Here is a 576,716-nt window from a genome sequence, read left to right on the forward strand (position 1 = left end):
GGGTTGGTCCCTTCGTGCGTTCCTTTCCCATCCTACAGCGCAAGTCTTTCGTTCGTTCCGCTTATTACTCGATGGGTTTACGCTATCGGGTACATCCGTTGTCGGCAAATCTCGTCCTGATTTATTCATCATCTCTTTTGAAGAATGTAAATCTTTGTTCGCTCTTTATTATGCCTACCTATACCAGAACTTACTTTATGGTAGCGAGCAGAAGTGAAGCATGGAGCATAATTACCGGCTCTGAGCATTTTCATACAGATTTTTTAATATTATTATTTCTACGCTCGCCGCATCAAGTAGATCACGTTAAAGTGCGACGTGGGTTCCAATCCTCCCAACCTCCCCGCCCTCCCCCTTTGCCCACCCACATGGAGATGAGTAGCGAAATCCCTTTGATGTTGCTGGCTGAAGCGGCGCGCGAAAAGTGACTGACTGAGAGAGCAATTATAAGTGGATTTTATTCCGCGGCAGGGTTTTCCCTCGTCCCCCGATCCCGATAAGGGCCAATGTCGAGCTGCTGTCGCGTTCCGGTTCGAGGTTAATCATTCAAATTCGTAATTCCTCGCGTTGCGAAAAGGGCACGAAGGTGGGGGAGTCTGTGGAGTTTCACCTGCTTTGCTACCGTTGCACTAAACATTACTGTGGAAGTTCTAGGTGAAAATATGGGGGGGCATGAGAGTACCCTTTCCTCTCCACCTTTTTTTTATCACCCCCTGGTAAAGACTGGTGACGGAAAAAAAGGTTAAAGGATTAAGGCTCTGACGCGCGCTGCCCGATGATGGGTGATGTCTTATGACTTGCCCGCGCGTATGTTATGTATGACGCGGGCGAAAAGGGATTTTATGCTTCCGTCGAGGATAATTGGAAAAATTGGATGCATCACACCAAAACCGAGCCGTTCCGGGGCTCCGGGGTAGCGGTTTCGAGTGAAATATTAATGAGAAAATTCAATTCTTTCCCCCTGCGATTGCAGTCATTGAAATCCCGCGTTGCCTATGAACGAAACGGGTTAATTGGAATAGCACGATGAGAATTGAACGTTTAAAGAAAATGCCAATAAATAGATGTAAAAACGTGCACAGAACGATTTATTGCCAAGCGTTCCATCAAAAATACAAGCACTCCTGCACCAGGTCGGCCATTAACGTGAGCCAAGCTCGTTCGGTTCGGTCGGGCATGAGCATTTTACCATCGCATTCGTTTCGCATGAAGCATTTACCGCATTCCGACGGTTTCCCCGTTCGACCGATTCTGTTTTCCCGTGCCGGTGAGGACCCGGGCAGCGGGTCAGTCTTATCAACACTTAAATGTTTGTGCGTAATGCTACATTATGCAAATGACCACCCTATAGCCCTTCGTCTCGGTGTTTATCGTTCGCTGTCGGTTGTGCAGATCGTCCGCGGGCTTCGACACTCTCCTCCCGAACCGGGGGGCCACCCGGTGCGAGGGCAGCGTGGAATATGTGGTTGTTACACCGACCACCGATCGTTTCGCTGACGCCGAGATTTTCGTATCTTGTCGATGTTATTTAAGGGTTTTTATTTTATGCTCTCCCTCTGTTACGGGTGCGGGGAGCGGAGCGGTTCTTCGCTCGTCATTTAGTTTCATCAAAATGCGAACACAAGCATGCAAAATCGACGACGGGTCGGGGTCGGAGGGAAACAATTTCTTATGGTTGCGGTTTTAGAGCTTTAACCGTTTCGTTTCGTTCAGGCGCGACCAATAATGCTGCACACCATTATCATTTCGTTCGTATGAAAACGTTCCGTTCGGAGGATTGCAAGTTTCGTTTTGTAGCAATATGAACGAATGCATCTGCTTACGGATGCTAATGCTGATAGATTTCATTTGCAAATTGTTGTGAATTTGTATTATGTTCGATGCGAGAAGAGCATTGGTTTGCCATTAAAGTTGAGCGCACGCAGGAATGTTAATCATCTCACATATACAAATTCCATTTAGTTGTTAGGGTCATGACAAGCCAAGAAAATGACTTTCAGCTTGTCCACCAGAAATGCAATTTTCTAGAAATGAATTTCCAATTGATTGATTGCTTTTCTTTTCAGCCAAGTGCTTCAATTATTATCTACAAAAGTGAGTTATTAAATGTTCCATGTTTGTTTATTAATAGTTTAAGTTGAAAACAGGACCGGATTTTATATTTAAATTCAAAATGGCAATTTAGAACAAAACTAAGTTCACGAACTTTTCGATTCGCCTTTTATTTATGGCTGATCGATGCCGGTGGTCCACGATTAAATTATTCGCCGGGTGGAGAAATTCCGTAGCATATCTCACACCTTTCAACCACGACGGGCCGCACACAAAACCTGAAACCACAAACCGAAGATGGACCGCCGGAACGTGGCGATCGATCCCTCCCCGACAGGAATGCGCCAACGATCGTTGCGTTTGCGGCTATAATCCTTCAACTTTACGCCAGATTGCATCCTTCTCGGGGTGCATTCTTGCACCCCCGCTCGTGGCCGGAGGTGGAGTTTACTCTTTTTTTTCGGTTATGCATTGATTGTTTATGAGAAATAAATTATCCACGCCGCGGCCCATTCGGGTGTTTTATTATCATCTCCCGTTTCGTTCGCTTCGATCCGGTCAGGCAGCCATTTTGCAAAAGGTGGCCATGTGGTTTCTCGTTTCTCCAACCGATTGTGTGTGAGTGTGTGGATTTTTTCCGGCAGCTGGCGGGCAATAGCCAGGACATGTGGGCAAATGTGATCACCGGTTCGGGGAGGAGGTTATTTTCGAAAAATATTACCACATCTTCATCGGGATGCTTCCCTCCCGAAACGGCATGGACAATGGTAGAAAGAAGGCGTGTGATTTAATTCGGAAGGATCGGACCGGCACCGAGGCCACCTTTGCTTTGGCCGGCTTGAAACGATCGCACTTCCAGAGGAACCGTAATGGCCACCAAACGAGTGATGCCACCGGGAGGCGGTGGTCCGAAAAGGACCGAGCATTCATTCGGCGAGGACAAAGGAAAGGGACCCAAGAAAGGGGGAAAAAAGCAAGAAAACAAGGAGGAAGATTTGGTGAAAATATGTTGAAACAGCAAATTAAAGATGCTACACAAATTATAGCGCACGATACGATTCGGCCCAAAAGCCGGGCCCTTCACCGTTGGTCCTTTTCTTGAGCCAAACTGACGAGAAGAACGGGCATGGCCAGAGAAGAAGGGACCCGGCGGTAGCTCCTCGGGCTCGATAGCATCGCAAGCCGCAAATTGGTGCCGGTGGTGGTGGTGGCGAGGCCAAAGAAATTGATTCCTGGAAAAATCTGCCCGAAAAGGTGGTCGGTGCCGTTTGCCTTTTCTGGTCCGAGATTTTCGAGCCCACACAGTTATTTAAGGATAATTATTTTTACTTTGTAATGGCCCGGCCGTGATGAGGCAGAAGTTCGCGGTTTGGTTAATGTAGTCAAGCAGCGCTTATCTAGGATCAGGATTGCGAAATTCCCTTACATTTTTTACAAGTACCGGTTGTAATTCTTCCTTCTCGGGCCGGTTGTGGCAACAGCGTGCGGCCATTTTAACATATCAGAAAGGATGACCTCTGATTGCCGCGTAAGGGAAAACATGTACACCAGTCAGAAGGGATGCTGATGGTTTGTTTTTCCAAAAAGGGGTTGACTCGTTTGAAAATAATCCACATCCTTGATACTGGAATATGTGCATGTGTGTGTGTGTGTGTGTGTTTTTTTTATTGATTTAAACCCCCGACCCCGCACCGACACGTGATTTCCGGTGTCATTTGTCACCGAGCGGTTCAGTATTTAACTTTTGCGACAGTCTGGTTCGGGTTCGGCTTGTTTGCCTGCCCTTGTTTGTTGCTAGCGCCTTCTCGCTCGCCCGAACGCGCGCTGCAGTTAATCACAATGTTAAACACTAATTTTCATGTCATCGGGCAAAATCCGGACACACGGCGGACATGCTCGTGCTGCTGCACGGTCGCTGAAGCGAAACGTCCCACGATTATCCCGCATTGGACTGGACACGCACTTTGACGCACGGGGAAGATCGAGGGGTTGTTGCGAGGGTGCTGTGATGTTATTGCAGTGTTAATCGTCCCTGGGAGAGGATAAAATAACGGGGTGTAGCGCTCACGACCTCCACCTCCCTCCCCGGTGCACGTGTGTGGCCAGCCCTAATTAACCCATCGAGTGTGCGTCGCGCTGATGCGGATGCATAATTCACCCTATTTTTTCGTTTTGTTTTTGCGCTCGATTTTTGTTTGGTTTACTGCTGGTCTTTTTTGCAGCTCAAACACACACGTATCAATAATATACAGGAGAGGGTTATGGTTTTTGTTGCACTTTGGTTACTGTCGTTTGATAAATTGGTTTGCTCAGCTGAGACCTCGATGATGATTCGAGCAGTTGCATCTGTTTTGGCAAACAGCGAGAAGAGTTTTCTCTGCTATTTTCTGTTAGCATAATTATCGCTTTTTGAGTTTAACAAGTATTTTCATAAACAATAGCAATATCGTAGAGCAAACAATCAAGAAGCGCTTTATGTTAGAAAAATCCTGAAGGATTAAAACCAATTGGTTTGTTGTACTTTTCCCACTTGATAAGAACCTCATTTGTGAGTTGAATTGAAAAAACAAAATCTCAAGCACATTTTTAGTACAGCTTCGTTTCAAAAGAACATGAAATGATACTTGATACTTGAGTTTGTATTTTAGAAATCAAGAGATTACCACGTGTCAAGTACTCTAAGCAAATAAACGCACCACAAAAGATTCATTTCAAAGTTTTCCTTTCAAAACCATATTCACTTTTGTGGACGAATATTATTTTCCCACCCATCGCATCAAAGACGCACTTAGATAGACATTCCCATACGAAAGACCGGGCATCACCATCGGATCCCTTTCGTCGGCCCCTTTTCGGGAAGCCTCTCCCACTTCCTGCAAGCGTTAGCAATGTGTTTCCCCTTCGCGAACTTTCGGGCTTGTTCCCGATCCCGAGGACACACAACGGCGCAACCCATCCGGAACGCATGGTGGAAAAAAAACATGCCAACAAGGACCCTTTAACCGCGTACATATCAAGCGGGGAATTATCATTGGAAACCCCGCTGGAAAACTTTGCGCAGCGGCCACGAGTGCGCAAACCGCTGTCGGGAAGCGATGATTGTTTTTTTTTATTGTGTCACCACCGTCTCGCGTGCGCACATGTATGTGTCTGTGTGTGGTGTGTGCATTGTGTTCTAGTTGAAGTACAATACCCGGGGGCCCCGGTGGACCGGGGGAAAGATCCCGGGGCGCAAGGCCATGGCGGAGGCCGGGAACGCCATGTCAAAATCAGTGCCGAAAGACACAGAAAAATCGGTCGTGTACGGGGCGAGATTTACGCGCTCATTCAGTTGTCGTCCTGCGATTCTGCGGCGAGGAAGCCGCTCCTTCTGACGGGTTCCACGTGTGCGTGTTGGTGTGCAGTTGTGCGGCCTGGTTCGTTTGCTGGTGGCTGACTACATTTCGTCAGTGTGCCGACCGCTTTGGCAAGTCCAAGTCATCCAGCGGTTTGGCTGCGGTGAATTTTCCACCACTGGCTGTCAAGGCTGTCTTCGGGGTAGGGAAAAGAAACACTGTTGTTCAGAGAAGACAACTTAACGCCTTCCAAAAGCGAGGCGGACTTAGTCATCAACGGTTGGCTGAAAATCTCATCAACAACTCATCGCCTCCGAAAGACGGAATAAAACGGTGGACAGCGGGGCAGCATCTTACCAAACAAAAAAACCCAAAACCCGCTAAATCCAATTCCAAATTCCTTTGCTATCCCCACATCCCTAGCATCCCCTCCCCCCACGCTCCATGGCCCCTCCGACGATCGGGCGAATGAACACCGTCATCTCGCGTCGTCCCACCGTGAGCTCCACGTGAGCTCGGGGCGTTCGTGCGCTCGTGTGTGTTGGTGTCTATTGCTACACGGTGACCCGTTTTTTGTTTTCGGGGGGAGGGCACTCAGCGAACGCGCGTGAAAGCGGCACCAAGCGCGCGCGCGCGCACGCTCCATCGCTCGAGCTCGAAGCTCCGGAAAGCTCCATCCGGGCCGGCGGGATCGCGCGAGCTAGAGAACTAGAGTTTCATTTCGCGCGCGCGGACTGACACGCAGGAGTCTTGACGGCTGCTCGGAAGGAAAACTCGGGCGAATCGGCGAACGGCGGAGGTTTCTGGGATCGAGTTTTTCTTCTTGCGTGTGTCGTGTTTTTGCAAGAAAGAGGAAAAGGAAGATTACAGCGGAAGTGTGTGGCACGTGGTGGACAGGGAGTGAATTACTTAGTGGAAGTTATTACCAAAACGGAGTGAAACAATATTTAAAAGATATTTTCAACGAAAGTAATAACCATCAGATCCATCAAGAAAAGGGTCCCAAAATTCTGCATCGTTTGTGACAATTTTAAAAACTGATAAAAACCACTCGTCTGTTTTAAAATTAATGACCTTCATTTGTTATAAACTCTGGCACCAGTGTGTGAACGAATGAATAAAATTACGTCCCAGCCGGATCGAAGGAATTTGTTACCGAAATTCCTCATCGAATCCCAAGGCAAAGCCGGCTCGGGAAGGAAATAGCACATTTGTCTGCTGGCCAGCAACGCATCTAATCGATAGAAAAACCCCGTAAAGACGTCGAGGGGTCCGATATTCCGGCAAGCTGGAGGAAAAAACGAACCCGAAACGGCAAAGGGAACCGTGATCGAACCCCGAAACTGTCAGCGAGTGCGAGCAAGAGCGAGGACGCGTGAGTTCCAGCCCGTGAAGATCGGTCCTACGCTGCGCAGCATCGTCCGCAACACCACATCAGCCTCGCCGACCGGGGGGTGTCAAAGACGGGCCGAGATTTCGACCAATCGGAGGAACCCCGGGGATCAGCGGTGGTCAGAGCGCGTTCAGCCAACACGTTTTGGCCATCTTTGGCCATCGGAGAAGACATCTGGGCAGCGCGCTTGGGAAGGCTCGCACCAGAAGCGATGCGGAGGGTCGCAAATCGACACATCTCGAGCCGCTACCGAAAGGGCCCGTTACGACACCGTGTGAAGATCGAGCGAAGCTGAATCGAATTACCGACCGAAGTGTGAATGTACGAACACGCATCCCGTGCGCCTGTGAGCGATACTGTCGTCGGACGCATTTTCAGTTGACACTTCAGCTTCCGGCTCGGCACACAGCGCTCTCTGCGCCGCGGAGCAGTGCATTCCTTGGGGTCCAAAGGAATTTCCCCAAAAAACAAACAATTCAATTGCTGGTGAGTGCTAGTGTTGTGCAAAGTGATCCCCATTTGAGCCACTCTCCGGTCAGTGGAGAGGTGAGGAATTTGAGTGCCATCGTTCGGGAGGGGCGTGGACAGGTGGGGCAGGATACGCACGCACAACAAACGGTTGAGTGTCCTTTCGCGAGATGCAACTGAACAGTGACTGGTCGATCGGAACTGGCACGCAATGGATTGAGCAAGTGATCGCGTTGAAATCGCTGAACTGCATACGAACCGTGCATCGGGTGTATCCTTTCGTGAACCGTACGGCACCGAAGGACACTGTCTCTTCCAGTGGCCGGCCGAAGCAATGAGGAAAAGTTGGAGGTGGGAAGCGGGAGCAGGAGTTGGGACGTTTTTGTGTTTGGGGCTGCTTTTGGCTGCTCTGCGAAGGTAAGGATAGTGCTGAAGAGAACAAGATGAAGGAATTAACAAAAAATGTGGTTTTAGATGAAAAACGTGCGATATGACAAATTTTATTTAAGGTGTTTTATGTCGTTTGTAATTATGGAAAATACTATAACAAAGTTTTATGATTTAAAAATGTCTGGTGCTAGTTGTCAACCATAGTAAAAAACGTAAAGTTAATGACAAATTTAAAATAAAAAACATGTGTGTTAATGTAAACAGAAACATTCACATGGGAAAGCAGAGTTTCGAGAAAAAGAAGAAGAAGAAGAAGAAAGAAAACAACGATTTGCTAGAGATCCTGTTAACTAGTTTTTACACTAGACCTATTAAATTAGTAAAAACTTTTAAACTATGCCTTTCAACGAGGAAAGTCACGCTCATGTTTTATTTTTGTTTCCTTTTGTTAAAGAATTTGTTCATTTTTACGCTAAGATTCCGTCATCAAATTATGCGATTATTTTCGTGTGATACCAATTGTTTAGCTTTATTTATTTGGAATGGAGTTATCGGGCAACGACTTTTTAGTACTAGGATTAAAACATTACAACGTGTCAAATTCGTTATGAAAGGGTCAATTTAAATTTCCAAAATGAAGCACATTGTTTAACACACGAATTAGAGTATAGTTGCAAACAATGCACGCCAATCAAATCAACCGTATGATGTAATGATTTTGAAGCTGGTTTTGATCCAAACATTAGGGAGAAAAATGAAAACTGCAAATTTGACGTATCTAACTGATTAAAATGACCTATGCTGCAATGCAACTACGCGGCTCCTTGTACAGCTTGAACCGCTGACCCGATTTGGTTGCGGACGTGACTTAACTTTGCTTTCCCATGTTGGGCATGCCCAAAACCGCCGGATTTCGACTCGCTGCTGCTGGAGACGGAAAGTAAAACTAATTCTAAGTTCAATGCACGCCCTCGGAGGAGCTACAGAAGATAAACGCGCCAAAAAATACCTGGCGCTAAGCGCTGGAGGCATGCTGCACGTTTGCCCGTCTTTCCTGGGGCACATTAATCAAGATTTATCAGCTTGCTGGACGGTTGCCAAAAACGGAGCGCTAAGCAATGGTGGCGCGAGCACAAAAACAAAATCCTTGGCTGCATGCTGCGTGCCAGCAAGGAGGTTTCCCTCCGGAGCCACAACCACCACGCAAATCGGCCGTAAATCAACTTTATGCAGACTATAAAACATTTGCCATCAAGCGTGGTGCAATCGTATGAAATCGGGGCTCGCAAAGGGGTAGTAGAGCGCATGGCATGAGCAAACATGAGCAAACTAGCAATAAGAGTAATCTAAAGTGCAGTGTTGATGCATCGGCGGAAGCTGCTTCTGATAGATGCGTCTCGAGATGTCGACAAGCGTGATGTCTTCGTCGCCGGGGAGAAGTTGGCTCGTTTCGTTTAACCTTCATGTAACGCAAAATATGATCCGATAAACGCAATGGCTGAGATGAATACAAATATGCACATTACGCTGCACTCGTGCTCGGATATTTCAAGATCCACAACGGAAGAAGCTAAGGGAATGAAAAGGAACAAACAAACACACAAAATAGCACTAGCAGCATCTACTTTGACGGAAGTGAAAGATGTATGGCATGTCAGTTGTCTACCGGATGAGAAATTTGCGCCAACAAACTTTGCTTCTTGCGAAACGAGAAACGAATGAGCTGCACGTTGGCCCAGTTCGGTTCCCATAAGATGGACCCGGCGCGATAACCCGGCGCTGGCAAACAACGCAGTGTGCAAACAGAGGAAGCTTGATAGGGTGCGATAAGGGATGGGAAACTGATGCACCCTGCAACACCCAGCTACAAACACGCACTGCACGTCCTCTAGCGCACAGCGCGTCCTGCAGCAGATCCCATCCTTTGGCAAGCTCGAAACGATGCGTTTAGGCGATTAGAAGGACGTTTTCCACGATCCATTCACAATCCTCAACCGGATGCGAACCGAATGCAACCGCCACGGTCACTTTTCCGGACCCACCGAGCTGTGTGGCCCTTTGCGGAACGGAATCGCGCTGCCGAATTGCATCGTATTGTGACAGCATCCTCCGTTGGCTTCGATAGTGATCTCGCTCCGGTGGAACGAGAGGGTCGGATGGGCTGGAAGCGGCGGGGCCCTGGGTTCTCTGGACAATCCCGACACAGCCGGCGAGTATCAAGATCGGGAGATCGAGATAAACGACAACGACAAACTGACGATGATGACGATGGCAATGAACCGTTTTTGGCAGTGATCCGAAGGGATTAATGACATCAATCGAGGGCGATCTACAATCTTCAAACCCTCGGATATTCGATACTGGCCGTACCAAATTTGTTTTTTTTTTCCACTCAGCGTGTCTTTATGCTTGACTCTGTGCGTGTGTATGTATGTTTGAGCTGCTCATGTCTTTACGTGCCACTTAATCGTCGCCGAGACGTACGGGTGTCCTAAGCTCTAGAAACCAGTTCGGAAGTGGATCATTTCGAGCGATTGAACGCTTGACTTCGACTTGGGTCGTGTCGACGGCACACAGTCTTTATCTGGTCATTCATAATTTTGGGAGCCAGCTCATTCCAATCCTCTGGCGTTTCTACTCCTGCTGCGTCTGCTCCACGTTTCGGTAGACTAATGGCGCTTTTGAAGAACATGATTTAATTACGCCAAAAACAAAGCTTCCAATGAAGTTTGCGCCGTTTTAACAGCCTTTTCTTTTCGTCTTTAAACATTCACATTTTACACTTGTGGAGGAAAAGCCCTGACTATATCCTTTCGAAATTCCCAACAAAAAAAATCCTCAGTCTTGCGCCTGGGAACTCTGCACGAGAATTATTTGAGAAATCTGTTCCAAGCTTGTTCCCATGCGTTACAAATTTTGTTCTCCCAAAATGTTTGCTCTTCCTCTCCTCGTGCAAAGGCGCAGAACGGAATGCATGTTGCACACACCCAACAATCGCTGCGTAGAATGTTCGGTTGATGGCCCGCTTTTTTGCGCGGGAAAACTGAAGCCACTAACCATCAGTTGACCGACGAAAACCCGAGAACATTTCTACGTGGGTAATTTATTTAAAAAACAAAAACAGTTAAAGAAAGTTGGTCTCATGAGGAGGAGGAAAAGCTCCCTGCTCGAAGGGAATACGCGTACTTTGTTGATCTTGATTCTCTAAACTGCCAGCCGAATAGTTGGAATTTTTCTTGACCACGAAGGATGACCCTTTTCCCGCGATTCTACCGAACCGCCCGCTCTACCCGCTTGACCCCAAAGTCGTCGTAATTCCGCAAGTGGCCGCAAATTAGTATAAAGTTTCATCGCTACCACCTTCGCCTTCCTATCGACCATCGGCGATGCAACTGGGAACCTGGCTACCCGATGCCCAAGGGCCACGCACTGGATGCCACAGTTTTATTTTACCCTTCGCGCTCGGTCCGGCCGTACATTCCTTAATGGAGTGATTATTTTCCACTGGTTTAACGCATTTAATCGCTCGGGAGACAAGAAATAAATGGTAAGCGAGGGAAAAGAAAAGCAAATAAATAAAATAGCGGCCATCTCGGCCCTCGGAAGTCATTGGCTTTGGCTGAGTTGGGGAGTACAAAACAGTCCTCGGCAGTCGTCCTCGCTGTCGAGGCAAAACGAGTGCAAGGAATGCGCTGTGCGTTTGAGTGGCGAGATGACTAATTGGACCTCGGGTTCCAAGTCGAGCTTTCCACGAGTGGAGTGAGTTTGGAATTTGGAATCTTACCCATCCCATCGCCGAAGCCATCGTGATCTCCACCAAGATGCGGAGGGCTTGGACTCACTCGTCCTAGTATTTATACACTCCTGCGACCGAACGGCAACCATTTTTCTCAACGGGATCTCTTGCTGGAGGACTCCACTGGTAGAGTTTTTGAAATAACTCTATTTTTCCACCTCCCGGTTCCATTCGCCATTGGATTGGATGCTTTTCTACAATCTAGTCCCAACCGGATCAGATCGTCCTGCGATCGACCGTGTGGAACTTTGTTCTAAATACGCCAAGAATTGGGAAAGCCTCCAAAGGCGTTCCGAGGTCTAGGGGTAGCCTTCCACAACCTTCGTTGCTCCGAGCGGGCCGGAATGTGGAGTATTTGGTTTTATTGGCGTCCCCTTCGACTTAGCTTGCCTTCTCCAGCAAGGGGCAGAAGATGCCCCCCTGAAGCCGCTGCTCAAGATCTGCAAGAGCGAACGGAACGGAGCCGGTGGGGGATGGAAATATCTTGAAAAGTTCTCACGACCGACCACAGCCGCATTCGTTAGTACGGGATCGGTCAACAAAGCGTCGACGAAGCTGATTGTGGTTCGCTTCCTTCGAACGTCATTTGGTGGGATGGAGAAATACCATTAAGGGGATTGTCCATCGGGATTCAGTAGGTGCTCATATTTACCTACTACCCGGGTCCACCCCAACAGTTGCAGTTTTGTGACGCGTCTCGCGGCATCTTCCTGGGAAAGGAAAACAAAAACTCTCGCGACCGCCAGAACTGTCAACTGGCAAGGTCGGAATCTAGCGGCGGAGTCATGTCAGCGAGAGCAATTATGATGAATGTCACCGATCGCAGGAACGGAGTCCTTTCCGTTTCCCAGGATCAACTGGACGTCGTCCTTTGCTCAGGTCGGTGTAAACCCGGTGGGAATGGAATCATGTCTGGCCATGAAAGCATTTCTTTGAAATTGGCCACTCCGCACGTCGTCCGATTTGGTTCGCCATTAATAACCGATATGAATGTTTGTCTTCATAGTTTGCTCTTTTTTATGTCTGGCTTGCAAACCTCCTTGGTCCAGAGAGAACATGAGGATGCATGAGAAGAGTTAAATATTCAACCTGGGACAAGTATTCATCGCCAACGAATTGGCAGCAGATTCCGATGGTTTGCAAATATTCCAATGCGAAATAGTTTTCTCCCGTGCTTCGCTACCACAAGTTTGGCAGGAACCGCAGCCGAAACAGAAGGCAGCCAATAGCTCGGAGAGTCACTGTTCCGCACACGATTGACTCATAACTCACCCGGTGACACCAATTAGGCCCGGATTAATGCACTCGCTGCACACCCGGCTCGCATCGGTGGTTGCTAATTGAAGAAATTAATTCCCACCCCGAAACCCGGTGCAGCATCCTTTTTTTTTGTTTTGCTCCGATTGTTGACCCAGGGGAGCTGGGTCGGAAACGAAAAAAAAAGAACCGATTTCACCTCATCGAAAACATGCACTCGGGGTGGGTCACTTATTAATGACCCTCGGCAGGCAAATGTGCAATCCCGTCCACAAACTGATGCGTAGTGTTTCGCTGTTAATAAAATAAACCAAGAAGGAGCACACAAAAAAGCTGCAACCTCTTTGGGAGAAGTGGATCATTGGCTCAGGTGGCCGTCAGCCGACTTCTGACACGGACATGGCCCGGGTTTCGGGGCAAACCACGAGACAGAATAAACGGGAAGGAAAAGTGGTGATGCCACTCCTTGGACTTCGGGCAGCTCAAGCGCACGGGATGCATAATTTATCTGCCACGTATTAATTGGCTCCCATTAAGTTAACGATCCCAAATTAGCAGCCATTTCGCGGCCCGAGATTTTCACCACAAACGGAGACGCATCTCGAGGAGTGTGCCCGGGCGCGAGCGTGTGTTTACGTGTGTGTGTGTGTGTGTGTGTTGCGTGAAACGTGTGTAAATATGAGCCTTAATCGGTCTTGGACACTAAACAGAGCGTGCGTGCTTTTCGCCTCTTCCACAGGGTCCACAGCCTGCCGGATGTCCGGGCGACGTGTCGTACGGTCCCTGGCCTGACCCGGGACCAGCTGGAGCTGTGCTATCGGGCGAGTGACGTCACGGCGGCGGCCATCGAGGGGCTGGAGCTGGGCGTCCGCGAGTGTCAGTATCAGTTCCAGTGGCACCGGTGGAACTGTTCCTCGCTCAGCACCCGCAGCCGCAATCCGCACACATCGAGCATGCTGAAACGAGGTGAGTCTACCATAGGAAAGGGTCTCATCTTCCCAACCGTGGGTTGTCCTAGGGCCCGGGGAACGCACACGACGTCACCCGAACATGGGACGACAAACCGAGAGCGTGTCGGATGCGCTTATGGGTCATAATTTTGTCTAATGCTACCATTTTTGGGTTCTTCCGCTGCATTTTCCTCCACTCTAGAATTTTGTGTCATGCTGGACAAAGAAAAAAAGGAACGTCAAAACTGTCCTCTTCCGCTTGCTTCACTCCTTGCGGCAAGCGGGATTCGGAGTTTGAACATAAAAATTGGAAAATTTATGGTAAATTAAATGTTCTGCCCATGATGAGGTGTCGCTTTTGTAAGCGCTAAGAAACGCTACGCTTTTCCTCGCGGGAGGTAGGCTTTAGGTGAGGGCCGGCCGGCGATGACATTCCAGAGCTAGGTAGCTAATTAACATAGCCTGTATCGCGCTTGTCGACGATGACAAAGATGGACATGTATCGAAACAACCCCGAATTCGTTCAGCTTGTCCGGACCTTTCTGCCGGCCTGGGCGGCTTCCACCCGGAGGTGTTTCTGGGTGTTCGAAGGCGGATATTCTCGTGTAGGATGACACCGACGACGCAACTTCATTCGGTAGAGGGAATGGAACGACATATCTTTTTCCCATCCTTCCTTCCTTTGACAAGATAATTGAGTTTTTAGCTGTCTCTATTAGACTCCGCTGGACGCATGCAGGAGGCGAAAATGAGCCGCTCCTTAGGTTGTTACCGTGACGTTAAACGTTGTGCAGAATGTTTCAAATTCCCTTCGACTCACACACACACACATATATATACTGTCACTTTTCGCCACGAACCGGATCGCTGGTGGAACACTTTCCCTCCCGGAGAACGCTTTCGTCACAAAGGGCGCACTCGTCAGCCTTTTGGGCTGATTGACTGGTGCTCTTTAAGCTGGCGGAAACTTCCCCATTCAATTGTCAACCGTCCATCCGTGGTCCGTCAACGTCTGGGCATGCTGGCGTGCTACGAGGCTTCTTAGGATCTCGATCTCCGCGAAAGGATCTCGGTCGGTGCATCTCATTCGCCCTCGTCGGTGGTGAGGGCGCGGGCAATCAATCCTTCAAGCTGGCGGACAAAGCCTGCTCGGTTGACAACTCGAACCAACTCCAGCGAAACACACAGCCACACACACACACACCATGCGTTGGAGTGGTACTCCGTGGAACCGAGCAGTTCCGAGGAGACGGAGTCCAAGAAAGAACGCTGGATGGATGGATGGATGGGCGAAATGAAACATCAAAATCGAAATATAAATTGATGTAAATTTCATTCCACCCCTCGACCCCGAGGTCCCCCACCCTTCCCCCGCACATGTATGTAAATGACACGTCAACGTTGCGAAGGTTTGCGGAACTCCTTCCGCCGTGCGCGCGCGCGCTTGAAGGCAAATTTCGACACGCGAAGAACATAATTTGTCATGACATATACATATGTCAAAGTGTAGCCACCGGATCCGTTTCGGATACGAAATCATCGAGTCGTCAATCTCGGCCGGGTCGAAGCGAACCGGGTTGCGGCCGCCACTGCAATTGGTTGTTTATGTTGTCACGCTTGTTTGCGTCGACTTCCCTCCACCGGAACCGAGCCCCGGCCAGAGAAGTAAAGGCGACCGGTGGGCGAGTGGAGTGTGGTGACATTTCAACCGGCCTCGGTCTCGGTTGCGGCGATGCGGTGTATGCCAATTTATGCAGTTTGTCTCCTTTGCATTGACCGATCGATCGTTCGATCGATCCATCGATCAACTCGCGGTCGTCACCGCGTCATCCGTCAAAGCGATCGTTTTAACAGGCGTGTTGTAACAAACCACCCCATTGCCTTTAATCGGTCGGTTGAAATGAATCAGCATGACAGGCGTCACTGGACGGAACCGAGGGAACTAAATGTAGCAACCGCTTCCGCATGCCCTTCGGAAGATGTGTTCACCGAATTAATCGTACAAAACCCTTTCGTTTTCCATCGAAAAGTAAAAATAAAAGTGCCACCCACAAAACAATACCCGTGCGCCTCGTCGAGCGATTGTGGTCGTGTGCGGTTAGTGGCGCAAGTGGCGCATCTTGTTGCGGAAGGTACACTTATGCACTGATGCAGACGGTGCTGCATACATTTGAATGTACTTACCCGAATTCGATGCATATCGCCGCGGTTTGGGTGCAGGGCGAAGGAGGGTTTGAAGTTTCGCAGCGGCACAGTGGGGCCACTTCCTTTGATGTTGACGACGCGGACGACGATGACGGTGTGGTGCAAGGCGACGGAGGGGGGTGATGATACAATATTGACTTCCCACATCCCACACAGACAATTCCACTCGGGTTTCGATGTGATGTCAAACATTCTCCAGTGGCTAATACAGCCATCTGTCAGCGTCAGCAGAATGCTCGGGAAAAAGGGAAATTGTGCTGTTCACGTGCAGAAAGGGAGCACCGGAAGATAACAAGAAAGTTGGTTTCTGTTTTGTTGGAAGTAAACGATAGAGATCTGTTTTATTCAACCAGTGTTAGGGAATGTTTGACGCTGGTTATTAAAAGTTCTTGCTTTTATTGAAATTAGATTAAGTAACGGCATGGATGGGGGGAGTATAGGGCAGGCATAAATAATTCATTTCTTGAATTCTACATCTTATACGAGTGAAATCAATAAATGCTTTTCCTTTTCTATGTCGAATAATTATCCTGTACAAACAGCATTTGCTTTACCTTTTGCCTTGTTTGCCGATTAAGTCACTAGGTTATTTATATTATTTGCCCTGTTTTAGAAACTATTCTTTCACACGAAACTGACTCAAAAACAAAATCGTGCTATAACAGTCAACGTTCAACCGGAGTCGAATCTAGTATTCTCTCGCATTCGGATGGGGTTTTAGGAATATGGAGTCGGTGTGGATTTGCAAATCCATTACGAAGTTCTCCATCACTAGTTCAGAGTTCAGAAAGAATAAACTACACTACACTAATAAAGTCAGTACACAGCTAAAACTGAAACAAAAGTAATTTGTTTTGTAAAATGTTCACATTTTATGTCATAAAACTCTAAAAACCACAAAAATAAAGCGAAAGCAAAATACGATACAAAACATGACGAAACGATTATGCTATGTAGGTACTCACTTTTTTCAGCGTTTTAAAGGTGCTGCTTCACAATGTTGAACATATCTCGGGAACCCAAACTCGTATCGTGTCCAAATTACAACAAAATAAGTGCATAGAATAATAGCTCAGTTTTACTTTTCTAAAATAATTATTCCTCACAAAGCAAATGGCTTTCGTTTCTGTTTTAGCCTGCTGTGTACTGATTTTATTGGTGTAGTGTATATCTAAGCCTACTATAGCCTATTGTAGTATTTACAACAAAGAAACGAAGGATAAACTGAACTAAGCGTTTCACTTCGAATAACAAAATTCTTGAATTGGTGATGAAGATAAAATAAATGACTTAAGATTTCCTCATGGAAAAATTTCTATGAATACAAAATATTAGCTGAAATAAATCACTTATAGGCCAGGTCTTTTTGCATCATCGGTAACACTGATCGAGGTCAATTTTGCCTCCCGCTGTTTGTTTTAACATGCGGTAATTGAATGTTTCACGAATGTGCAACTGCGACCGACAGCCCGGCGGCCTCACTGGAAACGGGGATTTTCGCAAGGCCGGTAAATGCACTGATAGCCAGCCCGAATTTCCTCCCGACAGCATATGGCTATGTTGTGCACAAACATTAGAAAAATTCCTTTCCCTGCAATCGCAACCATATCGATTTAATTGAATCGCTTCCGGTGGTCCTTCTCCCTCTCTGTCCCTCTCGCTGCACTGCGCAACTCAACATTCCCCACCCACCCCGCTTCGGATGCCGGAGGATTAGAGGGCTTAATGCGCTCTAAGCGGAATCATTAAATTCAATAATAATTTTCTTGATTGACTTCAACTCCCCGCGCGCCGTCGCCGGATGAACGAATGAACGAATGATCCGCCGATCGTTGATTTCTTTTCTGTTGCTTGCGATTAGATTGCTGCTCATTGATTCCCGTTTTGCGGTGGTTTTCCTCCTTGCTCCGTGGTGGGCTTTCCGCTCCGTTACGACCACCGTTAGACCGTAGGTGCCGATAATCCACCTTTCCACCCACCGGCAGCTAATGATGGGCCGAACGTGGTGCGGACACCCGGTCCGGTGGGGTTTGCCAATATCACGCCAATTTCAGCCACGACCCTCCTCGGCGCAAGATATGATCGATTATTTTTACATTTTCACCAGCGGGCAATCGAGTCGAAGGGGTCTCGGTTGTCCCCAACGGAATGGGGGTTGATCGGGTGCGAGACGAAGGGAAGCAAATAAATAAGCGAAGGGCTGGCGATGCTGGATGGAAACTCAATCATGGACAACTATCTCGAGTGCGGGCCGCTTGCTTTTGACATTATGATGCCGTTCACACATGGCAGCGGTTCCGTGGGGACCAACGCTTTGCCGCCATGTTGCCGGTGGGCAGTTGCCGTTTGAAAACACATCGATAATGACTGCCTAGCGTTGACCGCGTCGTAGTTTGAGCCTCCAGGACGCGTCGGAACGATGTTTGCACAAGCACTGGCGGTGCCAATTTGCGCTTGCTTGTAATACGAGTGAGGCAAATATTAGGAAGGGAATTGGAACAAATCTGATCGATACGATTGAAAGCTGTCCAAAGCGTTGTCTACGTGATCAATGTTGGGGTTTCTTGTTTTATTGAGTTTTGATGTTTTTAGGAATCATTTTTGCAAGCTCCAAATTTATTTTGTACTATTTTTTGAAAACATGTTTATTTCGTACACAAGCACTCTCAAACAATTGGTTGGATGTTCTTACTGAATTCACTTTATGTAAAACTATTTGAAGAATGTTCAGGCGACTCCGAAGCACATTGGTATGGAAATATCATCCCATGGTACATCTTATCATTGGAAGCATTTTCATTGCTCATTGTCAACACTCGTGCGATGGTAAATTGCGATGCTGCTGTCAATAACGCTCCGGTTTTGCCGTTCGCCAATCTCCGACTTTTCTTTGTTCACCTTGAGAAGCCACGTCGCCGTCGACGTGGAAAAACGACCCTTGCTGGATGATTGTAAAAGCAACATAGAAAAAGAAAAAATAAAATAAAAGTAAGGACATCGTAAGAACACTGCACACTTGACACTGGGGCCAGGGGCCAGGGGCGGGCGGGAATGTGGACGTGGAACAAAAGTTATCCGGTCGATTGTGATGCTCCCGATGCGGCCGAAGTGACTTTCCGCTAACAAAGCGAATAAATTCACCCAACTACACGATCAGATCAAATCAAATCAGATATTTCTCCGCACCGGCATGTCGAGATGGGGGCCCTTTCCGGAGGGCATTTGGGGGATGCTGCAGAAACCGTCCACTCGCTCCGGTTTGCGGATTGACTCGAACGTCCAGCATCCTGTGGTTGTCGGATCATCCGACCGATCGACGGTTCGGCTTTATGGCCGCTGGCGTGCGCTTATTTATGCACGCTGATTCCGTATTCAAAACTGTACACAAAATGACATTTATTTACAATCAGGCAGCGTAATGCGGAAAGGTCGGAAGTGACGGCTCCACGGTGCTGCTTCTTTACGATCTCTAACTCGGGAGCAACTTTATCATACAATATGGACCCGGGTAAGGCGATGCGGTAGGCCCACGACACATTGCCGCCTGTCATCAAAAAAACCCCAACTGCGAGCCGCGATGGTGTTATTAATTTGATTGACCAACGGTGTAAATCCTAGACACTCCGGCTGCAAACTAGACTCGATCAATCGTGCACTTCCATCGCCGGCTGCAGATTGCATGAAATCTCTTTGCCGAACGAGCGGAGGCAGCGATTCGGGCACGAAGATCCGTTCTGATCCGGTCGAGCTGGAATCGACGTAACGATCTCGAACCTTCGCTCGGCCGCATCCCGGCAGTGTGCGCGTGCAAATTCCCTCCTATCAACTTCAACTCCGCTGGCAGGTTGTAATAAATAATTCAAAAATCACCATCCACCGAACGGCAGCAGCCTCAGAACCGTGCATCGCCCCGGTCGCGCAACAGTTTTCAATTTAATTTCCATACAAATGAAATAAAATTTATTGGCTGATTGTTTTCGGATTTTTCCACCCCTCCCTTTTATTCTCCCGCTCCTTCGTCCGCTTGCAAGCTTTTCCCGACCAGTCAGCGCGACATCTTGTCCGTCTGTCCACCGCAGGGCGCGGGCTGCCAATTCTTTCCGACGACACCGGAGACGATTCTTCCGATTTATGCTCCGGGGAGGGAGCAACGTTGCTTCCTGCTGCCTCTCACGGGAGAAGTTTGGATCCAAAGAAGTCGCTCGGTCGCATTTAAACGTCCATCCAGTTTGGCACTTGTACGACCGACCAGGGAAGACGGGGAGAGGGGAGTACCGTGGTTTTGGAGCCGTTCTGAAGATCGTCGGATCGTCGATCAGGATCACGAACGGCAACTGCAGCTGAAATGAATGAATGGAATGGAATGGATGTGATGCAACGCGACGCGAAGGAGCGAGTCTGCGAAAGGCGTGCGAAAAGTTTTGCTAACGAGCGTTTTACATTTGTATAAGTCATAACAGATCAAATCGGGTTGGTTAGGAAAAGGACAATGAAAAGAGAAAACTGCGTATAGGTAAACAGAACGTTTAGAATTCCAGATGGAGTAAAATAGTAGCAAAAAGGGACATAAAATAATCACATTATCGGTTCAATTTTGAACAGTTTCGAAATTATCGTACTAAGCTGGGCATTCTGTTTTTTATTCTTTCTCTTATTTGTTTTTCAAATTCTTATTTTAAAACCTTCGTCATGTGCCATGAAATTAAAACTATTATACGATTCAATTATTGTTTTTCGCAAATATATCCAGGCAGTATGAACAAGTCTTTCTTCATGTTTTTTTTTCATTTTTTCAAAGGAACAACTCATTATTTTCAAACTTTAAATTTTTATTTTCAATTTTCGACATCTTGTATAATTTTTTGGTAAAAAAAAATCGATTGCATTCTGATAGGACCTTTGCTGGTAAAAGTGATTTCCAATTTGTAACAAGATTAGATAGAAACATGTGTTTAAAGAGCAAGAAAGACATAGCACCTTTTACTATTTCGTAAAGCGATATCCAATGCTTTATCTTTTCAATTCATTTACGATAAAATTTCTCGCTAATGGTAATTTTAGGCATTTTGAAAGGTAATAAATCGAGGTAATAAGAACTGTATGTATCAGGAAATTGATAAATTTTCAACTAGATAATCCTAGGCACGTTGGGAGCTAAGTGAAGGTGGTACCTTACAGAGGTAGATGCGGATTATTTTCGATGTAATTCAGATCATATAAATAAAAAAATGAAATGAAGTTGATGAATTGGACTGGAAAATAATAAGTGCGCTCTAAATAGACTTGTAAGCTCTAATAATAGAGTATAGCGGATAATGTCTAATAAAAATAGTATTATAGGGGTTTCTCGATTTAATTTACTCAAAGTTTTCATGGCTCTATTAATGGTTCTCTAATCGTTTGTTTGATGATACAAAAGTAATCTACGCTTAGGAATTCTGATTTCTTTATTTTCTTTCTCTTTCTTCTCGTCACAGGCTACCGAGAGAGTGCATTCGCGTATGCCGTGGCCGCGGCCGGCGTGACGCACAGTGTGGCCCGGGCGTGCGCCCAGGGTCGGCTGATATCGTGCGGGTGCGATCCGTCCGTCAACCGGAAGGGCATGTCGAAGTCGCTGCGCGAGAGCCTGGAGAAGGAGAAGCTGCGCTTCCTGGACGCCATTGCCGAGAGCAACAGCGTGTTCGAGGAGGGCGACAGCTTGCGCAAGCTGCGGGCGAAGCAGGCTAGCCGCTGGAAGTGGGGCGGCTGCTCGCACAACATGGCGTTCGGGGTGGAGTTTTCCGAGCTGTTTCTGGACTCGCGCGAAAAGGGCACCGACATCCAGTCGCAGATCAATCTGCACAACAATCGCGCCGGCCGGCGGGTAAGTGGTGGGGTTGTGGAAAATTTGGGTGAAAAACTCCAATCTTGTGCCTTCTCCTTGCAGGCCGTGTCGAACAACATGCAGGTACGGTGCAAGTGCCACGGCATGTCGGGCAGCTGCCAGCTGAAGACGTGCTGGAAGTCGGCGCCGGACTTCCGCGTGGTCGGGCGTGTCCTCAAGCAGCAGTACCGCCGGGCGATCCTGGTCGACCAGTCCAACCTGGGCAACGGGCCGCCGATGATCGTCTACCGTAAGCCAAAGAAGCGAAAGCACGCGCGGCAAAACCGTCGTCCACCGAGGCGTCCGCGGGGCGACAAGCCGGAGGGCGGGACGCAGACCGGAGGCCGACCGCTCGCCGCGTCACCCGGTGGCACCAACCGGAAGCTGGAGAACGCGCTCTTCTACTACCAAAGATCACCGAACTTTTGCGAGCGCGACCAGATTTCCGACATTCCCGGTAAGTGTGTCACACTCCCTCCCTTTCCTTTTCCTTCACTGACGCATTTTCCTCACCGCTTCAGGCACGGTCGGACGGCGCTGCAACCGGACGAGCAGCGGAAGCGAAGGGTGCGCCTCGATGTGCTGCGGCCGGGGCTACAATCTCATCCGCGAGAAGCGCATCGACCGGTGCAACTGCAAGTTTCACTGGTGCTGCTTTGTGGAATGCGACGATTGTGAAATCGAAGAGTGGATTAGCGTGTGCAACTGAACACCGACAAAGAACCGCCAGACGGCCGCGCTTCCAGATGCCGCTCACGTTCCGCCAGACGCACATCGGGGGCACACTAATTAAAAACGGCCTCCGTGGCTTTTCCTTTCCACCGGACCAGGCCCCATTCTGGCCTCGTTTAGCTAAACCCATCGGTAACGGTGGCACATTAGTGGAAAGTGAAACAAACGACAAGCAGTATTATATGTTCGATTGGGTGTACGCACACCGATTGGCCAATCCATCGCAGGACGTGCTGTTTTCCCTCTGTACAGTATATGTGTATGATTTACTAGCAAGACATAGGCCTACAACTGTCATCTGAAGGGGGACTGAGAAGTGGACAAAAAAGAGCAACTTCATCCCAATGCCAATCACCTCTGTAAGATTTCGTGTTTTTTTATCCACTCTCGTTTTCCAACTAGCGAATGATTTCATTCTAGATCCTAAGGGCAGTGTTATTTATTTGATTGTGTTTTACGTTAAGTCTGGTCGATTCGCGCACACCTGGTGGTCCGGTGACGGGCACAAACGTACTTAAATATGTTGCGTTATACTTTACTTTTTAATCGTCCGTATGTCAATGGTAAAGAAATTTTCAGTGAAGGGAAGCTAATAAGATGCAAAACGAGCAACGCCAATCGAAAGAATTGATTCGTGATAGTGAAATAATGTGAGTCAATAAAACTGAATAGCTTTGGCTGCGTTTTTATGGTGATTAAAATGTGTTTCAATTGGTATTTTAATACATTTTACTTGTCAACGTTGCTTTAGTATAGTCGAAAGAATCTTTAGAAATAAGTGTCAAGTAGTATGGTTTTCTTCTGTTTTATTTTCAAATATGGCATGTTTTAGCTCCTAAAAAAAAGACAATTGTACTTTTGGAATTATGTTTTGTTTAGTAAATGTTCGTTTCATTTTACTATTTTAGTTTATTGTGTAAGAAAGAAGACATTTAACATCGTGATTAGAAGAGTTTAAATTTTCCAATTTAAAATATGAAAGAAACAGTACAAAGATTTCGTAACGGAACAATACATCGTAATACTTTGTTCAAAAGAATAGAAACAATAAACTATGCAATCGATGTATTCTTTATAGAAAAAATAAAAATCATGTAAGAACTTTTTTTAAAGGATACTCTGCTTTCAGTACAATTCGGTACCAAGTCGAGCATTTCATACGATGCGAAACCTTTTTTTGCAATAATGCTTGACAGATCGATGCTTTGGCGGATCATCTGTATCGAATGGTTCATTCATAGAGAGCGATTTCTTTCCTTTATAGAATAATGATCCCATTCATCGAAACGGAAAGACAGATCATCGCAGCAAAACTGTATCAATTTGTGAAATGTGCCACAAAGCGATACACTCTAGGATGTGTTTTTCTTTTCTGCTCCGTTCAGTTCTCGTTTCTTGTTGTATTGTAGGCCAGGATAATTACCTCATGACCGTGAGCCTTCTCTCGGTGCTGAGTAGGCAGCTTTATGTCCCATTGATAAATCTCGCTTAACACTGCGTCATTCGCCCCGCCGTGCCGCTCTTCGGGTCTACAATTACCCCCGCCCGACGCGAGGGAAAGCGAAGGAACTGCAAGCTCATTCCGTCAGGATCAGGTCGGGGCAGGTTCGCATTTTGGCCCATCTTCACGACTTGCGCCTTTTAATCGTCATTGTTTCCTGTCGGATGGATGATAGCTTCTTTGTTTATCTCCAGCACACCTTGACGGGACCGATGTGTTTGATCTACCCGCCGTCCCTGGGCCGACCGGGGGAGAGTAAAGGCACACTCCTGGGCGCACCCTCACGGAACGACACCACGTAAGGACACACTGGGTGAAAGCACTTCCGCAGGCCGCGCTGGGATCGATCTCTCGGCGCGTTGTCTGTGAGCGGCTAATCTGATCATCGAATTATGCGGCTGAGTGCTTCTCGGACCGTCGGCCGGGAAAATTTGGACCGAGTTCGGAGCGGCTGCTATTCAGGTCCGTTTGTGCCTTCCCGGCTCGTCAAAAGTTAACCGATCGCCGAAACGCGATAAGGGGAAAACATCATTAAGCTCAAGTAAGCTGCCCGGGTCGGAAAACGCAGACCGGATTAGACATACGCACAAAACAACTGCACAAGAAAAGGACAAACAAGCTTACAGGGCCGACCGTTGGGTAGTGGAAAAGTACACAAATAGCATGGGCTAATTTGATGGTGTCTCTAGCGACACGTTTAAAACTAATGACAGACGCTACAAATGATATCGGTACAAAATCGGGGGATTAGAGAAAGAATTGATTACAGACAGAATCGGTATTAAAAAGCAAAGGATTGAACGTAGAAATTCGATTCTCATTTGCAAGCATCGCCTTTCACGTGATCTCACACGCAATCTCACGTGTTGGTGCATTAACACCGGCAAATCATGGACATTCCCAGCGAAGAGCCAGACACACCCGGTGCGAATCCTTCCACATAGCAATGGATGGAAAATGCTTCCTAGTTTGCACGTTCTTCCCACCGGCGCGAATGATTCAACATCGGTTTAGTGTTTATTTTTCCCCCTCATTGCTTACAATTTCCGCGAGCAAAATCGAACTTGGACGGCGTGCAATAACATAACACTGCAACCGTAACGGTTTCGATTCGGTGGCGAAGTTCGTATCGAGCGACCGGACTTGGGAGAGCAAGGAAAGAACGTAACAATTGAATTAGCATAGAACCTTGGGGACACTTTTGGGGCTTCGGTTGGGAAAACTATGCTTTCCCGGTGAGTTGTGGTCGCCAGCAACGGTCAGTTGATGTCCAGGATTCGCGGAAGGCAGTCGAGCCTGCTGGAGTGGCCTCACGGGCACCTACGGTGAAAGTGTTGTTCTAGTTGTCCGACCATCATCAAAGAGTTACATCCCATAGAGAGAGAGAGAGAGGGAGCAAGTGCAAAATTTACCACACGAAAAGAGTGTTTGGAATTTGTGCTTATTCGGGGTGGAAATTGATAGTGAAAGTATTTCGTCGGTGTTAACGTAAGCTGTTTGTATGTTTCCTTTTTAAATCAGAATTGTTCGGATTTCTGCCATTCTCGTGTCAGTTTCTTGAAAATCAAATAAATGTTCGGAAAATTTTCCAGTACAGCACAAATGTTGCTTAAGTGAATTAAGTGAAGCCTGGCGCCGGAAATGCAATGAAATGCTCGCTCGAAGAGGCAAAATTAAATAACCTAACAGGATTAGCACACTTGGTCCCGCTGTGTGCGGCCACAGGAAACGACATCGTAAAAGTGAAAAGAAAGTGCTTCCCGGTTTGGTTACATAATGTTGTGGCAGGAGTAGTGATGCGTCATTGCAAGTGATCTTCTCTACAGTGACTAGTTTTAACTGAATTATGGTTATCACTTTAATATTGCGAATAAAACGGTATAAGTGGAGTATTGATAACATTTGAATAACATTTCAAGAATGTTGTTATGTGGATTTAAATACCATAAAAAACATGTAACATTGTTTAAGGAATGATTTCTCTATTATCAAAACTGTCAAGAACTCATCAAGTACTTTCAAACATGCAGCTGTACTACAAACCCCGTTCTTTCCTATAAAACTGAATCAGTTTGATGACCCAATCAATCGCTCTATAGACGCGCTTAAGTGAATCATTGTTGGGAGATGTATTTCATCTCCGGCAGGGTATCGGTGTGCTTCTATGTGAACCTTGATACATTCCTGCATTGGCTGTTCCTTGTGGATCGAAGTGCATTCCAACGATGATTGTCGACGACAGCCTGTCATGGAACGGGTCACGAAACCGCAAATCAAAATGAAGGATAGAAAGGAATGAGACTTAAGTGAAACAGGAGTAAATTGTTCCTGAGTTCCGATAGACTCATTGAAAGAATTCCACTAATTTGATGAGTAATGTGACGAACCTTCTCAAACAGCACTATAGTACAGCACCTATATCAAGTGGTTGTTGCACCTATTTCATATAATTTTCAGACAGAAAACCAAAGCCAGAATCAAACGATTTGTTTAAAAAAAAATAATCAATATTAATTAGTAACAAAGTAATGTTTAAAAAAACACTGAACTATAATTTTACATAAGTAATTAATGATAAAAGAGTGAAAGGAAAGAAATTATTGAAAAGGAAACAAACAAGGATAACAGGGCTGGTTTTGAAATGGTTGGAAAATCTCTTTTCAATGTTAGTTAGATCAGATTATTTTAGATATTTAGAATAATTTTTTATGACTTCGACAGTAACAATCTCTGCAGCTCTGTAGCGGTTCTTTATACTCTCTAGTGTTTGCATGTACAAGTAAGCGGTGTAAAGTGTCTCAAGTGTGCCAGTGACCATCGCGATGGCGAACTTTAAGATCGAAACGCTGCCCGATCCGGGTAACCGGTATAAGCTGGGCGAGTTGATCGGAAGTGGCGTGTGTGCGAAGGTATACCGGGCCACCGATACCCAGGCGGGCAACAAGAACGTGGCTATCAAGGTGCAGAAGTTTGAGGGCGAGACGAAAACGGCCATCCAGGAGGAGTTTCGCATTTTGCGCGACCACTCGAAGCACGCGAATCTGATCGACTTCTATGGCGTCTATCGGAAAAAATGTGCGGCCGGGGAGAGTGACGAGATTTGGTTCGTGCTGGAGGTAAGCTGATATGATGGGAATGTAGAAGAGCACATTTCTTAGTCCACGTGGAATCCCTTTAGTACTGCGAGCTGGGTCCGGCTGTTGATGTGGTGAGGAAAATGTTTGTCAGCAACCGGCGCGCTAGTGAGATGCAGCTGGCGTATATCCTGCGGGAGACTTCCAGGGCGCTGATGTACCTACATGAGCACCACATCGTCCATCGAGATGTCCGGGGCAGTAATATTCTGCTGACGAAGGAAGGCGAGGTAAAACTGTGTGACTACGGTCTGGCTCGCGATACGAAGTCAACGCTGGGTAAACGTGGGACATGCATTGGGTCACCGTGCTGGATGGCACCGGAAGTGGTCACAAGTTCCAAGAGTGGTAAGTTGCAGCGTTTAAAAAAATCCGAGAGCCATCTCTTAAAGATCCGATATCGCCAATCTTCACAGACAAGGACGTCTACGATAATCGTTCGGATGTATGGGCGTTGGGAATTACGGCGGTCGAACTTGGCGACGGAAAAGCTCCATTCGCGGACATGCACGCCACTCGGGCCATGTTTCAAATCGTTCGCAATCCTCCACCAACGCTCTACCGACAATCGAACTGGTCCCAGGAGTACAACGACTTTATTGCCGAATGTCTGGAGAAAAATCCCGATCACCGTCCCTTCATAATGGAGATCATCGAGCATCCGTTTCTGACGCAAGTGCCTGATAACGATTACCACGTAGGTGGCAATGGATGGTTCGCCGGTTGCAAAACTTCACTTCAGTTAGTTTTTTAAATTATTTTAGCTAAGTCAAGAGCTGAAGATGCTTGCCGAGTCGGTGCAAAATGTCCAACTGCCCAGGAAGGAAGAGGTGGCCCTCGTTCGAGGTATGCTAAAGTCGGAGGAAAATCGTACGGAGAAGCTGCACGTCGAGGACTTGGCAGCATTGGAGCATCTTACGGAGGAGGCCATCCTGGAGGAGATTACGCAACGTTATAAGAATAAGAATAACTACACGTTCGTGGGTGACGTGTTAATTTCGCTGAATCCCAACGAAACCATTCCGGAGTACGTCCGAGGAGTGAGTATTCGATAGAATTCTGTTTGGAACGAATGAAATAATGTTTCCTATCTCCCGTACAGTTCCACTCGAAGTACATGTTCAAATCACGGTCGGACAATGCACCACACATTTTTGCCATCGCTGACAGCGCGTACCAGGACATGCTGCACCACGAGGAACCGCAGCATATCATCCTGGCTGGCGAGAGCTATTCCGGCAAAACGACGAACCAGAAGCTGCTGATGAAGCACCTTGGTGTGCTGGGGGAGGGTAACCCGGGAGTGTACGAGCGAATCGTGAACGGTTATAAGGCTCTGAGCGCTCTGACGAACGCGGGCACTCCACTGAATCCTAATTCCACCCGTAGCATCTTTCAAACGCAGCTTACGTACGGTCCGAGTGGAAAACTTTCCGGCGCCATCTTTTGGGTATACCTGTTAGAAAAGCTGCGTATTTCGTCGACCAACATGTAAGCATTTATTGTTTTAGGCAATTTTAGACGGTTTCAATGTTACTCGAACGGATTCGCGTTTTGTTTGTAACGGCTATTGATAAATTAAAAACACATCTTGTTGTAAGCATCTTGTATCGTGGAAGATCTCTATTCTATAAATCTTGAACGCATGTTCATCTTTCACTAAATACCTTGAATTGCAGACAATTAGTTTTTAGATACCTTGAATGAGCAGCCAGCTTTGTTATAGTTATCTTAACACTAGAGTGCTCAAACAAACATATTGTCATTGTTTTAAATAATTTCAGCTATTCCATCAACATAACTCTGAGCCAAATTAAATGCTATTGTTGGAAACGTTTCGGCCCAACGAAGCTGGCCGAACATAAACGTTGCCGCAACGGCGATGTTTTTGGAAAATATAAAAAGGATCGAAGGATGCGCCTTCGATCTCTTTTTCAATACGGAAGACGGACAAGCCAGACGAGCGCAACGAAACACAAAACGAAGATTACGTGTAAAATAAAGTTGTTAAAGATAAGGCAAAGAAAGATGGTTGTCTTTCCTTTGATTCCGTCAACTAGAGCGCTGTTAAAGACCATCTGTCTTTAACAGCTATCGTATTAAAAGAAGCGGTATTGATTTTGGTTTGCATGAAAAATGTGAAATTGGGAAAAAGCTATCGGAATCCATTAAAAATTATTAATTTGATTAAGACAGATGATAGTTGAAATATTATTTAATTTTGTAGCACTGCATACAAGAATAACAATCTGCCAACATTCTTCTTTCCCTAGGAATCAATCAAATTTCCACATCTTCTACTACTTTTACGATACGATGGACGCCGAGGAGCGGCTGAAGGATTTCTCCCTTGAGGCGGGTCGCAACTATCGGTACTTGCGTATTTCGGAAGCGATGAGTTCGGACAAGCTGCGCTACTGCCGGGACGACATACCCGGCAATGTGCAAGCGTTCAAGGAGTTTGAACAGCAACTGCTTGCTCTCGAGCTGTCCCAGGACATCCTCGACACCATCTACCGTACGTTGGCCGCGATTCTGATCCTTGGCGAGGTGCGCTTCAAGGAAACGGATGGCACGACGGAGCTGGAAGATTTCGAGGTGATCGGTAAGATGGCGTCCCTGCTGCAGCTCGACGAGAAAAAGTTCCAGTGGGCACTCCTGAACTATTGCGTGATCGTGCGAGGATCAGCCGAGCGTCGGCGACATTCTGCGGACGAGGCACGGGATGCGCGGGATGTACTGGCCGCAACCATCTACACCCGTTTGGTGGACTGGATTACGAATACGATCAACCAGAAATTGGCCTTTGGAAGAGCAATCTAGTAAGTACTAATGTTGGCTTATTCTACTAGGTTATAAGTATGGCTAGCAAACTATGTTTCTTATATCTTTACAGTGGAGATAAACATTCGGTCACTATAACGGACCACTTTGGATTCGAGTGCTTCCACCGAAATCATATTGATCAGCTGGTGGTGAATTCGTTGAACGAGCAGATGCAGTACTTGTACAACCAGCGAATGTTCGTGTTTGAGATGATTGAAATGGTAAGAAGTTTGTTTGACTAAAGCGAGACCACAACCGATCAGTATCAACTGTCTTACAGGAAGAAGAGCAAGTTCCGGTAACTTCCCTTCACTACTACGACAACAAGCTGGCCGTGGACCACATCCTAACGAAGCCGAAGGGAGTGTTTAGCTTCATCGATGACGCAAGCCGTGGACGACACGGGCCAAACTACATCATTGACTCGGTGCACACGAGCAAGAGTCCATTTATCAAGCGGGCGAGTGGTCACGAGTTCACCGTGGCGCACTACACCGGACGCATCACGTACGACGCACGCGGAATGGCGGACAAGAATCGGGACTTCATCCCGCCGGAGATGGTCGAGACGCTCCGTGCTTCCGGCGAGCCGATCATCAAGATCATGTTCTCCAACCAGCTGTCACGAACGGGCAATCTGACGATGGCGGCCGAAGAAGCGCTCGGTGTACCGTCGGACAAACCGAACAAGAAGAAACGCTGGGGTGCCGCCCTGGTTGCGGAGAAGAACAAGGCCAAGAAGATGAACACACTGTCCAAGGGTATGTACTCGCAGGTGCACAAGATGCGCACGATCGCGGGCGTGTTCCGATCGACCAGTCTCGAGCTATTCAAGACACTCTCGATCGGTCCGAACAGTGGAGGAACGCACTTCGTCAGGTGCATCCGTTCGGATCTCGAGTACAAGGCACGTGGTTTCGCACCGGAAATGGTACGCCAGCAGTTACGTGCGATGGCCGTCCTCGATACGGCTCGGGCACGCCAGAAAGGCTACTCGCACCGGATCCCATTCCAGGAGTTCCTCCGACGGTACCAGTTCCTGGCGTTCGATTTTGACGAGAACGTTGAGATGACGCGGGACAACTGTCGCTTGCTGCTGATTCGCCTCAAGCTGGAGGGTTGGGTCATTGGGAAGACCAAGGTATTCCTGAAGTACTACAACGTGGAGTACCTGCAGCGGCTGTACGAGACACAGGTGAAGAAGATCGTCAAAATTCAGGCCATGATGCGTGCCTTCCTAGCGAAGCGTTCCGTTGCCACCAAAATTAAACAGATTCATCGGGAATCGGGTGAGTAACATAATTTGTTTTTCCAATGCAACAAAAGTAAATTTGTCTTTCATTTCCCCACAGTACGGAAACGAGAGAACACCGCGAGACAGGAAAGCCAGGACGAAGCGGCCACTAAAATTCAAACCGCCTTTCGGGGTCATATGGCGAGGAAGAAGTATCGCCCACTGATCAACGAAAGGACGGGGAAGCTGGATGCCGAAACGGCTGAGTTTATGAAGCCTTTCGTGTACCGGTGGAGGAAGAAATCGATGTTTCAGATACTCTTGCAGTACCGTGCCGCACGCTACCAGGATCTGGTGAACCTAAGCCAGCAGGTAATATACGGACTGATATATTGAATTTAAGAGACTATCGAATCATACACGCTGTTTTCTTAGGTCCATATCTACAACCAACGGTTGGTTGCAGGGTTCTCAACGAACAGCAACTGTATCATGCTGGAAAAGATCGACCCGAACGAACGCAGTGCGGCTCTGTTGGGCTCTCAGAAACCGCCCGTTTGGAAGTTGCGTTTCCGCTTCGACGACATCCCGTTCTTCGACACGACGTACATGTGCGATCCGTCATCGGCGTCCTACATCTACACCGGGAATGACTCCGACACCGAGGACTGGGATGCACCGCTGCGACGACGTAACAATCTTTCGTCCGAAATCACTCAATCCAACCGGAAGGGTGGGCGAGCGGACGCCCAAGGCGAGATGGAATATAACTTCGCCAATGAACCGTTCCACCGAGACCCGAGCCTTCCGATCAAGAGGTAGACTGCTAAACATATCCTTCATGGTGTTCCTCCGGTTAACTCTTAAGTGCTTCTTTTCCAGACTTTCTCCCCACCGGATGGTTGAACCGTACAGTGTCAATAGACCTCGGTCGCCAATGCACTCGCCGGTAAAGTTGTCCCCCGTCTACTCGCCGATGCCATACGCACGCCAAAGTGTCGACGACATCCGCAACAAGTTTGGTGGGTCCAGCTTCGATGAGCCGGGAAGTGGAGCGAGTAAGACGGCCGTTTACAAGAAGCGTCAGGCACCGCGAGTGCCACCGGTCGAGCCGGAACCACCGGTGGTCGCGGAATTTGGAAAACCTCTCAAAAAGCGGCCCGCCCCGCAACCACAGGCGCGACCGATCACGCCGACCAAAATCAATCCGATCAAGGAGATGGAGCTGATTGGCAAGAAGAACTTCGATGAGGTGAGTAGGAACGTTCAAAGGTTTTCGTTCAACAGGATTGGTAAAATTCAGTGTGAAGATCTTAAAACTCAAAAAACTTTCGGTTTCTTCCAGAATGACAACTCGGACGACGAACCTCCGTTCAACTTCCAGGGAATGCTGAGGAAGACCAACTACAACCGTGCTTCCATGAAGCGTACCACCGAGGGGTTGTCGATGGCCGGGTCGAACATCGATTTCGATGATGCCAGCAATAACAACAACAACAACAACAGTATCAGCTACTATCCTACTGCCAACGCTGAGGCAAGCCGGAAGGGAACGACATCCACCGCCAACAACGTCGTGTACGAGAGCAAGCGAATCGAGCGTCCAAAGTCCTGCCAGGGACCGGAAAACGGTACCACCAGCAGCAACGGCGGCTCGCCCAACCCTCGGAAGTTATCCCTGTCGCAGGATACGATCATGCTGAACGACTCGCAGAAGCCGGGACCATCGCGGAGCCGCTCGACCACGCCGCAGGACGAAAATAGGAACATTCTGGCGACGACCGGGTTCATCAGCGAGGAAATCGTTCCGGGCATCATCATTGAGGGCTATGTCGAAGAGTTCTAGAATGGATCGCGAGAGGGAAAAGTGGGTTGGCTCTGTTGGTTCCGTTGCGCATATGTTTATTGCACGAAGGTTTATATTTATTCACTTCGCTATCGTTAGATTTGCTGTGTTTTGCTTTGTTGCCAATAAAACTAATCACTAATATGAGAAAGGAAAACTCCCGTGATCTTGTTAGATTTACTCTCGTGCTTTCTTTTATTGCAATACATTTGCTTGCTCGTTTGACCAACGGAGCATGTTTTGTTTTTCCTACTAGTTTGTGTGTGTGTGTTTATATATTTTGTGTGCTTGTTTTGACTTGTTGTGCGCTTAAGACTAATAACGATTTTACATAATAAGAAACATTACGTTCGACCTCTTCAAGGGAGAGCTGCCTTTGTCGATTATAATAGGTGTTGGCTTGTTTTTGCGTTAACCATCAAGGAGTAGTAAAAGTGTTCAACCGTGGAGTTTGTGTCCGTCTTTTTTCCCCTCCTTTTCCCCCGGGGCCCGCATTCCAACAGGGGGCTTGTGTGCAGTGTGTGCAGTATGGTGCAGTATTTATGTTCGGTTAGGTGCGGCGTGTATGTGCTGTCGGTGCAATGGTTGTGACCGCCACGTGCTCCACACCATGCAGTAGAAGCATAGCTGCTCTAGTAATTTTCCTCCGGAAAGAAAACATCCGGAGGCGAACGACGAAGGGCGTTTCCCCCTCCCCCATCTTACTGCGTGCTGAAGGTCAGCGGGAAGTCGTTGCGCTGCTCCTTCATGCCGGACTTCTGCAGGAAGATCTCCCGGTTAGCCTCCTGGATGGCTTCCCAGAGCTTCGCCTCGGACATGATCTGCCGCAGCAGATCCTCGACGGCCGGCTCGGTGTTCAGATCGAGCAGACTGCTGATCGACTCCTCGTTCGGCTCGTAGTCGCTGGTCACGCGCTCCTTCTTGCTGTTCGCCTCCATGTTCTGCATGTGCCGCTGAAGGATGGCCGCTGCGGCCGCTGCAGCCGCCGCCGTCGGTGGGCTCGAGGCGGACGAGCGCTTCTTGCCGCAGCCGGTGAACGCGTTGCAGAACGGTCTCTTCTGTGGTTCGGTGTTGTACTGTTTGTAAGCACGGGGTTGCTGATGGGGAGATTAACAACGTTCCAATGTGGTTCTACACCAAGGAGGATCATTTCGTTACGTTCTTACCCGATCTACGACGCCACATTCCAGCATTTGCAGGACACAGAAAGTCACCATCACCGCTAGCATCATTTTGGCGCAACTTTTATGGCACATCATCATTGTGGAATTGGAACTATTCTGAAACCGAAACAAAAGTCCCATTTCCATTAGAACGCAATATTTGTTTTTTGCTAGATTTAGAAACACACAAAGAAAACAACTTCCGTAATTTATTTCTTGTGATCAAAACTTCCAGCTTTAATTATCTATCGACAGACTCCACATAATCTCTAACCTTGACCGAGTGTTAAAAGGCTTCCTACTGCTTGCAAGGATGCACCGCGAATGGGCGATGTTTTATAAGCGATCGCTCTTTTTCATCCCGGTCCAATTTTCCCGGCCGGCACCCATACACCACCAAACTCTATTCCAAAGCAAAAGGCGGCCTGGTGTTGCCTCAGATACATGGCTTCCTCGTGTATGCCACTGCAAGCCCGCGGCTCCCAAGGATGCCGTCTGCCTTCGACAGAGATATGGGAGGAGGGGGGACCGGAGATTCCATGCTGTTATGGTAAAGTGCGAAAAACTGTGCACTCGCATCCCGCAGAGTGTTTTCAATTGCATTAACGTGTATGGAAAATGTGTGTTGGCCCGTTGGGAAACCGCTTGCAGAACGTGAGTTGCGAACCACCGGGAAGCTGCTCGTGGTTATTTGGGTTATCAAACACCTTGCCCTTTGAAGTCCTTGTTAACTTGTGTTAGTTTAGGTTTGATTAGGAAAAAAAAACCGTACGGTTTTTGCTGATGTGAATCTTGAATAATCAAATAAGTGATGAATGCAGGTAACGATGGAACAGACTTCCGTCATAATTATTAAACTTGTTTTGTTCGATGCTTGCTGATAAATAGTTTATTTAATGTTTATTTAGCTAAAATTAAAGTTAAAAAATATATTAACCGCTTGTTCTTTATCACAATTCTCTTTTTTAATATTTCCAATCAAACAATTATTACACTGTAATTCAAAAATGGTCGAAAAACAAAGTAACCCATTCCAATAAAATGGAAACTTAAGTAGACCTCATTGTCTTTCTTATTTTCAGAAGAAAAAGATAAACTACAACAAAAACATAGTGTTTACAAATAACCTGCAAGAAAAACCTCATCACATGAATTGTATGACACGTGGAACGTTCAAGGAAACGAATGCACTTTCCACAGCCGGATGCATTTCCGTAAGAAACGTTTGTTCTACTGTGCAACAGTTGTCTCGAGCAGACAAAACAATCGCGCTCATGTGTCCTTTGAGTCTGCGAGTCCAACCACCAACCATCTCCATCTTCCGACCGCAGGCAAACATCCGTTAGAGCCATGCTCCCAAGGCACGTTTCCGCTCCGTGCTAGCTACTTACATTCAAAATTCACTACGACTTGCGTCTCGGGTGCGGAGTTTCACTTTCTTCACCGGAACAATGAATAAACACAAATCACAACCGACAAACGGAGCTTCACGAATAGCGGGAGGTCACCAAATCACGGTGAATCAAAGACGATCCCGTTCGTTGTCTTCACACGCGGTAAGCACTTCCGTTTCCTGCACGTTGCACGCCTGGGATTTATCGATATCAACCTCCGTTCGATTGCACGCCTTGGGACACTTCTTTCGCTTCTGTTCGTGTGCTCAAGGGTGGGCTTTTCTTGGCTGACTGAAAAACCATCCCGCAATCCATGTGCTTTTATATACCGAGCAGCCCCGGTTCGGCGGACAGCTCCCGAAGGACCGCCCGCGGTGCGTTTTGCTTGTAAATAATGCCCCGCGACCGACCCGCCGGTGCCATATCGTTATGTAAACGCACATGATTTTTGCATAAAACCCTCGTTCAGCGCACCGTGCTGGTGAGAAAATGGGAGAAAGATGGGTTTTCTCCGACGGCCGATTAGTCGGAGTTAAGCTGGATTAAAACGTGCATCGAGGAGGAGTCCTTAGGAGTGCCGATTCCGGTGGTGATCGAGGGTCCCCGGCGTTTAACGCCTTCGCGGAAACGAAGGTTCTTTTTTTATGGTTCCTCAAACTGACCGCTGGTGGTGGCAGGCACCCTTCAAGGACTCCCGTTGACGAGCGATAATGACCGGACCGCAAAAATCGTTTTAAAAATGAAGCGTTTCGCCCGAACCCACCAGGGTCGGCTGTGGTTTTCACGATTCAATAAAAGAGAGAAGAAAAAAATGCGAGGCGCCGGAAAAGCGAGAAAATCTACGCCCGCAATTTACCTACACTAAGTTCCCTCGTTCCTATTTGCGACGAAGTAACATTTCTTGTACCGAAACAGCAAGCAGCGGACGGATCCATCAGCAGCATCCCGGGTACCGTCGATCGTCCTCGCCATCGTCGCCTTCGTCGTTCCGTGTGCTCCGGCATGCTTTTGACGCGTGATATTTAGAAAAAGGAGGACGAGCGCCTGAGTGGGTAGCATTCACCTACTGAACTTTTATGCACCACCACTACGCATCCCTCCTTGGTCCTTTCTACTTCTGGCTCCTCCCGTTGGTGCAGCGCAGTTGGGGGTGGAGCTGGGCCGATCCCCAGCATGGCCTGTTGCAGCCGGTGGTGCTGCGCGTTATGCAACTGCACCCACAAAACATACACAATCCACCAGCTTTCCCGCGCATGCACTATGCACCGCATAATGAAATGCAACGGGATCGGTTGATTACCGGAACTGGCAGTAGGGCTGCAGTCGGTCAGTGTGAGCTTGGACGATTTCGAAGGTGCGAGGTGATATAATTTCGCCCCGAGAAACCCTACCCCACGAACCGTCTGCCTCTAGTGAGCAAAGGTCACACCAGAAGCTCCGGAACGTTCCCCAATCTTTAGCAAATTGTTGCGATAAGGGTTTTTGTTTACCTTCCATTTATTGCACGGTCTAGAAGCTTCTTCTTTCAAGCCAGCTGGTCGTCGAATTGGACTGATTAACGATTGATTCCCTTTTTTTTGGATAGAAGACGTAACTTCTTGCAATTTGTTTTTCTTCGTAATGCTAACTTGGTTGCCCAGCTGTATTTTCATTTTTGTAAGAATCGCCGTGATTCTCGTAGAACATAAACGAATGGCAATTTGATCGGCCCAAAGGCCTTGAGATCGTGAATATTTAGACTAGACTATCGAAAATCTGTCAAAGTGAAAGAAAAAAGAACGGTAAACCATAGTTAGAATAAAACACAAATGGAAGGTATGTTTTATTGCAATTTGCTTAAAGCTTAAAGTTTTAAAAATAAAAAAATAAATGAAATTTTGAAACTTAGTCGTAATCGTATTTAAATTGTGATATACTTAATTCAATCGTTGATTTAATCAGTAAAATGTTATAGGTCCTAAGTTATAATTCAAACTGATTAACGTTCTTTTCTACTTTGGCAAAGCTTGCTTTTTGATCTTTCAGGATGGTTTACATTATAGCAAAAATTTCAACAGTATTGTTACAATGTTTTAATATTTTAGTATGTATTGCAGAGTTACAATCATTTATTTTACTCTTCCCATTTATGTGATCCTATACAGCTTTACGATCAATTTAAACATAATTAGCGATTTCGATTAAAATAAAAAGAATGTTCAATTTAAATAACCATTTTCAAAACCAACCAATTACTTCACCGATAAGCTGAGACACACATCAGAACTTTTTCTTCTTTTGCAATCCAATCCCGACGTAGTCGAGCATGAATAAATTAGCGAAATAAACCTGTACTGACCTGTTTGACCTTCTTGTTCCATCTTCTTACTTTCTTCTCGGCTAATCTGTAAATGTCTGGCGTCTTTTACGTCCAGGGAAGGGCAATATAAATGTTGCTCATCCCGTTGCAACACAGTCCAGTTCAATACCCACCACAGAACGATCCGGTTCTACCACCTGAGAACATGCTGCTCAAGATCGCGTTGTGTTTGGTCGGTTTGATTTTAGCCCCAGCAGTGTTCGGTGCTGAAAGTTGTGAAAAACAAAATGCAGTGATTATTTCCAAGCTGAGCAGTGATGTGGCTTTTCTCGAGCAAGGGTAACGTAACGTTTGGAAATAAAATCTTAGTAATCTGCCAATGATTTAAAAATACTGGTTTCTCCTGTCCTGGATTGAAGATTTTTGGAGCTGTCTGCGAGCACAAAAGAAATGCTGTGGAGCACGATGCGCATGGAGATGCGACTGAATCAACTCAAGACAGAGCTGGAATTGCTGAAAAAATCCTCAACTTCAAGTACTGGTTCGACATCAGAAACGAGCTCAGTTGCCTCTTCTTCTTCTTCTTCTTCGGCGGGAGTGACAACGTCTAACAGTGGCTCCCCAAGCAGTTGCAGTTTGGAAAAACTGCTTCATGATCAGTTCAAGAATGTGCCCATAGAGATTAAAATTAATCAACCGAACAAGCACACTAGTATTAACTCAACTGAGGCAACTAATGAGGATCCTGAGGCGCTACTTTCGGACGGTAAGAAGCCCTGGTGTTAGTGTTCTACTGCTTTACTATATAAAATGCTTACGTCCCTTCCACAGGCGAGCTATCGACGTGTTCACAGGCCAATAAAACGGGCATCTATCGGGTCAAGATCAACGCTAACACTACAGAACGAGTGCTCTGCGATGCAGAGTTTGAAAAAGGTGGTTGGGTTGTAATACAGCATCGATTCAATGGCTCGGTAGACTTCTACCGTAAATGGACAGAGTATGAAAATGGCTTCGGAATGCTTTCGGGAGAGTTTTGGTTGGGAAACGAAAAGATCACAAAGGTAATAACTGGAGCGATATGAATTATGGAGTTTTCTATTATAATATGTTCTTTTTTGTTTATATTCTTAGCTCACCGCAGAGAAGCCTCGTGAGATCGCATTTGTGATGGAAGATTTTGACAATGTCCAAGCAATAGCAAAGTACAACGCGTTCCAGATGGGCAATAAGCTTGAAAAGTACAGTCTCAAAAGCTTAGGATCCATTAGCGGAAATGTCGGTGACTCACTGTCCCGCAACGTGGGCTCCAAGTTCAGCACCCACGATATGGACAACGACAAATCGTCCTCCCATTGCGCCCAGCTGTATCGTGGTGGATGGTGGTACGACGATTGCCATCTGGCGAACCTGAACGGAAAATACTTGAAAGGATCAACCTCGGAGTATGCGACATCGATGTGCTGGAGCTCGTTCAAGGGATTTCATTATTCGCTTAAAACATCTCGCATCATGGTGCGCTTCTGAAGTAATATGATATCAAATTTATGAAGAGCTTCTTAAGCATTGACTCATTTGCTGCAGGAACATGATGTTTGAAATACAATTTTATTTATAATCACTTGTTTTTTTTACATTCTACGTTTTATTTGACCAAAAAGTCTCTGAAGACAATATAAACAGTACGTTACTCTTAATTGAAAATTTTTAATTTCATTCCAATTTGTAAAACAATGTCCTACTCTTTAATATTAATTTTTTTATTTCTAATTTTATCTCAGCACGTGAAAACGACTGTTTTTAAATTTGTATATGAAGGTACTGCATGTCATGCCAGTGAACTCTGTAACCTTATTGTATAAACTAGGGTGGTTGTCGATTTGACAGCAACCCTTGTATTTTGTAGTGATGGAAAAATCCATTCTGCGATCCGGATTTGCAAATCCGAATCCTTGGAATTCTGTGCGTAATTCCTTGGACCATTGCAATGATCCAACCGGGGTAGTGATGCATCGAAGTATTACAATGATTATCATTTTTGGCAGAAATGTAAAATTTTATTTCATTGCATTGAAAGATTGCATCTGGCTTCTGGCAGCTTTATCCCTGCGTGCAAAATCGTCATGCTATCTCGTTTCGTTGTTAACAATTGGCAATCAGACAGAAAGAGAAAGCACAAGGATTTTGCACACTGGGACATGTCCAATCCATTATATGCAGCATTCGATTTGAGTAAACTGAAATCCATCACATTGTCTCTAGATCGATACGTGAGTAATTCGACTTACCTCATGTGTTGTTTGAATCACATCAAATGTAAATAATTTCAGGCTAATAATCGAATCAAATAGAGTCCAAAATAAATCAAATCTGGTTTGAATCCCTAATTGAATCAAATTTGATTCGAATCTTTCGAATCCGCCAAACGTCAAATCTTTGGATCTTCTGAATCCTGACTCTGCCAACACTATGCCAATCCCAACGGGGTTGTCGAAAAACAGTCGCGATTGTGGAGGGATTGGTTCGATTTCTTCTGCAAAAGGTTGGTTTCGGTGCGTGTTTCTTGTGGTAAAAACGATAACACCCCAGATGCGTTTGCTGCTGGCAGCGAAATCACGCAGTGATCCGGGTGCAAAGGGGGCAGTGTTTTGGCAGCTTGGTTTTACGCACTACAGTGTTGTGTTTATCGTCATCAGCGCAGGAACAAAAGTTTTGTGGCAAACGGAAGCGAAGAACGGACGGTGCTACGCGGTGCGTGACGATGCATGTAGAGTGTACGGTGGTCAGTTCTTGGTCATACCCGTGACCGTTTATTTTCGGGTCGGCCCGAAAATATGCAAATAATTTAATTATAACCCGGTTGTTTACGTGCACTGCCCGCATTCGATGGTGGTGCCTCGGGCATTCCTTCGCACAAGGGAGGCCGAATAGCAGCACATCGCGTGCGGGTGAGGCGATTCCTACAAGTCTGTTGTGTGTTCTAAGAAGAAGTCCTACGTACGTGTGACTTTGTTAGTGCACTTTGCACATCACACATGCTGCATGTTTGCCGTGAAACAATTCGTCATCGCAGTAATCCTCAGCCAACCGATGATCACATCACGGATGATCACGGCCTTGTACTAAGTGCACGTGTGTGTGCTGTGCGTGTGACCGAGCGTGTGTTGATGAACAAACACAACAAACCAGTGGGAGTTGAGGGTTGAAAGAAAAAGGATGTGGGGCGGCTGCGCGAATGCGAGGGGATCGTCCCTGACAGGCGCCTTGTTCTGCGGGTGTCGCTGACGTCGTCATTATCGTGTTGTTTTTTTCGCCATCTTCCATCGCCCTCGGTATTGCCAGGCAAGCACCCCGATGATCTCATACTTTTCGGAAATGTAATTTCGCCTCGCGGAACGGGTCACCAAACTGAACCAACGCCGACCAATGACCGAGTCATGTGTTGGCGGTGTTACCTAGTGTTTGTTTTTTTTTAACATACCTTTACTCTTCTTTCCGGAATGAAAGTTGTTGTGATGCTTTCCTGCCTCTTTTCTTTTCTTTCCATCGTTTTTCTCATTGCTGTCATATCCAAATGTAAAATTGTGCCCGCAGTAGGCGCAATCAATCCGCCCGAAAAGGCCAGCACATCTTCCAGCATTAGCCGTTATCAGGCGACCAGTTTATTGATTTGTTATCATCGACTGACAGCGCAACTTTCCCCACCCGTCTTTGCCCTCATCGCATCCTGTCCGCGAAGGTTTGTTTATCTTTGGCCAATGCTCGGCCCCAGTGGAGTGTAGGGGGGCTTACACGACGTGTTATCAATCGCGGATTTTTTTCGTTGCTTTGTGTGTGAAAACCAACCTACGTTTCCTACCGAGTGCCGGCTGCCACGAATGGAACAGAACGGAACAACGGGTCCGTGTGGAGATAACAAAATCGAACCACCAAAGTGTAGTGTCCGCGTGTCCGGCTCACGGTGATTCACGGGCACGGTTATCGTGCAGCATGAAGGAATCGTGTATATTTTTTCGCTGCACCCCATACGTGCTATCGGCCGGGAGGGCATTATCGCAAACGTCTGTTCGGGTGTGGTTTTTTCGAATGTAATTTACACGGCTGTTAATGTTCGGAAGTGGTTTACTGAAAAAAAAAACCGGGAAACAAAAATCAAGCCTGTATTGAAACTTCCAATATTCCTTCCCTCATGCCAAACATGGAAAACTAGTGCCCGTAGCAAATATTTCACCAACCAGTGTTTCCTCCCATTTCCCCAGCGGTGTAAAATTGTGCAGTAGTACCCAGGTGAAATCAAACGGTTAAGAGCATCGAGTAGCCCGGCTAAAGCGTGAGCGTAACCGGCAATTGGTTAGAAAGTGTTCGTTTAAATGCATCTAGTTCAGGCGGAAGCGCGGAGAACCCAATGAGCAGAAACATGAAGAGACAGCTGGAAAAGTTCAAAGAGGAGATCAAATCGAATCTTTCGCGGTAAGTACGGCGCCACCGGGAAAAGGTCCATCGATAGCAATGCCATTTTGGTAATTTTTTTAGGAGTTGATGGTTCGTAAATTATATCCCAAACATTTCCTTTCCCTTCCAAATGGTTTACAAGCATTCGATTTTTTATTGTCAAACTTGGTAGAATAATCGCACTTCATTTTCTACCGACAAGTTTCGCATACAAAACATCTTAACCCTTCAAGGCTCAGCGCTGCATTGTTCGTTGGAGTACTTGAAATCTTGGTCCTGTTATGCCATTTTTGACAGAGTACCTATTTAAAGTTAGTAAAATGAAGATGACAGTTTCCACGTTCCATAAAATTATACGGTATGAAATTTTAAATTCATCAACCGATCAAAGGCCAATGGAATATTTATAGTAAACATGGTACAACATGACGGAGTAACAACGTCAGCAGCTGTTATTTTTCGGTTCAACAAATAAAAAGCCTAAAAAGCTTAGAAAATATCACACAACGTTAATGTGTTTTTTCTTCATTACTAAAGTGTTTGGCAGCTAAGTGTTTGAAGAAATTTGAAAATAAAAAATAAATGATAAAGTCCATAAAATTTTTAGCTGTGCGATACTAAACGCTTAATAAAAATAATACACATATGGTGATATAAGAAATGATAAAAACACTTGGTGGTGTAAAAATTGAAAACGTTGTTCAATCTTGTTCACCAGCAAAATGTATTTTTTTTTAATTTTTGAAAGAGTCATTACCTTTAACACATCTATTACGATTGGAATAACAAGCTTGTTTAATGCAACGTTCTCTGTGAGCTTCATATTTTCGTATACTTGGAGCTTCATATTTCTGTTTGTTCTAAAATGTAACCTAAAATGATTGTTTGATAACCTTTTGGCATCACTCGTACCTTTGAGGGTTCGTTGTACTTCCGGAAAAGCCAAAAAGTATTACATCAGATACGGGAGCTCGGAGAAGAGGGTGTAAAATCTTTTGGCTTTATAGCATTTTACCTCACTTGAATCACAATTTAGCGATACACATCCGCACAGTCAGCTAAACATTTCTCTTCTTTCCGTCCAATCCACCTCTCTTCCTCCCAACGTTTGTCGCTGTTCGCGCTTTGCCTACCGTCTCGATGCAAATGAGGGCGTTTATCCACTTGCTCAAGCAGTTGCCCCAATCAATTCGGTTGTCGGTTGATCACCGCGAAACATGTCGTACAAAATGTGGCCGGCAAGAGAAAGGGGTGAGAGGCAACGAAGTGGTTTGGGCAGTGTGTTTGAATCACTTCTACTACCACCATCAACATCACCACCGTGTCGTCAGCGAGTATTGAACTTTTCACGGCCAAACGCAGCCGGACGCGGTCGTGCGGAAATTTTCCGATGCCAAGAAGGTGAAGGTAACACGGGCATCACGCTCGGCAGGTCCTTCCGTGTTACCCGCCCGCGGCTATGTGTGACCGGTTGTGACCATATGTTTCCTTTGGCAAAATACGTACATGCACACACGGAACAACGCGGACTCATCGCTAATAATTCTCATCATTCAAAATCATAAAACCCTCACCGGGTTGCCTCTTGTCCGACGGTCGGGTGGGGGTGAGGAATGTGGAATAAGAGTGGCCGCACGGGAACATCTTGGTTCTTCGTCGGACAACTCCCTCATCCTCCGTCGCCCTCCCCCACCGGCGTTCCGGAGGGCTGCATTTACTGGCGTATTTGTTTTGATTACCTCACACACACACACACACACCCTCTCTATGGCTCTTCACCAAGCACCCATGAAAACGGAGCTGGGTCTTGACTGATGGTTGATTACGGTTATGTGATAATATGCGCAGGTTTACCGTCCGCGCCATCCCACCTCCCCCTCCTTCACAACCGGTTGGATTTGGGAATAGGAAAACCCACCCAACGGAACCGGTCCACAAGTGGCCTCCGAGGCAATGGATCGGGCCGTCAAGAGCCGATAAAAGATGTTAGCAAAGCAAACAAAATGAGGTTTAGTACCGCCGAGGATCACTGTAAACTATTCGCTGTTTGTATTTTTATCAAGAAATTATCAAGAGTTGTTGATAACAGCCCTTTGGTTTACCCGTTTTCAATGTCACTTTTGCTGAAGCGGAAATGGGTTTCGCCCATTGCGTTCAGTACGGTTAAAGAGAGTCTTTCGCAAAAGAAATTTTAGATTTCAAGTTGATTCCAACTCGATGGCGAAGAACGGCTTCCTCCATCCACCAAAAACAGGAGCCAGCCAGTGCTAAAAGCTGTAGCTTGGTGGGCGAAAAGAAATACGAAGAAGATCACCCTTAGCGGGCGAAAAGCGGACCGGTGACCGCATGTCCATAGGCGCATGCAAAGCAGGAGCTCGCTGGAACCGAGAAAACCGGACGGTGACATGACGTGCCGCCGCACGATGCCTAACCCCGAGACGGCGAGAAACTTCGAGGTGATTGAATAATCTTCAAGGCCTTAATCCGACCGTTTGTCGGGGGATTGATAAGACACACGGGTCCTCCGGCACGTCGGACGGTTCGGACACTCCGGGGGACAATGTGATGGGTATTTGGGGGTGTAATTTTGTCAGAAATCACCCCAATATAGCCCTTTAATTCATCCCAGATTTTTTTTTTAAATAAAACCCTTGGATGACACTTTTCCCTTTCGAACGTTTATCTTCCTCGCAAGACCTTCCGATGGGATGCGGGGGGAGATCGATTGTGCCGTTGGTCACCGCCATCGATGGTAGATGGAATCTTATCTCAACGCCCAACCGGAGGTACTTATGTTCCCCCATGTGTAAATGTGCGCACCAAAGTATATTCGTATGGTGACAGAAAACGCCTGATAAGCGTAAATGACATCAATGACGTGTACGATGGAAGGCAGTTTTGGTCGCCGTCCGCGCGATATGATGGGATATTTTTGGCGCCCTGTTCAAGCTGCTGGGATATTTCGCCTCCCGGCAGATGGTTGAACATAAATTGAATCGATTCATTTATTGTTGCCCTATCGGCCAGCGATTAAGATATGACGGAGGGAGTGTTGATGTACATTTCGATCAAATCGGTAAAATGGGTTGAAAAAGCCGCAAATGTGCGAAGTGAAGGATTTTTAATGGGACCCTTTTGGTCACAGATTAATTTGGCTACAATTTTTTCGTTCAGACGCAATTTAGATTGTTACTATTTAAATTTTGCTGAAGTAATTCTAAATGATCCATTGGAAAAAGAGATCTCAACTAGTGTTGTGCTTTATGAATCCTTAGGCGATATTCATTCATGTGAATATTTCATCTAAAATTCATTCAGATTGATTCATCAATCGTTTCGGGTTCGATTTTTAGAACCTTTCATTGGCGTGGATCAAGCGGCCAAAAAAAAAGTGGGGCCTTTTCAGTTCAGTGTTCTGTTCTTTTATATTTTATGAACCTTTGGGATTCGTGCATCTCTCGTGGAAAGTGTCCACAGAAACAAAAACGAATTATAAGTTGATTTTCTAATAATTTTGTTAACATCTGTGTTGTTGTGTTCTACCATAAATTTATCATCGCTGGGAGTATCAACAGCTACCTTCTGAATTTTCCATCGAACAATCACTTTTTGGCATTAAACGTTGTCTGCAAAGCACATTTTGCTTCTCTATCATAAATGTTTACCTCAAATTCATCAAATGACTTACAATTTAGTAATCATCTTTAGTTATGTATTTACTCTAAGAAATCAGTTTTCGTAAACTATGCTATTTTATGAGCCGTAATGAGTACATTTGCAAACATTATAAAGCTCAATTGGGAAAGTGATTTTCTTTCAGTTTTCATAAATTTGGGGGAATGAAGGCATAAACCGTACGTCCGCACCTCTTGACTTCAATAAACCCGACCATTTACAATACGATGAGCAATTTCAAGCTCCAGCTGGGAAATGTTAAACAAACCGTGCGGTCGGTAGTAAAGTTGGCTCATACAAGCCGTGTAATTTCCCTCCGAAGAAAGAAAAAAACACCATCACATCTAAATCAGTTTAATATTGTATGACGAAAAGGGATCAACCTCCGCGGGCTAACTTTCTCAATTTACTGTTCAATTATTATGGGCCAACGGCGGCGATTCGATCACCTCACCGACGTTCAAGGTGACCACCGGCAAGGTTTCGGTTAAGCGGTGGGAAATTGGCGTTTCCTTTCGCTCCGGGCGCTCGGCTTCGAAACTGGCCGATTTTTTCGGGATGCTCCAGTTAGTTTCTCCCTTACCCGGTTTAGGTAGAAGGTGCCCGACCGAGGTGGTTTTCAAGGTTCCGATCCGTTCTGTCCCCGTTTTGCGTGTTGCCTACGGAAGAACCCGATTTTTCGCCGTCCACCCCGAGGCGGGTGTTCGTGCCGGGTATCGATTTGGCTCGGGAGTTTGGGAACAGTTTGGGGCAACTCGCCCGAACGAGGTGGGAATTCCGGCAAAACGGAAGAAAACCCACTGCAACATCCGGTAGGAGAGCGAACGAAGCAGAAGAAAAAAGAAGGCAACTTTTTGGGAAGAGCACCAACGGCGGTTCAGAACGGCTTTGTTCGGGATCCATCGAGACCGACCGTCTGGTTTGGCCGTGGGCCGGAAATGCGCTAGTGCCGTTAATTGCCGGGACTTAAGTGGAAGGTAGACTCGGTGCTCGCAAAATTCCTCCGCAACCCTCCGGCTTTGGTTTTGATCGACCGGGACCAACTGTGAAGCTGTCGGTAATAATTCAACGCGTTATTATTAGAACCACATACGAACTGGACGCGAGTGGCATGATGAGATGATCATGAGGAGGAAAGATTCATCCCGTTCCGTGTGCCGTCTGCCCGCGATTCGTTTTTCTTCCGTTTTGGGCGTGTGGTGGAGAGCAGTCGGCAAGTAATAGTAAAACAAAGAAAGAAGACACAAACACAACAGAGTTGCAGTTTGCACGCGCCGAAGTTACAGAGTTGGCAGTTGCCACACCTCGCAGGGACAAGAATGTCTGGAGTCTGTTGAAAGAATCTCGCTCTCGCACGTCGTCTACATTCCATTCCGCTTCGCCGGCAACGATGTTGCTTCGGGAAAGTCTTTGGATTGGAAGGCCGATTAGTTCACCGAAGTAACAAATTCTTTCACATTCTGGTCGAGTGTTGAACATTTAAACTGTTCAGTTCACAACTTTTTGTCTTTAAAGAGTCGCATAATGACGAATGAAAAGTCCTGGAAAGCAGCCGCAATGAATGTGTTTTCAATTGAAATGAGATGTAAAACATATATCTGAAACAAACAACAGAAACTCGATTGAAACTCATAATGGAACAAAACCAAATTTGGAAGAAATTATCGCAATGAATTTCCATGAACGGAACAGAGTGATAAACAAAATCAAACTGATTCGTGGAATCATAGAAAACCACTTACTTGTAATGATATTTGTGCAAAGAATAACCAATCATATCGAACGTTAAAAATAATAGGTTTTAATTAGAACAGAAGATCGTTTCTGCAAATAATAAAAGTTGATAGTTTTTTTTAAGGTTAAATGAGTTATATAGAAATATTCGAGCGAAATACAAAGTAAAGTCGTTTGTGTTCAGTTTCTTTTTTTTTACAGAAAAATAAAATGTCTGCCCTATTCCGCATCATATGCTTAAGCTATCCGACACCAGCAGATGGTTTATTTGAGTGAGTTAAGTTAGCTTTTTGATGGTTGATCAGTATTATTCAAATCATCTCTTTCTAGTTTCTAATTAGATAATCAAACACATTTTATCTACATTGCTTGCATTCAAAGCTGTTAATGGCTGTTTCAATTAATTCTTCTATGTTTTGCTGCACGCTTTTATGTAACCAAACGAACTGACACTCTAATTTTTGCATGATCACACGATCATCAACAGTGCGCGGGGATTACTTCACGCTCCGTGCCATTTTGCCTTTTCTGGCTAGTATTTCCCTCCTCTCAACCCCTTGCCGCGCCCGTCCCAGAAGTTGCCGGAGAAAACGCTACCGGAACCGTCCCGTCACGGATTGCCCGGGCCTTCCGAGTGACGCGATTTACGGGTGAACTTTTGCCTGTCGCATACAAAAGGCCGGGTTCGCGGACCGCACCATGAATAAGTAACGCGGATTTTTCCCTTCCTTTGCTGTCATTCGCCATTTTGTCTCTGTGCGCTCGGGAAAGAAAGGTCCCATCTCTCCCGTTTGGACGCGATTTTGCTGAATCGACCGTGGGTTGAGCGCGCGAGACCTTTACCGGTTTTCGGAGTACTGGGCCTTCCCGCTTCGCTTCCTCTCGATCCCGTGGCCTTTCTTCGGTGTCGCGGCGTACGCTGGAAGATCCCATCACGGCGTTGTGCCCACCCACCGGCGGCCGGTGGTGGGACGTTCCCGGGCGAATGGTTTCACCTAGTAGTGGGATTCGCGCAACCAGAATCAAGGATTAGTCACGAACCGGAAATGCTGGGGGGGGGGGGGAGCAAGACAAAAAAAAACAAAACAAAACAAAGCAAACCGAAGGGAGCCATGTTGGATGATGTGCGACCGACTGTATTATTTACTCGCTCGGTGTGTCGTTTTGTGCCAAAGCAGTCGCCAAATCTGTCAGCTCCACCAGACGCGCGGGATTGACTTTCGCTTTCGCGTTTTGTTGTGTGTTGCGTCGTATTTTCCCTGGCTCCCCCGAACGATGATGGCGGCCGGTCGGTGAATCAGTCCGCTTGTGGCGCTGCAGGCTCCGATGGACTGATTTTCTTTCTTTTTACCCCTCTTTGGGGGCCTTTTTACGGTGAGAACGGGGGGCTGAACATCCGCCGTTCGTAGCTGGAATTGGATTAGTTTAGGCGAGTTATTAAAGGCTTATGTTTTTCCATTTGGCATTTTACAGTTTCGACCAAATCTCTTTGCAGGTTTTTACTGTTGCCTTCGCCTCATCGAGGGGTTTTTGTTGAGCGCACACGACGCGGAAGCATTGGTAATTAGAGCTGGCAATTTATGGGCAAATTAATAAATCGATCTTGAATGGATTTTTATGGACAGTGAATGTGATTTGGCTCCGTTCCCCCCCCTTGGGAGTGATAAATGCAACTTTGTTGCCTTTAAACTTATTGATTTTCCATTTCGAGTGTTTCATTTGGAGCACGGGCCGATTGCCAGCGGCCAAAAATGGGCTCCGCGCACTCACCATTAATCATCCATCCACGATTTGCGGATCTCCCCATTTTAATTACCAAGCGCGCGCGTTCTGGTCTTTGTTTCGGGTCGCATCCAAGATTAATGGGCTATTTTTGGAGCGGGTTTTGCGAAAATGCTACCGACTCCGATTGCTGCCATGTGCGACGGCGCGAATATTTAGAACTTCCAGTTGTGGCACGGTTCCAGATTTAGGGAGACCGCTTCCCGCAGCGTGACTTCCGGTGGTCGGAACGGGAGACACGCAGGTGCGTTTCCATCCTGTGCGGTGAACGGGAAAATTGGCCATCGATCCCCCGGGTCGGGTCGGTTTGGGTCAGTACGGTGTCCGGGGAGGGATGAAGCGGAAAAGTTTGGCAAATATATGCCTTACCACTTGCGCCAGAACCGACCGACCCTTTTTTTCTGGGTCAGTGCAATAAAACGAGTGTTGAGTCCGTGTGTGTGGTGTGTGTTGGTCATACTTGCTAGACATCCCCTCCCCCCGAACCTTTTCGTCCCAGTGCGGCTCGGGTTCAGTGTGTCAACGTTTTCATGTGATCCCTTTTCCGGACGATGTCTATATGGTCGGGGTAGCGAAGGGATAATATTTGCTCAATTAACGAAATTGGCATTTGTGTGTCGCCGGGGATCGATGCTGTTGCGAATGGGATGCGATTGGGATTCGTGGCCAAGGGAAGGTTTCACTTCAACTTTGGATTGGAATTTTCCACCACGTTCGACCGTTGCGCTTTCTTATCGACACGTGCATTAAATAATCGAGTTTGATGTTGTTGTTTTGAAAACAAAATTCCCCATATCTAATTACATTTGGCGGGTGAAACTAAAAAAAAAAAGAACAAAAAACACACTGAAAGCACTTAATTATTATTGTTATTGCTATTAAACAAGTATGAACCCTAATTAAAATATCTTCAACCACTTTTAGAAGGAGAAACTCACCCCGATCACATTATCGCTCCGACGACCGCACAGCTTCGATCGATTGCTTGCTTACGCCATCCATGTTTTTGGGCCGATTACCTCCTCCGTGGTTTGGGCGAAGTGGAAGGAAAACTTTTACTTCTTATCGTCATCCCCGTGGGGCTAATGATTCAACCCACCCCCGCCCCGTGTAGCCGATGATGATGATGATGATAGTAATTGCGCACCCAAACGAAAGGAAACCACAGATCATTGATCCTCTTCGATATGCAAGAGTGGCGGTAATGAGATAAAGAAACAAATAGGAAATTGATAGGAAAAACCGGAGGAAACGAAAAACCGCCCCAAGCACACATACAAACATAGAGGGTTTCGACGGCACCCCGGTCTCTGGATTATTTTGGTGGCCGGCTCGGAAGCGCAGTTGAATTTTTCCGGCTGGGATGGCTGCACATGATTTTGTTACATATTTTCCTCTCCTGATGCGATGCTCAGCTCGATCTACGAAGGTGCTCGATCTTTTTTTCCGCCTCATCAGCACACAGCTGTTTGCGAACGTGTTGAGTTGAGGATGAGCCGACCGAACCGTTTTCATTTCGTTTCGTTCCGTTTCGTTATTATTTGTGTTGCTCAACACGATAAAGAGCTGAGACGGCACGGAGTTTGCCGGAGATCGCGAGCCGAGGGTGTCGATTCGACATTCGTGATGATGATGATGATGATGATGATGATGATGATGATGACTGTTGCCTTCCCCTTGCCGATTCGGGAGGCAAGAAAGATTATGCTTCTTTGCTCGCATCGCCCGGTTGTGCGCGAGTGCTTTTGATTTATACTTCCTCATGGTTGCCCGGTTCGCAAACGGATTCCATCCCTCCTACCCGGGTTTTTCCCCGCTCTGCCCATTGGATCGATAGTCGAGCATACTCCGCTTGATCCAGTTGTGCAGTTTTGTTTGCTCGCGGAACGCCTGGGCGAGCTGGGCTCAATTTGTGTAGAGTCTTTTCATCCATTTGCCTCGCATCTTCGTGTCGATTGTTTTCTTATGACTTCGATTCGTGCCTATTTCGCTTCCTTCCCCAACGTCTTGCTCTCAGTTTCAATCCGAAACTTTTCTTCGGGAGCATCGAAACCGAGTGTTTAATTTTTGTTAATAGCAATGTATTTCCTTGCGGCTCCCATCGTGTCCCACCTTTGTTGCGCCATTGCGAAAGGTGCCATTTTGCATCCATATAGTTCACTCCAGCGATGATCCGACGGAAAGTGTGTTTATTTCTGAGTGTATGTGTGTCTTTTTGTTTCCTTCCTCTCCTCAAGGGGTGAGGTTTTTCTTTCCAATTCACACCCCATTGTGGTGTCCATGGGCTCGTTTTTCTCTCGTCTCTATTTATTGTTTTCGCGCTTCGTGTGAAATCTATGCTTGCTAAATATTTGCCTCTTTGCTTTTAATACAGCCACCGGATTATCTCACCCCCTTGGCCGCCCTCCGGTCTCTTTGTGCACGGTGGATTTGTTTGGTGGGTGGCTTTGAAGGGTGAGATTGGAACAGAATAGCTGAAAGCTTATGCTTATGTCGGCAAGAATAAGTACTAATGAGCTATTTCAAAACCAATAGCAGGGCGTTGTTGGCTAGAGTCTGGTTTGTTTGGGGTGTGGCGCGGTTTTTTTTTTCCACAAAAGCATGCATTTTATTATGTACAGTTTTTTTTCTCTTCATGCTGAAATGTGTTAGCTCATGATTTGTGGAGCGAACTGTAAACAGTTCAGGGTCACTGCAATATATTATGAAACAATTTAGACTGAAAAACGGTGTTCCAAACGATCAACTCGGACATAAGGTCGGGGTTAAATTATATTTAAATTGTTCCCAGGAGCACGAGCCAAACCAATTAAAAAGCGTAATCCTACGAAAGTCCCGGACCGAATTGGAAAACGAATGCATTTTTGCATATTGAAAACAATTTATCTTCCCCAATGCAATATGTCATCACCACCACCTTTCGACTGTTGAGTCATGGTTCTCGGTAAAGGCCCTTTTTGTATGAATTACTTCTGTTTGTCTACCTCTGCTTGCTGAGAGGGAACAGAGGCAGATATTTTTCACATAATTCAGCTTTTCCCCCTTTTTTTTGGTTTCTCCAATGTTCATTCAGAGCTTCTGTGTCTGTGGCTGATGCAATCGAACGAATTAAATTGTTGCAGTTCCACTGGAAGCTAGCTCACAGAACGGAACGCAAATGCTTCTCCTCTGTTTTCCGTCACATGGTTGCGAAAAGCGTGGGGGAAGCTAAACTGCAGGGTTGCATTTCCTCACTACCGGAACGTTCGTGAGCTAGCAATGGCCGTTCGCTTGGGAGTGGAAATGATCGTTTTTCACAAGCACCACAACCACGCACATACACGTGTAGGGCAAGATGAAGCAATAATAAGTAATTTCCCAAATTATTCATAATCAAGGAAAGCATCCCTATCTTTGAAGTTTTTAATGTTGAAAATTTTATTGTTAACAATTTTAAATTTTTTTTAGCATATGCCAATGCTGCCCTTAATAATCTTGACACAGTTTAAACATGATTAATTTTTGTGATACTGTTACAAACACTTTCAACGGCGTGGAAATGGAAAAGAATTTTTAGGAAATGTTTGGCAAGAAGCAAAACCAAAAATTTACTCTTTTTTCCCGGTGCTTGTAACATAATAAAGTTTTTCCCGCTTTTTCACCCTATTTGTCAGTTTTTTTAACTCTAATCGTTCCCTTTTCATCCGACAGGTGCTGTTAGAGCGATTTCGGACTTATGGGTCCGAATTGTCTCTGACAAATACTTTATTGTAAATTCTGAGGGTTCAAATTAATTTTTTAATATAAAGTTTTGTTTTATCGGTTCAAAAGTTGTTTCTGATGATGAATTCAATAAACTGGGTATTTTTAAGGCAAACTAATTATGTTTTTATTGATCCCACATTCAATGTTTGTTATTTGACAAATGAGCAATTAAATTGTTGGTTGTGAAAAGCTAGAATATGTGCTGATATTTTTCAAATGACAAAATGTCACAAAGTTCATATTAGGTCAATAAAAAAAAACGTAGACGAGTCTTATGTTTTTGGAAATGGTAAAGTTTATGTTGCATCTATTAAAAACCTCATTAGGCCGTATTTGTTGTCTTATAATTTTTCAAATTATATTCAAGTGAATTTGCCCCACCGCTGCCTAGAGCCCTCCATTCTCCTATTTTTGTGCTTGTACGCGAAAAGGTGCATGATGGGCCATTTCTTTCCTCGGATCGGAGGAACGCCCGACACAAGACGGAAAAGCTCGGCAACGTTAATGACGTTCTCACGTCAGCTGGTGAAGCATGAAGGGGAGCAGAGACAATATCGTCTTTAAGACGCGACACCGCGATTCACTCTCGAGCGGAGGTCGGAGATGATTGTTGCATCGCAACATCCTCAAGGGTTTCGTCCGCAAGACAAGCCGTCTGGCGGGGGATTTTAATTGTTGTTTTACCCGCACACCGGTTTGCTGCAATTATTGTGTGGTCCGACGAGAGACGATCGTGTCTCGCTCGCTGCTGAAAGTTGACAATCACCAAGCGACGGAGTAGATACACCGGAGGAGTTGACTTGGCTGCTCGCTTGTTAGTCTAGGATAATTTATCGACTAGTACGTGACGCCGCTGCTTTGTCGGGCGATCTTCCTCCCGGTCGGCCCATTCCAAAGAAGTTCGAAGGGCAGACACGATGACACGATGAATGGGGGATCTATTTGCAGTGTATGATTACTAAGAAGTCAACAAACTGAACCAACTGAACCGCCTTGATATTTGCAAACATTGAGTGCCCCAAGTCACTTAGGCGAGTCACTCTGGTGGACACATAACGGTTTGGCAGCTTGCTGCTCGACTCTTGAGGCACCATGATATGGGTATTTTATTGCCACGCCTCTTTACCCCTACCCGGCGAGCGTGACTGATTGAATTGGTTCGAAGGCCATTGGCCAAATTTATCACGCATAAAAATGATAATAAAATATACAGCACGATCGGCCATGAATGTGTTTTGCCTCCCTTCCATCTCGGCGTCCAGCTGTTGGCGGGTCGTTGTATAAACAACCCAAGGTGTGTTTACGGTCGGTTAAATCATTGGCTTTTTTTAGAACATAGTATCACGACCGGCGGAAACGGTGGCAAAGGCACGCGAACCATGATGAAGTAGTTGGCTTTTTTCCCCTCCCCAACTGCTTGGGAAGATCATCTCACGTTGTTGTATCTTGTCCGTAACATAAATGCGGATGGCAGGCTAATGACATGCAACGGATGACCACATTTACATGCGATTACATCGGAGCGGGAAGGGAAGTTGGGCTTGTGTAAGAGAGTTAACCTTCATGTGTCGTGCTTTTTTTTTCTCCCTCCCCCCACCTTCTCCGTAGGTCCAGCAAGGCGGAGAAAAATGCTGACGGACTGCAGGAGATCGAGCGCGAAGTCGACCGGTACAAAGACGTCCTGCAGAATCTGAACAAGCGGATAGCGACGAACGTGTCCGCCGGCCAGCCACAGGATGCGGTGGTGCGCGAGAAGCGCTGCAAGAAGGTGCCCGAGTTCCAGCTCGGCCAGCTGATGGAGGAATCGGTCAAGGATCTGCCCGATGGGCTGCTGAGGAATGTGCTGGACACATGCGGTAAGGCAAAATGCGATCGATGGGATGCGTTCCACAGAAGACTTGTTCTTATCCATCTTCTTCTATTGCAGCACGCGTCGAGAAGCTGATAGCGACGGAGATAGTCAACAACGAGATGAACGTGGAGAACTCCGTCAACCAGAAGCTCAACAAACTGATCGAGACGCACTTGAGCCTGATCCAGAAGCAGAAGCGCGTCGTCACCAAGTGCCAGCAGGAGTACGAAGCGTCGCGGCAGAAGTATGATGTAAGTGCGAGCCTCACAACACAACACCCTGACTCATTCGCTGGCCGGCTCGGCGTTCGTTGTTGCGCACGCGAAATTGTGTGCGTCTCATCAAGTGGGTGGGGGAGGGAAAGCCATGTTGAATGCGGCTGGTGGAGGATGGGTAGAAGAAAGGGGAAACAATGTTATCTTCTTTCTCGTTTCCTATCCGAATACACTCGGAAGAGCGGCTGACACAGCTACACGTTGAATGCATTGGGCCCTCAGGGAAGAGTATAGTGGGGTCAAAATGCGCAAATGAAAATTAAACATTTTTAGTTGTCCCCTAGCTTATGTCAAACAACGCACAGAGAAAGAAATTTTGCTAACGGTTGGCCAAGCTTTGTTTGTTTTGAATGTGGGTGGTGAAAGGTTTGTTTTGAAAGGTGTTAATGATGTTTGTGCATAGAAAAAGTAGTTGGAAAAGTTGGAATGCATATCCACTTATTTTATGTATATTTTTCGTTTATATACATCCTTACGACATAGCTGTTATAGCTTCGAATCCCTGAGAAGAATTCCAATTCCAGTTGGGGATTTGAGTAACGGTGACTTTTTGACTAGCAGTTTATTATGACATTGGCGTTGGAATAATATTCATTTTAAGTACTATGCTCTAACAATGTTTCTTTTCTCATTTGCTTTGTAAGCAAGTATTCATCATAGCATCTTCTTCTTCTTCTTCTTCTTCTTCTTGGCGTAACGACCTCTTGGTCATGCCTGCCCGTTAAGGGCCTACGAGACTTGTTTCCCTGTCGAATCCACGCCGTCGAGGTGGTGAGCCCCGGCGCTCATGGGCCGATTTTCTAACCGGCGCTACCGCTCGGCTGTCGCGGACCCCCGTCATCATAGCATCAAATATTTTAAATAGTAGTTGAAACAATAGTTTAATAACTATTACTTTGACAAACAACATACGTAAAAGTAGCTGCAGGTGAAATCATCGATTCCAATCTCAAACTCAACTTCCCTCAAACAGTCCTCAAGTTACTCACGTTTACCCCGCCTTACTCTTCGTGGCTTAGCGCCGTAATCTTAACTCGCATTTATGTGGTTTTTTGCAACGTATGGTGATGTTTTGTTTGCAACGCAAACTAGCCTTCGTAGCGTTGGTGGCGCTTGGTAGTGTTATGATTCAACCATTCCCCACTGATGATGCATCAATTCATGAGCTGAGTGGTTTATCGTCCAGACAGGCATCGATCGGACGGTTGATCGCTTTTAACTCCCACGGCGAATCCCATAGGAATGGCGTCTTACTACTTACTGAACACTTTACTTACTTCGGTACGTTTTGTTTCGTTTGCTTTTAGTCGGCCCAGCGGAACAGCGATCAGGCGGGCAATCAGGCAAAGATCATCCAGCTGAAGGACGACCAGGAAGAGCTGCACACGAAGCTGGAGAAGGAACGGGATCTGTACGAGTCGTGCATGTACGATCTGCTGGCGGAGGAGGAAAACATTGCGCTGGTCGTCAAAGAGTACGTCAAGCACCAGGAGCTGTACTTTACCTCCGTCCTACGGGAGGTGCAGCACACGATGAGCAGTATGGATGGGTTGTTCCGTAAGTGTTCACACTTGGTTGTTCCCGTTCCCCTTTGGCGCGCCCGAAGCTTATCGATATTGATGGCGTTTCTCACTGCCCGCAATAGGTCGGAATAATAAGCAACTGTTCAACACATCCCTGCGGGATCATCTGAAGACGACGAATCGTAAGATCGCTTACGTGATCGAGCTGTGTGTGTGCACCCTGCTGGAGAAGGGTCTGTACGAGGAAGGGCTGTTGCGGGTTGGCTGTGGTAAGTTTCAGCTTTTTTGCTAACGTGTCCCGCGAAATGCTGCCACGCGCTGGCGTGTTTATGTTTGTAACGAACCCCGGGGTGACGAAAACGATGAACGACTCTCCCGTGCCGGTTTGTAAATTCATAACAAATGTAAATTCATTGCGATAAGGTTTGCTTACGGTCGACCAGGTTGGGCGGGCGTGACAAACGTTGAATACGGTTTATGTCGATCTATTTACTGTTGTTTCGAAAATCGAATAGTTTTTTTAAGAACCATTTCCCTATATGTTCATGGGGATTTTGTTCTTCTGTTACCGAATGTGTTGAATGGACCACATCGTGCATCCATGTTTGAATCATTATTTTGATGGATGCGGCGTTTTTGCTGACCGATTTTGTCTAATACAGATTTTTATAACAAAAATAATTTTTTTTACATAGATTGAGCAATAAACGAATATAATCAAAGAAACAAGAAATGATTCGATACGAATTTAATTGTTTTTTATATGAACTTTACTAGTTCGCTTCGGGCAACATTAGTTGAAGCTGTTGATTTCTGATTTTGAAGAAAATTTTATCAACGAAATTACATAAACATTTAAAAACGTATCGTTTGTAGAAATTTCTCGAAACAATTTTAAATGTGCGCACGTTACCGGATATGGGCATTATGAATCAGGTTCAAAAAACAAGACCTACAATCAAAAAAAGTTAAAAAAAAGTGTCAACACAAAAACAATATCAAAACGAAATAAAAAAACAACACAAGCAAAAGTAATGGTGAATTTTCTTTACATTGGTTTTTCGGATATCATGTTACACGATCACGGAAAAAAAGCTATTTAATATAAAGCATTCGTTATGTTCTAACTGAATCATTTAATAATTCTTTTCCCTTTCTCTCCTTTAACTTTGCTTTTAGCATCATCCAAACTGCGGCGTATGATATCCGCGATCAACGCAAACTACGTGTCCCCGCCGCTGGCCGACAAGTATTGCGATCCGCACGTGGTGGCCGGTGTGCTGAAAAACTACCTCCGCAGCCTGCCCGATCCGCTGCTGACGTACGAGTACTACCCAAAGTTCGTGCATGCGGCGCAAAAGGCGAACGAAACGCAACGCAAAGCGGCCATCCTGGACGTGATCAACCAGCTGCCGAAGGAGAACTACGACAACCTGCGCTACCTGACCAAGTTCCTGTCGTACCTGGCGGAGAAGAACCAGGAGAACAAGATGTCCACGCAGAACATCGCGATCGTGATGTCGCCCAATCTGCTCTGGTCGCCGAAGGAGGACGAAAACTACCTGGACAAGGTGAACACGACGGCGACGGTGAACACGATCGTCGAGGCACTGGTGGCCGATTGGTCGTTCTTCTTCGACGGTGAGGTGCAGTTCTATGTGAGCATGACGCGCGATGCGCTCTTTCCGGACAACGGCGGGTTTCCGTTCGACAAGGATCAACCGCCGGTGCGCAGTGTGTTGCATTGCCCGGCGGTGACGGCGGCGGCGGTGGGCAGTGGTGGTGATATGATGTCCCGATCGATGTTTGTCACCCCGGTCACGGGCGGTGGAGGAGGGTCGTCGACGTCGGCGGCGTCCACGATGGTTGGAGGTGGTAGTCAGGATGAGTTGCGCCTTGGCCGTGGTGAGGGTGGTGGAGGAGGAGGCGTTGGTGGTGGTGGAGGGGCAGCGGCCGGTATATCACATTCCCGCAGCAGCAGCCACGATACTAGTCTAATTCTAATCAATAGCAGTAGTAACAACAATAGCAGTAGTGGCAGCACCGATCAGCTGAAGAATCGCAGCCGATCGAACAGCTCGCTCTCGGATCATTCCAGTCCGCCGCAGGAGAACAGCCCCAAGCTGCCGGCCAGACGAAGGCACAACAAGCAGGTGGCCCCGACGCCCCCGAGCAATAACCACAACCATCATCACCAGCAGCCGGGCAAAGGGGCATCGAGGGAAGTGAACAACAAGCTGCAGGCGTCACACTACTTTCGGCAGTTGAGCAGCAGCACGGGGCCGGCCGGTGCCGGGAACCACCACCATCAGCATCAGCATCACACCACGGACGACGAGGGGTTCGCGTCGCTTCAGCATCACGCGTACAAACAGGCCCAGGCCGAGTACGAGCGGCAACCGATGCTTCGTGCCGAATCCCACGACAATCTGCTGAAGCTTAAGACGACCGAAAAGATCCCGCCCCCACGGCCCGCTGCCGTTAGTGCCGACAGTCAGGCGCTGGGCAAGATAAAGGCCAGTGTCATGAACAGCACCCAGCAACAGCAGCCGCACCAAAACAAGCAACCAAATGCGCCCAATTGTGATATCAACAACATTAGCAGTAGTAAGGAGAACAAGGAGAACAACAACCGGGCGGCCGCAGCCGGTGGAGGTCCATTTCCTCCACCGCCGAAACCGGTAGCACTCCCGCGGACAACCGTACCGATGGGGAAAGGTACCAACGGTGGCGGCACCGGCGGTGGTGGTCATTTCGATCATGAACCGTCTTCACCGGGGGGTGGCCTTGGTGAAGCGATGGGCAGTGTGACAATCCGGGAGAAACCCGTCATTCCCGAGCGGCCCGCCACGCTAATGCGTCCGATGAGTTTCAAAGGGTCCATTCCGGAAATTTCTCGCGCCCATGAGGCGGTCGTCGGTGGTGGCGGTGGTGGAAGCAACAACACGCTCGGTTCGGCAAGTTCCCTAAAAAAAGCGCAAAGTTTCCGTGGGGAATCGAACCGCGTGGCGTCGGGGGAGAAACTTTCCTCCACCAGCAACGCCGCGGAAGCCATCGTTGGGACGCTGGAACGGACACAGATCTACAACATCGACAAGCAGCAGGTCGCCTTTATCGATGTCGTTGAACGGTCGGATGAAGATGGCACGAAAACGACGAAGCACTCGACGGGTACGCGCAAGGACCGCCCAGAACCGTTGCCCACCGTTGTGAGCCATCTGTTGGATCCGAATTCTTCTTCGACCGCCTCCTCTTCCTCCGCAGCACCGCACGGTACGCCGCCGCTCGCGATGATGGAATCGACCGGTTCGCTCGGTAGCGACATTCAATCCCCAGTCAACCCGATGCCACCGCCTTCCGTTGGGGTCGGTAACAACAACACCACAACCACCACTAGTCTACAGCACGTACCACAGTCGCCGCGTGGCATCGATCAGAAGATCAAGCGACCGCAGGTTCCGGCACCGCCTCCACCGGTTGGGCGACCAAAATCTTCCGACTCGACCGACTTATAACAGTTCGGGGAGGTACTGATCTAGTAGAATGTTGCGGCTGAGCCTCTTGTCACTCACCCCCATTGATTCCTCCCTAAGTGGTGGTGTCGCTACGGCTTCGTTGTCGTTGCTAAATGTTTCAATGTTATTCGCTAGCGTATCGTGAAAGAAGGAAAACAGTGCACTTTTCTTTTCGAACTTGTTACACACGGAGCGGTTAACGAATCGAAGTAGCCCATTTAAAACGCTTCTGTATTTTGCATTATTCCATTATGTGCTTGACTTTTTGTCAGATCTTTTTGTTTCTCCTGAATAACAATTTCCCGTTTGACATCCGCTTTCCAATTCGATGCCCCCATTTATTCCCCAGCTTTTCTCCGAACACCCATTCGTTATTATTAAGTTCTCACCGGCGAGCGCTGTCTGGGGAAAGATAAACTTCACTGACCATATACGAATGAATTGATGATGAGTTTGACCTTCGAATCGCCTATTTCCACTGTTTCGGACCTTAATTCTTTTGCCCTAGAATCATTGAGATTGTGTTTTAATGGAGAGAGGGAGAGAAAGAGGAAAAGTTGAAAACAGGTGGATAAATCACATCACAAGAGGAATTAATAAAAGGAAGATCGTCACGCACACACACACACACACACATATACAGAGACACATTGTGGAGCCCCTTTCGGAAATGATTCGTTCCCTTACCCATTTCCTAACCCTGCCCCATCCTTAGGAATGGGTATTCGGTTTTGTTGAATATTTTTTAATTAATTTTACTTCTCGTCCTTCACATCTCCAACACTGTCGCTTTACGTCCCGGTGTTTTTTTCGAGTTCCGACTGAAATGTGTGTGGAACTATTTTCCAAAAGCTAACTGGCTTTCGGTTTGCGGCGTTTTGATCGCGCTGCACAAGAAATAAAGCAAACAAAAATAAACGAAAAAACCAGAAATCGCTGGCCAACGGGGAGAGGGAAAACATTCGCAAAATGCTTATTCACAAATTGAAATAAAATAGTGAAAAAAAAACCACACGATAAATGAAAAATGTAACTATTAACTTTGGGGTTTCCCCTTTCCGCGTGGTCGCCGGCATCCTCGTAAACCCATGGGGCGCATCGTCCCCGAGGGACATTACGTTGGCCTTCGGTTTCGTTCGCTTCACGGAAATGGGTTGCAATTGGCTACGTGCTTCTACTGTCCTTCTGGTCTTATTTTGATTAATGGCCCGTCTCACACACAAAAACACACATACACACAAACACACAGCCACACGTGCGCGCACGAACGAGGGTCGAAATAATTCTTTGAAAGGAAATTGAATCGAACGACGGAACGACGAATGAAATCGTAAACGTGGCATCTTTCGGTTAAAAGAACTGAAGTTCGCGATGGCGGTGCCTCCATTTGGGTCGTAAAAAGCGCGCGCCATTAAATGGAGGCTGCGGGGCAACCGTCTACCTCAATATGGCTCTGATCGCTTGTGGCCATGTGATCCTTTTTTCACTTTGGAGGTGCAGAAAAATACAAGAGAGTATCTGGTGTGGAAGTGGGAAAAGGATTTTCGGAACACTGATTGGGAGTTTCGCAAGGAATGACCGTGTCAGTCGTGGAGGAAAAACTCACTTTCCAACACACCAGTCAGTAATTGTTTAATTTACTTTTCCGCCCTCGGGAAAACGAAACGTAGTACAAGAACTATCTGGCGGAAAACAAAAAAGGGACGTAAATGCAGTGTCATTTAAACGATTGTATAAAATACTCCGCGTAACCTTCGACGGGTTTTGTTCTCGACTCGAACTAACGGAATGCCAACGGGGGAAGCCTTTGGGAAATGTGCTTAAATCACACCAATTTACGTGTCAAGCCAACATTACACGGTACTGCAGATGGAAAGTTAATGAAAAATGATGCTGTTTCTTCCCGGGTCAGGTCAGAAAATGGATTATGGCCAGTAATGCAGCGCCCTTGTTGATGCTGAGCAGGTGATTTATGGCATTTGAAAATTTTGTTTTAATCTTTCCTGTTTCCAATTGACAAAAATATTCAATTTATTTCTCAAAGCTTTTAACGCAAACTATATTTCACTAGTTCCTTCTATCGATTAAAAGCATATACAATAGGCCTTAAAAAGTTAAATGAATACTAAAGAACGTCACCAGTCTTCGGAGAAAACGAAAGTACAGTAATGTGAGATGAAAATGAAGCTCTATCGAAAGTTGCTGCTTCCACGTATGGAGTAAATGGTCAGGTTACGAATGATAGACAATTTTTGCATACCAATTTTCATACATTAAAAAATCCTTAACAACATTTCAATCACAAAACATATCACACGCTTTTGCTAGGATCAAATATTCACTCTAGTAGTTTCATAAAATGTTCCCTTAACGTGGCCTTGCGATACTCCTTAGAGTACCAACAGGGACATAGTTAAACTAGCTATGGTAAACTTTTTTTTCCAATCTGTCCCGTTGAAGTGTTCAAAATTTACTTCCATTTTGCAATTTGCGTTATTTCCGAGACATAAAGAGGCCTCACTATAAAGCAGTTATAAAGAAAGGTATCACGGAAAACGGGAAAAATCACGAGCAAAACAAAATATTTAGTTTAGTATTGTCTCAATTTTTGATTCAAAACTAGTCCGGTGGTTGACGGAAAATCACTTTGAAGGGTCTATCATGTGGAACCCTGAATAAATTTTAATCAACCGAAATATCTCTTTCAAGCCATTCAAAAAAGGTAAACGTTTTTTTACTGTAACTGTCAAAAACATTCCCACGCCGCGTTACATGGTTTGCTGTGACCTCTCTTTTTCCGATCTTGGATGGTGCTCAAAGGAATAGATAAACTTTTCTTTTAAAGAAATTAGTGAAAATTAATAAAAAAAACATCCAAAACTAAAAAACAAATGAATGATTCATAAAACCCAATGCTGGGTTATCTTTCATAGGATTTAAACGAACGCAATTGAACAAAAAGTCTACAAGGTACGTACAATAGATCCGTACCGGGGGCTTCTTGTTAGTGTCGTAGTGGTTAATTGCCTCCGAAGCCAAAGGACTAGTTCAAACATTGCATGGCTTAAAGCAAATCGGGTAAAATGTTTCATACAGAATTTGCAATTACAATGTTGCAGAGCAAGGCAGCACTTGTAAAGCTTGAGCAAAAGTAAGCGTTCCTTTTGAGATGGAATTACGAAGTGCTAAGGGATGGTAGGGCTACGCAGAAGGTTACTCGAAAGCACTCGCAAAGGCTGATTACGGCTGCAGCCGGCCGGAACGCGTAATCCATCCGGGAGATCGCAAACGTCACGTCGGCAAGAAGAAGATCACCCCAGCATGGGTGACGGGCCGGGGGGGTCTGGTACATAATTTACATCACAAATCAACATCATACCCGCCTGTTTGCAAAATGCTCGCCCATCCCAGCCAGCCCAAGCGCGAGGTGCATGTCCAGCGGCAGTTACAAATAGAAGCGAAAAATGAGAACCACCAAAAAGGGAGCAAAAAAAACCAGGGCGGGAAAATTGGAAAAGGTTCGTGGAAACGCTGCACCGCCGCTTGCGGTTCCTTTCATTTTCTCTCTCCCGTCCCGGGTTCGGCCAATTACTATCGGGCCATCGGGTGTGGAGCTAATTTGGAACTCATAGCGAATATGCACAAGGCCGGGCGCTGGAAGATGTGGGGGGAGGGTGGACTGTTTTTCCCAAAAAATATGGAGCTAGATGGACGGATGGAGGCGTTCTTTTTTTTTTGTTTGTTTAAATGTAGCACGTGGATGCGGCGGTGGTGACCCACTGGCGGCGTTCGGGTGTCACATCCGGAGTCGACCGATGACGGGGTGACGCACCGCGCCATTGCCCGAACACCCGTACGGGAGTAATTAGCATTTAAACAAAATCATCATCAATATTCATTAAAATTTGTTACTCTCGCAGCTAGCTCATAAAACGCGCGAACCGCAAGAACATCATCATGTCTGTCCGAGTCGCGAGTGGACCGTGGTGTACCCGGGCCGGGAGGAGCTTGTAAAGGGTGAGGTGAAATGAACCAAAAATTGGTTATCACGCGCGCGTGTGTATGTGCGTTTTTTTATCTTTATTTGCTGCATTATGCACGTGTCGCGTGTTCATGGGGTTCGAAATCTGTCTTTTTTTTCAAATTTGTTCTTTTAGCTCCGCGCAAAACGACGGGGGAAAATGGTGACCACAACCACCTGACGTTGACGTGGACGTAATAAGCTGCAGGCGGTGAAAACCGACTCGCCCCGTTTTTCCCTGCCCTCCCGGGCTCATTTCCATCGTCCGGCACCGACAAGCACCGCGCGTCATTATGCTTTCAGGTTGCGTACCGGGTTGGCCAAAGTCGCGTGCTGTGTGTTTGTGTATGTGTACGATGATAATAAAATATTCTTTTCGTGTTTGTGGACCCTTTTTGGGGAAGTGGGTGGCGGAGTGGTCACCGCACGTCCGAGAGAAAACCGCAACGGAGCTTGGGAGGGTTGCTTTGATTCTCCCGACCGGAACCTAACTGAAAACCGAGGCTGCTGCGTTTGATGATCGGTTCGGACGTGATTATGTTGCGAAGGGGGGCGATGTTGGTGATGATGACGATGATGATGTGTGGAAGTTCCACCAATTGTTCGTGTGCTTTTGTTTGTTCGTCACTCCGCAGCGATTCATGTTTACGTGTAAATGCTAATTATGATGAAATGTCCGGTGCTGTCTCTTTTGTTTCGGTACGCTCCTGTCCCACTCCCCCCGTTCGGCCGAAAGCTCTCGATGGTTCATATTTTTCACCGAACTGGCATAATTTAATTGTCACGTACTTTCCCGACGTAAAGGGCTGGGTTTTTTTTTAAATTTTCTACTAATAACTCTTCCATTCGGAAGGTTCGCACACTCCCGTGCACAGTATTGAGGCTTTTACACATGCACACCTTGCCCAACAGCAACCCGGTAGAGCGTCGCCATTGGCAACCCCTCGGTACATCGTTGCATGCTACACTATTGGGGTTTTGTAGTCACATTGCAACGATATTACAGTTTCCAGCTAACCAATTGGTTTTCTTTTCCACAGAAAACGTCCTCGGGCAAAAAAAAAACATAAACGTTCTCCCTTCCCATTGTACATACAATGATGCAATCAGTATTTTTCATGCACGCATTTCTGTCAGCTTTTGTACACATTTCGCATTTAAATGTGTGGTTTTCCCAAACAATTTCCAAAGCATTCCGCATGAAATGGTGGGGGAAGGTTTGCGATTCGGGACGGAAATGTTTCTGCATTTCTGTTTTATAAAATAAATTAAAAAATTAACTACAATCTTTTCCTTCCCATTAAGCCTGTTTTAAAATCTATCTGTTAGCTAGCCTCAAACGTTTTCCATGTGATTGTTAAACCATTTCGTGCATATCTTATTACCTGATGGATCACCATTTCACTATCTTAAAGAAACCCTATCCCTTGCCGCTTCAGCCTTTTTCTCGCAAACATTGTATAAAGACTTACGTAACGCATGATTAAACATTGCTATTCCTTTTCAACATATGCCGTATAAGTGCCCGCTAGAGAAATGCAAAGCGAATTACATGCAAGGGAAAAATAATATAACAAAAAACTAAAACGAGAAAAAAAAACAAACGATCAAACGCTTATTGAGCATCAGTCATTGAAATAATAAAGAATAAATGTGACAGGGTGTTTGAGGATGTAGGAAAATACTAGTAGATATAAGGGTAAAGCTGTTTGATGAACGACGAGGAACTGAACATGTGTTAACAACAGAAGGAAAGACAGTGAACAAGTCAAAATTTGATTAAAAAAAAACAAACAGACAAAAAGCAAAACAAACCATACAAAAAACAACACTACTACAAGGGAGAAAAACTCTTTGGCTCTAGGTTGATAGATGTGAATTTAATTCAATTATTTCGTTTTCCCCTGTGTTTTTTTTTCTCTCCTTTCGTTTGTTCGTTTGCTGCAAACGAACCAATTGTGAGTGATTATGTATCTGCAGTTAGTTAATTTAATGAGTATGATTATGAGAATCGTATTATTACAATCAATTATGCATTAATAATTAAACGCGAAATCAATAACGCAGCCCCGTAAACGTTAAGCGATCAGAAATGGACGAACATAAAGTGAAAAACAATGTGAAAACCTTAATGTTGAGGGTAATTCGATTTGCAAAATAGAAAAAAAGGTAACATGAACACAAGCCGAAAACAAATCGGTTTACATGTGGCTGCCATTGATTTACCAGGCGTGGTGTGTTGGTTTCGCAAAAACTGCAAACACCGTACGAGCGCCAGAGGGGAAGGAAAGATATGAGCACGGATTTGTAAATGCTTGATAATGATAATAATAATTACATATGTAAGAGTACTGGCAAAAACCAGCCAATCATCGCAGGAACATACCGATGGGCGAGTGGAAAGCGAAAACCCATTATTTCCATATGACAGTTGTAACAAATCAATAACTACATTGAAATAAAACAAAAAAAATGTTGATTTTTATTACAGTGAAAATGTGTGTTGCTCTTTCATTTTGTTTTTATTTATTTGTTTTCCAGAGAGCTTCGTGGGTAAATGGGGAATTTTAAGGGGGGGGGAGAAAACCCTTTTAACCGCCTGCAAATGTTACGATAAAGCGCACCACATCAATGAGTACTAAATTATTGGTTGGATTGGTGGTTTTAAATCGTATGGTACTATTAACCACGCAGTGTAGTGAGCGGATTGGTTTACGTGCAAATGTATCGTTAATTAATTTTCTATTTCCAACATACTGCAGTGCTTGTAAGTGGATTTTCCCATTGCGATTAGTGTAAAAGTCCTCGATTTATAAATGCGTGTATGCGTGATTTTAATTGCAGCAGCTAGGAGCTAAATTTCAACCGCATTTAATCGAACGCACTGTGCTTTTAAAGGGTGAGTACTATTCTGAAGATGAACCATACATACCATGAAAAAAGACTACAACTTGATCCTTCAACCATATTATAATTAACATGGTTGAGATGTAAGAACAAAGGGATGAGGAGGGACGAAACATTTCGAAATTATTTGTTGCAAAACCAAAAAAAAAGAAAAGAATACACGTACACAGGTGTAGTTTCCCACAACAGGACCCATTGTTATGATAGGCAAGTCTGTTGCTCCTTGTTTCCCTATGATTAATTTTACTTGCCTTGTCGACGACACAAAGAATATTTTGCGGTCATGGTTCGTAAAAGAATCACTTGTGTTTGTAATGTTAAACGAGTTGTTGCCAAAATTAAATTCGACGAATCTGGATTCTTTGTGCGTTAGAGGCATCAAGTTGTTTTATAATACCAACGGCATGTCTTTCTAACCGTTACCAATTTGAAGAATTTTACTCTTATTTTCCAAAAGCAACAGGAGAATATTTGTGCCACAAAAAAAATCAACCGAAATTGAAAGCAGTCCTCTTACGGGCGTTGTGCGAAAGATGAGAAATTGCGTTCGTTCCTAGCTTTAGCTAAAGCTGTACGAAAAAGAAATATGTTTTCCCTAACGAAAAGATGAAACTAACTAATGAACCCGAATATAAGGGCCGTTTGTTCAAGGAAATAGCACACCAAGGTCAAGCTTTGTAAAAAAACTGTGGACGAAAAATTGGAATAAATTTACATACATTGTCGGCTTTCAGCTGCTATCTATATCTATGAAAAATTCTTGTGTCACGGTCTTAGTGGTTAAACTCCTCCCAAACGACTGAACCATTTGAAATCAAACTTTGCACACATGTTCCTTAGGTGTTAGATTAGTGTTTTAACTATATCTGACGTCTGGAAACTACATACTTACGATTATTTTGGATTTTCTATCGTCACAAATTGGTTTGTTTGTTTACATTCAGCAATGACACGTGACTTATAATCTCAGTTTGCAAGTATAAACGGCCACAGCGGCATGCCTTTTCACAGAGCGTTGTGAAAAATAATCTAAGTAGTTTGTCGGTAATAATAACAAATTTAGTTAAATTTTGGTATCTATGACATATGAGTGAAGGCAAAAAAAAAAAAAAAATAAAATGTTAAAAGTAAAAATACAAAACTTAGGCTACATTTGATATCAATCATTTCATTTAAATTTGATCATTTGACATCATTGAGCTAGTTTCCAACTGCCACGGAGCTGTATGTTATCCGACACTTTTTGAACACTTCAATTTTTACAGAGCATGCACCTACAGAATGAACAATGAAAATGTGCAGTTGAAAAACCAAATATTTTCTACAGTTGTACGTCGTTCAAAAAATGTTTAACCGAGCCTGTTAGTTAAGTATAAAAAAATATGAAAAATGAAATATCAAGTCTTCTGCAGACTTCAAAAGTTACAGGTACAGTTTGTTTTGCAGGCTTATAGACAAATCAAGAAATCATTTCAACAACCCCTGAATAATTCATCAATTTTTCCGATTTCACGTAAAGTCGTTAGTGAATATTGCAAAAGATTTTGATCGAGCACGAACTTTAATTGTTGGAGTTACCACCTACTAGGCGCCTCCATCAAGGCAGATACCGGAAGGGGCCACAACGCTAGTGGTAAAAACGTGGTTGAGTCAATATACAACATACAACAACCTGAACATTATATTACATTATTTAATAATATGACATCATACTCTAAGAAGAAGTGTGTAATATTTAAGACCCTAACTTTTTCCCTAAAAATTTGCCCCCCCCTAAAAATTTGCCTGTCTTCTGGAACTGGGTGACTTCGGATACTCGGAGACCTGTTCCCGCAGAGAGCAAACGGCAAATGGGTCATCCATCAGCGTTCAGTCGCAAACAATGAGCTATCGCCTGGCGCGTATCTCCTCTTGCCATTAGAATGTCCCATTGCGGAGGAGCGCTCATTTGACTTAGGACTGGCCGGATGCTCGGATGCAGATAGCTGCACCGTACAAGTAAGGATATTCCACCCGTTCACGGAGGCGGGGTTGTTTCCAGGGGGGTCTGTCTAACTACGGTACGCCAAAGGAAGGCCAACGACATGCGAAAGAACGAACGAACGGACGGGGAAAGGATGGCGCGCATGGCATAAAATAGCATCATCCTGGCTCACAACCGAAATCGGAACTAATGTGTTGTACGGTGTGTTTATGAAATCTAGCATTATTTATCGTCGGGCAGTTCTGGGACGATCCAGGGAAAGAAAAAGAGTTCCCGCAAAAAAAACACACACACACACACACACAGAAGAATAGCTAAAGGGCACAACACACCGAAGAGTTTGTAGGAGTCAAATGTATGTTTAACCCCTTTTTTGCGTTAGGTTTTTTTTGTTCCGCTTTACCTCACATTACTTCCTCCGAGCTCCTCGAAACAATGCGAATCTTCGAGTGAGATCGCGTCCGGCTCCCAGACGTTCGTGCCGGTCTGGTGCATCGGGTGTTTGCACTTTGTTTTTCCTTCCCGCCCGGGGGGGGAGAAGCAGATGCACAGATTTCATTTTCGTTGGCAAATTCCACATTATTATGATGATGATGTGGCGGGGCAGCCGTTTGCTTTCGTGTGATGTGCGATGCAAATTTATGCTTATCATAAACTAATTAATCTCCATACGTTTGGCCCATTTTCTCATCCGGCCCAAAAAACGTGCAGCCGAAGAATCAGAGTTTTTGGTAGAAGGAATTGAATAAATGAACCACACTTGGTATGGTGAGAAGCCCGACTGTGTGTTTTAAAGCTATCAGTAATCTACCTTAAGGCAGATATCCCGGTTTGTTTTTAAATCACTCTTCTGTTTGGAAATATTTTTCTTTTTTGCTAAAACTATTATAAATTGAAGTTATAAGCTATGAACCGTGGTTGTACTTTTTAAAACGATTGAGTAAAAGCATATCAAATCGTAGCATGGCAAATTGTAACTTTTAGATGCATTGGATTGTATCATTAGAGTTTCACCTAAACCAGCATTGTAGTTTCTACGGCTTCGGATGATGCGTTCCCGTGCTTTGAATTTATTTTTACTAGCAATGGTTTTGGTAATTTAAACGAAGTCATGGCAAAGCTACCCTGTTTAGCATGCCATTTGAGTAATCTAGCAAATTGTTTTTGTTGCTATAGGTGTTTAAAAGCCACTCAAACATATCGGCTACATACAGCTACAGCTACTGTCAGAGTGGTTAAATATTTACATTCATTTATTTGTTGGAAAGTACCTCTTTCCATAACTTTCACACCCACAAGTGAAACGAATAAAAATTCCAAAAAAAATGAAACAAGGCAAATATTCACAAGCTTGTGTTACATGTTCAAAAAAAAAAAAATAAATAAATAAATAAATAAAATAAAATTTCTTATGTCAAGCTCAGCATAAAGATATAAGCAATAATTTATCTCTAACAAACGCTCAAAACATTCCAACATAACGTCTAACAGCATCGTTGAAACAAAGTTTTTTTTTATTTAATTTTGATACAGTTGAGTTGAGTTCGAAATTAAACTCGTGCAGAAATTCGAAACTCATAAGAGAATGGACCATAATAAAATTTTCCACTATCCTTGAAGCTATACATTTAGTCATTAAATTTCCACACCAATTCATGTGTTTTCTAGTGATTTTAGTGACGTTTTCATCCAGGTTGGGTTGTGAAGCATTTCTAGGAAGGAAAGTTCACTGGTGATTTTCGTAATGTACTAGAAATCGTACCATACCATCAATGCACTCATCCCTTGCTGGGTTGCTTCCATGTCATGGAAAATGGTTTCCATGCTTCCGGCGACAATATTGACACCGTCTCCCATTGACTGTCGCTGTGTCGAACGAGCAGGAGTCGAAGAAACCCCGTCGACCTGTGACCGAGTGGTTTCCGCGTTCGTTCCACCTCGTATCGACTCAACCACGTCGTAGGGCTGAAAGTGTTCCGGGTCTTCTGCTTCCGGGTTGTTGCTTGCCATGCATGCCCGTGCTGTCAACGTGTTGTGCAGTGTCGGTTCAAAGAGGAACTGCTTCCGCGTTCCTTTTTTCTTCTTCCACGTTGCCCTGCTCCCGGCCATATTCGACTGAATAATATTCACACTGTGCGCTTTTCTATCGTGCGCTCGAGTAGCTTTAACTTTACCAACCGACGCCACGGTTCTTGTTCCCTTCGTCAACGAGTGGTAGAGACACTTTGTGAACGCAGGAGGGAAAATAAATGGCCAGCATAACTCAAACGATGCCAAGTGATAATCGTAAAAACAAACTTGTATTTCTCACACGTTCGCTCGCGCCCGGAAACGCATCCGACAACGATGCATTTCGTTGGAGCCCGGAGAACCGGGCTCGGAGTGCGAATGCAAAAGCCGGGGTTCCTGTAACTTGCATCACGAAACGGTGAACGAATCTTTCGTCCTTCTCTTTCGGCTCCATTTTCCTTGTTGTGTGACCATTTGGGGAGAAGCTGCTGTGGGTCGGGAAAATTCAAAGAAACTGGAACAGACTACGGTGTATAATTTTGTCATTTGGCCTGGTTTTTGTCATCCTGTCGCGAGTAGTTTTGATCACGATGCGGAAGTTAAAGCGGAACCAAAACGGATGGGACGTGTGTATATTTCTTTTCCTTTTTTGCATTTCTACCAGAGACGGGGCTGGCTGGAAAAAGAAAGCAATTTCAACTAAAATTATATTATTTAAAACATAACATGAAAGTATAGTAAAGTACTTTTAGGCTGTCCCCAAGGACAGAGGAGGCGTGGTAGGCCTAAATTGAGATGGAAGGATGGCGTAGACGAAGCCGCCAATAAAGCCGGGATACGGAATTGGACCAGCGTGGCGAGCGACCGTGAGCGGTTTCGGATGGAGCTTCGTCAGGCCAAGACCGCTCAGCGGTTGTAGCGCCACATAAGTAAGTAAGTACATGAAAGTATACATTGCGATCGTAATCGGTTAATGACAGTTGATTATTAAAAATCTAACCCACCATTGAGTATACGTTTCTCAATATATTATTCCGATATAATTTATGAATGCTATATTATAATAATATATATTTACACCAAACATACTCGTTTTTTGAATAAAAAGTTCTTCCTTACCTTTTGATTTTCTAATTGCTTTTTATAAAGTTTTTCAAATTAAAATGCCGTTGAAATGGTTCGGATAAATGTATGAAACTAAAACGAAAGACAAATAAAAATCACTCACGTTTTCTTCCAGTTTATGACAGTTACTTCCCATTGTAGCATTTTATTTCAGTTTCCTCTTTTTTTTTTTCTTCACTTTCTGTATCTCTCTCTCCTCGTGTTTTCTTGTATAATTTTTCCATAATTGAACGTTTTCGATTTTATTTTCTTTTACGTGTAGGTGTGCTTAGTGTGTGAGTGTGAGTACGTGTATATGTGTTTCGTTACCTTTCTGAATGCCTCTGTCCTCCCACTTTTGCTCGCCTCCGCCACATCATTCTGCTCTTCTTCTCTCTTTCGTTCTCTTTATGTTGGCTGCTGTTTGCGTTGAAGTCTTTTAATTCATCTTGTTGTTGTTGTCTTAGTTTTGTTGTCTTGTTTTTCTTTACTTCACTGGTTTTCTCATTCTACATTTTGTTTAATTTCGGAATTTTCACTTATTTGCGGGTTGTTGTGGTTTTAGCTGCTTTTAGTAACATTTAGATGATTTTCCAGATGGGATTTGTTGTCGCCATGAGTGTAGCGATACATTTCGGTGTCTCTCTTTCTCTGTGGTACAAATTCGAGCTTTGATTTGACTTTCCCCAACGATAGCAGAGAGCCGCAGAGTGTCGCGAGGAACATGTACGGAGGGAGCACTGGGACTTTGAGAGGGGACTTCATAGAAACTGGAATAATTACACCACCCGCCTGACGCTTCCGCTCAAAGGAACGAGAAACGCCCGAGACCCACTACTCACTGATAGGAATAATATAATATCGTCAAATTCAACGGATTCCTGCCCTTCGCTCGATTTTCCCTACTTTATTTCTTTCCTCCTGCATCTCGCCCTTAAAGTTGAAAATGTATGATGAAGTGTACGGTATGAGTATAATGTCTGAGCACTGGGAGGGGAGGAAATGTATGTACTGTTTGGGTGTGTGAGATAGTTTTCCTCCTTTTTTATTCTCCTTCTGTCCTGCTATCTCTTTCTTCCAATTTTCTTTTGGTATGTTTAAGTGTTTACTTGCAATGGGAAAAATTTCCATCTCCACTCGCCTTATCATTCGTGTGTGTTTCTGTTTTTTTGTTTTCTTTAATATCATTTTCACTATATTTACAACTAGGATTTTGGTATCGCTATTAATAATATTTACTGCACTCGCGTTTTTTCTCCTTCCTTCTGCCTCTTCTTCTACAGTTCTTTTCAGATTTTTTTTTTCATTTTCTTATATTTTTGATAAACTGTTCATGTCCTTTTTTTGCCTTATTCCACGGACAGCGATACCTTCTGCGGTACTAGAACCACACGCTTTAATCATTAACTTACGCACCACCCCGCCCGAGTGACGATGCACATTTCCACCATAAAAGGATAAACAGGTATAAACATGTCCTTTCAATTCTCCACTCGTTCGTTGCGCTGCCCTTTTCCTCCTCCTAACTCCGTGGTTTTAATACGCCTGTTACGTCTTTCGTCACTTCGTTTATTTACGCGAGGAAGAGAAGGATTTTATCATTTTCAATCAGGAAATTTACTCCAATGCATCTCCACCTAACGTTCTCTCCCAGCTCAAAAACACACGCACATTTCCGGCAGTCGGGCTTATTTTGAGTAAGGGTTTTCCGTTTCATTTTTCTATGAGCGAACGTATGAAAAGATGTGTTATGATTAGTTTCTCCTCTTTCATTTAGTTTATTTTTGTTCTCTTTTTTCTTCCCTTCCTGTGTGTGGTTGCGTTTCGTTTTAAAAAGTCAATAATATATATATATATATATTTTCATGTATGTATATACTGTGTTTTACTCAATTAACTAACGGTCTCCCAACGAGACGGGATAAAGGATTTTTCTTTCTTGTTTCATGTTTTATTTTACCTATTTCGTGTTTTGCTTTACGTTTCACTTCGTCGTGTGTTTCCTTTGCTCTGTCTTTTCGTCGTTATTGTTGAAAACCATATAGTGGTTTTCTTTTCTATTTATTGAAACTTTAGTTCATTTCGGGCCATTGTGAGGTTGGTTTTACTGAGAAAGGGGGACTGTTGCTGTCTGAACGGCAACTTCCTTACCCCTGTTGTCGTGATGATATACGGATTCCTGTGTTGAATGCTGTCAGAATGTGCGTATGCTGATGGAATGCGTTAATTGCAACCATTTCGATATCCTGCGCTACAACAGTCGTCGCTTTTCTCGGGTGTTAGTGTTTTCATCTTCTCGAACTTGTTTAAATATATCCTTACACGTACATGAATGTATGAATGCTATCATGGAGCGCTGAGCATGGGTTAGGTTTGTTCGTGCAGTGCTATTTTACGTATCCCACCGTTTCCGTCGGGAGCCGGTTTGCGGATTCTTTAACAATTAAGGGAATGTGCAATGTGTCCCCGTGGTGGAGGAGTGGAACAAACAAAGGAGAAGTTCCAATCAAATCGACGAGGATGTAAAAAGGTATCGAATCAAAGTAAATGTTTGCCCATTTCAATGTCGCAATATCCCCTCGAAAGGAGTTTTCCGATGAGAACCAAATGAGCACAGTTTTCAACTTGCATCGTTATGATTTTGCTAATGTACGCGCGTCTTCTTCAACCATCGATTTTGCTAATTATGCCGATTTGTTTTCAGTGCTGCTTTTATGAGATTTTATACTTTTCCTCATTTGCGTGCCATTGTTTCAAAACATTTTTCTTTCTCTTCCCCTGCATTTCATTATCCTGGTTGTGTGGTTGGGTGTTTTTTTCTTCTAAGATCCTACGGACGTAGGAGGGTGCTTTTCCCCCGCTTCAATGTTCGTTTAAAATGTTATTTTTATTTTTTGCAACCCCCTTAACTAAATATGGCAGAAATGGACACTCACTTCCGGTAAGCTGCGAGTGCGTTTTTGTCCCCTTTTTGGGGGGCAAGGGTCGTCATCGTCATACCGCCGACATCGAACGTATGGCCACATTCTACTAGTGTTGTGTATTTTTTCTAAATGTGTTTATAATACCGTTCCCCACACCCCATCGCGCGGGTTCGCTCAAGAGAGACTTCGACTACTACGCGGGTTAAAAACAACTTAGTAAAAGTTTCGAGGAATAAATTAGCCTGCACGTTGCATAAACGTTACACACGCTACGATAGAGATACTGGTTTTGCTTGTTAACCCAGACTTAACGCCATCTGGTTGTTCCACTCGGGGGCCGAATTTTTGGGGAGGGTTCATTTAACTTATATCTTAACTTTCAGCTGCAGTTCCTGCCGGTTCCCAGCGAGTGCACTACATGTTGCCTCCCTGGTTGAACCAAACTGTGTTGCTAATACAGAATTTTACCCCATCCCACTACACCCACAGTGTCTAATGTCGTGTATGTATGTGTGAGTTTGACTATTCGTGTGTATGTGTTTTTTATGTATATTTGTGTTATGGCATAAAAAACGCTCTCATTAAGAGATACCCACCCCCCTCCATTTACACAATACTCATAGTTTACGCTTGGTTTAGTCGCTTTTCTCATCTAAATTATCGTTACAATACGCTTACCTCATGTGTTATATTTTTAGTCTCCCTTTTCTACGTTTTTTTCTTCTCTCTCTTACTGTTTTGTTGTCTGCTCTTTTCGTATGCAGTTTTTATTTTTATTTCTGTTACTGTTGTGTTGTCGTTGGCGAGAAATGAATATTTCTAATACTAACTTATGACAAAAAACTTAGACCCCTGGTTGGCTCGAAACCAAACCCAATAGATATATGTTACAGTCTTTGGATCATCTCATTGTAATATCAGTTTTGTTTTGCTTTGTTTTGCGCTGTCACTTTACTTAAAAAAGAGAGTTACTTCACTTATCAGTTAAATTAATTGCTTGCTTATTACGTGTAGATTTCTTAAATGAATTCTTGCTCTGTCTCCTCTGCCTGTTTTTTTTTCTGGTTAGCGAAGCTGGCGTCTTTCCCCTCCCACGATAATTGGACTCCGTGATAAAACTAGTCTGTGCCTACGCAGGCACGCCATTTGTATGCGTTCGTGTTTTTATTCCCCGCAAAGAACCACGGTCAAGGATGATGCTGGAGTTGCAAATGTTTGTGCTCGATTGATGACACTTCAATTTTTCTTCTTTCTTCACGCTAGCCAAAGTTTCCCTTAAACGACATCAAGTACGCAATAACCGACGGGTCTTTTGGTTGGAGGATTTGTTTCCTGCCAACTTTTCCTCGCTATGCGTTTGGTGCATGAAAATGTGCTGGTGGTGTTGTTAACGAAAACGAGAAAGATGCATCGTTTTTTCCCTTCCCTAACGTTTTATGCTTGTTTTTCTTGGGGCCTTTCGCGATCCTAACGTGATCGCCGCCCCCGGGATTGTGTGTGTGTTTGCCGATGGTTTGGATGATCCTCTATCAATACGCTTAGTTGGTTGTATATTTGATTTACTTATACTAGTTTTCACACTAAAAGAGCCATGAACTAGTTGACGCAGTTGTTACGTACGGTATGAATGTTTTTCTACACTAACCTGTGAGGGTGTGTGTGTGTTTGTTTTTAGTTTTTTTTTTTCACCCGGTACATTTATGCTCCAATTCTTACAATTCTTTTCGCATCCATCTACCCAGAAATGCCTTATTTTCGGCAACTGGAGAATTTTTTTTATAGATAACCACAAGATGACACATTCGAGGGTGTGTAAAGTTGGGAAATATTCCTTTCCTTTTCTTTTACCCGCAGGAAACAGCAGTCTGTTCAAATAACCCGTCCCGGTTGATGAACAATTGATGGTGACGGTTTGCGCCCTTCCTCTGCCTCGACGATGCCGGCCCGAATAAAACTTTTCTACCAACTACCAATACCAACGGGGATACTTTTGCCCTCTGCGTCAGCTAATAGAGTTCTCCGGAGCGTTAGCGTGGTTTTTCACACACACACAAAACAAGTGGCATGGCAAGCGGTCAGCAAATTGAAACGCAAACATCAAGCACCACGAGCAGGTTGAACCGAAAGTTTCAACTACCCACACTCTGCTCGTGGGTAAGGTGTTGGGATCCACTTTGAGCATTGTTTCGTTGCACTCCGTTTAGTCGGTCCGTTTTTTTCGTTTTCGGAAAGACCCTTAAATGTCCTAACAAAAAGAGCGAGCATCAAATGTGTTTTATAAAAACAACCGACTTACATCGTTTCCCTCCCTTCGTGCCATAATGCGTGCGAACGCAGCGGACGTGAAGGAAAACAAACATTCTACACAAACGAAAAACAAAAAACAAACCGACAACGCAAAACAAAATGAAACAAAACAGATGAGAATAACTTTAGCATCCATTCGCGCGTGCTAAAGAATCTTAAAACTATGGAGTAAATTATAATTATCATCTAAAACCAAAGATTAAACAAAACACTTCTACAGAAAATTTACAATGAAAAAAACATTTACAAAGCTTGTTGACTGTTGCGTAAAGCTTTCTTGGGGGTCTTTTGGAACCATATTTTCGACACAGTTGATTGATGCTGTGTACGCATCCTTATGGAGGTTTTCCGGGTGTTTACCAGTTCGTGATAACAAACATCGTTGTGGAGGAAAATGAAAAGGAAAAAAAAGGAAAGAGCATCGAACGGATAAATTAAAACGCTTCAAAATTCAGTTCAAATGCGCAATACTACGCATTTTGGGCGGTTCCGTCTCATGAATTTAAATCATGATCTACTCAAAACAGTTGATTGAGTCGCCCATTGTGGGTCCGGAATGCTCAAACAAAAGGAAACAATAAACAAAACCATCGAGAAACGAGAGAGAGTTGACCGATTTATAAAAGTCGATCAAAAATCGATAACAACGCTCCGAATTTTTGAGCAGTTTTCCCATCATTTCCGTTTGCTGTTGTTCGTTGCGCCGGTTGGAGGGTTTGAGGGAGTATTGTTTAAACTGGAGTGCATGAGATATGCGATCTGTTTTTTAAAGAGATTTTAAGCGTACAGTTGATTAGTTTATATGTTTTTGTTGAAAAATTAGAGTGCGTTTACTAGTATTCTATGCTTTCCAGCAGGATTCCTCTTTCTGCCAGTGTAGTTGCTTTACGTGTATGTGTGAATGCTTGGAGGTCTTTAAATTCGTTTATAGTGTATCCTATTGTAGTGTATATGTACAGTCTAAAGTAATCCGTTTGGTGACGCGAGTGAAAGACTCTACTCCAAGCGAGTTTCCCTGCTGTGGTGTATTGTAAGTGTATAATTATTTAATAAAAAAATGCAGTTTAATAAAAAACCGTTATCAACAGATAGGAGGTAAAGAGACGGTGTCGAAGGAGGGTGTGTGTGTGTGTGTGTGTATAAACAAAAACAAGATTGGGCTACAGAAATAAAAACAAACAACTTCTTCAACAGCGCACCGAAAAACCGATAACAGAAAAGAAACCGGAAACCGGCAATTGCTTCACTCAACTCTAACTGAGACAAAAAATCAAATTTTGTCCATCATTCATCTGACGGCCGAGCCCGATTGCCGGGCGTGGTTGGCCGTTCCCGTTGTTGTGTGCTCGACTGGATGGCGTGCTGAACGCCAAGAAACAAAAAAGAAAAAAAACCGTACAACATAAAGCCGCCGTCGAGTAAAGCGCGACGGATTGCGGAAAATATTTTTTCCTTTATTTTACCAGAAATACATTTCCCGAGGCGACACGACCGCCGAGAGAGCGAGAGAGAGATAGAGAGAGGTTGGAGAAAAATAATGCGTATTTTTCTCCAAAAAATTCTTCAATTTATCACACGCCTGTCATCCCTCGGTCCGTACGCCCTGGAGGAAGGTAAAGGCTCCAGCCAGCGTGCGGCAAGAGAAGAAGCCGATGAAGTCATTTAGACGGGCGGAATGATTCACTTCGACCCAGGACAAAGAAGCCTGGCGGCATCCAGAAAGATAGAAATATTACGTCCGAGGAATAGAATGGAGCCACCAAATTTGTCCGAAATTGCTGAATTGCACAAAAGTAGAAAAGTACATGAAAATGGAAAGCAACCAACACAATGATCTCCACCGGGCAGGTTTACAACGTGAATCGAAATTATGAATCCCACCGCCTTCGCTACCCGAAGGACGAAGAGGGTGAGGGCCGACGGAAAAGTACGGCGCACGTGTGATCATTTCAATTTTTCACGCTTCACCACTAGTGCTTTCCGAGCCTGAGGACACGAGGAAAAACAAGCGAGTGACGAAGCGCCTTGGCAGAATCTTCGCCAACCCGTCATTACTTGTCCACAGCTTGGCGTGAAAATTGCCGTAGAAAGCGGAAAAAATAGGAAGGAATTTTGCTGGCAAGAGAGAGAAAAAAAAACGATGGACAGAAAAAGAATCCAAATCTTTTCCAATATTGCTGGTGTGTCGTTTGTTGTCAGAGCCCTCGGTTTTCGGGGGCAATATCTCTCGCCCATAATGAATAAAGGTTTTTTTCTGTTTTCACAATCCGGTCAACAACGGTCCAAGGCCAACAACAGTTTCGGCCCCGTCACGAATGCTCTTTCCTTGACTTTTTGAATGTGTGACACAATACTGTGGCCACGGCAACGGATTTCCTCCTCCCACGTTCGTAACCGTAATCTCAACAAATATTATAATTAAACTTTGGTTTCAAAAAAAAAAGTACCCGCTTGAGTGCTTTCGTTTTTCGTATTGCGTTCACAAACTCTCTTTGAATATTCCCTTTCCGAAAACATTCCGTTCTACCACGTACTTACAAGGAAACCTATCCCTCGCGAAGGCGACTAATTTGAAGGAAACACACATTCGGGAATGCGCTGTATCGTTGGTTTGATTTGTGTGTTTTCATACTGGCTAACTGTGGTGTGTAATACGAAACGTAGAAATTATTTTTACACGATAAAAAAATCCACTAAAAACCGGAGACGATGAGGCTTCACAAAATATAGACCAAGAGTGGAGGGAAACAAATAAACCAACAACAACGTCGAGAACTCTAGGTTAAAAAATCTAGGCATCAGTACGGGGGCCTTAAAATAAGATCTACCGGCGACCATGCGCCTCCATCGGCACAACGCACATACACCTACCTACCGATTCCGGTGTCGGAATCTGCTTTATTTCTGTACCTAACTGACCTTGAACTGCGCCAAATGGGCTCGCTGTGTATCCAGTGTGTTGTTTGTCTTAGGCCTAGCACGGTTGGCTTATGAAATAAGTTCGCCCGGGTCCAGAGGAGCTGATCGCAGCCGGTAGATTAATGGCAGTTCCAAGAGCGAGACTGTCCCTCCGGGGAGTTTGGGGGGCGGGGCGAAGACGGATGGTTCAGGATGAGGGGTGACCGCGGCATATCGTTGGCGTGTTGCTGGCAGCTGGCCCGATGGCGTTGGAGGTGTTTTTTTTTTCGAAGCAAATTTTTCATAAAACACATCCGTCCACCAAACCCAAAAAAGTCCCGAAAGCTACTCCGGTTTGGGGGCTCCCGGGAATGCCGCCTCGGTCGTTGTTTTGCGCCGTCCAACATGTTCTAGGGACGCACCTGTAATCTTTCATTCGCTCAGCGTCCACCCCCTACCCCCGGAGGCCACCCTCTTTCCTGTCGTTCTCTCGTCGTTATCGTCTACGTCGTCGTCGTCGTCGGTCGTTTCTTGATTTTCTTATCTGCACTCTGTTCGTTCCCGTTCGGTTGCGCGATTCATTGTCTCTTTTTACTTATGCTGTCACTTACTTGTCCACTTTAATTCATTCTCCTCCGCGTTTGCTATCCGTCCGCTGCTTCCCACCCCGGGTGGAGCAAGAGAGACGAGTTGTGGCGGCAGTGTGTCGGTGCCGAGCTAGGATTTAATTTAAATCATCAAGCTCAGTCGGATGATGATCGCCGTACATGTTGGCCAATTTGTCGAACCGTGGGCCCCAGGCGTCCAAGTAGTCGAACTCCTGCACCTCGTCGTCCGTGCCTGCTGGGCGAGTGGGAGGGAAAAAACGGGGGGAAAAACAAAACACGAAGAGAGAAGCATTAAATACATTGAAATATCACTCATAAGCAGCTTACGGCGGGAAGCTTATTCTTTTTCTGTTTTGCCTCCCTCTCGGGGAGCGTGGGGATGCTCTCTCCGCAAGGGTAACAACAGCACGACGGGTTGGTTGGTTGGTGTATCGGAGGCAAAGGTAAGGAGTAAATTGGATCGCCGGTCGCTGGCGACGAAGATAAAAATGCGTAACCGCTTTGTTGAGTGCTTTCAGTCCACTTCATTTCGTTGATAAGAGCCGAACGCTTACGAACTGGACTGGACAAACATTGACAAACGCGCGCATTGGAAGCGCCTTTTTCCTGCCCGAACGGAATTGTTTCCTTTTCCAGCTAAACGTGATGGACCTTAATGGTTTCGGTGCTCCGTTTGGCATGCTTTGCTTGTTAGAGTAACTTTGCGCGAACATCAAAGATTTCAGCCGAGGCGACTTTGGACTTTTATCATGGGAATTTAGCTATGAAAAAATAATATTTGAGAAACAGTAGAAATCGCTTGACATGGCTTCCCACGCGCTTGATTACCGGCGAGCATCAAAATGGCTTGCGTTCAAACAGTAAAGTGGAGCTTGAAAGACAAAGGAAGATATGGTTCAAGTAGTTCTCCTTAAAAATTCCTTGATCCATGGACACATTTAGCTTATTGCTGGGAAATATTTTCTCTTATAACATTGCATCAATATTTTCTATGAAAAAATCAAAACCAAATAAAATACGACCAATAGGACGATGTGAAAATGAAACATTGTCCTCATTTTCTCCCAACAAAGATAAAGCGGAATTATCACCTGAAGCCTGATGCTGAAACAACATCCGACCAATGCCGCTGCCACCAGCAACATGCGGTATTATCGTGGCATTTTAATTGGAACATTTTCGGGTAAGCCAAGCAGCGGGTCAAGCAAACAGCGGGCCCCTCGGGCAGGGATGATAAAGTGATAATTCAATATTGTTTTCTCTTCGCCGCTGTTAATTTATACATTTTTCGGCATCATTTTAATGTCGCCATTATTGGTGTGGCGGTAATGTGGCTTTTGATTTTTCGGTGCAACATTTCGGTCGCGATACTGATCAGCGGTGTCCTGGTGGAGTGGGGGGAGGGGGGGGGGGGGAGGGTATTGCGGATCATCTTTCCTCCCCAAACACTCCTGACCTGCACCTTAGAGGTGGTAATAAAACCGTTATGAAGCCCTTTTTAATACTCTACATGACGCAAGCTGGTCAAAGGTATCGTCACAGATTGATTTTATTAAAGCTGTTATGTGAGTATGGGAGATTCTTTTAATTTAATACACCGGCATTTCAACGGGAAGAACAAACAAAAATAGGTGGAACGTTGAAAATCCACCTTCATAAAACGATTTAAAAAATGGAAAAATTATTATCCCATATTGAAACGGGTGGTCTTTTCGGCGAAAGATAAGAGAGTGGAACAAATTTCCGCTCCGAGCATAAGAAAACCGGGAATTAAAGCCGACGGCAGCCGCTTACCTGACTGTAGCGAACTCAGCGATCCGGCCGTGCTGCCGCCTCCCTCGTACGCGTAGTTGCGCAGGTCGTCGAACGGTGGCGCATTCGGGTCACTGTCGGCCCGCTTCTTGTGCTCGTCGATGAACATGCCGACGTTGGGCTCGTGGCCCGGTCCCATCGTCATTACCGGATCTGTGCAGAGGGTAAAAGTGTGTTAGTGTGTGTGTGTGGCAAACCGGCCTACGAGCGAGGCGTTTAATCCGAACACCGGACGTGGGAGACTTTTACTTACACATCAGCGGCGGCATCTTGCACTGGGTCAGCTCGGGCATCGGGCCGATCGGAATCTGCAGCGGCGTGATGTCGTACGCGGTCATGTCATCCTCGCCGCCGCCCTCATCGTCGTAGTTGATGATGTTCTCCCGGACGTCGTCATCCGGGCCCGGATACTTGATGTGCGACTCCCGCCTCCGGTTGTACACCACGAACACTAGCACCAGGACTGGCGGGTTGAAGGAAAGAGGCGGATAAAAAAAAACAAACGAGAAACAGCGAGTGAGTAACAGTGGGTTTCAATTTCGGTGCATTAAAAATGGACGACACCATAAGCACACACTTGTGGTGGTCCATTCTGGGCCGAGAGGGCGGTCTACCGCCCTGCTAAGTCTCGTCGCCGGACAATGGCTCGGTCTGGGTCTTCCTTCTAGCTTAATAAGCGACCGTTGCAACGGAACGTCTTCATTCTTCCAGCTGCTCTTTGTACGATCGTTTCCATTTTTTTCCGTTTCGACATTTCTTTCCCACGTCACTCTCCGAGTGCACTCTTCTTCTGTAGGAGTGTGTGTGTGGTAAGGGTTCGCTCTTACGCTTTTTTCTTTAATCTCTTCCTCACTTTACCACATTGCACTATTTTTGCCATCGGTGCAAAAACCTGTAACACTCTCCAACCCTTTGCTGGTGGCGCCTCCATAATGCTTCGGAAAAGTGCGGGACGAACAAAAGGAAACGGAATCCAGGGCACAAGCTACAAGAAAGCAGGACACACCGATGGTGTGGTTTCAGCAGGATTCGAACGAAATGGACCGAAATGACCATTGCAAACTCGTGGGACTCATGGTGGTGGTTTGTTTTTTTGTTTCCATCCCAACACGCTGCGTTGTCGTTCTCGCGTTCCGTTTCGCTTTCCTTCCCTACGTTTGCTTTCCCTCGATGCCGGGTCCTTTTATTGCTGGGGAATCCCAGATTTTGACCCAAGCATAAAAGCCACCACCACATGATGGGGTTGCACATTCTGGTTTTATTTTATTTTTTTTTCACTGTCCCACCCGGGCTTGTGGAGAAGAAATATCGAATCGGAAAAGCAGAAGGACCGACTACAAGCCATTGAGCGTCGGAGACTACACAACCCGGGGTCTAACCCCGGGACGCGGCACACAAATGAACATGGACGGAGCACATTTTCACACACTTCTTCTATTTATTTTTTAACTCTTTACGCTTCTCTCTATCAAATGCACGATGTCTTTTTGGTTCCATCGTTCGGTTTGCTGCAGTTCCCATCTTTTTTTTCTTCTCACGAATGGAGGACATGCCGGTGTCTGTGAGTGTGCGAGTTTCGGCACATCGCAAAGAAAAACATTTTCACAATGGCTTTCTTTCCGAGATATCCTTCCACTCCGAGCACACAAACCTCCCCCTCTCGCGTTTGGCTGACGGGGGAAAGTTACTTCGGGATTTATCGAAAAGTAACACTTTGCGCCAATCCGTAAAAAGGGTTTTGGCTGGATTTAGCGGTTAAAAGGGTGGGTTGGATGACTGAAATAGCTTTCGCCCGGAGATTTACGCACCCGCGGCCGGGGACGTATCGTCGTTTTTATTTATTTATTTTGGACTATGCAAAAGAAACAGCACGAACGAACGAACGAACGGTAATGGTTGCAGCATTCGGTTACTTTTCGATGCACTACGCTCGAAGCCGAAACCGATGGAACCGCAAACGTTGTGCGAAGAGAGCAATAGAAAGGGCTATGTGATCGGTGCAGTTTGAAAGTGGAAAATGAGAAACAACTAGTAGAAAATGGCACACTAAACTAGTTTTTTTTTTTTTAAATACACGAACTGTAACGAGTGCTAGAAAGGGGAATTTATAAGGGTGGTAGCATTAACAGGGAGGAAACAGTATTAGTCTAGAGTGCTTATACAAACCCGTTATAGTGGTGCCTGAATCGAGGTCGCACGAACCTCGTGTGTACAAGAACGGACAAACGGAACTGACGCAGGGCGAACAAAGGAAGGAAAAAGAAAGCGTACCCAACCCAAGGATACCAAACCCTAGCGGTGGGAAAAACGAGAGGGGGCGCAAATGACGATAGATTGAAAAGTCCTGTAAGTGAGTCCCTGGGAACCGTGACAAACTGTGGCGCGGAAGAGGTGGAAGGATGCGCTTTAGTTGGTCCGTTGTTGTGGGTGTCGGTTGCCACCATCCGTTGGAACGTCGGCGTTGCTAGTGGGCTTTAGCCTCCATCAAGCGTAAGAAGCCAATGTGGCAACGGGGTTTGCGATAGTGTGTTAATGTAACAGAAGCATATTCATGTGTGTAAGGCATGGGCAAAAAAAAGTTCAGATCTGATCCTCTTCCTGTTTTTCCTGTTTTTCCTGTTTTTTACGATGCAAAGGTCAAAGCTGATGCTGCTTGGAGCGAGAATTGTTCTATCACGTCACAACTGCATCGCACGTGTCCCACGAAAGAGTGCGGGCGTTGTTACCATCAGATTCACCAGATTCACGCCTTTTTGCACCGTAGTCGATTTGTGGAATGGTTGCTGGACAGGCTCCCCCCCCCCCCCCCCCCCCCTTCTAACCTTCTACAATCTCCTCGTTTCTCTACCATTTTGTGCCAGGTTCACAACAATAAAGATGAATATTTAAAAGCCTCGCCGGGACGTGCAGAACCGAACGGACACGCGAAGGATACCGCCCGGGGAATTGAAAAGCTTTCAACGAGACATTCTCTCAACCACGCACGTGTGTCCGGTGTGCCCCGGGGTGGTGGTTACTGGGCCAGTGTTCGGGATGGGAGGGGGACGCACCACGGAGTGGTTTACCGGATGATATTTTTATTCTAAATTGAAAACGATATTGTCACAACAATCGGCACGAATTTTAGGTACCATAGTTTCCAACCTCGTTCCACACTCGAGTTTCCTCCCCTCAGTGTAGAAAAGGATGCAAGAATCGCGGCAGCCTACTCGTCCGGACACACACATCGAAAAGCACGCAAACCAGGCCAAGTCCCATGGAAACTAGGATTTCAATGGTTTCATTCAAATATATCGCCCATGGGTGACAACTTTCCATTTTCGGTATTTATTTCATTTGAGCGGATTTAAATTCCATCGATGATGGAACGGTGGATGCGATGGGCTTTTTGTATGTTTCTTTCGTAGTTTTTAGAAACCATGCACATGAAAAAAGTTTAATTTGGAAAGTTTGTTCACTAACGTTTACAGTGTTAGCTGTTTCAATGTTTTGCATCGACAAATGCTATACAATTGTCATGGTAGAGTTACTTTTATCATTGAAATAAACTACTATGGTTACTTTGTTTATATATTTGGTAATCCCTGAGTTCTCTTAACATTGTTTAATGAAACATATGTCCTTAAAAACTGGATGTTTCAACATTGGTCTGTGCACTTATGTATTTTATACATTGAAGATTCCATAGACCAAACAATTATCTCGTGAAGTTGAGTATCTACTTCTTCTTTTCAATTGCTTTCTCGTTGTTCAAATGAATTGCATCTTACATTTGTATTGTTGATATTATCTGTTAACATTTGCAGTTTCCAACGGAACTGGTCAGCACATTGCTCTTTTATCAAGTGAGCAGATCTAAAAAGTAAGAAAAAAAGGGTAGGTAATATTAAATCATTTTGTATGAATTAATGAATACCCCGATGTAATACTGATACAGAAATGATGTGCATGCAAGGAAATAGTATGTGCAGCTAGAGCAATTGCACACTATTTCGGGTTATTTCATACCGAAAAAGGTAGATATATTCCGGTGAAATTTGTTGAATTATGCAATGTTTCATTTAAGATGCTGACAACTCATTCTGAAATCATTATGTTATAACTTGATTCGGTTATCGGAGCAGCTCGAAAACAATTGAATGTGTTTCAGTTTCCATAAGGTTGGTGAATCGGAATATTGTTCCAGAATAATGGAATTTAAATCAAAATGTAACGAAGTTGAATATGAACCTCTCTCACGTATTCCCTAAGGCATGCAGAAAGTCTCTTGTAGTTAGTTCTTTTTTATCACCCGTTTCTTTACGCCTCAGAGTTCTTGAAAGCCCTTGTTCGCGGTTGTCGGAGTATCTCCGATGAGTGTATATGTTTGTTAGGACTATAAGGGCGTGTAAGGTACCAAGGATCATGTGTGAAATTGAGTTTGTGTGTGTGAGAGTGTGTGTTAGGAACCGATCGAGATGATCTGATGATCGGATCTGCGTTTGCGGTGGTACTTACGTATGAGCGTGCTGACGCAGATGACCAGCGCTATGATGAAGTCCCGGGACGGTGTGAGGACACCGGAGGCGAGCAGCTCGAACTCGCAGTGCGCCCCGGTGAACCCGAGCAGGCACAGACACTCGTATTTTCGCGGCGGATTGTGATCCCGGCAGCGGCCACCGTTCTGGCACGGATGCCACAGGCACTCGTCCGCGTTCACGCACCGCACGCCGGACGGTTTGTAACCATCGGGGCATCTGCTCGGGCGGCCGTCACGGGGCAGGGGTGGTATGTTCATGTTTGTGTAGGTGCGGTGTTGGGAAAGGGGTACGTGTGCATGATGACAGGGTGGTTGAGCACCCGAGGCGAGGGGGTGGAAAGAGTCACGCGAAGATTTGGTGACGATCGTAAATGTGTTCGTCCCCAACATTCGGTGGAAAATAAAGTTTTGCAACACGGTGCCATAAACACGAACATCGAGTAACGAAAACGGTGTGTTTCGAGCGAGACATAAACAATTCGGAGGACGAAAAGAATGAAAGAAAGAAAGAAAGAATGGAAAAAAGAAAGAAAAAGAAATAAAACATTAGCACAGCTACCGGGAGTCTACTTACCGGACCCATGAGTACGTGGATGGCAGAGAGTTTTGGTGACCATTTTACTTATTTACCAGTCATTTGGAGTCGTCGTCCTTGCGGTCGGTGAATTGTTGGGGAGTTAAGGATTGGGGGGGGGGGGGGGAAGGGTTTTGCTTACAGGAAAACTGGAATTCATCTCACACTGGTTGCCTCGAGGAAGCGTACTAAAATTCTTCAACACCATTTCTTAATGGTTGGTTTTGGGATTGGGAATGTTATGTGAAGTTTTAAAGGATGGTGTTAAAATGGGGATTAAGCGAAGCTTGCGCATTTAAACATCAACTAACAACTAACTAACAACCAACATGCAGATGGCACACATACGTTCTAGCCAAGGTTAACAACGAGAGGTGTTAATGGTTAAAGCAATGCTCACTCAAGATGATTAGTAGACACACTAGGATCGCGGCCAGCGCGCCCATGCTGAGCTTGAGCGTCTGGCCCTCCTGGATGAGCTCGCAGTTTTCGCCCCAGAATCCGTCCGGGCAGTCGCAGCGGTAGCGCAGCCGGGGCTCCTGGTTCACGCACACGCCCCCGTTCAGGCACGGCAGATCGAGACACTCGTTCCGATCCATGCAGCCCTTGCCGTCCGGCGACATGACGCGCCCTTCGCCGCACCTGTGTGGCAATCACATCGGATATGTGTTCGAGTTTAAAACCTGCCTTGTCCGACAAGCACGCGAATGGGGTACGGGAATATGGGGGTGGGAAAATGGGCCGCTCAAACTGGGACGCGCTGATATGAGAGAAGCAACATTATACTCCATCCCCGGCAAGTTTCGGGTGGAAAATACTTTGGCGATCGGGTCGATTGATTGCCTGATTGATTGGATGTATGATTGATTTACGTTACGGTTCATTTACTGCGAGTGGCTTTTGTTCGGCCACGGGTCAATTTCCGGTAACATACACCCACGCGGACGGGCACACAAAAGGATGGTGGCGAGTGGCCCTTCGGGCACCGTTTTTTAATGCCGCACGCATGACGCATGAAAAACGGATCAAACGGAGCGAACGGTTTTTTTTTGTTATGATATCGCTCTAATCGCGCGCGAGAACTTACTCCTCCCACATAGGTGGTGTCCGAGCGTCGATATGTCCGAGTTTTCCGATCGACGCACAACCGGTTCTTGGTAGTCATATTTCGGGTCCGAAAGCCCTCCCAATGACTAGAGAGGAGGTTGAGAACGAATGGAATGGAAAATGGGGGGTTTTATGTGGCTCGGACCTAGCCCTAGGTGGAGGATTATTTGGAATTGAATTACGGCGGTTGGACGAGTGTTTTGTTGTAGTGTGTTCCGTTGACTACCGTTGTAGCTGCTGTTGAGAAATGTGTTCGTTCGTACAAGGAAACTTCTCCATTGTGAGATGTAAAACTGGAACACCGGTAGGCATATGGGAATGGTACTGATGATGGCGTTTCAGTGTGGTGATGGGTAATGGTCCTGTGACCAGCATGACGATGATGATGACGAATGGGATTATGTGAATGGTAATGGTGATGACGATACCATTGTGAAATGAAATTTACTTAAAAGACAAACAAAATGAAACTCATCGAAAGCATAACAGCAAGAACTAAAACATGTTGAAAGGCAATTAGTTATCTACAAACACTCGACGAAGCAACATTCAAACACATTTTCAAGGGCAAAGTATTTCTACATCGCAGAATAACATTGCTTAATACGTAATATTTAAGCATTTTAATATCTCTTATCTTCGATTCACCATTTAAAAAATAGTACAATTTGTCAATAGATAAGCTAACATGCGATCAGCGTTTCCCAAAACTGCCGAACAGATGAATTACAATTAAGTACAACCGTCGGTAGATGAAGCAAGAATAGAAACTATCTGAATAGAGCAATACATGTTATAACAATTTCAATAACATAAAGCCAAAACTAGTCAAAACCATCCCTAGCCAAACCCAAAGCTGCTAGAAGTTGGTTGAAGAATTTTAGGTTGTAATTTAATTCCAAATGATAGTAAAACCGGGCAGTAAAAGTACTTCTCGCAAACCAGTGGGCGGCCATTTGAAACGGGTTTCGATCAAGCGTACCTTTCCTCCGCCGTAGATTTTCCCGAACTAGTTTGCAAATAAATCAAATCATGCACATGCGAAACAGTGGATCCCGCTCTCGTTCCATTTTGCCTAACCGCAACCCACCCGCTGTTCCCCGGACGATGAGCGCATTGTTTGACGCTTGATGAATTCCTTTTGCCACTATGGAGGATTTCGCATTCTGCCGATGTAAAAATACCTTTTCTCAACTGGTATCAAAATTCGCGTGCGTAATTGTTTACGTCGACCAAGCGCAAAACCGGAAACTTTCCACCGCCTTTCGAGCGGAAGCAATTTGTACAGTGAATCGCATACAATTGCATCAAGGGATAGAGAAGCTGTGAAGCTTATGAGGGTGAACTGAGGCGTGCATTTATTTAAATTTGACCGGTATGCATTCATCATCGTGTACATAAAATTTCCTGTGAAATTTATGTCCGATGAGAACATCCAATCGGAACCGAACTAGAGTGCATGTAGACAGTTTTGTAACATACGTCAACGATATGTTTCAAGACGATCAACATTCAAAATTCTGGAGAAAGTATTCCACGAAGTTTTCGGGTGATTAAATAAAAATCTCTCTTGACTTGCATACCAAGTTTAAGCTTCAAATTAAAGAGTTCCTTAATCAATTAGGCTCTTCTATCGTTCGGTGAGTTTTATATTTTAGCAGAAATGCCATTCTTAACCCTTGCGACTTGTTGGAATGAGCTAACAAAATTAGGTTGTTAGCAGAACAAAAGCAAATCTTCAACCATCGACTTTCCGCTAGCTTCCTAAAGAGCTTCCTAATGATGGAGGACGGTTCCCGGCGATCCGATGTCAAAGCCCACTTTACAACTTAACACAGGTAAGATGACAAACAATCGGCGGGCCCTGTTCCGGCCGGTGACTGCAAATAATCGACAGCTCAATCAACCTACGCTCCTGCCTGGTGATGGCCACCGGTTTGCTGGCGTGATTTAGATTTAAACGTGAACCGGGCAACAATCCGGCCCACTTCCTGTGCGCGCAATGAACGCCACATTTGGAGAACGCGCGCCCGGGATTTGGCTTTGTGTGATTCGCTCAATAATTCATTAAACGCCCACCCCGAAGGACTTCTCCAGTTCTCGCCAACAAGACCGATGGCCGGGACGGAAATCTCGTTAAAAGTGGAGAGGGGGGAGCTTTAAGTTACAAATCTCCAAACCCGTGTTGCGAGCGAGCGCCGAGAATAGAACTCGGGTCTCGGGTTGGCCGGCGGGTTGGGAGCCGGTGGAAAAGGAAAACGGAAATGACCTAAAGACTGATGACATTTCCGTTTGCATTAGCCGCACAAAGCCCCGGCACACGTTCGAGATCCCGGGCGCGGCGATATCGACGGTGCCGAAACCGGTGCACCGTTCGGCATTTCGCTCTTTCCGTTTCGTTCCGTCCGAGGAACTGGACCCCCGGGGAAAGGAAGCCGTTCGTGTACCGTGGCGGTCAACAGGCCATTTCCGGCCAACTGCTATTCAAAGCGGACGGAATCGGAATGTATACTAGCAGCAGCAGCAGCAGCAGCAGCAAGGGCACAGCGGACCGAAACCTTGCCCGGGGCTCCATGGACGGAATGAATTATGTATTAAATATGTGTTTGTTTTTATTACCACCTTCCACCGTAAGCTCCTTCGGTGGGAAGCGGCCAAGTTCGAGCTTTGAAAGGCTAACGGCCATGGCAAATAGCAGTATTTACGATGCCCGAACAGGCATTGTGTGTTTCGTTATTTATCTTGTGTTCTTTTTCTGCTCTTTACCGTTTTTTTCCCCGACGAACAAAACAACGTTCGGTCCGGTCCAATTAGTATTCCATCCCGCTCCTATCAAACATGGCGCCCGGCCCGGGGAACGGGATAGTGGAACAATCGGAGTCCGTTTTCGATTTCGGGCTTTTTTTTGCCAAACCAAAGAGTGAACGCTGAATGATGATTCTATTTCGGGCCACCTTCGAGCTACTTTCGATACAAGGGTTCGGATTAACGGATTTCCATGGACGGTTTCGTGCCTTGCAATTGTGGAAGCAATCGGGTTTCATGAGCCTTTTTTGTTCAAAAATTTCTTTTTCGTCCTGCAAAATGGGATGTTAAGGACGCACGGCCAGAACCTTGTTTAATTATTCAGGAGCAAAAAAGGGGCACAATGCTAAATTTCGGAGCATGACGTCACACACGGTTGAAGGAGCATTGCGAAAAAAAACCAATCACTGACATTCAAATATTTCGCAATTAATGCCGAAAGCTCATGTTATACGAAAATGGTTGTATGAACAACCCCAAGGATTCTTTAACACACTTCCGCAAGCAATAACCGTGGTTTATGGAAGGGTAGTTTTAATATTTCCTCGTCAATCCCCGGTGTTTGTGGAGTGATCACTCAAAAACTATGAAATGACGATATCCAAAATCAACAAAACAGGGTAAAAACAAACCCACCGGATCCCGATATTGCAAAAGCAATACCGACAATATTCATACGACGGCGAAGGCCTGCGCCAAAAACAAAATCCAATATCTCACGGTGATGCTAAATAAAAACGCGAAAAAAAATAACGCGGGCGGAAACGAGATACGTCCAAGAGTTGGATCTCGCGTTTCCCGAAATTTCCCAAGGATAACGACGCCCCCCCCTACCGAAGGACACCCGAGTGGAAATCAAATCCCACTTCGCAAGCCAAACTGCATCCCCGTTCGAGGTTGCATTTATGCCTTCGCTCTTCTTGTATGACGACGGTTCTCTGAGTCGGGTTAGTCTGTATCCGGTTAGTATGTAGACGAGAATTCATTGCGGCCTTACCCCCCTTTTTATAGCTCGGTTTTGACAAAATGTAACGTGCTCCCGGCGGGTGTTCCGTTCATAAAGCATGTGCCACCGCCCGCTTCACTTCGGGCCCGGAGTCGTAAACATCTGTCAAGGGGATTTTTTTCCAGCTTGAAACTGATTGGTTTTTTTTCACGACTCTCTGTATGTGGCTAGGTTGGGGCTGCGAAACACGGTCCGACCTCGTCCCTCGGCCCATCGGTCGCGAGAGCACGCGAAGGAGAATCGTGATTATCATACGTCGGCTGTTGGTTGTAAAGCTTCGCTTGCAATTACGGGTGTACGCTTCCACGATGTTCCACGCTGCGAACTCGGCGTTGTTTGCAAGCCGGAGGACAACAACGGCGCGCTCCGTCAGTGCCACCGGAGACCATCATTATGATTTAACATGGTACGCCGCCATCGGCCACCGAAGGCGGGACGATGATGACAGAAACCGGAACCGACCCCCCGGAGTAGAGTTGGGCGGATCTTTACAAAAGTCGCCACGGACAAAAAGTTATGCCGAAGGGGGGGGGACCGAGAGTTCCATGCAAGCGGAGAGTCCCAGACAAGTAAAAGTAAACCACTGTTGGGAGGCGCCTGGTGCAAGAGGTGAGTGACGAGCACGAAGGAAAGGGGAATGTAAAAAATACGACCAACGCGACTGTCAACAGCTTCTCGAAGACACGCTGATGGTGACAGAGTTTTCCTGGTGCCGGCGAGAATATGCTTTCATTCAAAAAGAAAAAAAAACGAAAGGATGAATACCGCGTCCCGGGAGGGCGCACGGGGAAAACAACTCCCAGCGCATTTTCCACGGGTCCGCACTTGGGTCTACCATTGGCAATGGGCCACAGAGGGTCGTGCAGAGTGTGCGGTAGCAAATTACGGCTAAAGCAAGTCAATAGTCTCACCCACCCAAACCGACAGAAGAAGCGTGAGAAAATGATAAAAATCTGTCCTTTCCATCACCGGCAGCGACTGTCATTTCACACATCGATGGGACACGTACCTCCACCCCGAGCCGAGAGCAGCGAGTGGAAGGGTGCATTGAAGGCAACAACCGGGCGGCCATGAACCGGAGCGGAAATGTCACTCCCCTTGGGTCTTGCAACGGCTTTCGGGAGTAAGTCGAGATGGAGAGCGTATTTGCTTACCTCTTCAAAGGACTGGAAGAAAAGCCATCGAAACGGGAAAAGAATGCTGATTCGAAGATAATCAAGGCGTCTCCACCCACCCACACACACACACACATAACACCAGAGTGCATGAACAAAAAAGAAAGAAAACGTGCTCGTTGATATATTTGCGCCAGACGAGCACAATTATTATGTGCCAAAGAAAGAGTTTGACTGTAACGGACAAAAACGCCGTCGCTGTCATGAGGGGTCATGAAATGCCATCTCCAAAGAGAAGATAATACGATATCATGTTTGGAAGACAAATGCCAAGTTTATTAATGCGGTTAGCAGCTCTTCGCTAATGTTATTTCGCTTGGATGAAAGATGTCCTCGTTATTTGGCGATAAAATAAATATTTGCAATAATTAACCAGCACCGGGTTTTCCTTCCTTTCTTGGTGATTTGTGTTGCCCAACTTCGCGAACCCGAGTACCCGGAGTTACGTGCCGAAAGGAACTGGGCGGAGAAAAGTGAGATAATTATTTAATCCAATAGCGAGAAGGAACTGATTCAAAACAGTGTGCCCTTCGCATCGTAAAACAACACAACACTCAAGGCACCGGGGCGCTCGATAAACATTACTCAACTGTTGCCGCACGCCTGACCTGGACCGCCACGACGACTGTCTTTGGCTCTGTGTCTCGCGGCACTCTTAATCCTTCGCGTGAGTAAATAAATAAATCATTAGCCTGCCGACCGAACGCAAACTCCGGGCAGGACGAGCACGTTTCGCCTCGGGAAACATTTGCTTCCTGCATTGTTAATGATCGTTTTGTTTTTGCCCGTTTTCCCACTCGCTCGTAATTTCGCTTTGCCCGTAAAGCGCGCGTGGTCGTTCCGTCACGACCGACCGACCGACCGGTGCAAGGCGTCGCTTTTCGTACGAACATCGTGTTGGTGCTGTTGGGCGGTGGCCCATTCATTACAGTTTGCTGGTTTACGCTCCTTCCTTCCCTCTCCGTATCCTTTGGGGCTGACCGAAAATAAAGCACTACTTTTACACGTCACAAAGGCAGCCAGGGGGGAGACTACTGTCCGGGGTTTTTGGGAGGATGAAGATGTCTTCTACCCCGATGGAAGGTGAGATTAGCCCCGGTTCCGGGAAAGCTTAACCACAACCGGTCACATGCTACCCGTGTGGTAGCAAGGTTTGTTCCCGCTCCTCCGGTAACTTTCTCAAAACCTAACCACACTCGTTCGCGCGTTCACTCGCTCACACTGACACAGCTCATGGGGGACTGAATCCACGGCATGCAGAAGAAAATGATGATAAACAAACCGAATCGAAAACTAGTACACAAAAACCCAAACGAGGATGATTAGGAATGATGGTGAGATGAAGTTATGATAGAGTTACGTTTGCGTATGAGTGTATGTACGTCAGGTGGGGGTGGGTTTCAAGGGAGGGTAAAAAGGATATGAGGAAGTGGAGTTGTAAATATGATGATTTATAACGTTACGGAGCGATCGGGCTTCCCCCCGCGCGAAGGCACAGCGTGAACCGAAAACGGAATCATCCGTCTTTCCGGTGGAAAACTCGTCCGTGGAGGATTAATCATGGGTCACCGAAACACCGACGCGAGCGCGTTCGGAGGCACCTGCGTGCGTGTACTTACGTGCACTCGTACTCGTTCCACAGATCGACACACTCGAACGGATCCGGACAGATTACGTTGGCGCACGGTTTGTTCGACGGACAGTTGCGCTCCAGGTTGCGTGCCATCGTGGCCTGGCCCCATTGCGTGCCGTTCATGGCCGGCGGTAGTGGTAGATGTTTGCCTTCCAATCTGCGGTGCGAAACAAAGTCGTTAGAACGGAAACAAAATCAGGTTCAGGCTCCAAAACCTACCTAATGTCATCTAGACAGCTTTTCTGGTAATCCGCGTATACCTCGAATGTCCGAACGCCCGTGTACTCCGCCTTGCCGCCGGCATACACACCTTCCTGCTTGTCCACCAGCAGCCACTGGTGGCCGTCGAAGGTGAACGTTTCGTTGTACCGACGACCTTCGCCCCCGTCCAGCTCGAGCGTCGCCGCCGAACCGTGTCGGTTCACGCGCACCACGTGCCACTGACCGTCGTCCACGGCGATGGCGTTCAGCCAGATGTCCTTCTCCTCCGTGCGCAGCGAGTTCAGATTGTACCGGAAGCGCAGCCGGGCGTCCTTAATCTCCAGGATGCCGTACTCGCGGTTGTGCTGGTCGCTCACGCGGAACAGCTCGCCGTGCTGTTCGCGCGTCCGGAAGCGCAGCTGAATCTGCGTGCTGAACCGGTCCGGCTCGAAGCTGAGCGCGTACTTGACGTAGCTCTGCTGCTTGAAGGTGGTCGGAATGGTGGGAATGTTGCACGCCGGCCCGGTCCAGCCCGGCCGACACTGGCAGCGGGCCTCGGTGAAGCTGCCGACGCAGTTGCCGTGCTCCCAGCAGCGCGACGTCTGCTCGCTCTGGCTGCACACCTCTTCGGTCTGCGGGCAGCCGGCGACGCTGTTGCGCGATAGCCCCGGATGGGCCAGGTCGTACAGCTTGCTGTTGTGCACCAGGTTCTTGATGCACCCGTCGAAGCCCTTGCCCATCGGCATGTAGTTCCAGCGGTAGTGCGTCGGATCGAACTGCTCGCGGTAGAAGCCACCGATCTGGAGCGGCGCGTTCACGTTCAAGTACTCGTTGAAGGGCGGTATGGTGCCGCGAGCCTGACACGAAGCGTCGTCGAACTCCGGCGGCGAACCGTCCTCCATCTCGGACACCTCGGCCGACTTGCAGTAGTCCACCACCATGCGCACGTTCTCCGTGTCCCAGAAGATGTCGAGCCGATGCCATTCACCATCGTCGAGGCTTTTCTTCGTCTTTACGCGCAGCTCAAGCGTGCCGGAGCCGAAATCGATCAGCAATCGCGGGAAACCGCGCTCCAGCTCAACGGAAATGAAGTCCGACACGAGCAGCTCGTCGCGCTCCGGTGGCACGATCGGTCCGTTGTACAGCAGCAACCCATCCGATTTGCGCGTGATAAACTCGAAGCTCAGATGCGAATCGTCGCACATGTCCAGCGGAGGGTACCAGGCCCACCCGTTACCCTTGAAGCTGCGCGTCGTCTGCTGGCAGCGCGGCCCGGTGTAGCCGGTCGGGCAGGAGCAGCTCAATCCGTAGCGCGTTTCCATGCATCGGCCTCCGTTGTGGCACGGGGAAGATCGACACGATTCGGCCTTGCTGAAGTTGCGCGCACCGCACGTACACTCCGCGATCACATCCACCCGCACGCCCACCAGCGACGTCTTGTTCGCGTTCACCATGTACGGCAGCGAGCTGATGTCGAGCGTGTTCGTGCACGAACCCTCGCACATCTGGTTCTCGTACAGACACTCGTCGATGCCCACCATGGTGATGTTGATGCCGACGTCCTTCTCGATCTCCTCGCGGTGCATCAGCACGATGCCGTTCAGCCTGACCGGCTTGTAGTACGGCGACCCATGCGCGGAAAAGCGCACATCCGTTAGCGGAGGGTGCTTACGGCGCAGCTGCACACTGAACACGTCCACGTTCTCCCGATCGATGTTGAGCAGGTCGGCCAGCTTGTCCTTGAACCGGTCCGATTTGCTGCGCGAAAGGCTCTGCGTGCGGTAGTTCCACACACGTATGAAGTCCTCATCCGTAATGCCCGCTATCCGAATGGAGCCACTGTTGGTGACGGCCTCGTGCGGTATCTCCCGCACCGTTACGGTTACGTTGGCCGGCACGTCCGCCTGCGTGTGCTTTCGATCGTACACCTTGAAGCGCAGATGGTAGCGACCGTCGCGCGTTCCCTGGCGCATCGTTATCATGCCGGTGTCTTCGTCTAGCTTGAAGCGTGGATGTTCCTGAGCCTCCCAGTGGAACTTCTTGTCCGGTAGATCCCAGTCATCGAGGTCGTACACGTACACCCTGCCGATCTGCGTGTCGGGCGCTTGCCCGAGGTAGTTGTACACGAAGATATCCTTCGAGCCCGGTTGCATCTTATTGTCGTTGACGTCGCCTATGACCACCGTGAGCGTGCTGGTGCCCGTCATGGCCGGATTGCCGTGGTCTTTGATGACGATCGGAATGAGGTACTCCTTCTGCTGTTCGCGGTCGAACGAGCGGAGCGACGACACGATCGCCATGCCGTCTCCGTTGGCACCCTTCTGGTCCTGTTCCACCTTGAACGACGCCCGGATGATGTCGTCCGCGCCCGGGTCCAGGCGGAACTGGAATGGCGGGCCGTTGCTCTTCGAGCGATCGTCGTCGTCGGTGGCGAGGATCTCCACCACCTTGCGCGGCGGCACATGCTCCGGCAGCACCGGCCGATAGTCCTTGAGGAACTTCGGCGGGTTGTCGTTGATGTCCTGCACAATCACCGTGAGCGTGGCGGTGGCCGTCTTCGGCGGGATGCCATCGTCGATCGCAAGTATCTTCACCTGATGGCGCGGTGTGACCTCCCGGTCGAGATTGCGCTGGATCGTGACCGTGCCCTCCTGGTTGATCGAGAACTGGCGTTGCCGGTCGGACGACCGGTCGATGGCGTACGACACCTTACTCTTGCCACCCTGATCCGGATCGGTCGCCTTGAACGTTTCCAGCGTCTTCCCGACGTCCGCGTTCTCGTACACCGACACCTCGATGTTGGGGCGCTCGAACTGTGGCTTGTTGTCGTTAATGTCCCGCAGCTTCACCACCACCCACGAGTACGCGACGTGGTACTTGTCGTTGTCGTTGTCCTCGCCCTTGTCGTTCACCTGGATGCGGAACCGGAAGCCGTTGCTCTGCAGCGGGTCCTCGTAGTCGAGCGGCTGGACGATCTTCAAGCTGCCGGTGCCGTCGTTGTTGCGCACCATGGTGAACTTGTCCGCCCCGTACCCGCTGTTGTCGATCACCTTGTACTGGAACTTGTTCGTCTCGTCCTCGTCGTGCACCGTCACCGTGAGGATGGGCATCTCCGGCAGGTTGGTGCCGTCCGTTTCGTCCACCTCGGTGAACCACTCGTCCTTGGTGAACTGCGGCGGCATGTCGTTTATATCCTTGACGCGTATAGAGGCCGTCCCGGTCCCTTTCAACCCCCCGCCGTCCATCGCGACGACCTGTATCGAGTAGTCCGGTGTGCGCTCGCGGTCGAGGCAGCAGACGGCCGTCTTGATGACGCCGGTGTCCGCTTCGATTTCGAATATCGGCGAGCCCGTCTCCTCCTCTATCACGTTCTTCTCGATGGAGTATATCAGCTTGGCGTTCGTTCCTGTTAATTCGTGCCGAAGTGGGCGCAAAATCGTTACATTAAAACCAAAGCTCCAGCCCCAGGGGATTTCCACCGAACAAGCGATTTGAGGTCCTCCCCCCACTTACCTTCGTTCGGGTCGTCGTAGTCGACGGCCGTCATGGTCATTACAACCATGCCGGCGGTACCGTTCTCGGTCACGTTGCCAAAGTAGACACCCTGCGGGAAGATCGGTGCATTGTCGTTGATGTCCTTCAGGTTGACCTGCACGTCCGCGTACCCGACCAAACCCTCGCCGCCCTCGTCCTGAGCAAACACCGTGAAGCGCCACTGGGGCCGCCCGTTCGGTTGATCCCGGTCCAGTGGCTGTTGGAATGGAAAAAGGAAAAAGAAAATGGTGTTCGACCAAACCAGATACATTAAACGTGCCACTACAAGGTGATAAATCCCCATTCGACCCCATTGACCTTTTTACGACCGCAGGTTCATCCAGCACGGTGTAGCACGGGATCGAATGAACTGCGTCGGAAGGAGCGAATTGGAAAAGCAGAAATCATTGCAAACAACACCTCCATCCGGCGGAGGGTTTAATCCGTGCGGACAGTTCCCTGTCATACCGGTTCGATGCGAACGGAACGACATCATCATTACCGCGAACTGTGGCAGAAATCGATCGCTGTTCGATTTCCCGTTCAATTAACTCAACAAATTGAAAATGGTACTTTGTGTTTCATTTCCGTGGCACCGGGAAAATGGCGTGGGGATGAATTCGTCAAAGAACGCCGGACAAAACGAACGATTAGATCCGTTTTCCGGGGGATGAAGCCGGAGGATATCCGGGATATTGCTCTTACTGTGGAAACCGTCCCCGGAGGGATCGTAATGGAAAATGAAACTAATTGTGCTCGTGCTGGTTTGAAGTGGAAACTAGCTCCAGTGAAGGGTCGTGCAGGCAACTACAGTGACGATTTTTCAAACAGGTTACTGACGTGACAACGACCCTCCGGCACACAGACGTTACAAATGGTCCGGCAGCAAAAGCCGAATGTTTCGTTCGTGTCATAGCGACCGACCCACGTGTCCCGTGTTTTGGCAAGTGGAGTGAAATTTCTCGAGCGCAAAACTCGTGTCTTCTGCGAAGAGAAATCGCTCTGAGGGGTTTACCTCGAAAAACAGATGGCGCTGGGAGAGAGAAGTTGAATACGGTAGCTTTTCCTTCCAACGATAGCGGACCCCATGCGAAAGCGTACAAGATGGAAATGGAAGAACAAATAATCCGTGATTTATATGTTCTGCTGTCTCGGCCAACTCTGCACGGAACGAGGTTTTATCGTTAGCGCACACAAAACGCTTTTCTGCTGATTGAATAACTTCACAGAGTCCTTTCCAGTTCAATCGAGAATAAAGATTATCTGCAGTAGGCAAAACATAACGATAAACTGCAAGGAGAAATGATGAATAAAGTCAATCGCAACTTAAAGCTTTCAAGTAGGTACATACGTTATGATATACAAGTATTATTTTGGGAACTAAACATAGTAAAATGTTTTTGAGCAGTTCTAAAATTGAATTTATTATTGAGAGTTTGGTAATGGTTCCATCGAAGAATTTGCAACCCTATTTAGTTTCACCACGTTAACACTTTCATGAACTTATTGTATGCATTGTTTCACAATTTCATTTTGTTCTGCTTTTGGGAAATACACTAACGGCTAAAAATTTGCATGGCAATCCCATAAAATGGGATACTTGCCGGTGATTGGTCGAAATATGCCAGGTCCTACTGGCGCTGCGGTTAGTGAGCTCCGCAAACTGGTGCATCGCTTGCACCAACGATGCAGTATGCATGAAGCTAACTTTATTATTTCACCTGTCCCGGGAACGCCCGGGCGTTGAAACATTTCTTACAATGTTTAATAAATTATTCAATAGCCTTAACGAGAATACCATCCCGATGTGAACCCGGCCGGGTGTGTGTACGTCTGTCCATTATAACTGAGGCAGCCCTCGACACCTTAACGTTGGGCGGTAGCAGCAGTTGGTTAGACATCATTCCGTAGACGAACTCGTGTCCACCGATTGCGCTTTTCCAATGGTAAATAATTAATTAAATACAGCTGGACGAAGTTAGCTTAAATGGTTCCGATGAAGTCCCGGCAGGGAACGGGTCCATACCATGCACAGTTACAAACCGTTTCACGTGCAACGCCATTGTACGGAGATGCGTGCAGTTTCGGAAAGAAAGGAAATCACCGTCTGCGAGATGGTGGCCATTTTGGAGACTGATTAAAATGAAACTTCTGGCCTAGGGACGTCCGAGAAGATTGAAAACTGTTGAAAGCGTGCGGTTAATTTGTGGCTGCGGGCCTTCTTGCGGCAGCTTGCGGTTTCCTGCGGGATTGTACATTCACTCCCGTATAGTTTGTTTCCTCATGGCAGGAAGAAGGAGGTTTAGGAGAACATTCCGAGGTATGCAAATGAGAAGATCTAAGAGAGTTCTCAAGAAACCCCAACGCAACGGAGGACACCTTAGCTACCCTTAACCTTTTACCATCAGAATGCAGGGCCATGCTATCAATCAGAGTATATTCGATTGAACAACGCACGCATCGGGGTTGCTATGGCAGATCGTCGGAAGAGCGCAGCAACGACATTCGTGGATTAATTCTAATTGATATTGAAATGATCTGCCATCGTTTCCTGCCACCCGACATCGGCTCGCATGCGTGATAATATTGCCGAAGGAGGACTCGTTTGCAATTCGGCATGTCCTTGTGTATTTCAATTGTTTCGTGCGAAAGATCTAGCCTTCCGCAAATGCTGGAGGCGGCCGAACCTCGAAGACATTGAGAAGGGGAAAGTGAGTGAAATAACGCCCATCAGGAACATTTACATGAATATTTCAGCGCGAGAGGAGCCGGGTTCAACCCTAAAGCCATAAGGTTTTATGACTTTCCAACCGCTGTCGCCCTCCTTCAGCCGTGTGTTTTCTGGCTTATGACATTTCGTTTTTCGTACGGCTTGCCGTGATCTCTTTCGAGACGGGCTTTTCTTTCGCCGGTTTTTTGTTTCGGGGTTATTCTTTTTTGCGACAACCTGCGTGATTTTGTTCTTCGCTCCAGCGCAACATTCAACGAGCCATCAAACTGTCGTTAGAAACACAGATACAGGCACCGACAGCCTCTCTCTCCACTTGGCTGACAACGGAAAGGGCAGCCTTGGACGTAAATCGTTTTAGGGTACCAGCTCGGCAAGCATAAACCGTTCGGAACATGGGCGCAAGGCGCAGGCACAGAGCATGTTAAGCGTTGCTACAAAGTGAAAATAAATACGGCACATTCAATGGCCAAAAAATTGAAGCACGAAAGCAGACACGAGAATCAAATTAAATGTCCTACCAAACGTAGAGAGCGAGCAGGCGAGAAGGAGGGGAAAATCCTGAGATATCCCGAGAAACCCCGAAGTTCTTTTGTTTCCCACTTGAAGGATCGAAAATTGTTGGCGCATTTTCTCTCCGTCCCCCGTTCCGGACTCATAGCAGATCGGTGGTCGGTGTGATGGTGGGATGGGAAATGATAAATTTTACGATATCAACAACAAAACCATAAATAAACGTTCATTCGGATTGATCGGTTCGCTGCGTGTTGACGAGTGCCAAGGAAATCCTATAAAATCTTGTTCAAATATATTTACTGCATCAGGGCGTCGGGCCCGGTTCGGGGGAAATCAAACAATTTCCGGATACGATAGCAACACAAGCGCACCAGACAAATAAGGCACCCCAAAATTCCTGAATTATAGCGAGCGATTGAGCTTCGGCAGAATTTGTGAGTCGATAAATTTTGCAATAATGCACCCGGGCTCTGCTTTTGATTGGCCTCGATTGAATGAACGCATAATTGGCTGCAAAGTGAAAGTACGTCGAAAGTTTCGGGGAGGTAGGAAAGTCGGTTTCATTGGAACTGGTTTTAATTTAACGTTTCATTATAATTAATTCCATCCACTTTACTTCAATACTATTCGACCATAATTAACCAACGGGGAACTTGATGAAGATTCTTGTAAGGGAAATCAAACCTGAAGCCATTTTAAAAACATTTCCCGTGGCTTTCTCCTTCAGTTCAGCTTGTTGAATAATTTTTACCAAGAAAATTACGGTCCGCTCGAGGTATACACCATATTTTGTCCTACGTTGAAAGCTACCATCATTGCAGCGGAATCTTCAAACGACGCAGGAAGCAAACTATCATTAGTTGGATGTTTAATGCCGTAAAGCATCGCACCGACCGGGGGGAAGGGGTGGGCTAGGAAAAAGCTGGCAAACAATTTCATAATGTTCCTGTAATTTTTGATAGCTCAAGCTCAGCGGCTAGAAGGCAACTTCTGCCAACAAAGCAAAAAGGGGAGAAGAGGGGGCAAAAACATGATGGCGCTTTTCCGCGTCAGTGTGTTCTCAAGCCTTGCCACGGCGCGGCGAATGGAATGGGGGTTGCGCAAGATGTCTGGTGCTGCTGCGGGTCATGAAAAATGCATCAATGGAAATGTGCTGCCCGCCTGCCAGCGCGACGCGGTTCGAGTTCCGCAGCCGGGAACTGGAAGGTGGAGGCAAAGATAAGAGGCGACCGAATTTGGCTGGTTATCATAATTACGGAGCGCTTTAAGGGAAACACAGCGGGAGTCTTTGGCCGATTATGGCCCTCCAGGCGCCCGCTTTTCGTTTTCTGCGAGCGAACGTTCCCTTTTTAAGTAGGAATAAGTTGGGGATAGAGGGAACTTGCAGAGTGGAAAAAGAGTCCAAGAGGTTGAGTCTAAACTTTCCCGTCGTGGCGTTTTGATAAGTTTCTGATAAGTTTCACTCCCCGGGTGGGGTGCCCTCCTAGAGAAACAGGTAGGCGAAAGAACAAAAAACCGGGATGATACTGGCACGGAACCTCTCACCATGGGCGCCAGGAGCTACTTTGTGAGGCGGGAGTTTTTATTGCCTCTTGAGTGTCACTTCCGGGCCGGCTGGAGCGACGGCTATACAAGGATCACTCTCTTTTCACGGTGAGGTGATTCCTTCACGTTTTGGTCGGGGAGGGACCGAAATCTCAGCCAAATGTTCTGGGGCCTACCCTGGAAGATCGGAAAAACCCTAATCGTCAAGCGACACAAAAACCCCTGCAGAGTGTTATTGAGTGGAGCGCGCAAAAAGTGGTCAAGTGGCTGCTGCTGCTTCTGCTCACGAATGATTGCCAAAAAAAAAACAAATTTCCCTCAGCTTTTTTGTCCCCTCGGTTGGCACAACTTTTTCCATTCTCTTCGAGCCTTTTTGCTTTTCCAGCGGGCACACAGAACGAACAATGGGAGGGAAAGCAGGCCTTAAATATTATTTATTGAACCTTTTGCCTGGCGCTTCCCCTTCGCAGCCTATCTTCAGCCCGTTCACCCTCTCTCTGATGGCATGTGAAGTTTTCCCTTCAATCTACGACTGGCTTTGCTATCTTTAACTCACTCTTTCGATTCTCCCGAATCGGTGTACAATTTCTTGCCAACTTGACCGGAGGGAAGTCAGTGGATTGGACACAGAATGGAAGGAAAGTTTTCCTGGAAACCAAAAAAAAAACAAAAAAATACCCAGAAGGCACCACAACTCGAACATCTTTTCTCATTTGTTACTTCCCACTGGGCACAGCTAGGAGTCGCTAAAGATACGGGCCCCATTCTTCTCCCGCGCGACGCGGGGTCTCGTGAAGATGCGAGCGAAGTTAACGTGAAGTTATTTCCACTCCCGGACAGTTGCGATGGCGGATGAATAAATATCATTTTCCCACTGCACATGCCGTCTACAATGGATAAGGGGGTTTGATGGTGTGGGGTAGCATGTTTGGTGACTTTACCCGAGCTTAGTTAGCCCCAATCGCTGGGGCGATGGATTTGATCGGTTTCGAAGAAATCAGAAGTAAGAAGTTGCGAGTCAAAGAAAGTATGTGAAGATATTTCACGCATCGTAACGGAGCGAATCTTTTCTATAGTGGGTTTCCAAGGAAAAGCTCTTTTATTCGCTACCCTCGAAGCACGTCATCTCCCAAACAGCCGGCGGGTGGGATTGAATGCCGGCTAGAAACTTTTACTTGCCACTATTGGCCACGATGGATCGGTTGTGGAGTGCGGAGTCGCTTTCGAACCCAAGATCGAATCTTTCCTTGTCTTTTTTTTTGGCCCCGGGTTCGATTCGCTCTGTCAAAGCGTTAAATTTGGTAACTTTTAAGTGGCTGCTGCAGCAGCCGTCGGAAACACTCGAACGTGGGGTTTGGGCGATAGGTGTACGCATTCAAGTGCCAGCCGGAAAGCACCGTGACGATGGCACATGTAAGTGCGGAATCGTCGTTTGTGCCCCTCGTCAGCGGTCGTCCGTAAAAGTTCCAAGGCTTTTGCAAATGTATTTTTAATGGTTGGCTTTTATTTATTGACTGAGGGACTCTGTCCAGATGGCGACCGCTTGGGCGAAAAGTTTTGCAGGTGATATCGGCTGCAAGTCCAATGGAGTTACGGTTTTCCCACCACGGTTTCGTCACCACGCCAAGACTTCTGACACAAGCTGTCAATTTCCTCCTAACCGTGCGCATTATTTTAGAGCCGGGAAATGGGACGACGTTTTCCCGGCGGCATCAATCATTGGTGCGATGGTTTTCCCAGCGAAGGAACATTATTTCCACTTCCCTTCGTAAGAAATGAAAAATCATAGCGGGAGCAATTATCGTTAGATTTTGTTTTTTTCGTTGAAAACTAAAGCCAACCGGAAAAGAACAATCTCCAAGTCAAATAAAATTCCGAAGCCCTGTGTCAGCCCGATGGGAGTAGGGAGTGGGGATGGTTTAATTTGTTCCGACCACTTCCGCCGTCTCACGCGGCGCTTTCAAATTGCATCCAATTATATCGCAATCGAAGTTTCGCATCGGTAAGTTGTGAGTTTCATTGGAATTTATGACTCGCTCTCTCGCTCGCTTTTCCTGTCGGTTACCAAAGAGCGCTGAAAATTAAAAAGAAGAAAGCATCCCCAACTTCCTGCTGCGTGGGCTTCAAAAGCAGGAAGCCTGCGTGATCCGGTTTCCTAAACCGAACGTGATGAAGTCATTAATTTGCCGGAAGAACAGCAAGAAGATTAGTCCCGGCGTTTGCAGTGTATTATAAACGAATGTCGACAGGCCGCCACACCCTTCCCCCCCACGCGGACGATGCCGTACCATCTTCACGCCAGAGCTTTCCGAGTTCTTTGTGGGCAGTGGGAAGGGCCGGTGGGGTGCGGGTCTGATATCGATGTCGATGTGACGACACGGAAAGATAAATGGTGCTAAGTTTTTTGATTTATGACAGCTTACGAAACCGACGCCAGGAATACTTATGCTTCAGCAGGAAGTGGAAATGAGGACGATGGATGAGGGTGGCGTTCCGATGGACTGCACCGGACACGTCCGGAGAGAGAGAGAGAGCTGAGGGACGCGGAATGTCCCATAATATGCTTGTCGTCGCTTGATTAAGCGCCCATCCGTAGCGCGCTGGGCATCGAAACCGGGAAGGATTGGTTCGGGGTTGGACAAAACTTCGGGTCTTGTGGTTCCCTCCCGGAGATTCCGTGCCGGTTGAGAGCTCCGGACGAAAACCGAGCAGACGCCAACATTCGTCCCTTTTTCTCAACCAAACGACACCAGTTTGAACTGAAGTCAAACGGTTGCGATGGACTAAATCTATTCAATTTACCGAATTGACCCTAGACCGAGACTTATCGATTGGATTGAATCTTGCTGATTCCACTAAAGATCCTCAACTGAAAGCGCTGCAAAAGTTACGTCCAGTATTGGGTGGTTATCCAGAATACAGGAACCGACTGGAGGAATACGTTCTGCCCACAATGTGCTGCCTATTTATGGTCCTTCCCAGCGTCCAAGGGTTCACGAGTGACACGCAGTCAGGACATGGACTGAGACAAAATTATAGTTAATTAAGACCATCAGTGCCCCCGCCAACTTACCTTGAGTACGAAGATCTCGCCGGTGGTCCGGTTAATGTCGAACTTGCTGTTGGCCGGATTGTCCGGATCGATGCCCTGGCCGGTGAGGAAGTAGACGATGTTCTGCGGCCGATCCTTGTCACCGTCCGTCGCCGTGACCTGGGTATGTTGTTCGGGTATGTTGCCGTGCGTGTTGCGGGAAGAGAAACGGAAAAAGAATAAGTCAGCAGTCCGGGGGTTGTCTGATTCGTATCGAGCTAAGAAGGTTGGAGCTAACAGAAAACAATACAGCACAGTAAGGAATGTTCATGCAAATTAAATAAGGGGAAATCACATAAAAGTTAATCATAACAACGAGGGCGGTAAGGATTAGTTTACGGGGGACAGGATACCGAAAGGAGGAGGAGGATGGTTAGTATGCAAGCAGATTTTCCATTTCCACCCTTTTGCCATCCGTAGATGGATGCCGAGGAATCCAATACCAGCACCGGGATTAAGATAATTTTAGATTTGTCCTCCAACAGTCTTCGATTATTCATATTTAAAGCTATACACAGATAAACATGTCGCAATGCTCCACCTCGAGCCGGCGAGTTTTGCAGCGTGCGGGAGAGGGGAGATCGTCATCGCCCGCTCTGGCGATGCAACCGCACATAAATCGAGATCTAAGCTGATTAGATTTCACTCATCAAAGGCTGGCTGATGTGGTTTGCGGAAGGCGAGCGTTCGTTGGAAGATGGGTTTCGGAAGGTGCACAACAAACAGCGAACGATCGAACGCGCGGCAACAAGAGCGGTGGAGAAGAATGTGCACCACACGGAAAAGCCAGACCCCAGAAGGAAACGGGACCCCGTATCGACCCCCGGTGGGGTGCATTGCACATTTGTACTGCATTTTCCGTCCCGTTGAACCTCAATGGAGATGATGATGTACGCATAGGGCCTTCTTTTGCCGATGTGTAGTGGTGTGCTACGGTGTTATCCCACTTCGTTTTGGGAACCATTTTGCCCGGAACACGCTGCCTTCGTGTCGTTGAGGAGAACTTTTCCGAGTTTCCCGCGCAAGGCTCCCCCCCCCGTAGACGAACCCCCTTTTTGACATCTCCGCATCCCGAAAAGCCTAATGTGAGGATGGATTAGAATTTAATTAGCACCGGGATCAAAGGGATCCCCAAGCGATAGCACCGATTTTGTCGCCCAGTGCGCGAGATATGATACAGCTTGCGAGGCTGCGAGGAGGCTTGAGAGCATCCTAGGCGCGGGGGCGAAAGCATTGGGAAAAGAAGATTAATGGATCCACCGAGAACGCTAATGAGTGACAGTTTAACCGTGATGAAGCGAACTCCCACGTACGGATGTGCATGGGTGCACTTGTGCAAACGCACATCAGCGCAGGGAAGTCATCGACTGCGTGTGTGTGTCTCCATATCACAGAGCGATCTGGAATGAATCCGGCATGGCTCCATAATTGGTAACTTTCCCGTCGCTCGTCGGAGTCAATTTTACGGCTGAAAGCACGTCGTAATTAAAAGTAAGGAGTTCAGTACAGTGAGTGCCGCGGGATGTTTGATGTACTTTGCTTGCGTGTTGTTGCCGCGCTGTACTGGCGTCGCTTGAAGTCAGGACGTTCAGTAGGAATTTGATTGAAGCATTTATTCACTCGTGCGCCGGCACACTACAGAATCCCAATCGATATCGAATTGCCGGCGACGAGACGCGTTCACAAACTCTGCCTTTGCTTGGAGAAACTAACACTTTGAAGCTACTCTGCCGTATTTGACGAGACGGAAGCGCACAAAAGGGCGTCAAGTGAAAGAAATATTTCATCTCAAAGGAGTACGGCGACTTGATCGATTCGTAGCACTTGATAGACGACCCAATCTCGACCACGGTGCGCCAGTGAAACATTTTCCAATCGGGAACGTCTTGAACGACGCTGCGCTGTGCCATTCAGGGCAAGTTTTATTTTTCACTCAACACTAAGACGTCTAAGCCTGTTCCTCGATCAAAGCTGCGGCCTCATTCGACGGGTCAATAGTTCACTTGAGATAACATCTGCCTAACGGTTTCCATAGTGGCGAGGCAGGCTGTGATTTCATCTGCCAAAGCGGATCTTGAAGGATTGGGGTCTATGTTGGCGGACGTGTCCCTAGGGGAGTTGAACGATGTCTAGCATGACGGGAAAACGGACACATTTTGCGTACATTTCCTACTTGTTTGGTTCGCGATGTTGTCCGGAAATGCAACCGCGGGTTATAAATCGTACGTTGCATACCGTGTAAGGCCGGCTTGTGGACACCATTTTGCATTCGTGTCGGTTGCGTAAGACCGAGTGTGTTTGGTAGATTATCAGCCAATCGGAGTGGGCATATCGGGTTACGTTCTTGACCAAAGCTCCCGGAAAGGGATTCTTACCACCGTAGCCAAGGTGACGATGTCAGTCTCTGTCAACAAATCTGCCAGACAGAAGCCGAGCCCCTTGCATACGACACCACACAGGTCAACTAGGACAAACTGGTTTCGGCGAAGCGAACGGTACGACAGCAGCATCTCACCTAGCGGCTGTTTGGGCTATTGATTGGCATTAGATCCCGCCTGGATGGTTTGTGGCTGGAGCCCGTTTTGCATTCGACCAAAACCAAGGCCGAGCCCTGGAGACGTGTTTTGATTAAGTGTAAACTTTGGTGCGACAATTTCGCTACCGAAAAGCGTGATCGAACCGATAAGCAATGTTACACAAGGCGTGACCGGTTGAGCATGACGAACGAATGGAAGTTTCCCATCGATCGGAAAGCAGGAAGAAATTAATTAACAACTAGAAAGATTGTGGCCCTCGGTGCGCGAGGCAAAAATTAATCAGGCTCATGAATATTCAACGAACGATGTGTACAATCGATGGAAATGGTTTTTTTTTTTCTCCAAAAGCTGGGGATTATAAGCGTTTGCGTCAATTTTATTAAATTGGTTTTTACCGCCGCAATAATTTATCCTCCGGTTAAGATGATGAATTTTGATGCCAAACCAAAACAAACTGATCTGTCCAAACAAAATCAACTGATAAAACAATGCTTAACATTTAACTAAACCGATTTCACACTCACATACAGTGGATCCAACAGGTGTCCTACTCTTTAGAAAATATGTTTCCAATCAACAAATCAGGGGAAATTGTACTTTTTTGTTATGCTGCTTTCGATTTACAAATGTTTATTCAAATACACACACACACGCATTAGAAAACTGTTTTGCAAACGTATTGAAATGGCCGAACCCTGTTGGGTGTGATTAAACAGAGCAATCTGCCATATCGGGGCTGCAGGTGGTGTGTCATTGACTAATTACTGATTTGTTTCAATTTGTGCATGGCAATCGAGCGCTCGAACGGCTTCCACATCGTTGTAGGCTTTATTTCATCACACTCCAATCAACGTGTTTGGCGCTAGAATTGACTACAAATTCGATTTATTAAAATAAAAAGCACCTATAGTGGAACACGGTCAATACAAATTGTATTTCATATACAATTCTGTACTTTGGATTGCAATAACATAGACAACGGTGCGAACGGCAGGGCCAAATGCGAGTGCTTGAGGAAGCGTTATTATAGCACGATTGGTAAAAGCCCCCAAATGAATGTATCCGTGATAGATAATTTATTATGCCGTTTTCCATTTTTCCCTCCTGCGTGGGAATTTATGTGTCAGAAATGTCCGCCGGGAATGATTATTGTTTGGATAATAACGAACAGATGTAATTTAGTACTTCCGTCCGGGGCATATCGTTTACCGTTGGACGGCGGAACCCCACCGGAAGCGTAAATCGCGTCGAGTATTGGGGAGCGCGCTGAGAAAGGCATCGAAATACGCTCCATCATTTCACTCACGCGGACTTTGGTGCGTAACAAAAGTCAGCCCTCCCCCACGACCCGAAGGCAGGGCGCGCGGAAAAATGAGTGAGTGTTGAATTTATTTTAATTTCGCACACCTTCGTCGCGAAAACTGTCACCGCCGGGCACATAAATATGACACATGGAGCGCACTCATGGGAAGGGCGCGTAGCGAGTTGATTAAAATTTACAATTCATCACAGATAGCCGGTTCCGGTAACGATGGTGATGTACTTTTGTTTTCGACTCATTGCCTGCCTAGAATTCGATGCACATCAAACGGCAACTGCTGGGAAGCCTAAGGCAAATAAATATAAATATGCCTTTTATTGCCCTTTTAACATTAACGTGTTGGACTTGATTTTCATTAATTTCATTTGATCAAAACTGTTCAAATAAGGTTCATCGCTGCATATAAAACGGTAAACATTCATGTGTTTAATTATTAAAACTACGATTTAACAGTACTAACAAACTGATTTGTTTTCAATGGACAACCTGTACGATAAATTTTAAAACAAATTCAGTGGTATATTGCATAACAACAGTGAAAACAAAAACCTTGGTGTTCACTCATTGTAAACGAACAAACTTTTCTCCACCGGTTTGTTTTTAAATATATGTTTTTCTGCTTGTTGAAAGGTTTCGGCTGTACCGTCCAAAACTTAACCATCACTACCATCGTTCGGATGCATGAAAGAACGAGACTTTGGTATGCCTTTAGTTCAACTTTGCGTTAAGCTTACCAGTAAAATAAACGCGCAAAGAAAAGCCCTGATAAAGGTGAGCTCAGGATGAGAGCGTTTTGCCCGCCCGATTGAGTGGAGTGGAAAAAGTAATTTTCATATTTCATATCTGCGATAACTTAGCCAGACAGATAACTTCGACCTGGCCCACCGAACCACCCAGAGTAGCGGTGTTACTCAAGAAGCGCCGGTGTCGAGTTCGGGAAATTGTGAACGATAATCAACGTCTTACAGCGCTGCTCCGCACCGTTCTACTTTTTCAATTTCGCCACGAACAAAAACCACCGAACCGATGGTGAATGGAGGGTGGACTGGATGGTGGAAATGTATAATTTGGGAAATTCTTCACTTGTCTCGGGCTCTCTTGGACGATAGGGACTGCCTCGTCCCACTTTCTCCAGCTTCGCAAAGGCAAAACGATGCACCATCGGCCGTGCGGCTACAAACCACGTCACACGAAATCTGTCGAATGGAAGTGGCCGTACGACGGCATCGAAACTTTGTAATTTGCCATCCATCCGACACTTGCCACTATCGTCTTCAGCATCGGCTTCATCAACAGTATCATCATCATCATCATCATCGGTACATCGCCACAGCCAGAGAAACCTGATGTTTAGTTTTCTTATCACCGGATGCACCGCCGAAACTCTGCCATGAAAGCACCCACCTCTTAGAAAGCTTCCCGTAATTGGGTTTCTTCACAATGGGTAATTTGTTACAAGAACCGGCCCCGGGAAAACGGCACACTCAATGCGAGGCACGAGCGCGTGAGTCAGCGCAGACCGGCATCTGTGATGGGAAAACAATATTTCTTTTTTTCTCGCCCAGTTTGTATGAAAAACGTTGACAAGAAAAAGCACTAGACGTTGTTCTGGTTCAGTGGCGCTGTACGTCCATGCCGCTACCCACCTGCACCACACTGTTGCACCCAATGTGTAATGATGTGCAATGAACATGGAAGCACCGAACGCAAAAAGCCAATAACCTCCGCGTGTAGAGGTAGGAAAAACACAAACTGTTTGCCTCTGCACGCTAAGGCGGAGTGCCAAAAGTGCATCGGGAAATTGAACGTGAAATTTGCAGCTAGCCCAACAAAATGGTTGCGGTTTATTGCCTCGCCGGAAACAACTTTTCTTCGCCGAAACCGGTTAAAATATGCTCCGACACGTACCCCGATTTATGCGCACGATATTTATGCGAAATGATTTATTGCTAGTAATTCGGGGATGGTGCAAGGCAGAAACAACGCCACTTTACTCACGTTCGCTCGAAAGCTAAGTGGGAAAGCGTTTTTCGTTTCTTGACCCATTTTTTATTGCATTTCAAAGATGCATCTTTGGGAAACTTTCCTTTCTTTGAAAGTGTAAGCGAACCATTGCTAGCCATCGAACGAAGCACTTCCGAAAGATGTCATAATTGAGCTTATGATTGTACAGTTTTTTACGTTGCATTTGAGAGATGTTGCAGCTTCTTGCGTGATACACCGTCGGGAAAACCCGGTTTTGGACCGTCATTTGGTCGCACAGTAATTGCAATTTATCATCATCCCAAGATTGTGCCAACGAAAGGTTAACCATCCATCTTGTCAGCTTGAAGGAAGACCTTTTTGGAAGGATGGAGTGAGCAAAAATTGGGTACGGGGCAACATCCCGGTGGGTCAAGTAAAATATTCTAACATGATTTCTTTCGCGCTCCACCTTTTCACATGCATCTCCGCACCGTTCAACCGTGTTGTATTTCAAACGGGTACATAAATAATTCAACAAACAAATGATCTGTTGTCAAAGTCCTGGGGGTTGGCGATGGTTTACAGCTGGAAAAGGTATGCACATCGCGGGACGTGGTAGGACGGCTTTCCCACACACCGTCGCTGGGAAATTATTCTCTCGCCAGAGCGGAGCACAATTATGTTCAATGAGTTTTCATTCGAACTGGACCCATAGCCAGAAAGCGGGCGCTGCATATTCATGACACATTCCGGAGTACTTGTCGTTTACCAGGAAATTATGTAAATCTGACCGTTATATTTTTTCACCGCTCAACGTGGCAGTGCAGCCTTTTTGTTTGCCCCTCGAATGCCACGAAGGTGATGTTACTTTAAGGTCGCCGATTCCGACGAAAGGCTTCATTTTTCAGCGCTTCAGTTTCCAACAGCTGTGAAAACAAGAAATCTCATCGCTTCTCGTCTCGATGAACTGTTCGATGTAGTTTCGCACTAAGCATAACTTTTCCTAAGGATCGTGGCTTTCTTCCGATGCGGTTTGGCGTCAGGAGCGAAGTCCTGTCGGGAAGCGATGGGAACGACTTGAGCGCAATGTTCATAAATTTTATTCGCGATGAACCAAACTGACAGTAGCTGCATTCAAGTCAAGGGCCCATTCCTGGAATGGGAGCAAGTGGTACGGAAGAGAAAAGCGAAATGGTGTTCGTGGATTGTTGGCAAATGGCGAACATTTTCGCGATCCTTAAATGTTTCCATTTAAGCTGGAAAAAGCGAGCCGCGAACGGGATGAAATAAAATATAAAAAAATAATTTTTGAAAAAAAAACTTAGAAAGACCAAAGGCAAAAACAAAAAAATATTGAATAGAGAAAAAAAGAATCATAGTTGCGATGAAAAAAAAAACCTTTCTCGAAACTCCGTTCCCTAGAACAAATTGTTCTAACGAGATTTTAATTGAATTTGGAAACTTGGAATGTTCCGTTCTACATTTTGGCGTGGTCAGGGGGAGTGAGCGAAGTGATGCTTGCTGGAAAAGTAGCATTTCCGTTTCATCTTCGCCGCGAGAGACGGACTCGGGAGCATCGCATTTTGCAACCTCTCTTTCCTCCTTCCCGGGGGGGCATTGTCACCCTCAATACTTGCTTCCCACTTCGCCCCCGAAACGTCCTGGAAAAATGCCTCAAAAGATATCAAAAAGATCTGCCAACGACAGGAAAGGCCAGTTTTCAGCGGAGCGGTTGAACGAAACGGTGAGGGAAGTGGACAAGCGGCCATCGGAATTCGTTGTATCGCATTCGTCATTTCTAGCGGAGAAAATAGGAACGGGTTTTCGGTTGCACCAAACGCAAACGGCAGCGAACGGACAGGTAAATTACTTAATTTTCTTTCATTAACATGCTCGGGTGGGTGGTTGATTAATTTTAACACCCGACAGAGATGCGCCATTTTCACCGGTACTGCACGGAAGCACGCAAAGCGTTTTCCCCCTAACGTCAAGGAAAAAAAGAACGGAACTTGCGAAAGAAATTACTTGTTCATTTCGTACCGGGTAGAGTTTTAAAATTATTAGCTACTAAACGTCGCCAACTACGGGGCCGATTTTATCGGGCAAAGCATACGGGAGCTCGGATTATTCCATGCCATTTCGTGCGTGAGAAATTTGAAACGGTGCCGAGCGGCACCGAAACGATTATCGTCAACAACGCCCAAAATGGCCATTACGCATAACACACTTTAATATCCATTAGAGGCGCAGCAGTCGTAGCCGATGGGGACCGCATCGTGCAAATCTGTTCCAGTTTCACCATCCGTCCTGTCGTGCGTGAGGAGGGGAGATTTTTAAATGCCTCTCCAGTAACTGCCGCATAAAAGAGCAATCGTTTAGCTGGCACGCTTTGAATGTAGGTTGTTATGCTTTAATAGTTTCACTGCATCGCCAACGAATGGCAATGAGTAAAAACTTAAACGAAGCGGCGCAATGTACTTGGAAATAGATCGCTTGTTCGTATATGTCTCGCCATCCACAACTTATGCTAACGATCGAAGCACACATGGGAAGGATCAGTTCAGCTGCGATCGTTTGGTTAAGCTCGATTTAAGGTCCTACGATGTAAGCTCCCCCCTCAACTTTCGTATTCGGCATTACAATTAATGGTCTCATAATTGGTCGAACACGAACTCGCCATAAAAGGCAGCGAGTCAAGCAACTCTTGTTCCAATTTCCATCCGGAAATGTCGAAAAGCAGGCACACGCGATGGTACGCGCCGGGATAATTGAACGAATCGATTTGATTTGCTGAGCATTTTATTTTTATTTCCTTCGTTTTTTCCCAAACATGGGGTTTTTCTCAATTTTTCCCCCACTTTCGTTCGATGCTGCTTTTGTATTTGTTATCCGCAAAGCACGTCACAGCCCCAACGGAGGAAGATTGTTCGCATCAGACATTCCCCTGCGCTCCGCCGGGTATTTGTGTGCTTCATTCGGCTGATTGCGCTTCATTTGCGTGATTGCCGATGGACGCAATTTGATAATGAAACGGTTGGGAGAAGGGAAAACACGCAAGATGCTTGCGTGGGTGAAAGAATGGCGAAGGCAGAGAAAAGAAAGCGAACGGCGGTTTGTAATTGAGCAAACCAAGCAAAAGGCCTCCAAAGCGCTCCAAACAGATGACCACGAGGGGGGAAGGAATGGTAGAAAGGGGGTGGTGGATGGTGCAAAGAAAATCTTGACCAACGACGCGCCATGGGAACGAATTGGAATTCGGTTTATTCGATAAGTGAACGGTTCTGTCTTTTTTCCTCCTTGCTTGCTTCCCCCCATTGACAGGACGCTACGCCATTTTATCCATGTCCATGGATTCCATTAAGTTTCCATTCGTGGCGGAGAGGGTGGCAAAGGAATAAAGCACGGACTCAATCGGATTCGGGATCGAGATCGAAAGGTTTTTTTTTATTTCGTCTGCGACGTTTGTCCTCGCTACCAGCGAGAATTTCCCCACCAGGCGGTGGAAAGCGATAGAAAAGAACACTGGATTCGAGAGCCTACACCAATGTCACCGCAAGTTGTTTGCCCTTGGCATAAATATCGAATTAATGTCCGTCCGGATGAAGCATGTTTCCTTTCTTCTCGCTTCCCAGCTTCAAAATGCGCCTTCCTGCGGGTTTACGTTGTCAAGGTGCCGTCGGATGTATTTCGAGTGGATTGATTTGTACCACAACGACAAAAAAAAGAGTGAGGAAAAGCACGAACGAACGCCGCGGGAGGTGACCGCAAAATCGGAACCTCAAACAAGGCAGAGCAATCCGGATCGTACGCGTCGGTGGTCGGTTGGCATTTTATATTTCCCGCTAGGAAAAACTTACCAACTCAAACCGACCGGCCGGGTATGACGCTGTAACTACGTCAAACACGTCCATTGCGACGCTGACGACGGGCTTGGGATTCGATTTTGAATGGAGGATAATTGAATTCGCTCAGTCAGCTCCGGTTGATGTACGGTTGATATTCCGATAGATTTTCCACACCGGTGTAGAAAAGCGTAAAGATGATGGGAAGCATTTCTAGCCGGCCTCGGCATTCGGTGCGAATCTTGCCATGCCATTTAAATGTCAACCCCTTTTTATGGCACTCGGGTTTGGCGTTGAAAGATGCAATTTCCTCGTCAGCCATCTTCCTCTCTGCGGCACCTTTTGATCGATCGATTGGGAAGGTGGTGCGAGTGATCGACGAAATATTGAACCAAGAGCAGCCTTACACGATTGATTGGAAAACCCCAAACGAAGCTGTGTTTGCATTTTTGCAGTCATATATTTCACCCCGATGCAGACGCGCATTGGCGGTGGTTTTGTTGACACATGAAGTTAAAAATGAAACGAGAAAAAGACAGCGCACGGTGGATCGAAAAATAATATTCACCCGAGCTAAACGACAGGCCGTCATCAATGCACCGGGGGGGACAGGCGTTCGAGCACCATCTGCACTAAGCAAATTTGCAAAAAGTTGAAACAGGACACAACTACATAAAACATGCTTTTGCTTCGAGTTGAGTAATCAATCATTGATTGCTCTTAACAAGTGAAAGAAAAAACCAAAAACATACCGGTCGAATTGAAAAGTACTGGGTTAGATGGGTATTTATTTATTTATAAACGAAACATAAATGGGAACATCGCATTTTAGTCCCTTTTAACTTAGGGTTAGAAGCAGAAATATTGTGACATACACGAAAAACAAGGCCAAGAGAAAGAGGTTTCTGAAACACAAAAACCACTTCAACAAATCAATCGAATGGTAGGCAAAAAAGGTTGAACATTTCAAATTGGGTTATTTACTCGGTACTACACATGTTGTTAGATGTTTCATGTACTCAGATCCACAGAATAGGAATTGAAAAATCCTAGAATTGTGTAATTCTGATTCAGATTCATCAAAGATTCATCATTCCCAAAGAGTTATCAATTTTAATAGTACAGAAAACTGATCTCCAAAAAATGGATAGAGAGACCCCCTTTTAGGTCGCATGATCCACGCCAATGAAAGGAGATTCATTAAGGATTCGTAATATTTATTTACGTTTCAAGACAACAGATTTTTTTTTTAACTTGTTTACATTATTTTACAATCAACAAACAATGGTTTTATTAAAGATACCTAAAAATTAAGGTTCATGTACTGCATATGAAACGCTTAGAAAAACTGTGGAAAGAGAATGCTTCTAGCAGCCACAAAATTTTTGATAAAATTTTACTCCTGAAAAGTAGACAGTATGTGTTATTTCTTAGTTCCCAACACCGAACAATGAACTGGCAACAAACAACGATAAGGATTAGTAGCGCAAAATTACAGAACCGTAAGCAGTTGTGCCTAAAAACCACCACCAACGTGACCGACCACGCCCAGTCGGTGCAAGCAAGCGCAAGGATTTGTGCGAGAGAAGAACCAATTTCAGGGGTTTGGTTAGGTGTTAGCGGACGATAAGGGGACGCGGTCGTCACGAAAGTCGATTTACGCCAACTGTCAAGTCGATAAACATGGTTTCGCTGGAGCCCGCCGGCGTCTCTTCGTCACTCCGACCGGTTTGCAGACGGAGTTGGGCGGCGTGATTATGCAGAAGTTATGGGCTAGCGAAATTTGTGAACTGTGTCGGGGGGAAGGGTGGTAGCCCGTGTGCATCGCGCGCGCGGGGCGGGAAACCAAGTTCCAGCGCAAGTGATGGATGGATTAATGGTGCGAACACATTGCACGGCGGGTTGCTGCAGATGCCTGATGGGAACTCATGGGTTGGGAGAAGTAAGCGAGTTGTGAGCTGCGAAGAGAAGCTACATTGAACCCAAATCGGCCGGGTTCGATTGGAAGCCCCCGGGACCACCAACACCACACACATACACCACCAACACCACACCCAAAAGGGGAACATAATGCCAAAGCCACCGAACCCTCCTTGCGCCAGCTACCCCAAACCGGTGAGGACATTGCGGCACACGGCCCGGAGAACAACCTGCATAATCGGAAACGGCACGGCCAGCTCCTCGTCCATCGTGCGCTCGTAGACCTGCTGCGGGAAGCTCGGCGGCATATCGTTCACGTCCTTAACATTGATCACGATGATCGTCTCGTTTTCGTTCAGGCTGTCGGACGCAACGAGCGTCAGGTGGTACTGCGCCGAGGGAGACCGAGGGCGGAGACAACGAAGAAGAAACGTGTTGCGCGGGACGACAAGGAACAGGAGGAGAAATAAAGAGAAAGAGAGGGAAAGAGAGAGGGAGAGAGAGAATGCGGATACAGTTACAATTAGTTAACGGTGTGTTGAACGTCCGGCGGGCGTCCTCTGCATTTTGTGTGATCCGATTAGGGACCAACGTTCCGGTCCGGGTGCAGGACACGCTGTGCGGAACCGACCAGCAAACGCGACCGGTTTTGGTTTGGAACGCCGGCGACGCAATGGAAAGTTTTCGAAGGAAAAATATAGCACCGAATAAAAAGTAAACGTCCGCACGGAGATGAACGAGCTTCCGAGAACGAAGCGAAGGCCATCGAATGAACACGCCTATCACTTACCGGAGGGTCTTGGATGCGCATACATTATTCAACAAGTTGTAAGCCCCTTTTTCTTTTCCCGCAGCTCGGGCGATGGGTTCCCCGACATTCAAGCGACCACCAGCGTCGAAGTCGAACCATTAATACTCGGTCGATGGCCGCGAGCCGCGGGCGAAACCTTTCGGTGAAATATTTATGATTACTTTCTGCTTGATTTGCGGTCGCGAGAGCAAGGATTCCACAACGTCCGCAGATTCGTTGCGGGTTGTGGTAGAAATCAAACCGATGAACCGACAAACTCACGAACGGACTGTAGGTATGTAGGTTCATAAATTCTCCCTCCATTCGAAACCGCATGTTCGGTATCGACGTATTCCTTCGCTTCACTTTTCTTCATCCCCTCTGAAGCTCAAGTCCAACCATTAGCGAGAGATTGGCCAAACCGCATTCCTCTTTCGAGGTAGGAAAATGCGCATCATAGCGAAAACCCTCAAACGACTGACGTTCGTGGAAGCCCACGCCGTCAATGAGTTATGGCAAATAAATAAATTATCAATTTTATAGCCCATTTAGACGCGACGCGCACGGTTCACACGGCGTGGGAAATGGAAAGAAAACACCGCCCACCGTATGGTTCCACCGTGCGCTGAAACACGCGTGCCGAAAAGGGCGTTGTTTGGGGGCCCATGGAAATTAGGTGATAAAATTTAATCAGTTGTAAATCGGATTTCGAGCATTACTCAACGAGCACGTGAGTGGGTTTCCCCCCACCCCCAAAAGAGGAAAAAGTGGTTCAGAGCTAATCGCTTTTCGCCGCGCTCAAGATATGCGAGGCGAGAAGCTCGCGGGGTCATGTAGGATGTCACGAAAATGTTGTTTCCATTAGTTCGATCACACGTTCCCGTGTACGAGCCAGCGAGTAAAGCCTGATGGCGGATTGTGATTTACATATTTCGATACGCCCGGGTTCGGGGGGTTCGCACCTGGAAAAACTCATTTATTTACACCTCATTAGGGTGCGCGTTTTTCTAACCCCTACGGACCGCACAGCCTGTACGTGGGAAACGGGCCTTCCGGGTTAATGATGGTTATGAACATTAAGTCGCACTAATCAATGACGGGCGCTGGGCGCATTATGGTGCTTTCGGTTTCCAATCAAAAATAGCTTTGGGCGCCATCTCGGCGACGGTAGGGGTGGGCTTTTTGGGGAAGGATAATCTGCCGAAATCGGTGGAAATCTGTTCGCTAACGAAACGCTGTGGAAGTGAACGGTTCCTGGACGAGGTCAAAGAAACATTATTCCAACGGGGTCAGGGATGTTTTCGTGGAAAAGTCAATAGAACAACTGGGATATAGGAGTGAGTTTGGGCAATGTTGGGAAAAGGGTAGCAAGACGAAGGATACAAACATATTCTACGGAATAGAAAAATAAGGAAACGAACAATGGAACGGATATTTTAAATGCAAAAATATTTTAAAAGGGATGCACGAGACAAGAAAACAAAAATGAAGTAAGAACAGGGAAAGCATGTTCGACCTGCAGGACACGCTTCGGTAGATTACGATCGTCCTCCTCGGTGATCTGCGTGCGGTACGTTGGCCGCTCGAAAACGGGCGGATTATCGTTGACGTCCTTCACGTGGATAACGACCGTGGTGTAGTTTTCCTTCAGGTTATCCGATGCTGCGAGACGAAGTTCATACTGGTGGACGTGTGCGTGGCGTGCGTGTGGGAAGAGATTGTGTTAGCGAGCTGGCAGATTATGTTTTTGTCTCTCCCACTCTCTTTCTCTGAGTACTACAGACACAATAAGCTATGCTTTCCATCAATGGTGATGTATAATCTAGCACTAGGTGGTTCTAGAAATCCCCAACGGGGGTGAAAGCGGTCCAGTAGATGCTTTCAAGATGACTCAAAAAAGCCATCGACCACCACTGTGACGAACGCAGCAGAGCGCGTATGTTCCTTTCCTTCGAAATTGGGCCGTGATTATTGCGCAGTAAAGCCTATCGAGGACACATACCGGGAAAACAATGGGAAAAGTAATATCGGTGGGATTCCCAGCGAAGTTAAAGAAAGGAAAACAACGAAAATATAAACCTCCTCTGGGGGCCATTCAACTCATAAAATACGTGTCCCTCCTTCGTGTTTACGTTATATCACTGACATATTTGTCTTATTGATGTGCTTCAAATAGATTGCGTTGACACTAACTCGACGCTTAATGGTGACCGCCTTTGGACTGCGGAGTGCGTTTGTATTTCCATTGCTTTTTCATTATTGAGTCAACAAGAGAAAAGCCAGGACTTTTTAATGGCTTTTTGAAAATTTTAATGTTGCATAAATTTTCTCTCTCGTCAACGTTCCGATTAATCACTGGTTTTCCCTCCACCGAACGGAGTTGATCCAGCGCGAAACGAAACGATCGAAAAATTATGTCCGTTATTGAGAGCGGATTATACATTTATTCCAGGGGCATAACTCTTCCCTCCTTTCTTCGTTTATTTTGCCCACCACCCGGCGTGCTCGCACACGCTGGTGGGTGTCGATGTGGGGCATGTGTGTATTTGTTTTATCGCCAAGCCGCCTTTTATAGCGCATGGTTTTCGCGTTCGGTTCCGAACGTGCCGGAAGGCACGTAAAAATCATAAATCTATCCGTTGGATTTCTGCTGACTTGTGTGTTTTCATTCGCCGTATATGCGACGATGTTTTCTCTTTTCCTCTATATCTCTGAAGTATTTTTTTGTTTAAGTCACAGCCTTCGGGAGAAATGCGGAGAAGATAAAGCTGCACCAAATAACGCCATGATGTACTTGGCAGGAGCATCCGCGTGATCGCATCACCGATAGGGGGTTTTGCAAAAACGAAATGGTACCAATTTAAACGCGAACGTGTTTGCAAGAAAGCAGGCGTTGGTTGGGGAAAAAACCCCCAGAAAAAAAAACTATGCTAACCATAACAAACAATAAACCATACAAACGCACCCTCGAAGAATACACCCTTTTTTTGTGGGCCAACGAACGAGTGACACCCCGTAAACAGTAGCAATAAAATGTCGAATAAAAATAATATTATGTCGAGCAGTTATTTCACCTCGCTTTAACCACTTTGGGTTTTGCGTCACTACGGCGAAGTTTTTTATTGCTTCCAGCACCGATGATGGCTGGTTGATAGCACGATGGAGGCGCCCGGTCGCTCATAACAGGTGCGCACGCCTCGGGTTGACAGTTCTCTGCCGCCTTATCACTGCCAGCGGCTGCAAAGGAATCGGGGTAGCGTTTCCCGTGTGGTACTTACTCGTTTCCTCGTCTCGTAGTCCAGGGCGCCGGCAACGTAGATAGCGCCCGTCATGTTCTTGACGGCGAAGGCGCCGCCTATGTTACCGCTCGTGATCTCATATCGTATACGCGACGCTGCGGAAGAAGGAAAAAATGGAACATAATGTAATCCAGACATCGTACTACACCATATCGTTTCAGGTACTCCATGGGAGAGAAGCTTGTGTGCATGAGAAGCGTTTTCCAGCTTTCCAACCGAGAGGGGAACCACAAACCACCGTATATCGCTCAATCTGTGTTCATTTACAAGGTTAAGGAGGTGATTTTTCACCACGTCGCTTCCAAATCTTCGTGTACCCTTCATCGTCGCATTCGCCTGTCAGTCTGTCACGAGCGTGTTTGGTGTATGCTGTTTTCAATAGCATCTAGGCTTTAAATCAACCCTGTCTGTAAAAAAAAAACAGCAAGTCACCGGCGGATGGAAGCAAAATATATTAAACGTTAGAAAGGAAGAGAAAATTGGGACCGCTTCCGACGGAACCGACGGGAAATGAAGTATTATTTCGAGGCAAACAATGATCGAGTGTCGAGCAAAGAGGATAGCAGTGAAACGGCATTCTTATCCGCAAAGCTTATGACAATCCGGTAGAGCTTTTAGCTCCGCCAACACGAAGCAGATTTCGCAGCTAGTGGGGGAGCTGGGGACTTGCTGACGTGCTACACACGACACGGTATGCATGTGTTAAAGGACAAGAACAACACTTTACCCTCGTTGACATTTCGAAGAACATAGCATCAAAGGAATCTAAATTTCGTTACCATTTTGTTCGGTAGCGGAACTCTTTTGGTTGGCTGTGTGTATTACAATACACGAGGTTAAGGAAGTTTTCTACATCCACACATGGCAACATATACGTGTGCATGCACTTTAGGTTGGTAACATTTCCGTACCCACAAAAAGTTTTTCGTTTAACCGTTTGGTGAGTAAAAACAATTTTTTAAATTAAACTGTCAAAAACGGCGAGCGACTGAAATGTGCAGCTGTTATAAGTCACTTTTATGTAGGCAAGTGAAGGGCGAGGAAGACGGGGCAGAAAAGGGTTATAGCAATAAATAACACGTCATGAGAAGATCAAGAACTGGTTAAAAGGTTTTTTAGATGAAATGATACGGAAAGAAAAAAAGACAAAACGTGAGTAATAGTTAAAAAGGATCAGGCTTCTGTTCCTCCCTCAGAAGAAATATCTCACCTGTCATTATTGTTTTGATTCAAAGGTGTGGTAATATTGAATACTCTTGCCATGAAACTAAAATACTTTTAAAAGAATAATAGAGCAACGATTTGGCGATAACTCCTAACAAATGGAATAGGTGAAGATAAATAAAATAATATTTCTATTTCCCTTAACAATATGTCCGGCAGCGAACACTCTGCACGCGCAGTTCACACAAAAATGCTGCCATGTGGTAAAGCATAAACACTGCCACAGGCGTTTAAAACTAGAACACACGGTCACATTGACTATGAGCAAAAACTGAAAACTAGAGATAACAGAGCAAAACACAGCGTGGAAAAATGCTCGAGTATATTTAAAAAACCGATCCCACCGGAAACGAGAATTACTGCTCGGGTGATGCAAAAAAAAAAAACAAAGCAAGCGGTAACAATTTTTGAAGATAATTTAAACCAAATAGAAAATACTGTGGCCGGTTTAGTTTTGTCTGGGTTTCTCGTGAGGCCACTTTCTGAACCCCAACAGCAACACTAGGCCACGGACAGACGGGTGGGGTCAGCAGGCAAAACAAAACAAAGAGAAAAAAGAGCTCGCTGTCTAACTATCAAAGCACAAGGGAAGATAAAAAAAGCGAAGGGTTTAATTTGCAGAAAGAGAATACGAGAGTCAGAATAACATTCAAAAGCCCACACCGCTGTCAGGTTATTTTTCCTCCCCCTTGCCAGCATCCATCAACGACTCGGGTCCGATTTTCAAAAAGAATATTTTCGGACACACTTGTGTTAAATGTTGTACGCTGCTACAAGCCCTACCACCGTCATGGTGGAAATTGGTTTTATTCGACGGTTTTGGTTCCGGATGTGAAACAACTAACACAAGTTTACGTTAGCACAGCTGAACTATCACAACCAAACCGTGTGGGACGCTCTGCTGAGCGCAGCGATGCTTCTGTATCGGCGAGCAGCAGGTCATTTTAATAGTTGGCTGAGTTGTTTCTTCTGAGTTGACCATAAACTAGCCACCGGTTGGCACAACCGAGGACATTCTAACGAAACAATGTACGTACAGAAACAAGGGAGCGCTGCAACTTCGACCATAACACGACGATGATACCACCGATGGCCGGATTCATTGGACATCCAGCACTGCTCCAGCCTCGGGCTCCAGCTCAAGGCATCCCTTACCGAAACGGGTCCGAAACCTCGCCCTGGATGCCTCTCGCGGGAGGAAGTGTTGTCCGATAAATTATTGTTGACAGTTATGTTTCGCCAGCGTCCGCGCGCACGTTTGCTTGTCGCCGCGTCGTCACAGCACAGCAAGGCGCGACAAACAATAGACTAGCAAACGGTCGTCTGTCAAGTGGCGTGTGATGCATGTCGTTTAGATGCACCAAAGGCCGTTACGAAGGGAGTCTCGTTTTTGCTGACCGCCGATGAGCGGAAAGGAAGCCCAACGATGTGCTTTTCCTTTTGTTTTTAAAAAAGATTGGATCGTACGGAACAACACTAAACCGCACACCGAGAGGAATATTAAAACAAACAAATACACACAGAGGAAGGTTTTGCAATCGTTGGTTGAAGAAGAGTCGATTGAAAACAACGGAAATAAATTTCAATTATCATCCGTTGCGAAAGCCAATTTGTGACAGCAGCTTGAAACGAAGTGGGTCAAAAATAAGGGAACGGAATGGAACAAGATGAAGACAACAATTTGTTGTTCGTCCGATTACATTACAAACATAAGACTATGCTTAAAAATTATATAACAAATAGTAAGATTAAAAAAGTAGTGTAAAATGACAAAATATCAGTTCGTTACATATATCAAAAATATAAATGTTAGAGTAACAAATCGTTACAGAAAATAAGATCTGGTGTCTTCTGGAGGAACTTGTTTATCAACTGTCCTGTCCAGACGATGTAATAATTTTCTGCTCCATTTACCACCACCGAAAATAATATCGCAGTGGTTTGAAAATGTTAACCACAAAACAAAATCATTTCTTGATCGGAAACCCGCGGAAAGAAATACCCCTAAAGCAACGTGGGAAAATGGCCGAAACCATGCTGCCAGGCACTCGACGTATTTATCACCCGTCGACCAGCACCGCACAGTGCTCGTAGTCTCGAGCTTCTCGGAAGATATCCCAATTTGTACGACCGAAATTAAACTCGTTCATCATTCAACCGGGACGGGATCTCGACCGGAACATGGCCTTTTGGTCCATCTGCGTTGGCTTTTCGGGCACGCAGCACGATACAGAAAGTTTTCTTCTCGGTGTCTCGCAATCGCTGCCATCAATATCAGGCAAAAGGCAAAGGAGGAAGCAAAGCAAAAGAGGAAAAAAGAGAGCAAGAAATAACCTCCGGAGTCATCGTGTCCCAGGACCCGTGGAGGGGACGCGCCAAATTTACTGCGCCGCTCGAGCGCGCTCACACCAGAACGCGGAATGTGTGTCCTCGTGGCCGTGTCAGAGTGAAGTCGAAACTGTCCCGACTCCTTCTTCCTCCACAACACGGCGACGACGCTTTCCGCTCAGTGCAGTTTCGGAATGTGTGCTCCGTCGGTTCTATTTCATTTCGAGCGATTTATTTTCTCCGGTCCCGAAGGCCGACGGGAAGTGTAAAGTTTGCGAACCGCTCGGTTCATTCCACTGGCGGAGGGCCTGAGACGGTGGCGGCCCGGCGATATGAGCGAAAACCCGGAAACCTCGAAAGGTCCATCATGTTGCTGTGCCGCCCACTTTCGAGTAAGGACAATCCGAGGAAAAACATATACAAACGTCAAACAAAAAAACAGAACGGCAAGAAACCATACAAACTACGACGTTGTTATCCGGGAACTTTTGGCCGCAAAATAAATAAAATAGCTTCCGGTCCCCATCTGATGGGTGGGGTGCGAGCTTGGACCCGGGAAGGGTTGTGAAGGGACAAAAAGGAGCAAAAATTAGTCAATCGTCGGTAAGCCAACGTCGAAAGTTGTAAACAAGCTCGTTCCAGTTAATTTAATAAGGCAATTAAAGTAACAAATTGAACCGGGTTGAGGCATTTTAACGGTTTGGTTGTTCGTTTCCGTCGGTCGTAAAGAGATCACCTCCTAGTGGACGTTAGGGGGTGATAAAAATGTACTTCAAATTAAGAAAAAAATGCTGTTAGCGCGTGCGAGGTTCATGTTTTGACTTTATACTTACATACATTATTAGTTATCATTCTAAAAAAACGCGATAAGTGTTTTAATATGATGAAAATATTTTAAATGACTAACATTAATACAAAAATAGCAATTAATTTGACCACATCATAAATTCAACAAGTTACAAGCGACCTCTTGCAAAGAGCGATTTCCTTTTTCGAAAACAAACTAAGCCTAAGCCTAACTAACTACGGTAGACATCGTTTGCTATTGCTTAATCAACGAGAAACCAGAAGAAACCAAAGTGAAATCGCCAGCACAAAGCAATGGGATGGTAACGCATCGTAACAAACGAACCTCAGACGCCCACCGCTTTTGCTTTCCGACCCGTAATACCGCCGGAACCCATCGGCACCGCAAACCGTGCCCGAGTGAAAATGACCTGTCGAGCATAAACAGTTTTTCGGCCGGCCCGAGCGCAAAGCGGATGAGCCGGAAAAACCCACCCGTTTTTCGACCGCTAGGAGGGAGGGGGGGCTGCTGGGAGGGCCCACTACAGAGTGGTGCTTGCCGTAAAATTCATAAATTATGAACCGAAAGTAGCGTTTTTCTCGCAAACCAGTACCGCCCGACGTTGAGCTTGTGGATGCGAAAAACACTTCCTGTCTAGTGGAACACACGACGCGAGGGGAGGCACGCAGCGAAAGCGGAAAGGACAAACGCACGAGGCAATCGTTGGCAGAACGATGATAATCTACGTCGCTCGCGTGGCCATACTTGGTCGGTCGACCGTGAGATGAACATCCGCCTCCGAGAGGTCAACAACTGGGACGAAAAGCTTCTCAATTTTATCGACTTTGTATCTCTACCCACGCCTGACTGAAGCTGATCGTGGCCAAAAATGATGGCGCGTTAGTTGAATGACGAAAAACATGGCTTGGCAGGAAAAACAAAAGTATGGGAAATATTTTTAGAACCCTCTTTTTTCTCTCCAAAGTCACTTGGTATTTGTTTGTTTGTTGTGGTTAAAAGGAACAAGCGTGAGAGCTTTGGTGGTGAAATCTTCCGCACGCCCGTTTTAGATTTCGTGGGAAACCCGGAATCGTTTGATTGCTTCCGACTAGAAGACCATACAACGATGGTGGAGGGCGTTTAAAACCTAGAACGATATATTTTTCCCGAAAACATTTAGTACAATGTTTCATTTGGAGGTCTTCAAGATGGAAAAGCAACCGAATGAAATTCAGACTCGTTTTTGTGTTTTTCAAATTGTGTTTGCAGGTACTAGAGCTGGAAAAAATAACTATTCTTCTCACCGCACCCTAAAAACGTAAACAGAACACGGAAAGGTTCAGGTACAAACACACACAAAAAAGGCGAGGAGGAAAAGCGGTTCTGGAGAGCTTACCACCACCAGCCATTTTGTACAAACGGGTCGCTTATTGCGCACGGTGATGTTTTAATAAATTTAGAACCTATGGCGTTATTAAAATTCATAAGCGACTACCGGATTCGTTCGCTCGATTTCAAGGGACGGTAAGCGTATTTCATCACCCTAACGTCCGGGTGTTTCCCGCTCATGTGTTCGACACGTCGTACGGAGCGTGGGGAATGTGTTTGAAGTAGGGTCGTTTATGTTTTATTCCCGGCAAGAAAGGAAAAACCCTTGACGACACTGACGAGCCATCGCCGCAGCAGAGCGGAGAAAGAAGGAGTTTTTCCGGTGATTTTCCTTGTGCCATGCACTTTTTGTGCGCACCTAAAATCCGTTTTGTTTGAAGCTCATAACGGGCAAGAAAGTTTCGCCAAAGCCATTGTAGGAGAATATGATATTAAACACGTTTGTTTTCAACAGCTTCCGTCGTGGTTCTACGGCATATGTCGAACGCTTGACGAGTCGGGAGGTTCTTTTGAGGCAAAATGACATCTTCTCATGGTTCTGCAGCCATTTTTTGATTCTGCAATACCAGTACCAACGTTCCGATTTATCGTACAAACTGAAAACTAAAACCAACGATGGTTTGCAGTAATGATGCACCGGTTTTTAGATTCACTTTTCGTTAGTATTTTACCCCTGAAATCTTTGTCTAACATAAGGGCTAACAAAACCTAGGAAAACAGAATAGAAACGCTTCGTAAGTCTTGGAGAAATAAAGTTTCACTAAAATTTAATCGTCGGGACGAATTCCTCAGGCTTGAACAATCAAACTCTACCAGAGCACTTTCGGCAAATGGAAGTAAAATTTCCTTGCGGTATCAATCGAAACACAGTTGGAAGCAATAAAAATGGGGATGTTTTCTCCAAAACTTTGCGAGTGGCGTGCAGATGCTCGCCGAGTTTCGTTTCCATGTCATGCTATCCAATCCGGTCCAGAGACAGTGATGGAAACCAAAACCCTGAGCCGGTGCACCACAAGGGGAGTAGTATTTCTCGTCTTCAACTCCGGTCGGTGTGGCGTTGCGTAGCAGATATTCCAAAACTGTACTTTGGTATTATTTTTTTACTTCGGGCCACAAAAAAAGACGTAGCCATGGTTTGCTTTATGTCTTTGTCGTATCGAATCGTCCTCGGTCTATTTCATGCGCTTTGGCAGGTGGACACACGGCCAAGAGTGGTGGATGGGAGGAGGATAGAGGCAAAAAATGGTATCGAAAACGAACCACCCGGTTTTGGGGATACCCGGCATGGTCCAGTCGATGCAGCCAACCCAACCGACCAGACCGACCAGACCTCGACCTGGCCTGGCCTTTAATCCAACACCGGGGCACGTCCAAAAACCCAACCAACCATAGCTGACTCCTGCAGCAGCAAGCGCACCGACCGCAGCCAGGCAAGCGAAACCGGAAGTGACTTACGATTGTACAGAACACACACATTGTTGTTCCCGAGCACCGAAATACAGTCCGAGCGGAGCGGTTCTAGTCTCGCCGGTCCTCCCGTTCCAGCCGGAGATGTCGGAAGTTATTAAATATATTGCGAAACTTTTCCCGCCACTAATGGCGCCCCCGGAACGGACTGCGTCCCTGCAAGGGACGAGGGTTGTATTTACGGACTCCGGAGAAGGTGACACTATCAATTTTGCCGAATCAATACAGCGATGCAGACGGCGCACGCAATCGGTACGGACTGTTTCCATCCGGGCTCGTTGAAGGTCGTCTTCTTACAGCAGTGAAACAATGTTTCTACCGGAAATGGACGGCAATGCGTGTACCAATTGTGGTCCTAGGGATGGTCGAATGGCTTTCATCATCGTGTGCATATAGCAGCCCCTAGCCCTTGTTGGAACATGGATTAAAATACTTTCCATGTCGAGTCGTGCTGCGATGGAAGTTACGAAGGCAGACGAATTTCTCGTCCTTACAGTGAACGGAGTGAAGTAGCCAATCTCGCCCGAACAGTTTTATTGCCTTTGCTGCTAAGCGTTTCCATTAATCTGGGATATTATCGCTCTTTGCTTCGTGTGCCGATGCTCTATCTGGACCATCTACTCCTAAAGCATTCGAAAGGAGGCTGCTAAACGACCTTTCTGGAAGGACGAAAAAAAAAACACTATCATTTGCTGGAACTCGAATTCGTTGCTATGATATGGGATCGGTTTTGAGGGTGGAGCATCCTTACAAAACCGCCTAAGGCAGCCGAACGTTCTGACCAGCTTCGGTCGGAAGCGTACACGAGGTTGTGCGGTTGCAAAACTATCTTTTATTTTCTCCCGCACCACCACATACTTCTTTCCGTTAACTTTCGACTTCGCCTTGCCCGACAGTCCTAACGCTGACGGTGTCCATGCATGTGTACGGTCACACGTTACGCTTGCTTTTACCGACCAGAATGAAAACTTCGTACGGTTTGAAAGCTGTCGGAGCACGAGAGTGAAATGCATCCACCATAAGGAAAATGTAAGTCATGCTAGGTGAGTGTGGCCTACAAGAAAAAAAAACAGTTGCTAATTCATAAAGGAAATTGATTTTCATTCCAGCGCACGGATCGGTGATAACACTTGACCACGAGCATCATCAGCAACAACATCAGAAGCATCCAGTTGGAAGATAGCGTAAAACTTGCAAATCGCTTTATGTTATTAAATTGATGATAGCATCGAGAACTTCTATTTAAGAGAACCAGGACTCTAGTATCTAACGCACCTAGCACGAACATTCCAGATGAATCAGCTAAGCAAGGGTCGGTTTGATGATTCCCCAAGACTCACTGGAATGATTTACACATGTGGCTCTCTGTGTGACGCACGCTTAGCCTAGAGCTGGTACTTACATTCATCGTGATCCTTGGCGGTGACGGTGAGCACCGTGTGCTGGATGTCCTCGTTTTCGTCGACCTCCGCCTCGTACAGCGCCTTGTCGAAGTACGGTGGGTTGTCATTCTTGTCGGCAATACCAATACGGATGAACTTGGTGACTGTAGGGCGAAAAGAGAAAGAATCGGAAAAGGTGTTATTTTAAGTACTCCAAACTTGATCATTTTTATGCAGCGGGAACATGATCAGAAGATAAACAACAACTGAAGTTATGCAGAATGGGGTCGTTAAGTAAACAGAAAATAAGGAATGTCTTGTTTAAACTGAGGGGGATCAAAAGATAATCACAGAGTAAAAGGAAAACAGTGCGTGTTCCATTATGATAATTCATTTACATTGTGCAAACAGTAAAACTGAACGACCGGATGGCGATGCAGTTGCACCACAGTCCAATCAGCCATCGGTGCGGATAATAGATATTGCTTCCCCCGAATGTCACCGGAATGTGGCAGATTAAATTAAACAAACACTGGCCAATATCGGGTGACATCCTCCCAAAGCGGGCGTATGATGGATGACGGGTCGTGCTCGGAACGTAGCTGGATAGGATCGAAATATTGCATTTTTTTTTTCTTCAACACTTTCCCTTCCGAATACCCCGTCTGTTATCAGATCGCAGTCCGAAACGTCAGTCCATAATTCACTCCCATTTGTTGCTAGTTTTTCCTCTGCCGGCACTGCCCGTGACTTCCGGCAGGCCGATGTAAATAAAGCCACCGGACCAGCCAGGGGTTTCCCAACGACCCGATCTCATCTTTGTTCGCTTACCGCTTAGGGTTCGAGGTGCGGGAATACAATTTGTTTCAATGTCGCACCATTTCGACCCGCTTCGGTCCTGCTCCTTTGGTCGGATTGATCGTTAGCCACAGGAGTGGCAGCTTATTTAAACGATCTGTCATGCCCAATGTCCCCGAATTGCGGAGGACCGCCGCACGTGGACGAAATGAGATTTTTAGACAACCGACCCCGGCCGTCCTGGAGCTCGGGAAGTGAGCTCTAACAAGAGCGAGACGGCGAGTGTTGTAGATTGTGCGCCAGATTGGCGAGAGGCTCGCGTTAGTATACGGTGCCGGTGCTTGGTTTGCGATGTAGAAAAGTGCATTTAAATTTCGTCCAACCAACCCTCGCCCGACAAGCGGAGGCAAGGAGTCGGCCTTCGGTGCACAAGCTGTTCCAAAAACCACTCTCGCCGTACAGTGCGGGAGAGTGCTGTAAAGCTGCAGGCACTTCTTTCCGGGCCGTTACCGCAAGAGTTCAAGGTAAAAAGCTCAAAAAGAACCATGCCACCCGCATGTGGCGATGTACAATAAAATGTTTTATTTTGTTACCCTTCAGCATCGGTGTGTGCTGCACCGTAGGTGAGGAGCTAGGCAGTTTGGTAGAGTGCTGAGTAGAGTGACAATATTATTCTCATTACCATAATGACACCCCGCCCTGGGGGGTTCGAGCAAAGATTGCAACAGGGCACGCGGGCTATTTTCGGCAGCCATTACAGTGTACCCTTGCCACTCGCCGGGCTCCGACCGTTAACGGAACAGTTGTTCTCGTGCCCGCTGCCATACTTCACGGAGCTCTATTTGAAGTTCGGTGCGGTGGGCACATACTTTCCCACCGGAATTAATCCCCCGGATCGTGTGTATGTGAGTGTCCCGCATATGAATTCGGCCACCAGCGACGGCGTCGGAGCGTTAAATTACATTTCTCCACAATTAGACGATGCAGTTCTGGTGGGACAACCGAACGGACGGCCGAGGCGAGTCGTGTTGAATCGTTAAAAAGTAAACCTACTGCCATTTTTACTCTCGGCACGTGCGGGTGGAACACTGCGAAGCAAAAGCTTTTTACGAAGGTTGAAATAAAATTACCTAAATTTAATTACTCTCCACAATGGGAAGTTGCTTTTCACTACCTTGAAGGAAAATTTGCTACAAATACACTTTATCACTCTCATGACCAGCTGTTTTAAACTCCTCGATAGTGAAAGAAGCGACCACGATTTGAGTAAGTGGGAAAATCGAGATTGGCATCCTCTTCCGTAGCTCGCTATTGAACATTCATGGATGCAATTTTAAGGTACTTTTCCAATCGAACAAAGCGGAGGAAAAAATCCCCTAAGTCCCTCTATTTGTTCAGGCCTGATTAACCCATTCACCGTTTCCATGTGATATCGATCCCGGGCGAGAATGGCGTACCGTGTGATATCACACGGCACATACACTGAATCGATGCTGAATTTGATCTAACTAGCAAACGAGCGTGTTCCATTGAAGGCCGAATTCGAACGGATTGAAACGGTGTCAAAAGCGGGTAAAACGGAAACCGGGGAATCCCTGCAATCACTCACGCACGCATCACGCATACGTACGCTCCGCCGTAATACCCACTCCTCCCGCCATCAAAACTATGCCATCACTCAACGCCATTGTTGGAGCGACTCGCAATCCGAATGCTGCTGCTGCTGCTGAAGGGTTATCGGTGCTGACGTTGATATTCAAAGGACGAAACCGGAGCAGAGAAACCAGCCTTTGGCAAGCATTTTTTTTTTCGGCCCACGTTTTCCTGGTGTGATTGAAGTTCGACGAAATTTCTTGCCCAACGAGTGGCTTGATAAGGAACCCGTAAAGGTTCCATTTCTTTTTTTCCGACGTTTGTACCTTCGAGCAGCAAAGAGAGGTTTTTGTTGATTCCATGCAGCTTTCTGCCTCCACCTGGCAAATGGTTTTTATTGAGAAGTTTGAAATCGAAATTGGAACGAAACGTACGTTTGGGAGTTTGGGCGAGCCGGTACGGGGGAGGAGAACGCGATGGCGAAGGACACTCCGTTCGAATTTTGGCGCGGGAAAAGGGTGTGATAGAGCGTGATCGTCCTACGAGCCAAAGGCGTACGTGTGTGTGTGTGACAGGTATAGTGCCCTACTGATCTAAAGCAGACAGCACAGATTTCCGTGCACACATGTGTGCGTAGTGTGCAGCAACCAAAAAATCTCTGCGTGAAGTCCTTGCTGTGGGGAAGGCTCTCAGGGGGATCGGAATGCCCAGGGGGGGGGACGCGGGCTTTCGAACGGACACAACAAATACCCATCATCGGCAGACGAGAATCAGTTTCCAATGTGGCGCCAACAAACAACACTGTCCGACCCGCCCCTTTCACCGGGGAAATCATGAAAAATCTTCCTCCTCCATCTTCTTCGCTGCGAAATTTATTGGAGTGTGTTGGAAAACATAATCAAAGCAGTAAACATCTGTAACACCTGCGTGTGAAGACTTTACGCTCTCTCTCTCTCCCATCCCGTTCCCATGCCGTATAGCAGATACACATTTTTCCAATGGACAAAGTGGTTCATTCCGTTTTGCCAAGACAGTTTGCCTGCGGGCGAAACTCTCTTACGTGGTTACCGTATTTGCACTAAATTCGTTCGATGAGCGTGCGCTTCTCGATATCTTTCCATGCATACAAATGAGGGTTCGGTTTGTACGTTGCGGTACGGCGGGGCAGATTGATCGCAGCTCATCAAATCTGTGCACCATTTTGGCTCTGCTTTGCGTCGATGGGCGCCAAGTTTTCCTATATATAACCCGAAACCCACGACATGCTGCAAAGATGATGGTATAAATATCGGATGGAACTTTAAAATGTATGTTCTACGAAAAGAAACTCGTAAAATTGACTATAAATTGGCTTCCGGGTAACGTGGCCTGCAAACTGTTTCGGCGGATTTTCATCAATCGACCATATTCATTTTTCATTTTATTGTTTACTCGCTAGATCCACAATTGTCTCGCATTTTTCTACTGTGTTAAATTCTTGTGTAAAAACTCTTTTGGTGTGCAACTCTCGGATGCAACAATGAGAAAGGAACTGTGTTAGCGCAAGAAAAAGTGTCCTCGCAACAACACCGAAGCTCACGTTTGAACCTCCTCTTTTTTGTTTCGCCTCGTCAACCACTCAAGTGCGGCTTTCGACCAACAGGAAACCTTTCATCGGAAGTCCAACCTCGTTCCGTGGTGCACCAACCACTAAATTGTGCTAACTGTGTACAGTTTCCGCCGGCCGTACCCGGCGCGCTTGCACACATTATTACCCGGGACGGTGATGGCGGACGGGCCCTGGTCAGTGAGAGTCCGAGGACATAAAAACGAAGCAGAAAATGTGGAGACGTGATGCACGGGTTTGTGTACACATAAAACACACAAACGCCGTAACTTATTCTACCATTTACTCACTCGTGTTGGACCTCTGGAGTCCGAACGAAAAGGCGGCATTGATAGGAGTTATCGAGCCTGGAGAACAAAGTTCTAAACCGAGCCTGATGTTTGCGCACACACACACACACTGGGTACGTCTATGGACTGGAATTCCATCTCTCCCGCGCGCCCGCTCCCAGCTCCTCCCTGCCTTTCACAGCGTCGATAATAAAGGTTACCGGAAAATCGTCCACCGCCCGGAAGCGGAACCTCCCGAGCCGAAACCGTGTCGTGCATGGGAACGAAACCGTTCGGAAATGGAGCCGCTCACCCATGGCCGGTTTGCCGCCTGCATGGCCGCTCAGTGGATCAGTGATTGTGAGTGATTGTTAGCAAATAGCCGGAGTCGCCCCGTTTGTTTTGAGGTGGCACCTTTTCCGGAACAGGGGCGGTTGACGGCGGCCCCGGAAAACCCCGGGAACTGCACCGATCCATTTACTACCGACATGTACTACAACGGGGGGACGTTGGTAGTTCGCCACCAACGATACCGACAAAAACGAGATGAAGGGCTTCTTCCGGTGAGGTTTCCACCCCGTACATTCCACCCGCACCTCTCGACACGGTGTTTACCGTAACTGGTGACCGCACGAAATTTTCCCTCACGTACCGGATGTGAACGATGGGCAGTGTTTTGTACTGCAAACGGCGAGGAAAAAGCGACCCTTCCGGGAACCTTGGATGGTATCTGAGAGGGGAGGGGGGGGGGGGGATGTTTCCAACGCTCAAGAGCACACGAAAACACCCGGGCAACACCCACAGCAGTCGTACAAAGTTTTCCCTTGATCGTTCCCTCTTCTGGAGCAACAGGAAAATGGATATCTTGTTCGGCCTCAAATAAGTTAACTGGAGTAGAAACCACCAAAAACTCACTCAGAAACGATTAAATTCCTTCTAAAGTGTAATGAAAAATCGAATTGTATTACAAGAAGTCCACATATAGCCCGATGGCGGTGTATTTAAATGGTAGAAACGTATGAAATTGAAATAATAATCTTATCGCTGCATTAATGAAAGAAAATCATGTAAATTATGCGAGCAAGCTTTTAATGTAACGTGACGTTCAAAGAAACTCCTTATCCGTTCTGTGAATTGACAAATTGTGCCGAAACAGAGGAAAAGCGCCCATGGCATAAACAAACTTTTACAACAAACACGTGCACACACCATTCAGCTGTAGCAGAAGAAATAAAAAAGCTGCAAAATACTGTACAACCCGCATAAAAGTGTCCCGTTGCGCATTAGCAGAGCATGGCCGGAATGTAAAGTGCGAAAGAGTTTAAAGTACTTGTTAAACATATCAGCCTCTCCATACCTCGCCATTAGCCTGACTTGACTGAATTTACTAACATGAGGAGTATGAGGCGTTGTTGACCTTTCCGTGAAGGCGAGTGGATTGCTTAATATGCCCGTGTTTTTCCCTCCACAAGGTGGAGAGCAGCCGCAATTTCATGTTTCCCAGAAAAACAATCATCCCCAGGAACAAATCTAATTCAACGAACTCCCATGTCAACGTTCTTGGAATGTTTTGGAGTAAGTGTTGATGGGATGATAAGAAGATGAAAAAAAATGTATTCGAAGATAACACCTTCTCCCAACGGCAACTCGCCAAACAAGTACACTCGCACACTCGCATCCACCCATTAATTTTCTTTCCGTTTTCTCCTGGGTACCGATTCCTTCAACTCCAGGGAAAAAGTCAGAAAAGTTGTGCGATACGCTTGAAGGAAACAACATTACGCACGTACGCACGCGTTCAACTCATACATCGCCTCGTGCAGGCGCTTTTCGCAAGGAAAAACGTAAAAAAGGCAGCATAAATATTTACAATGTGCCGCCTTCCGTTGTGTCGCACTCCAACCCCCACCGTCAGGATCCATCACCGAATGGAAATTTCATCCCGAGCCTTGTGGAAGCCACCGGTTTCACCTCCGAGAACAACCTCCATCTTCTATTATAACAGCGAGCGCAGCCTGTGGCACATAATCCACGCATGGCTCGTGAGACTTTTAACTGTGTGTGGAACGCATAAAACTTTAAGCAATCTGCACCGCGCGCCACCCCCGGGGAGGCTTGTGAAAGGGTGCCCGGGCTCGGGGTGATGCTGCGTTCCTGTCACGCTTGCGTGCATGAGGAAGCGTCGTCCGGTTTGATGATATGCAAATGATTCGACCCGCTGTGGTGTCGTTTGAATTCCGAGCATAAAACGCACTGCGAGACCGTAACGACCCCTTTTCGGCTTTGTGGGACCTTCGGTGGAGGTGGCGGGATGACCGATTCCGAGATCGCCCCACTCCGATGTGTTGAATGTTTTCTTTCTCTCCGAACACCATCGCCTGGGAGGATTCCGGGGGGAGGTGTAGAATAAATAAAAATAAATGATCACGTGTAGCGACTGGTGAGGGAAAGCCACTCTGGACGGTGGGAAACAGGATTGGCAAGTGGCCGGAAAGGAGGATTGCATTGTACTTATTCTCATTTATTTCGCTCCGTTCTGCAGAAGCTTCGCTTTCCTTCATACTTTCTGGCCGAAAGAGCTGGAGCAGCTCGAGAAGCCACATCCGGAAGGTTAACCGGTGCTGTTGTTCGTTGGAATGCTATAAAATTTATAGCTAGCCTTCCTTCCTTTCCTCCCATAGAGAAACGGGACGAAAAAACTATACTGCATGTTTATGCTACTGCTGCTACTTCTGCTACTGTTAGGGGTGTTGTGCAGGAACCACCCGCCGAAATTACTGTGATAAAGTAGCTCGGGGTCTCGTGCAGACGTGCGCCGAGCGAAGAGCGAAGACGTTCCCTCACCCAGCACCGGCGAAAATGCCATTGAAAAGTAGTCGCGATGACTCTCCGACGCTGAAAGATGCTGCGCCAACCGAGCACCGGGCTGGAAAAGTGAGCACAGATTGTGTTTTATGCCATCGTTGCAATCGCAAATATTTACATAAAGCTCAGATCCGCACACGATAAGAACAAACGCGACGACGGAGCGACAACGGCCATCTATGTCACCGGAATTGGTGGTTAAATAAAACATTTATGGTAAATTATACAAGAGGGCGTGTGTGCACGGAGGGCCGATCTACACGCTGGTGGCTTGCTATGGGCCTCGTGCGATGTAACGCACTATTTTCTTGCTTGTTACAAGCTGGTTTATTGTTGTAAAGATGACTCGGTGCAGATAACGTGCAATTAGGTGCCCATAACTATCATTTTTACCAGTAAAGATTTTGTTACTCTTCTCGTTTGGCTCTTTAAGGTTACATGGCGTGATATTAAACAGTTTTAAAGCGATATCCTGGAATATCCCGAGCCCGAGCAAACAGAAAAAGGAAAGAAACAAAAACAGATTTCAAACTTGTTTTAGGACGTGTGTCACCAATTGTGACTAGTGTTGAGAGCAGTGACGTTCATTGCCATTCAACTGCATACATTCATTCTGTTTAAAACTCTACATTCAAATTTCGTTTATTCATTTGATACGATTTCGTTGGTAAAATCATATGACGCTATCCACCAATTAACTTTCATTAAATCCTGTCATACGATTGGTTTGGGTTCGTTTTTTCTTTGTGCGTTTGCTTCGCTACTGCAAATATATTCTGTTTAAAATTCAAAAATATGTGTGTGGTAATTATGAATCAAATTTTTAAAACATACTTTTATGTGTTACGCTTGTTTGCCGATTCGAAATCAAATTTGATTATCTAAAAATGTGATTTGGATTGTGTACGAAAAAGAACAATGACATTTACAAGACATTCATTTGAACGTGGATTCGACGACGGTAACGACAGCAAATGAATGTGTACGATGATAGTCGATGAAGACGATTCACGTGAATGTCGTTAATAAACAATGATTTGAACAAGTAGGCTACAGCGAATGTCACAAAAAATATCAAAATGCTTTAGAACATTGGTTGTGATACAAAATATATTGTTCATTGTAAAATCGGGAGCATGATTACATTTTTCCTTTATTATGTTGTTTTAATCCAGCAAAATTGGGATTTGGCATAGTTTTTCAAAGCTACATGTATTTTCCGAAAAACGCAATAGAAACCAAAGCATCCGAAAACACTTGCAAAAGTTTGCAACCTCATTCGAAGGGAAATAGATTTACTGACGTTAACAACAAATAGCCTATCATACTTAGTTCCGCCCCGTTTTCATTCGCGAGCCAAAGAAATGGCTGGCCATACTCATTTTCTTCTAAATTACCTTCAATAAATATCGCCCCCGTATCGGTTCGCCGGTTGAGAATGTGGCTCGAATGGGGAAAGCGAAAAAAAAAGGTAAACTGCAGTTCTCTACGGCACACCGGAAACACTACTACTGCACCGTTTCACCGGAAGACAATAAAAAAAAAACAACTTTCGCAACGGGCCACACCCGGCCAAAGGGCACACAACAACACGCCCGGCACTCGAGCGGATGGTTGCAGAATCAATAACATCAAACAGCCACAAAATGCTGCCACCAAAGTGCTGTTCGTGGCACTCCCAAGGCTCGATGATGCAGCCGGGCGGGGACGGGGCGGGGGTAGGTTCGTGGTGAAACATAATCCGATGCCATAAATTGCACCACAAACAGACACACGCTTGCTTCCTGCACGCTGCTGCAGTGTGCTACAAACGCGTTCCAAAACCGACTGTTGGTCACACACACACACGAGAGGGTGGGGCGCGGAAAATGCGCGACAATTCGGTGGATGAAAAATGGGTATTCCTCGATACGCTCTGGCGCTGGAAAATGGGACTCCCCGCGCTTGGTGCGGTTTGGCATTGAGCGCTGCGAGGACTGGAGTTTTGGCACTCGAAAATGTGTGTAGGCACACACAAGAACTTCAGTGTAAAAAAGATAAATACACAATCGCAGCGTGTGGGCCCCACCACCTTAAACTCGATTGCGCCTTCCCGAAAGCTTCCTTTCATGCCACTTCCTGGAAAACCAACGTACAAGAAGATGGCACAAGAGCAGCAGTTTCCCATGCCAACGGTCGCGCGCAGAAAATGCGTTCAATCTTTAAGCGTAGCGCAGTTTATATAAACCAACCACTCAATTCACTTTGCGTCGGCAGGATAGGCCTGTCGCGATACCGTTGGGAAATAGAAAACATCGTCTTGAGAGTGGGCGCTCCCGGGGTTCGGCGAATGTCACATTCAATACCGATGCTATCGATAATTTATAGTCTATCATGGGGCGATTTAGTAAGAAAATTCGATACCATTTCCTCCCCAATGAAAACAGGTTCCTTTCGAAGTATTGTACCCGCGAGCGGTGCGAACATTTTTTTAATTTTTTTTATGCCTTTATTCCTAAATCCCCAACCGCACGAGAAAGTCACTTCTCCCGCGTCGTGAAGAGGATCTGTTTTATTTATTCACCCGGTTCAGCCCGGGGTTTGGCCCACCGTTGCTCAGAAGGATAATTTATTGCCGCCAGCCCGGGATAGGTTTGCGGGCGGCGAAGAGATTATCGCTACAACCTGTGACACACGGTACATGAGGCAGGGGGACGTAGCAGAAACTTGTCAGAAACGTAACATTAACTTTCGATGATGGCCTGTTGTTTTTCAGCCGGAACCCACATGCAGCAGTGATAGTGGCAAGGAGTGGGGGAGTGGACGGGGGGTAGTCAGAGTAAAAATAAATCCTGTCCTAGCGGTACAAATCCCTTCGGCGCGAGGGTGAGTTCGGTGGGAAAGTTTTGGCGAAATGGTTACCCCGAAAATTGGAAGCGAAAACTTTTTCCCCCCAACCAATGGATGAAATATTCATCGGCGTTGGGTCCGGCAGATAAAAGTGTCTGTTTCGCTAGGTTATGCAATATCTCTTCCTGGTTCCATCATATTTCCCCCCTTGGCGGGAAAGGTGTACCCGAAATCGAGGGACCAATAGTGGATTTCCATTAGTGTCATCCCTCAAACAAAGTGTTAACTTTATGTAACACTCTAGAATAAATTGAACCACCTGAGCCGGCGGCTGTTGGTTTTTCCTGCTGAAGAGCACACGGTAGGAAGTGGGAAACGTTACACTGCTCAGGAATGCAATCGTCGGGACGCATAACCAAAAAAAAAAAGGAAAGGTGGAAAACCACTAGATCCGGTGACGGCATTATGCCGCATGGAGCGAAAACCAGCGCCATCGACACAAGTGGTCGGAGAAACTATTGCAATGGCCGGCCGGAAGTTTTGGGCTGCAAATTTATGACAAACCATTAAACCGATCGACTCCTCACTTAGCGTTTTACCCGTGGGGGGGGGGGGGGGGGGGGGGAGGTGTCCCATTTCCATGCTAGGCCCTCCTGGAGCCTGGCCAGCGGTCTTAGAATGCGCCCGAGATCTAGTAATAGCAGTATGGAAGGATCCCACCGTGGACCGGGTGAGTGCGGGTAAACACCTTTTTCTAGCCATCCAGCGTACCTTCTCCTCGTGCTATCGGGCCATCGAAATCGCATTTGGCAAAGTTGTGTCGGACTTGCTAATGGAAATGTAAATTGGTTGCGAATTGAAACCCGATGGAGGTAGCATATTAATTTGCAGCAATTTATCGCTATCGGCCAGCGAGTTTGGAGCCAGGTTCGCTGGCAGCTATGCACGTTCCAGCGGAGTTTACGGTCGCCAGCCAAGTGGTAGTACTGTTGAAAAGGGATGGAACACACACACTTTGAAGAGTGTTTTCTCGTTGGAACGTTCGAAAACGCCTCGGAGAGTTTATTTTTATGATGAGGAATAGACTGTGGACTCGTGAGAATGATGCCACGATGTTGCAGAACTGTTTTCGCAGTAAAGCAAAAGACGCACTCTATTATGGCTCGATGAACCAGCATACCTTATTAGTACGCAAACTCCACAAACGGTGATTTTTTAATGAGCGAAACATCTGGTCAATCCTACAGCTACAAACCATCACAGAACATCGCATGTCCAATCGCCCGAAGGAAGGGAGAGAGAGAGCTGGCGAAGTGGAAACGCCTGGAATAACAACGGATTACTCTCGCCGGCTTTCGAGGCAGGGAAATCCACCACCCGATTTACGTTGTTTTTGTTTGCCAAGCTGCCCTCGGTTTTGCCGAAAGCGAGGGCTTGCAACTGTGCCAGCGACGATCCGTTCATTGTAAAGACTCACTGTTTGCTCTGGAAAAGTTGACTCTGTTAAATGAAGCTTCGGTGGCACTGCAGTCGATCTTAGCAAAATATTGTTCCGGAGAACTCGACCTCGGAAGTACGGTACATCATAAATGCACGATGAGTGGTGGTTCCGTTTCGCCTCCGAGGTGGAGGTTAATTCGAACAAAGTTTCTAGGAACAGTGGCAGTTTCATCAACGAACTTTGCAACCACCATTGCAGTTGGAGCCGGAACTTGTGCCCGTGGACGGGATCACTGTTGAGAGCTTAATGTCCAAGCTCCCCCCAGCGCTCGTCAGTTGAACAATCGCCATTTTGACAAATTGGCATTCCGAAGGCGAACGTGAGCGAACCTGTTGTCGAGCGACGAAAACCCGCGAAGAACTCAAGAATGCGATCAATATGGACTTGGAATTCTCTATTGTGTTCATTATGCTGTTTTTCGCCCCCGTCGGATGTTGCAGCTACTGTGAATCAACGCATACCCTTACCTGCTCCCTTTTTTGCTTCGGTTCGCGAAAGAACGCCAATCAAAACTGGCACTTCAATTGAAATGGAAGAGCAAATTGAATCGTGCAATCAGTAGAATGTCGCGAATAATAGGCGTAACTGAACGATACAACCAGGGGGTGGTGCCGACCCGAAAGCGACCCCGGCGGAAAACTTTGCCGGACGACGGAGAAAGGCGCCTTTGCTGCAATCGACATTCCAGGGGGTCCGATTGCTCCAGCGAACCGTTTGGGGTTCGGTTCCGGCCGAAAGGGCGACGCTCTCATTGCGAATGCATGGCTTGCTCGTTCATTCGATGGTGCCATTTTCCCGGGGACTTTCTTTTTTAGCTAGGTAGGTTGGATGGCGAGGGTGTTGGGGTGACTTTGTGATACAACTGCTGGGTTGTTGTTAGGATAGTCCTTTTTTTTTCCTAGCAATTTCAGGGCACACCTTACCAACCGAAGCCATCGACAGGGTTAAGTTTTTCGCTACAACGTTAAAACGCTTCGCCAGAAGTCCAGGAAATCGTTGGTCGGGGGATTTTCGCTATTTTAATGAAATTTCACATTCGTGCGAACGTGATAAATCACGAGCCGAAACGTGACTTATTAGCATGCTCAAGTACCCGAACCGAAAGGCGTTCGGGCTCGATTATCGAAACCATAGCGTCAACTCTTTTAAAACGTCATCCTTGTTGCCCGATCCGTCCTAATGATGACAGGCGAGGCAAACGAATCCAGCGCGAGAAGAAAAACTCGGAGCGATAACTCAGCCTCGTTGAGGAGCGGGCGGAAAATGGTCAAACTCGTGGCAGCATCAGATTTCGACATTTTCAAAACTGGACAAAGTGTCAAAAGGCTTGTTTCGCTGCCCGGGAGGTTGGCACGTCAGTTGATTCTTTGCACTTCACTTCCGTTCGATTGGCCGTGACATGAAATATTGCACGTTGTTGGTGCAAGAAGGGAGGGTAAAGCCCGACAACGTAGCCGGATGTCACAACTACGAGTCCTTAGGCGACGGCAGTGTTTGCGTTAAGGTTTCCAAATGAGTGACAGGCCGGTGCAACCGGTGGCCAAAACTTCGTACCGAGATTGACGTGAGATTCCTCACAAGAGGCCTTTATTTTTTCAATTTGGATTGAATCCATCGCAAAAAGTGCTCCATACCATGTGAGAGTAAGATTCTCAATTTTACGTTGGTAAAGCATGTGTGGAATGCGTTACAATTTGTTTCATGTCCATGTTGTATTCAACAAGAGTACGGTGGATTTGAATCAAATCACTGGTATTAGGGATTTTTTGACCGGAATGCTTAAATAAGGGTCATCAGTTGAACTGACCGAAAAGTTCTAACCTAACTGTGGCATGCAGGATGATTCGAGCCTAAACCTTCCTAGAAGCCGTATTTCGATCCCTCAACAACACACAAGTGCTTCGGAGCAGACAGAACATCCATCTTCCTGGCGATTTGTGGTCGTAAAATTTAAACAACAACTTCTCTTCTGGCACGTTTAACCTTCGCTTGCTGATCTTATTAAGCTTGATAACTATGCGAGCTGGTGAGAGAAGATCATTTCACGATAAATGCCAAGTTTGTTTCTCATTTTCCAACCCCTTTCTACTCCCGTTTACAATCCATCCACTGAATTCCCAGTTGCTAATGAGTTAACCAAATTTTCACAGGCGTGACAGTAGTTCTCGTGCGTCATCTCCTAATTTACTGCACACCCATCTCCATGGGGCACTCGTTTACGGCAGAGAGTAGGAAGGAAGTGAAGCGGTTTTTGAGGTTTGGCTCAAAGCGACCAACTGAGAGCGTATAGGAATCACTTTGGTTATCACCCCCGTCCTCTCAAACTCCAAGCTGCCGCCAAAGGAAATTGAGTGTGAAAAGTTTTACAATTTGCTCCACCAGCGAGCAAGTGTTGCACACCATCGCAGACACTTGCACACACACACATACATTTGGAAGAACCCGTAGGCATCGCAGTTCAGCCAGAAGTTCTGGAAACTTCATATCAATCTTCACTCTTGGCATCCGGTGTGGCTCCGCTTTCGAACACGTTGGTCCTGTCACCACTGAAGGAAATCTATCTGATAAAACTACTTCCGCTGCCGGCACGCCGCAACCGGATGTGCACGAGCAGTGAGCGAGTGCCGGGCGAGCCCAATATGGCCCAATAAGTGATAGTGTCGGTGGCGAAAGAAAGTTATGCTCCATCGTCACTTGTGGATTGCGAAGTGGTCAAACGTGACCAAATATGCGACGGGCGCGAGCAGAAGGACGGAAACGGTGTGACGGAAAAAAAAATGCAAATCGCAAAATTTCAACGACGGAGTACATTGTTGAGTATAGTCGAAAAAACAGAAGGTATTTGTGGTACTTTTTAAGTTTTTTGAAATTGTTCAACTGTTCACTAGAGAACGGATCGGTTCTCTCCGTTTTAAATAAAAATAAGTAATCCAACATAGATCAGTAACTTTTTAGTAGAGGAAAGAAACTACCATGATTTTTAGCAAAAATTTAATCTAAATAACTAAAAGCGAAGATAAAAGTGCCAAAACTTTTACAAAACATATTTTTATGTCATTCGGCCTGAATTGACGGAATTTTTTTTTGTATTTTTGTTTCTTGTAGAAAGCGGTTTACATCGTTTAAATTGGCAAAGAAACTTGGAAAATCACTTTGTGCAACAACTGTTTATATCATTTATTCTCTTCCAAAGATAGACCTCACTAAATGGTTAAAAAAATTGATAGACCCAACCATAGTTAAAAGATAAATAAAACTTTCGAGAGTATACCACACAAAAGCTGGGGAAAAAAATCTATCAGTCGAAAGACAATGCCTCGCACTCCAGTCTCGGCCGGGGACGAAAACCCACCCAAAAGTTGTGTTGTTAAAAGTTTTCTCCGTGCTCGATCAGCCATTGAAAAGGTGGGTTTTTTTCTTTTATTTTCCCCTTTTCCCACGGAGTGCGTGTAAGGGAAAGTTTAGGGGATTTTCATTGGAACATAACATCATCATTCCTGTTTCCTCTCCCAGTGAGAGGGGAGCGGGGCGGGAGATTGGCACTCACCCGAACACACAACAAAGCGCACCTCAACAACAAAGCGATGAAACAGTATCCGCCCGCCAGAATGAACAACGTGGCCCAAATTACACGTAATCGTACTAATTCAATCGAAAACAATCGCCACCAGAATTCGGCACAAAAATAAACCAAAGAGTTGAAGGTACGCAGTGAAAGTGCACAGCTTGTAGAAACTTTTCGGTGCGGGAGTACTTGCTTCCCGTGTTGAACTCGACGACAACGACCAACAAAACCATCTTTGCGCGCGCTGGAACAGATAAGCTGGTAGAATAATTTTCTCTTGCTCCGTTTCTTCGATAACATTGTGGTACCAGCACGCCTTTCAGCTGCCTTTGTACGGGGAAGTGCCATCGCTCGGGGCTGGTTCTAATCGTAAAAGGAAAATTCGCCCAAGCACAGTTCGCTTCATTGGAATTTTGAATGACTTTTATCGAAAGGAACGAGGCGAGCAGAATAGGAGTTCGGATGTGCGGCTCCAGAGGTCCTCGATTTCAAAGGATAATAAGGTACAGATTTTCAACGCTACGAACCATACTGCGAGTAGGAAACAAAGGGAGACGCGAAACCGACTGAAGCGAGTACTTGGATGATGTTTGCAAAAAGGACGCTCCAATAGATGGTAGGGATTTGAAGAAAAATGAAACCGGACCTCGGAGGCTCAACGAGCTGAAACTGGACCTAGCCATTAGATTAAAACGAAACAAAAAACTCAGAAATGGGTTAAAGAATACCTTCTCTTCATTTTGTGGATGGACCACGGAAAGATACCACAAAAGAACCCTTTCAACGTGCACCGTTCCGCAGATGAGGGCTAGGCAGTCTCGTAAATAAAGATGCTTTTAAAACAGATATTACCTTCGGTTCAGTATGGTTCGGGCGATGAAGGTATGCAAAACAACACCCGTGGGGTTTCGACGCAGTAGACTGCAGCCAGTTTTTGCTGCCGATCGAACGCAGTGAGAGATTTGCATAATCCTACCTAATTAAAGGTATTTGAGGTGGTTTCGATGATCCGTCGAACGGCCCCTAATGCGCAATAGCGAGTGCGTGAGTGAAGTGGTTTGCCAGAGCCCGACGGATTAGCCTGTGCATGTAAGGCTTATTGCGAATTCCGGAAACCACCACAACCCAACCAAGGGCACGCATTTGGTTTCGCAATGATACTAGTGTATTGAATTTAATTGAGTCCAAAAACCCTTTCCGGCTGCATCATCTCAGAACAGGGCCTAGCGGATAGATGGGAATAAAACTTTACAGCAAATCTCTTCACAAAGTAAGGGACACGCTGGGGAAACTATTCTTTTATTTAACCACAAACATATCTCGGGGCGGTGGAGATGGAGCCGCCTGGTTGTTTGTAACGATGGAGACGCCTAGTCGTTGGTAGCGATGGAGACGCCTGGTCGCTCGCTTCTTAACGCTTCGGTTGGCAACGATGAAAGGCAACGAGAGACCACCGGATAATCAAAACTCTCCAATCAGGGCGTCCAAAACTCACTGGTCCACACAAATCAAAAGTCTTGGCGGGTTAAAAGCGCCAAGACGAAGTTTGACGCCGTCCCCGACTCGGCATTCAAAAACGCTCGAGCACTGCGAAACGTTACGAGAAAACTACTTTCCTCCAGCACAATGCACCTCCAGGTGAAGCTGGAAAGGTTTTGCGACACAGCAAGCACACAACAATACACCGTGTTTTCCATTTGCAATGCAAATGTTATGATAATTGTCTTGTCGTTGATGGCGACAAGAGAGCGCGAGTCTCATAGGATTTGGTGCGGTTTGTAAGAGTTAGCTTAGCGGTTGTGAAAAGCACCTCCGTAGCAGACTATCGTGAAGGGAGCCCTGATATGCGACGAAAAGTATGGTCGAAAGATAAACCCGTACGGCTTCGACAAAGTAACAAGCGATGAGGATTAACTTTAAACGATATGACATGCCCGGCGCAAATGTACGCTAAGAACGGCGAAGAAGGTGAAACAATTTTACCTAGATAGGTGCTATTCGTGAGAACCCAGAATATCTTGAGTGGATCTACCATCACTTCCAACAGATGCACGTGATGCCGCTGTAATGGGGCACTGAAGTGGAATAGTAGCGCTATTACTATCACTAGTCACCAGCCGGTACGGTAATCCACTTGCGGCACCGGCAGCAGCCCCTCCGCTGACGTCAGCAACCCTCGGCTCCGTATACCGGGCAGGTTGCACAAGCCGTTCGATGTTGCCGACGCAGGGACACTTAGGCGACGATCGCACACACTCGCTGCTGCTGCTGCTTCTGCTTCCGCTCTTTGGTGGAAGGAAACGCTTTCCCAGACGGCGGAACGGGCGACAACGGAAGGTGACGATAGGACCGCGCTGAGGAAAATGACCGGAAGCAGGCACGCGGAAACACTTTTCATCGCAGCGGATGTGCGTGTGTTAGGGCGAGTGGGGCTGTAACGAAGCGAGGGGCCTGCTAGCGGCGAGGTGCCTTATAGGCACAACTTTTAGCACACATTCAGACAGCAAGCAGTAAGCACTTATGGGCAGAAGGCAGCCACGTAGATAACACTTGATAATGGCCGCTTATGAGCCGTGTAATTTCGGTTGCACCCCAAAACAAGAGGGAACCCTCCCCGGTGAGGGGTTTTGTTTTTCACACTTTCCCACCGAAATGCCGTTAATTATTTCCCTCGATAAGGGTTGGTAAACCACATCAAGCGACCACGGTAGGCACAACCAGTATGATGTAAACTCTACGCTATCAGTCGCCCCACAGAGTGTATCATATGACCACGAGAAATACGATATCCTTTCGTACTCGTACGGTATTCGTAGACCGCACAAGCTACCGAACACGCGCGCGTTTCCCAAACAACTGCCTAGCGTCAGTTCCCGGGCAGCGAAAGCCGACACCAACGTTCGCCCGAGACCCGGCACTCATCGGGCACGAATGATAAACGCGCGCATTTATCCGTCGGTGCACTCAGCTCCACTGGGCTCCCTCGTTACCGCGACCTACATCGGGGCGCACTGGGTCAATGGGCCAGTTCTGCACGAACAACTACTACCGGTCCACCGGCGCACCGAAGGGTTAACTGAGAACCAAAACAAAGTGGCACTCGGGCCTCTCGGATGCGTGCCCGCCACGATTGCGCACAAAGTTCACGGCCAGGGTCGCTCATTCACTCGGGTTTTTCCGGGGATACGAAGTCCTCAACACGAGCTGTCTTGGCGGTGGTAATTAAATTGTCAGCTAGGCTCTTCGCCTCTATCTGTTCGTCCACATGGTGGCGAGCGGTGAATTAGCCGCACAACAACATGAATACAATAAATTAAAGCGGATCGTGCGGAGTGTCCTTTTTACCAGAGTTCTGTTGCTTCTTTTCCACGCTGCATTCACTTTCGTTCGTAGGCCTCGCTGGGACTGCAAGCCGGCGCAAGATTGGCCTCATACAGGTCGACATAATACACAGGGTAAGCAAGAGCATCCGCACGAGGAAAGTTTTGCGTTTCAACAGGCCGCCATGCGATGGGAGATGAATTTGTAGCACGCCGAAAAAGGGGTTTAATCAGTGGCAGCAAACTTTCCACACAGCCATCGCAACCCAAACACGCGACGACAGTGGCACCCTACGGTTTTTTGGACGGGGGTTGCGCTTTTTCACCGATCGGCCTCACTCTCGCCGCCTCGGTATGTACGTACTCCAAGCTCTTTGACCCTGCTCAAAGGGTCTGCGAGCCACAAAAATGTTCCGCTATGCCGACGCCGGCTCCGCTGCCTCGGTTTTGAGGATTCTTGTTTTTAATTAAAACTTTTTCAATTCTTTGCCCAACTCGACACAGGCACGCTGCTTTCGATATTTTCAAAAGGGCCCCCTGCTGAATTAGCTGCAGGGTTGAGGGTTGTGGATATGTTGTAACCATGCAGGGGGGGGCTGTGTGTGTTTTGTTCCGTCGGCATTGCTACTCGCCGAGGAAAATATCTTTGTAGTTTTTCGGTTTTGCCGGTTTGCTTTACTTTGTGCTTTCATATGGAGAAGCCATGTGAACAATTAAAAAATGTCTCTTTAACAAAAATAGACTGACAGAGAGTTACGTTAACAATTGCAATGATAAATTAATAGATCGTTATACCAATGTTTTATCATGGCGTAATCAATCCAAATGTAATGCAAATATGACCAAGAGTTTACAAAACCCATTGCTTCAAAAACAAGTGAAATATTTTAAGAATGAAGAATTTTTATAGTTCAGAGGAGGTTAAAACTAAATAAAAATCGTGTGTGTACTGGAAAACTTCTGCTATTTAAAGTAACAGGTAGTGCGCACCGCTTCGTCAACCGTACTTCAATAGTTCGGATTAAACATTTGTACAATCGTTTGTACATTTGTTTTCCCGTCAGTGTGGCTCTTTAGAGCGTCTGCTAATAAACTTGGCTTCTCACAAGTTTCCCCATCCACAATTTGCCTTTCGAATACAATCAGAGCGATGAAGAAATCGTTAGCTTCTTGAACAATTTGTTCATCGTGCCCATCCTATCCTTTCCCGCGAGCTGAGCTGCAGTGGACGGTCTCTACACAGGAAAACCCTTTTATCCTTTCACGTGCAGCAGCTTCTGTGGGAACGAAAGCTAAACAAAAATAAAACTTCCCCTATTCGGTCGACAGGATACGTCAATTGATCGGATTGTGTGGTAAAGATAATCGCTGTCGGTGAAGGAAGACGGTCAGGCGAAGTTAGACCATGCAGTAAGGTGGAAAAGTCGTAAAGGTTACCGCACGGTGAAAACCAATCGAACGACAGCAGCAGAGCCAACAAATTCAATCCAATTTCTCTCATTGTGTCGGAAAACTAAATCGAAATCCTTTTCGTTGAAGCGCAAGGCTGCAGCTCTACTGTAAATCTGTTCATTTACTCAGGTAAACCCAGCATCTTGGCGCACCGCTCGGGCGATGAACTGTTTGAAAGATTATCCTTACGAGCAGGCAAACCGACCGTCGCCTAATGCACATTATAAGACACTAACATGATGTCGTGGTCGGGTTATGAAACTCAGAGGTTTTAAAAAAATATTGATTTATTGCAACCGACCCATCAACAAAAACAGCAAGCGCATAGCAAAACCCAAAATATGATCGACAACATTGGATAATGTTTCTCGAGACGAATGAAACTACTACTAGTACATAACTTAACTCATATACTTATCATCACTTTGCTTTCAATAATCTGAAGTAGCATAGTCAAGAAAAAAAAACTAATCTCATTTAGGGAAATCAACAACAAATCTTAACTGTAATCTCCCACTTAAGCAAATAATCACAAGCCCGATATCGACGCTTTTCGCTCCTCAACAGTGTATGTTGAGCGGACCTTGAACTGTATTTTCTTAAGGAAAACAACTTGAACGAGCGTTTGATTTTAATTTGCTTTATGATAATTAACTCTCGCTAGGTAAATTATGCTTAACTCTTCTTCACCCGTTTTTCACGGAACATCTCCCGTCTTTATTTCGAAAACAAACTTTGCCTTTGGCTCTATCCCATACTCTACCAGCGCTCTCACCGAGCAACAGTTTATCAGTTCTCACCTTTCTCTGTAAATAACCGAGAAAAGAATAGAAAAACACAAACTTTCTGTGGTATGAGCAGTTTCCATCGTTGTTTTCTGTTATACCATCGCTTAGCTAACAACTTAAAGTTCAAACTGGTAGCAAAAGGACAATTACTGTTTTAAAAATTACTTCAAAAAATGAATGTTTCTCAATTCTCAAATATTGTTGTCTTTCAAGAACATCTAATGCGTATGTGGGGTCAAAAAAGCAGAAAATAAACACAATTGTGTGCAAGATGTTGCCTTATAGGAAACTAGAACTGGTATCATATAGTTTAGGAAACATTTTAACAGAGGGAGCTTCACCAAGGACACCAAAAGGATGGTCAGGATTCTTCCATACACTAGTTATTATAGTAAAAATATCCTTTGAATATGAAATACTTTCTTTACCATAATCACCGACAAAGCGGTGTGAATATTTCGTCGAAGGTTTTAAACTCCTATAAAAAGAATTTTAGTACACTTTCCATTCGAAAAGGATCCGGCATTGTGCTATAAAAGGAATTATAGCAAGCTTATCGTTCAAAATGGATCAAGCTTTTGAATGTCAAGGCAAAAAAGCTTCTTCCAACATTCTACGTATTGCCACAGCAGCAATGCTTCAAGGAGAGCGAAGAACTTTTGAATTTCACTCTAGCATAATATTCATTGCTGAATAACCAAGCTTCCTGGATCCTAGCTCAACAGAAGCTTTGCAGCGCTAGCCCATGGAGATATGTGTCTATGTTACTTGGTATATTTCAATAAAATGATTTAAAAAAAATCTTTTTCAAGACATTTTCACATAAATTCAAATAAGTAACATTTTAGTGGACTAGCGAAAAATTGATGATGATACATGACATTAACAGCATTTTTTTAATTAATATGGAATTTCTGTCAATTTAGCAAATCGGTAGCGTGCCAGTCATTACAGAGTTGTCCTGCGTTACCAAAATTGAGTGAATGACAATTTATCCACTGCGCTTTAATATTATGGAATAATAAAGAAATAACATTACATACGATAATTGGTCGTTTCCCTTTAAATGGCTCATTCCCTTTGATCTGATTACCTGTGGAAAGAATAAAAAGAAACAGATAACACATAAGCATTTCGTTCGTTATTTGCCGCCGGGTTCATCTGTTCATTAAAACTTAATTGCCTTGCATAAAAGTCATCAAAAAATGTTAAGTGGAAATTCATTTTAAAAACTCGTTGGTCTATATTGTACAATGTTACGTAATATTGTAATTAAAACATACCAAGAAATCTTCTTCTTGGCGTAACGACCTCTTGGTCATGCCTGTCCGTTAAGGACTTACGAGACTTGTTTCCCTGTTGTACGTGGATAGTCAGTCCTCTCGTACAGGGGAGGGTCCGGTCTCGGTTGGGATTCGAACCCACGCCGTCGAGGAGGTGAGCCCCGGCGCTCATGGGCCGATTTTCTAACCGGCGCTACCGCTCGGCTGTCGCGGACCCCCAAGAAATCTACCTCCGAATTATTTGATACAAGAGAACGATTAAAACAGATATCAATTTAAAATATTTTCTTTCACGCACGCGAGGAATTCAATACAACTTAACCGCAGCGCCACAAATACTGCCCGCTACTCACAGTATTACAGGTTTAATTACTACCTCGGTTTGTGTAGCCTTGTTTTCTCGCATCGTATGACCTTAACCACGATTCATAAGTTCTCATCGGCAAACGAGCCCCCGGAAAACATTCTACCGGAAACCCGAAGCTAGCCAGGGCATTGCAGGGCAACCATGCCATGACTCTATTAAGCCAGTGTAATTAAATAATACTCGGCTAACCCTTATCTTTCCATTTTATCACTGCGTAGTTTCTCTCGGTTTGCACCTTTCGTCCTAGGTGCTTGCGGCCAACAGGTACCAATTTAAGAATTGATCGGTTTAATGCCACCACCAATGGAATGCGTATCGATGTAAAAATATGCTGCTATATATATAGCAAAATATAATATCTGCGTAAAAGTCGGGTGTTGTCAAACCATTTGTTTTCTCCATCAATAGATTTATGTGTACATAACATGCTTCAGCACATATATTATCATATGTATTGACCCTATGTTCCTCATAGTTGGCAAAAGGATAGAGAGCAGTTCACAAATACTCAAACCACACAAGCTTTCGGTTAAAAATCATCATACTCAGCCACTCAGCTTTAATTTCATCCAACATCAGGATGCAATGACAATAGCGCGTTCTCGTTATCCTCTTTCCTCTTGAATCTCTCTAGCAGGAGCTTGTTATCGTTTAATTAAAGGCTCGATTCACTTCCCGGTACATTAATAGTTACCGAGCGCGATAAAGTTGCAGAAAATATCGATGCACGGTGCGATACACTTTTCCGCCGATGAGTGGCTTTTGCCACATTTTCCATACCATACCTTGTATGAGCAGCTTCATACCTCGTCTAGTGTTTGCAATACTTGTAGCCCCGTGAGATGCGGCATTTGTTCCAGTAGAGGACACCGAAACCAACTTTCACATACCCGCTCCCGATAGATGATGTTGGTCCAACGATTTCGGATCGGCTTTGTCAAGCTATCAGCGGCAGGAGATACTAACGCGCTCACCACCCACTAGCATCTGACAGCTACCGATCGAGCTATCTACCGCCTTTGGAGGTTTCAGCTTATAAACGGAGCTAGTCTTTGAAAATCACAGTCCTCACTCCTCTATAAGCCATCACCACCGCTCATCTTATGCCGAAGATATCGTACAGATTGATGGTAATGTTTTTGCGCCCGACCCAAGTGCATGGCTCCCTTCGACGGAAGAACGAGGGTTACCAGCAAGCAGCGTAGGGCGACTGGCGGATGTCTATTGGTCTGTCCCGGCGAAAGATTCTCAAGATAGCAGTAAATAATTTTGCCTGCAAACGTCAACATGATTGGCATGCATATATGTACATAAACACTCCGCGGGGATTGGAGGGCGAAAGGGAAACGGTCCACGGATGCGTTGTCGTCAAACCTTGTAGTGATGGAGGTACATACACAATGTTTATCGACCGTTGACCACCGATGACGACATCGGGTGGCAGGAATCGATACACTGGCCCTTTCGTCTGCCCAGACTCTGATTAGGCTAAGACGTTGTGTCGTGACTCTCGGATGCAAGGAAATATTGTGTTCGCAAACCGCTATGAATGAGCAGCCTTACACACCCGACACAGTTGGCCGAAGCCACACAGCAGCCACAACCTATGATTTATCAACATAAGTTGCACGTGGTTTATGGTGTGGTTACCACTGTCTTACATCGCACTGGCTTCGAACCGCCGGTTCGTGGGGTGCTTCAGTGTCTCATGCATAAGGCGGAAATCAATCTGCATCAGATTGAATATCCAATGTCAATATCCCAAGCAACGTACATGGGGGTCTCCGTGCAGTATCGTCGCCTGGAAGTCTGTCAGCGATTTTGCTTACTATCTTTACGCTCTTCGTAGAACAACACCAAACCGGGTTTCGTTTGCGTTCATCATCGTCACATACGACAGCAGGTTATGATCCCGAGGTGATTAGCTTCTCGTGTACTTGTGTGAACTTGCACGTTGAGGAAATCATTCAGAGCGTAAAGGATGCTTTAGGCACTGCTACATGTTAAGCAGAGAAGTGCGTCAGCATAATTTGATATGCATATAATCTTTTTCGAAAAACATACCTCTAGTAATGCTGTTTATTTTAATCAAGAAATCTATCAGCAAAAACAAGTCAACATAAGGCGACTATTACTCATACATTGGAAACCAAATGTGAAGCAATGCTTTAGAAATTTTGATTTGAATAGAATATTAAATAGAACAACTGAATTGGGGTCAATACGTTTTCCCAAACTCCCCAAGGAAGATGAAAATGATTGTGAAAGTTTCTTCATCCAAACCATCACTCTCTCCCAAACGTATCCCGACTCCCTTGCCGTCAACTGAAAAGTATGAACGAAACAAGGATCACACCGAGCTGATCACGATAATTTCCCACCCACCCGCGGTGTTTGGGATTTTCGATGGCTACCAAAACCTGCCAAACGAAAGACTCAGTTCAGCGCCACAAGGTCCACTCATCCGAAGTGGATCTTCCACCGAAACGGACGGCCGACACTAACAGGTGGTAGTTGGAAATCTTCTCAACACCTGTTCAATTCCAATTTTCGAACCACCGGTGGGGGAGGTGGCACGGGGTGCCCGGCAGGTGAAGAGAGATTTGCATATGTTTGACCCAACTCAGGCGGCTATTATCAGCCGGCTCACAAGCAACTGCTCGGGTGTTTCTTTCTCGACTTTCTCGACAAGTTCTGCGGACTGCTGCTTCGGGGCAAAAGCATCTCACCGGAATCTGGGAGCTTCATTCGACTCCTGGCCAGAGTGGCTGAAATTGTCTTCAGTGCTTCAGTTGTAATTGATGGCGCCGGAGGAGGTTCCCGTTCGCTTGCTCTTGAGGATTTATAGATTGAACTTTCGGTTTGCCTGTGTGTCTGCGTTTTTGTGTGCACGTGCGAGCGTCATCTCTATTAGTTTGTGGTACCGAAACTAAAAACGAAGGAGAAGCGAACCAATGCATTACTCGTTCGCACTCCATGCCGGATTCCGGTGTGAATCGATGTGCCACCTCACGATGTGCGCACTCCGCACTTCGAAAGACACTGTCAGCAACTGTCCGTGTCAGTTATGGTGCTCGGACATAATATGGGAGTGCAATGAAATGGATTGTGAAACGAAATGGAGAAACAAAAAATATGCTACGTCCAGCTACCCGGCCCGGCAGCGACTCGCTCCAACGGGACGATTTCGAAACCGTGCAATGGATCGGCGAAGTGGTGAACTAAAACAAAAACTCGGTCACCGTGCAATCCCAAGAGTCTATTCATTTGAGCTGCATCCTACTTTTAACCATTCCTTTGCCGTGAGAAGAAGAAAAGGAATTTTTTAATGCAAATTTAATGTCACCACCGTATAAATTGCTTCCAATGCCATTAGCTTCAAGTTGTCATCGATACCAATTGTCAGAACCGCCCTCCCGGAACGAGTAAAATCGTACCAAGCGGATGTACTTTTCCGATGCAATTGAGAACCATTTTTAATTTCAAACACCGCTCCTACGCAATCTTGAACATAAATTCACCCAATCGGTTTTATTCTGAACTCGGATGACCAACACATAGGCTGGGGTAGCCTTTTTCGTGGAAAGCAGAAGAGTAGAATTCTATAAATTTTACATGATATTATGCTAATTGAACCGTCCTATGCATAACAGTCAATGAGCTTCGTGGTTTTGTACATAATAATGCATGCACTCTTCAAATATAAAGTTTATACTATGGAGCAAATAGAATATTATACAAAATGTTTAATTGATTAAAACTAAAACAACACCAACGACGTATTATTAACAAATGGTTGATCCATACAAATAAAGTATGTTTATCTACCGCAGCAGCTTAATTAAAGGCTACTTGAACAAAAAAATTAAACAACCCCACAGGAATTGATCAATCACAAACACAATTAACCATCTCAAACCAACCAGCCTGTAGTTGATGATGACCCCCCCTCCGATGTAAATACAATTCAATTATTCCTATTAACTGCTGATCAGTCATTGTGGAGTTTTTATTGCTTGCAATTAAAATCTCATCACTTACGGTGTGAAGGAGCAGAAAAATGTACCCTCAACCCTGCTGAATTGCGTATTGTTTGTAAATTTCCACGCAAATTACCACAAACCTATCAGCATCATGCGTTTTTTTTTTAATGCCAAACGGTGCAAACAGAGAAGGAGTTTTTTTTTGCCATTAAACGTCGAGTGATTGCCAATTCCAACGAAACTTTATAAGCTAACGAGTACCATTTGTTAGCACGTCGTTCAAAAAGCAAATGGCCGTAAGTTTCGTGGAAAAAAGAGGCACAAATGGAAGGCCAGTTTGGGTAATGTGCTGACATGTTTCAATTAAAATGTTTGCCATTTCCAAATTCCCGACATCGAAGCAGTGGCTCAAATTTCTTTTCGACAGGAAGCTCCCTTGAGATACTTAAGGTAGTAACAGAAAGTGGAAAACAGATAAGAGGGACGGGAAGAACTCATCGATAGCGGCATGAGCAGGCTGTCGTTTCGAGCCATAGTAACTGGCTGACATTAATCAAATCGACCGAAGCGGTTCAAAGCACGCCACATTTCTGAACCTGTCGGCAAAACAGGGCGTCCGATAAACAGGATAGAGCTACAGAGTTTGTCACATTCAGTTTTCGTACTTTTTCCGCTTCTACCCACGCTGCCAATTCGCTGAGGTCTACATACAAAGAGAGCAATCTTACGGCGTATCGTAAATCAAATTTATGGTTTAAAATTAGCATCGGTATTGATGGCACGATGAGTTCAATCGTCGGAATTGCAGTTTGTCCTTTCCGAACAACCAACTTTTTAGGATGATATTTTATGTTAGGTATTGATATTTGTAGATCGCCATTTTTAATTCGACGCTTAAGAAACCCGTGTAGATATTAGACTGACTAAAACAACGAATCTAATTACTATTAGCGAGAAGAGATGTTACTGATGTCTATCATAAAATTAAACCGAAACCTATCAACTGCGTTCAAAAGGAATGGCAAATGCAAACACTAAAACAGTCAAAGTGCATAACACGTGATACGCACAATCAGTACCGAAAAGTACCGAGCAAATGTGGTTTTTGTGGAACAGCTTTCCGTGCTACCTCTGTTGTCATAAAACTGGAGGCATCATCAACACGGACACTTTCCGTGCGGCATAGGAAACTCTAACGAACAGCAAGTCAAACACCACTGAAAGCTAGAAGTCACATTAAAATTTATAGACAGCAAATGTGGTTTGTTCCCCATCAAACAGATTATTCAATATGTACTTTAATTCTTGCGCTTTCATTCAATTTAACGCACTATTCGTGCACCGTTTACTTTTTCACTAAACTGAAAAAAGATTTGAATAAAAAGAACACCCAACCAAAAATGTGCAGCTAAATCCACTTTTCCGTGGCTTTCAGCTCGAAAGCGTTTAGTATGGGTTCAGGTGGACGATTGAAGTTTAAAGAAAAAGATTAAAAACAACAATAAGGCAAAAACAAAACGAAACAAAAATTCAAACCAACTCGGGTTGTGGGTAAAACTAGCAAGTGGACGAACATTTTTCCCAAATTTTCAAACAAAAAGAACGAGAAAAAAAAGATTGACGAAACACAATTTTTTATTTGTTTGTCAGTCAGGATGCCTTCTAACAGCAAACGTACGTACGTTGGGTCGCACGGGCAGGGTAGATGGTTAAGGAAAACACCTAATAGCAACACTGCCACTGCTCAACTGGCGGAAACATGGCATTTTCCGGATTTCGATTTGCATGTTCAATATCGCGAACACGGTCACTTGCATGTTTTTGATTTCGATTAAACGCGGCAACTGTGCCACCATCATCGTGGGCGCTAGACCGCACGGCTCGCAAACGGTATTCTATATTTCGAGAAAGTGTGTTTAATTTCCCTTTTTTATCGCTACCCCTTTTTCCCGCCTATCTCTACCATACGGCGTTGCCAAACCTTTCTATTTCCTTTTTTTGTATCCGGCTATGATAAGCGGTTTTATAGAGTAAGCGTTGAAGGCATCCCCGTAACTGCCACGTTAGCCGGACTAACTTCGGGGACCAGTAGACGAAACGGAACGAAACGAAACGAAAAAAAACTGGACCTTTCAAACTCAAGCCAAAATTGTCCAAATCAAAACAAAAACCAAAAGCAGGTCACAGTTGCATAAAAAAAAGTGGCAAAACCAATGCCAGACCCGCCCGACAGTCAGCAGACAGTTTATTTGGAATGCTGCATTTTCGCTTTTCGAGCGGAATGCGAATATTTGTTTCGCTGCTTTCTGTTTGTGAAAGCTTTTTATTTGTTATTTTCAGATCTTCTTTTTCTAAACAGAGTTTTTTTATCGTTACGATATGGCTTCCAAATCGTTGTGGAATCGTTTTCAGAGCTTGCTGATTTTATCCCGCAAGTTACAATTTCGCTTCTATTCACAGTTATTTCGCTAGTGGTGGGTAAAGCGTGGGAGAATTAAATGAATCAGTGTTTGATTGATGTTACCATATCTAAAATTGTAGAGGGTGAAGAGACGATCGCAACACCTATGTTGCGCCTCCTCTTTAGAAGCCATGCCCAAAAACATCCCGGCAGAAGCATTCACCCCAAGCCGCAAAGCCAACGGTCGTAGAGCACCGATGAAATGGCCCACCGTTTGGCAGCATTTGGTAGTGGATTTGCCAAGCACCAAGCATCACCACGTGCAGCATCATGCACCGGACACCCTTCCGGCCCGGAGTGCATCGCGTATTGACGAAATCTGCATCCGGAGCTCGACATCGATGCAAGCTGCCCGGTGCGGGCCTGAAGTTAACCGACAATCGAGACCAGCGCTATGTGCGCAACTGTTTGTATATTTATACAAAGAGATTGAAATTCTCAGATTTGCCACGTGAAATCTGTGTTTTTGGAGGACGTTTATGCGTATGCTGTCGAGTTCCGGGGAAAAAAAAACCTTCCCATCACATGCAATCGGTCGGAAAACACGGACATGCCCCGGACAGTTTCCGTTCCGGTCTGTTTGTTCACACATTTCACACTTCCACGAAGCTTTCTGTTAGTTTAGTAAACGAAAAACCCGCGCCGAAAATGAGGACTAGTTTCAGTTACGTGGTAAACGTGTCAGGATTTTACTATCTCAAAACCCGGCACCCGATGATTTCCATGACGGATGATTTCCTCGGTGAACATTTTTTTGTTGCAGTTTGCGACAGAAATGATCGAAATGTGTGACCATTCCAGAGCAGACAATCGCAATGAAACAGCCGCAAAAGAAAATAAAACAAAGATAATCATCACCCACGGCCAAAGTGACGCCGCTGGAAAATTAGAATCAGCGTGATGTGCCAGTTTTCCGTTGTATTCTGTGCCGAATTTGTAGGGAAAGTTGATTTTTTACTCAACCACTTTTTGTCCCACCTCTAATGGGCAGAAAAACGGAAAATTTATCCTATCCTAAAGCTTGTGCGGGCAAAAGGAAAACTGCGATTTGTTTGTGTCGAGCCTTTTTTGTACCGTACCGTCAACCCGGGCCACCGATTGGAAAATGGCGTTTGACATTTTATGACGTTGATTAGCTAAAATTAGTTTCACCAGCCGGATGCTGACCTTCCTTCCGGTGTGAATAATGCGACGTCGATGCGGAAAAAGTGACACATCATGGAGTTTGATTTTTCCCGGAATTGGACTGGGTGTGAAAAAGCGAATGAAGACGCCTTGTTAGCTGTCTCATTAAATTTGGTTAGCAGCTAAGGATTTTCTAGCGGAAACGCTTAGACTCGTCGTTAATGAATAGAGAAGTGTTGCTAAGCACATTACATAAAAAAGTACTTAGAAGAGTAGTGTAGTTTACCTTCAATATCTACCAAACAATATACTTAAATAGAATACTTGATTTCAACGCAAAGTAGAATACAATTCTAATCTAATTAGTATAATAGTCTCACGTCGTTTTTAGCGCGCGTTTTTATTAAGGAACCTTTTCCCAAGCAGCGAGAATGACGAATGAGAAATAGGACGAATAGCGCAGCACACACAGCACCGTTACGCAACAAACGCTGGTCAGGTGTATTTCTGGATAAAGACCTACCCCACCATTGATCACGTGCCCGAAATTCCATTAAACCTAACAATGCCGTCTCGTTTACCGAAGCCCTCGAGTTCGGAACTTTGAAGTCGAAGGGAATTTTTGTAACTATTTACCGAAGTCGACAGCAAGCCAACAAATCGTTGGCCCTAGGGGTCGACGTTCCACAAGACGTAAACGAGCCGCTACGTTTTCTGCTCCTCGATGTTTCTTCCCTTCGTCACAGCGACAATTGCGTACTATGGGATCCTCTTATCGATTTTATGATTTAAGGATATACTACCGGTACAATGAGTGAACATTTCAAAAAGCCACTCGAAAAGAGAGCCAAACTCCGGTGAATTTAGTTCCGTTTAATTGTTCTGATTATTGGTAGCATTTTAGGAAAATAGAAACGTTAATACAACCGCCCTCAAATTGTATATGACGTCAATAGATAAGTAATTAGGCCTATCAATAACCATAATATGGTCAATTACATCCCACATAATTGCATTTATCAGGTAAGCTAAGAGCTCGTACCTCATCCCTCAGAACGAAACCACGCTAAACAGTTTAATGATTGTGTAAATATTTTCGTGCCAAGGGTATTACGACCCCACGGCAGCATATTCAATGTTTATAATGCAATATAGGAAATATAAATTTCGCCTATAACCGCTACCATCCAATGGAAATGATGTCAAATAACGCGACAGCGTAGGTGACGGTGCGGTTTTCATCTTCTAATTTATTTCGTTTCATCGCCCACTTAACCACCCACATACAAACACACACACAGCGGTAGAGAGAGGATAAATGAAAACAAAATCCACCTATTGGTAACCGCCTACGTTCATCGCCGCGAAGGGACATGCCACATATCCTGTATCACTTATCGGAAATGCTTGTACACATGGAAGCACACCCGACGCGCACAAGGATTCGAATGCAGACCCACCGCCCATCGCGGGACCCCACAAGTAGTCCTCCATCGCGCTAGACGACATCTCTTCCGGTCGTGAACAAGTTTAGGCATTCTTTCATTTATCTGCGCTTTCCGTTACGATGGCATTACTTGCAGATCGCATTATCATTATCATCGTCGGTATCATCATCGTCATCGGTAGCATTCGATGAAGTGGGTGGGACGAGGACGCGTCTCGGATGTCGCGTTATACTTTCACTTTTCTTCCATCATTTTCATTTACTTCCGTATCCAAGTTCTCGCTGGTGAACCTCTTTTCAGGTTTCTTAAATAGGCCGAATGTAACACGCCTGTGGTGAGCCATTCAGTACCGTATGAACCATCGCGCCCCCATAAGACGGGGTTGACTTTTGGGCCTCGGGAAGAATGGCGTCGGCACATATACTAAAAAATAAAAAAAATAAACATCCTCGTTAGGCGGATCGCTTCAGCTGAAGCACACACAAAAATACACCCTGGCAGAGCAGCCATCAAAACATTTGCCGTACGCTTCCTGCTTCCGGTAGCAAACACGTGGGACACACATCGCGCCTGGGCACGATGGTAACAAATTGATTACGAGCGAACGCGACAAACAAGGGAAAAAAGGCAGCCAGAACGCCGCGCACCTCGTCAGACCGCTTGTAATAAGCTTGCCTTTCCTCGGAACGCTTTCCCAGGGCGAAATCGCTTTATTTATGAAGATGCCATCAGTCAGCCGGTAGAGGGATGGGTGAGATAACGGAGGGGCGGTAACGATGAGCTATATGACAACACCCGCAACAACCGTGACCGACATACGATCGATTTGCTGCTTCTAACTTCATACATTTTTTAACAAGACAAGACACAATAAATTGATGTAAATATTTGGAGCAAAATGGTTTGTGGGCTTAAGGTTGTTTTCAACAAGAAAGAAAAGGGACACGAGTGTCTCTTCCTGCTGAGAAAAAGCGACCGATGTTCGATAAAAATGGTTTCCTTCCCGTCGATGGACGCCGTTCCGTAAGTGAATCTTAAGTAATCTGATTTCGGTAATCCGCTTTTGTCGATCTCTTTGTCGCGAAAAATCTGTTTACGTCCCACAACATGCGGGGGGGGGGGGGGGGGGGGAGGGGGGGGCGGAGGGGGAGCGCAGGAATACGCTGGGACGCTTTCACCGGAACCAATGCGGAGGTGGACATGGTTGTCTTTGCATTTTTCAACAGGGACCGGTGAGTAGGTTCCTTTTTTCCCCAAGCCGGCACACAACTCATCCATTCAAGCCGGTTCCGTCCGGCCGGTTCGATCTATGAGTGCGGCACGACTTTCACAGTAGGGCAGGCACTATTTATTCTCGTCCATCTGGCCCCTACCTATGAAGGAGCACGTGCATCGTTGTGCAATCGAACGAAATCCTCGGATATTGTTCCGGTGGGAAAAGCGAAGTGGGAAAGACACACGAATGAGCTGGAGATGAAACGAACAAAAAAAAAACCGGATCGCCCTGCCCAAGGCATCCTTCAATTCGGAACCGCATCAAAACAGGAACCTCTATTAGAAAAGTCCACATGCTACGTAGAGTGGGTGAACATGGCGAACACAAAAAATGAAAGGGATAAAATACGGGACGAAAACATCCCACTCGAAAAAAAAAAAACAGCGATGGCGGTGGACAAAAGATATTCTTTCGGCTCAATGGACCTCCCGACATGCATCGGGAGCGCAAATGCATCATCATCTGCTGACCTCTTTTTCCCCGCCGGCCGGTTCCCGAGCACGGTCACGAATCCGAATTTGCTTTCGAGTGAAGAATTGAATGAAAATGTCCTCCTGACATGAATGCAGCTGCAGTTGCACTTTTCTCTATCAGAGACCCGGCAGCTCCGCGCTATCGGTGTGTTTCTCGGTGCTTTCGCCAGTGGTTATGCACTTTCTAAAAACACACACACACACACATACACACACACACCTAGAAGAAGATAACCAAGAAAGCGAGAAAATGAGCGAACCTGAAATGAGTGCAACTCACACCATGCTTTCCCTCCAATAACCGAACGAGCGGCCGAACTGGTTCATTTGATAATAGTGAACCTTGGCTTTCGGAGGAACCTGGAAGTGCTGATTTTTTCCTCGTTTTTGTTACTTCCTGTCCGTGTGCTTTATTGCGGCGGGTTGAAAAAAAAGCTGTCCATGTACACTCCACAGAATGAAACTGAGTTCCAGCCCAAACCCAATTGCTTGCACGAATTGAAATGAATGTACGTGGAAAGTGCAACTTTTCCAATTTCAAGTGTTTCGAAAAGCTGCCTTGTCCGACCCCCCCCCCCCTTCCTCCGTTACGTGTGAGGTTCTCGTGGGTTCGGCAAAAGAAAAGATTGGGAAGCTATCTTGCCAGCAAAATAAGGAGGGAAAACAAAATCTTCCCGTGGCGGACCACATCCAACGATACTAACCGCAAAACCACTTCCCGGTAAGGCATGAGCAAAGATTTATCCTCGCATAATGACGACGGCCACACTGCATGAGTGTGTGTGTGTGGGTGCGTGTTTGTAAAAGCATGGCTAAAACCGTCAAAGCATCGTATTTTTTGCTGCCCCTTCCTCGAATACCCTCTTTTCCAAACATGTGCCTGGCGTGTTCCGACACACGGAATCAACAACGGCCACCCCCTCGCACCACGCACGGAGGCGGAAGTTATTTGTGCTTCTGTTTAGATGTGGCCGCCGACGGTGTCGCAGCAACGTGCGCACGGCGATGCTTCCCCGACCGATAATCCGGCGCGATAGAACCGAATGTTTCGCTTTCCCTTCGACGACCGAACGTCAGTCAATCAAGCGAGATAATCCGCATGCTCTGCCGTTGTTGATTGGTGTGCCATGGTGCTGGAGAAGCCACCACCATCATGATCGGGGAAAAGCTGCAGCAACAAGGAACCGGCAGCGTCAGGCAACGCACCTCGAACAGATCGAACAAAAAAAATCTACAGGAAGCGCAGTGTTCGGAACGATACATTCGGTAAAGTTGCGGCAAAAACACGGTTCCACCAAAGCGACAGCGGTCCGAAGCACCGAAGAGGGCGCCATCCCCGGGAAAGGGTCGAACACGGAACGAACAGCAAAAGGAAAACTACAGACGGTGAAGTGGGCCTGCAAAGTGCATCAATTGGAAGCACGCGTGAAGCGATGAAAAGCCATCAATTGACCAAAGACCCGGGTGCGTACCGGGCGTTTCAAAGGCACTGGGGATGGTAGAAACCCCAAAAAAAAAAAACGCAATCCACATGAGGAGAACGAGTGGGAGAGAGGGCGGGATGAACGGAAGACGACTAGAAATGGATTCGGTGTCGTACGCAGATAATAACATGCAGTGGAACTGCGTTCGTTGCGGCATCGGATACAGTTCAAAGTGAACAACACTAATGATTGTCCGTGTGCCGAATGTGCGATGTGTGACTCGTTCTTTGATGAACATGTTAGAGAAGCGGACCGTTCGAAAGGTGAACCTTGGATCAAATGGTTCAATTTTTTTTATTGAACCCAGCTTCCATTATACCTTCAGACTGGCTTGGAAGAACAATATATTTTTGTACAAAAGGTTTAACAATTCTCTACAAGAAGTTTTTTATCAGTCACTCAAAAGCTAAACCACAATAAAGTTAACCTGTCGTTGTAAATAATATTAAATGGGTTGTGATTAGAGTTGTGTAAGTCATGTATGAATCTGAATGATTCTATGCGTTTTAATGATTCATGAATCTTTTGAAGAGAGATTCATGAATCCAGTGAAGGAAAGTGAAGAGCAAAAAATGGGTCTCCTGTTATGTTTTTGGTCGCATGATGCACATTAGATTCGTGACAGATCCATGAAAGATTCATGAAGATTTTCTAGGGTTTCAAAACATTCATAAACGTTTGAAGATTCGAATCCCAAAAGATTCATCAATCTATCTGAATGATTTGTTTTTGCGATTCATGAATCAAAGATACAAAGGGAGGAAAAGTGAAGAGCCAAAAATGGGTCATGGGACTTGGGTTTTTTGGTCGCATGATCCTCATGAGATTTGTAACAGATCCATGAAAGATTCATTAAGATTCATTAGTGTTTCAAAAGATTCATAAACGTTTGAAGATTCGAATCCCAAAAGATTCATGAATACATCTGAATGATAGGGTGAAAGATTCATATGAATGAATCTAGCCAAAAGAGTCATAAAGCACAACACTAGCTGGTTCTGCCATAGGCTATTTAAGCCTAATGAGTGTGAGGATCTATAACCAAATTTAAATGTTCGTTCTTTGCAATCAAACACGAAACAAACAAACCCAACGATACAAGCCTCATGGAAATGCGACTCTATGATGTTGAAATAAATGGACCTTATACTATCTTGACCGGCGGAAGATTAAACTTTCGTTCATCATTACCGAGCTGATTTTCGATCGCTGCTCGCTCTGCTCGGGGGACGGATGTGCTTGCGGCCCAAGGAGAGAGAGAGAAAGAGAGGTGTGAGTATTGCCGCGGGGCAATTTGGAGACGCGAAGTGAATATGCGCCACAACGACACAGCACTCAAGCGACAAAACGGTGCACTTACGGTGCTGTTCGCAAATTTCCTAGCGAACGTTCCAACCTCCGAATATGATGGCGATGATCGATCATGATATGCGTCTCATAAATCATAGTTTATCTAAAGCACACCCGTGCCACCTCCGTCTTCCGGTCGGCCTTATCGACCACGCAGCAATTGGGGCGATTCTTCCGACCGGCATCCGGTACGACCAGGGAGCAACACATTTAGCACGGTTTTCCCACAACAACACACCGGAAGCGGGCACGGTCCCGGCCGAAACCGCGGACTAACAGCGACCACAACAGCCACATGCAACCCCGGGGGTGGCTGGATGTGTGATTGACATATTTTGCAAAAATAAATATACTCGCTGGTGTGTATGTGTGTTTGGCTAGGGCGGCGATTTAACGGCTGCCTCCCGGCGACTGGCCGGCTTTTCGACGGCCAAACATTAAGTGGAAAAATTGACATCTCCTTGAAGCGATCGAGGCACACGGGCGGAAACACCGCCGAACAGCTGCCACCAGGGCCAATGGCTTGCAGTCGTTTTCTTCTCTCCCACATCGCGTATCATCAATCACGTTTATTATTGCTCATATCCTTTTAGTCTCCACCGTGTGACGTTTAAAGGCTCAGCGACTTACGATAACAGAAATTCAACGCCGGAAATGAGCCCATGTTGGAATATTCCCTTTCCGCGCCTCGATGCATCGGTGAGAGCCAGCGTGTCATAACGAGAACCATCATCGAAAAACCACCAGGCGCCTCCATCCGCCTCGAGGATGGTAATTTTTTTGTTGAACGATGAACAACATTACACCACATGGTGTGGCTCAATGAAGTCGAAAAATGGTATTTCAGCAAAATGACCAAAAGCGCAAAACCAAAACCAAAAAAAAAAAAACGATCTCTTAAATGCTCAACATTCGCGTGAACATCGCTCCGGTACCGCAGTTCCAGCGGTTGTTCGCACTTTTAATCGGCGCAGCAAAATATTTACACACCAATCGGTAATTGGCGGGCGTTCATTCACGCACCTCACCACACGCCATTGGCCCATGGGGCGGGGGAGAGGGAACGATACTTCACGGGAACCGTGCAAAAATGAGCTCGTTCGGGCGCGACCGTTATGAATGCTTCTTTTGCTGCCGGCCAAAAGAGCAGGCTCACAAGTGTTATGTCAGCACATTACTTATTCACGGTCGTGCAAGCAGCGAATCGCGAATAATAATGGTGCGTTGGTCCGGGGCGTGTGTGGGGGTAGTAGTGCTGGCACGACCTGCCAACGGTCCGATTGTACGCTTATTGATAGTGTCGTAAATTATTAAGCGGCGCCACCGACAAGGTAACTGGACTGTGGGTGGAAAATTCAACAGGTCCATTCCGGAAAGGCGGTGGTTAAAGTGCTGCAGCTTGGAAATGCCGTTTTTCTTTTCCATAAACAGTGTTGTAGTAGTAATTTGTAGGCATCGACACATTGTGTGCTACGTAACAAAATACTTAACCCAAAAGTCGTCGACATTTGAAGCAAAAGTGCAATTCGTACCATTAATCGAATATTAAAGTTATAACTCACGAACATTCCTCCGTACATACTGCAAGGTCATCTCTTACCTGTAAGCAAAATAGGAGAAAAATCATTAGTACATGCCCCTTAAAACCACCTCGTTTTGTAATGAAGATGAAGAACCCGATACAGTTAATTGATAATTTATTGGCCCATAATTTCCAATTTCTTCCCTTGCTCGATACTGGTTATTTTATTACACAAAGTGACAAAGCAAACCTCGGGTGCAATATGTACTGAGAAAATTGATATACGATAGCCAAACGAAACCACATATCTTAAAGGTTTGCAGGATGACCACATGTGTTCCATCTCTACCAGTTGGTAGAGAAGATAGCTTTTCTGCGCCATTCTACGAACAGGCACCCCTCCCTTAAGCATCTCGATATGAAAGACAACGCACACAAACAGCGCCAGTAAAATGATGAAAAATATTTATTTAAAGTACGACATTTAATCTGAAGCTCGTTTGAAGCCCGCCCCGTACGGAGGAAGAACTTTTAAAACTATTTCACGGATCGTTTCACCTTACCGTTTGCCAACCGTGCGGAAGCAAAAACTTATCCCTCGGGCAAATGAAATCGTATTCAAATCGGAATCTCAAATAAACCATTTTTCCTCTCCGTCCGCTGTGTCTGTTTTATTTTTCTATCTTTTTTCCCTCACAAGAAGTACTTCACATAGCTTGTAAGGGAGAGGCGGCCAGAAGTGAGTAAAAAAAAAGTCATCCCAAACCAATACAATCATGAAAGTAAACCGAAAACTTGAAAAGCTTACCCTCAGAAGTGGTTTTCGATTGAACCCGCCCGGGGAGAAAAAGAGTAAATCCTAGGCTCACATAACGGGTCCCCTGCATTTTACCCCATTCACCAACCAGCCTCTGGCTGGGAAATTGATGAAACCATTCTTGCCCCCCCCCCCCCCCCCCCCCCTTTTTTGACGAGTCAAGTGATATCCTGCGAGCGCCCTCGATCGTAAATAAATCACGACCAGTGTTGTGCGCTCTCCGCCACGGTTTGGAGCGGGCGAGCGTTCGACACTACATGCGATTGAGTTTGAAATAAAATTCTGAGAACGGAAATCCCTTTTCACCGGAACCGGGCGGAGGCGCACAAGGGCGCGCAGGCATATGCACGCTCTCGTAGGCTTTATGTGCCGCCCTGCCGCTGCCCTTATCAACGTCCGCGATGCGGATTGAATTTATCGCACACCGGAGGCGGAATCGATGATGATCCTGATGAAATTTTACGACCGCACTCGATCGGTAACGCGGCGCGTGCGTGAGGTAAATCCTTGAGGAGGAAAAGCTGATTAGATTAGCATCGCTAACACGCAAGTTCGATTTGCACGCGTATCGTGGCCTCCTGATGCCCCGCATCCGCTCGCCGTCGACATGAATGAAAGCGTGTAGTGGACAATAAAAAAAGGAAGCAGTGAAAAAAGTCTCAAGTCATGTCCAGAGGAAGACGGGATTCTCGCTCAATCTTCAGGGACCGCCATTGGACCGATGTAAATCAATGTTAAGGAACTGCAGTGAGTTGCAGAATGCGTAATTTTCGTATCCTTGAATATCTAGGGAATCGACCTACGTGATAGGGGTTTTACTTTTTTTTTTGTGGTCGCTAAAGGGATCATCATTTCGCGCGTAGTTTATGGTAAGTGAATCAGTTCGATTACGGATGCAAAACGACCTTTCTCGCTGATTCAATTATTTATTACGTTGTTAGGAATACAAAGAGGCACAAAGAAACACTAAAATACATGCAAGAAGAAACGATCAGTCGAAAAGATATATAAAATTATGTTAAAAAATAGTTCATTACTGCCTTAAAGTTCTTTCTACGTTGCCACGCTTAGTTCTCTCTTTTTCTTCCAACCGATTACCGATTAATGCCATAAGGCAACATTTTTACTGTTTTTTTGACATTTTTGTACATAAAAAAAAACAAATTTATCTACGAAGTAATATGGGAGCTGAACTGAGGACATAGGTGTGTTATTTTTAACAACTTTAAGCATTCAATGAATGAGAAAATTGAATTTATCAACGTTTGCTACACTTTAATTTACTCCCTTATACTGCAAAATCATCATGTTCCCCTATATTATATCCTCTGGATGTCGCATCGGAACATTCCAGCTCCCTTCGAGAGGGAATATTATTGCTCGATCAGGGCTTATCCCCACGGGCAGCAATCGAAAACGCAATCGAAAAACAATTTTCTTTACATAAATGAATTGCAGCTTTCGGTATGCGTGCTCACCGGGATCGAAATGGTGGGAATAGTAATTTAAATTCAATTGCTGCGGTGGAGCACCGTTCGTGGGAAGCACCTCTTGCATGCAGGTAGAACGGCGTGGATCGCTTCCGTGCAACCGAGCAACCACCGAGAGCGTGATAACGGTGAACGAATACCGATGGAAAGCGCAGGGAGGACGTCCTGAGACCCTCGACCCCCCAGTGATGACCGACCCCGACCGAAATTGCACTAAGCTGCACATTAGTGTGCCCAATACACCCGCGCTGGAGGACCCTTCAGCGCACACCGGATGTACCGGATCGTTATGGCGTTGGCCACAATTTCCGCCCAACCGGTCGACCGACGAGACCGTAGATTGACTTTCGACCAGGACGAGCCCGTTTCCTGCGCTGACGACATGACATTGCTGCAGTAGCATCCTAGCCAAACAGGCTTCCCCGGCTTCACATTCGGGCGTGTCGCAGGCTGCAGAAGACGTTTGTAATTAATTTAACCCCGAAGAGTCGCCGGAAGTTTACCGGATGCTCCGACCCGGGCTTACCGAAGGAACGAACGATGGCGCTTGCTAGATGGCGCAGTTTAATATTAACCGAATCTTGAAGCGATATTGATCCGCCTTCAAGAGCATGCCCGCCCTGCCCCAGCAAAGCCCCCGGACGGCGGGCATTAGATATGTGCATTCTCAATCATCACATCGGATACTCCGATTGGACGCAGGATATCCGCAGAACAGGTGCGACTTGCTGGACCCGAAAGGATGGCGGCGGCGGCTCCTTGACCTAGCCACGGGTTTGATGCTAATGAAAATGAAAAACGAAACGAGCAGTTTTAGAGTAATACCAATGTCGATGCCGGTGCGCTCGCGTTTCCTTGCTCCTCGCCAAGTGTGTGTTTCAAAATATGTTGCCGATTTGTTTCGCTAGCAACGAATCGATAATAATTCAACGCAAATGCAGAGCGCGGCAAACAGACTTCAGTTTTTGGGAAACACGACGCCACACCAACTGACAGTCGGGAATATCGAACAACGATACCGACCGATTCTGGCCGCAATAAATCACGTTATTCCGATGCCCCGTTACGCTTTCGTCTAGTCGAGTCCGCTTGCCCGGCACTGGTTCGGGCTAAGATTCGACTTTAATCGAACGAACCGTCGTTGGGTCTTGTTGGACAAAATAATAAATAAATATTAATGGGAAGCGGGGGTTCGATCGGCAGCGTTTCCGCCGTCAGGCTGCCAAAGTTGACTCCGGGCTCGAGGAGAGCGAGTACATTGATTTGTGTCAACAGGATTTCGTTGGTCGGCCGATAACAGTCGCTTCCGATGTTTTATGCCCACGGACGGAAATCAACTCGAGCGAATTTGTAAATGGATGTACACGGCCACACCACTCCCTCTCGCGGGATGGCTAAAACGTGAATAAATTACCTTCCGGTGTAGGTTAGTTTTAATGCTTATCATTTTTATTGCCTATCCACCGTTTCAGCGTGGGCTCGTGGCGGTAAATTACGTGTGCACAGTAAATAATGCCAACCATTGCCATATGCATTCAAAACGACAAAACTAGCAGAAACGCTAATCGATCGCGCAGATGTGGTATCTTATTTTTATTTTCATTACCTTAAAACCTTCCAAAAATACATTACCTCTGCCTGTTCGTGCCAACGAGCACTTCGAGTTCGACCATAAACTAGCGCGAGTAATGTGAATTAAAAACAAACCTTTGGGAAAGTAAAAAAACAAAAACGACCAGCCAGCATTCGGAATTGTGGTAGGAAAAATGGCAAAGAAATTAACGTGCAATGGATGGCAGGTAATTGCGTCGAAAGAGTCCTTGTGCTCTGCCGGCGCAACGTGTTCACCAGCAGGTGCACTTTCTTTCGCCACCGAAATGGTACGAAGTTCGTTAAAATCCGTTTGTACGTAACTGATGGTTTGAAGCAACAACACCGAGAACAACATGTACAGAAAGGCACCGGCCAAACTTCAACAGTAACATCGAGGATCGGTGCGTCTGCTGCCTGTTGTGGTTCTGCGGGGACGATGATGTCGGTTCTGGTTTCACTCACCCCCCACAAACTCCGCGCTAATGCCCTGGACTCGATTCAAATATTGCTGGTGAGCAATTAAAATGATTGCTCCGAATGGCAGCTGATTCCATAGTAGCCCGCTAAAACTCCGTTTCACAGCTCGCAAAAGCTTACAGGGATAGGGGGAGCATACAGCGCCGCAAGTGTTTCCACGTCACGCACTACCCACCAGCGCAAAAGAAATAAAAACCTAACCCCATATTTTGAGTTTTCACTGCGGAAGTGCCTCAATCGAAAAGCTTTTAGCTGAATCGTTTCGCCACCATTTCGCCGACTGGCCAGATAGATTGCGCCCCGATTAAAGGAGTTTGTTTTTATGTGGATTGACCTGTACGTCTGGTACACCTTTACTGACTTCAGGTGCAAGTGAGCTGGTTATCTTTATAGAATCATTGAGGAGACAATGTTGTTGTACAGACGTTTTACAAATATTCATATTTTTAGTTCAATTACAAATTAAAGGGGTTTTTATCTTTCCTTTAAAAATAATAAGTTGACATGGTTGACATGGTTAAAATCAAATAACATGTCACAACAACAATCATATATGTTTGCTTTCCTAAACTACGAAGAAAACAAAACTCGTTTATTGGTTGATACCAAAGGCATTCCGTCCACGTTCACGGAAAGATAAAATACACTCTAACGCCTTAACTCCGTTAATCATATTTTAAGTCACGGTACTCAACATTTTATTTTGACTATACTGGGGTTGTTTCACAGCACGGCTAATAGTATCTCAGTGATTAATGAAATCGCTCGGAAAATCTCCCCGTCGGCCGAAAAATGGAGTCCACTTAAGCACACAATTAAGTCGTTTGAAACCCCGCTTTTTTGTGTATTTGTGTATTTAAGTTCACTTACAAACGGTAATGTAAACCCTCGGTACGCGTAATTGACATTGGCTTACATTGACAGATTTTTGTACAATGTTTGCAAGAGAGTGTATCGGTATGGAACTTATCCAATGCACTGCACACTTTTTCCTCTGTAAATATGAACCATAATCACTGTTTCGAAACCGTCCAGTATCGGTTCCTTTAGCGAACTTTGCTCATGACCTCAAAATACCCACATGCACACATACATACACACCCTTCAAACAGCCACCCGCATGGGAGTGCATGTGTGAGTCAGAAATTCATTTATTTATGGTGATGAAAATAAAAAGTAATTGCCAAACAGGACAGCTGCTGAATAAAACATTAATTAATTTTATCATCGTTTCCTGGATCCGTGAAACCGAACCGAGGGGATGGGCGGGCGAAAAATGAGCGGACCGGAGACATCGAGTGTGGCACAACACACCGTACAACCGAATCGAAATGTCGGTTGCATTGGAGCAGGATGGCGGGGGAAAATATTTCCGGAAAAGCGGTCAAATTAAAGCTACTGAAGATAAAGCATCGGCGAGGCGAAAACGCAACAGAGTGCGCACAAGGAGGGAGAAGAAAAAAAGGAAAAGAAGAAAACACCACTGCGGGCTAGCTAGTGGTGGGTTTTTGCGCAAAATTAAAATTCACTTCCAGTGAGCTAATTTCTGTGCCGCCGCGCACGAATTCTGGCTATTCGCGATCCGCCGGTCCATTGGAGATGTTTAATTTTTGATTGTTGCGTCCAAGGAAAACCGCCGACAGGCGGGCGATTTCCGTAAACCGGACCGAGGGGGACGTTTTAAGGCTAGCGTGAAAACTCCTTCGCTCCATTTGGGACGGGGAAAGGGACGGAATAAAAAACACATTTCAGTGCTCGCGTTTAATTCGTCACGTTCCGCTGACATTAAACTTATGTTGCACACTTTACCGTTGGTCCAAGGGGGATTTTTTTTCGTTTTATTTTCGTTGCGTTTTCCACTCTCACCCAATTATCGCTACAGCTACCGACGTGCGCTGGTCATTTTCGTGTGCCAATTTTTAATACCTTGTGGTGCGGACCCAACCCACGGTAAATTACACACCGCAACAACTCCCACGGAATGCTCGCCCGTTGGTCACAGAAAATGTGAATCAAACTGAGTATTGGGTAGGAGGCAGGGGAGGGAAAGGCTCTTTAATTTGGTTTTCATGAAAGTATAATTGAAATTTTATTTATTTACCATTAACTGCCCGTGCAACCGAGCTTTTAACCGGTCTCGTGTCTGGGCGCGGGTTCGACGACAACTCCCGAAAGCGGTGAGCGAGGGGTGTGGGCTGGTGGAAATGAATGCGCGGAAAAGCGGTATATCCTACGCGAAATTCGGTCCCCACCCGCCACCCGACTCCCGGCCAAAAAGCACACAAGTACTCGCGTAATCGACGACTTATGGCGCACCGTGTTGGGCGAAGTATTTTTATTCCGCCTTTTGCACCGTCATAATTTCGGGATTAATGAAACAAAAACACTGCAATTATCAGCCTGAGTTGCTGGCGAAAGCCACTTTGCTCGATTCCGGCCAGGATGAAGTTGAACGAGCACTCGTTTGGCCCCATTTTCGGGCGCGTTGGAAGTTGAAGGCCGGACAGGATGCATATAAGTGCGTTAAAACAACGATTCCCAACTGTCACACACACATTTTCCGGCCGATGCGAGTGAAACGTTGGACCGCGGTGGGAACGGTACGGGGAAAGAAAAACAGGAAACAGATGCAAACACTTGCAGGATATAGACTGGACAGCCGATCAATTCCTAACGAATAGCCGCCGATTTCGGGATATGTGCTCGTGCGAACGCGAAGCGTGGGAAAACTGGAAAATTGCAATCAAGCGGGAGTGAAATTGAAAAGAAACCCTTCGCTGGTGCCTGTCATTCTCGATGCGTGGGGAAAAGTGGGTCTTCTGTCGAGCACTGGACTGGGGGGAAAAGCGCGAGTGTTCCTGGTTCAGGTTCCACCAAAAGTGAGAAGTGCATCGCAATAAGGACACTTTAGGAAACTTTTTTAATTGTTCCTGCATCTTTCTGCTTTCGCTTCTGTCACTATCAATAATTGTTCAATCTCATGTCAATCGGTCAAGCAAATGATTTGGTCGGTTTGTCAGTCGTGCCCTTTTCGCTCCCCCCCATTCGCTTTGTTTCGATTACGAATGTAGGAACCCATCCAGTCTCGTACAATTCTATTTTTTACTCCTTTACCTTTCTTTCCTTAGGGATAAAAATAAAGTTCGACCAAAAACCAAGCAAGTTCGTTTCGGGGGGAAACATGTGGAGTAGGTAAAAAAAAAGAAGGTCATAAATCACTAATGTTTATTCACCCCGATTGACAAATGCGCGGGAAGCGACATACAAACACAAGCTGACGGGGTGTACAAAAATCGTGCCATAAATATTCCTTCAAACCCACTGGCCTATTTAAGGGGCGCAACTAGAGCTTATTGCATAGAAATCTACTCCCGGAATTTGGTTTTTTGTTGACCTGACCGATCGGCATCGCAACGAACGTGGAGAACGCAGGCTAGGTTGAAAGGTCACCGAAAGAAAAACCCATTACTCCGTCAAGTTAGTCTCCCTCCCTGGATTCCGGGAAACTGCTTGCCAAGGATAAATAGAACCCGTCGGCGGGACACCAACTAAGGGTATGAATTTAATTCCTTCACTATTTATTCACCCTCGACTGAGAATAGGTAACTTTCTCCTACACGCGGCGACGCCACGGGACTCTGCTGGGATGCCTTGGACATCAATCAAACTTGAAGGTGCCGCCATAAATTAATGATACGCAGAACGTGTTCAGCCTGTTTTCCCGTTCGGTCGTTACTTGACAGACCGTAATAGGGAACCCCCGGTCAAGGCCATGCCGGGTTCGGGGGGAAGGGGGTGTGGGGTCTATTACTCGAAAGTCACTCCACTCTATTAATATTGTTCGCATCAAGTGGACGGGCTCCCGCTGCGCGTATGATTAGCCCAGCAGGGACCGGTTATGTTCATTAGCAACGGAACCGCAGCACGAGGATCCGGACACGAGGATAGGACAACGACACTTGGCCCAGACACAATAGGCTTTAATTAGATCAAGCGGTCGGAGCCATTCTGATGAAGGGTGGAAGGAAATCGGATAACTTACCAACCGGCCTAGACGGACGGTCTCCGGTTCTTGGGGAAATGAATATCTTCCAAAGGATCCTGCGGATAGCGAAACACTAAACATTCGCGGTGGATGGTTGCCGCAACATAAGCCATCCTGCTCGCATGCCGTTTTCTATCGTGCGGCGTACTAAACAACTCTAACCGAAGAAACTCAAAAGTTGTTGAAAACATTTCAGTAGAAACAAGAAAAAACTAAACTTGTAGTTTTCTAATCCACATACCAACCAAATATACGTACGTGCCTACGTCTATGTCTACAGTCGTATCTTACCCTCGTCGAACCAAAAGATGGTCGCAACACGCTCCCCGAGCGACCGTTTTACATGTGTCGAGAAGTGATTTTCCGGGGAACAACTTTGCATCATTGCTGGACAAAACGAGCGCTTTCCAGCGCGTTCCGGAGGTGGACTTGTTTGTCCGGAAAGGATATGTTATTTATTTCCTTTGAGAGCACCGGGCACGTTGAGTACGTGCTGAGCGAAAGGATGACGAGTGCCGAAAAGTGGTCCTCGGGGACAGTTTCGGGAAAGGATATTTTTCAACTATCTCCCCGAACTTTGCCACATCCAAAAGGAAGAGAATAAACTGGGAATGATTTAGTTTGTTCGAGGAAAAACACGGCAACAATATTGACGTGAACCGTAAAGTCGGGCAACGTTGGATTCAAAGGGAGCTCCAGTGCGGATTTGTAGATTCATTACAAACTATTCAACCGCTGTCGTTAGCACAAAAAAAAAAACGGAAAACAACCGCAGAAGCACAAACACACGGGTGGCACAAAAGCTCATCAGTATTCCGGTGGGTGAATAATTTTCGACGACCGTTGAGCTGCCACTTATTTTCAATTTAATAATTTCCAATGGTTTAGAAAATACCTGTGCTGCACGGTAAAACGACCACCATCAAACCCTTGACCACCACCGTCATTCCTTGGCGAGATCAAATGTGAAATTAGTATCCAAATTAGCATGCAACATATTGCATAGTAATCGGATCGGTTTGCGGCCGAATACTCGTGAACACAAACACACGCACAAGGGTAGTGGCTTTACCAGTCGACCGGCGTGGGGAGGTAGCAGAGGGGCGGTGCATAAGCAATCCGTTTAGTTGGTGTTTCGATGCAAATTGCTCCAATTAAAATGTGCAATTATTCATTCATCAAACAGTGGAAAATTATTGAACAGAACCTCTACCACTCCCGCCTGGCCCTGGTTGGTTTTTAATGAGCTACAAAACAATCGTATGTGCAGGGATAGGAAAACCAATTGGTAGAAAAAAGTCAACCCACAATGGTCTAAAAAAACACATACCCTAGAAACTGTATGAAACGTAAAGTGGTACAATCACTCTTACTAACAAATGTGTTCACCGAAAAGCCAGCTTGTCCGGTGGCAAACCCAAACGCTAGAATAATCTGAAAATTGGTGTCATAAAAAATAGAGCACCCGCAGAACGAGAGGGAGAGAGAGAGAGAGAGGAAGAGAGAGCATGTAGTAATTTATTTTCCACCATATTTTCAGGACGCTTTTATGCACGACTCGTTTCGCGTCAACAAATGAGGGCTGCCTCAACCCTGGGGCCTGACGAGGGGGCATTAATTAGTGTGCTTTAACTATAAGGAAGTCAACGCGTGTGACTGAAGCTTCCATCGAAACGAGGCGAATTCAAAGCATATCAACAAACCGATTGCTTAGGGTAAAAATATTAACCTTGAAGTCAACGATATTTTTTTAATTAAAACTGGAATTAAAGGAATGGACTCGTGTTCCAACGATAAACATCTAAACTTCTCAGGCATGCAATCAATCCGGTTCGACGCCTAACACGATGTGACTGGTTTGTTTACAAAGAATACTTGGCAAATCTTATCGGTTGAACCCGAAAACATTGGTCGGCGGCGGACATGCGCCAACTTTCGTATATAGGGGAAACTCTAGGTGTTCCAGTCGGGAAAAGCTTTATTTCCGAATCCATACCCAACACTACCGATTGGAAATGGAAAGCAAGTTTTCTCCACTTCCAACCCAGCACACCACGGGGAGGGTGGTTGACTGGAAACTCTAGACTGGAAGTCGTTTCGGATTTAGTGCGCATATTCACCACATCAACACACCCGAACTTAGAAAAGCATCGGTATGAAGACTCTGTCAGTGACAGTTTTCTCCACTTCCAACCCAGCTCGGGGAGGGTGGTTGTAGCTTTCACCACTGTTAAAAAAATTACTTCGGCCCGCGCCAGCATGAGTTCGGGAAATGGAGAAGAATCTGTGGAGTGGAAGTCTAGACTTCGGATGTAGTGCGCATATTCACCACGTCAACACACCCGAACGGGAAAAAGCGCCGAGATAAAGACTCAATGTCAGTGGCGGCATTCAACCATTTTCACCATTTGTTTTCGAACACTGGGGCGAGTTTTCCGTTCGCGTCACTTCCACTGGAAGTGACACACGACAGCAGCACATCAACATCCTAGCAGCTCAGCAGGGAAAAACCCAAGGCACACAACGTGGGGGGTTTTGATTGACTCCCGACCGCCACCCGGTCCCCGGAAAAACCACTGCCCCAACTTTCGCTGATGGGTTGCCCTGCCTCGGTCGTTGTCTGTGACGTCGCTGTTTTCGGCATAGGCCGGGCGCAAGCTGAACACAGCCAAAGAAGCAAGGGCGCCCACCATTACGCTGTTTACGAGCATTGGAGCATTGAGAAAAGTTTTCAATTTCACGAAATGTTATGTGGTGGAAAATTGATTAAATTTAACGTCACTTGACATGGCCAGCTGGAAGCGGACGGGCCAGCCGGGGATGGCCGGTCGAAAGTTGGTTCGAACTTCGGTGAGAAGTGCCACCAACTTCGTACACACATACGACGGAAGGTTTTGATTCGTTTTTGTTTTAAATTAAATGCAGTTCGGTAACCCTTTGCCGAGCGGCATAAAATCCTCAACAAATCATTCTTCAACGCTTTTCCAATTCCTACACCGCTGCTTAAAGCCAAGGGGCCTCTGTCGGCTAAGCTCCGTTTATAGGTCGTTGGGCAATTTTGAAATGGATTCGAAAACCGATGCTTTCAATATTTGACACCGACAAAGGGGTTGTAAACCCGGTGGGGGTGTAAACACCGTCGTCGATTACTTTGTTGCCGCGCGCCGAACAGATAATCTCGCTTTATGTCCAACCCGGAACAATCTGGCACCAACAAGCTCGACACAGCTGGGGGTTTTGGGAAGCGGATCGGTTGTACTCAATCCAACACGGAACATCCATCCCTCCCCCAGGCGGCCTTTATGAGCTGAGCGACGGTCGAGCGGTTCATTTTATCACACAATCAAACCTCTGTTTATGATGCATGGAACAGCTTGCTTGGGCACGCCACGCCACACTTTGGTGGGACAAACTAAGCGAGAATGAAAACAGATCCAAATTGATATGCGATGCATTTAAACTTCATTTATACGGGGGGGAAGGAAGGATGGGACGACTCATGAAACGCTTGCGTACTTGCAAATAAAAGTATCATGTCCCGGTGTACCGGTTATCATTATGTGCACTTACTTGAGTTCCTTTGAACAACCTTCCACACACACACTCGAGTCGATAGTGCAATGCATGATGTTACACACCTCTAATGGTGGCGGTTCATTTTATCAAAGCGGTCCCATCGACCGTGGTTTCTTTTGATTTCTCGTGCAAGCTCTTTTCAAATCGACTTTACAAATCCTTCCCGGTAAGTTAAATCGAAAAGCATCGCTCGGGGGACGGTAACTGTTCGCGCAGGATGTACGTCGGGATTCCGATAAGCAGCAGCAGCAGTAGTAGCACAACTGTCAAGGATACGCTTCCACCTAGCGCGCTGTAAGAAGTGAGTTGAACCAGTGTATGGCTTCAACATCCGTCTGAGATGAAGAAGGCGGGTAGGGGGCGGGATGGTGCACTAATTAAGATGGACGTTAAGATACGGCTGAGATTTTAATTTCAGCGGACAATTTTCAGCTTGTTCCGACGGGGCGCCCACCAGTGGGTGGGACGGTAGCCGGGGGAGTGGAGGACGGGGAAGGAATGCGAATACGAAAATGGTGGTCTCGTCCTCGTGTCCTCGTCAGCTGTCGTTCCAGCAGTAGATCTGCTCGCTTCACCGTTCGGGTGGGATTGACGCTACAATTTTGGCTTTGGTGCCGAAGAACTTGCGGGTTGGACTTTGGGAATGTGAACGTCGGTTTCGATGCTATCATCCGTTATCGCAAACTTCGAACACGAACACCGAAGCTGGAGATTCAACTTTTGCGGTCCTACATTTTCCGTGCGCTTCACCGCACAATCGCTGTGCGGAATGGAAGTAGGACGAGAGGATAATTTCCCGGGCCATCATCCGAACCGGTTGAAGTTTCCACCATCGGATGAACCACAATTTCTGGCCCTATAATTGCTAAAGCACGGAAGCTGTAGTGTCGGTTTGGTTTTTTTTCCCCCGCTCTTCTCATCGGACCGAAAAGGCTCCAATAGACGAATACGTTGCCAAATGCTGGGATTAATAATTAATATTGGTGAGCCGCTTCCCAAAAACCATGCGATCCGCTCGTAACGCACTTGGGTCGTCCGTCCCTCGGGGAGGAAAATGGGTGAGAGTTTCAATCTTCAACGCAATGCTGTGTCCCTCCCCCTCCGCCTCTCTCCCACCCGATGGTCAATATCCTTGATTTCGGGGCACTGATTTTCGGAGTGGGTCCCGTTCGTTCGTGCCGTTTGATTGGTGAAATGTTTGTGATGAAATTAAATTATCGTCCCCAAACACAAACCCCCCGACCGTGGAGCTTCGGAACCAAAGTTCGCCACAGGTAAGGCGATACACTCCCCCCCCCCCCGGAAAACTCGTCATCGCGTGACTCACTTCCCGGTCGCCGACGGGACGGCCTCGGTGCAATTACTCGCAATCATGCGAGCAAACATACCGCAACCGATTCCAAAATAAAGACCAATAGCATCCGAGGCGGAGGAGGAGGGAGGCTCGGGATGCGACGCGCGGTGGGAAAAGTCAAACCATCGCTCGCCAAACAACGAGCTTCACACGGTGGCAGGGAAAATAGGATGCTTGAAATCGTCGATGAATGGATCAGGACCGGATTTCGGGTGAAAGAGGATTTTTCTTTGAAAAAAAAAAACAGGAGAGTATTCAGCATTGGCGCATCCTTTGTGTTTGTGTGAGCCTCAGTTGGCATAAGGCTTTGTTTTCCATCTGTACGATTCTTGTTGCGAAGACGTACATGAAAGCACGGCAGAGATAGCGCACACTTAAAACCATACTGTAGAATTTCCATCGGGTTGGTTCCAAATCAAAAACTCAACTTGCTCTCCCGTTCCACCATCGGTATAATGGAAAACTATCCATTAGCGATTCGGTGTATTCGCTTCCCGTCGATCTGCCTGTCAACTCCGATCACGTTTTACGAGCGACTGGATTAAAACCCGAAAACCCACAATGAGATTTGCACGTCCAGATAGCGGCGGTTCAGCCACCGTAAAACCAGCTGTGACACACAGTCACTCCCAATCGGAGCACGATCCCGTTTTGATCCCGGGTATCGAACTACAAAAAAAAAAAAGGATGGTAAATAACATCGCATCCGGTGGCGATGCACCAGACCACCAACAGCGTGGCGATTGTGTGGGAATGTGTGGGCCAGTCGCGTAACCGAGGGTAAATTTATTACTGCAAAACCTCAAATCCTAATTGATAAAGCTTTCTCATTAGCGGCCGGGCATGATCGCATGTTTGTGGAGCGGCGTTTCGGAAAATTGCAAAACTATTACCGAAAGTCGATGGCCCGTGCCCGCATACTTGTATGTATTTTGGAATCATCCACTAATTTCGGAGGAACGAAACACAAAAAAAACAACACGCTCAGAAACAAGCACAACACACGGATCACCCTTTAAACATGCTGCGGAAAATGCATTCGCGGGTGTGCATTCAATTATTTTTCCACGCGTGGGGTTGATGCAAAAACGGTGCGCTAATCCCACGCCTTGACCACGCCGCCGAGGGGGGGGGGGGGGGGAGGTTTTATTTCACCCCAGCCACCCAGGTTCGGGATGCACGCGGCGCGTATCATGTCATCCTCGGGGCCGGTGCTATGGTCGCTGCCGAAACGATCCCACGGGCAGGAGGAAAATTCATCACACGGCTCTCGCAGCTGGAACGTGCCGCTGAGTAAATACATGAGGTCGAGTTTCTGAGCCCCTGAGCCTTTGGGAGGCACGCCAGGGTTTATTCGCCAGCACGTACGTACCCCGTACGCGAACAGATGGCTCCCAACATGTATGTCTTGTGTGGAGATTGTCTGGTACCTACAGGCGCTTGCATCACATCTATATTTAGCGCTGGACTAATGTCCGGGAAATGCATAAGCGCGCACGCCCGTCATAGTGTTTGAATTTTCATATCGTCCTGAACAAACGCATCCATGATGCTGCTTGCACAAATGTACATTCTCGTCGCTGAAGTTGAGTTGATGAGAAATAATGAAGTACTGTTGCGAGCGAGTGAAGGCAACCATTTCTATACACTGATGGCCGGGTAAATCATACAATCATGTTGCCTCTCGACCAGCCAACGACGAAGACGGCGTCGTCAGTGTCAAGCGGCGTCGTTGCCGAAATGTGTTACTCCCGTAGAAAGCACTGCGTTGCAAAGAGTTCTAAAAAGAAAATCACTTTTAAACAACGATGCATGAATGGAAGCACCGATGAATGGACATGAAAACCTTCCTCCGAGCTATCTTTTATCAACACAAACTGTTGTTCGTCCGATTTGTTACAGTTTAAAACGGTAAGCACCCCTTTTTCCGTATCTGGTTCTCGTTGCATTCCTTGGGCATCTTGCACAAACACGAAGTTTAAAACAGTTTAAGCGCAGTGGTAGCTTTTTTCCATTCATTCGCTTTCCTTTTTCAATCAAAGGGCAAACACGCTCCATGGCCTTGCCCTTCGCACTGGATATGCTGGGGGCGAATATACCGGCATGTATTCCTTGCGTTTAGTCGAGGGACATAGTCGACGATAACGATAATAGTAACAACGGTAATAACAGTAGTAATAATAATCAGCCACAAACGCGTACGTCGTGTTTTGGCGAACGATCACTGCACCACCCACTATGCTCTGGAGGAGGAGAAAAAAAATCCGGGATTTGCGGACGTTTGGCGAATACCGTACCTTAACGCCAAATGCCACCGGCGAAGCTGAAAGCCACGAACGGGAAACCTAAAACCGTCCTGAAGGATGGTCAAGCGTAAGTTTGGGGCTAGCTTCAACACCGCCATGACGCCATGTGGCAGCATACAGAGCACGGGTCGAACGCATTAACCGAAAGGGCACAGAACGGTATGCACATTTGGTTGGCATCGTTTTGGGGTTTTCATTACCAATCGATATCGCACGGGAAGTTACGGGCATTTAGCGAACGGGCGGGTTATTTTTTATGCTGCGTTGTGGAGCGCACGTTCCGTTGGTGAAGTTTTTCAAACAACCAGGTGCTTTTTTCTACCCGTATGCACTTTTCCATGTGGTTTCTATTTTTTTTCTCGGCCCTCTATTGGACGATTGCGACGACCAGATGAAGCTTACAGCAACCTTTTTTGGCGGTTGTTGCTATTTTGGCGGTTTTATGGCAAGAATAAAAAGGATTTCATGTTTGCAAAGGGTGAAATGGAACAATAGAACGAAGCAGGAAAAATGTCTTTCTGGGGAGCAAATTTTTCAAGCGAATGAATTGATCGTTTGAGCAAATTTGACTTTAACGCTTGTGGGGTTTTTTGTGACTGGCAAGGTGGCGATAAAATCGATAGAAATGGTGGCCGACAGATAAGAACTGAGTAAATCCATGCATTCATGGGAATTTGTCACGGCACATTGATTACATTTGGAGTGAAATTCAATTTAAATAAAATTCTAAAAACGGATTTATTTATACAAACTTCTAATGTAATCTTTAGCCCACACACACACGCACATATGTTTGAGAACAGGTCATGGTTGCCAAGTGTTGGCACTCCAATTTCCGCTTAATCCGGTGCGCGCGAACCGACACGTACACCGCTCGATCAGGGCCCGGAATGTAAGCGGCCAATTTTAATCATCCCCCCGGTGCTAATGAAGAAACTTTTCAAGAGTACGACATCGCCACGATGCTACATCACGACGATGTGTTTTTGCTCTGCCGAGTGTTGGATGGTTCTCGGGCAGGCCATAAAACAACAAACTTCGGCCTCCGGCCGAGCCGAAACCGAGCATCCTTTTTCCACTCTCCGAAGGGGACGGAAGCCACGTAACGAAACAGGCCTCGAGCAATCAGACTTAATGAGTCTGCTCGACGAGTATGCGTGTGTGTTTGTGTGACTTCGGATGTCCTGTTCGATTTCCCAACGAGCCCATCTGCCCATTTGGTGGACGCGACTCCATCGCCGTTGTGGACGTGTGTGAGACATCCACAACACGGTTATGTTATTGCCATCGGAGACATGCCACGCACGACAGCTCGTGACCGGCGCTGGGCCAGCGTGCTGCGGCATATCCTTGGGACCTTCTGGTGGCCATTGGCAATAAAGTGAAGCAAATAAATCAATTCTCGACCAGCGCTTCACAACACGCCGAAATGGAGCCAGGGTCGTGCGGATGATTATTAGTTTTCGGTTTCGCTCGCCGGACGGTGCCCTTTCCTGGAGCAGTAAAGATAAGAATGCTGTGGCCGAAACTCCAAACAACACACACACAGAGACACACCCAAGCACTCGTTCCATCCCCCGTGGGATCACTCTCGATAATCACCTGCGGGACAGCGTTCCTATCCTTCGACTCGTCAAAGCCGAAGTTAGTTGACGAGCCAAATGAAGGAATATTTGTGGCTAAATGCCAGAATTACGGAATGACTTCCATTTTCTCAAGACGGCGTCCTACGTGGGGTTGGGCGCAACCATTCCAGCATAACGATCCAACGATCATGGATAATGGGCTTACCTGTAATGAAATACCGAAGAGAGCGGAGAAAGTGCGGTGAGTGGGACAGGTAAACATAATGCTCCGCTTTTCAGCGCAGGGATAACGAGTTTAGAAGTATGATTTATGGGACGGATAAGAGTAGTAGTCGTTACTCCGTGACCCTGCCCGAACACCCTGTGCCCGATCGGTGGCTACCAACTAGCCTTCCCATTCGCCTGCAGAAGCGTGGCTTCCCGCACGAAGAAGGCGCGCTTGTTCCTCATTATTATATTTGCTTTTGCTCGCCAATAACCCGGCGGCAAATAAGCTCTCGCACCGGGGGAGGAGCGAGGCAAAACAAACACGTAAGCCAGCGGGACGGGGCAGCCGGCGGCCAATCCACTTCACTAAGCGCTGGCCGTGAGATTTGAAGAGGGTTAAACGTAACTTTACCTTCCGGCTCTCTGCATTCTAGAAGCCGAGTGGGTTTTCAAGAAAGAGAAAAAAAACCTTTCAAAAAGAAAGCAAGTCCTTGAAGTTGTTCGTAGGGAAAATTCTTCGATAATCTGGATCGGCCTTTTTTTGCGGCTCTTTCAACCTGCTAGCGCCATCACTAATTGCCCGGAAAAACCGGAGCTCCCGCTTTTTAGTATTTGTAGGAGATCTTTGTTTTGAGCACTGAGAGGACTTTTCATTCACGAACATTTTGCATCTTAAATAATTCATTTAATTTAATTTTATCAGAAACCTTTAAAACCATTAAAAAAAGCTACTTAGGTTAGAAAGAATCTAATAATTTGGACCTTTTTAATGTTGTATAACATCAGGGAAGTTTAAATTGAAAAGAAAATATCCTTTGAAACCCATTTTTATCAATTGACACATCTTTGCTTTTTTCCTCCCAGCTTTTTGTATGCATTGGGTAAACGTTTTCGGAAAAGGAAAATGAAACAAAAATAAACAAACGGCGAACGGAGGCGACCCAAGAAAATAAAAAGACAAATATAAATAAACAACCAACGGGACCAACTATGGCTGCTGGAGTGGATAATGAAGCGGTAAAAACGAGGTCAGCTCGCGAGCAAGCAAAATGTCGTGCCAGATTTCCACCGGGAAAAATCTTCGAACGAGATCGACCGGCCGAGAGGAAGAGAAGCTTAACTCAATAAAGGTTCCACTGCGCGTGGTAAACCGATGGATGATTGTGAAAACATACTATTGGTGAAAAAAATAATACGAAATATGACCACAAGTAGCAGAAAAGTGTACAAGAAGAGGCCACTTTCTTCGTTTTCTGCTTCTGCAATGCTCATAACGGAAGGGAAGGAAAAAAAAGCGGTGAACCAATAATAAGGAGTCCATTCGAATGCAGCAAACGAACGAATGGTTTGGTTTAACGATGATTTTTATGTCTATTGAAATAAATTTATTAACCAGTTTTACTTCGTTTTACGATGGAGTGGAAAAAGAGCAAAAGTGTGTGTAGAATCGAGAATCTTTCATTCAAAATTGAATAATTGGTTGAACAGAAGTCGCTCTCAATAAATTTCCGAAGAAATATTTCCTATTCACCGGTGAATGAATGATTTTTCTTAATGATATTTCAAAATGGTCAAAGAAAGCGTACGGCTGAAGAAGCCTTTCATCGAACTCAACCGACGCAGTTTTATTGCAACCGATCAACAACCGACGATACTTAATTCTAATCCAACAATGAGCTGCAAACCTCTTTAGCAATAATATGCCAGCATACTCGTAACGGCATCCGGGGTTCATGCTTGCCAGGCCCATAACTCATCGAACAGCGAAGTGATGTTGCAATTAAAATGGCCGAAACAATTCATGCTAATCGCTGCGAAATGATCTGCACGGCTGTTGCGAAATGATCGGTTCCATTACCGTGCAAGCCGATTCGAATCGTTTCGGTTCCGGACTTCCATTTCCCGCCCAAACACTGGTGTATACGAAAGGTGCCAGCGCAACCGGTGAGGATGGCGAGCAGTGAGCTCGAATAAATTTTCCCACGTTTCCGCAGTAAAGCTGCTTATCTTTGCAGCCGGCGAGACGGCGATTTATCTGTGCCATAAACGTGCATCACTACCTCGCCATACCTTCAGTGCCCAAAACATTCATCTTCTGGTGCAACGCATCCTCTATCCTCGGTTGATTCTAATCAGATCATGTCACTTTTCAGCGGCGGCTCATCCTTCGTCCGGGCGGTACCGGGAGCGGAAGAAGGCAAATGAGATTTTCCAGCATTAGCGAGACGCACACACGCACACACTCCCGCACCCGGGCGGAAATGGGTCGGACACAAAATATAACCAACTCCCAGCCAATAAATGCAAACAGCTTCTGCTCATCGTCACCGGTTGGAAATCATTTTCTGGTCGTTAAAATGCTTCTTTTCTAATCGAATTCGTCTGAATCGGGTTACAAAGGAAAGGGAACCTGTGGCGGCGAAAACACTTTACAAAAAAAGCCCCGGGTTGCTCGGGGGCTGTAACAAGGAAACATTCCACGAAACGATCGACGGCCACGTCCACAAAGTAATGGTAACGACAACGACGCGAATCAGCGCTTCCGTTCCGGGCGGGGCCGTATGATTCGTTAACTTCCGAAAGGAAGCGCTTCATAAAAACCGAATCATTCTCTCGGCGGCCACTGGGGAAGATTGCTATAGGGGTGGGAAATAAATCGTTCCAGGGCAAAAACGGCTCCACGATGCAAAACTTCAAACCGCTCCACGGGACAAAACAATAAAACGGAACCGAACGGTGCGCGGGAGATAAAGCAATGTAATTTCTTTCGCATTCCCATGCCATCACGCCACCACGTCAAGCCGGCATCCATTAAAACAATATCACTTTACGCCGAGATGGCGGGTGTGGGAGGAGAGTGAAACCGCGTCGACATTTCTCCGGCCGCTGGAAGTCATAGGCTTTACGGTGGTTTGAGTGTTGGTTGCGACCATAAAAACGCAAAGTGAAGCCTTCCGGATGCAGAGGCGATTTAATTCAATCATAAAAACACCCAAACTGAGGTAACGATGAATTGAAATAAAAATTCCAAGGAAAAAAGCGGCACATCTCGCAGTCACGTGGACGGAAGATAGAATCTCCGGAGAGGAGGGAAGGATAAAAGTAATCCGGTGCGGTTTGAAGAAAGAACGCGGAACGCATTGTCTGAATTGTAATGAAGTAAATGGAAATGAAGCACCGGGCGCCTCCATTAGGAAAGGCGAATGATTGTTGAGCTTTTGTCCGTTTGTTTGTTCGTTTCGCTTCCACCGTTGATAATGTCATACGATGCAACGTACGAGGAAGCGAAAACGAGCGTGACGATGACGCTGATGGTGGCGTTAATGTCATGTTAATAACACTGCAATGGCAAAGGGGACACACCCACACGGACATGCCAGTGGAGGTACAACAAATTTGAAGCGACTCCCTCTGGTTCGGTTGGATAATATTTCCCGTGGGGGACTCATCGCTACTGTGTTTTTTCTTTTCTCCATTTTAACACAATCAGTGGATTCAACCAGGAAAGCATTTACCTCTGGCTGGCCATTCTGCCCCCGTCCTGTATAACAAAGCAACAATGTGAAAGTGCTCGGATTGGGACCTTGGTTACTGGCACTGGCCGATGTGACCGGGCACTTTGCATTTAAAAAAGCGTACACTGTGTGTGAGCGACAAGGCAAACATAATAATATACGTTCGACAAAAAGTTGTGCTACCGATCGCTTTTTTTAACTTTAATAATAGCGGGAGGAATATGCAAAATTGGATGCATATGTTTACGCATCGATCATTGTCAATCATCGGCTGAAACGGTCCTTTTAAACGAGGTTAAACAAATTGACGTATCAACGTCGAATAATGGCACCGATAGGAAACATATTGCGATGAAAACATATAATAAGCCGATTGGCGAAAACTTCAAAGCATGAGTAAAACAAAGCGTGCGTGATGATGTATTGGACGAAGGCTCAATGATAAAGGCAGAGCATTACAAGGCCTTTTATTTAGTAAAAATATGTTTACTCAATGGAAAAACAACTGACATCGAGGGAAAATTGTCGTGCAATTTAGAGCAAATACAAAACATTTGCATTAAACGATGTGCTTTCAATCAAGTTCTCCCAAAAGTACCTTCTGTCCGGTAACAAGCAATGAAAAGAGTGAAAAAGTGAATACAGAAAAATAAAAATAATAAAAAAATACAACCTCACTCTGTAGTGTCAAACATTGCCGGCAGCGGTTTTGGTTGGGACCGAAGATTTGTCGGTGATTTTGTTCTTTTACTCCTCCTGTTGAACCCGGCTCCCTTTTTCCGTCGTCCGTCATCGAACTGCGCCCAGGTGGTGGCATGTTGTTGGTGTGCGGGTGTTTGTGAGATAATTCGATTCGGCCCTCCTAACTGTCACTTGTTTTTCAGCGTGCCAGGGGTCAAGCTTTTAGCGTCAAATTATGTCCGGCACGGGAATTCCATTCACCCCACCCCGCCCCTCTTTGCAAGGGCTTTGTCCATCCTTTATTTCCCGCCGGTCCTCTTATAGAGACCGAATGAAATGTGAAGAGTCTGGTAAGAGGTAAAATTAAATTCCTTTTCAAACTTGCGACCCACCAACCACCACCCGGGTGGGGTTGGTGGGCAGGAATATTGCGTGGAATTTGTACGCCCATTTTCCCACCTGAAGGACTTGTTTGAATTCGGTTGAGTGATGACCGTACGGGGGGTCACTCTCCACACCTCGAGCGTCTCGCAACCTTGATTCCCAGAACGATCCCAAGAATCCATCCCTCGTAAACAGTGTTATCTTTTTTCCTCTCCTTTCATTACCTTGGAATGCCCGTGTGCGTACGTACGTGTTAGAGCCCGGACCGTCGTTCGTGTCCATTTATTTTATTATCTCTAATCCAAAAAGCTTGTCCGATCGTACAAAAGGAAAACTAACTTGGATGGCATGTTACTTCGCAGTCGAATATGCAGACGCTTGCCAGGGGAAATTGGGGAAACAAATCCAGCGAGCAGTACTACGAGGGTAAATGAATGTATGTGTCATGTTGTACGATAAAGTGGGGTTTCTCCTCAACCCCCATCAGGCACCCGGTGCCCATGTTATATCCATATCGATAGTAAATGCAATAGGATAAAGGTTTATCCGTCGAAGACACAAATGTCTTCCGCCCGACTCCGAGCCGACACACTGTGAAGTACCCGAAGGTGTTTGATTTACATGTTGGAGGAAAATTTCCCAGAACACACTGGCAAAAGGAAGCAAAGTGCCACCGACGGGGAACCACTTTTCTTGCGGTGCAGTTGGTGCGACAAGTTTGGTCCGCCCGAGCAAAAGGAAGAACGAAACGATACCCTTCCGGGATTTGAACGCGTTTGCTTCGAACAAAATCGTCTTCCCTTTCCGAACGGTTTTCGGAAGGCACCATTTGGGCAGCGCAAGTTTCGCCCGGGTGACAAGATGGTCTTTTGTCGCCCTTTTCATTTCCCAACAGGACACACCGGCGCACATTGTTGCGTTCGGTGCAGCCTCGGTGTGGAAATAGGCAACAACGCCGTCGGGGCGAAACGAAAAACTCGCCAGCCGCAAGCAAAATCCTTTTTCCCCCCGTGATCGCAACGTCGACAACTTTTCTTTTCGATTTGGGATTGTATCATTTCCCACCGCTAGTTCTAGGGCTAAAGCCATCGCTCTAATCCAAAGCGCCACGGAAAGATGAAGTGTTCGGGAAAGTCCCCGTGTGTGTGTGTGTGTGTTTTCAAAATCCAAGATTTGCCACTCGAAGCGTGAGTTGGTCCAGGGAGCTACGAAAACTTCTTGACACCACGTGCGACCCGAAGTAAGTGGAAATGATTTTCCCATGGAGCTTGGCAAAAAAAAAGATCCTACGATGAGGAAAAAAATGTGTTGTCATCGTCGCATGGCATGGACGTCCCCAGACGACGTGGCTGAAGTAATCCAAAAGACACTGGGTAGGTGGGTAAGACAACAACAGGAAAAAAGGATGAATAGAGTAAGGGCAAGTGGCATATGGCCGCACTCGGGAAACACCCAACGGGACGTGAGGAACGGCGGCGCGAAAGGCACGGCGCAATATCACGACGCAAATTGAATTTGAATTCAGTCGTTTCGAACAAAATGTCGCTCACATTGCTCCCGCTGCTATTGGGTTTGAATGTTCGCTCCACGACAAACCGTTGCGTTGCGAGAAGTGTCCCAAGTGGAAGCGTTTTTCGTCGGCATGCTAGGAGTGTTTTGGCAATGGCCAGCTTTTTTTTGAGCTACTATTCAGCTTCCTTCGCGTTACTTACTTGGCAGGAACGAACGGGTTTCAAGAGGACGAGTAAAGCGCTACTGTAAGAAAGGGCTCGTACGAAAACTCGTGCCTTTACCTCGGACGATGCATTTCTGAGCCGGAAATGGTGGAAACCTGCCTTTTAGCGCCATATGTGGCTCGAGTGCAGAGGACGTTGTTTTACACAATCGTCATAAAATGCATTCTCGTTAGCAGAAACTCGAATACAGCGTGTAAGCGAAACGCTCGAGAGGAATGAATGGTTCACTAGCAGAAACTTACTATGATTGCAACGATCGACGTGAAGCACCGAGGAAAATCTCATGTGCCTGTCTTTAACACTCAAGTACCATCCAAGATAGACAGCAATCAAAAACACGTACACAGTAAAACTAGGTCGGGTAAAAATGTTGCTTCAGTGAGATGAATTGACCAGCAGAGAAACACAATGTCTAGAACTATTTCATTATGTTAACTGATAATGTGATGCTACATAAAACCATTGCGTTCTGCCAATTAGACTTTCATGTTTATGCAAAAGATTAACATGAAAATTAAAACACACTATTCCAAGCGTACATAGGCATTATTCTGTCCCTTTCATTCGACTTTAACTGCTGGACGTCAAAGAGTCACATTGTAACAATATGCCGAGCGGAATGTGGATCTTAAACCGAACTCTAAGACTCGCTTCGAACGGTCGAGAAAACCGTTCGCAATAACAATTTCGCCCAAATGACAAAAACAAAATTCAATTCAATTTGTTCCCTGCGTGCCCCGCCCGGGTCCTGGATCCACGCCTCATCTGACGAGCTCGATTTTCTGCCCGTCGCTCCGAGGGGCAATCACGTCACTGCCATCGTTTCGGATTCGGTCCGGCCCGATGAAACCGGATTTTGATGTATCCATCAAATTCATTATCCATTAGTGAACGGGCTTCGGAGGGAGGGAGGGGGGGGGGGGAGAGAAAGGGGACCGAAAGTTCATCGGCCATCATGCTGACTCGGCGCCCGGCGAGTCGCTGTCATGTTCCGGAAGACGTAGGAAACGCAAGAATTCAATTACGCAGTACCAGCACGCGTTCTACGTGGCACTGGTTTTGGCGGAAGGAAGTACTTAAATTTAACGCACATTTCACCGCAAACCAACTGTCAAACTGATGGGAAGGGGATGGGCTCGATATGGAACGTCGGACGGTAACGTAATTTTTATTTCAGCAGCAAGGAGTAGACAAGTTTTTCAATAGAAAGGTGGTTAATCAATTTTAAATTTACAAGAAAACAACAAAATAAAGTGGATCCTCTCAAAACCCAAAGTTGGACGCTGTACAGTGCAAGATTTTTTTTTTCTATAAGCCTCGACAACATAATCCCACTCATGTCAATGATAAATAGAAACTCTCAGGTAAGGTGTTTTTCCACGTAAAATGTGACCTTGAGCGGGAGGCGTTCGTGCGGTGAAACAGTAACACAAATAATAATTAAGATAATGAACTTCGTGCCGTTGCAGCCGTAAACTGCATTTGCATCCAACTGCGGCAATGAATCAGGCCGGCGAAAGGTTTTTGCACCCGGTGCCCGGATGGCACTTTCTTCCGGATGGGGATGGCCAGCCAGTCGCCGGAGCCGACCATTAGCAGCTTGTTGATTGAACCGGCGCAATGCTGCTACAGTAAATATGCCATGCAAATGCGCCACCGTCCGTCGACCAAACCGAGAGTCAAGCAGTTCCGCGGTGCAATCTGCTTGCATTCCACCGTCATGCTGTGGCCGCTGGACATTCTTCCACCACACTTTTCAGTCTATTTTTCAACCGGTAGTTTCGAGTTGCGGTACAAAAAAATACACAAACACACATACCAAACAGGAAGCAGGTAATGATTGCGGTAAAGTAGTAGCGAAACACTTCCACGTTCGCCCGAACAGTGCAGCTTCGTAGTGGATCCGTGCCGGAAAAGGCCATCACCACTGAGTTCCGCTCATCGAACGGGCCCACGCCCGCCCGGAACTGCATTAAAAAAAAGCCCCCTCTACGCCCCCTCCTCTCGTGCACGAAAGCACAACACGACAGATATTTGTTTTTAATATAAATGTAAATTTATTTTGCTGCTTCACTTCCGGTAAGCTTCCGGGAGCGCCTAGGATCGACACTGGGCACCGGTTCCGTGGGCGTCGTTGTTTGTGTTGCTGTGCTGATGTATTCGAGCTGTGGCTTTCTCGGAAAGGTGCCGTTCCTTCCTGCACTTTTCGCTTCGGCACGAGGAAATAACGTGCCACGTGGCCCCTTCGGGGGGTGGTGTTCCGTGACGGGCAAAATATGAACATCACACCTAGAGCGAAAGGCGGAAAGAAATGTAGTGCCTTCCGGCTCAGCAAGACACTGCCTTGCTGGCAAGAAAGCAAGCAAGCAACCCGATGCACAAAGGTGAGACATGCCACGTGACTTTGAGCAACTGCACCAACGTTTGCTTCCTCTCTGATGGACTCGCGAGGGAAGAAAACACACACAAAACTACTTCACCATCATCATCACCCACTGCGAGTGAGCAGCGTCGTGTTCGTTTCCTTTCCGAACCGAAAAACCCAATCAACTGACAACGACGCCAGCCAAGTGCAACTCAAGCGCTCTGTACGGGAAAGGTAACCGGGCGAAAGCCCGGTGGCAAAAGATTGTCCCCGTCAAAGCGAGGAAACTGTACGAAACGATTTGTTCTGGCAGGCGGTTGAAAGGAAAACCCACCGTCACTGGACTGAAGGAAAAAGAAAAAACCTCCGAAGTTTCGGGAAAAAGTTCACACCACACAAACCACCGCCACCGCCATCACTAGAGCACATAATTAACTGTCAACCGGTAACGTTATTTACTTCCGTGAGGGACATGTTCAGTGCATCTCTTCCATCCGAAAATATAAGGCATTTGTTCTAGTGAGCTCGCACAATTTAACGTGTCTTGGGAGCTGTTTTCCTACCCAAAGGGTGCCTCTGAGTGGACTTTACATCGTTCGTAGTAATGGAGAAACCAACCCGATAGCACAAAAGTGCCATTACAACCGTGTTTCCTTTACTTCAGCTGTCAGCCAAGGTATGATGTAAAAGGTTGACCAATTTTGCGGTAAGCGTACACATTTCGACGACAAATGGCGCCCCAACTCCATTTCGGTCCACAATCAATCATGATCATTGCAGCAACGATATTAACTCACTCAAGGCACGTAGGTTTGTAAAACATTTCTCCTGGAAACACATTTTCCACAAACAGACAGGAAAATGAAATAATATGTTTTACAATTGTTTATGCGGTTTCAAAAATAAGTTGCACATTGCTTCAAACTAAACTCTGACGAATTAATGAGATTTTTCCAAACGGCAACCAGCAGTTTCTTTTTTCCGGGAAATTTACCCAACCATTACATTTCTCAGTTCAACGGCGTATCAACCGACGGCATATCAACGCGGCGAGTGTAACTAAATTAATTAACTAATAAATTCCGGGCGTAAATGAAATATTTACAGAGCCACTATCGTGCATCCAGATGCACACCAGCCGTCCTAATGCAAACTTCATCTAGGCTGCCTCGAGCGGCTGCACGCATCAACGCACGAGCACGTCATAAACCCATTGAAAGGCTCCGTTTTTGCCCGTACCTGGGCACACACATAGAGCATAAATGAGTAAAATTCATCACCCTGACATTCGCGCGGCAGACAATAAGCATCGTTGCGCTCTCCGCTCGAGAGGGAAATTGATTTATTTAGTCAAAAATTGAAATCTTTCCACGGCCATGCGACGCCTACCACATACACACATACACAAGAACACGCACCGCTACACATGAAATAGAACTTCGGGGCGAATAAAAACCGAAACCTCAAAATCCTAATCATAATAATTTATGCACCCGGAGCACGGGGTGACACAACAGAGCGACAGAGGGAAACAAAGAGCGGTGGTGGGGCAAGGAGGAGGCTGAGATAGATGTTGCCACATTTCACTGCATGTTGCATACGATCGTATGACCGGGAACGACCCGAGCGCCGCAGGACGATCGACGAATCCAATTTGATTCGGTTGAAGTACGAAGTGGGAGGGTGGTTTTGGAAAACTTTCTACCACCGACCGCACAAAACCCTCACAACCTAGGTGGAACAAAGGGTGGAGGGGAGGCATGGTGCTGGTGTTGGTTCCCATTTTCTCTAGGCCGCTGGGCCAGATTTGCGTTGGGACCGGCAAGGGCATTTGTATGCATACGGATGAAAAGTTTTATTATTTCACATGAAGTTAGAATAAATATAAAATGTGACCCCGCATGTCCCAAGCAAGGGCAGGCGACAACGCGCGGTTGGAAAGGGGAGCAAAGGGGTGTGTGTGTGTGTCGGATAAAAAAATACCCTAAAAGAAACAGCCCTGCCCATTTTGACCTGTGTTGTCTGCTCGAGCTCGAGCGATTCATGCGACGCAGGAGAAGAGATCCTTGCCCCAAGATATAACTCGATGCGCTCGAGGAATGCGCAGGAAGGGCGAAAGGGCATAGTTTTTACTCGCAAACACAGTTTGATGCTGCTCCACCGAAAAGAATAACGGATATGCCGAACGCAACAACGTGCCACCGGTCACTGGATGGCAACCTTTCGTCCGGGAAAGCCACAGAGAACACGCCACGTCATGGCGTTCCAGCAGGCATTACGGAGATTGCGGTAGGTTTCGGCTGGAAGCAAAGAGTGAGAAATAAAGCATAACTGCATTTTTAACTTTTATGCTACCCGGGACCCTCGACGACCCTCAGCTACACACACAAACACACACCACCATATGCACAGCTCGGAAGCTAGTTATGAACGTAGGATGTGTGTTCACCCAGGATAACCCTTTATTCTTTAAACTGCTTTCCTCTTTCCAATGAAATCGAGGTCGACGGGAGTCGAGAGTCGGGTGGTTGGAGCAAACATAAAACGAAAATTTAATAGGGCCTACACACAAGCTGATGAATCGGACAGACATGCACGCATTTTAAATCCCCAACTTCAAGGCGGGCACTATCGGGAAGCAAGCACTGTGTCGGTGTTTTCCTCCTTGCCGGTGAGGACGCCTTAGTCCTTCCACTCAGCACTCGGGCTCGTTCATGTGCGAAGTGCGTTATCGTATCGCCCGAACAAACGGCAGACGCTGAAGACATTCGCCCGAGGAGCGTTATGTGATCCTCCCGGATCCGAGATCAACCGAGGCGAATAGGAAAAGGCATGCTATAAAACGTGGCATCTTCTTCTCGGAGCACACGACTGTTTCTTCTCCGCCCGTAGGCAAAACGGGGGTTGTCAATGATGTGTAGATCCAATGTTAGTGCAACTTTTCTTCCCACCATCCACCACTACTGCTTCCCTCCTTGGACTTATTTCTGCAATCACAGGCTTTGCTCATAAATTCGCCCGAATTAACAGTCCAAGACCTTTGCCATTTATGAATAAAACAAACATGCTCGGCTTCCGCACCGAGATCCTATGACCCTCACATTCGCACGACACCGTCACTTCCCCCTCCCCTCACCACACAGTTTCTCCATCGAACGATAGTAATAAACATGTCAAACATTATCATTCCCCATGCAAACTACTCCCACAAACGCACACTCACCCATATGTTTCGCTCCTTCCCAGAAGGAGAGAGAGAGAGAGAGAGTTTATCCTGGGGCTTTTGGGTGACGGTTTTGTGCATACAAGCCCTGCTTCCCTCCCGCCTGTGCAGCGCCTCCCCAAAGGATACGAAGCTAACTTCGGTTATTTGCACGTTCGAACAAACGCATACAAGACTTTAGAGTCGGAGCTCTGAGAATAAGTGCATCTTGTGCCGGGGGAAGCTTAGCTTAGAGACCGACTTTAAGAAGCGGTACGCACGCCCCCACAGTCGCAACGAATTCGGTTCGGAGCAAACACACACCGACACAGTCGTAAACTCCACCGAGTGGAGCGACATAAAAGTTCCAAATTAAATTAAAGGCTGTGGGCACCTGCCCGGAACCCTTTTTGACCCCAGCCGGCGGACCGGTTTTCCGACGACACAGAGTAGACCTACACACCGAGAGCTCTCGAACGGAGGCTGGGAAACTAGGGCAAGGATTCCTTCCTATGCGGAGGTGGAAGCTTAAGGGTGTGTTTATTTTAAAAGTTATTGGCTACTCATAACACTCCCAGGGGCTGCTGGGATAAGGGCAGCCCGGCGTCGGACATACGAACTCCGCTGCCGGTGGTTTCACAGAATCCATTTCCGTTGTGCGGCGGCATGCGTTGGAGGGTAGGTTGTAATTTCGTTTGCCTTCTCTAGGCCACACCCTGGCCATCGGATTATAGAACCTCGCCCACCCCGTTGCGACCCCGAACATCTGTACAAACTCCCCCGGAAGGCCTGTCGTCCCTGTGTCGTCGTCAGTGGACTCGTGTTGGGAAAATTCGAACGCCTTTGTCGAATGAAAACCGGATTTGGGCGTACGTAACTGAAACGAAAAGTGTACACCTGGGCACACGAAATGTGCAGAAACGGGGGGGACACGGGTTAGGAATTGAAAATTAAACAAAAAAAAAAGGTCCAGGAAAACTCCCAACCCGTCCAGCCGCAGCAACATCGTCACGTCGGGTAGTCGTGCGTAGTGCCGATGAAGATAGGGTTTTTATGATTGACCGGACAACTGTCAATTTACCTTTCCATTATGGCAAGAGGTACCGCCTTCTAACTACCTCTGTTCGCCCGGGACGCCCGGGAAACCCATCGGAAAACCGTCATGCGAACCGCAAAACCTCGATTTAGGTCGATAGAAGTAAAGCGTTCGGTGGTTTCGGCTCGGTATGTCACTGAGCGGCACAAAACACATTTCAATTGCGGTCGAGACGACCATCGGGGTAAGGATGATGATAGTTTTTCTCGCACCTCGTACTATGAGGGTGGAATTGGAGCCTTGCGGTTGGCCGGGGATTATGGAACCAGCCTTGTTCTGCTTTGAACTTTTGCTTCGGTCAAAGATTTTGCCCTGGAAATGTTTCACCTAAGCTGATTAGGAACAACATTTTGCAACGATATCAACAGGAATGGACGGACCAGAGTCTGAAGCAACATGGCCAAGCGTTGACAATGTTTCAAATGATCACCCTCAAACAACGAAAGTTCCTTTTATGCTCAACTATTTCTTATCAATTATCAATCGCCAAACCAGGAAATATAAGTCTACTTCATGTTGCCCAGTTGAAATTGAACCTTTAAGTGTGCTACAATCGTTTTGAGGATATTTTTCATCTTAGAACACACCCTCTTTCCCAACTGCCCGACGGACGGACAACAAAGTTTCGCGTGGAAAATTAATAAAACTTCACCAATAAAATGGCTAATTACACCGAAAGATACTTAAGTAACCCTTCACAATTTTTGTTTTGCACAGACTTGCAAAAGAAAAACTCCCGTTAATTTCCGCACCGTTGTGTTCCGGGAACGACAATTTCACGCCCGGGAAAGCTAACCGAGGTTGAAGTACTTCCCCATTTAGGGAAAGATTTCGTTCCCCTTTTTGTTTCACCTGCCTCTCTGCTGCTCGACCGCGGTGGGACACGTGAAGCGGACCGCTTTTCTCGGAAAAACAAAATGTAGCCAATTTTGGCACGGATCCAACGAAGGGACGAAAGCGAACGCACGGTGTCTTTCCCGAACAATCAACGCGGGAAGGATGAGAAAAAAAAGGGGCCACCGACCATTTGTCCTCATTTTGTACCATTTTAACTTTTATTTCACTGACTGTTGCGCGCATCCTTTGGGAGTCACCCGTTGGACGTCCCCGTTCGCTCGCGCCCTTTCCCCGTCGCCCCGTTCCGACGAACACAATAGCAAAGTTATTAATTTACAAGTAATGAATATTAAAAAGGGATTGCTAATTGCTTTTTCCTATTTCCGCATCGCTCATTTTGCATCGCATTGTGTCCCGACGGCGCGCGTGAGGGTTGTGTTGTTTTCGGTTGAGTTTTATTTTTTCCCATTTTGCCACTTCTACGGTGGAGGAATTCCGCACTAGTTAATCCTTTTGTGGCGAACGGGAGCGTTTCTACGTGGAAGAACACTTGCGTAGGACATCTTTTAACCGTCACGTGCGCGAGCAGGAATTTGTGTTCATCTGCTCGAAACGTGTCTATGGTGGAAGTGAATGGCTGTTCGGAATCTCCCGGGGGTCCCATTTCCCGCCCATAACCATTAAACGCCTCCCGGCGGAGGGTTATAACCCGAACGGAATAACGCAATCAAAAGAATGGATCAAATAATATTTTATCGTTCCTTACAATGCAAAACGCTGGGAATGCGTTAGACCCGATCCTAAACCCCGGGTCAAAGGACGGGCACCCGTGCCACGCCCATTCCCTGGAACCTGGTGTACGGGCGGAATGGAAATAAAAATACATCAAGACTCACCTGAATTGGGCTGCTGATTGCTGTTCGGTCGGGCCGATGGTGCACCGTCACGTGCTTCGACTTCCAGCGCGTACGCGCCCTGCTTCTCACGATCGAACACGACTTTGGTGAATATTTCGCCGCTCTGCAGGTTGATTTCGAAGAAATCTTTACCCTCGTTCCGGGGCGAATCGACGATGTAGTAGTAGACCTGCAATTAAAGCGGGGCGAAATCGATGGAAATACACGAAACAATTAGCATTAATCGCTGCATTTGGAAGACGTCCCCCGGTGCAAGTGCGCTCATCTGCCCCCGGAGGAGCACGCGTAATTACGACGCAGTGCGAGGCCAAAATGCCAGGAAGTGCACCATTTTCGTTCGCTTCCATTCGACGGATCCAATTTAGATTCCCCTCCAAGAGTTGCTGCTCCCAACGTTGGGAGCCGTTCGGCGAAGAAAAAGAAAACACGATCGCACACTGTGCGATAGGGAAATTACTCCAAAAATGTTTCCAGACCCACAGCCTACGGCTTGGGGGAGCACCATATCGCAGCAACTGTTGGCTCCATTCCAATTAGAAAACATCGAACCTTTTTTAATTGAATCCCGCAGTCGTCGACCCTTGGACCGACCTATCGACCCCCAGAAGATCATCTCCATTGGCCCCTTAGGGGCCCGGGCAGTCTCGTTCACAACAAGAAACTCGCGTCGTTCGCTCACAATGGCTGCCTTTCTTACCATCTTCGGTTGGGTTTTCCGACTGATAGCCCGAGGGGAGCAATTACAAATTTTAAATCGACCATTTTCGCATCACGGCCATCATGCGAGACGGCCCTTCAATCATTGCATTCACCGAAGAAGAATTTAATCATCCCACGCGCGGGTGATAACGCGAAGGTAAGTTCATTAGCACCGCGTTGATTGGGAGTCGTTCATCTGTTCGTTCATTTTGCGCCATCATACTTTTTTTTTGTAACAAAAAAACTTGGGTAGCATACAATTAGTAATCGATTTAATTCAAACGCGCAAAATGAAAGGTTGTTTGGTGGTTACGGCTAGATTGCAGATACAAACAGGTGCGATTCCTTCAAGATATGTTCATCAAAATTTAAAAGATCTTGAACTATACAACCTATAAATACATATCTGCTGAATATGGGGAAGCCTTCAAACGTTTTCAATTGTAAAGCTAACAATGACACTGGAGAGCACCATTGAGTAGGAATCGACATTCTTTGCATAACATAAACAACCTAACAATACCACGCGCTGCATTAACATACCATCGATTGTGATCCCGTAATGCCACAAACCGTGATTAGGTCGGAAGCTTTGGCAAACAAACAAACACACACACACGCACAATCCAAAACAAAGTCCATACATCCGGCCGGATGAGCCTTTCCGCTACGGCACGGTGCATGGGGGGTGGGCTCCGCTTTTCACGATAATGGTTCGGGAAATCTTAAACGAATATTGGATCGATCCAATCTCGGACCGGAGGAGCTGGTGCAAACTCCTGACTGCCTGACTGTCCTAATTCCACCACGGCAAACGGATAGCTTGCGGAACCGGGTAGAGAGGGGTTCGAGACGTGAAAAAGCAAACCTTCATCGACGAAGAGATGGAGACTCTGGGGCTGGGATCGGGCAAATCCCCCCCTTTTTTTTTGTTGCAGACGAGCACGACCCCGGAAAGTACCCCAGGGAAAATGAATATTTCATAATTCTTTCGGGGCGGGTGGGTTGGCAAAGTCAGTGACCGGAGGGGGAAAATGGGAAAACAAGTAAAGTGCTCCCGTAAAAAAAAGGAGTGCTTCGAAGTACCTAGCAAGGGTGTAACGTAGGTAGACATGTGGAGCGGTGCGGATAAAGGGTCAGTCCGACAAATCTGGAGCTGGATCCGACAAACTGTCAACTTGCGTTGTACACAGTTCATAAACACGCTTGTCCATCGGATGAACAGTTTCGCAATGGTGCGCGGGTGGAGGTAGAAGTAAAATCACGGAGGAGACTGAATCGAGCGTGCCTTATGGAATGCCTTCCACCGACAGCCGGCCCTTGTTCTCGTAATCCTCCACCCACAAATGTTATGCATTCAAAGAGCGCACCAAAGAACCGACGAGCATTCGATGGTGATTTTCTCGGAAACAGAACCCGATGAAACAACATCTTTCGCTTTGGAACGTGGAAGGGAACCGCCATTCAGTCGTCCGCCTGCGAGTACTCCGATTCGGAATCTAAGATTAAATAATCAAATGGGAAGTTATTTGCGATGAAAATCGTTACCCAGCCCGCACTTCCATAGCTTTTCTCCTTCCCGGTCGTACATTGATTCTGTCTCGGGGAGCGGCAACCCGAACGCCAACCCGTTTAGTGCGGAACTTGATTCCACAGTGGCGTAAAATCGGCCAGAGACTGGATACAAACCCGCAACATTTTCATTCACCATGTTTCGTTCCGTCTCTCAACAACGGGAATGAAACGAAAAAAACGAAACGTCTCCCAATAGTGTGGTGTGCCCTATTCAGATTCTCGGTCCGCTTCTGCACAACCCGCTTGATTTGAGATAGTTGGGGCATAAATTTAACAACAAATACTCGGAACGGATTTTGTTATCCGCAATTCTCCGCATTGAGCACCGTTTCATTTTTATGCACAATTGTTTTCGAGGGCGCCCTTGAAAAATACATTGCAGCGAGCATCGCTTGCAGAGGGACGTGATCGAATTATTTTCACCCCGGCCCGAAAAGCGACCGTCAAGGGTTTCTCGCCCATTCGGGTTCCGAGAATTCTGGTTAGTTGCCGCGCTTTCCTCTCCCGCCAACGACTCGTACTCACCTGATTGTTGGGGAAGGTGCCGTCCTTATCGATTGCGTTCACCTGTGTCACCTTGGTGCCGATCGGTTCGCCCTCGAGGACGGTTTCCTGTTCACGTTCGGTAAACAGTGGTATTTCGTCGTTTACATCCTCTAATTGTATGTAAACAGTCGCCTCCGATGCAAGCTGCTGGGCACCGTTGTTCTGTGGATGGTTTCAACGATCATTTCATCGGCGGGAGCGAAAGGTGGTTGGGTGACGCAGGAACGGCAGGGCGGCCGGGCGGGCGTGGTGTTGGTATTCCCGCGACGATGTTGAATGTTGAATGATGATGTTTTATGTTTTTGCATCCATCCCGGGGTGTGCATGGGGGGGAAGAAAAGACAACAGGCAAAGAAAAAAAGAAGAAGAGAAATGTCAGTCAGTCAGCCGGAAAGCGACATGCAAATGGTGGATGTACGGAAAATGAGCATTAATTTGATGATGTTCGACATAAATTTTAAATTTTATGGAGTCTCCTTCAAGCGCGCGCTGTTTGCTTTGTTGCACGGAACGTCCCCCGTTTCGGAATGAGCGTGGGAGAGGGGAGAGTTTACTCGGTCGGCGACCAAAATACACAGACCACAAGCAGCCACACGGAGACCCAGAGACGAGCGTAGCACCGGTAAGACCCGAAGGTATGTAAATTTTTGGCGCAACCCCGTGTTTGTGATGCGAATAATAAGGCAACGCTTATGATCATTTTCATACGGCGCCAGTGCGACTCATTCGTGATTGCGTGGAAGCGAAAGACAATTCTGAGTGATTCCTGGAAAATGATGGCAATTCTATTCGCTCTTTTCATGCTGTTGTTGGTCGTCCGTATGGCCGACGATTTTCGACGTGAAATTCTGAAGCAGTTAAACCGCTATTACGCTAGCAATATTATTTTATGAGCTCACCAACGTGCATGTGTGCATAGCAAAACAGTTTCTTGCATGATTTGGAAGATGCTCCTTTACTTTCTTTTATTTTATCTCGACGGTATGATCATGTTTTTAACCGCCATTTCCTTGTTTTGTTTTTAAATTATTTATTCTGTATTTATTTTTTTAAAAACCAAACGCATGTACTTCACAACCATTATGAAACTATGCTAGGTACACCATGAATATGTTGACAAATCTCTGGCAGTTGTTATTCACTTGTTTTCTTTTTCTACTTTTTAATTTTTCCTGGTTTTTGCCGTAACTTAGAAGAACATTTCCATGAGGCGAAACCCTTGACAACCACGCGAAAAGCTTGCGCACATAACGAACAATTTGAGCAGTTTATTTGCATTAACGTTTGAAGTTAAAATGGCTGTGAAATAAGGATAATTGAAAATTGTAAAACTCTATACGCTTCTTATTGAAAAATACACGCAACGTAATAGTTAAAAATAATTTACATACATCGAATCAAAATGGAGGCGCCCGGTTGTTTTTAAAACTCGATCAAGACAATTCGTTGTCTCTGATTCAACTGCTACATTGATCACTAAATATATGGTTCGTTCTCTTTCAATCAGCTTCTGTTGATAAAAACAGATACACAGCAGCAAATTGCCTTAATCATGCAAAGAAACAAACCGATTCCCGGTGGAAAAATTTAAAACTGAATAACGGTAGAGAATATAATTATATTATCCTTGTTAATTGATGCATCTCTCTCCTTTAGTGGGACACATTCTATTTTCTCTATGTTGATTGCTAACCTTACTTTTAACATAGAAGATGTGTCCACTAGTATCGTGAATGTTGCTATAACAAATGCAAGAGGTGTGATGTGCTTAGACTCATATTAATACAAACTGGTACAGTTTAACAATCAACTTTCATTTTATACAATTCAAATATTTATCTCGACACCCAACGTGTAATCATAGCGTCCTACAAACAACCGGATATTTTCGTGTGCCGTAGGTAAATAATGGAAGGTTGAAGATCTTGAAGCTGCTCAAATTGGTTCCGGCCACGGGCAAGCCACCGCACCAGACCGCACGTCTAGACGGCAGATCGTAAGAAATTCAACGCAGCCCACATCGTTCCCAAGACGCTCGGGGCGTGTTTATACTCCCATGCTGCATTACGCTCCTTCTCGCCTTCATACACGCTCCAGTGCATAATCACAGATGACCGAGTTCTGACGAAGGCGTAATCTATCATCGAACTACTCGACCGTCTCTCCCTGCGCTCATTGTCCCCTCCAGCGTCCTAGAAAAGCCCTTCCCAACGCAACGACACCGCCGGCCAGCGATGATGGGGCTCTTGAATTGTCTAGCTTTGTGCAAGAAGAAACTTATCATTGCATTCTCCGTGCAAGGACATCATAAGCATCACCATCATCATCATCATCATCACCATGCTCATCATGCAGACAAATGGTAGCAGCAGCGAGTGTCCCGGGAGGGCCAAGCTGCTTTGTTCGCCGGGTGGAGCCACTCGCACAGGTCAAATTTATCGCATAATTTTGTCCTTTATTATAATAAAATATCATTTTGCTAACAAAAATGGCCCAATCATTTTTAATGCCATTATCTGCGCCCGGCTAGCGGTGCTTATTGCTCCCTCCCCCCCTGGCGCGGCACCTTCCGCGTTCGCCCACGGGGAGATTATCTGTCTGGCTTATGATTGAGATTCTTTGAGTGAAACATAAGCCCCATTGTGCGAAAGGCAGCAAAAAGGTGGAGATTACTTAAGGGGAAAAATGCTACACTGCAAGGCAAGTGTGCTATGGTACTTGTTAAAGCGTATTTGAATGAAGGAATGTCTTCTTTAATTTGACAACTTTTTCCCGAAACGATGATAAACCTAGGAAAAATAAATAAAATGTAAATTGTAACTTTCAGATCCCAACCGAAGAACGACTTACAATGCAGCGAATTACGATAATCCACAAGAAAAGGCGCATCTTGATGCAAAATGTAACAGGGACTTGCATTTGCTCTATTATGCAGTGTAATTATTCGTTACACAATTTCCCATCCCTTGTCTACATGCTTCGCAAAAAACGCAGAATGCTTCGACAGGTCCCGAGACCAGGCTCATTAGGATTATTCAGCAAACTGTAACACGTTCCCCAATTAGACTATCGAGCAGCTGACGCAATCCTTCTTATCCTTCCTCCTGCCGACGAGGACGTGCTGTAAGTAACGACTCTCCGGTACGGTGGAAGCTCCATAAAAACGCTGGTTCCTTCCAACGATCCTCCCTCCCCCTCCCTCATTCCGCCCCATCGTATAATGATGGAGCGTAAATTTTATTTTAAATTTCCTCCTATTGTTCGGGCCACTTGGAGCACACGGTACGAGATTTCAGCATTTTAGTCACCCCAATGGGGCTACAAAATTAACACTCTCTCATACTGTGAAGACAGCTTCAAAAGGATTCATATCTACCCTGTCCTCCTGGGAGCCGTGCGCAACACCGGCGCACGGTGCTCGATACCAGCCATTTCCGGAAAGTTTCCATAGCGTTATCACCGCCAACGTCACTATCATCGCCAACGAAAGTGAACCGAAGAGAGCATCACCCACACACACACAGTCTCTCTCTCTCACTTCCTGTTCTGATATTCCTTTTTTTTCTCTCTCACCCAATCTCTCTCTCTCTCTCTCTCTCTCTATACCAGTACTTCAGCACTCTTTCGAGCTATAGTTTTCCATTTTCCCAGCACCAGCTACGGAGATAAATAGATTATAGCTTCCGGAATATCTATGTCGCCCGATTTCGTATTAATTTATGAAAATGTAATTTATATGCAAATTTCCGACTCGCAGTCGTGACAAACGTGCATTCAATGGATTATTATTAGATTGCATTAGTGAAAGGTGCCTCTGATACGACTGCTGCGTGGCCGAGGCCAGCTTTCTCCGGCGCACCGGCGGAAGTGTGCAACCGAAACACCCGGTTGCATCCCATCCGGTCGTAGTAGGGACGGACGGAGGGGGGAATCACCATCCATCAAGACGTGTGCGTGCCAGGGATGTCTGGGATTTTGAATTCGCTTTCGCCTCTGTATCGGATGAGACTGCAGTTCTCCATTTTTGCTCGGACCAACCCAGGATCCCACGGCAAAACAGGAGTGTCGCAGTTGAGCCCCGGTGGTAATCCACTCGTCAGGTGGAACACTCCGCCTCCGGTGGACTCACCGCCGCTGTCATCATCACCGTACCCACTAATCCCGGCGGAGAGCTAGACCAACCCGTGAACCGATCAGTGATTCGCCCTCGTGGAACGCGATTATTTGCAACACAACAAATCATCGACCGTGGCTCAATGCACCGCTTTAAAGGTATCGGGTAACTCGGGGATTGGCGAAAGAGCAGATCAGAGGCACACCGAATCGTCAGGGTTTCACCTAAACCCCCAACCGGTATTGATACGATGGTTCTCCCAGGGTTTGGGCTAACGAAATCCCGTACTTTCGAAAGGAAGCCCTTTCTCGTGGACCTTTATCCACTGTCGCTACAGTTTGCGCTTTTCGCACGTTAACGGCGAGGGTTCTCCCACAAATAGAGCAATATGTTGACCACCTCGGCATCGGTGCAACAAATAACCGGCAGCTGCTACCGTGTTCTGTTCAAAGCTTACAATGAAAAATTCCACCAGGAATGCAAACTCAGGTGCCTCGGGAAAAGTCATCACCTTCGACCCGTCGGTAGGTTCCGTTGGTTGCCTGAGCTGGTGGAAAAAAAATGCTACTGGTGCCAATATCGTCCGTACGGCGTCGCCGACAAAGTCAAAGGCGGGAGGATGGTAAGATTGCGCACGCAAACCTATCATCCCGTTCGCTTCGCCCGTGGGACCAACAAAGCCACTTTGCCCGAGCACTGATGGAAGGATAAAGTACTTCTCATCATCATAATCGCCACCACCTTCTGGCGCCGGGGATCATCGTCGGTGAGTCGTCTCGTTGGTGCACCAAGAAGGAGCGATGTTGTTCCCGGTTGGGGTTTTTGTGTTTTTTTTTTTTTTCAAGAAACCACCCCTTCTCCTTGCGGAACAACACTGTCATGCGATGGGTTTAGCCAGATCCTTTACTTTCATCGGGCTTTGGTACGGAAAAAGCAGAAGAACCGGTGGGTTGTGTTGCAGTTACAGGAACTGTACGGAGCTGTGTGAGGTAACGTAACCACAGGTGGCCATAATTTGCTGCTTCATTCATCAAAGCATGCATGCAGCAGCAGCAGCAGCCACCCTATCTCATCAACGTCCGGCACTCCTGCAGTGGCTAATGAATCATCATCATTCGCATTCACTCGGGAACGGTGGCGCTTTACCCCTTTGCTGCACTCGCTTCAGCTTGCCTCGAAGCATTCGCCCGCACCCTTAGAGGGTGATGCACCCTTCGGAGCGATGGATGATTCCAATCGTCTATCAAACCAACACATATGGTGAGTATTCATAAATAACTCTTCCAGGAAGAAGCCATCGAAATCGAAACGGCTACCTACGTTCGCTTCAAACTGGTGAAGGATGAAATGAGCTTTTAGGAACGAACCTAACCAGTTGCAACAAAGTTACAAGTTGGCTGTTACAGAGATAATCGGCTATATCCTTGTTTTAGTTGAACGTATTAGTTGTTGAATTTAAAAAAAGCATATACAAAAACTAAAAGAGGAACACAAAGGAATGTAAACAGCAGCGGTGGAAGAAAATTGAATATGGCATTTGACACATTTTATTGAAATAGTAAAAAATGCATCGACATAATTTTCAATTGAAAAACACCACTGACGTAATCGATGGAATATTTGAATCTATTTTTATTTGTGTTTGTAAATATGTCTTGCAAATCCCATTCCCCGCACGTCACGTTACTGTACGACCGTTCAACCCGTCTGATAAATGGACACACTGGGACATGTTAGTGTGTGTATGTGTGTGTGTGTGTGTGTGTGTGTGTGTGTGTGTGTGTGTGTGTGTGTGTGTGTGTGTGTGCTCAGATGGTGGATAAAAATTCATCTTCATCATCCCTTCCTTTCAACCGCGGTGGCGCCACTCGCTGGGGGAAAAATTGGAAAAATAGTTTTTCCTTAACTTCTTACCAGTACCTTTGGTCCGGAATATTTTTGCTGACTCCCGCTGCCCTTCGCCCTTGCCCTCGTGGAACCTCGCCCCTTCCCCGATGGTGGTTCGTTCACTTAGGCGGAGAAAAACGATGTCCTACAACGGATGCTCGTTTGCGGTATTGTTTCAAGCAAGCGCGAACAGACGCTACCCATTGTGTTGTCACTGTGTGAGCGATGTTTCCTTTTTCATTTTTGTTGGCCCTGTTTCAGCCCACATGGCACTTTCATATGTTGAGCATGAGAGAAATATCGTTTTTACTTTTGGTGCTGTTCTAAAAACCCCCCCGACCAGGGAGCTCAATCGCAGTTCGTTTACGATCGTCTGTAGCTATGGAGTTTTTTTTTATTTTTTTTTTATTTTGAGTCATGCAGCAACATTTCACTTTAGCATCATTTCGACGCCCCCCTAGACACAGTTCCGCGCCCTCCCAAATGGCACTTTTATTCGGTTTCATGTTTATCATGTGGGAAACACTTGTGCCGACGAAATATCTCGTCGCACAGAAGCGCGCGGTTCTCCACTTTCCACGACAACATCGCATGGTGGAGTGCGGGCCGACGCCAAGGAAGGAGGAAAGGCACCATTGAAAAGTTTTCACAAACCCGAAAACGAATATGGTACACCCTGAGAGCTGGCGCGTGTACTTTGCGCTGCTAATGGAGCAACTTTTCCCGGGAAACCACAAATCAATTCCGTAAAATTACTCCCAGGCGACATCCCCAACCCCCCACGCCACTCGTTCTGTTAAATAACCGAAACATTGTTGAAAAATAAGAAACACATTCTCGCGCTGTTTCACAAACGGTACCATCGGAAGCAACAAAAAAAAACCCCCCCCCCCCGGGTTCAAGACGAAAGAGGGTACGAATGTAAGGGGCTGCTGCTACAAAAGCATCTCTCGCAAAAATCGAAAGTATTTGTTCACTCCGCCCCCACCCCACTGAAGGGAGAGAGGGGTGGGATAGGAAGAAAGCCACGCATTGCTACACCATTTGCGGCTAATCAAAACTAAATCACAACACACAGCGTGTGGTGGCAAATTAATGGAACGCTTTATTTAATTTATTTTCCAGCGCTTTCGCTTTCCCGCCGGAAGGGATCTGAGGGTCCACTTTTTCCGAAGCACCACCCCATCTCGGTCGCTTTTCACGCACGAACGCACGCAAATAATAAACAGCGTGCGCGCTCCGGCGAGAATCAACGAGCTTCGTGTTATCTCGTTCGTTCGGGGGAAAACCCTGATTCCATGCGAAAAGTCCCAACAGTAGGGGAAAACCGGAAGCGACGCGAGGTGAAGAAATATTTGTCTAATCGCAAACAGATTTGATGCCACATTAATCTTTGTGCCCTTTGGCCGTGGCCTACGGGAAGATTTCTCCGCTTCCGGAGGAAGCTTCGTAACTTCACTCTCCATTCCGGACCGATGGGGGAGCAACATTTGAGGACTGTTCGGCATGGCCTTTCCAGATGGGAGCAACTTTTTTCCAACACCCCTCCACGAGGCATACGCCCCTTGCTGCGAACTCCCTCAATTTCAGCGCAGCCGATATGATTTTATTTTCGCTTGATTGGCTTTTTTTTTACCCCTCCGAACCATTAGTGAACTTTCGCTTGTCCCGTGGGAGGGAGCCGGAATTTTATTTGATTAATTTTTCCCGTTTTTCCGCCCCTGAATGCGGCACACTTTTCAGCACTGTCATGCTTGGCGCCGTACTTTGGGTCTTGAGAAATGTGTTTTATTTTTGTTTTGTGCCAACTTTCAACGACGCGCAACTGCGAAGAACGTGTGAAGGTGGTAGGCAGGGATGATACATAAATCTGCTTCACGCTTGTGAAATCATTAAAATAAATTATGCTCAATAGTGAAACATACATATTTATAGCGCCAAAGTTTCGTAATTAATAATCAATTTATTTCACAAGCGTGCAACGCCACGAAGCAACAGTGTGTCGCTTTGGAGCCGTCCACGCATGGAGTGGCGGTCTATTGTATGGCAGGAGGTTTTGTTTGCTTCGTTGTGTCACTCGACGAAAGGAGGAAGGCATGCAAAATTTGCTAGCGGAACGAAGAAAGAAGCGAACTTTGGAAGAGCTTTCTTATTTATGTTTATCTTTCTAATATTTCAGAAACAGTTCCATCTTTTTTAGCACCTAGTTTGATCGAGAAGGTTTGTGTTTTTGAATGGAAAAAGGATGTTTTATTTTTCCATAAACAATAGTAAAAAGAAAATGTTCACCATTCACTAACCACAGATGAAAACAAAAACCGTTGAAGATACACATAAATACTTTTCCGATTGTTATCACATGAACCAACAGTGAAGGAAGGAAGAACAAAAACACTCACCAGCAAACTTTTCTTTTGGTATTAAAACAAACTAATTATCGCATACCACAAAATAAAAGAGGGGCTACGAAAAGTCGGATACAGACGATAGCTGCTAGTGAAAGAATAACATTTCTTTTGTGCCTCGAACAGCGCCTTCCCGTTATAATAACCTTGAAAATAGCGAATAAACCGGCAGCTGTCGTACCGGAAAGCAAAATAATGATTTGAAGAAGGAAATAGGAAAAAAAATTTTAGCAATCCCCCTGGAAAATCAAGCGTCTGTCTGCAGCTGGAATTCAGGCGAGCGCTTTTCCCTCCCAATAATAGCTCGTTGGCTGAGTGGGCCCAACATATCTGCAGCCCTAATTAAAAGTTTCTGCACAAATCCATAACGCGGCGCGCTACAGATGGAACCGATTCCGTGAAAAAGATCGTATAACTTTTTTTCTTCATCTTTCCGCCACTACTCGTCCTTGTGTCCCCCCGTCCATACCGGTTTCACCCGTGGGCCAAGATTTAGCGATCGGTGGAACGGAACAGTTTGAAGCGCTCGTCCTGGCTCGCGAATTAAACACGTCTTTATTGGAGAAGCTGTTTTCCCTCCACCATTTAGTATTTTTTTCTTCCTTCGAACCACTTGCAATAACTTTTCCGATGCAAGCCATGGATCGCCATGGAAGCAGGAAAGGGAGGGAGCAAGGAAATCTTGACACTATTTCCGCCGCGCGTCAAGTGTGTTTTGGGTGGTTTTGGAGACGCAGGAAGCTGCTCCAACGATCGCACAAACGAGAGCCAAAAAGGAATCTTCTTTTTTTTTGTCAAGTGATCGTTTTTCCATTCGCACTTTCCCTTAAGTTCAGAGTAGATTGCACGTGAGGGTGCACCCGATGTCGGGGAACTATCGGGAACACTTGCCGGTGCAAGCGCCAAGTGAAGTTTCCTTAAGTTGCTAGTTGATTTTACGAATGCCGACCGCTCAAGTGCAACCCTCTTGTGAAACCGGAGAACCAACGAATCCTTTTCGGACGGCTTTCACGGTCAACGCAAACTGCAGGGAGTGGAAAAAGTTTAAAAAAAATACTATCGTTTCCATTGAACAAAGAAATCCGTGATTCTACCCAAAAATATTTTCGAAAGATTGTTAAAAAGTGGAAAAAAGAAAAAACCCTTCCCAATTTTGCGCTCGGAAAAACTCGCAAGAGTAACAGATTTTTTGAAAATGTTCATCGGTAGAATATAGCCAGTTTACTCGGACGATCATAGCACAAACGAAGAATAAAACATGCAGAGAGTCCTCTAGAGCCCTCTGGGTTTAAAAAAACATAAGGCCCCTGAAGGTGCGAGTGTACGAAAGAAAAGCCTGCTAGAAAATATTGACACGCTATCCACTACATACTATACTTTCTTTCGAGTGCGCTATCGGACGATGCTGATTTTCCACCGATAGATTCTCAGATCTAAACAGTATCAAACATACTCACACACACAAAGATGATTATCCACGATCCAATCTGCCATTTCCGCCAGATAAGTTCAGGCGACTCCTCGATACTACAAGGGTTTTCCGGAGAAAAAAAAAATGACCCAGCATTCAAAGACGGTCGATCAACACCATAACGAAAAATTTGAACTAGGCACGTCACCAATCAAGGATGCTCTCCATTTGGCTTTTCCATCCCTTTTGTAGTATCACAAAACTATCTAGATTGTATTAAAAAAAACGAAGAAAAGTTTTGCAGCGATACACAAATAGATTCTTCGCACAAGTTTTCTCTAAAAAAATGTTATTCTGCTTCGCTTAGTCGGATGGATGTCGTCCGATTACGTTAAACCGGACTGTTGACACTTCCTTTAACGCAACGGTGAATTTTTTGCTATCGCGATTTCGAGCAAGAAACCGAAAAAACTATTTATCAATTCGCAGATGACATCGGCCCCGATCGTTGAGAACGTAAACGGTGCGAAGGTGCAGGCGGATTCTAGTTGCAGGCAGCTGAAGTTGAAAGCGTGCGATGAAAGCCAATAAATGAAAAAAGAAATGGCCCTAACACAAGCCAGCTGAATGCTGGAAAAGCGAGCGAGGAAAAATTCTATTACATAAAAATAACGCACAATACCGGCGCAGCTGAATCTCGCATCTTTCAAGTTTTGCGCCATAAGAAAGCATTTTCCTCAGCATTACTGTGAACAAGCTTTCTGATCTCCCGAGGCCGGCTCTCCACGCCTGCCTAAACGCTTCTCGTTCTTCGCCGTCAACCTGGGCGGCAAAAGTTAATTTATTCAAATTCAAAGTTTTGACTTGCCGTTTTTCATCTTCCTGCCGGCAGCATTGGCCAGCAAGCAGTCGCATCGGCGTGAAACTTTTGCCCGCCCATGGCTTCCTACGCCACAGCACTCTCTCTCTTTCTCTCTCGTCCGTAAAGTTGGGCGCGCCGGAACGGATGGCGTGATAACGAGCGTTATCCCTGAACGCACTTCTCATGCTGCTGCCGCTGCCGGTTTTTTTTTTGCGGCTCTGACGCGAGAAATTGGCTGCCATTTTCATTCATAACGCACGGTTTGTTGGAAACTTTTCGGAAACCGGTTCCGTTGAGCCAACGCTCGAGAACGAAAATACTTATCGCGATGGTGATGACGATGATAATGTTAGTGCAATCAATCCCGATGCTGCACGAGTTCGATGTTGAATCGAACCGTCGTCGGATTGGAGTTGTCACCGGTGGGCGGCAACAAAAACGTCTGTGAGTGTAACAAAACGCAACTTATTACTTGTTAACGCATTCTTTCAGTCTCAAGTTCAATTTCATATTGTTGTTACATGAGTAAAAAAAATCTAAATTCATCGATTGCAAAAACCTTCCAATAGGAACAAGATTAAATCAGCATCTTGTTTAATAAACAGTTTAAATAAAAGTGTTATACAAACTTTTTGCAAATCTTAACAATCAAATTCCGACTTGCCAAGCGAGTGATCGAGCTCACATAAACATATCGGATACAAAAGTTATTATAATGACCAGTTGCTAATGGCACCTTGCCAAGGAAACGGTAAACCAGTTACAGTTCCGTGTACACTCTACTACGATTTTCATGAGGTCGTTATCCATACTTCAGCTCATCTTCTACATGATTGCGCAATATCGCTATCGGTCAGCATTCAAAAATAAACCGTCAATTTAGTCGAACATCATATGTAAAGAGGAATGTATGAAATGGGTTCCAATTGCTACTCACCTCAACGCGCACGGTCAGGTTGTACTCTTTGATGGTTTCGAAGTCCAGCGGATGGTTCACTTTGATGTCGGCCCACGTGTCGCCATTGTCGGGCCGTTGCTGAAGGTAGAACGTGTGCAGTTTGTTCGTTTGCGCCGTCGATCCGGGCATCAGCCGATAGAAGACCGTAGGATTTCCTTCGATGCCCGAGCTGCGTTCGTTTGGTTTCAGTTCAACAAATACCGATCCCGAGCCAGTGTCGGGATGTTTTGTTTGTGAGGGAATTAAAACAAAAAGAAACATATGTTAGCAACCATATCGACCGGGCGAGTATGCCTGTCAGTTTGTCTACTTAAAAACTAAATTCTACAATGTTAGGTTATCTCAAAGCTACGAAACAAAAAGCTGATTAAACTGTAGATAATAACACAAACCGTTGGTTACCATGTCGCGCCGGTAAATACCACCAAAGGTGGTTCATGGAAACCGCAAGCAAACAACAAAACATTTCATTCTTGGACCCAGCGCCCCGAAGTCCTCTTTTTAGCGAATCTATTGTCAGATCATGCTCCAATTACGAGCAGTAAGGAAAAATAAAATGCCGTAATGTTTCTAACGACCACGTAAAAATGTTTTTAGTTCTCTGTAGCATATTTTTGCGACAACCAGTGCTGCATAATATCCATTGATGATGTTGACAAAGTAAAACCGAAAAGAAGCCACAACATCTTTTGCTTCGTTTATCCAGAATTCCGCTCCACTGTCTATTATCTTTTCCCACATTCAGCCGGAGCCCCTAGGGCTGGGTCGAAGAATGAAACCCCCGTTGATGCAAGCAACCTTAATGATTTTGTCAAAAAAGAGATCGTCGAATTAAACAGAAAAAAAACACAAATTCACAAAAACAAGACATTTCTAAGCAAAATTGAAAAAGCTTCAGCCAAGGTAATCCGCTGTGTCGCCATTAATTTTTTTTTCTCCATGAATTCAGCCCCTTTTCTCATGGTTCGCCTGGCCAGAGGGTTCTCTTGATTTCGCATAGATTCGAATGACCGGCTTAGCGTTGGCCAGCAGATTTTCGTGGTATTTCGAAACATATCTGCCAGAACACGGAGCTCATGGCTTCAAACACGTGGCGGGGACAGATCGGAATCAAAATAATTGAATCAAAGCTATCTCAAATTGCAAATGCCTTTGTGGCGCAAAACAGATTCAAAATACAAAAACAGTTGGGAGAATAATGAAAAATTTTAATTATATTTTTCGATTTGCTATAATCCACGTTCTATACGTTTATATTTGAAATTAAAACCGAAGATATTTATAACAAAGAACGATTGAAACATGTATCACTAAGAAACTTGATATATCTGGGAAATAAACAATGTTTTATGCGTATACTGGGCTCAATCAATCAATCAATTCACACGAGGTTCTTTCATGAAAATTAATGCAAATAAAACCAAAAATGTGATGATAAACCGTGTACATGCATGCAATCAAACGCGCACCATAATTTCTATTCCCAAACAGTGACAGCCGTTGTTGGAAATCCCTATATGAGAAGCATTTTCGTCTCGTAAATGTGGTGGTTCTATGACGTAAACCCCCTCCTCTTACAGACTCTTTAAGCTATGCTGACCATAAACTAAGAAAAACACATACCATCAGTAACCCTTATTTTCATAGCGATCCTAACCAACGATTCCAACCCATTTCTTGTACAAAAATATATAAAATTCCAAAAAAAGCCTTCGGCCCGCGTAAGGACAAAGCAACAGACAGCGTATTTCGTAAGAACACCGCATGTGATGTGTAAAATGTTAAAGAGACAGCGACAGCGATGAAAAAACAAACTCACAGTACGCACGGTAAAAATGTTTCCTCCGACGCTCATAAATAATAACCTACGGTTGGAAATGAAAAAAAAGATTTTGAAACGGCAAAGGCCTAAGGAAGGTTGAACAGACAGACAGAATGTAGGAAAAAGAACTTTTCCAAATCTTACCATTCCGGCTCGCCCGCCTACATATGTTGCCATAGATAAAGACAATCTCGAGCTTAGAGACCCCGAGATTTACTTACAAACTTTCCATTATGTTTCCTCGCGCTATGGTCTTTTTCTCCTTTCTCTGACCCTCTTCCCTTTCCCTGCTTTTACACTAATGTAAGCTGAGAAAATATTCTCTTCGTTGGTAGATGGGGTTGTCTTCCGTTTTGAACTAAAGGGTGTTTCTTCAAAAGCATCGTTTTATTTTTTGCTTACAGCTCCCTACGCTGTTCCGTTTCTTCAGATCATTGCCGGGGCTGGGAAATGGAAGAAAAACCAAAACCCACCGCCCGCTGGTGCCGACTCGCCTATCTTCCGTTGCCAAAAGAGGTACGGCACCCATCTAGCCATCCGGATGATCCTTCCATTTTCAAAAGCTTACAAAATTATACGAAGATTTTAACAAGAGAAATAAACTTTCACTGTTAGGTGCACCAAACTTTGGGGTGATTTTGTAAATTTCTACCAGCTTTCTACTTTGCTTGTCTATTAGGGTGTTGGATTTTTTGTCGCTTGCCCCTCGCAAGAAACGTAACATTCTTTTCCGAACCCTTATAAGAAAGACCGAACGAGAAAGTGAACTAAACGAGAAAAGAATATCGTATGAATTATTCAAAAGAAGCACAAGGTGAACATAATTAGATATATTGGACAAAAAATGTGCAATTTATTACCATTTCCCTGTTGAAGTGACAGAAAAATCAGTGACACTCAAAAAGATGTACCAAGCATCTTAAAGAAACGTATTGAAAACATTCACTTCACTCAAAGGCTTGACATAACGCAATGTCGCGTCAATCCGTTCTATCGCAGCAAAGGTCGTCGTTTAACGATCTTCGGGGTTTGGGTTTAGCTTTCAACCAGAACAAAACAAAAGCCCCTCCAAGAAGCAAGTGTTGTCCGCTGATGTGAAAATCATGAACCACTTCTTCTGTTGTTGTGAGCTTCCATGGCGGTGGAGTGCAATCTTGTAGCCTTTCTTTCTCGTCGGCGCATCAGTGTCATTGTCATGGACAAGCATCTGCGGAGGTAATTGAATTTTTAAACTTTTCCTTCCCTCGATGGCCAACGGTGGACGCCGCCGTCCCGTGGGTCACTCTGGAAGTCATGGCAACGCAAAAAAACATTCGACTAGGCGCGCGCGCGCACACACACACCAAAGTGCCGGAAAAAATATACATTAATCAAAAGTTATCCTGACCGTACAACAGAGGGTTTCGTGTCTTCCACATCAGCTCACGGTGCCATGAACATTCGGGAAAGTCAACGGAGATTAAAATGAAGGGGGGAGGGAAAGGGGCACACAAAGTTCGGGTGCGCGAAAAACAACCACCTAGAACACGTGCTTTAAGCCGTTCCTAGAAAGGAATCGCAGAAACCATGTGGAAACACAGCAAGCCCAACAGAACTAACATCCGAACAGAACAAGGACAAACAACAATAGGAAAAAGTTTGTCTCCCGAAGTGACCTTTGGCACTTTCCCACGCACTCGCCGCCGCGAACGGATCGAACCCGAATGCTGGTGAATGATTATTAATTGCTTTTTTCCCAACTTTCCACGGCGCGAACCTTCCGGTGGGCGAACGAATGGGAAAGGAGAGGATGAGCCATAAAAATTTCCAACTTTTGGCAGGCTCAAATTTCCCGCAGGAAAACACGGCTTTCAAAGGGTCCGCGAGAGCGCGAACCATTATGTTCTCGTGCCGGGAAGCAGGCGAAAAACACGTACCCTAAACGGGAGTGACCAAACTTCGGCCAACGACGGATACACCTTTGATCCTGCAGGAAATGTTAACAGAATACCCGTACCTTTCGGGACGACCAGGAGGAGAGACGAACTGCGCCCAGCATGGACGCCAGAGGTCGTAAAACATTATCCCCCATGGGCAGACGACGCGGCAACTCCGGCTCGGTACGTTCAACAAAGCGCCACAAACTTGTGTAATAAATATCCGATTTATATTTATCTCTGTCGATGGTTCCGAATGGTCGGTTTCTTTTACTTCCACTAAGGGAAGCAAAAAAGGAGGTGGTGGAGCTGGTGCAGTTTCGCTGATCGGGAGAGAGAAAAAATCCGATCCATTGCCGTGTACCTAATTTGTGATATTTAGTTTCTGCTTCTTCCGCCCTCGGCCGATCCGATCTCGGGCGACCATCGATCTTGGTGTCAGTGTCCCTTCAGCTTACGGAGGGGGGAGGGGATTTTGCCTCAAGAGCCAAATTGAGACGAAGAAAAATGATCCCAGCCAGAACCCTCGTTTGTCCGCCCGTCGAGAACGTAATGTTTAATGCGATTCGATTTCCTTTCGCGCAATTGGATTCTCCAGTGCCCTATCCTAAGCCGTGCTTTCGCTGTTTTGTTTCGATGCTCCGAACCTTCCACCGTGCCCCACAGTTATGGGCGTGAGGTCCTTAAGAGAGCAAACCTGAAACGGACGAACTTCTGTAAATATTTTACTGCCAGCAATAAAACAAAACAGAACAGAAATAAAAACTCCATAATCCGAAAGCTCCACCAATAATTCGGCGAACCGTTCCCCCGCGGGATGAACCGACCCCTCGGACATGAATCCGGACGAACTTTCCTGCCCGATGTAGCTCAATACCTTTTTGTTATGTCATTGGTTTGAGTTTTTTTTTTTGTTTTTTTGGGTTGGGTAGCAAACAGCGGGAAGAAAGCATCGTACTGACCACGATAAAAGTTGGAAAGTTAACCTTCAACCTTACGATATAAAATATCCCGGTTGGGTTCACTTTAGCGCGCACTCTCGATGTTAGACAAAAATGGCTGAAACCGGGCGAGGCGTGTACCGGGGGGAAGAGATTGTTCACTTGTTGCTATCCCAAGCGTTTGGCTTCAACGGGAATCTTTAAGGTATCCCTGATCTGGTGGCTATAAACAGAAACCCATCTTCCATACGCTGGTTTTATATCCTCGATTCCCTTACGCGCTGAAATGGCGTGCGGTTTATTTCCCCCAAACGGGAATAACACAAAACATCGGGAAACTGTCGGGCGCAGGCAGCATTGCACCACCCTGCGGAGCGATAAGGTTTGTGTCGAAAACATGAAGCATAACTTCCAATTACTCACATTCATATTTGCCCGCCGTTGGGGTGTCCATTTCCGTTTCCGCAATGTGTGTGTGTGTGAGTTTTTTTTTTGTTGCTTTCCCTTATCATTGGCGTACCTCAATTTCTATCAAGGGCACACACTTCATGAATTATCGTTTACATTCCCCGCTGCCGGTTGTGAAACACCTTCCGCTTCCGCGGCGCCCTGTTAAAACGCAATAAGGTAAGCGATTCAACCGCCTCATCCAGTCGTTCCATTCCACTTCGTCCCTTCCTTTGCCTCTCAGTTCGACCGAAATTGTGCGATACGTTGCCACATACAGCCGAAGCCCGTAGTAACGAGATAACAAGGAGCGTAAGAAATAAAAAAAAAAACAAGAGGAACACAACGAGACACGCACAGAGATACGTCCATCGCAGCCGTTTTATGAACATGTTTACGACAGCGTAAACGGAATTGCTCCAAACATCGGCAATAGGCCCAATCAGCCCCGCACGGTTTCCTGGAGTAGCGTTTCGATGCTACTTAATCCGCCGTTTCGGCGATGCGAGGGATTCTGCGGAACTGCACGCTGGGACGCTGTATGTATACCCTCTTCCGCGATCAAAACATTCCACCCCCCTCACCGCCCGCGTGGCCTATGTTGTTTTACTCGTTCCGACCGACTTAAAGGTCCAAAACACGTAGCAGAATCCCCGGTTTGCGTGATATGTTGTAGGGTATATGATTTTTATTTATGCCATAACCCCCTTAGAAACTCCCAATGAGGCATGCTTTAATGAACGCTTGCTTTCTCTTGAAGATTTTACTATTTTTTCTGACTCTCTCTCTCACTTTCCATCCCACTGAGATGCATTCGTTTGCGGAGGAGGATTTTATTTTTCCGATTCTGCGGACTCAATCAATGCCTCAAGCCTCCCTGGAGAGCAGAATGAGTCCTTTCAATCCGGCCTGGGCTGATCATCATTATCTGCGCTCGATTATGATTGCACGAAGCTGGGTGGGGGAAACTTAATCAGTTTAGCATTAACGAATGACAACCCGGTGGGAGGATGCTTCAACCTGATTTTGAATTTGAACGAAGGAAAAGTCTGCAGCACCCCCAAAGTACGTGGAAATGCACATAAATTCAACAAATAACGTTGGCTCTTATCTTGTTCATCCTTTACAAACTAATTGGAAGTACACACTCTTGGAGAGTGATTTAATCACTGGGATTGAGTAGAAAATTTCCCAATACGGTCAATGTAAAAGCACTTCAAATACAATTTTCATCTCTCATTCAAGAGCTCAGAATTGTATATCGAATGTGGAAGAATTTTCTTTAAATCCTCAATATATGAACGCAATCTAGTAGGAGCCGTGTACATAGCGAAACGCCCGATGGAACGGAAAAGAAAAACCCCTCAATTATGCTGCTTAAGCATTCGTTTCCTTTTTCGCTTTTCAAACATCTCTCGCCTATTCATCCCGTCGTCATATGGATTTATGCAAAAGAGTGTTTGTACATCAACATACGGCGAACATCCGCTTATCCAGTTCTGTTAATTAATTTTTATGTTTCCCATGAAACCCTCTCAACCTTGTGATTTTATGAGTAGTTTGGGGAGGTTTTTTTCCCCGTAACACATAATCGCTCTCCATGTCCGTGCAGAAGGATAAACATATTTCCAACCACATCCGCCGCCACTTATCACTAAGCGACGTCAACGGAAGCGGAAGCTGCCCGGGAATGTTCGTGGATACGTCTGCTGACTTCTACACTCTCTTATCGGTGCGCAGTGCTTCTAGTAGTTCGGTGAAAAAACGATATTCTCGAGGATATCGAGTGGACACTCCCGCTATTCGTGTCTCTGTTGCTCTGATTATTCCCCATTCGTGTGAGAAAAAAATATATGTAGGGCTAAAAAAGATCTATGAAGATGATTCTGTTGCTTCCTTTGGTTTGCGTGGTACTCGCGTCGGTAGTATCCGTCCCACCGGAAGCTGGCATCGCTCTAGAAGGGTGGCCCGCTGAGGGGACAACACGATCCCTTTTTACCACCCTCCATTGCATCCACCGCAGCGCACACCGCCAGCAAAAGGGTCCCATAACGTGGAACATCACGTCCCATCGGTTGCGGTCTCCGTTACTGTGGTTACCGTGGTCTTTGTTCCCACACCGTAGGCGCCGGTACGTATGTGTATGCGTACGCTTGTGTGCCCATTTTTCCGAGTAACAGATAGCGGGGGCTCAGATGGACCATCGTTCGGACAAAACCCCTAGACCCGGGCGAACACGGAGTAGCCGGGCGAAAGAGAAGAAGGGGGGTCCAAAACAGCTGCGGATGAGATTTACGGATGAACAGCTTCGGGGCGGAAAACAACGCGCATGTAAAAACTGACGTCTCATGTAGGCTCTGCGCGCCCCCATTCGTTATCCCTTTTATCCGGTAACTCTTTTCGGTCTTCTTGCGCTTCACACTTATATGTTCCACCGTCGCTGCTTCTCTTACTGGGAGTTTTCCACCGGCTCGTTAATCCAAGGCTTGCACGGACGTTATACTCGGCGGCTCTAAGCGCTTATTGAAATTGTTAGCCTGAATGTGGACGGAAAAGAGAGAAAAAAAACATACAAACACACACACATACACGAACAAATCGTGATACTACCGGATGCTTCAACCGGAATGCTCGCTGTTTTCCAAATGGGGCACGGTAACAGAGAGAATGGAAAACGCTAGAATTACATTCAAACAGTCGCGCATTACACGACTGGTAATGCGTTCCGTATCTTAAACAACATAATTAGTGTTTCCATCTAATCCCTCACTAATCCGGTGACGCTGGCATTTCGTCCACCGCGTATACCGATACCGGGACGGTCTCGAAGACTAACCGGACACCGACGGAACAATGAAAATGTTACCTTTGCTCGGTTACGACCTACATTGTCTAGTTGTGTATTGAACGAAAAAGTCTAATATTTTCGACATATTTTACAAAGAAATAACATTAATATATTATTTAATCTTACTCCGACATGGCACGCATGGCCCAACATGCTTTGAAAACCCCATTTTTGGAAGTGTTGATTATTAAAATATCACGTCCAAAAGGGTTCAAAAATGGGTGGTCAAATGTAGAGTAGTCCTCGTTGACAGGAAGGAAAGATGATACCAGTGAAGTGGTAGTGGAAGGCACTTTTTTGCACTCAAACTACAACCACTGGCTTAACGGTACTGTCATCGTGACGGTTTTCCTCTTTCTAACCTTACTTAAACGGGATGTACTAGGATAGGGAAGAGAAAAAAACAAATCTCTGCGTATTACAAACTCCAGCTTAATGCTTGATGAAAAAAAACACAATCCCCGCCTCCAAAAAGAATGAAATAAACCTCACCCTTACCCATGGTGATGCCGGCTTTCCCGAATGTTTTCAGCAGATAATGCCAGACAGCGGATCAGACTCTTTTAACATGCTCCAACCGTCGCCTTCGATAAGTACGTGTTACGCGGCTGCTTGTGTGCGTATGTATGTGTCCTGGCGCACTATCAGCCGACGGGGGCCGACTGATCCCAGAGGTCAACACAGTACGCAATTTGTGGTACCGAACCCCAACGGTGGACACGCGTAACATCGTCGCGGGAAAGCGAGGCGTGGAAATGTTATTCCTGTGCATGAAAAATTCAAAAGCTTTCCCTCCCTCGGGCGAAAGCACTCACTTTAAGGAGGTGGTGTTGTTGTTTTTTTTTATTTTTGCTCGATTCCGCTGTATCATAAATGTGTGTTCACTTGTTTTGAGGGTGGCCTTTTTTTGCGGATTTGTTTCATCACAAATGATCTCCGTTTTTGCCCTTGGCCCTTGGTGTTGTCCGTCTACCCCGCAAAACGGGGAACCGATCGTGAAGCGTTGTAGTAAAAATCAACCGTATGAGATATGCATGGAAGCATTCTAAAGTTAGAACCAACGGGAGCCATTTTCTAGTATAAGGACATGTGTAGCATCCTTTTTGTGACCATTATTTTTTCCATGAACTCGCAACAAAAATCCGGAATTTTGCTGTGAAAAAAAAGCGGAAGCGTGAATGTTATCAACATTTTGTAAAACCTATTTCCCTGACTCTTTTTTACATACACACGCATACACACAAACACCCTCACCCACTTGGCATGCAACCCACGCGCGTTGGTCCGGTAAAAACTAAAAACCCCACACCAAAACACCAAACACGATGCTCACGTTGGTGGTCCCGAGATCCCGGGAAAGCCCTCTAAGCTGTTGGTTTTCTGTTATCTTCCACCTTTTCCTTACACGGTCTCAAACACAACCGGAAGGACAGAAACATAATTAATTTCCTTATTACCAGCTGCGCTCGTCATTTCGTTCGCCCCGTTCTTCTACCCCTGGGAAGCCGTTCGGCCGGGAGAATGGTGGAAGACGACGGAGGTCAACGCGACGGTCAGCAAAATATTTAGCCGTACAGGACGACGACCGTTCCGCGTGACCGTGGTGCGCGAAAGGGGGATCCAAAAATCGTTTCAACCGGTTGGAAGAAAGTGTGCACGAAAACACGGGACACGACACGAAAACCAAAAAACCCTAGGCTACCTCGACCGTCGACCGTCAACCCAAGCACTGGTTAACCGACCATAACTAACTCATCCGAATGGTTCCACCGCCACCGCCGGGCGGAACATTATGCTTCCGGCAACTTTACGCTCAGGACGGCAAGAGTAAAAAGCCAACCACCACCATCTGCGGGAGGTGTTTTCACCCGTTAGCCAACGCTTTTCCGGTACGCCAGTGAAACCCTCGCCACCGTACATGCCTGTTGCGCACAGCAGGACGCGAGCGAGTGGCTTTTTTTCTTCCATTCAATTTTCGCCTCATTTGTATGCCTTCCCCGAGGGCCAGCAGGCATCACATATCAACATGAGGCAACATGAACCGAGAGCACACTAAACACGGGGCAGCAGAAACGTGTATGCCACACTTGACGCGCTTACCCCGGAAGGAACGGGACGCAGTAAATTACGGGGTGGTAAATAATTCATAGCACACCGGGTGACGAGGGAAGAAAACAAAAAGGCAAAAAATCAGCTAAACCACGGGCCCCTTCCGGATATTTACCGGCGGTCAACGCTGTGGGCTCGCTAGCGATATGCTAAACACCCGCCGCACACAACCAGGTCGAAACCAAAAACCGGACCCGTTTAATGAAAAAGGATATCAATTAACTGAAGACGAACCCTCCGGTGTGGATGCGAACGGGGGCGGAGGGACAATATTCAACGTGGCGCTAGTGAAACGATGCTAGAACACGATGCTGTCAGCGAGAACACTTCATTTAGGTTTGGTTGCTAAAGCAACTCCAACGAGGAATACCGGGTGCTGGTCTACGCGAACCACGCTCTTCGCACGGTAATGATGCTAATGGAAAGTTAATTAAGTTCCGGCGCTCGGCCGGAGAGAGCCCCCGCACCCAGTGGCGTTCCGTTGCACCCGGTTAATGTGCATCCGATGGACTGCGACGAAACGAACGAGTCTTCGTATCGTCGAACTGTTGCAACACGGTGGTTTACAGATGCACTTATCTGCTGGACCTTCGACCGAATCTGGATGGTAAATTGTGTAATTACCGAAAACTTACAGCTAACCGGAATGGTAAGTCTATCGTGAGAGTACAGATGAACTCCTCGAAGAAAGATATTTAGCCTAATTGCAAGGATAAGCAACAAAACCCCTTTGTTGTTCCAACGGATAAAGAGGTGGAAGAGATCGATGCGAGTTACGGGAGGTTGAACATGGTTCGATTGCATGCTTTGAATGCTTCTCTGGTAGCGAGCATTGGAATGGTAGCTGTTTATTGGAAATCCCGTACGAGTAGTCACGAAAAATCCTTGTTTTCCACCATACATTACCATAAAAAAAGGTTGGTTAAATGCCAAGCGCGCTCGCGCCCTGCCTTCATCTGTCCAATCTTCCTTTGGAATGTGAAATGGAGGCTCGTTACCGGCATTACACAAGCGGATTGCATGCATTGCTTGATGAAATTCCATTGTCAATTCCACGATCCCCCGGTGTTGCAGCGTGCATTATCCAAACAGACAAACAGGGGAGATGCACAAGAGTCGTAATCAACCGCCCCCGATTACCTGTAATTGTGTTTTAAACAAGCTCGCTACCACCCCCCGCTGTCAATATATTTGTTATTTGAAGTTGTGTAATATGAGATGTTTAAGCGAGTTCGTGTACCAAACAGCTTGAAAGTGAAGAGGCATAGCGGTACTTTAAAACCTCTTTAACGTATAATTATCGATACTAATACTTAATTCCCCTTTCCAACGGTTTGATTGTGCGGTTGTTATCTATCATCACATTTTCAATAAATGAAATAAAAAATTTATCCAGTAACGCATTTACCCGCCGACATCAGCAATTTCGAAATCTCAAATATTAACCGGACATGTAAACTAATAAAACTGATGAAAAACAAAAGGTAAAGCATTATCGAAAAAGGAAGAAATATTGGTACAAGTACATAAAGCTGGTAAGAAAGTAAATGCATTTGTTGCAAAAACAGACCTGGCCTTTATCGAGACAACCTTTCCACCGACTGGCATATTTTCTTTGACGTATATCGGCCCGTAAACCGTATTGTCCCAGACCGGCGGGTTATTGGCCCGATCGACGACATCGATCTGCACCTCGACCGTCCGCGACAGCGGCGGGTATCCTTTATCTTGGGCCATCGCTTCGAGTTTGTACGTTTCGCGCTGATGGGGGCGCACGTATAATATGTTGGTTTGTTTTGAAGCAGACCGGGTACAACAGTTAATGTTGGCATGACAAAAGTGTGAATTTTAAGGGGGAGCGCGGAAAAAGGAGTTTTGTGTCGGTTTTTAAACATTCAAAAAATGGAAAGCCGGTGCAAAAAGGAAACGGGAAAACAGCAATACGATTAGGAAGAAGGAAGAATCAAAATGCAAAAATCAAATATTCAAAATGTTAAAAAAAATCCCGAAACAAAAATTGATTCGGTCGATCAAAAAGGGCAAAGTAATTCCATTCCCGGTGATGGTTTCGCAAAACATCATGTTACGAGTGTCCGATTAGTTTTATTTTTGGTTGTAAAACATGTGCGCAAAGGAAACATAAAAGTGATATATTGCGAAAATTCAAAGTGAAATTGTAACAGGAAAAAAAGGATACCAAGTTCCCCAAAACGAAATCAAATCAAAACCAATCGGCGCAAATTGAATACCAAGAGACGATGGTAGATAAATTGGTAAATGGAACAAAAATTAATTGTGCAAAAGTAACACAGCAACAGCGAGAGAGAAAAATCCGTCCATGTTTAAACACATTATTTGGTTTTTGTTTTTCGTGTGTAAAGTTGTTGCAATCGCGTCAAAATTGCCCGTGTGTTACCGAAGAAATTTCGCCGCCAGCCGTCGGACGCAAAAATCGGGTTGCGCAGGATTACGCGAAAGTTGTAATAGGATGCGGTAGGAAGAAGAGAGAAAAAGAGAGAAAAAAGAGAAAGAGCAAAAAACAAATTCGGTGATCAAAAATTAGTTCACTCCGCTGTGGGCTCCTCCTCTCGAGGGCCCAGTTTCCGTTCGATGTATTGCTGTTGTTTCACAATTTTTTAAATGTGATTCTCAGTAGTGGTAGGATGTTGTAACTGAAGGAAGGGGGAGTTGGTATTGTCTGGAGTTCTTGTACATCCGGAATGTGTACATTTTTTTACAAAAAAAACAAAGCTCGTTTAAAAATTTAATTTGTTAAATTGACTCGTTGTAGCACGTATTGATAGCAACTATTTTTAGTCGTTATATACGAGAACGACATTTTGCATAGACGTGATACGTGCGTTTCATCGATTTGAAACGCACGTATCACGTCTATGCAAAATGTCGTTCTCGTATATAACGACTAAAAATAGTTGCTATCAATACGTGCTCGAAATTATTTTACACGTTTTATTGAAAAAAAAAAATACAATAGCAATTGTTCGAAAAGGTGAGAATGAGAGAACTTCTCCAAAAATCGGCATGTAGTAAATTTGTCGGAAAAAACAAACAAACAAAAAAGCGAATAACTGGTTTAAAAAAGATCAACATAAAATGTTCGCACCAAAATGGTGTTATGTATCCGAAGAATCAATGATTGAAAAATGACTCAAAACATAGAGCAGGTGGTGGCGGTCTCGATTTGATGCCATCGACATGATTGCGGCAAGATGCCAACCGGTGGTTTCGTAGTTTCGATTGCTAATACCTTAAACCTCAGTAAAACTTACTATCGCGTATGTATCCCATTTACGATAGGCGAAGAATAGGTTACCTTTCCCAGCTGTAAATTGTTATATGTTGTATTTTGCGATTCATGGGTTATATAGTTCAATATTTCAGTGAAAATATGATATAAATAGTTATGTTAGACTAAAGGTTATATATCTTAGAAGAAAGTGCACATCGGGGGCCTTTTTCGTGGAAAACGTTTCCATCAAAAATGCTGGTTGAAAACGTGTTTCACGAGTTCACCCTAAAGTGCTTAAGGTAGGATTGACAAACTTAAAGCTAGCTTCAAATATTTCAAACCATTGCTGATTGGAGGCGAACCGAAAACCCCCCTATTTTTCAGGAAGGGGTTATTTTCTCCTCCAGTCAGCATTGGCAGGACATGCGCACAAAGTCACGATCGTACGGATTTTTCCGTAGGAGAAAATTCGGATGTAGTTACTCAGGCGTTAGTGGAGTTATGTTTTATGGTGCGGTGCAGCTTACGTGGCTAACATTTCTGGTGCGATTGTGTTACATATTTTCCTGACAGCACGGGAACCATTTCATACCAACCTTGCTTTGACCGATGTGACTACCGTACCGACAGTGACATTTTCCCTAATGTGAATGGGGCCATAGATATTGCGATCCCAGATCGGTGGCTTATTATTCCGATCGACCACATCGAGCTCAACGTCCACGTCGGCGGTGGACGGCGGGTCGCCTCGATCCGAGGCGTACACCTTCAGCCGATACCGTTCACGCTGCCAGAGGGGGAAGGTTTTTCATTCAGAGCGGATACGAATGATCAGTGCGATCCAAATACACAACCGTAGTTGTTCGGTCGACAAATGGAATGTTTAACATTGGTTTGTTTTGTTGATTGATTTTTCGCGGTGGATCATTTCATTTTACAGCACAGCATCAGTCAGTTTTTTGTACAGTGTTAATTTGTGGTTTGTTCGTGCGTGTTTTGGGTAGCATACCAAGCGTAACGGTTCAGTAACGCACGACACGTGGTCGATTTAAATGATTCCGATTCCGGTTCCGGTTCCGATTCGTCCATCAAAACGAAACGTTACGCAACGTGCAAACAAACCCAAACCGTTTAAAACGTCGACAGCAGCAGACAATCACAGAAACCAAAGCGAACGAAATATGAAAATAAACAGAAAGAAATAAAAGAAAAGAAAATATAAATAAATTGAAATTAGTTCACATCTATGTCAAACGAGGCTAGAGAGCTACAAATAAGAAAACCGTTGGTAAATTAGCACAACTTATTTAAAACACAAACAAAATGGGTAGGGTTATTGACAGCAGTACTAGATAAAGCATAACGCTAAATATTGCCACAGGATGGATTATGTGACGGATCAATGTAGGAATAATGACATTGTCCTCGCAGGTCAAACGATAACGAAAAGGATATTATGGAACAATTTAGCAGGATGCGATGTGTCTTGGCTGAACAGTTACACGGCGAACTAGTGAGCGTTATGGTCCTGGTGACGTTACTCAACAGGATGTAGTGAATCGGAGTGAAACATAAATCCAAAACCAACCAAAAACATTTAAAGGAAGGCAAAATAGTGTGCTAACGTTTGCATAGCAGTTTGCAATCATGACTAAAAACCATTGCTTGTCAAACACTGATTACGACTAGATTATGACCCAGAGGGATGTTTCAAAACGCCGGTGGTGTTGGGAACGATGATGGGAAATTTTGAAGTTATTCATCATGAAAGCATGATTCTTTCCATTTGGCTATAACAGAATGACAACACAATTGTGAGTAGGTGCGCTTTGTGTGTGCCTTTGGAATTCTGTCTATCCATCCAACGGCATCGTCGTCGTGTTATGACTGTTTCTTAGTTACCAACGGTGGGAGGGTCAAATGATGCAAAATTACACCCTTCAACAACGAGGAGACCACTGATTGAAAGCGCAAAGTATTAGACACAAACATAGCGATACAACACTCTCGGTGCGGGATACAGATTTATCTGATGCGAAAGTGCTACTTACGGAGTAGCAGCCCTGTTGTGGCAGTCCCGTCAATTGCAACCAAATGTGCACGATTGCCAGTACACCGTTATCGGGTTTATTCGAATACAATTGTTCACGAGAATTGTTCGGTAATCCAAAAATGAACGGAAAATAGAGACAAAAAATAACAAACACTCAATTATAACTCATCGAACCAAATGGCAGTGTAACAGTGCAGTTAAAACTGAAGAGGAACATGAACGAACTGAAAAAGGTTTGACTGATATATAGAGTAAAAAGATCTCTTATTTTCGTAAATTATAACGCACTCCTTGTTTGTTGCTACGCTTTAAACAATAAAATAAACAGAAAAGATCGAATAAACATACGTAAAGCGACAAAGCAGAACTATGGAGAAACATACGTCCAGTTGCTCCATTTTTCTTGAACACTGGCGAGTGTAGTTTTCTTTTTTCTTTATTTGCAGATTCTTAAGCATTGTAGAAGTCAACTTAAACCAAAACAATACTTGCATGCGTGGAGCGCAAGAGTTTGAGGACAAATCAAAAGTAAGGCATTCCAAAGTAAAAAACACAATAGGTTTCGGGAACATGTAGGAAAAATTTAAATGAAAGCTTAATCTAACAAAACCCACGGCTTGTTTCGATTTCGTTGAATCGATTCACTAAAAGAAAAACAAAAGACTAACAAAAACGTATTACTACTTGACTGCTATCTTTCTAATTTGCCAACAACTAAAAGCCAAAACCAAAACGGAAGAGAAGAAAAATCTGATTTACTCATACAAAAAACTGAGGCTGAGTAGACAATATCCGAAAAAGTAGCGTCACGCGCGTGTAATCAAAAATGATTTTCTCTTGTAAAAACGATCCACCCATTGATCATCGGTTTCTCTATCGTCGTCTACCTCCCATTTCAACACGTCGTGAAAATGTCACTTTTCGTTGGTTTCTTTTATGGTTATTGTTTAAATGCATGTTATATTTGTAGCCTTAATTCTTTTGTAACATTCAAGCAAAGTTGGGAAATAAAATCAAAATTTCAAAAAAATGTCCCAAAGAAGTGACTTCTATTTAATGTTGGGTTTTTGTTCTGCAAAATTGGTCCTTCTCGGTGGAGACCTAAAATTACTGAATTATTAACAGATCCGACTTCCGACACTGATCCCCGGTGCCATCCATGTGCTGTGGCGTTTTCGTACTATTTAGTCTTTTCTTCGCAGGATGTGTGTATAAACTTTTTAAAAACTTTTTTTTTCTTCTAAAAATACGATCGCACACAATCCAAAATATCAAAAATGCATTTATTTTGGATTGAGTTGCGATACAAAAAGAGGTAAAATTGGCACCTCCATTAGAAGATCCGAAAAGAGTAATTTGTAGGTGGTGTTAAACTACAAATCATGTTTATCGAAAGCTTCGTTTTCGGGAGAATAAGGCAGTCGAATAGAAAAAGGTGGTTTGAAGCCACCTGTTGAAGTAACAGAAAACTAGAAGAAGGATTGTGCGACGGATAAACAGATAAAGTACTGCGAATTACGGTGCCGTAGAGTTTTTACTCGCTCAGTGCAGCGAGCCTTCCATACACACTAAGTGGTGCAATTGTAGGTATTTAGATATGTTTATTTAGTGCATTAAGAATAACCAATATGGTAAGAAGAGTAGTTCATTATATCAAAACACAAGCTAAAGAATACTCGATGCTATGGAAATGAAATTCATAACGGTGCAGCACAGGAAAGACGGTGTTTCCTGGAATTATAAGTAAGATGTGCAGTCGGTACGACGATAGGTACGAATACAGCTTATACACGCTTGCCATACGAACATAAGAAGATGTACTAAAACTCATAATATCAACAGATGCTGCGTAGAAAGAGAGATCGAGCCATCCTCGTCCATTGCTCACTCTTGTCGCGCCCAACTTTCTTCCACTATTTTATGCGCTGCAAGAAGAAGATGTCTAAATCTCGAATATGGCAAAGGAAAATATAACTGGTGCTGTAAGAAGGAAAAGCCACTAAATCTGGTCAACAGCCATCGATGCATCGAGACCGCGTACCACAATGATGCACAAGATTAACACGCAACGGTCGTTTCGAATTCAGAAACGAAATGGCTGCGTACTATTGGCATACATAGCACGCAGCCGTTAAGCATTGCGCTTGTTCCATAAATATACGCCAGAGGGCGCTAGCGACGTCGAAATCGAAACGACCGTTATTTTGATTATTTTTCAAATATTTCATGATTATAATATACCAATCATTGAACATCAAATCCAATAAACAAAGAGCTCAAAATGATAAATAAATCATAACGTCACGTAAGAATACGGTGCAGTTTTATGATAACCAAGTCATTCAAACCAAATCCATACCATAACGGAAACATAAGAACGAACGAACGTGTCCTTTTTAGACAAAATTGAGAGAAATGATAACGATTTTCCATTGCAAACACATCTTGTTTTCTCTCATTCTCACTCGGATATCTGTTGGATTTCGTTTCCTGCTAACTTACTATCCGTGATCGGCGTAAATCACTTAGTTATATCACTTCCAAATAGCTGTGGGTTTATGTTTGTGTAAGGCAGTTAACGCCTTTGCACTGCGGCAGCCATATATGCCATAGGCGAGTAAAGAACCGATTTTTTTCGGATAGAGGCATCCTATGATCGCCTTCCGGATAACAAGACTCGAGAGAGCGTTAAGACGCAGCAGTCACAACGAGTTGTCAGGACAAGGGTTGACCACAGAGGAGTGTTTGTTGGAGCGAACGGGATGAGGTCCATGGGAAGGGGAACACATTCGAATCGATTGTGTAGTGGTTAGCGGTTTAGAATCGAATCCAAGAGTACTTACGTCCAGCGGTTTTTTGAGCACGATCCAACCGGATTCTGGCTGAATCTCGAAATATTCCAAATCGTTCGGGCTGTGAGGAGCACTGAGCGTATAGACTATGGCACCGTTGTTGTCTGCGTCCTCGTCGGATGCCGATACACGAAGGATGTTCGTACCGATGCTCGCATCTTGCTTGACATTTTCGACGTATTTCTGTACGGAACAAAGAGCAGCGTTTAGAGCAATGATTTCACATCCAACGCAATACTCGACTTACCTGTCGATCGAACAAGGGTGGATTGTCGTTTACATCCGTAATTTCCACCGTGAAGGAGCAAACACCTTCTAGACTGGGTTCGCCCTGATCGGTCGCTTTAACCGTGACCGAGACAAACTTTCCATCGTCACCCTCGCGATCGAACACCTTGTTGGTGGACACTTCGCCCGTTTCCTCATCGACGGTGAACTTGGTGCCTTTCTGGTTCGGTTGCTGAACAATGGAGTATTTCACCTAGGGTTTTGCGGAGGGAAAAGGCATTGTTTACATCATATAATCCATGTAGAAGGGCGCGCGTGAACCTTCTTCATACCTGTCCATTAACACCCTTATCCTCGTCGGTTGCCTGCACCTTTATGACGGGGCTACCGTTCGGGGCGCCCTCTTCCACCTTCGGATAGTAGGTGCCACAGTCCTTGAACACCGGCTTGTTGTCGTTCACATCGGTGATGAACACAACGACGACAGCTGTAGATGTGTGGATCGTTGCGTCCCCGTTGACGCAGCACGACCCATCATCCATAGCTGTCACATTCAATTCATACTTGTCCCGATCGAGCGAGATGGCCTTACTGTGCAGCCGGATTACACCGGTGATTTCTTCGATCACGAACTGACCACTGCTGGTGCCACCACCGACAAACCCGAACCGCACGTTGTCACCATCCTTGTCCGAGGCCACCACGGTCGTCACGAGCGTGTTCGGACCGGCATTTTCGTCCACGTTCGGCGTATACACCTGCTGACTGAACTTGGGCTCCTCGTCGTTCTTGTTCTTCGTGTACACGCGCACCGTGGCCGTGCCGGTTTTCGCGGGCTCACCCTTATCCTTCGCGGTCACCACGAACTCGTAGTACGCGTTGTTGTTGTCCGCATCGAGCTGCTTGTTGTTCACGATGATGCCGTTCGAATCCACCGCAAAGTGGTCGTCCGACACCAGGTATTCTATTTCGGCGTTCGCGCCAGAATCCGCATCCATTGCCTTCACCTTCAGGATGCTCGTGCCCAGCGGAATGTCTTCGTCGACGTTATGGGCCTGATAGTCGGGCAGTTCAAACTTTGGTGCATTATCGTTTACGTCCGTGACGCGAATGGTGAGCTGTAAAACGGGAGAAGAGCAAAACCATCACGTAAGCTCGCACAAACGCAGCCCATTTGCCCAAACACTTACCTCTACGGAAGTCGAGAAACCACCGGAATCTTCCGTGGCGGTAACGACCAGCGAGTAAACGTGTGGCTGACGCAAATCCTCAAAGTCTAGCTCCTTCGCCAGCTTCACAATGCCCGACGTCGGTCCAATGTTGAACGTACCCGCACCCTGTCCTTGCGCCTTCAGCGTGTACCGGATCTCCCGGTCGGCGAACGACTTGGCCTTCACGGAAATGATGCTGCAAAAATAGGAACGACAGAAAGGCGTGAGCGTAACGGGCGTATTTCAGAATTTTCATCTGCACATTCCATCACGACGCCACCCACTTACTCGGAGTCCTTTTTCTGGTTCTCGGGAATTTCCGCCTCGTAGCTCGGCATGTAGAACTGGGGCGCGCGCTTGCCACCGACAATCGACAGCCGCTCCTCCGGGGTGCTCTGGAAGCGCCGGTCGTCCACCTTGCCGTTCTGATCCTCCGCCTTCACGTACAGCACGTACTCCATGTCCAGCTGGAACAGATCGGTACCGCGCGTCCGCACCACGCCGGACCGCTCGTCCACCTCGAACCGCCCGCCCGTCCGGTCACGTACGATGAAGTAGTGAATGTTGTGATCGGTATCCGGATCGCGTGCCTGCAGCGTGAACACGGGCGTGTTCGGGGGTGCATTCAGCTGTACCACGGCCTGCATCGGAAGCGGTCGGTTGATGAAGTACGGTGGCTCGTCGTTCACATCCTTCACGTGGATGATGACACGCTGATTGTCGGTGTCTGGTGGGGGAGAGGAGGACGGCGGAGAAAGTAATTAATACAACTTCCCGGGAAGGCAAAGAATGTTGGACTACACATCTTGCCTGAGGGCATACTTACATTTAAGTCCGGCTACAACATGCGAAGTTGCGAGAATGGAAGTTGCGGAACGATCAGATGTGCAATGTGGATGAGAAGGAGAAAATGAGTTCTATCAGTATATATCGATCTTGAGCACACTAGCAGAAGGTTTTTTTTTCCTCTAGCACACATCCTGACGATTGAAATTGATGAGCACAATGGAAGAAAGGTGTCTGGAAGCTCATTTGTCGGAATGATATCGTCCTTATATGGATCCGTAGCGGCTAACGGGGAAACATGTGACGTTCGTTCGACCATAAATCGCGACTCGCAGCATTAGCGACCACCCTGCAGGCTGCCACGGGCACGGAAACTGTGTGCCGAGGCAGGAGTCAGCCGATTCGATCCTATAACAAGCTCGTTAGAGCGAAAAAATATATAAAAGAAATCGTTTGACTAAGAGCAACGAGTTGCCAAAGGATCTCGTCGTTCGTTTGTCCGTCGGTAGAGGTTACTTTACTTCATCGTACTTTAACGTGATGCTTAACTGTGGCGTTCTTTGGGATGTGGTTGAATTTTCACCAGAACCGTGCTGCGGTTACATGCAATTTACGAGCTTCTCGTGTGCTTGCTATGAATACTGCCGCGACCTAGATGGGTGTGTTTTATGGTTCACTTTTATGTGAGAGCGGCCCGCTTGGAATGTGTGCGCTCTTCCATCATCTCTTCTTATATCGCATTAAACATTGATAAAGAATTTCCTTAAGCAGGCTTCACGGAAATAATGAGGCCATTTTCATAACCCATCCATAAAGCACAGTGTGCTGCACTCGATCGACGGAGGGCAAAGGGGAAGAAAATTTCCCGTACAGCGTTAGAGCGTTGCGCGCTTGAGCGACCAAAAGTAAATCAAAGAAATTTGCATCCGACCCGTTCTGGATTTCTTTCCCTTTATCCTCAATCCTGCGTGTCTGATCTGCCGCTGAAGGCGCAAGTGGCGGAAGTAGAAAGCAATCACTGAAACTTATGCAAGAGCTCTCCAGAAGTCGGAAAATTCCTAGCATCTTGGAAAAGAAACACCTGCCACTGGCACCGGGGCGCGGTCGAACTCCCTTCTTCGGCGACGGAAATGCATTCACCGACCCGTGGGTCTCCACCATGTTTTGTCGGGTCATCGAGTTCCTGCCAGTTCCCAAGGCAGCAGCGCCAAGGCGTTCGAGACTCACTCGAGGGCGACAAGTCAAAGTTGGTCGAAAGTATGCTCGAGAGAAGGGATTTATTTTCAGATAATTATCATCTAAATTGGGAAAAGGTGAAGATGATTGTCCGTTCTCCGGACCCCGTGTGCAACCGGGAATGTCGGTGAATCCAATCCGAACTTTCACAGGCACGCGGTGAGAAACGCACGGTGAGAAACGCTCGGCAATGGCGGAGAGGGAAAACAAAAAGAAATGTACCGGTACAAAAGGTGCCAACGCGTGGGTTAAATAAAACTCTCCGCCGTCCCGCCCTAGACGCCACCGTAAATTAATTCAATCAAGTTCCGCCGGTATCCGTATCTATTTTTTCGGTGTTTTTGTTTTCGTTGTTCCACACCTGAGCGGTCACATCGTTGACTCCGCGGGGAACGGGGCAAACCAAAGTAAGCCGTCGTTATTGTTTATGTTTCGTGTGGCTTCATGGTGTTTTTCGGAGGCCCTCTTCTCCACAAACCACACACCCGCTCTGCTCCCAACCTAGTTATTTTCAATACACCTTGTGTATGCGGGACGGCAGCCCATCTGGGACACGATCGTTTCACGGATAAGTGCCGTCCAGAGGGCCCGATCCCATGATGCACGACTATCTTTGGTGATAGATCTAATTTTGTACCGATGTTACCACCTTTTTCTACCACCTTTCTCTACTCAGTCCTCTGCGAACCATCGCCGGAAAAGTCGCTTACTACTTGACCATTGACTTTTCACGCCAATTTCCCACCATCACCACCCGGGTGTGTGTTAGAGTGGACCACCGGTGCCACGGTGGACACATTGCGACCATTTTCACAGACAGTTTTGTACCGCCGTTGCCGTCTACCTTTCCCGCCCTGGTGACATGCACAAGCTAGCGGCGTTCAAGTAGCTTTATTTTTATCGTGCTGAGAAGCGATAATTTAATTTCCACCGATAAAATCTCTTCCATTCCCACGGTCCCCACGGCTTGACCATCCACATTGCGGTCAGCGAGAGTTTCCCGGGCGTATTGCCTGACTGGAGCAAACGTTTTAGCCGGTCAACACGGTTTGGCGGAACACGGAACAGGTGTTGAGTGGCGAAGATTTACTGCCTTGCTCTATTTGGCAAGTTATCTTCCGGCTTTTGACACGGTTTCTCAATGGGCCGTGTCGAGAAATTCGGCAGCGTAATGACGTCGAGCCCGATGACAGTTAGTGCAATTATTTCGTAATGGAGGTACGATGTTTTTCCCCCGAACATTCGAACCTAGCGAACCAAAGATCCACAAGCAAATGTTGGAAATATTATTTTGCGGTTTAAAATTAATCTTGAAAGCAATGCTTTCCAAACACGACAAACATTTTAAGCATTGATTGTCACACCAAGAACAACACTCCAAACCTTATCGGAGGCTTAGCCGGGAGATCAGCATCAGCATCACGAGACGCCATTTCATGTCCGTCGCCAGGTCTCCGATCATGAGTAACTCAAACAGGAACACAATCCCAAATCAATATATATTATTCATGCTAAACAAACTAACCACTCGCCCCAGATGCCATGCAGAGAAGGGAATGCCGATGCGAATTCAGAAACGGCATCGCCTTGCTGCTAACAACATCACAACATCGAGTTATATATTCATGAGCTAGATGAGACTTCATTTTAGATTACTTTGTGCACATCCTGCGGGCGGTCCGAACTGTTTGCCCGAGGTGTGAGACAGCCCCGGAACGGGATAGGACCTAACCTCTCATCGTGACGAAAGGGCTAACGGAGAACTCGTCCATTCCAGCCGTCCGCTGGAGACACATTCACGCAGAATGTGAGGGACAAAGGAACGGACCGGTCCAAGAGGAGATACGGGATGTGGAATCCCTGCAAGCGCTCGCCGGCCATCCGGTATTCCCACAGTGAACGTTTCAAGGAACCAGGTCAAAGCAGGGGGTGAGTGGAAAAGGGACCGATTATCATTCGCAACGTGTTATGAGCTTCTATACCGGACACACATTTCTTCCACGTATGATCGGATGCATCGCATAAAACGGGATGAGACATGGCTATTTCCTCGCCGGTCGGTGATCCAGCCGTATCTTACCTGTAACGAAAGAAAACAGAAATGCTTTTATCAGAATCGTATCGACAAGATGGTACAATTAAATTGCAGCGTGAACAATGTTAGTTCTTGTCCGAATAAAACAATAGATGATGATGAGGAAAATAGTGTCTATAAATGATAAGATTGTTCCCTTATCTATCTTTGACACATTTTTTGTAGTTTTATTAAAATTACAAAGTAGGTCAGCAAAAGATCAGGACAAATGCGAATAAATTAGATATGCGGCGTAGGACTTCGAGTGTTGAAAAACAACACATTGCTAGAAAAAGGATCAAAAATCCGTACACAACGGACTCGAAATTGAAAATAGGTTCCTGGAAGGCTAAGCATTATGGAGAGGATTCAAGTTCTGGGTAACTTAATTTGACCCCTTTTCACTGAAAGGCAAGCATAACAAGTTGGGCAAATTGTTTTCCACTTTCCCGGAACAGTATTTTTATCCCCCCGACGCAGTTGCATCTTGTTTTTCCATCTGCCCACCACTCTGGTATGGTCGGGTGTTCCAAAATGAATCCTTCAGCAACGCAAAAATAACCAACTTTCATAATGCGGAGCAAACACAAGCTAGCAACAAAATAAATAAAATAATGACGAGCACATGTTTATCCGACGTTGCAACGCACGCGCCTCGTCCCTATAATCCTCTCCGAAACGCACATAACATAGGCTTGATGGAAAGCATAGCGTTTCGACACATTTGGCCAGCCCAGAATAATGTGTTTGCAATTCGTTCTCCACCAGCATCGACAGCGGCATTCGGGCATAGCAGTGCAAGTGCGACGGATCGACCTAACCCTAACAACCGCACGGAAAACAGCCTTAACATAATTAAATATTAGTGCTTTAGCGCTGATGGATTGACCGGGGACAACCCCCCCAGCGGCGGTCGAATGCGGGTTTTCGGGTCACCACAAAATCTACTCATCAAACATCCGACAGTAAAGCGTCACATAGATCCGGTTGTTGTCTAGTTTTCGCTAGCACTGAAACAACAGGGGTTTGGTTGGTGGATTTCCTAAACGATGAGCCATCGAAACCGTTAAATGGGACCTATTTTCGTGCGTGCTCAAGCTCATCAGCCCAACGAGATACGGTGAGTAAGACAATCGGGGAGGACGTTCCGCTTCCCAAACTCCAACGGCTACGCCTAAGAACATCCATAAATCTCCCACTTCCCGTCAGGGGAGCAATGTTATACTTAATGAAATTGCAATTCTCCTCCAGTGCCTGGACGTGAATGGCGATATCCCGGTTGATATTAATTTCATTTACTTTTTCACACGTGCGTGCACAACGAGAACTTCTTCTTAATGGCTGCTTGAGTGAAACATGTTTCCCTTCGTAAGACAAACCGGATTAAAGTGGAATATAATACCATATGCCCGCTCTTACCGGCGCATCCCGAAGCATAAATCTTCATCCAGCACGAGATCTAATTCGAAACAATTCCGTAAAAAGGGATTAAAAACCTCGCCGGCGAAGTTTTCTTTCCCTTTCCAAACGAATGTATTCGATGGAGCCGTAAGTTGTGCGGAAATGGAGCAAAATTCAATTCCCTCCAGACGAGCCGGGACGAGTGCGGTCCGGGCCCTTCTTTATCCGGGCATTGAAACTGCATTGACTCCACACACCCTCCCGAGGGGGCGCGCACCCTCGTTGGAAGACGGATTCGTCCCCCAGCCAACTGCACCGATCCATCGAGCAGTTTGAAAACAATCGGCAATGAAGATAAGGAACTACCGCCGTCGGACACGTTCGGGTAGGCGGAAAAACGTTTGTCACTCGAACGAATGAAAAAAAAAAGAACTCCTTTTTGCTCGCAACATAATACGTCGGGTAGGAAAATGAAGGAAAACTTTCCTTCCTTTGTGCTGAGTCTTTGTTTTATTTTTTTTTTTCAATTCATTCTAGAGCGATAGTTCTACAGACACACCGCAGCTTGCCCGTGCAGGTCCAGGAAATGGAAAACGCTTCCTCCCAACCACCAGTATCAGTTAGTTTAGCGTGCAGAAAAAAGATGGCTTTCCCGGACGGGGGAACCAGTTGGACGGGAATGTGTTCCAGACCACGGCCGGTGCCGGAAAGTGTCTGGAATCGATTTTCCCAGACCCCTCCACTGGTTCGAATGACGGGGCCCACACGAACGTCTCGCACCTTTTCCCCACCGCCGAGATGGTAGAAAGAACGTAAAGCTGGCGCTCCAGTCGGTTCTGGTCCCGGTGGAATAAGTTTTCCCGAGTCCCCGGGTCCCGTAGGATTATCGACGTCCACCTCGATGCCTTCCGTCGCGAATGGCGCCGAAATCCCGTGGGGAGGAATCGAAAGGCTGCCGGAGTGGTGCGCACCGTCCAGACAGTCCAGCCCGGGGATTGGGAAAGGAAAATAATTAATTTCCAACCCTCGGTAAGAATTCGCAGGAAAACCCTCTTCGACCCATCCATCCAGCTACACGGCCGGCATATTTAATCCGGCCTGCCACTGACGTGCGCGAGGAGTTTTCGATTGATGGAAGTTATTCGGAAGGAATTACTAATTGAAAATATTTCGGAACCGTCCGGCCAAATTACTGCAATTCCAGCGTGGCGCTGTCAGAATTTTCACATGCAGCATGTGTTATAAAACCCTATTGGAGGCTTCGAAGGATAATTTGTTTTGTTTTGCTGAACCATATACTTGTTGAAAATTTCGGGAAAATTATCTCAAATAATTAAAATAGTACCAGTATGAAAAATTTCGTATAGTTGTTCGTTTTCCTTCAAGAGGAATAAGATAAGTAATGGCGAGGGAAGAACACAAAGAACAAGACACAAAATAACCAAACTACGAAAATTGTTCGAAGTTATTTTATCCGAATTGAAACAATGCCAAAAGTTACTCTTGCAATCTGCAACTTCTTCGAGCAACGCCAGTGAAATGAACGTGAAGAAACAACACAACTTAGCTGGAGTACTCTACTTGGCTCTAGGAATTAGTTGAGAAATAACCTACAAGGGAACGGTTAGCACTCGCTTTTAGTCCCTCCAACCCCGCTAGAATACATTTTTCCAACGGTTTTAGTGTCCATTTGCCATTGCTCAACCTTCCAGAAGCTATCTCGCTCGGTCTTTCTTTCTATTAGAGCCACGATGCCATTTGAAACCGGAAACCAACGGAAAGGATTGTGCTGACAACAAAACGGATCGTTTAGTATCATGTCCGGTGTCCCTGGGACCACGGCACCCAACAGAAGCGGCAGTATCCGTACCACATCGTCACTTGTTTCAAATAGCAACTGAATGAAGAAATTTGCGCTCGTCGACGGCGATAGTTTTTCGTTCGACCCATTTTTCCGAGCTGGCGGCGGCGTGGTTGGGCGTCTAAGGTTTCGGACTTTTCTTGCTGGGCACTAAATTCATCTGTTTCATTCACACGACGCACAGAAAAATGCTGACCGTTGTTCGCACCCCGGTGCGGGGAATCTAATACCCCATTGTTGGAGTGTTTGAACCGTTAGCGTCGTCAGCGGGAAAGATGATACATCAAGACGTCTTCCCCAGCTCTACGCAGCTGCGTGTAGTGTTGTGTTGCTTCCTTTCACTTGCGTCGGTTCTTGTTGGAGTTGCATGAACATATCAAGCTGGGGTGTGCTATTTCAAGAGCTTTATTTTAAAGCCAAATTGTGGAAAAGGTTGACAGGAAAAGAAAACTCGGACTCGCGTGTTCAACTCCATGATCAAACATTGCCTTTGAGGTTCGCAAACTAAACCCCTCTCGCACACATACGATACTATTAATAATACCCAAACGGTGCACTTGCGCCGCAAAATATATTATTTAAATTATGGCGCTATACTTTTATTTTATTAGATTTTATGATTTATTTCCGGAACGTGAGGTCGGTGATTTAGGTGAACCCCGGCGTGAAGTATACGGGCACCCATCTGAGAAGGGTTGCTCTCGAATCAGCTGACACACGCCGCAGAGGGAACGAGAGATACCGACAGGAAAGTCAAGGGGAACCGTTTATCCTGCTGAAAGACAGAGAAACGGCGACTCCTCAATGGCTATTGCACTCTCAAACCGGACAGTATCCCTATGCCAAAGCTAGGGAGGGATAAACGCGGAAACGCGTGGGACACGTGGTTGAAAATGCAAATTGGATCTAATTTCATTTTCGGAAACGCTCATTTGTATCCAAACGCCTAAAGCGTGCGCCGGTACCGGGTTCAAGATAAGTGAGATTCACGTAATGCCGGGATGAGTGGGTGGGAAGGGCCCAACGTGGGAACAATTATGAGTGAGGTGGGGGTGTTTGAAGTAGACGATTTTAATTTTTGCAAACCAGCTAGGACTAAGTGAATTAAGCGTAAATAAATTCCGACGGTCCTTTTCGGTCCGGAAACCCACCGGGTTGTTCCTGGAAATTCTGCTGTGCACGCGGAAAAATGTTATTAAAAATTGAAAAGCTTTATTATTAACGTCGGCTTCATTCAGAAGTATTTCCGGGTTGGTTTATTATCGCTATTTTATTCAGCGAACGGTAGAGCGACTTCTTCTCAAACGCACAGCCGCTCGAATAAGTCAGAAACATGTTTTTCGATTGCAAAATTAAATTGAACGCAGATTCTGTTGCTTTTTATTTTCCTTTTAAGATGTCCTTACCACGAAAAACGGCCCTCTCTCTCTATCCGAACAACAAGAACCTTTTTTTTTTTTAATCACGTTTTCAAAATATTCCATTAAAAGGAAGCGTCCACAACACAGCGACAAGGCCCGAACAAAACATGTTATATGTCATACGCAAAACTTTTCCTTTTCACAAAAGTCCTGCGACGTTCCCAACTTTTTTTCCGGCACAAGTGGTGCCATGACTGTTGACTCTTGAAAGGTAAAATACTCTCTTTCTCTCTCTCTTTCTCTCTCACTCCAATGCATCGAGTTTTCATTGTGAGGATTTTCCGTTTTTTCCTTTTTTATTTACATTTTAAACGTCCGCCAATCTCCACAGCTTCAGCACCAAGATTTTTCCATGGGCAGCTTAGTGCGCCACAAAAGTTGAACTGCTGAACTATCCTGTGTCAGGTTTCTGGAAATGTTTTGCCAATATTAGTAAATCCGTTCTTTGCTCAACCCAACCCAACGTTGGATTGAAACGTTCCTTCCTCCGTTGCATGGTGGAATCCCTCAAACCACTCATCTAAGGACGTCGTGAATCAGCGCACCAACAACAACGCGGTCTATAGATTCTCGAAGTTGCCCGCACAAGCTTTCTTGCTGCGTGTGGGAACAAATTTGGCATGAAAATGCATGTAAATTTGCAACATAAACAAAAACGCGCCACCTGACTCCTGCCGTGCGTCTCGTTAGTGTTCCTCAAGCCAAAGTCAAACATTGGACCGTCTTCGCATTGGACCTGCTGCAGACTTCCGTCCAGTCGTTCGACGGCGACCTTGCCGTTCGGTGGTCGCCTTCATGCACAGCGACTCCAAAGTCCAATAAGCTAATCGATTCACCGGTCTGCATACACACCACGTATGCATGCACGTATGGTTTATGCAGTACCAGGTTGTAAACATAAAACCGCAGAACCTGCTCGTCCGTCGGTCTTTGGCGTTCGGAGGGGTTTTAGCTGTTTGATTTCTCGCTCACCCACAGTCCAGTCGCTCTTTCATGGTGCCTATTTCACCGCAGCAAGCTCAGTACACAATTCTTTGGTAGGTAAATATTGATCCTGTCGATCGTACTTGCACATGACAGGCAAATCTTTACCAGATGAAACCCGGTTACCGAACGACTGTAATAAATCCCGTCCGGTAGGGGAAGTGTAGTAACTGGAATGCTCAGAAGTCAAGGATCAAATATTGGCGCTTGAAATTTTACCGCGATTTATGTTCATTGTTAAAAAGAAAATTTTATTCTTTAATACATAAAAATAAATATTCCATTGGATGTCTGAAAGTCGTGTATTAACATTTGATAGAATTGTTCAACCTTAAGAGATAAATGTGATTGAAAAAGTACCTGACCAATCAAAATGACTATTCCGGTAGTTTTAGTGTTAAAGATTTTGCTGTTTAAAAACTTGTTGGTTGGATATTGACAGTTGTAATAAATGGTCCTATCAATAGAAAAATGCTTGGAGCATAAATTATTACCAACATAAATAATGGGAAAAAATGGAAAACCTACAGTTACGAGCAAACAAAAAAGATAAGTAAATATTTGGAAAGCAACAAAAGAACCGAAAAACTTCCGAACAAAACGATTACTTTGAGTTTCTATGCTATTCCTGTTCCTTTCCTAAAAAAGTTTAGGATCCCGATCCTGCTGCACCCGAGCAGCGTTACGTCACACATCTGCAATGCGCAATAAATGGAAAGAAATTCGACAGGAGAAACAAACACAAACAATACGCGGTTTGTTTAGTTTCCGTCTCTCCTGGGCTTCCCTTTTTCGCTGTTTGTTTATTTGTTTTGTACCTCCTCCCGTACGACCCCGTTGCGTTGCCCTTCCGGTGCTTCGGAAGGGACCCAAGCCAGCACTCGAGAACGAGAGCAGCCCCCGGGACATTCTTCGGGAGATTCAGGAACGAGATAAATATTTGAAGTGCATGCAGCTTCTTTCAGCCGATTTCATTCAGCTTCACCGAGACCGGCCGAGAGACGGAATTGGCTTGGTTCGAGAAAGAACCGCACAAGCCGAAAAGGAGGAGAAAAAGCGATCCGAACGAATCGTGCGGACAGAACGGAAGATGAAGATAAGCGCGGACCAACGCGGGTACGGCAGCATCACATCTTCGCAGCGAAACCTAACCACTGGCTCTCGAGGTCCTGTCCTGTGTGTGTGCTAATCCCGCTCGTACGTTCGCGCGCGCCCCTTCAGGCAACGGCAGAGGCGGTTCAATTCCCGAGAGTAAATTATTAAGTGCGGCCGACCTAAGGACATCGGTCCTGCGTCCTGACACCGGCAAAGGACAATTCGTGTGAAAATGTGCTCAGGAAAGGCATACACACACACACACAGATACCAGCCCAACCGCCAAACATCACAAAAACCGAGTAAAACCGCCATATCAAAAGATTGCCGGCCGGCAACGGCGATGAAAGCGGTGGCGGTCAACTCTTTCCCGGCTTTTTGTTTGTCCTCGCTCGAGATAGCATCGTTGTGAAAACGCAACGAGTGGAGCAGCGATGTACAAAAAAGGAGAAAAAACAAGTAAAGAAAAGGATACACAAGCGCGCGACACAAATGCCGGAAATATCTCGTCGCTAAAATTGAATCCTTGCGGTCGTCGTCGTACGGTGGTGACTTTCGCGAAAGGTTCGTTATTCCGCATGCCATCTAGGGAAGGAAGGAAGGAAGGAAGGAAGGAAGGAAGGAAGGTGGTTATCGCCGGGGGACAGCCAATAGGACATCATTCCGCGCACCACGGCTCATTCACCGCGAAAATGGCGATAAACCAACGAACTTTTCCCACTCATCCGATCGACCGACCCGAGCGTTTGACTTTCACGAAGCGGAAGCGAAAAAAAGGACACCAAATCCCGGCCGGCGGGCATCGTCACCAAGGATGTACTAGGATCTAAGCTTGCCATCAATTTCCTCCCCTAGAGGGAAGCTGAACGATCGTTCTACACAACCAACGTTCTGCCGGGTTCACGGGGAAAAGGAAAAAAACCCTTCCAGCCATAAGCCACACCGAAGTAATTTTCGATTATTGATTTTGGACCGAAACCGCCGCTACACAAACCATGAAGTTCTAAATGTACCTTCGTTCTCCTTCCTGGTTGCTTAGCCCCCGGGCGTTCGATTTATGAAAGCTAAAAGTTGGGGTGAAATGTTTGGTTGGAAAAATGTTTTCCGTGTCAAAATCAGAAGGATCGTTTTGGGTAGAAATTTATTTAGAATTTCTACGCAAGAATCGATCGAACCAAACAATCATTTTATTCCTAGTTATGTTAAAGACAAAGGATATATCCGGCTAGCGATACGCAGACAGATAAAATTTCAAACGCAAATAGAATATTTTTAAAGCGAAAACAATGTTTGAATAGGGAAACAGATTTGAACAGAAAAATGTGCAAAAATGAACTTTCGAATAAAATGTAAAAAGTTCCCGTATTTAGACAACAAATTATTCCATGACGCTCCACTGTTTGGTGCGTCAATATCAATTAGGCAGCCAACCGTAGGCAACCTCGGAAACAATAAAGCAATTGAAATTGAACGTGCAGCAGCTAAATGCACATGCTGCACCCTCCATTTCCCAGCCACGATGCGAAAACACAATTTTCACCCCCAGGCGGCCCTTGTTCCTCGCGCATGCGAAGGGTTTTCGAGTTTGCGCTCCGTTTCGAAAGGCAGAACCCGTTCCCGGGGGGAGCGCATTGAGGAGCATAGAGGCACCCGAACCGTAACCGCAACCTCAACGAACACGAACACACATGTACGAGCCAACGCCAGCAGGGCTTTCCGGTTGAGCACACGCTGCTTCCGTCCCGGCACTGGGTTAGTCGGTTTCGATTTTCTGCAACGTTGTCGTCCCGCCCGGAGGTGAAACAAGATGGGGTGCAAATGGGGAGGAAACGATCTGTCAATGTCTACGCTCTCCGCTTCTGCCTCACACGCTGCTTTCGCAACGATCGATGGATTCCGCGCAGTTTCTTCGCGCCGTGTGTTGATCATCGAGCGGCAATAGCAATTAAAAATGGTTCGCCCCGCTTCCAGGAAAACCACACAAACAACAAACCATCTGAGACGCGATCTTTAAAGACGACTATGGTCCCACACACCTTCGGATGTCAGCGCGTTCTTCCAGCCATTCAGTTCCATTCAAGAATTCACTCGAACGGAAATGTGTGTAACGTAAAACCGCTTCAAAAACCAAACGAGATGTTGTTGGAGCCGTTTTGCGAGGTAGCTAAAAATAAAAACGTTCGGCGGACGCAATTTTCCACGCAACATTCTTTCCACCCCTAATGTGTTTCGACGGTTTGCCCGCAGTGTATCTGCGGTGTTTACCGAACGGAATGAGCGGTAAACACCCTCGGTTGCAAAGGTGCGACTCGTTGGGTTTGTCCAAATCAATTAAAGGACCCAGCAAAATTAGCTCCCTCTCCAGAAGAAAATATTGGCGGTGGAAAGTTGGGATTTTATTTACCAACGGATTCGGGTTTGCGTGTGTGTGTGTGTGCGCGCAAAGAATATAAACAAACGTTACTTTCCACAGCTCGAACCCGTACTTTATAATGGTGGACAAACAAGTTTGGCAAGCTTGGTTTCCTCGCAACTCATAACTTTTCCTCGTTTGTTCGAGGATCTCGCCAATAAATTTCAACGACACAAAGGTAGACTAATATGGAAATAATTTTTCACCACCACCATCAACGGGAAACCAGGGAGAGTTAAGACGGGGGAAGCCATCCATCCGCGGCCAACCTTGACCAAAAATCCCCACCAGACCCCTTCTCTGAGGCGAACTAGAGAGAAGCGTCGAACGCGAACACACCCGAAATCGATCGAAATGGTTGATTGCATTTTCAGCTTCCTGTGCATCATTTCTTTTCGAAACCTTTCTTTTCTTATTAAGCTTCATTAGGGTGCAGTAGGGTGAGAGCTTCTCGTTTGCTTCCCTTAAACGGTGGGGCGGCGATTATTTATTTTGTTAATAATTTCCTGTTACCGTTTGTTAAAACCTCACCACAAACGAGGGTCTCGAGATACCTTACTTTTTCTTTCGAATATCGATTCAAATACGGCTGTTTATGGCGACATTAAATAAAATTTGTTATGATATAACGCAAATTGAAAAACCATTGTGCGACGTTGGCTTTGCTCGCATAACGTTTTAGGTTCTCTTAAAATCAATTTGGATTGAGGAAAAAAAAGAGACCACAAATAAACAATAAAATCGTACGCACCGTGATTTGTAACCCCATTCACTGGGCCTTCGTACTTCGATCTAAACATCACCACCATAAATCATTCCACGCTGACAGTTGGCAAAGGAAAATCGAACAAAACATAAAATCAATTGACTGTCCCCGGCTCGAAAATTGAAAACGATTCGAACAAACCGGGCGCGCAAGGTTCGTTTTCTCGATTGTTTTCCGATTCCGTTTCATATTTCGCCGATAAACATCCTCGCGATAGCGGTGACCATAAACTGGCGAGAACGCTTGAAGTAATGCTTTCCCGCCGAGCGAGGGTTGGACGACTTTTCCGCGCTCCTTTTGGCTTTGGCGGCAAATCTCTGCTGAGCCATGGTGATAGGAAATATAGGAAAAAGACGGTGGAAAAATGATGGTAGACACAAGAAGTGGGAGATGGGTCTGGCGGTGGAGCAGGTCGTCAAAATTGTAAATTAAGCCCACGACGACGCACTCGATGGAGAAACGATGAACATATTCATTCTTGTTGCCGTAAGGCGGAGCCCAAACACACACATATACTAAAAAGAGGCCCCTTCTGAAGAAGCAAAACAGAAGCCTGGCCTTAAATAGAAGTGCAAACGCTTTGCTTTGAAGTACAATCGCCTGGCGCGACGTAGCACATCAAAACGCAAAAATCATAACAATGCCACTTCCTCCTTCCAATATCCCGGGAACACTCTTATGCTGGTACGCTTTTTTGCTCTCAAGAGCTCCGGCTGGCTTCCGTAAACATTGATCCGCAAGCCGGGACTCAGAGGATGTCAAAAGAAACTGAAAACCGATTCATGGCAGCATCCGAATAGGTAGAAAAGAAGTAACCTGAAACACACCAAGGACAAAAGGAAGAAAAACCCCTTCACTTGCTTCCGCTGGCCGTGCTTGATGAGCTCGTGAGGATAAGGTGCAAGCAGGATGCCCGGAGCACGCAGACAATGCGGCGAGAGCGTGCCCTTCCTTTTACTACCGAACCGGGAATTATGCTTACGGAAAAATGGTGCATAAAGTCCTTTGTTTCACGCGTGCCATCATTTCCGGCCACCGGTTGGAAGCGCCGTTAGCCGGAGGATCCTCTTTTCCTTCAATTTGCTTCACAGTTTACCAACACGCACCTCCACTCCCCGTTTCCTTTTCCTGGCAACACACCTCCACCTGCGAGGTGATCCAGGAGTGGGCTTATGAAGACGTAGGAAAACACATTTAAAATTCCCTACAAACACACACACTCACTCAAACACGCATGTGTAACACAGGTAAGCCATTGCGTAAGCGTGCGCAGTTACAACACCGGGACCCCATTATTCGTTTCCAGGGAGAAGAGCAAGAGCAAGAGCAAAAAGGAAAACGATGGACACAAATGGAAGGTTGTCTTCCATTCAGTGCCGTGTGCCGGTAGCATAATGATCCCTTCTGGCTTTCGCCAGAACATATTCCACCCAAGAATAGCTGCAGCGCGCGCGGTGAGTAAGCAAAAAGTTTTTTGCAAGACGAAGCACGTCTCCCGGTGCCCCACCTCGCCATGTGTTTCTTCACGTCATGTGCGCCGGGCATGTGCGCGATGTCAAACATGATTGGACGGATGGCAGGATGCTTCAAAAGCAAGTGGGCAGGCTCGAGACCTTCCTCCGCGCAAGGGGAGCTGGAAGCCGAAGGACGAAGAAACAAAGTCTGAACAAGACGGATGTGTGGGGGAATAAAAAAAAGGAGAAGATGCATACATACACATACGTACAGATTCTCCCTCCCGACCTCGTCGGTTGGCTGCTTTAGAAGGAACAAGAGCGCAATGAAAACATCAGCTCGATTAAGTTGCCATTCTGTGCCTGCAACGGCATTTGTTTCGGCCTCGACTCGGCAGCATCATTATGCTCCGCGCGGGAGGGTCCCCAACGTTTCGGGAAAAGAGTACGCCCGACCGAGAGCGCCTAGCCAGAGGAAAATATGCTTCGTTAAATGAAAAACCCTTCGAGCCAGTCGAAGCATAGATGATGCAGATGAGAAGCCGCCAGCTGGCTGAGATGGTGGATGGGATGGGTTGTTTTTTACTTCCCAAAAAGCCGTTGTAGGAAGGAAGGATGGGATCACATAATGTACGGTGACGCCACATGTGCATAATGCGTTTTCTCCACAGCATCATCGTACCACCCGCCAAACGGATCGAATGAAGGCAGACCAAACATAAGGATACAGTTTCATCGCTGGGGAGGCGGAAATGTGTTTGAAATTGGAGAGGAAAACATAGAAAGCTATCAAACAAGGGAGTTATCCAAACCCCTTTTTTGTCACTCTGTGTGGCATATTTTTATTAAACAAATTTGAAGCTACAATACGATATACGCAATCGAATGAAGAACGTAGTTTGACACAAATTTATGATTGTAAAATAGTTTGCATTGAAAAAAGTCAACACTTCAATAACTTTGTGAACTATAACCGGCTTAAAAATATAACTTTCATATTTTTATGACATGCAGTATAAAGGCATCCATCACAGGCTAAAAATAACACTAATATTAAACAAAAATAGATACGGCGAGCAACATTCCTTTGCATTAAACGACGTATAAAGTTTTTATTACTCCTGAGGCAGCGTTTTGAAACACCCCATCGGGTGTTTCCAGAGATTCTATGAAATTTAAGTGCCCGATTAACTCATAAAGTAGGCAGTACGTACCAAAAACAAGAGTTCACGCCTGACTTTGCTACACATCATGCAAGCCACACACACACACAGAACTTTAATTCTTCGGTTTGATTACGGCAAAATCTGTGTCTCCTTTACGAGTGTTGCTCCAAATGTCACGCGGTAGGAAAAAAAAGACGGTCACTTTACATCAAACAACACCTCTAAAAACCAGTCGCCCATTCGAAAACGAACGAAATTCCCTCCGAAAAGAGGTGTGGTGATTCCTGGCGCACGCAACGAGCGTTTAATTCGTCACTTTATGACGGCATTATACGACAAGCTACCCTTTTCCGTTCCCTTTCGTTTGGGTTCCCATGCATGGCATGCAGATACAGGAATGCTGCCGGCTACTCTCCATTCGTCGTCCATCGTTTGGTTTTGATTTATGGTTGACCTTTGAAGTTCCACAACCGCGTAAAGCGCGATATGCTGTCTGCCCTTTTGGCTGTAGTTTACTAGAGAATTGATCGGTCTCCTTTTTAAACGGTTCCACATATCGCATTCCCGATTACATCCTCCTTTTTACCTACTTCGTTTAGTTAGCTTTGGGGTGCTTTTAAAAAGCCGAATAAAATAAAGACCAAAATCTTAAGCAACGTACTCAGAGCATCTCTGCAGCTCTTGGATACCTTTACCAACGAGGATAACTTTAACCGGTGGACGACTCTTTGGTTCTGCTTTAGATGTTTGATGCTTCTTTTATGCTCACATAAGGCATACACCCCTCTAGGGATCGTTAATTCAGCACCACAGAGACGAAAAATAAACATAACTGTTATGACAATTCGTTTGCGGCACATAAAAACCACTTTATAAACAATTAAATTAATCAACACGACCAACCCATTCCGGTGCCGCCGATATCTACACAATTCATGTCCTGCCATGTCGTTCGGGTATGAAAACGAAGGAAATTCTTTAGCAGCACATAAAAGCAAGTAAACAACCTAAACCACATCATGCTGTCTTTTTTCCGAAACAAAAAAACACAGAAGTGGTTGAAAGCGAAGCATTATACAATTTTACGATGGGCCACGCACAAATGTACAATTAAGGCATCACCACATAGCACATAGCGATCCCCCGCTGAGCTGGGTACGACAACACAACAACGGATGCATCGCGGAATGCAAACGAATGCACTTCGCTGCCAATGTGCTGCAAAAACAGCAACAAAGCTGTATCTCCCTGTTAGCATCGAAACGTTTCCAGCAAGAGTAAATGATTTTGCAACGAAATTAATCAGAGAAACGCCGATAGAACGCGGCCGAGCGTGCATTTTGTCCATTCTTCCCAGGGAAAGGGGGCGTTTCGAGGCCCCGGAGGGTAACTCTCGCTTTTGCGATGCGATAGCAAATTTCCGGCGCATCAGTAATTAAAGCCGACGCACACAAACCATTTCCTCGAGCCGCGTGTGCGGATGAAATATGGATCATTGCTAAATGCATTTCCGAATGCTAGCGAAAGCCTCGCTATTTTTTATCTTTTTTTCATCTGACAATCCATCAACGAAAATTCAAAAAGGGAGAGGGAGGGGGACACGTTGGTTATGTGTTCCTTTTTTTATTTTTTGGGCGTCCCCACAGCCGTGACAATAATAATGGAGCCGCGGTGAGCAGAAGGATAAATGCACATTATTGATGCGCGCTACCTTTGTGGAATCCGGGGTTTGCCGAAACCCGAACGGTGCACCGGCGGTGGCAGCCGATTCATAAAACATGATCGCAATCAAACCTGCTGATTCAATTAACGGGCGGATGTCGATATTCATCGGTATCGCGACGGTGAGCCGGAGAGCGCTGATCGATGCTGGAGGCGGGTGGAAAACGCATCGGAATTCGGAATTTGGGCCTTTCGTTAGCCGGGTAAACAGTTGGCAAAAGTTTACATTATTTCATTTTCTGTTTTCCTTTCACTTCAACAAACCAAATCTACGATCTTCTCATCTCCGACGATTGCGATGCAAACAAAGCGCATCAAACAGCGTTCACCTCTACTCGCGCAAGAAAACCCACAACGAACGATTGAAAGGATCCCAGTTTTCTTCAGTTCAAAAGTAAACAAATTTGTTAATCCAACAGAAGGGACAGAACGGAGGTAAACTTTTTAAGGTATAACGTATAGCGTTGAGTTTGAAGGTATATTGATGGTTTTTGGAATGAAAAGCAAGAATTTATCTGTCTAAGCTGCCCGAAAACATCTGTTTGTTGTTCTTTGGTGCCAGAATTATCCAACTTGAGGTACATTTTAACCTTTCATTTTGATTTATTTAATTGATCCTACTAGAAACCGAGTTTTTGAGCGGTCGATTCAAAGATATCAAACATAAAACATCAAGTCAAAAATAGCAAATGTATGGTCCGTTTTTAACACCGCATTTTTACTTCACGATTTTTGCACGCTACTGTCATTAAAATATACCGATATGTAAATGGCTGGAACTCCTACATAAATATAATTCATTGGTAAAATAATTAAATGTAACTTTCTTGAACGATGTAGAATAAGTGGAAAACACTTTAAACTAAAATAAAATCATAATATCTCCGGAACTAAAGCAGCTTATGAAGAATGAATTCGTTATCAATGATGTCAGGCAACAAATTATGAGCGTGGGAACTTAGATTGCAAGCAGGGGATGCAAGAATATATTCAGAAAATCAGAAAATTTCTCAAAGATTTTTAGTGATTGAAACAAAATAATTGTTGCAAGTAAAACAAGTTTTAAAAAATCTGAGATGGTATAATGCAAGACAGTGTTAAACACGCGGAAATACGTTAATCGCGTACGGTGAATTCAACACAAACGAGAATCGAGAAGACTTAAAATTTGTAAATATTTCAATTAAGCATTTTGTCCATCATGCGTCATTTTATTAATTTCATCAGTTAATCAAATCGTTTCTAATGAATTTCACCGTCATTGCCATTTATCAGATCAAAAACATCATCTTTCGTTTCGAAACTGAAAAGCAAACAATTTACCCCAACTTCCGAATTCCCAAGCCGGCACCCATCCAAATGGCAAGTGTTTCGTTTTCCACGCCACGTTTTCATCTCGTGTTCTTCTTTTTTTTCCTTCAACCTTAGTGTTAGTATTACCAGGAGCACACTGTTGGAGGCAACGGTCGGATGTACTCCGGAGCAGGCAACCCCCATGTTTGGCGCTCGACGTCAGCTCGAAGGAAGAGCATGAGTCAGCCAGTATTCTCACACACCCGCGCCAGCTGGCGGCAGCGTGGTGTGTGGTTTCGGAAACCAATTTGGCCCCGCGGATGCTACTCGAGCGATAGATACAGGGTCCGAGGGAGTTGGGAGGCAAGCGGTCGGGCCAAAGTTCACTGACTCGCGCGTGCACGGTGTTTGAAAAATCCCAAAAAAAGACGGGTCGGCGAGCGTCTTCTTTTCGGATGGCGATGAGGATGATGAAGGAAGCGCATGGGAAACGAACGAAACGCAGAGAAGACCATGGTGCATGGGAGCCTCGACTCAATCAAACAGTTTACCGCACTTGCCAGTGGCGGGAAAAAAAGGAAACGATTACTTTCAGGTTAGGTTGTTCTGGGTTCTGGAAGAAAGTTTGTGTGTTTTAATTCCACCTCCGATTTAATTCTGAATCAATTTCTAACGTGTGAGCAAGAGGTTGAAAGAACGTATGCCAAAAGGTCAGCAAAGGAAAACATGAAGCCAATCCAGCAAAGATCGCGAAAGCTTCTAATTTTTCTCCATCTTCTAGACACACCCATCCTTGCAGACTCGCACAAACGTATGCGCATGAACGACATGGACATAGATCTACGCTAATGTGCAGCCCGGAACGACGACTACGAAACATAAAACCAGACATTGATTCGGCCACACATTTCAACAGTATCATAAATCTGTCAACACGCCGCGATTTTCCGACCCATCTCCCCTGCTTTCCTACTGCCTTGTTTTTCGGATCCGAGGTTCGGAAAAAGCGTCCACCAAAGTGGCTCGAGGCAGCATAAAAAGCTAACATACCCAAACCCCCGCCCCATTGGTGAACCACTCGCTAGCTAGCTGGTCGTTTCGACAGGCCGGGAAAAGTGCTGGGAAAGTGCTTTCGTTTGTGGGTTTTTGTTGTTGTTGTTGTCACTATACCTCGCATGTGTTGAAACAAAAGCCCTAAAACGGCCGGGGGATGCGGGAACCGCGACGAAAATCATGCATGCCACTGGCACTTTCGTCACACGATGACACTCTTTCGCGAAATGGCTTCCACAGGACAATAAATTTCGTCCCACCCCGGCACTCTCTTCCACCCTCGCCGTTTGTTTGGACTCCAGAGAGGCGCGTGCCATTTCGCTGGTTTCTATGCTGAAATGGGGGTTTTTCCACCATCGGAGCATCAGCTGCACGCGGAGCGGAGCCTTAGCTTTATGCGTTGTTCGGTGTTACTTTGTGCTGGCTATATGTATAAAAACCCGTCCCAAAATCAAGTTCTAACCAAGCCGACAACCCTCGGTGGTACCCCAACCCCTTCGTTTTTGGCCGGGCTTTTATGCACTTAAAGCCGTTTCAGACCATTTGTTCACACTGGTAGTTTTCGGTAGCAAACACATCCAACTGTTGACACGTGTGTGATATTTTACAAAAATAAAACCATTAGCATGAGCACTTTCCATCCATTAGAAGCCTATGAATTTTGAGATTTGCACGCTTGTGTCAGCGTTTTCCAAATAAATGCAACTTTCGCAAAATAAATCAGCCTGACTACTCTATTGCCTTCTTGTTTAAAGGTAGTTTAATATCTACCAGTATTTAGCTTACATTTGTAGAAAATCATAGTTCCAAATCATTGCGAGTTGAGCATCCCAACCCGGGGTTTGGCTTTCTCGGTTAACTTCGTAGGCTTTCCCGTGGATTTTCGTTTGGTACCCAGCTGTCGCTGCGAGTGATGGAAATTACAAATTATGATTGGCGCAATGCCGCCAAAACCGGCTTTTTACTCCTCGGGGACACGCTTAGCATGCCGAAGGGTTCACGAAATGATGGCCTACAGACGGGTAGAACATAACTGGTCTAGTTTTCCCTTTGACCTCGTACACCACCACCACTTAGAGGCACTTGCAGGGTTGACATGGTTGACCATTAACTGCCACGGAGGAAAGTCATGAAGTACGATTAACGAAGAAGTGCTGGGTGCTGCTACATGCCAGGGGAAATGGATGTAACGCTGGAAAAGAAAGGGGAAACCCAAAAGGCCTCATACATCCCAATCGACCGCTTGATGGAGGCGGCGGCGGTCGGTTGCCAATTAATGACAGCTGGAAAAGCCACAAAAATGGCCACAAAAACGACTGTTAAGCGAACTGAAGAGGGAAAGGCATCCTACACCTTAGCCACTTGCGGGAGGCTTTTATGCCACGGTGGTTAAAAAGGGAAGAAAAAGGTTTGCTTCAAACGGTAGCATAATAAATTTTCATTACACTCAATTTAAATATATGTACGCTGGCAGCGTTGGGACACTCGGCGCATACGACCAATAAATACCAGCAGTTGTGGTCTGCACGCGTGCATGGTAATATTGACGAAATGTCGTCACATAATGGCGATATTTTCATACTTCAAGTATGCTGCCGTTACCCTTTTACGGCGTACGCGCATAAATACGACATTATGAAGCTCGGCCAATGGATGGGTTTTCCCGTGCACTGGGAGCCGCATGTTACGCAACATTAGCAGCTCGTCTCTCAACGAATTAGCGTAGATTGGTAGCTTTCCCAACAGCATCCGTCCGGTTCTTCAAGGAGAAGAGTTGTTCCGAGACGCCGATTAAGGTAAAATTTATGTGTGCCCTTTGTCAGTAGTTTCGTATTTTACAACACATCCTTTCTCTCTATCTTCCTCCCTCTCTGTTTTTCAACTGACAGACGGGTGAGAAAAATCCTCAGCCCCATGGACAGTTTGTTTACATTTCATTCTTGCCCGGGGCTTCCGGCAGTGAGCCGGCGTCTCTCAACAGCTTCGCCTAACAACTAAAACCCAACATATGGTAATCGTGTTTGGTTGCCATTCAAAGTAGCTACTGCCTCCCTAACATACACCCCGACCCCGAGCCAACCGATCGGTCGATCGGTATCGCGAGCTTCACATTCGGAACGACCACTTGATAGGCAATTAGTCGCCGGAAAAATGGACTCATGAATAATCCAACAACGGCGTCGAGGGAGAAGAGCTGTCACTTCTGATCACCGCACAAACCGTATGTGAGAGCGTCGTGTTTGACTTTTCTCAGCCGCCCCACAATCGACAGTAAAACTTCAATTGAAACTAGCGAAACTCGATGCCGGTATCGGTTTACATTCTTCGGAACCGGTCGCAATGGAGCCGCTTGCTTTAATTGGACAAGAAATAGGAATGTTGTAGCGAAAAATGCCTTCTTCTTGTACCGAGCGAACGCGGACAGATTCTTATCTGTCAGAGAAGATACTTTAATTGATCGATTTGACTGTAAACTAGACTGTGGTCATATGTCAACAAGTGTTTACAAACTTGATGTGGCCAGCTTCGTCTCCCAAAGGATATAATGCAGAGAAGAATTTCATGTTTAGGCTGCTCCCAAGATACGGACCATTTACATTTACAGTATTGATTGAATGTTAGATTATAGCTTCTTTACAATTGAGTTTTAAGGAGTAAAGTTATTGAAATGATTATTTCAGGATCTTTGATTTACTGTAAATATTTTCGATCCCGTACACGAGACATGAAAACAGCTTAGATATGATATTCGACAATAATTTTTTGATGCGAAATTAAAAAATCTATATTTATAAAATTGTTATGCCACAATGTTAGTGTTTAAAATCCTCTTAAACGGCTGAACCATTTTTAATCGAGCTTTGGAAGCATGTCTCTTAGATATGAGGACAGTTTTTTAACTATATCTCATGTCTGGAAACTACATACTTTTTTGATAAATTACGATTTTATATCGTCATATATTGGTTTAGTTGTTTACATTTGTGACTGACATATGAAGTGTAATCTCAACTCGCAATATCTTTTCTTTTCAATAACAAGAAAAATTATTTGTCAATAAAAATTACAATTTATATCAAGTTTTGGTATTTCTGAGATATAAGTGAATGTAAACGTTCAAGCAAAAACATGCAAACGTCGAAGATTTAAATTTTAAAATAAAAAACGTATGCTAGATTTCATACATTTTCATCGATCCAGTTTCCAACTCCTACGAAGCTGTAAGATATCCGAAAGAGTTTTTGAACTCTTTGCGTTTTACACAGCATGGTACTAAAAGAATGCTAAATCAAAATGTTTAGGTAAATCCCAATTATTTTCAACAGTTGTATGCAGCTCAAAAAATGTTTAATCCGAGCCGGTTTGTATTCAATATTTTTTTAAAGTTTTCTTACTCAATATAGATTAAAAAGCTAAGAGAACTTTTAAATGGATGGCATCCTTAATACGTTAAGACCAAGAGTTTGAAATTCCGATCAAATAATGCACTGCGTAAAACAGAACATAGAGCAATACGAAAGCAAAACGCGCTCCCTCCGATAATGCTAAAAATGTACGCTGGCATTCTTGGCCTTTGACGCCGTTTAAGAGCCACATATTCTAAAACTTCCAGCTACCAAACGTTATCGCCCCGCAGGCACTCGATGGAAAAAAGAGTGCCACTTCGTTCATAATTTCATGTCGATTCGTACAACCACTTGAAGCAACGCTCTTGAAAAAGTCGCTCTGTTTGTGTACAAAATCAACGAACGCCGATCGGATCATCCCTCGGAGTGTCCGGCAATCTTGGCGATAGCCCCCGGGGGCACATTTTATTCGTGGCTTAAAGTATGCAAATGGCGCGCGATTGTGGCGCGCTCGTCGTCGGTATGCGATAACAGACAAATGGAATTGCTTATCGGCGCCGTTAATCGGAGGGACGCGGGAAACCAGTTTTAGGCAGAAGACAAATACTTTGCTATCGACAGTCGAACGAGATTTAGCACCAATTGGCGAGATTTTGAAGTGGTTGAAACTTACCGTTGTGCCCCTGGTTGGTGATGATCACCCAGAAGTCGATCGTCTTCTCCGGGCCGAGCTCCTCGTAGTCCCACTTCTTCTTGACGCGCACCGCCCCGTTCGTCTCGACCGTCACCCAGGGGTTCTCGTCGCGGATCTTGAACGTCTCGCGGTCCGTCTCCTTCTCCAGCTGGAACACGTTCCGGCCCTCTGTGTCGCCGTCGGCCTCGGTGAACTCGATCCGCTTGGTCGGCCGGACAGCACGCGTCACCCGCCGCTTGTCACGCCGGTGCGAGTGCTGGTACTCGTGGCCCATGTGCTGCACGATCACCGGCAGCGGGTCGGGGGCGACGAACTCGATCAGCACCCGCGCCGGCCGCTCGCTCTTGAGGCTCGGCGTGCGCAGATCGTGCGCCTCCACGTCGACGAACAGCTCCGAGAGGTCCGGCTCGCCGGCGAGAAGTAGCTCGCCCGTCTGGGGCACGATCACGACCGTGTTGCTGGGGTTGGTCAGCCGGTACGCCACCTTATCGCCGTCGGCGTCCTTCGCCTCCACCTTGCCGACGCTGGTGAAGCGCTCCCAGGTGACCGTCTCGTTGCCGGCCGGCGTGGTCGCCTTCACGCCGGTCACCGTGAAGCGGTAGTCGGGCTTGCCGAACACCGGCCGGTTGTCGTTGACGTCGGTGACGCGCACCGGCAGCCGCACCTGCGCCTTGTTGATCTTCTTCGCGTCGCTTGCCTCCACCACGACCGTCCACTCGTCCTGCTGCTCGCGGTCGAGCGGCTTGGCCGACACCAGCCACACGCCGTGCTTGCGCGGCTCCTCGATGCGCACGGTCGGGCCGACCTCGCCGGTGCTGCTGCTCTCGAGCGCGAACTCCTCCCCGCCGGCCACGATCGAGTAGATCACCGTCTTGGCGCCGCGGGCCGAGTTCGCCTGGAGCAGGGGCAGGTCGCGGACGCGCGTCCCCGCGTCCCGGTTCTCGCTCAGCTCGCCCACCGCGTCGGCCAGCATGGTCGGGAAGTGCAGCATGTCCTTGCGGTTCATCACGTACAGCTGCAGCTGGTGCGTGGCGGTCGAGTTGGGCGTCTCCTCCAGCACGACCAGCTTCACCGGCCGGTTCACCAGCGGCGACAGGTCGGCCGTCGTCATCACCAGGCCGTCCTCCAGCACGGTGAAGTACTTCGAGTAGTCCGTCTCCAGCAGCCGGTAGTTGAGCGGCTTCGACGAGTAGGACGAGATCGAGGCGAACGGCGAGTTCGGGCCGGTGAAGTTGGCGCTGAACTTCTGGATGCTGTAGCCGGGATATGTGTCGTGCGGCAGGACTAAACTAATAAAGCTGTTCGTGGGATCGAATTTGAACTCCTCGTGGCCGCCGCCACCGACGCCACCGCCGTTCTGATGATGATGGTGGTGCTTGCCCTCCACCAGCGCCACATTAACACTAAACACTAACACTAGATATATGGCTAACGCGGACACACCGAGCACATTCTGTAGCTTCTTTGCCTTTGGCGAGCGCCGGGCGTTGTCACCCGCGTCACCCACACTGCTGCCGCCGAGTCTGGCGCCACACTTGGCCATCCTGGCCATGCCCGCGGGCCGCACGCTGCTGGCGGCTCCGAGGCTCCACATCACACGGAAACGCAACCCCACTCCGGCCCACTTGTTATGACACTTGCACAGTACACTCACTTCACTCTCTTCCTCCTTTCCACGCACGCACGCAAAATCTCCTCTAAAACACACCTAGCACGAAAACCCTGCGTTAGAAAGAAGGAAACCCTCGTTAGATTACCCTCACCGTGTGACAACATAACCCCATTGAAACCACTGACCACCAACACCGCACTATCTTCGCCTAAAAAACACCTTCCCTATGCACCACCAAAGTATTCTCCTACAAGTTGACGACGCACCGGAGAAGCCTTGATTTGCATCGATGGCAACGTTTAAACATTATGCCACCGGACGACGGCCGGCACACGTTCGTAATCGAGTCCACTCTGTCCAGACCCTCGGGATACGATCTATAAAGGTGAGAAAGGGAGAAGAAAAAAGGAGATCACATTAATACCGTATTAGATGGTTTCGAGCAGGGGTCGGCACATGATTCCCTAAAAGGGTCAGATGATTAAAGAGAAACCGAACGCGCCGGCCCGGGTACCTTAAACGATGATTTAATATTGTCAAAGTAAAACTAAACCCTTTCGAGTAGAGTATCAACTTTCTTAATAGTAAAGTTACATAAAAAGTTATATAAGCTGGAATATTTGAAAAATTAATGTTGAATTCTTTTTTTAATTTTTTTTTTAATTTTGATAAACACATACATTTTGGTTTATTGCACTGTTCATTGCTTTTTAAATTGAACTTGATATTAATCCTATGCACAAATTACTCTAGAATATCTTAGTTTTACTGGCGTACCACTCTCTGAGTATCTAAAATAACCCAGCTTCGATCAGTTATCAATATTGCGAGCCTTTAGTTCGTAGTGAATATGAAAATTCTATTCCTTGAATGTAGCAATTTTGGATGTAAAGTAAACGAGTTATTGCCGTCAGATTTAGGACGAGATTAACGACGTTAGGAAATTTTAGAACGAAAAATAGTACAAATACGATAGAAAAGGTCTAAGAGAAAACCACCTGGTGTTGAATAACACTCGTTCACCAATTTTGATCTACGTTTTGGGAAAAAACCAACCTAACATCGTGATCAAATCCAATAAGAATTGAGATGGGTTTTTCTTATGAAGCACTAACATTTTATTACGGGCCGGATAAAATCAGTTGCCGACCCCTGGTTTAGAGTAAATGAATCGAAGTGTATCTTAAGCAGCAAAACGAAGCCCCCGAACAGAAGTTGGATGTGGAAGAACACACCAATCCCCCCGAGTTCCATAATTCACCGATCGAATTACAATATTCCGCGTCTTTTCCTTGTCCGTCTTGACGTTACCTCATCGAATCCACATGTAAGGCGTTGAGCTCGAAGAAACACATGCGATCGATCGATGGTTTGGTATCGATTGAGCGGCGGCACACCGTTTCCCTTCAACGCACACACTCGCGATCGATCGGGAATTTTAATTATAACCCATTACCGTATGATCGATCTCCGCACAGCGTTGCTCGGTCCGGCGAGCAAACACGATATAAATTGATGCTGCTCACCACTTAAGCCCGGCACGGAAGAGTCGATGGAAACTGCACAAATTGAAAAATGCCTTTTCCGACCGGCCGGAAGACGCGATCCGGTGGGCTGTAGAATGCACACTGAGCGAAAACGAAAAGCCGCTTCCCAAAACGGCCGAGCGCGTTCTGGCTCGGTGGATCATAAATGCAAACGTATGGTTCGCAGGCGAACGAACCGAGCGATAGGGAGACGCGCAAAGAACGCGTCGTTAGCGCCCATACCACACATGGCTACCAGATGGAATGTGCATAGGCGCGTTTCGGCGGTTCGAAGGACGGCCAAGTTCGGAAACCGGAGATGCCGGGACCATTCGCATTACAGTTCGCAGGAAATGAGATGCGAGACTAGCGTTCGGGTTCGGAGAAAAGGCAACCTTTTCTAAATTTATGACACGACCTGACGCTTGCATGTTGGTCCTCCCAGCGATCGGACATGGTGATTCAATTACAGCCCTAAAAATATGCAAAACAACATTCAGCTGTTTTTGACTAAAAATATTCCAACATAAAGGCATACCCGGTCGGATTTTAAATATCTACAATGCAGGAAAATACAAATTCGTTACATGTTTTCTTAAATATCGCCAAGGTTACATATGGTTAGAGTAGTTCATTTTGTTTTTGTTTCCATTTCTTAAAATACTCACAGACTCAGTAGAGAAAACAGAAGACGCAAAATCGGGAAGAGAAACAATCTTGAAACTCGGTGATAAATCGCTCACTTTTTCCAGTTGTCAAAATGACCGCGCATAATCAACAAACATGTAGAATTATTTTAGTAATGTTTCGTTTAGTAACGTTGCTTTTCCATTCGTTTGAACCAGTTTCAACAAACATCTTACACCCAAACAGATAGGTTGATTCGAAAATGAGAAGCTTCATTTGACCTATGACCCCGTACCATAAGTTTCTCTTTTCTGCCAAGCGATGCTGGATGGAAACAAGTGAAAGATACTTCTAGCACTCTCGACATCGGTCTCGATATTGGAAAGATGCGACCCACACACTTGGGGATATTTTTATATCCATTTCAAGAGCCTTACTTTCGGCCGGTGGGTGGGTTAAGATACGGATCAGCCAAATGTTCCATACCGCGTCCCGAGAATCGCGCCATCAAATGGCCACAGATGTCACGAGCTTATCGATTGACAGGGATCTGACCGGTAGGGTAGGGAAACCGGGAAACGAAGCCTGGCAACGGCCGCCGCGAGGGTGTCGCCGGACGGAAGATTAAAAGTAATAAGAGTGGATAATAAAAGTCATCGTTAACTTTCAATATTCATTTGAACATGTGTAGGCAAACGATGGGCGGTGGGCAAAAGGGAAGAACAGAAACGGGAAAGACGAGCGATCGTTCGGCGAAGGTCAGTTAAAAGAATCAAACAAGAATCATCCAACACAAGTGGCCCGAGAGCATCCATAAGGGACGCGGAAGACTTCAATTGGACGATGTTGCGCGCTGTCTGTCGTCTGCTTTCCGATCCGGTTGGGGGGGGGATGATGATCCGGTCCGGTCGGTTGTCAAGGGACCGAGCGTTGTTCTCTCAAGTGGAGGGAATGTTAGAGGTCGCTCCGAGCGAAAGGTTAAGCACACCATGACGAAGATGAACCCATTGGGTACTCTTTAGCGCTTCAGTTTCAAACCGATCAGGGTCGCGTTGAGGCGTTGTTGGAACATTCTCCTACGCCAGTACGACACACCGAGCTGTAGCGGCACAGATCACAGGCATTCACAGGGTGGAGAGTAGGTAGACAGAGGGTCTCCGACAGTAAGGCCCCGTCGATGGTCGAGCAGGCTGGCGTTTCATCGAGGTAAGTCCATTTTAATCATCCTTCAGCCGAGTCGGTTTTTGTTTTGCTTTTGCTCTGGGCAATGATACGTTCAATTTTCAAATTGAAGCTTCAATTCCAAACGGGCGTACGCCTTTCGCTTCTGAGTGGTTGATGTTTGCAGAAATAGAGACGATTGATAGAAACAAGCACACTGGGAATACCAGACCCCCGGGGGTTGAAAGTTGTAACGATGATGGACGAGAGCTAGACAGCAAGTCAATGGTTAACCTAACCTCTAGCAACTGAAGTAAGAATGGACCCTGAAATGCAAATTGTTTACGCAAATTGATAAACATCACCCTCCCAACGATCTTTCTCCTCATCAATCTGCTTTTGAATACATTTATCCGAACCCTTACATATGTCACGTTGTCTTGAAAAGCCATATAAATCCAGAAGAAAAAAATCCCAATGGATGATTTAGTTTTTCACTTCTAACTAACCGAATCGCATCGACAATAAACATCGATCGAACTTCGGCCGGGTTAATGATTTACGAACGATGATCTACAAATCAAAAAATCGACAAACAGACCGTCCATTTCGGTGGGACTCTTACGTTTTCTTCAGAAGAGTCCGACGAAGCCGTGACGAAGCGTTTCGTTACGGAACCCGGTAACAACCGCAATACAGGAAGGTTCAACTCAAAACCAAAAAAAAAGTTAGGCACCGGGGTATGACGAAACCATAATGGAAGGATCCTCCATATGCTCTACTTTTAGGTCCGAACGGTCAAGGTCTCTTATGGTCCAGGTATGTTTACCTGTCAAACGCACAAGATGTGTGCGGTCGGAGAAAGAAAGGGATCAAATGCGTATGGTTTGTTGTGACAAATTGAAAACAAGCACGGTATAAATAATGGTTTAGAAATACAGAGTCACTGTTGAACATTTCCGATTGTAAAATGGCATCGACAACAGACAAAACATTCTATGACTCATCTCAACTGCCATGGGAAACCAGTGTCAGTAGGGGAAACAAATACTCGTCCGGGATATCCTACACCGTTTCCCATGGAAAGGCGCTGTAGGCGGGTTCGACATTTGATCACGCTTCAAGGTTGGAAGACCGGCTCGGGATGGATACATGCCCTGTTAGCACAAAACCGCCCGGTGTGCATATTATGTGCGGAAGATGTTTATCAAATCGCTCCGATGAGCCATACCTTGAGTTGGCCGCAACCTCGCAAAGACAACCGGGTTCCCGTTGATGAATGGTTTATGATAGAAATCAACAAACGCCGGACAGACACCCGCTGGGCGCCATGGTATCTTTTCGCGGCCCGTGCGAACATTTCTTTTTACCTTCGCAGCCGATGGTGAATTTTCACGCCCAATTAGCCCAATGTGGTGGTCACCAACGAGCGCGCGCGCGCACAGCAGGCCGATCCGGGAACTGTCAGACAAACATCGGGCACGGAATAACTAATAAAGTGCGGGTTCTTTTCCAGTCGGCACTGAAGATCTAGCAGTAACACAAGCCTTCTCCTGATGCGCAAAGATGAAGTCACGCATCGCTCTCTCGATGCCGACTCGGCACGACTTTTCCTAATTGGAGTTGGCCGTGAATGGTGGGCACATCATCATTCATGCATCGTCAGTACTCGAGCGGCGCGCGGGAAGGCGGCATCTCATAAATCACAAGCATAATTGAGCCACACGATTCTGGCACACAAACACACACTCGCGAAGCGGGATAGCACTTCTAATTGATTGACAACAATTAATTCACAAGACAGGCGGAAAATTGCCCTTCAGCAGGGTACGCCCTGGTGTTTGCATTTGTATGCAACAACGTACACTGCCTCCCGACATCCATACTGTTCGGTCCCGGGTTGAGAGGTTAGAAATTCCAGTTTCCGTCGTCGATTGTGTTTTTTTTTTTTTATTTTAACTTTCCACAGTCATGTCTTCCGTCAACAGGGGTTCTTACAACTTCTCAAGAAAGTTGCCGAAGAAAGAAAAAAATCCATCATAGGAAAAAAAGGGGTGAAACAGAAAATGAATTATTTAAACCGACGAGAGATCTTATCGATCATCATTTACACCTTTGCTCGGCGGTGTGCGGCTTCGTTCAAGTCATTCTCACCCTTGTTCTGCTTCGACACTCCAATAGCTCGGGCATTTGCATTGTGACATTCACCCCAGAAAACGATCATCTTTAGATCGACTGTATTTCGGCGGTTCTTGACTTGCTTACGTCAACCAGATCCCTATCGGTGCGGGTTTTAAACTCCATCAAAAGAAACCCATCGTTCTATACTTTGTATCCTGAGCGGGACACAATTGCAGCTCCGTGGAAAGAAAGCTTACGACGATTACAATGGGATGATTTCCAACGACCGAAAATGACCGCCATCTGTCCGCGACATTTAGGAAGATTTCAAAGATTCACTCCTCCAAAGGAATTGCGTTGGAAGCGGGGATGGGATTGTTTCATTTATTTGCGTCTCAATGCGGTTCGACCCCAAAAAAAGCTGAAGTAAATGACATTTTAACGAGCATGAGGACCGTTGGCTTTCCAACACCATCACCCCCAAACACACACACACACACACACCGGGAGTGACACCGCGGATTCCCGAGCCAGCTAATTGGAATGTCAGCGATCATGGGAATGCGCTCTTTTTTTGTCATTCCGACCCTTGGTGCGACAACTCCAGGTAACGATGGAGCTTCGTATTTTTGTCCGCTTGTCCGATGGGTCTCGTTTTGGGTGGAGGCCGGCGATCGTTAGAGATTTGTTGCGGTTTTTTGCTGCCCCTCTGTGCCACCGGTCGGATGATAGATTATGGTTAAGAATTATTTGATGACTGCACGGACCGCCGGGTCCGGATTGTGTCACGCAAAGAAACAAGTGGAAAATTATCGCTGCTGATTGCTCGGGAGCATGCGGCGGGAAGCACCAAAACAAAACATCAACAACAAACAAACCGTTAATCCGCAAGTTCACTATTTAAAGTGGTGGAAAAAATATGTACTTCGCACAACAAGGTCGTACTACCTAGAGGCAGATTAGGTTTTCGATCCACAACTACCGAAACTCGCCTGTCAATTTGTCAATTCATGCTCGCCGCCCATCATCCACAGTACACCCGGGCAAAGGGGGCAACATGCTTCTACGGAGGGGGGAGGGGGAAATAAATTCCAGTCTGTTACCTTAGTCAACCGTACATCAACCTCATCTCCCGTGACACCAAACGACCAAACCGTACGTCATGCCAATATGATTTTGGCCCTTTTTTGGTGGAAGCAAAAACACCAACCGACGCCCGATGTAGTCCTCCACACACACACACACACACACACACACAGGCACAACATTGCCCGACGGTGGTGTTAAACTCAATTTAGTCCCTTTGCATTTCCCGGGGTTCGGGTGCTTGAATTCCTGTCATACAGTACCAACCCCTCCAGGGTGGAAAAAAGTCCTTCGGCGCTACGACGGGATTTCCCAGCGCACGGGGCATTCGCACAGACACACACACACACACATCCCCTGGTGGCGAATCCTGACGAAGCAAGTATCACGATCGAACGAACCAAAAGTGAGCAAAAAAAAAAAAAGAACGACTACATACAGCTGCGGGACGGTTACAAAGTTTCCCGTGTCTCGTATATGATTTTTCTTTTTACAGTCTGGGCAACATGAGAGAGAGAGAGGGAGATAAAGAGGGAAAAACCGGGGAAAGCAAAATTTGTGACTGGCGGTGGATTTATCGGAAAATTCCGATTTGATTGCAACCTATTCAGCTACTTTCCCCCGGAGGGAGTTGAAGATCACACGCACACGTGCACAAACGCACATGCACGCTTTTCTCCTATTCCGGTAGACGCCGATGTCAACAGACCGGATCCCGCCGGGAGCGGAACACACTGCAGCATTACGGCCACAATGGAAAACTATCTTGCATCGATATATATTCACACCGGTGGCGATGTTCTGACTCATAAGCGCACACACACACATACACATACACAGCTTTCTGAACCCAACTTGATTAATGGTCCACCCGTTGTCAATGACAGCACGTTTCGAGGAGGGAGGTCGGTGCACTGGCACAGGACGAAAATGGGTGTGTTCCACGTCCCGCGTACATGTGTGTGCGTGTGTGTTCGCATGAAGGTATTGAACTTGCATCGAGATTCAAATGGCGCGATAATGCGCTTATGCTCACCGCTGCACCAATGCTATGCTGCTGAGAGGAAGAATGGAGATTTTCACGGCGCGATAACAATTTCCTTTCATAAAGGACTTTCCCTACCCTCCGCAGGGCTTTGCAAGTGTTTCAGTCGTGCTTGTGGCACCCCAAAGAGGCGTGCAAAACCTTCTGCTACGCTATGGCGCTCTGGAACTCCAAATAATAGGTCCAAATACGAATTATGATGGAACTAAATTAAAACCACTCCGAAGCATCCGTTAAAAGGATCCCGGGAGAGAAGAAGACACGAGAGTTAGAGCATACTATGGCCCCAATGCTGATAAAATCCACCCCAATCGACGCGAGGGTATCGAGGGGGTGCGATAGGGAACGAATCCTTTGCCAGCCAGCCAGGCTGAATGCAATGAATTGCAGTCCTCCTCCTTTCCTTCCCCTTCCTCATACCGGCCACGCCATTTTCCCCGAGAGATTGTACGGACAGACAACCTACCGCAACATAACTGCAATGTTCGAATTGCATGCCGGCATACTTTGCGGGAGAAAAAGGAGGTCCGCTCTTCGCTCACATGCACACACACATATACGTCCCGCGTATGGCACACATGTTCCGTTAACAGTGGAAAACCTTCGGTTCCGCTCGCAAAAGGGACGTTGTTCTCGTCATTTCGTTCGGTTAATTTAGGTGCCTCGCTAGGACACTGGAGGGATGCATCCATCGGGTTCAACAAGGACGGCGAAGGTGGTGGAAACAGTGGTGTGGGTAATGGTAGCGCCTATTCCAACTATGCCGGAAATACCTTCCATGCAACTATGTACGGCACACGGACGTGCCTCAATGGCTATAGCCGCGGGGCCAACCAAGCACTGCCACGTAATAGAAACAACGGCGTGAAACTGTGCAAAGCCTAATCATTACACGAGCTGCATCAAGGGCCTTTCCTAAGGGAGGGGCGGATTGTTAATGTAGCATGGGGTATAATTTTGCTCAGCAAACTGCGGCACAAAAATGTTAACAAGAAGATGGATATCCTTTTCATTGAACCATAAGAAGGAAGACACTAACACAAAAGTGAAACACTCTAGACTTAAAATCTTTTCATTTTAATCATTCAAATTCGTTTGGTTTGAAAAATCACATCCAGTAGCGAGAAAAAGTCTTTAATTCATTAAGTCTTAAGATAATTCAGACTCTGGCATCTTTTATCAAATAACAAAATAAATAAGTTAAGCAATACGGCAAGTAAGACCATTCTTTCTGAAGTTATTTTTTCGAATACCATATATCAATATCAATTTAATATGATATAAATGATTGTCTATATTGTGTGCACGAAAAGGGAGTGAAATCTCCCATGGAAGAATTTCCAACGAAAAAAATATATTACAAATTAATCGTTGAGAATTGATTGAAAGTGATTTATTTTCCGATAGCATCGGTCTAAGTAAACTAAAGGAACTAAAACTAACTCGAACATACAATAAAAATGTCTACTTTTTCCGGCAAAACTGATTGAGTTTTTAATTGCAAAAATGAAATAAACAAACAGGAAACTCCTTATTTAGAACACCTTAGACTTAATTAACTTGATTGTATGTCGTCTTGTGTGAGTCATGAAGAAATCGTTGCTTGGTGTAAACATTTTCCCAATACATCCACATTCAAACTTATATCTTGTAAACAGCTCTGAACAAAAACTCGAGGCGAGTCATTCGATATTTTATAATGCCCTGTTAGAAAAGGTTCCAACCAAACACTATACAGTACCATCACCATTCCAGCGGGAAGTCAACAGAAGGGTCAAACAATGGAATATTAAATAAATTCAATCAACACATTTCGGTTAAAACGATTGCCCCGAGCGAAGATTCGTGGACGTGCGCACGTGCGCGGGACGGAGTATGAAACTGACACTTGACTTTGTCCCCGCACGAAATAAGCCACAACAATCATCGCACGGAATGGAAAGTGTCAGATACATCTTAATATTTCTCCGACGCAAACAAACGCTACTTAGGGACGCGCGGCGGATGTGGGAGGGAACCGCTTCCCGATCAACATAAGCAGTAGACGACACCATGGCGGGGACAGTTTTTGGAAGAAAATTGAATTATCCGCTGGGTTTCTCTTACCGTCTTAGCTAGCCGTCATGGCGACGTTGACGGTTCGATTGTTTGCGGTTAGGAGAGAAGAGGAGAAACCAAATCCATCGCATACCAAAGCGATCGAAGCGGGAGTGTTATAATTTAATTCACGGCACACATCCACACCCGACCGCAACGAACGGACGGACGCTAATCAATCAGACGGGACGGTCAAAGTCTCCTTTCGCTGCATAGGAACCCTCGGGGTTGTGTTGATGGTTTACCATTTCTATTCACTTTGTTACAATTTTTTTGATTTCATTTCCACTGTGTTTGGGAAACACGACACTCCAATTCAGGCGATTGTTTACAGCACTCTCTGTGCCGCTGCGTAGGGCTTCGAATTTCCACTTTTCACTAGCACGGGGGGAAATCGGAAATCGCGAGCCGCGTCCCTCGAGGGGTGCGAGGGGATTTTGGGTGCAGTAAACACACCCGACGCCGCCGTATGACCGTAACCTTGAGTAGCGTGTGACGGAGGAAGAGAGAGAGAGGGAACGTGGTCGGCCGTAATCGAAAACGGAACTTCCGTTGCGTTGCGTTACCCCGTGGCCGTTCCACCTTCACGGAATGATAGCGTGAGATGCGTGAACGCCTTGGAGAACGTTCGGGAGAGGTCTCGAAAGGGAATCCCCGAGAAAGCAGGCATCCGCAGGAGGGTTAGGAAAATGCGTTCCCCTTCACGACTGTCACCCTGTCGTGCCTTTGCACGAGTCAATGAACTCTCTCTCGACCACCGCTTCTCCGCCGCGTACTTCACAGCACATCGTAAAGGACGAAAAAGTCCTCGTTGTCCTTTGCTTCGTTAGGTTTCTTCCCTCTAGGCCTCGAGCACCCCCTCTGTCATGGTACGAGGATCAAATTAATGTGTCGACAGGCAGCATAGCGCAGACGGATTTTCCCCGGACAAGGGGATGTGTTTTGGCTGAACACGTTGCTTCGCCTTCATCCCCGTGATATGCACCCCAGAGGGCATATATGTACACCGAAGTCGAGCTAGACGCACTAGATTCTCCAAGCTCTCTGAGGGTTGACGTCCCCGAAAAAAAAAACCCTTCGAAAGTCGCCGGAGAGATGAACCTTTTCCACCTTCCATTTACAGCCACCGGTAATGGTATGCCAGCTCGGGGTTGTATTTTTTTCCCTTCTGGTCTACCAGAGCACGCGACAATTGTAGCCCTTACGCAAGGGGAAAACGCCAACCCACCACAAGCTCTACGACTCCCAAATGGTGACTCAGTAAAGACCCAGACGGCAAAGGTTGCATTCTGTGTAACGAGACATGGTACCAAAAACCTCGAGCAGATGTGGCTCTTCTGGAGCTGAAAGTGTTTCATAATTTTCCCTGCAATGCTTCCCGGACCGGAGCCTTTGAAGTTTGGGTTTCCTTTTTTCTATCCACATTTCGCAACACTTCATGCGTCCCGTGGCGTCATGGACTTTCGAGATTTTTAGGCGCACCGTTAAGCGAACCGTTTATGAATCCCGTCATCCGTGAAATTTCCGCGAAATTTTGCTCGCTAATCGGGGTCTGGAATAATCGTGTTTAACTATGGCGACTACTAATCGTGTACTTGATGCCATGAGTGTGACGCATTAGCGGATTACCCTCCCGCAGTGAAGTGTTCCGTCTATTCGAGCGTAAGGCTTTGTCTGTGTAAGCATTTTCCTCCTAAAAGCGTGACAGAAAACTCAAACATTTGTTGGATTTACAATCGAAAATACCGGTACGTTGCGCAACGGATCCTCATGGGCAGAACAATGTAAAATTGATTATCGAAAACACAAGCGATCTCCCGAATCCACACGTTCCCTCCGAATAGCTGTATAGACGCGCTCCCTCCTCCCGAGCAACATTACGCATAATCAACTCCTGATGGTGGCCTAATTTTTCACCCCCTTCCCCCCCACATGCTGCCCATGTTCCGCTAGTCAAACAGAAGCAGCACCCAGCAGGCTGCTGGCAGCATGCGGCTTGATTGCGGTGTTGTCTGGCCGATAATTAACTCGCGATTGTGTTTTCCTAACGCTGCCGATAACTGCAAGCAAGCGTTAAACGATGATGAGCCTTTGATTAATCGATCGATCCGTGGTAGGCGCGCGTAGTGTAAAGCACCAAAGATCCAATCCATCCAGCTCCGTTCTCAACCCCCCGCCGCCGTGGGGCTATAAATGTCCAAACAAAACACCCAATCTCTCTGTTTTACAGCGTACCATAAAATCGGACGCGATTATCCAGCGGTAACCGTGTGCGCGCTCCGATGGATGCCTGTCCAAAAGGGCGTGATTGGTTCGGTTAAACTCGCCATCCCGGGAGAGGCATTTACATGGCCGAGTTGATGAACTGACTGAGTTCTAATATCTTTTACAATCATCACTCCACGTCACCACGTTCTCTCTCAAGACTTCCGTCAAACCGACGACTACGGAAGAGATAAAATTGATGGTGTGCTAGAAGTGAACAAAACCAAGAGAAAAAAAAGGTTACTCCAGTGAAACGAATACCTTCGGTCGTTCGGTGGAAAACCTCAACATAAACCACAGCCTCCGACGATCTGCCCTCCTTAGGTTTCTTGTCTCCCTCACCTGGTTTCGAACACCTTTTTATCACCTAATACGAAGGGCGACGTAATGAACGAGCTTCGAAGAATCTATAGCTGCAACGCCTTATGCCTTCCACAAGAATGAGGTAGGAAAACTGTATCCATGTCTTACGAACGGTGTCTTATTTTGACATGTGTTGGGTCAACACGGCCCGCTCCGTGACAGACAGTTGTCAGCTTCTCGGGTCTGTGCGGCTACTGATTAATGGGTGACGAAGGGAACGGTTTGTCGATCGCGTTTGTGGATCCGAGAAAAAGGAAATTTTTTAGATTTCGTTGCTTTTCCACGAAAATACGATGAAGAAAAAGGGTAACAAAAATGATCTTTGCGTTGAACATCTGGGGGCACACAATGAAAACGTAATTTAAAGTATGACCATAACTAAATTGAACCAAAGAAAGCGCGCTACTGTGGCGCCTCTAGTGGCATCAGCCGGAAACTAATATTTTTAGTAGTATTAGTAAACAATAACAATGAAGTTGTGAAAGTTTCAGATCTGTACTATTTTTTTTCGCTAAATGCCGTATAATGGAAATTGATCGACCAAAAATAGCTCCGCACAAATAACTGGAAAACCAAGGCAATTGAGCAAATTGAATAAGCCGGGAACCCATAAAAAAAAAAAACAATAAAAATGACAAGTATTTTTCTTTTGTACAATTATGCATAACGATTGTTATAAAAATAGGTTTTTAGTATTCTAGTGTTCACTGTTCTTATAAATTCACGTATTTTGTGTTTTGGTTCCTGCATTAGCGCTCGTATCGTGGAAAGGGACACCGTTTTCGCAACGTCCGTTCACTTCTTCTTGCCAAGTACATCTCTAACTGTTCCAACACTTCGTCTAAAATGAAGTTTTGTGATTGCCCAGAGTTTTTCGATGGGGTGAAACTCTGGGAAATTTGGTTTTGGTACCAAGTGGATCTTATTGGTCCAGTACCACTCCAAGCCAACCTTGGAATAATGGCAGGTCGAAAAATCAGCAAAATACTTCATGTGAATTTATAGGAACAGGGAACATGTAAATAGTAAAAACCTATTTTTAAAACTAACCTTATGTATAACTGTGCAAAAGAAAAATACTTTTAATTTTTCTTTGCTTTTATTATGGATTCCAGGCCTTGTCAATCTGTCCACCGGCGCTCCAGTGATTTGTGCGGGCTCATTTTTGGTCGTTCAATTTCCATTATTCGGCATTTCGCGAAAAAAAATAGTACAGGTCTGAAACTTTCACAACTTCATTGTTATTGTTTACTAATACTACTAAAAATATTAGTTTCCGGCTGACGCCACTAGAGGCGCCACAGTAGCGCGCTTTCTTTGGTTCAATTTAGTTATGGTCATACTTTAATCCTCTAAAAGATTTAGTTGTCTGTGATTCAAAAATTATTTGTATTTGGTTGGCTTTCCAATGCTTAATCTAATAGTTGATGCAAATGATGGGTTCACCAACAAGGTTTTTGCAATCCATCCCTTTATTAACGATCATTTCAAAGGTAATCATAAGATACGTTTCAACAAATCAAAAATTCCCGTTAAAAAATGAGATATTATCATATCGAACCTAACACTTTCCCGATGTGAGCAATATTTTCGAAAGAATGAAATCCCTTCGTTTCTCCAGAACGATTGAATAATTCACACTGCCGATAATTACAACTCTCGGGTGATGTTATGACCAGCTAAACTTCCTTTTATCCAACCCGCAACAAGCTCCAGATAGATAATTGATTCCACTAAAATGAACGAACCCCTTTTCCACAGGTATTAAACCGAGGTGCTGATTAGCACCTTCGGTGGCGAAAGGCCACCACCCAAACTGGGAAATAAAAAAAAACTCACAACCGCCTTCCGATAATAATATTTCAACGCTTTGGTACAACCTATCATTAGCATTTCTTTTTGCCACAACATTGAGCCAGCCAATTACAGCGGTGCCCTGGCCCTGGCGAGCTGGATTCTGAAGCGAAATTCTGGCACACGCGAACGGATGCCTCCGGTATCAGCACAACGCGCTCTCTCTTGGCACAAAGGAAACCATTTTTCAGAAGAATTCAATTATAAACCATAAAACCGCTTCCAGATCATCAAAGAGCAAGTATTTCTTCATCGTTCCGTTTGGGGGGAAACCCCATAAGAAAACAGCAAAGCACGACGACGGAAAAGAAACAAAATTCAATCAGAATCGTAAGATTGGCTGGCTTCTATTTTCCTTTGCATCAATCTAACGCCGGGTAAGGTTGTTTTGGCTCGCCATGTTATTCCTTTTGCTCATAGTGCTCTTTCATTTTTAAAAAAAAGAACAATCGAAATTGCAGAAACGCACACGATAATGCTATTGGGAGTTCCATATCCCTGTGTGTCGGTCCTAATGCTGGTTCGCTGCTTTACTGAGAAATGTTTTCCTTCGCCCCTGATGTTGCGCGCTGAAAAGGGAAGCAATCACTCGAATGATTGGCTCACGATGGCGAAAGCAATGTGAACTGTCGTTTGAAAAGTATCGTCGAAAGTAACTTCACCAGGTCGTAAGACCCGTACGACCCCCTCCGGAGTCCAGGGGCCAGGTGAGCCCTAGATGGAAGCGCAATCGAATATGCTTGAACTGTCGGAGATTAGAAATACGGACGGAAACTTGACTCATCCGATAAGTGGGCTACGATATCGGTGAAAATATCGCAAACGGCCACTCGAACAGCGGAAGGTTCTCGGAAAAGAGACCATCCCCTACCGGAGATTAGAGCAATACGGACACAACTTGAAAACGAGTCGTTTGATGAAGTGGCTTCTCACTTGGTGGCGTAACGAACAAACCTTTTCGAACGCAAGACCAATGTCGAACTGAAACCCAACTATTCCTTCATTCGAAAATCTGTCATTAAAAATCTTTGCTGGAAAATACTCACATTACCTGGAGACCCCGAGAATCGTATGAAGTGGTGTGCTGCTTCGTTTCGCAGCACATTCCACCGTACGCACTTCATCTGAAACATCACGATTCGAAACGCCGCCGCAGCAATAGTTCACCGGCCGCCGCAGAACGGATCGGAAAACTCCAACCACGCCGGGTAAGCGGCTTCTCGCACAATTAAATCCCAACCCCAACTGGAAGGTTCTTTTAATTCCTTCCACCGTCAAAGCGTTTCTAATCGAGAACGGGCAGAAATAAACAGACCAAACGAGTACCATAACGGGAGGCAGTGCTTGAAACGGCAGGGGAAGCAAACATCAAGTCGCTTCGAGAAGAGCATGGATGATGTGGATCAGGCTCATCTTCCCCAAAACATTCTGGTTTTCGAGCCACGGATCATCGGACCGGCCGGCAAAACCGAGGGTGACGGAGCATTATTTTGTTTTCTTCTTCCTTTCGGACACAATGCGAAACCGATCTGCCCAGGGCAGACACTGGTGGTGAGTAAAAATAAATGAACTAAATCCCAAAACGCACCAACAACTACACACCATTTCGAGCGAGTTCGACAGGCCCGATTGGGAACTGTCTTTCTCCGGCCAGACCGGACCTCTTTTCGACGGGCGCTCGTTGGGTGGACCGTTTTATTTTATGTTTTCAAAGGCACGGAACGGGCCGGACGTCGCCAAACGGCGCGGAGGGATTATGCGTCACGGTCCAGCGCCCTTCGTCGAGCACATTCGCAGCATGGAACATGAATTCAACGCGCACCGACAACAATCGAACGATCCACGCGCGCGTTGTTGTCCACAAACGGAAAAAGTGGAAAGAAAGTGAAACGACGATAGCCGCTTGGTCCCACCGCAGCGTCCCAAAAGGTGAAGGAAAAAGCAAACAAATAATGGAATCGAGATGAGAAGCGACCGTAAGCCGGATTAACAGCGTTTAACAGTGTGCGGAACTTGGCCAAAAAGAAGGCCATCATGTTCGTGAGTTTCGAATTTTTCTCTCCCTGTTCTAGTTCACGCACGATCGCTCGCCTATTTCGTGCCGATGTTACAGCTGTCACACTTTTACTGCACGTTGTGCCCCGCACTATCCGCATATGAAACGAGGGTATTCTCCGTGCCAAGGCTAATCTTTGAGCCAAGGGTTCGATCGTTTCGACGGCAAAATCATCATTTTTATTGCCAATCGAAAGGCGGATTCTTTTTTCGCCCGCTTTCCTAGCGTGTTTTCGATGGAAGAGGGTTTGCGGGAAAGGGACGCAAAGATGTCAATCATCTCCCCCCCATCACGGGAGGAGGCGGCCGGGCTGGGCTCTCGGAAAGGCGCGTGAACGGTTTTTCCAAGACACCGGCACGATTAAGCAATTTTTGTACCGAACCGTGAAAGTAATAACATAGCGGCGTCCGGAATGAGGTTCGTATTCTATGGAGCCTCCCTGCTGCTGGAACCCTACCTTCTGCACTGGGAGGAGGGGGTGGTGACCGAGCAGCCCGGCGAACCGAGGCGTGGGAAAACGTGACCGAGAAAAACGTCCAGCCGAGACCGATGCTGCTGGTTGGGGCACGCACAGTCCACCCACTGTGTTGGGTACATTTCCACGAGCGGAGAAAATAAGATGAGTTCCTTCTTCCCAGGCGTACCCCCTCGAGCACTCCCCGTGGTTTGATGCATTCCGCGGAGCCCGAGAACACTATCGATCTTCGATTTCTGGTCTCGATTGAGTTGCGATCAGAAAACTGCGCCCAATGATGGTGAGGTGACGGTGATGATCTAGCTACAAAGTCATACGGCACACGTTCGAAGTCGTCGCCTCGAAAGACCGTACCTTCGTTCGACGAGAGCCTCCTCCGTGGGGGTCGTGAAACATTTTACTACCTTTCCCTTCTTTCACACCACCATTAATCTCAATTTGAACAAAGCGCAATTCGCCATATAAAATGGTAAAGGGCCAGGCTTCGGGAGTTCCAGCGCGTTCGCACATAAAACTATCCAGCCTCGTCCGAACTAGCAGTGATCGATGGTGGAGTAACCTTACCCACTGCAAGCAACTCGTACCATCCAGATACTTGCCACAAAAAAAGCGGGATGTAAATCGCTCCGTCTTGGCGGGAAACAGAAAATATAACATCCAACCCGAACGGTCCAAGAGGCGCAAGCGAAAAGAAAAAGCTACACAAAGGAAACTTTAGCGCCAGCCAAGCCCAACACACGGCGCGGGGCTCGTAAATACCTCCAGAAAACGGGCGGGCGGGAGTGCGCGCGGCAAGATTCACGAGCTCACGAACCGCGAAGACCCAGCCACAAGATGTGCAAGGTGAAGCTAGACAACTAATTTACAAGCGAGCGGACGACCTCGCGAGAACGCGCCACGACCCTCCATCAGAACGAAGGAAAATAGGCGTGGGGAAAAAGAATCACCGCTTGGGAAAGTCATCGCGCGATCAGGCGGGAGAGTGTGCCGTGGGAATGTGTGTCCCGGTGTCGCTTCTGGATTCGGGCTGGATGCTGTTAAGTTTTTACGACACCACACTACCGTTTGCCAAGTGTGTTCTTTTCCCGGGCTCGGCTTTGTTTCTGGCGAAGCTTTCCTATTATTGGACGAAAGCATGACTTCGCTTTCGTGTCCGGAGCAGTTTTCCGTCCTCTTCTCTGCTTCCGACCAACATCCAAGTACCTCCCTCCCTGTGGGGGGTAGGGCCAATCATAAAATCGTAATAGGAGTTTTCCAATATAATGTCACCTCATTAGTCGCTTCCTTTAGTTGTGAGAACAGAATACGGAAGCGCGGCTTGGAAAAAGGTGCGTTTGTTGGAAGTTGTCTTTTTAGAAGTCATAGTTTTACATAACAACAATCAGATGTTATCATAAGAACCAGGAAGGCTGGAAAAGAATGATAAGTTAACTTTTCAATCACCTATGAATAATTTCAAATGCTGTATGACGCAACAAAGCTCTAATTCTGATAAAAATTTTGTTAACTTTGATTGTTTATATAAAGCCTCTAATGCGCTGAATGGCAAACAAAAACAAAGAAATGGTCGTCCGAGTAGAGGTGATACGAACGGAAGACTTGAAAGTTAATCATCCTTTCGTGAGTCAACTAATCAAGTTGATTGGCATAATTTGGTTCTTCCGTTCGGCGAGTAATGAACTGGGGACTGGACGGTGTGTTCCGTTAGCGCTTTAACGGAATACGTAGCGACCCGATCAGAAATGCAATCCCATATTCCCATTGAGCAAAGGTTGGCGAGGTAAAACATCCTCAAAGCGCAATGGATCCAGTGTACGTCATTTGTACATAACATATTTTAAATACTTTACATGATGGATTTTTTTATTCCTTATGAAACTTGTATTAGGAATGTTGGTTGGGCATTTAAATTAAGTGACGCGTGCACGATGGGTCAATCCATATAGCCAGGATAGCCGAGCCAGAATGAAATCAAGGGCGCGTGATATCACGGAAATCGTGCTGAGTCAAACCACCTTGCCACGCTCGACTTGAAAGACCCTCGACTCTCTTCTGTCCTCCTGCTTCTGGATCGATCAACCGAGACACGTCCTCCGTTTGGAAGTGAAACATTTTCTTCCTTTGAACACCCATCCATTAGGAGTGGCAACCTGATGCATCTACCGCGAAACAAAACACAACCACCATGGGCCGTGTTAAATTAGTGGCCCGTCTCTGTGGTTCCCGCGTCGTGACCTGTCGGGTCCAATCCAGGGCGCCAGCTTGAAGTACTGGGGAAAGAACGTGATTTCTCACCGTTCTTGGAACCATCGCTGTACGGTACCGATATTCTGGGAGATTAAGGAGTTAAACCGCAACGCAAGAAAGGTCATTTGCATTCTTTCACGACCGACAACGCACCGGTCACCAGAGTTGGGTGAAATGGTTTCCATTGAACAGACTGATTCAGACAAGCGCGGCACGAGAAGTTGGCCACATTTTTCCACCACAAATCAAGTCGCCAACTCATAGCGCGCGGTATCCACGCATTACTAATCATCCATCAGTCTCAAGTCTTAATAGTCCTGGTTTCGTCGGTATTCAGAATTTTGAATTCATCGGGAAGCCATCACCCGCGAAGGAAGTTTTCAATTCCATTGCAGTCCCTGTTGCTGCCGCCAGCAATGCTTGGCTCCAACCTACACCTAACCCGTTTAAAACTCGCCCTAATTGGTATCGGTTGACTTCGAGCTCCGCGGCGGCTACCGGTAGAGTGCACTTTGGCGCTGTCAATGGCGCCGGAACGCACTCCCGGGGTTGAACATTTGCTAATTGGATTAGTTTCTGGCTGAAATTGCAATAGCTGGGCTGCCACGGTGGTCACAGAGCGGTAGGGAGTGTGCGGTGGCACTGGCAGCTTCCGATGTCATACAATTTATTGCATTTTCTAGGAACGACAACAGCAATGCAATTGGATAGTTCCCGGGAATGTGAAAGATGTACAGGCTGCTCTTACTCATCCTATTACAGATAGAGAGTTTTATGAACTAGTGACATTCTCCGTACTTCTTTGTTGATGGTCTCCCTTTGCTTATTTTTTAGATAATTATAACAGTACACAATCGAGGCGTAATACAATGTAACATGTTCTAAACATAGGTTAACTAGTATTTAACGAATGCTTTTTTGATACACTGTTTTCAGGGCCAGTTCGTCCGCATCAAGCTGCTCTTTGCCAGTAGTAGGCAGTGAATTGCACGCGCAAGGTTTTTGTTTGGCATCGTTAGGAACCAGTTTGGGTTTGTTAAGTTTAACTTTGCCGTTATCGGTAGCAACATTGGCGCGACAACAATGCGACCTTTTCTCGTCGCGCCAATGTTGCTACCGATAACGGCAAAGTTAAACTTGACAAGCCCAAAGTGTTATCTAACGATACCAAACAAAAGCCTTGTGCGTGCAATTTACTGCCTACTGCCGGCAAAGAGCAGCTTGATGCGGACGAACTGGCCCTGAAAACAGTGTAATGAAGATTAGCATGTCAAAGAGAGTGCCTCAGTACCTAACGTACCGACCTATTCTCTAAGTGTGTCGTGAACTATGGGATGTTCTTTTTGACGCTCCAAACTGTACAAAACGGAATTCTCGCCATCGGTGACGAAATTTTGCATGACTCTTGAATGCTTTGCAGTCACAAGCAGATGAAAGAGAATTTTCGGAGTCGGTCAAGTACCACGGACAACAAGAGTGTGCTGAATGGCCCTCTCGTTCGAGTTTCACATTTTCCATGTCCTGTCCAACCTGCCCAACACAGCCTTCCGATTCAAAACCATGATGGTATGATGGACAACGACGTAGTGTAAAGAGTTCAAAAGAAGCTTTTCAAGTGGTACGAATTCCACCAATCTTCTGGCGCTGCTCGGCTAGCCGAAAATTCAACCCCGACGTCGGAAAATTGCTTTATGCCTTTATGAAACATCAAAACAGTAGCTGGTGCGTCCCCATTTAGGTGCTGTTATTCTGTGCAAGTGGGCAGAAAATTTAAGGATCATAAAAATTAACATAAATTCATGAATCGTAAGACTGCTTCTTGTTCCGTGTGACGATTCGTGGGGCGAACTTTTATTTTTTTTACCAAATATTGCCATGTTTTTGCCTACGCTAAACTCCCTCCTTCCGACATCAAACAAACACACCAGTAGCAGTGCTCGGCTCGGTACCGCACAAGAAAACGGACCATATTTTCTGGTGCCCAACTCCAGACTTTAGACGCCCCAAAAAGTGTGTCCACATGCAATAGGATAATTTCGTCCATTATTACATCGACGGTTGTATAATAGATTACGGTTTGCGGGTGGCTATCAACCAGTCGTACAATGTCCTAGGTAGGACAAAAACAGCACAACTCAGAGAGGGAGCACTCACTGTCGTTCGCGTTCTTCGATAAGTGGTACACTGCTCAATCTCCCGCACCTGAAGAGCACTTTGGCAGAGCGCGCTACTTGACGGGTCGTCGAGTGGCGCTAATGAATAGAAGCCATAACCACATACTGTACCTTAGAAAAGCCGGTACTCGCGGAACTATTGGCATGTTCTGCGTGCCCGGCCCGAGTCGCCCCGCTACGAGCGGTGGAAATATCAATAAAACTTTAATTATATCCCGTTAAAGGGAAACCACGGATTCCGTAATGCCCGAAGATGGAGAACGACGATTATAATGATGGTCGGTGCTTAAACAAAATTCAACACCTTCACCAAGGCTGCCGGTGCTGTTCGCTCAACCACAACAAGCAGTGCAACAAGAACCGTAAAATTTTATCACTTTGATTGTAAAGACGCAATTAGCGATCGCATTTATTCGTGCATGTATTCTCCGGATTCCGATACGGCCACCGGTGGAACCGATGGAGCAGAATTTTGCAAAAGAAAAATTAAATTAAAAATAACGAGACACATCTGTTGTGCCATGGCTGCGTGTTTCCGCAGCAAGCCATTCTTACCGCCTTTAATTGCTTGAGATGGCACAGCAAGGAATTACAAAAAAAAATGGGACGAAAGGCAACTAAAGTGTATAACTGCAAATTTCATTCCACTAATGGCCGTAAGCAATCGTTGCGCAAAAAAAATATCGTCGGACGTAGTTTGGCGTGCATACACAATAGCAACAAAACCCCATCACCCGCCGGGAAAGGCAGGAAAACTGGTGGGCATCTTTGCAACAGTTTCTCCCTCCCGAAAACCTTTTGCACAAACCGAGCGGCGTACCGTTTTCCCCCCTTGGTGAAAAGCTCGATTCGAAATTCAATTTCCAGATATTAATTCTACTTCTTGTGTAACTTTTCCCGTTCCCGTTGTTCCGACGTCCGACCGGTGGTGACATTTTATTATACCGGAAGAAACCGGAAGAAACTTCCGCCCGAGCGGCCAGTATTTGTTGAGCCCCTTTTATCGTGCTCCTCCTCCAGCAGCGTTTTGTCGCTTCAAAATCCGCAAAGAAACGACCTCTTGCGGGTCTTTTATACGAGTTTCGAGTGGCACGGAACCATACGGAGCGAAGGTCCCATTACGTTCTGTGCCTCACATCACACAAACGGGAGGCGGGTATTTGCAGGTGTCAGGAATCGAGTTCTCAAGTGTACGCCTAACGCTGCAGGGAACAAACGTCACGCTGTCAGCCGAAATGAGAAAAAAGGAACATTGAACATTACCGGGCCACGCTGAAGGAGAAAAGGATACTTTCTTCAACGAGTAATTAAATGCAATGGCGCCATCCCAACCGGGTGGTTGGAAGCGGAAATGACTCGCCGGGAGGTGCGCAAAGGCAAGCCAAATATCCAGGACAAGCTGTGCAGGAGATATAAAATCTAAAGGTTTAACAGGCTCATTTCCCCCCAAGGACAGCTCCAACGATCTATAACACAGCGGATGCTTTTATCTTCCTTCTTGAAACGAATGTTTCCTAGGAAATGTGAAACATTGGTTTCTCGTCTCATACGAAAGGAAACATTCATGTTTTCACAAACAAAATGACAAACAAGTTGGTTCGTTCTTAAAATTCAAACGCATATTACTAAATTTGATAGAAAATGAATGTAAAGGTAAAACAAATTCATCCCATAAACATAAGGAAGGATGTAATTTTTTAGTTCAACCCAACAGTTTGCAGCACAAAGCAAAAAGGACGTTTTTATTTCGAATGAGTGACACATGTATCCATTATTTATGAAAACCATTTCCAGCGACCGAAAAAGCTGAAGATAAAAAAGACAACGAATGGCACTTTCCCATCAAGCCACACGTAAAAGGCATTTTCCGATGAGCCGATCGCAAAAGGACGGGGGGTAGGCGATAGAAACCTGGATGATAGTAGAATTATTCTTTCTCATTTCCTTCTGAGGTATTCACTTCGGGAGAGAAAACTCGCCACACGCTGCCGAGGTGGAGTTGCAGGATTCGCACACTCGCGAAAAATTCAAGTGCCGCGCGTGTGATACAAACACTCTTAAGGATAACGGGTTCCAGAGCTCATTACACCATTATCCGGAGCGAGCGCCACTGTGCAAGGGAATCGACTGCACTTCGACCGTGCAGCGGAACTGAGCTGGTTCGATGGCGAGGAAGGTCGGTCCCTAGAATGGAAGGAGGGGGCGGGGAGAAAGATGGCGAAATTGCAGAAGCATTCTTCGCTCCCGGTGGCAATAGTTGTAGTAGTAGAAGTAGTAGTAGTATCCGGAGCAATGGTTGAAGAGGTCCGGAGTAGCGACACGGAAGACAACGAAGAGGACGTCCTGGGAGTAGCGTCGCGTGCGACAGGACACGCTCCATATTTTCCTACAAATTTTCCATTCCCTTTTTTTTTAGGAATACAACTTTTCTCTCATCGTCACTTCAACTTCAATCCTGTGGAGAATTTCACGTTCTTGCTCTCTGTTCCATGTTCCACACACTACACTCTCACAGGATCACACCAACGCATTCGAACACATACACACACACACACACAACATGTTAGCTCCCCAACACAGTCCACCAGGGGACTCCATCGGTCGCGTAGTAGTATTTCCCGCTGCTGCTTTCTTACCATATACCACCTTCCGTCTTTCCCCAAGATTTCCATCCCATTCGGGTATATCGGAATTTTCGGTACACGAGAACTCGTAACAGCGAGCTCTGCCGCCATATTTGTTTTCTCTCGACAAACGAGGGTGAAGGTAGGGAGGGTTGGCAGTCCTTTTTTTTCTTTTGGTAGGGATGGAGAGATTTCGGAGGAAAGAAAAAGCCGATTTTTTATCACTTTTCTCCGCTGAATGCGAATTCCAGCAAATAGAATTTAACAGGACAAGGAACTTAAACTAGATTTATCTGGCACCATTAGGCCACGAGCAGCAACACGCACCGCCGTCCATCTATCATCGAAACCTTTCGTTCACCACGCCAGCCCGAACGCGAAATCGAGAACGAGCTGCGCCCATTTTTCCGGGCGGCCGCAGAGCAGATAGAGCGCGAGGTGGCGAATGACGCAAAGTGAGAGTCGTTGCAAAAATTCTCCCCAAAACCGGAGGACGGCTCGTACGGGGCGATTTCTTACCTAGCTCTGCGGAGGGTTTTATTCCATGCACAATATAATACGGTGGTATCCAGAAGCGATGTGCGGCAACGCGCCAGCTACTTTTCACCATCCACTATCGCACTCGATAGAATATTTAATAGGCTTTTCATTTTTCCTCAGCGTACCCGTGTGGTAAGTGCCTGATTTGCACAATTCTTCCTTCGCAGAAGGATCTCAATCAAAGCACACACAAACACACTCACGCGGCTTTTCCCGTTTTTCCACCGAAACGAGTCGAAGTATCACCACGCCACACTTCACACCTCGCAGGCTCGCCTTGGAAAATGTGCGTGGAGCAGCGCATCCAAAACGGGACCCTCCCCGAATCGGGGCAAGAATTCACGTTTGACTTTTCTTCCTTCACCGTAATCCTTAATCCTTGCGAACGCCTACGCCTAAGGCATTAGGCGTTGGGAGGAAATTGCAACAAATATCGGAATTGTCCACCGAAAAGTAGTGCAGTTAAGTGGAAAATAACACAGCCAGCCACCTGCCCTCGCTATCCACGGACACTCGGGAGTCAGGAATCGGTGGTCACTTTCACCAGACGACTTCTGCACGGCTTCACCACAAACTGAAGCTCGGAAAATCTCTTCCTCGATGACAGGCGCTGCCGATACCGACAGACGAAACACACAGAGCTCTTTTACCGTTACTCTCTCTCTCTCTCTCTCTAGCTCTGAGCTTTTTTGTCTCTCTTTTTTACTCCTACATTTGCCTTCTCTTTTGCTTGCTGGGAAAACGGATACGACACGGTCCCTTTGGTAGATTTTCCAGCAGGAAAATGGTTCTGACCGTAAAATCAATAAAATTCACTACCGTCGCACATACAAGCGCACGTCCCGTGTGCGAATGTACCGCAGACGCACACAACCCTACACACACATACAGGCGTCACAGGCGGGGTATAGGGAACGCACACCAACAAATGACAACGTTACTATTGCTCGTTCATAAAATTGACGTACGGAAAATTGGTCCTACCGCCCGAGTGGGTGTTGGTTAGTGTTGGATTGCTTGTGAAGGTGAGCACACGAGCCTGTGTGGGTGAGTTTTCCGCTACCCTCGATGGAGTTAGTGTGGTAGGGAGGGGAAAGAAAATGTGTCCGACAGGAACAAAAAAGGACAATATTTCGGAGAGAGGAAAATTCGTTCCTCCCTGTCTGCATGGGGTTTTTGCGTGGTATTCAGCGAGATAAGTATTACGATTGAACCTAATCATCAAACATAAAATGTTCTATTTGTTTTTCCACAAAACTTATAGATTTTCAAATGAAAAGTAAAACTAAACAATAGAAAAGCAGTACAACTTAATATATCATAATGTTTCTTTTCTTTTAAGCAATCCTATCAATGAAGTGTAAAATAAAGATGAAACGTAACAAAGTTATATCCTTGTTTTGCGCTTCTTCCAAGCTCTTATTATAATCCACTACTACCTACTTAAAAAATAAGGCTCCAGCATCAGCTACTGCTATTTTAAGGACCCAACAAAAATGCGCATGTATTGGTGGAAGAATATTTCCGTACAGATCACAACAAGAACGGCGCATTCGAAATGAACAAAACAGAGAAAAAACCCGAGTGCTACTTTATGCTTATTTGTGCACACACTTGCGCCCCTTAGAAAGATTCGAGCGAGGCGGAAAAAGAATGGTACCACTCAAAGAAAATTGTAAACACACTCGGCACGCATACTCGTGCGGAAACCCCCCCTCAGATGGGGATGATGGAGGACACACGAACACATGCGAACGGTGCTACCCGTGGCTGTGCAAAGGCGCGTACGAAAAAGTGCGTCCATTGCGTGACGTGCGAGTTGATGGAAGGACGAAACGGACACAGGGCGGGCTGGCTGGTGTAATACCGTTGTTGTTCGCCACCGAACACACGCTCTGCGTGGTTTCTTCCGCTTGGTTGGTGTTGGTGGATCACTTTTGACACCGTGAGAGGGAGAGAGCGTGTGGTTGAAATTATGAAATATGCGTCCTCAAACCCACAATCCAGCACAGTGGGAGTTTGGAAGTGTGGGTGTTGGTGAAAAGCGCGGCGAGGCGCATGGCGGGAAATGTGGTCCCATTGCATCAAACCGCAAGAGCAGCATAGCAATCCACTGAGTGCAACTGCTGGCCGAACCAAAGGACATCCTCCGGGGTCGGCATGGTGGGGGAAAGTCCAGCCCACCTTCACCCTGTTCCGGTGTGGGTGCAATTTTCTTGTCCCACCCACGAACCCCCAGGTCGTAACGAACGTGTTGATTGGGTTCTATAACCTCTCGTCCAAAGCACCGCCGTGTGCGAGTCCAGTGTACCGGAGTGTGTGGCGTGTACGCTCACGTTCCAAAGCTATTTGCTGCCCATCGGCACCCACTAACAGCCTTCCTCCTTTTCCACCACCATCGGTCGAAGCCCAAACAACCACCTCCAATCGAGGGAAACCCCGTTGGCATCAAACGAACTCTAAGCTGGCGTTCTATCAACGTTATATATAGACCATGTCAACGACATATCCTTGCTGGACGCACGTCGGTCGAGTCAACCAAGGTGGGAACTCTTACAACGACTCCAGCGAAACCGTTTCTGAGACGGTAAGTTGTAGCGGGTCGATGAGCCGCATCAAATGGGCTGAGGAGCACAGACGACTGGTTCGACCTAAAATGTTGACTCTTTTCGTCCACTCTTTTCGTTCGTCGAGCTGTTACGGTGCAACGCCGTTCGAGGGACGTGTCGTAATCAAAACCCAACCGATAACATCCATTCATCCCAATAAAGTTGAATACGAAGTCGGAGTACGATGAAAGGTACGAAGATAATCAAACGGGTTTCCAGTGACTTATCGCTGCCAACAATCTTACCATCTGTAAAGAGAAAAACAAACAAAGAGAACGTTGTTAAAAAAAATGCATCCAATTGGAGGTTCTTATAACAAATTTAAGGGATAAACATTAAATATTGTAGTATCAAGGAAATATGACATGAATCATATTTTATTGAAATGGAATTAGGGAAAACTCCATAACCTACGCACGTGTAAGCCTTGTAAACGACACGACAAGAATTATCAATATCGGCCAAGAACTTTCTTCCATCCCACTACGAGGACACACACACGCACACACCGACCACAGCGTGCCAGGCGGCCGTACTAGAGGTAAATTCCAATCAAATCGTATTTGATTCTGATGATATTTGCCCTGGCCGATCATAAACTCCTTGCCGCACTGTTGTTGTGTATTCATGAGGCGTGTGTCGGATTGGGTGGGGAAGGAGAGGATCACACATATCTCCCGTTTTCCTCCTCACTCAACATCTGTCCTTCTTGCACTCTAACTCAATCTCCGTTGTTTTGCTACCAATGTTTAGCAAACCGCTTCTCGACTTCGCACGGAATCAGTCCATCATGCCGCGAACGGAGACTTTAAGTCGTGGTAAATACGAAGAAAAACCTCCGATTTCCGGCGCTCACTTGACCGGAATGCGGAAGCTCGAACCCCTTACCGTATGTCCTTACTGCTTTTCCCCCTTTTTTGGTAAGTGGTTTTTTTTTTCGAGGAGCCATAGCTCATGTCTACCGTCGGCTTTACGTCCCGAAAAAGCAAAGCCACCACCATCGTCGTCGTCGTAAGAGACCAGCAAACATGGGTAAGCTAGGATGTTCTGAGGCACGATTTCTTGTCCGACTAGGCCCCAAGGACTCCCGTGCAGTAAGCAATGGAAGAGGAGATACTCGGTAAAAAAAACCATATAACGATGTAAGGAATTAGCATAAAATCGAAGAATCGATTATGGAAATTCGGCTTCAGCACTTGACGGCGGAGGGGTAGCATCGGATGTTGTTGTTGGCCAGCTACGCAACCTAAGCGCCAGGGAAAAAAAAGGGGTGAGTGGTGGGTCGAAGGACATAAAAAAGAACGGCTTTCGGGACGTGACATCAAACCGGAGAGAGGGGGGAAGGAGGCGGCCAGAACGCAAAAGGGAGTCCCTTTTTACCGCTGTTTCCAATATCGGACCGATTGGCAATGCAATTTTGCAAGTAGCATGAACTCGAACATACGAGCCATCTCGAACCGTTTAAACGAAGTGTTTCCCTCGTACGAAAACCGGACGTGGGAGGATATCGGCGTGAAGCGGGGCTTGAGGATGCAGAGTTTCGTTGCAGATGCAGACTAGTATCTGGATGGGGCACAGTACAAGCGCCACCCCAAACGCCGGGATAATACGGGAGCGGTTATTGGGCGAAGGGCGAAAAAAGAGGAAAACACGGTGATTTTCCCACCCGCTTTCACCACGAAGATTGCTTGTTGAAATTCAAATTTGCTTCGCTCCAAAGTGACAATGCGATACTTATTGGTATCGTTATCGGGGGGCAATGTGACATTAATGGAGCGTCGGGGGGCCACCATAACCCTCAGGATGGGCGCAATCTAGCGAATAGAACATGTTTATCATACAATACCCAAACACAAAACACAACTCCTTTGCGGAATCAATACTTCTTCCCGGAATGGTTATGCTGAGACGAATCATTTCCCTTCGAAGCTGGGGATGGGAAAACATGTTCGAGCGAACGCCCCAAACAGATGTATTTTATTATGTGAATACAGCTGAACATAGAAAAGAACTTGCTCAAGGATTCTCTTCCGCTGTGTAGCTTCTTTTAGTTCTAATGATTAGTTACAGTGGTGATAGTGATTATTGCTTTAAAGCAGAGGTCGACATTAATGTTGTGTCGTATGAATCTTTTGTCGAAATTCATTCATATGAATCTTTCACCTAAGATTCATTCAGATGGATTCATGATTCTTTTGGGACTCGAATCTTTAAACGTTAATTAATCTTTCGAACCCTTAATGAATCTTCATGAATCTTTCATGGATCTTTGACGAATCTCCATGATTCTTTCATTGGCGTTGATCATGCGCCCAAAAAAATAAGAGGAATCTGAATTACACAACTCTAGTCGGCATACCTTTCCTAAAAAGGTTCAAATGATTGGAAGCAAACCAAAAACGCGGGCCGGACACTTTAAATGATGATTTAATGTTTTCAAAAAAAATACCTTTCTGAATGGAGTAACTACTAAACAGTAAAGTTACATACAAAATTGGGAAAAAATAAAATATTTTTAATTGTATCGTTAAACTTTTTAAACATTTTTATAGGGTAAGTGCACCCATAGTGGAGCTAGTATCAATAGTGGTTGTAGTGGAATAAAATCCTAGCTCTACGCCGATATATATACAATGGAGTTATTTGTTCTTCTATGAAATGTTCTTTGATTTTCTGCGGAGTGTTAAAAAGATGAACCATCTCATTCCGTAATATAGAAGCTCCAAAATTCATATTTTCAAAACAGGTTGTCCCAACATGCTGCATTCCTTAAGAATCTATAACGAATATCATGATTTCCTTAAGACTATAAATCACTGCAAAATCATTAAAACTATATGATTTCGCTACTGACATACCCCAATATAATTGATTTATACGAACTTAGTGCATTTTGGCATAATTTTATTATATTTTCATAGTTTTTACTATAGTGCCACTATAGGCACAAAAACCCAAGTTGTTCCTATAGTAGCCATAGATTTTTTCACAAGTATATTTTAGTTTTATTCTGGTTTTGGCCAATATAATCAGGTAAATTTAGTGATTTTATTCTGTTTCTACAAAATAAACAAAGCGGAACTGGAGTGAAGGCTCAGCAGAAGAAGCAGAGGAAAGAAAAAATAAAGCGGGCGAAGGATACGCTATAAAGCATATACTTTAGTTTTAGCTGTAATATTCAAAGCATTTTTTATGAACTAAAATTGGACATATTTCGGTAAAACAATACAGTCTTTTCAATGACAACGCATTGGTCAAGCAGTATTTTACCGTTCTGTTTGAAATATGCTTCAAAAATAAGTAATAGTCAAAATATATTCAAGGTTTTCGTACTACCACCACTATAGGAACACGATACCACAACTATAGGAACCATACCACCATAATAGGAGCAACCGACTAGGAAGAAAAATACGCTTTTTTTCGTGTATTTTGTATGGTTTCCGGTGAAAATAGATGTTTTTCAGAAGAAAAGTCATGTTTCGATAATAATCGATTCAAATATGTAGAATATTGTGTTCTTAACACTCATAAATTACACCTAATTGGTATTTACATTACTAAGTGCACCACTATTGGTACAGTTACCCTACTTAGTTTAGATGTATTTTGTTGTTTTTTTCAACATACAACAATTTTGATCTCCAGTTTTTTGAAAGAAAACAAACCTGACATCGTGAACAAATCAGAGATCAGTTTTTTGTATGAGGCACTAAAATGCAGTTGCCGACCCCTGGATTAGAGGAAAAGTACGAGACATTCCCACACCTACTACGTTTTCCCACCGGAAATTATGCGAAATAATCGGTGCAACAAAGCATTAAGGATTCCTGACGATGCAACTAAAGAACTCTGCAAATTCGTCCACTCCAGCTTTCTTTTTTGAACAGTCTCACTATAACGCCATTACTGTCCGTGCATCGCCAAGAAACCAAAACCTCCCCCTTTGGAACTCCGCCCCCAAAACACGGGGTGTATTCGTGAACAAATGATGCGAAAATTTATGTTCCATTCGGTGTTCACGAGATCGATGGGCCACGGTCCCAAACATCTTTCGGCGCTCATTAATCAATCTTTTGCACCGGATCATCGGTGGATGAGAGTGGCGTGATGGTACCAAACCACAACCGACCACCAACACCACTACCACCACCACCACCAACGGTCGAACAGAAGGCATCAATTTCGACAGCTAATTAGATCACGAACCTATCTTTAAGCTGTCACGACGTACGCTCCACCCCGCAGCCTTTTCCTAGGAATAATACTTCCGAAAAGAGGCATCTCGGCGAGACCACGAAACATCATATGCCCGCAAACGTGGCGCGACCAAAAGTAATGCCCGGCCGAATTCCCGATACCTTCGCTCGGTGGTGGGGTGGTAAACAAATTTCCAGTGAAAAACCAAAGCCAATGGGGTTTGGAAGCGGCAGCGGAAGAAAATCAAACATCATTAGCCACCGTTGGGTCCACCAGGGGAGCAACACACGCACCACCACCACCAACTCTCTATGATGTAATGATGGGTTCACAGTTCAGTTCGGGCACTGAAATTATCTTTGCGTTAGCATTGTGCGGTTTTTCTTTTACCCCAAGCCTAGACGACGACGTGCCATCACACTAATTAGGCGGCATTCGCAGCCACCGGTGGCACTTTAAGAGAGCTCCAACGACGTGTTTCGCTCTTTTACCGCTTCGTTCCGAAACCATTTTTCCGCAAAACTTTACCAGGCTCCAATTTCGATGGAACCCGAAGCAGTACGGCAATTGGTTTAATGGAATGAAATATGACCGCCACACTTTTGTCGTACATCAAACACACACACACTTTATCCCACACGTCGAACAGGTAACGGCGGGCGAAACTGGCACGATAAAGTTCATTTTATCAACGTCGCCAAAAGAGGGCAAAAAAAACCCGCCCTGCATCTATCGTGAGTGCATCGGAATGATTTTAATTTATCTATCATCACACGCAAACTCCCTTCGACCACCAATATCCGTAATTCATGGGCCATTTTTCATCCGCAGCAGTCGCCATATAGGTTCGGGGAGTGGAAAAAACCACCAACAGAATTTTCAACAGATGAAAGTCTCCCTTCGTACCGAGAGGTGCTCGATAATCGATGTAAAACAATAACATAATAGCTACCCCTACCCAGTGCCCATAGTTTCCCGTCGCCAGCAGACTTTATCCAGCTTCCGTTGCTCGAGATGGTAGCGGAAAAGCAATTATCCAAATTACTACACACCATCGACTGAACGTTGATGTGGCGTAAAGGCGACACCACGCCGTTCCCTTGATGAGAGATGCGCGAAGTATTTTTGTCGCCGACAGGGACTCACTGTTCGTTATCCTGCAGAGCGGTTTTGGCAGGTCGTCCATAACCAAACGAATGGACACGGATGTGCGGAAGAAAAAATAATTCCCATCAGATTTCCTGCGCCTGCGATCAAGGAATGGAGGATGGATCTAGGAAACGTTGTAAGTACCTTAAATGCATCTATTTGAATAAAAAGCTAGATTAGGAAAAAATATAGTAAGATACATATACATATTTTTGAGGACCTTTCTATAGTGTGTTGGAGAAAAACGAACATAGAAATAATACAAGTGACATAAAAAGCAAAGCAAGTCCCATGTTCGATAAACACTCACTACGAGCAAAAATGTGTTAATAATAAGAACAAAATGTGTTTATTAACCAAAGAAAAAGCGGTCATCAACATTAAATGCTGATAATATCCTTATTAGACGTGGGATTTAACTTTCATACGTGTCTAGAAATTTACCTTCAAAATTAATTTTGGGAGGGCGTTCGCCCACTCGTGTAATTAAGCAAAATTCTACCAACTGGGGTTTGCAGTTATTTGTTTGTTATTTTCATGTTTAAATTTAGCGTGTTGTTTAAATGTTTAAATTTACCTAGAGAATGCGTTTCAACTAACAAAGCAAAAAGTAAACAAATCGCTACCTTGAAACAATATTTCTAGACTGTAGCAGAAAAAGAAGTCAGGCATATGAGGTTCCGCTTTTCCGGAAGGATTTATTCTGCCAAAGGCTATTTGATGGAAAATTTCAAGGAAAACCGACGTCAAATAAGGGTATAACAATTAAAGAAGAACAGTGCTCCTGTAGGAACGCGTTTAGAATACATTGTTGGCCTGAAAAACTTTATTTTTAATGGTTTTTCAATCAGTCGGCATATGGTACCGCACGGGTCTATTGGTAATCCTATTCATTCCAGCGAAGACGAGAGTTAATTCGCGACCTGAAATAAATCCACCCCGATAGGATTTACCCTGGCTGCTTGGCTCCATCCGTCCGGCAAAAGTTCACTAAGCGAAGGCTTTTGGCATATTAAATCGTGCAAAGTGTCGGAGCGCCAACGTGCCCAGGAACCCGAAGGAACCCCATACCGCGGAAGTGCAGGGAAACGCAACCCAAGCAAACAGACGCGAGAGCGATGTTGCGGGATGAAAATTAAATTTTATGAGAATTAGTTTTCATCCCCCGCGCGACCAGACTCTTGCTTTTGCGGTTCTCGGAACGCGCTGGATTGGGTTACAACGTACTGGCGGACGGTACCCAGCCAACTCCCAAGATTACTCCCCTGCGGAATGGGAGGCTTCTGGCGGGAGGCATCCATTCGTTCTGTGGGGAAAAAAATAACCGCCACCAGTATTGTGGCAGCATTTCGGGTTCACCCGGTTGGCCGACGAGAGCGCGCTAGTGAAAGTTTCATTTTCTCGTTGCATGAAAATTGCAACGGTAGATGCACACGAACACACACACACACGGCGAACGCAGGCGAATGATATCCTCGGTGTGGTAGCGATAGGACCGGGGAACACATCCCGGGACCAAATGTGGCCAGCAAAACCGACGACGATTGCCGAGCCTGGAACACGGAAATGTTGTTTCCATTTGGGAATGGAGTCACCCATCGTTTGATGCTGGTGAACGGAAAAGCCCCCCTCTTTCCTGCACACCTTCCTGGAAATTCTCGTGGAAACTGAGTGTAGTGCGATATTTATTAATAAATAAAACCAAACCCTGGCTCGATGCACCTTCAACCTACAGTTGAACGATTGTGGAGTGAAACAGCAGCAGTTCCAGGATGAGTTGGAAAATTTCTACGAGAATACAATTTGTTGGAGCTTCATTGCATAATGAAACAAGCGCCAAGTGCAGAGCCATTTTGCAGCGGGAACGATTTAAACCTCGCGCTAACACCGGCTAAACGGTCCGCTCCTCTCGAGTGGATGGCGTGTTTTAAACCATGAGTGCTCGAGAGCAACAAAAACTCCACTCCAGACAGTCATCAGCCTCATAATAAAGCTGCAAGCACTAACCACAACTACCACTACTCGGAAAAATCCTTGTCCACCGACTGGCAGCACCAAATGGCTTTCGAAATCGATAAAGTTGTCGTAGAGCGGTGCGCAGTAATCTCGAATCGTCAACCGGCGACCCACATCAGTCCACTCTATCGCACCGGGTCGAGTGGGCTGCTAAAAAGGGGTTCTACATTTAAAGGTTCTCCAACAAACAACAGGAACAGCACAAAAGAAACAAGTGCCAAGTAGTGTTCCGCCCGGATTTCTCAACATTGATTGATGCCTCGCTTGGAACTCTGTGAAACAAGTGCAAGTGGGACCTCTGTGCGGCTTGGTGAGTTATGAACAGAACCCTCAGCCTTGTGCAATCGGAAAATCTTACCCGCTCGATAGGAAAACCGACTAATGTCACTGCTGCACTGGAGTTTATTTTAAAATCAGCAGCAGCACAATACATAAATCCACATATTCACAGTAAAGCGGAGACTGGGTTTGCCATTTGTATCCTTTGATAACATCCTAAGCCCATCCCTTTGGTCGTTTTTCCAACGATAATTGCACTCGTATTTGTGCATGTGACCGGAGTGCGGTACGAAAACCCTAATCAACCGATACCGATATCTGTGTCGGTTTAATTGAATTATTTTCCAATGCAATGCACCGAACACGAGTCGGTTTCACAGTCGGTTTTCCAGGACAGGAGGTAATGTTTCCCCCAATGGGTTTGTATGCTTTGTGCCATTGTGTGTTCCCACACAACACAACGCATCATAACCCGGAGTTCGTTTGGACAGCCTCGTATAAGCTCAATTTATCATAATTTACCAAGACCCGTAACGATGTGTGCAGTGTGCCAGGGTCTTCCTTCCACTGGATGCTCTTTAATGCGTGTTCCTCCTCCTAGTCCCATTACCCGAGAGCCCTGATTTGCTACCCTTCTCGTGGTCCCCGGGAAAAAGGAAATAGAGCGACAGAAAACTTGACCGAAAACTTGGGTGGAAAATAAAAATCCGCTAGAAGAACCAGTCTATTCCAGCAAACGGAGGAGGAAAAATCAACCGTACTGAATCGGGACAAAACACACATATCCACGGTATGCATAGTACCATACGGTTTGCCTAAGCAGGAAGTTGAGAGAACTTTTTAACCGAATTACGATTTTACGGTCAAACTGAAACTCATGAAAGATAATTGAATGGAACCGATGAAGCGTACCACCGTGCAGAAGACGAAGACGCGAGCCGGTCGGTCATCAAGTCATGCAGAACTTAGAGACGACCAGTCGGAAGCCGATCGATTGACCCCTCCCGTTGGCTTGATGATCAAGTTCCACCACCGGTTCTCGTTCGAATGTGAGAGAAATCTTCAATAATTAAACCGTTCGACATGGACTTCGACTTCGACGGCGTGCACCGGCGGGGTCGGTCGAGAACCGCAACAAGCGCGTTGGTCAACTTCGAAAAATAGGGAACGAGCGTATATATAAGGGCAGGCAGCCAGGCAAAACTTAATAATCCCTTCCCTAGCAGTTTCTACGCATCGTCGAGCAAATTAAATCAAATAATAGATTCCTCCTCCGTAGCGAACATCCGGAGACGTTTTTTTGGCGGGAGGGTGGGAGGGTGGGAGCGTCACTTCGGGATCTAACGTTGATTGGATTCAAGAAACGCGCAGGGTGGATGGAGTTTTTGCTCGCTCTTACTTATGCCTAAGACGTGGAGGTATTTAATTTTCATGAGCTTTTAGTAGACATACTAGACGCTGTGAAAGTATGACAAATACCGTATTGATTATGTTGTACACTAAAACATACAAAGTAATGACACTTCATGTTTCGGAAAAAACTAATCGTAATAAAAAATCCAATCTCGTCTGCTAAAAGGGAACACCCATAGGTGAAACAACAAAAACTACTCAAATTATTGTAAGTCTTCTCTATCAGCATTTTTTTGCCAGACAACTCCTTTGACACTTCTTCACAGATTAACAATACAAAGGGAATGATGGATAAACATAACAGTTATGAAAAATCCCGCAGTTTGAACTGCAAATTTATAACGAAACCAAGACTTTCCCTAAAGGCAGGAAATTAAAGAGCTATCACCCACAAACATGTATGAGCTAAATTATGACAAATAGCTTATTTACTAGCATCGAAACACGAAAAGAAGCTAAATTTGAGCAAGAATGCTTTGAAACAACAAGTAGATACTTAGCTTTAAAATATAAAAAAGTCTATTAACTAAACAAACACCACTGTTGAAACCAATTATGTTTGGACATATGTTTTCTATTGTGTTACTACGCCCAGGAATGCTGTTCCGCTGCATTCTATTCATTTTTCAAATGACATTGGGGTACCTTAACGAAAAGCTGTCAAAAAATCCGTGCAACAACCCATTCCCAAATTTTGAGGAATGTTTCGACGAATGGTTCATTTTTTTTTTTACTTTTTAGAAATCCTAGAATTGGAACCAACAATACCACACGTCAGACAATGCGACCGAGCGTGCAGCATAATTGATGAACGTTGCGTTTGTTTTTGACCCATACGCAACATACCGAAGATTCAATCGTCCACCAACACGGTGATGGATCATTTTTCATGAAAATCCCCCGCACGTGGTTAACGTTTGGGAGAAAAAAACAAACTTCTAGAAATTATGCTTTTTTATTGTGACCTTTCACGAGACCACCCCTTAAGGATCGTGAGTCGGTTCATTGACTTATCTTCTTTCCCAAAAACGCATAACCGAAGCAAACTCCAGCGAACGCACCACGTTCGCATCCCGTCGGCTGTTGGTAAACCTTAGGTCAAAGTCATTAACAGGTGCAATGGGTAGACGGGGATAGGAGAGAAAGGAAGAGCTAGAGAGACTGTATGTGGCCGAAGAAAATCGCATCCGTTCCGATCATAACAACAAACCATTGCCAGTGTCAAAAGTTCACGCAATAAAAAATTGACCTGACCCCGGGAATAAAAAATGAAACGCAGGCCCCCAAAAAACAACCACACGAAATGAAGAATCTCAGCAAAGCGCTAAAGAACGCCACACGCAAGACCGGGAAGCATGCTGGGAATGCTGGGATATTTTTGTTTTCTTCATGGAGTTTGTTCGGCGTTTTTTTAACACACGCCGTTTGGCTTATATGCTGCTCTCGCATGTTCTACGCGCCGAAACGGCACGATTTCTTTTTTGTTTTATGTTTTCCCTTGCTTTTGGCGCGTTCACACACCAACCCCCCGGAAGCAGTGGTTTATGCTTCCCGTGTGTGAGTTTTTTTTTTTTGCTTTACCTCCTCGAGTCGCTTGGCGTCTTTTTAGCTTGCTCCATTTTTTGCTTTTTCTTCCCCAACCCAACGCTCATCATCGTGGGTTCCCATTTATGCTGGGCTTTATGTTTTTGCTGCTTCCTCGCCAAGCACAGCTTCCGTTCTTTGCAGGGTTAAATTATTTTGCTTCAGTTTCAGTGCCCCACCCGCCACTTGGACACGCGGCGGCCGTGTGGTGCACATCGTTTGCCCCGGTGTGCGTGTTTTTTCTTCTGTTTCCTCCAGTGCAGTCACGACCCGCGCACCCAAAACAGAGGAAAGATCTTTTTCCCTCCGCGTTTGGGGGAGTACGATGATGCTTATGCTTATGTGCGCCCCTTCATCTCCTTTGCCATGCAGCGCAAGTGAACAGGGCGAGCCGGAGGAGGGAGTGTAGAGCATTAAAGCCCGATGCTTGCGCATGTTTAGGCAAATGCGCGGAACGTAAACTATGAGCTAACCTTTTCACCGGTTGTCCTCCCCCTCCCTGGCCCACAACTTTGTGCGACCAAAATATCCATTCTAGCGCTAGGCAAACAAAAATAAGTCCCACCTTTCATTGCGAGGGGAAATGATCAATCCACCTAGACGAGGACGAGCGATGCAGTAAATCATGAAAGTGAGTATCAATTTGATGAGTTACAACCGTTGATGAAGTGTAATTATGAAAATTGTAATCAATTTTTATTAGCACTATTTACTAGCTCTCTCTAACATTCTCAATTTATATGTTTTATATGTGTATGTTGATAATTTTGATTAAATGAAGAAATTCATTTGGTTAATATTTAATGAATATTCGATCGATTGCAACGAATGAATAATCACAACAAGGATATACCATCTTAGTGGGGGGATGAAAAATCATAGTAGAAGTGCTGGAAAATCACATAGGACATACGAAACACTATAATAAACAAACTTTGTCCAGTTAAAGTTTCAGTTCACTTTTACCCCACCAGTGCATTTTGCCCCGGTGCTTCCTATCAGGATCTAAGAGCCTTTAAGTACCCAATGTGTAGAACATTTTAATTTAATTAAAAAGTGATGTTTTGTAAAGTTTATACACAAATACGATCACGTTTTGTGAGAATATAAATGATTTTTTAAGATATCTAATTTAGTTAGAAATACCAAAAAACCATTTTGAATATTTATGTGGAACAGCATCCTCCATGCAGTAGCCTATGATCTGTGTTTTTTTCTTTAAACACATACAACATTAGCAAACCAGCGCCGATGTAACCTGAGAGATGATCACGAGAAAAGGAACCTGTTCCGATGAAACATGCTTGTGACTTCCGTGCAGCCGCAAGCTTTGAGCAGGTGCCGGGTTCAATTACAGTACTTTTCTAACGCAGCTCACATGAATCACAGATTCAAGGTTCGCTACCATCATCTTCCTCCTAACGCATGCCGGTGCGGTCATCCAGTTGAGAAAGGGAAATCTTGGGAGATGAAAAACTCACTACACACGGGGGGAAGTATAAATAAACCACACAGAAACGGCATCATTTTTCTTTTCGTTCTTTGCTGGCGATGCGTGAGTCTCCAGGAGGAGGCAATATAGCGTCAGAAGTACAAGTGGAAAACCGAAACATCCCCCTTCAAACAGCTGCGTCGGAGTCTGCGTCATTCCTTACCTCAACGCGGGACCTCGGAGTCCCGATGATGCGCCGGCACAGCTTCCCCGGGAATGTCGTCGTCTCTGGGACGCTGAAAACAATCTTTGCCTCATGCGCCAAGATGCACGGCGGCATGAACCACTTCAGAACCAATTTGCATCCAACGATTTACCCCCGGTTTGTTTCTCTTCGTTCACTACTTTCGCTTATCTTCCCAACCTCCCCCGGGATAAGCCACTTTTTCCCACACTCCCGCCACACTGGGCTTAATTTGCGTGTGTCGAGTTTTTCACTTTCCTTGCGTTTGTCGCCGGTTTTTGCTCACGATTATCCAATTGAACTTTTTCTGCTTCTTTTATTCTACATCATTCTTAACTCATGCCGGTTGCACTATACGCCATAATTTACACTTCTTGCACTCCACTGTAACTGAAAAATGGATACTTCATCACAGTAAGCTTCGTCAACTGTTTGCCTCAACATTCCGACCTGTCTCGTGATGTTCTGATACCCATTTTCAACTAGAATTGCCACAAGTAAATAGACACTAAAAGGAGCATGCAATCAATTGTGCACTTTAACTATTCAAACAATTTCCCCGTTTTGTTCTCGGAAACTGGCGCTAATTTGTATCGCTATATTGCTATTTTCACTATCAAATGCCCGCCATTCGGCTCAAAGTGGGTAGAACTGATTAAAGAACACATAATAGCTGGGCAAAAAGTAAGACACCACGCCGGATCGATATTTCCTCGCACCTTTTTGCGCGTTTTTCCACACAGTTTTCGACGACACACGATACGTACGTCCTTCCGCGTCAAAGGTTGCTACGCGACTGACTGACTGGCGCTTGGCGGTGACAGCTAAAAAGCAACAATCTGCCGAATTGTTAATAACTATTGATTATTTTAACCGATTTTCACGATTGACCCCTTAAATGAAAGGTCTTTTCAAGACGCACAACTTTGTGCAAGTGACAATTTATCGGTCGTTTCTAGTTTTTAAAGAAATTTATTCCGCTGTGAATTAATTTACAATAGCGGCAGAATGTCATTTGTGACATTACAGACCAAAAATATGATCTGTCAGTTGTGACAGTTCTCAACGTCAACAAGTACTAAAACAAAACAGACAAACAGTGACTCGGGAAAATTAGTGATAAAATCATTAAAAATGGTGAGTAATATGCAATTTAGCTCTAAAAGCTTACTATAAAATCGCAATCCACTGCCTTTCTATGCAGCACGGCCGATTGAAAGTCCGCACGAGTGCCGAAGAGGCAGCTCGGAAGAAGAAAGAACAGGAACAGAAGGTGAAGGCGTATCGAGCTGCAATGAAACGAATTTTGGAAAAGAAAACCGCCGATGAGCTGGACTCTGAAATGATGCACCTGACGGCGAAGCTGCTAAGCAGCAATCCCGATATTGCCACGCTGTGGAACCTACGAAGAATGTGCATTCTCAAGCAACAAGAAACGGATTCGTAAGTCGAGAAACGAACAACGTCTGACTGGAAAACAAAACATTTCATTTCCTTTGTGCCGTTCCGTTTGTAGCGAGATTCAGAACGTTTTCGATAGGGAGCTTGGCTTTACGGAGATGTGCCTGATGGTGAACCCGAAGTCGTATTGCGCCTGGCATCAGCGATGCTGGATACTGGAAAATGCACCCGAGGCCAACTGGCAAAAGGAGGTGGATCTTTGCACAAAGTATCTGAAGCTAGACGAGCGTAACTGTAAGCGGACATGTAAGCTGTTTAGATTCGACGAATGTCTTACACAATGTGGCACTCTTTCCAGTTCACTGTTGGGACTACCGTCGCTACGTGGTGCAAAAGGCGGGTGTGTCCGCGGAGAAGGAGTTTGCGTTCTGCACGGAAAAGATTGAGAAGAACTTTTCCAACTATTCCTCGTGGCATTACCGAAGCAAGTTGCTGCCGTTGCTGTATCCGAACGTGGACGACCCAAGCCGTCCGATTAGCGAGGAAAAACTGAAAGAAGAACTGGAGCTCGTTCTGACGGCCGCTTTCACCGATCCCAACGATAGCAGTGCATGGTTTTACCAACGCTGGTTACTCGGCTACTCCCAACCGGAGCTCGATCTTGCCGCCTTTCGAGTGGACACGGCGGAAAATCTGGCCGTAGTTTCCTTCTCCAAACCGATCGATCTTTCCGGCGGAGGCTTTAAGCTGACGGTTTCTTGCTGTGATGGCGATTGTAATGATACGACCAAATGGAAGCCGGTCAGCGAAGGTAGTTCCGTTGATACTACCTGGACACTACGGGGAACATTTCAGCTGAAAGACGACGAAAATCCCACGGTTTCACTAGTAACGCCGGAAGGAGTTGAGCATTCAGTTGACCTGAAACGTCCGACTCCGCAAACCGTGGTCGGAGTGAAAAAACCAAAGTTTGGCTACGAGTTTGGTTCGGCCATTGTGGACGTGCTGAAGGCACAACTAGCATCCTGTCTAGAGCTTCTTGAGTTCGAACCGGACAGCAAATGGACGCTCCTCACGGCCGCCCTGCTAATGAAAGCCATCGACCAACGAGCACATCATGAAACGATACGGAAGCACCTGACCGCGCTGGAAACGGTGGACCCTCTGCGTAGGGGATACTATCTTGATCTGTCCAGCAAGTGGGCCATCGAAAACCAACTCGAACGTTGGCTGGAGGCGGGTAACTTCACCGCCTCAATCGACCTTTCCGGGCTGAATCTGTCAGCCGTGAGCTACACGCAGTATCTGGCGACGGCGGAAGTGGTCAAGCTGAGCAACAACCGGCTGGTGGATCGTAATGTAGGCACACTGCGGGATCTGGTGTTTTGCCGTAGGCTTAGCTTGGAAGGGAATGCCCTGGAAACGGGCGCTTCAATCCCGAAACTACCTCTGCTTGAGGAGATCATCCTAAAAGACAACGCAAAGCTTACGAGTAACGACGCGTTGATGGAAGTTTTACGAACCAAAGTGAAAAACATAGTGTTGTAAGTCGAACATTCCATTGCTTTAAAGTTTGTTTTGATAACGGGCACAAATAAAACTAAATCACAAGTATATCAAACGAAGGAAATTTTACAATCTTGTTTCAGATTTATTTACGCCAATTTTATTTAGCTATTTCGAATTTTTCATAAACCATTTGTAACCCATCGTTAACAACGTTATAGCATATCACTCAAGACTTGAACCATGCGTTATCCAAAATTATCAACTTTATACCAAACCATCTAGGGCATAAACCATGCGTTATTCAAAGTTATCAACGTTATACCGTATCACCAAAGACATGACCCACGCGTTATGAGTTGTTATCAACGTTGTAACGTATTATCCAAGGTATGAATCATACGTTATTCGCCGTCATCAGCATTACAGCGTGCGTTACGTTACGTTACCTGCATGTTACAATTATAGCCCTCTTTATAGCATCCCCTCTTTCGTTGTAGGGAAATTGAACTGGGGAAATGGGCGGTTTATATGGTATAGTCAAAACAGGATTGATCATTTAAACTCTGATAGACTGTTTTTTCTCCTGTTTTTTCTTCTGATCAAGTAATTGACGGAATTCTTTAAATTACGTAGCAACAGCCGCAATGCCATGACTAATATTTCATTCAAATTCAATAAAGTTATCAGTCACTTCAAAGGACGATGAATCAAAGGAATAGTATCTAATGTCTTTAATGTCGAAGGACTTCATGCATGTAAATTCCTGCGGTTTGATCGAAGGCTCCCATTTGTACTCAGCAGCAGAGGCGGATCTACCTATGAGCGGACTGAGCGGCCGCGGGGGGCCCCGAGCTTAAGGGGGCCCCGTGATAAAAACCCCAGACCGCAAAAGTAACTACCAATTTTATTTATTCTCTCAGCGGTACACATACTTTGATCAAAGTTAGAACAGATGATGTATTTTAATATTGCTTATCCATTGTTAATTTTCACCTCAAACCTTGCCAGAATATGTTTTCATTAATCTTCTTTCTCATCTAATAATGTCCGTTTGACTTCAAATGCTCTCAATTTACGGTCTACCAGCAAAAAAAAAAAATTCAAAATGTTTTCGTCATCGCTTTTAAAATTGATAAAAAGATTTTATAATTTGAGAGCGATTTAAAAAACCCCTATTGCGATTGCGATAAACTTGTTCAGATTGCTTAATTCAGAGTGATTATTTTCAGATAATGAAGATCTAATGTCTGATTTCATAAAATCAGCAAATATGCGTCCTTTATGTGTATAAAGGATTGCTAAAAATATGTATAAAGGATTGCTAACTGTTGTACAAAATAAGTCCAATTTCGGCATTAAGTATAGGAACACTTAGAGCAATGGAAATGTCTGGAGGGCCCCGTTTATCCAACCGCTTGGGGCCCCCGAACGGATTGATCCGCTTCTGCTCAGCAGCAATCAATAAATTCTCGTATTGCATACCGTGTTCCAAAATTAAACGACACGAGCTACCACAAAGTAAAAAAGGTTGGCAAAAAGAGAATGTTTTGTAGTTCGTCATGAGGCTATAATGGTTCACGATCCAAAAGGACCAACCAACCTTGCCCTCTCTACACCGGGTACGAACGTGCAAGAACTTCAACAAACAGTCTCAACACGCGTAAGTCGGCTGACAAAACAGCTAATGAAATGCTTGATGATGCAAGACTTGTTTACCATCGTTTTGCATCGGAGTTTTTTTTTGCCCCACAAACCGGTTGGCCGGTAAATGGAATGAAACGGTGAACCATGCGGTACCGGTAGGCAAGATAATCCTTTTCGAAAGCGCACTGCCTAAGGCATCCTGCAACCGACGCCAGTCAGTCGTTGCTTTCCCCGGTCGGTGGAATAGCTAGCCAACCGGGAGTGGGCGAATGTGCCCCGTGGGGAGGGGGTTGAAACTATGGGGAAAGACCGGGCGCAAGCTGTCCCGCACGAACAAAAGGCGAACACGGGCACACGAGAAAATTGTGCATTTGCCAAAGAAGAAGAAAAAGAAAAAGAGGACGAAGACGAAAAAGTAGAAGAACAAGGAGTCAAAAGCCTTCGGTGAGGCTGGATTACTCCCGCGCGGTGGAAAATTCCTTGCCGGCTTTTCACTGCACGTGTCGGACGGCCTCACCGAAGTCTCGGGTTTCGTGCACCGTGCATGCCATGATGAAGCATCCTCAACGCATTGGCCGTGTGCATTTCAGAGTGGTTCGTTTTTTTCTTTTTTCATTTTATTTCCATCCGTGAATGAAAACGGAATGCCTTTTCCTAGCAGCTACCAGCTAATGTGTGTGCACCTGAGTTGGATTTTTCCTTCCTTTTACTTCGCAACCACAACGAGCGATAAGCAAGCAAGAATGGGAACGGGCTGGCCTAGTTTGCTCCTTGAAAGAACTCCACCGTCAACAGCGGACGCGTCGGTTTCATCGGCACTCCCAACAACAGAGCCCGACGACAGGTAACTCCGGTACTCCTCCGGTTCCGTTTCCCATGCCGTGTGAAAGCTTACCGGGCGAAAAGTCCCGGAGTCCACTATCATTTCGACAAACAACCGACGGCTGGCGGAAGTAAACGCTTGCTCAACGGATCGTAAATCGGAGGAGTTGGCCGATTGGCGGGTTGCAGGGAGCAGCGAAGGGTAATGGATATGATGATGGGATGCACCGAAAATTACGTGCGGTTCCGATGATGAGTCCTGCGACGTACACGGTTGCGCCTTCAGGTAGCTTTCTGGTTGGACGAACGAAAAAGACAAGGCTGACTGAAAAATCATCTTCAAAACGATCCTTCCTCCAAATGGCTCGTCACGAGAAGCAAACCGTAATACTAAGTTAAACTTAAACATCCATTTCCGAGGAATGTTTTGAAAGCCACGCTCAGTGTTTTTTTATATTTCTTCAAAACAGTATTACCTTTCGAATAAATAGCTAACTCATGAGCATTTTTCACTGAAAAATCATGAAAATGGGATTAATGTTGGGAGTGTAAGGATTGTGCACTCATAGTGGGTTATACCAAACCTATTTCTGCGTTTTACTGAAAATTTGCAGCAAAGCTAACTCTGGGTTGTTGCAAAATAAAAAGAAAGAAAACTCGTACATTTCAAAATACATCAAATAGCTATTTGCGAGTGTTAAATGGAACAACATTATCTGATGGCACAACTTTTCCTGGAAGCTTCAAACAGCTAGATCAAATTTAGAATATGCAACCAGAACCCCGGATAAGTGAGTTTTCCACGAATCAGCAATGAATACGTAAACTCACATGGGAAATTTGTGGTATTTGCAATATTTACATGGGGTTTAAAAATAGTTGAACGTTCCGGTAAATACCCCCATTTCCATCGGAATCCTACCTACACCCTTATTATGCAATAAAGCCACAGCGAGGGCTTTCCCTCGAATCGATGAAAAGGTGCAGTTAGTAGTTTTCACCGTTTGTCGATGGCAATGTTTTCGACTTGACAGACTTTGGCTTCTTACTCAAGTTAAAATACATTAAATGTTAGAATGATGGATCTTAAACTTCAAAACATAAACGATATAATTTGATGTTTTGGAGAATGTTTCGGAGTTTCTTGCTAAGAATATACTTTTTTCGCAAGGAACAGTTCACTTATTCTCTAAATTTGAGCGAACTTGATAGAATAGAAAATATTTCGAACATGCAATTTCAAACAGTTGCAAAATTTCAAACAAATTTCAAACAAATGCAAACGAAAATAGTTGTTAATTGAAAGAGCATAGATGATGATTATGATGAAATTTCAATTTTGGAAATATTTATTCATGATTTGAAACATATCGGTTTCTACGAATTTTTAGGAATTGGACAAAGTTGTTTATAAAATAATACAAGAAAACCATGCAAATATATTCAAATAACGTCTGTTGAAGTTAGTTCTGTGTAGTGGTAGCTTAACGATGACTCTAGTTAGGTTCAACTTGGAAGTGATATTCTCTTAAAGTGTTGAATCATCATTGCCACGTTTAATGTGGGGCAACTTTATACGGTTCTACCTTTGTCTCAAAGGTCCGGCATATGACATACTATTCCTTCCTTTGCTGAGTAGTATAACTTAATATTTTAGTTTCCTTTTTCTATCAAAATTTCCACGAAAGTCAAAACAAAAGTGGTTCAAGCCATGAGCCAAGACAACGCACTGGTTCTCCGGAATTCCGAAGGAAAATTCATCGCCCCGGATCTGTCGCCTTTTTTTTCCCGGACGACTTTGTGGTCGACTTTGAAAACTGATGACTTTGAGAGATTTTGCGACCGCGTTATACACGCATACGGGCAAAGCTTTCGTGTCCCATGCGTGGGGCGAAACTTTTGTCCGCCGGCCTGGCCGGCCCGGCGTCGGAAAGAGCTCCGAGGGGATGAAAAGTTTTAATGAACAACAGGAATAATGTTGGTCTCCTAACAATGATGCCAATGGGTCGGTTTCGGGATGCCTCCACCACGGTATAGGTGTGACTTATGGCATATATTTAGCAAGATATATACGCTATATTTATTACCTATGCTCCATGAGAAATGCCTGACTCTCGATAATAACGCGTAGAAGAGTGAAGGATAGTCCCGGGTATGAAAGTTTTAGCGCGGATTCAAAACGAATGAACCGTCCTCATCGTGAAGTAAGTTTCTGGAAATTAACCCAAGCCTACATTTGATCGATTCGTGAATAAATACGGGAAAGCCTGTAGATATTACTTTGTTTATTTTTATTTCTATTTATTTATTTCACAAACTCCTAGCCTGGCAATATGAATGTGCCTAAGGTGCCTTTCTAAGCATTATACAAATTGTAAAGCAGCGTTGTGCAAAGATTTGAAGGTATGCAATAAAGACCAGGATAGTATTTTCAGTAACAATGTTAGAAAGCTAGTGAAAAAATCATGTCACCTGAGCGAACATTATTTGTGCGTTTTCTATTATTGCTATTTATGAATTGTTGTTTTGTATAAAATATTTATTCATATTTTCGAATTCATATTTCAGGTTTTTTTTATTATAAAATTGCAAAACTCCACTTAAACTTTCTGATTTAAAAAACTTTTAATTCGTTGTTTGATACTTTTGTCTTCCTTTTGGAATTCAGTTCCATTTTCCAAAGTCAGTTTGAAAATCAACGAAATGAAACTGCTCCTCCCTCGTCAAACATTTCTACTAGCCAAAGTTTTGTCTAACCTCTCGTCTTTTCCGAGAAATGGGTGAGAAATTGTGAGAAGACAAATTTACCCCATCACCCCAAACCAGACCGTACCGAACGCACGGCCGCACCGAACGACTTGACTTACTTTAACCCGGTCCGATTTTCTCACTTCGGAATGTAATTGAATTGGGCGGTACTCCGCGACTGCTGTGGATGCAGCAGTGGGCCTGCAATCATCAACGCCTGCTCGCAAAAGGATCGGACCATCCACTACATCCTTGGCAAGGTTGGTCGGGGGGAAATTCCGAGCAGTTAATTAATATCAGGCAAATATTTAAGCAGCTTCGCCCGAGGGCTCGAACACAACGTTCAAATCGCGCGTTCGACTTCGGCTAACACTGCTTGTATCGTTTCGCCGATGGAGGAATCAAATCCCTGATATATCCCCGGGGGTGGAACTAGACTTTTGGGGGGTGAGAGGGTGGTGAGTTTTCCACAAGGACAGTTTCCTACGAGGAAGTAGTAGTCAGTCTTCCGGCCACTACGGGTGGGAAATCCAAATCCCGGTGCCAGGCAGCTTATCCGGATTTGTGCCGGAGTACGCCCGGCTGGAGCGGAAGATTAAGTGTAGCATCATCTTCCTTCCAGTGGCTGAGACGATGGGGAATGGCTGGGAGGAAGGGTGGGGGGATGCATCCGGGAAAGTCGAGCCGTTCGCTTAATAGGCCGTAATCCAATCAACGTCTCGTTCGGATTGCATTTAAGTAACGGAAAATTAACTCAAACGTTGAATAAGAAATTCATTTGCAGCAATCTAATTTAAGAAATGGTACTGCCAACCCAACCCTCTCCCTCTTACCGATGGGGACTGTGTGTGGCATAAATCGTTTCCGTTCGTACCAACCCATGTTGCTTGCTGTTCGTTCGAGCAGGAGCATGAAATGCAATCTCAAGGAAAAGACCGTCCCGAAGCGTCGAACCGGTTGCACACCCACAACCCGGGCGGCTCACCTGGACAACCCCGGACGGCGTCCCCTGTTACGGTGCGGTGCGACAGATTGCAAGATCATCCTGTGCCATCCCATGAGTCGGCGGATATGGGTCGACCGGATATCCTACGAAGGAGCTGAGCTCCGGCACTCAAGAGCGGCGCTAACGAATCGTTTCGCAGGTGATGATGCATGATGAAGTAGGTTCGCCACGCCGTTTTACCGAGTGTGTATGTCCTTGAATCCGGTGCTGGTACGCCGGATGTTGGCGTTCCGCAAAGGCCGGAAATGCGGAGGCGGCGGCGTCCTGGAGACCGATGCAAAAATGTCCCATGTTTGCGATTCATTCCACGCATGCACACCGATGCAGCAAACCGGAATATAATCCGGCTCCTTGGTGGGGCGGGAAGGAGTAGACGTTTATACATGTGTTTTTATGCCCGAGAAGCCACCGTCATCATCATCGTCATCGTCTTCATCATCAGGATCATCGTCAACGGTGGCGGAAGCCGGTATCGGTGTCTTCATCGAAAACATCGTCAAATATCGTGTTCTGCTCTTCTTCTACAACCAGGCGCTGGTAGATATGCTTTGCCAAGTCATCTTACACCAAGACCACATACAAACACACACACACACACACACACGAACGGTCCCTTTTGCCCAAGGAACAACTGCCACCCCTTCAGAACGCATTGGCAGAATCCTTCTTGCAACGACGCGACTTACAGTTGCAACTCATTCAGTCCGTTTCCTTTTCGAATGGGTGGAAGGGAGCATGTTTTGCCCGGATGATGGACGCGAAAAACGGGACGAAGGCGGACATTCAACACACAACGCACGCGGCATCCTTGGCAAACGAACTTCATTCTTTGCCTCGGTTCGGTGCACGAAGGCGAGACATATCTTTTCAATTAATCTGATTTATTCCACAACCAGTGCTTCAATTTAATGCGAGCTTTTCTTCAAATCGGAGTGGGATGCACTCTCCGTCTTGTACGTATTTTTTTTTATTTTCGTTTTTGCTTGTTTGTTTCCACTCACCCACTCACCCACCCACCATCGCCTTGGGCACAAGCGTGGCTTGTATTCAAAGCGTAAATGCGGCTCGTTGCAATGCTCGGTGCACCAGTTCCCGAGCGAGGGCGAGGAAACGCTGGAATGGGGTGGGCACGGGGGCGGGGTGGGCAGATACTGGGAGTAATCGCGAGCGCCGAGAAAACCCGGCTTTTGCTTTGCCGGGCGACAACGACCAACCCCTGAAGATGAAGCCCTTCGAGCGCGAGCCTGGTGACGATGGAATCGTTGCCAATATTATTTTCGGGCTGCCATATTTTCCTTCTGCTGTTTTGGACCGCTTTGTCTTTGGTCGGCCCTTTCTCGAGGTCGGGCGTTTTGTTTTTCATGCCTTTCCCTCGCTTACTTTCTCCACCAGACATGCCAAGTGTCCTTCGCCAGGATTCGTTCGTTCGGGTTTCTTTAACTTATTAGGTCGGTGTCTTGAGCAGGGATTTCGTCGCCTGTTTGTGTTCCGAATGCAAGAAATGCAGGGAAGGAAAAATGGGGAATGGGATGCACCCACTGCGAGATCCTCCTTCTGGTGGACGAAGCGGAATGGAAGATTAAGATAAAGCAAAAAAAACACTCTCACACACCCACATACAGACATTCCCACAGCGAAAGGAAATGATCACCCGGCGGAGAACATTTGTTCGTTCGTTCGGAAGCATTTTGTCAGGCGAAGGTTTTCCGACTTTTATTTTCCCTCCCTCCCACTCTTTCCCGAAATGCGTTCTGCACCAGCTGCAGTCCGGCGAATGCAATTTGATGCTATTTTCTTCATTTACCGCGTGCTGTGGGTGGGAAACGGGGCGGCGAGGGGGCGACAGAGGGGGGGGCTAGAGAGAATAATCATCGGCCAACGCAATCATCGGCATCGGGTCGGTTCGAGTTGGTTCCGTTCCAAACCCAACCCGAGCAAACGGTGCGTTTCGGTTTGCGCTGACCTCGATTAACTCGGGAAGGCCACATTTCAACACCCCTCCCCCTCCGCTCCCTCCCCTCCCTCGATCTCGGTTTCTAGTGGGTTGGAATGTGGTGCCAAAAAGGTGCGCACGTTCGAACCGGACTGCTCATCAAAAGGATCGTGCATTAGTTTGGTTTTCCTCGGCACTGCATTCCCGCATCGCCCGAGTGGCCGCCGAGACAAAGGCAGTAAAAGAAAGGTAAAAGCATGCAATTTCTCACCGACCCGGCCCCGGGTGGGACTCCGGGTTGTCCCATGCTGCGAGAAGCTGCCCGATACGTAAGTACATTTCATTGCAGTTAAGCGGCAGAGAAGAGATAGGTTTGCCCTGGACTGATTACTTATAAGAAGGAAACCGTTCAACGTCGTTCACACATTTCTTGGAAAAAAAGGCTTTTTGTGGCTTCGTGTGCGGTAACTAAAGGCTTCGGGAAAAGTATTGTGAAGACTGTATAAAAGTTTCCCTGTAGTAACCAATGAATTGAATGAAATGCACCTCGGTAAGGATAGCTCCATCTTGGGAAGATCATTAATTTAGAATACTAATGGATAGTTGGTTGCATTTTGGATTTTATACTTCATCGGATTTTCAAACGAAATGTGGCACTTCCCTGTGAAAGGTAGATGGGTTTTCAATAAGGCACAAAAGAGTTCAATTAGCATCCATTGAAAATACACCCATCCATAAAGTAAATGCAATGCATTTGAAAAGAAACAGATTTTCTAACAAGGAGAAAATGAATGAACACTGATGGACACAATAATGGATATATCGTTTTTTTAAAATACCATTATTTCGTTAAATATTTGATAGTTCACTTCAAATGAAACCATTTTTAATTACTTTTTGGAGAAATCATTTAAAAAGTTTCCCCTTTGTGGCATACTAAAATAAGTATTTCCAAAATAAATAAGCAATTAAATATCTAATAAACAAGACAACGTACAGTTTGACAAATTGATAATTTTAGTTTTAGCAAAAAAAAAAAACATCTGGAACTTTCTAAGACATGTTTGTTCACTATTTAGATAAGAGTTAAACATTAAGTATCATTTTAAAACCATACTTGCTGTGGCTTTCCAGCAACCCATCAGTAAACCGGAACAAATTAAATGCATCCCGAACACAATAGTTTTAAGGTAGGAACAAATTGAGGTTTCAGTTGATCTTGATGGTTGGCTTTGATACTTCATCTGATTGAGGAATGGAATATTTTAATTCATGTTGTTGGCAGAGTTTCTGAGAATGTTAACAAAAGCACATAACTAATGCATAGTGCATGTATCTCAGCAGAAATGGTTTAAAATAGGAGTAAAGTCGATTGCAGCCGCCATGATTGTGGTTTCTTTTGAATCTTTTGCTGATGGGGTTTTAAGAAATATTTTGACCCTTTGATATGTGAATGGATAAATGGAACTACCTATTTGTTTAGTAGTTGATGTATTGTCAATAAAGGCTGCACGAAATTGTCCATTATTGTATTACAGTCATTGTGTGTTCCAAAACCGAACACATCTCCACTTCGGTGTTTGGAAAATATTTTAAATAAATGGAAACATTCAATCATCCTTCCGCCGGCTCTGGTACCGAAAAGTAACCGAAACAAAATCACCCGTAATGGATATTTCGTCCCATGGGGAGGAAACCCCGGATCGCCACCAGACAGAGCGAAAAAAGCGATGATGAATTTTTAAAATATCCTACCTATTCATTAAAAGGATCTAGCGAGCAAAAGGAGAGGCGATGAAATAACGAACAAAAATGTCGCTCAAAAATGGGCTCCTAATTGACCATGCCGTTATCGGCTATTTGATGTACGGAAAAGTCATTAGTTTAGCACTAGCACCTAACAAAGTTGATTAAAACAAATGCCGTTTTCCCCCGGGGGGGGGTGTCCAACCCGAGTGGCGTTTTTTAAGGGCCGAGAAAAAGCATAATAAATGAAGGGATCCCTTGTGTAAAGTAAAACAAAAAATCACACAGACCGATGCTAGTCAAAACAGAAATGGGGTAAAACAAATCCCACTCACTAATTCGTGAACCATTTTTGGGTGGTTTAAAAAAAACACAGGGTGTCACTATCTTCCCGCAAAGGTGGAAGATCACCGCGGCTGCTGATGGCACGAATGAAGAGCTCCTCTTGATTTGGGGATGTTTGGTTTTGTTTGTTTTTTTTTTTTTGGTAAACTTATTTCACTTTCTTTCTGCGTGTTACGAAGTAGGTGACAAAATGATCCATGCTCGACACTTTCCGTTTTGTTCCGTTGAAACGTGGGGTTGAACAGCGTATTTAAGGTTATTTCGGTTGTTTTGCTTTCGGTCCACTTATTTAACTCTCTTTTTCGTTTGGTTTCGTTTTGTTTTTTTATTCGGTTGACGTGGGCGCTGACCCAAAGCCCAATGCTTACGGCGGCGATGGCGATGATGATGTCCGGCACGTGACCTGTGTGTTAAATGGCAAAAATAAATGCTGTACAGAGAGTACTGGGGGAGGAAAAAAGACCCTTTTAATGGCACGGAAAAAGGCACAACGGATGAGGATGTTTTTTTATTTCACGGAACGAAAAGAGAACAAACACCGACAAACGGGCGGCTCGGAAAAAAATGGGAAAGGTATTCAATATTAAGTTTGTCACCGATTCATCTATTTATTTACCCTCCCTGCTATGCGATTTCTCCAGCAAAACTGGATGTACCAGATTCAAAACGACCGTTATTGGGATTTATCAAAGAAACTTTTCCTCTCATGCGTGAGGCGTTGGCCATTTTCACTCCAAATGAATTGCCAGAAGTTTGAAATCGCTGTTTATGTCGATCGCCTTGCTTATGCTTACTTTGTTGGGCGTCAAACCATCCACCGGTACTAAAATACAATCTTACTCGGGCTTACGAGCTTGTTATCACACACATACATCCAATCCTGTTTTTCACAGTGCTTTAGAGCGACTTTTGCTCGACCTCTTTTGCGTGGAACTTAGCAACAACGTTTTCGCAAAGTGTTTGCAAACGACTTTCGGTACCTGTGGCAGCTCACGTGAACGTTAACATACACAGCAGCTGCAGTTAAAACTTGCCTGGTCCTTAGCCGTCGTGTGGGCGAGCGTGAAAAGTTTGATTCCATCTCCCCATTTGAACCATGTCAGCTTGAGGGACGCGCTTTAATGGGAAACTGCTTTGGACTGGTATCGGGCACAAGATGAGAAAAGGAAGAAAATAAAAGACTATGCGCACGCAAGGTAAGCAAGATGGTGATTGCCCGGCACGGTCGAAGGGCTCAAATGGTCATGTAAAGATCATACGCCCAGCGTCCCCAAAGCCATTACCGGGCTTCATTTTGACTTGGTTAAGGTTGAGTTTTATGAGTTGCTCTAGTTTTCATCCTCCACCTGTCCTGTCTGGTTTGTTGGTTGGGTTTTTCCTTTTTCCTTTTTCCCCGTTTTTGATTTGGTGTCCAACTTGTGTGATGGTTTGGAGGGAAAAACGGATGGTTCCAAGGGCTTGGAGGGTACAAACTTTACTCATCTCACTTGAAGCTTGTTTTTGGAGCGTCAAAACTCGACCGAACTTGCCCAGTCCGGGCGTTTGGAAGCGGGGCATCAGGGGTTATTATATGTGTGTGTGTGTGTGTGGGTGTGTGAGGAGAAAAAATGGCCCCCCCGTTACCGAGCTCGAGCTGACAAGACGACGATGACGACGAAGACGAAGTGCACGCTGGTTACGGTGACGGCAGGCAATATCATTTCCCCCGGCGTAGTGGAATACTGCCGCAAGGGAGTGTGAGGTGATGTTTGGAAAACTTTTTGTTTCTAACATTCCTTCTTCTTTTTGCGCTTCACAGAATGCCCGCCTCTTTTTGCCGTATGTCATGTAGATGTGTGTAGTACGAAAAAACCGCACGGGTGAGATGGTATTAAATGGAGCAAAATTCGTAAACTTCACACATGAGCGTGGAAGTTTTTGAGTTGAGAAAAAATATGGAAAGCAGAGAGAACGGGAAAAAGAAACAACGAACAAAAGGACAAAAAACGGGCCCGCTGCCCGAAGTTCAAGGCTTAATACAAGGACGAACGGGCGAACTGGAAGGAAAATGTGAAACATTCAAGCAGCGCTAGATGGTATGAATATTAAGAAAGTAAAATTTATTTCTAAAGTTCCGAAATTCTTTTTGCTTCATTATCGTGCCGCTTTCTGGTACGAGCACCCCCCCCCCCCTCCCTTTGCTTCCTTTTAAGATCATCGAAGTCGCAAAGCGTGCGTACGAAATAGAACCGCCAAGTGCACGTAACAGGAGATGCTTTGCGGCGCAAGAACCAACACATTTCACCATGGCAACGGTGGGTTGCTGTGGTGGTTAGGGTGCAGGAGTTTTCCCCCATTGCCATTTCACGTCACCGGCGACGGCGGGGAAAGGGTTTGAACACAGGGGATGCATCCGGAACATCATTCTGATAATGAAAATAACAGCAATAGAAGAACACCTCGGGCCTATACATTCTAAGAAATTTCATACTCTTAATTTTTCATGTGTTTTTAGACTTTCCCGTGTTTGGGAATGAAATTACGATGAGAGCTCCCAACCGAACGGCACGATAAAAAAAGCGACACCTGATCCATGATGGTTTTCCTCCTCTCCGTTATCATTAATTAAAGACTTATGAAATGGGTTCCGTAGGTAAATGAGTTCCGCGAAGGAACTTTCACTTTTAATCAACACTTGGTGCAGGGCATCATCTAAATTAATCATAATAAGTACAGCGCGTGAAGTTATCATCAAATACCATTGGTTTTTAAGAAATTTGGCAATGATATTTATTAAAAAAAATAACTTGGTTAGGCACTTAGATATCTTGATATCTTTTACTTTATATTATCGTTTATACTTATTTGAAAATATCTTTCAACTTCCCGTAAAAATCGAAAAAAAAAATCTTTTTTCTTGTGAAAGCCTTCGCCGAATCCGAGTGCCTCTTGGTTCTTTAATTTCCAATAACCACACCTTCCTGAAGCCGGAAGCGTAGAGCCGATGGCTGGTCCCGGGCTGCATTGATGAGTAGGCGGTTTTTCGCCAGAGAAAAGGTACAGGGAAAACTTTGCCCAGTTCCGGCTATGCCTTAGCCCGAAGATCGTAGACACAGCTTCTCGGCAAAACCACTCGGAACCGCACCGTGGCAAGGCCGGGCCATGAGGGCGCCATTAATAATATTTTAAGTTTTCATTTCCCTCCAAGACGATCGTTTGCACGTGAACGAGTTTGTGTTCGTTTTTTTTGTCACTTTTGTTCCACTTGTTTCTTTTCCGCAGTTCCGAATTTTTTTTCCCCGTGCACTTTCGTGCGGAAAGTGTCTTCGCTTTGTTATCACAAATTATCCCCCGGGATTCGGTGTCGGGTGCAAACACATTTCCGCTCGGACGATTGTCTAGCGATACGCCCTCGTAAGCGATAGCTGCGTCGGGTGGAACGTCCGGTTCACGTGCTTTTCCCCGCCCGCAGTCCCGGTGACACAATTCCACCTGCTCCTGAGAAGGGGAGAGCGCTGTTCGGCACACCGAAGGACACGGGCACGATCTAAACATCTACCTTTTCTTCGCACGAGCACGCTTGGAGAATTATTTTCTACGGATTTTTCGCTTATCATACGAACGCCATCCGGGCGCGAAACACCGGCCCGGTCGCGTTATTTATCGCATTCCTATGGAAATAAAGTAAATTAATTAAGACGGACAATGCTCTGGGCGTAAGATAAATGTAATTACGCCATCCACACCAGACCCCATCCCGCCTCGGAACGTGGATCCGGTGTAAGTTTGTGTCGTTTGATGGCAGCATGACAGCGTGGAAATTCGCTCGAAAAAGCCCGTCGGAGTCGGGCGGCCGAGTTCTTAAATCACCTCGAGAGACGATATGGAAAATTACGCAAACATAAGCGTGGCTGGGCCGGCTAATTTTTTCTCCTTATCGAGCAAACATTTTGCTCCCGCAATCGAAGCTTTTCGTGTACTTTTTGTCCATCCACGGTGTGGCGTTCTTATCGGAGCGCTTTCCATCTTTACAATGCGAATAATAAGCAATGATAACTTTTTGCCCGCTCCACTTCGTTTTGTTTGTTTCTTGTTAGCGTTCTTCGTTCGTCAAAGTCTTTCCGGCCAGCTCGGGGCGGCTTCTCTCGGTCAGATAGCGTCACGTGCAGCCTCTTTTTCCGATGATAAACACCCTCGGCCGATCGCCGTTGGTCTTTTCGGCGGACGGCAAATTGATAATTGGCCGCGTTTTTTTCCGTGGGCGACGCCGGGAGCCGGTGGGTGAATGTTTCCTGGCGCAATCTGAACGGCAAAAAGAAACGGGGGAAACCAAAACCACTTGTTGGGCACGTGGCCACTGGCAGCCCCGGTTTTAAGCGCCTTTCAGTTTAGGCAAAACGAGTCTTAATACGACCGGATGGTTCAAGGTTTAACGACGTGATCCGTCGCCATTTATAGGTTTTAAAGGCACCCTGCACGCACGGCTCTTTAGCTTGCAAAAAGACCGCTCAAACGATTAACTAACACGCTGGGACGTTTGGTGGGTGAATGGCCAATAAAATGTTTGCTTCGCTGTGTGTTCGCTTGAAGTTTCGTCACCTCCCCGGGGTGGGGGAAGGAAACCCGGGCTCCCAAAAGCCCTCGGTCGAGTGCGGTGCGTCGGACAAATTGAGCATTAAATTTGTTACTACTTTACGAGCAAACTTCGTTCGAGGGTTGTTACATGGATGGATAACGTTATTAACAGGAGGCACGCATGCTCACCCCCTGCGGTCCGTCGTCAGTGACGAACGTATAAACGTACATTGTGTTGGCTTGCCGATAAACGGTAGGGCGCATTAATAAATCCTAACCAAACCCGGCTCACCCGGATGGTTGGACTTTGAGGAGAAAAGTTGCTCGGTGGCGATTCGTAATCTCCCACCGCACCGGGTATCAGACGTGACGAGCTTTCCATGCAACACAACATGATTTCCAACGGTTACGCTCCACTCTTCGCGAATGGAACTTTTTAACCGAAAATAGATTGTACTACGTCAGGCGGTCGGCCAGTCTGCAGCTAAACAGATTCGTTGAATTATCCTGTAGATTACAAAGCGACTCGGGTTAACAGTTGCACCATGCATCGCTATCGGAGAGCGTTCTTCCACACACTGCAAGCTACCGACGCCACAGGATTTAGTAGAATGGGGTTAGAAAATTAATCTCCACCAGGCCACAAGTCCAACTTTGAGCATTCCGTAAGTTGAAGTTATTGGATTAAATGTTTGACTCGATTACTAGGAAGAGTAATTGAGTGTTATTAAACCTGATTTTCTTCATACTAATGGACTATTTTGAACGAAAAGTAATTTGCATTTTTAATGTAATTATCATGTTCTAAATTCAAAATAATAATTAGCAGGAACTGTTTTCACGTGAAATTTCAATAAATTAAATTCGTTACAACTTTGGGGTTGAGTGTAATTTTCAACAGAAGAATAAATAAAAGCAAAATATGACTTCGGACGAAGTGTGGCTTTTAGATTCGATATAGTTTTTGTAAAATTCAACTAATACCAGGAAGGCTTCATGGCAAAAAAAAGTTTTTCTGTTGGAAAACTCACTGACTACGCATGTTCCGTTTAATTGGATCGGATTTAAAAGTGTTTAGACCTAATCAGATATTTTAAAATTGAAACGAATATTCTAACATTTGACAGTCAAAACCAACGGGCATAAATTATGCATTGTTCATTAAAAAGTTTATACGTTCTATTTGAAACAAAAAAAAATGCTTTTTTGATACTATCCACTAAAAATACAAGTACGGCTTTTGTCATGCTACACGTCATTTTAACGTTAAATACCATCTAAGAGTTGTAAGTTCTGCGTACGTGTTTATCGTTTTTTTTAATGAAAAATTTTCTAGACATACCTGTGTAATTATTCTCGAAGCTCACCAAATTTGTATGACTGATTTTTACCCATCTTTAGTCACATTTTATTCAACACTGGAAGGAAACCTTATTGCAATCAACAAACGTGCATTGCAACGTTTTACTGAGTGGCTGTAACATTCATGCAACCAATTTCCTCTGCTGGAGAGCGAGCGAGTCGCATCATGTGCCATACTGTGAGACACAAGTAATTTTCTTCGAAATTCCACAAGCCCTTCTCGGCCCGACTCGGACGATCGCTGCCGAACGCACTTTTCGCCTTTTTTTCAGCGCGTTCTCGATTGATATTCCTGCCACAGGGTTTTCCCTTTTTTGTTTTAACTTTCCCAACCCGACCACCTGGGTAGGTTTCGAACGAAACCGACCCAGCGTGGTTCTTCGGCATTTCCTTGGTCGTCGGAAAAGAATGCAACCACTTGCGGGAAAAAGTGACGTTGCCGTCGGATGATTTTCCACCATTTATCTCGTTCCGTTGCGTTCCACCGAAGCGACTGTACGAGCGCAAGAGACAGAAAGGAGCGAGAGAGAGAAAGAGGGAGAAAGTGCGTTTCCATCCAGCACTGTCACTTTGATCGCGTAATTGAATTGATTTTGTTCCATCTCGTCAGCTCGTTTTCCACCGCGTCACTCCGGTCCGCGGCCCTTCGTGCAGCACACGCCGTATTCTGTGGCACTTTTATCACACAATCATCGTTTTCCTTCGTTTTTCTCCTGCCTGCCGCCGGAACACTCGATCACGGGCTGCGGAATTTTCAATAAACATCCATGCGGCCGCATGGTGTGCGCGTGGGAGGGTCGCTTGCTTTCGTTGCCGTTTCCGCTTGTGTGCGGAAGGCCCCCCCCCCTCCAACCCCTGGGATGGATTAACCTTAAAATGTAAAAGGGTAAAACGGTAAAACAGTTTCAGGCGGTGGTTTTTCCAGCGCGCAGCCCGAAAAAGGACGACCGAACGTGGCGTCCGTCGCGTGGCGATGCCCTCGGAACATTCGCTGCTCAACAAGTTGCTTTGGTTGATTAAATTTAATCGCTTCGTGTGGTGTTCGTTGTGGTGGTGCTGGTACTACTGGGCGCACAGTTCACAAGCTTCTTGATGTGGCAAAGCAGCCGGCTCCTGTTGCTTCTTGTCTCAAGCTCTTGACTACAATAGACCACTTGTACCTTTCGCCGGGCCAGGTTGGAACGTTGGGCGGCTAGCTATGGCGAAGTGCGGAATGGAAAGCGGTACCGCATAGTCTCCGCAGCTGACAGTTTTGCCGCACACAATAATGGAAAGTGTACGATCGCGAGCGAACAAAAAAAAAAGAAAAAAAGCAACGAAACCGAAAGGAAAGAACAAATCTTTTAGAAAGCCAAAAACGTCCTTCGCATAAGAAGTTTTCCCCTCGAGGAGTGACATCCACCAGCGAAGGAATTCACCTTCTCCGGGGCCCGGTTTCCCTCTGTTCCCTTCTACCCACCGACCGAGCAACAATAAACGATTCTCTCTATTGACGTTACGCTCGCCTGCAGAAAAGGTTTCGAGTGGGTCTATTTTCTTTGGGTGAATGTTTTCTTATCGTCATTGTGCCAATAGAAAGCCTTGTTGGTGCTCGTGTGGTGCAGGGAAAACATGGGCCCGAGTGACATTTTCTGAACAAACCTTGCTTGTGTGGCAAATTCAAAACAAAAAGCTGAAATTCAATACGGTAAGAATGTTCACACGGTTAATGTAATGTTTACAACAGAGAAATTATTGACCAAAATATCCCCAAACGGTTTAGTAAGCAGGTGAAAAATTTTGAAAATAAAATTGTTACGTTATTTCAACCAAGCGAAGGTAGTTCACTTTGATAGGAAATTTAAAATAATCCAAATAAATTTAATTATTTATAACCAAACAACTAGTTTTGTTTTCCAATTTTCCCATTACCTTTATATAAAATACATAAATAAAATAGTAGTCGTTGTCCGTTTTGAATGAATATGATAATAACAGGAACCTTCTAATGAAGTCAATATGTCCCGTGTCCTTGTGCTAGAGGCAAAATATAAGCTTTATTTATTTACGAAAAGTTCAAAGTTTAACATATGTTTTATTTTGTTGAAAGTATTCTCTTTTAATATGAAGGTAAATTTTCGTATCATTTTGAAAGCATTCTCGCCCGAATGCTCTTTAGGGGTCATTCTATATTACGCTCCCTTTAAAAAATAATTTCATATTTTTAGGATAGCAAATGACACCACAAAAATCTTGAAGATGTGGATATTTAAACATACTACATCCTCAATTTTACGATTAAGAAATGCATCGAAAAACCAAAAACGTCAAAAGATAGCTAATCAATATACTAAAAAGTAACAATTTCCAGATTTAAAAAATCTTCAAATATAATGAAGTTTCAACGTTTTACAAATAGGGGTCCAATTGACCCCTACAAAGTATTCTAGGGATAGTCTAGTTGGTTCTCGGAATTGGTCGAACAGAAAAACCGGAAAGTTTTGTTTTAGATGTAGCTTTGGACTTTAAGAAAAGCCTTTGGTTTTGGTAAAATATTCAGCCGTTTTCGAGATATTAAAAGCAAAAATTGCGTTTGAGTCAAAATGATCCAATTTGGATTCTAGAGTTAAACGTCTCAAAAACACAAAGTAAGGTTTTGTGTGAAAAAACATTTTGTAAAGAAGCTTCACAAAGGGTTGAAAACCCTACCGATAATGATGATCGATAGTTTGTGTGTGGTTTGACCGTGTGGTATCGATTGTACTTATTGTGCTTTCGCGGGGAAATTTAGGACCGTGCACCAAACCATCCGTCAGGCACATCCGGTTTGGGGCAAATATGTTCGAAAAATGAAAACTCACCAAGAATGCAACCACATCTTGAAGGAATCCGGCTGGGGAAAACCCGTCGGAAAGCAACGCACCGAGCATGGAGGCATCCCTCTGCTCGGCATTCTATCCGCTTATTGTACGCAAACGAGATGCAACTTTCTGTTTTAAATAAGTATGTCTATGAATATGCCATGTGTGCCGTTGGGTGTGCCTGGAAGGAGATGTATGTGCGTGGTCGCATTCCTAGTGAGCTGCATTATTTTGGCGTTAATGCCGGAGGGCCAGGAAGCGCGCACCACCAAAAACGGGCCCAATCTGGGGGGAGCATTCGAGCTACGGAAAGTGCGCGCGTGGCAAGAGTTTCTAACGCTTCAAACAGCGGGGAGGGCAATGGGTTGAAGACATTCCACCGGAAAAGTGGAAACGGCAGTGCATTTAGCCGGTGAAGCTTAGCATATCATCAAGATAGGAGCGAATTTCTCGCGCACCACCCCGGCCGAAGACGATGCTTTCAGCGTGAGCTGCTGTTATTCTGAATATTCATGAACACTAGAAACATTAAGATTTTATCTGCGAATGACGTCGTAGCCATGGAGCTTCCGTGTGTGCGCCATCTCGAGCTCTTCCACGTGTTAGTGCAGCACCGGAGCGGTCTCTTCCCGGGCCGTGGTCAAAACGCCACATTTCAGCATCCAGCCGGTTTGATGAGCCTTGTGCACGACCTGAGTATGATTCGATCATGTCGATCGGGTCTCGTTGGTGCTCGAACAACTGGAGGTTCCCGCCTCGGGGAGGGGGAGGAAGAATATCCAATAAAACGTGAAGCACATCAAACGGCTCAAAAAGATGGCTTCGCTGTTCGCAGTAAGATAAAATGTGAAAAAATAGACAAACTCGAAACGGAAGCGCAATGAAGGGAAGCAAAGTGCTCCAAACGACGAAGTGAAAATAAAACCTTGCACAACCGGTACACAATGGAGAGAGAGAGAGACTCTCCCTTTCCGGTGTAAGGTTTCCGGTTCCGATTCGATTGGTGTATTGAACTTTCGCCGTAGATTGTTGTTTTCCCAATGCAAACACGCACCGGGCGAACTTCCGCCTCCGCTCGGACCAGCAAGTGGTTGGTCGAAGAAAAGCAGAATATAACAAAAAAAAAAAGGTGAAAATAAAACCCCGTTTTACTTTACGGCCACAAACACACCCCGAAAAGCGTCACGTTTCCGATCGAAAATATTTGCCAAAAAAGTATCGATTTCATTCCCCGGTGGACGTTGGAGTAGGCAAACCGGAAGCGCAGGGACAACTAAAAATAAATATAAAATGTCCTCCGCTTTGTAAAGCATGAAATTTGTGAGTTTTTCCTTTTATTTTTTACTTCTGTTCGCTTGTCTTTCCGGCATCGGCTTGAAGGCTTTTCGTCAGTTATAGGGTGATGGTTTTTTCGCCAACGACCTCAACCTTCCTCCCTCGGCAGAGGACAATTCGGGGGTTTTTCCCCCTACGCCAATCGAGCGGGAGTCATCTTGAAGACACTTTCTGAAGATTGGTGATCCACCCCTTCCCCACCGAACTTTACCCTCGCCGTCCTTTTGCCGGAGCGGGATGGAATGGATAGGGAAATTGACGGACGCCTCTTGTCGGAGAAATATTGCGCCCGGATCAACGTAACCCTTTCCGTCGATGCCAAAATCCACGCCAAACGCTCACCGGTCGGACGGAGAACATTTCGAGGGCTAGTGAGGGGCGGCAAGCGGGTGAGACAGCAAGGAAGGATGGGCACCCAAAAGGCAGGGGGGGGCATAAAAATGGCAGTAAAACGAATCATGTATCACCTACGGCAAAGTCATCCGCCAACGATTGGTTTTGGCGTGGTGGAAAAATGGAAAACTCCCCACACCCGTAGTACCATCGGTCGGTTTTGTTTAAGCATTCCGTCTATTGTCACTAAACCGGGGGGGTGGGAAGAAATTTCACCGTCACACCAGTTGGCTGGCCCAATCGATTCCATTCCGCCCTGCCTAAGCCGATATCGATTGTGAGATTTACTATTCGGAAAAAAGGCACCCTTCCATAAAACATCCACTTAAACCAAACACATGGCATTTTTTCTCTTTCTCTCTCCTTCTCTCTTTAGCTCGCATGAAAAGTTTGAAAGGGCCACTTCAGGGTTTCCCACGGAAGCCCTAGGAAAAATGTTGTTGTATCAAATCCGCACAGAGAGTAGTGCCCACCCAAGGACGGCTTGGGGAAAAGATGGAAAATTTGATAGATGTCAGGAATCGGACACCGGATTATTGCACACTAAAAGGGGGGGGATGAAGTCCCTTTTTCGGAAGGAAGAAGCGGATCGTAAATGTTCGAACATTCCGTGATGATAAATTTGTAGTATTTTTTTTCAACATAGTTAAAGTTTGTTCAGCAGCGTTGAAGCGTTTGTAAAACCCCTAACGGAGTCGTAATAATAATTTAGCCGTCCAGCCAACCGGAAGATAATATCAAAATTACAACGAAATTTTACACACCCATTTTTCATCATATTTTACATCGGACGAGCAAAAGCAAAAAACCAGTCCGAAAATAAGAATACTCCAGAAAATAGTTGTAACGACAACTTCACCCGAGTTTATTGCACTTTGCCAAGCAGTGCTATGTAATTAAAGCCATAAGGAAGCCATCCGGAATGGGTGCCGGTTGGCCGGAGTGCTTCGGTGCAACTTCTTCGGAACGGAAGCCTTCGTTCCACCGCTAGTGCTGCACCTGCAAAACTTTGCCAAACTTTTCCAGGCCTTCGTGTTGCTTGGCAGGCCGTGTTTTTTCCTCCCAGGAAGCACGGCCGTAAAAGAAAGGAACGAAAAGATTCACTTAATATAATAATGAAATGCAGCGCGGAGAGCAGATTTCAAAGCAGTGGCGGAACATTTTCCGCGGAGTTTTCCTGGTGGATCCCTACCTTTGCTTTTGACGCAAAAATTGGTGGAAAACACGATTGTTCCGAAGCACACCAAACTTACAACTAGCAACAACGCAATGCTCGCAACGCGGAGGAGGGCAATGATTAAAATTTCACGTACCTCCACGCCCGGCGAGCAGGATCGTCGTTTTCGGGACTGGGAAAACAACATCGCCATGGCGGTGCACAACAGCGCAGAAGGAAAAGTTTTATTAAGAAAATTCCTTACACTCGCCGCGTGTATTTCCTTCCGAAAAACCGGCGCGAGCAGGAGCGGTAAGTAATCTCCTGGAAAAGATTAAGAACGATAATTAAATTTTAATTCAGCTACATCACATTAAAGTGTATGTGTATGGGAGGGAGGAAGGGAGGAGGGGGGGGGGGGGGAGGCGGGGGTGTTTTTCGGCAGCCCCAGGCATGATCGGTGCCGCTTTCGGCTTGGAGAGACTTTTTGCTTACACGACGCCCTGAACTTTCCTCCCATGTGCCCTCCGATTTTCCATTCAACCCGCCCCTGAAGTAAACCCCACTCGCGTCCTTTCGACTGACAGTAGGAAAAGTTAGCAGCGAGACCAGCAAACGGCAATGGCTGGCAAGAACTGCTCCTCCTCTTGGTTTCGAGCACCCAATTGTGTCGATGTTACGATGTTCGCCCCCTAATGAGTCGGTATGGTGTGTTGTCGCTGTCGGGTTGACAGAAGTGGTTCTTTACGTTAAATGGAATCATCCAAGCGCCACCAAACTGGCGCAAGACTCTCCAGCAAACCCTTCCAGAGAAGGGATGTTGGATCAGTTGAAAATGGCAGCCCGAGAAACTTCCATCTGCGAAGCGGCGCCATAACGAATGTCATTCGGATGGTTTGACAACGTTTTGCGAGGCTGGCCACAGTGTTCGTCCGGGTTACTGGCAGGCGAAGCTGCGGTTATAGTTTTGACACAGCCACCACGGTACCGCCGGTCGTGACTTCAATTTCCTTCGACCGGCGCAAAGATGGCACAGGGACAACTCGAACCGCTTTGTAATGTCTGTTTACCCTAAATTAACCAACTCCGGTACTCGAGCTTTCTTCGGCTTCACACACTTGGCTCACAACCGGTACATGAACATATGGATGGGGCGTCGTGCCATCCATAATACACACACCCCCGACACACACACATACACACACTCCCATACCCGGGAATAACGCTGGTTCGTCTCCGGACCGGAGAATAGTTTTCGTCGCTGCGGCTGATTTCTTGATTGCTTGCGGTGCGGCGAAGGTTGATTCGTTTCCGTTAGGACCACGGTACCGGTCCTGTGGTACTGCAAACACACGGCGATGTTGATGTGCGGCTTCATGCTGGGTCCGTGCCATTTGGGTTGTTCGGGAGCATGTGAGAACTTTTGCACGACAACTTACGAGCAACGACTTGTGGTGCAACGAGTGTTTGACGGTTATTGTTTGCAGAAGATAAACTTCTTCACTGACAACTTTATTAAAAAATTAATTGCTTGATAACATCCCCTCAACATACATGCGTGCTTGTTTCTTTGACTGAAAATTTATGGTTGTAAAATGTGAACAATCATATTTTTGTAACAATAGTATATGAGAATAAAATAAAGACAGCTTGCCTGTATGTTCTATCCTCACAGTAGAGAAAACAATAGCAAAAGAAGACATTTAATTGTGCCTCTTTTAATACAGCACGGCAACAATGTTGCCCAACTTCGAATCAGGCACAGCCGAACGAAAAATGTTAACCCTAGGCCACCGAAGAAGCATGCCTGCTAATGGCTAAAGTACACTCCGTTTATCCTTTTTCCACCCAACGTTCTTGTTGATTTGCCATCGGGATAACAATACTTTTCGTTTAGAAAACATGCTGCCAACGCTTCTCCCCACTCACCCCCTTCTACCATCTCTACGCAGGGAAAATTCAAAATAAATATGGACTGGTACGGTTTCCGTGCCTCCGAACCACCACCACAACCATCACCACGAAATGGCTCTAGTGTTTGGCGAATGTTGTGAATTAATGCGATGAAAAGTTGATGCCGGAAGTGTTTGAGTTTGTCTGCGAAAATTAAATACTCTTCGTGCTCTTTGTGTCACTCGCACTCCCTCGGTCGGGTTGGAGGGGGAGGGGAGGAGAATCGACGACGAAGGATCCAACCCGATGGCGAAGATCTTTCGGTGTCCGGAAATGAGCGACAATGTTTCCCACTTGTTTGGAAGTGCGACTATCGTTCGGAGCAAGTGTACACATGGCCGTGCGTACGCTCGTAAGAGTGATTTGATTTAAACATGCTGCTAACAGTTTAATTGTGTTTGAATTAGTTCTAGTGGCAGTTTGGGCGTGCAGCATTGCGTTCAAATACCCACACACAGACACATACAGAGACAAGGCGGGAACATATTGAAATCCTTGAAGCCATCTTCTGACAAAAACACGGAAATGTGCGTTCGTGCTAGCAAAAATAAGAACTCGAAACTTGGATGTTGGTTTAATAATCATGAACTTTAACCGTATAATAACTGCTTGTTTATTCTGGTACATTTTTGTTCCTTTGTGGGTTGTTTTGCAAAAACCACTATGCGAGAATTCGGTTGTGAAATAAAACATTTGATTGCAAAGCGATGTACCAATTACATCTTTTCATTGCCAACAGCGGAGTGGAAAGAGAAGTATCAAAGTAAATTAAGTAAAAAAGTAATCAAAACAACTTCCAATGGTGAACTTCAAAGCCCAAGTTTGACCGTCGTTGTGTTCGTAGGTTTGCTCTCTGTTTTGATTGCTAAATTATAGGACAAGGGGAAGAGGAAGAGTTCAGACGAAGTTGACAGAAGTGGTAAGAAAGTGGTCAGCCGAAAACACAATTAAAGCACCGGTAAGGTGCGCCTCGCAAAACGAGGACAAGCTGGGAAAAGTTTTAACTGTTTCAGTCTACTGTCTCGAAAGGAATTCGGATCGATAATAGCTTTTTATATCGTCCCTTTGGTTGACCTGGTTTTTTTATTGGAATGATTTATTTTTAAGACGGAAAAAATAGATGTCCCTAACCGTGACATTTAGTCTGCTTTATGAATTTGGTTTCTGAAGTTCGCACGGCACGTTTGAATAAAACATACCGGCTATGTTTGGTGGAGACACCCGATGGAGACGCCTGGTCGCTGGTGACGATCGTTAAAGTCGGACCGAGATTGGAAAGTTGGTTGAAACGAAGCACCGAGCTCGACCGTTGGGTCCGTTCAGTTTCATCGATTTTCCATGATTATTTTGAACCGGTTGTGTGGCAGATTTACGACTACTTCGCGCAGCTTTCGATGCGTCCGTCATCGGTTTCGCTCGTCCAACGCCGGCGAGCATTATGTTGTCCAACCGGGCCGGATTCGAGGCAGTGTTGGGAAAAAAGTTACGACCGACCATGATGGTCGGGGTGGAAAGTTTTCCTTAAAATGCCGCTCGGAGAACGAAGTGTTCGATAAGATGCTACTTTCACACGTGCATATCGTGTTCGACCGAAACCGGACCGGGTTTCCCGAAGGCCAACGGTGAGGCGGTAGGGTGAAGGGGAGAATATAAACCACAAGAAAGTGAGAAAAAGAGTGGTGTAATATTATAAAACTTGCACGAGCCGGTCGACGATTTACATGACGCTGGAATGAGGGAAATACATCTGCATGCACGGGAACGTCCCGAAACTTGCCACGATATTGACGCACGATGGGAGAAGTTGGAAAACCCATGGAAATCATCGTGCTGGTAGCTGGTTGAAAGTGGGTGAGCTCACTTGAGAGTTCACTGGCGAGTGCTGGGGGGAAATTCCGTTCGAACAGTGGTAGCAATTTGAAAGTGGCAAATACTTTCACCACTTCGCTCAAGTTCATGGAAAACATGTCGGGACACGTGGGAAACTCGTTTGGTACCCGAATCCTTTCCCTTCGTGTGCCTCCGGCCGATGGCAACGATGAATATTGACATGCCTGCTTCAAGCGATCGGCAAAGTGATGCAGAACAAGCTTGTCAACATTTTCCGGATGGAGTGTGAAGACAGACGTTTAGAAAATTGAATTTGTTTGTTTTTACGAATATATGGGCACCACTTTAGATGTGGCTAAATGTTAAACCTAGTTTTTGTAAACTAATTTACAATGAAAATAATGACAAGAGAAGGTAAATTGAAGTATCAAACGTAAAAATTTAATCCTATTTCAAAACAACAGTCAATGAACAAATTGAACAAACAAGATAGTGGTAAATCAAAGAGGCGATTTTTTTTGGACACACATACATTACACCACAACGACAACAGAGATCCCGTTTTCACATCCATCAAAAGGGGGGTGTTCCGTATTCCACTTACTTTATAACATGCCAGCCCAAACCGATCCATTATGCATGCCGTAGCTACAGGTTTTAAAGTCGATGCCGGTTGGCGAACAACTGGTCGGAAAAAGAAAATCTGGCGGAAAAGAGTGCCGGAAAAACAAGTTACAAATTCCACCCCGTGATGGGTGCGAAAGTGAAGGCGAGGCGCCGCAAAGGTAAACCTAATTATGCAGCCGAATAACGATTCGGAGTGCCGACGTATCGAAGTGGTGGTGTTTATAGGGTCGGATTCTCCTGTTTCGAACGGGAGAATTATTTATAGTTCATTTTATCGACGCCGGTGATGAACGGCTACCCATCAAATCGGGGTGGGCGCACGAAAATAAACGCATTCCAATTCATTCTGTTAATTCGATCCCACTCTGCGCGCCGATCGTTTAGTGGGGGGGTTGTTGAGTTACGGTTTCTCTTTTCCGGTAGTGGCTTTTGCTTTTTTTTTCCCCCGGCAGTCGAAAGAAAGATGGATGCTCTTCATGGTTACACATCACTTGGCAATGTTAGAGGAATCGGTTTCCTTCAAGGGTACATCATCATCAGCGCTAAGGATCGTCATTTCCATCATCGGGCGTGGAACAGCTGGCCATTTTCAATCCAATCCGATCGACTCGTACCGTTCAATCGTAAAATGAATCCCTGCGCCATTGTGGTAGAGTTTAAAGACACGATAGAAACAAATCGGATGCTTTATTTGATTGCCCACTCACCGATTTCGCGTGGCTTCGAGTGAGCTTTTAAGGTGTAGCTTAACCAGCCCATTTTCTCGCGCCGTGAACCGACGCCGATAACTGAAAGTTTACTGAGGTCTAAACGAGGTGCTCACGACAGGGCTATTCACGTGGATCACTGCCTGTAAAACAGCCGCTAGTTTGACGTGCTGGCGTCGCTTATAAATCAGTCTGCGGGCAATCGGGCAGAGATTTACGCCAGTTAAGCGTTTAAGGCACCCTGCTCCAGAGCTTCAACGCCACACGTCTTGGCAGTTGAGAATAATTTAGCGGAAAAACTTCACCTTCCCACGCAGACATCCGTGGAGGCATTTATCTGATCTTGGATTTAATGAAAATAACAAAAAAACGGAACTTTTCACTGGCCTCATTCTCTCTTTCTCTCCCGCTGCCTCGTGGATGCGGGTGAGCGAGTGCCAGTTTCATCCTCCTTCTACGGAGCCTTTGTCAGGCCATCGATCCATCAGATTGCGGCAGAAGTAATTTCATCAGCGACTTACGCTTTTTGTCCGCCTGGCCCGCGTCGTCAGCGCTACATCATCGTGGAAAACGCTTGCCGCGGCGGACGTCATAATCAATCATGTACCATCTCTCTGCCGGCGTGCTGTGGCCGCCGGCGCACAGCCGGAGACTATTGTTTTTCGTCCGACCCTGAAAACCACCCGGTCCCACAGGCCGACCCACCGGTCGAAGCCAAACTGGGGACGGAAACCGGAGGAAAACTTCTCACCGAAGCGCCAAAGAAATAAATCTGTCAAAGAAATGTGAAATCCTTCAGCTTTCCCAAGGCCGTGACGATATCGTTGGGAAAAAGGGGGAGGGCGACGAGGGGATTATGCTTTGACTTGCTTAGTTGAAGGTTTTGGGACAGAGAAGTGGTACCGAGTGCGCCGTTCCAAAGGCACATGGACTGAATAAATGTACGGTACTTTCGTGATTTGAGTCAACAGATAAACTGCGTAGAGTGCGTTGGCGCCAGACGTCGAACGGGACAATGTGGATGGATTGCTTGATGAGCCGTATGCCCTTGCTGTCGGTATCTGTTGTACTTGAGCGGAAAAACGTCGAAAGTGCATCTTTGAAAGAGGAGTGACAGTTCTTAGTGGCTGACAGGGTCGATAACTTTTAACAATCTTTCTTGAAATTGCTGGTACGCTTAGTTTAGTTTGAGAATTTTTACTTAACAGAATAATGGGGCATGAGTTATACTATTTTAAATGTCATTATTTTGCTTACTTTCATGATTTTGCCTCTTTCACATCACATTTGTTATGTTTGAGGATGCACTTTTAAGTACAGGAAAAAATCAACTAAATTAAACCAATCCATTTAATATTGTTTTGGAAAAAATTATGGCTTAGTCTATGATTTGGTAATGTGAAGACGATCTCAGTTTCGGTTGTTTGCCAACACTAGCCAGCAATAGGCAAACATAAACAAACTGTGTAATTATTATTAAATGATGCAGTAGATGGGAAAAATTAAAGTATGTAAATTCGATTACCAACAATTAACGTGAGTACATAGGGGCTTAATATGATGATCCAGAGTCGAGGTATTTGATAGGTTGTCCTCACTGATTTGTGGAATAGTTCAGCTCTCTTTAAATTGATTTTTTTTAATAACATTGGCTAGTTTTGAGATTATGTTTGACACAAAAAGAATTCTGAATTGAACAAATATTGCATGCAGGATAACCATCATACCCGTTTTCGATTTTCACAACAAAAAAATGTGTGTGACCTTTTTCTACCATCAAAACTTTCAATTTCTGCCAAAGGTTATTTATGGAACGTGGAAGTGAAATCGATAGCGCCAATAATAGACATGAAATGATCGTGAAATGGGAGAGAAAATTGTGCAGATGTCAGCAGTTTTCCAATAAATAGCCATCTATCAGATCAGACTTCAGGGCAGTGAAAAAAAATAAAAAAAAAATCATCTACAAACCGACAAAATTGGATCGTCACAGCGTTTCCAAACCGCACGATATGATGTACACGCACAAAGAAAATAGATGGCAAAAAAAAAATTGCGCCACTTTTGGGCTGATAAGCGGCTATTGGTTTTTAAAAAGTTGTATCTGGTTTTTCGCTGCTCTATTCCAGCTCTCCCCTCACTCCGGCGTGTTTTCAGTTGATATTTCCCGCTCGGTGCTTTTGACAAATTGAGCGGCATTTTAATGGCTGTCAGCTTCGACGCCATCAGTGACGTAGTGAAATACCGAAGGAAACAATCCGGGCTCTCGGGACAAGGCCTCACTTTGGGCAGGGAATGGCACGCGGAAAAAGGAAATGGTTGATAGAGGTGTAAATGAAAAAAAAAGACGCGTTCATTCTGGGCCAGCTGCTCGTTTGCCGCTAGAGAACTTTTATACGGTTTAATGAGAAAGCCATCTCGGATCGGACAATTGGAACTAGTGCGTTAGAAATAGCATCAGGTTATTTTCTTCCCTTTCGTGCCGTTTTCTTATGCTCTCTCTCTCTCTTTCTCTCAACGAGCAGATAATGTTGCTGCTACGTGATTTCTGTGACGAGAAGGAAAGAAAACCATTCACAGCTCTGTCCTTCCCCATCTTCTTAGCCAATATCGCTTGATGCAGGAATTTTTCACTCACTTTCTCCGGTTCGGTTTGACTGCCGGTTGATTTTTCCTTCGCCCTAGCTTTTCATATTATTTTCAGAGCTGCACAAGTTTTCCAGCCGTTGCCCGTTTTTTTGTGTGCTTCGTCCCGAGCGTCCGACAGGGCTGTCAGTTTTCTGAACCGGGTTTAGTTTTCTTTTTCCCGAGCAGTGGTTGGAAAATTTATGTCGAATCGTCCGAATGATTCCGGTTGATTGCAAACGAAACAATATATTTCCCCGCAACCCCCCGCGCGGCCGTACTCCCATGCGGAAGGTGGGAGATGGGAAAGAAAGTTCGGGGTGCTTCAGCCAGTTCGCCTGCCGTCCACGTCGTCGGCGTTAATCGGTCCGGGGTTCGATTGGATTCGTGTACGTATGCTGCCACCGTTCGATTAGCTCGGAACGTCTCGGGAGTGCAAAATATGGATGTCCGCGAAGAGAAATGGAGAACTTTCGCCTGACAGCTCGGCTTGTTGTTGCTGTTGCTCGGTCGCAGGCAAGATTGTGCGATTGGGGCAAATTAAAATCGATATCAAACTCGAACGAACACGCTGTGCATGCGAGCAAAATATCATAGTTGAGTAGATAAATTAAACATTCGTCCAGTCAGCCAAGTGGTACCCAATTAGATTGGATGAAATAGCATACTGTAGTGATTTGGAAAAATGATATAATTTTACTTCTAAGAGTACTCGAACATAAATCTGTTTTTCTCAAGATTGGTTGCTTAAAGTTAGCTGATCGATTGCCCTATTAACTGTAATTTTTTACTGCACATTGATGAAAAAATCTGACGTCAAAGTGGTTTCAAAATAACTTTCCGAAAACCTGTCTACCTAAGTCCACTCCACTCCAGGGAATCATTCATTTGAATGTGTATACTTTTACAAGTACTTCGCAAATTTTATATCCCTCGGTGCTTCAAGCAATCTCTCCTAAACATCAAAGCCCACTCAAGAGATGGGAATTCAGCTCAGATAGCAAAAGGATTAAATTTTCATCCATCCCCGAGAACCGTGCTTCCCCTGAACGCTTCCCGCTTTGAGGTGAAATCAAGTGACCAACCCCGAATAAAAATTGCGAATGAACGAGGTTGGAAAATTAGTACGGAAACCTATACCGTACTCGAAAGGGGGCACCGTTATCCCCCGAGCGATGATGATATTTTTCACTTTGAAATGTATCAATCACAGAGATTTTCCCTCCCACTTGATCCACGATGCACGAGAGGAATCGGAAACCGAACCGAGCCAACGGGTTGGAAATGAAATGTGCAATAAATCAAGAATAAGACCACTTTCGTTGCCACTTCAAGTGAATGCGGCGGGCTGGCCTCGAGTGGCAGTGTTGAAATGCAATACCACCTCCGTTTTGCAAGATGGTGGGGAAGGGAGTATCAACCCAGAATGCCCTGAGATGGACGTACGGTGGAGAAAACTAACACTGGCGGTCGGTGTGAGGCAAGATTGTATGATATTTTTACGTTTGCTCCCCACGTCACCCTTTCATCCCTCACTCTTTTGAAAGAATGGAAAAAAAATGCAGGAGATATAAGTTGCAAATCACAGTCCTGGGGAGTCCGCAAGATCGGGATCGTGAGCGTTGGGAAATTTTCAATTTCCTACCCATTCGATTCGCTCCTTTCCGACTTCCTGCACCCTACCAGCTAAGGTGGCTTATCGTTATGGTACTGTCTGGCCTCACGCTCCCCAGCTGCACGAGGGTGTATCCTTTTACCTATGGGAGGCGCTTCAGTTGGATTCTTTTTTCATACATCGCTAGAAACCGTACGGATTTCGGTTCCGGATTCAATGCTGCACCAACTGAGAGAGCATGACGGTATTAATAACGATCATGGATGAGGATTTTTCTTCGCATGAAAGAAAAGCAGAAAAATGAACCCTATGTGGAATGATATTTTCGTCGGCGTCTTCGGTGGCCGCCTGGAAAACGAGATCAGGGTTGACAGGGTGTGGATCCAGCTACCGGTGACGGATATGAAAAATCGTAAATAAATCAAACTTTCCGCTTCATTCCGTTCTCGCAGCCCGCCGGGTGATTGGAAGAGTTTTGTCAACTTTGGACTCGGGAGCTGCCACTGGATGCATCAGACCTCCAGCTCGAGTGCATCAATTCTCGATTCAACTTTTCAAATTTCAGTTGCCGGAAGTGGGAGTTTTATTTCGTCCCTGCATTTCACTACCGGCCTTATTTGTGCGACCGAACGCGAACACACAGGCGAAGGAGTTTCGTAATTTGGCAGAGAGCTGAAGCGGCCACTTGAAATTGGTTCAAAGTTTTTCCCGAACACTCCAACTTGGGAATAGGGAAATCCATCCCGAACCTGGTCGTGGTTCTTTTTTCCGCTCGTCTAGAACTAGCTTCCTGCAGATTGGATACCTTAAGAATGGGAAAAAATTAAAAAAGAAAGGGTAGAAAAATGCGTACACAACGCCATCGTAAGTCGGGTGCCGGTGGAAAAAGTTGTAACGGTTTCTCTCGACCCATTCGATTTCGCCAAGACGAACTAGGAGACGGCCTTCCGGACTCCCGGCGTGGCAAACATCCAATAAATATTCATGGCGTTTGTTGTGGCGCAGTCGAGGCCGTTTGGCTTTCGCACATGTTGCCGAGTGAAATCGACTGCCGGAATCGAACCTGCTTGAATTGGTACACAAATTGAGCCAGCGGCGGTTGGTTTTTTTCTTTCCCATCCTTGTCCCAGTCCGGAGGGACTCTCAAGCGCAAGAAATATAAACCCAACAAGAAACACACACTCGCACACACACATATTAGGACAGCAAGTGGTGAATTTTAAACTAATAGGGTGCAAAGCCACCAGCTGCTACCGGGATTCATTTTCGTGCGCCACATTGTGGCAATCGCTTCTTGCCGCGCGTCTTTCGGGTACTTTTTATTCCCGGCCCGGGCAAGTTCGCCCGAAACTTCAAGGAAAGTGAAATAAAATGATCCACTCGAATCGAGCAATCGAAACCTTTCGGAGTTGCTTCAAAATGGTAAAATTCTATCGAAAAGGAAAGTTCCGTCTGGTGGGGAGGGGTTTTTCCGAGCGCGATATCTTGTCTCATCGTTGTCAGCCCATCGAATCGAACGGCACAATCTGGTGCGGTATCAAAACTACATTACGAAGGGCAGTAAGAACATTATAAAATGGACAGGAAGCGGTGGGTTAAATTCGAAGGTAATTCTCATCATGGAGGTTTCCTAAGGGTTTGATTGAAAATGAATTTATTTTTTTTTTGTAATTTTTACCAAATTTACTTTTTCTGCGGAATCAAAAGCACCAGGCGTCTCCATTGTTCACAGATACATCCTGTATCGTATTGAATTACAGTTATAGATCACTACTCAATTCACTATTATTTTTTAGAAGACTGAACAACTATTGCTTAAATTAAAAATGTTCATATTAACGGAAGGAATTTGCAGCCTCATCCATGCTTGATTTGACTTTCACTTTCGGCATACATTCTATCCCTTACTTGGTTTACTTTCGCTATTTGTTAATTCAAATAAATATATCCTAACCAATTAAAGTCTCATTGAACAACAATTGAAAAATAATGATGATGATAGCCCACCTCATACCCCTGCACAGGATTAAGATGAGACGGATTATCTTTATTATCTTATTTAATTTATTATAAAATCAAAATCACATTTTGATGATGATTTGATTTGATGAAAATAGATGATTTGAGAATCACACTATAAAGTCCTCGTAAGAATGATTCGGTGCAGCCTCTTACAATAAGAAAACAATCAAAAGAAAAAAATTCGTTAAGTTTTAATTCTTAATCATCATCATCATCATCATCTATGATTGACGAATGCTGTGTGCATATATGATACTTTCTTTCCAACTAACTAACGTACTCTATTCTAAACCAAACTACTTCGTCCGAAAGTAGCTGGAAAATGTTTGTGCGGGTAAAATAACTAAAGTAATATTTTGTATATCTTTTGTGCGAAAATTTATCGTTTAACTTAAAACCGGAAAATAAAATACAAAGTGAAATAAAATAGTATAGGTAAAAGACACCTCGAAGTGTAAAATTTGAAACAATACAAATATCATTTAAGTACTTAACGAGCCGCGATTAACTATGTGCAAGCCGTGCGGGAAAGCTTATAACCACTTGATTCGGTGTAATTGTGATTAATGAACACTTTTGTTCGTCTTTCTGTTACAATCCAAGCTTTATTCAGATGTTAATTATTTTATTTGGGCAACCAGGCTGTATTGAACATCGATGTGCAAAAACAAATTACAATGTGCTTAACGTAATGTTTAAAACTAATTGTAGCATAGGTATAGCTTCCTAGCCAGCCTTAGTTGTAACCTTATCCATACTTTATTCCGATTTGCTTCTCCTTGAAAGGTACAAGCATCGGGTTATAACATAAACTATCAACACATAAAATTTCCATAACATACAACACAGGTTGGGTGTAGGAAAGGGTTGTTGACAAAAGTATTTAGCAGGATTTTCTCGACCAGAAAAAAAGAAAGATAACATCCAGAAGCACAGGGCAAATTTGCATCGTCCTCGTTGTCTTTTGTGTGTGTGTGTGTTGAATGTTTGTTTGCATTTCGACCAACGATCAACCACGAAACAGATTGCTCACAGTTAGTTGGAAAGTTTTACCATTTCACCAACCAACCGGGACTTTCCCACGCCACCGGATGTTGCTTGTTTGCACTTGTGTGTGCGTTTTTTTTTCACTGCTCCTTCCTCCTGCGGGCTGCTAACGGTAAAAAAGTTGACGCTCACCATGGGTGAAAATTCCTGTCGGAGGTAACGAACGAAAGAAAAAAAAATTACCTTCCACACGAAGAACTTTCCTTCTTTTCCTCATTGCTACCTCTTGCTTCTGTCCATTTCCACTCGGACCAGCAACAAACGAAGGGCTGTCCGTGTGCGGTGATGGATGGGAAAATCTGGTTAACTTCGCCGGTGGATTGGGTATCCCCCCCGGGGGGAGTGCCAGCAGCGAATACCACGGTTAATGAAACGAACAGCGAGCGGAAGGAAAAGCGGCTCCCGACAACAACAGCACGTGGCTGTTTCGTGTGTCCATTTGTTTAGTATGACTTGCACGGAAGCTCACTGCTCGAAGGAAGTCACTTGGTCGGCTGGACGGAGGGGATGAACAGGGATGGGCGAGAGGGAAAGAGAGAGAAAAATGTAGTGAAAACAAGGAAGACACGCAAACGTCACGCTGGGGAGCCACCGTTGTGCCTTTGGCAAACCACAACGTCCTCGCCAAGAGAACAAAGAGAATGGCGCAACAATTAGATAATAGCGTTTCTATGTAAATGGTTCAATTTCATTCACGTTTCACGCAAAGGCTTCGACGGTGGAAATTTTGGGAGGCGATGGCTCGGCTAGGTCCTTTGAACAGCGGAAGGATGGGGCCTTTGAAAATCTTGTGGAGCCCAGTTTTGTAGTCATTTCTTTTCGTAGTTATGTTTTTTTTGTTTTGCTCATGGTATTATCTCATGAGGCAGTCCTTCGCGACGACAATCTTGTTCCGCTGTAGCGTTTCCTTCATTTGCAGGAGTTAATTTTCCATTGCTCCAAGATCTCTCCGTTTCGGGGGCGCAGTGGATTCCAGAAAATTGGGTGCGTTAAGGAGTTTAACGGCGCATAATTGTGGCGCGAGGAAACGCGGTCTCGTCCCTTGGAATTTGGGATTGGCCGCGGAGGTGGAAGGAAAGGGCGACATTCGGCAACAATTTGCAGCTGCCCGAAATTGACGTGCTAGTTGAAATTGAAAGGCGTTTGGGAGGCGTACTCTGGAGGGCCGCGACAGTAGGCGAACCGGGATGCAAAACATGCAAATTTTACGCTTCTGCTATCTACGACTCCTACATTCCGGCGGGGGTTTTCGGGGAAGGGTGTGGTGGTGGAGGTGCGAGGGATAAAATTTGAGTATTTCTATTTATACAGCGCTACACCCTCGAACCCTCGCTCGCCTGAAGCTATTTGCAGCAGGGGCGATTGTACCACCACCCACCTTATTCACACCCGACCTACGCATCGAGCAAAAGGGACTCCGTGGAGAATTTCCACCACCAGGCCCTTCAAAACCGTGCACTAATGGTTGGACGCTTTGAGCCTGAAAATGGGGAATTTTTGAACCTAATGGAACGCTGGGTTGATGAACTCGTAATGAACGGTCGATAACTCGTCCGGGGGAGGGCCGGAGGTTGCCGCATACATTTGCCTATGTTGAAGCGAGGGAACGGCTGGTGCTTCTAAGCGAACGGGCGGAAGCGGCCGGGTGGAAAACCGAAAGGGATTATTGGTTTAGATTTCGGCGGGCGTAAGACGGGGAGACGAGTGAACTCTACGATTTATAGGTGGACCAATGGGAATGGGCGAAGGGGAGGGGGAAGGAACTGGAAAGCCGCGCACTTGATTAGGAAAACTTTTAATTGGTTAGTAAGTGAAAACGGTCCTGGACCGCGTCGTCGATCCCGAGCTCCCGAGCTGTGGATGCTCACCTCCCCCCCGAGAGGTTAATGTACAGTTTAGTGTAAACGATGCGGATCTTTCAAAAACCGTTGACACCGTCGTCGGGTCTGAGGCGCAGGAGATCGAGATTTCGGAGCCGTAAATGTTTCGATGCCAGAGGGAACGGTTCCCGGGCGCCGGCTGATGCTGATGGGAGCTAAGTAATTGGTTTGGGACTTCGCTCCAGCACGTGCGAATCTGTCGAGTCAGGGTGGTTGAGATGATGATCGTTTTTGAGTGAAATATGACACAATGGGGAAGCGGACGGGGATTAAGTTGAATGACATTTATGAAGTGTTTTTCGTGCATGGGTGGCTCCGTGGGGGTCTCTGAACAATTTAGTTTCCTGTTGTATCTTGAAACTGTAGTTTTATTGTTTGAGTTTATATTTCTTTCTTGAAAAAAGGAGTGTCGCTCTAAGATTATGATAATTTTTAATGTCTTCAAATTGGTTATTTGCTCAGCATTTTTTAGTAGGATTCACACATACATCCTTGCAGGATGAAAAGATCGCTTGAAGGAAAACGAGGCAATTTCAGCATACGTACATTATGCGCACTCACACAAAAAAAAAACCGAACCAACCAGTGGGGTGGGCCTCTGAGCGAGACTTTGCATTGGGCTTTTTATGATAATAGTCTCGTATAAGAGACACACCATAAATAACAACGAATTATGAAACGACGCACAAGCCGGTGCGAGATTCTTGAGTCTAATTTGCATGCGTCGTGCGTTGAATTCAGATGTCGCTTACGCCCTTCTGAATTGCCTTTCTCTTCTCGCCCCTTCTCCCCCACGGGCTTTCTGTTCAACTTTATTCCTTTTTGTTGTATTTCCTTGTCATGCAGAGCCGGGTTTGCCTTGGCACCGAGGGCATTTGGAAACGAAAACTAACCGGTGGCGGAAAACGATTTCCCTACTCTATCGGCAGATTAACGCAAACTATCTGTCCTCGCAAAAAGCCGTAAAATATACATTCCGAAGCGTCACAGCCGTACGTTACTTTTATGGAAGTTCGATGATTGTCCCAGAGCCGGACGGGTTGTTATTTTTGTCCGCACGGTCGGTGCGGTCGGCCAACAATCAAAAACCTACCTCTCATCGGAACCTTGGCTGGGCGGTGTGCGGAGTTGATTTTATTGCTGGACTGGAGTCATTTTTCCGCCCGGTGGTGGCTTTGCGTCCGGAAACATGCGGCTGGCGTATTTGGGGGAGGGAAAACTCATATAAAATGCACACTTTCGGTTTAATTATTTTTTACTCCGCTCGTCGGTGGACGGGAGTCCGAGGAGAAAGGAAGCAGAATGCGGTCCCATTCGTACCCAAACGGTTCTCCGTTTCCGACGCTGACGGAAGGCAGTTGGAGGTTGTCACACCGGTTTTGCATGGCGTGAGGTGCCGCCGGTCTCGAGCATTCTGCTAGGACGAGGAATATGTTTTCCTTCCTGCGGTGCGCCGGTGTCGATTGAAGGAGCCAAGTGCATCGAATCGGTCCTATTTTCCTATTCAAACTATAAGCTTTTATTGCATAAATGAAACGAATATTTTATAGCTTTATTATTAAGCCGATCCTCTTCCGTTTGTTCAGATTTTCAGATGTTCTTGTTGTTTTTTTGTCCCTTCCGTCCATTTCCATCCATCCGGCGTGTCATACTGCGACACGAGAGTTTTCCGAGCGCTGTTATCTATTTTCCGCTTCCTTCTGGCCCTTCTCCCGCTTCGGTCAGATTATTTTTCCTTTTGCTCACCCGGTTTCCTCTCCTCGATTGCGATGACATTCGTAGCCGGGCGGGAGTTTTCCCGAAGCCAAAGCCATCGCTGCATTTTTCCGGTTTAACGCCACAGGCAGATCTCGGTCGTGGAACGAGGGATGTGGTGCGAGCGAGACGGAAGAAAAACAAGGCCGAAAGACTTCTTCGCAGATCCACACAGACACACACTCACACACATACGGACACACTGAGCACGCTGCAAAAGTGGATGAATCCTCGCTGCGGCGATTGAGTATTGTTTATTTGTCTTTTGCATTGCAACTATCTCTTCATCACTCATTTTTCCTGCACCGCCGGTCGGTTTCCAAACTTCCTTCCCCTGCAGGGATGGTTGGTGTTTTTCACGAGCACATCAGTACTTTAGCTTTTCCCGCAATTTTACTCTCTCTATCTCTCTCTCTTCGTGCCTTTTTCGCAGAGGATACCTACGATAAATCCCGTGCTGGGTGACGTGCGTCCCCACTAAATGATGCAGTGAATCACAAACCCACTCCGAGCAGCTGTATTTAGGGTTTGCTTCGTTTTGGTGCCCGCCTGAGGTAGAGGGAGAGTCCCGATCGGTATTTCCTTTCCATTTCCACCATTTCCTGGTGCCGATAGTCGCCTTCTGGCTGTGTGTTTGTGTGTGTGTGTGGGTCTGATTGTGGCACTAGGAGTCAGCCTGCGGAAAATTTCATCATCGTTTCCGATTCGCTCCGTCGGTGTTGGTGCTTGCCGGTTGGGGAGGGGTTTTTGTTTTCCGTGCTTCGTTGCCGGGTTTTCCCCTCCAAACCCTTTTCTTCCACTGTTGTTGTCCATGTTGGACGGGGCGCTTGCGGATGGTTACTCGATTCCCGATCCGATTGCCGATGCAAATTTTGATTAGAGTTTAAACTTGCGCTTCCGCTTTTCGTTTCGCTTCGCATTCGGGAGGGATGGGATCGCCGTTTTTCCTGATTTTTCCCAGAACGCTGTCTCTTTGGCACCCGTTGGGCTTTAGTCGTGGGTGTCGTGGCCCGTTTGACCCAGATTGCATTGGCAATGGGAACGCAAGGGAGGATCAGTGCTCGGAAAGGATTGAAGCAAAGCAAAGCAAAGGCGGCATGAAAGAAAATGGCAGAAAAAAAAACAAATCACGGGGAGAAAGGGAGCCGCCATCAAGACGTACGCAAGGTGGTCCACATCGGAGCGGCCGGGGAGAATTTTCCCGGGGCCCAAACGAGGGCCGCTGGAGCAATTAGAGCTGTCCCGGTTTCGGAAAAGGATGTCTCCAGCAGTCCGGGCCGATGGTCGGTTGGTCCGGCCGCTTTTCCTTTTTATTGCTCTTTGCCCCTGCCTCACTCCTTGTGTATCATCGAGCTCGATGCTGTTTGTTGATGTTCATGAATATTTATCAACTTGAAAGGATTTCACTAGGCAGTACGGGGACGAGTAAAATGTCAACCGAGTTGGTAGCACATCACACTCCCGCCCCCCGGGGGAGGCAATCGAACCGAGGGGGAGGGAAGAGCAAATCCATGCTGCACCCACGCCCTTTCTCAACCCCTTCAGCCGCTCCCAAATGAGTGTATCGCTGGTCACTTAACACGATCGAAGGGCGTTCGATGGTACGGCTATCGGCGACTATCGGGAGGCCACACATAAAGACATTGCGGTGGTAATGATTAAGCCCGAAGGGAAATTGTACAAATTGTACAAGCTTCTGCTTCTTCGCCTGCGTCGGGTCGGAGGATCAATAAAGGCGTCCGGGGAAAGGGGAAAGCGAGGGTAACGTCCCCTTTGGTTCGGGCTGCAAATTAATGTGATTGGCGCTTGAGTGGATAAATGTTTCATCCATTTGGAAAGCGCCGCACTGGGACTATGGCTTTGAATTGCGGCAAATAACGGGTCGAGATTGGAGGGTGATTTTTTTTTTAAACTGATCCCAACAGGGTTTCTATGATGTATACACCATTCGGAAGAAAAACAGTGATAGCGGAAACAAAAAACAAACAAATGGTGGCCCCTAAGCTCTAATGGAGAAGCATATCTGGATAAGCATTTTTTAAAATCAGTTCTAAGCTCATGATTTTTACTTTTTTGTTCACGATCTATAGCATCCATGATAATTAAAAAGATTTATATAGTTCATTACCAATCTTTGCTCAACAAACTCGTCTTCCAACGAAATGGTTTACTTTAGATAAATATTTCATTAAACTGAACCAACTAGAGCAAAAATATCTATTGCTAGCTTCAGGATCATTTGTGCTCTTTAGATGATGTTCCAACATGGTCAGAACATCTTTGTCTGAATTTAAAACTACCGTTTCTATACGATACATTGCTAATTAAGGATAATTTGTATTATTTTCAATGAGTTTATACTCGCTTATGTTTCTCTACGAGAGCTTCTCCATTTGTAGGCGTTCTCCATCCGATGGTGTCCTCTTAGACGTATAATAGTAACAAATTACCTTGTACAGCAATTTTCTTTGCCACCGGAATCATCTTTGTTCCGCCTCGTGCAAGAAGATTTAACAAGGATGCTATCAGAAGAGCTCAGAGCTTTTCATTACGGCCGTGTATCCGTTTAGTATAAATTATTACAGCCCACCTTTGCAAACTTGGCCGACGTGTATTTTGCAAGAGGTTGTACCGCTCTCCAGTGGGCGGCCTATTGATGATTAAGGCCTGTACGGTAGAGAGCCTTACTTCTCGTTACAATAGACGCTTCTTTGCGCAAAAATGTTTCAAGGATGAAGCTCGTCCGCCCCAGAACCAGCCGATGCTTCGATAATCGAACACCCTTTGGGGAAGCGGGACGTGTTTTTGCTAACTTTTGATTGACTTCAGCAAACACCTGTTACGAGGGATAATTAATTTTCAATTTAATAACCTTCGTCACGGGGGCAGCAACAGCTCAAGTAGGGGCGAATGAGCAGCAGCGAAGCGGGTACTTGATCCCTGGACGCATTTACAGCAATGTTCGAGGCGAGAAAGATGTCGAGCTGATGGGGACGCCTGGTGGTAATTGAACAACTTTTCATTTGCTCATTTTCGTCTTGCGTTTCCATCGTCCGGAAGGTTTTGTTGTGGTTCAAGCTGTCCGTCTCGGTACGGTTGAAGGATCCGTAAGCTCTTAACCGGTTGATGCTGGAAGACGAACATCGTCACAACTAGTACTTCTTAAGCCATTCTTTTTTTCATTCTTATCCTGATTGAACATCCGGTACAGTAGCAAAAACCTGAAGTTTTCTAAGAAGTCGTCAACGTTGGTACCTTAATGGTACGCTTTCTTGCTCAATGGTTTATCTGCCTTTACTTCTACCTGAAGCGGTCATTTCGCCAACATCCCGACTGCAAGCAGCGCATGGATGTAATAATTGATATAAAGTATCGCCTTAAATGTTTGCCTCATCGTTCGGAGCAATTAGCTTGCGCCGCGTGGACAGAGCAAGAATGCCCAATCCCGTTGGAAAACTGTTGCTACCGTCCACCAAACACCCCGGACGGTGATTGATGATGAGTCCCACCTCTTACCCCAACACAGGTTTGAGAATGGCGGAGTTATCAAAAGATATTTGTTTAAACTTTATAGCAAATCACGAAGTGGTGGGATCAAAGTGACCCTTCACGAAAAAGACCAGTCAGCTCTCTTTTCCTTGCGTACAGCGGTTAGCACAACTTCCATAAGACAATAGTCGTGGAACCGCTCTCCGGAGTGCACGGCCAAAAAATGCTCTCTCCTATTCGTGTAGCCGGTATCTCCCTTATCCAACATATGGAGGGGAGTTACCACTTTCCAGGATTGGCAAATTAAGCAAACCTTATCCGTGAAACAGTTGGTCACGTCGAAAATATCATCAATGGATGAATTCGAGGCGCCTGCCACGTGATTGCACAAGAGCGACTGATGCAGTTCCTACAGAAAGATCAACTTCAAATTTCCACTTTTACGCGCGCGTGTCTCAAAGATATGTTGTTCCATTTTTTTTTTTATTTACATTTAAATTTGCAAAACAAAAATCTCATCATCATCATCTGTGAGATCGTGATGACAAGTGCGATGCTTACAAACATTAAATTTTCACAATAGACAACTACGAGACATTGCACATTCTACTGGGTGCTACTTAACAACCTGCTTAACGTACACGGCACACAAGCGCTTGAACTCGCGAACGTTTGCAGCCTCGGCAATCTCTCTAGGCATGCTGTTATACCATTGTATACCTTTACAAAACAAAGAATTTCTGGCAAATACTGTTGAAAAGTTCGACGTTCTAGGATCATGAGCCCTTCGAGTGTTGTACCGGTGAACGTCAGAACCCCTAACTACTCTTTCTCCAAGGTACCCCGGTAACAAGCCCCTCAGGAGTTTGAATATTAGTATCATAGTCTGATACACTATCCGCTGCTCTACCGACATCCATTGCAGGACATCCAGCATAACAGCAGAAGGCGTGTACCGACTACAACACAACACTAACCTCATTACCCTATTTTGCACTTTTTGCAACCTTTTGAGCTGTGTCCGATTGCCGAGGAACAATATTGATGGACAAAAATCAAAATGTGGTGAGATAATGGATTTGTAGAGGTGAACTTTCCCAAAAAAATTTAGGTTGTTCCCCAGTCTACTTATCACCCCACACTTCTTTGCCACCTTAGCGATGACCCCATCAATATGTGCACTGAATGTAAGTCCGTCGTCAAGAATGACTCCCAAATATTTCACCTGGGAGACTCGGTCAATTGGTTCCGTGTTGATGGCAATGGAAAGCTGGCCGATCCACTCCCTCCTCGACATCACCATGTAGTGTGTTTTACTAATGTTTAATGCGAGTTTCTTGTATTTCAACCAGCCATCCAGAGCCACCAAGTCTGCATTTAAAAGGGACTCTGCCTGTTTCACGTCCTTTCGCGATATAAATATTACTGTGTCATCAGCAAAAAGATTTATCTCGCAGGAACGTAAGACCTGCTTCATGTCATTTATATACATGATAAACAAAATTGGTCCAAGAACACTTCCTTGTGGAACCCCAAGGGTGTTTTCAATGGGATCTGAAACAGATTTTTTGAAAATTGTCCTCTGGGTTCTACCTGTCAGATAATCGCTGAACCAACTGAGTTCCCTCCCCTCAATACCGAATCGTCGAAGTGTTGTGAGCAACAAGGGTCTCGATATTGTTTCAAATGCCCGCTTTAGATCCAAGAAAACTGCAAGCACCGGCTGTCCACTGTCCATCAACCCCTTCCACTTCGCAAGCACCAGGTTCAGTGCGGTTTCACAGGAATGTCCTTCCCGATATCCCGACTGCTCCCGGGCCAGCAGGCCGGTCTGGTCCAGGTATTGCACCAATTGGTCTTTGATAACAACCTCCAGGACCTTTTTGACAGTGTGAAGCATGTTGATGGGGCGGAACTCTTCCGCTTTGATAGCTCCAGTCAGCTTTGGAATAGGTACAACCAATGACTCCTTCCATGTCTCCGGAAAAACACCCCTCTCCATCGATTGGTTAATCAAATCCAGGAGCTTCTCCCCCGCTACATGAAAGCAATCCTGCAAAGTTTTTGCATTTACATTCCCTATTCCTGCCGTTTTGGTCAGGTCAAAACATATCTGCCTAAGCTTGCTCATGTCTATTGGTTGAAAAGAAAATGATGAGCTCGGGCTTCAGAAATTTGGCTGGTCTTCACGCTCGCGGTACTCATCATCTCATCGACAAGCGCCGGCCGGCCGGAGGATATCTGCAAAACGCCTCGGTCTACGGCCGATGGCGTAAAACAATCCCAGCTAATTGCCAACCGTGTGCTGGAGGATGAAATAAAGGCAGCCGGGCATCTCGCGCCATCGCGGGGTAAGATTTCCCATGGGCTGGACCCTCGCGCTCGCGTGGACGCTCCGTTGACAGACTAAGCAAGACGTCGCTTTTATCCGTGCCGTGACAAATGGCGATGATAATATTAATGACATTATTAAAGCTTTTAGAAACGCAGCAGCAGAAACTACAAGCTGCTCGGGGAAAGCTGCCACCGGCTGCCCGGAATGGGTGTACAGGCCCCCCAACGCCCCATTGGCAAGCACGACCACTTGTGCTCGTGCCGACCGTTAGCAATCGCACCCTTGAGGGACATTAAAAATTTAAATTTGAAAATAATTTAAAATGTGCTAACGCTTGCTCGATTTTCTCTACGTGTGGTTGGTTGTGTTTGAGTGTGCTGGTCTGAGGGTTCTGTTCAGTTCAACTTTTTTTTTTTGAAGGTGCTGTTTTTCATTCTTCTTTCAGCTGAGTTTCCCTTCCAACGGCCATGTGTGGCTTTTTGGTGGTCCACTTTTCATTTGGTTCCCTTTTTTTTGCTTCATTTCTGTCGTTTTGTTTCCACGTCCGTTTCCCTCTCCTTTGTTGCTTCACTTTGGAGCAAAAGTCCTCGGTTTCCCTTGGCAGATGACCACCGTGGCCAGGCAGAGGCAACAGTGTTTCATTATAATCTGTTTTTCCCACCTCCCTCCCGTGTGCAGTTTCCGGGCGTGGCCGGGGCGTTTGGTTTTTGCTCGATACAAAATGCAAGCATCTCACACGCCCCCCGGTAACAAGCCACCAGGGAGGGCGGGCCGGAAATGGAAGCCACGGTCGGTAAAATGGTGTCGTAAAATCCCGCACCGGCACTCAGGTGAGCGGTGGTCCGCCCTTGGGTCGTTTGTTTGCTACTTGTTACCGTGGTCAAAAACTAAAATTACCGCCCCCCGACCCCCGGGGGAGCTGTTTCGAGCAAACGGCCCGGTCCAAAAAAGTGTGAAATAGAGAGAAAGCTTGAAAGAGAGAGGGGAAAGAAGAAAAGAGGGAAAGAAAAATTAAATAAAAACAAAAAAACGACTCGTTCGGTGACGTTAAGTTGTCTCAAGCAAAGAATCAAATGCCGGTTGTCGGAAGGTTGCCTCTGGTGCCGGACCGAAAGCTGTCTAGTTCTAGGGCTTCGAAGACGGCAAAAAGAGGCCAAACCTCAACGAAAGAAATTTCCTACTGCACCCAAAAAGCAATGCACAAGGCACATTGCCTCCGGTGGGAGCGGCATGAGAAAAAAAGAAACTACCAGAAGCCGAAAAACAGCCAAAGTTTGCCAGATTAGGTGTAATAGCTTTTGGGAAGCATTTTGTTGATGTCGTTCGTGGAAGTTGTGTGCTTTCTTGTGTTTGTTGGACTCCTTTTTTATCTTCGCCCGTTTCTTTTTCCTTTTGACTCGGGATTTATATTACCAGCTCCTGCAAGCTAAAGGCGTGTGAGGGAAAAGCCGAGCGAAAGCCAAGGAAACCACCACAAAGAAGCGGCGTAGGGCAATTATCTAAAACTTAACGAGTAGCGGCAACGTTAAGATAATGTGGTCGCGTCGGCTAACAGAAGGAAGTTGTAGAGCGAATAAAAACTAGAAGTCTTTTTTTAATTAGAGCACGGTAACGGGAGAAGGGAACTACACTGTTTGCATTCTGGTAAACATTTTGCGGCGTGTGGTTGGTTTTCCATTAAACTTAGAACAACTTTATTTGGCAGTTTTGGCAGTTCGAGATGTGTCATCCCAAACAATAAAAATATCTCTGAGTTTGAAAGTACGATATTAATGAATTATGAGTTAAGCATGTGCTAAGAAGCATTTTATTTAATAACTTTATCATCTCTGATTCCATTCAATTATAGTTTTTTTTCGAGAAAGCCCATTTTTACCTATTACAGGGTCATTATGGCCTATCTTTTTCCTCAACCTCTCTTCACTTCATCTCTTCCGAGTAACATTCAGTAAAACTTAAGTACTTCGCAAACCAGTCACTTAGATAAAAATACCTAGGCTTATCGGTTATGGCACTCGCAGCCCATTTACGCGAATCGAGCCCATCGCAATTTGAGCGAAAACACATTCTCGACCCAGACCAAAGGCCTTTAGACAGTCCATTTCCGATGCGGCCAGATATGGACATCCGTAAAGACTCGACCAACTCGGGACACTGAATGAAGGGAGATTCTTCAACCAGCCGACCCAGTCCCCAAAAGGGACCCGGTGCATTGGGAGTTGGGAGGAAGCCTCCCATGAAATAAAATGGGCAGCGGATGGTCGTCCTCCAAGATTTGTGTGTACAAATCTACGCAAACGCTTTGCTGGCACGAAATTACGTCTTCGTCGCATTTGCGCTCATTGCGCGCCTCAACATTCCTCGATTACCATAACAATAAAGCGTTTTAATTTTCGCATCTTCGTCGTTGTTCCATAAAAGGGAGGAGAGAGAGAGAAAAAAAACGCAGCAAAGTGGGAAGGTTGTTTGGTTGGGTGGGAAAAACGGCCACCGGTAAACCGCCAACCGGCCGTTCATTTGCCACCGAAAAACGTCGCCGGTGGCAGGACCGGGATGCGAATGCGACGCGGAGCCGTATGTTCATTAACGTGTCCTTCCCGGGACGGGGAGGGCGAAAAATTCGCATGAAAATGCGGTACGCGCGGCGCACATTCCCACAGGAAAAAGGGCCCGGGCGTCACCGTGGAATGTTTGTGCGTTTCGGTTTGTCCTTTTTCTTTCGGTACTTTATTCCCAACCATTTTCTCCATCACGTAGTTTTATCTGATTGCTCTCTTTTGCCTCAAGGCCACGTGCCGACCATCTTCAATTTCCATTCCATGATAAAGGAAAGAAAAGAAAAAAACAGCACTCCGAACGTGAAGCAACGGAAACGTTTCTGGTAATCAAGCTCCGACGCGAGTGAACACAAAATAGAGAAACAGAAAGGACAAGTAGAGAAAAAAATACACAGACTATGCCAAATGAGCCTCAGATGAATCCGAGAAAATAAAAATAAAATGGGAGAAACGTCATACAAAACCCCACACTCCGTGAGCCCTTTCACGGGCGTGGAGACAGTTTTTCTCCTCGCTGGAGTAGATTTAGATAATTTTTCCCATGAATAAAGACCTTAAAAAAGCACACACAAACACACACACACATACAGAAAGATTGCTTCTGCGGTGCAGCTTCTACGTTGTGTACAGTGCATCCATTTCCACTCCCGAGCGTAACCGACGCCATTCCGACCCCAAAACAACTTCCCCCGTCGGTGCACATTAGATCGTGTTGGGCGTGAGCTGCACGTAGCGATGGCGAACGCCCAAGGCCATGGGGAGAAAGAAGAAAAAAGCCGGGGAAAACCGGGATGGCACCCCGTGCGAGCAGTGTGTTCCCGCTGGGAAATGTTTCGGGCGTAAAACTGCACGTTTGCATTTGAGTGATGCTTCCTGGACGGTTTGGACGGGCGAGGAGGCCGCTGCTCCACCCTTCGCGGAAGGATTTTCCACCACCGATTAAATAGCGCACTGGCAACGGAGGCGCCTGCCGCCTAACGAACGAATAAATAGGATGCCTTTCGTTCCACGTCGTTTGCGTAACAGTGTCCGTTTGGTTCCCGGACCGTTTGGTTTAGCCTTGGCGAGCTTCGCCCGGAATGTTCTAACCGCGCACGGAAGCCAAGGAGAGTCTCGCAAGGAGTGGGTGGGAGGGGGGAGGTTTGGGGTGAAAATTAAAAATTAATGCACGTACACGTCAGGTGTTATCCTTAAAATTCCTCGAGGAGTGTGTTTTTTTCTCGTTCTGCTCCTGATGGTCCTTCTTTTATTTTGTCTCTACTATTCCACTGCTGGACTCAGCCAACACGGGTTCGCTTCTTGGCCAACAGTCAAGAGATGCTCAAGCTGGCAGTGGAATCTTCCCAGAAACATCCTTCCATCGGGCTACGCTGCTTCGGTGTGGGAAACTGCATTCTGATTTTCCCACTAACGCCAGTATGTCTGCGGTATTCGGGTGGTTCCGGTTGTTGTTATCCACCTACCAGGCTCCGATCGGGAGAAGGACAGCTCCATAACGTTTTGTTTTGCTCGGCGGGAGGATCGCTTTGTTTGCAATCATTGTTAGTTGGATTGAATAGATGACATTGAGCGGAAAATTAGAGCGCTGATAGTGATCCACGGATGACTTTTGGGCGGGGGTTTGTAAATGTTAGAACGAAGTGATGCAAGCGCGTTTGCTGCGCGAAACGTAATTACTCGTGAATACGCGAGTTTGACTAGTGATGCGGTAAATATTGAATCCATCGCAATCGTGTCACCGACGCATGCAAGCGTACTACTGTGTGCCCTGTCTTGTGGAATTTCATAATTTTATTTGCATTACGTTTGTCATCAAATGCAGCTTTATGAATTGAACCAACCTTAAACAAACGAACATCTTTAGATTTATTTCATGGTTTCCAACATTTAATGCACATCTTGAAGTAAGAATTAATTTAGTCAGTTTTCATTTCATTACATAATTATATACGTTTTGTACCTATTTTCATTACTTTAATATTGTTGTAGTCAATAATTTATTAAGAAAGATAATACTTTTTAATAATAATCAGTAAATTTGTTACTGTGCTGCTTGCAATAGTTTTGCTTAGATTTTTTTCAAAGATCAATAACATTCCTGTAAAGAAGAAGCTAGTGTAAATTAGTCCTTCAATGTAATGAATAATCTTCGAGTGCAATCATTTATCTTTAAACTGATAGTTTTTGAGATTTCTAAAAACTTGTTTAAAAACAAACATATTAAAAACGACTGTGAGAAACCACAGCGAAACTTTCATTTCAACACAATTTTATGCTTGATCTAAATTGATTTTCTTGAGCAAATGCACTGGAACAGTTTGGTATGAGAATAATTGTTTGTACTATGAAATAATAACCACACCTTTTCGTACATAAGAATCTTTCTAACACTGTCCAGCATCGTGTTTCACCGAACATCGTTTATTTTGAAGCCTCGGTCAGAATGAGTTCTTTAAGCATAACTTGTACGTCAGGCTGGACACTATGATTGATGATGATTTGCCGTACAAATAGTAATGAATCTATTACAAGTGTAAACACCAGTGAAAATGGTGAACCATAACGGGGCGGTGGGAGAAAGCATAAGTTAGTGCCAAAACGCACGTGAGTAGCGGTACGAACGAACACAGACTCATCTTCGGGGACGAAGAAAAACAAAAACGCAAACATTCAACAACGTTGAAGATCAAAGCTGGTCGAAGGTAGGGAAAAGCTTCTTCAGTTTGTCCTTGCCCTTCGGTGCTCCCGTACTACCGTTTCGGTAAGGTAGGGCAGTATTTTTCCGCCAAGCTTTCCCGACGTGCTTTGCAGATTTTGGAGGGGAATATCCTTGGCCCACCGGGGGCTTCCAGTTGCATGGGGAACGTCCGGTATACGAACGCACGGCAAGTTCGTTGTGCGCCGACTCAACACTCCGCTTCCAGTGGCTGTGACACGAGTCGGTACGATAGTGTGCCTTCCCAAAGTATTCCCGAAGGCGAGGCGTTGTACGTTTGCCTTGTGGAATGGAAAACCTCCCGACTGGGTGTGCGGAAGTGGTTGCCGAATCGGTGAACGGGTGGTGACGAGCGGCATAGACACGACGGAAACTCGGAACTTCCAGCAGCATCCCTTCGCAGTTCAGTTACTTGCCGGATTCTGTGACGTATGGTTTTTTCCGACAAAAACGGGCGTACCCCCGCGAGGCGTTGTGTCGTGCGAAGCGTGTGCGAATCCTTTGCTAAAAGCTAAATCGGTTCAATAGTTGCTCCAGTTGCTTCTTCTAGCAGGTGTGTGAGTGTTTTCCGGGGAGGTAGCGCTTGTGGTAGCCAGCACAAAATGTGCAACTGTGCCCTGTTGGCCGCGGAGCATCTGCTTTCGCATAGTGAAAAGTGACAAACCGATGGGTGAGTGAAGGAAACGCACCATCAACACGCAGAGTTTCACAACGCACGTGCCGCGGAAATTTCCGGAGCGGCCGAACCCACCGGAAAGTGTTTCCGTGTTCCGAATGTTCTTTGCGCAACACCGCTTGTTATCATCGTTGCTTGCGAGCGTGTTGGATTGAAGAAGAGTTTCTAAAGCAGTACTTCAAACAACGTTGATTGAAGCATTACTTACGACGGGCGCACAAGTTTCACCAAACAGGATGTAAACAGCAAACGAAACAAGCGCAAAGGAGGCTGTGAAACCATGAACGACTTTCGAGACGCATTCGAGTGGAGCGAATCAAATCATCACGAAAACTCTCCAAAGTCGTACTCCGGTTTGCCAAAGGAAGCGAAAGAAGCAGCACGAAAAGCACATTCCGCTGGGAAGTGGTCCAATTGAACATCGCTTACCGTGTCGCAAAAGCGAAAAAAAAACGGATGGTGAGGATGGTTTCGAGCGCGAAAGAACAGGAATAAATCTTTCCAACAACCTTGTGATTGTGTGCGTGGTACAAACATCCAAGTAATCCTCGAGGGGGAAAGTTGGAAAATTGAGACAGTTTTATCCGGCATACCGGTTGGCCAACTCTCTAAGATGTGCTTTTTTATTAAGAAAAGAATGCACGCGGCCTTTGCATGAGGAATCCAATAATAACGTCGCTCTCTACCGAGGGTGTATACAAGCAGGCTCCCAAAAAGGTGCAGACGCTTCCAATACGGAAACGAATTCGTGAAATGGTTAAAAAACGAAACGTAGGAGAAAAACGGAATGGAACCGGTTTGATTGCAGAATGTTTCCTTCCGTTCGAAAGGACGTTCTACTCGTTAGTGGTCTTGTTTCTCAACATCCTGGGGTATCCCGGGCAGGTATGCCTACCGGCTGTCGAGAGAATGTCGAGCGGAAAGTGCCATTGCGAGTGGTTCACGGAAGTTCACGCTGCCAAAGTGAAGGAAAACACAACCAAAGCCTAAGGACAGCACGCACTCTTCGTCCTTGAAGGGACGCGTAGGGAGACAGAAAAGAAAAGGGTGTAGGATGTGAAGCGAAAGCGAAAACACAAACAGTGATACAAACAAACAAAACGACGGCACGAAACGAAATCCGGAACCGGAGCTTTCAAATCGGATTATACAGTGTCTTCTTTTTTCCGTTCCTCATTTCCACCGAATGTTTTTTTCCGACCATTCGGTTACGTCGACCGGCCGGGAGGGCAGTAGGCGTACGGATGGTTGCCAACAATTGCAACTGAAGTGGCAGTTTGAGTGGCTGTTACCAGCTTGTTGGATGTGCGATGCCGATGCTTCACTAGCGTTTGGGGATTAAATTTTTAAATTCAATTCTGAAGTGGATTGTGTGATGGACGATGAATACGAGTGATTGGGCGTATGTGTGTTCGTGTGAATGTATATGTGCGTGTGTGTGAGTTTGTGTATGTGCGAAAGGGCCCCGAATGGCGTAGAATAGTAATTACGCCACATGGTGGCGTGCGGATTTCGGCAGGAATAGCCGGATAAACGAACGCCTCCATAACTACGGCTTACAGTTGGAGGAAAACTGGATCTGTTTATGATACGAGCTCGAGCAGCGAAAGGAATGAATTATCGCTTTAAGCTGCATGTTTCATAAACTTCTGCTTGGATACGGGAAATAACTGAAAAAGCCAAATTAAACTACCCTTATGCCGCCCCGTGCAGCAATGAACAGTGATTTCCTGAAGGAGTCTAGTACCGTGCAAAGTTTTCAGGCCTCGAGTACTGCGTAGCGTTAATCCGGGCACTTCTGGATTCGCTTTCCTCCGTAGAGTCCTTTCCCTTTAGCAGCAGCAACAAGGAGTGTTCATTCTCGTGCTTGGTTGACAAGTTGTGTTTTTTGTTCTCCTACCCTCTGCTGCGTATATAGTTTCCAGTCGTTCTGATTAAAAGAGTTCAAAAGTGTCTACGAAGGTAGAAAGTGCACTACTGCATCACCCAACACACATACAAGTGGCCACTTGGTGCACCAACCGGTACGTACCGGGTAAGAGGTTCGAGCCGTTTCCAGAGTGTTGGCTTGTGTGTACACCTTGCCAGGTGTGTCCTGTTCGTTAGTCGGTATTTCTGCATTTCCGGTGTGAGTTTCCAAGTGCGTGTGCAAGTGAAGATGAGCACGGTAGCGTAAGGCTCCCTTTTCCGGTTTTTACTTTGTGAAGTAAGTGTCGAGCGCTCCTAATCGCTCTTGAATGGAATGTGCTACTGGATGAGCGAAGGTTGAAGCAGAGGCGAAAAATAATTAGTTCTCGTGTGTGTTTGTGATCTCGTGTGGACCAACATTCTTTTTTGGTCCTTGTGCATCTTTCTGGTATATTGCTAGAAGAAGAGAGAGAAAAAAAAGATCCATTAGTGAGATTCAAGCGTTTGTTGACGTGAAATAAGCTGAAGAAACCTGTAGGCAGTGTAACGAACGTCCTCGCAACATCGTCCCAAGCAACAGTGCCGAGACATCGCAACAGCTGACTATTCCCGGAAGATCCTGGAAGGTCAGGCGTAAAGGCACGTCGTAATAACGGCGTAGCTATACACATACATTCATCCCGAACGCAGCGTAGGAGATTAATCAAAAAGGTTCGTTACATTCGACCCCTTACCCTGTGACGTCCATTGGGCCGATTCCTTGAAGGTGTAAAACACGATGACCGTGATTTGCGCTTGACTCCACTTCCTGCTCCACGAACGGTGGAATTCAGGAAACATCCAGTCGCGCTTCCGATACATAGTCCCCGGGGGGTGGGAATACACCCTCCCCAACCCCTCTTCCGGTGTTGTAATGGGAGCCAAATGAGCGTGGGAAGGACGCAAGGGAACGAAACACGATGACAGCTGGTGTTGTAATTGAAAATTAATTAGATTTCTTCGCAGCGAAACAGAACGCTCCTGTCCTTTCGACCCGAGTGGACACTTCCGGCTGTGCTTGCGTTGGCAATGGGGAGGCATCGAATGATAAAGTTATTTTTCCACCCCGTTGTCACACAACACCCGGAGCCCACGGGGTCCGGAAATGGAGACGTTGTCCATGTGCTGTCCGGACCGCCAGGTGTTGTGTCGATCGCTACGGCGTGCAAAGGCGGAAGCGGCGAGGAGTTATTGAAATTGATTTCATATGATTTGTTATTGTCACTGTGCTGGCCGGCTTTATTGGTTCGCCGGGCGAACGGTGGGGAAACGTTGAACAGGAAGCAGCGGACATGTGCGTTATGAACACGTTCACAAACGCTCTCCATCCGGTGCAGGTGCATCCATGTAGGCATGCTTGGACCGGGCAGCACATTCACGATCACATACCCTCTGTGGCCACCTGCTGAGAACATTGCTTTATTTCGTTTGATCGTCATTTTTCAACGTGGTTCAACCTTGCACTAAGTCTGCCTTCCGTTTATCTTTGCGAGCGGTAAATGGAGGCAATTTTCCACACCAGATTCCATTGTGAGAAGGTCGATTGCAAGCACCTTTGGGAAATATTCCTACGAACGTTTTACGACGGTCTCTCCTCCTTCATGTTTCTACAGTTGTTGTTCAGTTCGGCTTCTGAAAGCAGGGCAAGCAGATGTTCTAGACAAAGGAAACCTAAACCTAACGGGTCAAACAGGTGGCTTGGGCTGGAGGTAGAGCTTCATTGTCGATGATGTAAAAATAATAGAGCTGAAGCCTGCCACATGGTAGTAAATGTAAATTATGTTACCTCTCAGGTTAATTTTCCGCACTCATAATTTTGGAGTTCTGCTGAGTTGAGTTCTTCCCGTTGAGATTCTCAGCGTGTAATTAAGTCGCGTTGGTAGACCGTTGATGTAAACATTACATAGTGCGATGCACCCCTCGGTGAGGTATAAGTTAACTTTGTCATGCTCCGTGTCACGTTGCACATTTTCATGAACGATTCAACATCAAATGAAAATGTTCGTTGGACGACTCAACATCCAATGCTTTGCAGTAGAAATGCATCGTTCGGTATTCTACGTACACTGCTGGGGTACTTCAAAACAACATGTAAAACGCTGTATCGTACGAGCCGTAGTTTTTCAATTAGATACTTATTACAGAGGGTTTTTTTAAGAGAGAGGAAATCTTCGTAAACATCCGGTCCCCGCCTGTCATGGGTGCACGGATAGTGCCGGATTTTTACCGGCTAAAACCCCTCGACGTCTTTTGGCCCCTGGATCCTCGTTTGGATCTGGTCCGGATGGATATTACTACAAAAGAGGGGATTTGCCCGCAGCCCTATTGGGCTGTCCTTGCTGTACTCTGGTGCGTTGCTCGTCACCCAGCATATTTGTTTATAGAAAGACTATTAGGTACATGGTGTTATGCGCATGCCCTTTAATATGCGCTTCCGCGACTTTGCTCAGCCTGGCCAGCATAACTTGGCCTACACTCGGTAGCAGGAACTCTGTTGACGTAGGGTGTGGCCTCAGGTTCTTCACGTCCAGATACTCGCAGAAAAGTCCACCTCCCCATGCTGGCTATCGTACCACGGTTCCAGTTCCGGGATGATTTGATATGTCCACTTTACATATCGCGAAGCGTCCTGGTCCTCTCCGAGCGCAGTCCATGCAGCCTGTAGTATCCGCATGGAGGTGGATCTCTCCTGCTTTCTTATGGCACTTGGTTCAGTCTCCTCCCTCTGCTGACATTGATGGCATCGAAGGTCTTCGTTGATCAGCAGTCGTATCGGAATAACTCCCGCCACTACGCATGCCACTTCGTACCGTACAGTGCGGAAAGTACTTGCGACTCTAATTGCACTGAGCCGTTGAACCCGTTCGAACTCCCTTTTGTAGTACTGGCGTCCAGCCCCTTCTGTGGCAAATAATAGCACGCAGCAATAGCGCCAGCAAGCACTCGGCGTTTGCTGATCCGCGGGCCGCAGTGGTTTCGCATCAGGCCGGTGAGAGCATCATTGATCCTGCGGGCCTTCGCCGCGGCGTACTCGATGTGTGGTCGCCAGGACAACTTGTCGTGTAGCACTACTCCGAGGTATTTCAGGGTACGATCTGATGTTCTCTCAACCGATCCCACTGTCACTCGTACCGGAAGATGACGATCCCGCAAGCTGCTTACAGCCATCAATTCTGTCTTTTGATGGGCCAGTTCGAGTGTTCGAGACGTCAGCGATTGCTGGACAATGTTGATTGCTTCCTCAGCCCTTGTCGCTACTTCCCGCTTTGTAGGTGCCGTTAGGACGATATCATCAGCAAAGCCCACGATTCTGGTCCCGTACGGGAGAGGCTCTACAGAGTGTTTTTCTACACTGTAGTTTGATATCCTTTGATTATTGTTTGCTTCTAAAGCCACCGTTTCTAGCTTTATGAAGCACGCTTAACGATGTTTTGCATTTGCAACGACGGTTTTAAAGAAGCGTTTCATCAACCCTTGAATAGGACTGTTTGATTGTATTTTTAATTTACATTACGCAAAAAGCTACAGCGATATTTTAGCTTACTGTGCAAGGTTTTATTTTGAAACGTTAAGAGTATTTATATCTCATCTAAAAATATGCGTTACAAAAATCATGCATGATATGCGAGGCAACATTATGCCTCTATTTGATACATTTCAAACGAACGGCATTAATTTTATCGCCTCAGTTTTCGCCGTTTGATGGATTGTGCTTGCCTCCGGCATTCTCATTTTTCGCATCGTTTTGCTTTCTTCGATGCCGGAGCGTGGAAATAATATTTTACTACCATTTAAAGATGTGCCCGTACCATCCTCAGCTGGTGCAAAACATGAGTTCTTGGCATCGGCGATGATTTAATGCCGGCATCGGATGAAATATGCCCTTCGGACGGACGCACCGTGCGTGGATGATTCGTTCTTTCCCTTGGAAGTTTTTCCAGCCGTGGCCGAGAAAACTTACCTAGCATGAGTGTGTGCTAAGTCACACTCACGACCGTGTGTGTGTGTGTGTATTTATATATGGTAGTGTGTAGTACAAACCGTAAGCTCTTAAAACGCTTTCATGGCCCATAAATCGGAATTATATCTGTCAGCAGTGAAGATTGGGCAAAGCTAGCCACCGGTAGTGAGCAGTAATACGACGCACTATCCGCGTGTGGTGGGCAAAGAAGGGATGGGCAAATCGGAACACAACAGGGGCCAACCAAATCCGAACACTGAATCTCTCCAAATCGTGTCCCCCGCAGCAAACGGACTGAGTAACACGAATTCGACGTTTCGCCAACGCCGTGCTTGTCTCTCCATCGAATACGATTCGGTGATCGGCATGTGGAATGGTCAGGGCTGGGCGGAGGCGGTGGATGAAATTGTATTACTTCCACGCTGCGTGCAGCTTCCAGTGGCTCCTGGTGGGCCTCGTTTCGACCCTCCAATGACGAAACACCACGACGGCCGTTGACGCACGTAAAGCTAACTTCGTAATCCATCGCCTCTGTTGCGATGGGCTCCATTTTGGCTTCCACTGTCATCGGCCGGCAGGAGCATGATTCGTGTCCGGAAAAAGCAACCCAGCCACTCCAGCCCCATCATCCCCCTTAGTGGCCCTAGTATTTGATTCCGTCCTGTTCCTCTGTTGACAGTTCGTTGTCGCGCGCGTTGATGCGTTGTTGTTAGGGCTTGCGTATCATTCGATTATCATCTTGCTTCCTCTGCCTCACGTGACGAGTGCAAAATGAACTCCGATTGCCTAACGGGCCACAACAACGGGTCATTTATGGACACACCCACACACACACACATGCTCACTTCATGTAAGTAGTCCAGCAGCAAGCGTGTGTGGGCCAATAATGGACCTCAAACAGTGTTTGTCACATCCGTCCGGAAGGAAGTTTATCAGCAGCGGAGACAGGCCGCGCCTCGGTTTGAAGATGTAACCGGCTGGTCCAACACTGATTTGTGCCGACGACGACGACGACGACGATGGCCAGCAGCGCGTCGCGTGGTTGGTGAAGGTCCGAACCCAAAGTAATCAGCGAGCTCGTTTGGACGAATTTTGATCACTTTGCGGCTGTAGTAGGATGCGAGTGATGGACGGAGTTTACTATGTCGCAACCGTTCAATAGGTACGGTCGTGTAAGAGCAGGCCCAAAACAGCCAACGTTGAAAAGTGATTTTCCCGATTCGTGCGATAATAGACTATGACCTCGTATGGGCTCCGTGTTGTGTCCATGCCCACCATCAATATCGACTGCTAACATCGCTCGGCTTTGATCAAAGTGCAAACGGACCAAGACTAATGTTCCGTCTGTTTCGAAGGTTTTGTGTCGAAGATGTCTCAGGCAATGGCCTGTCGAGGTCGTTTCAGTTGACGGTCCGTCGTAATTGGTTCCCTTGCAAATTTCGAACTGAGCCTCGTTGGTTATTTCGTGACGAATATCTTCCTATGAAGCTTTGCCTAGTTGCTCAGTTCATGCTGCTGTTTGGACAGTCCCAAAATGGTACATCCCATAACGTCACGTACAGAACTTAGTGCTTCTCATTTAGATTGATCGTTTGAAGATAAATCAAAACAGAGAGGCTCTGTATTCGTTCTCTGGTAAACTTCAAAATGTTTCTTTGTAATAGGATGGATTTTATTAATAATGTATTCTGCGAATGATTGATATAAACATGAATTTCCGATTTTGAATTTATCGGTTTTTCCCGCAAAGATTCTTTGAAGCATCAAATGTCTTTATTATATATTTATTAAAATATAATTTTATTTGTTTTTCTTTTGTTTCACTAAACTTTTGTTTGCAATTTAATAAATTCCTTCAAATTGGGTTGTATATTAAATATTTCATCCTGAGTTGTTAAGTGGAAATTTTCACAAAAGTGTTGGCTATTTTAAAAAAAAAGAATGATGTTTTTTCCTTGAAACTAGAAACTATGGGCTATTAACGTTGTTTTCACGATATGCAAGACAACAAGCTTAAAAAGCATAATAGTGTTTAATGCTGTGAGAAAAATCGCTTCGTTGTTGTTACTAGAATGATTGTTTATTGTTTCAAATGGTTAATAACATAGTTTAAATAAGTGTATGCACAAATCACGTGACTACAATCTACTTTAGTCTATTGATAGGTTCGACGGTTGTTTATCGAACTATTTCCATAGAATAGTATTTATCATACGGCCGATGTATTTTTGAGGAAGCTATTCCAAGAATGTTTGTGGCCATCTGAATATTGTACGTTTGCTGTTCGAATTTTACCTAACGTTGCAAGAGGCAGTTTTCCGCCGATTGTGGAAAATAACTTCGATAGCATAACTTGTCTAATTATAGGTTTTCCGGGCAAACCCCAGAGCCCGAGCCAGATTGCAATGTACGACAATGGTGTGGTTTGTGGCAGTTCAATTGAAGTCTACACGGACGAACGAACTGAACCGACAATTACCGACGGCACTCCATGGAAACGTACACTCTTGCGAAATCCCGACAGTATACTGGACGTTTAAACGCTTGCGGAACGTAAGAGACATTTGTGGGGAGTTTCATGGTAAGGTCGGCCAGCAAAATTGCAAAACGAAACTCCTACCTTTCGCTGAAATCGACTTCACGCCGTCGGTTAGGAAGTCAATTAGGGAAACGCACCAGCCTTGCAAACGGCCGGTGCGGGTTTGCGGCGAAAGGGCGTTGGTTTTTCCAACTGCACCGAATGATAACGATAATTTCCCGAGCATATTACCGATCATTAACGGCACAACGTTCCACTCCAATGCCACCCTAAATTTGTCTTTGGTTCAGAACCCTAGTTCTGCTCCCCGGTCCAGCTTGAGAGTAACGGCGCCGCTCTTCCAATATTATTTCCATTCGATTTTATTGTAGTTCACACTCCCCCAAGCACTCACCCGGTATGTCCTCATCCCCACAAAGAGAACCACACAAAGTTGAAGTTCATTATATACCCCATGATGAGCTCGTCCAAGAAGTCGTTAGCAAACGGCCGGCAGCTGTCCTGCCGTCCAACTTTGCACCGATTATTGTCCCCAAAACCGAATGCCGAAGAATTACGCTTCATCAATAGCGGGCATTGTGGGGCACCAGAAGAGGTTTTGCCCGATCTCAACGAGCGGCAATTTCTAGTCACCGTCCTTGGGATCTTTCGAATGTGCCAACGGTCGGTAGCCGGAGCGTTGGTTGGTTGGATGTTTTGCACCGCACTGAAGGGAAAAGTGCCGGCAGCGTGCGCAAGAATAAACAGAACCAGGCGTGCACAAGAGACCCGGCTAGTGCACTTTGCATATGGGTTTGCGCTCGCATGGTCCACGGCAAAGGACGGCAGTCGTCCTATACCCTCTTATCAGGATCATCTGCATTTCCCCATCGTCCTACCACACGGTCATAAGGCGAAAGTTTTATCCCACTAATAGGGAACTAATTTGGATGAAGAAGTGCTAATTACCTTTCCTCGATAAATTTGATTGAATTATTCAACCATACTAATTCGATATAATTAGTGAGTCGTCGTACGGCGCCGACGGCACCGGGCCATGATTCCGTTGGTCAACATCCAGCCCCGGTTGGAAGGATGATTGGACCACCGACCAACCCACGAGCGAACCCTTTCCCCCTGTGCCAGTCCATCACGGGCGACTAATTACCCTTTTCAACGCACCCAACCACGGTAACCGGGAAATGCCACACCGTTGGGCGGCCGAAGGGTCGGATTACAGCAGTCGCCGTCGATGCATCGGGCCGCGTGGTTCTTGCGAGTGCGGGATTTTTGACGATTCACCGCGTGTCCTTGCCGATACTGGTGGAGTCATGAGCCAAATGAAACAAAAAGCTCACCTCATCCACGAACACATTGCGGTATTGAGAAGGACAAATAGACGACAATTTGGCACGAGCTCTGAGTAGCAGCGCATAGCATTATGGGTACTATTGTTACTGGTTCCGGTGAAGCGGGTTTGCAGCACGACTTTTGCCGGCATAATTACGTTAAACATTTACAAAGCGTATGCAAGACGCGATTTATTATTGCAGTCGGTCATGCATCGGTGCGGTTGCGGTTTAGAATTATTAAATGGTTCGGTGCGCAACCATCTTGTCTTGCTGTATTTTTATAACTCAACGTTCCTTTGTTGCAGTAGAAGTTGCGTTGTTCAGATTGCATTATTGTAATGTACACAAGTATAATTAACACTGTGGTAAACAGTCTAATTTCGTGTCAAATTAAATGAAGTGGTTTGGTTCTGGTTCGGGCATGACTTTCAGTAAATTGGACATCAATCTAATAATTTTTGGTTAAGGATTATTTTGAACATAGCAGTTTAGCGTAGCCCCGACGATGTTGAACAGCGTTTTCGGTTAGCGTTTCAGTCGGAAACCGTTCACTTCCTCTGCAAATGAGTTTCACTGAGTTCGTGATAATTTTCGTGGAAGTTTCCGTGGAACAAATTTCGTGGAAGGGATTGGCTCATTCATGAGGATCACTGGCAGACCTGGACATGTCCGAGAATCGTTCAATGACACAACCCCTGCTGGATGGTCTTTCTTTATTTAATCAGATGAGATTACATATTAATTAAAACATTCCGAACGCACCTTCCCATGGATTACTGTTTTCTGCTTTACGTGTCCTTCGTGTCCTTCCGGCTCACGTGGAACGATAGTTCGCTCGAAAACCTGGTCTGGATACCGAACCGGTAATGATGGTGCACGGGCTTGTTAAGGATAACGATATTTTAAACAAGCCAACATTTGCCTTAACGCTTATCCTCACGCCTACCATCGACAGTACGTCTGCTGCACGCTCAGCAGCATCGTCGTTGGCATCCGAAGGACTCGCCTCAGACACCGACCCTGTGCCATAAATCCTGCAGCGAAGCGAAACAAGTGTCTGTCGCAGGAGTTTCCCACCGTCACCCGGTGCATCCCGGTGTCCTGCCGCTGGTGCGAACGAATGAATTCGCAATTTTCACACCCTGCCCAAACATGGCCGGCTCCGCTTTCCGTCTTCTATTTGCCCACTTCTTGCTGAGGCTGGCCAACCCGACAGTGCAGAAATCGGAATCGGAGCGTAGAGCCTGAGAAACTGGCTGGTAGGTTCGTGAGAAAGTTTGTTTCACCGTGTGCTCGCCCCGGGGCCAAATAATATCCTTCCCTTTTCCACCACACAAACACGCACACATACCACTTCCGATGTGGCCCAGTTGCGCAAACACAGCCCGTACACAAAATGCACAGTGTCGTTGAAATGGCTTTAAATACCGACATTTTATGGTGCCATACTCTCCGCCGGTGGTTGCAGTTTAATGATGATGGCATTGATTACGCTGCTAGGCGGCGGAGTTCCTCCCGGAAACCTGGAAGGTTCCCTGCCGCGATGACGATGTTTCGAATAGTGTTTGCTTCATGCACGTTTTCAGCGACCATGAACTCCTAAAGCACGAGCTTTAATGAGCGTCACAGGGGTATTTTTTTTTTTGGAGGATTCTTATTTAATTTACGAAATTAACTATAGCAACAAGAATTCGTGAACTTTCACGTAAGCCGGGATGAGAAATTCCCCAAATCGAGCTGGATTTTGATTGTGGGTTAGGAAACAGCAGCATTTCGGGATGAGAAGGTGCAGAAAAAAGCAAAACGAAACCGACCTGTGCTCACGGCAGCGGAAAGATTAATGGGATGTTGTTAATTAAAATTGATCGATTGTCAATGGAAATTAACGTTCGCCCAGCCGCTTAGGCCGCCGGTTGAAAAGTTTATAAGATTAACGATACTACTGTCTTGGGCATTTTAGCTAAAGATCAGCCGTAGCTTCAAAAGCTCCACCGTATTTGCAAAACCTTTGTCCCATTCTCAACCCGTTGGACCTGTCAGGAAAATGAGTTGAAAATTCTTCGAATAGTTATTAAACGTTTTTGGTAGGCGCTAATGGTGCGTCATGTCAGGTGGGTGAACTTTACTTTACTCGCTTATGGTTATTACCAACGCTGGTGGAGGGAGAAAAAAACCGGTAGCTATCAGGAAAGTTCGAAAGCAGATTGATTATTTTATGCAAAACACTTTTCACCATCATTTCACTTTCATGCCATCAACTATTTTTGGAGAGCCATTTATAAGGCAGCTTCTAATCGACGCAAGTTTGACGGGAGGTTGGTCGGCCCGAAAACAGAACGATCCAACTACACTAATCACATCCAATATTCATGGGGAAAATCTCGTCGGACTCTATTGATAGGCGAGAGCCCTGTGGGAGGGCTTTAAGAGGGATTTGAGCATGCCCTCCTGCCACCCGCCCGATAAGCAAGACGGATAGAACGGTAGGTTACTTTAAACGGTAGTCCAGCATTTTCCGGCACCCCCAACGGCTTCCCGCTCCCCCACTCCGCTATGGTTCCTTCATATTAATGAGTCCATTTATAGTTGGATTCTTTCCTCCGTCCCCGCCCGGACCTTCTCTGCCCAGCGACGGCTATGGGCTTTGCTATCCGGCATCGACATCCTTCAGCGTGCTTCTGGGACTAATCAGTCCCATTCATCCGGTGCTAATAGCCTGAAGAGAAACGTTGAAGCACTGAGCGGAAGGTGGGCTGCTTTCAGCTACTAAGGCCTGACGGGCCACCCGGGCGTGGTGTAATGATTTTCCGGTGCAAAATGTCGAGCAGCCAAAGTGTCGACCATCGACGGGAGTGGAGTGTTTCCTGCACACACTCGGCAGGTAGCACGGGTGGAATGTTACCGTCGTCCAGAGAACCCGGAGAAGACAGTGTAACGATGGGTAAGCAAAAAACCCCCCGGACGCTTATTGTTCCACCGGGGAACAAAAGACCGACGGCTACAAAGTAGTGCCGGCCAGAGCCGGGCTTTATTGTGTCTAGAGTCGGAGTCTTGCTTCCGAGGAAAAACGCCACAAGAAAATAGCCCTACCGCTACGTTGCAGGACGGGCCCGGCATGCCAGCAACGAAGAGTAAAAAGGATACGCCTTTGTTTTCCTTGTCCAAACTCATTTTCCCTCCGAAAAGGACCTGGAGCAGGCTGGAGTGCCGATTCGGTACCGATGAAAAATGGAGCAAACAGCAGACGGGAGCAACAGGAGCCTGGCTTCTTGACTTCGAAACGCTTCCGCAAACCCGACTCCCTGGGAAGTCTCTTTTTATAGTTGTTTAGGTTAGGTTTCGTAGGTATTTTTCGTCCCAGAAGAAGGTGTTTTTATTCTCCTTTGGTCACCGGGAAAAGGCCGTACACCTGGAGATTTGCCTTTTTTTTATCTCTCCTCGGCACGGCAGTAAAGGAGATGTTTGCATTTTACTGGTCATCAGTATTTTTTACTATGTTTACAGAAGCCTACCAGGGGTTTGACCATAAGTTTGGCCTGTTATGCTGGTGGCGTCCTTTTTTCTCCTCTCTGGGATATCTTAATCAAAGAAATGGATTTTGAGCTCGACTCGCTTCCCAAAGTGTTTGCTAAAACGAGTATTGAGTCGTCTACCACCGCAAGATTTTCCGATTAAAAATATCCACTGCAAACATGTTTCGATCAATTTCAAAACAATGCACAATCGAAAAGCGGTTCAAAAGGCAATTAAAACTGGTATGCAATTGATAGTGCAACGCATTCGAGAGGAAATCGGAAATTTGCCGGATTGTTTCTTACCTAACACTTGTCTCTCGATTGTTTGGATAGCACTCGACGCATGCTGTACTAGACGCTTGAACTTACGCATTAACTTTGGCTTTTTTTGGAACATTTATACGATGGCGCATAATGTTGACAGTGCACTCAAAATGCAGTATCAAACTGGCAGGAATAGTTTTCCCTGGCGCGGGTTCCCATCCAGAGCCGGTCTCAATCTCTGAGTGCATCTGCAGCACGCGGTGTATTTGAAATTCGTTGCAATCGTCGAATCGTCGATGAAACCGATCGATTTCCTGCCGGCCGACGAAAGCATTCTTTTGCATCTCGCGCTCATGACTCAATTATAGTTTGCTCCGGCCAGTGCCAATCGTGCTCCGTGTTCTTCCTCTGCGTGGAGTTTTGGGGTGAAACGGTAGGAAAATGCGGCACAATCGAAGTGCGATGGTCGATATGTGTGTGTGTGTGTATGTTTGTTGCCAACCCGCCGACACGAGGCGAACAAATTAACAACCTTGTGGACCGACGGTGTTGCAGCGGGTTGAGTTTTGTCGACAGTTTGCCCACGTCGACTTTGTCGCATTTTGGCCAATTTTATGATTTCATGTTTTATCGCAACCGTTTGTACAATGTCGGGAGCTGCACGGTGGGAAAACTCTTGTGCTCCTGCTTGCGTATGTGCGCTATTATCTTTATTATTATGCATGCACCACGTGCAACAACGTAGGATCAATACGCGCGAGCTCGCGTATCCTTCGTGTTGGCCTGCTCGCCTGATGAGCCCGTCGAGGGTGGTGGGTGGTGTTGGATGGCGGTTGATTGTTTGATCCTTGCGCTGAAGCCGAAGCAAACGGCATCCAACCAGTCACGGCCTTTCGCCGGGGACGTCCCCGGGACGGTCCGGCTAAATGAGAACTGATGCAAGTTAAAATAAATTGACATTATTCATGAAATTATATGGATGGCTTGATGCGAGCGCACCTATGCGTACGTCCACGCGCTCACGTGCGCGCTTGGTCCGGGCGCCGGTAAGGACTGGAAATAAAAATCCAATAAAAGGCCGCGGCTGTTTGGGGCAGGAATTTGTGGCCGACGTTAATTTCCATTCGCCTTGCGGCACCAAACACGTTGCGGACGCGAGCGCAAATTAGCTCGCGGCCATTCGCGGATGGCTATTATTGGTGCGGAGGAAACATGAAGCGCTGAGCCGATGCTGAGCCGGGACTGCGCCTTCGGGCATTGCAGCGGAAACGGTGAGACATCGCATAAGCCGCTGCAGATCCCTGCGTTGAAGCGCGTCTCGAGCGAAGGAAGAGGGATTGATTAATTTTCGATATTAATACAACCCCGGCCAGATACACATTCCTAGCGCCGTACGGTGGCGTCCGCGTTGAGTGAAGCGGATCGGATGATACCGGCTTTGCTGGCGGCTTTCGGGCACGCTGATTTCGGCTTACGGATGAATAATTGCATTATAACTTTTCCCCTCCCCAGGCTGGCCCAGGTGAGCTCGGATGGAAGAAGTAATTTCATGCCGATTGATGTTCGCAATATGTAGGTTATGGATGCTTTCGTATCGATGAGACAGCTCAGTGGTTCGGATGGCAGAGATAGCAGTTCACAGAAGTTGTTCCAATCAAACGCACAAAGTTCAGGTACCATTCCGGGGTCCAATTGATCGATCTGGAACGTTTAATCCTCACTGATATGCAGCCCTGCGTTGTCCTACGCATTTGCACACATTCCTTCCATCGGTTCATCCTATCTATCGACCTCTTCCTCTTCCGTTGCTTCCTTCCCAAAGTTTCCCAATTAGTTGAGGAGCACGGTACAAAGTGTGTTGTGTGCCCCCACCTTCAAGAAACTGTGACGGATTTCACAGGAACTTCCCACCGTGCCAAACTTCCGTGTTCAGCCCAAAGGCACAGAGCACCTTTCAGGTACCACCATCAGCTTCCCGGCGGTACAGCCGGGTTCCGTGTAACTTCGCTTCATAAGAGCTTGTTCGGCGCGTGAATAATTGCGTACAAGCGACACGGTATCCCATTTCGGGGCAGATTTTCATCCGGTGAAATAACGATGACTATCTGCATGCTGGGAACGCCCCCGCCCCGAAGGTACCGCCCGTCTGAGCTTTGCTGTACGTTTTTGTGTTTGCTCGGTGCTCCATTTTGAGCCTTGTATTAAGTCGAATCGAAACAATCAAGCGGCACCGGTACGTGGATGGCATGAGATAAAACAAAGAAATTGAAACATTAGGATCAGTTCGGCTGAAAGGAAAACTTTGTCGACTCCATTAAGGACATCGTGTGCAAAATGGTTACACCGCATGAAGGTGTGCGCGTATGGGCGCAGGGCCGACAGCAACAACTACACGCAAACCGTACACAGCATTAACGGGGTGGAGGAAACATTCCGGTTCCGATGTGTGTTAGGACGGGTGGTACTAATCTTAAACACGATATCGTTTTCGGCGCTACACATTCTCAGCGCGATACTGTTGCTGCTGCTTTTGGGGCTGCTGCTGCTGCTGCTGATGATGATGATCATGATGATGGTGATGATCAGGATAATGTTATTTCTTTTCCTTTGCATTGTGGCATCGCTGGTTTCCTTTCGGTATGGGAAACCCTCCGGGTGCCGGTGGGCATAGGACATTATCTGGTCTTAACATCTACAAATGGAGCTTCGACCCGTCAGCATTCAGCATCCATTCAGCCGCCATGCCGATGCGATACTTAAGCTTGTCGTTGTGTATCTTCCCCGCAAAGAAGAAACAAAATAGAGAGAAACAAACAAGGTAGAGTTTCTTCGCACTCCTCCCAGGGCAAAAGGTATCCATGTAAAACTGTCTGAATTCAATTACCACTTTCTTGTACGACTTTGTTAGTGTAATATGCTACCCCCGGAGCGACGCTAGTGTGATGGGGTAGGGATTTTCCCGACGAAAGGATTCTGTACGCTTCCCGCAGGCTATCTTAGGAATCTACCCCCTTCTTCCCCACAAGTAGCCAACCTTGCTGTCGCTTTCGATCGTAACCTCCCGCCAAAGGCACATATCTCCCACCCCACCCTGGTCTACATATAGCCAACTCCAGGAGTGAGTTCGAGATAGGTGGAAAAAGGAGTATCAGCCCCATCCGTTTGAGCTGTTTGGTACAAATTTTGGCCCCATTTAATTGGCTCCGTTTCATCATCAGTTTCAGTCGGTCGGGAAGTGCTTCCAAACCCTTTACGAACATGTGTGCCTAGCAAATACACGTGTGCGTGTGCGGCTTTGCCTTTCGGTTGCCCCAGGATAGACCTTTTCTCAGGAAGCCCAAACCAACTGAAACGAAACCCACGACCACCGGAGGAGCGGAGCGCAAAGCCGAAAGATAGCACACATATCAAACCTTTCATCGGAACCGGGCCTAATAAATGAGAGCTCGCATCCGATATCCTAGCCCGCACAAACATCCGACCTCGGAATCTGTAAGGATTTTTTTGATACAGGGAAAAAAAAGTTGAAGGATATTTGAGAAAACTTTTCTGCTCCGGTTTCTCAGCTACCATCAACCAAACGATGGAAGAATGTTATCGTGAACTTGCTTGCGGCAAAGTCATACTGCCGAATCGAGAAAAGATGCCGGGTTTGTTGAACTGATGGATAAAGTATTTACGCAAATTTGGTACAAATAAACGAAGGAATATTACCGTTACCATTCCAATAGTCGTATGTATTCAAAGAATTTTATTTCGAAAGTGAAGAGTTTTTCAATGATTTACAGCGCTGGATTGTCTTGGAAAGGATTCAGTCTCGTTAGGGAAAGACCTACTCTTGGAAAAAAAAGACATGCGTGAGATATAATCAAATTAATTCAACCCATTAGTATTACATTTGGTTGCTCCGCAATCTGGTTAAAGATAATAATTATATACCGCTTCTCATTTTTCCCTAAAAGGTAATGGAAATTTCTTCATTTTCTTTTTACATATTTCTCTTGACCGAATAAATTGATGAATTTTATCATTCATTATCATTCTATTTTGAGTTAAACTATGCTAGAATTATATTCCAATATTTCGACCAGCACATTTACACAAATGTTTCATCATGCTAAGTGTATGTCTGTATTTTACGTACAAAATAAAGAGCGTCCCAATTAATCTTCGGTTTGTTGTATTGTCGCCTTTTGCTACCGGTTTGCGTAATGCTTTGTGCTACAAATCGGATTGTTCCGGAAGCATGATGTGTTTTTAAATGGTAAAAACAAACGTACACCGTACAAATACCGAACCGAAAATGGCATGGGGTGGGCAATGGGTTTACATTAATTTACTTGCTTTTTTGTTTACTTCGAATGGTTTTGTTCCTGCCCGTGTGAATGCTAAAAGCTATGGGAAATGATTAATTATTTGCCGAGTGTAACGCACAAAAGAATAGCGCAGATAAAACCTGGCCACTCGGTGGAACCTATTGCATCAGAGTGGTCATAAATTGTATCCGCTCAATGGAAAACCTCTCTCCAGCGATTAGATTGTGATAAAATGTCACAACTCACGGGGACAAACGGGGAAAGGGACTGTGCAGTAGGCATGTACCGGCAGGAGCCACGTCCGGCATACTTTACGGGCCGTACAATGAAACACAAAATAAGCTTCAAATGAAAACGAACGATGTGGATTAAAATGGGCTTGTAGGATGGATGCACGAATCATTTCCAATGCTGTCATTTCATTTCTGGTTTGTTTCTCTTTTTTTTATCCCTGCAGGTATGCAAGCGGCTCACAATCGCAACCCGAGAGCGTCCGGTAGGAGCAGTGTGTTTGTCGGTGCATTGATGTGAGTAGCCTAAATGCATGCGCCACTATGCTGGACTGCGGCATAGTGCTGTTGCTCTACAGAATGTATTTGCATCGGACCGATCTGACCGCCATCACCAATACCATTTACCGACCGGGCATGCATGTCACGCAACCTTCAGGACGTGTCGAGTATGGCCCGAAGTGGCAATTATGGGAAAACATTCATGTGTCTTTCGGTGCTGGGAAAGTGGCAATACAATAGCAATAATAATTTTCCCTTCCTCCCCCGCGTTCATCGGGTCATGGCAAACAGTGTATGATGTGTGGGCAAACTATTGTCCAGTACGGTATGAATATCAATAAAATTAATACTTAAAATAATTTATGCCGGCGACGGATGTGTGCTACACTCCGCGTGCACGCAAACTTGCACTGCAGGTTCTGGTTGCTGACACCATTAATGGTAAGCCTGGCAATCAAATACATTTCTTTATTTTTTGGAGTGGGTTTTAGATGATATGAAAAATATGTGTTGGTTTGAAAGTTGGAAAATGTTGCAGGCAACGGAATGCGTTCGAAAATGCACAGTCCCATTTAAAGAAAAAAGATGAGAAGTTGGACACACTTTTAGAAGGAAAAGATTTCATCTACAAGCAGATAGTTTCAAGGTGAAAAATAATTCTCGGCAATTAGTCTTGTGAGGAACTTAAACTATTTTAATTTCAATACTGCGTCACTCACTATCAAACTCATTTTCAATGGCATGTTGAGTCGAATTGAGCTTATCTACAACTGTGGGAGTGACTGTACTCGAGGTATTGTATCCTCTGCCGGATAATTCCAACGGAGGAACAAATGAAACATCTTCAAGGGTTTCCAATTATGATCAAACTGCAACTCGTAGCTGGTACTTCCAATTAGATCATCATGCTGTTGGTTTTTGCAATTAATTTAAATCAAATGAATTGTACTATTTTGCCTCTAGCATTATTTCTATTTGAAGGCAAACTTGTTCAGTTCAAATTAGCCCTAAGGAAAATGGTTCTAACCGTTTTGTTTTTTCGTCGACCTTTGGAATCGATTGAGCTAGTGTGTCTGCTTAATATGCTAAGATATGGATTGTTCTTCAAACTTCTCAAGAATACCGCCGTCACATTGTTTCGCATTTTGTTAAATCACTCCGAGGTACCATAGCACGAAAGTGTTCACCTAGGGGTAACAAATCGGGACATAAACAAAAACGCAGGCACTGTGAGGGGGAGAAAAAATTAAGCAAAGCCAACAATGAAGACATCGCCCGGGACCGACACAACACAAGCGGCACTAACGAGAGAAACTTACCGCATTGGAATAAATTCGCCACCATCCACAAGAAGCTGCAAGCCGTTTTGGCGTACAAACCCCGAAGCAAGCACTCACGGGTGACCGCAAACTGCAGTGTTTCAATCCTTAACCCGAATCCACCTTCCTTCAGCACCCCCTTTTTTGAACCCTCGCTGCCGAAAGACTTTGTGATGCCGGAGATGTTCGGAAGCAGGAAAATTCACGCTTGTTAAAACGAACGACAGTGGCACCGAGAACGGGCGGGCATAACAGGGATAACGTTGAAATTTGTTAATAAATGCAGCGACGTTGTCTTCTGGTGCCGATTTCGGTGCCGCCAGCGCAAAGCAGAGCAAGTGGCTGCACTGTTGCACATCGTTGCATCTGCAAGATACGGCGTCTTTGCGTAAGGAAAATATGAAAACCAACCGACAAGTAAGAAACAGTGGAAGCGGTAGCTAAGGCAAACGATAATGTTGTGCAAAAAAAAAAAAACAACGGACAAGATCTTGCAGACGAGACAAGTAAGAAGACGGTGACCAGATGTGCCCGGCCCAAGAATGGTCAGCAAAGTGCGCGAAGATGATCAGTAACGAGCAGCTGCCATAATCGTTAGGGCGCCTTCTGTGCCGTGGGCGCGTGCTGAAAACTGTTAGGAAAATACAAGAAAAAGCTGTGGCCAACAGCAAAAGCAAATTGCTTTCTTCCCTGCCGTGCGCAACTATGAGCACTGGTGGCTAACTGTTTATTTAAATACTTCATTCGCATCGATGCGTTCACCAGCAACGGAGTGGTAAGAGGAGTGTTTATGAAAAAAGATGAAAGTGGAAAAAACGGGTTTGACCTGTTTTTTGAGCAATCAAGAGGTTTTTAAGGGTGATTTCATAGTCGTTTGCAAGACGATTAACCTTAAAAGGGGTTTGAAAAAGGGGTAAGCAACTATTGATAGTTTGTGGAGAAAATTGAATGTCCATTTTGTTAAACAAGGTTTTGTTGAATTGTTATACGCGACTTAAAAATTCGTGCTGAATGTTATACCTTCTACCCAAGGCAATAAAACTGAATCAAATTTTTAATGATACAGTTGAATTCTTGTTTCCTTAAACAAACATGAAACAATACCATCAAAGATGCTTTTAAAGGTTGCTCGTAAACCACTCGAGAGAAGAAGGAAGGCGTGTTAAAGATCATGAGTGAGTGCAACGCCTGCTGTTCGCGTGGAAAAAAAGTTCTACCAAACATAAAACCATAAATTCCGCATTGTGCCATAAATTTTCGATATAACAACAACCAGAAAGTTACCGATGGGTGACGGGACGGAGAGGCAAGGTGCGAGAATTTTTCGCTCTTATTGCTTTGGGTCAGCCGATAGCCTGGTGTTTAGGACGGCTTTGCCAACCCTTTTGCCGGCGAGGCACGTTATGGCCAAGTGTTTGAAGCCAAATATATCATCGTGCGCACTTTTCGCACACAGTTTTTCCAGTGCCAACTTTTGAAACGAATGCACGGTGAAGGGTAGTGGGAACATAAAAATAAAATTAAACCGCACACGGGCCCCATTTGGGGCGGCATTCGCTGAAAGCCAATTGTTGATTGTAGTGGGAATGGGCGGTGTGAAAGAAAAAAAATGTACAAGTATGGAAAAGAGAAAGCATGATGCGGAAAGTAAGCCAAAGGATTAAAGTGCGTCTGTGGAAATATTTTCTAACATTTCAAATAAGTGATTTATAGTGCCATACAATTTGTGTCCCAATAATCTGCTGTTTAGATAAACTATTTCGATGAATACAAGTTTTACTCCATGCAATGGGGACTAATCTGGGTTGGAACTTTTACCACTACAAACGTTTGCAAACGACATCGCATCGTAAACATCTCATTTCTTACTTACATTTTTGTCACTTCCGGTGATGGAACCGGCACGAGCTCTAGATGTCCCCCGGGAAAACCATGTGCAATCACAGCGCAGTGAAAGTTTCCCTTGTTGTCTCAGCTGCAAGCGCAACAGTTTCCGTTTAATCACATATGTCTCTGCATACATCACGATAGCAACCATCGTCATCATCATTATCATCACCATCATCATCATCTTCGTCATCATCATCGTCGGTCTCATTGCAGTAACCATGGTTTGCTTCGTGCATGTTCCCGCTGGAACGCTTCGGTGTGCAATAATTTATTCAAAACGAGCATGTCATAATATTTAATCTCCGTATGTCTCCATTTGAATGATTGGTCCGGATTCGGTCCTGGCAGAGCGGATCAGAGCGGACTTGCGTCCGGCGGTCCAGCCCCATTCTTGCCGAACGAAAAGCGTGTAAAGGATGGATGCGAACCGTGCGCCCGTGTAAGGTATTGTTCCGGGGGAAAAATCGACTCCGTTCGCCACGACAAGAAGAACCGATTCTGCTAGCTGGTACGGAGCACTTTTACGCTCAGTTACAGCTGCCACAGGGTGGCAACCCGTGCCTCCGTGCTCACCTCGGAACGAGTGATCAAAACGAACGGCTGTGGGACGGCTTGCGCTGTGAAAACTTTGTCCGAAGCTCGAGCTCGGATTTAAATGATGCATCGCAAGTGCAGCGCTATAGCGCACCGCCTGAGGCCACTCGGTACGTACTCGGTCCGTCCTGCACTAGCACTAGATACCGTCCACCCGGTTCGGGCAGTTCCCGGATTCCTTTGCTGGGTCCGTTCGACAGCAGGATGGCATCCGTCCGTGCAGCGTTCGCTTGCTGTGGGGCGTTGTCACTTATTTTTGAAGTTCTCCAACCGTGCCAAGCTCGGGCAGTAGTCGGTCGTGCTGGTTTTTCCTGCTCGGCACGTCTACCAGCCTCGGACTCGGCAGTCCGCGTCAGTGTGCATTCTTTCCTTCATCCTCCACTCGGATACACACACAGCCCGAGAGGCTCCGGGCGCCGTCTTGCCGTTGTTTTGCGTCGATTGAAGCCGATGCCGGAGACTTCTGAAGTTCCGGAGTAGCGCGTAAGAATGTCTGCCCCCGGGGTCGGCCATGGATATAATCAAATGTCGACACGGGAGAGAACTTGACAGGCATAGTTGAACTTTCCTGCAGGCCGCTCGCCTGTCGACCAAGAATGTCTGCGTGTCACCGATGGGTGACGAGGTCCGGGAACCATCCAACCTGGGCCGGTTGTGGAGGCTTTTAAGTTTTTTTTCTCTACATTTTCCCGACCGAATGCAGGCTAGTTTGTGCGGTTCCGCAAACAGAAGAAGCTGACGAGGGACACTGCAGCAGGGCCAACGCTCATCGCCGGCACGCTGGAGGCACTTTCGAACAGTTTTCCCTCGGAACGATCCGATGCGACGGTGTTACTTCCACGTCGGTGGAGTTTATCGGGTCTCTTCTGTCTTTGGCCAGCGAAACGTGCTGCCTTTGGTCTGTGATCTGGCCGTTCTGGAAGAATCATGCCTGGCGGCTTCCGTTACTTGGGAATATCGTTCGGTAAATTAGTATGTCAGTTCCGACAGGACTTCCATGTCGCCGGTTCATTATCCTATCTTATCAAAAATAGCTTAAAAATCATCTTCAAGAATAGATGAATCCTGTGTACGAACTCAGGATTTTTTTTTGTCACATTTGTTTCGAGTTGGATGACTAAAAATTTTAAACCTATCATGAAAACACAGGATTGTTAAGGAACTAAGCTAATTTAACTTTGTAAAACCAGCCTTAGCGTGGTATTTAATAATAATTCAATTTTGTAAAAATACTCACGAGATTACTGACAGACAAATCGAAATCTGAGCGAATCCGTTAGCGTATAAAATAAAAATAAACACAGTACATGAATCACGTTAAATTATTCGAAACACAAATGTAACAACATATTTGCATGGATGGAAAAAAGAAGGATCGGAAAAAAGCAACAAAATTATAAAAAAACGATCCGATCAATAGCACCAACCTTCGTCGCCCATAGTTTAGTACATTTGTCAAACAACATTTTTGTAGCGGGAGCCACAAAACGAAGACATAAAGCGTGACCTCGCCCCCTTGAATCCGAGTGCCTAGATTTATTGTACGATTGAGACCACGGGAAACTCCCATGACGCGCGCGCGAGACGAAGGTGGATGTGGAATGCAAACGATGGATTTGATTTCTATTGAATTATTCCATCCATCATTGGAGCCCGGGTTCCATCAGGTGCTTCCCATTTGCGTGCCAGCCGTGCCCGGCCACGCCCAGCGGCCGTCACCCCGCTCGCTGTTTCCAGTTTAACACAGTATAAAAAATGAATATCCGTGCGAGTGCGCGCGAATGCGAACAATTTTAAATTCATGTCGCGCGCTCCGGCAACGATGTGGATCGCAAGATATGTCGACGATGATGATGATGATTCGCAAACAAATGGGTTGTTTTTGGAACAATCCCCTTGCTTTTTTTTCTTTCGTTTCCCTTGCAACCGGCAACCGTCGACACAATGAGACAGCAATAACGAGTTTCCCGGTAGTCAGTCATTCTCCACGACGGGAATGGTTTGCCACCGTTGACGAGGGCTGTCCTTGCGTTTTCCGCCACGGCTTAGGTGGGCGCGATGTGTCCGCCATCGATTTTATACAATTTGTGTGGGTGTATGTGAATCTCTCGTGCCAAACTGGTGGAAGCCAAAACCTAACCAAGGGTTAGTACACGAGAAGGAAGGGGAGAGCGGGAGTATCAAAAAATCATTTGTCAAAAAGGCCAGTACCAGTTGGTACGGAGGATGATTGAAATACGAACTGCAATCTAGCTTCAACTCTGGGCCCATTTGGCATTCCATAATGGTTCCCTGAAGGGGGCTTAACGAGGGGGCAAGGGGGTTGTTAGGATAATGGATGGGCGATCGGAGGAAACCGGAGGGTTAGAAAAATACACCCTGGGAGCGAGGAGTACCGAAAGCCGGGTTTGGGGCCTCATGAGCCTCAAACATTATGCTTCCCGTCATCGTTCTTCATTTTATGGCCATCAAATGCTCCAGTGCTACATCACTCGCCTCGGGTGGTGCTTGCTTGGGTCGGGAGGGGGAGGGATGGTACCGGTGGCTCTGCAGCCGGCAACACGAACACGCACGGAACCGGCTGGCTGAAGATGGGCAGTGGAAGTACAGTCAAAGTGGTGTGTGAATGCGAGTTTAATTCACGAAGGCCGTTTTTCACCCTCCCGAAAGGGATGGAAAGGGGAGCGCCCTCACGGGGTGGAAAATGAATCATATTCACTACCCCTCCCTCGTACCAACACACCCCGCCCCGCTGGCAACACTGCACCGCGGCTTGGCTGAACGGTGGTGAACCTCTCGGGCTGGCCAATATGTGGGACAGTTCCTTTCCCGAAGCCATCGGACACTCCGGTCCGCAAATGCAGTTTGCGCCGGTAAATGCATCATGCACTTGCCATAACTCAGCCACCGGGGCGATATGATGCATTGTCTTTTCCGCTCCATCAAGTTCCCCCCGGCCGGGCCTGCTTTAGGTTCACACAGGATGGCCTACGGCAGCACGTCGGACGGCACGTACCCGATGAAGCGTTCTGCTTCGGGCGTCGGTGTTCGGTTTTGTATTAGATAGAGATAAATTATAGCGCTGCGCTTTGAACGATACCTCTCCCTGTGTCCATGGGAAGGCTCCCGGGAAGCAGTAAATGTTTCCAACGGCGCAAGTCTAACTAGGAGTTCGCCACACGATCCAGATGGGTCCAGCATACGTGCGCTCGTATGAGTGATGAGCTGAGAACTTCTTCTTGGCCCGGTGTGTGACAACATGTTTATCCCAACACGCAAAGACAAACTGTAATGAAAACATTGTAACGAATCCAACCAGTTCGCTTTGCCCTGCTGCAATACACAGCAATGTTGCGGAGTAAGTGCCGTCAACCGTACGACTGCATCAAGGCTCCATTTGCTTTGCTCGTGATTGAGGAAGAAAAGAGCATTATTTGTGGACTGCATTGGTTGAACAGGAGCTCTGCAAACCACAAACCGCACACCAAGTTTGACTATAGGAAGATTATAGTCACTATCAATCACAACTGGCACTATGAAATAGAGTAGGTTGGGGTGAAAGAGCGCCCTACTTATGTTAAATAAAGATTAGAGAGTTACACTGTAATCGTTTTCGTAACGTTTTGATATATTTAAAACAATCAATATACTTTCCATGTACAAAGTTTTGACTGACATTTCCAGGAAATATGGAGATAGTGACCAGAGCAGAGTAATTAAAATGTGAAAAAAAGATTCTTTTAAACGATAAACTTTCTAAAAACAGTGTCTGAATCATTACCTATACAAATAAAAGTGTTTTACCTAGAACGACTATATGAAGCACAACATAACAAACTGGACAAATGAAATTAAAAACTAATAATTAATTACAAAATAATTTTTTTCGTATTCTAAAAGTTATATGCTATGATAAAACGAACCCAATTAAGTGTAACACATTTGACCTTTTTTCGTATGTTTTGTCAAATTAATTTCAACATTTTTTTGTTAGGAACCAAATAAAATTCAAATCATTGGAATAAAGTTTTATAAAGTATGATTTCTTCTAAATCTGTCAAGTCTGTCAAGTTGAGTAGTAGAGGAATTTCGTGCTCCGTTTGTAACAGCTTTTTACAGTATTTTTCATATTCTCCATCAGTCTATTGGATCGGTTTTGATTTTGTGAACAGTCGTTGTTGTACTTCGCGAACTTGCTCGGATGCGCCGATCGCGTTCAGTCGTTAATTTTGGCGAACTTTGCTGCTGTGAAATCGACTGTTTACCTATTTGGCGTCGCCTGACGCCGTCCTGTTGACCAGCAACCAGCTACTACTACACCAGCATCAAGTTCCCGCTCAACTATACCAGTGTATTGATTTCCAACAAACACATCAACACATCGTACTTCACAATCATCAGCTCGTACTTATCACCATGGATGCTGTTTGCCCTATTTGTAGCTCCGTCATTATTAAGGATCCGGTTGTTTGCTGCGGTAAATCGCTATTTATCAACTGTAATGCTATGTTCCACGCTGAATGTCTCAAATTAAACGGCACTTGCACGAAGGAATTGGCCCGTAATCGCGGTCTTAAGTGGATGTGTGAGAGTTGCCGCAATTACGAAAGTAACGATTTACAAGCACTGACTCAGCTACTTAAACAAATGAACGGAGATCTTCTTACGGAGCTGGATAAGAGATTCACACACACCAAGCCGTCTTGGTCATCTGTCCTCAACGCGGCGAAACCCCCGATTCCTGCTCACCCGCGCCCTCCTGCTGTGAAGCCAACTAAAACGTACATGGCGGAGAGCGGGCACGTCAAAGCAAAATACGTCACCAATATTGATCCACTAAGCAATACACAGGATTCCACATCGCCAGCACACTTCCCCATCCCGCGTCCCAAGACGCTTTTGCATGGCTCAGGGAGAGGGATTACAACAAATTCGCACGTCCGTTTTGTTCCACCACCGGGCAACTTAACCTGGCTTTTTATTACTCGCGTGCACCGAGATGTCACAGCCGATGATATGAAAAAATTTGTCGACGAGCACTTGGGGATCGAAGATACTATTGTTCATACTTTATATGCGCGTAACCGAGATTTATCGACGATGCGCCACATTTCCTTCAAGATTGGAGTGCCATCAATACTTCGAGAAAAGGCACTGTCTCCTTCCACGTGGCCTAGTGACTTTGTCTACCGTGAATTTGAGCAGAGAGAGCGACCGCAAAGCACTTTTCATCCTGCGAGCACACGTGATGTTAACCACTCCAGCCTACAAGAAGAACTGAACTCGAATAGTGCGATTATGCCAAGCACAACATCCTCGTCTGCTGATTCTCTTTCACCTTCTCTCCGACCACCGCCGTCTGTTTAGCAAGTGGAATGACCTCTCTATATTTTACCAAAACGTTCGTGGACTGCGATCAAAATGCTCAGCTGTGTATGCATACTCAACCACCTCTAACTACGATGTCATTGCACTCACCGAAACCTGGCTCGATGAGGCCATTCCGTCTGCTTTGCTGTTCGACGACAACTACACTATTTACAGACTAGATCGCAACGTCAAAAATAGTAACAAACTCAGGGGTGGTGGTGTTTTGATTGCTGTTGCATCTAAGCATCGATCATCGCTTTGTTCTTCACCAGATAATATAGAACAAATATGGGTGAACATATACTTGCGACGATCCACTGTTACTATCGGAACTGTATACCTCCCTCCAGATCAGAACAACAAACCTACAGTGATAGAGTCTTTAACAAACTCGTTAGACACAATAACTGGTAACAATAGACACAATAACCGGAACTCCAACATGTACGTTGTGCTTGGAGATTTCAACTTCCCCTCTCTATCGTGGGTTACCGATAATTACGGCTTGCCCCAGCTGAACTATACTGCATCACGTGTCACACCAGGATGCCAAGCAATAATAGACGCAACAAACTATGCAGGACTCAACCAGATAAATCAAATCCGCAATAGTAGCAACTGCATGCTGGATCTTGCTTTTGTGTGCAATAACGTGGTTAACTTTGGTTACTCACTGACCGAATCACCTTTTCCTGTAGTAGACGCTGATACCTACCATCCACCGCTTGAACTACTGCTACACTACCCATCGCCTGAAGCTGAGCCGCCAGTTCCCCCACGAATAGACACACATGACTATGCTCATCGATTTGATTTTAAAAAGACCAACTTCGCACGACTAAAGGAGCTTCTCGAGAGCACTGACTGGACCATGATTGAGTCAGTACCCGATGTAAACCTGGCTGTTGATAAATTTAATAACATATTGATGGGTTATCTCACACGCTGCTGTCCCCAACGAATCAGGAGGCGTGGTCCCCCGTGGTCAACGCGCCAGCTTCAGGAACTGAAACGTGTGAAAGCTTCTTGCTATCGTAGCTATAGAAAAAAAATGACTCACTATGCAAAAATGAGACACATTATGGCACATAACCAGTATCGACGACTGAACAAAATATTGCATGATCAGTATGTTAGAAGGATTCAGGAGAACCTGAGAAGTAACCCACGCCAATTCTGGAGCTATGTAAACTCGAGGCGCGTTAATACCCGAATACCTCAGCTCATAACGTACAATGGCTCAGTTTCCGCTAATGACCAAGAGTCCTGTAATCTCTTTGCAGACCGTTTTAGAAATCAGTTCTCAAGTGGAGTTAGTTACGACATGCCTCGTTTGAATGCCGCAGTTGCAAATGTTCCGCGTGAATTAGTCAACTTTACTCCATCTGATATTGATGTGTCAGTCGAATCGGTAAAAAAAGCGATTAATACGATAAAGCAATCATTGAGGCCAGGACCTGATGGTGTACCGTCAGCGATATTAAAAAAATGCAGTGCCTCTCTCGCAATGCCTCTGTCCAAGATATTTTCCATGTCGCTTGAACAGGGTACGTTCCCTTTTGCGTGGAAATTTTCTTGGATGTTTCCTATTCATAAGAAAGGCGACAAAAAGCATGCTGAGAACTACAGAGGCATAACTTCTCTGTGCGCCTGCTCAAAAGTATTCGAGGTGATTGTCCATCGTGATCTTCTGAATTGCTGCCGGGATGTCATCAGCAGGCGCCAACATGGTTTCTATCCGCGAAGATCTGTTACAACAAATCTACTTGAATTTGTCACCGTGTGCCATGAAACTTTCGCGTGCGGACTCCAACTGGATGCTGTATACACGGACCTAAAAGCGGCCTTTGACCGTGTGAATCATTCATTACTGCTGGCTAAACTGCAGAGGCTGGGTGTGTCACCATCGCTGGTTGAGTGGTTCAGCTCTTATCTCCACGATCGTCGCTACTCCGTGCAGATAGGTGATGTGTTCTCCAATGTGTTTGAAGGTACTTCTGGCGTACCACAAGGGAGCAATCTTGGTCCTCTGCTGTTTTCAATATTTTTTAATGACGTGACTACTGTGATTCCCGAAAAGGCTTGCTTAATGTATGCGGATGACCTAAGGATCTATCTGCCAATTGAGACTGAAATGGACTGCGATACTTTGCAAACATTCTGTGATAACTTTAGTGATTGGTGCCATCTAAACGACCTAAGTATTTCAACTGAAAAGTGTTGTGTGTTAACTTATCATAGAATAGACAAACCTGTCGTTCATAATTACAAAATCATGGGTACCGATATTGCTCGCGTAACCGAGGTCCGCGATCTCGGAGTTTACCTAGACAGTAAGTTAACGTTCAATGTGCACTACAAGAAAATAATAGATAAAGCTACGAGGTTGCTAGGATTTGTTTGCAAGCAGTGTCAGGAATTCACAGATCCTACATGTGTAAAAGCGTTATATGTCAGTCTGGTCCGCTCAATTTTAGAGTTCAATAGCGTCATTTGGTCTCCGTCTACCGATTATTGGACACATAGAATAGAGGCAGTTCAGCGTCGGCTTACTTGTGTCGCGTTACGACTTTTCTCTCGATCTGTATCGTTTCGACTTGACTATCGTACACGTTGCTTGTTATTAGGTTTACAATCCCTTGACCACAGGCGTAAAGTTGCGCAATGCGTATTCATTGGTAAACTTTTGACAGGAGAGATTGACGCCCCTGATTTGCTGGCTAGAATTAACATATATGCTCCTGCTAGAATTATAAGAAATAGACAATTTTTAGCACCTCAACTACGTAGGCGATTATACAGCCATAACGAACCTCTGTTAGTGATGATGCGAAACTTTAATAATTACTATGAGTACTTTGACTTTAACTCCTCTATGTTACGCTTTAAAAATGAATTGCTGCTTCTTTATGCTAGAGTTAGTCCTTAGTATTAAGCTCAGTGTCCAGGCCGTGATGTTGGCCACACACTTTATAAGGAAATAAATAAATAAATAAATAAATAAATAAATAAATTGTGTCGAAATGGGTTTTCTTAAGTATATGTCTAGTTGAATATAAAGTAAATATTATTGTTTCAGCTTACACTAAGTACCTTTTCCTCGTAGCTATTCCAACCGATAGGATCTTTATTGTTTCACCCTAGAATTTACTTTCAATGGCGTAGGCAAAAGTTGCTGCCTAAGGGCTGGGCGATACACACACACAATCTTTGATGCACGTCAATCCAAAAACATAAGTTCAGGGCCAAGTTGATACATTTCGTCCAGAACTTGCCTTCCGCGATTGTGTCTCGAAGTTGGCCGAAATTGGTTGTTGGCTGCAACTCACAAGCACCTAATTAGTGTCCATAGTTTCCAAGGTATTCGCGCGCTCTTCCTCTTCCACCTGCTCACCCGTTCCTCGAACAATACCGGCAGGCAATCAGGAAGTTTTAATTGGGCTGATTGAAATGCCGTCGCTTATGGCCATGCCGCGTGGCAGCGGCGGCCACCGATTAGCGGCTCGGCATGAGTCCCGCCCCATGTAGCCCATCGGGCCATCACTCAACATCGTGATGGCTGTTAATCCGATACGGCGAACGGGGGTTTCCTAGGCCGAGCGATCTGGATTGTTATTGCCATGCAAATGAGCACCTTTAATTTGGTGTAATAAATTTCCTTCACCACTCATAATTTAAGGGTCAGCAAAATGGTCCCCGTTTCCAATGCGCATAGCTTCCGCGTGGCCGCATGCTTTGCGCTCAATCTGACTTGTTGATCGGTGGTAGCAGGATTTATGGATGCTAATGAAACCGACCGACGATGATTGACCACCGAGTGGGACTGGTCGTGTGGCCAGGAAATTGGAACTAGGCTTTCAATATCCGCCCGGTTGGTTTACGGTAGTGCTTTTCTTCCGGTGCTGGACGATGAGTAATGGTATCGGAAAATGGACAAATGAAGTCCTAGCAGGGGTTGTTGGTTTGTTGTGCAGTTCGAGGGAAATGTTACGATCCTTTTCCCGAGCCTGTTCCAGGCCAAACAAAAAAGTTATGAAAATACAAATTGGTTCAATCAAAAACATTGTTGTAGGAAAATAGAGCAAATGTCGGAGAGCATTTGCCATGATTGAATGAATAAAAAGAAGATTAATATTGGCATTTTGTCAAATACGAAGTCCATATACAAACCATTATAAAAGTATAAACATGTACGTCGAAACGGGCAGAATGTGGAAACTGAACTGATCATCAGTGCGTTTGATGTGGTTAGCATTCTTTACGCAAAAAAAACGCACAAAACAATGTCATCCAGTCATTCCCACAAAGCGTGTTTCCTTCGCTAGCGACTCAAATTCTTCCGCGTGAAAGTTATTCCTGTGGCCTGCGAAAGATTTTCAAACGACTTCAAAGGACAGTATCGGGGCGCCCTTGCTACGTTCCAGTTCGGCCGTGTCGTACGTTTCAGAGCGGAGCAATTAAATTTCTTCTTCCCCCGGGGGAAAGATTTTTCTAGAAATAAAGTACGACCATTCTGGTGGCACTACGAAGATGAGGAGTGGGGCCTATTTTCACAACACGCAAATCCCACTGATGCCCTGGAGGATTTGACATTTTGCTGCACATGATTTCCATGCTGCGTTGATTCTGTATTTTTGTCTTTTAAAGTTATTTCCAGTACAAGAGGTAGGACGTGAAATTTTCTTAGGAAATTCTTTTCATCATACGCATCGTGTCGTGCGTTCTTCGCATGGAAAGGGACTGAAAAGAAAAAGTTAACCAACTTCAAAGAGACCAATTTTTCCCGCGCTTTGCTTTCGACTTGCGTTCTGAAGCAAGGTGGAATTAAGCATGATTTTTTGCCGGAAGAAAACAATCTATACCACACCACCCCTCCACACATTGTGACTTTCGGCGTGGCGTGTTGTTTCCACGACCCAACAAAAAAACCTCCCCTTGAAAGCTGCTCCGGCAACGATAGCACAAAATGGCGATGTGCCTCAAATCATAGCATAAATGGTGTAATTCTTCTCCGTTTAGCTGCCGGCTCGGACCAAGGGCCGGTGGGGGGGTGCCGTGTGGATATGGCGCGGTAAGAATACGAATGAGCGCCGACCGGCCCCGGGATGTAGGGAAATTCTTTAGCTGCTCGCGTCCTGTTCGGGGCTAAAATGGTTTCAAGCAAGCAACCGTACCATATGGCAGCCATCGTTAAGGCATTATTACTCTAATCGCCCGTAGCGTTCGACGTGTGTTCGACGGTTGTTTCTTGTGTTTGTGCGGTGTTCCGGTGTGTGTATTTTTCTGTTTTTCCTTTTTTCCATCATTCTCCTGCTGTTTGTCCAACGTTCCTGCCGGCTCGGGAAAGCGTCTGCTGTGGGAAAATTGAAAATATTGCCACCCCCGCCCGCTGCTCGCTAGAAGTCGACACGGACGTTCAGGAGCTTCACGGTGGCATTCAATAGAACCGGAAAGAATGAAAGATGACGGAGCAAGGGAAAAACGTCCAGCACAACTTTACAGCGACCAGCATCCTGTTTTGGGATTCGCTGCGCCGACAGCACACTCTCGTTTACATTTGCTGCCTCACACAGCACACAATTCACACACCCACACGGTACGAACACACCGGGTATCGTAACAGGAGAGCAACGTACGTAAGCCATGCTGCCCGGTCAAACACATAGCCATTATGGCCCTCGGGAGCTACGTGGTCGTGCCGGAGCTAGCCGCCCCAAGCGTGCCGACCTAGTGCTGCTGGTGGCACAATAAATCATTTTCGTAACGTTTCTTTCGCCATCGAGAAGGACGCCCCAGCAAAGGATCCCCGTTTCATACCGTTCTCCGTTTTTTCTTCACCTCCAGTTGCACTGATAATCCGCAGCAGTGGTCGCTCGGTTCTATCTGGCGAGTCCCCAGTGCGATCCGGCAACAAAACACAAGAAAGAAAACGGTTGGTAAAGGATAGGAAAATTGCACGCAAAGTCCAGTGAACGGTTCGTAAGAGAAGAGTCCGATGTAAGTCTCACCCTTTGGTTCTCGGAATGATGGCTGCATCGTACGTACGAGACCAAATACGCTGCATCCCAAGCCCCTGGCACGAATGGCGATACATTGGACCGGCAACGGAAAAACACCATCGATCGATGGTTGCTGAAACGTGGATGACAGGTTTCAAACATCAGTTACGATGCATTGCATATGGTTGCCAGGGGTGGGGGAGGCGGGGGGAGGGGGGTTAGAGGGGGAGGGGGGGAGGTTGCCGAAGGGTGAAGGTTTTGGTTTTGTACTTTCTTTTATACATCTCTCGACAGCTTGTCCTTTATTGGTTTAAGGATAACAACATGTGCCACCGGCCCAGTACGTCATCCCGCAGTGAATAATGAATGGGACGTTGTATTATCGGGAACGTATTCTCGACCTTACGATAAAAGGAAAGGGATACAAAAATAACACTTTTTTTTGTCCATGGTATCGAACTTTTCCTCTCCACTGTACGACCCCGCCAGCTTCGGAATCACATGAGATTACAGATATTTGTGTGTCTTGTTGCTTGTCCTCACAGGGAGCGAGTACTTGCCCAGTTTTTCATCGTTATCGGGCTAATCCATGACCTTTTTTTTCCTGAATCAGTAATCCCTCCGATGAGTATGGCGACCTTTTATCCCATGGGTCTTCGGGTGTTTCCACCCTTTGAGAAATATCATAATCGTACTTTTGCTCTCAAAGTCCAATGTTTGCCCGGTTTCGGTGCCAGAACGTGAGCGAATGTTGACTTCGTGCCGGACAGAGCAAGATCCCATGGCGTACGGGGGAACTAGAGGAGCGGAAAGCGGCACAAAAAGAATGTGAGAAAATATTTAATAACGTGAGCGACGTCCACAATCCCATCGAATGGGAGTTCGCGAGTTGGCTGGATTGGTTTGGAAAGCTGGTGATGATAAGTTTCAGCGAAGTATTCTGCATTATCCCATAGTTCCTCATCATTTTATTCCAATCGCGTTCTGCCGTCGGCATTGCGTGTCGTCCGTTGACAATGCTCGCACATAGCGATCGGTGCAATGTTCACGGGAGCTTCTTGCCCTAGCGATGATTCCACCCTTGCCTGGTCCGTGAATTCCTTCGAAAGTTCCAAGAGCCTGAGGGAGCTTTTTTGTTTTGCTGGAATGGAATTGGTTCAGAGATTACGGTGGAATGCACCAGGTTCCAGAACACTCTTTCTCCATCCATCTTGTCCGTATCTTTTATTATCATCTTGCGACACTGGCGATGTCACCGGTGCTGCACCAAGCCGGGACCATCGAGAATGTTCATTTTGCAGACACTGGTTACTCATTGCTCTCACGACTACCTGTGAAGCATTTTTTTTCATTTTTGTTCTTTTCGTACCAAATGCCATGCGATTCGGGCCGTTTCTTATGCGCTTCGGTTGCCAGATATCCATCGATCCTACCGTCTTTTGCAAATTCTTCTCCGTCAGTCTGAGAAGAAGCTGTAAGCCTGCTATTGGGATTCTCTACCGATGCAAGGAAAGTTTTTTACCCCGCCGGACGCATCGTTTCACTGCAGAGTTCGCTTCATATGCATGAAGTTCTTGGAGGAATATCTTGAGGTTTCTTTCCAACTGCGGGCCAGCAAAGTCAACTGAAGGCAGTTAAAACCATACAATAAAACAACAAAAAATTGCCGTCAACCCGGAAGCAAATGGCTCGGAAAGGTTTTCTTGCTTTCTTCTTCCGGGAGTTCAGCATGTTGGACTTTTGTCTGGCACATTTTTGCGCCAGTCATTCGATGACTTGAAGCAGCAGCCTTATCCGAGGTCTGGAAGCCAGTCTGGGTGCGTTCGTTCTCTGGTACGCTTGCTTTATCAATAAAATACAAAAAGAAAAATCGGTGCACCATGGAACGAGAAAACCAATTAATCACCGCTCGAGGGTGGCAATCTATCTGTTCTTCACTTCCTATTTGCAAGTTAATCGATTGCATGCTCGCCACTGCAGCCGCTGTCACCTGCGGCGTCTGGATCGAACGTAATTGACGCGATTCCCTCGGTCGGTGTCTGGTGCTTTGTGGGGTTTCCTTTCCTGCCAACTATATAGAAGGTGACTGTCAGGGGGGCAACAATTGATGAAAGGAACGAGATGATGAATGAAAACGTTAGCAGAAGGATATAATGCAACCGACCGGGGAAAACAGGGCTCCAACTTTACGGTTTATCGACACAGGATTATAGAATTTTCTCCTCCTCGCGCCCAGTGAACGGTGTTCGGAGGCGTAAACGTTATTTATCTCATTAAATTTTCACTTCGTGAGCAACGCATTCTTGTTTGCCGAGCATTAATCAATCGAGTGACGGTGCTTCTTTTCATGCGTATTCGATCACTTAGCAAATTAGCGATGAATAAATAAACGGCACATGCCTATCAATTGTTCAAGTCGTGCTCAACCGTAACAACGCTCATCGTAACATGATGAAAGTGGAACTATTTACCGAAGTATGATAATTTGAGTTGATTAATTGAAAAAATGTGACATTTTGCCTTTCCATTTCACCAGAAATGCATGTAACTATGGATTACTTTGTTGTATGCGTGGAAGATCGGTAACCCTTGGGTAACAGCTGAATTTTCGTATTGTTGACAATTTTGATAAGTCATCCGTTCACAAAACTGCATATAGTGTTTTTCAGAAGGCTGATCAATTTTATGCTTAGTCAAAAATCACGAAAAAACTATTAGATGAATTCAAATTTTATGAAAAACAAAATTTTGGAGCATGAAAAAAAATTATCATTCTTAAATAATTTGTTACTTAAAATTTATCACTTTTAACGATTTAGGTGCTTAAATTTAAAAGAAATAAATAATTACAATGTTTACAACACATGCTACTAAAGGGTGTCCCAGAAAGTATAAGCACGATTTCAAAATTATGTAAAAAATAAAACCTGTTCCAGAAACTGAATTTTTGTTTCATAAATTGTGTTTGGGTTCTGTTCTGGACTATTTGCGAAAGATAAAATTTTTAAAAATTTAATCGTATTCTAATGACCGCACTTTTGATCTGTCGCCTCCGATATGGCTCAGCACATACTTGTCGTGAACGGTTTTCGACACTTTTGAACGGTTTTACACTTTTTTTGAAAACTGTTGATGTTTTCCGTAGCTTTAACATGTTTTCTCAAGTGTGCCTTCGTTAGCGCCCAAAATATCTTTATTGGTCTGGTCTTGGCCGACTTTTCGTCGAACTGATGCATGGGGGTTGACCACACAGCAGCTTGTCGTACAGCTTCCGGGCCCGATGTTTAATGCATGCAGCCTAATTTGCAGTCCGTTTCGATTTCTTTTGAATTTTGTACGATTTTAAATTCAATCTTGCCTTATCTCATTGGACGTTACTTTTTAACGTACCCATTTGTTGAGCCACATCGCGAATGGAACTTTCCTATTTTTGCTTGAATGCTTTTGCTCTTTTCCGGTTCAACTGTTTGTCGATAGGACCAGGTTTTTGACCACTTTTAAGCGTATCCTCAAAGCTGGACTCCTCCCGAAACTTTTGGATGGCGGTTCGTACGGCCCCGATACTCACACCTACCAATTTCGCCAATTTCCTTAGCGAAATGTAAGGAGTCGAACACCATTTGTGCAGAACGCTTTTGCGCTTTTTGACGGAAATGCCTCGCATTTTAACAGAAACGGTTAAAAAACATAGTTTCGATGCATTATCCAGTAGGTTTGAATGCAAACAATCAAACACCCGAAGAATCAACTGTTTGGCGTCATCCGTTTTCCAGAAACGTAATTTAGAAATCGTGCTTATACTTTCTGGGACACCCTTTAGACACACTTTAACAGTAAAACATCCATAGTGGTTGTACTGTTAAATTATTTTTTCTCTTAAATTGTGCCTTTTGTCGTGTCCTGACACTGCCGAACTCGCCTTATCGTCAATTTTGTGCACCACACGTACGCACTTCAGAAAGCCGGAACGCGTCGCGTCGTGACGGGAAAAGACATTCCGAACGACGATCACGCCATCAATAAACCTTCCGGCTCCGGTGTGAGAGAAGAAAAATAGGACAGCAAAACATGATCGAAAGCGTTGACTTCCGCTGATAAGAATAATATCACTGGCAGCAAACACGTCAGAGGGTATGTGGAAGTAATAAAAAAAGGTCGCTTGAAGACACCATTTCATACCGTTCCGAGTGGCTCGAGGAGATTGTAGTTACCATGTGTGTGTATGTGCCTTCGCGGCCGATAAAGAGGTATACGTGTGCGTTTGTGGTTTCCACGGTCGGAAAAAAGATCCTCCGAAGTCTCTGTGTGAGTGTGTGTGTGTGTGTTCTTTTTCTATGACCCGTGACTCTCGGAAATGACAATACGTTAGGGTCCTTCATTACGATCGCTGAAGGATGACTTTCGTCGACGCAGGTGCCCTTCCATGACCTTCGGCTGCACGTGTCGTTTACGGTAGCGGGTACATCAACAGTGACAACAACCATTAATGGTTGCCTCCCGTTAGTACAGCTAGGACATTCACGTGAAAGGTGTTACACATCAGTGGCATGGATGTTAGTACACTTTTGGCGTGATTTGAAACGAACCTCCTACGTTCAGTCGCTTCAATGTTGAGCGCCACCGTTGGCAACGTGCCCTTGATTGAAGCACCGAAAGCACTCATTCAGAATGATAACAATAACAAAACTGGGGTGCAATTGCAACTAAAACTATCACAAGTGAGCAAACAAACAAACAAACACACATGGAAAAACATGAGCAAACGGGAGAACGGCTCTATTGTCGGTGGTGCCAATTTCAACAGCAAAATCTACCGACCCGATCCGTGCGGGAACGATGTTTGACAGAAGGTGTCAGATTTGTCAGCGTTCGGTGTCGAAAGCGCAAACTTTCTCGTGCAACACATTTGCTCCATGGTGTTTGCAAGCGGGCTAGAGTTTAGTGCACGCGATTTGTGAGGCAATGTGAATTAAACGCGTGGAAAAACTCACCATAAACGACGGATGCTTCGTACCAACAATCGTGTTGAATTGCGGAATGTTCTAGAGTAAAGTATTTTAATATTCGTTTTGTTGCCATACAGACTTCATTGCATTTTTTATTGTTTTTAAAAATTACTCGTATGGAAATATTTTCTACTCAAACATACGAACAGGTTTGTACGTAGAGTGTCATAACAACATGGTCGAACATGAGTAACAATCGAATGTCAATTAATGTAGGATGATTTATCCATTGAAATGCAAGCTGTCGCTTGGAAAGCTGGCCAGTGCGAGATGCAGTTTATTGTTTGACATCCAAAAGAGAAAGCTATAAAACAGAACAAAACCGCCATAAGAAAGAAATTTAAGGAAAAACAAAAGAACTAACAATTTGGGAATGGAATCCAACATCCTTCTGTTTAAAAGGATCGTTTGCTTTTGAATCAAGAGTGGCATAGTAAAATCGCTTCTTCTGGCATGCTGCGGAGGTGATGATAGTGAAAATGTTTGTTTCACGCTTCACTGGAGCATAACGGATGCCCGACCGAAGGCCGTCGGTTCACTGAACGTTGGGATAAGAGAGGCGATATTTTTCAGCTCATTGAAAAGCGATGTTTCTCTGGCTCGATCGGCCAAAGCTGTATTTCAGAGCCCATCAGCGAGACATTGTTTCTCGGGGAATCATTTCATTAGAAACTCTACCGCTTGCACTTGGCCGTTTGTAGTTAGAGTTTATTCTGAAACTGTGTGAGTAAAGTAGATTGCATAGGGAAGCAAATAGTTAAGATAGTCAAGTGACTTTTGCTGGGACTGGCAGAAACTGGGCGAAAACCAACCATCGGGATCGGCATGTGGAGCAAAACCTATCTTTCAGGCATGCACGAAGAACATGTGTAGCCTGCCTGAGCCCCTCCAGCCGCTTCCTTTTTTGTGGCCGACTTTGTCGAAACCATACTCCGAGCGAGGATGCTTCACGGCCCGACAAGCAGCGCGAAAACTATGGCAGGAATTCAATTAAAAAGTTCACAAATGAAGTTGAACTTCTAAGCAATCTGCGGGAGCTAACCGCGGAAAAACTGCGCAGCGGGTTCGGGTGGCGTAGAACGGCAGTGAAATGGGTCCCAATGCAGTCAAACTTGAAACGCAATTGCTCTTTGTGACTGTGAAAACAATTCACAACGTGATTTTCATGTTATTTTCAAGGGAAGCTAATTTCTTTGAACTATGCTGTACACGTGGGTTGGCCTTTTGTACATTCTTACATATATATGCTTTTTTGACGGGACTTTAAAAGTAAAAAAAAAGTGTAAACATGAGTTTGCATTAAGTACAGGATTATACCTATCAAAGTCGGACGGTTTGCGGTTAAGATCTCCTACAGTTCTTTCTTCATTCATCAAAGGCTCGAGTGTAAACGCTGCCAAAATTACATGAAAGAATTTTTAATTCACTTTACCTAAAACACTTAGAATCTCATCCGAGCGTTTGATGCACGCCTTGCACGAACTCCACACTGGGGCGGTTTGCTTCTTTCAACAAATCCATCCACCATCAAGAAAAAAACCTACGATTACGTCCAAATGTGGTCGAAAGTTTTCACAAAAACCACTCCTCCGATTGCCGCGGTTTCCAGTGACTGTACCAGCGATTTGAGGCTTTTAATTAAGCTTTCATTCAACTATCTCCTCGAGTTGGTGTTTGCAGCTTAGCGCAATCTGGAAGCCGCGCCTTAGCTACACATAACCTCCCAGAAAGGAGGATTTGTTCTTGTAGATTTTAATTATCATCTCCGAAGGATGGGGCGAACTCGTTACTGGCGAATTGCGGTGCTCCTGAAATGTGGACAGTTTTTTTCCCGCTCCTACTCCTGCTCATTACCCCTCCGGAAATAGGGCGCACTTCCTGTACGTGGAAGATTTTCCCTAACAGCTCATGCCATAACCAACACCGAGGCCTTAGGAGGGCGTCTAACAATGTGACGATTGCGGTTAACGACTAGCGGAGGGCGACACGAAAAGGGCCCAGTTTCTATGGATGTCGGAGGGGGAAGAGGGGGGGGGGGGAGAGACGCCAGTCGCTAGAAGCTTTCTGGGGAGTTTATTGGCTTTTACGTGCAGTAGGAAAAGTTTATGTGGCAATCAGGGGGGGTTCGCCTTTTCGCCTAGCACAAGCAGTAGTGTTGTAGCTGCCAATAATCCTCCCGCATCCGGCGGTTCGCAATGCCGGTGACATTTTATGCTCATTTTCCTTTTCCCTTTTGCATCGGAGACACCCCTATACTTTTCCACACAGCATTCGGGATGCGTCATTCACACTCGGGCGCGCGAAAAAGTGGTAACGTGCAGTAAATGGGTGAAATCAAAAATTAATTCCTTTCCTACGATGTACCGTGCGAAGTGAAGGAAAAAGGGTGGGCAGGGGGGAGGACAGGATTTTCCCCCCTCACGGGTGGCCATAGTCACCGCCGGCTGCCGAAAGTTGCGCTCTACTTTACGACGCTTCGCGCTGCTGGTGGCACCATAAAATGGCACCCGGGCCATTCGCAAGCCATTTGCCCGTTTCGCTCATTACGAGTTCCATTAGGGGTTAGCGGGGAGTGGGGGTAAAATTCCTTCCGATAGGAACCTAGCGCGCTCTCCCAAATCTCTCAGTCACTGTACAAGTGGTACGGGTTTATTTTACGTTTGCCTTCCGAGTGGTCTGCAATTCACGAACTTTTTTGTCTCGATCCCCTTTCCTCTGAATTGGGGGAAAAAGGAGCGGAATTTGATGGAGGGTAAAATAATATCGGATTCTGGTATTGTCTCAAGGAATGTTTTCATCTTCGGTGGCCCGGTCGTATAAATGGGATCGAGAGATGGCGCTTTATGACACTGGTTCCCCCTGCGAGATGGAGGCGCCTGGTGCTTCATGAATGGAGACGCCTGGTGGTTCATGAATGGAGGCGCCTGGTGGTTCATGAGAGCGGCTCGTACCGGTCAGACCGGGCCTGCGATGGACGATTTGAATTGAAACTGACGTTCGCTCGAGCATCATCTTGAGGACAGCTCGTGCTTCTCACACGTGGCAGTTCCCAAGACAGAGCGGTCGCCATCACTCGCTATTGCCAATGTGGTTACGCTGATTTGGGTCGAACATTGAGCTCTGTCAGAGGAAAGTTGATTTCGCCTCAGCCGCCCGTGGCGTCCTCGCCTCACTGACGGCTCCACCCGAGCCAACCAACTTGCAATGGAAAGCAATTTCCCGTAAACGACCCGAAATGCGTACGTTTTCTTTCATCATAGAGAAATTTCATGAATAATTCATGCAATTGACATATGCGTAGTTTAGGAGGGTTTCAGGACCCTGCTGGCGTTCGTATCGGTATCGTGCTCGTCGTCGGTCTCATTGTCCGATTTTCAATGTCCATCGGATCGTACATTCGGCATGAATCGGACCATGCGTATCGGGGGGAGGGGCATGACACAAAATAAAGCGAGCGAAAGAAGGAGAACCGAAAAAAGAGGCGGAATTCAACATTAGTTGTCTCGTTGATGGAAGAATAAATTGCTCTTCAACGTAACGTGATTAGGTCCCGGCAATTTAATTTCGTTTCATTGTGTGTTTTTAGGCCGTGCAGTTTCCTTTCGGTCGTTGGTCTGTTTCGAAGCATTCAGTGCGGCGTCGTTTCAAAATCAAATAAAAAAAGTCATCGCATCGCGGCACGTTGCTCCCTTGGGAACGGAACGGTCCAACCCTCCCCGCCAGGTCCGGTCAAAGGTTAGTGGCACAAAATGTGGAAAGAATCCATCTCATTTCGACGTAACGCAATGTTCACTTTAAGTTGGATTTTTGTTTTTATTGATATTCATCGTTCCACCCTCGGGCTCGGGCACTCGAGGATCAGTCACTCAAAATATGTTCCCATTTGCTTTTATTTTTGCTTTGGGTGGGGAAAATGAAAGAAAAACTTCCAGAAAACCTCCACCAACCGAATGGAATAGGTTTTTGCGCGAAATAAAGAAAAAGAAAGTAATCTTTTCCGTGCCATTTCCCAACTGCGTCGAGCACTATGGTTTTCCATTATCGAAGGAGAAAATTTAAACGCGAATTAAATTTTTCCTACGACAACGACAGCAATAACGAAACGAAGCTATGTGTTCCCGAAAATAAAACAGCCGTCACGCCAGCGTAGCTCGAGAGTGATCTGTTTTTTTTTTTCGGGCTGACACTGTGGGCTGGCTCGTGGGAAAGCGTTTTCGTTCGTGTCCCATTTTGCCACGGGTCGCTAGGTGGGATGAGCCTACGTCAAACAAAAACTAAAAAGGTCTAGTTTGCCCTGGTCCACTTCAAGCTGCCCGGTCCAACACCTGAAGCCTAAATACGCACACACTTTTTTTTAAACTCAAGCCGAGCCATCGGGAGTCAAACTGTCGTTGGCAATCGACCCTCTTTCGTCTGCCCCGGTAGCTTCCGGATAGCGTCACGTGCCATACCGTGCGAGATGGATGGTGCGGTATCAAACCGGTGACATTTTTATTTAGATCCGGAGATGGATTTTTCCCGGAGTTGGATTTTTCTGCTGGCCGGGTTCGTGATACCGTAAGCGCCACAGATCCAGGCCGAGCTTAGATTGAAATCGTGATGCCTTTATTCCGCCTCGAACAACCAGCGCTCGATTGCTTCCGCGGCAGGTAATCGATTTCTCGTTTTTATCTGGCATTTTTTCTGGACATTGCGATACGCAAAGAAAACTTCATCAAACGATTTTCAATGTGAACGTTTCTGCATGGCAGAGGAAAGTCGCCTCGATCAAGCGTTAAAAGCAGCCAAAAGATGGCTTTCGGGATGGATGTTGTGGAGCGACACAAACCATTCACCCAAGACTCGTAAGGACTCAGCTGCTTTTGCAAGGATGGCGTGCTGTAATCGAAGATTATCGTGGTGCGTTCGAAAGTCGGGAGTATTTCCAATCACCTCTCGATTTATACTCGATTCCGGTGCGGCTTTGAAGGGCTTTTTGACCGAGACCACACCACAGTCTACTTTCAGGCGCGTTCTTTTCCCGGTAGTGACGAATAAACTTAATTCAGTTTCTTCAATGGACAATTCAGGGAAACCTCGAACCATAAAGTCCACGTTCCACTCTCAAATCGTCACGTTGCTTTTAGAATGGGGAAGATTTGGAGTGCGTTTCATACCGCAGCGCTTATTCCTGGCGCAGCCCACTCAACCTGGCAATCAAATGAAGCGAAGCATTTCTTCCGGCGAAGAAAAGTGTATAAAAGAAATTTTCTTCATGCCAAAAGATGAAAGTAGACGACTGCTATGACAATGACGGGGCCGGTCGACCTCAAAGGGTTCTTGGGAGAAGTATGCCGTTTCGATATCTAGGTAATGCTTTGAAGTGCGCCTTGATTGAGTGCTCCGATAAAGCGGCAAAATCTAGATGTCTTGATTTTTTTCCCTACTTCACACAATAGAGCTTGTTTTCAACATTTCGAATTGACAAACAATCGCTTTCTGCTTTATATTCAACCGTCCATATTCTTGGTTCAACAGAAAACATATTTAGAGGCCTGAATATGTTCAACATAATAAACCGTGTAGTGATACAAAATCAAACATATAAACATCTCAAACACAATCCGATCCAGTTTCATCAAAACATTTTAAGATGTATAATCAGGTTGAAGAAACTATGCTGTAATTATTGATCGTATAAAATATCACAGGAAATAAATTACGTATGTAAAAGTTTATCTGCGTTTAATATAACATCGAATCAATTTTCTCTGCTCTTTTTCAGTTTTCCCTGGGATTTGATTCCTCATGCCGTTTACCTGGACGTATGTATTTCATTGATGCATCATTATGGTTATTTCATAGAATCAATTAATTTAAAAAAAATGTCATAACGCGTATTCTAGATTCGGACTAAACCAGACCTTACGGAAATACAAGCCGTAAAAGCGGAATTTGAAAGACCAGAAGAAATTCAGCAATTCAATGAGGGTATACTTAAAAGCAATAAAGAATCAATAAGGTTGATCATCTTATAAAATGCATAAATAACTAAATGCATCCAATCTCATTACGAAGACTTGAACAGTGACGCTACGGTCGGGATGCACTGTTGATTGTAAATTGATTTACATGTTTACCGTAGAAAATCCATTCTGCTATTGCTTTCCCAACCGAGTTGATTTTCTTTTCTTGCAAGATTGTTCTTTTGTCGGAACGATAAAAGCTAGAACTACATTTGTAATCCGAGTCCATGTGAAGTGGTTTGTCACAGTCGTGCCATTACAAGAGGCAGACGACTCCATTGAGAAGCCAAACCGTGGCACAAATCCACTGTAGGTGCATCCTGCTTTAGCTTTCTTTCCGGTTCTGTTCCCCGGATGGTTTAGGTTAGGTGTATCCATTAGAAATAGAGTGATTTCGAGAAGACCTCGAAGTCATGTGGGGGTGCGCCATAAAAAGCGCTCTCAATAAATATCAATTTGGTTCGGGAAATGTTGGAGGACTCCTTCGAGAAGTCAATCCGTGAGTGGTAGGATTTGTGTAAATGCTATCTTTTTTATTTTATTTTAAACCTCCCTCCATTTTAACATCCCTCCATGCGTGCTAGTCGCTGATGTCGTTCTTCATGGCGGTATTGTGGAAATTGCAGTAGAAAAAAAAATACTTACCCTCCGCATTAGCTTGCATCCAGAGCACATTTACGGGGAAAAGAGTGATAGAGAACAAGAAAGAGAATAACGCTAAAAGCGCCAACAATCACATATGGACAGTGAAAGTAGAAAAGGAAAAAAAACTCTGTGAGTAAATAAAATTTGTTTTCTACCATCCCACGTTCCAAACACTGAACAGCGCAGCGCAGGGTGAATGACATAAAAAGACCGAAAGTCATAAATTTCAATTTCCCTGCACAGCGCTTCCTAGGGTGGCTTTTGCGCTACAGGACAGTACAATACGGAAGCACATCCAGATCGGGCACAACTTCCGGTGGACTCCCGTTCCAACCCTTTTTCCCCACAAAACGACCTAAAGTCTCTGGCGCTGTGCGGAATCTCACCCCGGATGCAGGGCGGCTGTTGAGTTCTTGAATTTATTTCAGTTGCCCTAGCTGTTTAACTTTCTAATCTCGTCTGCCTACCGTGATGGTTTGGTTCGGGGCACAGTTTCCCGAGGTCAGCGCGGGATGAATGTGTCCATTCTTTCTTTTTCTGTCTCTGGCGCAATGTAAACCGGCAGACGTAAGTTTTATTTTGTCAAACAGAAATCGACCGAACTGATGGATTCAAGTTGGATTCCACTTGCATCTATCATGCTTATGCTCGTTAGGTTATCCGCCAGCATCAACTATCGCCCGTGCCTGGAAGGGGCAGCATTGAGGGGTCCTCTAACGTTAGCCACTGCTGGTAGCGACAACACCGACGACTCCGTGTGTGGAACACGATGACATAAGATCGGGAGCAATAAAGTGCACCGACAAACAGACGTGACATCCGCATGATATGTATTCGGGTTGCGCTAGGATGGGTTTCTATCGACTCAGTGGACACGCTTATTTGTTGAGGTTTGAACATATTTTATTTTATTTTGTACACGCAGTTGCAGAATGTCGTAAACGGTCTTCATTTCGTTACGGTTTGTAATGCGTCGCATCGAGGACGTAGAGAAATAAATTGTGGGGAATCATGGTGAATTGAATTTCTAGAATAGACGAATGTTTCCGGCGATCAGAGTTGGATAAGATGTTGCGTTTAGTTCACGTGGTTGTATGCATCTTCTCATGGGTCGATGGGAGCGAAATTTCGCAGAATCTCAATTACGACTGCATGGCGATTACCTACCCAACGTTGGTATGCGTCTGCATTTATTAAACATTCTTCCACAGGACCACTTTATCTGTGAACCTTTTTTCTGGTCCACGTTGAGAAAAGTTTACGCTTTCATCCTGAGGCAGTGCAAGTTTCAATAGAAAACCGTCGATTAGCGATTGACGATAACTGCTAGCGCAACGCTGGTAAAAGTTGTTTGCAGAAAAATACCTCGACGCATTCCTTTTATACTACTACTCGTCCCGAGCAACAACCGGAGAAGCTCTACCGGGCGCTTGAGTTTATGCTTTCGGTAACGGTCCGGGAAAAAAAAGTTCTCAGAACTTGAAAAAGTTTGTTCGGAACAGCCCGTTCCGTTTGTTCTTTTAGAAGCATGAAATGTGTTTGCCAAAGGCAAAGGAATCTTAATTTAGATTTAAATATGGTCTTCCGGAGTTGTTATTTGTCTCCTGGCCTAGTGGACAAAAAAGATAGGCTTCCTGGAAATTTCTATTCCGGCTTTGCCTCCGTATGGTGGTGCTTTGTAAAAATTTCTAAGAAGGATAACATTTTATATTTGTACCCCCTGTTTTCAATTACTAAAGCGATTGAAATTCCCTTTGGATATTGCTTTGAATCACGGTAAGGATTTCCTACGATGTGCAATCCAGAAGATTCTTCCGAAACACATTAAAATTAACTTATGGTTGAGATTATCCAGAATCCTTGAATTTCAATACTCTTCCAAGTATTTTTCATTATGATAATGGAAGTGATTGAGTTTTCGGTAAGTAGAAAAGCATGCTTCTGTTGGCCGTCGGTAAACTGCACTTACTATTTCAACATCCATTCACTCGAAACAATCAAGGGTCAAGCTTGGAAATGATTTCACTTAAACTGAACGTAACTTCCTCCTCCAGTTGGACAGTTATTCATTCAAAACTAAAACAAAACAGGACATTTGTGGAAACTTTTCTCTATAAATACTGCGCACAAAATGCTTGACGCTACGTTCAGATGAGGGGTTCGGTGTATGGGTTGGTTGGTGGTAGGCAAGAAAAGGTCACGCCCACGGGGCAGGACTGGGCCAACCGCAAAAGGGGAAAGTTCAACCGGTCACCCATTAACACCAAATAGCGTCCGATTCCCTCCAAACCGTCTGCAGTATCCCTCGGTCTCCATCTTGTATGAGTATGTGTGTAGATATTCGGGCAAGCCGGACCATTATCCTCGGGCGAAATTGGTCGTCACTGATCGACGGACCATTGCCATTATCGGGCCGTGGCTTTTCCGAAACGCTCGCTCGCCGGTGGAAACATGGTGTGACCCGGTGGATCTGAGAAGGGGGCCTATTAATAAACAGCTCTAACGCAGTTCAACTTCCAGCTCTCCCAGCCTGTTCAGAGCCGTGCATGGGTGTGTATGCGTATGGGGCGCCATCTGGTGGAACTGTTAATGCACTGTCGTTCGGGCTACCGGGGAGTCGGGGCGGGTTGTTTGGGAAAACTTTTGCGGGCACAAATGTCCCCACCACCACCTACACCATCACCTCGTCCGGCCTTTTCATAGCAACAAGGCACGCAACGGAGCGTTGCTGCAAGTGTGCCGGTCTAGAAAACCGATCCCCGGACCTGGGCGGAAGCAGTCACAGTTGTTGGGGCGTGAATTATTCTTCTTAAGTCAACTCATGCTGCAACAGGAATTGAGCTGGGGAGTGAACGAGGAGGTGCAAAGGGAAGTAAGGAGGGTGGGCGCTGCGGATACGGAAACCTAAAATGCGCCCAAAAAGCAAACGAGAAAGTGAGTGCTCGGTAGCTTTCCCCCGAAAGTAGCAACTTGTCTAAGCGTAGTTAGCAAAAGTTTAATATTTGATTTCCTCTGCCGGCGGGAACAGAACTCGCCAAGCGGTAACCACCTTCCACCATGGTTCCCTTCCACCCCTTGCCGTCCACTCTTCATGTGGCACACCGATTGTGTCGATTTCCCGGCACTTTTCCCGGTGCGTTTGTTGTTTGAGTTTTGTGTCATATTTGGTTGGGCCTGAAACTCTCTGGAGGCGGCCCATCCATCTGCGGATACAATAGCTTGTTGTCGTGTGGCGGGAGTCGATAGTCCGACACGGTCGGTTCGTACGCTCGTGCTGACGGATGGTTCGTCACGATCATCCTGAGTATTCCCCCCCAACAAAAAGCGGTCGTTTTGAGGCGTAGTGGCGTATGTGCTTTTCCGCAACTCGAGGAGCCTGGTTTCACTTAGTGCAAGCACGACTCACTCACGTGTGGTTAGCGACGGGTGGAAAGCGTTCGTGGCGAAAGTAAACGTTTGACCTACGCGAAAGTAGTTCCATGTTTCCCGCGCTAATCCCTCTTCGGCCCGCTTTGCCGCACCGCGCCGAGGCCGAAGGGAAATCCAAACAGCACGAACATCCGAAACTCTGCCCAATGGAAAGCAATTCATTTCCGTTTCCTAAGTGGAAACTAGGGAAATGTTTTGGCACTCACCAACCGGAGCGTGACCGGCCACGCTGCACGATCACTTACCCCGTGTTTTCCGTTTTTCCGTTTATCTCTACTTCGCTCACTCTACTATTCCATTCTTGCACGCCGGTTTTGTGAATCACTACCGTTGTACCCGGAACCATGTTTTTTCCTCCCAAAAAGCCTGGCACGGTTGACCGAAATCATATGTGGAGGCTCGAAATATCCACGTCTCGGCTATGATTCTGCCCTTCTGCCTTGCCGTATTTACCCGGGCCGGAAGGTGGAAAATTTTGCACGCTTCGCCTACATCCGGGAAACAGATACAGTTACACAAACGTTCAACCTGCAAGCCGCGAGCAAGCGTGCGTGTTTGCAGCGAATGGTCCTCGGTGCCTTCGGCCGGGCAAATAGAGAGTAAATGTTTACAATGCTCGTTGGGTTGTGGTTTTTCCCGCCACAAACGGGCGAGCTGCACTTTCCACGGGCCTCGATCTTTTGGCGCCGAGTTTGTGCCGCCAGTTCCCCCATGAAGCGTGAATTAAAACCCTCTCCGTTACATTTCACTCTGTTATGGAAAGAGGATGAGACCGTCGGTAAGTTACGGCCGCTCGTTAGGAAGTGTGACCGTGGATTGGTGATGATGACGGCTCAGGAGAGAACATCTTACCTGGTTGAGCAAACGGTGAACGTCGGCGAAAATAAACACTACGCTCAAACAACGGGCACCTATTTTTGCCGTTAAGCTTTCCTTGGGTAGAAAGTCACTGCACTGGAAACGGATTTTGACTTCACCCTAACGTTGCTATGTCGGAAAACTTAACGGTGCAACGGAGAATCCAAAGCAGTTGGTTGAAAATTGAAACATATTTCTCCATTTCTGTAGGTACGGTAGGATTTTTTACGGTGCATTGAGCGCTCGGTACTTTATGTTGGCCCTTTCTGCCAAGGTTTGTAAGCCGTCCGCTAAACGGTGTGATTTTTTCTCATCTTCCCACCCTGGGAAAGTTTCTTTTATCCAGCTTAAAAAATCACACCCTTCGGCCGTGCGTGAGCGTGTGAATGGAGGCGACGGGTGAACAACGGCCGAGAAAACAACATCCAAATCCTAACCGAGGCTACAAGATTACGGCCCCGCAGCTTACGGGGAGTTTTCCTTTCGGAGGAGATATGTTTCGCGTCGAATCTGATATGGTCTCTCTTGCAGTTTAGTTTTGGTAGCCAAAAAGAAATACCAAATGATAAATAATTCGTTTGGAAGTATGGTTTTGGCGAGGACTCTGATCTTTCCACCGGGCAGTGAAAACGCGTGAAGTGACTGCAGACACCAGCTCAGCTGAAGCTAAACTCAACGTACAATGTTTATGAACGAGTGAAACAGGAATATGATCATTAAATGGCCACACGGAGCTCCATTGAGTAATATAAATTGTTTCAATTTCGTTCATCCTACCCCATTCAACACTGCCCTCCCTTAGAGTGGACCCCGCTTGTGTGCGTGAAAGATAAGCTTCTTTTTGTTGGAAGAAAGCTGATGTTGATGTGCGCCGTTAGAGAGCAGCTGTACGTTATTTATATCCAACGATGTAGAGTCATAAAATATAACTGGATGATGAAAAACTGTTGAGTTCATAAAACTCTTCACCATCCCATTCAGAATGATTTGTTCGAAAGGGGGTTGGAGTGGTTTGGAGAACAGTCATATAGAACCGATTGAAATAAACGTTGGTTGTGGGTTTAACAGAGTTTTCTCAACAATCTCATATTTATATTATTGTACGAACCGATTCAGTGCAAAAACTTGTGCCACGGCGATATACATCAATTAAACATATTTTCGATGAACTTATAATTCGAAATGATGCGCATGGCTTGGCAATTAAAACCATGGCGTCCATGCGAAGGTTTTTTCAGATCTTTTGAATTAAACTCTAAATGGACATTCTGAAAACATTAAATTTATGTTTTTATTAAGGTATTACGGGCGTTGCCGTATTGTAAAATTTTTTAAAATTGGTAGTAAAAATATTGCTGATTGCGTTGAGCTGGTATTTAAATCATAAATGGTGTTTTCTAGAAAGCTCTTAATTTGAATATTTTTTAAGGCAAGTATATTTTATTAAACTGTGTGTGGGCATTATGGAAAAAAAATATAATTGATAGTAGAAACATCGCTCATTGCGTTAAGCTGGTATCAAAATAATATAGGGTGTTAAATTAGTTAAATAATTTAATTTAATAAAATAGCGTTCGTATTGAACTTTGAGTAGGCATTCTGAAAACATTATATAATTGGTAAGAAAAATATCGCAGATTCTGTTGAGCTGGTATTAAAATAATATGTGGTGCTTTTTAGAAAGCTCGTAATTTATATTATTTTTATTAAGCGTGCGTATTTTTTACTACACCATAAAGTTCTTTTTTCCTTGAAATAGTTTTCCCAACAAACAGCATAGATTGGTGATCCTCCAACTGTAAGGCTCATTTGCCGCAACAAATCGGGTCGCTCGCAAAGCGATGAAGACGCTCCATCATAGTTAATGATTCTGTTGATGATTGTTTCAATTATCCTTGGGCCACATTCGGTGCGCGAGTCCCGTATCACGATCGGGCCGATGCGCCGTTTTCCATCCCCTGTTTTGTGTTTCTTCATTCACGCGGTTTACCACGGCATCGGCTTGGCGGCATCCGGTGGCGCACGTTACACACAGGCGACGCTCGATTTCCGGATGTGTCGCTGGGCAATAATTTCATAGGCACGCCGTGCGCGCCTTTTCGAGCCCTTCGATTGCTGGAGGGTTTGGGAAGGTTAAGGGAAAAGCGGTGGAAAAAAATACATGCCGTTATGAATATTTATGCTCACCGTAACTTTTGCCCTCGATTTCTTGCTTCCACCACCTTTTTTTTTCTCTCTCTTGGAGCGAGTTTTCTTTTTCATCTTCTCCACTTCGCCTGGTCGCTGTTTCTTGCGGCGTATGTGTGTACTTCACTTTCAGCTCAAGGACTAGATGGTTTTCAAGAGATGGTCTTGCAAGGGCTCTTCAGCGTGCCGTTACGCGAGGAAATGACACGCTGGTTGAAAGAAATGGAATGTAAACCCATTGCCAGCCGCAAGCCGTAGCGGAATTCGATCAATTTTTCTTAAGAATTTTATCTTATTTCTTTTCGAACGATGCTTTTCCTTCTGGTATTCATACGTGTGTATGTGTGTGTGTGTGTGTCTCACTGTGCGTGAATTTCAAACCCTACCCCAACCCGAAGCACCGACGGTGTTCAATTTATTCATGACCGAATCCTTTCTTCTCATTAATTCAGCTCGTGTATCTTTCTTGCTTGTGCTTCCGCCAACAATCGCAGCCTCGTTTTACCTCCAACGCTGATGTAACGTTAGTAACCGGAACCGGAACTACACATACGAGACCTACCTGAATTCGGGGAACGCGTGAGGATGATCGTTATTTTTGGTTCCTCGTTTGGCTAAGGATGAACACATTTTTCTTCTTTTCTGGGGGAATCAAAAATGAACACATTATCAATACGTTTCGATTTTCGGTCGGGATTTCCGGAAGATTTTCTGATTATCGTGAAAACATAACAAAATTGTAATTTACTAGGGAGCAGCTAAGGGTTTTGTGTTCCATCCAGCATCGAGTTGAAGTTTGAAAATTTCTTTAAAAAGGAAAAAAGAAGAAGCGATCCCTTCAGCCTTCTTCATTCGATTTTTTTGCAGAGAAATCGGAGACCCCATTCAAGCAAGGGTTTCCATACGAGATGTCGTTAGAGTGCTATTCAACGCAAATAAAATCAGACCCTTAGCCCCTCCCTCCTTCCCCCCTTTCCTATACACCCCCGACGGTGTACTCAGCTTGAAAATGTGAAGCACAAAATAACGGTTTCGCACACTAACCCATAAAGTTACCCGCTTGCGAACCGAACGAACCGTTGCATAAGAAGTACATTACTCTTGCCTTGGTGCCATTTATTTACGTTCAGCCGCACCATTCCGACACGCTCGCTCGGCAGCGAGGGCTTTCTGGGAAAATAGGCTTGCCAGTTTCACAGATCCCGCAGGATTCTGTGTTCCGGGAAGCGGGCTGTTTGTCACCATATGGCGCTCGCTTGCTCCCGGCCAACGTGTATCTCGTTTCCGAATGAAAAGGAGCATGAAATCTTTCAGTTCGATTAATTTGCCACAAAAGCCAAATGCGAAATGGCAAAGGACAAGCGCCTGGCAACGAAGACCACACACACGCAGCACACAAACGCTGCCTTGTGGCATCCGCAAACGGACGAGTTAGAAATCGAACACCGAGCGACCCAAGGAGGATATGAATCTTGATATTTTGTTTCGCTCCGTCGGACGATGCGGCCTGGTGGGGCGGGTTTGTTGGCGGTGGTGTAATATTATGTGAAAACATGGAAACGTTTCGCCTGGGACTGGGGTTGGCGTAATCGAATCGTTTATGGCCACCGGCTCGGGAGGGGTTTGCGTGTGTGAGGGTGTGTATTTTTTTTGCGGATAACTAGAAAGAATAAAGAAAACCTCATTATAGCTCACATGACTTTGTCGCTTTCGTTCGCTAGATGTTGGTGAAATTCGCTGCCGGAGTTGTTCTTTTGCGTACGCAGCTTGCAATTATCGCCACATTTACCATGTAGAATAGAAAGGCAAAGAAAAACAACAAGTTATGCTGTACTTCGAAAGGCTAGCTTCTACGAACATTCAATGTTTTTACAAGCATGATTTCGGTACGGGATTTTTCTCATGTTGCTATCTGATCCACCCAAGGATATTTTATTTATCCTTAGCTTATCGTCAACCGCGTGCGCATGTGTGGAAGAAACGCACCGGGCAAGAAATGGCAAGTAATTAACGAAACAAAGAAAAGCCTTAATAAAGTGATATCGAATTCGGTGGGATCCATTTTCATCGGCCCGGCGGAAAAGAAGCAACCGTTTGTGATGCGAAGAAAAACTCCGGCCCCCGGGCCTTTCCACCGGGTTAATCCTTCCGAACCGCCTGTCAATGGGTTCATTAGCTAGGTGGCCCAACGAGTCGACAGCCGTTACCGGCTACCGGTGGACAAACAACGCCCGCACGCACGCACAACACTATCGAGTCCCTTTCAGCGGAGCACAAGAGAAAATGGTAATTGTCACGTACATTAAACTGTGTCACATCTGCGTGGGAACCGGTTCGCTGTACCCGGGCTTAGGTAATTTATAAGGTACGACAGGTTTAATCCCCCAAACTGTGCCGCACTGTGGGATCGTTGGATTGGTAGTGGTTTTGGTTTTTCCCTCATCGGTTGGTAGTTGTTTGGGTCCGTGTAAACGCGCCATGTTGAACATGAGTAAATTGAAATCGCTGGAAAATCTACTGCAATCATTCGCGGTATCAAAAAAGATGCTGATGGATAGTACTTTAAAGCTATAGTTACGTTTGAATGATGACTTTGCCACGTCTTTGAGTAGTTCAACATTTCAACCAAATTTTTGTTCCACAAGTTGGTTATATGAATTATTTTCAATATTTTATTTTGCATACACCGTAAAATGAATGCTATGCTATAAATGTGGTTTGTTTGTAAACCAGTTCACTAACATTGTACAATATAGCGTTTTCTTTTTTTATGAGGCACGACATCCCCAAGTGGGACAAGGCCTCTCTCCGAAGAGAGTTTGTGTGACCGAGAGACGGTATATTATAGATCGGTGGTCAGCCGTTCGTAATACCGGAGGATGCCAGACTCGAGATTCGATCCCACACCTGTGGCGTTTTCTTTAAAACAACTATTTTAGTAACTATATTAGCACCTGATGCATTTTTTTCGAACTCTCAGTTTTTCAATATTTTATCTTCTACTCTATCTTCTATTTGTTCTACACCGTAAAACAAATGTTATGCTCTAAATTTGTTTTGTTTAGAGTTTGTAAAAACATTGTTTAATATAGCCTTTTCTTTAAAACAACTATTTTAATAACTTTATTAGCACCAGTTACATTTTTTTCGAACTCCTAGTTTTTACTTGCTTTTTGTCCTTTAATAGACCTTGTTTGAACGTTTGAACGAAAGCACTTCATAGTCGTTTTCTTCCTGCATCGGATTGCAAATCAAACATTCTCTAGGTTCGTCGGACTCTATTATACTTACAATCCTTTATGTGCTCATCGTTCAGCGGCGACGCACCCGTTCATCCCAATGGGATTCCTTCAAGTTTCATCGTAAATGGTTCCCGCCATCATCGAGTTTGTTATATTCATTTATTTATCGGAAAGGAAGATAAAATTCCCTGCCGTTCACACTCACAGGCGCAGAACCGCACAGCCGCTCGAACCTAATTTCCATTATTCCCGCCCTGGGGAGAAAAAAAAACATGGAACGGAATCACCATGAATTCGCCAAAGTTGTTCCCTCCTTCAGCCGAGTTCTGCTTACCCTATCACTGGGAAGGATCGTTATCGATAAAAGAAAATGGTTCGCCCCGGCCAGAGTGTGTTTGATTTTTGTTGACGTTTTCGGTCATTCAATTTTGTGTCGCTCGCTGGCTGTGATTGTCTGCTCACGAAGGGAAAAGAGTGAAAGCGGTACAAGAAAAATGTCACAGTGTGGAAACAAACAAGCCCCTAAGGCATTTTTGTGCCTCAGAGCAACGACGACCGAGGACTATCGATTCAAGCGTGTGGGAAATTTGTTTGCCAATAATGGAAACAATTTCCATCAAATGGTGAACGTTGAACGGTCGGTCGCGAGAATGAAGTGCGGGTAAAAGAGTGAGGGGAAAAAGTTTTCCAAACCGTTTCGCTCGCTTTCGGAGCTGAACTCACCAGGCGTCAGCGGAACGGTTTCGATCGACCATCGCCGAGGGCAATATGTCCATCGGAAACATTGGTTCTTCTTTATCGGCTAGATCTGATTCGTGCCGCTCAAAGTTGTGGCCATAAAATCGGAAAAGGATCTAGCATAGATCCGCCCTGGAGCACCCCGCCACCCCACGAAACTGTAGTCTCTGAAGGTGTAAAAGTGAGAAGTGCCAAATTAAGGCGAAACAGCGCATTAAACCTACTATCAATTTTAAATGAAGTGTAAAGATTCTGGCTTCTCACTCCGATCAAAATCCACTGTAGCCCTCTCCGTGTGAACAGTCGCAAGGTATTTCCTTAAATTGTCTTTCAAACATTTGAAGGGTGAAAGGAAGTGTCAGTTCGCCAGTCAACGGTGAAAATGGCGCTTTCAAATGGAACCATTCCCAAAACAACTCTACCCGCGTCCTTCCAAGTCCAACAAACGACGTGTCGCAGTGGTTTTCCCCTCGAGTGGACGAGCGACGAGAGTGTTGAGGACAAATTCGCCTCCCATTTCACCTCACGGTGCGCCCTCATCGATACAATTGCCGATTGAATGGTTAAAGTTGTGCCGGCTCAGTTCTGTCGCTGGTGAAAAGTTTCTGTTTTACGATTCCTTAACTTTTAAGCCTCGGAATCGAAGCCAAAACTCATCCATTGTCTTGGCCACGTCTCACCGTCTGCCGGCACCCGTAAGCCGGCTCCGTTTTCACGATCCGCTGTTTTCATTTCCTTCGCGCCTTTTCCCTTTCTTCTTCCCAACGAAGGGAGGAAAAACAGCAATCAAACGGACGGAGAAGTCTGGCATGGCTGAAACAACTGAATTATTCGCCCCGTTTCTTCCCAAAATGGTGGCGGTACGCCAAATGCGCCATTTCGCTAACCCAAAAACGATGTACGCGTTGAGATCCCCCCGGTTGTTCCCAGGTTCCTACCAGGTTCCCTTCGTTCTCCCGCCCCAGCTCCTGTCGCATTTTGGCAACAATGTTTTAAGGTTGTTTTGTGAATTGGACTTTAAGCGTTTCCACACCACGGTCGCAACGTCTCGCGGGCACATCTCGCAACTCGGTGTATTTTTCGGGGTGCGGAGGTGCTATAATTTTTCGCGACTTTGCCAACACCAACAGTAGCAAGCATTGCCGGCAGCTCGCACATTGCCAGCGCCTTGGCCCGAAGGCTCTTGGTCGCCTGCTGGTGAAAACGAGCTCGGACAGCCGTCTTTTTCCGCCGCTAATAAAGAATTCCGTACCGTTTGATCCTCGGCACGGGCATGTTCTATTTCGGTGCGGATGGGAGAATTCAAAAACAAAAACAGCAAAACTCCCAAAGTTCAGTTCAGACACAAAGGAGAAGTCTTCTTCAGACTTCCCCGAGGGGGTTTTCAATTTCCCCGAAGTTTCCATCGGCATTCGGCATAACAAAGCTCGGCGGTTCGTCGGCCCGGTAGGCCCTTTCGGTGTCTGGCGTTATGCTGGAAAAATAAAACGGCCGCCCATCGGTCCCCACATCCCCGTGCTTCGCTGGCCACATCGCAAGATTCAATTACTGTAAATTAGTATCTGCCCGACGAATGAACCCATCGGAGACGTTGGCAGTGGCTTTTTTTTCTAGCGCTTTTGGATTTCCTCCTTCCACAACAAAGAAAATGGGGCAGGTCCTGAATCAAGTCCTCGGCATCGAAGGGTGGAAAAGGCGGCGGGAGGGAATACGCACAAGCACGAAAAGTAAAAACGAAACGAAAAGTGATACCCGGCCATTTGTCTTCAACTTTGCTCCGCTCGCTTTCGGATGATTGCTTTCATTCTTTTAGCAGATTTCGTGTCCTTTTCGATTTTTAAGCTGCCCTGTGAAAAGTTGCAGGCAACGAAAACAAAAACACCCGAAAACGGTTCCATCAGAATGAAGAAGTCCCCATCGGCTCCGGGACTACTTTGTTCGCGCCGCCATTTGAGAGTGGTTTAGTTTTTTGTGCCCCGTTTTTCCTCCATTTGTTGGGGAATGTAAGGACACGACACTTAATCGTTCGCACACCCAACTCCCCGGAGGGGGGGGGGGGGGAGGGGGGGGCCTGTGCGGGGCATGATGGAAAGCTGACAAATCCTTGACCGGAACCGTATCCGTGTCCCAGTCAGCTTGACAACAGCGAGCCATTCGTCACGGTTGAGATCGGAATACCAATGAGACGGTACGACGTGGTACGATCGTGGATTGCGTTTCGCTGGCGCTGAGGGCGAGTGGTTTCTGGTGCTTTATCCCCATGCTCCACCGTATCACTGGCAGTATCACTTAGGATAAGAGACTCCACCCGGGAAACCTCTCCAGTTATATATATTTTACTTCCGGCCATTCGCCGTCACGGTGCTTTTGATCGTGTTAAACCCTCGAAAGTTAAATCAGCCCCAAAACTGATTCCATTTGCAATCTGGTGACTCGTTCTCGTCCCTAACCGGATCGGTGTGATGATAGTGGGTACTCTGTTTTTTTCTTTCCATTCCATGGCCACCCGGTTGGGGGATCAATCTGCTCCCGGAATGTCGCCATGAGGCCAATGGGGCCTGCCTCTAGCCGAGCTCGTACGAAGCCTTGCGGTCAACCGACGTCGGTATTTCCGGTCGTAAAATGGAATTACATCGATAATCTAATAGCCCCAAAGTCACATAAAAAGTTGTTTTATTGTTTTTCCCGACTCATGGTAGCCGACGTCCGTTTGGTGTTTTTTTTTCTTTCTTGTGTTCACCCCTTCTCGAGCACGTGCATGTGTGCTGCTGGTCGTCGATGTGGTTTCGTTACTGGTCAGCGCACAACCGAAGCACATAGTTTGCCCTACTCTTCTTTTTCCTCTTTTGTTGGGCACAAACACTGACACACACACACACACATACACAATGGACGGACTTTTCCGACCGGGGAACTTACTACCGGTAAACGGTTATGCCACGACACGACTTCCGGGGAAGAAGATGCGCCACTGGAAGCGACCTCGGCAAAGCCACTGGTAAGTGATGGTGCACAATTTTTCCAATCGAATGCGGTGGCTGAGTTTAGTGGCATGGTTTTTCCTACCTTTCTCGCCTCTTTGCGGAGGTTTTTTGTGGCCATTTTACAAGTTCCACTATCGATCGAAATCTTGTACCCAAAAATTCGGAAATGCATTCACCGATTTTTTGTTGGTCCGTTCCAAAGAGGTTAATCCGTCCAATTGCCCTCCCATGACACTAGCTTTGATCAGGGAAATGGTTTTTCACTCCGATGCCCCTAGGACAATAAAGGGAAAAATACACTGTAAAACAAAGCCAACTAATCACCGAGATTGACCGACAGGCCACGTTAAAAAAGAAATATATTTTGTCCAACAGATCGTGAGCAAACGGTAGCATAATCCCAGCCGTTTTCCATCAAACGCTTCCACCAGCCCCGATGGACTCCTTCGATGCGACCGAAATTGTGTTTTCCCTGTGTTTGATTTTTCGACCCATTTTTCACATTGTTTACATTCCCGGAATTAGGTATTGGAGGGACGCAGAAAAAAAAACTTGTTGTTCCATAATCCCACCCTTGTTAATTCGCACACGTGAAGACCGATTTTATTTGGTTTTCCACCGATGTTTACATTGCTGCCATCGCTGGGGAAGGGAACGGTGGGCGGATGGGGGAAAGGATTATCTGTAATTATCGCGTGCATACAAACGCGCCACACGTGCTTTTTCCCGGGTGTACAGGGAGATGAGGGAGGTGGGGAGGGGGGGGGGGGTCAGATGAACCGGCCGAACATTAATTCTTTTGGACACAATTCCCGTTTTTTTGTTTGTTCGGCGACACGCGTCGGAAACTAGGTGTTGAGGAGGATGCTCCCCGTTCCGCGATGTTCTTTTGAACGAGGGATTTGGTTTTGTAGATGGTTAGTTATAAAGCGATTATTGTTTGTTTTTAACGCGTTTGTGGGCGGGCTTAACCCATTGTCCGGTTGGTGAGCACGGGCAACACCTCCCACGCTTGTAACGCCTGGCCGCAACGTGTGTTGAAGCCCCCTTCTCCCCCGTGATGGAGGTAAAACCCTTTGATGTGGATGATTGTTTGCATAGGGTTCTTGGGCGCTAGGGAGAGTGTTAGGGAATTAATAGAGCCCCCGGGGCCAAACAACATAATAACTCCCATTATCCAAACATCACGCAACCGACCGGATGGTGGAGGTGATGGCGGGCAAAGCAGAGGGTGGGGGTTGGGAATAAAACTGGCCTAAAAGAAATTAACGACATAACAATTTCGTTAGCGCCCATTTGTCCGTTGCGCTGATTGGCGTTGCATACGGTGGTTGCACGGTGCAATTATTGCACATTTTCCTGCTGCCGGACCAACAGTTCGCCGCTTCAGCTAGATTGTTTTGGTTCATTTATGGTTAGGTGCGCTTATAGATGAACCAATTAAGGCGTTACTCGATCGAATAATTTATTTTTCGAGCTCATTTCGATGCAATTATCCCACGTAATAGGCTTCTGTTTGGAAAAGCCCATAGCGCTATAAAGTTGCAACGGTGAGGGGGACAAAATCTAGTGATGATTCCGACAAAGTGAGACAGGGGATGTTGGGCGTCACATTTGGAAATGGTTTTGCTGCTGATGCTTTCTGAGCAATGGAGCGCTAAAGTTTTTACCATCCGTTCCTTCCTAGTCGGAAAGTGGTTCCCAAGTACGATCAGTCCCGGTACCGATCGCCGGCGCCTGTGAGTAATTAGTTTCCTTTCCGTGCACGCAATTATGCAACTGCGAAGCAAAGAAAAGCGGGTACTTTTTGCCAGGCAAAACCAACCGACATGTGTTCGTTCGACTCATTGCAGCGGCGTTGGTGCAACCGAGGGAACATAACCGAACATGCCAGCATCTCCAGCGGAAGGTGGTTAACGTTCGGAAACGTTAGCAAACAAGAAGCGGGGCGCGAGGTTGGAAGGGAGTGGCGGGTAAAAGCAACCAAATCGGAGGTTTCAAAACGGTTGAAATGGTTGCCATAAGACGAGTGGCGGGAACTTGCGCTCGGATTCCCGGAGTAATAATTTCTCTCTCGAGTGCCGTTTTGGGGTTTTGGGTATTTTCGTTTATTTTATTATGCTCCTCGTGTCCAACCTTCCTTCCCAGCACTGTAACAACAGTAGCGAAACACGTTGGAAACGCTTACAAACCTGTGCACATGTGAAATGAAAGCAAGGAAGGCAAAAAAGGGAACGTTCACATTAGCATGTAACCGCTATTTGCTGCAACGGGGCACGGAGTGGAGTGGCACCGGAAGTGCAGTGCATGAGAATCTCGGATGAATCTTGCAGCATGCGGATGGATGCTAGCAGCGGAATCACTTGTCGTGCGAGGGAACATTTACTGCCAGCGTAATGAGAGGCACCGGCTGTGTGTTCGTGTTTTGGAACGCTCGTTTTGCAATGCTTTTATATGGAATATTAAGACTTTCCCCAAAATGTACGTAGTTCGAAAGTAAAGGCATTGGTTTTTTTTTTGTCAGAGCCACAAACGAAAAATGTTTGACGGTTAGAGAAAAAACCTGATTTCCTGCAACCCTTTCCATGACATTAGTGAAGTGAACACAACGAACCTGTGGAAGACGCGTTTTAGAAAAGACAAATTTGTCTGATAGTTTCGCTGCGAAAAACTTTCCGGAAGTAAATTTGCTGGATGCTTTCCACAAGATGCTTCCATCATTACTTCGAGCAGTTACTCAGTGCGGATATGAAACACAGGAGTAAAACTCTCCCTCCGGAGCACCGACTGACTGACAAAAAAACAGCTTTCTATTCGTCACGCTGAAATGTTTCCATTCCAGAGGCGCCCTTGAAAGTGTGTGCTCTTGCCCGTACCGAGCGCCCTGCGTATGGCATCGTCGTTCCATTTGGCAAGACCTGCCTTTGTATGAGCATCTATCCAATTCCACCATACCCTCGGGCTTGTTTGGAGTTGTACATTTTTGTAATAATGTTGTTTTTTTTACTTCGCATATCGCATTGCTTGCTCCACACTCGATGAACCGAAATCGAATCAGAAACCAAGCGCAATGTGGAGGGAGTTGTATGCTGAAGGAAATGAAATGGCGCATATATACGTATGTAGGTACGAGACTCACGTTACTAGGTGGCAACGTAAAATTCAACCTCATGTACCGTATGTTCACACATACAAACACATACAGAGACTAGAAACAAAGACCCCAACTGTGGTGTGGTTCGTCGGAGGCAGTGGCAGTTGATATAATGCGCCGAGATAAATTAGGAAAAGTGGCTGTACGAGCTCGAGGGTGGCGGCTCCTTTTCGTGGAACGAACTTTCTCTTTCTTATTCGTTCGTTTACCGACTCTTAGTTCAGTCCCTCCACGATACGGCTACTTCGGTGCTGAAGCAGTTGAAATGAAGTGAACCGGTCGGTGACGAACCGGTCGAGTTGGTTTCGCTCGGTGTGCATAATGTACCGCCGAAGGGAAGAAGTTGCATGAAACAACATTAAATCTAGCATTGGGCGAGCAAAATGGAAGTCAATCTACTCGCGCAGATGGCAGTGACGCATAGCGGAGATGGGAAACGGCACAGCGGCAAGGAAAATGGAAAGGTTGATGAACGAGAATGGGGAATAAGTAAATTAATTATCGCCCGCCTGGAGGATGTGCTGGCAAATGTTTGGCCATTTTAGCAGAAATCATTGAGCTGATTGCCAAGCAGGTAGAGCGTTTCTCAAGGGGTTGGAAAAAAATGGAAACCATTACAGCAGACGCAGAAGTTCGAGGATGAGTTTTTCTCAATCAAATCTAGTATTTTTCCTATCATATTTGCACATAAACTGAAGTAAAGTAATTTTTTTTTCTACAAGCTAGTGGCAAGCGGATTCACATTTAATGATGTTTTCAGGGTAAAAACCTTTTTAAATATTCAATCAAAAAGAGACATTCCGTCCGACGGGAGAGTTAAAACATAACAAACTTGACCCGAATGAGGAGATGGCGCACACTGCAACCATTAATCTACAAAGCAGTCGCAAAATTCAGCAGCTCTGGGACGGCTCGTAGTTTTGAGGAGAAGTAGTTCAAAGGAAATGTAGAAGGAGGACGAACGCCAAAGGCCGCTAAACATGACTGCTCTCCTTCAAGTGGTTTCTCCATGTTTCTTTGCACTTTTCCTACAATCTGTTCCTCAAAATGGGCCTACGGAGGAAAGCAGGAAGCATCCTTCAGCTGTAGCTTCAAAGAACATACAGCTCTTGAAGGGTAACCTGCGTGTCGAGTACCTCAGCTTTCAAGGGTAAAGATTATAAACAAGCTTACACCAGAAGCAGAGATCATTTCCGGTTGCCGTGCGTTAGCGCAACGGAGCAGTTCAAGTGGGTACGCATTTTCACAGGTGCCTGGAACCACAAATTAGCTCTCCAGGGCTACGCAGCGTTGTTCGTTGACTTTGACGTAAACATGCTGCCACTTTAGAAGATGATGAAATGAGTGGTCTGTAGCGTAAAGAAAGAGGAAGAGAAAAGACGTACCTGTGGATCGGTAGAAACTTTTCATCTTGCAGTGATGATTGGATGCAGGAAACTTGTGCGACGGTTGTTCCATGATGGTGGAGATGGAGTGATGGTGTCGCGAGTGGTTTAATTACTCACAACTTGTAACCTACTGCAGAATAAAATCCAGAAGTAGTCACACTAGTAGCGGGGGGTGCCCATGGCGCAGCGGTAGCGCGAGGAAACACCACACCACAGGTGTGGGATCGAATCTCGAGTCTGGCACCCTCCGGTATTACGAACGGCTGACCACCGATCTATAATATACCGTCTCTCGGTCACACAAACTCTCTTCGGAGAGAGGCCTTGTCCCACTAGGGGATGTCGTGCCAAATAAAAAAAAAAAAAAGTCACACTAGTGACAGTTTGGTGCGAATTGAATAAAATTGTTTGATTATCTCAGCATTTCAAATAAAATATACGTATTGCTTTTTTATGTTGATAAGTTTTGTCGTTACTCAAAGAAAAACATAATTTACAAAAACTTGTTATTAAATTAAACACCACTACCATTTTTGTGGCGATGTCGCATTCAAATGTTTGGTTGGTTTAAAAGTACGGTAGCTAGTAAACTTCTCTCGGAAGAAAAGCATCCGTCCAAATAGGCAGGCTCATTAATCAAACCCAGCTAATAATCCCACGCCCAGGAAGGATGCCACTTTTGATGTTGAAAGCAGGCGGAGGATTGTGTGTGTTTCACAAACATGCTTCATTTGTAGAAAATCATCCCACCCGCAACGGTTGACCGAAATCACGACCACCACAAGAAATCTTCTCTTTAATTTTCTTCGTTCGTCCTTGTTTTAGCCGTTTGAAGCACGGCTCGATTCCGTCCCGTCGTCCCTCGCTTATCTACCGATGCGTGAGGTAAACTAGAAACCCTTTTTCTTCGGGGTTCCAAACCTTTTTCAGCCCCCCACCGTGTCGTTTCGTTAACCGATTACGAGGGACCGCCTCCAGAGGGTTTGGCAACCGTACCCACCACCCGACGAAGGACACTGAATGTAGTTAACGATTCGGGTTTTGGTAACCGTGTCGGAACTTTGTCCAAAGCGAATTCGAACTTTCTTCTTCTTTTGCAAAGTTCGAATTTGTTGACCAGGTTTTTTTTCTTACTTGCAAGCAGAAATAGAGTTACGATCAGTGGGAAAAAACGATCGAAGAAAAAGGGGGTCAAAATGGGTCAATAATACTGAGCGAAGTGCAAAAGCATGGGTAAATAAACTCCATTCATGGTTCCTGTTTCCCAGCGTCACTCTTCAGGGGGCGTGACGAAAAAAAAAGGATTTTGTGTCCCGAAAGGTGCCCAATTGTTTTGCGGGACTTTCTACGAATTGATTTTGTTTTCGCTCATGAGACGATTTGATTCGACTTTTTTTTATCGATGTTTTTCTCACATCTCACGTTGACCTTTTTTTCTGCCATTGCCTCTACGCTGTTTTTTTTTCTATGGCATATGTGGTCACCATCAAAGCGTACCGTACAAAAAAAAAAGCGGTAGACTACAATGGGCAAGGACGAGAAATGTAACCGAAGCCCCCGGCCCGGCACACCAATAAAAATCAATAAACTTTTAGTGAAAATCCCTTTCGCCATCGCCCAGATCCCTGGACGGCTAGAATAGAGAAAGCTGGCGCTTGCGGGTTGCGAAACCGTGGTACATTTCCCCCCCGAGAAATGCGTGACCACACTGGGGCGAGTTTGGAGCGAAGGAAAATTCCTAGTCTCGAAGCAACAGCGAAAGAAAAGAGGGGCACAGAAAATCCTAATCGAATAAACCCGGACAATATTGGATCACTTCTCGGAGTAAGTTCGTTCATATCGGTATGTACCTCCAAGGCTTCCGAGGACTAGTGCCTGTGGAAGAATTTGCACGATGCGGTTTAGCTTCATCACCATTCCGGGGCCCCGTGCGTCCTCTTCCGTCCGCCCGCCCGACCCACCAGGTCGTGAAATAATTTCATCTGTTGAAGCGATAAAATTATATGATAATAGCACGCTTAGCCTAAGGATAACGCGGTACAAGGCGGCGCGAGCGGTGGGTTTGGGTGGGGGTGGTATTGCCTCGGTTCGGCTTCTAGCTCAGAACTTCATTGTGCATGTCGTTATGAACGGTTCGGAAGAGGGGCGCCCGGGCGACCGGATCGGAATGTCGAGTCGTGTTCGATGTGACTCCAACGGGAAGCCGGTAAACTCCGGCAGCATCGAAACAGTCACGTACGAAGCGCCCAACCACGACCACGGCAATCGTCTGGTTTCAGTTCGACGCCTTTCACGTGGGTCCTCCCGGAATGAATCCACATGCGGAAAATCTGTTTCCGCACAATTGAAGACATTTAGGGTAGGTTTTCTTCCATTCCCGGGTCGTTTTTTCCTCGCGTTACTGTCGCGCAGCAAGTTTCACCAGTATTTTTCTCCTACCGTACCATGTTTTGTGGAACGGAATGCTTGGGAGAGATGAGTTGTGGAAGACGGAGGCCGGTAGTGGAAGCAGTGTCATAAGAAAGTGTTAAGCAGCGCCAAGAAAAGGGCTGAGTTCAGTCTCGTGGGATGAGTTTGGGGTTCGCTGGACGTGCATATTCGCCAAACCTTTTTTTCATCTCTTTCTTTTCGGCCTCATGCTGACCATCCCATTTGCAACTTAGCAACCAGTTTTTTACGATAAATAATTTTCCCGAGAAGAACAGGAAAGAATCCTTCCTTTGCCAAGCGTGGTCATTGGCGTACTGTTCCTGTACTTCCCTTTCAGCTTCACTTGGAATTTAAATCGCTATGCTATTCATTCCCCAAGCTCAACCTGGATTTCAGAATTGATTTTATTTTCACGAACCAGACACTACCTTATCGATTGAAAGAAGTATTTAATTGAATGATTAATATGCTCTTGCCTGCAGTAAAATATTATTGCTTAGAGTGGTTGAAATAAAGTTTTTCATTTGTTTTTTTCTATTGTTTACTCTAAAATGTTTCACCCAAGTTTTCATTGACAATGAAAGTAAGTTTTTTTTGTGTGTTGAAAAAAATGCTGAACGACAGTGTTATCTCTAAACGGTTTCACTCCTTTATTGATTGAATAATAGAACTCAACCATCCAAACGAGGTGTAAATACAACCTCGATAAAGACGAGATGACCATGATGACGGCCATGATACCGATATGATCATGATGATGGTTCATTCTCACGATGGTTCGACGGAGGGGGAGTGAGGTTCGGTCATTAAAACGGGTAATCTACGGGTTTAATGAATAAAAACACCCTCAAACAAACCTTTTTGTCCCAAAAACATTCGATTATCTTGCTTTTCACCCAGCGGATGATGTCCTATATTTTTCAATCAGCTTATAACGAACCTAATGGGAATTCTTCCGAGAAACGATGGAAAATGACAGATCTTGTCTTGTTTAAAAAGCAAGAAACTTCCTTCCCAGCACCGGGAACCTTTTCTTTTTTGAGAAAGGAAACAACAATACTAGGAAGGTGCTTTCGAAGTTCTGACAAAAGATCTCCTGCTTGCCAGTTCATGATTAATATTTACTGTAATCCTTTCCATACAAAAGGCTTTCCAACGCCAAAGGAGAAACGGGTGGAGAGCAAACACACATTCGAGGAAATCAGACGACGTTCAATCACTTTCGGCTGATGGGATTTGGTAGGTGAGTGGAAAAGTTGTTACTGCTGCTGGGAAAGGAATTGGCTTAATCGAAAACTGTTTGTTCTGTACTTGAAATTGTGCTTGGACTCGATTCTATGATTGACAGCACAAAAAGTTTTGTTTATTTTGCCTACATTTTATGGATAAGGTTTTGTTATTCTCATTACGCTGCTAAAATTGTTTAATGAAACAAAATAGTTTCGTACATCATCAACGTAGTTTAAGAAATTATTGATGTGCAAACATTATTTATTCAACAACAATTAACTCTTTTATGTTTCCCTGCCATGACAAAACTGCTTGCCATAGGATTTATTCCTTGCACCGAAAGAGCGTTGGCCTTAAAAATCATTTCACCCGCGTGACAGATAAACAGCAAACAGCTTCCCGAAAAATGTCATGCGACTCCCGCTGTTGAATTATTCAAAGCCTACGATATTTTTACGCAACGCTTGCAAATCATCACAACAAGGCTGCCTGCTTGCGCCCGAGAAGACATACACCCATCGGCAACACATTACACGCTAATCTTATTCAATTCAAAATCCAAACATCTACCTCAAAAAGCATCCTGCCGGTGTCGGTGGCCAATAAATAATTCACTCCTTAATTAACCCCGTCACATGGGATTGAAATACGGGCGCTCGCTGAGTTGTCGCCGTGGTGTGCGATCTGTACGACCTGGCCCTCGACACTGGGGGGCGTCCCTTCCGGTGGAACACGCTCTCCAGGCCCCCGCCCCGTTGACCTCGGTGGACGTGGCCTTTGCTTCAGTTAGATGCCCTGATCCTTGAGCTTGAGACTTTTCTCCTCATTTCTTCGCACGCCGCAAGAGTTACGCCGAAGCGAAAGTTTCTTTTTCGGCCTTTGCCAACGGAGCACGCACCGGTAGCCGAACCTGCCAGCTGTCATCCGCCAACCAACCCCCCGAGGGGCGTTGGCACTCCGGCGGAGCGAGTGATAAATATTTGATTGTTATTATTTATTGCTGCGGTAGTAATCTGGTTTCACTGATCTACACCCGAAGCCACGGCTGTTTGTCTCTCGCTCGAGACTGATCCATCACGGAAAGGGGAGAAGAGTGTTGTTTGCTCGTCTCGGATGTCGACCGGAGTCTGGTGGACTCCGGCCACCGGTAGTGCCACTTTCTTCGGTGGCACGGTCTCCGACCACATCCAGCGGGTGCCGCGGGTTTCGTGTGGTATCAGTTAATCACGCGACAAGGCGCGGTTCCATTTTCCGGCTCATAAATTATTTATTGCTCACTTCACACGGAACGCGGCCCGATGCTTCCAACGCCATTCCGGAGTTGCCGAAGCCGGTCTGCAGGTTGTTGGTGGCCACCGAAAGGGGTTCCCCCTCCCCTTAATCGGAACGCTGTCTCCCTGACCCCTCACTCAGCGGAGGTCGGTTCTACTAAGCAGCCTACCGCGAATGAAGCACTTTGCCGGCGCATACTTGCGTATGCAAATTGATATTCTCTGTTTACTCATTACCGAAAACGATGACGAGAGCATACGGCCGACGGTGTTTGTGTGTGTGCCTTTGCATGGCTGTGTGTGGGCAGTAATCACCGGTAGCGAAACATAGCTTACCAAATGGTTTATAAAGTTTGAAACTTTAGTTTCAATTATTCAAATCCAGACCACAAAGCAACAGGTACTCGTTACAGTTTGAGTGATGAATGTAAGGGAGTATTTGTCCAAGAATAATGTTTGCATGTTGGAAATTGACCATTTAAATTTGAAAGCAACCAGCTATAAGTCTAATATAAATTTAAAACTTTTGAATACACAATAGAAAAACGTTTTACGATTATTACGTAATGCAAGAAGGAGTAACATAAGTTATTGAAACAGTATTAGGAGACGTTATAAGAAGTGAGTGTTATATGAAATTAAATATTATAAATAGAATGAAAACATTATTACATCACTTGTTGTCTACTCTACTATCTAGGAAAGGATGTGAATAACACCTAATTACTTTTTTTTAAATTGGTTAATCAAGGTAACAACCGTAAGAGGTTATATGAATAGTTTCATTATGCTAATTGTAACACAATATTTAAATAATTTCATTCACTTCTTGTAGTCAGCTGAAAACACTCACACGTGACCGGTGTGCGTACATAAATTTTAAATTAAACTATGCAAATAATTGTAGGGGTTCTACGAACACTCGGTGACACTCAGTTTGATGCAGTGATGTATAATGGATTTGTTTGTCACATTCAACGTATTAAAAGAAATTATGTTATCAAAATTCACACAGTAAACTAATTTAATTTTATCCTGTAAAACACACCCAATTTAGGGCCAAATCTCGGACCCGGCAAAGGTTCGTACATTCTACGGAACTGGGTGTGGCGCTGGATGACGTTTTGTTGATTAATTACCTCGTTAGCATAATCGACTCCTCATCGCTGGCGGCAATCAATGCCGAAGTCAATCAATGGCAAATCAATTGAGCTAATCGCATTAACAATCGGGTCCGCATTATGGACCCGGTCAAATTTTGGCCACCGCTGATTTTCCACCGCGGTAAGCATTATCGCCACGGTATGTGTGTGTGTGTGTGTGTGTGTGTGTGTGTGTGTGTTTGCTCGCGCTTGGAGTGTCATACTTTTGGGATGACGTGGCCGATTTTCCTCCCATCAACGTCAGTCGGAATCAGTGGCAGCAGGCAAACAGAAAGAAATAAAGTAAATCGAAAATCCTTCCCATCGGATCGGAGGACCCTTAGTTGAAGAGGATTTTCGGGATGGCGCAGAGAAAGCGGGCTGAATATAAACTGGAGTGAGAGAAAGATAGAGCGAGTGAAAGGTACGATTGGAAAATCCTCCACACGGGAGTACGTTGTTATCGCGCCAGCGATTATTTATTCAAATCGTGCTACTTGACTGGTGGAAAATTAATTAATGCCAAGGTGAAGGGCCAACACGATGCGAACCACTGGACATTCGTCCCGGTGCAGTCATTCGGATGCAACGCGAGAGTACAATGTGACCGTGGCGCGGCAAAACCGTTGGAGCAAAAGTGATTCAATGTGATTCGCAGGACCGGCCAGGCGGAAATGGAGTATTATCGCTCCGGGACAGTGAAAGCTTTGTTGTTTACATTTTGACAAAGAGGAAATATTCGTTAATTTCCGTTATTTTCTATCTTCTTATTTTAACAATAACGAGTTAGAGATGTCATACCTTCTCACCAGGTTCGTGAGTAGGTTGAAGTATGTTTCTTCCATTACGAATTTTATTTTATTTATCCGTGAATTAATCCTCTTGTTTTACTTGTATAGTTATAAATTGTCCACCATACTTGTCCACTGTGTAATGAAGCTGGCAAATCAGTGTCGGGGGGGAAAATCTTGAGGTAAATGGTTAACGCAGAATTCCGATCTAGCGTGTCCGCAACTGTACGGCTACAGTTAGATAAGTCATTCTCTCGTTCAGTTTCGGCAATCGAGGTTGGGAATGCAAACTACGAAACATGCGGCGGTGTAGGGCGGCGAACAACAGTTAAAGTGTTTGAACTAGAGGCATGTAAATTTCTCACCGCATCTTGCTCCCGCTGGGGATGGAAAAGCAAACGCGAACCAGCTCGATGTGCGGCGCAACACGCACACTTCCCAGATTCTCACCTTATCACACATCCATTAATGTGCGCACGGTGGGGAAGGGTGTGGTTTTTCGGAGGATACAAAGCGGTGGAACGGCGGTTGACATCGTTGACAGCGCGGCGCGAGTGCAACAAACAATGGCCCTGGCGGATGTGCGCAATGGCGGAATACAGCGTGCGGTTTTTGGAGGCAAGATGGAAGATAGAGTACCTGCCCCGAGCGTCCGCTTAGTTAAGCATACACACACACGCACTCGAGGGTAGACAAACACCGGAATGGAACGCTGCGATAGCGGCTAAATTGTGTCTCATTGCTGGCAATCAGCGAACGGAAACGGATACAACGGTGGACGGTGGCATAAATTTCCACCCGTGCTCACACAATCATAATTCGATCCACCAACCGCCCGCCCTCATGCTCCAGGCATGCTGGCGGCTTCCGATAGGGCACAGGTTGTTTCGCAGGAAGCCTCGCGATCCGCGTGAGACGATGGTAAAGGATGCCACGAACACGAACTGGCCCCCGGCACGCACCGCGCTATCAATCTGATAATTTATAAATTTGTTTGCCGGCGCACACCATTAACGGAACGGTTTATAAATTATGCACGCAGGCTCGTCGCCGACAAGATGGATGACATCGGTGGAAACTGGGACGCCTGATTTTCTCACATTCCGGTGGGTTTACCGCGTAGGATTCATAATTTTTCCTGACGGTTGCGAAAATCCATCATCGGCTAGATACCAATTCAAAGAACCACTTCTAATTCCAATTTACAAATGAAGTGGTTCTACGGCCTCAGTTTCATCTGTTTTAAGCGTTTCTTTTAAATAGTCTACTACGCAACGCAAGTGGCGTCCTCACGGTTTTCGGAGCCACTTAACCTGCGGGAACCCAACGGTGGTGGTTCACGGATACCTATCATCCTGCAATCCACATCTGCCTCTAGCCCTTTGATCTAGCATTCCGTGGAAAGCGTCTCTAATGACTGGTATCGATAACAAAGCTGCCGATGCTGCAGCGCTTCCATCGATACCGCTTCGTTCAACCTTTGAAGGACCGTTTGACCGTTTGCAATGAGCAATGTATCGTGCTCTCGGAATTCGATGGTTCCGTTGATTGGATGGGAAAGGTATCCGTGATATGGTCTGGAATTGTTTCGAAATCATCATACAGCCAACGCTCAAGTGTGCAATCGAAGTTTAATACATCCAATTCGATGTAATACGAGCATTTGAAAATAGTTGAGAATTCCTGAATTACTTGATGTGAAGCTTACTAAACGGTTGAAATTATAAAGCTTTCAAATGTCAGCTTAAAAAATAATGCTTAATTGAAACTACGATTTCAATATGCTTCCACGATTTAGTTAGTTAAATTTTTTTAATAAAATAAATAAATCTAAACGCTTCATTCTCAAGGTGTTTCTATTTAATTATTTGAATGTTTAAAATATCCATTAAAACACAATGCCTTGTTACCATCCAAAACTATTTGTAAACTATATAGATACTATAGATTTGTGAACTATATAGATCCAAAACTATTTGTGAACTATATAGATTTTTTATATGTCCATTCGAAGAAAAAAAAATTACTATTCCCTTGATCTCAAGAACCGGTCCCTGAAAACTCCCCCAAAAAACCTCTAGAACTGAAAATCTGCGAGTCTTGTCAAACTAATTTGATTGGTTTGCAGGAAAATTTCAAGTGTCAATAATGCCTTTATGAAAAGGCAACGCAGTTAACGCTCCGGAATCTTGATGTACTCAATGAAACTGTCATTCGATTTATTCGATAATTAGTTAGCCTGTTTTAAACATCGAATAAAAAAAAACATTCTTCAATCTTGATAAAATACAGATGATCTTTAAAAAACAAACATTTCCAACAACGATTTTAATCCACAAAGGCTCGATGTAGTTAAGTGCTACGAAATGATAATAAAACCCCTTTGCTAAATGGAGTTCTTATAAGGAACAGAGAACCTTTGCAGAACTATTTGCCCAAGCCTGGCATTCCAATTTAAATGCCAAGACAGTGTGCCACCTCTTTTTACGAGCCTCGGGGGGAAAACATTGTAGAAATCTCATTCTACCACCGAAGCTCGTCAAATTTGATTAAACTCGAGCAAGTATTTCATACCAGGTTCGACCTAAATCCTTTCGATCCACCCCGAGCTGCGCTTCGACCGGACTTGCGAGCAGGAATTCAATTCGCTTCCTACAATATTGTTTATTCGATTCGATTCGATGGAAAATCACCAATCAACAAGACCACCACTCCCCGCCGTTCCTTTGTTGGCCACCCTCCCTTCCCCCAGGCCCGCCCGTTATTCGGGCGAGTTCGAACACGACTCCAAACAAACCGCCACCGCCGGGCGACGAGTGTTAAATAAAGTGGAATTTCCAATTACAGCTAAAAGCACTGTGTCCGTGCGCCAACCAATCAATTTTACAGCAAAACCCACAGCTAAATGATCCTTAAATCGTAGTTCAATTCCGATGCACTTGCTCGCCCTCCGGGTTCGGTTTGGTTTTTGTCGATTCTGTCGTTTTCCGAGGTGCTTCCTGCCCCAGCGACACTGTAGCGATCGGCGGAAGTATCGAATGTCCCACGAATACTCCAAGAGGTGGACTTTTTTTCGCCCGGGAGAAAAGCATGAAAAAAGGAAACTTAATACCGAAAGCGTGGGACACGGACGGTGCGAAACGTTTCCCGAAGCTACAGAGCAACACCAAAGCAACGCCGGCGGGTGTGTTTATTGACAAACGGCCGCGAGGGCCGGACGAGGCGAGAGTCTTTGCACGACCGACAACGATTTTTCATCCGCATCTTTTTGGGAGACGGCGTGAGACGGCGTGAATCGGTGGAGGGAAGTGTAATTTTACCACCACCCTCCCCAAGCATAGTGCCAATAAAAAGTTGCAAGTCGTAAAACCGGTGCGCCCTGAGGTTAGTTTGTTGCCGGTGGTTAGTACCTCCGGTTAGGGTTTTCGACCCACGGAGAAGTGGTTCTCCGATTCCGTGGTTTTATTCGGCGGTGCAGCGTGCTGACAGGATAATCCGAGGCCCGGTTCACAGTCGGAGCGCACTTTTACTTTTCGTTTTCCCACTTTTCCCCCGGAAAGTGCCCGAAGAGGCAGTAAAATAGAACGAGAAACCACCCAATATATGTGCGCTACCTGAGCTGGCTGCATTATCGTTCTGAAAGCGGGCGCAAGTGAAAACGCGCCATAAACGGTGTAAGGGTCCCGAAACACCCGATTGGCGTTGATTTTTCGTGACCGGCTCTTCGCCGAAGTGCGAAGAAGCTTGTCGGAAAAATGCCTTTCCAAATGCACCACGACAGGGATTCGGGTGGCCGACGGGAGAATTCTTTGCCGCCCAGGATGAACCACACGAACCCCGGCAGACCGTTCCGTACCTACTCGTCGTACCTTGTACATTTTGGTGCTTTCTGCTGTGGGCCTGGCGGTTGAAACTCCCCGAAAATACGGGTCTCAAAGTGCCTCGCGAAAACACGGAATTACACGTTCTAGCTTTCAGTTTCCGGTGGAAATCGAGGGGTTAGCGTTTCAGGCCGCGACGGGCGCCAGCAACTTCAGCTTCTATTTTCCCCTGGAGCGTGGAGTTGCTTTGCCGGGCCGCGAAAAGGTGCACAGTAAAATTGAATTTACTAAATTGACCTGAATAACTGTATTTTGCACTGGAGGTTTTTCGCGCCCTTCCAGCATCCTCCCATCGGCTCTCGATTGTCGTCTCCGCCCGGTTGCTCACGCTGAATGGGAGAGAGTTTGCCGATTTCTTTAAACTCGTTCCCAGCGCGATGGAGGAAAATTGAATGTAAGTGACTGTGAGCGGTTGCTCGATCATGTTTTCTGGTTGCAAGAGCATCACCTTGTGAAGCGTTGGATAGCAACACCGTTTTGGGTGGAGGAAACTAATGCAATAGAGTAAGGGCAGCTTTTTCAAAGATTTCTGGCTGCTTCGAAAGGGTTTGGAGGGTGAGAAAGACGGGGTCTGCGTTATTCAGAGTAAATTTAACTAGACACCTCAAAATGAATCAATTAACGCCTGCAGAAAGATTGATTGCGAACAGAAAAGGGGTTGATGGTTGGGTTGTTTGTTTGCGCCATGTTTGCAGAAAACTCCGACGGTAATGGGAAACGATGGTTCTGTTTGTTCAAGTCGTATTTAATGTGCACTTTACTCCATACATTATGATTGACTGGACTTTTGACAATTTGGAAAAAAAAGTAAGTGGAAATATTTGTTTCAACATAAAGTACGACCGTATGCTAAATTCCAGCAGGAAACACATTGCTCAAACAGGGTAGTTTTGTCTACACATTTGTACTCCGTTTCTTCAACCTTTGCGACTAACGAGACGTAACATATTTTGTTCCCATCGAAATCGCCACCCATTTATCAAATAATCGAACTTCGATGAATTCGATTTATAAATCCGAATTTTTGTTTATCTTTTATTCGTCGCCCACTGCCTGAGTCCATAAATCAAACCCGATTTCCCGTCCTGGGAAACATGTGTTACACCGGCACCGTACCGCAGGGGTGGGAAAGCAACCGAAACCCGGACGGGGCCAAAACAAATCAACCATTCATCGCCACTGAAGGTGACAAATTTCCCATCCCCTAGCCGCTGCCGGTGCTTGCCGGTGGATATTTTGACGCACTCTTCGTTCAAGCCCCCATATTGACGTCCGCCAGTTTCAGACATTTGCTACCGTACCTATTATGGGCATCCATTTCAAGCCATTCGAGAGCCATCGCCCAATATTCGCCGTCGGTTTGTCCGTCAACTGTCTGCGTCCGTATCCTTCGCAACCGGATTGACGCACTGACTTGCAGCCGTTCGGCATTTTTCGGAGCACTTCAGATTGAAGGTTATGGGTATTGTTTTTCGATCACTTCCAAACGGGGTGGGGCGGGGGGTTCCTGCTGTTTTGCCTCACCTTGGGTAAGGTCGGCTCGATTGGGTTTCTTCCTCGAAGCGAAACAATCAATCAGATCCCAATAAGAGATCCCCCGGCCCTACCCTCTGCAACGGCGGTTGATGGTTCGACGAAGGTGAAGCTGCAGGGGCTGCTGATTAATGACAGTCGGTGCGAGCGAAGGAAGGAATCACCGAGTTCTGCAGCAGTCAGCCGATTTTCACTCGATGCCGTTCCAAGAACACTTCCGCACTCGGCATGGAAGCCACATGAGCCAAAACAATGCCTTTCAGTAAACCACTTTGAAGGATGCTCTCGGGACGATGAAAAAGTGGCTCACCGTTGTGCCTGTGTCGAGTTCCCGGGGAGTGATCCCGATGACTTTCCCGGCTGCGAGCGAGAGGGAAATGGACGCCGCCGGTGATGTTTGATTCTGGTCGGTCTTCTACTTTGCGAGCACCCGACGATTGCCGGGGATGCCCAGGCAAGGTCGGATGATAGATCACTTCCGGCTCATTCAGTGTGTTTCCTGTCGATATGCCCACCCTTTGTTCCGCTCTTCTCGCTCGTTCGAGAGCGTTTAATATTTTTTTTCCTCAGAGTTACTCATCCGTACCGTTTTCGCTGCAAAAAAGCTCCTTTCAACGGCAACTCCAAGAAACGGGACGCGCAAACCCAATGTGGAGGGTTTTGCGCGAAAACCCAGCATACCACCCGTACGGTGACCCCATCCCCGCTCCCCCGTCACGGTACTGCGAAACCGTTGGCACGCATCCGAGCAGAAGAATTGGCCCCGCGGAACGGTACGAAGATGAATTATTTCCCAGCGCCAGTCGGTGTATTCATTTGTGAAATGGCTTCACCCCGAGGATCATTTTTTATCTCACCGTCGCGCGCTGGCGCATGTTTTTCGCACCGCGTCTGCTGGTACGTTTTCCACCGGGACCCACAGTCGTCCTGTTTTCATCACCATTATCAGTTTATTAGCTGCGCTAATGTCGAAGGCTTCCGATTCGCGAACCGGCTCGGAACGAATTGCTCTGGTTGCGGTGGGGGATGGAGGTGAGCAGGGATGTGGTGGAAAAGATGGAATTGAAAACGGCACCGGCCAGGGAAATAGCTAACTAGCTCGCAGCTGGTTTCCTTCGCTTCGTGGCCGGTGTGCGGTGGAAAATTAAAATAAAAAGAGAATTCCACCGAGTGCCGACAGAATATCTCGCATTTGTCACGCGGGCCACGTGATATAATTAATGAAGAATGTACGTTCATTCGCCGCCTGTGTCCCTATCCCGCGGGGGTACACTTTGTGGGCGGGAAAATGGAAGTCGTGAGCAGGTGAAGGTAAATGAACCGGACGATTCACAACCGGCCGTACAGTGCTGCGGTGGGAAAAACGTGCGGTTTATCACTCCCACCAAAGCTCCACGCCTTCAGGTTTTCCCCCGACGGGGTGGCAAGGGTGGAGGCTTCGTCGTCATCACACCTTCGTCCTTCGATTCATCATTGATTTATTGGCCGTCAGTACGGGGGAAAAACAAGGTGCAAGAAGCCATTCGGTTGCCAGTTTGGCGAGAATGTGCCTTTATCTCGCATTATTACGGTGGAATTCAATTTCGCACCGCTCCCCAGGCGCCATATTTCATTGACCCGAGCAGTGGCGGCAGCTGTCGGCGGAATAGCACATTTAATGTTTTTTTTTCCGTTTTCCAATTTTTCCTCCACTCCTGTCCATCTCGGGTCGAAGTCTCCCGGAACTTGTCAACAGCTGCGGAAAAGTGGATGATTGTGAAATATCTCAAGAGTTTGGGATTGTTAATGGGGCTTTCTATGTCGGTTTCTATGTCTGTCAACATTAAAACGAATCAATTAAATTCCGTGCTGTCAATGGTGTTCGAAATAGTTTGTATTATTATCAATCACAAATTTAATCATCACACGATTTTAAAAATCTTGAATGGCGAAGGGAAAAATATATGTTTTTAAAAGATTATTAGAGAAAACGGATGAAATTCCCAATAAAAGTACAAGGTAATCTAGCGAGGGCTCTAGATTAGGAGTTGGAATACATTTCATAAAAAGGTCCAGATGATTTAAAGGAAACTGAAACCACTGGCCGGATAACTTAAATAACGATTTAATGATTTTCCCTTTTTGACGTACTTTTTTGAGCGGAGTTTCAACTTTTTAAATAGTTGCATAAAAAGTGGTAAAGGATAAAATTAAAAAGAAAACCTATTTTGTAAATAACCTTTTTTCATATTAGACTTATGAAATCTGATGGAGAGCCGGACCTTGCCGGCCCCTGCCCTAGACGTGTTCAGCAAAATTGAATAAAGTAACTGAATTCAGAAAAAATTAGAAATTAGAATGTTTACTATGATACAAATTTTTCAAAAAGTTTGTGTTCAGAATGAATTCAAAAAAAATTGAATTTACTTTGATTCAAATTGTATCTTCTTCCAACGATCCTGCGACGAAGTAGCATCACAAGTACAAATTGAACCGTCACCATGAATAAGTTCTTGTATATCAGTCAAAATGAAGCATCCAACTGTGATACAGTGAAAATGTAAACAAATTTTAAGTAGAATATGCAAAATTTTGCAATTTGCAAATTTCGAAAACCAATGTTGTTCAACTGAACCATCATTTCACAATTTTAAGCAACTTTTCCGTACCACATGATGCTTGCAATGTGAAAAACAAAAAACCAAGCACAAACAAACCCCCATACCCGGCGGGCAACTGTCTTCTAACATGAGTAGCGTGTATTGTTGACCCTGATGAATAAACAAGCAGCAGTAGCTGAAGAATGTATTATCCATCGAGCTGGAATGCGCATACCGCCCGCCGTGGCGCTGCGGGAGAAAAGCGTTCTGGCCAGTTCAGGAATGGTCCAGAAGAAGGGAAAAAAAACACACATAAAACCGACCGCGGGCAGCCCGGAGCCATCACCACGCGACAAACGGAACGCATATTGAATCAAAAATCCATTACTCACATGGGAAATTAACTTTTGCAACAACAATAACAATCCATCTTGGCGCAATTGGGGCCGGGCAAGTGGGTGGGTGAGTGGCGTGGTGGGCAGCGTGCCATTGGGGGCTTTCGGCTTTTCCGCCAGCGCGCGGCCCAACAACAATTGGGAGTTCCGACCGAGTGTCGGGTGTGTGTCGGTCCGGATAACTGAACCGGGCCAATTCAGGCAACAGCAACTTTTGCGGCATACTTTTTGCCCATCGGTGAACGGTTGAGGGGGGAAGTCCTTCAGTCGAGGGCAGGGGAAAAAAAACCCCGGGAAACTTTTGCCTCGCACTTGAACGTTTGTTTGTGAGCCCGTTCTGGTGCGCGCTGCTGGTGGATTAAAAGTAACCCACTTCGGAAGCACTGGGCAAGCGCTCGAGTAAAAGCGCGGATCGGAAATATCTCTCATAACATTCCGCAACATTACGCCGAAACCCGTAGGAAAACTGAAACCATCTCACTGACCATTCGATGGGCCATCGAGCAGTGACAAAAGTAACTCGAGCTCGAGCTGGCGGGAGGCGACCGGGCAACGGTAGCAGCTTCAGCCTTTCCGCCGAAAAAGTTTCACCGACAAAAATGTTTTATTAATTTCCTCACAGTGTTTGGGCTCGTTAAGGAGTGGCGGCATTTTTCCGACTTTTTCCCACCGGAACCAACGAAAACCGACCGGTACCACTCGGGGCGGAAGAATCAACCGGCAAACTTGAACACAGTTTTGCTTGTTTGTTTGTTTGTTTGTTTGTATGTTTGTTTGTTTGGCTGTTTGGTTTTTTGAATGATTTTCCAGGTTGGCGAACTTTTTCCCAATTTCCCGTTCGAGCGTATCACTTCGTTACGCTTTTGCAGTCGCAACCAATCGATCCGCTTTTGGTGCCGCAGGCGATACGGATCGGAATTGCACGCGGGCAATCCGGAAGGTTTGGTTCGTTAACCAACGGTCGAGGATTTCGTTCTTTTTTCTCCCCGTTTTTGCGCCGAAAAGGGAACATTTAGGGCTAATAATATAGCCAATGTTACGACTTTACATTTGTAAACCCTCTCGTTTGCTCGATGGCCACGGGACGGGGGAAAAGCGGGAATCATAATCGAAGCCATGTTGCAATAGTTTTAATAACAGTTTATTATCGTTCCTTATTTCTTCCACAGCATCCAGCAGGCCGAACCACTAAACTGGTGCAGGGAAAATCAGGTAAGAGAAAAATCCTTCCAGACCATTTGGCTCCAGCAAGACGGCAGCCAACGCTCGGTGCTTTGGCAAAATGGGCGCCATGCCGAAGGTTCGAGGGCGGACGGAAATGAAAATCCTGCCCGTTCCCCGAGAGTGAACCGAAAAACCGGAGTGCCATCAAAATCGTATAAATTTGAACTTAATTTTACCCCCGGAAAAGCTTTCCAGCGTCCCGCGGGGAGTAGGATGGTTCACATTCTTCCCTCCTCTTTATCCTGGAAGGGTGGGGGAGGTTTTTCTTTTCTACCTTCTAACTCCCTAAAGTAGGGCACCGAACGTCAACCGATTCGATAGCGTTCAAGAGAGTTTCGGACTTGAGAGTGCTTCGGACGCAAAAAGGGCCGACCGTAGGCTAGTTCCCGATGGAAGAGAATACACACACACACACATACATACAAATTTTTGCTAAATGCTCAATCGAAAACATTCGAAAGCATTCATGGCTTCCCTGCGATTTTCCTCTCCTTTGCCAGCCTTCATTATTACCTTACTCTCCGTTCCACGTGGAATCCCATATACACGCCGTTTTCTGGTATCGTTTTCCCACCCAGCAACCTATTTCAAGTTCCCCAACCATCAGTTTAGGCCTTCCTATTTCCCTTCCTCGTGTATTGCTTCCCGAAAAGGTTGACGTGGAAATGAATGGAAAAAGCTACCACTAGACTCGAAACGCTTTTCCCAGGCCTCACCTAGAAAGCCACTTCCGTGCTGCTGGCCAGTGTGGCAGTTGGAAGAACTCCAACGGGGCCCGAAAATTACCCACCGAGCCGGAAACCTTTTCCGTGGGTTTTCCGCGTGGTGGTGGAAAACGAATTTGTTTTCTTTAATCGGGAGCCTGAGACACTCTCGGTCGAGCAGATCCGCCCAGTTTCCGGTGGATGTCACCGCGGGGCGTCCGGCGCGTTGCAGTTTTCCCATTTTTCCACCGAATACCCCTCCGTCGGAACGGGAGGACATTTTTCCGTTCAATTGACCGTGCTGGGGATGGTGCGTTGTGGTGGTGAAAATTGTATGAAAAATAAACCAGATGCCTTTTAGTGTGAATGACAGCCGCAGCAGGACGCGATTAGCTGAATATTCCAGCAAGAAAGACTGTCACAAATTCTCATACAAACGATATGATTTTGTTCCAACAAAAATATGTTGGAAATAGCATCAGTTTTGTAAACAGCTAACAATGTTCGTGCATTAGAGTAGAATGATCTGCTTTCTGTCGTACCGACTGCACGAGTGTTGGTTTGTTGTTTTTTCCTCCATCGCTGTTATCTTCCCTCGGGATAAATTATCTTACTCAAAACAACATTAGCCTGGATACGGTGCAGTTTTGCATTAGGCTTAAAGCGTTTTTTTTTTGTATCCGCGTCTCTAGCCCACTCCGAACCCAATTCTCACTCCCAAACCACGCGGGCGGATCTTCAACGGGATCCGGTATCTTTCGGGGCCGTTTACAATTTCATTTCGTGCCATTTCGTTTTCCCATTTCCCTTTTCGTGGGTTCGGTGTGTGAGAGGGAGAGGTGTTTTTTCTGTTCGCTTCTTTATTAATAATTATAATATATGGCTCCGGCGTAACGGCAACATAACGATGCCGCTAGGACTCGTCGGGGCCACTAATGTTACCGCAGCTGCCCCGGCAACCATCAGGTTTATGTTGGCATGCTTTTATTTTGAGAAGAAACAACGCAGTGGAAACACGGGATGCTTTCCCCTCCCCCCCCCCCCCCCTCCTTTATTCGTCCACGCCTTGTTTGTGCTTAAACTAACGGCGTTGTTTTGTTTCGCCGTTTTTGGACCCATTTTTTGTGAAATTTATTTAGCGTATCGCATTTTTGCGAGCTGCACGACAACACTGCACCACCCAAGTGGGGGCCAGTCGAGGGACGTTAAGGGAGTTTCCCTTTTTTCTTTGGGGCCCTTTTTTTCGGTGTCGTCTCGTGTACATGTTGTTTTTTTTTGGGGAAGATTGTTTGCGACCCGTCTGGATCGGATCCCACGCGCGGCATGGCCATCAGCCTCAGCAGCATCGTTAGTCCGTGTCCCTCGCCCAAGGTTGGGTTCCCAGCCAGCGAGCCATTTGTTTGCCTCAAAAATGGTGTCTTGTAGCGATCAAATGGTACGGATTTGGGACCAAAGATTGAGATCTTCACACTCCCGCTCGGGTAGTTAAGTTTGTCGAAGAGGAAAACATATTTTTCAGTTCAGCGGAGTCTAGAGGAAGAGAATGAACTTGTTCGAAGGAAATGGGACAGCCACTTATTTTTGTTAACTACATTTTTATCCGCACATGACACAAAAGGGACATAAAAGTAGGTAGTTGATTATTGCTCCTAGTTTACTTTGAAAGCATAAAATCGTTTTGCCATCTTTCGCTTAACAGTTCCATCGCGCCAATGGGCATTACAGTCTCACCCAACAAGTCACGGCTGCATGTCGCGAGGGCTGTTACGACTTTTCAATTATCCTTTGTTTATCACTTACGGCGTTCATGAAGTGCTTCCCAACAGCTTCGCTCTGAAATAACAACTCAACAGACGCTGAAGCCCCGCTGTAATGCTCCCAATCCGGTGGACGTGCAAAATAAAAGACTAGCGGGCAGCAAGACGCCGTACTACAATAAACTAGTAGTCAAAACTTTCAGCACAATTTTTCTCATCTGCCGCGCCGGGACGTGCTGGCGCAAGGAAAATTACTTCTTTCTCTTCACTCCCAAGGGGGGTGAGGCTGCCGGAAACCCATTTCCATTCCAGCTGTCCGTCCGGCTCTGCGGACGTTTGTTCCGGCGAGCCGTTCTGTTCTGGTGCAGTTAAAAAGACATTTACATTCAATGTCCGTGTTGGCGCGCGGGAAATAGGAAATTGTTTTGTGCCCTATTCCATTCCCAAGCCCGTCCACCCGATGGGAAAATGGGAGAAAACTAAACGCAAAGTGAAACGAAACGAGGCTCACAAGTTTCCGGTCTAGGTTTTGGTTCCGTTGGTCGTAGGAGAAAAAGGCTGACTTTAAATTCATACCACAACAAACCACGACATGATCACCCGGGTTCATGGTGGTATCTCATTAAAGTTTCTCGTGCCTGGAGTGTCTGGCGCAGGTTTCCCCACACACCGGCACGATGGGAAGCGCAGGCGGAAAAGGTCGAAGAGGTTGGGAACTCGTAGCTCGTCCGGAATGATGAAACAACTTACCGGAAATGAGTTGAGTATGGTCGCCAAGTTTCCCGTTCACTAGACGCGGCAGCTTCATCAACCGCGTGGAAGGAATGTCGGAGTAAACTTCCGGGTCGGCTCTGCCGAGCAAGTTTTCTCACAAGGAGTCTGTGTGGTGGTGTGTGGTTATGCTCTTACGGTTCTCAACGTTGTCGTTGTCGTTGAAGATGTGTCACTTTGGTGCATTGGTGGTGGCTGGGTTGAGGTACGTGTCCTGACAAACTGCATTCCCGCGATGCACTTCGAGGCCCGACGAAGCTGCAGCAAAACCATAACGTACGAGTTAAAACTTTGCGCTGGCAGGCGCAGATCGGAGGCGAGAGGGAAATTTATGAATAACACTTCAAACCTCAAGCACACACACAAGCGCCCACCGTAATCGATGTTGACATCGGAACGTTGGGTGCGGAAAGTTCGCTGGGGTCGTGCCTTTTTAAGAGAGAAATCATCTTGCGGAGTGCTTGTCACATACCGCTTCGGGGAAACTTATGTCATAGAGAAGATTTTTCCTCGAAATCTTTTTTCTCACTTTCGAACGAAAAGGCAGCTCGGGGTTGCCCTCCATCGACGTCGTAGTGCCCTAAGGCACCGATAACTGCACTCGATTCGTGCTCGGGATTTGAAGTTACCAAACCAATCGCATACGTGCGCCAGGGGCATCTTTGGCCAGATAATAACCCGAGGCGGTGGTAGAAAGGGCTCTTTTTTATATCCCCTTATGCTCCGCTTTTTATCGCATCCATCCAGCGCGCGGTGTACGTCGGACGGCTAACAAGACCGCAGTGCTTAAATCGTTGTGCAAAGGGGACGTTTGCTTTTACAGCACATGGATGATTGGGTTAGCGATGATGGATAAAGGAAGAAAAATGAAACGAAAATCAACGCTGCAACCGATCGGTGGCCGTGGATGACACGGACGGATCTCGGTTGGGTTGCTTTATATTCATTAGCAGTATGGAGAAAAGTTAACGAAGCAAATAAAGGGGTGAAGAAGATTTGATTAAATTCTGAAGCTGCAGTGGCTTGGAAAATATAAGTATTACACCGTTTCGAAGAAATGGATGATAATTTAGCAATCTTCGTTGACGAAACTGACACTTTTATTAAAAAATGCAATAAAATTCCTGATTACCTTGTGTTGCAAAACAAATTACAGTTCTTGTTGAAATAAATCTATTTAAACAACTAACGTTTGAATTAAAAACAATAGATACATTTTCATCGGCGATAAGAAAAAAGTTTACCAAGCTAATTGAATAACTAGTCTGCCTCATGATCCTGTCCCGAAACTTTAGCCATAGCCAACAAAACCAGCCATTTAAGGATGTTTTTATGTTGTTGTGAGGCATTCATGACCAAATTCTACTCTGTTTGGACTTAAAAATGTTGGAATAGGTCCTACCGTTAAGTGTTGTAAACGGTTTTTTAATTGGTTGTAGCTGAGAGGCATAAGGAGGGTTAGCAGTGTGCAATATCAATTATATTTGACCCGTTCAATTCATCCAATGATCTTTGGGCATGATTTAGTGTGGCCAGGTATGTCCAAACCACTGAATCGTACTCTTTATGATGTTTTTCGATATAGTTGCTTAATTCCGGAAGCCACTGCACACTATACACTCTTACGTACGCCGGAAGTCTTGACAGGAAGAACAGTGAGTTTGTGCTAATCCTTCTCGCTGGTTTTCAGCCACGATATGGCGTTCTATGGGAGTTAAGGGACATCAAAACATTTTCAATATATTGTAACAAGCTTCAAAAGCAAAATAAAGAACCAGGGTTGTTTACCATTTCTCGCCATCTGGCTTTAAATAATCCTTGGTGACGTAGTCCACGATAAAGCTGGATGCTTTGACACACAATCAAACGTAAATGGTTTAATGTTTTGGCAACGGCGGATTCAATTTGAATGATACTGTAGCCAAACTTGTTCTTAATTTTAAAAAAATGCCGCTATTTATTTTGCTTTCAACAGAAAGAAGCTAGCGTTTTCCGTTTTTGCAAGAAAAGTCATTAAATTTGTCTTTTTTTTAATGCAAACATTATCAACCACTAATAACTCTATTTATACAATACTATACAATTGAACAGTTTATTCAATGCAGAAATACAGGTTTAAAAGTAAAATTATGTTGCGTCCACATTCCGCGTCACCGATGACAGGTTTACATTCCGAAACAAAACGTATCGATGCCAACCGGTCACATGCGTGCAACGAAGCCACCGTTGGAATGGACAAAAAAACAACTGGATCGCATATTGAATCGTGCCGTTCCGTAGCAAAAATAATGTTTGCTCCACAATCGACTGTTCGAGCGGAACCGAACACCATTAACTCGACCGATTGTCAAACCGCAGCACTTCGCATGCAACAAACGGTGGTTTATTGAAAACGGAACTAAATGCATCCCGGATGTGCTGAATGCACGCGGGTACGGTTGCGTTTAACTACTGATGACGATGATGATGATGATGATGATGGTGATGCTGAAGCCACAGTCGGATGGACGTTGAAGAGCAAATTGTAAACATTTTTGCAGCGTCATTGCATACCACGCGCTGTGGGTTGGGTGTTTACGGAAGGGAGCTTTTTTTTCCTCATACCACACCGACGTCAATTTTATAATGCACACGATGCATTTTTCTGCACAAATTTACCAACCAAAGGGAACATTTTTGCACGTGAATGAGTCCGCGCTTTGAACTGAGGAAAACGAAACAGAAAAAAGCAATCTTGCCTGTGCAACAACATGCGATAGAACGATTTTGTACGAAAAAAAAAACGCGCGCACATACACACACAAATTGAAGAACCAATAAACTCTGTGAACCGTTGAAGTGGCCTCTCTACGGAAGTGCTGGCCTAAACATTGGTGCATCAAATGAAGTATGAGTTAATAAACTTTTTCTCATTGAAAACACACTTCTCGTATTGATAACGTTCGGTTTAGCCAATTTCTATTTTCCGCTTTCGTGAAAAGTGGTCCTTTAGCAAGGGTGCATGATACTTTTTTTACGGAAATTGGCTGGGAATGTTTGCTTTCGATTCCGTTTTTAGTCGAACGTAACGGGGCATTCTGCGTCAGTCACGATTACCCTAATTTTTTTTTTCGTGACACGTTGCATACTGTATAGTAGTGTGTAGTGCGTTGATATAATTTTTTAAGAACAATTTTCTATGCTCTGCTTGAGAAAAGTATTTTTACTAGTAGGACTTATTTTAAGCTACCAACCCTGTGAAATGCTCTTTGATATGTTTAAAAAGTTCTACAGAGTGTTCAAAAGATTACAGCGTTACACAAGTTTGTACCAACGATAGCCGTATCTTTTTCATCCCCGATTAGCCCGTCCAATGCGTCGTCATCCGAAAGCTCATCGTTAACGTCGCTGAACAACACGGCACGACTGTTACAACCTGTCCATCCAAATCAATGCCCCTATCTCGCTTCCGAACCTTGTGCTGGCGTACATGCACAATATCCACCGCATGGCCGAACGCTTGGTTGGCCGTAAAGCCGTTGCTCCTAATTTTCCATGTTGTCATTATTCATTTGCTTACCGTTTCGGCATACCGGGCGCGACCTTTAGCGTTCGGAATCGGGCCTGGTTTTTCCAACCGAACGGTTCTGCCAGCCTTACGGACTTAGGCTCCTGTCAGCAGCAGAGTTACGTCTTAACGGGGCGTATATTTTGGTGCGTTTTTGTGTGCCCCATCCTAACAACTTCAGGTTCCCTAGCCGGCTGCTTAGCTCGCTGGAGGACAACGGTGGCTTTTTCACGCTACACTTGCGCCCGCCGACGCCCTGCTTTGCGATGTCCAATTTTTCTTTTTCGCCCTAGCCTGTTGTTTTGCCAAACGTGGGACGGCCACCCAACGACGGGCTTGCTTACTTACGTATGCACGACGCGCTGTCAACGACCCCCAAGGCGCCCGATTTTCCTCGTTCGACGCACTTTGCCTTCGAAGCCAGAAAAGAAAAATCCGTCCAGCCATGTTGTGAAACATTGTATGCGCCTGGTATAATGAAAAGGAAAAGTAAAAAACAACCCTCCTTGCATCTGATCTTGTTGGCGATGGCTGTTTTTTAAAGTACGCAAAAAAGCACGACTATTCTACGAAACACTTGGATATTGAGTTGCTCTGTTGGAAATTGAACTGTTACACTGTCATATTAAAACAGCCGTTAGCCGTTGCTATCCTGAACATGTTTTACAACCAATTGCGTCGGAGTCCATCGTGAAACAATGTGTGCGACTGGTGTAATACTAAGCGAGATGAAAAACAACCCTTCCTGCATTTGATTTTGTTGACGAAAGTTTCCTGACACAGTGCAATCAAGAACCTCTGTTTCTAGAAACAGTTGGTTATTGAGCTGGTATCTGGGAAATTGAACTGATGTACATTCATACGAGGGTTGCCTTTTAAGTTTCGGGATTTGGAAAAACTGGTGATGCAATCTGTTAGTTAATAATTTTATCGTAAAGTTTGATGTTTTTGAAGTTATCCGTTCTCAGAACGTTTTGACATACGAACGCTATGTGTGTTGTTAAAAAACTGTTTAAAGTTTCAATCGACAAGAGTCCTTTTTGAGAGATCTTCGCTTCTTCAGGTGTTGAAAAACGTTGACCTCTCAGTTTATTTTTTTACGTACGAGAATTAAAAGAAGTCATTTGGTGCTAGATCCAGGACTATATAGCGGATGACTCATCAAATCGATGTTTTGAGTACTCAAAAATGCAGTTGTTTGAGCCGATGTGTGAGAGCTCGCATTGTCGTGGACATTGACACTTTCAACATTTTTTTAACAACACAAAAACCGCTCGTATGTCAAAACGTTCTTAGTACGTATAACCTAAAAAACGTCAAACTTTACGATAAAATTGTTAGTTGGTAGATTGCATCACCAGTTTTTTCAAATCCCGAAACTTAAAAGGCAACCTACGTATTAACTTGATTCATACCAGAGGCCTATTCTACGCAATTTTGAACTTTTTTGTAACAACTCTTCTATGGTTTCATGTAAATTTAGAAAGAAACAATAACTCTGTAATGGAAGTTCATTAGTGCTTTATTCGTATTTTTTCTTACTTAAAAAATATGTCCTTGCTGGGAACCTGAATTGGCCTATAACCTATTTTAACCAGGCTACGTCAATTTGCTGAACAAGATCGAGCAGTTATAAATATTTGTCTCGTTTTTATTTTTATTATTTGTTTTTTAAGTTGATTCGTTGGCTTACACGGTGCGTATTAGAGAAATTATTTATTCATGTAAAAATTGAAACTAAATTAGGCTGCGTCTTACGGCACGATATAATCGGAATGGATCTCATGTAAATCAAATAATAAAATGTAACACTATTTGCGGATATTAAAACATTTCATGAGTAGGTTCTCAATTTCTGATCTCTAGTTGATGTAAAAGGTGCTTTTACATAATCGATTCAAAATCAAAACAATCATTCAACGGATATAAAATCCCATCTTGCGTTTAATCCAAACGAACTGCCAAAACAATTTTGTGGAAGCTATAAAAATACAAACTTTTCCCCAACTGCCACAGAATCCTAGCGGAAAAAACGACATTCCCGGAAAATGTCGCTCCCAGTTGCCTGCTGGAGGAATCAAGTCGTGCGAGAGCAGCTCATAAATTTGATTTCACACTTCAGCGTAAGCAACGGGACAGAAAACTTCATTGTGGTTATTTGCTTCCCCTCGGGCGAACCCCTTTCCAAGGGAGCTGCCGTGCCTTATGGATGGCGCAGATTTCTTTGCCGTCGAGTGTCGACGTACTGGAGGGACGACAACGCCTCGACGAGTCCCGAGTCTGGACCGGGGATGCCATCGCATGGTGTCCGGTGAAGGTTTGACTTGGCGTCTGGCTCGTCTGACAGCGTTCCCCCGAGGGGTGAAGGGTGCCATGCACCGTTGGGATTTCCGGCGACTCCCAATGCATATGCAATGAAGCGTTAGATGTCGCCGTTGGCGAAGCATTCCAAGCGTGGCTCTCGACGGATGGATGGAAACTTGTAGACAGTTTGTACAACAATGGCATTTCGGTAACGGTTGCTATCCACTCTTGTCCGAGATGCACATGCCTCCGTATGTGAGGGTGTTGGATGATCTTGATGTTTCGGAAAAGAGAAGCTAAGCCAAATGTGGACAATACAATGCAATCCAACTGTGCATATGGTTTCATCGAACTTTTATGAGCCTTTGAGCAAATTGTTCTTAACTTCAATATGATAGCTATGACTCTACAGGAAACCAGTAACAAAAGCAAACTACTCACATATCACATTTTTTAAAGTTGGTTCATTGTGTTGAAAGAGAATTTCATCCATCACTAAGGAAACATAACGCAACTGTTATGGCAGTTAGCAAAAATCACACCGGAACTAGCGCCTCGCAAACCTCTCCGGAAGTACGGTGGACCCTGCACAGAAGTTTCAGGAGTATTCATCATGGGGATTAATGAATGAAGGCTGGGATTGGTCAGTTAACACATACAGAGAGTTAAATCGAGGAAAGCTGCCATCGGGTCTAATACGCAAAAGGAGGTTTTTAAAGATAACCTTTGGAATATTATGATATTTAAACTCTTGACATCCTAACGAACGGCGAGATAATATATGTCGTCTACTCGAACACAACCGAATATAACCCAGCAAAGCCATCGTAGAAAATTACTACGATCCGGTTAAGGCTGTCCGATTCCTTTTATATCCCCGTTTTCAGTCTTAATGACTTTTTGTTTCCCTTGTAAATGGCAAACAGTTTGTGCAAAAGATAAACACGTTGCAAATAAAGTATTTCTGTTCCGTTGCTCCCTTTCCCCTTTGAGTGAAAGCTCCCTGGGGCGGAGACGGAAAACTGTTTGCCATTGTGCTTACTGTTAATGAAGTTTTAATGGCAAACCCGTTCATCAAAACCGAACCATCCGATTTCCATCGACAGGCCCTGTTCGTGGAACGATTAATTCTCCTCAGCACTCCACCGCCCAACCGAAAGATGGCACAATATTTTCCCCGGCGGGCTAAGCCGCTGCAAAGATAATTAATGTTTGACAACCCATCTTGGGGCGGGACGGGTTCTCAACCGGTTCTCTGAATCTCGCCGGGGGTCCATTCTGTTCAAAATTTCTCCTCAAACACGCAAACCGATCGATCCCTGGACCAAATGCAAATGATGCGATGATGACAGTGATCAGATGGGAAGATTACAGGGAATTACGCGCCGAGTGTCCAGGTGGGCGTTTGGAATCCTCGATGCGGGGGAGCTTCCGGCCACTTGCTTGCGGAACGGAATCGACGGTGTCAGTTTCACCCGCAAGGCACAATGTCGACGACGATTATAACGATGCTGGTGATTTACATTTTCTCTCCGTTTTAAGGTACACCTTTTTTCCCTTTCCCCTCCTCTCTAGCGGGACCAGTTGCTAGTTAATCGTTTATTTCGATCGTTCTCCACAGCTCGTTTGCAAACGTTTCGGGAAAATATCGCCACGAACGGGAGAAATATAAAAGGGTGGCGAAACGTCCAGCTTCCGCCGCTGCTGGCTTGGTTCGTTGGATTCAATTATTTATAACTTCGAACCGGCGCTGTCACGAAAACGTAGAGAAATTATTTTTCATTCCTTATTCATGTGAGGTTAACCGTGTCAGACACAACACGCCACTTTTACAGACAGCAATGAAAAAGAGCCAACCAGCCGGAACGGCCATAAGGAAGCCAGCTAAATATTCCGCATGTCGAGCGAAGAAAGTGTGAGGACAAGTAAAACCAATAAGAAGAAAAAAAAACGGTGCAACGGATTGTTCCCATGAATGTCCTGCGGTCATGGTGCAAGGAACTCAAGGTTTAATATGGCTGTCGGCTGGCGGCGTCCCGGAAACCCTTGGCTCCAATCTGGAGGGGATATATTTTTGCTCTTTCGAGGACACTCGAGGGAGGGGGAAGGAAGCACTTCGGAACGTGCAAGCGATGTGCTTTTCGCTCGTTCGTATCCGTGGTCTTTCTATCTTTCTCTAGCGAGAGAGAGAGAAAGAGGAAGATCGATCTGCTGCTTTTCCAAAGAGGAAGAATCCCTCAGGAGACATTCAACAGCCCCTCGCGCGGGAAGCTTGAGTTCGTGTGCCGGCGACTCCAAGCACCCATGGGAGGTACGGTGTGCAAAGCAATTTGTCAGATCTGCAGCGAACGACCGCCATACAGGCACACACACCACGCATACGATGCAGCTGCATATCCTACAATCGAATCGCCGAAACTCGAAAGTCATCCATTTTGGCTCCACCACCCTCTTTGGCGGGAGTACCGTTACCGACGCTTCGAAACTGGGCGGTATCGTGGGATGCATTTTCGCGTGCATACACCCACACAGACACTTGACACACACACACACAGCCACCCATGGTCGCGAGAGGCGAGTTGTTAATGTTCCTTGGAATCGAATCGAATGTGTGCCAGTCGCTGTCGTCGGTGCCGTTTGTTTGTCGTGGGCCGCATCCGTTTTTCGCAATGGCCTCCCGCAAGGGGGCATTAGTTCCAAATTGCAATCTCCCCTCGGGATGGCGGAGGGAAAAATCCCCCGCTTTGCCAGTGAGCAATAAAAATTTAGAACAACGACAAATGGCGAAAGCAATGGCGGGTTCGTTTCTGGAACGCGAACAACAAACGCGACCGAAAGGGGGATGGACAGAGAGAGAGATAGAGAGAGAAAGAGAGGAAGCGCCGGTCGGCACACGACTTCCAGACGCCAGGACGGAGCAAATTTATGATTGCATGCAGAAACCGAAATCCTTGCGTCTTGTGTGTCGTCGTACCGTTTTAAACCCTCCCGGATTGCCCGCCTTCCATGGTGTGCTTCACTTCTTGATCGCCGTAGAGAATTAAGTCAAACGGTGGCTTTTGCAGCGCGGCAGTGCATTCGGTGGCGGTGGCTTTTGTCCCCGTGGGTGGATCGAATGGTGCCCGGCAAGCAAAGTGGCACGGCGAGCAGCCGGAACGGCACCCGTAGTAATGTAGCTGCAATTCCGTCCGCTCGGCGAAACGACAGCGAAATGTAAATTCGATGGACCCAATTTCCGCGGCGTAATGCAGAATGATGATGTCGTTGGGTCGAGGTGGCGGTTATGGTGGATTCATGAATTTTCGATTGGCTCCGATTGTGCGTGGAAAACAACGGTCAGTACTGAATTTGGTTTGGGTTGTTTTTTGATGTTTTAATGCATGAAAAAGGCTTAGGTTAACACTAAGAATGGATTTTCTTGTAGTTGAAGAGGACTTGTGAGATATTGCGAGATGTTTGAATTATGTTCCGAAGGTCATGTGCCAGTGTTTCAACACTTAATTTTAATTTCATAACATGAACGTTGCGAGTGTTTTATGAAAGAATGCTTTGTCATGTGACAAAAAACCGAGGACCGGGAAAAGTCGAAAGCCTCTCATTTGAACCCATTTCCTCATCCGCTCATCATCAGCTTTTTATTTCCTCTCGGATCGGAGCGCTTTTCGGTCGGTCTCCCGGCCCGAAACGCAATTAATTATTTCATTTATCACCCATTATCAGGACCACTGTTTCAACGCTTAGCAAAAATGCTAATGGTGCCGTTTTCCATGTCACGCAAATTTATCCCCGAACAGCCATCTTACGGGTCAGATCGGACCGTTGGGATCTTTTTGTTTAGCCCTCACAATGACCGGGCGATTCCCCTGGGGAAGGGGAACGGTTTGGTTCTTGGCGATGGGGGCATCGCTTCATCCCAAGATGAACGTCTTGGGAAGCAACAAAAAAAAAGGAACGCCGAAACAAGGGACCAACGCTTGTCTTCCGCTTCGGATCCCACCGGATGTGGAGGTTGCTAGGGAAAGCCGGCGATTGATCTTACCATTGACCCACGTATCGTTGCTCATGGTCTGACAGTTCCATTGTGACTTTCGCTCCGGTTCCATTGTGGTAAATGTCGCTCGCAGGGACGTACACACCCTTCGCATGGTGGCTTGCTCCTTTACCAACCGTCGGGTTTCTTCCATCGTTCCATGCCTTCCGTGCGCGGGTTTCCGGGAATTGACCTACCGTTTCCGGGCGGGGGTTTTCGGATGTATTTGATTATGTTTTGCAAAGGGGTGGCCATTGTTTCGAGTTCGGTGCTTGTTAAAAACCATACCGACGATCAGCAGCGCACCTTCGGTTGGAGCCGTTCGGAAGGACCTTCTCGGTTTCATTTCGACAGAAAAAAGAGTTCCCCGCACCCGGGAAAGATATTCAACGATGATGTGAGCGTGACATAAAAAGTGAAATATGACCGAGGAGATACGTACGTGGCTGAAATGAACCACCCGCCTTATCCGACCACCCTTGTCCAGGAGGCTTTTGTCATTGCTTTTCTGTCCCTCCATTCCGTTTTTGTTTTGTTTTCTGCTTCTCGCATTGTTCTACGACATCGAAGCCATTTGTACGGATTTCACTCTAAATAGTCGGCAAGCAGTCGGTGAGATGGTCGATGCCCGATGAGCATGCAGGAAACGGCTCCTGGCTCTTGGTTGGTGTGTGTTTATTTCTGTGATCGCGTGCAGAAAACGTTTATGGCGAAAATAGGACTGATAATTTTTTTGCTTCCCCTCAACGCCACCAACCGTCAAAACACAGCGAGAAAACGTGTAGCGGGGAAACCGTGGCAGCTCTACCTAAAAACCAACGCCATCTTTTAATACCGCACGACAGCTTTCCATTTGTCTGCGGGAAAATTGCCACACAGTTTGAGAAATAACTTTTCGTGCCTGTCACTCGGTGTGGCGCGGCTGCCAGGCTGTCGGCATCATCATGTTCCGCCGGCGGATGTTTTCCGAAAGGCTTTAAAGCCGAAGTGTTGTCACTACGGCTCATGTTACTGTGGGCGAGGAGAAAAAACAAAACCTTGGTCCTTGGCTCAAGGAAGCTTACTTGCGTCATAAAAGTTGCGTATGGCTAGTGAAATTAAATGGAGCAAAGATGATTTCAGCGTACATACTCTTTAAGAGAAGGATGGAAAAACAAAACATGCACAAAAGTCGTGCATAATTAATCGCGTTCACTTTCGCCGGTACCAAAATACTACCGTGGCTAGCCACTGTCTTCTTACAGCTGTCACAAAGCGCTCGCAAGCCAATCCTTTTGGAATCCGTTAGCAATTTTTCCCAGAGTCTGTTCCAGAGTTGAAAGGCTTTTGTTAGGCGTCTTTTAAATCGGTTCAAAACTCGACATCAAATTCTTGATCAGCTTTCGTTTCACTTTAATATTATTCTTACGTTAGTTACTGTACTTTCAATAGAGTAATCATAAAGCAATTCCAAGGCATAATTTAGGCAGTAAAGAAGATTGGGATACTGCGGGATCTACGAAACCATAAGCTGACATAAAGAAAGAAGTTTCAACGAGTCAATTATTAAGAGCATGAATCTGCTAGCGTTTTATTTTTGAAGCTTATTTTCATCAAAGCAAAGAAACACATCCTTTACATAACAGCAGCGTTGTAATCATTTTAATCAATTACAAATCATGATGCATTTAAAATTTTACAAATCATGATGCATTTAAAATGAACCAATATACATTACCTATACTCAACTCAAGCCCACGTTGATCGAAGGTGAATGGAATAATATATTTTCCAAAGCACGCTCACTTGTTGGAAATCAATTTTTCTTCCCATAATTATGACACTCATTTAACCGAATCCGGATCTTCGGGTCTTGGCACGGCTGGAGGACGGGGTTTAATCACCCCGTGCGCTTCCGCAGGCGGTCATTAAGGGAAAAAGCTACTTCTCCCCCCCTCCCGGTCGGTGGCCAATCAGTGCCATAAATCTTTCAAATGAGTTTACCGTGAGGTTGAGTTTCTCCCCCCTTATCGTGGGCACTCATTAACTGACCTGACATTGCTTACCGTTAGGGGCCGCTTGTACATCGTTAGTATTTACTGTTTCTGGGAGGCGTTTTTCCTCATTCCCGGTTACCTAGCTTCTTTTCTTCCTCTTGAAGAACAATTTCCCCCAAGTTTCCGTTTCTCAAGTGTTGAGGGGAGAAGGGGAAGAAATGGGGATAAAAATCATTGAATTCCAAGGTTCAGGTAATGTTTAATGAACTTTGAACACGGTTCCTTGGCAAGCAGGAAGCAGTCGGGCGAGCGCTGCAAATGGTTTTTCCTTCGTGGGATTGTCCCGCTGAGGTTGGCAATTATCAGCTTTAACAAATCTATTCCCACCAGCGCCGTGCCATTGCGAAAAAGCTCGCCCCGCCAACGGTGATGCAACGGTAAAGTGAAGATTTTCCACCTCTTGGCGAGAGAGCATTTTTAAGCAGCCAGTAGTTGCACGTACGATCGTAATGTTTGGCGTTTGAAGCAGCGGCATGTGGGGGTCCCAGCGGGGAGGACAATTGAGTCGGCGGGGGAGGCGCGCGGTTTTGGAGGGTTTTTATTTTCAAACATTCCGGTCATGTACCGGGAGTTGCTTGCTCAGCGGTTCGATGCGATGATTGCACGAACATTGGCCGGCAAGCTGCGCACCGTTTTCAGAAGCACCGAGCTCGAACACACCTTTCTAGCCTCGTGGAATACTAAATCGTTTCCACTTCTTTTTTCTCATGACTTTTTTCTCAGTTACTTTTTTGTTATCTTTCTTTTCCACAGCCGTGAACCTACTGGAGAACTTACAGCACCCAACGGGAGAAGCACGTCATCCAGCTTGGCTCAACAATTGCGGTCGGTTTCCAGCTGCGACAGTTTATATTTTCCTCACCGGATTGCCCGCACTAGATAAGCGTATCCTGCCGAGCGAGTGTGCTTGAAGTGTGAATGGATTGGGCAAAAAGTTTTCCCCTAGTCCCGTCCCGCTAGATCTTCGCCGTGTACTTGAACGATAGCGAAGCAAGCAAAAGAAGGGAACGATCCCAAAAGTCAACGTCAGAACTCGGCACGGCAGTGGAGTGGATAAAATAAAGCATTGCCGCTGCTTAAGAATGAGAGTGATTGATGTGTGAACAGTTTTAAATGATCGATTAACGTGCAGCAGCCGGTGGTGAAAAGCAACCATTGACGACCGGATGGTTAATGCGGCAGTAGACCCTGCACGAGGACAGTGAGTACGGCCCAGCAGAGCCAAGCAAAAGCCCCGGCCGGGTGATTTCCGCTTCCCCATATCATTCACCTTTGTCAGCGCGCTGGACGACAACGGGACGACGACGTCCCTCTTTTTATGCTGCACCCAGACGCTCCATCATTAGCCGAGCCCAATGAATGTGGTTGGATTGCTGCAAATCATAATAGGTAAGTCAACGTTGTGTTGATATTTCAATACAAAGATATAGAAACACTTATTATACTTTTATAACTACATAATTTACCTTATCGTTTTTGGCCGGTTTTAACGTTACCATTTTTTTTTTAAATAAAATAAAATAAATGATACAACATTATCTTACGCATATTGTTTCCAATTCTTTGATTCTTAGAAAACCTTTCAAAACTTTTACTACAAATGTGAAACCAATGAGTTGTGCTTGAAAACCCTTTGTTTTCTCAATCTACGTCGTTATTGACTATAATTGTTATTAGTTTTACTTCTGTCGAAATAAAATGCTGCTAAGTATCAAAGGACTTCTAGCTATAGAATAATACAATTCTAAAAGATGCAGAAGAATAAGAAGCCTACAGGATATTTTAATCCTACTGCTTATGTGCAATACTGTATTGCGTTTGATTGAAAATGGATTTCCATTGTGATTACCGAAGTCATATTTAATTTTGCTCAGCATGAAAATGATAAAGATCACATGTAATTACATAAACAAAGAATAACATAATCAATAATATTAGTTGCAAGACGCAAATTAGAACATGGCATCTATATTATGTAAAATGAAAGAGATTCTCACTAAACACCACAAGAGATAACATTCACAGTTGCATGGAAATGATCAAAGAAACCGAATCGTCGTTTGATCTTTACCGTTCGGCACAGCAAACAAATGAATTCCTCGAACTGGTTCGAGATTCGTTCGTAGATGCATTCTGAATGTGACTCGTCTTCAACTCGTCAAGTACCTCCTTGGTCCGTGAGCCCGATGGGCCAATCGATGGGGCAAGAATATTGCTCCTTTTGCTGACCATCGGTCCTCGGCATGCTCAAGCCCACTTGACGATCCTTCTACGACGCTTCGGTTAATTGATTGAGAATTTCATTCAATCTTGTCCAGGCAATCAAACCTAAGGCACTCGACGTACCAGTGCGTCTTTTTCGGCAGCCCAAGCACCAACCAAGGCGTCCTGGGCAGGGGACGATGATGACTGCTTAAATGAGCGTCCCTCCCCTGCTAGCATGGCTTCCCGGGGCCACCCCGTGCTCGATGCGCCCTCGTCATGGCTCAGTGTTAATGGAGAAGTGCTGTCCAGGCTGAGGCGAACACTCGGGGCGGGACCAGGCGGGGAACCGGGCGGGCTGTCGTGCGGAAAATGACACCAAGATAAGATGGCCAGTCGAGAGTAATACGACCAACCCAGGCGATTCTCCGCCTATAGCCAACGCTGGCAGCATTGCTTTTTATATCTTCAACGCATCCTTCAAGTGATTCCTTCACCACGTGCCGCTCGAAAACTTCCGGTTTTCCCTCGTCCCGAATCACTTGCGCCGCCAGCGTGATATCATAGGCTTCGGGAGGCCTATGGAAGAGTGTTCGAAACATTTTTCCCTATCTTCAGTTCCATCTTACTTTATATTAACACTCGACGAGCGCATAAAACAAATTTAACTGTCAACCATCCAGGCGGCCATGGGCCGGGAAAAAAGGGTGCCCTCACCCGCTGGGTTTTCCTTGCCGCCTCACTATTTCAAACAAGAAAACGATGTGTTTTCTTTTTTCTTTATCTTGCTCCTTTTTCCTGTCCTCCTGTGCGCTCTAAGAATAATGCCAACCGTCACCCAGGCTTACGGACGGACGGAACCGGACGACAGCTCAAATTATCACTCTTACTAGACGGGGACGATAAGGCGCGCCCTATTTCACCGACACGGGTCGCGGGGGACGGGACGGTGAAAACGTAAAATATACAGCAAAGCAAAAATAGGAAGAGAAAAAAAAACTCTAGTGACTTCGCGACGATCAGACGATCTCAAATCTCGGTCCCAAAATTACCACCCTAATTGATACTTGTGCGGACAGCCACGGTACCGCACCGAAGGCGGGGGAAATGGAGGTTTTCTCTCTCGCCCTATCTTCCGCTTTTCCACTGCGAAGGACCGGTGAGGATCGTCTGTCCTTCTGAAAAGCAGACGGTCGGATGGGTCGGATATTGAAACGGACGCCAGCCGCGGTACATATAAAAGGTTTTTACTAGGACAAAAAGAGCGGAAAATCGCAAAATGGAGAACCCAAAAGCTAGGACACCGAGCTAAGGATTTCACTGGAAAACGGGTCCATAATAGCGAAGAAAACAGAGGAAAAGTGCGATAGAGGGATGAAAAAATAAAAACGGAACCACTCACTCACAGTCACAAAACAGGAACGATAAAATCATCATCTTCCACTCATCCGGAGCGTCATCGTAGCTTTCGGTTTTTATCGTGTTTGCTTGCCCCGAACGCGGCCCCACCCTGTTCCCCTTGGGCGAAACGTGCCGTCCGGGATGGGAAAGAGTGTTGGGGTGCACGTGGCACATGGTATCCCAAGCCGGGGCGTTTTCCTTTTGATCTCCAGTTTCAATTCCCCGGATGGCTTCATTTGCATTGAAGATTAACCTCCGGTACGGAACACACACACAAGCGCCGTTCCGCTAGTGACGGCCGAACCCGGTGCGGGTTAGTTTACGATCGTCAAACTGAAAACACTGGCACCTTGGGAACGGTTTTCCCGCGACCTGGAACTTGGTGAGCGGGGATAAAACTTTCCCAGCTGAAAAGTGAATCCCAAATTCGATTGCCTGGTAAGCGAATAAAATGTTTGGTGTGCAGTACAACAGCAGGCAACAAAGGGGCGCCAGCACTTTCCATCGATGGATTTGGTGGTTCAGGGCTGACCGTGAGCGTTGCTTTGCGAAAGATCAAAACTTTGTCACGATCAGAGCTGGTTGAAACCCCGGCATCAGGTCTTTAAGCTCTGGTGGATCCTACGCCATTAGCTGAAAGCTGTTTCAATGTAACCACGAAACAACCGCAACCACCCTGTTTTCGTTTCCTTGCTTATGGATTCGTTTCCTAGCATGCGGATTTGCAGATCGTCAAACAACTTTAGTGAGTATCTTTTGGAGAAAATAAGGTCTTTGAGGAAGAGCGGATGGGATTAAAAATACTTGTTTTCTTTTATTTACACCGATCTAAATGCTTTTAATACCTTACTGAATAAAAGTTTGATCGAAAAGGATTATTTATGGGCATCTACTCTACGGTGGTTATTCAATCGAAGTTTTTGTGGTCATTTCGTTCTCGGGATTTGTTTGGCGCTTCTCTTCATTCGTAACGAACGTATGCCCCATTTTTCGTTATAAGTAGACTGAAACGAATTTTGCCTTTTGGCTTTACGTACATGGCTAGTCCTTTTGTAAAACAGGAAAAGTCAGGTTGTGGGATTAGGGATTGTACAACGACTAGTTTAACTATCGTTATCACTTCGTCCTTGTTTGAAAGCTTCACATCAAAGCTTTTCGCAAGGCAATTTGAGGGACGAAGTTCTTCCGAAGAGCTTACAGTTGTTTGCCCATAGCATTGGTCGCTTTTGCTGAATTCAATTTCCACCTCCGATGCTACGTTATGGCATTCTTTCTTTTGTGCCATAACCTCCGCAAAGGATACAGGTAATGCTTTTTATAGCATGTTGTACTAGAACATTCAAGGATCCTATAAAAGTTCCATGTATACTATAAAGGAGTTCATAAACATGATTGCTACATAGAATATGGACTGAGCTTTTGGCATTGCGATGTGGCCAAGTGATGAAAGATTTCGTTTTATAGCAATAAGGATACAATTTTGACTTTATAGCAAAACGGATATAAACGAGCAAATGAGAAATCATGCCTTTCAAGTATAAGTTTTCTGATTATGGAACAACAATTTTGAGGATTTTCTTCTCGCTTCTAATAGAGACATCTTTTAGCAGTTTTGCAAAATATTTCATTATTGCATGTTTAAAATAAGAAAATGTTTCTATCTTAACTATTCAGTAAGAACTCACGAAGAAGAAATTATTATTACATCAAATTTGAATTTAAATTTAAATGCTTCTTCTGCCCCAATAATGCAGCAATCGATGTGTCTCATTTTATTAAAGTATTTTCAATGTATGCGGCTTCGTTATTTTTCTTGTGGTATTTATGGTTGGTTTCCCATCGACCAACAGAAAAAAAAATGGAAGACAAATAAAATGGGATTATTAAAATCTTGTCGTACAACCCCCCACTTTCGGTTGCGTGATAAACACGACCTCCAACACGTTTCCCAGGGGGTACGGGTACAAAAACGGTCACATTGCCATGCCATGCCTATCGAGCGCACCTGCCAATCAGCGGCTGGAGGCCGACGGTCGACCACACCGCGTCATACTTAATTATCATAAATGCATAAATAATGCATTAACAATTCCTTCGGCGGCGTGCACCGCAATTGCGCACCGAATTCCATTATACATCGCAAACGGGTTGGAACGAATGCGAACGAATGGAAGTATTAAATTGTTTTTGTTTCCCAACCGGTCGTTGGGAGTGGGTTTCCATCTCCTGTCAGCACTATCGCCACAGGCACGCCTCGCGTCGGGAAAATGGCCATTGATTTTTTTAATCTTCTTCTTGGCGTAACGACCTCTTGGTCATGCCTGCCCGTTAAGGGCTTACGAGACTTGTTTCCCTGTTGTACGTGGATAGTCAGTCCTCTCGTACAGGGGAGGGTCCGGTCTCGGTTGGGATTCGAACCCACGCCGTCGAGGTGGTGAGCCCCGGCGCTCATGGGCCGATTTTCTAACCGGCGCTACCGCTCGGCTGTCGCGGACCCCCGGTTTGCGGTTTTTTTAATCATGCTCGTGAAATTGATATATTTTACCTCCACCGGGAAGACAATTGAGTGTGACAGGAAAAACGGCGAAGGTTAACAGCAGCGTCAACAGCTGCCATGGCGTGGTCGGTACTATCGATCGCGTCGTGTGGTGATCATCAATTTTTATCCTTTTCTTTGGTACGCCATTATCCTGATCGCTATGATCGCATTCCATCCGAAAGGCCGCACCCCGGGGAGAGCTTTGGTAAAGCTTCGCGGAAAACCGAGGACAAGTATCACACCGTGCGCCCTATAAGTGGCGTCCGATCGATGCACCCAATTTATGGTGATTCGAATTGTTGTCACAATAAAGGTGAATCATCATCAAAATTAATTATGACGATGGTAATTGAATAACGATAATTAATTGATATGCAACGCTCTTATATTCATGGCACTCGGTGAGGAGTTCTTGTGCGGTCTGGTGGGGTGGTTGTGGTTGCGGGATGGTATTCAACCACGGAATGCTTAAACTGGCGCCGCTCAACACGATAGGCTATGGGGCATTCCCGTCTACCGAACCAACCGAAGTCGAGCCATGGCTTCAAAATTAATATTGGCGAGTTATTTTTGACATTTGATGAAAAGCCTGGGCTGCGTCGGGATGTATGATAATTTAATACCTTCCAGCCTCAAACCACGCCCGATGCTGGCGAGTCCGATCAACGTAGAGCACCTGGCAAACTCATCCTCTTGTGACCAATTTAACAGTGTTCGCGCGTTCAAACCGAACGTTAAAGATTGCAATAAAACCACACTGCGTTGGGATGTCACGGTGTCGCATTGTGCTAAAAACGAATCAATCATTAGAGGAGAGGCGCGGGGGGGTTTTGGTAAGCAGTGCTCGCCCGTTCGTGACATATTTGTGGCGTTGATTGATCGGGTCGGGTCGAGGTCCTGACGACGGTGAGTGGTTTCGCGCCATAATCGGTGTCATGCAATTGACTGCATAATTACTTGCGCCGGGACATCGATACGGCTGCGTTGGTGGTTACGTACGGCGGCGAAAACCGGATCAGTTGATTGTGGTTTCAAAACCCGATCGTATCAATTTCCATGCATTTTTCATGTTTAGAAACGTTTGACCTGTTTAGCTCGTGCGTTGAAAAGTGTGGTTTTCTCGTCTCGTTGCAATTACGCTATAATTGTGTTTATTTTTCTTCCCATCGATTACATTATCCGGCTCATCTCGGCGGGAAATTATGTGCATGTTATTTCACACGAGCAATGAAAACACACGGCTCTCATGTCCGAGCGTGGGTTAGAGTCAAAAGGTTCCGTTTTTTATTGTCCAACTGATTGGGCAATCGAAAATGTATTCCGGAAAATGAAAACAACGAACCAACGAATCCGCCGCCGCAACGTGCGATAAAACGCGCCCGTAAAAGAAAACCGTGCGAAAGCAACGGTTTGTATTTGAAACGGAAAACACAACCATCAATCAATCAATCAGAGGAATGTATATGCTTTATCTTCGATTGAAATGGGATATCAAATCCCAAACTGACCCTCGGACCCTCGATGATGAAAGGCGATAGTCGTATAAATTCAGCTTGTTAAAATCCAGCCCCGTCAAGGCTGCTTCCGTTCGAGGGTGGAGAAAAACGAGCATCGGCAGGTTGGGTAAAATTTATGTTCATGGCGTACGCTTAACGTCTTTCGGCCCTTCGCACATTAGTGGTTCGGGGATCGTCATAGCTAAATATTATCCCATACTGTGCGCGTGTACGGGCGATTGAATTACGGTCGCTGTATATGCTTATAATATTTATAGATTTATTACCATCGCACCGCAAACCCCAAACCCATTGGCCTCGTTTACTGATAAATCTGGCACGGCGGTCTAATCGCGGCAAAGAAGCAACGAAAAATAGGTAATCAAAGCGATAGCAAAGCCGCCGATGATGATGGAAGCAACTGCCCGCATTACACACATATTTTCTCATCGAACCGTAATGACTCTCATGGTCGGTGGAATGAAAGGCGGCAGGTTTCCGTTTCGCTGGTCATGCATCGTTTGCATCACAATCACAATGGCACTGCAGGCGACAGCGGGTCTGGATAAAAATGTGGAAAACAGCGAACGTGGTGACGATGTGACATGGTATTTGATATGGAAAAACCAAAACAAAATCTAAAACAGACATGGTTTTTTCAGCTGTAAAAGCCACGACATTGACAGCAATGCTGTTCAGCTACTCGGTGGCTTCTGTGATGTCCATGCACCAAAGCTTCATAGTCAATTCAACGGTTGACATTTTTTTTATATATATTTGGACGGCCAGGCCGTATGGTACTTTAACGGTTGACATTTTGTCTAACTGAAAAAAACCCACAAATATTCCACGTGCGTGATCCTTAAAAAACATACGATGTACGGTTCAATATGAGTTTTTTTTAATGAGGAAGATGGTCAACCCAAAGGTAAACAACCTCGCAGTGGATTTTATCGATACATTCTGGCAAAGCTCAATTCATACAAAAAGTCTTGCTCGGAGGTATTTGTGGGAAAAAAAATTGAAACTGTTAAATTACAGGATATTATTGATAAACTCTGGAATTGCACAATTTAAGAATTCTAGAAATGTGCTAGATGGTACACATTGATGGAGTTGTTAAATCCAGTTTATTGTATTGTAGAAACTAAAAATATCTTCAAACATTCTCCATTATTATAAATTATAAGTAATTTCACATTTTAATCAGTGTTCCTTTTAAATTCGTCTTATTTTTGATGTATGGTAAAAGATAGACAAATGCTGGTACAAAGAGTGTCAGATGAAACCTGCTATAAATCTTTATAAACTTTCTTCCTGTCGAACTAGCATTCTTTATAGATAAGCAATGGTTTAGAAAATTGGGTACAGAGACCGGTAATAAATTTTTCATTATGAAATTACTTTTTACCACGAACCGACCCGTCACGTTGCAGACAAAAATTCAAACAGACCGTATTATCGACAGTCCAATCCCTCCGCTGTTGACTTTTGGAAGAGAATGAAAGAGCTTGAACGGGGATAATCCAGTTTCGTTGCCTCAAATCATTCGCTGAGTCAGTGAGCAGAAAGACGAAAAAAATCGCCAGTTAAAATATACTGCATCGGGAAGAGAATGAACCGGTTTCCTGGATCCCGAGGGCCTGGATGGACCCGATTAAACTCCAAATCGAACATTCGGGAATCCTCGTGGGGCTGGAAAAAAGGTCCGGCAACGGTGGCCAACCAACAAACCAATCCGCGGGTTGACGGGTTCACTCGACGTCTGTCGACGAGCCAGATCGGCCACCATCGCAACGCACGGGATGCAATAAAGAATGTGAAAATTTAATGACCACCTCGGGTGCGAGGGGTAGAGCCTTCTGTTCCGGCCTGGGTGGATATGCTCGCATATCCTTCTTGGCTGTTGTTTCCCCGTTTGACAGCGCCTTTAAGCGGTCCATGTTTTTCCGATTACGATAACGGGCGGGAAGTGTGGGTGTGGGAGTTGATTTTTTTGTGTTGTGTATCGCTTACCCTCTCTTGCCCTGGGTGGAAACTCACAGCGAGACCCTTACCGTACGGAGCTGTGCTGCGTTCCGGTTTAATGGTTACCGTCGACTTTTTATGGACTGGTGATTAAGCTGATGATATTTTTATTCCACCATAAAAACCTGAAATCCATGGCAATCGATTCCGGGCGCAAGACCACACGATGGCAACGTCCAGTTTTCTTCCGTATTTTTGGCCTTAAAAACAAGTAAACGAGGGGTTTGTGGATGCTCCGGGAATGGGTACTATTTTTTATGACTTTATTAAAAAGTATTCGTTTTGTCACGTGCGGCACGCTCCAGAGAAAGAATGAGACAGCAAGAAAGTGCTTTGAGTAGAGGTTTGATGTCTTGCCGTTTTTGTGCATGTACGGTTTTTCTCTCTTTAAACCATGCATAAAACAGTGATCTAGTTGATTTGAGGGTTATGGGCAAACACATGGGTTTTCTGACATATTTTTATATAGACTGGTTTATTTGCCCAGTTACACGGTCTGTGCACTGCTTCTGAAGATGTAAAATTTCTTGAAGAAGAAAACTAGATCAAGCATGGAATTGACAGATTTGTTCACAGAAAAATGAAACCCGCGTTGTAAAATAATGTCTAAGCCACAATCTTTTTTGTACCATGTCACCTTACTTAGTCCATGGTTTCTTTTGTAATAATAATATGCATGGCATACTCATTGATATTCGTAATGGTTGAGACCGGCGATGCGCTATTGTATTCTGCTATTGTGCTACTGTATTGTTAAACCTTCTTACAATTTTGATGTAACGTTTTTTACTTTTATTCAAGTAGCTATTATAAATATTTTGTTTGATCTGGTTGCTATATTGTAGGAATTAGAATTTAGAAAGATTTAAATATAAATGAGGTTCACTTGAGCTGCCAATGATGCATATGATGCTAACTTGACTTGCAAAGCATCTTATATCCAAAAAACTGCTCTACATGTAAACATAATTGTTCAAAAAGACGCATTTTGCAGAAATTTTTTCTATAATTAAAAGCAATTTTGATCAAAATGGCCAAGTGATGAAGAACTTAAACCTTGAAGAGTCTGTGCATCAAAATGTTGCAAAAAAAAAACAATTTGAAACGTTCTACTTCATATAAAAAACATCCCAAATAGACCGTCTTTAGGATTCAGTATCTGTCACCACCGCAGGACAATGAATCATTGTCCTTTCCCTGTATAATAAAACTCATAACTTAAATCTTTCACGCTGCCAACAAATAACAAAAAACCGGATTTAAAAGATATCCCAGGCCCCTGAAACAGGACAAAGAGTATGCCAGTCATGGAAATAAAAGAGTGGCCAAATTTCTCATTCACCATTATTCCGATAACGAATGATTACGAGATGAAGCAAATTATGTCATACGGAAGAATGCGCTCGGAATGGTAAGCTAGTGGAGCGTTTTTCGCGTATTTCAGCGACTCGTGGATATGGACTGAGCGCCTCGTTTGCCTTTTTTGTCGACGTCAAATGATACTATCGTTGCAAAAAAAAAAAAAAAATAGAACCTATTCTATAACATCCCGAAACGAATCGTAATGGGGTGAAGTGGTGGATAAAAACTTACACGTCTGAGGTAGGAGACAGAAGGCTGAAAACAGTATGCCTCTTGCGCGATAGCATTCCACGAGCCACGAAAAGTCGGGAGCGAGTCTCATCTCGAATGTCACTTCGCCAATCTCGCGAACTGGTTGGCGGTCGGAAGTAGTTTTTTACCTTCCTAGTCTTCCGGTCTCAGCCTTTTTCGCGTCACGCCTTTAATAAGAGCCACGATGAGGATGTAAAGATTTAATCTAGTAGATTGAATTGGAGTTTCGGTGCTTCACTTCGCCTTTCCCTCCATGCCAAAGGCTCTGCGCAATCCTTTTGGATATGAAGCTAAATTGCAATTTGCGTGTCCCGATGCAATGTTCTTCGCATAAAGGAGAAAAAGCAAAGAAAAGAAACGATGGGAAATCACGTTTTTCGGTAAACATTGCTCGGTGTCCTATCTCGTGCGATGGCTATATTGAGATTCAAAATATGGGAATTTTTTGTGACTCAAGCGTCCGATCAAGTCACTATGAGTTCTATGAAAAATCCCACCTTAAACACAGGTGTTGGAGTACACTCAAATTATTTCGGAAGCTCATATGACTTTATAAACCAATCGTAATGGTTTGTTTGTACGATGTTTCGATCGCGTTAGATCTCATAATGCTTCTTGTCGTAACGTTTTCGGTAATTTTTAAAGCATATGCGTACGGGGTTTTTATTTCATTTCTTTCCATCTAATTCTTACTTCCAAGACGTCCACCAGCCAAGTTCCAAGACGTTTTTCTTGTTGGGAGGCCATAAATCCAAGCAAATGGGTATCAGAACCAGCTAATTTATTTGGAATGCTTTCACATTTCTGACGCTTCACTCTGTAGGCGTAAGATTTATACCTTCTTTACTTTCTTTGCCAGTCACGTTTCCGCGTGTTTTTTCGCTTGTTCTCTCGTCCAGTCGTCCGTATATAAACGGACGATTTTAAGTAAAACAAGTAAAATATACCAAATGTAAGAGCATCGTTCCTTGGGTTCATTGAACACTACTTACAGGATGGTTTAATTTTTTTGGTATGCTTTATAATAGCCACTTAGACACCTCGCACGAAAATTCTTTATTTCAACATTCAGATCATTTGTACATACCGATGTCAATTATTCGACGCTACGTGCCTATCGCTGCAGAGAGAAACGTGCGTAAATGTAAAATGACGCTAAGGGTGGAACCAAGCGGATCCCCATTTTCTTCCCACCACAGGACGATTCTCGTTTTTCAACCACTTTGAACCGGAAACGAGCGAAAATATTTGCTTATAATTTGAATACATTATCAATCGTACCACAAACCGCCCCCACCGGGCGCCGTTTTCCCATCGAATCTCGATCCACGTGACCATCGAAGCCTAAACGATGCGGTGCGAATGAAACAGACTGCTCGTATCGATCCATCTCATGCGTCCCACGGCCTCGATTTATTCGAACGAGAATGGTATGTGAATGTACGATTTACGCTTGCTGCTTGCCGAGACCATAACCGGTTGCAAGTATAACGGGGTTTCGATGATTTCCGCAAGCGAGTGCTGGGTGTGCTGTTTAACAAGCCTCCCAAAGTGGTCGCCGGAAGGGAAGCGAAAAGCGCCAAGGGGTAAAACAAATGGAAACCGAATCAACGAGGCAGTCACGCAAAGGTCTCGCGCGGCAGCGGATTGGCAGTGGATTCGCCTTTTCCCTGCGGTATTTCAATAAATTTCAATCATCACCGCACGTAAATTATGTATTACATCGCACGGAATGGTCAATTTCGGAGTCCGTACTTTTTTGCATGCAGATTTGCCGAAATACATGCTACATAACCCAGTGCCGATTTTTGCCGCTTACTTTGCGAGAGCGAGATGTGTGTGGCGGAGATCATTTAAAATTACTGTTCCGTTCGCAACTGCGCGGTTTTCCGCAACCGACCAATAATTTTGTCCTTTTGGTGGATATTGCGTTGCATACACAGATTTGAATTGTTTTCTGAATCGTATCATTCAGCTTAAAAATGTTATAATAATGGAAGCAAAGTTCAATGCATAGCTTTCCGTTTTATGTTAAATTAAATTCGAGCCCGACGAACGTATAAAACCATAATGAATTTTTTATATGTTGAAAAGAAAGTGTAAATAAAAGAGGCTGGATTTATTTGAAAAACTTTTATTGAAAATAAAAGTTATGTCATTAGCGGAGAGTACGTAGGCCCTGTGATTAACCCCTTCACAGTCACAGTGTTTTTTTAAATTTTTTTGTGATTCAGATCATTACTGTGTTAAATGTTGTTCAATTTAATCGATTAGTATCGCATAAATGTGTCCAAATGTACAAACATGTAATGACGTGTTTTTGGAAGCAGATGCAATCAACGTCGCACAACGAAAATAGAAACAAAACATGTGATAAAAACTGCTAGGCTAGACTCGGGCAAAACTGTGAAGGTGTTAATATAACTTGACATAGGCATTTTCAATTCTATGATATATATTTTCTATGAACAAGTTATTTTATTGAACTACGAAATCAATGCTAGGTGGTGTGTTTTGCTGATTTGTTTTCTGTGTTATTTTATCAAATTTTTTCCCACTATTACAGTCTTTTATGTAGCATTCTACAAATTTCAAGCATAAGATCGGTAGTGCGATAAAACTATGTGTTTCCAAAATGAAAATGTTTGAAATTTTATTCAGCTCGAACTGAGTCCTCCCTTCACTACATGCAACTGCAAAAGAACGCAGCCTTGGGTTCCGTTCGGCGCAAAACCTCTCTGTCATGTACTGAAGAGCGATCGCTTGACCTGCATTTTCTGCCATTTCCAGCGCACTCGAGCGTGCACGTGTGTGAGCTGCACTTCTATGCTCCATCTGATTTCGAGGTTATTTCTCATTTTCCTTCACATGCCATTCAAACTCTACTCCCTGTAAGTGTTTTTTTTTATTGGTGTTCCGTTTGTACCCGTTTCATTTTTATCCTTCACAGGTAAGCATAACGATGACGCGTTGACGCTTGACAAATCACCTTGCCCCTGAGCGTGCCATGGTCGGTAAGTTGGTCCGTGGAAAAGGGGGAAAAGGTAAGTGGCGCCCTTTTTCATTCCGGACCATATGGAAAAGAAATAAACGATGCAGGCACGGGAGTGGTAGCAGACTTTCTCAACACCTTTCTATGTTTGCTGTATACGAAGGCCGTCGCACAAACACACGCGCACTCACAATCTGTGTTAGATGCAATGCAGAAGTGGAGATTCTAGTGACACGAAAATGGGAACGAAGTTGTCAGAAAAAGATTGAGAGAAAGATCTGCATCGCACTGCCAGGGTAATTTTCAGGGGTGCATTAAAGTGATGCAAATGTCAATGTTGATGTATTTGATCGACATTTTTGGAATGTTCGTGTCACAGTCGCGTTTCGTTTTGTACGCCTTACCGATGGTATATTGAAAACCGGCTTCTTACAGTCTCGTAAATCGAGGTAAAACTACATCGAGTTTACTCTACGACATGGTTAAACTTTTTCCATGAAAAGCATCGACCACAGCCATTTAAACATTACTGGGTGTGCCAAAGCATCCAATAAAGTGAGAAAGGTATGAAGAGGGAGGAGATTTGAAAATGGAGAATTGATAGAAAACGATGCATATTCCAAGGTTTCCCCGGAAGCGCTGTTATTCGATTTGAATAATTTGAAATTGCAGGGCAATGGTTCGTTCCGTGTTTTACTTCCATCAACTGCGCTTCCGGATTCAAGCCAACACAGCTACTCTTCGATGCAAACGATGTTGACTACAACGAAGTGATGCTTCGAAGTGGACGTACGTTATAGGTTTCTTTTTACTGTTACATCATTGTTGCTAGTTAACTTTACGATTTGCCCTTTGTTTTTCCTTTCCAAATGAGTGGTGCATCTGTTTCAGGAATGATCACAAATATATGCTGCTGAAGATGAAAATTGTGGCGTGAAAGAATGAAAGAAAAACAAAGGCTTCATGTTTACGAAAAACTCACTATTTGGTTGAAAGAAAGAATGAATTTTTGGAAACAGACAAACATGAATTTTGATAGAACCTATTCGACTGGTACAATCTCTGATGCATAATGGAAAAATGTCCTGGCAGCATCAACCTAGAGCGTACCTTGTTTGTTTTAAACTGGTCGATATCTAAAACTCGATTTTTGAATTTTTCTCTGAATATGTTCAAATTGGTCGAACTGGTTGCATATTTTCGAGTTATAGCGGTCGGCTCGAGTGGAACTACTGACGAGTGGCTTTTGATTAGGAAACCACCCGAATTCTCCTCCCTGTGTGTTTGTTTGATTTCGCTCTGTTTGACCTTCTATGTGCAGGGTGAGACTAGCTATTCTGGTCGCTAACATGCCTCGGTGTGGTATGCTGTTGACTCGCGTTTGTGGTCTAATTTTATGATGGATCCACCGAGCTACCCTCAGCACCATCCTCAGCTCGGCCACGTCAAGCCATTTGATGTGTTCTGGCTGTGTACAAGCCCGCCGACATATCAATCTGTGATGATATTGCCATCTACCGACACCGTTCCGTGCACCAGGCTTCCGTTGGCCAGTTGGTCAGAAAATATCAAGCTTGCATGGCATCCTGCGCCATCCATCCGCGACCGTAATTCATTTGGAGATTGATGTTTGCTCTGGCCGCTTCCCTAAACATTGACCCAGTGTTCGCTGGCTTGTCAGGCCCTATGACCGACCCGGGTATTGACGGTCGCGATGCACCCGCTTGGGACCACACCATTGCCAACATCCGTGTTCCACGATCGACGCAACATATCAAGGAACGGTGGGCAGAATTTTACCAGAACGAGTGCAACTGGTATGAAGAATTACGACCACCAATAAAGCCTGGCAAGGATATTACGGTAGCTCTATTCTACAAAATGGATGAGCACATTGCGATAACATTCAAAACTTTCATTTACATGTAAATATGAACATATTTTACCTATTTTAAAATGAAAATCATACAGATAGTTATGTTTTCCTTGTAGATTAGACTAGAGCGCAACGTCAAAATAATTTATAAAATTGAATTTTGTTAACCAGCTGCCCCTGCCTCTCAACTTGGAACCGAGAAGGATGAAAACAATTTCTGATATTATAAAGAACATCTGATGGTTCTCATCGCCATACCGGAACTCCTGCTTAGTTCAATTATAAATGGTTGAGAAAATTAGCCGAACATTTTACTCTACCCTATAAAAGGATAAAGGGCTACCAGCATCGACCAGTATTAATTACTTCAAACTGTGTCGTTCTATTTACTGTCCTGTAATACTTTTCCGGCCAGCATTCTTCCTTCCGTAACATTCCCGGCCGCGCGCTCGTTTGCTGTCATGTTTCCGACACAATCGTAGGCGACACAAACAAATTGGTTCTTGTTTCGGTTTCATTGATTTCGTTCCTCCCGGGTGAAAACCTTTGCGAAGACGGAGAGCCCTGGAGCATTTGAGATTACTCGAATTACACAATTATCAGTTCGTTCGGCTTATTAAGTTTAATGACACTCGACACTTTAGAAGATGTTTCCGTTTGGACGCTCTGGTCGGCAGAAAGAACAGCGTGATTCCGTTCAGCTATTTTTCAAGAGCCGTTTTCCACCATCCTATCATCGAACATAATGAAGATAGCGAACGTACGAGCGGCGCAACCCGGTCTGGTTTAACGATCCATGTCGAGCGGCAAACTTGGATGGGAAAACTCGACGGCGGACCGATACAATATGATGGTGCTAAAATCGATTAGCAGAAAAACAAGCAAACAGGAAATTGTTCCAGACCAGTGTAGGGATTATGAGTCCCGGTAGCTGGTGTGTAGCGGGGGTTGTAGAAAATTAAATAACACCATCCGTCCGCCCATTCCTAACACCCGTTGTGGCGCTTCATTCGAAAGGTGGAAAAGGAACTTAACCTCATTCCCTTACGAACAAGAAGTTTTCGTAAGAAAGAGACTAGTCGGTGTAGGGTGAATTGGGAAAAAACTGGAAACAGTTCTTTTGGTTTCCTCAACTCCGGTCCATTGCCGAATGGAAACGGACGGGAAAGCCTAATTGATTTAGCAAACAACTCTCCAACAACGAATCGCCGCAGCCAAAGCTGTGGGGTAAAAGTATAATAGAACAACGCTCCAATTGCTCAACGCTTTCAACGATTGAACAAATAAATCCCAAGCGACTGTTTTTCTGATGGATCAGTTGGATGGGGTTTTTAACCGTCATTTGCTGACCTCAGCAAAGCGAATTATAAAATCGCGGCTTAGTCTTTGTGGTTTTGTTTGTGTTGTCAATCAATTAGGCAGCTGACAATGGAACTTGATGGTATGGAAAGCAATTCCTAATCTAAGGGATCTCTTTTATTTCGGTTGATTTACAATTTGCTTAAATTATTTAAAAATCTGATTTCTGAAAAATTTTCTACCGATTGGCAACATCAAGAATGTTTATTTTAAACAAACTAAACAATACCGATTTCTTTTCCAAGCTGTAAATTTGGTTCAATTTAACTCGTTCATAACGGTCAATTGCTTTTGTTTGTCCTTGAAAGTCGGTTAAATTTTTCACACCATACGTCTGATGATAATTATTTCGTTGAAATGCAAAAGTTGTTGGATGAAGCAGTTTTGTCTCATAGTTTCGTGTTCAGTTTCAATTGTTTTTTTCTCTCTTAATCCTACATCACTATGTATGCTCGCGTCTGTTGTGCTTTGTTGGTATTTTATTGTTTAATTTGCAAACATTTCGCTTCATTTTAATTTTTTATTGCCGAGAAAATTTTCTTCAAAAGATGGATGAATTATTAATGATCGAGTTAAAGCAAGTCCGTCATGGAAAACCAAACCAACAAATATTTTACGCACTTTAAACAATCCCATTGGAATACATTTGAATACTTCTATTTTTTTAATACAATATAATGGCTGTTTTGTTCACAGTATATCGATCATTATAACGTATGATCAATTCGGTTAATGAGGATGGTGGTATTTTGCATTATAATAAACATTGTAAAATAATGAAATGCAGATTTCTGTGAAATAGAGGCCAACTTCAACGTGTGGATTTGAGATCTCCTTTCAAAGTACTCGTTACGTTATTTAATTAAATGCCTGGCAAAATTCCTTTGAAATTTTTCAATTTTATGGCTTTTTATCTGTTATTCTTCAGTAAACGAGAATAAAAACGAAGAGGATATTACATCATTCCCTTCCCAACATCCCTTCCTGTTTGCAACGTACGCAAACGGAATGAAACATTTTCATCAAATTGAATGATTTATGGGACATTATGTTGTTTACAATAAACTTAACAATCCAATTTACCCTTTTAATAGCCCTCGATCCTATCTTTCAGATATAGTTTTGAACTTCAGCTTAGTTTATTTTGGATGGGATACCACAGTACCACGGTTTAATATTAGGTTTTTCCTTGAATAAGTTGTAAAACAGTTCAATTACTTCGAAACCCATGTCAATTGTCCGTGAAACCTATGCCTTCCAGCAGAGGACACTTCATGTTCCTTTTTACGGCAGCGCACCCTGTCTACCGGAGCGGAGAAGTATTTTACCTGTCAATAGAAAATCATTGCAGGTACATTCGTTTATTGTCTGCAGCCCACATAAAAAAGAACCGACAAAAACCCCAAATACATCAGGGACACAAAAAGCGGTTGGATTGCAAATAATATTTTGAAACTCCCCAAGCACCGGACATGCACTTGCCGACATCCTCTTCATGCGATTGTAATGGCGTACCCTGCAGCAAGCATGTACTGCGGGCTGCCAGAGGACGTTGTACTATAAAACGAGAACCTTATTGGCACGTAAAATTTAGAGCCATTTTAAAGCGCACTTCGGTGCGGTATTGCTTCGCTACATTCATGCCCGCAGACAAGTAAGGGCCGTCCAAAATGACCGTCACCGGAAGGCGAAGCATTCCCAGTGGAATACCCGTCGGGCACCTTCGAGCAATTACGACAATCAAATCCATTCCTCATAAAGTCTCGCAACGGACCTTACTCAATCGGTTGGACGGCTGTAGCAGTTTTCTCGTGGGAAGAAACGGAAAAGAATCGACCAACCTTCATTAGCAGTGGCGCTTCGCGACCCTTTACGTTTATTTATTTATTTTTCATACGCCAGCAAGCACTTATGTTCCAAATTTTTAAGGGTTCCTGATAGTCCAGCATGGGTTTGCCTGCTATGCTGTCATGAGAACTGAACATATCCCCTCGGATCCAAAACATGAGTTGTAATTAAATTCTGAATAATGTACAAAGCAAATCTTTATAACAAAAAAGAAAACATATCGCATTTTTTCCTACAAGCTACTTCGTGTAGCATCTTAAATTCATGAACCCAAAGAAGAACATTGATTCCCTAAATTCATTACCAGTTTTTGCATTTGGTTCTAGATATTTAAAAGTTTTGTGAATGGTTCCACTTATACCGTATTTATAATATCCCATTGGCACGTCGCAAAATGTGTCCTTGGAACAGGATCGAAGAGTCCTTCAACATTTGTCACTTTCTTGTCAACCAGATCTTAAAGTTATTCAAAGTACGCTACAGGCTAATGCCTGCCCCTACCGCCTATCCTCATGAAACATCCCGATAATGCAGTACAAAACTGTTCTGAAGTTGAGGCTCAAAGTTTTCCCTGAAAAAAAAGTTACGCAGTCCTTGCAGTTTAGCAAGTCTTCGTACACCGGCTAAGCACCGTCAATTGGAATCCATGGAATGTCACCACCCTATAGTTGGTCGCACGAAGCTAAAGCATCTTGCTGATACAAGGAGGTCTGTACCAAGCAACTTGAAGGTAGATATGAAAAGATGAATAAAAAGTATGATGCTTGTTTTAAAAACTTAAACAATCAGGTCTTTTCGATGTGCGCAATAAATATTGGAGCATTGAAGCGATATAAAATCATCTTAAGCAAATACTCTATCATCAAAAACAACATTTTTGGTCGTGTAGCGATTCAAATTGTTTCCGATGTTTAGTCACTTTAAATTGAACCTCAATCCAATAAAAAATTGATGAAAATTGAGTAATTTTTTTAAGATTAAATGTAATGTGTTAATTCCAAACATTCAACCATTATTCTATATTTTTGTATCCTCGTGTCTTTGTACGCATAATTTAATTCGTGGTTCATACAGCCCTAGACCCGTTGTTGCCTTCATCATTGAGCTTGCAAGTGGCAGCTGACGGAAACCGCTTTTTTGGTCATTGAACAATGATCGTCTCTTATCATGCACTGGAAACCATCATCATACCATCAGCAATCAACTCAGAAGAATAGAGGAGGTGGGTCGGATGTTTCGCTCAAAAGCTTTCGGTCCTATCCCAACGCGAGCTGCATTCGGTCGGTGAAAACCTGGGCGAAAAAAGGCGTTGTGTCTTACCGGTGCAGTACGATTCCGGAACTTCGGACGCGCCTGCGTAGATGTTAGTGAGCCGAAGCGTTCGAAAGTTCGCTCGTTCCGCGAAGAAACGTTTTTCCGGAAGCCTTCGGAGCTTTCCCAGCACCTATGCGAGTGTTCATCGGTAGTGGCTTTTATTTCTCACACTTTACGGAAGACTAACGTTCATCCGAACCCTCCTTGGTTCGGAGTCGTTTTTTTTCCGAACAGGAGCACTCGAACCGCTACGGATCGATCGCTTTCACTCGTCAGTTTATCTTTGACCGTGCTTGCGAGTAGTTGCCCACTTGGTGATTCCTTTCCCCAGACGTGTTCTTATCTATTGCCGAAGCTCGTCTATGAAGTGAAGTGAGAACCGTGGGATACGCGTCACCGTTCGCTCAAGTACCATCTCGTATTTGTATCTCTTCCGGGTGCAAAGGGCGATACTTCCGCCGGGTGCGTATCCTTGGCGACGTCAGTATGGTCACTTGTCCCGTGTAAACCATTGATAAGGGTGTGTGGTCGAGTGAAGTGATTTTCGCAAGTGATGCTGTAATGCATGCACTACGATAAAAATACCCATCCCACCACAAAACCGCACATCTCATTACATAACCAGCTGGTAGGGCAAACGGAGCGAATGGATAAAATCAACGGGTTGGGAATATAAGCAAAGCAAACAGGCCGAGAAAGTTTTCTTCATTATATACAAAAGCCTTCGGCAAGGAGCGAATGTTAAACAGTTCATGTGTGTGTGAGTGTTTGTGTGTCGGAATCGCCTTGACAAGAGAGAAGGAAAACTAAGTTGTGTCATACCCTTGACGACACATATGCGTGCCACGTGAATCCAACCTGCTACCAACCCGGGAAAGAGCATCTCACAGTGACATCATTTAATAATTGCACTCGACACTAGAGAGCACACAGTGTTTCCCCTTCGACCAATTTTGTTTGTATTCAAGTTTTAACACATTTTCACCACACGTGGATTAAGGTTTCATTAAGGGACGCCTTGTTATCATACACTCCGTACCACTTTAGAGAAAAAAATTAAATGAAAAAAAGCAGCCAAGCTACTTCATCCTTTATTCATGCCTTTCTGCTCTTGCTCATGTATGCGGCATACATTCACTGGTAAAAAATATGTTGCTTTTGTGGACGTAGTGAAAAGATTTTGTGGAAAATTGTAACGGAACCCAGGTGGCCAACAAGGCTAACAAGGGGCATCTAATATGGCATGTGTGTACTCTGATTCTGGGTGAAACCGGCTCGACTGGTGAAGATTATTTTCGTGAATAAAAGAATATCAAATTGAGTAAAAGTTCAGAACCAGGAAAAATATCTTGAAAAAGCAAGTATGTTTAAACGACGAGTGCCAACAGCAAGGTGTTTATGAGAATCCTTCGTTCACGGTGAGCACAGAATACTGCAGTACACAGCTGTGTTTTCTTCGCAACTCATCTTTCTGGTGCGGAGAGATTACGAGGCAACTTGTCAACAAGGTCTAACTTAAAACCGTCCTCGAGAGCTACTGGCAAAATGCAGTGAACGTAAGCAGAGCCATCGACCTGACGGTGTTCAAAGGCGCCACATTCGGGCCTTGCCAAAACCGTGTCAAGTATATCTGTACGCAACCACCAGCTCGTTAAAGCGGATTATCAACAAAATCCACCGAATAATTCCGTCAACCCGTTCGTGAGTAGCGAAAAAGTGGTACCCATAATCCTCTCGTGGGTTGTGACAAGTCATCGGTTGGTTGGATGGTGTGCCGGTGTTTTGGAGATAAGCCGAAAGAGCGTACATACCCGCGAGCTTCAAATGAAACTTCTGTAATTATAACTGCATTACCGTACATAAAATAGTGTGTGTGTTCGAGTTCCGACCATTCGCAGATACAGTTTCGACGGTGTTTCAACCTCGGTACGAGGGATTTTATGGTGTTCTCACTCAATGCGGAATATTTGCGATGGCGCTACTTCCGCAAAACCGACGTCTATGTAACCTAACTAATGTTTCTGATGAGAAACATTTCTCTCAAGAGAATGAAAACTTACAAGATTTTGTCATCTTGCTTGATTTTCTTCTTCACACCTGGGAAAGTTTAACGTTCGTAGCGAGTAAAAGTATCCCGAGATCGTTAGTTAGACGATCAACCCTTCCGATTATCCACTACTAGCACATCAAGTTAATAGTGAGCAGATTGGTTTGTGTTTAAAGTTTTACGAAACCAAGCGAATCAACCATTACAAATTACAAGTATTCCTCGACCTGTTAAGAGCTACGGATGGTACCCCAGTGTTCCTGGAAGATGTGTTTCCTAGTGTACCATGAAACGTTTGCTGTTTGTGAACAGAGTTTTCATTTCAATTAATTTCTTTCCCCAGATATTTAGATAAAACATATGCATTGAAAGTTTATAGAAACCATTTGATTGGTTGATAAGAAAAGTGATTAATAGTAAAATTGAGTGGATGTTAAAATCGTGTCGAAGAAAAACGAAGCAAAGTGACTGCCCTTGTGCGCTACTGTGGGTGTGTGCATGAGTGTAATAATTCAAGTTTCGCGTGTGAATTAGAGTTCGTTCGTTAGCTTTCGCCGAACCCGGTTTTGAATCCGGCTGACAGTCGTCCAGTTTGGCTTGCATGGTTCACCGCTCGAACGATGTGCATTGAGTACGACTTGTGGTTCTGACTAGTGATATTGCAACTAATCGGCGGTATGGTGGATCCACTGAAAATATTTTGGGTTCTGACAAACAGCACTTATTTAGGTAAGCATGGGTAAACGTATCGCTAAGGCAGACAGGAGGGATAATCAGCAGATTCAATCAAAGGCATATAGGTAAAATGTGATTCGTGGACAAGAGATCGACGAGTTCTTGGAACGTATGTAATAAAATAAGCTTATTCTCTCTGGCTGCAAACATCTGGCGTATTCCCGTCGTATACGATGTTTTCTTACGACTAGGCTTGATTGATATTCGCCGAAGCCATTGTATGGGACTGAACAGCTACAGCAGGAAGCTGAAACATCACAGAAACAGAAATTATTATCCTTCAATTGTACATTCACGCAATTTTCCAGCAGCGCATGTTCAATAAAAGCGGCTACTTATATTCACAATCTCCAAGCCGAGCGGTGTTTGGTGTTACTGCCATCTGAGCAATAACCCGATACCGCTTCCAGTCACAGCCGTAGATCGCCTCACGGTCCTTTAGAGACACATCGTCGGGACGATGTAGCTCCGAGAGACATATTTTTGAATCCATTGTGGCGTCGCCCGTGGATCGATGATGCAGAAAATTGCCTCAATTCCACCCGATGGAGTTGGAGTATTTGTAAAGTTGATGGCGTTCTTCGCTTCACTCACATTGCATTGACGACTGGCGGTTGCTGTGATCGAATGAAATTCTGCCCGACGGGGGAAAACGGATCGAACCACGAACAACGAATTTTTTTCATTCATCTCAAATGCCATTTCCGACGACAACAGCATGAACATCAATTGCGTCTTTCAACGTTTCATGGTTTATTCATACGCAAGTGCCAATCAAATTGTGTCTGCGGAGAAAAAGTAAGAACAGATATTCCAAGGATTCGTCAAAGCGTTACCCAAAACCGTTGACACTTATCGGCTGCGATTGGGTCCAAACTAATCGCCAAACTGATTACGAAAGCAAATTCGAGCCATTATTCAGGCCGTAACCTTCGGCCGCGCGGTTGATCGAAGGCAGACGAATAAATATGCAACAATCTGGTGGCGACAATCAAACCGTCGCCGTTCACTTTTTGGTGCAATAAATCTTTTCGTGTTATTGAGTTTTCTACCACTTTGCCCTCAATCGTTGCGTCTGATTCGATGTATTTTTTTTATTGGCTTCGTTATCCGTACGGCACGGTTGTCACTCTGATGTGCTCACACAAACGACGGTATTGAGCCCGGAATGCTGGTTGACGATGGTAAAATTCATTAGTTTTTCCTTTGTTTGGGGTACTCGCAATACGGGCGCCATTCGTGGTAACGGCAGTGAGCACATGAGGCCTTTCAAGTTATGGCTGGGTGAGCAATGCTAAGAACGGGTTTTTGCCCATAAGCAAATCTTGCTAGTGTTCTGGGAATTGGTCCGTGCCGCAACGGAAACCGTTCATCAACCATCGTAAACAGAAAAATACTGAAATCGACCCCCATCATAACAGAACACCAAATGAGAACAAAGCACACCCGACCTCCAGGGAAGAAGCCCTGTGCTTTCCTTTTCACTAATAAAAGCATGAAAACACACAAGAGCTTCCTGAGGTTTTCTCGAGACGGATAATTAATCACCCATCACAGAAGTGACTCTCGGGAAAAAAAGGGAATGTTAATAAAAATATTGCCACAACCAGATGCAAACGGTCGATCCCCAAGTGAAAGCCGCTGGCACATAATCAGCTTCCGATCTCAAGTGCTAATGCTGGACGAACTGCAAAGTATAGCGCTTATTGGTGTGAGAAGAAAGGGGCAAGCTCGTGCGAGAGTGTTCCTTCCCTTTTTTCATGAAGTATTTTTTTGAGTTCTCGTAGTTTGGTCTTGTCATGCTCGGAACAAAGTGACTAATCACTTTTTGCATTGCTTTATCAACCGCGATAAGCCACGGCGTGGAAACGATTACAGGGTATTCCACCCTATTCAAGGAGTTTGGGCAAAATAATTCTATGTTTTTGGTTTACTTTTTTGTACGCGAAAAATGTCTAGCTAAATATTTTCTCTTGGATTTGTCAAACTCACGGAAATTTGCTTTGGAACTGGGGAACATGTCAGAAAGTGAAAATATGTACTATAAAATATAAATCCATATTCTGTAAAACTACTTATCGTTGGAAAACGTAGATAGTCCCTGGTCGGTTTTGTAACAACCTTCTTAAGCACTTTCTCGATGATTTAATCGATCCGGAGCTCTTAACCGACAGAGTCAGCAGACCGTAACGCATTCAACTCATCGTTTCCCGAACGTCAAGGATACCTTTTTCCACTAATCCCGCTATCGAGACAACCTTTGCGTCACAGGCCTCGGATGGGATCTGTTGAGTAGTTTGAATCTAGTACAAAGATATCCGAATTATCTCGCAACAAAAGTGCTGTTTCACTGCGACCGTTGAGTTTGGTTCAATGGAGGCGCCTGGTCCTTCGTGACCGAATGGAGGCGCATGGTCTTTCTTGGAAAACCATCAATACCCGTGGAGCAGCCTGCCGGCTCACGGTTATCCTTGGTTTGTTATTGACAATGGCTAAACCACATATGTGCAATATTCCTCTTTCCTTACCTCACATGCCACATGGGTGATATTCTTGAACGCGTGGAGGCATCTGCTGGGCTCGGAATGGAGCACTTCTTAGTTCCATTACTAAGCCTCAATTTACCAAATGATTGATTGTCCAGCGTTCGGACAATTTTCAGCACTCGTGTGCATAATGATCCCCCACGGGTATCATCCTTTGCATAAATCCAACCATCCACTTTAGCGTTCTCATCGATGCTCGAACATTTTGAGAATTCGGACAATAAAACATTTCCGCTTTCATACCCTCATCAACACAAGCATGTCAGCACGGCAAGTGTCCGTACAAAGGCCATTTGGAAGGGCTGAGGGTCTGGTCCCAAAAGACATAAACTTTTCAAAGTGCAAATACAACTAAATAAAAGCTGCATACAGTGGGGATTCATACTGGTGCTATTACGTTTCTTCATTACTGTTCAAGCAAACCGCAATCGTCCGTCGTAGAATTTACCAAGGTCTTGACGCCTAAATCACCTTTAGTCAAAATCTAACACCACACCGACCTGAAATGGAAACCCTAGTGATGTAAATTTAATGTTCCCGCATGGGTGGAGAAAATAAACACCTCGTAAACAAACTTGTCCCTGACTCTTGGGAAGCCTGACCTCTCGGTTGGTAGGGTCAGTCAGTTATTTGGGCTCCGAGAACTCCTTCCTGTGCATTGCTAACAAAAGATCTTACCGCCTTTTGGGTCGGAGAATAATTAAAACAATTATCCAAATTGCTTCATTCAACCGGCAGAAGAAAAAACCGGAACCGTAAACATTTCATCCAACTTCCAACCATCGCCTACGCCTACTCCATTGTCTGCGTACCGTTGAACAAAAATCCCAAGAATCAGCATCCATATTAATCTTCAAGCCAGACGGTGGCTTTTTTCTTCGGTAAACTTTGATTTCTGCGGGATGCTGGTTGCCACAGCCCGTTGAACACAGTCCACAAAGCAGTGAAACGCTTTTCGTTAACACGCACGCACGCAACGGAACGCAACACAAAACTGAGAAAACAACACCAACGACTCCGTTAATAAGCAAACAGATTAAAATGATTTCATTTGCAAATAATTGGTTTTTCTTGATTGCTTTTCTTATTTTTCATCTCACGCAGAAAACGCGATGGAAAAGGCGACCGCACACCGCAGCGTTAAAAGTAGGACATCCTTGGTGGTGTAGATTTCCCTCAGAGAATGCCCGCAACGTGTTCGATGCGAAGAAATTTAGCGTGAAACTTTTCTAATGAAATTGAAAGCAGTGTTGGTTTTTCTCGTTCTCTACCGCGAACATCCTAAAGCATGGTCAAGACGTTGGATCTGTTGACTGTGAAAGATACTCTCTGCTTTTTGCAGAGCAAAGAACACCGGTCCATCCCAAACACGCACTGGCATTCCCTCTCGACCCTCAACGGAACAAGTATTAATGCTAAGTTTGTTTCGCTTCTCCTTTCATGAGTCGCTTTTTTCATTCGAATGAGCAGAGGTACTGACAAGTTCGAGGTATAAAGAACGACCGAGCGTCAACTGCCGGATGGTGTTGGTCAAGGTTTGGACCCGAAGGGTAGTAAAATGTGCAACAATATTGCCGGCCACCCTTGGTGGAGCTGCTCCTTGGCCTGCAGTAGCACCAAGGTCGCTCAGTTAGTTCGTGGCAAACCAATAAATTACACGGACGAAGGTTGGTGCGTACGTTCCGTTTTCTCTTTACTCCCCTGAGGGTGTGAAATAGAAACCCTTCATGATGAGGGCCTACCCTGACGGCCGGGATATACCTTCATCTTCGATGTTGAAGGTTGCCCGGCGGTGAAAGCTTTCCGTTTACTGAGCGTAAAAGAAAAACAAAAAAAAAGGGTAGCGGAAATTCCCATTTCAACGTGCTTAGTCGTTCGGAAAAAGTCTTGAACAAACTCTATCAAGAGATCACCCAACGTCAGAAGCGCCGACGGTTGTTCTCTGAAAAAAAACGCGTAAATAGTCCTACTTCAAAGAATATGAAATCAGCTGAAAGAGGATGGCCGTTTGAAGAAAACTCCTTAGAGGGGGAGAAAATCCAACCAAAAGAAGTTCGTTTTGGGTGGGGATTCGACTAACACCATTTTCCAGTGGAGGGTTCATGTTTATTAGGATGTTGCTAATGTTAATTTGAATATTTCTTTTACATTTTTCACATCAACTTTCAATATGGCCATCATATTAAAAGACCAAATACAACTATCGTATAGCGATTACTACCTTTCTAAAGGGTTATACAGTAATTCCCCTTACAGGTTCTGCGATATGGGAAATATATGTCCATCAAAGATCCTCAACAACAACAAGTTATGCTCTGTCCGTAGAAATTGCAGATGCCTTGTGAAAATTAAGTATAATCAAACTTCAAACGATAAGAAGCATAAGATTCTCATCATTGATCAGAATGGAATGCCTTTCGGTATTCTTCCACATTCCATAAGCTGTCGGTTGGATCGAATGCGCTTAATGTTGGACTTTAATAGATAAAAACCTAGCTTCCCATTCACACAAAACAATTATTTATGCACACACATGCTCGTGCGTAACGGTGCTGAGGAATGCCTATCTGGATAAGAGAATTTTGCCGAACCTTTTCTTTTGTAGGTGCTTTACAACATTAACGGTTCATATGAGGAAAATGTTCTCGTATTCTCGTCCAAGCCTTTAACTAAAATATTTCCCCAAAGTAACAGAACGATCCTGTTTCGTTGGTATTCGGTTCGTTTCATCATCCTCACGCGTATTTATCAGCACAAAGAGCGAGTCACATAATCGGAAAATGGTTTTTTAGTTGTTTAACCTTTTCTTTGTTTCTTTGATATTAATTCACCGATTGTATAATGAACTCTTTTATACCACGAATGTTCTGTTTTATACCGCGAATTTATTGGTTAAGCAGTAAAAACGCTAGCCCGCAGGATAATTGGAACTTCAATCCAAATACCACCGCATACCCACCGATATTAGAGTTAAAATTGTTCCAAGAAATTAAACAGCCATGAGCATTCCTTTGAACTGATGAGCTTCGTTTTTTTTTGTAGTCGTGGAACGCTCGAGGCCACGAACGCCAACATCATTAACATCCGCCGTAGGCATCATCAACAGTGGGAAACTTCATTTGCTATGCATTATGCATCCGTACGGGCAATTGATCCCAGTTTCGTGAACCAAGAGTGAATCGCTTTCGCCACGTTTGGCATACGGTCGCCCCGTACCGGAATGTTCGAATATTCGACACGTCGTTTATTTTCATTTCCGCCGTATCGTCGATGCCGGAATTTTGTATATACACCTCGCTTTCTCGTTTTCTTTCTCTTGGAAATTGTTTTCATTGTCTTCGTTGGATGTTCTATATTCACTCTTTATATTGCTTCATTTCCCAACAACCGACTTGCATTCCTTGGCAATATTTTGCATCATCGAGGTAATACAGGGAAAGATAAAAAGCTTTTAGTGACATTCCAAAGAACCCGGAGGTATCGAGCATGGTCGGCATAATCCCACTCGTTTTTTGTATAAACGTAATACTTTCGTAAGAATTTCCACTCATTTTTGGATGCACTAGCTGTTTTGTTTTTCTTCTAAAGTTTTTCTAATTTGTTCACTACTAACGATGGTGTTTTTTTTCGGTTACGAAAAGCACCAAACGCCAAACATCCAAGATTTTCGTGAATGAATCGTTGTATGAAAGTATAAGCATTTGTCCATGAACGTCCCATTTTATTCTCAAACTTCGTGCTATTGCATTTCCTTAAGCGCCTCGAAACATTTCTCTTTGAGAAAACAACCAAAGCAAGCATTTAACGGGTATCAAAAAAAATCACTCGAGCCAATGAAACACTCCATCTCGGATCCAACCCGCCTTCAAGCCCAGTGGGAGAAAAGAGTTATTGCGTGCAGAAACATCCGAGCGTCCACGTTCGTTGTTACGTTACTTATCCCGTTCCGATGCAAAATGGCCATCCATTAGCGCCACGTCTATCGTCGTACCATGTCTTAACATTACTGCTACCAACTTCCGGCGTTTCGTGGTGCGGGATTGTACAGCTTTGCTGGGCCTTTTCCATTTCCGGATGGACCTCGTAGATCGTTGCGTGCCGAGATTCTACGTAACGCTCCATTCGGCCTCTAGAATGCAATGGAGGGTTTAAAATTTATGGATCGGAAACTGTCGCTAGTGATTTCGCACACAGCCACAGGACTGGACCAACTGGATCCATTGTGCCGCTTGAATGCTTGAAAACTTTTCCATTTATTTGCTTCCAGTGGAATGCACGCGAGTAGCAATAAAAAGCAAACTACGAATAAACAAGAATGGAAAAATTCTTATAGTTCTCGCAAGAGGAATATAAATCATCGCTCACCCGACCGTGGGCCAAAGCGAAAGCAAGATAGATTCAGCAGCCTGAATAGCACATCCTTCCGGGTGAGTGTTTTGGAGCGTGACTAAAATATTCCTACGCAAAGCAGAGACGCGCGTGTGCCGCCATATGGTCGTTTGAAGCCTGTGAACCAACACATGCTATGGTGCCTTGCTTGGCCCTTCTTATCATAACCGGTCCAATCTAGACACTTCACTTTTTATTATATTTTCTTATTTATATTAAGTTTTCTCACAGTAAAGCGAAGATTCGCTTGTGTTGTGTTTCCCTCCCTCCTTTGAGCCTTTTTGAGCAAAGCACACAACTTTGGATACCAACATATGGAAGATTTACTTGTGATATTTTGCTTGGTTGTTTAAATACTTCTGAAGACAAATTCAGTTGTTGTGAAAACAAATACTCAGAAATTTTATCGCCATTCAAAAAGTTGTTATTCAAAAAATTAATCCAACCCACCTCCAACCATCTTCATGTTATTTCTAAGAATCGTTCGCACCGCGAAAGACTTAAATGTAAATACCTCACACGTTCGTTTCGTTTAGGTGCACAAATCATCAATTCGATGACTTAAGCTTCGCCGAGCTGACGATTGACAGCCTGCCGGGACTACAGCTTGTCATCGCGGTAATCCTTATCAAACAATCCTCCCTATCAAACAATCCAATGGCTTTTCAACAGAATCAAACACAAGATTTCGTAGAATTCCACCCCACGTATGGGGGCTTTGATTTGTCCAGCCGATATCGATACAACGCTGCGTCTTTTCGAGTGGCAAATAGCTAGACAACTCTGGCAACAAACACCCTGCAGCAAAACATTCATCTCAATGGAACGAAACATGTCCTCAATATCTTTCTACTCCGTGTGTTCTGTATGCTTGACTATACAAAAGTGTGGATTTCGCTGTTCCACGAAGAGATTGATGAAGTTATCATCTCTCGTAGGTTCCAGATGTTAGATCGGTGGCAGGAAAATCCAAAATACTCCGGTCGGTTCTGGTTCAATTCCTCTCGTTGGCGTTGTAACGAATGATGGAAGATTTTTCATTACAATCGTTTCATTAAGAATTCCACCTCCATCTTTTGCGTACGCTTATGGCTGAGGTGAAGCTGTCATAGACCAATGCTTTTCACTAACCTGAAGTATGATTAAATATAAATAAGAACCTGTGTGTGAGTACGTGTCGAAGAGAAATAGAGCAAACAGTAGCGAACCACTCACCACCCGAAGGGCGTGAATGATTGCGACTGGTGTAGCGATTGGTAGAAGTCACGCTTATCGTTGCTGTCGCTTGTCGATTGCAAACACACAACGCCCTTGGGAGACACAGCACGACATCCGAACACCTCGACGTGAGAGTTGTTCAACGGACACGTTACATGCCACCAGCTGTAACGACGTGAACAACCTTGGATGTTCCTGGAAAGAAAATGTGTAAAATCCCAGAACGTCGAGAAGCGAATCGTTCCCCGTCACATCACTCCATCATCTCGCTGACACTATAGGCGCTGTTAGGATATTGAGGAAAGAAGGCGAGCGTTCCAGTTTGAATGGAGCGAAACGTGAGAAACCAACCGTTGCGTTTCTTTAAGGTGCTGACTTTTGCGATAACTAGGTCTGTCGTATTCTCCCGCTACTAGAATTTTCTAAATCGGGAATGAGGCTTTAAAGCTCTTCTTAAAGTTGGGTTCAAGCAATGATGGGAAGATCATACAACGAAACTTGTGAATAGGGGGTTTTAATTCCTAGGGTACGTTTATTAGCCATTATCACCTCGTGCGGTAAAACATAATGTTCTATACCGCTATGACAAACGGATAACCATCAAAAGTGAAAAAAACATAACTATGCCTATGGTATGATGATTATTTCCTCTTCAAATGGCTTGACATTTGATTTCATCAACGCTCTTCGCCTTTAAACACATTAAAGCACCGCTGAGTGTTGTCTTTCTAGGATCACCAAATCCAGCGCTAAGCAACACAAAAGAAGAATTCGTCCTTGTGTTTTTATGCCTTCAATGTTTCCGCAGATGATCGTTTCGTAAAGCAATAAAACATTGCGTCACTCCTGCCCCTCAGACGACGTAACGAGGCGACGACAAAAACCGCAACCGAGTGAAAGCTACAGTAATCAGCTTCCGCAAAATTGAATCACAAAGCCGCACACTGTCTGATGGCTTCATGTTGGATTTGGGCTGCATTCATGGGATCAAATGTCTTGTCGTTCCCTGGAAGTTCTCTCTAATTATGCTTGGGCGAACAATCAAAATCAAGATGCTTCTGGTATTTGGGAATTTCGCGGAAAGTCAAGGTAAAGTAGCCTGCCACGGAGCCTATAATCGATGGTTTGTCTAATGACTGCATGAATAGCTCATGGTTTTGGTTTGTTGTTGAGTGGAAAGAGCATTTCACAGCTTGTCCTGTTGAAACTTGCCTCTGATTGAAGAGAGAAGGATCTCATCTCTTGACTCCGCGATATTCCTTCCGTGGGAGGTAATGAGTTACGTGTGGCTGCTACATGTTCTCGCATTCGGTTGAATCCTTACGTGCTATCCGTTGCGCTCACACTCATCGTCGTTGGAGGATGAAGAGCGGTTTCCACTTAAAAGCCCCACAAAGTGATTGCAGCTGTCATTCAACACTGAAGACGCAAGAGTCCCTCCTTATTCATCCTTGGGTGGAATAGAAGGCGCCCAGAAAGCCAGCAGGATGAAGGCTCGTTCGATACTTCAGTCACGTAGTGCCAGAAGCTTCCGACGACCGATGCGACTGCTAAGCCTGCTGACAAGGATTGGCAAATTGAGCAACGAGATTTCCTACGGTCGGATGGATCATTAATTTAATTTTGCCGATTTTACCCCGGCACGACGCTGACAGAGGTTTAGTGGTTCTTTTGTGGTTTTATTATGCTTGAGCGTCAATTTTGAGGCAATATGTTTACGTTCAATTCCCTTCGCTTCTTATTATTTTTGGTTTCATGTTGAGCTTCCTTATCTTGGACATTTTAAGTACGTAAACTCATCACAAGCCCAGGCTGTTTCCTGGGCAGGGGACACTAGGGAAGTGGTAAAGTTATCATTTGAACCTACGTTATTATGCCGGCGGGTGTGTTAAGGAGATAAACACCGACTTGGGTTTTGGAGCGAGACGTGACTGGAGCGCTCCAGAAACTATCGTCATCTTCTAACGTTGATGTTCGATAGATGTTTGATTAGGTACCAGATTTGGAAAAGCGTTCAAGAGGCTCTCAGGCTAGACCAATCTCTTTTCGGTGAAGAGTGAACCGCAAAACAAAGCAAAGTTGTGCCAAATTGAACAATCTCTATCCAGACCAATTTCACGCCAGAAGGTTCACATCCACCCAAATGCGGGAAAAGAGATAAGAATCAAATTAAAATCCTTCAGTCACTCACTACATCCCGTAAATTGCTTCACTCAAGGATGGTAAGCGAGAGAAGTTCCCTCCTTAGGGACACATTTGTCTGCAAAAGTGTAATTACGCTTCGTTGCGATGGATCACGTGTTTTTCGGCCTCTTCAACTGTGGCTACCTTTTTTGGATTATCAAATTGCATTCATGTCATTAAGGAGAAATGTCAAACTGTGTTTTCACGTTTGCAATGCCCGACAGATGGTTTTTCCTCTCGTAGACATTGGCTGGTTGGTGGTGGCCATGAATGACTCGTTCGAGAAATTTAAGGCGTTTCCGGAGTGCCTCATCAATCGGTGCTCTTCGTAGCCATCTCCAAAAGCTTCGTTGCGTGAATTCGATAGCGTGACTCAAAATCAAGCTTTCTCCACACAGAGGCAATTCCAGTTCAACAAAAAAATATCTCAAACTGCAACGGACGGTCAAAGCATTTGCCAACCGCCGCCGATGGTGACTGATGCGAACTTGATGTTCCTCTACATGTGAGTGTTTAAGCTCATTTTGAATTCGTGCATCGTTTGCATTTTAATTGCATAAGCTTGCAGCTGCGAATGTCCGGAGTGGGAAAAGAGCTAGCCATAAACTAGTTTCTCGATTCACTTTCTTTGGTGCGAGTGTCGGATGTGTTCGTTATTCGATAAGATAATTCGATTCAAGTGGTTTGAGAGTGAATTGACCTAATTTATGATTTAATTTCTTCATTTATTCGTGAACTGATGGATCTGGGTTTGATAATCTTTCTCTATTTTTCACTCATTTTTCAGGTAAGCTTTGAACCAGTTATGACGAAAAGGATCTACCAAATCCTGCATAGGAAAAATAAGCAAGTATCAAAGTGATTTAAAATTACAACTTTAATGTCTAACAGATAATCTAGATCTCGCTTGTTTCAATTAGACAATTTACGAAAACGTTCCTCAATTGCACTATTGAATCAAAGTTGAATAATGGTATAGGAACGAACACGCAATTTATCGTCGTTCTTATCTCGAGCATTTTCGGAACTACCACATACTTCATAAATCCAATAGAATGTGGTTACCGTAACAGAGTTAGTGTCATCCTTAAAATACTTCCAACTCCAGTTTCGCAGGAACACACCGCCATGGAGACATGCTTGTGGGCCTGGTGATGCATACCCACGTCGTTAAGGGCAGCTGCTAAGGCCCTTGTGAGTGTGAAGCTGAAGTTTGGCTTCTAAAAATCATAACTTATGACACTTTATGTTCCACCGACCACCATCGTCGCAATGGGGACAGTTTGCCATCGGTAGCCATAGAGCCCCAGCGTACAACATTGAGTTGACCAGAGATAACGGGGAGGAAGCTTCCGGGGACTACATTCGGTTGGTGATTATTTCGAAAAGTTCAGCTTCATCTCGACAGAAGTTACCAGCAGTATGCAAATCACCGTGGGATTGCCAGGTTGCCTTGCCACGGGTGTCATGCCGTCGGTGGATAGTCTCTACTGCCTCATGCAAAGTGATTTCTCGTGCATCGTGATGGAATCAGCAGCAGCTCATAAGGAAACAGCATAGCTCAGCTTAGTCATATTTTATTTCTAATTAGATAAGTGTCACCATTTTAATTCCTTCTTATTTGATTATTTCAAGTCGTCTAGATTGCTTAAATTTAATTGTTCGATTATTCTGACCAGCAGTGAATAAATACTGGTCAGTAACTTTTTCTTTCAAAATCAAATGTTCGTCTAAAAAGGTTAAATTTACGTTAATTACTTTCACTTATCGTTTTGTTACTCCTCAGGCCTTAACAATGTTCGTAAAGTTACGAGGAATGCCAGTAAAAGTACATAACTCCAGCATTCTCACACAACGTGTGTGTGTGGATCGTGTGTCGTACATTGTTTTAACTGCTGCGGTTGAGCAAACTTCTACATTCTTCCTAGCTACGAGTATCGAAACAGATGCGCACCAAGCATGGATATCAACACCAAGTACCCCAACAAAACACCCACATGCACGCACCCATCAAGCATGTAAAACCTTGCGGCTCAACAACCACCTAAGTATAAAACAATTCTGACAGCTCCCGTTGCAAAAGCCATCCGAGCCACCCATGCTCGATGGCAAACTGCAGAAAATCATACCTTTCCATGTTGTGGTCGTTTTTCCACTGTCATCCCTGCAAGCTATGTGCAGCTGCTGCGGCAGGATAGCGATTTGGTGGAGGAAAAGGGTGTTAGTTAGTTTGTGGTAAAGTTGGGTTTTGGGAAGCCTTTTTTATCGGTACACCCATGCCCTTGTGTTGCTTCTAGACGTGAAAGTCAGATAATGCCAGCAGAGATCGGTGTCGGGATGTTTCTAATGAAATATTTATTTCACTTTTCCCACCCGGGCGGTTGCGTTGTGACTTTCCCTACCGTTGGCAACACATTGGAAACTTTGCGAAACGATGCCACACTCCAAACCGGTTGTCCGAGGTTTTGCAGCAGCTCGGCTGCAGCTTGGAAAAGACTTACTCGACTCTGCCGTGTCTACACCGGGACCTCGAGTGGTGTCTCTGGTGTGTCTGCATAATCATGTCACCATTTATGGGTTTTGAACAGTTCCGCGTACACCCGAGTGGCCTCCAACGATCGGCCCCGGGACGAGAGTGGAACGATTGTTTGCCGTATTCAAATCTCTCCCGTCCCTTGCAACAACATGTTAGTTCTACTCTTTTTCTCCTCCCCTTAACTTGAGCTTTATCGAACCCAACAGCCGGTTTTTGTTGCTATCTCGGCTACTAAGTTTCTGTTGCCGTTGAACGGAGTGGTTTTTATACCACCCCGTGCACTGATGCAGTGATATGTCACAGCCAGCAATTCTCGGCGGAGGCTCTCCCAGCCTGGGCTGATGCCTGCGGTTTTCACTCCTTGCAGAGTGCGTTCGGACAACTGGCCATAAATATTTACCACTACCCGTCCCATTCGTGCGTTAAGTGCGCTGATGTGCCTTTACGGAGGACGCTTTTCCCTCAAGCGTTCCGCTCTATCTGGGACATTCACATGGATCCATTACCTACAGTACACGCTATCGGTCGCGCAAGAAGTGAAGGACTCCAACTCGTGCAAACCATAATACAAGACCACCACAACTGGTGAGTCTGTTGGATTCTGTTCGATCCCATGAGGGAAGTGAGGGACAAACACAAAGCTTCCCCAGAACAAACGATGCCATAAAAATACCATTGTTCGCTACGTTGGACTGGTTTTTACGGGGCGGTAGTGGCGGGCATAAAAAGTTGCGTTCTTTAGGGGGTTTGTTTACGGACGATTTTTTTTTCACTTTTCTTTGCTCGATGTGCAACACGATGGTGCGTTGGCTGGCTATTGGTTTTGAATAATGCATGAAAAGAATTGGATGTCGGAAGCGTTTCCAACACCTTCTTCCGTTATTGGTTCAACGTCACACCGGCATAAATTTTTGATAACAATGGCCACCGTGCTTACCATTCTGGGAGTTATGCTGTCGATAACTGGTTCTGCGGTGAGATATTCGGTTGAAAAGCGTTCATCGGCCATCGTTCGACTGTGGTTTTGGGATTTTTGCACCCAATGTGGTGTATTGTGGATGAAAAAGCAAAAGGAATTCATAAAACATAACAGAATGATTCCATTGCGAAGAAGAATGGCAGTCGAGACATCGGAAAAATGTGTAGCTTTTAAACGGGAAGATTCTACCGAAAAGTTTGCAATTCGGTTACTTCAATTCCTTGTTCGTCAATAGCGAGGATGTGTCCAGCCCTTCAAACGCGATTGAACAATGGCGGTAGGTTTATTACTATTTTTTCAATGTCAACTTATCTCTTTCAAAGAAAGACGCTGCTGATCAAGATAAACATTGTGTTTTCAACCACTAGGCGGGCTTTGATCGCTGAAGAATGTTAGTGAATTGAATTCTTCGCATTTCTCACGGGACATTGGCTTCGGTTGACAAGTACAAAGATGACAACGACGTCAACGACACGCTGCTATCTCGCTATGAAGGAACGGTGAATGTCTTGTCCGTTACCTCTCTAGGCCATTGGTTAAAAAGTTTTCCTTGCTCCTTCGATGGCAGCGACGAGCTAGGAGTGAAATTTCTTGATGAGTTTTGTAACGCGATGACATCCGGACAGACCTTACAGAGCATCAGCGAGCGATTAGAGAACTTCCAAAATCAACGAACAGCGTTTGGCAGGAGCAAAGTTTGGTTTGAAGAGTTTTATGAGAAAAGCAGGATAAAAAATTGAGTTAGCACTAACTCAATACTGGAATTATTTCGAAGGCGTCTTTCATACGATGCAAATCACCACATGATTTTGTTTGTGTTACCCGTTAAGTCTACTTGTCGTATCAAACTTTCCCTTGTTTACTACATTTAATTTTACTCTTCAACGTTAGAGAAATGAAAATGGCACAGTGTTTCCCGTACCTTTCGCTAAATTTGGAGATTGACGGTCAATCAATCCACCCCAAAAGGATGGTTTTCCAAAGACATATCTTTGAGGGTATTATAGCTTTATTTTCAACTATTTTCGTTTTTTTATTCTTTGGCTGCTCAAGTTCTGCTAGAGGGTTTCGAAAACCTTCCTTGATAGCCTAGATGAATGTAAAACGATCAGCACCCTGTGTTTTTCCGGAAAAAGTGAAATTGCCAATATTTCGCTCGAACACTTCCCTGCTGGCACGTGACTCGTGCAAAGCTGTGGAACGGGGATAAATTTCTGTACATGATGTTGCACTTTAGTTGTTGGCTATTGCCATGCATTCAGGCTCCGACTCCCAAAAACCGACGAGCGGTTGGGATGTGTCCTTTTCGGGTTTTGTTTTTGCTTCCAAAGGTGATTTACTCTCTCGCTAGCTACCTAGTTGACGAGTGCAAATCAAATTTGTAACAGCCGTTAGTAGGTATCCCAAAGCAGCCTGTGAAAATAAAAAAAGGGGAGTGGAACACCAACGGTGGGAGTTTTGTAGATTCCTTTTGCCTTTGGAATCTACTTTGGAAAGAGTTTTGTGGCTCAAAAAGAGACGCTCGCTTAAGCCTAACTCTCAACGTGAGCATACGCCCAAAGTTACCGCCATGTTGTTGGCTTGCTTCATTTGTAGCACTGTCTACGTATAGATGCACAATCACAAAGGAAAGCACACAGCGACATTTTCCGCCATTTGTATGCATGACAACGATGGCGCACGTACACCGTGACAAATGTGTTCACAGCGCAGGCAAATGAAACTGAAAATGCCTTGTTTGCCCACCGAAATGACTACCAGTGTCAAGAATACTTGCGTGTGTGTGTGTGTGGTTTTGTTGCTGGAAGAATTTTTACTCGTATTTTCTTCCTAATTTTCGTTCGAGATGGAACTTCCCAGTTAAGGAGATGTGCTGCTAAAATTGCATTTGATGTTCAACACCATTCTTGACGTGGCCTCCTGTACAGTCTGGATGTAAGTTGAGTACCAAATATTTTCATCATAACCTTACCTGACTCCTGTTTTGGCCAAGAGCTTTTCCGAGTAGGCCTTTTTGAACCCTTATTATTTAAACCCTCGTCCCTGTTTTTGGCTTCTACGAGTCGCGGACTCTACGTAGGCATCTTTTTCTTAGAAGGTCATAAGAACCCTCCAGTAAGCTACAGCCTTTCCATTTTTGCCGCGTACAGATGTGCAAAAGTTTGTTGTTCATAGTATCCTAGTAGATTCAACAGCGTGCTCTTTATGCCACGCAAATGATGAAATTGACTCCACGTCGTATCATACTCGTGTTCAAACACAATAAAAACCTTCAGTTGATAAAGTCTCAGGAAGGTCCTTGGAGAAGGTTCTGATTGCAAACGGGCACGAACTTATGGTGAATAACATAACAGAGTGCCAGCAATGCGTGTTACAGACATTTGATTAGCATGCAATAAAGTTCGAGAAAAAGATCAACTTATCAAGAAGCGAATAGTCTGCTTTAACAACGAAATTTGATGAAAGTCAATTCCTCCCAATGGACTTACGTTAGCCCGTAGGTCGCACGGATATCCTATGGCTGTCCAGCGCCGCCTACATCATCATCGTATGCCCGCTGCCCATAAGTATCATCATTACGAGGAAATGGTCACCTGCTGAATGAACATTATACGTAGTTTGCGTTAGAAACACGATACGTACGTTGAAGCATTACCAACTATGCTACCTACGCAGCGATACCAGGAGCTACTTTCAGTCGAAAACATCGCCACCCGAGATCCGTATCTTTCCAAAAACTTTCCTCGCCAGCTCGTAAACTTTGCTAATCGCTGTCGCAAAGCTTGAAAGTTGCTAAGAAGGCAATAAACCACCGAACGGTACGTGCCGTGAACCTTGCAAGCAAGCAAGAGGCCAAAAAAGCCAAATGTGGCTTCAGCTATTTTGCCCCTGTTAAACAATGGAAAAACTTTTCCTACTTTTTCATCACCTTTGCGATGTGGGTTAGAGATATTTCTTGTTCAGCCTCAATAAGATTTCTTGGCTAGGTGATTTGTCGATGCGTAACAACCACCCTCTCGAGGGTGTCCACAGAAAAGATGCACGAAAACCACCCTAATCTTTAATCCTCATCCCTTCTTGACTTGCTCCACACTCGAAGCAATGCGTACGAACTGTTTCCGTTGCGTACAAATGAAAACGTGGCAAGGGCTCAACTTCGACTGAGTGATAGTAAGACTACATGTACTGGAGGGATATTGGTACTCCGAACAAAACCTTACGTTCACTAATACAAGACTGGGGAAAAACTAGCCTAAAATACACCATTAACTTGATTCATGTTCACGCGCATTCGGGCTAAGCCTTTTCCCGAGAAAAGCTGGGGAAGCCCAACCGGTAGGGACTTCCGTAAACATGAACACAACTTTATTTGCTCCGAAAATCGTTTTTCACCTAAACCTCGGAAACCTTCCGCAAACGAATCGATAGCGATTTATAAAAATTATCCAGGTGCTTACAGGCATTAGCTTACCGGAGCATAATCCTATCATAAATCCAGGACACCCTTCTACTGTGCCGCTGTAACCACATAGCTTGTTTGATGGAACGGCGAGGGTCTTGTAATACTTATTGAGAAGGTGAAGGTGCTTTCATACAAACGAGAGAGACCGCAACCTTCAAACGGTATCCTTTTGGAATCTCCGCACATCCGTTGGTACGACAGCAAGAGTCCTGCTGTTCGGAAGATAGAAGAAGAATGTTGAAACAAAGATCTTGACTACGCCGCCGAAAATGTGTACGTGCTACGGAAAATGTGGTGGAAATGTAGGACAGGGGTTAGAACAGAAAAGAGACACAATATACCGAGCTCCATGAATCATCTCAAACGATTGGCCAACCGATCCTAAGTGACAGCAAGTGACAGCAACTTCATTGCGGAGAGGGCACGGTAGGATGGTATGTTTGTCATTTATTTTCTCCTTCTTCTTCTCACTTCCACTCATTGCACGTCCGTATTTGCCAAGTTTCCTCTCATTTTCGTTCTGATTTGCCTTTTATCGTACATCCTTCCGCATGATAGCGATAGAGTAAACCAATTTTCTTTCGTTACATTTACCACACATTTTGCCGTAGTCGTTGATGACGAACGAGAAAATGAATTTATTAATCAAAACCATTTCTTCCTGCAATCGGCTCGACTGAAAGCTAATTGTGGGATGATTTACACAAAGCTATACTGCTTGATGCAGATGACAAATGGGTGCATACATTAAGTTTGAAGGCTGTGAAATATATTAATACACGGTTATGCTGATGGAGGATGGTAGAGGTGGTCTAAATAAGTAAAGTGATACTCCATTAAACCAATCAGTCGTTTTTCGTCGAAAAGTAATCGGATTTGTAAGATTAAATAAACGCCTGATAGCACATTTTCTCATTGAACTAATCTTCTTGATATTTAAAGTTTGAGAATTATTTCGTAATAATAATAGCATTTTCGAAACACGCATCTATTGTAATCTTCAGCCATGAGAACTCGTTTCCTAATAAACAGGAATCACTCGTCAATACTGTGAATCGTGCGTTCAAGCAGTAGAGATTCGATGGAATCTCCAATCATCATCAGCACCGATAGCCTTTCTCGATCGCCTGTTTTGATAAATTCGAATCCGATATGCATGACAGCGCACATCCTTAACATTATGACAAATGCCAATATGGCGTTGCTCTGAGCGCTTTGAAATTAACTTTCTGAGAATATTTCCCAACCAACCGACGACGAGCCAGCTAATTGACAAAAAAAGCTCGTTCAATCTACGCGAACCATCGCTACGTGCTTTCACCCGAGGCCAAATTGCAATCGAAATTGGAAAAAGGATCCAACGCCAGTACAGAGTGTAATTGAATCCATTCGTCTTTTAACACGTCCCTGCGTCTCAGAAAAAAATCGGATCTCGGAAAGATTTGAAATAAGAAAGGTTCAGCCCGATCAAACATTCTGCACAACCCCGAAAGGTCTGTGAATACCAAATCATATCGAATTTTGTAGGCTTTCGGATGGAGGTCTAAGAAAGAGGGAAATAATTACAACCGGCCGGCTTGTTTCGGAGACGTTGAAAAAAATCACCACAATTTTTGCCTTCCAACAAGCACGTTTCAATGAAGCAGCATTTTTGGGCGGGTTTGTTGCAAAAGATATTGGAGTTCGTCGAGCAGAGCAAAAACCAAGAAATCGTCACAGACCGTCACAAAGTAAAAACTCATCGACGATGATGGAAATAAAACGAGTTTTCCTTTGACGCTCCTATCCATGCACCATGGCTTTGGTTATGAATATTTTATCGATCGTTTAAAAAAGGCTGTCCCACCGGAAGGCATCATTTTATGAATTTCTTGAAAACTTTATCCGTCATGCCGCATCTTGTCTGCCCACGTGCGACGGTTTATTAAAAGAAAGCAAAATCACGAAGAAATTAAACTATCACAAACAGAGTTTGACGGCTGAAAAATCACTGGCCTGATTTTCACTGAATTGGCCTGAATCACTGGGCCACACTCCCGTTCTATTTTCGATTTTTTAGAGCATTAAAAGCTCACCAAAAAACCACGGAGAAAGCTAGATTAAGGAAGGAAAACTAGCCTCGATTGTAAGCATCCTTCCGTTGCTCGTTTCGGTGCTTGATATGGCTTCCGTATTTTTCTACCAGGCGTAGCAGCTATTGCAGTCAGTTTAAATATGAATAACCAAAACATGCTTATCTTCGCAACTGGAGAACTAAGAAAATGAAAACGATCGGTCAACCAAAAGGGTGGAACAATTTTTTTTTCTATTTTTTTGACTAGGACCATTCATTTTTCTTGTTTTTATCAGTCCAACGAATCAGTCCAGTCGAATTGCTTACAATGTTTCTATCAGAAAAATGATTTTTCAGCCCGTTAAAGTTTTGTAGCGCCACACAAAGGGGTGCTGGAAACGCAGAAAGGAAAAAAAACAAACAAAAACAAAAAGCGAAGCTAAAGCAAAATTGTTAACAGGATTAGCTCGTACTAGTTACTGGTTGAAAAAGTAAAACAACTTAATGAAGGCGGTGAAAAACGAAAACGAAATGAAGGCAATACTTTTTCTCGCATGATGAATGAACACTGGTTTCTCTGAAAGAAATCGATGTTGTGGTAATCAATATCCGCAGTCACTAGTGCGCAACCTGTGTTGTTTCGCAAAAAGCCGGCAAAAGCAAAATCAGATCCATGAGAACACAACCGGAAATGGTAGAGAGAAAACAGCGAGCACCATAGGGCTTAACGAATAATTTCCTCGATGGGAGGGAAAAATGGGAAACAATATTACTCCTCTGTTTGTTTAATCACGATCATAAAAATAATAAACGACGAAAACTTACAAACATACTTTACTGGGATCGATCAAAAAGTCAGTGACCTCGGCGCACACTGCCCTACACGAGAGTCCTAGGGTCCGCATCTCTCCGTTGAGTGGTTGAGTTCGGAATTCAATTTCCATGGCGTAGTTATCATTTGTATTTTAAATATTTATTGCTTCGATATGCCCAGGGTACGTATGCACACATACACGCATGTACCGCCATGCATATATTTTGTGAAAGTGAATGCTGCGGACATTTTGCAATGTTCCTTTATCTTAATGGATGACGCTTTAAAGTTTAAACGGACAAATGCAGCTGAAGAAAAATATGATTTTCAATACGGATTTGTCAAACAAGACGGAGAATAAGAAGGCAAAAAAAGTCTTATTTTCTGGTCAACGGTTTTGTCATTTTCCGTTCGTTTGTTTCGTACTTTTTATGTTTTATTCATTCAATTCGGTGGTTGACGGTATGCGCGCCCGGAAGCATTCGTCGTGAAAGCAACGTAGGTTCGTTTATTTTCGTTTTCCTAAACGTACCCTGAAAGCTGGCTGCGGAAAGAGCTAAAAAAATTGGTCGGCATTTGCCGTTGTCAAAATCGAAACGAAATGAAATTTCGGGTCAGGACTAATTAAAATCTCGCTCATGAAAATCAGGATCCTTTCTTTTGTTCGTCGGATGGTTCCGACGATGCCAAGAGGTGCCAGTGCGTTGCAGAATCCCAAATTCCGTGACCATCCCGCACGTACTGTGGGTGAGTTACCGGTACGCTTAACAATCCCCCAACGGTATCCTGTTTGGCATTTTTCCAGCCGTAACGAACGATGAATGGGATTTTGGGGACTTTAAAAACATTAATTTATTTCCACCACGCGTTGTTGGTTGGTTTGAAAATTTAGGAAACTCAGGACGAGCATGCCTGGGAGGTGACCGAATTTCCAGCATCCTAGAAGCATCTAAGATGAAGGGACAGAGATCGTTTTCGAGTGATTGGTTATTATGTTTATGATATTGCCGCTGCCTGCTGCTCGTTCTCTTCTCGAATGGTTTGCCTTCGTCGATGGTTGCGTGAAGACGTCAGAACATCAACTGTCTCGGCTGACCGGAAGTGGAAAGCACCGGAAGCAAAGGTACAATTTTGTAGCTCTCAACGAATTCATGTCGAACGACCTAATGTCTATCTGTGTGTGTGTCCTAAAGTGTTCTGGGTCATGGCCATGATGTCATTTGTGAGCCCAAGGCTGGACGGAAATCCCGCATTCACGATTCACTGTGCTGTCTACTTTGTTGAATAGTAGTGACGCGCTCAATGCCATCCCCGCCCATAGCCGAGGTCATGTCGAGAGCCTTTCCGGTTGGACGAGTTTTCTGGGGATGATGGCAAACAATTTGTTACGAACCGATCAGAAACTTTCCTAAGGACATTCCCATTGCTCTACCCTCATAACACACGTGCACGTTTAAGCACGCACCCACAGACAGGCAGTATGAAGGGTTGAAAGTTGTGTTTGAAATAGAACCGCACTTCCGGCAGTGGAACATTACTTGACATCCGATGACACGTTCGGTCGACGTGCCCCGCTCCGGAAACAATGGTACCAAGACTGTGCACTACCCAAACAACCCTTTCTGCTTCACGGAAGCGAAGAGGCATCTTGTGGTGTCTCAAGATGGCTGTAGACGCATTGAGCGCAATTTACCTAATCTCTTATTATCATTATTATTCAGTGGTGAATATTTTATCCCGTCACACGCTTCAGAAGACTCGATATAGGCCGCTTCCAGTATGTGTACATTTGGTCGCACCATTATCAACTATCTAGAAGGCACATACGGACACAGGTAATTTTCCCACAGCGGTTTCACCTCACCTCGATCATGTAACCAAAGCTGCCAAGTACATCGTTCTGCCAGCTTTCATATGCAAATTCATACCCAACAACGCACTACCGGATCACGAGAAGTACGTCAGACAGCTGTCATTGAAATTCGAAACCTCGGAGCTCGGGTTTTCCTGGGACTACGGTTCGTGGGTCGGTACCATGTTTGAACAAGCCGTAATTGGAAATTTCGGCCCATGTGTAATTCAAACATAGAAAAGGGTGTAAAATTCAAATTATGTCGGCGAAAATGATCGCAATCTCCGAAATGGGAGCTAGGCATTAATTATGCAACCGATCCCGATTGTATCCAGCCAACGATAAGTAAGGGTTTGAAAAGTTTCACCGACGTTGTTTTGATGTTTGAAATTACTTCTACCCGTGTTAAAGGTGATATTGTTTCTTTTCGATTATGCAACAGTCGTTGGTCTCCCGTAATCGGATTGAGGTTTGGTAATAATGACACCGATGATTTTAAACCATGTTCCCACTATCAGAACATCGTGAGGTAAGCTCGTTTTAGCAATCAGTCCCCTATTGTAACACCTCATGAACCCATAACCTCATCTTTTAAAATTAAAAATTGATAAAAGGCTCAACGTTCGATTTTCACCCATGGTTGCTATGTGAGAGTTTTTAGTTTGAAAAAAGCTTAACCTTACTGAGAAGCTTTCGTTGGCAATGGTAAACAACTGCACGAACTGTGTACAAGAACATGTTGGTAACATCATTACAATGTATCATTAGTTCTACACTCCTTAATGTAAGCTGGTAATGAAAATAGCTTTGGATAGATTTTCCTTCTCAACAAGAGCACGCGTGTATTACATTCTTGGAACTATTTCGACACATTGATTGGATCTATTTCAAGCACATGAAGCTAGCAATTAGCACCGTGCAAAACCTTTGACCCTGTGATCAACTCCTCCAACGGCAATTCTTGCAGATTACACCACCGCCCAGCTCCTCGCCTACCCTTAACTATGGTGAAAAGATACAGGATAATCTCGGATCACCACATGGAATCAATTTTCCGTCCACTGTGGTGTGCGTATCGAACCACGGACGAGGAGTTGCTCGTGGCTCGTTCGTGCTCCTTTCGAGCCATCTTAACCAGATAACAATACCTGATCCACTGTTTTATAGGATAAAACCCTTCACCCTACAGGCCGGGATCATCACGACGCTAACAAGGTCTAGCGTTTCTGTGCTCATATTTACCTTTCACGGGCTTTTCTTTCCTCCCCATTAGTGCCGATCGTAAAACCCATCGAGTAAAGTCGACGCACCGTAAAACGATTTCCATCCCCTGGTCCCATGATAGCTACCCTGGTTACCTTTGGATTTTGTAGAGCGGGGTAGGGGTGTGATACAGGTGTTGGCAGGAAGTATTTATCCTCTTTCTTGACCCCTGAACATTTCCCATCCCTTAGCGAACCATCACGGTACCCGTTTCTCGACTGCATCATTAGCCGGCTTCTGTTTTCTGCCATTGTTATCCGTTGAGCCCATTAACGACTGACAACAGCGCATACAAATAAGCAAATGGACAATGCCAGATCGGTACTAATTTCACTGCATTAATGGCTAGGCTTGAGTGTACAAATGTGCGGTGCCCATTAGTGTCCGTAAGCCCACTTCGCCACCCATTTTCCGACGACCGACCAAAAAATGTGCCATTACAGGAAACAAAACCTTTTAGCTTTGTTTTTGTTTTTTGCTCTGGTAGTGTTTATAACTTTATTTCTATTTTGTTTACTTTTCTTTACGAATCCTAATGGTCGTCTATTTTTCTTATTCTGGAGCTAGAAGCTTTCTGAGCCGAGGGAATTCGAACCCATTGTAGCTCACATCAAACTCATCGCATGGCACAATGTACACCCGGGAAAAGGAAGCACAACTTTAACTAAAGGGAAAAACTGGTGAAGTGGGAAAAGAATGACAACAAAGGAAGATGAAAGCTAGATGGCCCATTCTGTCGTCTTTTTTTGGAAAAAAAAGAACCTTGTTTCGGCATAAGAAAAGGGAAGGACACTCTTCAACATGGGCTGAAACAAAAAGAGCAGTGCAATACCATTCGTGTAAAAGAAAAGAGAAATGTTTTATTGTCTGGAGTAGGCACATTGGGGGGTGGCAAATTTTTCTGTGTTTTGTCTTGTACACTTTTCCCCATCCGTTTTCAATTACCTTTACATTCACGCCTTCTCCTGGTCCTCACGAGTCAACGTAGCCTCGAACGTAGGCACTTACATTAACAAATCCATTTTCTAAAGGATCCCCATCCTTTTCGACTCGTTTCGGCAAGGAGCCTGATGCAAGCCTTCCAATGACTGGCTACACTGGTCGGCACCCACCTCTATTGGTCTTTATTTTTTGTTGTGCTTCTATTACATACATTTTTTCCTATGTATGTTTGCAACGAACGGAGAAGACGTATACACAAAGACGTCATCAAATATCATCTCCGGGTTGGTCGGGTCGTGGATGATTGTCTTTCAGTGCAAGACACCGTGGAACGAAAAGAATGGAAAAAAAGAGTTCGAAAAAACAATCGTAGCTCGATCCGACGGTAGAAGATCCTTGCCATACGTCTACCTACACGCTTTTTCAATCAGAAGAAACGCACGCGTAAGCTTCTTCTTCATGCTCGTTGGTGTGTTGGATTCCTGTTGTGCTCTTTTATCTTCAGCTTTAGCTTCCCGACAAGCTGGGTGATTTGTGCTTACTGTGAGCGTAGATGGGCACACGTGGCAACCGCACGCAGCCGGAAAACCCTCGGATGCCGGAATTGAGGCCTGAATCCGGTTCCGAAGGTTCTTATTTCCAAAACGAGACAATACCATTTATCAGAACACAATTTATACGCTCGTATAAATAGAAAGATGGAGGGCCGAGTAGGATTTCATTCTCTTTTGCCGGTCCTTTTGTTTGCTTTTTCACTCCATTCACGTTGCAGCCCTTTAGTCGGAACGCAACGAATCGAGCCATGGCAACTAACCTGCTGAAGACAATTTGATCAGGTAACAACCAGCGCTATCCAATGACTGGAAAACGATGTATTTCCTGTATGTAAATTATTCCAATGGATAAATGTCGCACAAGGGAAAACTGACTTAGTTGTATTTCTTATTCGGAGTAAATTAATCAAAACATGGTTGCTTTTGCAATTTTAAGCTGTAAGTTTCTGTAATACCACTGCATTTTAATATGTCTATTACAAATTGGTATTGAGTTGGTATTAAATGAATTCGCTTTTCATCTACCATTTCTCGCATCATGTCTCGTCGTATTTACGCTTTTCTTGTTTTAATTTTGGTTTAACACAAACTGCAATAAGCTTCAATAGGCTGTCATCCAATGCCGTTTAGATTAAAGAAAAACAATTCAAAAGTATCGTCTCATGGAGATCGATTCGATGAGAAACGGCTAAAACCAACAACTCCTTGCTAAGACGCTAGTGCTAACAGGGAAAACTCTTCTCAATTACAAAGCAATCCATATGATCAAGAAGCGAGGCACACCCTTACTTTCCAAAAATATTTGTGTTATTTTTTCAAGACGTTCGGTTCCCTTTTATGCTACCTCTTGATTGAAAAAGCACTTCAAATCGCTCGGCTGCTCCCTGAGGAGTGTTTTTATTTCTTTGAAAATAGAAAACGTTCGCGAGAAATACGTGCTGGGGTGTATTTCCTGGTTGTGAGCATGTGAAAATCCTACACCACTCCAGAGAAACCACACAATTGTAAGCGGTAATAGGAACCGACACCTTCCTAAGAGAACAATGAGGCATTAGCTATGAGTTTTGGTGGAATAGAAATTTGCATTTGGGTACGAAAATCAGCACAATAAATCTGGAAGATACGCTTTACAAAAGCTTTATCAAGCATGAGCGCAACAATGGCAACGCTAGGCTTCTATGAAGTTTTGAATCAATTCGTCCGTGTTTAAGGCTCTACGCAAAGCACAAAGCTCCGATACAGTGGGTGGGAAAATATTATAAATTATATGTTAACCTGTATATTTATAAATACAGGTTATTATAAATTGTAACTGAAGGTCAAATCGTACCAGTTTGACAATGTGGTGGAAAATGAAGCAGCACTTAGAAGAAAAGGCATGAAGCCGGATTTATTGAATTTAGGGGATTTCAAACACCATGCAGTGAAGGCGGAAAAAGAGTGGCCTTATGCGTCTTAAAATTAGATTGCCGTCAAGTCTAGTAGATATTTCCTGTCAACGCCTACACAATCGACTTCTCACATCGCTTGCCACTAAATTCGATTCCATTCTTTGAAAACATAGTTGTTTTTGAAAGCAAAGAAAACAACTTGAAAGCCCATGTCCAACGTTTCACGAAAGCACGTTGTTTTACGGTCCTCACACCATCGTGAAATATTTTTCAATGGCAGTGTTTGTTTTGTCCGGTTTTTCTTTTTGTTTTCTTGAGCAAAGCACCTCGACCGAATAGAATGAATTCGACCCATAGCACGAGGAGAAGTAGATGTGCAAATGGTTTGTTACGGCGGATGTGTAAAGGCGTGGAATGTTTGCTTTGGGGCTTTTACGATAAACGAAGCCATTTACGTGGTGGTTGGTAGACTGAAAAACCTTATCTATTTCTTATTCGACAAACGAAGCATTGTCATATAGAGAAATAGTAATTTGCTAAATTTTAGGTTTTATATTCATCGTTAACGAGTGGTTGAGTTGCTTGATTTTCTATTGATTTATTTTAAAGCACATCCTGTAGTTCTCAACCAATAACCACTTACAAGGATAAACAAAATAATGAATTCTGATACTCCTTTGTTCAATATTTCAAAACTCATTTTTCTATTATAAATGGTAACAATCGATTATTGCTGTCGAATATGTCATTTTTGTTTTTGCGATTTGTCTTTTTTGAACAACCCTCTAGCTGTCTTAGAACTAATAGGCATAGTCGAGCTTCGCTTTTGTGGTTGCGATTGTTGTCGTCCATTTTTTGCGCTGGACAGGTGACACGATTTGCACAATGTCGTTTGACCTGCCCGATCACAATTGAGCCTATAATTTATGCGAAGCACGCACTCGAACCGTTTCGACCCGGTGCAAAGTGTTTTGTGAGGAGATTAGCTTAAGATTTATTGCTTCCGACCGGGACAGTACTGTGCTTTGAACCACGAAAAAAGTACGAAAACGATGGATGCGAAAGGAACTAATCTGAATCCTTAACCAAAGTGCGGACCGGATCACAAAGGGACTACGATCAAGAAGAATCCCATTTACAATGATGGCCTTTGCGTTCATCACTCAAAGGCAAATCACGTGCATTCCGATCGCCTTCCAGGCACTCGAAGGAATACCGTTGATAAATTGCAGGAAAAGGTTTTGTCCCAAGCGAAGTAATATTGCTTTCAGGCACCCGATGTTACTAACTAAAGTTATGAAAAGAAATGTCACAACAAAAAGCTTCGAGCTATGAATTTGTCAGAGATCGTTGTGCACGTATTGTTGCTTTTATTTTTTGCTCTCAGATAAGTAAAGCTAATCACCAGGTTGGATGATTTCCATGAAGAGAAGATTACGTTCTCACATACAAACACCACGAAAATCCTCAAGGAGCGCAAAATTACGCTCGTGACAATGGCGATGTTGGACAAACAGTTTTTTCACGAACGTTTATTTAGTTTCTTTTAATATGTATGACAAACGTTAATCGGCTTATGAGAAAATATATGAGCCTAAGACTGGAATAGTACGATATAAATGAAAGAGCGTAAAAAGAAACGAAAAACAAACCCAAATAATTTATTTCACAGAGATAATTTTTCTCATTGCTTTCTTCCTTGCGTACAGGTGTATGACAGTAAAAGATAAAAAGAAAACGCGAAAACTCTTTTGAAGATATGCACAACTGAACAACTATATGCACTAAATACTAAGGCACATGCCAACACAAGTTTTAGGGAGCAATTGAAAAAAAAACAGTATTTTTAGCCAAGCTTTGTTCTCGCAAGGTTCCGGTCCTGATGTTGCGTGGCTCACAAGGGAACAATTTGTCAAACCAACAAGGAAGCTAATTTTCACGCACATTGAAATTTGGACGTCCTGCCTCGACACGGTTCTGGGCAATGCGACGGAATCAACATCCGCTTCCGTGGTTTGTTGAATGCGGGTGAATTTCCCGCCACCTTCCTTCTTTTCCAGGAAGTTCAACGGAAAACTCGAAATCTCTGAGATTGGCCGGGTTTAAACAACAAGAGCCAACCGCAAAACTATACGCTACGGTGGCCTTATTTTCACTACCGCACGATAGCGAGTTGGTCAGTTGGTTTACGTTCATCAGAAACCAGCGCGCAGATACAATGCCGCTAGAAGTGCCAAGGTAGTCGACCGTCCATTCGTTCCCTGCCATCCACAGTCTCCAACCAGTTTCGTAGAAAAAGTAAAAAAGCTGGTGTAAATTTAACAGAGCGGCTATTCCGCTCACGATTTCTCGGCACCAAATCCAGAAGGAAGTTAAATTATGATGCATTAATTAAATTTCCAAATTCACACTGTGCACCACCATCACATTGTCAGAGCTCCGCATGCCAACGGAACAAACCAGAGGAACGAGTTTGTATTGCTTTGGGACGACATTAGCGAGGCGGGGAAAAATTAAATAAATCCTGAGATCATTTTTCCCCAACCAGCTGTTGATTTGAAATGCTTTGCCGATTGTGCAAAAACTAATCACAATGCATTCGTTATCCCACGTTCATCCGGAAGGAAAGAATTTTGGAAAACGGTTTCTCTTTTGCGGTTAATTTATTTCTACAATGTTAATGTTTTGTTTTTGGATTGAACAGATTGTCAAAAATTTGCATTTGAAAATTCCATCCAGCATTCCGAGTGTGAATCATACTCACACAGTTAGCTACTGCCAAATCATCACGTAACTCGATTTTAAATCAGTGTTGAAATAATTTGTTGATGCTAGCATATTCCGATCCTTCCTGGAAAATCGGGCACTAGTCAAACGGCACTCGTTCGTCTATTGTGGGTTGTTTTAGATACATTTTCCTAACCCACAAGCATATCATTCAGATCACCAGCAGCCGGAAAAATTTCCTGAGTGTCAGCTGTCGTCTCATTACCATTTAGATGAAGTGAAAATTTATTGGAAAATAACTGGTAACCTGCACACCCGACAACACAAAACCGATGGGGCAGTATGGATTGGAAGAGTCCAGCTGTGACATTTTCCTTTAGTTTAGGGAAAGTTTGTTGAGATCGATATTTTATTTTATGCTTTGTATATGGATTTATTCTTTTAGCAGAGCCGATTGTTGTTTTTAGAGCAGTTTTTCTGGCTACTCCTACTGTTGGAACTGCTGTAACGTCAAACTGTCTTTAACACCTACCTACTTATTAAAGATGTAATAGTAAACGCATAATCTCAAATAGTCATCCTTTCACCTCTGTTTACTGTCTGAGAAAAATGTCAAATGTTCTATACAGAAATGTGTCAAAGCCACTTCGCCTACTCGATAGGCATGTTCATTGGACACATGACAAGGATATATCCAAAACGATTATAACAAATATTAAAGGTAAAGGTTGCCCAGAATCCTTTGCATTCTGTTTGGGGAGTCAAAATGCTTCTCATCATTAGCACCTACATTTTATTATTCTTTGGAATGTGTTGGCAGGATGTCTTCCAAATGAAAGGTCCTTTTGAAGAGGGTACTAAGCAGTAGACAATCATACATTCGGGTTTTTATCCCCCGAATGGATTTTTCACTCACAAAGAAATCTAAAACCAATGTTGCAGTTGTTGGTAGAATATTTCTAATATCTGTGGAAAACCAGAATTATGATAATGCAGCTTCTGCTTTTGTTATTGATATTCATCAATGTACAAAAAAGATAGTGTCTTGTACAGAAAGATGTTGTAATAATTTGTTTTACTTCTGGGGTTATGAATAGGCACGTGAACTACGTAGAAAATACAGATTTCATTTACAGAAGTCTTGGGACACATTCCTTGGTAACAAGTTGTATTTTTTAACGCTATCTGTAAAAAGATCAAATTCCTTTCCAATGTCCACTGGACTGTTTATACATGAATTTGTAATTTCTTTATTGATCGAAATAATTTATGCAGCGGTTTTTTTTAACTTGTTTTTATCTTAACCGCTAGCTTATCCTTTGACCACTTTTAGCCAACGCAAAACGAAAACCAGGAAATAATAGGAAAACGGCCGCATGAGAGTCGTTAGCAGTGGCTTGGAAAATTCCGCACAAAATATGGACGTTCAACTGGGTTGAAGTACGCTGCATATCGCTTATATCCCAATGTGTGAAGCCTTTTCATTGCCCACGGCTTTTTTGTCTAATCGAGATAGCGTACCGGCGATCCGATGGTTGGGTCAAGAAAATTTAGCAAATGGCGAACCAAATCTGACGGTGAATCGATTTTACGCAAATTTATGCAACCCACGGATGCCAACGAAAAGATTTCACCGAAACCCGGGTCCACTACGGTTCGAGGCTCGTTAGATCGTTCGTGCGTTTGTAAAGGTCCACTTCCTCGTTCTTCGGAGAGCTGCGGAGTGGGAATGTACACAATTTCGGACCGTCGGATTATCACCCGGATTACAGCTCGTCCACCCGCCAGGAGAAATTGAGCTCCAAAAAGGTATATGCTGTGGGGATGGGTGGATGGTTAAGGGGGGGAAAAGAGATGTGTGTTCCCTTTTTCGGACGCTCATACACTTTAGTGCTCCCATCGACCAACTGGTACAATTTATGCAGGGAAGAGTGGAAAATGTAACTGGACCATCGACCAAATGACCAGATTTTCCGCATACCTTCGTAAAAACCCGTTCACTATCCGGAGCAAACCCCGCTTTTGCCCAAAATAAGCCGAACAGGGTTGGAATGTGGCTCATTCACGCCACACCATACTTGCTTTGATGTGCGACGGCCGTTGAATTAAACGGAAAGCCCTTGATGACTTCGTTCCCTTTCATACCTACTTGCATACTCGACCGAGCTATCGTCCGTTGCTGCTTCCAAATGATGTGATTATTACGTCTGAGCAGATGGTATTCATAATTGGTAGCTCGAAGGATATGGAACGGTTTGGATCGCAGGGATCTGTAAAAAAGGGTAACAAAGTGTACATCCAACCACGGCAAAGGAACAACCAATGTTGTTACCGCTTGTTATAGCTATGTCTTATTCACTCTTATGGTGCTTTTCATGTTTTTTATGAATCAATGTTTCGAAGGTTCTAGTCCATTAACGAAACACGTGGTTGAACGACGCAACGTTTAATCCAATTTTCTTTTGAAACAAAGGAAGCCAACGTTTTCCAAAAAGCTTTTGACATCAACCAAGCAATGGGACGAATGGTGGACACTCGTGAAGCTGGTTTACAGTTGATGAGACCAACGGATTTTCTGAAAACAAAACACTATTCCGTCACCAAAGGGATGCTTCGTGTTTGCGTTGCAAACAACGTAAATGAGTTTAATATGCTGCTAATGTGTAATAATGACATCAAAACTGTGCGAATACACATTTTCTCGTTTGACTGGTTTCATACCGTTCGTTCGAGCGTGTTGTTTAAAAGCATCAAAAATGGCTCAATATACCCGAACGTTGGTCCTATGCTAGTTTCTGCTTTTCACTTCATACTACTCTTGTAAATCTCATTCAAAAGCTTGATACCCCTAAGTCCGGCACCACTCAACGCAGTGCTGAAGAATCCAAATGACGGCCATCCATCGTTCATTGGTACGAGCGCGAAGAGACGTTGAACAACTGCGTCTGTTCCAGTATGAGAACTAATTGGATGAAAGGCACCGTGCAGTTGCAATTTTGTGCCATTTCAGGACTTCCTTTGATCTGTTGCACGTTTGGAGCGGATTACAACTAAATTTACGCTTTTGGTGGTTATTAAATAATTAAATTCAACACAAATTTTTAAAATAAGTTCTCAAAATAGTGTGAAGTGGAACGAAATCTAATGAATTATTGAACAATAAATAAAAGAGTAAAAATATGACGACAATTTTGTGGACACGTACGCTTATTTACTTTGTGTTTTTTTCAGTCCTTCAACGAAATTATTTGCGAACTATTATACTTTTTCTTTTTTTTTGTTTGTACACTTAGTTTAAGCTTCTTTGAGTTTAATATTTGGCAGTTGTGCATAAACGGAATGACATTGATATATGACGTAGGCAGAAGTCCCGCTAATCCGTCATTGTCACTGATCTGTGCGCTGGACATTTGACAAGAGTCGGTGATTAAAATTCGAAAATTTAAAAGTCTTGTTATTCTTGACCTCATGGTTTGTTCTCTCTTGCGCGAAATGGAGCATTTGTTTAAGCTTATTTTGTGTCATGCCACACATTACGTGTTTCTGCAAATGTTCCTCGTAGGTTCATTTTCACGCTGATGCATTTGATGTTCCACTAAACATTTCGCTTCCGGTGCTACCAGCCCGAAACTTATGTGTCGGCGTAATTTGTTTTTAAGTGCTGTCAACTGAGTGAAAAGTTGTCCGACGCTGGTTTATGTCCGACTGAAAAAAAAAACTCGCTGCAGGGGAATGTACATGCTGAATACGATTTCCGCCTTTTTTGAGACCAAGCCGTTTTTTTACGGAATTTTCAGATTCAGTTCGGCATTGAAATATGGAAAGCATTCCACTTCTAAGCCAAATTTATTTCGATGACACTTTTCCCTCGGTTTTTCAAACCAAACCGAATGTCCTGTCAACCAATCTAAGAAATTAAATTTCGTTAAAAAAACGGTCTCGATGTAAGTGGCATTCGTTTGCAGAGTCAGTCGTAAATTCGGCGCCCGTGAATCTGTCACCTTGCGAAACGATGTCCAAACCGAATCCTTCTTTCGGGTTTCTGTTTCGCTCTCATTTTTTCTGCAGATCTAATTTCAAATGGCTGAGACTTGAAGAGGGAAAAGAAAAGCATTAGTCTGCTTTTGGTGACCAGAAGGAGGGTGCACAATCGCTAATTGATTGATGGTTTTTGTCCGCCAACGGGGACGACTTTTCGCGAGTCCGTCTCTCGTCCCACATTTGGGGCTAAATATTGCAACTTAGTATGACACTTTTCGACCGGATTCGGTGAGATGGTAGACACCTTCGTTAGGAAAGCGCTACGTTGTGCCAAAGAAGGCATACCTTTTACGATGTCCGAAACGTTTCAGCAATAATCAATCATCATTATATCTGCTGGTCGCTGTATAGGATTTATTGGTTTATAAATCCATCAGCAAACGCACAACGGGTTGCTACACGAAGCCTGACAAGCTGTCTGACGGATTTGCAAAGCGTTGATCTATAATCACTTGAATCAATCCAAAAGCAATCCGTGCAGGAAATCAAATCTACTTCTGCGGTTGAACTAAGGAAGGCTTCGACTCGGCACTGTAAATATGCTCGAATGCATGCAGTGTGATGCAGTGGACGATGTTGATGTTGTTTGTACAGCGTGCCATATAAAGACAGACGTTTCCGTTAAAAGTCAACTCTAAAATGAACGTCGAGATAACATTTTCCCAGCAAAGTGACGGCATCACATTATCGTCATCTAGCATCCAACGATCCCCATCCACCGCATGGTGGCCACATAATTCATCATTCGGCCAGTCGACCTGAAACCGAACACCCTATCGGCCACCGGTCACTCGCGGAAAGCCACGGAGTAATGATTTTCACTGCGCCCCTCTCGTTGCATCCCCTTCGCTTGCTTTTCCGCGTGACCGTGGTCCGGGGAAAACTCGCGTCCAAGGTCCAGATAACGAATGAGTTGGAAATGATTGTTTGATTTATGAGTTTGACATGAACACCCTTCCTACTCGCCGGAGGGAAAGAAGAGACAGAGACCGGAGCTGAAGGAGGGTGCGAGTGAGAAACATAATTCAATTACCGCAACGAGGGTTACTGCCCCATCCATCCCAACCATCCCTTGCGTGTCCACGTAACGATGAGGTGATTGACGATTCTGCCAAACGGGGTTGAAATGTGGGTTTCCGTAAATGACGAATGAAAGGATATACTGGCATACGGCTGTGTGTAGAAATCTGCGTTAGTGTACATGAGAAGCATATCGAAATACATTGGTCTGCCAGAAGGAAATGGGTTGCGTATTTTTCGCCTCCACTTTTCTCTCTCTCTCTCTCTCTTTCTGTCTGTCCCTCTCTCTCTCGCTCTCTCTCTTTTTCTCTCTATCTCTCTGTCTCTCTGTAGTTCACTCCTTCACTTTCTCCATCAATCTTGTGGGACGAGGTACTCAACTGTCATGCGTGCGTGTGTGCGTATTTATGTCCCGGCTGGCTCATTTTATGCTCCATCGGGTGGAAAGCTTTTAAGAAAATGGAACCGGATAGTTTATTGCAATTTGTTCCCTTCCCCTCAATCCGCCATGTGTCAAGCCAATATCCTATAGCTAGCTATCCTTTGCATCATATCATATCAAACGTACTCAGTCCCAACCGGGCAACCTATCCAAAACATGGCTTAGATTACTTGTTTGTGAGATCATTGCGATATCCTCGGCGACATCTGTCAGCAGACAACGCATAACTGACTCGACCCGAACGATTGACTAGATAACGAACTGACTGACTAATACCGATGGCTTGGAGCAGCCTCTGGATGTGCAAATGGACTGTAGTAGGCAGTGATCCCCTTCCGAGCAGATTGAATTTCTAGGGCGATGGATATTTCAACCTCAAAAATCCTGTCGTTGAAATGACACTTTCCCAAAGGCGAATTCACACTGACATAAAGTGCAATAATTTTCGGACCCGTGAGAAAAAGGCAACCAAGCCGCGAGCTAAACAGAAGCACTCAAGAAAATCCTCAGCGAACACGAGCACTCTACTAAGTGTGTCCTTTCTCGGGTTGATTGGAAAAGAGTTTGTTGGTCGACAGTAGGAACAAGAAAGATAGAGGGTAAGAAAAAAGATCTGTAAAATCTTAGCAGAAAATGGCAGAAAACTCATTAAACTTCCATCAACGGCTACTCGAGTCAACCTGCGTCTGAGGCGTTACAAGGAGCAGCAGCAAGGGCAGTGCCTCAAGCCGGGCTTTCCACCAAGATCTGGACTAAATTGAAAAGTGGAATTTTAAATACTTCCTCGCCACGATCGTGCTTCATGGTTGGGGTTTTCGATTCATTTTGCCCTTACTGGACACTTGTTATGCCTTAATGATCTTTGGTTAATCAATTTTCTTTGCCAAGAAATCTTTTGAAACTCTCGTTTTTGCCACTGTTCGCCATTTTACGCAGTCGCTAATGGCGGTATATATGAAGCGAGTGAATTATATATTTTGCTCAACGTGGCTCTGGCATGGTTTATCGAACCAGATCGCACAAACGAAGCGCCAAAACCAGGACCATCAAAGATAATACGGAGCAAGTGGGGAACGCAACTGTGAAACTTTGGTGAACATTAAATAAATATGCTAGCAAATCGTTAGCTCAGACCACCCAAAAAGGTATATGAGCTTCCCACAGCGATAAGATTAGCATACCCTTCTTGGGTATCCTCTCGTTGGCCTTTCGTATTATAATGTCAAACATGTTGTCCTCGGTAAATACCGCAAGGTTAGCTAGCGCCCCATTTGCAAAACCAAAACCGGGCTCGGCAAACGAAACTGAACCGATTTTTCTCGGCAAGGGCACTGGCAACCCGGGAAAAATTAAAACGAACCGCACGGCGGGATCGGTTTCATCATGCATAACCAACAACCGTAACCGCTCTGGTAAATCAGAGCCTAAATGATCCTTTGCCGACCTTTTTGAACGCCACGACACCCTAACACCATGCCCAAGAACCCCTCCGTAACCGTTGTTTCAGCATCGGCCAACCCTTTGCGACCGCATTCTTCGATGGGGGGGGGGGGGGAGGGGGGGGAGTGGTCTGCAAGTTAATGGTATTTCGGGTGATCGGAGGAAAGCATTCGTTCGGCCCGCATTCGTAGCCGACCAATAAATCCCAACTCCCATGGCAGTGAACAGAAGCACGTAATCCCGATACGGTACTTCATCTCGACGCACGAGGCTCATCCCAACTCTCATGCTCGCTTTTCTGTCGCTCTCTCGTTTAAGGTCATCGAAAATTGTAGGTAAAACCAGATTATGCGGGTACTTTAATTAGCAAACCTCCTTTTTTGCGGTGAACCTTTTCCCAGCGTCTCGGTAAACTTACCGATACACGAGAAGATCCCAAAAGATCGCATCGTTTCATCGATCGATGTTGACAAACGTTATCGGAAGAAGCAAGCTTGCAAAATTGAATCAAACAGCCAAACCAAGGGATACAGATAAATTATATTATCGTCAGCTTGGAAAGATCCTAATATGGGATATCACGATTAATTGATATAATTGGAACGGTGAAGTATTGTAAAATTTGAATGAATGGAAAGAATCAATGTGAAACAAAATAATGGTAAACTCTCGAATAAGTTTTAGTTCATCTTGTTCGATTATATACTATATAACAGCAATTGGAAGTGTAACATTTCATAAAATTGAAGTCAAAGATACTGTTGAATAATTTCCTAATCACTTATGAATTGAACTCTGACACACTACCTTAGTTCGGTAGAGTTCCTTGTTAAATTTTACGTTTAAAACAATGCTTTTTTAATGCTAAGATCGATTGGAGGCATTTATCGGAAAAATTTATGCTAATTCGAGTTCCCCAGATCGTAGAAAAAATAATTTGATCTAAAGAAAACACACCACCAAAACCAAACAAAAACTATGGAAAACATAGTTTAAATTGAAAATAAGTGCAGTAGATAAATCACCCCCATCAATTAGGAGGAGAAGCACATCATCTACAACAATCGCCCAGTTTGGCTTCGTAAGCTCATTTCAACACCAATGATGAAATCTCAGTTATATGGTTTCTTTTCCTTCAGTGTTGACCCCATTTCATCACCACCATGGAGGATGGAAAACCAAGCACACAGGCAAACCAGCTTGTGGTGGCGAACATCCTTCGTGAAATCCGTCAAATCCCTGTGTGCACTTACTCTTCTGCCTGGTCTCAATTCGGATGTCCTCACGTTCTGTTCGTTCCCAACACAAGCTGCTCTGTCACCAGAAGCTGGTTGGCATGACGGAAGGGCAAACCATTTCATATTTGCCCAGAATTTCCCCACGTTCCGTCGTTGCCGGACTCCGACCGTGGCGACCACTTTTTCGCACATGATTGCATGTGAATCCAATTGCTTCGCAAGCTTCCCGAATGAATGATACGCTCGACTGTGCAATTGTGCCTTTGGAGAGTGGTCCGCTTGGAGTGATGGAAAATTGGTGGCTAGACACATACATACACACATACACACACATTCTAAGCGCCAACGGTTGTAGGCGTCTTCGAATCTGGCAAACGAACTGGGCTACCCGTAAGGGATCCTTTCTTCCACTTATATCCATTCCATCCTTCTCCGTTTCATTTCGAGCTACAGAATCGTGGAATGGAAACACTTTTGAAATGGTAAAACACTTTTGCTACCGGTTGAGATATCTTTTTTTTCATCGCAGCAATTTTCAATTCTACTCCAAGCAGAACGGAATGAGACAAAGGAAGTGGCTGATAGTGGGAATGATAAAAATGAAAAAGAATGTGCTTGATTCTGGCACTAAACAAATATGAAGGAAAAACTACAATAACACAAATTGAGCACCATCTTCGAGGCGGTGACGCTTCCCTCTTTTTTCCCCTGGATGGCGCCGGAACACAGCTTCCCGAAAAAGCATTGAAAGCAAAAATCAAAATACAAAAGCTCTCCCCTAAAGAGCAGAATGTCGGAAGGAGTGTACCAGTGCAACAAATGGAAGCAATTTTTTATTTAATTAATTCCACTTAGTGCTGGTTTATTGCACAAAACTGTCGCCGACGGTGTCGTAGGAACGGTATCGTGGATGCTCGCCGATGAAAGCGCTACTATACGTAGGAAATCTCGTCAACAGAAAGCCGGGAGCGCTTAAGAAGATTATTCATTTTTCGTCAACTCTATGTATTCTCTCTGTTTTGCTGGTTTTGATGGTTATTTTGGCCGTCAACAAATGAACCATTTGAACAAATCAACTTCATAGGAGAGTGGAATGTTGTTGTGTTTTCTTCAACTCGACAAACAAAAGATTATGTCTTAATAAGGAGGTTCAATTATTTGAATGTTTGTAGCACCTACCCTTCAGTTCTCTTTCTAGTTGGTTTTCTTCGTATTTTCCAGTTTCTATGTCGACAAGTCTACAAACATAAGCCGGGTTTTGTGATGCACTACAAAATTTTATTCCTAGTATAAAATGAAAGAACTATTAAAAACTTAAACACGCTCATTTTTACAAATGAATTATTGTGCAGCAAACTTGTTCAACAATAAATGGTCGGAAAACTAATTTATAAATTTTCAAGGAGCTTTCGCGCGGCATGAGCGTGTTTTTCCTGACGGTGAAAGTTTACTTTAACTTCAAGCATCCCTTGTGCAACGTTTTTGTCCGAGTATGTTAATGAGTTTATTGATAAAGCAATGAAGCTTTCCTCAAAATGTTTTCCCCCCACACTCAGGCATTTCGGTATTAAACAAACCAAAATACATGCTTGTGACTTTTTGTGTCCTTACTTTCCCGCAAATGGCGTTAACGCGTGGCGAAAGGGATTTGGGACTCATAATAGGCCGTTCAAATCCTGCTCATCTTATTTAGGGATACATCTGGGTGACAGGCCGAAAGTGAGGTCACGTGGCTGTTTTAATGGGCGGTCGTAAAGCAAAATATTATTCCATCGCAGAATCAATTTTACTTCTCTGGAGCCGGCTCACTGGACAAACTGGAGCCGGTTGGTCCATCTGGGAAAAGATTGAGAAAGTGTACTTGACGACGATTCCGCGGCACCACATAATTCTGTCTGAGATCAATTTTCAATGATTGGTACTACATCCCGGACGAACAGGAAAAAACTGAGCCCTACTGGGGACGTGGATCGAAAGAAGCGTAAAATCTTGGATCTGGAAACGGTCAGCAATGGAGAAAAGTGTTTGTTATTTTATAGCTTTTTGCCGCAATTTACACATACACATTCTCCAAGCGAATGTCAACAACAAATTCGCTTGATAATATAATAAATAAATTGTCTTTGGTTCGAGTGAGTGCGCCGCGATCAAACGAGGCGTCTCTATCACGATGCTAAATGAAAGCGTTCAGTCTTGCCTAAGACATTTCAATAGAATATGCCGAACAAGTACAGTTTTATCAAAACGGACCCGTTTCTTTCGATCAGAGCGGGTGATAGCTACTTTTATCTCCAGATCACGCTTTTTATTGCACAACCCAACATACACACATAGCTCCATAAGTGAAGCGAAACGGGGGACCTTGTTTTGTACCGTATACTATATACGATCACATCTTTTCTCCGTGCGCGAATGTCATGTTATTTTTCATCCTCATCATGCCCCATATTTTCCTTCATTCAATGGCGATAAATACGCTGTCAATGGATTGCTATTAATTTACGGTGGCCATGGAGGCGCCTGGTGTTTTGTACTCGGCGTCTGGTTTTGCGTCATCTGACGATGGTGAAACGAATGTAGAACGTCCATCAGGATAGGCACGAGTGATTCATTAATTATCTGGATTTGTAGTGATCGTTGAAATCCTGCAAAATAGCAGGGAGTAATATCCCATGTCCAATATATGGAATAATATCAGAGTTCAATATCTTTTGTGAAATTACACCGCGATTTGTAGACGTTTACAGAATACGCAAGGTTGTAATGGATTTCTGGTAAGATCACATATTTTTTCCATGTATTTAACTGAACGAATAGGAATCAATAAATTGCTTCGTTGCAGCGAATTGAAATATACGATGGAATCACGAGCGGTTACCACGTGTATGAAACCTAGTGAAAGACTCTATGATTTATGATTTATGTGCTCAAAATAATTTTAGGCTGATTCACATTCAAAAAACTAAACAGCATCAACCATCAGCAAATATGACAACCAAAGATGTTGCGATTCCCGAAACATTATATTTGCAATTAGTTTACCGTTGGTAGAAAAACATTCATTTCACATTGATTAAATCTATCAAATGTAAATAGTCAAAGGAGAAAATTAAAAACCTTTAATAGTTCGCTTCAAGGGGGTCCGGTAGCGCCGGTTAGAAAATCGGCCCATGAGCGCCGGGGCTCACCACCTCGACGGCGTGGGTTCGAATCCCAACCGAGACCGGACCCTCCCCTGTACGAGAGGACTGACTATCCACGCACGTACAACAGGGAAACAAGTCTCGGAAGCCCTTAACGGGCAGGCATGACCAAGAGGTCGTTACGCCAAGAAGAAGAAGAAGAAGAAGTTAGCTTCAAGCTAAAACAAAAATGTGAACATAACCGAGTGCTTATTTGGACTTTTCGGTTGGTTTTGATGAATCTTTGAGTGAACATCTACGTGAAAGGCGCAATATGCCAGAAGGTTTCTAATTAAAATCAAAAATATGTTCTGAAAAATGTTTTTGTTGCTGTATTTCAACGTTTGAATATCCATTGAATTTGATTTCGAAATCGAATGCACTTATAAGGATAGGGCAATGTAGCACTAATTTCACTTCACTAGAGTACACTACAGCATCAAACGACGATTCTGCAATCATGAGCAGGAATGTGTTTCACTAGAATAGAGGTGGAAAAAAAGCTAATTCGATTTTACCGTTACCGTGAATATTTCTCGTGCGCACGTACGGGCACACACACTTACCGTACGTACGAAACAGCTCCGATCACTCTTTCCCTTGCCCTCGACGACATAGTATTTGACTAAATAATAAATTTAATTTCGCTACCGTAGCGCTTCCGTATGAGAGTCGCAGGTGCCACTGCGGCACGATGTTGATTCGCTGATCTATCGATCAATGTTGCTGAAAGATGGAGTGCACCTTGCTTTTTCACGAAATCGAGTTACTGGTTTTCCTTTTTCCCACGACAGGTTCCGGGCTTCGTTCCGGTTGGAGATTGGTTTGCATTTGGTGTGATGCAGTTCTATTCTTATATATTCAGCAGCACTTAACAGGTTGACTGCATCCTATGAAACGGAAGCTGCTGCAACGGAACGAGAGCACGCTTTCTAGTTCATAACGAGAACAGCGTTGCGGTTTCGATTGGCTTCGAGGCGACAGGTTGATCAAAATGTTGCACTATTTCATTTAATGCCTGCACCGTATAGTACTGATCGGAAACGCTGGAATAAAGTTTCCGTTAGCACATAAAAAGTTGAATGATTTTATTTAATTTTGCAACCCTTCCTACGGTCAACTGTGAGGAATCAAGCAATGAGCATTCTTCTCGCTTCGGAATCGTGGATCGTTTAACGGATCAACGAGTTTATTGGATACTCTCGGAATAATGAAAGGAAACCAACTCAATGGTGCCTTCTCAGTCACACAACTTGGAGACCAAAAGTTATAGCTTTGGTGGAAAAACAGGAAGTCAACACCGAACAGCACATTCGCCCCAATTTTTCTCCAGTTTTCGTTGAAACATTTGCCGAACGGAAGAACAAACTGCGGAAAATTGCAAACCAAACAGGAAATGCGCAATATAAATTGAAAAGTTTACATTCTGTTTTATTGCATTTGCTTGTTTGTTTCCGCCAAAGCGTCGAACAATTCTTTTGAATGTGTGTTTGACTATTCGAATTCAGTTCAGGCAATGTAGGCACTTGTTTCACATTGTGTAACCATCACATTTTGTTGCCAATACAAAAGCAACCCTAAATGAAAAAGACGAGCATGATCTGCAACGCAAAGTGAGTGCAAGCAATGACAATTTTTTTTTATTTTGTGGAAAAACTATACTGTTCATTAGTGTTAGAAAAACAATCAAACAATGTATTCCACTTTTACTTTTTTTTTATATACTCCTTGTGGAAAATCATCTGCTCCACCAAGTAATGTGCTTTATGAACAAAACGCTTTTTAAAAGGACCATCACCATAGATATTGTATCCGTTGTACAGCGGAAATGCATCCCAAAAATAAAGTGCATCAATTGACTGACATCAACTTGAGGGTGGTCTGCGTAGCGGTCAGTACGATGGCATCAGTTGCTGGCAGATTAATTTTCTCACACCTCGTATCATACGACCGCGTGAGTTACTGTACTCACTAGCCGCTAGAATGACTTTCCTCTACCGGTATTTCTCAACGCGCAAGCCAAGAAAATTTTAAAGTGTCATAGAAAAAAAGAAGTAAGCTCAGAAGACAACCGTTTATCTCCAAAAAATAAAAGAAATCCCAATTCACCATGAATCATGTTCCAATCTCGGTCCATCCATCCACGAGTGAAGCAAAAAATCTTTGATTGCAAAATGGATTTTAAATTGTTTCAAATTGTGCTCGTTCCAGTTTCTGATTCATGCCTTTCTCGTGACGTTGATTTTTGTAAAAAACTTTTTTCCCTGAGTTCGTTCCCATTCCGTGCATCGTGACAACTTGCACGACTTAAACTACCCAAGGTTCGATGGGTATCCGATGTTTGGATTTCATATTACTCTTCCCAGATGCATCCGTTGTCAGGGTGACGGAAGAACAGTGTAGGGAACGACCAAGCTAACAGTCTGTATGGTTTTTGTTGTTTCCTTTTCCACCTCCAAAATACAGTTGATGCTAAAGACACCGTTTTTGCTTGCAATCTCGATTTTCCATCCTATCGCGCCCTTATTTATTTTCCTGTTTGAAATTACCTCCCAGTGACACACGCAACGGAAAGAAAATCTAAATTTATTTATTTATTTATGTTTATATACAACTAGAGTATATAAAAGCTCTGCAATCAAGCTAAGTACTAAGAAAGGGAAGAGCAAAATATTTCAATCGTGTGATTTTACTTTTAGTTCATAACTTTATTTCAAAGTTACTCTTAGCGAGGGAATTACATTTGCAACTCTTACTTATTTTGTTTCAGTTACTAAATTCATCAAAACTGGTATCGCCGACAAGAACGACTATCCGCTCTACTTCGAGAAGGTCGTCTATGAAGCAGACATCGATGAAAATGTGGAAATCAATCACAACTTTCTCAACGTCACCGCAAAGACACATGGTGAGGGTAAGTATAGATCAATTTAAATAGGTTTCAAAAACTTTGATTTCATTTTGAATAGAAAAGGGTATTGCTTAGTTGCATCTTTTCATTGAAATTAACTAAAAAATGTCAGATATATTGCAACGAGGTTTCACTCAACGTCAAAAACACATTATAAAACGAGCATAAAACTTGCACAGCACATCGCCAAGGCCTTCCGAATTACATCAGATGGAATGGGTGGAATGTTTCGCAAATATTTGCTCCTTCATTTTGGATCTTTGCCTTTTTACCAAACACACACAAGCGCAAAATATCCTCCTCCTGTAAGCATGTGTAGCATTTTAGTTAGGTACTTCCTGACGCTACGGAGTAGCGGTCTAACCAACTCTTATCCATTCTAGGGGTTACCCAAAACACCGCCTTTTATGAACCATTCTGCATCCTGAAGATATATTTTTTGTAACGTGGTATTCCTTAACGCCTTATTCAAGCTTTCATCTTAGCTAAGCCTACAAACATGCTAACGAGTTTTAACGGTAGCTGTCTTGTCGGCACCAAAAAGATCTCTTAAAAGCTTCTTGCTAGAAGGCAAGATCTTGGTAGGAAATTCTTCCTCAATGTGGATGTTGCGAGGGTTTCTGAAGGATCCTGTTTAAGCGTCAGTTGTGTTGGAGGGTTGAAATAAAATAAATTAAAGGCACGGGATACATAAAATGTTTATTTCAACATCCCCGTGGCAAAATATTAGTTTAATCGTTTGATGACAAAATTCGCTTAATGTTTTCATTGAAACTACGTCTTTTTAGATGATTTTCCTTAATGTCAAAAGTCTTTTATGAATTTTTTAAAGCACAAATTTTTAAAGCACAAATCAAAGCTTGCTGTAATTTTTTCTCTGCTGATTTTATTCTTAAAAAAAAATTTTTTCATTCTCATCAGAAACAAACTGCTAATGAACTGACTTCAAAGTGGGTCACGTATCTCGACATATTTCGAATAATGATGATAACGTGTTTGCTACGACAAGAAAACCCTAAGAAAAAACGTTAGCTGCTTGTTTATGACCATCCTGCACTTGAGTTAGGTCTAGTACCTAAATTGAGTGTTAGGGTATCAAAAGAACTTCTTGCTTACTGGAGGAATTTTGCCTGCCCTTAAATAAGCTACTATTGCTCCAGAACTGTTCTCTTTCATGGGGTTTCCGCAAAAAGCATCGTAAATTAGATTCATTTCATGCTTTTACTTTGTACATTATTCGGATTCTTCGTCGAGCTACGATAGCAGAATCCAATCTTGCGAAACTCCGTGGTATTTTATTCTGGCGTAGAACCCTGAAGCGTGCTTCAAAGGTATGCCACACATGAAAGATACTCTTCCTTACGAGAAGAGCCCTATATTTAAAGCGAGAGCGACATTCAAAACAATTCCAACGACAGGTTTTGCGTTTACCTGTCGCAAGGGCTTAGGATTTGGTTTTTGTTCTCTTCTTGAGAAACCCTACTTAGCAGGTGGTATAATTTAAAATTTTCTTTGAAAAATCAAAAACTGTAACTTTTTCTGTCTGTGTTTTAGTGAAGGCACTTATTCGAGAATCTAAAGTATTTTTAAAATGCTATCAAATAGCATGTGCTTTGATAGTTTAATAGATTGATAATTCAGATTTTTATGATCTGCTGGCTGTTATTCGCAATAAACATTTTAAAATAAATTCATGAATTTAATTTAACGCGATTCTTCCATTTTTGCATGAGAAGAGAACTACTATTGCAAAAAAGTTCGGAACTACGCGATGGAGTTGTAAATGTCACAAGGAAATACAATACAATTGGATTATTTCGAATAAACTAGGTCGCCGTGCGTACGAAAGGCAAACTCATTTCTCTACCTTACGCAAATGTTAGTCCTTTACCGAAGGGTACGAAAACGAGATTTGAATAGAATTCGCCGAAACGAAGAAATCAAGAAGTGATTTCCCATTCCGTCGAGGGTGCCATTTTCATTTAAACTACCAACACCTTCTGCTCGCCCGTAGGTCGCCCATGGTAACAAACACGAAATTGGGACGATGATAAAATCGATAACAAATTCGGATACCTTCCCGCACAACATGCGATTCAATGGTTCAATCTGACCCTTGAAGAATGCTTAGGTTGGCGTAGTATTGATTCAATAAATTTATTCCATTACCGAACTTCCAAAGAAGCAGAAAGCCGGATGCCAGGGGCCAAAGTGAAAGTTTTTGTGTGGAAAACTCTAATCCATGGTCAGGCAATTTTGCAATAAGTATAACTTTCCCATTTCATTGCTAGCCTCCAGTCGCGAATGGTGCCAACAGTTCTAAGACTTACCTCAATGATCGAAAATTTAAAACATGGAGCAGAGTGGAAAACGTATTGAATTTTTCAGCTGCTTTTAATCTATGTGTTACGAAAGGGAAGGAATTATTTTCTCATCCGTTCGATTTGGTGAGGAAGTCACGTAGTAAATTGGCTTAGAAGCTCATATTTTGCTAATGGGAAGCCACAGCCAAGCAATGTCAATTAGCTCTTAATACAAATTATGTCGTCACTACTTTGATGTGGGTTCTGTTTAATTAGTGTGTTTGTGTGTTTTCATAGGTGTATGATTTATGTTTGTTTATGTTTGAAGACAAATTTGCGTGACTCAATTAAACGAGCGCATAATTACATTCTTCACTCATTTTCACCTTTCAGCCCATTAAACAAGGTTACGTTAATGAGCAAGAGGTAAGGATTACGAGCCACTTTGCTTGAAAAACTGCCTTCACCGAAATCGGATGAATATTTTTGCGAAATGTATGTTAGAACTACGAGGTTGGATTTGTATGTTCATGTTATGAAAAACAAAATTCCCTTCTTAATGATTATTTGCTTAGGATCGAATTACGTAGCAGCTCTTCTTATTCTGAGCGAAACGACCGTCTTCAGTCACGTCAGACCGTTAAGGGCTTGTTAGATTTTTTCCCTTTGCATACGTGGATAGTCAGTTCTCTTGTAAAGGAGAGGGTCCGGAGGGTGGGTTTGAATTCGAACCCACGCCGTCGAGGGAGCGCCTCGGTGTTCGTGAGCCAATTGTGTATGACATAAATTGCGGAACATCAAAATGGTAAATTTCCCACACACACATTACTCCGAATTATCAATAATTAAAGGAATTCTTCAACCATCAACCAACAATAACAAAATATGTTAAAAAAGTAATAGTTTTTTTCAAGGGTTGCTGTATTACACCAACTATCTAGCGAATTTATCTTCTTTCTTTTTGTTTCAAACAAATAAAAAGCTTATATGCAGAAATTTACAGAATAATTCGTTCTGATTCATTTATGCTATAGTTGATTAAGTTAGAAAATCATCACAATCATTTCCTGCCACCTTCACACAGTCATTCATCACGCATGAATTAATCATGGATGGCGCAAGGTAAAGCAATCATTCAACCAAACATCTGGCAGAAAAGGTATTCCATGCAGGGATTTGCAAACGTATATAACTTTCATCGTTTGAACGTTGGGTATTTTAAGCAGAACGTAACCCTAAGAAAATTATGGCTACGAAGTTAAATTCACCTGGGCACTACCTGCTTCTTGTTGCGATACGAAAGGAGATTCTCAAAGACAAGCCAGTTCCTTCTGGTAAACCTTTCCAATTAACAGGCAATCTGGATCCATAGCCCGGAAAGAAACTTCCGAGCATGGAGTAAAGGGATGCTGCTGTACACGTGCTGTAGGGAACGTTCACATGGAAATTATTTGCTCGAGGTAGTCTCGAGAGAGGTGAATCCGTTTTGCGCCTTCCGGATCCTACCAGCAAAGCAACTAGCACCATGTCACGACAAGGCAAAAACAGTAGAAAAATACCAACCCTTGTAGTTGAAAATACCAAAAAGTAGTTGAAAAATCTAACGTTTATCTGAAGTGAATTCAATAGCACACGCTTTGTCAAATTTTAATTTGATTGGATACAATAGACTGTTTTAGCGTATGCTAAAACTCACGTCTTTCCTCTCCGGTGGTTCGTTTTAGATAGAACGTTCGGTTCAGAAAGAACGTGAGTTCTCTTTATTTTCTCTCCGTTTAATTTACATGTATCGCCCTCTGCCGGCAAACCTGGCGCTGACGTTTGAACCCGTTAAAATGTTTAAATTTTTAACACTCCCCCCAGTGCGGCTACTGTTTTCTTATCGCACTTTCTATAGGTTCAACGTCAATAATTACTAGCTTCACAATTGGCCTTTCCAACTTTGTTCCTCGCGCGGTAACCACTACTGCTCGTCTTGTGACGCCGTCCTTCGATGGAATCAGGCTGTCCACTTTATCTGCTCCTCGGTTGCGTAACGATGGTATGCTACTGCTGCGTAACCGTCTTTCCCGGCATCTACGAAGGACATGTAGCTGAACTTCCATGCCGTCTATGAGAGTTTGACGACGGTAGCGGCGAGGAATCTTTACGCTTTCTCTACACGGGAGCCCGCACAGCCATTCCTTCCATCTGCTGTCTTGTTCGTTGGGAATAGATTCGTCCCACCCGGTTTTTTCGCGCCATACCTCCTGCCAGATTACTTTCAAGAACATCCGGAAGCAAGCGATCAACCCAAGTGGATCATAAGTACTCATGAGGATTCTCAGAAGTTGTCGCTTGGTAGGTACGTGTTGTCCGTCGAGCAGTTCGCGATCACGGTTGGGCGCCTGTCGGAGACTGAAGGTATCGAGCTGTCTAACCCACCACATTCCTAGCGCCTTTTGCATGCTATTCGGTGGATCAGAGTTCATTTCTATCTGTTGCTCTATGTTGCCTTCAAAGCTTTCGACAATCTTGGACGAATTTGATAACCAGTTGTGGAGCTCGAACCCTCCCTGTTGATGGATATGTTGTACTTCGTTCGCTAGTTTAATGGCATTTTCTCGTTCAGTACTGGCCAAAGGGTCGTCGACGTAATGTTGCTCGTCAATGCATAATACAGCCTGTGGGTATTGTTCGGCAAGTCTGTCGGCGTTGACGTTTTTTATGTATTGGGCGCAGCTTGGCGAACACGTAGCGCCGAAGGTCATCCTTGTCATAACAAATTCATCAACTTCACGGTCGCGGTCGCACCAGCGCGACAGGAAGCGTTGACTGTGTTCGTCTTCCTTCCTAATCACCACCTGATGGTACATGTCTCGTATATCAGCGACTATAGCGAATCGATATTCGCGAAATTTGTAGAGTACGATGAGCAACGGTGTTAGGAGGTCTGGGCCAGTCAACAAGTTACTGTTCAACGATACGCCTCTTACAGTTGCTGCTGCATCCCACACGAGGCGCACCTTGATAGATTTGTTTGGGTTCACGACCGGAAATATCGGCAGGTACCATTTTCTACGGAAATTGTGAGTAGCCATTAGTTCTTCTCGAGACAGTTTTCGTACATACCCTTTCTGGATGTGTTCCTCGATTTTTTTGTTGACGGATCGCGCCAGTCCTTTTTCCTGTCGCATACATCGTTCCAGACTCTCCATTCTTCCCATAGCCATTTTTCGATTGTCTGGTAACTGCACGCCATCCGATCGCCATAACAGTCCGGTTTCGTAGCGGTTGTCCGACAAGCGAGTCGTATTATTCAGCAACTGAAGGGCACGTTCGTCGTCCTTGGAGAGTGTCATCGCAGGCTGGCTAAAATTGTCGTTGTCAGTAAGAGAGTACTTACGCAACGCTTCTTCCAGCTTATTGTCGGCGATCTTCCAGGTACAAGTGTGAGCGTTCAACGACTGGGTCCTTATCCGAGATTGTGCCTCATGCAGCCCACAGACCAGCCATCCAAGTCGGGTTTTTGTAGCCACTGGTTGTCCCGGGCTTCCTTCGACTACTAGTAACGGGCAGGTCAGGTTGTAATTGTCCATACCGATGAGTACACGCGGCTTGGCATTGGAGTAACTCAGGATGTCAAGATCCCGAAGGTGGGCGTACGTTTTAGCAAACTCCTGGGCTGAAAAGGTTTGTGCCGAAAGTGCCAGGTCAGCTACTGTGTGCACCTTGGGCATAACGTAGCTCTTGCCGTTATCGCCAATGGCAGAGATCTTTAACGATACTGTGCGGGAGTGGGGCTCGTCCCGGGTTTGTTCACCGGTCCAGCTCAGGCATATAGGATCTTCGTAGCCTTCCAGGTTTAGCTCCTGCAGTAACGTGTGGTCCATGAGGGTTACCGATGAACCTTCGTCGAAGAGGGCGTACGACTCAATGGTTTTTCCGTTACCGTGCAGTTTTATTGGCATGTAGCGTAGGATGGCCTTTGACGTCGGCGTGGTATGTGCTGACACTGTGGCTTCGGTTCGGGGTTTCGCGGTATCATCGCAATGCAGTAACCGATGATGGTACGCGCGGCACCCGTTTTCGCCACACTTCTTCGTAATGTGGCATCTTCCACCGTGTTTCCACAGGCACAGTTTGCACATGTGTTTTCCGCGGACGAAGCTCCAGCGCCTATCCACCGTCAACGCGAGCAGTTTTTTGCATTCTGCGCCCGCTGGACATTCTGGCTCCTCACAAACTATGCAGAAACTATGTGACGTATGTTCCGAATCTACGAAATGCGTGTTTACTGGTCGTGGCCTGGCTGATGGTTGATTTATGAACTGTGTCGGAGGTGTCACGCTCACGGCAGCTTGTGTTATAGTTTTCATCCATGCACCGAATTGGTCGAGGGTTACGGACCCCACCAGTGTACACCGGTACATACCCCACATCAGACGCAGGTTTGGAGGCAGACGTTCTACGAGTTCCGGCAGTAACGTGGCACGATACATTTGCTCCTGTAAGCCACTGGACTTTATGGTAGCACACAGCTCCTCAATCGCGATGCCGTAATCCACGATCGATTGCATTCGTTCCATTTTCGGTACCGGAGTTAGGCGAATTTGCTGGAGAATATTTTCGATGAGCACCTCTGGTCGTCCAAACAGGGTTTCGAGCGACTCCATAATTTCCTTCAGATTCTCTGGTTGATGCAGCCGGCACTGCACTGCCTTCAGGGCCCTGCCACTGAGGCATTCACCTAACCGCATCACATTTTCGTCATCCGTAAATCCGCACATTTTTGTCGTCGTGTCGAATCTGCATTTAAAGTTTCTCCACTCATCCGGATTGCCCGAAAACGGTGGAAGTTTGGCTGACACCACGTGTCGCGCGGCTAGCTGAGTCTTCGTCAGTTCATTATCGTAAAGAGATGGCTGCTCCGGGGTTGAGCAGGCACGAGGGGCCTTTGGGGTGCTTGATGCGCAAACTGCATGAGGCTGGCCTGTCGACGAGGAGAGCGTGGCCATTTTATTCGCAAAATCCCTCTGCTGGTCTCTCAGCAAATCTCGCAGTGCGTTTATCTCCCGTGTAATAGCGCCTACATCGGGGTTAACGTTCGCCGTCGCACTGGATGGCACACAACTGGGACAGTACCAATCTCTTTTTGCCAGCTCGGCGTCCACACCAACACAGGTGAAATGAAACCACTTGCGAAAGTCCTCGCATTGCACCATGTCCTCCGTCTGCTCTCCCCCGCACTTGGCGCATTTGTCTTCACTTACGGACGGCTCAATCATCTCGAAACCAATTTCTGGCACAGCTCTCGATTCCGGGCTCCAAGTGGCGGATACGCGGCTACACTTAGGTTGTGACCTTGGTTTCCAAAGGAATGCGGGCTCTTTACTTGTTTCGGATCCCGGGCTTCAAGGGCAAACGCGGGGATCTTCGTTTCTTACACAGGCACTTACTCGCTGATCGACTCGTAGATGTGTCGCCCAAGCTCCGAAGTGGACGCGGGGCTTCCTATCACAATCGCGATGGCGGCAAGATTCGGATCCCGGGCTTCAAGGGCGAACGCGGGGATCACTTCTCACGCAGGCACTTGCTCGCTGATCGGCTCGTAGAAGTGTCGCCCAAGCTCCGATGTGGACGCGGGGCTTCCTATGACACAATCGCGATGGCGGCAAGATTCGGATCCCGGGCTTCAAGGGCGAACGCGGGGATCACTTTTCACGCAGGCACTAGCTCACTGATCGGCTCGTAGATGTGTCGCCCAAGCTCCGATGTGGACGCGGGGCTATGACACAATCGCGATGGCGGCAAGATTCGGATCCCGGGCTTCAAGGGCGAACGCGGGGATTTTCACTTATCGCACGGGCACTTGCTCGGATCCCAGGCTTCAGGGGCGAATGCGGGGATCTTCACTTCTCCAGCGAGCGGCTGCTTTATCTATCTCAGCTAACGCAGTTTTACATCGAAAGTATCGATACGAACCGGTGAGTTTTAGTGTCAAATTTTAATTTGATTGGATACAATAGACTGTTTTAGCGTATGCTAAAACTCACGTCTTTCCTCTCCGGTGGTTCGTTTTAGATAGAACGTTCGGTTCAGAAAGAACGTGAGTTCTCTTTATTTTCTCTCCGTTTAATTTACATGTATCGCCCTCTGCCGGCAAACCTGGCGCTGACGTTTGAACCCGTTAAAATGTTTAAATTTTTAACACGCTTATATTTTCAAACTGTTTCAATGATACTTGTTTCTGAAAAAATTGATTACACTATTCGAAGTTATCCTTTAAAATACATTATATAAGGTAGAAAAGATTGTAACAAGTCTATGGCAAGGAGATGCAACCCCAAAAACACACGACTAACATACAAACCATGGCAAACAATCTTCGCCAAAATCTTTAAAAGAGGGTCGGATTAAATTTTGTAAGAAAAAGTTTACTTACATTTAGCTAACCATTACCAATAAATTTATCCTACTAAAGCGCCCAACACTGCTACTGTGTGAGAGGGAATGTTTTGTATGAATAAGAGAAAACATACAACAACGTAAACATTTGGACATGTGGGCAAATTTTAATTAACTCAAATGTATTTCCTTGTTCGAGCATCGTCCAACAGCATAACAAACTCGTAGAAACACCTCTCATGTGTACTAAACCAGTCTGTTCATAATTAGTTTGCTGCTATGTTCACTGCGGCTCAGCTTCAAAGATGCGCCGGTATGCCCTCGGTCGTTTTCAGCGTGGAAAATGTAAACCATGAAGAAAGTTGTTTTCCGCAAATACGGACCATCTTATATCGTGAGGCCTTGCGAATATTCTCGTTTTCATAGCTTCTGCAAATTATAGTAGAAAATACAAGAGTGTTAGTAATTCGTCCTCTTCTTGAACACAGTTGGTGGGCGCTAGCATTGGAATGATTTTCCATTTTCTGAAAACTAAACTCCTTTAATTAGAACAACTGAACCTCAAACCATGAGAGTTGTAGGATAATTTAGCAGTAGCTTCACGATACAAGCTGAAATATTTCATCATTCGGTCTGGTCCAATTTTATTGGACGACTTTCCTGATCTCACACACACATCGCTGGGCGTAGGTGAGGACGATGTGTAGCTTCAAACTCATTTAGTTTTCGTAATTGGGCCACGGAAACGTTAAAATTTCATTTCGATCTTTATTGCCTTACTAACAACCATTCCTCATAAATCGGAACGCTTCTTGTGCTTCCTGTGGCGAGTTCATAATCAAAAGCCCTTTGGAAATATGTGAGTTTCTGGAGTAGTAGTTACTTCGTCCTATGCACAGCATTAGAGTTTGCTTCCGGCAGCGATCCAAAATATTGCCATCAAAAGTAGTACCACCGCACCAACACGACGTTCTTGGTTTCTCAGAGCACACTCATTTCCAGAGATTGTGTGATCAACGTAAGCCCCCGAGTCATAGAACTCAACCGGTATTTCGGTTCCGGAACAAGCGGTTTCTATTTTTGAACCAACGCTTTTCCGGTTTCCGAACCGACAACGACGACGACAATTTTCTTGCTAGAATTCGCTCATCGGTTGGGGAGCGAAAACCTTCAAGCATACCGAGGGCAATTTTGTCAAGTAGAAAATACCACCACGACACCCCTTTCGTGGTCAGAGCAGGGTTTTTGTAGTAGTATTTCTTTAACGACGCTGGCAACGATAACATACATTGCGGAATTCAATATGACTTTCTTTGACTTGCCAAATCTTGCCCAACCACGTTGATTAACTGTTATAGTACTAATACGTTCTTATGACCAGCGTTCTCGCGAATTTTCTCAACCAGCGCAGCACCGAAAACCAACAAAAAAAAATTTCTGCGGATTAAGAAACCTAGAGCAACTCTTGGTAATAGATGGCAGCACAAGACGCCCCGGCACATTTTCCAGGGCCGTGTAGCAAAAGTTTGTAATTACAAATACTCCACCACACCAGTTCTAATAAAAAACACATCTCATGAAACCAGGGAAAGGGTTTCCGGAAAAGCGAGGGCCAGAAATGTTGTCGAAACAAACGATGTGAGGATGGGATTAGTGTTTGTGTAACCCTAAGGCGCTCGAAGCCTCGTAATCCCGTGCTTCCACCATCTGAAATCTTCGTGCGAAAGAGCGCTGGTTGTGCAGAAGCTCGGAAGGGTTATAATTAAAAGCAAATGTGAAGCACACAAATGCTGTTCGCCAAGTCGGTAATGAAACATGCAAAATTGGTGATGTATGTATAATACTCGCTGTCGAGTTGGTAATATTTTATTGTGCACACATAACTGGAAAATATTGAAATGAAAGTCTCACTAGCAGTGACCGGGGGTAGCACGGAATATGGAACAAGAGAGTCAATTATGTGCTATAAATTTGATGGGATCTAACAACTACAAAGCTTTAGTATGAATTGATGTTTTTAAAATTGTTACCATCTCTACAAATTTTTTACAGGAACTTGCATACAAGAAACTTTTTTGAAAATAAAGAGTTTTTCCAAAAGTTTTGATTACAATTTCTTTTAGAATCAAACTAAGTTTTTGATGAACTCAAGAAACCAACAACTTCATACCCAATTTAGTTTCTGTTTACTTGTAAATAGTTTGCTATGTTAGTTTTTGCACTTTCATAAATGATCCCCAACAGGTTTCGGCTCAAGCTAGTTGAAACTTTGGACCAAAACGGTATGCTCCATCTGTTGTTTAGCGATAGTGTTTACGTTTTTCCTCTAAAATTACAAAAGCTGAGCCAACAGAAGGGCCGGTACATCCGTTGTTTATTTTTCATCAACTATCAATAGAAAAGCATTTGAAACCCCGAGTTTGGTAACTGGTTGTGTTGTTTTGGAAAACGTTCAAAAACGACGTAGTTAAGTGGCAAAAAGGAGTATTTTCGCAGCGTGGGATCAGTAAAGATCACAACCTATCACTTTATACGCCTTAAAAGGTAGTTTGTCGGTCTGTAGAGTCCATCTTTAGCCATGCTCTCCTACGCTTACAGTTGAGGGGCTAATGTGCTCTTGAACATTAGAACGTCGGCGTTCTCTTTTGATGCGAACAACATGTGCTTTTAATACGGGCAATCATATCGCTGATAATTAGTTTGGGAAATTCTTCGGAACACCAAGGTGCAAAATCCCTACAATATCGACTTCAGAGCAGCTGTTCTCGTCTCAAAAACCCTGAATGGAGCGATGCGCGGGGCGTGAAATTTAAGTAAGAATGTGTGACTGCCATGTTTGACCCCGGGGAATAGCTATGAACACCTGGTGTTTTTTCACAGACAAAACGTTTACTTCAACCACCGGTTCAATATGCTAATGACGAGCAAACATTTGCGACGCGAGGTGGTAAAGATGTCGACAGGATATTCCCCAGCTGGTCGGATATGAAGGTAATCGTGGGAAAAACAATCCGACGGTGCGAAGTTTAAGTTTTTCCCGTTTCCAACATGCTTTACCGATAGCTTTACTTCCATCTTAGAGCAGCCTCTACTGTCGCTGTTCCGAACGGTAGTAAGAAAACTGATTTAAAATGATAATGACTTCATTAAGTATTACTTTCTCAGTTAAATTAATTAAAACTTGCAAAGATAAAAAAAACTCGTTTTGTGAAGTGCGTTGCCCTTTGTTCGCAATGAATGGGAACGTGAACTGCATGTTGAACGCTGCTGCCACTGACGATGATGATGCTGATAATGCTGATTTAAGAGATGATTAGCGGGGATTAACTTTAAGAAGCGTGCATTTCCCATGTGGATGCAAGTGTTTCGTCGCTTATGCTAGTACGAAACGCCACTGAACAAAAGCTAAGAACAAAAGAAACTAATAGGAAGGCGACAAAAAAGGGCTTGAAGCGACGAAACCGAGCGAATGTGTGCGTGTTGCTTTAGAGTGATTTTAGCTAAAGCAAATCGCAAGAAAAATCGCTACAAGCCGCTCGTTCCATGCGATCGTGAACGATAATGGAATTGGGTGTTAAGGAGGCTCGGTAGAATGGTGCAAGGCAAGATATAAAAATAAAGTATCCACAGACGAGTGGAGCGACTGTAAAACGGATGCTGCGTGACTGTGACAGAGAATGAGATAGGACAATCGAATTTCGCTGCTAATCGCCTACTGCTCGCGTGCTTCGAAAAATAAGACGGCGATAAGGTGGAGACGGAAGCGCGTCGAAGGAAATCGAATCGTTCAATAATCCACCTCGTGCCTATCGTCGCTTTCCACTTCACAGGAACGAGCAGAAGCATCTGTTTCTCCGTCGCCAAACCCCTGCGTTTCTCTTACCCGCCGTAATGGCTTAATTGAAATTATAAATCAACAGCCGTCGCTGAAAGGGCAATGTTTTAATTCAATTATTTTGATAACGATTTTCTGGGTAACGAAATTTCCGGCAGAGGGGGAGGTAAAAAAGGATCATAACGCGACAGGATATGGAACTCTGTGCTCTCAAAATGAGCCTTCTTGGGACAGATTGGCAATCCAATTGGCCTGCGGGCAAGTCACGCGTTACTGGTAATGATGCTGTGGGAAGCATTTACTGTCTCACTTCACTGGATGATTTTCAATTTTGTTAAAATTTTCAATTAATGCTTAATAGTTTTGGTACTCAATTGGATTTTTTAAAACGGTTATATGGAAATTAGGCATTACATTACGTTAAAATTGATTTCAAAAATCATTTGGTTTTTGTTACTGCTTGAAATACACTTTTGTTAAAACATGCACTAAATTGAAATAATAACACAACTTTCGTTTTTTTATTGGATCAACAATATTAAGCTTTCCACGTTTCGGAATGTCATTTTACTGTACAATACATGTATTACATACACATGTATTTCAGAATGTTTATACCGTGAACCATTGTGTTTAACCTCAAACCTTCCCAACGTCATCCACCAATTCGGATGTTGGTCTTGCCAGGCCTTGACTCCAGTAGCAGCAACATCAGTCTCTTCATGACACTGCAAACCGGTTGCATTTAATTAAGTATGCAATTGTAATGATGACGGAGCATTATAATCGTTTAATTAAATATCTCCACCTGACGCGAAACCGAGAAACTTGCCAACCAAAGCCGAAACGTGCCGTGCCAGCGAAAATTTCCGGCTATCTTCATGTCGTACTGTGTTCATACCTGGCTCGGTCAGACGGTCTGTACGGTGGGTTACTGCTTGGTGCTTGGGTACTCTTTGATTGTGATGACCTTCTAAAAAAAGAGCGAGGAGCAACCAGCTATCCCAGAGCGCTAGACAAGGCGCATCACAAATTGTCCCTCGCTTAATTCTGATGAAAATGACATAATTTGTGTTGTTTACATTTGCAATAAGAATAATAGCAATAAGATGTAACATCAATAGGTTGGCGGGCATTATTAAAGCGCTGCAGTCTTGAACAGATTTTTTTCTGAAAATGGTTTTGCCGGAAATAAGTTCCTGCTAATAACCTCTGGGGTAAATGATTGTCGAGCAGCAAATAGCAGAATAATGTAGGCAATCAAGTGTGAATCCTTACATCACCCGGTAAGGGAGGCTTTATGCTTCTTGGCCACAAGATCACTTCTATATGGTGCACCATCATGATTCATTATTTTCTCGTTGGGTGATAAATTTACCAGCAGACAATCCCATGGTGCTCCAGTTACAACCACCGAGAAGCAGTGGTCGTAAAAATTCCTCTTAATAAACGAATTAGTAAACCTGATATGCTCCCAGGTTGTGGTGAACAACAGCGAGGTTATAAATGGTGTCAACGAATTATGATACATAAAAACGATAAAATCAGTTTTTTGTGGTGGAAGGATATTTTTCAACGAGGGTTTATATTCAAGGAATTACTTGACCTTTTAAAAGATCCTTTCTTAATGAAAATTAAAATAAGTATATCTGTAGCGATATTTTGAATAAGTATGGAAAAGAGTGTAAGTAGAGCAAACAATTGACGCAAAATCAATATCCCTCCACACACGCACCAGTTGCTTTGCAGATACTGGATGATATGTATCTGACTATTTAACAAAATGTCATCCACCTGTCAGCCTATGGCTAGAGAAGGAAACTTAAAGTCCGGATGGGACGAAGAAACATGCGAATGAACGAAAAAACCAACCTACAAACTGCCTAATCCAAGGGAAACTTTTACCGTTCAGCTTATATTTATCTTTTCATTACCCATGACAGATTTTCGTGGAATCTGTCCACAAATGCAAAGCATTCTTCCAGTGAGCAGCGTTTCTGTTCCTCCAACAGAAGTGGAGTGGTAAAAAAACCAGTCTAATGATAGCGCCATTCAGGTCAGTGGAATAAGTTGGAGAAGTCAAACTTTTCCACCCGAGCAACCACACCCAACAACGCTTAGTTTTTTGACCATGGTATTCCCGTCGGAATTGTTTAGATCCAGGATGGACCCGACCCTTTAGGGAGGGATGAATCTTGTGAAACATTTTTAGCCTATCTTTTGCCGGGGTTTCCCGGAAAGGGAGCTGGAAAGCAGTACCAGAGATACATGATGCTTATGCGGTAAAGCGTGTGTACGGTTATTCCCTGGAATTTCGTCAAAATGTCCCTATTATAAAATCATTTTCTCGTTCCCTTCCTATCTCCTTGAAACACAACCTCACAATGCCTCTCGCTTTGGTTGGTCGCAACGGGATCGTGGTTTCAGCATTGTCGCATAAGTCGACGGAGTATGCGACGAACAAAGTTTCAACTTTTTCTAACAAGGATCATTTACAAAAGTATTCAAAAAGGAGGCAAAGTATGCCGCAGGGTTTGGGTATCGTTAAAAGTGATAACTTTTTCGAAGCAGGGATACTCAGTGAAAAATGTTAATTTATGCTGTCCGTTCCAGATGGAATCTAATTTGTGTTTGCATAATCCAAACATTGCCTGGTTATTTTTTTTTAAATCATTCAACAACCGAGAACCGACCTTTATTAGGAAATTCAACATGGGATCTTGATTGCTTGATAATCTGTGTTTACACTAATGTAATCGAATGTATATTAACGCTACGATAAACATCTCGTTTTATTACTAAAAGTAATTTTAATTACTATATTGTAGCCGTTTTCTATATATTCGCGATCTTCGAAGACACTGATAAAACTGTAAGAAGCGATTGGATAAACTTTCCAATGTTGTTGTCTTTATGCTTTTTAACGTCCTTTCTCTTCGCACGTGCTGGAGTGGCTTGGGGTTTTTGGAGCAAAATCATGAAATGCATCAGAGCCGATGAACAATATGGCCAAGAACTTTTTTTTAGTGTTGCATTACTATTGTTTGTGTGAAACTGTAAAACATATTGTTCTGTGGGCAATTCGCAGAAATTTTGCGGGTAAAGATTCTTCGTCGAAGACGCGCCCCATCTTTTATTATTCTGAAGAACACAAACTCACAGATACATTTACACCCGGGAAAGGAGATGAAAAACAGTTCGTTGCAGCCGTCACTCTGAGACCTACTAACTTTCCTGTGAAGCCAGGTCCGTGCCGGGTTGTGTAAGGAAGGTACTGGTCGGAAAACCATAAAAAATGAATACGCACGATCCAAGCTGATGGTAAAAGTTTGAAGGGAACATATTTCACCACACTGTTAGAAAATCAAGCGTGCTTCAAATGTGCCGAACGAACCCATTTACGATTATTTATTACTCTCATGAGACGAAAGGGCAGAGAAATACGGACGAATGGGACAACTTTCTTGATTTTGAGGCAGAGAATGTGTGAGAGTGTTTTATCAGCACTCCTTTTCAAGCACTTAGAACGAAATCACTTTAACAAGTGCGCTCGTGCGATTCAAGCGTTGTGCCAGTGACAGTATAGCCTAAACCTGCTAAACAGGATCAGCAAGGCCAGTGAGTCCTCAGTCCGATCGGTCCTGGGAGAGCATTTGAGGCCGTGCTAATACCCGATGATGTTTGCGATAATTTAGCTTCCACAAGGTTCTGGTCCTCCCGACGAAAGTTTGCGCTCTAGGAGCGTTCGCCCCTCGAGGAAAAGATTAACAGCTACCAAACAGCTACCAGTTTTAGAGAGAATGGGAGGATGCTTCATTATCGATGAACATTAATTTTTAATGACCCATGATTCGCACCGGTACCAGGTCCTAACACCTACAATGCGTAATGTTCGACATTTTCACCGTTGCATGTCGAAAGATTTTTTTATTTATCATTTTCATCATTCAATTTCATTCAGGGACATTTACAGTATTCTAAAACATCCATTTAATACGACATTTGAAGCCATATTTTGTTCAACTAACTCCTTACGATACCGACTGCAAGCGTAATAAATTTGCATATAGTATTGTCCTTTACTTTCCCTTTATGCAAACTTCACATCATGGTTTCATTCAATTTTAAGCCCTCTTCAATGGGTACTTAACTTCCAGTGAAATGTAGTGTTCAATTTTGAGCTCCGAATGTGAGTCGCTCTGCTGACTATCCATAGAAACCACTTGAGAAGCAGAATCTTTGTACAAGCTGACATCAAATGGAGTAGAGAATACAAAACCTAAACAAAAATATTTCAAACGAAAAATCAAATCGTCCACCAATTCCTACGACGCCCACGAAATCAACTAATTTTCAAAAGCCCGCCCCGAAGCTCATTTTACGCACCAAATCCTAAAAACAAACCGGAAATCATTGGTGTGGAAAGCGAAGAAGAAAATACAAACCCTCTGGTGGCTTCGAAAAGCTTCGCCTTATTGCTCTTTTTCTCTAGCTCTCTTCACTTTGCTAGAATCTTATCAATCGACGTTTATTTTCAAGCCACCCAGTGGAAGAAGTCACTGAAACCGAACACCCAAGACAAGGCGTGTCAGTGGGACGTTTTCCACCAATTTATGATCAAGCACGAAACTTTGTTGAAGAAGAAGTAAGATGGAGAGTTGGAAGAAAGAAAATGCACAAATAGAAGATTTGTCGAGGGGAAAAGTGATGGATAAACAATTCAGTACTGTACATCGGTAAAATGAAAACAAGACTCTGCTAACAATGAAATTGTTTTCACCACATCCGCTCTCGTCAATCTGCTTCCGACCACCAGTTTACTATCTTTAGCTACAATGTACACAAACGCAACGAACTCCAGACGATTGTTCGATCGATATGAGAAAAGCATCTCGATCAATATTTGGGTTTTGTTGATCAACATCTCAAGTATTGTGTTCAAAATATGGTGATATTTTCTAATAATTTAATAACAATCTCCAAAGAGTACTCTCCATTAAATGTAAGTATGGTAATGCTTGCTTGCTTCACGTTTGAAAATAATTAAAACAAGTCTCTCTTAATCATTCAATTTGTAATACGTTTTGAAAATACATCGATTGCTGTAACGTTTCTCAGGGGACATCAATACCCGCAGTCGATTCCCTAGTCCTATGATTTTGATCTATTCAAAATTTGAATACTCCTCTAAAGTCCATTTTTCGATCTCGTGTTATTGAAATGTTCCATAAATAAACGAAAAGAACACCAGTTTTTAGCCCCTACCGCATTGTTAAACCCGATTTGTACCAGTCAGGCAAACAAAGTCAAAGTGTTGTCCGAAGATTTACGTCCACCGAACGCGAAAGCTAGATCGAATGATAAACTACCCTCTAATTGAGCCCGAACTACACGGACCTTCAGCTGGCACGTTTCGCCTATAATACAAGCATGTCGGCAGGCGGAACCAATTCGTTTTTCTTCATTAGCCGCTAAGCCGTGCCGGAATGGATCCAATGCTTGCCATTATCCATCGTGCCTACCCCGTTCTGAAGCGGGGATGAAATTCCACCCAATCCGGATAAACAGCCAAGCGTCGAGTAACGAAACTAACACCACGTGTTAAATGAAGCCAGGAAAATGGATCGTTTCCGTTATCCCAATGGGCAGCAGCAGCTGCTCGGTATCATCGCCCAACTCTCCGATGTTTGATCCTTGGGCTTGGTGAGCGTCAGGGACGGACCATCCGTTGGTGTACGGAGAATAGTTTCAGTCGGCCCGGAATTTGCACCCCACCATAAATTAGTAACCGTGTTGCTAATCCTTCTTGATGACGACCTAATCAATTAACAGCACGCTTTCCATGCCATGGACCAACATGCAAACGGAATGCCACTTCTGCGTGTTGTACCAATTGAATGCTTTGCCTGGCAGAGGGTTTTATCGGACGAAAAGGATTGAGTTTTCGTTCCCTCGTTTTACCGTCAGCCATCGGTTAGGAAAACTGTAGCCAGCCAAGCGCTATTTCTTCAACTTTCTCCGAGCAACCAATTAGGGAAGTAGAAAAACACGGATTATCAGATAAACCTAGCAGCTGACGGAAATTGACCGTGATGCACGCGAGGATCAAGCAGTTCTACTTGCTTCTGGTGAGCTTTGAACTACACACGCGAAAATTTTGTATCGTGACGAATGGTTATGTTTCCATCACATCTACTTACTTTTTGCTAGATTTCGTTCGCAGTCAACCAGTTCGTAGTAAGCCAAGCTTTTGTTTCCTCAATTGCCTTCTTAGCGTCTCAGACCTTAATGCAATTAAACCAAAATCAATTTCAATAACAGTTTTGACGGTCGCGGGATGTTGCGGGCTGCTTGTTTGTTGTGTTGGCAATATTTACCGATCAAACACATGCATTACCATGTTTATGATTCACCCTTGTCTATCTTTCTCTCACGCAGCTCTATCTGATAAAATCAAAATGGCTGTAAAATATATTGCAACGAAAACAAGTTAGCCCATATATGGTTAGGTTTGCTGAAGAACCTAAATTGTTAAGCTTGCTGAAAAAAGCTCTTAAAGATAAATTACAATGAAACCGCAAACATCACTCCACTGCATGCTACCGTGACACCCGCAAGATAAATAGTATCCTTGGCACCGAAACATTGACCCCAATTACTTTTAATATTCCCAACGTCATGTTCATCGTAAGGTGGTGACATGAACCATTTCTCAATCCAACGCTTTGTGTTGTAAGGAGAAAAATGTTTTATCAAGAATAAAAGAAAAACAAAACTGTAGCAGGAATTTGTATTCCACATCACTGGGAGATTCATTTTAGTTTTTTCTTCCTTAGAACGCAAACCATTTGTAAATACTTATAACGCTTACTGCTTTATTATTTTCGGTTTCTGCTTTATAAATATCATCTAAAACGTAACAACAACAACAACAAAAAAACATTTAAAGCAGGGAGTTAATATTACACAACGAAGAAATGTCCGGAAAACAAACACACCGACCAGTTTGAATCTTTTCTCTGGAAACTTTTATGATTCTATTGGTTCTGTCACCTTGAGAAGAAACAAAGAAAATAATGCCAAGACCACAAACAAATTTACCGACCAAAGCGTGAAACTGACTGCGATAGTTGTGTCAAATACAAAGCGGTTCGTTTCCCGTCCTGCTTCAGTGGTTCCTCCCTAGACGCTAGTTAGAAGTGACGGGGCACGGGAGAACAAATGAAATATAACTGATTTATTACCATGAGTTTTTACGACAACAGTGAATGAAAACGAATGAGCCATGGCTTGTGAAATAAATACTCAAGCGTACTTCCAAGAACCCCGAGAACGAACAACATCGGTCGAAAGGAAAATGGAGACGCCACGAAAGTGGCAAATATGGCGCATAGAGAACAGAGCAAAGTGTAAAATGAAAAACTGGTGCAAAATGGTAGATACCTAAAACTGACAGTAAGGATGCCTCCTCCGTTGGCCAGAACATAAAATGAAAAAACTTCTTCGCTTCTTCGCACTATGACGCACCTCTCGCCATCTTCACTGACTCATGCGAGCGTATACATTTGCGTTAAAACTGAAATACGATTTAATGCCATAAATAATGATTTCTGATAAATAAACAATAAAGTTTCGACGTTCAAGCGACAGACAAAGTGAAAATATAGCAGCGTGGTGTCATATTTTAAAAGCTCCCTTTCGGAAAACACCGCGTCACGTTTCATTTTAATGGAACATTGTGTTGCTGGTTGATCAGGACAGCTTGAAGAAAAAGTAACACTCTCTAGAATGGGCCGGCAATAAGTTCTCGTTTCCCTTTGCCTTCCTTCCTTCCGAACAAAAACTCCCGGAAGTTGGCAAACAATCATTATTAATGACCATGAAGAAGCAGAAGAAACGATAAAGATACAATAAAGGAACGAAGAAAAATAAAATGTTCACACGTAGACTTTGGCTTGAAACGTGATGATTTACGCACCTAATTACGAACGAGCGGAAACATACCACCACTGTCTGGAAACCCAGAAAAAGGATATGTTTTATGGTGTTTCGACGCACATTCGGCTTCGATTGATTACTGCCTCCACAGACCACCATCACCTGCCTTCCGGATTGAACTTACAAAATCGGATTTGGGGGGCACCTTTTTGTCTAGAGTAAATTATCGCTCAAGCGTTTTTTTCCAGAGAAAGATATTTTGAATGAATGTGAGCTACCAGAACGATTCGTTTCATCGGCAACATTCGTGACCATAACGATTGACTTTCGCATGCGCCCTAATGAATGTACCGGATTCCTTCGGTCAATCTTTTTCAATCAAGCGTTGCTAACGATTTTCCGACCTGTCACGCACGCTATCTGCTTACTGTCTTCCATTGTTATTAATGGTTCATTAGGGGTGATTTGTGGTGTGGTCGATCCATATTGTCGGAAATCCTATGTTTCCTAGCATGTGTAGAAGAGGAACTGCTTGTAATCGACTTTAAGCTTCCTTTGATGGTGCATTAAATTGAATAGAAAAGAATTCCAAAATAATTAATTTTAATGTTTACCCTACTTTAACTACTTTTTAAAAATAAAAGAAAGCTATAGAAACAAACGATAAGTATGTCTTGTTATGAGTGGCTATTATCTGTATAGGCTTCAACGATTAATTTACTATGCCAATGATCATTTCAAAATTTCACATTTTATTTTGCACTCCTATATTTCTGTTCTTCATTCAATAAAGCAAACCCTCTTGTAGATACTTCCGCGTGTAATTCCACGTCATACCACCACCACCACGCACCAATAAGCCTAAAATACGATAAGCCTCTCCCAACAAGCGCAAAACAAAAGCATTTTCCACACCGAAGCTTGATTCTTTCAAGCGTGAGCCAAAAATCTCAACGAACAGTAATTGCCCAATTAATCTCAGGACGATCCTTTTTTCCCTCCTTTCCCATATGTTTCGCTTTGATTTCCTGTTAATAATGACGGTTCAATGATTCGATACATTTTTCTTCCGTGCTACCTAATTTTCCCGTTACTTTGAAAACGCCAAGGGTTTTCATTAATTCGTAACGAAGTGCACAAGTAATGGACCCCCATTAGAAAGTGTGTGCCTGAGATAAAAGAAATTTTTTATCTTTTTCTTCTTTCCGTCTCCGAGTATCGGGCAAATGTGTGAAAGTTACAACTTGATACAATGTTTACCTGGTTACCGCATATTGAAATTCAAGTACTTTCAGGAATATGTACCATTGCACTCATGCAAAAATGTCCATGTACGCATAATGTAAACCTCCCACATGACTCAAATAAAACAAAATTCATTGCTTAGATTCGTTTATGGATCTGAAAATGTAACGCAGGCAGAAGCAACCATTTTCCCTAGCAACCGAAATTCAATCCCATCATATTTTTTCAACCACGTTCTCATGCTTTTTGAGGAGCAGATTTTCTTGACGCTTTGAAACTAGAAATAGAAGGATATTTTATGTTTTATGTATGACCTTGCCATCCTACGCTTGCACCGTTAAGAGTGAAGTAAGAGATTTCGTTCCTCTAGAAATGTTTTATTCAGCTAGCATAAAAGTAAAAGTCACGTTCCAAATGAAACATTGCCTTATAAAAAGGAAGCAAAAGGCGGTTTTTAAAAGGTTCCATTATTTTTAAATGTTTCAGAGTGACCAAAAACACTATTCACTGTATGCCTGTCTCGATTTAGCGTTTCTTAGGCAGCTCATTTAGGGGAAGTATACAAGCATAAGGAAATCTTTTAAGGGATTAAATTAATTAATTTATTTGAAAGAGAAAAACTTGTTTTCTCCTTGCAAATATTGAGATAAAACAAGTTGGACACACCTGTCGAAAACAAAAATATAATTTATACTTTATTGGGACTTTTTTACATATGCTTTTGCGGATAGCTGAGGATTAAATAAAAGGTTAGATGTTTCATAATTGAACAAAACACTTTCAGTTTTTCACACCAAAGCTTACGTACGTTCAATATCACAAACATATTCCAACCTTTTACTTAACTGTGTCAAACAAACCGACAAGAAAACAAGGCGCCTCCATAAATCTGTCACAATTGTTCGTCGTCTTTGCAAACGGAAGTGTCCATCCGATGGAGGCGCCCAGTTGCTCACTGATCCGTGTGCACTGAATGACCTCATCGCTTCTCTGCCAGGGCTCATCGTTCGCAATCGGTAGACAATTTTCGAACACACATAAAAGTTAGCGAAAGGACGAACTGAAGAAGGATAAAACTTCAAACAAATTCATGGATAAACGAGCAGTCATGGCAATCGCAATGGGTAATGCAAACACCCGGCGCCGAACGGTTCAAACAAGCAAGGGCATGAAAAATGGACGTCAGTGAAATGAATCTTGTGTCCGAGATATGCAAACGCCACCAACGACTGACCAATGGCTAGCTGTCCGGCTGTAGTTTCGTCTTTTGCTGTACCCTGGCGATTCCGAGTTTTTCTTTTTGCTTTTCCCGGTTTTCATCATGCACGCTTCCCTACGCGATGTTGTGTGTGGCCAGGCGTGGCGTATTATTTCCGGATTTATCGTTATCACAAAACTTTTCAATACCAGACATTTTACTGCTGAGCGTACATTTCAACGACATGGGCTGGGATCCGCTTGCTTCAGACGGTTCATCCTCCTTTATCTAGCGTATGGAAGACGCATAGTGCAAGGGCAATTCTTACATGGGAGGCAAAGCTTTGCAATGAGCAGCGGTGGGAAGCCAAAAAAGGGTATTCTCCATGAATTCAAGTCTTATCAAGATCGAAATCAAAGTATGAATAATTCATCACGCCATATTATTCGCCAAGCAAAGCAAATTCGATTTTGCTCCTTTTTCGTTCGCGTCCGACCCGAGCGCTTGCGCCTTGACTGAACCTACCAAGAGAAGGTCATTGGTTTGCAAAAAATTTGGTTACGTATTTTCTTTAAATCTGATATTCTTACTACACACGTTTTATTTGTTAGGTTACTCTAATGTGCTTTAATCCTTCCATTTGAAAGATTATTAAATTTATCTCAATTCCTCTCTATCAGCACGATAAGTGTTGCATATTTTCAACACCAAATAACGTGTTTAGTTTTCCAGTGGCTGATAGAACTTCATACATTATGGAAATATATTTAACTACAGCATTTGATGAAAATGGTTTCTATATCAGATGTATATCAAAATCAATACAATTATCTCTTAATTTGAACAGTCACGTAAAATTACATAGAAAGATTTGTTATGATTTTCAGCATATTCTACTCATTGAAATGTAAGTAAGCTTATTTGACAACAACTTTGACTTCCATACTTACTTTCCTAAAAACCATTATGCCAAATGGAAACAGTTTCAAACGGTTACTGAAAACATATATCCAACTTTTGCTTTTATGTTTGTTCAAACGGTATTGATTGCTTGTTTATGCTCGTTCAATTGTATGAATAAAATATACTATAAAGTAGAATTACAACTGAAACATACCATAGAGTAGATAAACAATACCAACCATACGAACGATTACTAGTACAGCTTCCTGCCTTCACTCTAAATCTTTGTACGTGTATTGTGAAGCGAACCGACCCAACCGAATGCATGCAGTTCAAGCGTTTTTCGAAGAATGCTGCAATCGGTGCAAACATAAATTCTTCATAAAAGACAGAACCGATTGGACGATGTTGCCGGTACAGCGAGAACAATATCATACGCTTAAAGATATTGAAAATCGGAGCAACCATGCTTCTTCGTAACATGAAACCAGGCACCGAATTGGCATCTGCGCCATTCCACTTGGCTTGGTTCACCGAATGATGGTGTGCTCTTGTGGTCGTCCTCAAAGATTCTGAGCTTGTGTTGATATTTACATCTTTATTGCAACGTGAGATGGATGTTTAAATTGATATCTGGTTCCACGAGAGATGTGACGGTTTCGAATCCGACCCTAAAGCTTTATTTGTTTTGGAGGATTAATAGCATTTTGTAAGAAAACAGGACTAGGATCTGTATTGAGCGCACATTATTGTGCCAAAAACAATCTAAACTTCTACATCAATGATATGGTTGAAGATTGTATTAAAGATTAGAAACATTATGGGTTGGTTATCATTCATTGAAACAATTTAAAATCAATTCTATATTCAACGTACTATAAAAATAATGTTTTCAATTTCTTTCTATTAAGGCGTTTTATGATAATGGCTTGGGGGCTTTGGTAAAGTATGCAATATCTTTCTTCAACAACCTTTAACACCTTATTATTGATAAATGAACCAGTAGAAAATATGTACATTGTTAAGCATTGAAAAAGAACGAGCAGCTTCCAAAAACATCGATCAGACAAGCAGAGCGATAAATATCATAAATACGGCCGAAATTTATTGTTCTTTGAATTTTACCTTCCGTCATACTGTTCCCGAATTAAAAACGACTTATTCTTACTGGGGACTTTCTTCTTCACTTCACTTCCATCGTGGGTGCGAAACAATTAAAAAGCTGTCAAACGTGTTCCATGTTTAAGTTGGTGAGCCTATGTTGAGAGGCCTACCTGTACCTGTAGAACTTTTTCTTTCACTTTTCTCATGAATACTCACAACAAACGATGGGGTAGAGAGGATGGAGGCACACAGTGACATTAAAAATAACATTCAATTTTCAACGTTTTCCGAGCGCGCTATACTTGTCAACGTTTTTACGGCGCGCTTTTACGATTATGTCCATATTAAATTATACTATAACAAAGCCATCTGGGAAAACAGTTTCATGGTAGGCCCCGAACCAAACAAGTTTTTAATAAAAGACCCTAGCATTTAATTTTAAGGATACTGCACCAACCATTGAGACAACCACGTGGCAGTTGAGGACAATCTCTTAAGCTCTACCAAAGTTAAAACTGCCACGGGATACCTCGAATTTCTGATTGCTTTACTTCGCCAATCTACGGCCATAAAATAACGCGCTCCAACATTGTGCTCCACTTTTCGCTCTTCAGGAAAATAATGAATACGGTCCACAACTTGTATATGCTCATTAATCATTCTATTTTTCCAAATTATCATTCCTCGGAGTCGAACCGAAGGAGACTTATCGAGAACTCACCTTCATCATTCAACCATCGGCCCCCGGGGGTCAACATGCCAAACAATCAAACAAACAACGCCACCTTTCTTGGAACTCTCTGCTCAGTAGAGTAGAAAAATAATAAGTTACACAAATAAGGGTTCCGTAACAAACGCTGCAGCCCGTAAGCGAAGAGCAGTATCGTTTTAAACAGGACCTAAACTCTGCGAACCACGCAGAGCCATCGGGCCAAAGTTGGGCTAAGGGTGGCAGGTTTCAGGTTGGTCGAAGAAAAGTTAAGTTATTTTGACATGTATCTACCTTTCGGGAGTATTGAAACCTCCGGCACAGACCTTTTCCGGTGAAGGGGATTTGCAACCGGAGCCATTACGCAAATAATTCGCAAATGTTTTCCAATAACGAATACAGAAAAACTTTCACCCCCAGCCGGGCTGTAAGTCACGAACTTCGGCTTTGGCACTCTGGTCAATATGGAAGGAGCGCGAGATGGAAAAGGTTTTTAGGCTTTTCAAGGGCTTTGCGTCTTGTGGGAATTGTATAGCAAAAATCGATGTGAACACAGCCTCCATGATAGAGCGAATCGAGCTCAACAGGGATGAGGAAGAGGAGAAGGGAAAAATCAATTGCAAATCAACCGTTGTCAGAGGCAAATTTATTGCTCCACTGTGCGACCCATAGCAGGATTCCGATTTCGGTTTGGACTTGAGCGGATCAGCGTTTGTTGAGGCGAATGGTAAATTGATCGGATCCTTCTCGGTTTCTTGAACACCGGATGGCCCATAATCCTTCGTCAACACGCTAGGCACACAGCTTTATACAAAATTGAGAAGGAGAGGTAAGGAGGGCCCATCTGGTTGTGGGAGCGTCCGGCACTATTTCGTCCGATCGGTAGGACGATAATTAATTTAGAAGCTTGCACACTCACCACGCTCCATTCACACCAAGAAAATAGATGCTGGGAGGACGGATATATCCTTGTCAGATTCCGGAATCTCACTCTGTGGCTTTTTGCTCTGCCTTTTACGTAGCTTTATGTGTCCTCGCCGTCCATTCCACGGTCCCATTGGATGCCGTTAACGCAGGGCTGAACCACAAGGTGATGAATGGAGCATATTTCGTTGACATGATGGGTTGATGGGATTCTCAGCCCCTCTTCGCAGTGCCGGTTCCGTCATCCCTCTAAGTGAGTCCTTGGAGATGGAGAAGAAACTACTGATACTCCCGAAAACGAATGACAAAAGGAGACCCTTCTAGGATGGCTCTAATCTGAACCACCTGATCCCTATTTTCGTGATGAAAGGTGATAAATTGCCGACAAAAGATCAGCAGACTAAAGTGGAAAAAGCGACAGGTATCTGCACCTAATTAATGTGATAAGAAAGCATAATCTAAAGGCATTTTGACCTCAATGGAACCTCTGTTAATTAAATATCTTCTTTGTCCAATGTGCAGACGAACGAAACAGTTACATTTTACTATCATAGAGAAGTGCGTCTGTAAAAAGCAGAATAAATAATTTAATTTAATTTAATTTAGCCAATTAACAACCATCACAAGAGCAATTCCTTAAACATTGGTTTCTCTTTTATCACGAAATCATTCTTTTCCGAATTCTAATTTGTATTATACCTCGGTTTTCAATTGAAAAAACTATGGAAAATTTGTAAAACATGTTTATGGCGGAACTTTCTTACAAATTGCAATAAAAACACGCAAGATGACGTACCGTATGAGCACGCCGTGGATGAGATGGAAAACCGCCGAACCGCCTGGGTCGTTTCATAACCATTAAACAGTTTATATGCTCATGTTTCACTAATAAAGGTAATCCCACCGGTATAACTATGGCATCCCCTATGTTTCTTCTCTTCGAGCTACCCTGGTAGGTAAAATGAAGTTAATTGAGGTGTCGTTTTACTTCCCGTTGTGCCACGGATGGTTGTGCAGTAAAAGTGCAGATTTGACTGCCGCAGTTGCGCCTCAATTAAAATAAACGGCTCATCATTGTCACGCTCCTCACTAATACTAACACGTTCCCAACATGCACGAACCACAAGTATGGATTCAAAGGATTTGCGGGAGGCAGAGTGGGTAGAATAAAATCAACAAAGCGTGGAAGTTTTGGTTCCGTGTTGGCCATGAAACAAAAACATATCGGCACGTAGCAACCATTTCCGGGAAAGTAGCTCGTTCGGGGCAATCCGAGGGTTGCAAAAGTTTTCCGATTTAACACGTTCTCGGAAATAAATGTTATATAACAATGTAGTAGGATGTTCCCACTCTGTGTGCTCGTTTCACACGTATCGTAGGAACAATTGTAATGAGAGCTTTTGTTTCCAGTTAAATCTTGCTTGTTCTATTCCTCGAACTACCCTAACAATTACTGGTCTATCAATCAGGTTCAAAGATAAATCATATTGAACTTTGATGCTACCTCTTTTAGCCTTGGATCGAAGCGGAGATTATCTCACGTGAAACTAATTTTCCATCAATTTGAACCTTTCCCAGAACGGATTTGATCACTTCGTTCCATATTAAGTGTCATTCGCAATCAGTATCTTGCACATGAGTCCACCAAATCTATCCTCCCATGCTATAATTTTTTCTCCATTCATTTTCCGGTACATAATGCAAGCCAACAAAACTGACACCTATTTTTTATTGCAAATATCATAACATCAGAACACGTTCATCCGCCAGTGATTAGTAGTTGCATTCAATGTATTGCGTCATCTCACAATCACACGGGCAAAAGACAGATAAGAAAAATCGTTCTCATAAATGGGGTCCTCCAAGAGAACTTTCTGCAAAAATGTAAAAAAGGTTGAAAAAATACGATCGCATAAAAAATCACTCAAAAGTCTTGCACAATGAATTTGAATTTCTTTTGCCTTTCAGTTCTTCTGACAATCCAGCAGGCTCCTTGCGGAAATGACCACTAAAATAGAAGATTTTTGTCATCCATGGTTTTGCAGTGGGCTTTGCTTCTTCGCCTTCATATTGCCAATCACACCCACTAGCAAGCCCATAGATCCCATAAGATGCGCAAAAAAACTGTAAATGACAAAAGTTGCTTCATGTTTCAATTTTTTTGGCTGGTGATACCGATTATATTTTCGTTGCAAATTTGGTTTTCTACTCTGTGCGGAATGGCGTTGAACTGCCTGACGGCGAAAAGAAATGGTTAGCTCCAGTGAATGAGGAAAATCTAATGCCAGCTCTGTCCTTCTTGGTGCTATACAATGGTGCTCTGAAAAACTTGGTACAAGCATATTTAGAGAAGTAAAAAACAAAACCTAAACAATTACATAACATTAATGGAATGTCATTAATGTCATTAATGATTGTAAAATTAAAAGAGAGTTTAATAATATTCACAATTTTTTGCCGTCGAACATTAGGCAAATATTTTGTTCATTTCCTTCATTTTTTGTTGCTTTAATCTATCATCTATTTTTTACGATCTTCATTCTATTAAACATAGCTTCTTCGAAGGCATCTGTTCGCTGTACTTTCAAAGACATCACGTTGTGGATGTTTTCTAAATTGAAAGCCGTTGAAGTGTTTTCGTTTTTCTCCTTCATTAAAAAATAACTTCCCCCTACCCGGGAGAAGTGATTATAGTAAGTTGACTTGCACGGTTCCACGTGATGCTGTCCTTTGCTCGTGTACAGTAGAATGTTTTCCACGGCTACCCTTTTTAACGCTCCCTATTTCAAATAAGATAGAGGAATCAATTCGAGTATGACTCGAAGGTGATGTGTTCCATCAATCATGTGCTCGTCTAAGTTTGAGACGTGAACGAAATAGTTTTCAATACACGATGCGTAAATTTTGGTGCTCTTAAACTTTCCAAGAAGGTGGGTTAATCCTTAGCAGTATCCTCTTAGCTCGAAGATTCTGGCGATGAGCTGGATGCAGGGTTTGACAATCTATTTTGTTGAATTCAACGATACTATTTTGAAACATATATTATGTCAACATATGTGATTTGAAAAGAAGATAGTAAAAGAACTTTTCCACGAGAACGGTTTAAAATAAAAAAACTGTACATATATAGGGTAAGTGCACCCATAGTGGAGCTAGTACCAATAGTGGTTGTAGTGGAATAAAATCCTAGCTCTACGTCGAGATATATACAATGGAGTTATTTGTTGTTCTATGAAATGTTCTTTGATCTTCTGCGGAGTGTTCAAAAGATGAACGATGCCATTTCGTACTATAGAAGCTCCAAAATTCATATTTTCTAAACAGGTTGTCCCAACATGCTGCATTCCTTAAGAATCTATAACGAATATCATGATTTCCTTAAGGCTATAAATCACTACAAAATCATTAAAACCATATGATTTTACTACTTACATACTCTAATATAATTGATTTACACGAAGTTAGTGCATTTTAACTTAATTTTATTGTATTTTCATAGTTTTTACCATAGTGCCACTATAGGCACAAAACCCCAAGTTGTTCCTATAGTAGCCATAGATTTTTTCACAAGTATTTTTTAGTTTTATTACTGTTTTGGACAATATAATCAGGTAAATTTGGTGATTTTATTCTGTTTCTACAAAATAAACAAAGCGGAACTGGAGAGAAGGCTCAGCAAAAGAAGCAGAGGAAAGAAAAAAGAAAGCGGGCGAAGGATACGCCATAAAGCATATGCTATAGTTTTAGCTGTAATATTCAGAGCATATTTTATGAATTAAAATTGGACAAATTTCGGTAAAACAATACAGTCTTTTGAATGACAACGCATTGGTTAAGGAGTATTTTACCGTTCTGTTTGAAATATGCTTCAAAAATAAGTTATAGTCAAAATATATTCAAGTTTTTCGTACTACCACCACTATAGGAACACGATACCACAACTATAGGAACCATACCACCATAATAGGAGCAACCGACTAGGAAGAAAAATTAGCTTTTTTTCGTGTATTTTGTATGTTTTACGGTGAAAATAGATGTTTTTCAGAAGAAAAGTCATGTTTCGATCATAATTGATTCAAATATGTAGAATATTGTGTTCTTAACACTCATAAATTACACCTATTTGGTATTTACAGTACTAAGTGCACCACTATTGGAACAGTTACCCTAGTATATGGTTTATAAACTACTCGAAAATGTTATTCAATTTCGCTTGCTTTTCTAAACCATAATAAAAAGATATAAAACCGCTCCACAGTCAAAAATAAATGATTCATTGCTGTGGAATAACGTAGCATACCATTGCATCGCATTTTTCCAACACGCACAAGTCAAATGTCAGCTTCCAATGTACATTATGACAGGATTCACTATCCATCATGCCAAACTGACCGAAAACAATTCCTAGAATGAACTACGAGAACTAAAATGTTTCTGCTGAATACAAAATTGTTCCATCATACACGAGCAAGGGTTCAATTTGTCAAAAAAAAAAACAAAAAACGGATGGGCAATGAGCAACTAATTTGAAGCCAACGTTTTCCCGAATGCATCGTGCGTTTCGTTAGGTTTTGAACTTTTTCACTGTACCCATGTCACAAGAAATGCTTTATCAGAGAATGGATCTTGCTTTCCTCTTGAACTGGACCTGGATTTTGTTTCGCAGCTGTGGAATCTATTCGGTCAATGACTAGACCACCCTTTTCCATCGATTTCACGAACCACTGAAAACTTTGAAAGCACTGGACAGTCATATTTTTCAACAACCAAAGTGAATTTTGGTGTTATTTCTCGTCTACTGGTTGCGTTTGCTCCGCTAACAATGCACATTCCGGATTGTTGTTTATCACTTTTCATTCCTTTCTGGTTGAAGGTGACGTCTGTATGTTGTCAACGCGTCATTCGCTGTGTGAATTCAGAGCTCAGAATCGGATTTCAATGGCCAACGTGAGCGGATTATCCTTGTCACCACATGGGGTTTTTGCGGACTTGTGAGGACAATGTCGGTGCTTCATGGCACACTCACATTTACTTCTCATCCATCAACATGCTATACAACGCACCGTTGCTTCCCTTACCGTTGGAATTTTACCCAGAAAAAGAGAAAAAGCCTTCCCCTGTCAGGGCCATCGAAAATCGGCTTATAACGGTCTGCTGTCACATTGTCATTAATTTCGGTCAGTGGATGTGCGATTGAACTGCCACAAACCTAAAAGAAGCTTTTCCACCTTCTGGGCAAGTGAAAAAAGACTCCAAGACTCAACCAAACTCTTTCTTGCAAAGGAAAATCCTCCCAACGCATTTCCCAAGAGGAAACATAAACTGGTACGCTCCAGTAGTTTTGTTATATTTCTGTTACTGACCTTTTGCCTACAGCGTGATCTTTTCATTTGACCGAAAAGCTTACTCCCGAGTTTTGAAAAAGTGGAAGGATTTCCCATGGTACTTTTTGTATACCATCTCGGACTGGGTCTAGAATATTCTTAAAAAAAAATTAATCAAAAATAACTGAATAATTAAACTATGGCAGCGTGTTCCATTTCTAAAGCAATCAGTGGTAATTTTCTTGTTTTGTACTGTAGTTTTTATTTTCTCCGTATTTTCAATTTCATTAGGTTCGATGCACTTCCGGAATTTAATTTAACATTTTTCAATTGACTCAACTGCCTATTGAGTATAACGTGGAGGTATTATTTTAATGATGGCGTACACTTGGTAAATTTCAAATGTCGTCTTTCCGAGTAGAGTGAAAGACCTGTACGGTGATAACTCAATCAAAGTTACGCTTGCACACACCATGTAGCTGAGAGTAAAATGAATGTAGACCTGCTTAATTGGTTCCCAGTTTTGCGAGGTGAGCGCACGGTTTGGCCAGGAGAACCCTGGGGAGAAATTTAATTTTGCACGACCAGATGTAATCAACTCTAGAACCCTCGGTTTCACAGCCGTGGATTGCTGAATCATATAACTAAATTGCTGGGCACAACTAACTTTACCTTGTTGGTCCAAAGCTCCTGCGGTGACTGTACTCCATCGGTAAGCTTGTGAACACAGGTAAATAGCCACCGAAACTGGAGCTTGTCGAAAATTTGTCCAACTACATGGTACGACTAGGTGCCCCGGTTTGTTGCCGACATGAGCGGTAATTGAGTGAGTTGGTAATTGTTACAACCATTCCATTCGGAGTGCAAAAACTGCTACCCGTTGCAATGCATTGGGGCTACATTTGAGCCGATACCGTTCCTGAAAACTGAAAACCACCAGGCGCCTCCATTATTTGTCGGTCATGGTGCGCCACCACTCGATTGTCGAAAAATTATGGAATACGGGACAAAAGTGACCGATACGACCACTTTAGCGTGGATAGTAATTCATGAAAATTTATGTTAATAAATCTAATAAACCGACGCGTGCGTTCACGCCGCTGATAAATGATACATTTCTTGGAAGTGAAGCGACGAGTTTCATGTGACAATCCGTATGAAAAATGGATTACCAACCAGATTTGCACGTCCATTATTTAAAGTCATTTACTCTTATGAAAACGATTATGAGTATTTTTTACAACGACGTATTTAATTGGTGTTCCAAAGCCATTAAATTATGAAGTGCTTTAAATTTAATATTGAAACAGCTATAAAGTCCTAAAAAGTATAATCAGTCGTAACAAAATTAACACTTTGCCTGTTTTTGATTATTTGTTTGCAAATTTACATGAATCTTTGTCTACTTGTAGGAGTCGGGCTAAATGAAACAATAACATTTAATGTTTGACGTCTCCCATAATGGACCAACTTTTAAATTCCGAAACTAATTTTAATTCATGTGTAGATAAATATAAGTTCAACCTAGGTACTAGAAATAGAACCTTTAATAAAGCAACTGTTCACGTGCTCGCTGTTGATTGCCTGCAACAGTGAACTTCAACACGTATCCACAACAATGTGGGCACCTTTGATGGAATTAGTTAATGAGAAGCACCACGCATTAAGCGCATTAATAGCGATCGAAAACGTTACCCATGTCTCCATGACCCGTGGTTTTCTTTCTCTTCGTGGTCAACTAAGAGAGTCATAAACAACGGTTGCGAATGGAAACTTTCCCCTTCCCATCTCACGACTCGCTTCGGAAAACCAATTATCTTACATTTGTAACAACACCTCGAACACCTGGCGTGTTGACGAGTGGCGGTATTAAAGTTCATTGAAGCGACATTTGCTTTCAATAGCGGAGCTTACCCGTGTTCATAACTTTTTCCTCTTTTCTCATTACAGCGTCCGGTATACGATACAAGATCTCGGGCGGTAACATAGGCAATGTGTTTGGCATACGCAACACGACCGGTGCGCTGTACGTGGCCAAGGCGTTAGATTACGAGAAGATCAAAAAGGTAAGGGATCTGCTGTAAGCGTGCTAAGGATTCTCTGCAAGTTTATTGCTCGACCTTTTGTAACAGGCTCCTATCGTTGGACGTGATGAACCGCTTTTGACGCCTCACATGTAATATTTCTTTATTTCTCTGACTATGTTCTTACCAGTACGAGCTACGCCTGACAGCATCGGATAATTTCAAGGAAAACGACACCACCGTACTGATTAACGTTCGAGACGTAAACGACAATCCACCAGTGTTTGAGAAATCGTCATATCGCACACAAATAACCGAAGAGGACGACCGGGGTCTACCGAAACGTGTGCTGAGGGTAAGTAGAAGATTTCGGGCGGGGTACTGGAGTACTGGCTTCAGGGATATACATGGCGATTCTTTTCCGCTCTTGGGTTCAGAAATCCCTTGGGAATGCGCCTTTTGGGCACCACAGGAAACAGCTTATTCATGGACCATTGGGTATATCCTGACATTGCAAAATTTCCTGTCAAACCTTTTATTTCCCAAAAAAGTAAAACCAATCCTGCTACTGACCAATGGAAGGACATGCAACCTTACACAAACACTTGATTTCCTAAAGCCATTGAAAAATTCTCTTCAAAGAGTGAAAGGATCGAAGGTTACTGATTTAAGAATTGCTTTAGCAATGTCTATTTATTTTGAAAATTCCACTTGCAGTAAACTGGTGTCTCGGTAAAATAATTTTGGTCCTCAAGCCTAGACAAGATTATCTACCATTCGTGTCTTTCAAAGTTCACAACGAATGGCTGCTTTCCTTTCACATCCTACTGAAAATGTGATTCAGAACGACTAGTTTTCAGTCCTGCCGAGAAATTGCCAACGAGGGTCAAAGGGATTCAATCCAATGACCGATGATGTATATCCGAAGTAAGTTCAAGTAATAACAAAAAATAACAGACACCCCAATTAAGCTGGACCGTCTGATTGATTGATAGTTAACTACACACATTGTGCTGCTTTTGAAACCGTTTTAAACGTAGCGTTTACAACACGATGAACCTTTGCCAGACTGGAGTAACCCTCAAGGGTAGCTCAAAAGAAATGCTGTTGCGGAGATATTTTCCAGCCCAAACCAAATTAACTCAGTCTGCCTTCGGCAAAAAGAAAAAAAAATGAGAAAAGACTACAATCGAAACTTTGCTGTAGCAAACGAACGAGCCAGCTTTTACGATTGGCTCTCAACCAAAACTGAGAGCCCAGCCCTGGAGCAGAAAATTGAGATGGTCATTAAAAATTGATAGGAATCGGTCGGTTCAATAACTTACACCGAATCCATTTTGCCTATCGTATTGAAGCATCAAATACTTCCGCTTGCGGCCATCCAGTTGGCAGCCGTAGCCGTAATTACTTGTCAAATGTAGAGGTAAGCTAATGAATCTAATGCTAAGCAATCGTACCGGGGAAGAGGCATAATTGTGACATCTCTAATTTCCCCAAATTCCCACCTTATTGTTAGACACTTTTAACTTTCCAAACGACACCAAGCCTAGATGCCTTGGGTACGCCCTTTGATTACCGCCGACCTTTGCCCCATTTTCCAATTAATAATTTAGTCAAATGGAGGACAGCCTACAGCCAAATGCCACACCAGAAATTGAAGCGTACTGCTGGTGATAAGCTGCAAACGATGGGCCCTAAGGTATTGTAAACTCGTGAACCCATGATGCTTCTGGAAAAAGGCTGGCATTTGAATGTTCGATTTATAGGGGGAAACCAGCAAAGCTTTGCCTTCCAGGATTTCAAATGAAACTACGTCCATCGAATTTTCGAATTTTCATAGGCAAAAATACCTTTGACCGTGGTGGAGAGGAATAACAATAAATGTAAAATATTTATGCGAATAATAAGCATTAAAAATAATGGCCCGACGTGGACGGTTCCCGGTAGAGTTGGGGCGGTGGGATGGCAAATGGAATTTGGCGTGGAAGTGTAAGACTGTATATGGAGCAATGGATTTGAAAAGCCGAACTGTAAAGGACATAGGAACAACCGGGAAGCCGAATATGAGGATCCTCCGAAGAGCTTGGGAAAGAATCATAAGGAAATGGATAAACAGAAAAACATAAAAAGAACACATCGGCCGACGGAAAGTTCCTAAAAGGCATAATAACACTTCCCAGGATTCATAAGTCCCCACAGAATTTTGGAACTAACAAAACTACAAAAACAATAAAGAAACGTAAAACTTCCTCTGGACCTGCCTAGGCAGAGCTTTTGGTCAGACACGATAGCCCCCCAGCACCACACAGCATACAAAGAAATTCCACAAATAACAGGACAACAAGATTTAAATATCCTACATATTTTCCACTCGCCAAAGGCGAGTAAAGCCACTGAATGATCACGAAAAATTTGCTCAACAATGCGACGGTGAAAATGTGTATCCGATGTTAAGGAATGTATGAAACCCTGGAGCCCAGAACAGGAAGAAAAAATATCTTTAAACCCTTACTCTTTGCTTTTCTGTTAAACAAATGAACTAATCAAGCCAATTTCTTCCTTAATATATTTGAACTTTTGTTTCCGTACGGAGCTACATCGCCTCATTAGGCATCGTAGCCCAAAGCCATTGAAAGTTTTAAATAAATGAATGCTAACATGCTGATTAATTAAGATTTTTCCGGGCATTACAGGCTTCAACCTTCTTTTACATGGTGGTGATGAGCACGGACTAGGTAGCCCTCATTGAAAATTTTCATTGACTGAAGAATTTATTAACAATGTTTCTCGGTAGAATTAGTCAGTGATTGATCAAGATACAGCAGTGTATTTATCGATTTTTTCATGATATTCTATAAATCTATGTAAATGGAATGGGAAACACTGAACTGAAGTCGTGCATTTGTTTTCTCAAGTAAAATACTTTGGAACGACCAGGCAATACTTCTAGGCCGTCCTTCCTGAATAAACAAATAAAGTGCACTAAAAGCATCCAATGAGCCAAATCATTGTAAAATAGTTTGAATAAAACTCCATTTATGCTGATGAAATTACGTTCCACCGGTGTTACGACCCATTAATGCACACCGTCTCTCAAACAAATGAAGCGTTTACATAAGCACGAAACGCATCCGAATTGATAGTGCCACTCAATCTATTGACATTATCATCGGATGCGATTGGTCGTAACGGGCTTTCACAATTCACTGAAATTGACATTCATTTTCCATTACAATCAAATCCAATTTGGATATCCGCTCAATAACCGGGAAGCGTTTTTTTTTTTTGTGTATTGGTGTACACTCCGGGCAGGGGATTGAAGGGAGTGGAAGTCATTCGAACCTGCTCATCAATATTCATTTACTTTATGTAATCATCGCGGTCATTTGGCACGAAGGTGTTTGTCAGTCATCATTCGGCCAGCCAAAACAAATACCTCGTTCCTCTTGTGTGTTCAACTTAAAGGGCTCCAAATTAGGGTTTTCCTGTTTGCCTAATAGTGTTACCTCTTCGCATAGTTTCATTTGGATTCAATTCAACTCCTAGCCTTACCTCCACCGATGGATATCCGCTTTCAAATCGTCTCGTCTGCAATTTGCATCCATTTTAATTAAATCACCATTGAAATCATCACTTGTCCCAATTTGCTCTCATTTCTAGGACTCGGAGGGAACGAGTCGGCAAGTGGAGTAGATTTGAAAATATAAATTCTCTTCATCTACGAAGTGCTTTCATTTAGTGCGTGAATCTCAATTTCAACCCATTGTTTCTTCAGTTCAGTAAAACTGCTGGTTTTTTTGAGTATGTTTCAAAATGGAATATTTTGTATTTTTTTATTTTTTATCATATTTTCTTAAACCCAGTTTGAAAAATCACCTCCAATCGATTCGAATATGTGAGAGTGTCAATATGAGTCTGTTTGGTGTGAACTATCCCTAGCCCATTTGCAACAAGAGGGGATAATTCATGCGATGAAATAAATCTCTCTATCTGCCCGGGACCAGACCTGGAGCGCACCTTCCTAGGAATATAAAAACTTTACTTCCCTGTATAGCAGTGTAAAATGAATGTGTGTGCATACAAGTTTGCGTTCTTTTTGAACACTGCAAAAACTTCGCTTTCGGGTTACATTTGGTTCTCCAGGAACTAACCCTATTCTTACGGTTGGTTGGATGGGATCAACGTTTGGTGGTAGTTTTATGGACTCAGCTTGCTAAATGTATCGAAAGATATAAAGAACACTCTACCAGGTCGTGAACACGTCCAGTTTGTGGAAGGAAAGCGGAATTAACTCGGTATTTGCAAACCACAGCAACCTTTTAGTGGAATCAAAAATCCTGATGAGATTTAATGAGTCAGGTTAAATGCAAAGTACCAATTCATTGCAAATGGAAATATTTATGAGATAGAAAGGTATAAATGACATCAAGTAGAAGCGATTCATTATTTTCAAACATAAATTACAACGTGCTTTTTTATAATTCTAACAGCTTTTTATGTAGTCTTTGTCCTACCGGCCATTTAAGTTTTCTGCAATTTCAAAATCTTGTTTCTAATGTCTACATTAACAAAAGCTTCTGATTTTCACATTTTAAATATATTTTTCACTACTTCTTGTTTTATGTGTATTTGGTATAACTTCGTGTTTATATTTAAGCGCATCATTCGAACATTTGATGGAGCTTAAGCAACAAGCGTTCGCAAATAGTTAATTAATACAACATCACTTTTGGTTACTTGCAAACTTCTGGGAAACAAGCAAACTTGCTCATTTACTTTTCCCATCCCAATCAAAGCTCAATTGTGATCGTTTGACCGCCTGAAGGGCCCTGGAGTCCAATCTAGTATAAGTTTAATTTCATTTAACCTTCACTAACCGTCTACTTCAAGCCATCCGCTGGAGCCCTAGAGCACGATTCGTTCTTCATGGGCACCTAGTCTTGCACCGATCTGTACGCTCGGAATAAATAATTTATGCCAACTTTATGCTTCTCTTTGCCCAAACGTTGCGATGGAAGAATTTTCTTTCCCTTCATCACCGCAAAACTGGCCGGTCCGAGTGGGGTATGTATTTGTGCAGTGTCAGCCAGAAAACTTTTTGCTAAAGAACTTCATTGCAAAAGCCGTTTTCCAGCATTCATTTTTTGTGGTTGGTGGGTGGGAAACCTCCACACTGTGACCAAATAGTGGCCAGCAAAGAAAAGCTTTTTGAGCAAAACTTCTAGCCCAAGACACATAATGGTCACTTGTTTTCGGCCTTGCCTGACCGATGGTAGGCAAAGTCCTCTAGCGTTCTTTTTGGTTTTGTACCATGGCATTTCATTGATGTGGTTCCCTAGGGATGGGGCAGCGTGGTCACCGCAAACGATTTTTGCGATATAAACTTTTATCTTCTGCCAATGGGAAGAAGCGTCACGCTTGCCACTTTACGCCATTGGGAGGCGTTGATTATTTCTACTATCAAGAAAACTTGGGGACAAACGAGATTCGAACGAACGAAAAATCTTTTATGCCATCTTCCACTTGCTTGCCCCAGATATTCACGGATTTTGAGAAAACCGAGCCTCATGCCGACCGGTGACATAGTTTGCTCGGAATTCTAAAACTCTCGGCCAACGGAAGATAACCACTATAAAAGTAACTTACGAGGTTTTGCCTCATTTGGTACCGCAGCATTCGAAAAAAGAGGCGATTTTCTACGGCATGAACCGGGTCAGTTGTATTGACCAATTTAGTGAAATTTGAACCACCGATTCCGGTTAGAAAAGAATCAGTTTTGGATTGGAAAATTATTCTATTTTGGTCATTCGTTCTTCTTTCGTTGTGGATATTTCGTGGAATTATATGTGAACTTTCAAACCGACTGGCCTATAAAAATGAGCTAAAGTAGCACCAGAATAAATTCAACCAGAATGAAATTCTTTTATGAACTTGTGTAGAAAAGTGTTAAAAAATTGTCGAGATCATTCTAAAAAATTTTCAGAATCAAATAGACGAGTTACTGAAGCATATGACATAAACAATTGTGCAAAAAGCATTTTTCTTGTTCAAAACAAACAAAACTTCCTGCTCCGGGAGCCAAATCTGGTGCATGGCTAACGTAAAGCACTCGAATGGAGCACACTTCGTTCATGCTTTTGCGATCGCTGAGAAGTGCTGCCCGTTCTTACTTTGGTTGCACATGCTTCAGGCAGTGTGCGTTTGTTCATGCAATTTATTTAATGTAGCTGCACTCGATGTAGAATCAGCAAAAACTACATCACGAAAATCTACAACTCGTGGGTTGGAAACAGGTTTCCAAGTATAGTAAACAATGCCGGTTTTGTTTACCGGTCTGTAAGTGAAAGATAAAAGTGTATGCTACAGATGCAGTAACGCCAGTTGCTGTGGCTGTAAAAGCTGTTTGAAAAATAAATATGCTCATGTAAAACGAAAAAAAGGCATCCGACATTTTGCGACAAAAGAAACGTCAGTATACTTCTCTCCTTCGAAGAAAGCAATTCTATGGAAACAACAAACAATAAACGGCAGTCGCCGCGCTGAGTCAAAGTTTTCCTTGCTTAGCTGAACAATAATGGTTGCAAACATGGCTAGCAGCAAGAGAGTTGCAGCTGCAGGAGATCGTAGAGACAAATATTCCAAATACCAGTATGCCAATCTTTCAAGCAACATGCAACATGTTTACGTTTTGGTTCCGTTCCGTTCATGGTAAGACATTTGTATACCAGTCGTGTTGCATGCGCTAATGTTGTTGGTAGAAAAAGCTGACTATACAGTTCACACTAGTTTTTTGTTACTAGATACAAACGCCATAGTAGAAGAGACCTATTGTGTTTTTGAATGAAAGATATGGCAATTGTCGCAAAACATTATTGCAATTGATTCACAGCTTGTTGATCATATCTTTGTTTTATTCTTCCAGATTTCAAGCTATGAAAAAACAACCATGGCTCATCTTTTTAAACCAATATAGTTTTTAAATGATCGTAAAATCCTGATCAATATATTTATTACTGCGGAAAATGAAATAATCAACAACATTAACGGGTTCCACAATGGCAAAACCACAACCTCAATCTAGTCGAGTAGTGGTCCATTTCTAAATTTTCATAACTTTGTTCCATCAGGTTTAAAACATGAGGGAACGTATTTATTGATAACATCATAATTGATTAGAATGGACACAGCTTGACTAATGTGAACATGAAGTTCACAAAGCGATGGAACAATGCCTTTTCTGATTTACATTTGCTCGAACTATTACCCATCAGCCACGGAAAGCTTTTTGCATTCGGTCCTCCATAGTTAATCAAAAGTCCGATTCATTTATTCGAAAGCAAATAGATTTACCCACTTACTCATACTCCTGAGCGCAGCCAATGTAAACGTACGGAAAACTCAAGTGACAGAAACTGTTTAGCTTCAGCCAGTGTTAATTCACTGGTACTGCCTCGAAGATTTGGCGCGTTCCATGGAAAAGCTACACATTGTGCAACATTAACTCAGAGAAAAAGCACACATGCATTTCGCCTGGTCGTTGAAGTTAGATTTGAAACTTTATCGTACCACTATTTACTGACGCCGGCGGCGACCAAGGTTTTCTATTCGCATGCTCCTTTCATGGCCAGAACCAAACGCGTACTTCACTTTATGTTTCATTATAGTCACCAAAATCATTACGACATTTGGAAACCTCGTTCCTCAGAACCAACGAACGGTACGAGGTACCACAAATATGTTGGTTCATAATTCTACACTTTTTTATAAGAACAGAGTGCCCTGAAAGATGGACAATTTCGCACAGTTCATTTGTTTCAATTTCCAGCCAGAATAGCACGTTTTGGGAAAGGTTTTGCCACATTTTCCCCGTTTATGGTCGTTTATATAGTTTGGTTACTTGTCACTGAAGTTCACTCACCAAACAACCTATAGAAAGGCAGTTACAGTTTAACGAAGAAAAAAAGAAAAGTTGGTAGAACACGAAGCTTCGAAAATGTTGAAACAAATTGTTCAATAAAATGAGAAGTGAAGTCTACAAGGAATGCGAATAACAACCCGAGCAAACAGGACCCACATCCTCACGAAATCACGTCCGTGCAGTTTCGGAACCGTAAAAAAGTTGCGTCCCATGACAACCCTTCGCGTACGAACTTGTGCCTTACGTAAAACATTGTGAAAAGTAAAACAAAGTAGAGCCATGCGTGCGGGTCAAATTTGTGGATCACAACCCATCGGCAATTGCAAACATGTTGGTGCGATCGTAAAACATCAATCCTTGAGAGTAACTGAAACCAACAAAAGGAGATAGGGAGTGGAAAAGAAAAGAACCTCACACATTTACACGCAACGAACACCTCATTCAACCTTCCAGTTGGCGAACATACAGATCCGACATAAAGGCGAGTGTAACTTATATTAGCTCCATTACGACCCCCGCAACTTCCACGCCCAAACAGATCGATTTTTAGCTCAAGTAAAAGAATTCCCAAACGATCGCTTCGACGGAATTTTTGTCGGTCGCCGGTTTACATTGTACGAAACTGTGGAACTTCGGAAAGGCGTAACGCTCCGGACGTTCTCCAGTCGATCCGTTTGACTTTTGACCCGGGCAAACAAATGCACCGCCATTGTTCGCAAGCATCGAGCGGAGAACAGGAGCGCTCGAGTTGGAGCACTTTTCGCGCAAGAATGTTCGATTGCCGTCGAGTAAGGAAGCATCAAGGATGCTATTCAATTGCCAAGCCGGAGCAAACTTCTGCCGGCATCCGATATTCCCGGTTCAGCCCCGTTTTCAGCAGGAGAAAATTTCCCCGGGCAGGAACATTCCACCATTGTCTAGCCGGCTTGTCCGGAACCGGTGCTACAAAATGGTCGAATAAACCTCCCTCGATTGCATGGTTCGTCCACTCAGCCACTGGCCCGTGCGAGGGATGTAAAACTTCATACGCACAGGATCAGTGTATTCCCGGCATTCGGCTCTCGAACTACACGGAAAAGCGCTTAAGGTTGACGTTTTGCTGATCAAAGAAGAAACTTTCGGGCTCTGCAAGAAGGAACCCGAGCGTGTCTGTGCTCTCCTTTGCCGAGATGTCATTCACCGAAACGGGCTGTACGTGTACGGAACGAAAGCATGGCCCACATACAGTGCATGGTTACTAGCTGGTCCCTTAAGATAGATTGTGTTTTTCATTAGTACCTCTCGTAAGCCACCGTTCGGTTCGCTTCTAGGTTGGATATATAGACGGCCTTCGGACGATGGGAAGACACTTATCAATTTTATTGCCACCGAAGAGTTCAATTATGGCTTTGACCCTTACACTGGTCATCCATGGATGGTACCACACCACGTGTGTGCTTTATGACCCCAGGCATACACACATACACTCACAGCATGTGCGGCACCATGATCGTGCGGATCTGACTCCAATGTCCAGGGTTTATCTTGCCACCTGCCGGAAACCCCGTAAACTCCCGTCGTGCTGCCACGGACCGTTTCGAGGTCGAATGTCCTTTGAAAAACATTTATTTAATTTATGGGATAGTTCGACCGACTTTCCGGACGCAACTATGATTGTGCCCACGGTAACGATGATGATGATGCTGATGACGATGATCGTGATATTGTACCCAGCATCGGTCCCGCCATTAGGAAACGGGTTGACTAATGGATGGCATGTTCCGGGCATGGCCGATGGCAGAGCCAAAGTTGAGGTTGTTTACTGTTGGATTTGCAATATGTAGAAACAGTTTCAATGAGAAGAACAAACATGAATCGTACCGACCGGAAAGCTTTGGTGAATCGTTGCGAGATATCATAATCTAGCGCTTCATAAAACAAACACTAGAAATTTTTTGAAGCACAAATGATAACCTTTGCGATAAATAAGCTTGCATTTTTTAACAGCAATGTTTTGGATTTCATTCTGGAAACAGGGTTGCAGCATTAACGCTGATAAAAATTGAAAACGATTAACTAAATTAATTTAAATTAAAACATTAAAACAAACTTTTGTATTCTTCTTTCACCAGCATTATAGTGAACATAAATGTTTAGGAATGCTTAAAAAAAATAGATGATACTCTATTTTCAACACCATTACACCACTAACCAAACGTCTATATTTGAATCACTTACGTGTGTTGGGTATTTGTGAAAACTGTGAGTAAAATTGAAAGCATACTTACACACATTTCTTTTTCAACTCCGCTCCACTCTTCCAATATATGCTACATCATATGGTTCACGTAACAGTTCTCATTAAAAAATAATGCAACGTAATTCTTTGTTGTTTGCCGGGCACGTCTGCACTTTCAACAGAAGGAACGGGAAAAATCATAGCATAGCATCATCGGAAGCAAGGGGAGAAAATATCCTTTAACATGCAATTACTCTTCGTTCGATTTTTCTCGTCGCTTTGCCCTTCACACTTGGGAAGGCGCTTGTAAGCATAAACTTATTTACCAAGATTGCACCAACCCCCGGCGACATACGTGGAAAAACCAGTCTTGCCTATCGGGCGAAAACTTGTCGGTATTGTTTGCACGAGCCCGTCTTCCACGTGACTTCTAACGGAACCAGTTGTTTCCCCCGGTTACACTCATCGGCATAGGGGAACCGATAACGACGATAATAACGTCATCGTACGCTCGGTCCTCGTACTTTCACTGGGGAAAAAACGGCAATGGTTCATCCATTTGTGGCTCCTGGATCCTGGCGGCGTTCTTCGATGATTTCCTTTTTCCTCTACCACTAAAAGAGAACGGCAAAGCAAAAACCAGAGTTGGATGATCGAAGCTGGCACGTTTTGCCATCGTTTCCTACTTACGCCAGCTGGCTCGGTAACGTCAAAATCCTCCCTAACGAGGAGGTAGGATAAATATTAACAAGCTTATGACGAGGTAAAAGATGTCATTACGAAAATTCTATCCTGAAAAATGCTTCTCCCAGCCATCGAACGACAGTGATCGTTATTTAAGGGTAGCCTTGCTGTCGTACGAGTCTCGCTTCAACCATGACTTTGCGGAGAAAATTCCGTTAGAATTAATCCAACTAAAGTCGAGTGTCGTTCCCGGTTCAACGTGCGGGGTATTGCATCCTTGACATTCGTATGCACCCGAGTGCAATGTGGTGGGAAGCACAAACAGGTTCGGTGCAAACAGGATCGTCCTTGTACCTATTTTCACCAACATTCATGCAATTTGTGCGAAACTCTCGCCTGCTGGAATGCTGAGGGAAAGCTTTGAGTTCCGTTCCGAAGTGACGCCATGTGCGTTTTCTTCTGTATGGTGGAAAAAGAAAACAGGACAGGTTTCATCATAAGCCTTCCTATCAACGTCATGTCGTCCTGCTATACTCGTGGACGGCACGATGTGTTCGTGTTAACTTTCCCACGCACAAGTTGGCGCGCTTGGTGATGATTGATGGCACAGCGGTTACAATTTATAACGAACCTCGAACGTTCACGGGAAGCGAGTGTAAGCGAATCAACGGTTGCTTTCCGAGAACGTCCACTGGCGTCTGGCAACAGCCTGGCAAACGGCCATCCGGTTGGCATGGTGTATAATTATGACATATCACCAAATTTAACGCCTCGCCGTTGATTTTGACGCTCCGTTGGTGGATTCGCTCAAATTTTGCACGAAAGAGAATGATAAGCAGAAATCCTACAGAAGGTCGACCATTTGCCAATTCCACAAAATCGTGAAATCCATCTAAGAAAGTTTTAAATGAATATAGATGGACACCTCTCTCCGACGGTTCCCTAGATTCTACCGAAAACCCGGACCCCCGCACACGCCTCTAGTTCACTACGCATCTCGTAAGACGGGCGTATTAAAGTTTTACCCTTGGCACATTGTAAGGTCGTCTGCCAAAAGTAGACTTTTGTCATCCCCTTGATTTTTTAAAAAGGAATTGGCATTCCACTGCGATTCTATTATTTGCATAAATTTGTGTATTCTTTTCCCATGCCACACGAGTTGCAAGATCATTTGAAGAGTGGCGGCAGCCAGAAGCCAGAAGTCATTTAATAGAAGTTTTTTCGCTCGAAGGAAAAGAAGCAGCAGATGATAATGGCTTCCTGCTTCAAGGTCACCGAGACACACTAGGCGGTAGGAAAAAAGAAGAATATGAATTGTATGAAAAACTTTCCCCACAAAACTATTGGGAAGTGAATAAATTTTCATTGAAATTTACATAACTAGCAGAAAATTCGATCTTTTTTCGTCTTCCACCTTCCTTAAAAAAGAACTTCAGTTCAGAGGGTTGGCAAATTTCCACTATGATTGTCATCCCATTCCAACGCCCAAGAGCGAATAGACAATATCAAGCGGATCAGCGGATTATCCTGAGTATCTTCACCTGGAACAGGAAAGGTGCTGGAAAGGAAAAACACAAAACCTTAACAGAATCTTGCAGTGCAAGGACATTTCCGATAATTTTACGACTCGGTCTGTGGTGCACTCGAATTCTCTCTTACGTTGGAAGTATGAGCACGAAAACTTTTCTCGCTTCGAGTCATTCATAATGCGCGTCTTGTTGTTGATGCACTTGGGCGAGGAGGAAATTACCTCGGAAAGCCATGAAAGAAATGAGCGTAATGGAATGTAGTCGTTTTCATCTTTTTTGTTCAGACCAACGATTTTCTCTTTGCCGTTGCAATCGGCGTTACAGTATTCCGGATTCTTTCTTGCACCTCACGATGTTGGTGTTTTCACTGCTTTTATTTTTCGTACCTGAACCGACGATTGCTGCCATTACAAGCTTCCACGTCCATCCGTTGTTGCACCTTTGAAGGCACGTCAATTGTACTACAAATACAAGATAGTGTACGTAATGCATTTTCCAGGATGGCCTGTTCAGGTGGTGTCCGCTGAACGGCTTCCAAATGGCTAGATAAAGTAACAATTACAGAGGAGGTTTACATTTAATATGTACCACTATCAAATCTGTTAATGGGTGCAATGTTTTACGTACGAGCGTTTCCCAACCTGAATTATTCACGACCACGAAGGATTGCTTTCACATTTACATATCACTACAGTTACTACCAACCATTGTTGCTGCTACTTGTATAAATGTTGCAGTCATGCCCCCAGTTCGTATTGGAGCGATAGCACCGCTCGGTTTACTTCTACTCGGCAAGCCCTTCCAAGTTTCAATCAATCACAAATGCCAACGCTTGTTACCGTAATAACTCAATCGCCATAACACAACCATTTTTATTCAAATTGACAGCCGAGGAAAGGAGGACTGAGGACTGCGTAAATGAATCGGACATGTGTATGTTCGATAGATTGCTTGCTAATGGAAGGCGTTTTGCCGCAGAGCTCCTGCGGGAGTGAGAATCCCGTACGTGTACGAGTGTTGGTATGCTGTTAATATTTTCCGAACCAAACATGCCGACCTTCATACACACATGAACAAACATACACGTTAAACCACATCAACGGGCAATGCAATTTGCAGTAATAAATGAAAAACTAATTTTCCAACTGACAGACTCGAGAATCGAATTAGCCTCCGCATGGGAGGAGCGTAGCGTGGTTGGGACGTTGGACCGGTGTTTTCCACGTCGTCCTCAGGTGTATCTATGCCTTTCCCGGAATGGAATCGTTTGGCACAGGATATAACAGTCAAGTGGATTTCGACCGAAAACACCAATGCCAATCATCGGCATAGGGCTCACATATACTTTTTCCGTTTTAGCCGAAGCGCTTCGAAAGGATGTCGGTCGGACGCCACACGTCGCCATTGGCGTTTTTGTTTGCTCCGTTTTCCGTTTGTCTGCTAACACTGGGGAACATTGATTTCTTCTTGCACGCCGTTTTCTTCAAACGAAACAGGCGTGAACGGGACTGTTTTTGCTCACGTACGCCTCTTCTTCCCGCCGCAGGTCACAGCATCCGACGCCGACGTGGAGCGACCGAACAACATCATCTACTTCCTGACCGGGCCCGGTATCGACATCGAAAATCCCTCCGAGAGCAACTTCGACATCAACAAGGCCACGGGGGAAATATTTGTGCTGAAGGTAGGTCGCAAACGCTGTCACAACCGTACACAGGCAAGCAAAACTGACAAACCCTGGGTCCGTGTCGCAATGACGACAACATGCGAAATCAAAGTAATGTCTTCAGTGGAACAGTTTTCGCAGACATCGTGTACGTTTTTTTTTCTTCAAATTTTCTAACTGCTAGAACAAAAGCATAGATTGACCGTCGTCTTCTCAAATGATTTCCCAGCTGAACTAAGGAAGGGAACAAACAGCATCTTCTATTCTTCCAACCCACGAAGAGCTGAGGGTTAGTCACGAAGAGATTTTTTAGACAGTTTTTATATCTGTGTGCTTGGTCGAGAAGCGATGAATATTTGGGACCGAAAACTTTGTCCGAATTTAAAAAAAAAATCCCGTTCTAAAAGCTGCAGCGGCATGATAGGAAAAGTTTTGCCGCAAAGGTCATTTGGATTCTTTGAAACAAAACGATGGAAGTTTTACAAAAAGTCCACTCGTGGGTTTTGTGGATTTTGCAGCCACCGAAAGAAGCAAGAAATTTGTATAAAATTGAATCAGACAACAATTTAACAACGACACTATTTGAACCTTTTTGAAAAGTTTCTCACAAGCTACTTCACTTATTTTACACCAAATTAAATTATAACTTTTTCCCTTAGCCCCTCAACCGCGATCCGCCACATGGAAGAGCCTCGTGGAAGTTCACCGTGTTCGCACAAGATGAAGGCGGTGAAGGATTGGTCGGCTTCACGGAGGTTCAGATAAACCTGAAGGATGTGAACGACAATGCACCCCTATTCCCGAACGGCATCGCGTACGGGAACGTGACGGAAAACGGTACCATCGGCATGCACGTGATGACCATTAAGGCGGAAGACTATGATGACATCAACGAGGGCACCAACGCGAAGGTGATCTACTCGATCGAGAAGAATGCGATCGAGGAGGACACCGGGTTGCCGATTTTCGACATCAACCCGGACACGGGGGTCATCACGACGGCCGTCTGTTGTCTCGATCGGGAGAAAACACCCGACTACTCGCTGCAGATCGTGGCTACCGATGGCGGAGGGTTGAAGGGTACGGGTACGGCATCGATCAAGGTGAAGGACCTTAACGATATGCCACCGCGGTTTACCAAAGACGAGTGGTTTGTGGAGGTGGAAGAGACGGACGGTACGGTGCTGCCCGATGCACCGATCCTGACGGTCACCGTGAACGACGATGACGAAATTAACAACTTCCAGTACAAGATCATCGAGAGCAGCGGATACGGCGCGGATAAGTTCGCGATGGTAAAGAACGCCGATGGTACGGGCAGTTTGAAGGTAGTGCAGCCGCTTGACTTCGAGGATCCGATGCAGATCAATGGGTTCCGCTTTCGGATACAGGTGATCGACAACGAGGGCATCGACGAGAGCGACAAGTATCACGTCGATCACTCGTGGGTGATTGTCAAGCTGAAGGATATTAACGACAACACACCACGGTTCAAGAAACCGCACATCGAGGCGGCGGTGTACGAGAACGCGGAAGTCGGCAAGAACTTGGGCACGTTCAAAGCGGTCGACATTGACAAAGGTGGTAAGAGCAAGATCACGTACAGCATCAATAGAGCCACCGATCGAAAGCGTCAGTTCGCCATCAACCAGGACGGTTCGGTGACGATCCAGCGCGCACTAGACCGTGAGTCCACCGCCAAGCATTCGCTTGAGATCCTCGCCACGGACGACGGTGTGCCACCCCGAACCGCGTCCGCCATCCTTACCGTGCTGGTGAAGGACATCAACGACAATGCACCCGAGTTCGCCGAAGACTACCGGCCAATTCTGCTCGAGAACTCACCACCATCGAAGATCATCGAAATCTCCGCAAACGATCGGGACGATCGGCTCAAGGGTAATGGTCCGCCGTTCCAATTCCGCATGGATCCGGACGCGGACGATGTCATCCGCACGTCGTTCAAGGTGGAGCAGAACAACAAGGGTGATGGGATGGCCATCATTTCCTCGCTGGGATCATTCGATCGGGAGTATCGCAAGCAGTACACCATCCCGATCGTGATCAAGGACTCCGGAACGCCACCGCAAACCGGCACGAGTACGCTGACGATCACGATCGGTGATCTGAACGATAACATCATGCAACCCGGGTCGAAGGAGGTGATCGTGTACAACTACCTGGGACAAGCGCCGGACACACCGATTGGCCGGGTGTTTGTGAACGATCTGGATGACTGGGACACGTCGGACAAACTGTTCTACTGGGACGAAGCCGAGAACCCACGCTTCAAGCTGGACGACACGTCCGGTATGGTGACGATGAGACGGGGGGCCCGCGAGGGTCGGTACCGGTTACGGTTCAAGATCTACGATCGCAAGCACGCACAAGAGTCGTACGCTAACATGTCGGTGAACGTGAAACACATCTCGTACGAGGCGATCGTCAACTCGGGCTCGGTACGGTTGGCCGGCATTACGGACGAGGACTTCATTCGCATCTGGAACTACCGGACGCAAAACATCTTTAGAAGCAAGCTCGAACGATTCCGGGAGAAGCTAGCCGACCTGCTGAACGTCGACGCGAAGAACGTGGAAGTGTTCAGCGTTCAGATGAAGGATCGAACTGTTCCGCTGACGGATGTACGGTTTGCTGTCCGCGGTGCGTACTACTACAAGGCGGTGCAGCTGAACGGAATCATACTGCTGCACAAGGAAGACATCGAGCAGGACGTGGGTATCAACATTACCATGGTCAACGTGGATGAGTGTCTGCTGGAGAACGCCGACTGCGGAGGTTCGTGCACTTCCATCATCGAGGTCCAGACGAACCCGTGTCTGGTAAACGCGAACAAGACGGCCCTAGTTGGTGTGCAGATCAACTCGACCGCCGAGTGTGTATGCAGTTCGCGAGAGTACAAGCAACAACAGACGTGCAAATCCCATCCCTGTCTCAACGGGGGCCGCTGTACGGACTCGAAATCGGGCATTCGGTGTTCCTGCCCACCCGGCTACACCGGACCCCGGTGTCAGCAGGTCGTGCGTAGCTTCCGAGGCAACGGATGGGCCTGGTATTCCCCGCTGGATATGTGCGACAAGTCACACATAAGCGTGGAGCTCATCACAACGAAGGCCGACGGGTTGATCTTCTACAACGGCCCGATCACTCCCCCGAAAGAGGACGACAGCGCCAAGCAGCTGTCGGATTTTATTGCCCTCGAGTTGGAGCAGGGCTACCCAAGGTTTCTCATCGACTACGGTTCGGGTACGCTCGAACTACGCATCCAAACGAAACATCCGCTCAACGACGGTGAATGGCACCGGATCGATGTGTTTTGGGACACCGAGCAGGTGAAGATGGTGGTGGACTTTTGCAAGACGGCCGAGATCACCGAAGCGGACGATGGCAATCTGGTGGAGTTTGTCGATCACACCTGCCAGGCGATCGGGAAGGTACCGCCGTTCAACGAGTATCTCAACCTCAACACCCCGCTGCAGATTGGAGGCCTGTTCCGGGATAAGTTTGACTACACGTACAGCCGGTGGCAGTACATGCCCGTCGGGGCCGGCTTCGAGGGTTGCATCCGTGAGTTCAAACACAATGGCATTCTGTACGATCTCTCCCACCCGGGACTGTCGAAGGGTTCGGCACCGGGATGTCTGTACACGCAGGAGGTGTGCGATCTAAACCCCCAGGTCGCTCGCTGCCTCGAGCACGGCAAGTGCGTCGGTAGGTACGATGAGGCCAAGTGCGAGTGCAACCCGGGCTGGACGGGTACGTACTGCAGTCTGCCGACCACACCAACCACCTTTAAAACGCACAGCTACGTGAAGTACGCGCTCAGCTTCGAGCCGGATAAGTTCACCACGCAGATCCAGCTGCGCTTCCGGACGCGCGAAACGTACGGCGAGCTGTTCCGCATCAGTGACCAGCATATGCGCGAGTACGGCATCATCGAGTTGAAGGGAGCGAAGGTTTACTTCCGGTACAGTCTCAACACGGGCCAGGTGGAGGAGCAGGAGGTAGCGTTGACGGCGGTCGAGGTCGACGATGGCCAGTGGCACGTGGTGAAGGTGCAGCGGTACGGTTCGGCGGCCATCCTCGAGCTGGATGGGGGCGAAGGTGCCAACTTTAACCAGAGCTTCTCGTTCGATGGCCACCAGTGGCTGTCGGTCGACAAGCAGGAGGGTGTGTACGCGGGTGGCAAGCCAGAGTTTACCGGCGTCAAGACGTATGACGTGAAGTCGGACTACCAGAAGAGCTGCATCGATGACATAAGGTACGTTATGCCAGGCGTTACTTAAGTCTATTTCTCTTAATATAATCGTCTATCAATTCTACAGGTTGGATGGTAAGAGTCTGCCACTGCCTCCCGCTACGAACGGCACTCAGTGGGGACAGGCGACCACGGCGAAGAATATCGATCGCTACTGTTCGTCCAACAATCCGTGCCAAAACGCGTACTGCCCGGATCCATTCGAGTGCGTCGACTTGTGGAACAAGTACGAATGCGCGTAAGTAATCTTTCACCGAATTCTAATACATACTCTGAGATATTTTAGTCCAGTTTTTTTAGGAAATTAAAACTGACTACAGTCCTAAGTAATATTTTCTTTTGCGTCTCATAAAATCCTCCCTTTCTGACAACAGCTGCGGTGATGGTATGATCATCTCGCCGGAGGGTAAAACCTGCATCGATCGCAACGAGTGTCTGGACTACCCGTGTCTGAATGGCGGCACTTGCATCAACCAGGAGCCCCGCCTGAAGTACAAGTGCATCTGCCCGGACTCGTACTGGGGCGAGAGTTGTGAGTTTCTGAAGGAACGACAAGCGCTTAAATTCAGCACCAGTGCCTTGGCCGCCGTAATAGCCTGCCTATTACTGATCATTAGTAAGTAGACCTTTACGTGGATCGTAACCGTGAAGCACCACGGAAGGGCGGCACCGATATTGATGTGTTCTCCAAACCATTCCTATCAAACATTCTCTCCACAGTTTTGCTGTTTTTATACTTTTCCTGCTCGCGTCGCCGGTCGGCCAACTTCAACAAGAAACCGGCCACCAAGGACGACATCCGCGAGAACATCATTAACTACTGTGACGAGGGCGGTGGCGAGAACGATATGACGGCGTTCGACATGAAGACGCTCAAAATACCGATCGGCCCGCTGCCGGAGCTCGTCCAACATAAGGCACCGCCAGTACGTAAGTAGCGAGTTTCGCTTGCATGCCCAGTGTCGATGTTGGTGGCTTCCTACAATTTAGAGGCAGAATGCATGCGAATTGGTGTGAAAGACTCTCTAAAGTGAATGTTTTATTCCATGGATCAAATTAAGGTAGAATTTGTCGATGTCTTCAGTAAAATTTGTAAACAATGTCGTAGGATGTGCGGTTAACAACATCAAAGTGAAAAAGACGCGTCTGCACTCTTCGCAATCACTGTTTCCAAAGAAATATTTTTCATTTCTATCGAAAAGCTTTTCTTGTTTGTAGCTCATCTAAACCCCGCCAAATTAAATTCAATTTAATCAAACATTTATTTTTCAACGTTTCAAGAAAATTTAAATTTAAAATTCGTATTTTAAATTGCCCTTAGTTAATTTCAAGCTAAGGCACCGCACTTTTAATTTAAGATTCATTTCAGCTTCTTTTCACAAATATCTAAGTTGAAACCGCTTGAAAACAACTATCTTTAGCTTGTCTCGTCCGCAAACGTAACGGTTTGTTACTGGTTTTTTCCCTTCTTCCATATTTTGCACGCACACCCTAAACCCTACCCCTGGCACCAACCACCAGGTCCAGATATTGCCGTCGTGTCCGACCAGGTCGTCGGCAAGGTGGACGTGTTCCTGGACGACCGGAAGCGACGCGTCGACATCGACCCAGGTTCCGGGCCATTCGACGATCTGCGTAACTACGCCTACGAAGGTTGTGGGAGTACCTCTGGCTCGCTAAGTTCCTTACAGTCAGGTAAATCAAAAAAATCGCCCAAACCCATTATAATCTTCCACACCTGCCCCGAACAGAACACTATAATAAACTCCTAAAAACCCTCCACTGTTCCACCGCAGGTACGGACGATGAACCCCATGAGTATAGCTTTTTAACCACATGGGGTCCCCGTTTCGATAAGTTAGTCAATATTTACGAACCAAGCAAAGCGCCGGTGGAGGATGACGATGTTAGTTAAAAGTAACTGTCTAGCAGGCGCGACCTAGGGACGTCCTCTTAAGGGGTCCACTATGTTGACGGGTCCGTGTGTATGTATTTAACCGTGGTGTAGGGTGGCGGAAGGTGGGCGCCCGCAGACGGTGCTGTAGATATATAAGAAGATAAATGGAACAAGAGAAAAACAATGGTGCACGGGTTGCGTGAATGGTAGGCAAATCTCATTTACAAAACTACACGCATTTTCCAAGCCCATTTTCCGGAAGGGAAGTGGGTATCGGAAATCGGTAGGGAAAAGAACTCGAACTCCATACGAAGCGAGTTAAAAGGGCGTATCGTTTCGGTAGATATTTCTTTGTAAATTTCTCAAAACAAATGATCCTACGAATCGTATAATCCAAACCGACAAGCTCGGACCTTCGTGTGGATCGCGTGGATGGGACATAGTGCGGTTTAGGGTTTAAGAACGGTAAGGGTAGCTAAGCGAAAATAAATCGATTTTACTTACTTCAAACTAGACGAATTGAAAGGATCAGCGTAGCCAACGTACATTGGCTTGTAGAGCAGATGAAAAATGGAAACAAAAATTAAACAAATCCATCACCGGAACATATGACATGGCCGTCTAACGGTACAACTTATTCTTATTGGTGCCGTGTAACTCTGTTCAAGTTATTCCATGGTGGAAATGAACCAGTATTCTGTAAATAGTGCATGTAAAAATCAATCCAATCAAACTTTACTCGTATTCTTCTAGTGACTAGTTCAAAAAACCCCGAGGTCGGTGAGGTAGCAACTGGCATTCGTCGGTTCGATAAACCCTTACCACGATCTTCGACCGCAAGGGGTGCTGAAAAAGCAAGTGGAAATGGGTAAAGAGGTTTAGCAGAAATAATGTTTGAGATTATTAGTAAATGATGCGAACGAGAGGCGGGAATTTTTTTATAAAAGTATTTTACCATCCATTAAATTGAACTCACGGTGGGATAAAAAGGTACGTTACCGCAAAGGGAAAGATAATTTATTTTCCAGCTCAAAATTCGATGTGCACAAGGGAGTCATACGTTCGGGGAACTTGTGTCATTTGAAGATTCAATGAAACATTACCCACACGTTAGCCGTAACATCGAACGATACAATAATTGTTAGTATTAAAAATCGTCACTCGCAGAGGGATACGAAAAGGTATAAAACGAGGTACAAACACGAGCATCCGGCACTGTCGAGCATAACATTCTTTAAAGCAGATGAAACACATGAACAAACATAATGAACCGAGGTTCAAGTTTCGTGCAACCGAAAATGGACCCAAGCAACCCAGACCCAAGATCAGTTGGAGCATAGAATTAAAACGCACGAAACGAAAATAGAACCCACTGTAATTGGAACTGGAAAGGAATGAAATAAACTAGGAAAAACTTTACCCACAACTTCATCCTGCCAAAGGAAACAACTGAAACATCAACTAACAAAGTAAAAAAAAGCCAACAAAACAAACATTAACGAACGAAACTCTAAACTCAATCAAAATAAATGGACATAAGCTAACCGGGCAGAGAAACTGACAAAAAGCAGCATCTTTACGCAGAAGAATATAAAAAGATTGCGTAACAACGAATGGGAATAACATCGGAAGTCCTGCTCTTAGTCGAGTAAAGAAACTTTCCGGGAAGAATTGTCATCCAAAAAGCCAAACCCACCATCAATAGAAAGAGGTTCACTCGTGCGCAGTTGGAAGGTTTTTTTTGCCCTCACTTCATTTGTTCGCCACTGATCGCAGCCTCTTCGGTTTTCTATTCTTTGCCCTTTGCTTCCGTTGAAGTTTATCTTTCCGTTGTAATGTGACACAAGAAAAAGGTATCAATTGAGCCAATTCGTATTCGCAAACATTCCGGCACACTGACTTTCGCCGGGAGAAAGTTCACAGTTTGCGCTGTGGTGCATGAAAAAAGGCTTCACGATGGACCATTTTCTGCATGATCGATGGGAATTGTTGTATTGTTTCCAAAGCAAAGCGGATGAAGGCACAGGAAAGGTTGTTTCACGTGTAACTTCTTTAATTGAGTTTCCTCTGCAATAAGCGGACAAATGGAATCAAAACACGAACCGGTGTAGAGAATATTTTGTTGACCGAATGAAAAAATATCTGATCCTAAAAACGATTCATCTGTTTACAAACGGAAAGAATACATTTATTAGCATTTAGTCATCAGCATCAGAGCTGCTTGTTTCCCTTTTCAATAGATCCTTCCTTGCTTTTTCAATGCGTTAACTGCATGATGGATGCAGGGAAAAGAGTGCAAACAAGCATCTCATTTAAGGTAACAGACTGAAAGCTGCACAAGTGAGTGAGTTTGTTAACTGCTCAATGTTACATTTTTGCTCCATTTGCATACTTTATAAGCTCGGCGGGATGGAACGGAGATCGGCTCCCTTTGCAACCCAACGGTTTGTTTTACTCTCTTTGCGTCTCGAAGAGAACTCCACAACCGCAACCTTTTGTAGATTTATGAAATTCTCCATTTGAATTCCTCCGGAAACTGTTAGACAATTTTACTCTTTGGGATTGGTGGTTTCTGTTTGTTCTGTTCTCCTTGCTTTTGTTGGATTCTCCAATGGATGAGGACAATGTTGACCCTTATCGTTCCCGGAAAGATGGTTTCCGGATGGCAGATTGTTTGCCTTTCTAGTTAGTTCAATTTACTTCATGCTCAATGCCGGTTATCGTTTGTTTGTAAGTGTTAATTTATTTCATTCTGTGTGAGAAATGATATCGAACCAGGTTGGATGTTCTATGAATGAAAGCAAAATAAACACAGGCCAGAAGACCTTACGAATATTTCTAGATAAAAGAAGAATCCGTTATGTTGTAACATATACGAAACCTGATGGTAGTCTCGATTGTAGCAGATTCTACAAATTTTGTGTGCTACGACAGTATCGGACTGGGAATTGTACCACATACCGATTACCCCACGTACAGTGGGGTGGATGGTTTGATCAAATCAAAAAACCAGTTTAACAACGATAAATGTCTCTGGATTTTGTTTCATATGGTGTGGAAAAAGGAACAAAAATATTCGGTGGTGTAAGAAAAAAAAAAAATCAAAAGCAGAACTTTACAGTTCATGCGGGAGAGTTAATAACGAGATCAAAAAGACCATAAAGGCGGGGGAAAACGAAAGAATATATAAACCGGTTATGTAATCAACTGACAAATACAATTTGCTCTGTGAAGTGTATTTTCGTTACCAAAAAACAAAAGTAATCTCATGCATGGTGCACGATGCATACAATGATGGTCAAGTAAAAATAAAGTGAGAAGTTGAACAAAAACCGAAGTGGAACGATGAAAAACGTTGTAAAAAAATAAGAGTTTAATAAAAAACTATTAAATACAAATGTACTGCTTTTTGTGTTTACATACTTTTGTCTTGTAAATGGATACCGACAAAGAAAACAGGAAACCCAAGAATGGCGAGTATAATAAACTGAGGTTGATAGCAAAATCAACCCTTTATGTGAGCAACTTTTCTATCAAATGATTTTTTTATTCTTTTGCAAGCCTCTGAGATTCATAAAAGAAAATTAAAAACAAACCAGGAAAATGCAGAAAATGAGTTTATCGAAAAAACCTACAGAAAGAAAATAAACTCATATTTAAACCTTTCAACCGTTTCGAATGCAACTATCATTATGAGTGGACGTGAGCTCTCCATTTATTACTTGACTTTGTCGACAGTATTTCTTTTCTGAATGTATCAATGCATGTGGCGAGATTTACCGGTAAAATATGTTTGTTATTCAAAATACTCAATGAACTACAACAACAGAATGCATTAATTTTATTACTCTTTTTCATACATAGTTTGATTTGTGTATTTTTACAAGTGTCATTATTTTATCCAGCCCACAAAAAGCATCCACTATAAAGCATTCATGATGAACTACTTCTAAATTTCGATTTAAATAATCCCGTCCTTCGGTCTTTGTATTTTGGAAATTTCATTGGGTCTCACCATCTGTCTCGTGGGGACTTACCGGAACAAGAGCCAAGTGGATTGTTGGTACGGGCAAAGTTTGATCGAAAGTATGTAACCAGTTGCTGAACCGATGACCGCTTTGTGGATTGGAAAGGATTGCCTCAAGTGAAACTTTCTAATTGATTTGCTTTACCATTCTTCATTGCATTCTTCGGAACGTTCCAGAACGGTCTTGAAAGTTAAGAGAAGTTGAGCACTGTACCAATATTGGCTCTTTATCTCGTCTACCAAGAAGAAGATAGTGACTTAAAACTATTTTACAACTTATTTGGGCTTTGTGACCATTTAACTGTTTTTAATAAATTTCTGTAATAATTTTTAAAAATCAAATACCAACAAAAAGTTTATACTTATTTTTGATTAAATCAAACATTTTTCTATCACTTAACTCATAGCTATTCTTATGTTAGCTTTATTTATAGCAGCAAACCCCATTATTATCTATGGAATAGCACAAGAATCATGCTTCAATTTCCACGTCCTTGCAGATAACTACTTTACGTGAATTTGCGCCTCCTTCCCATGCATGCCATAAGCAATTTTTTTTTCTTCGCACGATCGCACTCGCTTATCTAATTTTACTTAATTTCTAGACCGAGCAATATGGTTTACCAATTTTCGGTTGACTGTGTGGAAATAAAAACAAAATAAGGTAAACAATTGCAGCAGGGTTTTTTGATTGCGTTTGTGACCTTTCTCGACACATCGTTACGGTAATTGGAGGCTTTACCGGGTCGCCAAATGAGAGCAACCGGCTGAGGCATGTTTTCGCTATCAGGCGCTTGAAACGTGCATGGAATATTAATCTCGCCGACGAAACACCATATGAGGGTAACGAAAGCCTACGACCGTTCCTTGGGAACACTTCATCAGGCTATTTGCTCCGCATTTTATTTATCCACCCGTTCTGGGGGTCTAGGAAAAGGTGTGCATAAAGGGAACCAACAGTCATCGGGACGCGAAAACTGTGGGAAACTGCGGCTCTTACGTATCTTTCGAACCTTGTGAGGGTACTCTTAAGCCCTACCCTTCGGGTTCTCATGCTACGGTAGCTCCACATCAAGCAGCCACGAGAAGCAAAGCGGTTGATGGTAGAGCATATTTTCCCCCCTTTTTTTCAAGTAAATCACGTGCTCTTTCATCTGATGGATTATGGAGGATTTTCTCGTTCCGTTAACCGTTGGCCGTTTGGCTGCCATTTGGCGCCCACGTGCACTCAAAAAGCGTGCATACCATTCCGTAGGTTTTCCTTTCCCTTCAGGCAAAGCACGAATGCTCCACGGAATCGTTTTCATTAATGCACTACTAATTTATGCACAGCACAGCACAGCATACACAATCCTTCCTCGTGACCGAGAAAAACTGGTGCAGCACACGTTGTGTTTCGAGGGGAATGGGTATGATCGCGCCCGGCTTTCTTGGGTTTCTCACTACTTCAACCTGGCGTAATGGAAATCGTTTTTCCACCTGCGTGAAACTTATATTTGGAAGGTACATGTTTACTCTAGGAGAGAGTTTATTTATTTAAAACAAAACGTAAAATCAAGGCTACACCCAGCTTTTAACCCAACTTCGAACTCAATCCGTTTGATTCCAGGAAGCAAAGGTCCACATTTGTTTGATGTGCTGCGTTTGAAATTTAATATGCTACGTATATTAAAATACCGTTGCTTGTCGTGTTAATTATACTCACTTTGCATGCTTGTGTTTCATGTTTGCGCTAGTGAGCATTTCTTAAAATATCTTCATACGAATATTTCTATTATGTCTATCAACAAGATATTGGTGTTGGTATAGTCGGTCTTCTGCCGATTTTTGTCTATCTTTGCATAATTTACAAACCTTATTTACCAACCGGTAAGGATATATTATGCAAATAACTCACCTGCTTGGTCACATGTATGTTGCAGCATTAATAGGGTTTCTTTCTATGCATTCATTTTTCTGCGCAAAACGTGCACAGGATGCCCAACGGCTTTCTGCATTTCACCCCCTTTGCTGGAAACGAATGCTCATAGCACAAAATCTGCTGCTACAGCAAACGTTATTTATGCTTCGCACAGCATTGCACCTTGCTGGAGCCACGTGCTACAGCACCTTTGGTGCAATCTTTGCGGGAATGGGTCGTTTCATCTTATTTCCCGCATCAGCTCTTCTTCCGCAAGCAAGCAACCTTGTACAAAATCTAGCGAGTAGCAAATGTGGCTTATTACGCTGCAGCTGACTGTGGTTTTTTTCGGGATGGACGAACCGCAGCAAGCGCTACAATTAGGACAATTATTTTACAATCGTACTTTCCACCAGCAATCCGCACACATCTGGATGTTCATTTAAGTTTTCATACACCAATTTGTGAAGCACGCAGCCCTGATTGTCGGCTTTACCATTTGGTGGCATTTGTCACCAATTTGTGCCATCGCGACACCCCGTTTGGGCTGTGGACACCGACAATAACAAACGAATGGAGGAAAAAGCTCATAAAAACTGTTTCCAAATCCAGAAGAAAAGCTTCTCACCGGCGCCAACCAACTTTTTGCTCAGTGAATGACAAAAGTTGTCCTCTGCAATTTCAACGAAATGGCCAAAGGGATTGGAAGAAAGAGGGACGGAAGGAAGCCCAACAATATTCAACACAAAACAGACAGAGATGGAATGATGCGCCACAAAGAAAATCGGCTCCTCCCGGTCGCCCCATTGTTGGCCACTTCGGTGCGGAGCTTTTAATGTGACTTTCGCGTTTTTTTTTACATCCCGCACTCGAACGGTTTGCTTCATTTTTGCTGCCAAGAAGACCCGCGTTGTTCTGGCGTCAGGCATTCTAAATCTCACCTAGGCAAACGGGACCGTTTTGGGATCGCGAGGAAAGAAACGGAATCAAAAGCAATGTGGAAAAAAAAGATCAGTACCGGTTGATTGCAGTCCGGCAAAAGTTTCTCCACCGGACTCTGATTCGGGCATTCCAAACGCTTCTCACCTTATTTGCACAGTTGCAGTTGCAATTTGGCTTATTGCTTTGCACTGATGCGATTGAATGTGCTTTTTTTATTCTTGCACCTTGTTAGTTTTATGGCTTTCCATCTTTTATTTTCATTTTATTTCTATATGGCTTTCCTTCCGCTAGTTTGCATCAATTGCTTGTCCTTACGGTGATTGCCATAATATTTGCACAATGGCAGCTGTCAAAGTCGTGCCTTGAAGAAAAAACTTCGGACTAGAAGAAAACACATCATCGAAGACGATCTGTCTGGATCTGAATGGAAAAAATATACGCAAAAGAAATGAAACCAACTCAAAGAACCTCGTTGGCTCGAAGCATTCTCCATTATGACGTTTTAGTTTTTTTTGCCAAACATGTCCATTTGTTCCAGGATGTCAACAATGTTCCTCCAATCCAGTTATGAAATCTTGCAAACATTTGAACCCATTTCTGTTTTCAATAGCAACGACAATTCGCTTGTACTTTCAAACCTTATCGGAGTCAAAATGTCTTCCGACCGCTTAAAAGTATGAATTACTTTTTTTTCTTTTCTTTTGCGTGAACAGATTTTCTCCAGCGAAGGGAGTGCGAGAATTATTTGCACCTCCTACGTAGAATTAATCCTATTTACACGGAAATTATCT

At 45.0% G+C, this 576,716-nt stretch overlaps 8 protein-coding genes across 10 annotated transcripts; 6 read left to right on the forward strand and 2 right to left on the reverse strand.

Moving 5' to 3' along the window:
• Window positions 1-12,240: 12,240 nt before the first annotated feature.
• Window positions 12,241-22,418, forward strand: LOC131293323 (protein Wnt-10a). Its single transcript, XM_058321403.1, has 6 exons — window positions 12,241-12,313; window positions 12,624-12,693; window positions 13,431-13,657; window positions 21,324-21,709; window positions 21,773-22,166; window positions 22,231-22,418. The coding sequence occupies exons 1-6, from the start codon at window positions 12,241-12,243 to the stop codon at window positions 22,416-22,418; spliced, it is 1,338 nt and encodes a 445-aa protein (XP_058177386.1).
• A 4,346-nt stretch (window positions 22,419-26,764) lies between these two features.
• On the forward strand, window positions 26,765-33,043 carry LOC131292810 (neither inactivation nor afterpotential protein C). Its single transcript, XM_058320897.1, has 12 exons — window positions 26,765-27,058; window positions 27,121-27,424; window positions 27,493-27,773; window positions 27,841-28,116; window positions 28,179-28,567; window positions 29,350-29,898; window positions 29,973-30,123; window positions 30,183-31,191; window positions 31,255-31,508; window positions 31,572-31,954; window positions 32,019-32,388; window positions 32,482-33,043. Exons 1-12 carry the CDS (start codon window positions 26,765-26,767, stop codon window positions 32,980-32,982), a joined length of 4,761 nt encoding a protein of 1,586 aa, XP_058176880.1. The 3' UTR covers window positions 32,983-33,043.
• Window positions 33,044-33,683: 640 nt separating this feature from the next.
• LOC131286221 (cardioactive peptide) lies at window positions 33,684-34,238 on the reverse strand. The gene is made up of 2 exons (XM_058315152.1): window positions 34,149-34,238; window positions 33,684-34,079 (listed from the first exon to the last, which is right to left on the reverse strand). The coding sequence occupies exons 1-2, from the start codon at window positions 34,236-34,238 to the stop codon at window positions 33,684-33,686; spliced, it is 486 nt and encodes a 161-aa protein (XP_058171135.1).
• A 3,730-nt stretch (window positions 34,239-37,968) lies between these two features.
• Window positions 37,969-39,365, forward strand: LOC131293324 (techylectin-5A-like). The gene is made up of 4 exons (XM_058321404.1): window positions 37,969-38,177; window positions 38,258-38,604; window positions 38,670-38,902; window positions 38,973-39,365. The coding sequence occupies exons 1-4, from the start codon at window positions 37,969-37,971 to the stop codon at window positions 39,363-39,365; spliced, it is 1,182 nt and encodes a 393-aa protein (XP_058177387.1).
• Window positions 39,366-42,177: 2,812 nt separating this feature from the next.
• LOC131290559 (SH3 domain-binding protein 1-like) lies at window positions 42,178-60,462 on the forward strand. The gene is made up of 6 exons (XM_058319720.1): window positions 42,178-42,308; window positions 54,834-55,081; window positions 55,153-55,328; window positions 56,660-56,909; window positions 56,998-57,144; window positions 58,055-60,462. The coding sequence occupies exons 1-6, from the start codon at window positions 42,244-42,246 to the stop codon at window positions 60,388-60,390; spliced, it is 3,222 nt and encodes a 1,073-aa protein (XP_058175703.1). The 5' UTR covers window positions 42,178-42,243; the 3' UTR covers window positions 60,391-60,462.
• A 20,807-nt stretch (window positions 60,463-81,269) lies between these two features.
• On the reverse strand, window positions 81,270-261,686 carry LOC131289274 (neural-cadherin). Of its 3 annotated transcripts, XM_058318503.1 has the most exons (23): window positions 260,072-261,686; window positions 236,153-236,164; window positions 235,615-236,053; window positions 235,306-235,522; window positions 234,448-235,233; window positions 234,135-234,368; window positions 233,879-234,070; window positions 231,034-231,045; window positions 229,579-229,769; window positions 215,629-215,818; window positions 203,992-204,174; window positions 201,172-201,361; window positions 131,671-131,814; window positions 123,053-123,168; window positions 121,291-121,455; window positions 107,382-107,519; window positions 99,499-99,736; window positions 96,004-99,391; window positions 95,771-95,941; window positions 88,459-88,700; window positions 83,219-83,428; window positions 82,948-83,118; window positions 81,270-81,385 (listed from the first exon to the last, which is right to left on the reverse strand). In XM_058318503.1, exons 1-23 carry the CDS (start codon window positions 261,684-261,686, stop codon window positions 81,270-81,272), a joined length of 9,360 nt encoding a protein of 3,119 aa, XP_058174486.1. The 3 variants fall into 3 exon arrangements, with proteins under 3 accessions (XP_058174486.1, XP_058174478.1, XP_058174495.1); XM_058318495.1 differs by lacking the exon at window positions 231,034-231,045; XM_058318512.1 differs by lacking the exons at window positions 201,172-201,361; window positions 203,992-204,174; window positions 215,629-215,818; ... (7 more) ...; window positions 236,153-236,164; window positions 260,072-261,686 and adding an exon at window positions 148,660-148,711.
• Window positions 261,687-302,089: 40,403 nt separating this feature from the next.
• On the forward strand, window positions 302,090-303,840 carry LOC131293325 (geranylgeranyl transferase type-2 subunit alpha). Its single transcript, XM_058321405.1, has 3 exons — window positions 302,090-302,334; window positions 302,408-302,586; window positions 302,651-303,840. Exons 1-3 carry the CDS (start codon window positions 302,090-302,092, stop codon window positions 303,838-303,840), a joined length of 1,614 nt encoding a protein of 537 aa, XP_058177388.1.
• Window positions 303,841-471,731: 167,891 nt separating this feature from the next.
• LOC131282195 (neural-cadherin-like) lies at window positions 471,732-569,074 on the forward strand. Its single transcript, XM_058311604.1, has 11 exons — window positions 471,732-471,783; window positions 514,834-514,977; window positions 548,795-548,910; window positions 549,059-549,223; window positions 562,764-562,901; window positions 563,543-567,162; window positions 567,227-567,397; window positions 567,534-567,775; window positions 567,880-568,089; window positions 568,681-568,854; window positions 568,956-569,074. The coding sequence occupies exons 1-11, from the start codon at window positions 471,732-471,734 to the stop codon at window positions 569,072-569,074; spliced, it is 5,151 nt and encodes a 1,716-aa protein (XP_058167587.1).
• The last annotated feature ends 7,642 nt before the right edge of the window (window positions 569,075-576,716 follow it).

This window comes from Anopheles ziemanni, chromosome 2 (assembly GCF_943734765.1).
Source record: "Anopheles ziemanni chromosome 2, idAnoZiCoDA_A2_x.2, whole genome shotgun sequence".
NCBI lineage: Eukaryota > Metazoa > Arthropoda > Insecta > Diptera > Culicidae > Anopheles > Anopheles ziemanni.

Excerpts from the sequence above, each read along its gene's own strand:
- LOC131293323 (XM_058321403.1), top strand. The coding sequence starts at position 12,241 with ATGAATGTCACCGATCGCAGGAACGGAGTCCTTTCCGTTTCCCAGGAT. Across the intron at positions 12,314-12,623 it reads GGACGTCGTCCTTTGCTCAG|TTTGGCAGGAACCGCAGCCG; the intron begins GTCGGTGTAAAC and ends CGCTACCACAAG. Across the intron at positions 22,167-22,230 it reads CCAGATTTCCGACATTCCCG|GCACGGTCGGACGGCGCTGC; the intron begins GTAAGTGTGTCA and ends TCACCGCTTCAG.
- LOC131292810 (XM_058320897.1), top strand. The coding sequence starts at position 26,765 with ATGGCGAACTTTAAGATCGAAACGCTGCCCGATCCGGGTAACCGGTAT. Across the intron at positions 31,192-31,254 it reads ACAGATTCATCGGGAATCGG|TACGGAAACGAGAGAACACC; the intron begins GTGAGTAACATA and ends ATTTCCCCACAG. Across the intron at positions 32,389-32,481 it reads GCAAGAAGAACTTCGATGAG|AATGACAACTCGGACGACGA; the intron begins GTGAGTAGGAAC and ends GGTTTCTTCCAG.
- LOC131286221 (XM_058315152.1), bottom strand. The coding sequence starts at position 34,238 with ATGTGCCATAAAAGTTGCGCCAAAATGATGCTAGCGGTGATGGTGACT. Across the intron at positions 34,080-34,148 it reads AATGTGGCGTCGTAGATCGG|CAACCCCGTGCTTACAAACA; the intron begins GTAAGAACGTAA and ends TCTCCCCATCAG.
- LOC131293324 (XM_058321404.1), top strand. The coding sequence starts at position 37,969 with ATGTTGCTCATCCCGTTGCAACACAGTCCAGTTCAATACCCACCACAG. Across the intron at positions 38,178-38,257 it reads GTGGCTTTTCTCGAGCAAGG|ATTTTTGGAGCTGTCTGCGA; the intron begins GTAACGTAACGT and ends CCTGGATTGAAG. Across the intron at positions 38,903-38,972 it reads GAAACGAAAAGATCACAAAG|CTCACCGCAGAGAAGCCTCG; the intron begins GTAATAACTGGA and ends TTATATTCTTAG.
- LOC131290559 (XM_058319720.1), top strand. The coding sequence starts at position 42,244 with ATGAGCAGAAACATGAAGAGACAGCTGGAAAAGTTCAAAGAGGAGATC. Across the intron at positions 42,309-54,833 it reads ATCAAATCGAATCTTTCGCG|GTCCAGCAAGGCGGAGAAAA; the intron begins GTAAGTACGGCG and ends CCTTCTCCGTAG. Across the intron at positions 56,910-56,997 it reads CAGTATGGATGGGTTGTTCC|GTCGGAATAATAAGCAACTG; the intron begins GTAAGTGTTCAC and ends TGCCCGCAATAG.
- LOC131289274 (XM_058318503.1), bottom strand. The coding sequence starts at position 261,686 with ATGTGGAGCCTCGGAGCCGCCAGCAGCGTGCGGCCCGCGGGCATGGCC. Across the intron at positions 234,071-234,134 it reads CACCCTTGTTCGATCGACAG|AAATACGTCGAAAATGTCAA; the intron begins GTAAGTCGAGTA and ends TGTTCCGTACAG. Across the intron at positions 121,456-123,052 it reads ACTACGAGACGAGGAAACGA|TATGAACTTCGTCTCGCAGC; the intron begins GTAAGTACCACA and ends CACGTCCACCAG.
- LOC131293325 (XM_058321405.1), top strand. The coding sequence starts at position 302,090 with ATGCAGCACGGCCGATTGAAAGTCCGCACGAGTGCCGAAGAGGCAGCT. Across the intron at positions 302,335-302,407 it reads AAGCAACAAGAAACGGATTC|CGAGATTCAGAACGTTTTCG; the intron begins GTAAGTCGAGAA and ends TTCCGTTTGTAG. Across the intron at positions 302,587-302,650 it reads GAAGCTAGACGAGCGTAACT|TTCACTGTTGGGACTACCGT; the intron begins GTAAGCGGACAT and ends CACTCTTTCCAG.
- LOC131282195 (XM_058311604.1), top strand. The coding sequence starts at position 471,732 with ATGGTGGATCCACTGAAAATATTTTGGGTTCTGACAAACAGCACTTAT. Across the intron at positions 514,978-548,794 it reads CGCAAAGACACATGGTGAGG|CGTCCGGTATACGATACAAG; the intron begins GTAAGTATAGAT and ends TTCTCATTACAG. Across the intron at positions 549,224-562,763 it reads TACCGAAACGTGTGCTGAGG|GTCACAGCATCCGACGCCGA; the intron begins GTAAGTAGAAGA and ends TTCCCGCCGCAG.